The following is a 576,716-nucleotide window of genomic DNA, read 5'->3' as shown; positions in this document are numbered from 1 at the left end:
AGCCCAGAGTTACAGCCCTTACCTGACTTTATGCCAAAATACATCTCCTGTACGAAAACATCATCCATTAACTAGTAAAGGGATGCTCTAAAAGGGGACGTTTTATGAGTTGAATGCAAATGGGCACTAATAACATTCTTTGCTTCCTGATGCAATGTACCATGTTTCCCCGAAAATAAGACCTAGCTGGACCATCAGCTCTAATGTGTCTTTTGGAGCAAAAATTAATATAAGACCCGGTCTTATATTATGTTATATTATATTATATTACCCAGTATTATATTATATTATATTATATTATATTATATTATATTATATTATACCCTGTCTTATATTAAAATAAGACTGGGTCTTTTACATTAATTTTTGCTCCAAAAGATGCATTAGAGCTGATGGTCCGGCTAGGTCTTTTTTGGGGGGGAAACATAGTAATATAAAGTAAACAAAATCTCCTATGAAATACTCTTTCCAAACAACCTGAGTTTAACTATCCTTTATATGTAATGTTTACCTCACAGGAATTTCAGAGACTAGAGAAACAAGCTAAATTACACCAAAAAGAAACAATCATACAAATCCAGACTGTGGGACATTCTATCAAACAACTGCTCCAGTATCTAAAATGAGAGACTTAATATTAGAGACTTAAATATTATTCTCAAAAACAGAGGACGGGGACGGGGAGAATGTTTTAGATTTTGAAAAAGACTTAAGAGACATAACAGCCAAATGTAGTGTATTCTTTTATGTGGGAACCTAGTTTGGAAAAAAAGAAAAGCCATAAAAGATATTGGGGCTAACTAGTCAAAGTGAAGCCTGAACTTTGCATTAGATGACATTAAAGAATCACATACGAAAAAGCAATTGTTAGATCTAGGTGATGGGTGTTCATTGTACCGGTCTTTCTATTTTTCTGTGTGTTTGAACATTTTATCATAAAAAATTTTTAAAGGAAAGTAAAATAACCAATCTGACAAGAAGGAAAGGACATTCTAACTCTTTAAGTTAAGGAGGTAAGAATCAGTATGGTGGGTTCAGGGACCTACAAGGAACTAGACTTTGTGGACTAGCAAATCCAGCTGGGTAGAGCAGACAGTGTGAGAAAGGAAAAGGCAGGCAGGACCTACACTATGCTCTGGAACCTGGACTTTCTACTGGAGGCAACAAGTGTCACTGGAGGCTTTTACTTTGTTATTATTTATTTATTATCTTTTTGGAGGCTTTTATTTTTAAATAACAATTTTATCGACGTATAATTCATATACCATAATGTTTATTGTTTTAAAGCATACAATTCAGTGGTTTGGGATATGTTCAAAGAGTAGAGCATGCACCACTACCACCTAATTCCAGAACATATTTATCACCCCAATTTGAAACCCTGTATCCATTAGCAGTCACTCTCCACTCTCCTCACCCACCGCTAATCCCTGGCAACCACTAATTTGCTTTCTGTCTTTATGGATTTGCCTATTCTGGACATTTCACATAAATGTAATAATAGAATATGTGGCCTTGCATATCTGACTTCTTTCACTTAGCATGTTCCAATTTTCATTCATGTTGTGGCATGTATCAGAAGAAGGAGGCATGGCATGACATCCAGGGGCCACACAGGAGGAGGGTCCAAAGGATCAGCTCACCCAAGCATGTGGGATGCTGGGAGAGTGTGTGGACGCATGGTCAAGTGCCTTTATTGGAGGTCTGGGTAGAACACACACAAAAGGCATAAGGGGTTTCACTGGTGCATTTGAATGTCACTAGGTCACAGTCAGGGAAGGGCAAGGATCAGAATTTGTGACAGGGACCAGCCTTATTACACTGGTGTACCTGGTCACCTGGGCAGGTTGCTCACAGCCTGTTTGTAGGGATGTTGAGGCATCAGGAAAATATAAAATTCAAAACATTTTACAATACATTATTGTTGAGTTATAAGTGTTCTTTATGTATTCTAGATACTCGTACATCCCTTATCAAATATATGATTTGCAAATATTTTTCTCCCATTCCATGGCTTGTCTTTTCACATTTTTAATGGTGTCCTTTGAAGCAAATATGTTTTTAATTTTCATGAAATCCCATTTATTTTATTTTTTATCTTTTATCATTCATGCTTTTGGTGTCATATCTGAGAAATCATTGCCTAATCCAAGGTCACAAAGATTTGCTCTTTTTCTAAGAATGTTATGCTTTTAGCTCCTACATTTAGATTTCTGATTCATTTTGAGTTAATTTTTGTATATTGTGTGAGGTAGCGGCTCAATTTTATTCTTTGGCATATGCCTATCCAGTTGTCCCAGGACAATTTGTTAAAAAGACTATTCTTTCTCGATTGAATGTTCTTGGCACTCCTGTTGAAACTCAATTAACCATAAATGTATGGGTTTATTTCTGGATTCTCAATTCTATTTCATTGATCTATATGTCTATTCTCATGACAGTACCATATAATCTTTTTTGTTTGTTTTTTTGAGAAAATGACTTCATTTTGTTCAGTGGAATGAGCAGGTATCCAGTCTCAGAACTTCTGGAAGTGCTTCTTGGTGCCTGCAGCCTTGGTGACCTTGAGTACATTGAAGCGCACAGTCTTGCTCAGGGGCCGGCACTCACCCACTGTAACAATGTCACCAATCTGGACATCTCTGAAGCAGGGGTACAGGTGCACAGACATGTTCTTGTGACGCTTCTCAGAGCGGTTGTACTTTCGTATGTAGTGGAGGTAGTCTGGGCGGATGACAATGGTCCTATGCATCTTCATCTTGGTCACCACGCCAGATAGGATGCGCCCTCGGATGGAGACATTACCAGTAAACTGGCATTTCTTGTCAATGTAGGTGCCCTCAGTGGCCTCCTTGGGTGTCTTAAAGCCCAAACCAATGTTCTTGTAGGACTGCGGAAGCTTCTCTTTGCCAGTTTCTTCAAGCAGGACCCTCTTCTTAGTTTGAAAGATGGTCGGCTGCCTTTGGTAGACACGCTCCTTCTGAATGTCCGCCATGTTCACGGGCACCTGAAAAAAAAAAAAAAAAACAAGCAGTACCATATAATCTTGATTATTGTAAATTTGTAGTACGTTCTGAGACTGGGAATTGTGAGTATTCCAACTTTGTTTTTCATTTTCAAGATTATTTTGGATACTCTAGGCTCCTTGTGTTTTCATGTGAATTTTAGGTTCAGCTAATCAATTTTTGCCAAAAAAAAAAAAAAGCCAACTGGGATTTTGATAGATTTTATATTGTACCTGTAGATTAATTTGAAAAATATGGACATTTTACAATAATAAATCTTCCAATCATGAGTTGTTTTTTGATTTATTTAGGTCTTCTTTAATGATTATTTGGGTCTATTCCTTTTAATGATATTTTGTAGTTTTCAGAGTATAATTTAAGTGAAATTGTTTCCTTAATTTCATATTCAGATTGTTCATTATTAGTGTATGGAAAAGCAATTGATTTTTGCATATTGATCCTGTAATCTTATTGAACTTGCTTATTAGTTCTAAAAGTGTTTTAATGCATTTCTTAGTATTTTCTGCACATGAGATCACCTCATTTGTGAATAGAGATTGTTTTAGTTCATCCTTTGCCAACTGGATGAATTTTATGTCATTTTCTTGTCTAATTTCTCTGGCTAGAAACTGTCATAAAATCTTAAGTAGAAATGGAAAGAGTGGACATGTTTGTCTTATTTGTGATTTTAGAGAAAAAGTATTCATTTTTTTCACCAATAAGTGTAATGTTAGCCATGGGTTTTTCATAGATAGTCCTTATTATATTGAGGAAGTTTCCTTCTATTCCTATTTGTTAAATGTTTTTATCATGAAAGGATGTTGAATTTTGTCAAATGCTTTTTCTTCATATGTTGAGATAACCATGTGGTTTTTTCCTTTCATTCCATTAGTGCAGTATATTACATTGATTGATTTTCATATGTTGAACCACACTTACATTTCTGAAATAAATTTCATTTGGTTATAATGTATAAGCCTTTTAATATAACATTGGATTCAGTTTGATAGTATTTTGTTGAGGATTTTTGTATTATATTTATAAGGAGTATTGGTATGTAGGTGTTTTTTTCTTGCTGAAGGCTTTGTCTGTCTTGATATCAGGGTAATACTGACCTCAAAGAATGAATTGGGAAGTGTCCTTTTCTCTTCTATTTTTTGAAAGAGTTTATGAAGAGCTGGTGTTAATTATTCTTTAAATGTTTTACCCATGGCAGGATTCACTCATAAAGCCATCTAAACTTTTCTTTGTGGGGTCTTTCTTTTCCTTTTTTTTCTTCTGTTTTATTGAAAAATAATTGACATACATCACTATATAAGTTTAAGGCATACAGCATGATGGTTTGATTCTGAAATGAATCTCACTGTAAGTTCAGCTAACTTCATTATCTCATGTAATTACAGTATAAAGAAAGACAGAAGAGAAAAAAAATCTCTCCTTATAATGAGAGCTGTTAGGATTAACTCTCTTAACAACTTTCCTATATATCATACACCAGTGTTAACTATAGTCATCATGTTGTGCATTATATCCCTGGTAACTTATTTATATTATAACTGGAAATTTGTACCTTTTGATCACCTTCCTCAAGTTCTTCTGCCCCCATCCTCCGCCTGCGGTAACCACATATCTGATATCTTCATCTATGAGTTTGTTTGTTTTTTCAATTTTTTGTTTTTTGTTGTTTTTACATTCCACATGTAAGTGAGATCATACAGTATTTGTCTTTCTCTCTCTTGCTTATCTCACTTAGCATAATGCCTTCAAGTTCCATCCATGTTGTCTTTGGTGAGTTTTTTCATGACTAATTCAATCTCTTTACTTAGAGATCTATTCTGCTTTTCTATTTCTCCTTGAGTTAGTGTCAGTAGTTTGTGCCTGTTTTATCTAGATTGTCTAATTTGTTGACATACAATTGTTCATATATTTTCTCATAATCTAGTAGTGATGTTCCTTCTTTCATTCCTGATTTTACTAAGGAGTCTTTCCTCTCTCTCTCTCCCTTTCTCTCTCTGTCTCTCTCTGTCTCTCTCTCTCTCTCTCTCTCTCTCTCTCTCTCTCTCTCTCTCTCTCTCTCTCTCTCTCTCTCTCTGTCTCTCTCTCTCTCTTTCTCTCTTTCTTTATTTGCCAGTCTAGCTAAAGCCTTGTCAATATGGTTGATCTTTTTAAAGACTTAACATTTGGTTTCATTGATTTTCTTTATTGTTTTTATATTTTCTGTTTTATCTTTTTCTGCTCTAGTTTATCATGCCCTTCCTTCTGCTTATTTTGGGTTTAGTTTGCTCTTCTTTTTCTAGTTTCTTAAGATGTAGTGTTAGGTTATTGACTTGAGACCTATCTTCTTTTTATAGGCTCATTCAAATTCTGAGCTTTAGCTAAGCAGGGGAGGAGTGATGTCAGCAGGCATGCAAAAAGTGCATACTTGCCCTACATCCCGTTTAGTAGTTGTTCAGTCACAGAGACTACTGGTGGCAATTCATGACAATATTTTTAATCTAGAATGAGCCTCAGTGATTATTTCATCCTTCCTCCTCACTTTCCAGGAACCTGACGTTCAGAGAGATTAAATGACCTTCCCCAAGGTCACACAGTCAAAGGCAGAGTTAGTACTAGTACCTGTGCACATCAGTCTAAGCTTTGCAATGGGAATGACTGGACCATGTCTATTGTCTCTTGACAACCATGGTTGCCTTCTTATAAGGAAACCTCTTGGTGTCGGTCATGGAGAATAAATGCTTCAAAGTAATCACATAAGAATATTTTGCCAATATTTTAAAGAGGGAAAGACCCAGAGTTCTACTTGAAAAACAAATGGGTCTTTCTACCCTAAAGACCTTTAATCAGGATCTCGTAGAATATTAGAATTGAAATTCCCAGATATGGGTCTTAGGGATGGGGACGTTAGGCAGGAAGTCTTGTGTCTAATGAGATCTGTGTTAAAAGGACAACTTATATACCTTCTGCTGAGAGTCAGAATTGGTTCTGGAGTCTCAGATAGAGTGGAGCTCCAAGATAGAGCGGAAGTTGCTACAGTCATCCAGGTTAAAGGCTACGGAGGCATGAGTTACGCAGGTCAAGTCAGTAAGAGAACTGAGAAGGTTCATAAAGTTCCTTTTTCTGACAGAATGCAGGGAAGCAAAATGGAGAGGCCAAGAGAGGAGACTAGAAGCAAGGGCTTTGAGAAGTGTGGGAGAAGCTATTGAGTGGGAGTTGTGGGGTGGGGGCACAGGTGGTGACATCAAACCAGATGGAGCCAAAGTGCTATGAAAATGACCTTGCCCTCCAGCAGCCAAAAGGAGACTTAATGAAATAATTTGGCTTTGGTGGGAGTGCCGTGGGCCAGCTAGAAGCTGGTTCAGGGTAAGGACTGTGAGCATTCACCATGGAATGCTCAGTGCCTGTCCGGCATGAGGACTGGGCGTTTTTATTCCTATGTACTCCCCTAAAAGACTGCTGGTTGAGCAGCACTCCAACCCGGAAGAAGCACGATCACAGAGTCCCTGTCTCCCCATGCCCACTACTCATAAGTAGCAACTGCTTTCCCTACATATCAATATGCAACCCAGAGAAAAACAGATCTGGATCTTAGCTCTCTCTCCCCTAGCTTAGGGAAAGGACTTTGGGGTGCAAGGAAGAGAAGTGGCAAGAGAAGGTCCCCCCAAAGGAGCTGCAGACACTAATGCTGGGGTCGAAGTGAGTCATGAGGAACTGTACTGGATGAAGTGGGTCTCTAGAAACGCCCTCCTCTTTCCACACAGCAGTTTCTTTGGTCATCATGACTCACACGTCAATGTCTCAGGTCCTGCTCTGCAGTGAGGGGGACACCAAAAGGTTGTTCACATGGTGCATCTTGAGCAAAAGGTCCGGGGTTCTGAGTCACAGTAGAGGAGTCTTGAAGGCAGCGACATTGAACTTTTCCTCAATCATAATTTTGCCTGAATTCAGCCTCCCCGTCACAGGTTTGGCCCCAGGTGACACTAACAAACCCTAACTCTCTCCTTTGAGGAATGGAAACACGTTTCAGTGTTTCAATTGAAGCTTAGTTTGCTTTTGCGTCAAGAAGGAGGATGAGTTCTCCAATGGCACATGCTCCAATGTGCTTGTCAGAGTTTGTTGATAGTAAGATTGTTTCAAGAAAATATTCCTGCTTCAATTCTTATTCTACCAATACTGAAATAGCAGTTATAAACACATTTAGAGTAACTGCCAAGATATCAGCAGGGAATCATTTAATATGTTTGTCTGTAAGTATCTACCATGAATACTTTGGGGCACTGAGGGAAAATAGTACCTTCAATTTTGATTAAGACAAGCAGAGAGGTAGGGATGGGGTAATCAAGAAGATGGCCATTCGTGGCCTGGAGAGAAAGTGGACCATCCCTATAATAAGATTGTAAAAAGAGAGTCAGAGTTGTCGTGTGTAGGGAAGATGTTGAAGAACATTTGCCTTCATTGGTTGATGTGAGCTTTTGTCTATTACCTTTGTTTGTTACTGCAGGTGACATGATAGTTAGCTTAGGGTAAAAATAATTCGGTGCTATGATTAGGGATTGAGTAAATTCCCCCTTTGGTCTCATTCTCCCAAGTAGGGGAGATATGAGATGATGTTGCTGTCTGTCTGTTTTGCCCATATCAGCAGATGAAGTGATGAAGCAGCTAAGTTATATCAGAATGACGTGACAGGCACGTTGCCAGGCTTTGGAAGGCATTGGGCTGATGGTGCCAAGCAGGAAGAGTAGATATTGCTTGTCCGGATGAACTAGCCCTTCAGCCGGATAAGCAATATTCTTATCATTAACTACCAAACCCTCTCGGAACTGGATATTCCTTGGGAGGGGAGGCAGGCACACAAAACTTGGCTCTGCGGTGCATCTAAAGAGATATACAAGACAGACCTCAGGTGGCATAAGAATTGATTGATTGCTGTTTCAAGAGATTGCTATTCAGAAGATTTGCTGTTTCAGGACTGCTTTTCAGGATTGGATTGTTTCAGAGTAAGAGATTGGAACTTGCCTCGATGGACAGTAGAGACTTCTTTTGTTCGTAAATTGTCATCATTGTAGTGTCTTTGGGAACTTGTATGCAGCTTGCAGCTTGCAGTATCAGAAGACTCCCTAACTTCTAGCAACAACAACAGCATTAGCAACAGCAACGGCAACAGCAGCAACATTCTTGGGAAATAACATGCAGCACAGGGAGATGGCTGAGTTTCTCTCAGCTGCAGACCTGGCAAGGTTTTGATTTCTGACTGTTCCAGTGTTGTTGCTCCTATGGTTTGGTGAGCTTTGGCATCTACTGTAATAGTTGCTATCCTATGGAGTTTATTACTGCTTTTGGATACTCCGTACTGATGTTATTTGTGTATTTAACCAAGTGAGTTTTGATCAATAGTAAACATATGTTGGGATCTCTTAAACTTATATGTACGTACACCCCTTTGACATGACATTGTTTTCAATATATATAGTTTAGTCTTAACCACCTTTACTTTCTGTCATTAGCATATTCTATTAATTGCCTTTGTCTTTTGCTATTGCACATTGCTAAACAAATTGATTAGATATTGCTAAATAAATAAATATTAGCCCCTCTCTAGTGTGTCCCTCCTCCTTCTTTCCCCTCATTCATCATTACATCGTGTTACTGAGTGTTTCTTTTTCTCCCAAAGAGAATATTTACATCTATGATATTTCTGCCTGAAGATGAATTTAAGTTCTGGATAATTGAGTCGGATTACAAATCAAATCTATTTAATGTAAACAGAAACCCAGTTAGGCTTCAACCTTTCCACCTGAGTGACTCTGCTAATTAAATTCTAGATTGATCAGCCTCTCTCTCTCCATCTCTCTCTCTCTCTCTCTCTCTCTCTCTCTCGTCAGACTGCCTGTGGTCAGTCCACCTCAGCACTTTCCAAGATGGAAACCCGCCCAGTGGACAGCCCACAACGTCAGGCAACCCCAGATGCTCCAGTGTACGGGCTCAACACCTCGCAGACCACAGTTCACTCTCATAACGTGATCTGCATCGGGGCCAAGCAACAACACACAGTGAGAAAGTTTTCAACCAATAATAGACTCCATATCATTGTTTAGAATGTGAATCAATTTTTGTAATAACCTTTCCAATGTACAAAGCATCTTGCATATTATCTCATTGGTCCTTATGCTAAACTGACCCTCCGAGTTAGATAAAAGTGGTGTTACTATTGCTGACGTTCAGAGACATTAAAGGGGACTGTTTTAGGTCACAAAGCTAGTTAGGGGTAATGCTCCAAATATAGAGATGATCGTCTTCTCATTTGAGATGTCATGATTTGGGTTTTTGGTGTTTTTTTAACTACATCACTTAAAAGATTGAATATGGCTAACTAATCATAAATCTTAAGATAATCTGATTTTGTGGGTAATACTGTGAACATAAATAATGGATGAAGAGTGTCTGAGAGGCCGCTGGAGTCCTCTTGACTTTTACAGCATTCTGTTAATTCTATCTCAGGGTACACATCATGTACATGGGAAGCAAAGTATCTGCTCTAGAAAAGGAATGTGTTTGTTTCCAGAACTCTGCTTTGAACTCTGAGCATTCCAGAACTCTGCTTTGAAACTTATTTCCTACATCATTTCAACATAAAATTTTAAGCCAGATTTGCTTCGTCATCCTCTCTTTTTTTTTTTTTTTTTCTGACTCATCCCCTAACTCTTCCTGGCTTTCCTGGTCCATACCACTGCATTATTCTCCTTCTAGCCTTTAACTGTATTTTGAGAGCCTTCCATTTGCCTTCACACAGAAGTAATATCCCTCTCTTCTGAACATCCATGGCTTTCTGTCTACAGCCATCTTGTTGCATTCTCACTTTTTATCTGTTACTTATACATATATATATCTCATCTTCCTTGATTTTGGGGGATGTTAGGCCATATTTAGGCGAGGAACAGGAAATTTCTTACCTAAAAATGCATCTTGTCTTGCTTTGTACCTTGTACCTGCTGGCTTGTGTTTGCCTTAGGCCTGGAGAAGCCACCTGGAATGTAGAAACCATCTTATCCTTTCCTGTGTTGTACTTTGTCTCCTAGGGCCTTGTGATCAATGGGCCTGGGTGGGCCTGGGTGGTCTGGAAGGAGACCTGAGGACCAGGGTGTGGAGCCAGAGGGCGTGGTCATACCTCGAAACCCTTGGTTGCTAGAGACAATGCAATGAAAACCCCCCTGATGCATTGAAAGGGGAACAAGCTCATTTACCCCCTCCTATAAAACTCCATACCCCTTTTTGCTCGGGGAGGTTATGGTCTTTTCTAGCCTGACCTCCTGCAGCTCAAACACACCAAATAAATTCTAATAGACCAATTTTGGTCTCCCGCAACTCATTCCTCCAGCCGTGCCTAAAAATTTGGTGGTCCGTATGGGGAGCTGCCTTCATCTACCCTTCGGCTGACGACTTAAGCAAGTCTTCCCTCTTTCACCCTCCGACTCAGTCAGATTTGCCGTCTGATACAAGACCTAGCACTAGGCCTGATTGTGTCCTGGGGCCAGGCCCCTCGGTCATCCATCAGCAGGGACACCTGCCCCGGTCTGCACCCTTCCCCTCCACCACACCTGAGGAAACCGACAGCAGGCCGCCCTGCCGTTTTCCCTTGTCCTCCGGGTGATTAAGAGGGTCTAGACTTACCTCCTTTTGCCCCCTACTCCCTTCCTTCATTACTATGGGCTCCGGCTCCTCCTCTTACCACAGGACTCCCCTTTGGAGATCCTTTTGGACCGCATTAAGAGAGGACTTTACCCTGTTTTAGAGGCTAAGTGCCTTATTTCCTTTTCAACTGTGGCCTGGCCATAATATAAGCTTGATAAGGCAAATCCTGGCCGCCTACCGGAACTCTTGACCTTGATGTTCTCCAAGATTTAGACAACCTCCTTCACTGGCAGGGTAAATGGAGCAAGGCCCCCTACCTCCTGTCTTTCTTTGAGCTGTGATGGGACTTGTCCCATTTCCTACCTAAGGGCGAATCACGCCTCTCAGGTTTAGCTTCAGCCTCTTCTACGTCTTTCTTCCCTTTTAACACATGTCACCCAGGCTTGCTCTATTTGCTGCCGCTCCAACCCCCAGGGGGCCATTCAGCCTCCCCCATCCTTCCTGGCCCGTCAGGCTTGCGGCCACATCCCTGGCCAAGATTGGCAAATTGATTTCACTCATATGCTGTGCATCCGCCAGAACCTCTATCTCCTCACCTTCCTGGATACTTTCTCCGGATGGCTAGAAGCCTTCTCTGCCACGTCTGAAAAATTCTCTGCAGTCTCACCTGCCCTTCTCCACCACATTATCCCCGGTTTTGGCCTCCCTTCAACCATCCAAAGTGACAATGGTCCTAGTTTTATTTCCCAAATCACCCAACAAGTTGCCACCCCTCTTGGTATCCAATGGCGACTGCACATCCCGTATTGTCACCAATCTTCTGGAAAGGTAGAAAGGGCTCACCTTACCCTCAAAACTCAATTAACTAAGCTGTCCTTAGAACTCCATCAGGACTGGATTTCCCTCCTCCCTATTGCCCTTTCCTGCCTCCGTGCTGCCCCTCCCCCCCACGCTCCAACTTTCCTCAGCCCCTTTGAACTCATGTATGTTTGCCCTTTCCTTCTTGGCAACATGCCCCTTCCTCTTCACCTGTCCTTGGTGATTATCTCCCTACCCTTTCTCTCACCCAGCACCTTCTCCACTACAATGCTGGTGCCTTCCTCCCCAAACCTCAGGCTGGGATTGGAATTCCAGCAACTCCTCTAGAACCAGGAGATTGGGTCCCCTAGAAGGCTCTCCCAGAGCAAGTCCGTCCCCTCCATCCCAAATGGGAAGGACCCTGTCAGGTCATCCTAGTGACCCCCACAGCAGCCAAATTATTAGGGATACCTTCTTGGAATTACCTATCTAGGCTTAAAAGGGCCCCAGAGCCAGCAACCCCAGACATAGACCAACAAAAACAACAGAAGCTGGGCCAACCAGAATGACCCCAACCAGACACCGCATCAGACATTTATACCTGCACTCGCGGAGAGGGACACGAAGGTGACAGACAATATGTAAGCAACAGACCACATGAGTAATAAGACCTCACAGGCACGTGCTGGACAAGTTTCTGGGAACTGGCCTTTGACAGGGGGCTTTATGGACTATATACCAACTGAGCTATAATCCCCAAACCCTTTCTCCAGCCTGTCAAAATGAACTTTATACAGAAAACCATAGCTGAAGTTATCAGCAGGCAAATTGCTCTCACCACACTCTTACAAGAGCACCATTACAGCCCCTTCACCCGAAACTCTAATTAAGAATGCTGATCAATGCCCCCGCTCAGCAGGAAGCAGTTACAGAAGAGTGACCACCACCCCTTTTCCTAAGAATAGTCACCAAACCCAGGGGGAGAATTTGTTAGACCATTTTTAGGCCAGGAACAGAAAACTTCTTATCTTTAAAGCCATCTTGTCTTGCTTTGTACCTTGTATCTGCCGGCTTGTGTTTGTCTTAGGCCTGGAGAAGCCGCCTAGAATGTAGAAACCATCTTACTCTGTCTTGCTTTGTACTTTATTTGTCTCCTAGGGGCTTGTGAGCAGCAGGCCTGGGCAGTCAGGACAGAGGCCTGAGGGCCAGGATGTGGAGCCGGAGGGCTTGGTCATGCCCCGAAACCTTTGGTTGCTAGAGACAATGCAATGAAAACCCCCTGAAGCATTGAAAGGGGAACAAGCTCATTTACCTCCTCCTATAAAACTCCATACCCCTTTTTGCTCGGGGAGGTTATGGTCTTTTCTAGCCTGACCTCCTGCAGCTCAAACACACCAAATAAATTCTAATAGACCAATTTTGGTCTCCTGCAACTCATTCCTCCAGCAGTGCCTAACAGGGAACAGGTTTAAATCTAAAATCACTAGATTGGTTTTGCATCGCTCATAGCAAGTACCATGCACCATGCCTTGGGCACAGTTCTTGTGATCACTGCTTAATGGCCCCCAAATACGTTCAGGTCATAATCCCCAGACCCTGTGAATGTTAGCTTATATGGCAAGAGAGACTTCGTAATTAAGAGTCATTAGATTAGATTATCCGTATTATCTTGCTGGATCTGGTATAATCACAACAGTCCTTATCAGAGGAAGACAGGAGGAGTCAGAGCCAGAGGAGAAAATGATGAGATGAAGGAGGCAGAGATTAAATGGATGTGGTTTGAAGATGGAGGAAGAGGCCACAAGCCAAGGAATGCAGGGGTGGCCACTGGAAATTGAAAAAGGCAAGGAAACAGATTCTTCCCTCCAAACCTCTAGAAGGAGCCTGCCATTCTGACATCTTGAATTTAGTCCAGCAAAACTGACTTTGAAATTCTGACCTCCAGAACTAAAAGAATAAATCTGTGTTGTTTTAAGCCACTGAGTTTGTGGCAATTTGTTGCAGCAACAACAGGAAAGTAATACAGCATTTGAAGAAAAGTTTGTTGAATGAAAAAAATAAATGAATGACTATGAGTAAGTGAATAAATGAATGGATGAATTCAAGAAGTTCTGAAAGGAATCCTTGCTTTGTCCTTTTTCTTGCTCCTAATGTCTAAATACAGGGGAAGATATCACCACAGCTAAAGCCATTCTTTAATGTTCCTCAATATTTCTCTGGGGATTCAATTAAAATGCAAAGGTTTTAGCTGGGGTTCTAGCAAGGTGGTGAACTAATCTCCCCACACGCACTGACTGCCATTGTAAAGAGGGCAACACTTGAGAGAATATAAGGGAAGAGAGGACTCGGCGGGGATGGAGGATTTGAAGGAACTGATGAACAGTGTCCTTCTAAGGCAGGAGAGGGCAGGTCTTGGTTAGACAGAGGGCTTCTAAATGTAATATTCCAATGGCCTGGCATTGACCTGGGAAGGGGACCATGGGGAAGGTAGAGAAGGACAATAATCATCAAAATTGTACCTCACCTGCCCAAGAATCTTTCCTTATACTGGCAGGATTTTTGCAGACTCTCTTATTTCTTTCTAAAGACAAATTCTCATCATTTTCAGGAACAAAAGTTAAGGATAAAAGCATTTTTGTTCAATGTATATCTTACTTTCCAGTGACTGACATGCCCTCTTTTAACTTTAATTAGAAACCAAACTGAATAAAATACTTGACTTTGACATACTGTAGTAATTTAAAAGAACCTTTCAGTTCCAGTACCAAAAACATGTAACAGTAATTCAAAAGGCTATTAGCATGGCCCTCCCACAACTTCTAGGGCACATGGAAAGGCTAAATTAATCAAAATGGTAATTGTGCCACAAATCAATTATTATTTAAGGTTATTCCTACTAAACTTGACCATAAAACTTCACATCTCCTAACCACAATCTAACTGTGGTCTTTTGCAAAAATAAGCCATTCCTTATAAGACACACACACACACACACACACACACACACACACACACATACACACACACATATCTTGTTATGGGCTATTAGCCGAGACGCGATCATCTCCCTCATTGTCTCAAATAGCAGATATCATTCATACAGAGCCAGAGCATAATTTGAATGAAATTGAATGAGATTTTTCTTAGCTTCAAATGAATTGGAGTGACAGATAATAATGCTTTCTATTTTTTCCTATCCAACAAGATCATCTCTTAGCTCCAAAAAAAAAAAAAGAAAGAAATAGAGAAAGAAGTCTTCCTAGTGTGTCAGATTTAAATACATTATATTTAATTCAGTTTCTAAATTTTAACTACTTCTGATTCTTTTAACTGTTCAGAAAGGCATATCAAGATTTTTCAGATCTCCCAGGTCCACAAGTCCACAAGTGTCAGCAAAGGCAGAACATTGCCTGGCCCTCTCAGAAAAATCTCCAAGTCTCCAGGTCTCCATGTTGGAACTGCATCTCCCTATCAAACTAAAAAATAAAAAAATAAAAATTTCAATCAAATAAAATTAATAAAATGTCTCCTGCAAAAGAAAGAGAAGGACAGATGATACTTGGGTACAAGTTCCAAGTAAACCTTTGCATACAGATACAATACTACACTAGACTGCTAGACTGGAATCATGTTTTACTATTATGATCTACTTTTACCAGCACTGAAAAAAAAAAAAAAGAACAAATGCTTTGAGAAAGAACAAACAAGAACATTCTAAATTAAGTTGCATAAATAATTTTTAACTTTCTATTTGAGGGTCTACGTATATGCGTTTTTCATTGTCTCTTGTATTATCTATGAAGGTGCAGCCAATTGTTTTATATTCCATGCTTATTCAGATGCTGTATGGTTAAAAATTGCAACTCCTGTCTTCTTAATTCAGTCATGTTTGATTCTATGACTCTTGGAATTCCTCATCTCACAGATTTTGCTCAGTTCCACAATTCCTGTTTCATTCTTGCTCGTAAATCCATAAATATTGGCTTATTCTCATTGGGAAAGCTACCCATACTTTATCTGTACTAATAAATTATAGAATGGCTGCTCATAGCCTGGTATTTCTTTAAAGTGCTGATTTGTCTGACAACAAAAAAATGACATCGCAGATACTTTTGAAGCAAATAAAATGATTACAGGTTCATGAGGACAGAGGAATGACAATATGCTTAGAACAATCTATTTTACCAGAAGTTCTAGAATTCTTTATTTTAAATAATAATAATATGATATTAGGTAGAAGGTTTTAGCTCTGACTAAGCCCATAGGAAAAAAAGTGATCATCTCTTGAATGCTTATACAAGAGACCTGTGACCACAGTGTTTTAGTCAAAGTGTATGTTGGCAGCCATCTGCACAGTAGCACGAAATACGAATTTCAAGGGGAAGAAAGAAAGCCGCATTTGGAAGATAACTCATCTATAGTCTTTAAATATTTCAGAGCAGATTGTGTCTCTGTAGATTCAGAGTAAGTTGTAAAACTCAGAAGCTCTGTCAATAAGTAGTTTTGAGCCTTTGACCTCTAGTTTTCTGAGTTTCTGTGTCTGTCATTTTACCTTTTTAAGTCTTATTTTTTTCATAAAATTGAATTAATAATCTCAGCTACCAAGTGCTGGTATTATGGGGGAAAAGATGCAATATACATGAAATTACTCAGAATTACCTAAAACATGACTTTCATTCGTTCGACAAATATTGATTGAGCACGTGTTTCATTCCTGGTGCTGTGTTAGGTACTGGGAATATAGCTGTGGCCAAGATAGGCTTGTTCTCTTGTTCTCTGCTCTCATAGATATAACATGAAATGCTGCTACTAACATTATTCAGGCTTTAACATCCACTATAACCACTACTATTATAAAATTAGTAGATGTTTAAAAGAAATTGTTATTATTTGTCTAAACATCAACATCTTTTCTGTTGGGACATCATCATTATTAAAAATTATTAATTATTCTTACAGAATTTTATATTATACTAATATGATTGTATTGTTGTGATAATTATTAATTTCCAAAACATCAGTTGGTATTTTGTAGATAGTGATGTAATCACCCTCAATCCCATTAGTTTGCTTGAATTTTTACATTTAATTTGATTAGTATTGCACATCTCAGCCCAACATCTTGTAAGATTCAAGACCAACAAGAATCATACACATGAAAAAAATAGAACAATATTGAAGGAAATCAGATATCAGACCTGTAGAAATGTATTTAGCTTTAATTTTTAATTCTCTTTTATAAAAAACTGTTTCATAAGGGAAACAGTGAAGGACAGGGAATTAGAATTTATTTAAGCATCTACCATGTGCTAGACATTTTACGTAGGTCATCTCATTTAGATACACTGCTCCTCCATATGGGGTTACTATACCCACTTTGCAGGTGGAAGAGGAGAGGTTCTGAGAGACTAATTGACTTTTCATACTCAGTTCAATTGGGTTCTAAAGCCAATGCTCTTCCAAACGTACCCAACACTTTTGTTCTACCACAGTTTGTTTAGCACAATACAATATTCTTTAATTTGGTTCAGTTACAATGTGATTGAACAACAGGGAATTGACATCAGTTTAACACATACGTCATGTTGGTAAACAGGTGACTTTTCCAGTTCGATAATGTTCTGACAAGATCAGGAGCCAGTTTTCTTAAAATTAAATCAAAGTCTTAGCAGTATTGAAGACCATAAGGAAAAAGCTCAAGTCATGTAGAAATGCCTTCGATAAGTGGCTGCTATAGTGGCTTCAAGAATGGTGATATTTTTCAATATGTCAGTTGTTCTGAGCCATTAGCTATATCAGAATCACCTGGAAAATTTGTTCAAACACAGATTTCTGGGATTCCCCTCTTTCACCACACCATCACCAAGGCTTTTGGTGACTCAGTGGGTCTAGAGGATAGCCTAAGAATTTGCATTTCTAACAAATGTCTGCATGATGTTGAAATGTCTGAGGACCACACTTTGAGAACCAGTGCATATGTTAAGATACCTGGGGAAGTTGCAAATGCAGACAAAGAATTTTGCAAAGACTTGTTTTCCTATGCGCACACATACTGACTGATGAAGAAGGCTACCTCCAGATTACATGTTTTATGTTGATCAAACTCGTGTCTATCAGAAGCAAATGTCTTTAAGGAACTACATCTTGAGGGAGGAAGTATGAGCCCCAGCATATAAGGCCACTATGATGTCTGAACTGTGAATCTAGACACAAATGCCAGTGGAGTTTTAACTGTGCTACTATTTTAATGAGTTGCTATTATTTTTGTACTTCTCTGATTACAAAGTTCTATAGGTTTTGAGTGGTCTACTTTACCCCTATTTTTTCCATAAGTCCCATAGCTTTTAGCATGTAATTTTGCACAACATAGGCTTTTCAGAAACACAAATATAGTATTAGAGCAGAATATAGCTTAATTAGATAATTAATAAAATAATTAAATAATAGTGATAATTAATAAGACTAAAAATAGCCTTAAAATGTAGCCTTACTAGAGCTATATAAAGAAATTCTTATCAAATCTAGTGATAATGACCCAAAAGTAGAAGATAGATGTGGGGACAGTCCCAGAGAGCAGTTTCCAGTCTCTCGGCCTCACAGGAAAGGTGCTGGCTTGGTTATTAGATGGCCATCAGCTGTAATCAGATGGCCATCCGCTATGGCTGGTTGGCCATCAGCTGTTACCTTTTAGCCATTAGCCACTAACATAACTGCCGTGGCTATGCTAGGGGGTTGGTTGGTTGGCAGAGAAGTGGATGGCAGATTGCGGATCGTGTGGCTCCTGCTTCTTGTATCTCCAACCCAGCCACCATCAAGAATATAGTGGTATGAACCCCCTATCCATGGCCCCGTCGGCGTTCCTTTTTGGCCTCACCATATCCTGTGTTCTTGTGTGGGGAGCTGGACCAGAGACCCTGCATGACAATAGAGAAGAACCCACAAAGGTAGGTGGAGTTGATTAAATAGAAGTTGTGTGGGCCTAATAAATATTCCTTGCAAAAGTGTGTTAAACGTCCTCCCTGAATTTGTCAAACCATCATCACCAGCAGCTGAGCTAGACAAGCCCTCAGTGCTAAAGTTTTGAGGATTAACCTCCCTCCCTCCTTCTTTCCTCTTCCTTTCTTTCTCTCTCTCTCTCCCCCTCCCTCCCTCGCTCCCGCTCCCGCTCCTGCTCTCTCTGACTTTTATTAAAAAGCTGGCAGTCCTGTGCTGGTGGAAAGGTTATCATAGGTTTGGAGAAAAGAAGTAGATGGAGTTCTGACTTCGTTAAAATGATCACTTTAAGTAACTATTCTGGTTCCTGTGGTGATGATAGGTAACAGTTCATTAGTTGGAAGTAAACTGGGTGACATCTATCTGATTAATAGTTTACCTTGAGAAACCCAAGGTTATGTGATAGTTACAAATGTGGTAAGTTCTCCAACTGCTATAGTATTAATCAAACCTCCCCTGAGGGTAGGCATTTTTTAAGCAACTGGAATGCAAGACAATCTACTAAACCTGTATAGTATGTAATTAGAAACTGCTTCAGAAATTTGTATCTTGACATGCTTTGGAGTCTCAATTAGAAACATTAGTTACCATGGCATATAGCAGAAGAATCACCTGGAAGGTCGAATCCCCAACCTCCCACCCCTCCACCTCTCACTGTAACCCTCAAAGTTTCTGATGGAGCAGGCCTGGATTGAGGTCCTAACATCTGCATTTCTTAAAATTTTCCAAGCTGCTGGTTCTGATTACACTTTGAGAACCACGTTTACATAGAAAAGAGACTGGAGATGGGGTGGTAAGAGCCTCCACCAGGAGTGTGGGATCTGGAATTCCTTCTAATTAGCTATCAAAGACCAAGGTCAAATACCATATGATCTCACTTATATGTGGAATCTAAAGAAAAGAATAAATGAATGAACTAATCGGAAACAGTCTCAGAGACATAGAGGAAAAACTGAGGATTGGTAGATGGGGGGTGGGGGTAAAGGGGAAGATGAGGGGATTAGAAAACAGTCAGTAACCACAAGATGGCCACGAGGATAGGAAAGTCCATTTGGGGAATGTAATCAATAATGTTATAAAGATTTTGTAGAGTATCCGATGGACGCTTGTCTTGTTAGGGAGACCACCTCAGGGATGATGTAGATGCCTGATCACTGCACTGTACACCTGAAGCTGAAGCTGAACAATAATGAATGTCAGCTATAATTTTATATATATATAAAAAATTTTTATATATATGTGTGTGTGTGTGTATATATATTTACAAGAAGTTGAGTACAGAATTAGGAACAGAGACAGTGGAAGTGTAATGACTGTATGTGATGTCAGAGGAGTAGTACAGGGGGAGAGGGGGTTATCACTGTGTGAGGGATATAAATGTCTAGCTATTACATTGTTTTGTGCACCTGAAACTGAAAAAAAAAAGACCAAGGTCAAGCCACTTGGGTTTTGTAGGGTTGTTTTGACAGCTTCGGACAAGTTCATGTTTGAATTTTGTGTGAAATTACTGGCAAATAGAAACTTCTAACAGTGCTGGTAAATGGTGCTTTATCAATTCTTTCTGAAACTCCTGCATAATAGTGAATGTTTTCTCATAGAATTCTTGAAGAAAAAGAAAAAAAACTTAAGTTGTCATTATCAATCAATTATTTTGTAATCAACAAACATTCAACTTCAGAATCAATAGACTCTGTCTTGAGAAAGAGCTCTGATTATCCAGTCAGGGCAAACCTGTGGGCCATGCTCCATCTCCCAGACCCTCAGATGCTTACACAATTTGTCTGTGACCTTTTCATCTGACTTAGCCTGAGCTGCTTTGATTTAAGATTACTTGGCCTAGGCATCTTAAGAGACTAGGAAGGCTTATTGATTATTTTCTTTTAGATAATGCCACATATCTAAAAGACACTTAGCAATAAATTTTGGAAAATCTCATTTGTCAGAGGAAAGGAAAGCAGCAACATTGTATCTTGTGTTTCTGGCAAGGAAGAGAAAAGCAGCAGGTTAGGGTTGAATCTAGAAACCAGTATTTATTATATTGTTATGTTAATTGATTAATTAATCTCTATCTGAACTATCCCACTTTTAAATTGTCAGTCAAGTCCTCTGTCTTGTCATGTTAGGATAGTATGGGGGTAGGGCCAGTATCTCAGTTGAGATATTTCAGCTCTTTGAAAGTTGTTGTAATATATTTTTAAATACATATATTAATATATTAATATATTAATTATATTAACATGTTATAATAATTATATAATTATTATTATATAATAATTATATAATGCAATTATATAATTATATAATTTATAACATATTATATAATTAAATTATATAATTTGTACAATAATATGTAAATTATATTAATTATATATTAATATATATTAAAATTCCCATATTTATGTAATTTAAAAATAAATTTTAAATTTATGTAAAATTTGTAAATATGTACATTTTAATACATAAATTTAAAAATATGTTTTATTGTGGTAAAATATCTATAACATAATATTTACCATTTTAACCACTTTTAAGTGTACAGTTCAGAAATATGAAGTATAACCAGGGTTGCTGTGCAGCCATTACCACCATCCATCTCCAGAATTTTTCATCATCTTAAACTGAAATTCTCCACTCATTAAATAATAGGTCCCCATTTCTTCCTCCCCACAGCCTTTCTGTCTTCGTGAATTTGACTTTTCTGAGTAACTCATATGAGTGGAAATCATACAATATTTGACTTTTGGTGACTGGCTTATTTCACTTAGTATAATGTCCTCATGGTTCATCTATGTTGTGGTGAGACAGCACAGGGACTTGTGCCCAGGGCAGCAGGAATGCCAGATGGCCAGGAGGAACACTGGATAAGCTGACCACAAGAATGCTACCACCCATCAACCCCTACACAAAAATGCAGAAAAAGCTGATTATTTATCTCCCTCCTAACCACTCACTGCCATACAAATGTGGAAACTAGTATTCCACTTGCGCAGTTGATCACGGTTTGACCACTGCGTGACCTTCCTGGGGTAGCGATAATGAGTAATCCGCCATCTTGCCCCCACAGCACAGGCGTGAACATAGTTACCAGGCAATATAGCTGGTGAAGGAAGCCCACCTTTTCCAAAAAGCTTCCTATTTTCAAAAAGCCTGCACTTTCACACAATACTGCTTTTTCCCAGCTTATAAAAGCAGCCAAGCAGAGCCAGCTCCCAAGTCAGTTTGGAGGCCCTTCCTTTCCTCTGTGCTGCCTCCTTTGTACTGGAGCATAAGATTAATAAAATCTGTCTGGAAATTTTTCTGTGGTTTCCTCTCGATTTATCTGTTGGGGAACCCAAGAACCTGAAGGCCAGTAACAGTAGCATGTGTCAGAATTTCCTTCCTTTTTAAGGCTGAATAACATTTTAGTGTACTTATATGTGTAGGCCACATTTTGTTTATCCATTTAGCCATCAGCAGACGTTTAGATTGTTTCCACTTTTTGGCTATTGTGTATAATGCTGTTATAAACATTGTTGTACAAATATCTGTTCACATCTTTTGAAAGTTGTTTTATTCGGGGATTTTTAAGCATCGGTTCATGATTCAGGAACATAAAAACAGAATGATTTAGAAGTAATTCTCAGGCTTCTTATCTATAAACAGCATGTAATATTACTTATTAACAAATCTTCACTGAATATTCTACCCTTGCCTCAGACTATAATACCAAACCAATAAATGGTCTTACCTGGGAAATGTAAACACATATTTCCTTATGTGGAACAATCTGGGCATTCTTGTAGAAAACCAGTTTGAGTACCATTTTATCTTTTTTATTTTCAGCTGATCATTGACCAAGAGAAGAATGGTGACCAGCTTCTTTATGGATACTGATAGAAAAATATCTTATTGTGTGTACCCAGCTATTTCTGTGCTAACTTCTCAGTTTCTTTTTTGGGCATCATTTTTCTGGAAAAGGCAAGCACTAATTTTTGTTTAATATCTGTGACAAAATCAAAATCTTCTGATTGGAGGAAAAAGCTAATAAGTATGCCAATTGACAAGGAAGATTTTTTTTCCCTTGTAGTTGTGACTACAATTGCAATCCATTGTAAAAGTTCTCTCTATTTATGCAAAATGATTTTATCTCACACTTGGAAAAGAATAAATATTACATAATGGGGTGCATTTAGAAGATGATCTGAGCAAAGTATAACAAACTGAGACACATTTATGAGGACTATCAAACCACAAACTGAGCATACTTTTCTCTTAAAGTATCTTTGTACTAAGAAAAGAAACAATTAAGGCTAGTATGAAGAATATAGATTTTTCAATAAAGTAGAACTAATTATCTCTCAATTTTAAATAACATATTCTGTGTAAGATGATAATTGCTTATAACAATAATACAATAAAATTCCCTGTCACATAAAAGTCTCAATATAATTTACAATTTTAATGATTTCTTTAAGCATTGTAAAAGTTGATTTCTGAGTATTATGATGACATTGCATTTAATTGTTGTATAAATCAGGAATAAAAAATAATATTAACTTCCATTTGAATAGTACTTTACATATTTTTATAAATAGCTTTATTGAGTTATAAATCTCATATCATGCAATTCACTCAAAGTATACAATTCATTTTTAGTATAGTCACAAATATATGCAGACATCACGACAGTCAATTTTAGAACATTTTGATCACCTCAATTAGAAACTCTATATCCTTTATCTATCACTTCCCCCTAACCTACTCAGCCCTAATCACCACTAATCTGCTTTCTGTCTCTATAGAGTTCCCTATTCTGGACTGTCATGTGAATGGAATTATATAATATGTGGACTTTTGTTCCTGGCTTCTTTCATGTACTATAATGTTTTCAAGGTTCAGCCATGTTGTAACATGTAACATAAAAAGTGTGATTCCTTTTTATGACCATTGTATAGGTATATCACATTTTGTTTATTCATTTGTCTGTTTAACATTTGGGTTGTTTCCAGCTTTGGGATATTATAAATAATATTGGTAAAAGCATCTGTGTACAAATTTTTGTATGGGCTTATGTTTTCATTTCTCTTAGATATATCTAGGAATAGAATTGCTGGGTCATATGTTAATTCTATGTTTAATAAGTGGAACAGCCAGACTGTTTTCCAAATGGCTGCACCATTTTATATTCCCACCAGCCGTGTATAAGGGTTCTGATCTCCTCACTTCTCACCAAACTTATTATTAGCTGACTTTGATTTTAGTCATCCTAGTCAGTGTAAAGAGGTATCTCATTATGGTTTTGATTTGCATTTCCCTCATGACTAATGATGCCAAGCGTCTTTTCATGAGCTTTTTGGCTATTTGTATGTGTTTCTTGGAGAAGTGTGTATTCCGATCCTTTGTGCATTATTTTTTAAGTTGGGATATTTATCCTTTTATTATTGAGCTGTAAGAGTTCTTTATACATTCTACATAGAAGTTCCTTATCAGATACATGGCAAATATTTTTCACACTCTGAAAATCTTTCACTTTCTTGATGATGTCTTTTGAAGCACAAAAATTTTTAATTTTAATGAAATTTAATTTATTTTTTCTTTTGTTGTTCATGCTTTTGGTGTCATATCTAAGATTGCCAAATCCATGGTCATGAAGCTTTACCCTTATGTTTCCCTCTATGAATTTTATACTTTTAGGTTTTAGCTTTCGGTCCCTGATCCATTTTGAGTTAATTTTTGTATGTGGTATGAGGTAAAGGTACAATTCCATTCTTTTGCATGTGGCTATTCCTGTGTACAGCAGCAAGAACTGATAAGAATGGTTTGTCATAGTATCAGTACCATTTCCAGAAAGAAGGGAGCCTTCAGGAGATGGAAGCAACAGAACAACTGTGCTACCGGCAAACCATAATGAATCAGCAATCTGAGGGCTGGGACAGTGAGGTTATGAACATTGTGCACCCAAAGCAACAGTAATATCACCATGAGACAGATGTGACTGACAAAGGTGTTTCTTCAATATTCAAGAGGAAGAATTAAAAAGACAGTGAGAGGACAAGGAAATTACTCAAGAAAAGATAATCAACCTTCTGTAGAAATTACTGAATTGCAAAGACATGATGAGGCAGCACCAGATTTGATTGAGTAAATTCCACACTGCAGAATGGCAGAGCCTGAAGAAGCATCAACATGATAAGCTAAAGCAGTTCTATGCCCGAACTAGGAAAGCCCCAGTTCTACTCACCAGGATTTTCACCTCACTCAAATTCGGGAGAAAGCATTTGAGTAGAAAACTTCTCTGACCCTGGGGCTAAAGGTCTAATGTTAGTATAGCCATGCCAAGAAGCTGGCCCAAGAGAAAATAAAGAAAAAAGAAACAGAAGGCCTAAATTGAACACAGTGCCAAATCTGTGAAAAAGAAGAGCTGAGGATTCCAAGACAAGATAGGTCCGAGGAAAGTTAAGCATAGAATTCACATTCTTGGAAAAGGAAATGATGACAGTGAGCTCATGGAAAGAGAGAGAATAAGAAGAAGTTGTCAGAGTGTTACCACAGCAGCATCAGTCCCTGCTGGAAAAGATAAAACTGGTGATACAACAAGAACAGGTAGGAGAGAGTGTTGCCAAAGCAGGAGCACTGCTTGGCCCTGCAGCAGGAGTAGCTACATCCTAACCTAACACAACGGGGAGGCTGGACATGTGGCTATGCCACACAAAGACCACTGATTTTCAGAGGAGTTGCCTAGGGATTGCTGACCAAATACAAAAGGTGCTCTGAAGCTGCAGCAGCAAATTTCAAACAAAGAACAGCTGGTTCAACAGTCAAGTCAAGAAAAAGAAGCTTTAAAAAGGCCCCAGCAAGAAGGTCTAGGGGATCAAGTAACATAAGGAATGTTGCAATGGAAACCTCAAAGAGAGAAGCTGCCCAAAGCAAGTGAGATGCAGCATGTGACAAAACAAGTTCTGCAAGTGATGAAGCAGCAGCACCAAGGCCACGAGGAGGCCACACTAAGGGGGATGCGAGGGCAGCTGGCAGGCCTGCAGGAGGCATCCCTGACGGCTTTGGGTTCCCAGGGCGCAAAAGGGCCACTCCTGAGACTCCTATGGCAAGAGGAGAAATACCAAGCTAAGGCCTTTTTGAGAGTCTTGAGGAAGCAGCAGAAATCACAGGAAAGGCTCTTCTGTAGCGTGAAGCTTCTGCAACAGCAAGAAAAACAAGAATCTCATTCAACAGTTTGTTAGTCAGCGAGAAAATTCCCCATACACAGTTATGAAGATACCACAAGATCAACAGAAATTGGGTCTCAAGCACCTGACTGATTCACAGGAATATGATCTAAAGGAGATGGAGGAGAAATAATGGAGGGATAACAAGATGGACGCCTACAAGGAAGGAGCAGGTGGTAAAGAAAGTCAAGCTGAGGTACCTTAGCAGACTAAAAGCTGTTCCAGGTCAGCATGTTGAAGACTTGGTGGAAAAAATTCCAGAAGCATGTCATAAGGCAGACAGTAACATGGCCAACAAAAAAAGTCAAAATTATAAAAAGAAACAAAAATGAGAGGCCCCAAATTATTTTGTAGCTATTCCAACAGCCAATGATCAGGTAAGAGTATTTTGAAGGCTTTGTGAATTTTCTTTTAGGAAAAGGTATGAATGGATGTGAATTTTTCGATGCTGCCAAGTCATCAATATGCTTTTTTTTTTTTAAGCTTCCAACACCCAGATATCCAGATTTTTTATTAAATATCTTTTAATTTGTACTATTACCTATTTCATTCTCTTTTCTTCTCTTTCTGCCTTCTTCTCCCACCTTCTTTTCTCCCCTTTCTCAGGACGTTATCTGTGGTTTGTGATTTAAAAGTAATTCCTTTACAGCCCCAACCAAACATGGAAGAGGAAGCAAAAAAATAACAGTTTGATGTTAAATTTTAAATCTTACTTGTGGGAGACTTCAATGTTTATCTCTTCCCATTGACCACCAGCTAAACATGTAGTAGAGGCACACAGTTCATGAAAAACTAAACTGGAGTTGAAAGAAAAGTTGCTATTACTTGAAATATATGTAGTCCTAGACTATATTTGTGTCAGGAACTGTGAAATGTCTGAGAGGTTCCCCTACTTGCAAGCTAAAAGTTTCATGGCTGCTTAGAAGACATGAGACCCCAGGTCAAAAATGGATTGTTTCTACTGGCAAAATAGCAGTAACCTGCAGTAACCGGCATTTTTGTGTTGGTTCCCAGGTCCCTATTTCCACAGAGAAGAGGGCAATATGGCACCTGCACATGCAGTGAGTTGTGACACAGGAGAGGATTCCTGAGCTTAGGGAAGCTAAATCTTCTATGATGAGTATTAAACATGCTTTTCCTTTGCTCTGAAGGAAGACACCATCTTTATCTTGCAAGGCTGTCAGTAAACTTTCCCTGTGTTTTGGAAGGAGATCACTATCCCTTTTTTCCAGGTCTGTTCACTATAGCAACATCCTTGAAAAGATAGTCTGGAACAAATGGCAGTCAGTGTCTTGCTTGTAGAATCATGAGAGAACCATGGAGAGCTGTCTCCCAACCATTTGTTTCCAAAATCTAATTTATGAATGCTTTAAATTTATATTGCATCTTCTTATAGAAATGATATTGCCCCTAGTGGTTAGAATAATGGTCCCATAATATTGAAGCATGGTACCACTGAACACAGACATTAAATGCAAGAAGGTTTCTACATAAAAATGCCTGGAACTAGAAGAACTGGGCCAGGGGGTGGTGATTATGAGGAGTTGGAAAGCTATAGAACACACACTACTATGCCTCATTTGGTTTTGCATTCATGATGGCTGGCACATAGTAAATAAATAAGTGACTTAATGGTATATTTATGGTATTATAGGCATAGCAAACAAAATGAGATATCAGTAAGGAAAATTATTTCCAAAATGTTAGAGGTTTAAATTGTTCATTGTGTCTCATTTCTTATCCTAATAATGATAAATTACCACTACCCTTGCGATTTATGGAGCACTTACTACATCCCAGGCAGTATGCTGATATATACAGAGGGTGCCAAAAAAAAAAAAGTATGCACATTTTAAGAAAGGAAAATATTGTATTAAAATTGTAATATTCAATATATACTGATAACAAAAGATGAATATAAATCACGTGTATACATTTTTTTGGCACCCCGGCTATACTCATATTGGGAGTTGGCACCCTTCACAAGGTGTCTGAATTCTCACAAAGGGCATTATGAGCAGGAAGATGCTGAGGCTTCTTCAAATGGCTCTGCATACTAGAGCAAGAGCAGAGGTGAATTCTGGTCCTACTGAGATTATTTGTAAATCTCTGTGACTCATCAGACTGAGATGGTACTGCAATTGGCAGTGACCATGAAGTCTAAGCCAAAAATCAGAACATATTGTCTGATGGACTTTTTTTTCTGATTTGAATATTTACTTAAAAAGAGAGATTATTATAAAATGTGTAAGTTAAGGAATCACTTATTGTTGGAAAGAAAAACATTACATAAAATAGGGATTGCTAATTTGGAAAGGTTATCTTCGGATTTCCTGCTCCAGAATCCACCAGGATGCTTGTTAAAATGTAGATCTATAGGTTCTACTGAACCAGAATATGCCAGAATATCTGGGAATCTGCATGTTGACATAATTCAAGACATTCTTTTACAGGTGAACGTGAAAAACACTAATTTAGGATAGTTTATTTTCAGATTTGTCACTATCATTTAATGCAATATTTCAAGCTCTGTATTTGAATGTGCCTGTTTTGTGTAATAAGAAGAGGTCACCTCTCTCTGAGCAACTGTGGTTTTACAACTGTCCTATATATTAAAAGAGCACAATTATAAACTATGTCCTTCTTAAACTCTTCTGTTTTGTATTTTTATTTAGAAGGGTTTTTTTTTTTTTTTTTTTTTTTTTTTTTTTTTTTTTTGTAAGTGGCTGACATATTCCCTATCTCATATTTCAACCCTAATTTCTACAAGTAATGTTTGACTTGACACTTCCTTGGAGGGTAAGGTGGTTTGTGCAAAATCTAATCTAATGGACAGGCACATTAAATCTCAACAGATCCAGTTCAATATTCTTTAAGGGGCGCTGGCGTGGAGCCTAACAGAAAACACTTAGCAATCTCAGAGAGGGAAAAGGTTTGTACTGGAAATGTTATAATGTCCTATGATTATTCCAGGATGTCTTATTTATTACTACTCACTCATCTGCTATCACAGTTGTAATGTTTTAAACAAATTTTGCATCTTAGGTAATGGAAAAGAGTATGGATGTGTATGTGGGGGGGACTTAAATTTAATTTTTATGATTCAATAGAGCAGTTAATGGTTTAATCATATGCCCTGCTTACTAAAATTGAATGGCAAGATATTTCACCCAAATATCTGGAAAATGTCTCATGACTTAGCAAGAACATCAAGTTTGACCTGAAGGAAGAAATGAAAAACTTGAGGTATAAGAGGAGTTGAATGAAAACTATTGGTTAGAATTCACTAAGGAAGTGATGTACACGAAGCAAGGTGAAGGGATGTGTTACTTTGCTGGAATGTCCATTACAGAATATCATTAACTAAAGGGCTTACACAACAGAAATTTGGCTCACAGTTCTGGAGGCTGAAAGCCCCAGGTTAAGGTATTGGCAGGGTCATGTTCTCTCTGAGAGCACTTGGAAAGATCTGTCCCATGCTTCTCTCCTAGCTTCTGTTAGTTCCTTGGCTTGCAGCAGCTTAACTCTGATCTTCACGTTGTATTCCCTCTGTGTGCCTGTCTCTCTCTCTGTCCATGATTGCCCTTTCATGAGGGTACCAGAAATATTATATTAGAAGCCCACCCTTCTCCAGTGTGACTTCATCTTAACTATCATGTTTCCCCAAAAATAAGACCTAGCCGGACCGTCAGCTCTAATGTGTCTTTTGGAGCAATCATTAATATAAGATCTGGTATTATATTATTATATTATATTATATTGTATTGTATTATATTATATTATATTATATTATATTATATTAAAGACCCGGTCTTACATTATATTAGAATAAGACCAAGTTTTACATTAATTTTTGCTCCAAAAGATGCATTAGAACTGATGGTCCGGCTAGGTCTTATTTTCAGGGAAACATGGTAATTATATTTGCAATGACTCTTTTTCCAGATAAGGTCATCTGAGAGTTAGAACTTCAACATATGAATTTTGGAAGGACACAATTCAACCTATCTCAAGGTACACTTGTACCTTGAATTTGTGAAATAAATAGCCTAAGAAGAAAAAATGTGAATAATATATTGATGGTGAAAAATTTATTTTCATTTTTTTTCAGGGCTATCCCAGGACACATTTTCCTGTCTCTTTGAGAAAAGAAATAAATGTTCAATATTAGAGTAAAAAGGTCCTGACAGATCATCTAATTTCATATCTTATGGTGTAGACAGGACAACTGAAGTCGTTAGAGTTAAAGCAAGGTGCTCAGAGCCTAACAGAATAATAGGAAATATAAAACTTGAGCCCAAGTTTCCTTATTTCCTAGATTATGTCCCTTCTGTCCAGCTTACCAGGAGCTGGGATACTGTGAACAGTTTTATCTGAAACCAAACATTGGCTATCGTGATCTGCATGTTAAATGCAAGGGCCAACACTTTCTGGAAGTGAAATTGGGCATCTCTCAGATCGCTCCTTTCCAATATCCACTGCTTTGACCCTATGACTCTCCAAGGGCACAGACCAAAGTTTCATGCTGCAGCTTGGACAGTGCCCTGTGCCTTATGTACTGACCCTCGGCTTCTCCATCTATCCTTTCACAAGTTCCTTATCTCATTGTCTCAGAGCCCAACCAACTCCAAGATGGTGATCGAAAATGTGTTAATTTAGTTTTTTCTTAATAAGAGATAGGTGATATTTTAATGGTAATAAACTGGTCCTCTATTCCCTTTCCCTTTCCTAAGAGTCTTTGGATTTTCTAAGTGCCTCTCTTTGCAGAATAAAATAAGACATCACTTACATGGTTCATTTTAGCCTAATGAAAAGGTTCAGAGCCATTTGGTAAAATGGTGGTCATCATGGTATTCTTGAAATTGCAAAGTGTTAGTCACCATTTATTTATTTTTCTATTCCTATGGCTTTGGTATCTTGGGTGGTCTATAACAAATTAAATACAAGATGATGTGATACAGAATTGCACACCTGAAATCTATGTAATTTTACTAACAATTGTCACCCCAATAAATTTAAAAAAATAATAAAAGAAAAAAATAATAAAATAAAATAAAATCACACCTTCAAAAAAAAAAACAAATTAAATACATTAAGAAGTAAAGAGTTAATATGGCAATTGCATGCTGTTCACCTTCAAGGTTTGTCTTTAGCTGTCTGGACAAATGCTATAGTATATCTAATCACTCAGTTCTTTTCAACCCAAATTTCATCTTTTTAGAACCTATTCAAAGCTGAGCTTGAAACAATGTTTTAGTGCTGCTTTCACTTTACTCCCTCTGTGCATAGGATTTCAAAAAGCTAAATATTGATCAGGCAACTAGCCTGGATGGTCTCAGAAAATGTCTGTTCCCCAAAACGAGCTATTACCTTCAGTTGTTTTTGAAAATGCACCAGTTTCAATCTGTTAAAGTTATAATTGGAAAATGGCATGAGATTAATTATGGAAATGCTTTTCAATTTCAATAGTCAATTGAAAGGCAACCATATGAAGATCACAAAAATTACACTGTCCTGCAAGCATTGCATTATCCGTCTTATCTTAGTATATTTAGACTTTTAAAAGAAAATCTGATTACCATTATTTTTTACATGAATTTGACATTCAAGGAATGCATGAATTTACTTTGGATGTTGGATTATAAATTAATGTTTATCGAATTAACATTGATTTTCTTTATAATCTAGCACCATCATCAGAAACATTTTATTGCATAACTCTTGTCCTTGTTGTCATTAGTTTCAGGTGTAAGATATCAGAAGGAACACCAACACCTATAGGCCCTATTAAAAATATTCTTTCCTGATATCTGTGGGAACTCTGTACAAGTCTTAAAGATCTATCCTAGTCACTTAAATGAGGAAGTTGTTTTTCTCTGCTCGGACCAAAAAGGAAAGTAAGGGCTAACATAGGCTCTTGAAGTTGGTCCTGAAAGTGTTAACTTGTAGTAACTCATCTACATTTAGATGAGTTATGACAAATGGATAACCAACATTCGAATCACGACACACAATATTTCCATCACCTTAGAAAGTCACATGACGTTTTACAATAGTATCTCGATAAAAGTTCTTTCTCTTTGCAGACCCACTGTAGCCCAAACTGCCTGAGAGTTTGTAGGTATCTTCACTTTGCCTCCTTCCTCACTGGTGTTTGGAAGAATGGGAAAGGCAGAAGCTGTTGTTGATTCGTGTACTCATTGGCAGCCCTTGGGTCCATCAGACATTTGCTGGGGCACCAGCTTTGGAGTCTAAGAAACCAGCTTTTAACCCTTCGCAATGCACCTATTTATAATTATTTAAGATGTCTGAGCTTTAGTTTCTTTATCTGGAAACCAAGGATGCTAAAACCTACCTCACAAGGTTGTTATAAAGATTAACCAGAATACATAAAGCACCTGACATTCAGAACATGCTTAGCAGATATTTCATTAATCCTCTCTGGTTAAAATCTTGAGTGCTGGATCTTTTCTCTCCCTCTCCCCCAGTCCAAACAACAAATCAAAAGTGTATATTCTACTCTTTTAGGACACTATGTTTGAAGGAGATACTTTTCTAATCAGAAAAACCAATCATTGCTAATGCATTAGTAAACTTGAATAATTTACAGCATTTGCCCTCCCAGGTATTATATTTGCATTTTAATTTAAGCCTGTAAGAGATGTTGTTTTAGCCTAAATAAAGGGCTATGAACTGAATAAGTCAGGAGATTGGGGAATGGTATAATATTTGCGGCCAGCGAGCTCTATTTCTCTCTAAATTTCGGGCAGCCAACCATCGGCTTGTGAGCCATAGCTGCCTCTGTATATGTAGGTGATTTTTTTTCAGGAAAAGATTATATGCACAGTTTGCTGGCAAATTTTGAACAAGTTGCTTTAAACAGACTCATGCAGGCATTAAAATCAGCACCTGAAATCTAAGTGCTATGGCAAGGAAGCCACCTTCACATGGCTGGAATGACGGACGTTGCTTAGCAGATGAGAAGTGGAGATGTGAAGATCGAAACTGGGGGAGATGCAGGCTGCAAGCAGTGGCTGTTCTGTTATGCTCCTTTCAGTGAAAACCATCCTGTGGTTTCTACTTGAACCACAAAGTATATCAGGGAAGGCAGCTGATCCGCTTCCCATTTAAATTTAGGGCCACTAAAGAGTGTCATCAAAACATCCTGGATGAGCATTGCGAAGGGTTGCCCTTATACGTTTCCCTATCCTTTCAAGCCCTGTGCTGATGGAGGGCTGGCTATGCCTTTGTTCTTTCTCTTCATTTCTTACAGAAAGTGATTGCTAGCTTTAAGAATCTCCTCATGTGCCAGTGACTATTCAGAGTTCTGCCTTCCTCTCATGGATTTTCAAGCCCTCCTTGCTACTGGCCAGTTCCTGATTTTGTACCATTTGCTTTTCCCAGGTAAATGGATCCCTAGATCAGTTTATGACTCTAGAAAACAGTAAAATTTGTCTTAATCACATAAGATACTCTTTGATTGAAGCAAAGTAGATTTTTCTTTCCTTTCTCGCCCTGTGTGACTTTGTAGATTCTGGATAAGATAACAAACTTCAGGAACTTACATACATTCAGGATCCCAAAGCAGGTGATTCTCATCACCATTATCATCATTCAGCTCAAGACTGATGGTGACGACGGGCCAAAGTGAGAACGCATTTTAGCGATATACAAATTGTGTCCCAGTTGTGTTTGCCCAGCTTCAAGTGTTTTAGTAAGTCATTTGAGGAAATAAATTTAGGCATAATCCTTTTCTCCCCCCTTTTTTTTTACTTTGGCGTGGCATTTTGAACCCTTACTTAACCGGAATTCTCACAATCAGAATGTCGATCAGGGAGCTGTATGTGTATGATCGTGGGAACAAATAAATTATAGTATAAAAAGGAAGAAAAATAAGATACTTAGTACTATTAAATCTTTGGGTCCACATTGCTTCTTTATGCCTGTCTATTCAGCAGCAAGCTGCCAATGGAATATATAGGTGGAACTTTCAGCGAATAGAAAACAGTTAATTAGACCAATGAATATATAGGTGGAACTTTCAGCGAATAGAAAACAGTTAATTAGACCAATGAATATATAGGTGGAACTTTCAGCGAATAGAAAACAGTTAATTAAACCAATGAATTTGGGATGAAGGAGATGGTGCTCAGCAAACCATTATCTTCCCCTGGTCATTGATCTAGTTTACAAAGAGCTGCCCCACTGGGGACTTCTTCATACTTTTGTTACTCTACCTGTCATTTAGCATCAATTGTCAATGTCATTGGCATTAGTCAATTTAGCAGCAAGATTGGTAGTACCCAGCTTCAGTAAAGAAAAACATGTCAAAGCAGATTTTTCCTTCTTAATGTGACTGAAGCCTCCATTCTACTGGTGTCAAGAAGAGGAAGGACAGTGATCAATGAATTTGATGAATCTATGAGTAATGTTAATGACCCATGAATAATAATTTTATAGTTTTTTTTTTGTTTTTTAATCATCTTGGAGCGATTATGTGAATGCACTCTTTGATGTATATTACTAAAACATGAGCTTAAGGATTTTAGCAATCCTCATTTTGAGACAAAATACCAAGAAAAATAGTGACCATGAAATTCTTGAAGCTTCCATTTGAAATAGGCTGTTCACTGTGTCAGAGATAACCAGTTCCGCTGAACTATTCTTTTTCAAGTTCAGTACTCTTGGCTAATTTTATGAAGACATCTTCAGGTCCTTGGACTCTCTAAATGAGCTGTGGAATAATTCTGATTGTTCAAATAGTAAAGCTATTCAGCATAGGTAAGCCGGAGGCCCCATGTCAGCTCAGTGCGAGTACGCCAAACCTCTGCAGACCTTATTATAGAAGATAAATTAGAAGTGTTTTTCACCTGTCTGTCCTTGCTTTCCACAAAGTGAACTTTAAATCAAAATTTTAGCTTTATGTCACTTGAGAGAATAATGAGAAAGGCTTTCAGGTGGAAGGAGAGCTATGATTAAAGCTTGTGAAGGGTTGAGAACAGATACTACGTGGCAAATGTGTTGTTGGTGTTTTTCTGTTGTTGTTTTTGTTTTCAAATAATGTTAAGAATTTAGTCTAGATCACATTAGTTGGGACAGAAAAAGTCACTGTGATATATTTAGGGAAAAGGAAGGGTGTATGTTAGATAAAGAACAGTTTCCCTCCATCCATACGTGAATTTGATGGACAGCCACTGCAAAGCATCAGGAAAAAGAATGTAAGTGGAACCCAACACGTTTAAACAATAATGGATCAAATACATTGCTACATGCAAGAGAGTCTACCAGAAAAAACACAAAGAGCACCAAGCTCAGAAAAGAAAACCTTACAGTTTATTGGAATCAGAGGACAGAGCTCTCCTCTCTTGCGACCAGCAGGAGGCCTCTGGGGACACTGCAAATCGTAGTCTTGTGCTGTTGTTCTAATTCAGTCTGTAGTGGGGCTCCTAGAGACTCTTGGGGTGCTGCAGGGCCAAAGGCATGGGATGATTGAGCATTGAATATGAAAATTTTCCATTTGGGGAAACCTAGATGGAATCCCTTCTGGTGCGTCTCTACTTTGGTAGAGATAAAGTGGGAGAAGAGATGTGCTCTGGAGCACAGCCCTCCTTCTGACGCTTTTATAGGGAAGTGAGACTGACTATGCTCATGACCCAAAACGTTTTCATTAAAATGTGCATAGATTAGAATTTATGACTACCTGAGCCTGTGCTAATGAGTATGTGTTTACAGGAGTGAGTTTTTAAACTTGGAAGGGCCATAGTGTTCTTCTACACCGATGCTTTCCCCGCCCCCCCCCCCCCCCCCGTTGATTCATATGTAGAATATCTTATTTCAGAGTATTTAAAATACAGATTTTAAAGGATACAGGTAAAACTTTTCAGGGTTGCATGTGAAACAATGTGGTCAGGGAGGTGGTCAGTGATTTCTTCATGAATCAAGGCAACAGGTGAGCAGAGAAACAGGCTGTGTGTACCGCACCCAGTGTGCGTGGCCCAAAAGTGCCCACAGCGGGAGTGCATGGGCTGAAACCCATCTAGCTCTCAAATGCCCATGCCATGCATCAGAATTGCACGCCCTGGAGGTAGGGGCATCTGTCTGCCCACCCAGGAGACAATTCAATAATTGCATGGTACACACAGGTGGGAGCCTGGCTGAAAAGACTTGTTGTAAAAGAAAAAGAAGGTACCCCCATTCAAGATGAAATGGAAGATCAAATCATCTCAATCCTATGTGGGTTTGTGAAATAAATTGGATAACTATTTAATCACTCGTAAAGCCTTTGAGGACCTCCTGAGGGTCAGGCATTGGACTAGGTGCTTGGGAGAGCACGTGGTCCTTCCTACTGAAGGCAGCACAGGGTAGGAAGGGCAGGCACATGAACAAAAGAAGTGATGTCACATAATTAGTGTTGTAACAAAGTTTACAGAAGATCCCGATCTGGAACCCAGAGGGGTTAGAGACTCAGCAGCAGTGTAGTTAGAGGTAGGTGGAGAAAAGGTAAGTCTCCTTCAAAGCCCTATTCTCTGAGTCTTCAGATCAAGAATTATGTGAACGATAGTTCACAATCCTGATTCCAGTGATCCTATCCCTCCTGTAGCCCTTTATTCCTTTCTCTGTGGGTGTTTTCCTCGTACTTCAGGGACCAAAATCCCAAGTAATGAACCTCTACAGCCTAATCAAGCCCCTCATAGGTTATCTGTTGTGGGGCCCACCTTTCAATGCTGCTTAAGAGAGAGGTGAGCTAATTGGACAAATGAGTCTATCCTAACGCATTAATGGGTAATTATGTTTTATCCATTATGTCTCTGCGGAAAAATGTATTTTAATGGGGTCTTTAAATCCTTAACCTAAGAGATTCATTCATGGGGTGGGGGGTGGAAAGCTGACAGGGAAGGTGCTTGGGAGCAATCGGTTCTTTAGGATCATCTTAAATCATAGCACATCTGCAGATACTTCCTCAATCAAATGAAGTTATGAAAAGTTTATCCCAAGCCAGAAAAAAGTTCTGACTTAAAACTACAGAGCTCATACCTTCATTAGCATAGCTTTTTGATTCCTCAAAAGAATTACTGAGAAGGTCTTTGATGTATCAAATATTAAGACTTTGATATATCAAATGCTATATGCCTGGAGGTATTAGTTCTGATTAGAAAATTCTAGTCTCTGGTCTATCTCCCAGCCTTTAACAACTTGTGAATCCTTTCATTACTAGGAAAATGGTAGCTGGCATTTTGGGGGGAGGTGCCCACATTTGTTGTGGTACACTATATGTCTATCAATCGAAGACTGTTTAGTTCCAATCCTATCGAGGGGACTTGGGGGTGGTAGGCTGGAGAACTTGCTGATCTTGGGGACCCTGTTCACAATATCACAACTGGGTGTTTTCATGAATTCTTTAAGGACAAGCATTCCTTTCTGATTCCCAGGCCCCTAAATGAGCTTTTGTTTTTCTTTGTCTCCCAGGAAGGAAGGACAATCTGGTAGCCTTCAGATACCTAATGGCTCTCCTTTTGTATGTATCTATCACAAGGGCTATTTTGGCATTGGAACAGAGCAAAACTAAAGCAGAAGGACTTTTGCAAGGTAAACTTCTTAGTATGAATTATGGGGTGGGCCACTTTCCCAACTAAGTGGTATATGTGAAACCATCTGGAGAAGAACACTAGGCTGGGCAGGACTACTGGGTAGATACGTGACATTGAGCTGTCCATTGCATCAAATCAGTCTTGGTTCATCTATGATCTTCAACAACTCTCTTTAAATATTTTGGTGGTCATGCCCTTATGTAACGTTCATTCTAGAGAAAAAAGAAAAGGTATCCTTGTAGGTAATAGAAGGAAGCTGTCAATTTCCCAGTGTTCTGGGAAGTGTTACCTGAGATGCAACTGCCTGTGGATCTTTCTCCTCTCCTCTCCTCTCCCTTCCTCTCCTCTCGTCTCCTCTCCCCTTCCCTCCCCTCCCCTCCCCTCCTCTCCTCTCCTCTCCTCCTCTCTCAACTGTAAGTCGAATGGAAACAACTGTAAATCATGGCTCCCTCAGGGCCTCCATCAGTGATTCAAATCCTACTCTCCCAGAGCTGCTTACTAGTTTTGAGAATAAGCAATTGAGCAATGCTTGGGTTTATGGCGCACCAGATGAACTTGGAATGGTTCATTTGTTCTCCCTAAATAAATGCCTGCCCCAAAGAGAGGGAAAGCAAGGTTTTTCACAATCGGTGAACTTCCGGGTGGGATTGTGCTTCTGATGTCCCAGGAAGCAGCTGTGTTGGGTGGGATTAAATTACTCCTCAGAAGTAAGTCAGAGCTCTGGTTGGTACCTTGGACTCATAGTGGAAAACGCAACCCAAGTCTCCTTTGCAGGACTCCAATCAATGACTCCCCAGGAAGTCATGGGAACAAATGTCATTTATCATCAGCAGTTTCTCCACTTTTTATGTTATGGGCCCTCTGTGCCTCCTTATGTTTCCAGAAGGCTCATTTCTAAAAGAGGCTGTGGCTCCAAAGTACATGAGCAGTGAACGTTTGCTTTTATGGGTTCTCAGTTTACACTGACTAGAATGCCTTCTCAGGCTGGGTTCTGGGTTCTGAAATGGGTACTTGCAAGTCTGAAAGGAGAGAGAAGATGATATATCACCTTCATAGGATTCTTGGTTATTTCTTCTTGTCCCTAAAGCATCAAAGACAAAAGTTTCCTGTGTTAAGTGGCAGGGCTACCCTAACTTGGTACCAGAGGAAGAGGAGAGGGCACATTATGGCTCAGGTACGCTTTCTGCCAGCTTCTCACTCCCCCTCCTGGAACATGGGCCTGAGCTCCAGAGTCAGACCTTGATTTCCAAGGGGCCCTCTGTGCCTTCGTCTCCTTAGCACTGAAGGAGATACACAGGGGCAAGAGATGTCACATGGAGATTTGGCATTCATGGTTTGCCATCAAAATAATTAAAGATCATGTCTCTTGATCCTCTCTTTAGCATCTCTCCTCACATTTGCCTCTTTTATTAAGTGTATATTAGGTTTCTTCCGAGAAAAACAATTGTTTTTCTTCTAAGTTTTGATATCCCAACTCAATAGATTAAAAATGCATAGTAGAATGACTTTTAAAGGAAGTTATAATATTCTCACCTTTCTACACCGGGCCTCAAATGGGCATTCTGGGGGTGGTTGTGTAGAGATCCCAGTAGGCCCATGAGGAGGGTGTACTTGCCCCAGAGGGGCCAACTTCTCCCCAGGGGCTAGATAGGCAACCATGTTGGAGTCCTACCCCAAATAGAACAGGAGGATTGAACCAAGTTCCCAGCATCTTTACCCCAAATGATCAGCAGTGTCCAAAGCTTGGATTCCAGTATTTTTTTTAATTTGAATTTTCTTTTAACGCTGTCCTCTCCAAAGTCTTCTCATTTATGAGAAATATCATAATGAAATTCTGAACTTGAACCTGCCCACCACCCGTTAAGGAATACCTGACTGTCACAAATGGAAACAAGCAATTCTGTGAATTGCCCTAAAGTTAGAAGCAACTGGGAAGAGCCAGTCAACGAGTCCCCTGGTCCTCAGTGCCTGCCTGCTGCCCTTCCCCACTCTGAAATGGGATGGATAATAGTCCTATGTATTGTTGAACTGTGTATACAGTATGTATGCCGCTGTTGCTTCAGTTTTAGGGGGCCAAGGTCTTATATCTGAATACCCCCAGGTTCAGTGGTGTGGGCAGTAGGATATGGATGTGGATTCATGTCCATTACTCCCTACCATCCTCGGGCAAACTCCTTAAACTCTCTGAGCCATGTTCTCTTCCCCTGTCATAATATGTCCCGTAAAGATTGTTGTGAAAATTAAATTTGAATATTTCTAAGAGGTTCAAAAAGCCCCTGACCCATGACAACCTCCCTTTGCATGTAATTGATGATTATGATATCAACCTGTGGGGTCTCCATACTTTTCAGTCTGGGGAAGAGAGCCGCACTTGTCTGCCACAGGAACGTGCTGAATGATGGGAGTGTGCCCAGGGGACAGGGTGAGGTGGACATGGTTTGGGGACTAGTTCCAGACCTTGGGCAGACGGCTGCATTCTTTCCCCTGGGCCCCAATATATTCCTGTAATCAAGAGGCTCAGATGCAAATCCCATTAGCAAAGAGGTTTCCTCAAAGTCATGGAATAATGTGAAAAGTCTTTTTGAAATTGTTAGGGAGTAAAATAAAGGTTCCTTTTTTAAAAACCAAATTCTTATGCAACCAAATCATGACCCAATTATCTCACAAATTCTCCAGACCTTGTTGAAGATGATCGGATGACAACCAGAGGATGCAGCCAGAGGCACTGGCTTGTACCTTATACCCTGTGGCTGCTGAATTCCTCAGCACTCAGGACTGGAAGGCACCTGGGACCTTTTGCTGTGTGGAAGCCACAAAGGTGCTACTGTGCTCAGAGCTGCAGCTGTCTCTGTGTAAGCCATGCCCTGGGGCTCAGAGAAGAAAAACTGCTCCCAAAGGTGACTCCTTTAAAAAGAGAATGGAGCTTCAATGCTGACAGCCTCTGACTTGTTCATAGTTACCTAATGGTAACACAGGGCAGGGAAAGAAGAGCAGTTTATTCTAACTTACCTTAGAGCAAATCCCTGCTTCTCAGCCCAACTGCTCAACCTTGGGATGCTGAAAGAAATACAAAGGCCCAGGCCCCAACTGGCCTGCTCAGTACAGTGCTCAGGGGATTCAGGTGTGCAGCCCAGGCTGGGAACTATGGAAAAAGTAGTATGTCTAGTTTTCAGCATGACAGTGGGTCATTTCTATGCCAAGCAAGAGGCTTGCTCTGTTGCTTTTACACTGTTGTCTTCTAAAGAACAAGTGGAGGAGCATTGCAATGGCTTAGAACCAGGACATCATTTCCTGGGCAGTGAGCATTGCTCCTGTGAGACAGGGTCAGCAGAGAGCGCGTGCTTTGGTCTCTCTTACTTGGTGAAACCCTGCCTTAAGCACATCTCTAGTGAAGGAGGGCTCCTAACCCCAGCTACTCCTAGTGTAAACACTGTGAAATATCCACAGAAGTTGCCAGAACTCATTTGCATTTAATGGGCCTTCATCAGCTGTGAGCTTGAGGGTCTGTCTGCATCATTCAAAGTCACCTGACTGAATGAAAAGCTGCCAAGTTAGACCTGCCCATTGAGTTAAACCCACAACCTCATTCTTCTCCATAGCTGATACATCCCTTGGGATGTATTGCACTATGTAGGCTAATGGTAGGAGCCTCTTAGGAGCTCCTGTTTCTACAATGCCAGTTTGCCGAGAAATTGGGTGTGCCAGACAAAATCTGTCTTTAATCATCAGATAATTCAGATAGGGAGATATAATTGTGTAGAAATCATTTTCTTCTGGAAGTGGCTCTTAGAGAGAAGCGTTCTTACTAAAGAGTTATAAAACACTTGGCTAGAGTATAAATGGGATTCCACTCTGGGTTTGTAGTGACTTTTCTGACCTATAGCCCATGCAGCAGTAGTCTCTTACATTTGAGCATTTGACCCAGAAGGTCGTTATCATTTCTTCAAATCCACAGAATCATAGTACATGGGCCTTCGAATCGTTCTGGTTCAGTGCCTTTGTTTTACCCCCAAGGGAATAAAAACTCCAAGAGTTTGTCAGTGATTAAAACACAAGTGTGTATGCATGCACACATATTATTTTCTGACTCCTAATGGAGTGATTTTTTTTTCTTTCTATCACACAATCATGTTTCCAATCTGATGTTTGAATGAAAATACTTGTCATCTGTTGTGTATTAGTCAGGATAAGGTAGGATACGCTGTGATAACAAAACCCTCAAATCTCAGTAACTTAAACCACAGAGGTTTATTTTTCAGTCATCTCCTGAGTAGAGCTGATAGATTGCTCCTAACTGATACTCAAGAACTGGGGCTGCTGGAAGTACCATCACATGGATGTGGAGCATTTGCCATGACACTGGGATGCCACACCATTTAGATGTCTACCTGGAAATGACATTAATCACTCCTGCTCTCATTCTGCTGAAAAGAACTGCACATGGTCCCTGATTATAGGTGGCCTAGGATTCATGCGCTCTGTATACTGAAGAGGAGAGAAGAACCTGATGTGGGTGAATGCTAATATTGTGGGTCTGCCATATTTAAGAAGCATTTTTGGACACTGGCTCTGTGCTATGAACTGTACTAGTTGTTGAGATTATTAAGAGAAATCCTTACGCCAGAGGATGCATAAACTGTGGGAAATAAAGAGGTCTGGAGAGGGGTAACAAGTTGGACTTGTAGATTAATTACAAAGTGACAAATGCCTATAGATGTCATAAAAATGGTGGCATGAGGTGACCCTTTTGAACTCTCCCCTGGAATTTACAACAAATTGAACAACTATAATTCCACAAAGGACTCCCTGCACAGCAGACAGGCAAGACTAAGAGGCACACAACTGAAATCATCTAATTGGGCAAATTGGGTGAGTGGCGCAGGAGAGAAGGAGGAAGTGTGGAGACCCGGGCTGCTTGTGTGCAGAACTCAGACTGGAGCTCGGAGCTCTGAGCTCCCTGCATTCCGGAGCTGCTGAACAGACCTATCTGGGAGGATCCCTGCAGGAGAAAACAGAGCTGCTGAAACACACAGGCTATGAATCTGGTGCAGGAAGAGCTTTGGAACTTCAGAAGCTCTCCACATCCCCCCACGGAGGCAGTGCCCTGTGACCCAGGCGAACTGTTCACAGAAGGCAAGCCCAACTTCCAGGGAATCTCCCCATCTTGTGAGAAGGCAGAACAGTGCAGAGAAAATATAGCACTATAGTGTGAGAGAGAATAAAAGGCTGTAGTCAGAGAGGAAATAAAACATTCTACCAACACCTCTGGAAAACAAAAGAAAGACCTCTTTTTATCAACCTGCTGCAGAACCCACTCCTGTAGATGCCTAGGAAGTGAAATAATAATTCCTTAATTCCCATGAATAACCAAGGTAACAATATAGCTCAGAAAGAAAATGAAAAGTCTCCAGAAAATGAACTTAAAGACATGGAAATACGTGACTTAAATGACAGAGAATTCAAGATTGCAGTTCTTAAAAAACTCAATGAGATGCAAGAAAACACAGGCAGGCAGCTTAATAAACTCAGAAACACAATCAAAGAACAAAACGAACATTTTACCAAAGAGATTGAAATTTTTAAAAAGAACCAAATAGAATTTCTGGAGATTGACAACTCAATAAAAGAAATGAAGAATGAAATAGCCAGCTTAGTTAGTAGAGTTGACACGATGGAGGAAAGAATCAGTGACATCAAAGATAGAAATCTGGAAATGACACAGATGGAAGACAAGAGAGACTTGAGACTTAAAAGACATGAAAGAACTCTACAAGAACTTTTCGACTCCATAAGAAAGAGCAATATAAGAATAATGGGCATACCAGAAGGAGAAGAAAGGGTGAAGGGAACAGAGAGTATATTCAAACAAATAGTTGATGAGAACTTCCCAAACTTTTGGAAAGAACTGGATCCTCGAATCAAAGACGCAAATAGAACACCTAATTACCTCAACCCCAACAGGCCTTCTCCTAGGCATCTTGTATTGAAGCTGTCTAAAATCAATGATAAAGAATACTCAAGGCAGCCAGGGAAAAGAAGATGGTAACCTACAAAGGAAAGCCCATTAGATTATCACCAGATTTTTCAGCAGAAACTCTACAAGCCAGGAGGGAGAGGAATCAAATATTCAAACTATTGAAAGAGAGAAATTATGAGCCAAGAATAATATATCCAGCAAAGATATCCTTTAGATATGAAGGAGGAATAAAGACCTTTCCAGACATATAGAAGCTGAGGGAAATTTCTAACACATGACCTGCACTACAAGAAATACTGAAGGAGGCTATTCAACCAGCATAAATAGGGGTAATATGTGACAACAAGAACATAAAAGGGGGGAGAGTAAAGGCCCAAACCAGAATAAGGGAATGGAGAAAGTAAGCATGCTGAAGAAAATGGAATAGTTTAAATATGAAACTTTCTTTTACATAAACTTAACCACTCACTGAACTCACCACCAATAAAATGGCACAGAGTAGCATATTGGATCAAAAAAATGAACACAACCATATGTTGCCTCCGAGAGACACATCTCACCGACAAAGACAAATATACACTCAAAGTGAAAGGGTGGAAATTGAAACTGTAAGCAAATGGTATCCAGAGAAAAGCAGGTATATCCACACTGATATCATATGAAACAGACTTAAGGTTAAAAAATGGTAACAAAAGACAAAGATGGACATTTCATAATGATAAAGGGGACTATAAAACAAGAAGACATAACAGTCATCAATATTTATGCTCCCAATCAGGAAGCACTGAGACATACCAAGCAACTACTAAAGAACTAAAGGGAGAAATTGACCAAAACACAATTATAGTAGGGGACCTAAATACATCATTGACAGCTATGGATAGATCATCCCAACAGAAAATAAATAAAGAAATATCAGCCCTAAATGACATATTAGATAAAATGGACATAATTGACATTTATAGAGCACTTTACCCTAGAACATAGACTATACATTTTTTTTCTAGTGCACATGGAACATTCTCAAGGATAAACCATATATTGGGACATAAAACTAGCCTCAGCAAATTTAAGAAGATTGAAATCATCTCAAGCATATTCTCTGATCACAAAGCTTTGAAATTGGATATCAACTGCAAAAAGAAAGCAGGCAAAACCACAAATATGTGGAGATTAAACAGCACACTTTTAAAGAACAACTGGGTCAAAGAAGAAATATAAGGAGAGATCAAAACATACATTGAAACAAATGAGAATGAAAATACATCCTACGCAAATTTTGGGGATGCAGTGAAAGTAGTTTTAAGAGGGAAATTTATATCATTACAGGCCTATCTTAAGAAACAAGAAACATCCCAGATAAATAACCTCGCATTACTCCTTAAAGTACTAGAAAATAAGAACAAATGAAACTCAAAGTCAGCAGAAGGAAGGGAATAATAAAAATCAGAGCAGAACTAAATAAAATAGAGAACAAAAAGACAATAGAAAAAAATTAATGCGACAAAGAGCTGGTTCTTTGAAAAGATTAATGAAATCGACAAAACCTTGGCTAGACTCAGTCTGATAAAAAGAGAAAAGACACAAATAAACAAAATCAGAAATTAAAGAGGGGAAGTTATAAAGGATGCCACAGAAATACAAGGATCATCCAAGAATACTATGAAGGACTACAGGCCACCAAATTCAATAACCTAGAAGAAATGGACAAGTTCTTAGAAACATATAGCATTCCTCGGCTGAATTACGAAGAATTGGAAAATCTAAACAGACCGATCACCAGTAAGGAAATTGAATCAGTCATCTGAAACCTTCCCAAAAGCAAAAGTCCGGGACCAGATAACTTCACTAGTGAATTCTACCAAACATTCAAAGAGGATCTGTCCTACTCAAACTTTTCCTAAAAATTGAAAAAGAGACAATACTCCCTAACTCATTTTATGAGGCCAACATTACTCTGAGATCAAAACCTGGTAAGGACAACACACACACAAAATTTACAGAGAAATATCTCTGATGAATAGAGATGCAAAAATCCTAAACAAAATTCTAACAAATCGAATGCAACAATGTATTAAAAAGATTATAAATCATGACCAAGTGGGGTTCATCTCAGGGCACAAAGATGGTTCAACTTACACAAATCCATTAATATGATACACCACATAAGCAAAATAAAGGACAAAAATCATATGATTATATCAATAGATGCAGAAAAAGTGTTTGACAAGATACAGCATCTATTTATGATTAAAACACTTAGTAAAATAGGTATAGAAAAAAATACCTTAACATAACAAAGGCCATATATGACAAACCCTCAGGTAATATCATAATTAATGGTAAAAAACTGAAACCCTTTGCTCTATATTCAGGAATACGACAGGGCTGTTCCCTATCACCTCTGCTTTTCAACATAGATTGGAAGTCCTAACCAGAGCAATCAGGTAAGAGAAAGAAATAAAAGGCATCCAAATTTGAAATGAAAAAGTTAAATTGTCCCTTTTTGCAGATGACATGATGATATATAGAAAACCCAAAAACTTCACCAAAAAGCTATTAGAAACAATAAACGAATACAATCAAGTTGCCGGCTACAAAATCAATGTACAAAAGTCCATTGCATACCTATATACTAACAATGAAATCTCAGAAACAGAAATGAAAAAAAATTCCTTTTGGAATTGCAACAAAAAGAATAAAATACCTAGGAATAAACTTAACCAAGGATGTGAAAGACCTGTATACTAAAAACTATAAGACATTTTTAAAACGAATTGAAGAGGACACAAAGAAATGGAAAGACATTCCATGTTCATGGATTGGAAGAATCAACACAGTTAAAATGGCCATATCACCCAAAGCAAAATAAAGATATAATGCAATCCCCACCAAAGTCCCAATGGCATTTTTTAAATTAATAGAAGAAAAAATCATCAGATTTGTATGGAACAACAAAAGTCCCCCAATAGCCACAGCAATCCTAAGAAAAAAGAACAATGCTGGAAGTATCACACTCCCTGACTTCAGCTTGTTCTATATGGCAACTATAATAAAAACAATATGATATTGACAGAAAAACAGACACACAGACCAATGGAATAGAATTAAGAACCCAGAAATAAACCCACATAAATATGGACAGATAATTTTTCACAAAGAAGCCAAAAACATACAACAGAGAAAAGGCAGTCTCTTCAATAAATGGTATTGGGAGAATTGGAAAGACACATGCAAAAGAATGAAACTAGACTGCTATCTGTCACCATGTATCAAAGTTAATTCAAAATGGATCAAAGACTTAAGCATAAGACCTGAAACAATAAACTGCATAGAAGAAAACATAAGTATTAAACTTATGGATCTTGGGTTCAAAGAGCATATTTTAAATTTAATTCCAAAGGGAAGTAAAAGCTAAAATAAATGAATGGGACTATATCAAAATAAAAAGCACAGCGAAAGAAACCACTGATAAAATAAAGAGGCAACCAACCAAATGGGAGAAGATTTTTGCAAACAATGCTTCCAATAAGGGGCTAATATCCAAAACATATAAGGTACACATACAACTCAACAACAGAAAAACAAACAATCCAATTAATAAATGGGCATAGGACCTGAAGAGACATTTCTCCAAAGAGGACATACAAATGGCAAATAGACATATGAAAAAATGCTCAACATCACTAATCATCAGAGAAATGCAAATAATAACCACAATGAGATATCACCTCACCCCATTTAGAATGGCTATCATCAACAAGACAAATAGTAACCAGTGTTGGAGAGGCTGTGGAGAAAAAGGAACCCTTATACAGTGTTGGTGGGAATGCAGATTGGTGCAGCTGCTATGGAAGGCAGTGTGGAGGTTCCTGAAAAAAATTACGAATAGAATTACCATATGACCCAGCAATCCCTCTCCTGGATATCTACCCCCAAAAATCTGAAAATATTTATCCATAAAGGCATATGTATACTCCAATGTTCATTGCAGCTTTATTTACGGTGGCCAAGACATGGAAACAACATTTAATAGATGAATGGATAAAGAAGTTGTGGTATATATACACAATGGAATACTATTCGGTCATAAGAAAAGATGAAATAGTACCATTTGCAACAACATGGATGGATTTTGAGATTATAATGCTAAGTGAAATAAGTCAGACAGAAAAAGCAGAGAACCATATAATTTCACTGATATGTGGTATATAAAACTGAAAACAACAGAAGAACAAGACAAACAAATGAAGAAACAACAGCTCATAGACATAGACAATAGTTTAGTGGTTACCAGAGAGTAAGGGGGAAGGGCAGTTGTAGAAGAGAGTAAATGGGGTCAAATATGTGGTGATGGAAGGAGAACTGATTCTGGGTGGTGAACACACAATATGAGATATAGATGATATAATACAGAATTGTACACCTGAAATCTATGTAACTTTACTAACAATTGTTACCCCATTAAACTTTAAAAAAAAGTGACAAATGACATAATGAAATTATTACCAAAGTACTGTCGACTTCTGATATGGGAACAAAATAATTGGGGAAATTGAGAAAGGTTAACAAAGTAGATGACATTTGAGCTGGGTCTTAAATAGAGAGTAGTAATTTTCCTTATGGACGCATTGTAGTCTCACTTGAAATAATTCTTTTGCTTTGTGAATGTTCTACTGAGGTTAGTTTTAGTTCTGGAAGCTTCTTGACAAACATCCAACATTCTCTGCTTTTTCAGTGCAAGAAATAGACTTCAACTTTTTGAAGAATCAAGTAAGTAATACATGAGCACAGTTCTCTCATCAGTATGAGCTGGAATTGCATTGACTCAGAAGCTGTCCAGAGACTGGGCAGGCGCAAATGGAAAGTGTGGACAGGTGGCCATATTTTTAATATAAAATCAGATCAGGAGGACTTACGGGAATTTTTGTTCTTGAAAAAGCTATCAGGAAGATCTTGTTTAGATGCCTTAATTTTTGAATTTCTGCGATATTCCAGAAGGTTGTAACAATATAGGAAGAGAATATGTTAGATAAAACAATACCACAAAAATCTAAGATTTGTTGTCACTGATGCAATAAATACAGTCAGTGACTTGTACAATGTTGATTTACAGAAGACTTTGCCACTCAAGACAGCGAACACAGTTAATGTTTTTCTCTTGTTGTTTTAGCAAGAACCTCTACCCAAATTCAGAAAAGGTGATGATTTCAATGAAAACATTTATTATAACTAACAAGAATTTGTTACTCCAATACATATGTATTGACTCATACTCAAACCACCCTAGCTTGTAGGGACCACGATTATCTTTAACTTACAAACGAAACTATAATAGCTGTGGGTCACACATACTACCAAGTAGTGGAGCTGGGGCTTGAACCTTGGATAGTTCTACTTCAGAGACTAAAGTCTTATTCATTGCACCACACCTTTTTCGTAAAGTGATTTAACTTCTAGGAAAGGTGAATGACAAGGCTTCCTCTCCCATTAAAAAACTAAATAAAAGCCTGGTAGATTGGTTTTAAAATCACTAGGCTGCAATTATTTTCTTTGCAGGTGTCTAAATCTATGTGCACTCTATCATTGTTAGGAACGATTACTTGTGATATTTAGCCATTTTCAAACACTTTCCTCGCTCTTCAAGGGCTAGGGCTAAATAGATTCAGATAGGTGACGGGGACAATTTGTTCTAAGTCCTTATGGCACCGTGGCTAGGAAGCCCACCAGGTGTTAGCTTTTTCCATGTCTTGTAGGGAAGGAAGGCAAAAGAGAAGGGGTGCTGATGGCCTTTGATAAGTTTGGAGGTAGATTACCTGTCTTTGTTCCCAGTCTCTTTGCAGTCAGTTACATGCAATTGTTTTTAAATACCTACTTGTGTGGACCTGAAATAAAAATTTATCTATCTGTTCTACCTTTCCTTTGAACTCTGGAATAACTGCATGTAATAAGTTGCTACTCATTACTTTTGCAGGATAATATGTTTTCTTAAGATATTTAAGGCTTTCCAAGAAGCCACGATTGACCTGTTGCTCATAGAAATTTCAGATTGGTTAGGAGGGGGGCATTTTTCATAAGAAAAACTGTTGTACCTTTTTCTATCCACTTTTTTAAAATGCTGGCCTTTTGGAGGTAGAATTATTGTTTTTGAACCTGGAGGCCCATTCTTCTGCATCCATCATTTGCATTCATTTGCATATACCACAGAACCTGTTTCTGGGTTCCCTGAAACTGTTGCCCGCACAGCCAATCCACTGTGTCTCCTGGCCAGGGTCTGTCCACACACGTGTGCACACTGCACACAGCAGAGCTGGTTGGGATTCCCCATAAGCCCAGTTTCCCAAGAAAACAGAGATGCTCAAAGGTGCCATCAGAAGAAGTTGCTAGAAGCAACAAGACTCTAGTGAGCAGAAGTCCCTGAATTGGTACTGTTCTTGGAAAAGGTGAGTGGTGGGGGAAAATTAAGGAGGTGTAAGGGAACAATGCAGAAATTGGGTACCTTGCATGTGATAGGAACTAAAGGGGGAAATCTACTTTCTCTGCATGGTATAATGTGAGGATACCTTCATCAGAGGGGTTGTGTGATTTAGTGATTTCACTTGACACTAGTTATACGAAATAGAGTGATGCCAATTTTGATTTTTCAGTATACAGTGACCAAAGGGCCCCTTTAACACCTTTGTCTATTTAATTGCTAATCATGTTGCCTTTACTTAGATGGTTGGAACAAAGGTGCACCCCATTTCAGTAACTGTTTGTAAATTACTTGTTTACTGGGAGTTGTGGAGAGAGCTTTTCATAAAATGAGTTTAGACGTCACAGGCAGCAAAGGCTTCAAATCCCACCTGACATTCGTCAAGCTATCCAAAGCAGCTTGGTGCAGAAGAATGATAATCATGTTGATTGAATCATTATGACTGAGCTCCTTTTCAGCTGCTTTGATTTATTCTTTTGAGTATAAATGAGTTTTCAATGAGAATGACAGAACGGGCAATCCCATAGTACGAGTGCCAGTCAGATCTATGATGGGAGATGCTGTTCCAAATGGTATTGAGTTCCTTGGATTATTAGCTCTCTAAAGCCCGGCTACACCCTCCCTAAATCTATGAGCCTACATGGTGGAGATTAAAGATGAAGTCTGGGATCATAGAAAAGCTCGCCAGCTCTTGTGGGAACGAAACCCTGACCTTTGTCTCAGTAGCAGCAGGCTTTACGTAGCAGAGCCCCATGTCATGCATGGCCCATGATGATTTCTTATATAACTAGGGTATAATAAATATTCTTTGAATGAAGCCTTCCTAAAGCATACATCTCTTAAAAATGGGTTCACCAATTGGTCCAGGTTTGTCCAGGACTTAACTGGTCTTGACATGGAAAGTTCAACATCCTGGAAACCCCACAGTTTGGGGCAAACCAGGATGGTTGCAAGTCCCCCTACTTAAAAGGCACTTAAAATGCAGCTTCCTTAGGATCCACTATGATATTATGTTTGGTCTGTGGTCTGGGCTTCTTGTTACATCAATATTCTACTGTCAGTTACCTCCATTATCAGAAGAATGGCTCCAGGGCACACATTTAGCTGAGGGGAGGAGGAAGAGTACAGTGGGAGGGTGGGATAAGGGATAAAGAGACCATTAAGATTAATGTCGTATTAGAGTCAGACTGTAGGGCCTCTTTCTTTTACACTATAAATATTGTATGAAGTGCTGATGTAACCTTTACTGCAGCATGACATGGGATTTGGCTGTTTTTATGGCTCATGATTAAAGTAAGAAACAAGTCTCTGATTAGATTATTCTTGCCCCACCCCCAGACCCCTGGCCTTCACGTTTCCAAGAATATTTTATTTATGCAATCAATCTAATGCAAACACCAAAATACATAGATCACAACCTATAAAATATATAATAACATTCTGTTTATTCTTTCCCTAAAATTATTTATAATCTAACATATTGACTTTGATAAGCACTATAGGGAAAAAGGGTTGAGACATGAAAATTATGCTTTTTTTTATAAAAAGTGTTATTATCTAGTATATGGTAAAATCCATTGACGTTCTGTTGAAGTTGCATAAGAAAATGGATGGGTTTTAATGACCTTAGTTTGTTACAATTTCAGATAGCTAAATATAGTCAGCTAAAACTCAATTGAGCTTTAAGAAACAAAATTCAATCTACTGGTTTTTCTCCTTCTGGTCTTTCCTAGTCAGTAATTTAATTATTTGTGAAACTTTTAAACTCAATTGACTCCCATGGAATTTATCCAAATTAGAGAGTGTTTGGTGTTACACACATTTTATCTTTTGGTCCTGGTCCAACAATTAACAACTTGGCTTTATTCAATTATAAAGAACTAACTCTATTTGAAATGCCTGTGTTCAGTGTTTATTGTCTTTAAATATGTCCATTTTTAAAATTCAGAACATTTAGCCTGCCTTTTGTGTGGATGGGCAATAGAACCCTCAGGTTCAAATTGGGTTATTTTTTTTTTTTTGGTCTTTTTAGCCCTTTATATGAATTTATTGAATGGGAATTTAAAAGTTCAACTGTGATGAGTAGGGCTAAAAATTGAAATGCTCCAATATAAATAACAGTAGGGGGTGAGACCTCATAAATTGGCAAGTCTGATGTTGCATATAGGTCTAAAATATTCCTCTAGCTATTAGATGCCATCTACTGGTTGTAATTACTGCTAGACAAAACTGGCCATCGTCTCAGTCAGAGGGAGAATGGTCAGGATACTTATTGCTAATATTCAACTAGTGTTATATGGCATTCATAGAGTCATTTTGTGCAAATTAATCACTGGATAAGTATAGCTACAGTTTGAAATTCAAGGTGAATTTAGAAAAAAGCTGCTGTGAACTTAAAGGCTTGCTTAGATTTTACTTACATTTGTAAATTTTGGTTTCCCAGGAATATCTGTGTGGTGGGACAATCTGCTATTGATTCTACAACCAGCCTCTTTCTAGATGTGTTATCATGTGCAGGCACCTGGATATAGTTCTTTTGTCATGGTACATTAATATATTTTGCAAAAGCAGTCAGCTCCCAGTTCTCCATATAGATAGTGGCAGCGCGACAGCTAAGACGGTTCGTGGGTTATTGATTAACACAGACAGATTCTATCTGCATTTCTATATTTAAGAATGGTTAATACTGGTAATTATCATAAAGAAAGTTAGATACATGTGCACTTCACATCTGTAAATTCTAGCATTGGAGTGTGGAGACTGTGCTTGTGCTCTAGGTAGAAATAATAAGGTACATTATGAGTAAAAGAGTTAATGTTTCCTGGGTATATTAAATTACAGGGGAAAACATGTGTAGCAAATTCCGCTAATGTTCTAGAACAAGGAATTGCTAAACTACAATCTGCAAACCAAATCCAACCTATGCCCTATTTTTGTAAATAAAGCTTTATTGGGACACAGCCATGCCCATTTGTTTACACATTGTCTAAGGCTCCTTGTGCATGGCAAGGCAGAGCTGAGTCATTGAAACAGGTATCTTATGGTCTGAAAATCCTAAAATATCTACTCTTGGGGCCTTTACAAAAACTTTGCCAACTCTTGTTCTAGAAACTTAGACTCTTTATGTAATTAAGGCTATCTTTTATTTAAAATTCTAAATCAGCATCTTTGCTTCAATAAGCATAAGCTTAGCAACAGCCATAGCTTGCCCCATGAGAGACCATTCCACCAAGAGAAGGATGACAAGGGCCGTTTCTCTTTGCAGTTTGCACAGGCAGCCTCCCTGCTGGGTTAGCCAGGCTGGCCTGCCCTTAGCTCCCAGGGAAAGACCATGGTCCCTCTAGGCACAGTGCAAGGGGAGGCTTTTCTCCTGAACAGAACAGAGGGGACTTCTCTTCCACCTTTGGTTACCAGTTGCTGAAATACATGTAGAAGTGTTGGTAATAAAATTGAACTTAATGTTTATTAAACTAGAACTCCCAGAGAGGCTATGGAGGCACATGTTTTATAACAGGTTGGTGAAGTATCAGCAGCTTTGAGTTGTGCGTAATGTGACCACTTACAAAAAAGTTCATATAGTCCAAGGATAGAAGGAGCCCAAAGGAGAAGAAGTCATAAATATATGAAAATCAAAAGCCCACTTGTATTTAACAAAAAGAAGGAGAAGGGGGAGGAGGAGTGAGAAGACGAAGAAATAAAAAGAAAAAGAAAAGAAAGGGAAATAGGTCAATTGACAAGATTTGGGAAAGTGATATTTTCATACACTATTGTAATGTGGAAAAGAGATAGAGGAAACCCCTAAAGGTGATTTTTCAAATACCACGTTTATTGACGTGCTCAAGACCCTTCTTTTTGTTAAAATTGCCTACATTGATGATAACAATGGAAAAGATAGAATTTATATAATTCTTTCTAGGTACTTGGGAGGCATCATCATTTATCCTCAGAAATGTTCTATGGTAAAGAGAGAGAGAGCTATTATTTATTTCCAATTTCAATGGAAAAAAAAGAAAATTCAGAACATATTGTTTCAGAACTGAACTGTGAGTTTAGATGATAGCTAAGTATTTACTGGCTGCGTGATGTTGGGGTAAGGTGTCTCTTGGGGTAAAAATTCTCTAAGCCTCAAGTTCTCTAAGCTGTAAAATGAAGACAAAACCAGATCACAGGTTGTTGCAAGGATTACATAAGCTGATGTATGTAAAACAGCTGGCACGGTGACTGTCTTCTCACACATACTTAGTAAAATGCGAGCTGTGGTGATGAGTTTCTACATGTGCAGAAAAGAGTCACCATAGCAGGCCTGAAGCTGTTGTCCTTCCTTAGAAAGGTCTGCTTGTAAGGTTGGCCCTTGGCTGGTATCTGGGAACTTGACTGGTAAACAGTTCCTGACAGTGAAATAAAACTTTTCCTAACTGATAAGCATGGCTCTCTGTGCTTCAGCTGTTCATACAAATGATGTGATTTTGTGCGGAACCCCTGCTTTCCTTCTGGGAGTCTGGAATTTTGGTGTGTACTAAGCAGAGGGTGCCTAAATGACCATTTCCCCGCAAAACTTCAGACTTTTCTAATGAGCACTTTGCATTCGCTAATCTCCCTGGGCAGAAATATTCCACACTTGTTGCTGAAGAAAGGGTCATGCTCAAGGGTGCCCCCAGAAAGGAGGGAGAGAGCATGTAGGGTTCCTCCTGACTCTGCTATCTTTTCTCTTGTGATCTGGCTGTATATCTTTACTACAAGTAACCTTAGCCCTGAGGAAAGCTATATGTTGATTCCCCTGCATCCTTCTAGTGAGACTCCAAATTTAATACTATCATTATAAATATATATTTTTTTTTGGGGGGAGTGTAATCTTAGAGGCCCCTGACACACTTTATATAGTTTCTTTATATTTTCATACTAATTTGATTAGGCTAGCCCAGTAGTTCCCAATCTTGGCTATAATTGGAATTATGTGGGAAATCTCTCTCTCTCTCTCTCTCTCTCTCTCTCTCTCTCTCTCTCTCTCTTTCTCTCTCTCTCACACACACACACACACACACACAACATACACCCTTCTCCAACTGCCTGAGCCCTGCCTCAGAACAATTAAATAATGATTTATGTTGTGTAAGACCCAGGTATGTTCCTTTTGGTTCTGACATTTCCATTTGGTCCTTTTAAAAAAGTAGTTTCTATGTCTGTGGAAATACTACTCCTCTTCAGGTATGTTGTTCATCTTTTCCACTAGATCCTTTGACATCTTTTTTTCTTTTTAGTTTGATTTTGAAATCATTTTAGATTTTCAGAAAAATTGAAAGAACAATACAGAGAGAACCTGCATAGTACTTCACCCTGTTTGCTCTGATGTTCGCATCTTGCATAACCATAGTGTAATCACCAAAACTAAGACATTAACATTGGCACATTACTGTTAACTAAACTACAGACCTTGAATATCACCAGTTGTTTTTTTTCCAGGAATCGTTTTTTTCTGTTCCAAAGATCCAATCTAAGATCCCATTTTGTATTTAATCGTTACATCACCTTAGTTTCCCTAGTCTGCGACAGTTCCTCAGTCTTTCCCTGTCTTTCAAGACCTTGAGACTTTAGAAGATCACTGGTTTTTGTAGATAATCCCTCAAATCCCTGGTTTGTCAGATGTTTTCTCATTAGATCGAGGCTCTCCGTTCTTAGCAAACACTGCAGAAATGATGTCCTTTTCTCAGTGTATTATAACTAGCGGTGCATAATGTTGATAATGTCTTACATTGCTGTCGGTGTTAACCTTGGTCACTCGGTAAAGGTGGTGTCTTCTGGGTTTCTCCAAAGTGAAGTTATTATTTTTCCCTTTGTAGTTAATACATTTCTTGAGGGGTAACACTGAGACTGTGCACATATCCTATTTCTCCTCAAACTCTTACCTACTAATTTTAGCAAGCTAGTGGATCTTGCCTGCAACAATTCTAACTGTGGTGTTCTAAGTATAATTTTCTATTTCTCTTATGTCTTCTACATTTATTAATTGGAAGTCTGTAAGAAAGACCTGTCTCTCTTCTCCCCCGTTTATTTATTTAATTATTTATTATGTCAATATAGACTCATGAATCATTATATACATATATATATATATATATATATTTTTTTTTCTTTTTCTTTTTCCCCTCAAATTGTTCTATCTTCAGCCACTGGGAGCTTTCTCATGTTGGTGCCTGTCCCTTTTGACATTTCCCCATCCTCTTTTGAATACTTCTTTCTATAAGATGCTCCAATTTTATCTGGTATTTTCCCCACCCCACCAATAGAATCTGTTTTCCAAGGAGCCCTGATTACTTTTACTGGAGACTGGAACTTAAAAACCAAGCTCTAGGCACTGAGTGTGCTCAATGGGGCTGTGGTACTATTGTTTTCAGTCCCTCTCAGTGGATAGAGTGTGGAAATAGTTGTAGGAGGTTGGACAACTAAGTTTGCAAACTTGTTGCAACAATGTTGGTAACCTTTTTTTTGATAGCAGAGAAATTCTTCATTATGAATTTGTACCAACTGGACAAACAGTTAACTAAGTTTACTATTTGGAAGTGCTGAAAATGCTGCGTGAAAAAGTTAGACGACCTGAACTTTTCACCAATAATTCGTGGCTCTTGCATCATGACAATGTACCAGCTCACACGGCACTGTCTGTGAGAGAGTTTTTAGCCAGTAAACAAGTAACTGTATTGGAACACCCTCCCTACTCTCCTGATCTGGCCCCCAATGACTTCTTTCTTTACCCAAAGATAAAGGAAATATTGAAAAGAAGACATCTCAATGACATTCAGATCATCAAGGGTAATACAACGACAGCTCTGATGGCCATCCCAGAAAAAGAGTTCCAAAATTGCTTTGAAGGGTGGACTAGGCACTGGCGTTAGTGTGTAGCTTCCCAAGGGGAATACTTCAAAGGTGACCATAGTGATATTTATCAATGAGGTATGTAGCACTTTTTCTAGGATGAATTTGCGAACATAATTGTCAGAACTCATATTAACCCATATGTAATTTCCACATTAATCTATCAAAATGCACATTAAAACACACACATACACACACACATTCACATGTCATATTCATGTTTCCAATTCCAATTGAACACCTCAGGGTTAATTCTTGCCTTCTTCTTTTCCTGATTCATAACTTCTTTCTCTGAGAGTGAGAAAGCTGATCTCATCTGTAATATATTTCTTATGTGTCCAACCCTAGTTCACATATAAAGCTGAAGACTAGCTAACCCTATAAGAAACAGTTTAGTGTTTGCGTGCAGTGCTTTGTGTCTTTATCCTTTGCACTTTCATCAGAGTTATTTTAAAGCCCCTCCCTATCTGGCCATTCCAACATCTGGATCATCTGGGTCTGCTTCTATTGACTCTCCTATTTTAGACCGTAAGTCACATTTTTCTGTTTGCCCCTTTGTGTGTCTTATAATATTGGCTTTTATTTGAATACTTTTTAATGGAATGGTTGAGACAGAAGTAGAATAACATTTACTCCATACAAAGGCATGTTCCTCTTTGGGTGGGGTTGCTAGAATAAGGAATGGGGCTGACTCACTCTGATCTGGAGTTGGGCTGAGTCTAAGTTCTGTGGCAGCTTTCATTTGACTCAGTTCACCACCAATTTCAAAAGCTTTAAAGCAGGAGCAGGACTTGTTCTGGAGAGTTTGGGACACAAGCTCTGGTGAGATCCTGGAGAGTTCTTTTGCTTGACAGCTGAACCACCAGCTTTCTGGACTATAAGAGACATTTTTTTCTGCTTTCCGTCCCAACTGCTAGCTGCTCTGGATGCTTGGGGAGGTTTTGTTCTCCAGCCCTGCCCCTTTGCACACTGTCTGAACTGCTAAAGAGCTCTCCTGCCCTACTGTCCAGCACTGCCTTACATTGTGTGGAGGCTTCAAGTGCCTTGGAAGAGTTTCTTTCAATTTCCCTGCCCTCCCATCTCCTTTGGTGGGCAACTGTCTTGCATTTGCGGGAGGTACTTTATATCTTCAGGAGGATGGCTCCTCTGTCATGCTGCCCCAGCCTTTGGCATACTACCTATGGTGGGCAGAATAATAGCCCCTCAAAGATGTCCACATCCTAATCCTCAGAAGCTGAAAATATGTGAGTTACATGGAAAGTGAAATTAAGGTTGCATATGGAATTAAAGTTGCCCATCCCATGACTTTAAGAAAGGGAGATTGTTCTGCATTATCTGGGTAAAGCCCATGTGAACACAAGAGTCCTTAAAAGTAGAAGGGGGAGACAGAAGAGCAGTCAGAGAAGGCGATGTGGTGATGGAAAAAGAATCAGAGATACGACACTACTGGTTCTGAAGGTGAAGGAACAGGCCACCAGCCAAGGAATGAGGCAGCCACCAGAAGCTGGAAAAGGCAAGGAAATGGACTATCTCCTAGAGCTTCCAGAGGGAACACAGCCCTGCCAACATCTAGGTTTTAGCTCAATGAGACTGTCAGACTTCTGACCTACAGAACTATAAGATAATAAGTTTGTGTTTTCTAAGCTAACAAGTCTGTGGTGATTTATTATTACAGTAACAGGAAAATGATACGTCACCTCTAAGTTTTCAGTAAAGACCTGTGAGAATGAGTTGTTGGTGGGGAAAATCTTATTCTGTGGCCAGGGCCCTCAGAATTTGGGTTATATGAACCTGCCCACTGTGGTTATTAAAAGTTCATTAAGAGCTGGTGTTGAGCTGGTGTTATGGGATTAATTGTATCTCCACAAAATTCACATATTGAAGTCATAACCCCCAATACCTCAAAAAGTAACTGTATTTGAAGATATAAGTTCTTTAAAGAGGTAGTTAAGGAAAATAAGGTCTTTAAATTGGGCCCTATTCCAATATGACTGGTGTCCTTCCAAATGGACAAAATTTGGACACAGACATGTGTGTGCACAGAGGAAAGAGCGTGTGAAGACAGAGGGAGAAAATGGCCATCGACAAACTAAGGAGAAGGGCGTCAGAATGAAACCAACCCTGCCAATACCTTGATCTTAGATTTCTCACATCCAGAACTGTGAGGAAATTTCTGTTCTGTAAGCCACTCAGTCTATAGAGCTTTGTTATGGCAGGTCCAACAGTCTACTACAGCTGGTCTCTCCTTACTTCTGTTTTTATAAAAGGCTTCTTCTCTTCCTGCCACTCCACAGGTATAAAAGCAGTTATGGATCCCATTTCTCATCAAGGGCTCATCACTTTCTGAAATGTAGCTCATTCAAGTTTCTTCATGTCTTCACTTCTATGTTTGTTTGTTTGTTTTAAAGAAACTCTAATTTTATAATTTATCCAGCTTATTGTGGTTGTTAAAATTACTTTCTGTATTAGATATGGAAGTCTCTAAGCCCTGGTGTTTTTGAAAAACTCTAATATTCCAATGGAAATCTCCTTGGCTAGACCCTTTGCTAGTCTTCAGGTTCTGCATTTTTCCAAAATTTAAGGTACTAAGCAACCTTTAGAAGAACATCACGTCACAGACCCTCGTGCCTTTCACTTCACCAGAAGTCGTGAGACAATTTCTCTTCAACCACGAAGTAATTTTGGCCCTTTTTTAGGTCATCAGTGAATATACAAGTTTTGGGTTTTTTTGTGTGTTTTTTTTTCTCCCCAAAATGACTTTACTTTGTAGACCAACAGGCTTCTAGTATAATGCTAGATGACTCTATAGGCCATACACTTCCAGAAAACAATTGCAGTTATATGACAAGAAAGGATGCCAACCCAAATCTCAAATCTATGGACATTTCTAATGAAGGTACACTCTGTGGTGCTATTTGAATCTTTCTTCTGGATTAATAGCTAGTGATTCTAACATTCCTATTTTGTATTACCTTACTAATTATCAGGATGTTCAAAATATATTTGATGCTCTCTAGTACCTTTTTCTATAGTACGTTTTATTAAATTAATCAAAATTTAACATTTCAATATCATTTTATAGGTATTCACTGCAGTAAAATTCTGCTCTAGTGACATCTTTTAGATATCTTTTAGATACTTCTAGGAACTTTTACCCTCTGAAGATAAACAATTTTCTTATAATTCTCCTGGAATGAATTGAATTATATGCAGATTTGTAAATTCTTAATAATTAGATTTTTTTTTCCCCTTCTTCTGCCTCCCCACCCCGCCACACACACTCCAGTTCAAGCCATTGTTTCTCAGTCTAGTTGTGTAGGACACAGCTCCCTGGCCTATGCTGGTATTATGAGCCTTACACTCCCTCTGGCTGAGGCAGTCGGTCTTCCGACGGCCGCTCAATGCAGCCCAGCTCCAGGGATAGCTGTTGTTCACAATCTTGCTGTAGAGGGCGCAGCCCACTGGCCCATGTGGGAACCAAACCGGTGACCTCGGTGTTAGGAGCACTGTGCTCCAACCATCTGAGCCACCGGGCCAGCCCAATAATTAGTTATTGAGTGTCTCACTGTTCAAGGGAGAGAGCCAAACATATTCAGAAACCTCAACTCTTCATCCACTTAGTAAATGGTTATAACTAACGGTAAGATAGACTAACATAGGAGATTCCCCAACCAAGTAGAAAAGAGCGAAGTATTTAAGCATTGAAGAGATATCCAGGTCATTGACATTGATTGTTTAAATTCAGTTGTCCTAAATGGAAACTGGTTGTCCATTGAAGCAGAGTGAGTCTTCAAAGGCCCACTCCTTAGTTTTGCATGTCCTAATTCTTCAGGCATTTCCCAAAATATCCAATATTTACCAAAGCCTCAAATCATGTAAAGGTAGTGTTGACGGTGAGCCCTGTAACTTCCAGGTGGACCACATTGATAACAGGCTGTGCCCATGCATGTTCTCCCAGTTGGAATTCAGGCTATTCTCGGAAGGTGGCTTGGCAAGCAGGCATCAGGGCAGCAGTGGATCTTAGCAACTCAGTAATTGACCTGCAATCGTCAGTGCTTTGGCTCTCGTGGTCTGCCTGCCCGAGGGATGTGAAATGGCCTGGGTTAAGGCACTTTGACCCCTGGTCGTTGTTAGAAAGGAATGGAAATCCTTGCGTATAGCCTTCCTCTCCAATTTCTCTCTCTCTCTCTCTCTCTCTCTCTCTCTCTCTCTCTCTCTCTCTCTCTCTTTCTCATTCTAGGTACTCCAAGAAAACTTTGGATGTTCTGTTGGTCTTTTAAGCTAGGATATAATATACTAATTCAATTTCTTTTAAATCACATTTCTTTACATAATCGAAGTGACTTTTATTCCAATTTCGAGTTTTCCAATGTCTTCTATTAAGCATTTAATAGTTCTTGGGTTATACTAGGAAAGCTAACTTCTTTTCTTAGGTATGAGTTTCTCAAGTTTTACTCTTTAAGAAAACCCTATTGAAATAGAAGAGAGCATCACTCTTACCTGGTAGCCCCTGTAACAATAGTATTTGTTATATAATTATATAGCAAAGTAACTAGCAGTTAAGAGCTATTGAATTCTTGCCACATGCCAGATCCAAAACCATATGTTTCATATATGGTTTCTCATTTAACCTTCAAAACAAACCTAGGAGGCACAGAAACTATTATTACCCCCTATTTTATAGATTTAGAAACTGAGGCTTAGTAAAGTCTGATCATCCATATTTTTAAACTGCTATGAGATCTTGTTTCCACTCACCATGATGGTCATGATTGATTCTATTAGCCCAAAATTCCAGAACCAGGCATTATTTTAAGTGGTGGACATGATACAGTCCTAGTGGTTGTATAAAATGTAATTTCTTTAATAACTCAAAGATTCAGGTTGGACTTCAACTTCTGTTTCAGAACTAACCATGTTATATTAGATTTTTATTGTATGCATTCTCATATTTTAGGGGCATGTTATAACTCATGACTTATCGAACTCCATGAAAACAAGGAAACCTTGTTATAATAGAAAATGATTGTGTATATCAGCATACTCATTGGAAAAGCTTCCTTGGAATTAAAAAAGGATTTATAATCCCCATGCTTAATCAGAATCAGGCTGAAGACTGAATGTAATAGAGCTACCATATGTTATAGGTTGATGGATTGAGCATAGAGACTCTTTTTCCAGGGAATGCCTACAGTTCAAGTACAGACAGTCCCTCAGTGAGGGTATATTCAAAAGGCTCATGGCCAAGAACCATGACAACATAGACCATTGGTGACTTTTTCCCTTCTTTTGTCACTCAGAATCTCCTCATTAGATCAGTGGTTCTGAAAGCAGTTAGCTACAGGCAGTGACTCATGACAAATTTCCACAGATTCCTGGTTTTCTATAAAATTAGAAATACGTACTTGGGAACATCTCTGTTACAACATTTCACAGTTGAGTCCTGTGTTCAGGCCCCACATTTTGCTGGGAGAATGTCCAGAGTCCATGATCCTGAACTCCATCCTAGCTCTCCATTGCTGGAAGGAATATTTTTATATTCCTCATAGTTTTAAGTTCTATGTTTTTGTGTCATGTTTGAATTCCTTTGACATTTCTCTTACAGTGAGGTCATTTGCAAGCTATTTTAAACCACTTGGACTTCCGGATAATGGCTCACATTTTAGTGTTTTTCTTTCATTAATGTTCATATATAATGACTATGGTTCTCAACAGTGGGGCAGTTTTGCCCCCCAAGGGATGCATGGCAAATTCCAGAGATATTCTTGGTTGTCACAACATAGATGACAGGAGCACTACTGGCATCCAGTGGATAAAAGCCAAGGATGCTGCTAAACATTCCACAATGCACACAACTGCCCCCCTCACTCCCTGTCACACATACACACACACAACAAAGAATTATTTGGCCCACATATCAATAGTGTTGAGGTTGAAAAATCTTGGTTTAGGGAAAGCACTTCTAAAAATATTAAGGTTTTTTTTTTTTTTAACTTATGCCTAGTTTTAGTTTGTCTACATAGAGATTTCATCATGTTTTAATATTCTTACTTATTAAATTATTCTTGTTTACTTTTTAATTAGCATTAAATAACTTTTTCTATATACCATGGCTATAGAAAGATTGTTTTAGATCTATGTAAAGAATATGGTGACAGTCCCCTTGGGATAGAAATCTTCAGTCAAATTGATCTGTGCTCCAGGCACAAGGATGAACAGGCATCTGGGTACTATCACTGAAAATATTCCATATATTTAGCTCCTGGAAGCATAAAGCAAGACCATAGAATACCAACAAAGGCAGATAATTTGGAAGATAGAGATGCCAAAATGCCTTTCAATCCAATCCCAGAAACCAGACATGTCAATAGGTGCTGCACTCTATTTCCTGTGTATCAGGGAATGATGAATATCAAATGAAAATATTGCTACAGTTCAGATTGAAAAGAAGGTAATTCATGAATGAGGTGTTAGTTTCAAATGAGATCTTCACCACTGATGGAGAGAATTTGCTCTAAGCTAATACCTGAGCTTCTGCCAGTTCAACCAAATGCAGTGAAGGAAGAAGATGGGGATTAGAGAAAGCAAAGCTGACAGATGGAAATTTGTGAAGAGCTGAATCAACATAAATTATATCTCATCAGCAAGCAGAAAAAGGGAAGGATGTGTTCTAATGCTCAGCTAATCACTGAGATACTGTGCATGCCAAAGCACACCAAGCAAACCACTGGGTATTGTTTGCTGCTGGATACAGGTTCAAAGGTGGAGAGATGCCCATTTAGAAAGCCATCTAGATTACAAATCTTGAGTAGAAATCTATTTGAAACAAGACAATAAGTAAAATTAATGAACATTTAGGATGTTGGAAGGCATTAATCAAACTACAGACATCCAGAAGGAAAAAATTGCTGATAACTACATACGAGCGTATTACTAATATATCGATTCTAGATATTATTACCTATATAATTAGATACTTGGAACAAAGTATCCAAGACTCCCCAGTTCAAAATCCAGCTGTTTAATAGTGTTTGAAATAAATGTAAATGTTATTTTCTGAGGTTGGCAAGAGCTCATTTAAACCACACATAAAATGTTCAAATAATCATTTTTTTAATCGTTAGCTTTGAAATTTGCTTCCTAGAGATTATGTAATTAAACATTAATGTTAACACTTCAAAATTTCTTAACTATAACATCCAACATAAAGTAAAGTAATATAGATATGGATATACATATGAATGACTTGAAGATATGGTAATTATAGCTTTGGAGGTTAAGTAAAAGAATCTGTGAATTCAAATATGACAAATATCAGGTCCATGTGAAACAAAAAATGTTGAACAAAATTTCTGAGTGGAGATTTTTAAAAAATCTGTTCTAAGTGTATTGAAGCTTACGTACCAGAGCCCAGTCAGAATATCTAGGCCAGCAGATGGCACTAATAGGAAAACTAGCAGTCCCTGAGATTTTTTTAATTTATAGAAGGAGAAAATTTCAAAGTGAATGTAAAATAAGTCAAAACTCTATATTTCCATTATATATGTAAAAACAAAGGAGCAGATTTTCGAAAAGGCAACATAATAAGGCTTATGATATGATGTATCCTACTTTATCTCTCATTTTGAATTATTGACTATTGGACAAATACATTTTACAAATCTTGAAGATTGTTTCTAATCCACAAATATATTGTCTCAAACTTCCATTAAAACAATTATTTAGAGATGCATCATAGCAATTGTTCAAATTGCAAAAGCAGCACGTGGCTCATACCATATTTCCCTGAAAATAAGACCTAGCCAGACAATCAGCTCTAATGCATCTTTTGGAGCAAAAATTAATATAAGACCCAGTCTTGTATTATACATATATTATAATTGTATTATATTATATTATATTATATTATATTATATTATATTATATTATACCCAGTCTTTTATTGTAGTAAAATAAGACCGAGTCTTATATTAATTTTTGCTTCAAAAGATGCATTAGAGCTGATTGTCCGGCCAAGTCTTATTTTCAGGGAAACACAGTAAGAAGCCAACAGTGTATCAGAGGGCTGCCTTTTGAAAGGAGCAGTCTGTGGTTCATAAAGAGCTTGGTTTCCTTCTTGTACACTTTCACTATTGGAGGATTTTGAATAAGACAAACACTTGCTAAGGCAGGAAACACTATTTAATATTTAATGAAGTCATCCACTGCTGATGTTTCATGGCAGATGTGCTCTACTTAGAATGTCAGAAAGAAAATGTAGAGGCAAATGCATTAAAACTTATCAGACATTCTCATAACCTCTCCCTGTAGGTGTCTCTGAAAGGTAATTACCTTGTGCACAAGATGAAAATAAAATGAGGAAAAAACATTTTTGTACAAAGGTACAAGAAATGATTTTACTGTTGCCAGGAATCATAAGCTCCAAATGCATTATTTTTTGCTACTTTTAGTTTTTTTCCCCCTTTTTTTCAACATGAGTTCTACATTATATATAGGACTTACAGAAGAACAATAAGAGTCTTTAATAATTCATATCTGAGAGGAGTGAAAATAGAAGGGCACATCTTATTATGAGGACATCAAATGGATTACTTATTCTAGCACCTAGAAAACACTCAAAGCCATCGTAGTTCCTACAGAAAAGGCACATTCTTTTTTTCTTTTTTTTCTGTCTTAGAAATTTTTTATATTCGAGGCCTTAAGAAAGAGTCTTGGACAAGAACCTCCTCATTCCTAATGGTTTGTGCATCTTTGGAATTTAAGTGTAAGGTTTTGATATAATTTTGTCAGCTAGCAAGAGGAGAAAAGGAAGGGGGGGAAAGAGGAAGGAAATAAATTTGGAGAGGCAAAGGGTCGTTTTCCCCTTCATGTTAAGTGGATATTTTGATGTGAGCTGCAGAAGGTTGTTGCCCCACGAGCCGTGGTATAAGCAGCATCGGTAGAGCGTTGTTGAAAAATTTTAAAGTGTGTGCAGCTTCCTCTCTACCAAAGTCTGTCATTTGAATCTGAAATGGCAGCTGTGTCAAAACAAGTTTCCATTATGTAAACCTAATTCCAATTTTAAAATGCTGATTTAAAAAGCTATGTAATGCAGAAACAATCAATCATATTTGTCAGTTTCTTTGGGGAGAGAATACCAAATCCAGAAAACCCAATGAAAAATAAGATACAGGACTGAAAAAAAACAAAAGAAACATCTCGATGTAATAAAATTTCAGAATACCAAAAAGAAAATTTTAAAGAAGCCAAAGAAAAAAGATAAAACTAAGACCTACAAAGAAACGGCTATTAGACTAATGCTGACTTATCATGTACAGCATTGGATGCCAGAAGTTAGTGAAATAATAGCTTTGGAATGCTGAGAACTGACCACCTGGAATTATATATTCAGAGAGAATATTTTTCAATGATAAAGGCAAAATAAAACAAAATAAAAATTGATGGTTTCACAGGTTCCCTAACCAAAAGCCTTGCTAAAAAATATACTAAAAAAAAAAAAAAAATGCTTTAAGTAGAGTTTTAAAATTCGGGCAACACACTGTTTACAACAAAAAAAAAGAATGCCAAGACTGGGGAGAGGTCCAAGATGGTGGAGTAGGTAAACGCTGTGCTTGCCTCATCCCTTGAATACATCAAAATTACAACTAAATTATAGAATAATCAACCTGGAGAACCAACTGAAGTCTAGCAGAAGTTTTATAACTAAGGATATAAAGAAGAAGCCACGTTGAGATTGGTAGAAAGGGTGGAGATGTGAAATGGGCAACCCCAAACCTCCGTGTGGCTGTTGAAAATTGGGGGTATATCTCAGCCACAGAAGTTTCCCCGTGAAGGAGCGAGGGACCCCACAGCAGTCTCCCCAGCCCAGAGTACTGGTGCTGGCAAGAGGAGCTTCCACAACATCTTGCTGTGAAAAACAGTTTCTGACTGTCTCAGTGAGACAGAAGTCTGCAGGAAACTCAGATGTCCTCTTAAAAGGCCCACACACAGCCTCACTCGCTCACAGGCACTAACCCTGGGCTCCGGCAGAGGGATGGTGAGTTGGGGGGCATTGGAGATATACAGGAAAGGAATGAGTTGTATGGCTTTGGGGTGGACTGGAGGGACAGTTGCTATTTTCCCTGTATGGGGTCTTCCTCCCATATAGCCATCTTTTTTTCCCTGTGTGTTGAGCCTTCCCCCAACACCCATGGCCAAATCTAAATCTGAATTGGTCTGGTGAGCTCCACTCACTCCACCCTGGTGACTCACTGAGGGCCTGCCACACCTAAGTCCATACCACACGAGGTTTTATCAGTGGCTGAGCCTTATGGGAGCTGGCAGCTGGCAGCAGGCCTCAGAGAGGCCTGTTTGATTGCAGAGCTATACCAGACCTGATACTGGTGGCAGCTGTCCTTGGTTTACAGTGTGGATTCTCCTGCGCTCCTCCAGGTTTTTTATTTTATTTTTATTTTTATTATTTTTTTAAGTTTGTATTAGCTGTTTGCTTTAAGTACAAAGCAATGGATGCTATTGATCTGAAACCACTGGCTTTGCCAATATGTTTTTTTAATGAAGAACAATATCTATTTCTATTGTATTCTTTTCCTTTTTTTTTCTTTTCCACATTTCTTCTTCTTCCCCCCCACCCCCACCCTGGTTCAAGCTGTTGTTTCTCAGTCTAGTTGTGTAGGGACACAGCTCCCTGCCCATGCTGGTATTATGAGATTTGCGCTGCCTTTGGCTGAGGCAGCAGTCACTGGTCATTGATCTCTGGTCATCGGTTGGCCACTCACAGCAGCTCACGGAAGCTCTTGCTGACTGCCAACTGCTCACGATGGCTGCCAGCCACTCATGCTGACAATTGGCCGCTCGTGGTGGCACACAGCAGCACACAGCAGCCAGAGGCAGCTTACGCCAAGCTCTGGCTACTCATGGCAGCCGAGCTCCAGGGAGAGCTGTTCTTCACAACCTTAGCTGTAGAGGGTGTACTCACTGGCCCATGTGGGAATCGAACCAGCAACCTCAGCGTTAGGAGCATGGTGCTCCAACCACCTGAGCCGCTTGGCCGGCCATCCTCCATGTTTAGCGCAGTCAGCAACCAACTGTGGATTGTTTTGTAGTTCCTACCAGATAGTCAGCCCCTAGTCTGTCACAGGCAGTGGCTGACGTTGGCCTGCACCAGAGCCCCTCCCAAGAGTCTCCAGAACCAACATACTTGGGAGTTGGCTTTAGACCACAGAGAGTGCCACCCAATTAGCCCAAAAGCGGCTCACACAAAGGGTGGCCTCAACAGGCACCAGAGCCCAATGGGGCGAATCTCACTCTTTGGAGTAAGCCCCCTGCACAGCAGCTTGTAAGCTGTGGATGTGGCCAAACTCCATAGCCAGTCAGCCTGAGGGTCAATCCGATCCATTGATGTGCCAATAGCAATCAAGACTCAATTATAACAGGAGGGCATACACAACCAACACAAGGGAAACTCCTGGAACACCTGGAGCAGGTGACAAATGTTGAATAACTATGGTGTACACCTGAAACTGATGTAATATTGTATGTTAGCTATATTTTTAAATTAAAATCTTAAAAAATAAAAATAAATAAATAAAAAGATAAAAATTGTAAAAAGAAAGAAAAAGAGTGCAAAGACTGCCAGAGAATGGGAACAGATATATTGAGTATATCTGAGTAATGATATAGAAGTTTAAACAGCATAATTAACAAGCTTAGTAATGCAATATCTCATGCAACAATTAAAGAATACACTTTCTTCCTAACACATGGGAACATTTTCAAAAATTGATCACCTGGAGGCCATACAGCTACCTTAGCAGAAACAAAGGACTGTTGTGACAAAAAACATGTTCTCTGACAAAATGCAATTAAGTTAAGAAAAACAACTGAAAAAATTCCATATGTTTGAAAAGTTTTTAAACTTCTAAATAACTCTTGGGTCAAAGAAGAAGCAAAAATATCATATGTTAAAAATGGTGAAATGCTGTGGTACTAACAGGGAAATATATAAACTTTAATTCTTTCATTTAAAAGGAATAGGGTCAAAATTAAGCCACACAGCATCCAACATAAGATACAAAAACAATAAAATACCCAGCAAATTAATCCCAAAGAAGTAGAATGAAGGAAGGTAATCATAAAAATAAAAGCTACTGTTAATGGAATAGAAAACAAATGGAAAGGAAAAAAAATAATTCCCAAAGTAGGTTTTTTCCAAAAAGATGTTAAAACAGACAAGTCTCTGAAAAGGTTAATCAAAGAGAAAGAGGGTAAACAAAAAACATTAGGATGAAAGGAAACTTGACCATAGATACTGCAGAAATATAATAGGTAAGAATGAACCAAGGCCAATTTTAAGCCCATTAATTTGGAACTTTGGATGGAATTGATTAATTTTAAGAACATAACTTACCACCCTGACTCTGGAAGAAATAGAAAATTTGAAAATTCTTGTAATCGCTAATGAAATGGAATCAGTAGACAGAAATTGTACAAAGAAACCTTCATGCCCATTTGACATCACTGGTAAGTACAAGGAACAATTAATTCCTAACTTACATAAGTTCTCCTGTAGAATAAAGGCTAGTATAATCTTGATAGCAAAACCTAATAACAAGAAAGGAAAATAAATTCTAAACAAAATTTCACCAAACGGAATCAATCAGGCATCAAAATAAATAATAACACGATATCATGACCTAGATGGTTTTATCTTGGGAAAACAAGGTTGTTTTAACATCGGGAAAACAATTCATTGACATCCTCACATTAACAGTGTAAAGGGAGAAAATCCTATCACCATCTCAATAGAGAAAAAGAGTCAATAAAACCTTTCCATGATGAAAAGCTCTGCAAATGTTCCATAACCTGATAAAGGACATTAAAAAACAAAGAAACAAACAAATAAACAAAAACCCTACAAGAAGTATCATTCTAACAATAACATATTGAAAGATTTCCTTTATAATAACTAACAAAACAAAGATGTCCTCTCTCACACATTCTACATTATACAGGGGAGTTCAATGACTACAAGGCAAGTAAAAAAGAATGTATATTTGGAAAGGAAAATACAAACTCATTATTTACAGGTAATAACATTGTCAAATAAAATCCAAATTAATCTACATAAATGGTTGATATTAGTAAGTGTGTGAGAATGTTGCCAGGTACAAAATCAATATAGGAAAATTAATTGCATTTCTACATACAAGCATCTATCTGTTGGAAAATGTTAAATATTAAAATATTTAATATTAAAATATTAAATTTTGTAATAGTAAAATTAAAATATTTTGCATTAAATATAATAAAATATGTGTAAACAATATGTGGATAAAATTATAAAAATTTACTGCAAAATGTTAAAGGCAAGCTACATAAATAGCTTTTTCAAATCAGTGGAGAAAACTAATGGGCTATTCAATAAGTGGTGTTAAGAACAAATGATCATCCACGTTGACAAAAGATGAAATTGGATCCTTACTTTCCCAAATACAAAATAATTTCCACATGGATTAAATACTAAAATGTGCAAGCTGAAACTATATAACATTGAGAAGATGATATAGGAAAACATCTATTTGTAGGGAACTATTTCTTATACAAAATACACACTGTAAAGAAAAGATTGATAAATTTGACTCTATTAAAATTAGGAACTTACGTTTATGAAAAAACACTGCAAAGTGACTGAAAATACCAACCACAGACTATAAAAATAAATTTGTCACATACATAATAGACAAGAAAATGATTATCCAGAAAGCTTAGCTCCTGCCTAAAAGGATGGGCTAAAGACATGAAAAAGCATTTTACCAAAAAGAAAGTACAAAACATTAGAGACAAATGAAAAGATATTCAACCTTATTATTAATCAGGTAAATTGGAATTACTATCTGTATGTATATTATATATGTATATATACATTATATATAATATATACATATGTATAAACATAAAGATGAAAAAGTTGAAAATAAAGAAATGAATAAAGACACATCAGGGGAATACTAGACATTGTTCACTTCTTATTCTCTGCCAAGTTTGGTACTGGATACTTTACCTAATTTATTTCATTTAATTTTCAGAACTCTTAAAACATAGGTAATGTTCTTATGTTTTATGGATAAGGAAACTAAGATCAGATTGGTTCTATGCATATAACTCGTCCATAGTTACTTAATTACAGTGAAACCAAACGGAGGTGATATTCAAACCAATTCTCTTTCCACAGCACTGTGCGGCCCCTCCTAAGCCACAGGCTGCCCCATCACAGTGTTCTTGGGGAGTGAGAAGGCATAACAGAGAAGGATGTTTGGAATAAGGTTGTTGTTTTTTTTTTTTTCCTGAACATGTTGAGCTGCGTGGTTGCCATTCCTATGGTGGCATACATGGAATTTAGACCAACTGGTGACAGAATCGTAGGATTTGACACAAGGAGTGAGGGACGAACATGAAAATGCAAAATACTGAAAGGGAGAGTATGGATCCTGTAGCCAAGGAAGACGCCATGGACCAAATAAAGGGGGATATGGTATGGGTGCAAGGGAGTGTCATTCATAGAAATTTACTCAGGCTGCTTTTCTGTTTCAGGAATCCTTTGCACACTTAAAATTACTGTGACCCTCAAAACATGTGTGTGTGTGTGTGTGTGTGCGTGTGTGTGTGTGTGCACGTGCGTGCAAGTTTTGAAATTAAAGCTGATAAATTTTTTGAACACAGGAATACACTAGCACACATTTCAGTTAACCTTCTGAGAATGTAGTCAGCATTTTTGAAGAAAAGTTTAGTAATAGATGTAAAATTATTAAAATGCATATCTTTTGATCCATGAATAATTCATCCAGGGATTTACCATAAGGAGTAAGGAAACAATCTATGACCACAGACGTGTGTGTGCGTGTGTGTGTGTGTTACACAGTACGAGTTATGACTCCCAAAATAAACAACAATATGTTAACAATAGGGAACAGATTTAATATCTGGCAATATAGAATAAAATGTGTTTATGTCTGATTGTTGTCCTACCACTTAGATAAATTATCAAACGTCTATAACATCAATATCCTTATCTATAAAATGGGAATAATTATAATACCTACTTTATATAAAAAGTAGTTCCTGGCATTCAGTAAGTCTTAATAAATGTTAGATATTTTCACTATCATTGTGTATGAAATACCATTCAATTGTATAAGCAATTAAAATGGTATTGCATTAAATTTACTCACATCAAAATGCATTCATACCATATCAAGTAAAAGGTTAACAAGACAGCATGTACAGCCTACGTCTACTTTTGTAAAGAACAAAACTTATTAAGAAATTCTGTGAATATATATATAACTTAACATTGAAGAGTACAGGTTATTTATTTACGAACTTTTTTCTTCTGTGTATGTGTATCTTCTCATTTTTCTTCCATGGCTCTGACCCGTGTTGTAAAATGTTTTCCTTAGGAACTGCACTGTGTTCTGGCTGACACCAGATGGCGATGACGCTTGTTAGTTTTCTCCAGAGTTAAGAATGGAACCCACAGTGAGCTGTCCAGGGGCTGAAGAAGGCAACAGCCTCAACCCACAAGTCAAAAAGAAAGAATAGTAGTTTCCCGCCCAAAACAAAAACATCTGCATATTAGGAGTTACCGATGTCAAGATTCCACCCCAGACAATTTTTATCAGACTCTCTGGGAGTGGGTCCGGACATCAGCCTTTAAAAAAAATTTCCCAGGCGACGCTAATGTGCAACCAGGGTTTCGAATTCCTGATGCATAAGGAAACAGAAAGCGACCTGATCCCATGAGGTGCCATGAGGATTGAGAGCAGGTATGCCTGTTGCTCTCGTTCCCTCAAAGGCGTGGTCCTGCTGCCGCGGTGGCCCTCGTCTGTCCCTACTCCACATCAGTGACCTTCCTTCCCTCCTCCCCCCGTCCCTCCGCAGACTTCTCTGGGAAAGACCTAGGCTGTCCGGTCTCCACCAGCCCTAGAGCACAGATCAGAGGGAAACTGAGGGGGCCGATGCTCCCCACAGACCACAGTCAATTTCACTTCCTTCAGATGTTTCACATAATGAGTTCGAGATGTTCCACGTGAGAAGGCGTCCTTACTCGATGCTGCGTTCACAAGCCCTGCAAGATAGTCGTGTTAATGATGAAGCAAGTGTCTTATCCACAGATTCCTTGGCAGCCTGTGCGATAGAGAACAGTGCCTGGAGCTTGGGTGGAGGGAATCCTGCAATTTGATTTCCTGTGCTACACGATTTGGGGCAGACAAGCTGGCTTAGAGAGCTTGACAGCACAGGAAGCAGGCAAGGGAGAGAAGTAAGGTTGAGGATGAAGGGTGAGCATCAGCGTTCCCATGCACTGTAATTCTCTGCTCCCCTTCATTTCCGGTTCTTCTCATACGACATTCTGGCTGGTCTTTGGCATCTTGCTGAGTTTGCCAGTTACCTGGATGTGAGTGACTACAGGGGACAACTGTCCCAAGGAATGCAACCCCCTCATTCTCCTAGGGCTTGCGAGTAGAATCACAACCTCTCCTGGGATTTTCCAGAGAACCACAAGTGGAGTGCAAAAAGCACACAGTTATATAATGGTTTAATAGGGATTCTCATTTCTGTATTTTTTTTTTTTGCACTATCATCTTCTCTTCCCTTCCCTTCAGTATCCCAATTGCTACTGACTCAAGATAAAAAGTAAGAAGGGAAAGTAGAGCCCAGTGATAGTTAGAATGTTTTGACTAATGAAGGGTGATTTCCGCAGAAATCTCCACAAAATTTCATTGGTTTGGTTGTTATTGGAGACAAAGGAGCAATAGTGTTAGAGGCTGCACTTTCCAGGACCACTTCTGGTAGCCCTGTTGTAAATATGAGATGGACCTTCACTTAGAGAACACTGGGGAAAGTTAGCACCATCTATACCAAAATTATCTCTTATTGGAATGTTTCAATTACCTATTGCTACATGGCATACCAGTCCAAACCTTTGTCACTTAAAACAGCTGTTTATTAATTTTTACCATGTTTGGGGAGGTTGGGGGTTCATCTGCTGACTTTGTGGGGGCAGCTGGGACAGCTGGGTCTTTCTGTCTACTTGATATTTCATCTTGGGCTTCTTCCTGGCCTGATTGTCTTAGGGCAGCATCCTGAGATGGTCTGGCATATGGTCTCAGGGAGCACGGGCAGAAGCTAAAAGTCCCCTTGAGATCTCAGCTCTGAAATGTGAACATTACTTCCACTGCGCTCAATTAGTCATGGCAAGCCACGATTAGGAAAATAGACTCCAGCCTTTGATGGAAGAAGTAACAAAACATTCATGGCCATATTTGTTATATCACAGCATTTCTCATCCTGGGCACTAATTAACAATCTGAGGTAATTAATTCTTTGTGGAGTGGGACAGGGATGGCGGAGAGGGCTGTCCTGCGCATTATAAGGTACAGAGGGTGCCAAAAAAATGTATAGACATTTTAGGAAAGGAAAACTGTATTAAAATTGTAATACTCTGTACACCGATAACAAAAGATGAATACAAGTCACGTTTGATTTCTGCAATTACAAGAGGTGCTCAAAGTGGTTACCATCAGCATCCAGACACTTCTGATTACCTCAAACTACTGCCTGAGCAACACTGACTAAAGTGTCCACTTGCATACATTTTTTTGGCACCCCCGGTATTTAGCAGCATCCCTTGCCTCTACCCAATAGATGCCAGTAGCACACTCCCACCAAAGTTGTGACAACCAAAAATATCCCTAGACATTGTCAAATGTACCCTAAGGGGAACAAAATCACCCTCCATACAGAACTGCTGATTTGCTGCATGTTTTTGTTTTGTTTTGATGGATTCTCTCTTACTTGGTATCAACAGCCACTTTTTCAGAACAACATCAACTCACACCTGCTTGTATAAGGGAATATTCCCATCGGGACTCAGTTCTTTGGTCGGCACAACCAGTTCACATGCCAGTTTATGGATGGACTCAATGACCCCTCTGCTGAGCAATAGGAAGTACATCGTCTCATGTGAAAGTCATAAGCATTAGGAAGCAATTAGCTTTGCTTCTTCTCATTTCCCACAGTTACATGCCCTGACGCTTGTCAGGATCTATGGAGCCAGGACAAGCTAGAGATGGCCATCTCTAAAGAGAGGGAAAAAGAAGTTCAGTGTCTGGATGGGAATGGAAGAGGCATTTCATAATTCACTGGGATCTGAGTTACCTCAATTTTGTTCACACACATAGAAAAATCTACTGCTGGTGACATTCCTGAATCTCACAGTTTTGGGGCAACATATGTGGAGTAGCATTCCTTATGGCTGCTCCTTATTATTTCAATAGTAATGTATTCCCAAGCAATTATTAATTTTTCAGGTTTTTCTTTACTCCTTTGTTCCCTTCCCTTAAATATTGGAGCTTCAGTATTTATTAGAAAATAACAGGGAATCTTAATATCTCCAAATGCTAGATGCACTTCTGGTTTGAAAATGGCATATACGCCCATGCTATAACAACTCAGTTTTTTCCAGCATGTCAGGGCTTTTGTGATGATGATAATCTCAGCTGAGAGGTGTTGCTGACACCATTATTTTTGAAAGAGACTGAAGGACCTGGCATCTTTATGTTCAGAAAGCATCCCATTTAGTAATCGCAGTTCTTTGATGTTGCCAGGAATCACTGAACTGTGAGAAGCTGAGAAGAAATTCATATTTCACAGAAAATATATTTTTGCTCAATAGAGAAGGAACATAACATGGGGGTAGAACTTTCTGCTTTTGGGACTGGACACACGGAAAGGCCAATAATGAAAACTGCCATGGAGACTGCCAAAATATTTCATCCTATGGCTAAGCCCTTTCGCTGCTTACTTTATAAATAAAGGGCTCCAAAAAATTAGTTTTCTTTGGGGAAAAAACTGATTTGGGGGAAGTGGAGCCAGGTTGCATGCATTATCTGTGTCTCTAACACAGTTACAGCATTGCCTTCACAGGTCTGGTGAATTGCTGCCAGATTTTAATTGGAATCTACACATGAAAGAGAGAGACTCTTTTGACTGTCTATAAATAATCACAACACAGCGGAAATGTAGCAGCTATAGAAATAGTTACAGCAAATAAGAACTTCCTTTGGAAAGCTGCAAAGTCTTTTTTTTCTCTTCTTTCTCTCTTTTCTTTTTACTCCTCATCAACTCTTCTCGTTGGTTCATATATCTGCTTCCTTGTACCTAGAATTATCTCCTAAACTGGGTTTGTAATTCTGTCTGTGCAATGTGCAGACATTCTAAAATTCCATTAAGTGAGAGCTTCTCTTTGAGTTAATGGTCAACAAATATGATATTTAATATTTTTTATTTTCTTTATATGTGGGCACAAACCTTAAGGGAAGGAAAGTGTGTACCTACTGCAGTAATCTATAAGCTAATGATGATAATTACATTTATATAGGGTATGTATTCCACAAAATAGAAGCATTTAACTTACATTGAGCTACTGAGACAAAAACAGGGCTAGTAGGGTCAAATCCTATTACAGTAAAATTGAAGGGACTATTGAAACTATTTTGTTCTGTAAAAGTTACATATCAGTCACTAACTCAATAAACACTGATTGTGACTTGGAAGTCATTTTGGTAAAAATACTTAATATATTAGTAAAAACCTTTGTTATAAGAATGAGTGGTATCCAATGTGTCAAAAATTCTTGTTAACTGAGAGTTGAGTTTACTTACTGTCTATATCACTTACTCACCTTCCTGACATTGAAATGCTGAAGGCAGTGCAAGGCAGAGGGAAACGGCCCACCGACCTCTGCAGTCAGGAACCTCTGAACCTCCCTGGGTTAGTTGACGTTCTTTAGCTTATAATCACAATAGCCAAGTCTAGCTAACTGAAAAAACAAAAACAAAGCAGAAAATGAGGGGAATGGAAACTGGAATACTCTTGTTATAGCTAACCAAAATAAAACCCAAAGAAACAAAGAAACAAAACAGGCTTAGCACAGCAGGATCAGGGCAGCCCCAGGAACTTCAGTGACAAGACTAGCCATCTTCTGTTTGGAGCACTGCTGATAACGTTAAGTGACCCAACCTGCACAGCTCCTAGTCTCTGATTCTCCTCCTTCCACATTTTAAATTCATTGTGGAGAACCTGACTAGGCAACCTCAGGGCAGGCATCTACCCCTGGATCAATTAGCTATAATCAGGAAACCTATGTCATATTTTGTAGGTGTATACACTTTGCCCCACCCCCGCCCCCACTTATTAGGGGTATTCCTATGGTGAAAGGAATTGTAAGTCAGGCAGTTATGCCAAGGGGTATTTACTACACTCCTTGTTTATTTAACTCCCAGGACTGCCCAGATAATATGTGATGAATTATACATCCCTTCCCACTTCATCATCCCTCTTAAGATGCTCTCCTGGAGTCAGAGTCTCATGCTCCAGGTTTACAACTTTTATTTTCCCTATTCAGTTATAACTGCTGTTCCTAATACTCAGTATTTAGAAGAATGCATCTGGATTAATTCATATTGAGGAGTGAATAACCGATAACCCTTTGCTTAATATGCTTTTATTTTCTTAAATTGTGGTAAAATATATATAACATAAATTTCCCTTTTGCATCGTTTTTAAGAACCAGTTCTGTGGTAAAAAGCACATTCACATTGTTGTGCAACCATCACCACCATCCATCCTCAGAACTTCTTTCTATTCCTCAATTGAAACTCTATTGCCCATTAAGCAATCACTTACCATTCCCACCTCTCCCTAGGCCCTAATAACGTCTATTCGAACTTCTGTCTCTATGAATTGGACTACTCTAGGTATTTCATATAAGATAAATCATACAGTATTTGTTCTTTGGGATGGGCTTATTTTACTTAGCACCATGTACTCCAGGTTCGTATTTAACATGGGTAAGAATCTCCTTTTTTAAGGCTAAATAATATTTCATTGTATGCATATACCACATTTTGTTTATCTATGCATCTGTTGATGGAAACTTGGGTTAATTCCACCTTTTGGGCGTTGTGAATAATTCTGCCATGAACATAGGTGAATGATTAATATATTTTTTAAGTGTGTCACGTTGATAAGTCAAAGAAAATAATCTAATCTCTAGTCATAAAATTTCAGGACAAATCGAAGGGTCGGGAAGTGAGAGAATTAAACGTTCCTTTACTGCCAAATATTACCATCCATTATCTATTCTAACTCTTCAGATTGGGTGTTCTACGTATACTTGTTTCTGTACACTTCAACTGTCAAAATACAAGGCAACAAAGCTTTATTGTAATTGGATTTCTTTTATATCACAACAGTTATGGCACAAAGGGTGAAAAGATTCAAATAGATCAAGATACCTAGAAATAATTTTAGTTAATAATTTGTAATCTCCATCTGAGAATACATCATACCTTCCTTACTATGTAATTTTTATTCACCTAACTCCTCCTTTCTTGCTTTGTAACCAAATGCTTTGTAAATTTTTAACCAAATGCTTTGTAAATATTTTTAAAAGTTAAAATGCATTTTTTTAAAAAGAAAAAAAATTCAAACTGTTCATTGACTCATTTTATGTGTTATGATTGATGGCAAAAAGAATAGTCCTTGCTGGTGCCCTCATAATTGGTCTTGAAAAACAGACTATTTCTTTGACTGGAAAAGGCAACAAAAATGCATATGTCTTAAAACAAAAAGAACTTGGTACAAATTCTAAAATTCAGTTTTTAGTTGATTTGAAGTAAGGACTATCTTCATGGTCACAAATTAATACTATGTCACTTTTGTAAAACTGGAATTATATTCCTCGAATCTTCTCCCATGTATGGCTACAGGTTAGAGTAGCCTAAAGTCTAATGTGCGGAAGGAGGAAGTGAAGAATTTACCATCATTCTTGGAAGGTCATTAAAGACATGGTGACAATAGAGTTTCCAGCAGGTTCCAGTTTGTCCTAGGTTTCCTCCATTTTATGTCCAGTGCTTCTTTCCAACTGCTGACCCTATTATCCAACAGTGGCCCCAGGTGGTTGGTGACAGACCTACGGAAGTAGTAATACACAGAGTCACAGATCCCCATAGTCCTCCCCAAAAGCTTTCCATTCTCAGTACCATTTTGGCATCTGGACATGCCCAGCTTCTCAGATTGACTGGTTGGTGCCTTCTTCTCTGATCTTTTAACTTACCTCCCAAGTCTGTACTTCCTCCAGCTACTCCCACATTGTGTAAGACCTAATTTTTACATAAATACCTTATTCTATAACTCATATTAGTTTTGCTTTTCTGATTGAACTCTTATTCATGATTATTAGCACTGGAAATTGTTCCAGGGGAAAAACAACCTAAAGGATGGGAATCTGGAATAGGTTCTCTGGCTTGATTAGATTTAAAGGCAATGATGGCATGTTTCCAGGGGGCACTGGCTGTCCACAGCATTCAGTGTCAAAACAGTTACTTAAATTATCACTTGTAATCATCTGTAATCAATCACCTCTAGCTGACAAGGCTTTGGGTGATCAAGTGATCAAGTAACAGCTGCCATAAAACACTTTAGTGAAAATAAAGAATATAATGATGTTGGTTGGCTGCTTCTAAGCATGCTAGAGTTTAGAGAGAAAAAATTGAGCCTGGGACTTTAATTTTCCAGCTTATTAAAGAGCTATGACTGCCCTTAAAAAACAAACAAACAACCAAAAAAAATTTTTATTTCCTTTAATCACGGAATTGAGGTTTTTAAAAACCAAATTTAAAGCCTAATCTTGCAGGAGGCTAAATTACAATACAAATTGAACATAAAATTTTGTGGGTGTGCTAGAAACATAAAACCTACCAAGACTAAATCATGAAGAGATAGAAAATCTGAATACTGTAACTAGTTAAAAGATTAGCTGACTAATAAAAAATGTTCCAAGAAAGAAAAGTCCTGGACCTGATGGCTTCACAGGTGAATTTTACTAAACATTTAAAGAAGAATTAATACCAATTCTTCTCAAACTTTTCCAAAAATATTGAAGAAGAGAGTACACTTCTGAACTCATTCTGTGAGGCGAGCATTACTCTGACATCAAAGTCAGACAAAGGCACTTCAAGAAAAGAAAACTACATATCAATATTCCTTATGAACATTAATGCAAAATCCTCAACAAAATACTAGCAAACCAAACTCATGAACATATTAAAAGGATTATAAACCATGACTAATTGGGATTTATTCTGGAATTCAAGGATGGTCCAACATATCAAGGATGGTTCAATCAATCAATGTAATATACCACATCAACAGAATGAAAGAGAAAAAAATGTAATTATTTCAATTGATGCAGTAAATGCATTTGACAAAATTCAATGCCTTTTCATGATAAAAACATTCAACAAACTATGAATAGAAAGAAACTATCTCAACATAATGAAAGCCACATATGAAAAACCCACAGTGAACCTCATACTCAATGATGAAAGACTGAAAGTTTTTCCTCTAAGATCATAAAAAAAGCAAGGATGCAAGCTTTCATCACTTCTATGAAACATAGTACTGGAAATTCTAGTCAGAGCAATTAGGCAAGAAAACAAAATAAAAGTCATCCAGTTTGGAAAGGAAGAAGTAAAATGATCTGTTTTGCAGATGATATGATCGTATATGTAGAAAACCCTAAAAATTGCACAAAAAAATTAGAATAAGTTAATTCAGCAAAGTAGCAGGATACAAAGTCACAAACAAATATCAGTTGCATTTCTATGCACAAAAAAATAACAATCTGCAAAGAAAATTACAAAAACAGTTTCATATAGAATAGCATCAAAAAGAACAAAATACTTAGAAATTAACTTAACAAAAGAGGTGAGAATTTGTACAATGAAAGCTATGAAACTTTGCTGAAAGAAATTAAAGATGTAATAAATAGAAACACATCTCATGTTTGTGCATTGGAAGATTTAATATTGTTGAAATGTCAATAGTGCCCAAAGTGATTTAATGTAATTGCTATGAAAATCACATAGACATTTTCCCCCAAGGAATAAGAAAAAAATCCTAAAGTTAATATGATTTCTCAAGGGATTCCAAATAGGCAAAACAATCTTGAAAAGAACAAAACTTGAAGATTCACACTTCCTAATTTTAAAACTTACTAAAAGCTACAGCAATAAAAAGTGTGGTATTGGCATATATAGACCAACGAAATAGAATAGAGAGTCCAGAAATAAACTCTCATATATACTTAAATCATATTTGACAAGGGTATCAAGACCATTCAATGGGGAAAGGACAGTCTTTTCAACAAATTGTACTGAAAAAAGTGAATATCAACATACAAAAGATGAAGTTGGACTCTTACTTAACACCACATACAAAAATTATTTTAAAATGGATTAAGGACCTAAATATAAGACCTAAAACAATAAAACTCATAGAAGAAAACATGGGGAAAAAGTTTCACAGGATTGCATTTATTGGTAATTTGTTGAATATGACACAGGTAACAAAAGAAAGACACAGGTAACAAAAGAAAAATGGATCTATTGGACTTCATGAAAACTTAAAAATTTTATGCATCAAAGACACTATCAACAGAGTAAAAAGACGACCCACAGAATAGTAGAAAATATTTGTAAATCATATATCTGATAAGGGATTAATATCCAAAATATATAGAGAACGTGTAAAACTCAAAAACACACACAAAAATCTGATTAAAAAATGCGAAGGACTTGAATAGAATTTCTTCAAAGATATATAAATAGCCAATAACTACATGAAAATATGCTCAACACCACTAATAAATAGCAGAACACAAACCCAAACTACAAGATGCCACCTCATACTAATTAGTGTGGCTTACTATCCAAAAAATAGAAAATACCAAATGTTGGCAAGGATGTGAAGAAATTGGAACCCTTCTGCAGTGTTGGTGGGAATGTAAAACAGTACAGGTGTTGTGGAAAACAGTATAGTAGTTCCTCAAAATTAAAAATAGAATTACCACACAATCCAGCAATTTCACCTCTGGATATATACCCAAAAGAATTGGAAGCAGGTTCTCAAAGAGATATTTGTACACCCATATTCATAGCAACATTATTCATAATAGTCAAAAGATAGAAGCAACCCAAGTGTCCGTTGGTGGATGACTGGATAAGCAAAATGTGGAAGACATACAATGGAATACTATTTGGCATTAAACAGGGAAAAAAATTCTGTGATATGTTACAACATGGATGAAACTTGAGGACATTATGCTAAATAAAAGAAGCCAGTCACAAAAAGACAAATATTGTATGATTTCATTTATGTAATGTACTTAGAGTAGTCAAAATCTTAGAGACAGAAAGTAGAATGGTGGTGGGCAGGAGCTGGGGAGAGAGGAAAATGGAGAGTTATTGTTAATGGGTATAGACTTTAAGTTTTACAAGTTGAAAAGAGTTATGAGGATAGATGGTAGTGATGGTTGCACAAGAATGTGAATGTATTTAATATCATTGAACTTTACACTTAAAATAGTTAAGATGGTAAATTTTTTGTAATGTGTATTTTACCACACACAAGAAAGAAAGAAAGAAAGAAAGAAGAGAGAAAGAAAGAAGAAAGAAAGAAAGAAAGAAAGAAAGAAGAAAGAAAGAAAGAAAGAAAGAAAGAAAGAAAGAAAGAAAGAAAGAAAGAAAGAAAGAAAGAAAGAAAGAAAAGATTGAATGGGAATAGCAGTTATAGCCCACTCTAGAATACTGATAAAGGGATATCTGCTGTGGGCAGCGTCAAGCAGTACACTCGGGTGTTTATTTTGCCTGGGAGGGGAAATACCCAGAAGTATGGCTCTACATTTATTCAGTGTATGTGTCAGAACTTAGAAAGAACTTGGAAAATTGGTGACAAGAGGATTTTGGGAAAGAGGTATATGGATAGCCCTATTTGAATGACCACAGAGTGTGAAGATATTTGTGTCCCACATTAATACTTACCAAAGAACAGTTTCAGGATAGGAGGATTTTAATAATCAGGTAGACAAAATGACCCATTTTGTAAATTTCAGTCATCCTCTTTCCCTAGTCACCTCTATTGTTGTCCAGTGGGCTCATGAACAAAGAGATCATGACAGCAGAGACAACAACAAGCCCTCAAAATGGCACCAGGTTGATTACATTGGGCCAATTTATCATGGGAGTTTCCAGATTTTATTCTCACTGGAATAGACACCTACCCTGGATACAGATTTGCCTTCCCTGCTGGAAATGCTTCTGCCAAATCCACCATCTGTGGGCTGTCTGAATGCTTCTTTCACCATCATAGTATTCCATACAGTTTTGATTCTAACAATATAAGTTTATAGCAAATTAAATGTGACAATGGGTTCATGCATACAAAATAAATTCACTAGTTTCAGTCACCTAAACAGCTGGCCTGCAAGAATGGTGGAATGGCCTTTTGAAGACAGTCATAGCACTGCTGTGTGGCAACACTTTTCGGACGGAGGCAATATTTTCTAGAATGTGGTATATTATCTGAGCCAGCAACCACTATGTGTTGATATTTCTCCTACAGTTATGATTCATATGTCCAATAATGAAGGGATAAAAAGGGAAGTGTTTCCTATCACTATTATCCATAATGACTTACTAGTGAAATTTTTGCTTCCAATAGGCTGCAAGTTTGGGCTCTGCTGGTCTAAAGATCTTAGTTCCCAAGAAAGGACTGCTTCCACCAAGGGACACAGTGTTAGTTCCATTAGGCTTGAAGTAGAGATTACCATGTGGCCTTTTTGGGCTATTTGTGCCAGTGAATCTACAAGCAATGAAAGGAGTTATTGTACTAGCTCATGTGATTAATTCTGACTGCCAAGGAGAAATTGGTTTGTTACTACAAAATGAGGGAAAGAGGTTGTCTGGAATGCAGGAGATTCTGATGATGCCTGTTGGGATTCCCATGTACTGTAACGAAAAATTGAAAACTTATTTGAATAAATAACGATGGAAAACTTTCTTAAGAAAATAGACATACGAGCCCAGGAAGCACAGAGAGTCCAAAACAAGAACCGAAACAAACCAACACCAAGACACATCATAATTAAAATGCCAAAGGTTAACTATAAAGAGAGAATCTAAAACACAGCAAGAAAAAGGCAGCTAGTTAGCTGCAAGTGAGCTACCATAAGACTGTCAGCTGATTTCTCAGCAGAAACTTTGCAGGCCAGAAAGGATTGGCACACAACACTCAATGTGATGAAAAGCAAGGCCCTACATCCAAGAGTACTCTACCCAGCAAAGTTATCATTTAGAATTGAAGGACAGATAGAGAGCTTCCCAGACAAGAAAAAGCTAGAGGAGTTCATCACCACCAAACCAGTATTACAAAGAATCTTAGAGGAACTTCTTTAAGATGAAAAAAATATATATATATATGAATAATAAAATGGCAATAACTACATAACTATCAGCAATCAGCAATTACTTTAAATAAAAATTGATAAAATTATCCAATCAAAAGACATAGGATGACTGAATGGATAAGAAAACAAGACCCTTACATATGCTGCCTACATTAGCTCACTTCAGATTAAAAGACATACACAGACTGAAAGTAAAGAGATTGGAAAAAAATATTTCATGAAAATGGAAAAGAGAAAAAGCTGGGGTAGCAGTACTTACAGCAAACAATATAGACATTAAAACACAGACAATAACAAGAGACAAAAAAAGAACCAGTAATGCTGCTTCTGTGTGTGTATCCAAAGAAACCCAAAAGACTACTTTGAAAGAACGTGTGTCAATACATTCATTGCAGCATTATCTACAATAGCCAAGATATGAAAGCAATGGGGTGTCCCTGAATGGATGAATGGATAAAAAGTAGGTGGTATATGTAAAGGAATATTGCTCAGCCATGGATGGGAATGGGTTCTTGCCATTTTCAGAGGCATGGATGGACCTGGAGGGCATTTTGCTGAGTGGTGTATGTCAGACTGTGAAAGACAGATGCAATGCGATTTCGCTATATGTGGAATCTAAGAAACAATATAAATGAAGAAAACTGTAACAAACTCATAGATACAGAGAACATTTTGATGGTTGCCAGATGAGAGGGGGCTTGGAGTGGGAGAAAAAGTGGAAGGGATTAAGAAGTACAAATTGGTTGTTACACAGCAACTGTGGAGAGGTATGTTATAGCATAAGGAATATATTCAGTAATATTGTAATAACTATGCATGGTGTCAGATGGGTACTAGATTTACTGGGGTGACAGACGGGAGCAGGGTGTGAAAGGTGAAGGCATTAAGAAGTATAAATTGGTAGTTAGAAAATCATGGATGTAAAGTAAAGCATAGGGAATGTACTCAATAATAATAACTATGTATAAACATACCTTTTGTCTCACTTAAGATATGTTAATAGTGGTTAACCTTATTTACCTGGTGTGATAAATTACAATGAATGCTGCTGCCGAGTGCCATCCAAATAAAAGGCAGGGATTGAACCATAGCAATGGTATGTGACAAAATTTCAGCTTGTTCGGTGCAGTCAGTCGGGTGTGAGCTACCATTAAACAAAGGTGTGTTTTAAAGTGTGCCATAAATCATCCTCCATCATGACAACTTCACGTATCGCTTCTGGTACGGCAATTTCTGTCAAATAAAAACATTACAATGTGTCATCCACCTTATTCACCAGATCTGGCACCGTGAGACTCCTGGCTCTTCCCCAAAGTCTAAATGATTCAGAACATGGAGGCAGCCATGACAGCACAACTAAAGACACTCACGAAAGAGGACTTCCAGAACTGCTTCCGAAAGTGGCAAGAACTATGGGATAAGTGTGCTTGAAGTAAGGGGGAGTGTTTGAATGGGATTAATTGCAGTGTGTCTTTCACTGTAATAAATTTTTTATTTAAATATTCACCATAATTTTTTATCATATCTCATATACCTAAATATTTAAGCTACAAAATAGCAGAGGTGACTTAAATTCAAGAGGAGTGAACATGACTCAAAGAAAAGTATACTGAACTTATATTCTTCTTTGTAGAGAGAGTATTAGTATGTTGTCAGTTGTGTAAGAGACAGTTGTATCCTGTTGGGTAGAAGCATGAATTTTTATGTCTTTATTTAGAAGTTAAATATAGTTAAAGGAGTGTATAAAGATGCCAAATTGACAATAGATGGACTCTGGTGTTCTTTTTAACTGTGTCAACTTGGTTAGGTTTTTAATAAAAATATAGTGCACTGTTTGATTCTGAGTTAGAATTGGCCAAAAAGTCAGTTTGAAGAAGGAGGAAGCAAAGCAGTCATTACTCTTGGAAGGTTAGATGAGGCTGGAGCAGATGCAGAGTTGCCAGTGGGGTTCAGCCTGCCTTTGCTCCGCTCCATCCCACATCTGGCTCGTCTTCCTGAATGATGACCATTTGGAACAGTAGCAGCCCCAGACCCTTCACCAGATACTTGGTGGTGGAACCACAGCGCTGGTCGTACAGAGCCATAGCAGACTACTGTGTCCCCAGGAATCTTCAATGTGTAGTGCCACTTTGATGGCTAGGCATGTTTGGCTTCTCAGGTTGGTGACTCCTCTGATACTCCAAATTCCTTCCTGGACCTTCCCTTCCCCCAGTTCTTCCTACAACCATGCAAGTTCCCCTTCCTGTATATAATCAATCCCGGGTCTCATAACTCATAGTGCTTCTCCTTTCTGATGGAACACTGACTAATTCAAAATGCTATTATATATCAAACCAAATGAAGGAATTTTGCATAGTAAGTGATTGAAAGAAGAGTGACTTCTCTAGGAAACATAGATAATAGTTGACGATTATAGTACCATTATTGGCTAGTAATAATAGCTGGTATTTACTGAGCATCTACTCTATGCCAGACCCAGGGCCTTATATAGCTTATATCATTTATTCCTCACAAAAACCTTCTAAGGTGGGTAAAAATATCATACTATTTTGCAGGTAAGAAAATGTAGGGCTAGCTCACAGCTGAAAACGCATGTTATTGACAACTATGATATATATATATATATATATATATACTATATATATATATATAATGCACATATATATACACACATATACATATAATGCTTCCACTTGTCACATATTAAAATTATTTGTTTACATATCAGTGTCCACCACTAGAGTATATTTCAAGCAGTACATCCTGTTTAATATCTTCATTGTTAAAACAAGGTCTGAAAATTAGAAGGTTTATGATAAATATCTGCTGAATAAATGGGCAAATAAAAGGAATAGTGGTGAGAGATGTGGTCGGCATTAGTACTTCTGATCAGTGAAAATTGGCAGTGATTCTGGCAAGGGACATTAATTCATGTTTCCAGGAAGTAAGCCTAGCAACATAAAAGAATTCAGAAAGAACACCGAGTGAGTTTATGCTATTGTTGGGAATCACGGTGATAAAAGCTAAGGTTTATTATCTAGATTACCTCACATTGTGAGTGGGGGAGGAGGAGGCGCGCGTGGCCAGGGCATTCATCTTGTAGAAAAAGCATGCAGTACCTTGGAACATGGCATTGATTTTTACCTTAAGGAGTAATGCATCTATTTAACAGTAGAGGGAGCAAGATGCAGAGAAATCTAAAATTTTAGATCACTAAACAAAAAACATGAAGATATCTGAGTCACCTAGAGATAAAAGCAAGAGAAAGTGATTTTACACAAAGCAGTCGGAAAATGGGTGTTGATGTATTTTCAATACTGACTCTTCTATTTAAAATGGTTTTGAAATTGCTCACTAGCTAGAGCTTTAGCATTTTAGCGCACAGTTTCAGGGAAGATTCAGCAATAATCAATGTAGGTATTCAATAAGGGTAAAACAGGATAGATTGATTTTAATCTAAATTAATTGATTCCTCCTTTGACAGTGGTAAAATTCTCACCATATTTGTGCTAATTAACCTAGCATTGAACCCTTTATTACGGTCTATGGAAAACCAAAATTGCAATGAAAATTAATGATAGTATTTAAATGAAATTCCCTAGGCATAATGTAGTGTAACAAGATAAAATTTGTGATGCTATTGCTAGGTTATGTGAGGAAGGCTTACATTCTGCCTTGAAAGTCAAAAAAAATTTTATAGACTAGTTCTATGAAGACTAGAGAAAATCAAGTTCACTTCAAAGGTATGACATCTCCACAAATGAAGTTTATGGTATTACACTTTGAGAAGAGTTCTTTGAATACTCTCCATAGCAAATATACCCTTAAAAATGCTCTCAGCTGGCATCAAAACAAACATAACCTCTTTCAAAATCATTCTGACCATCTCTGAATTTTCTAATGAAGAAATAAAATAGCCTGTATATTCAAACTGAGCAACTTAGTTTTGTAATGAATTATTCCTATTTTATTTTAATTTAATTATGCAAATTTGGTCTGAAACCAATTTCAGTGCCTGTAAAAAAATAAAGACATGTGTTTGGGTCACTTCATGTTCAGGGTTTTTTTTCTAGTCTCATTATGCCGATTTGGCAAGGCCCAGAGCTCTAAAACATTTAGGTCTTCACTTATGTCCATAATGTAGGCATAATGGGAATATAAACCATTTGATATGAACCCAAAGCATATAAAAACTGACCATGGAAATCATCATTGAGTCTTATGCATCTGCTTTGACAGTATAAAAATAAGCAAGTTTATTCCTAAATCTGGGCTATGATGGAATTCTATGATAGAAATTAAGTGTTGGTGTTTGTTGATTTTCTAAAGTTTGTAGTCTATGTCATAAGAACTATATCTGCTTTGAATCAAGGGTTTCCTTACTATGGTATGCTTTCTTAATATGATAGTTTTGTTCACAGACCTCAAAATAGGCAGTAAGTTATAGAGATGACCTTGCGTTATGTTTCAATGGTATCGTTGATACACACACACACACACACACACACACACACAAATCACACCTCTGAGATCTTCAGTCAGTAACTTTTGCAACTCAAAATCCCAGGTAATCCTTTCACTTAATACTTCTGTCATCAATCCTAATTTTTCATTTCAATAGCCTGATTCCCAAATCTATAATTCCAGGCTGAGATCAAGAAATCAATCCCAGGCACTCATATTATTTTTAATACATTACATAAAATGTTCCAGATTTTAAGATGCCCTCTGGCTCATCTCAATAATCTCCCCTTCCTCTGCCTTTAAGTTTGAATGGAATTCTTATAAATCAAAAGATACAATGGCTGGATAATTCATTCTGAGACTCAACCTACTATTTTATTGCTGTCTTTCTTCTCTGAATTAAATATGCTAAATTATATTTGGCAAAGCATTAAAGTATAGATCTGCATTACTGTTGAACTTGTTCTTCCTAATGTGTATAAATAAAATCATAGAAGACTGAGGCAGGCCTGTGGCACTTCCGGGACCTCATCCTTTTCAGTGGATACAAAAGGCTCTGAATTCAACAACCAGCTCCAAGGACTATAATCCAAAACAGCCTATTGGAATTGGAACTTACAACTTTCTTCCAAATGACTGTGGGAGCATGGCTAAATAACTATACATCTAAACCATTGTGTAAACCAGTTTAATTAACATTTTTCAGGCATGTCACCTTTATACAATTGCTAAATTTTCAAAAATTTTGTTGCATTAGAAATCGCCATACATCGACTTGGATTTTTTTTTTTGCTAATGTTCCTATCATGCCTGAAATAAGTCTTTTTTTTTTCTTTTCATACCACTTTATTTATTTTGCTATAATTTGGTACTTCCATTGAAGATGATTCATACTTACAGACTGGCCAGATGCTCTGTTCAATTTATTTGTTATGTTTATTTAATTGCTGGCGCTTTTTTTTTTTTTCCCCAAGCAATTATAATATCATTAAATTTGTTTTTTATTCACTTTATAACAAAAGAAATCTTGGAAATCATTCATTCTCACATCTTAACTTAGTCGAATATACCGTAAAAATAAAAGAAAGTTTTAGTGACCAACATCCATGGGACTTAAGGAATAGGGAGGTTGCAAACCTGCTCTGTATGTTTTGGATTTTTGGAAGTGCATGTTTCAAGAAGATATCATTCAATTCACTCTCTATTTGAGAAGATATGAAAAACTGGATGCAAACAATTAATATATTATTGGTAAAGTACTCACTTTTTGGACTCTTATAACCCCATTATTATTATTGTTATTATTATTATATTATTATAAATGCATTCATTTTTTCTAAAGTGGTAATCCTGAGTAAGACTAACAAACCAAGAAATGTTCTGAGGCATGAAGCTGGAATGAAATTAGGAATACAAATGGAAGAAATTATACAATCAAATGTACAAGCACTAAAGTAATATTTTGTGCTCCAAACACATTGAGATGTGTGGTTATATAAGAAGGATTAGCATTTAGGTCACCAAATTAGCCATTTGAATCTTTTTGTTCTATCAAGAATTCTATTTGCTTCCTGACATCATTTACCATGTCATATTAACTATAACACTTTATCCACCACCATTTCCAAATTTTGAACTGCTTACCAATAAATATATCTCTATGAAAGATTTATTTAGTGGCTCTGATAATAAAATTCCAATTAATAATATCTGTTGAAGCTTATCTGTAAGAAAAGTGCTTTTGCAAAATTCTCATTTCTGTGGATTAGAAAAAAGAATGAACACATTTTATATTTGTGTCTTGACTGTATTTATGTACTAAAAAGATTTTGAAGAAATTAAAATATGGGGAATTCAAAGAAACAGAATATTACCATTTTTTTACTTTAATAAAATAAAATATTCGTTTTGAAAAGTAGATTTTCCCCCCCTATCTTTTAGTTTGCAGCTTTGTGTGTAAATGAAGTATTAGACTGGATTTACACAGTGCCAAACCAGTATTCTAGTTCAATGTGGTTTCAGTGAATATCCCCGAATGACTGGCTATTTAGAAATTAAAATGCATAGTCTTTTGGTGCCAGTCCCTAAAAAATACTCATACATTTCTCATACATATTTGCAACTAAATAATCTTTCCTTTTGCTATGAACATGGATGTGAGAAAAAAAATAGGAACGGGATGCTTTATTAACAAAGATAAATTATTTTTGCTCAGATATCAACGATGTTGCAAACTGATATAGAAATGCATTTAGTTATTATGTCTGTCTTCTGTAAAAATGCCCTGTGTCCTGATAAAATAGCCTCCAAGTTTATGTGGTTTACAATCCTCACAGCACAACATTATCCACAATGCTGGAAACATATAAACAGCATTGCCAAGCGGCAGAGTCCCTACCCACTTTTATCCCTTCATATCACATATAGAGGAATAATTTCCTGAACTTGAACATTTACATTAAATGCCCACTTTAAAGCAACATATAGTTCAGCAAAACTCATTCTTGCCTATAGCTAGCTTAGGTCCCCAATGAGAATATGGTTTGTTAATTCCACGTACAGATACTTCTCAGTTAAGAAGTCCTGCTAGTCGAGGGCAATTATGAAAGAGATATAATTAAATTATCTAATGGTAGAGAATATACATTTTGAATATTTTAATACCCAAGTCACTTTAATCTTAATTCTAGATATGCTTCTACTACTTATAAAAGAAGATATCTATTGATAGACAGATGATAGTTTTTTTTGTTTGTTTTATTTTTTCAAAATAAATACTTCACTCTGTCTGCTATTGTAGGGATACTAGGAAAAAGACAAATATAAGTTGTCTTATGATGATCTAGCTTATTAAATTGTGTTTTGCCTCCCTGCCGTTGTTCATGCTGGTCCCACTGTTTGACACACCTTTCCCACATTTTTTGTACCTAGCTGACATTTTCTTCGTTTTTCTAGATTCATCTGTAGGGTCCATATCATAACTTTCTCATGATTCTCACATTATATTGAAATTATGAGTTATGCGCTTGGGTCAACAACAATACTACTGCAAAATCCTACTGTCTGGAATTGTGTCTTGTTTATAGTGTAATCCGTTCCACCTAGCACAGTGCCTACCTGACCCAGGATAGGCAGTTAGAAATATATCTTGAATTGATCCAAAAATGAATTATGTATTTTATAGGGCAATAGCTTCAGCTAATGCTATTTCCTCTATACAGGTGAAATTATTTTCTTTTATTTTTTTTACGTCTATAAGAAACATAGTGATAAGGCATTTATCCACAAAAACACAAAGCAATGGCCAAAGTCCTACACTGAGACAAAGTAATGTTTTTTGGCCTGTCTGGTTTCCAATGACCTAATACATCAGTTATGACAAGTAACTTGCATATTTTCTTCCTTTGAAAGTATAAACATAGTTTAAAGACATTTGAGTTTCTCAACATAAAAGCAATTCTTTGTAAATTTGCCCAGCGTAAATTTTTCCGTTATTAAACATTATTGGATGTTTAGCAATTTCTAGTATCAAGTGGATTTGTGTCAATGATACAATGTTATGCTGAATTTCTTAAATATTGAAAAAGATACAAACTAATGTCCAACCATGTATTTGCTAAAAGAATATTTTCTAAGGAATAAAAGTTCCTGTAATGTTTCATTTTGTGACACTTGTCTACATACAAATTATCTACAAACAAGAGAAAACACATACTCATTTGTGAAACAAAAAGCTTTCCTGGTGACTGTAGCCTAACTATCTTTTGTCTCTGTTCACAGGATACTGTTTCTTCCACCTCTGGGTCTGTGCCCTGTTTTCCTCCCTTGTGATTGACTGTCAACCTTCTTGCCCTTAGTGGGACTGGGTGACAGTATGGGGTCAGAGGAACAGCCAACGCAGCACAGGTTGAGACAGGCACATGCTTCATGATACTCCAGGTGAATATGCATAAGCTTTTTTTAGTCTTTTGACGGCAACATCAAGAACAGAGAAAAGCTGTTTTCTTAGAAATGGAACAGCCAAACATCCTGCTTGTCCTAGCATTGTTGATGGGTAAGGGTTGGGAGCCACTTTAAAGTTGAATAAATATACAGAGGGTGCCAAAAAAATGTATACACATTTTAAGAAAGGAAAAACTGTATTAAAATTATGCTGATGGTCACTTTGAGCACCTCTTGTAATTGCAGAAGTCAAACGTGACTTGTATTCATATTTTGTTATTGGTATAATTTGCATATTACAATTTTAATACAGTTTTTTCCTTTCTTAAAATGTGGATACATGTTTTTGGCACCCTCTGTATTTTCAGATGGTAGAAACCCGAAAGTGCCCCTGGGTTGGAGGTGAGGACTAAATTCCCAGGATGGTAGCATTTATGATTCCTGCTGTGATTCACACCCATGGGGACCAAATAACAGCCCAGCTTTTCTAACATCATAGAGCAATATAATAGATGGCACACACAAAATAAGCTGTCATCAGGTGTATGCAGAGTGGCAGGTAGTTGTTGACTAAAGTTGTTAGTGTAAATGGTCTCTCCACTTTGTGGTGACTGACTATAAAAAAACATAATTTTCTATCCATGTAAAGTTATTAATTTTGAAAAGAAAACCCTAAAAGATGATTTCCCTAGAGAGAGGAAAAAAAAATGTCTTGGAATACTTTTCAGAGTTAGTCATTCAAAAACTTAGTCTAAATATTCACCCAGTAATTTTTACCCAAATAAATAAATAAAATAATAGTCTGGGTCTATAGAATACAAATGCCACAAATATAAATTCTATTCTTTATTTGACTGTAAAATGTATTTTTGTATCTTGACAAAAATACTTTTTTTCTGATCACAATACCAAGCATATACTTAGTTTGTTCTAATTTTATGTTGTTGGAGGTTTTTTTTTAAAAGTTCTCTAACTCAAAAGAATATTTCAAAACTGCATCTTTAAAAAGAACCCAAAGTGACTAAAGAGAAAACTAGTATAGAAAACAGCTTTTGTCTAGACAATTTAAGTAAATCCACACGTGTCTGCTCTTCATTTCAGGTCCACAGAGCCTTTCTCTCTGCCGGGATCCTCTGACAGAAAGGGACCCGGACGGCTGGGGCTAGCCTGGCCTTTCTCATGCAACCAGCCTCAGTAAGTGGAAATGGAATAATCATAGCCAAATACAGCCAAGTGAGCCAGCTTGGGCACTCATTAATTGTTTTGTAATATTTTGATCATAGGACCATGAGGAGCGGGTCTCTAGTTCTCATTAGTTCCATGTTCTATTGAAGCTGACTAAGTCCTCGTTTTTAAGGTCTCTTTTTTCTTTCTAACATACCTAAATTATAAAGACTTTTCAGTACAGTACATTTATGGTTGTCCTTAACAACTGAGTAGTAATTTAGCCTATTCATTATTTTTCTGTATTTTGTCTTAATAATAGTAGTTAACATTCACTGAAGGTTTATTTGTGCCAATTGTTTTAAGTTCTTTAAGTATATTAGTTTATTCGGTTCTCATTTAAATAATTAATTCCACAAGCCAGGTGCTATTTATTATCTCCATTTAACAGATGTGGAAATGCAGGTACAATGGTGTGTAAGTAACACTTCAAGCCACCATGCTATGTTGCCTTGCACTTTAGATTTTCAACATAACATTATTCTGCTAATAAAAAGGAAGGTCAGTCATAATGACTGTTTAGCAATTGATTCCATTTTAAATAAAACTAAAAAATGTTTTATAACACTCTATGTGTCAAGCCTGTTGTAAGCTTTCTACACAGGTATTATTTCATTTAATTTTTGCTCCAGTGCTGTGAGGAAGGTACGTTATTATTTCCATTTTATGGGAAAGGAAATTGAGACACAGAGAGGTTGAGTAGGTTTCCTGTGGTCACCCAGCTGGTATGATAGAAATTGGGGGAAGGGGCATTGCATATGCTAGTTATTGCAATTCTTTTAACATTTCAGTCCTGCCATTGCTCTTTGCCAATTAATCTTTCTAATTTTTAGCAATCTCATTTATAAATAATGAGTAATGGGAAAGGATTCCATGATCTCTAAGATCCCTTCAAATAGTCCTATTGATTTGGTACAACAAACCCTGCGAAGTCGCATAGATAAAAACCTTGTTTATGCCAGTTTGAAGACTTAAATGCAAACTCTGGCTGTTAAGCTAGCTGTGTGTTCTAACACTTTTCTGCTTATCTCTAAGAATGGTTTCTGGAAAAGGATCTAGCAGGAAGCTAAAAATGTAGAAAATATTTTGATGATTTCCAGAAACACCAACTTCAGCTCAGCATCTGCCAATAGGTTCAGATAATCCTTAACACTGTGTAATTCCTTGCTCCACCATTCATCAGCTATATGACCTGGGCAAGTACTCCATCATTCTGACCTCAGTGTCTTTCTCTGTAGAATGGGGATGATAATAATCCTATTTCTATAGAGTTTCTGTGAGGAGTAATTGAGATAATATGTATAAAACATGTAGAACAGACCTCAGCCCACAGTAAGTAGCAAGAAAAAATTTAGCATTATTATTGCAGAAGACCTTTTCTCCTAAGAAAGTGAAGATCATGAATTGCTCTGGTTATAGTTGCAGAGGATTCCTTCTGAGATCTGATGAGGGCCCAGTTTCCCAAGATTTGGAAAATGATCCTTTTTTTTATCTTCAGGAACAAAAACATCCAGTTAAATTGCTTGATGGTTAAGATAGATATGAGTTGATATTGAACTAAATTACTTTGCTGAAGTTACCTAATTTCAGAGGGCCTGTGTCCAATATGATCAATATGAGCTAAAAGTTTTATTTAATGTGATTCAATTAACCAGGCAATTGGTATCATTAGGTCTAGGCAATTGGTTGGACTGGATTTCCTCACATTTCTAAGGGATATATATTATTCTGCCTACTCCTCTTTAATTAAAGAGGTGGTAGCTTTATTTTTGCTAAATATTTTAATGCATTTTCTGAGGACTTGAGTCAGCATTTTAGAACACTAGAACCTGTTTTTCCTTTTAAACAACTCTTCAACGCAATATATAAATTACCCAGTAATTTAAACAACTCATCATATAGTATACAAATTATCCAGTATGCAAAGTACTAAAGAAAGCCTAAGCAAATGTGAATTTGTGTGTGTGGGTGTTTTTGTGTGTGTGTGATAAAACAATTGAGATTCTTGAAATTTAACACTACTTGGAAATACAATTACACTAGCTTTTCACTCTTACTAGTGGAAACTCGCTTTTGCTATACAGAAGAGCCAAATTAATTAATCCACAGTTTTACAGTGAGTTATTAGCTTAATGCAGATCCAATCTGGGAACAAAGTAGGTCCTTTTTAAATTGATTACAGAATGTTAAACTCAATGGTAGTTTATGAAGTATATTCACTTTGCAAAGTTGTATGTACAAATGTTATATTTATATCCGGGACAAAACAAATACCCTGAATTTAGATAAAGCTTTCAGAGCTGAAGGCAATCACAGAGATTATATCATCCACCAGAGGGCCAGAGGGATTTGCCTAAGGTTATGGGGATAATAAGTAGATATTTCAGATTTTAGCCAAGGCTTTCTTGAGCTCAAATTGAGAGAAGGCCCACTCTTCTACAGCATGAATTAAGACAACATATTATAATGATTCTAATCATAATAACCACCATTTATTGAGTACACACTCTGAGCCAAGTACTCTTCTCGGCTCTGCACATATAACTTTTTGTCCCCCACCTCATAGCTCTATGAAGTATGTCTAGTTGTTTCCATTTTATAGATTGGATGACTGAGACTCAGCATTTGTGACTTGTTCAAGGCTGCACAGCTAGCAAATGATGATAGCTGGGGTCCAGTCTCACTCCTGATTCTGCACTCTTTGAGCTGGACCAACTGCTTCACCCATGGGGACTAATATGACCACATCTTTGACTGGATTTTCCTTTAAAATTGGCGTTTTAACCTCCTGCAATGAGAGCCTTGGCTGTGTGCAACTGCAGAACTTGTATCCAAATGCCGAAAGAAGGTGATACCAGTCCCAACATTCTCAGCTCACACTCAAAGGAAGAGGGCATCAGAATGGTACATTATTTGTCTATGGTTCTTGAAAATTAACTAACTTAATAAAATCAAGTGTAAACAATCTACCAAATTATTAACACATCACCTTGGGCCATGGATTCAAGATTGTGAAGCTAAAATCAAAAAGTAGATAGTCAACTCCAAGAGGATGAGAAGGGAATATTAAGCCTGGTGCTCTGTAAATTAACACTTTGAGGTAAACTAGAAGTATTACAGAAAATTACTATTTATTTAATGTTTCATTCTATTTGAAAAAGCAACTCCCAAATGATTAACACTACCCTATATTGAAAAAGTTAAAAATATACTGGAAATTGAGTGATGATGGCGCTGAGCACGTTGGGGAAAATAACTACCATCATAGTAGCTGTGTCAGAGCAAAACATTTTAGATTTACCAGCTGAACTGTTAAATGTTTAAGGTGTATTAGAAGCATTAGTTCCAAGGCAAAATGAGGCGATACTATGTTTAACTGTTTGTTTGGAAACTTCTTTTATTAAAAAAGGTTTTTAATATTAATGCTATTTTCAATACAGTTGTGATAATACTCAATAAAGTATCGTGTACTTGATATAGTGAATTTAGGAAGGTAACAGTCCACCTAGATGTAGCAAAATGTAAATATCCTTTTAAAAAATAAAGAGGCCTCTGAGCAGTTGGATGAGCAGAGTGGGGTAGGCAAGGAAAGTGCTCTTTCCTGACATACTCATGCTTTTTTGACTTTGACTTCACTTAGTAATAGCAGTTCTGAGAGAACTGAGACAACTCCTTCTATGCTCTGCAAAAGCATAGGAGAAAAAAAGCTTGTCATTCACAAGCAGCTATGGACAAAACCAGCGTCAGAGTACAGGGGTTAGGGAAATTAGGGATCCAAAAAAAAGTTGGAGTAAAGTGCACAGTTACTGTCAAAAATATATTATTTTGATCCTAAGAAAATTAAGAGCATTTTATCTAATGAACTAGATTGCTGACCTTTTAATACATTTGGTTTTCATGGAACATACAATCACCATCGGACATAAAAGACTAGTTTGCCTTTTGTAAAAAAATTGCTTGGAGCTATATACAGGAATTTTGTCAACACAATTCAAGGATAACATTCTGCAGCTCTTTGGGTATTGTATGATTTCCTCAGATAAGTCCACAAGGAAAGACGAATCTGTTAAATTCACTGACTCAAGTGGGCATTTCTCCTATTTTCTCACTCCTCTCTTCACTCCCCGCTCCCCACCCTCTGCTCCTTTTCCCTAAATGCCAGTACTTTCCAGTTCTCCATCCTCTACCCCTATGGCATGAGACCGGGAAATCATGAAAAGTTTCTCCTTGTTCGTAAATTGCCTCTGCAACGGCTGAGGTGGCAGGGCCATGGGTAGCTCTTGGCTGGGATCTTCTAGGGGACTCTGCTCCTCTGCAGTCAGGGGGGTGGCAACCTCACAGTCTTGACTTTTACTGGCTATTGCGTCCACAACAGACTCCAAGGAGGTGCCTTCCTCCCGTAGGGGGGTGTAGCCCTTATTGCTGCAGGATGGGTCATCGGACTGGGAGCTTGGCGAGTCCAGCCTGGCAGGGGACGAGTCCTTCTGCCGCTGATGGGGTGAGGGAGAGGCAGCTTTGGCCAGAAGGTTCGAGTCCATGTCCGCGCTGCGAGTGAAAGGCTGGGGCTCGGGGGACAGCGGCGCCCGGTAGTCCGGGAGCCCGCTTGTGCTGCGGCGCCGCAGGGCCGCGTATCTGCCGGTCCTGGGTAGGCGGCCGCCCTGCCCCCTGGCGGTGAGCGCCGCCGCCGCCGCGCCGTCGTGCTCCTCCAGCTCTCCCCTCGCCCAGTGCGCACCGTCCTGGTCACCGCGCAGGTCGGTCAAGCTCAGGTGGAGATCGCCCCGCGGGATCTCCCGTGAGCCGCGTTCCCCAGGAGGCCTCTGCCAGCTGCAGCTCGCGCCCTCTGCGTCTCCATCCGCGTTGCGGTCCCTTTGCAACGGTAGCAGAGCGAAGGCGCTCAGTGAGGAGCCCACGAGGGAGCTGGTGGTGCTCTGGCGCCCCCAGCTCTCGGGTGGGCTGCAGGGCGCCGGGCTGCTGCTACGGCTGGCGGCGGCGGCGGCCACAGCCGCGGCGGTCCGGCGACCGCTGGCCACGCCGGAGCGCTCGCGGTAGATGCTGTACACGGCCTCCGCCAGGCTCGGCGGCTCCCGCGGGCAGCGCGGGGACGAGGCCAGGTCCGGCGGGGACGCGGGGCCTCTGGCCCCGCTGCCGACCCCTCCCAGTGCTGCGGGGTGGGACCACGAGCCCCTCGCCAGCATCGCGGTCGCCCCGAAGGCGTCCCCGGCGCCGCCGCAGCTCCCTGGCTTCAGCTCCAGGCCCCGCGACTGCACGTAGCTGAGGAAGCCGTTGAGTGGCGCGGCCCCGGGGGGAGCCGAGACGGAGACCGAGGACGAGGAGGGGGCGGCGGCGGTGGCAGCCGCGGCGGCTGCCAGGTCTTTGGCACGGAGGCTGTGCACGTCGATGACCGTAGAGTAGAGATCCCGCAAGTTGATGATCTTGGTCTTCTTGTCTCGGTTCTCGTGGAGCACCGCGTTGGCGCAGATGAAGAGGAAGATGCCGATACCCATGATGAGGGGCCCGAAGACTTTGAGCTTATCAGAGTGCAAGTAGCCAGAGAAGATGCGATAGAAGAAACCCACCGACGTGGAGGAGGACGCAGAAGGGGCGGAGGATCGCGCTGGAGGCGTGCTCCTGGGCGCACCCGCGGAACCAGAGTTGACACCCCCCGTAATCCCAGGGTGGCCCCTGGCCCGGTTTTTGCTGCCACTGCTGCTACTATTGGCGGTGGTCAGGACGCGGAGGCCGCTGCCCGCGGGTGGCAGCTGCTTATTTCCCTCCCTATTGGCCCCGTGGGCCTTAGGCCAGTAGCCCATCACCGCCATGGCTATGCCCACCAGCAGCACGAGGATCCCACAGAGGGCGATGAGCCCGGAGATAGAGCACAACTTCAGCTTGCCTTTCACCACTACCACGTCGTTCTTGCGCCTGTTCTTGGCTTTCCTCTTGCGCTTGGGGACCTGGCTCTGGGGACGGAGGGGATCCTGCTTTCTGGCAGAAATCCTCAGCAGGCCGCCGGTGGCAATCATGACGAGCCGGTGTTGTGCTCAGGGCTAGCCCCTGGGGCGGAGGCTTGTGCAGAGGGGGGCGCCAGCTGCCCACTAGCTGCTCCTCCACCTCCTCCTGCTGCAAAGCAGAGGAAGACAGTCAGAGGGTATAGGTTTGGCTGCAGCAACATGCCACGCGCTAAAATTGTCCTGCTCCCTGATCCCACCACATGTGTGTCCCCAACCCCAGGGCCTCTACCCACTAACGCGAGTGCGGCATATAGTGACCAGGGGATGAGAAAAATGGATTAAGGAAGGGAAGCGTTGTTGCAATAATTGACAGGAGCTGATAAAATACGTTGGGAGAACGCCTTTTTCTCTCCCCCTTGCCCAATCCCACACTCTGTAGGTAATATTCCAGTATTGTTCATTTCAAACCCTCCTGGCCGGCAGCCAGTGGAGTTCTGACCATTTAGTAGAAACGAAATGTGGGGACTCAAAGTAGTGGCTGATGACTTTTCCTGGCAAAAGCCATTCCCTTTGTCCTACTGGAATCAGAAGATTCCCAAGGGAGTTGTCACCGGAGTTTCAATTATATGTAAGCCAAGTCTATATGTAAGCCAAGTTTTTGTCAAGGTGGGGCCCAAAGTCACTAAAACAGCCACAAAAGTTTCTGCTTTATAAAGACAAAAGAAATTCATTTCACTGGATGAAAATGAAAGGTCATACATATGCTGGCAGGCAGACAGCTTATTTACCTCAGATAATTAATAGAGAGTCTATTGCTGGGAGAACACCAGAGAGATATGTCAATACTCTGACAATAAAATTCTGCACAAAGTTGTCTCCCACCTATTATTGTTCCTACAGCTACAGGCAAGCAGAGCCCTCTCACAGCCTTTTCCTCATCTCTTTCCTGCAACATCTGGACAGCTTCTTGGGGTGGAATATTTAGTTTTAGGTAACTGGTTATGTAACTGAATTCTTCTTTCTGGCTTCCTCTCCTCCTTCAGAGGAACTCCCTTAAAGGTGTCATGTGCTAAATCTCATCAGGGAATTTAAGAGATCCCCTAGAATCTCCAAGAGAAAGATCTCTTTCTCCTGTGGGAAAATTACAACCTTAAAAAACCACACAACATTATTCTGCCATAATAGCTTTCTGACCCCTTATTAATGTACCAACACTCTTCGAATCCCCAAATTCAAATGAGTAGGCAATTAACTAGGTACAGCAGTCTACATAATAATGATGATTCGTAGAATGACATTTCTCCAAGTGAGAGAACTGCTTTTCCTCATCTTTTTCTCATGAGGTCATTTTTAGGAAGGGAGGGTGGCAACAAAGAATGGACTATCCTATAGGAAGTTTAGTTGTTTATAATAAAGTCAAGGTTAGATAAATGCACATACTATGCGTCTTTGTGGATATCTGTTAGCTTCTAAAAAATTCAATCCTTCTGGATCCCCAGAGTAAAACATTTTCTGTTCCACTGGTTGTGTTCCCTCCTATAATAGAGATGATAAAATTAAGGGCTTTGTATGAATTTGGAAGGATTATATATCACTCACAAATCTTCTGGCATTTTATCCTTTATAAAATAATTCATGCTTTAGAATAAATTACCCTTTGTGGGAAAATGTGGGATGACTTAGGTAGAATTTTGCTTTTAATTGGTGCTCGGGTGAAGAACTTTGGCCTTTGGTTCCCTCCATTATATCAATATAGGCGGCATCTTTTCTCCACCAGTGGAAAAGCAAATGATAATCAGCACTTTACAATATTTGCAAATCAATATCTCTTTGAAATTTAGTGGGTTTTCAGTAAGGCGAAATACTAGGTAGGTTGGAAAGGGGTCAGTAGAGAGAATATATTTTGTTTTAAGGAGCTGCACCAGTAAGTACAAACTGTAAACAAACAAACAACAACAACAAAACAGTAAGAGTAGCTTATTGTCCATCAGTCACCTCCCAAAATAAGCACATTATGGTAGTTTTAACATACAGACTGCTGTTTGAAGTGATCCCTAGACTCCAGCATGTGATCTAGAGATCTGTGGTTATTTTTAAAAGGATTTAGGAGCCAGACATTTTAGAAACAAACCCGGACTCAGTTGGCAGGGTGGCTCTCCCTGAGGAGAGAAGGGCTAACATTTTGTTGGGCGTTGATTAGGTGCCCCAGGATGCTGGGTGTCTAGGGGACGAAGGTCCTCACATGTGTTCCTCCTCAGAAAACAGCTTTAGCTCTGGGTAGAATGTAAGGAAGAGTAGAATGGATTTCAAACATGGTTTACAGAAGATCTTTAAAATTAGTTTAATAGCTAGTAATTAACTCCCTAGTTTATTATTCCTTCAGCACTGCTGAAGGCTGAACTCCTTTCTAATGTATCACCATCTGACGTGCAATACCGACAACGGTCAGATACCATGGAAGACCCACCTTTGAGGCTTTTCTTCATACATGACGAAGGAAAGCAAACTTAGCAGTCGAGGTTGGCTACCCTTGCAAATTACTGCCTGATACTGGTCTTTCCGTGGTTAAGGAATGGAGGATGGGGGAATGTCTAAAAATACAACTGCTTCCAAGAGAGACACTCAAGTTCTCGCTCATGATGGATTAAGCCCCACTCAGTGGCGAAGGCTCAGAGCCCACAGGATGAGAGGGCTCTGCCCTGCCCAGGACTCAGTCAAGGTCCTCGACCCCCGCTCCCTCATTGGCAGGGCAGCGAGCCCCTGCCCCCGACCCCCCTTTTCTGGTCTGCTTATTTATGTTGGAGTCACATGAGTGCAGCAGCTGGGAGTCCGCCTCTGGAAAGAAGACAGGGAGGACCGAAGTGAGGGCAATTGGAACTCGCTTTTTCTGGGCAGCGCATCTCATGTAGCCCGCCCAGGAAAATGACTCTCCCCGAACACCTGCCCGGGGGACCAGGGATCGGGATAGGAGGGGTGGGGAGGGGCAGCTCCGGGGCTAAGGACAGACATAATTGCTCAAAATGGCAGCACTAGAAGCAAACAATATCGTTCACTTACCCGGGAAGACTGGGGCAGCTCGGGGCCGGTGATCGGGCTCTCGGGAGACACAAAGGAACCATGGAGAAACTTTTTCAGCCCGAGCCGGCCGCGGAGCGCAGAAACAGCGCCTCCGGGCCCCGCGTCGCGCGGCTCAGCAGCCCCGCGGGGGCGAGCGCCCGCCCCAGGCTCGCAGCCCCCTCCTGTGCTGTGGCGGGAGCCATTTCCAAGAGTTTCCAAGAAGTGTCAGGTCCTCCGCATCCTGCATCCTGCCTTGGAGTCTTCCTCCCCGCAGCAGCTCCTCCGCCCCGCTCCGCGTGCCCTCACGTCGCGCTCCCCCGCCGCCCAGCGCCTCTTTTGTGTGGCTGCGGCGCGCCGGGCTCCGCCGGGTGGAGTTGAGCCCGCGGCTGCTAGCGCGGCTCGGGGCAGCCGGACTGGCGGCTGTTGCTAAGAGACCGGAGCCATGACACAGGGAAATTGCTGCAGGATGGCAGTAGGTACCCTGCCCGACTCCGCTCGTCAGGGGCGCACCCGCCCCCCTGCCCCGCCCCCCGCCTCCTCCCCGCGGCCCCCCTCCCCCCGCGGGCCTTCCTCCGCCCCCCTCCCCCCATCTCCTCTCCAGTCCGCCGCGCGTCCCTTCGGAAGAACCGGTTCCCTGAGGACCAGGAGGCTCGAGGGCAGGCGGAGGAGGGGGCCGACGCGGGGCACTTTGGACCCGGGCCAGGGGCGCGGGCCGACAGGGCAGGACGCGGGGCGCCTCGGGATCGGCCTTCCCCGGCCGTGGGGCGCCCCGGGACCGCCGCCCGCCTTCGCTGGGAGCTTTGTTCTTTTTGTTCGAACTACCTGTCTCAGCACCGGGTCGGAGAGGGCCCAAAGAAAGGGCTGCCACTGCCGGAGGGTCTTCCCGTCAGCATCCGAGGGGCGCTTTTGGGTGAGAGAGGGGGAATACCCCTGCCTTCCTCCCTCCCTCCCTTCTTCTCTTTTCTCTTTTGTTGCCTGTACTCTTGGATACGACACCACCGCCTTTGCTGTTTCCCCCTCCCACTTGGGAGTTGGCAGTGTGGACACGCAGCGAACACAGTAAGTTGTCCCCCAGCGAACTCAGGTCCGGAGTGGAGCCGCCCCCACGAGCTGGGCGCAGCGCGGGACTCGTGGCTGCCTCTCTCTCCTCTGTCGCGCTTCAGCGAAGCCGGCTTTTGTGACCGGCCTCCTCGGGACCACGCGTCTTCCCCAGTTGCAGGCAGCTGGGGCTCTTCGGAGATTAGAATCGGCTCCGGGCTATTCTTTGGCCGGCTCCTCCTGCTTCTACCCTGAGAGGTAATCAGCATTAAAAGGAAAACTATAACTATTCAGGAATCAGGGTTAGTTAGAATCAAAGACGGGAGGTGTGGATAGGGAGAATGACCAAACTCCCTACGTCATTTTTAAAAAGCAAGAGGGAGAGAGAGATCCTGTTTCCTAGCTCATCCCTGGCTTCTCAACTGTAAAGTAAAAATGGCAGGGAAAAGAAGAATTTCAAAGTGGAATTTCCCCATGAAGTATTGAGAAAGTAGGAAAGATTTCAATTACCTATTGCAACAAGACAGCCAGGATTCTGGAAGAAAGCAACACCAGAAGAGCAGATGAAGCGACCACTGTCTGAACTTTGGGATCCAGACAGAAATATTTGGTGTGTTTGTGTGTATGTGTGTGTGTGTGTGTGGGGGGGGTCTGTTGTACATTCCGGGTTTTGTTTTAGGGTCCACAGAACCCACACAGGGGGGCTTTCCTATCCACAGTTCAAGTTCCAAGGTAGTTCCTTCAGGTACACAGCCTTCCTTTATGTTTAAAACTAGACTATATATATTTTCAGAAAGAACAATAAAGACACAACCATTTCCAGGTTGAAAGAGATAAATGTGGACAATGATATATGAGGTGGGAACAGAGATGGTGGGAAGACAAGTGGGGAGGGAGGAGAAATGTTTCCGAAAAGGAATCCCCTGCATCTGCCTGTTTGAAAGGTGGGCTCTGTCACCATTTCCAAGACAGTAAAGAATCTGCATGATGATTCAGGACCCACCTCCTTCCACCTGTCTATTCCTGATCCGATGCAGAAGGCTAGAAAACAAGCCACAATAAAGGGAAAGTTTCAAATCCCACATTGGATGGTTTCCTTTTAGAGAAATCACTGCAAAGGAGAAATAACTGGGTCTGTCATTCCAGATTTCTTGAATCCCAGTAATTGGTGTTTTGCACAGAGTGGATCTAAGAGAGAATCTTATCACATAGCTGGCTGTTAGGCGCCATGGGTGGCAACTCCTATCCTTTGTGGGTCTCTGTTTGCTGAACTGTATAAATGGGAATAATATTGCAGAACTTCATTAGGATTTTAGGTGGCTTAAGCCGCTACTACTTTCAAATTTCTGCATAAGTTATAGCCATCATTTGCACATTTAAAACTCATTGGAAGGGATTTGGAGAAGAAAAGAATCCTTTTCTAGACAAACAAGGCTTGGGAACAGAGCTAGTTTTTTCTGATATTGAAGATTGCAATAGAATTTATGGTTTATTATTCAAAGGCTTCCTTCCAACTGAGCTCTTTGGAACTTTGAACTGTTCCATTTAACCCGGGTGTTATCACCTTCAGTAATTTTCCTTGTTTTCAGCTCATGGTATCAGAAGAAGTCAAACAGATCACATCTGTTTCCAGTGGAGTCCTTTATCCCCTCTGTAACAATATATTATCAGTGTACATTCCCAGGGGTTTGCAAGTTATGTACAGGTTGTTTTTTTTTTTTTTTTTTTTAAATGCTCTTGGCTTTCTGGAACTTATTTTCCTTCTAGTTTCACTGGTTGTTCCGTTTGGATGATTTCTGATATTGTGGGACACTCCTTTTTCATTTTGCTGAGGACCAAAGGGCTAAAGCTACCTAATCATAATAATTCACTAGTGTCTCAAGAACTCGGAGCTCAGCACAGCATTCTGAACATGTCATAGCAGGAGAGTAATGCAGGCCTTGGGAAAAAAAGAAGAGGGAAAAGATTAGCTTAGTTTAGTTGGATTAAACTCTGACCTCAAACCTTTCACTTGCTCTTTCTTTAAAACAATCCTTATGTAATTTATCAGTTTCATAATTTATTCACAACCCATTTACTTCCCCTGATCATTTCATCACTTGGCCTGGCTCACCTGTATTGCTCCTAGGCTTGCTCAGGGGAAGACGGTGGCCTGGCATGGACTCTTGGTCTCCAGGATAGTGCAGTGGAAAAGAGATTTCTTATATCAACAGCTCAGCCACTCCACCCTCTCCACATGCCCTGTTGTCACAGATTATTTTAGGCTGCAGAAACAGAGGTAGTTTAGTGTAGTGGGTTCTGGAACTAGTGTGTACATTCCACTGACTACTTAATTTAAGTGACTTAATCTCACCTGCCTCAGTTTCCCCATCTGTAGTGGGGATAATGACACTAATGTGTACCTCATACCGTTGTGGTGAGGAGTAAACGAGTTTGGTTGATGTAAACTGATGTTCAGCACTCGGTATACACTCATTAAATTTAGCTATCATCCTTAATAGTCCTACCATCTCCCTGCTTGCTACCCTCACTCTCCTGTTCTGTTCATACTCACCAGAATCTATGTGGGACCATATCTGGACTTAATCTCTCTGGGGTGACAAGATCAGCTGTTGTGACTGAACTATGCCTATCCACATGGCATAAGTCCGGTATCACTCAAAGCCTGCTCTCCAGGAGAGTGAAAACACTTTTTCCATTGCTACTTTGCTCATTTTTCAATTAGCCATGGCCCTTTAATTTCAGTTTGCTGGCAAACCCAGATTTAAAACTCATGTCACACTCTAGTTAAATTAGAGGTTTCCAAAATACCCAGAGGACCTACTTCAGACTGGAAATTTGAGGATTTCATAGAAAGGACTCTTAATACTGTTTATGGTATCTCTGCAACAGAGACAGGAAACCATTATCCCATTATTTTCAACCAAGGTTGAAAATGCGACACAAAATATTTCACTCCTCCTCTTTCCTTGTTTCTTCTTTGTACCCCTGCCAATAAAAAACATGACAAACAAAAGCATGACTAAAGGAAAAAAACAAAACAAAAAACTAAGTACTAGATTTAGCAAATAAAATATTTCATGGGCCGTACACTAAAAAGCAATGTTTTGTTTATCTGAAATTCCGACTTAACTGGGCATCCTCTCTTTTATCTGCATCACCACCACAATATACCTTGGTAGCCTCACAATTTTTCAGAACATACATAAAGGATAAAAGAGCCTGATAAAACAGAAAATAGGAACTACAACAGTGGATTGAAGCCTCATTAGATTTCTTTTCAAACAGAATAGGCAGGAAAAGAAAACACTGAGCAGAGCCTGGATGTAGCAGTAGAACTGAGAAGCCCAGGGGTGGCGTTTCCACAGCTGGGCCACACTTGGCCCTGGGGTTTCTCACAGAGGTTACATGGTTTGTATTTCCAGCCCTTCCCCATGGAACACTGCGGCGCCCGAGGGATGGCGTGTGCTCTGCCTCCACTCGCCAGGATCCCACAAATGAACCTCTGAGAGATAAAACTCAGCATCATTTTTAAGAACTTCAGTTTGGAAACCAAGGGTAAACTCATGCTAGTGTCATTGTCATGATCAAGCCTGTTTCTCGTGTTTCTGAAAGGTGTCAAAGCATTCAAGCCCACAGAGGAAAGGAAATGATGAAAAGTCTGAAGAGCCTTCCTTAGGACACATCAGAGAGGGGCCTCTACCTCCATTCCAGATAAATGACATGTGGCAATGACAGCCTTCACCTCTGCTTTCAGCCCCATTCCTTCTTAATATTACAAATCACCAACTTCTGAATTAGAGACCTATCAGGGGTTATTTTCTCTAATAAGTACGTTCCTTTTTTATTTTCCCTTATAGCCTTCAATTTCTACTATTTTCCATGTACACCACCAAAACTAGCTTGTGTGCCTTATAAAATAATTGAGATCTGAGGTAAGAAACTAGGGTGCATTGTCAGGCCTGAAAGCACATCAAAGCTGAGCTTGGAAAGGGCTTTGCAGAGAGGGTTCCATCAAATAGAAGAGCCAAGAAGAGACCCACAGCTAAATTTGCCCTGTTTCCAAAACATATCCTAAATGTCCACAGTAATGTCACTTTTATTATTTCTTATAATCTACAAGCACTGTGGAAAGATGACTCGTCCTACTGAGAACTAATAGGAACTCACATGTCTGGTCTTCTTTCAAAATTATGTGTGATGTGAGCTTCTGTGAGCCGGAAACAAGAAACACAGACAAGGAACTAGTTTTCAAAAATCAGGAAACAAAAGATTCTAACATCAGTGCTTGGGAGACAGGTATCTGGTTCATCTAATAAGCATTTTCTTGAGCACCTCTTGTGTGCCCAGCCCTTTGATTCTTGCATTTATTCACTCAACAAATATTTATTGAGCACCGACTATGTTATAGTTACCATCATGGGCACAGGGGATAGAGTGGTGAGCAGTGTAAACAAAGTCCCTCCCTCTGGGGTAGGGGAGCAGGTAACAAACAAGTAAACACACGGAGAAAATTTCAAAACTTGTTGAGTATTATGAAGAAATTAAAAGAGGGTGCTATGACCGGTCAGAGGGGGCAGCGAAAGAATAATTTAGATTACGTATTCAGGGAAGGCCTCACCAAGGAGAGACATGTGCACTGAGAACTGAAGGCTGAAAAGGAGCAAACCATTTGAAAATATTCCCGGGGACAGAAAAGAATTATGGGACATGGCCTTATTAGCCTATAGTTTAGCCAGATTCGTCAAAAAAAATCATTAGTGACCAACGCAAGGCAAGAAGCTAAAATCTCGAAGTGCTTGAGGACTTCAGAAAAACAATGACCATTGGGAGAAAAAAAAAACTACACTTGACCCTTGAACAATTTGGAGGTTAGGGACGCAGACCGCCCCAGGAGTCGAAATCCTCCTGTAACTTAAGTCAGCCTTCTGCACATGCAGATTCCCAACTGCCAGTTGGTTCCCCTTTGAACAACTCAGATTTGAACTTTGAGGGTCAGTTGAACTGAGTGGGTCAATTGAAAAAAGATTGCGTATAAGTGGATCTGCAGTTCAAACCCATGTTATTCAAGGGTTAGCTGCAGTTAAGGAATACCTCACGGATGTGGATCCCATCCTTGACCTAGAAGAGATTTGGCTAAGTGAAGTGAAGGCACAGAATTAGGAAGCGAGCAGTAACGATGTGGACAGGACTCTCTGATGGGTGTCAGGATCCAAGAATGCCATTGACAGAGATGTTAGGGTACTTGGAAGGAGCCTTCAGCTGTTCCAGTCCTTGCTCCTCGCTGTGTGGTTTGTGCAGCGTCGGCATCATCTGGAGCTTGTTAGAAATGCAGAATATTGCGCTGCACCCCAGGCCTGCTGGGTCACAATCAGTATTTTAACAAGATATCCAGACGATTTGTGTACATGTGAAACGTGGAGGATCCCGCTGTAGTCCAACCCTCTCGTTTTAGAAAGGAGGGAACAGAATTTACCTCACAAAATGATCTCCATCTATTGTGAGTGGATGAGAGAGAGAGAGAGAGAGAGAGAGAGAGAGGGAAATTTGCTTTTAACTGTTTCAAATACTGAACCCAGAGGTGTATAAAATTAACATTTGTGGCCAAATATGTGTTTCTTACCTAGGGCAGTACCAAGCTTCTTTTTTTACCTTAAGTAGAAGAGAAGAGTTAAAACTTGGTCGCATTTACAAGTTTATGCATCTATCTAGGAAATGGGTTTGGTGGGCTTGAGACGTGAATGCAGCTTTCTAAAAGATCAAATTTATTCTACTCTTGCATTACTGTTTGGATTCAGACCATTTATAATTAAGTAACTTGGCCCTTTCTGGCCATGTGATCTTGAGCAAGTTACTTAAGTGTCTGCATGTAGTTGTATTGTTTATAAAGGATCATTTATAACTCCTCTCTTTCAAGGTATTAGGTTGGTGCAAAAGTAATTGCAGTTTAAAAGGTCAAAAACCTCAATTACTTTTGCACCAACCTAGTGGTTGTGAGGAAGAAATGAGATCATCGTCAGTGGCAGCTGCTGGAATACCTGTGGGAAAGAGGCTCTCTGGTCCCCTATCATCTCCACCATCCTAAAATATACCCCTAAATGGACACATGGAAATAAAGACTGAGTATTTGCTGTGTAAATGTTCCCCATCCCACCACCTCATTGTCCCTAAGCCTATTCCATATAGAAACTGTGTAGGTGTTGCTTGGGGTATATGCATTGAGGCCTGCACAACATTATTCAGATGTTAGTGGTTGTCGTGATGATGGTGAATATAGAGTGCTCATTACGTGTTGGGCACTGTGTACTAGAAATGCAATGGAGGGCAAAAGCTACCTATGGAGTTTGGGAAAGATCCGAAAGACAAGGAAATGTTTCCCACATTACCTTGTAGTTTTGAATGAGTCCCAGCCAGGCAGCAGGGCCTCCCTGGTCTCCACTCCATCACCTCATCTTCTGAGCTTAGATATTCCGAGAGTAATTGTGCTTGGAAGTCGGTTTGATTTCTTCAATCTCATGCCATTGCAACCATCACCGAACACAATTTGCTCCACTATTTAGGAATTCAGTGTGTGTGTGGGGTCTTATAACCTCACATTTTGGAACCCCCACAGCTGTGTCACTGAACATATAACTATAGAATCTTAGTGTTTGGGGCTCACGATTGTTAGGAGCCAAAGGACCACAGTGAGGAATTAAATTTCGCTTCTGAAGGGGGTGTCACCCAATTATTTTTTTATTATATACAGCTTTCAGATGACCCCATGTAACATCTGTAATACATTTTTATTATTTGAGGGTATAAATGGTCAGAGCAAAAGAGAAAACTGCATTCCTTAAATTACAATCACTAAGCATTTATACGTCTAATACATAAAACCAATAAATCATCACTGATAGCATCCTTTTAACCCAATGAAACTCTTCTAATCTTATCAGAATCACAAAAGATGTCAAATGATTAAAGTGGACTCTAAGTAATAAAATATAATTTTTTTTCTGAAGGGAAAAAGCACACATTTTTCACACTAAATTTCCTTTTGAATTTTTATAAAATCTTAGTGACAATAATCTCAGCTGACTTCTTTATTGAGGAGTAGATTGCAGTACCATTACATCAGAAAAGTATTACAAATATTTTTTTCTAGTGAGAAAGATGCCAACATCACTTCTTGACGGGCAAAGTAAAATGGTTACGTAGCTTTTTATAGAGGTGAAATATTAGTATGGTATATTGGAAAATGATATACAGAGAAAATAGAGATACTATTTCAAAATATTTCTGGTTTTTATTCTTCAAAACCACTCCTCCAAGGATCAAAGTTTGGCTACAGAAAAATAGGTAGGTCTCTGAGTATTTACATCAAATTGTACACGAGTTTAATATATTCACCTTACAAAATGAAGGTGTGTCACAGTTCCTTTAAATTCTTCCCAATCACTTATAATGTCTGGCTTTTGATGACATTAATATTAACGAAATGATAGAAAAATTATACTTTCTGGAAATTTGATATCAATCAATGTTACAGCTCCACTTTTTTTTCTTTGCCAAGGAAATGATGTTTTTCCCATTTACAGAGAGAAATATATTATGATCAAGACTGAGAATCCACACCCAAGGGAGGAGAATTAGAAAAGATGGTAATTTTCAGCAGGCACTTGAAGAGCTTACATATTCAGGGTGTATATTTAAAAGCTTACTTTAGAAGTGCTACAACTCAGAGAATATCTGTACTTTTCCTTTTTAAGTGGTAAAGGAATTTCTCTAGGCATCTGCTAAAACTGAGGGCACAGGTTAGGAGTGTTGGTCTGGCAGGACAAGCAGTCGTGCTTCCTAACTGGGATGGAAGTTACAAGGCTCCAGGACTCCATCAATGGAACTCGCTCTCTGATTTTCTGTGCCCATCTGTACTGGCATGTAGAGACATCAAAAAGTCAGCTAATCTCTGCCTCTGAGCAAGATGTATTCTAAACCATGTCAAATGATCATTTTTGTACCCTTTTCCTGGGTCATGCTCACCAGGTGAGGTGGAGACTGAAAATGTCCTATTTATTTAAAGAATGTAGAAAGTCAACTAGATAATTTGATTCCCTTTTTGCTTTTGCAGCCATAAAAATCTCAAGGGCATATTGCATAACCTCTTGGACACAATACATATTAATGTACTATTTAAATGATGCATAATGTTGAATAGTTGGTTTTGAATGATGTGATTTGAAGAAAGTACTAGATGGCTTTTAAAGATTCCTTCCTGTTTTTCGAGGCCTTGTATTCTCACCGTGGAAACTGGGAATAGGTCATTTATGTGAGGCTGATTAGGTTCGTTTTTCTACTTCTCTTGTATAATAAGAAACATTGGTTTATACAAAACATAGTAAAATTACAATGTCGCAAAACAGAGAAGCGATTGGCTTTGGTTTTATAACTGCTCTGAACTTTGCCCTCACTTGGATTAGTGGTTCTTAAACTTCTTCAGGAGATGGGATGTTTGAAAAATGTCAAAGCTCTTCTTTTTTTTTTTTAAGTAAATTTATTGGGGAAACAATGGTTAGTAAAATTACATAGGTTTCAAGTGTGCATTTTTATATTTGCATTGTGTATTTGCATTTCTATTACATTCTGTGTTCACCACCCAAAGTCAGTTCTCCTTCCATCACCATATATTTGAACCCCTTACCTTCATCTCCCACCCCCCACCCCCCTTACCCTCTGGTAACCACTAAACTATTGTCTATGTCTATGAGTTTTTGTTTCTTTGTTTGTCTTGTGCCGTTGTTGCTTTCAGTTTTATATCCCACATATGAATGAAGTCATATGGTTCTCTTAGAGCTCATCTTGGAACATTTTGAAATACTGAACTGAAAATAAATTCATGGATGAGTTTGGATTGCATCACAAACACATCTAATATTAGATTCTTACATAGGCATATAGTAAATATAAAATATTTAAGGCATACTGATGGAAGAAAACCTTAAAACTATGAACCTTTGTCTGATAACATTTTTCACCCCTACAAATTGGAAAAGAATACACTTGTTCATTTGAGCAGTGGGATACCTTGACCTAGTTATGGAACACCAATATTTTTCAACAGTATAATTTTTTAAAACGTGGCCTTAGCTATTATGATTGTTAGGTAACTAAGAATCTCTGTTTTCCACGATTATTTTTGCTTTTGCCACTTAACATACAGGCCTTCAGGATCACACTGCAAACACCTACCTGCTTTCTTATTCTTTCTCTGTTCTGGCCTTTCAACAACACTATTTTTCAAGTTTGTCTAGCTCATTAAGTACCTTGTTTCTCTGGACAATACCCCAGAAGTATTATTGGCACTTTTCCATAGTTGAATTTCATTTGTTTTCCTTGTTTTGTCTCACCACTAGTTAGGGTACTGTTTACTCCCTTCTCCCTATCATTAGTGAACATGCAGAAGGTTCAGGATCACCAGAGGGAATTTCTCTTCTAGTTATTTGTATTCAAGACCTCACTATCCTCAGAGGGGCAAGTGCCTAGAAGCTTGTATTGTTTTAAGACAGAGAAAGGGTTCAATCCACTTTTGAAAAAACATGTCATGAACTATTTCTCTACATAAATCAGGTAATAAGCTCACATTGAATTCAAACACCTCTCTTTATTTCTATCCAGCATTGTATCAAAGTGTTCATTCCACACATTATCTAACACTGTTTCATTACAGTATCTCTGTATGAGGTTTATGACAGACTGGTTGTTTGCAAAATTCTCTAGGAGGCTTTCCACGGGATCCTTCCTTCACCCACACTCTCTGTAAGAGGTTCATGCCGAGGGCCTGTAGCCCTGTGCTTCTGGAGCGAAGCTCTTCTTCTTCCTTTGCCAGAGTCCCTCCCTCGCTATACAGTCTCTCTGGACTTTCCTTTCCTTCTGATCAGGCCCCAGGGATGTCACTTGCCTTCTGTTCTTAGAAGCCACCAGCACCATATACTCTCCTCTTGATGTTTTTCTCTCCCCAAACTCATTCTCCGAGTGGGGTGTTTCTTCCTGCATAGCACCTTTCTCATACCCTTCAAACAGATGCACTAACATTTTTTAGTTTTGCTGTCAATCACATGGGCCAATAGCCTGCATAATATATATACTACACTGGAGGAATTTATAGGGATTACAGGATCATACAGACTGATGAGATAGGAAATGGAAGTCTCATTGGATTTATTGTAGGTTATTTTATTTCTGAGGGAGTGTCTCACCCATCTTCCCCTCCTGTCCTACAATTAGCAATGACTGCACAGATCCATTCTTTGTCAGAACCCCTTTCCCAAGCGCTGTGGGCCTGAAGAGTCGGGCAGAACCTTAGGTACACTCTAGTCTCTCAAAGGTGGGTAATTTGCATCTCAGAGAACTTCCTGTTTGCAACGATGGCCCTTGCCTCTACTGGAGCACTAATTCCTCCATTTCTCATTCTCACTCACTAAATACTGTCACTGCTCTACCACTCTGTCAGCTATTTTAAGATTTTAAGCAAATTGGCCCCTCATTCAACTAGAAAGTAAGCTCAATGAAAGCAGCTACTTGGTCATGTCCACTACAGCATCCTGAACCCCAAAGAAAGTGACTGGCAAGATCTATCACACAACTTCCATGTTCAATACAGTGAATGGATTAGTGGCCAAAAGGGAAGTATGCAAAAGTGAATTAGAAATATTAGGCAGCACCCCATTAACCAAAGAGCTGATGTAAGTAGAAGAATTGGAAGTTGGTTTCTAACACTTGAATAAATGCAGAAACATACCATTTTTCTGGATGTAAAGACTCAGTATTGTAAAGATGCCAGTTATTCCCTTAGCATAATGCAATGGCAATAAAAATATGACTGGGCTTTCTTTTTAGCATATCAACATTATTCTAGGGATCTACTCAAGAGACTTGAAAATACGGTTTCACATAATTCTTGTACACAAATGTTCAGAGCAGCATTATTCATAATAGCTGAAAAGTGGGAACAACTCAAATGCCCATCAATCTGTGAATTAATAACCAAAATGTGGTACAACATGGATGATCTCAAAAACATTCTGCTCAGTGAAATAAACCTGACACAAAAGATCAGAAATTGGAATTTATCACTTCATTTATATGAAAAATCTGGAAAAGGCAAATAAAGACAGAAAATAGATTTTTGATTGCCTAGGGCGGGAAGTGAGATTGAACGGTGATTGCAAATGGGCATAGGGTTTTTTGGGGGGATGATAGAAATGTTCTAAAATAAGACTGTGGTGAAAGTTGCATAACTCTCTATACCAAAAACATTGAATTGCACACTTAAAGTGGATTAATTTTGTGCTATGTAAATTATATCTTGATAAAGCAAAATAGAATATCCTAAATTTTATATGTAAGAAAGGGAGGTATGAGGAGCCAAGGCATTTTTAAATTAAAAAAAAGTAGTGATGGAACACCAATTATTTCCTTTGGGAAAAGTCATAGAAAGATAATTTCTGGATTAAAAAATATACACAAATGAATAAATAGTCACTGAATAAATTAAGAACCCATGAGTCCATATTCATAATAAATAAACAAGCCTTGATCAAATCTTTACACCTTAAATATGAACTAACCCCAAATATTTGAGTTTAAAGTAAAATGTAAAATTATAAAATGTTTAGAAAAAATCATAAAAAATATCTATGGGACAGATTTGGACTTGGTGAAGAGATCTTAACACATGCACTATCCACACAGGAAAAAAAAATCAATAAGTTGGACCTTATCAAAATTAAAAACTTTTGCTGTGAAGGATCCATCCTTAAAAGGATGAAAATATAAGCTAATGGCAAGGAGAAAACATTTATAAATTACATATCTAACAAAAGACTCATACCTGGAAAATATAAAGAACTCTTAAAACTCAACAGTAAACAAACAAACAAGAAACAATTCAATTAAAAATGAGCTATAGTCAAGAACAGACATTTCACCAAAACGGATGTGTGGATGACAAATAAGCCCACAAAAAGATGCTCAACATTACTAGTCATTAAGAAAACGCAAATTAAGACCATGATAAGCTATAATTTCTACTAAAACAGTTGAAATTTAAAAAATAATAGTGACAATATCAAATGCTGGTGACGATGACAAGAAACCGGATCTCTCATACGTTGCTACTGGAAATGTAAAATCGTATAGTCACTCTTAAAATAATTTAGCAGCTTTTTTAAAAAATGAACGTACTCTTAACATATGACCCAGAGTTCACACAGCTCAGTATTTATCCCAGAGAAATGAAAACTTATACCTGCACAAAATTGTGTACATGATTGCATATAGCAGCTTTATATGTAATAGTCAAAAATCGGAAATAACCAAATTGTGCCTTATTAGGTAAATGGTTAAAGTGTGCTACATTTTTATCATGGAATACTATAGGCATACATCAGAGATAATGCAGGGTCAGTTTCTGATCACCATAATAAGGTGAGTATCCTAATAAAGTGAGTTGTAATCTTTTTGCTGGAGGGTCTTCTATTTGTAAAGAACAGAACACCTGTGAAGCACAATAAAGCAAAGTGCAATAAAATAAGGTGTATCTATACTCAACAATAAAAAGGAACAAACTATTCATAGACACATCTTGGATGAGACTCAAGGGCATTATGCTGAGTGAAAAAAAAGCCAATAACAAAAGATTCATACTGTATAATTTCATTTATATAACACTCTCTAAATGCCAAAATTATAGAGATGGAGAACAGATAAGTGGTTGTTAGGTGTTAAGGATGGTGGTGATGGGTCAGGATAGTGGGGAGGGAAGGAACTGGGTGTAACTATAAAGTGGTAGAAGAAAAGAGATCTTTGTAATGATAGATTAGTTTTGCAATTTGATTGCAGTGGTGGTTACAGATATCTACACATGTGATAAAATGGAATAGAACTCTATACACACATTATACCAATGTCATTTTCCTGGTTTTGATATTGTACCGTAGTTATGTAAGATGTAACCCTTAAGAAATATTGAGTGAAAGGTCTGTGGACGGTCTCAGGACTATCGTTGGAACTTCCCATGACTATAATTAATTAAAAATAAAAAGTTTACAAATTGGTAAAGAAAAAAAAGGTTTGCAGATATAAATGACTTATAAAATTATAATAACCAGAATAAATTATTAAAGTTTTAATTACAAAAATATAAATAATTTAAAAATATATATGCAAAAGATTTTAATATATGTCGAAGGTGATAATTTTTGTCAGCAGTTCGAGAATTTTTAATAAATTTTACTAGGTTAGCTATTCAGTTTAAAAAAAAAGTTAGGTCCCTGCTTTTCACTATACTCCAGAATGAATTCCAGATGGATTAAACATTTAAATGTTAAAAAAGAGGGACCATTAAAATTTTCAAGAAAATGCAAGTAACTATATATTGAATCACAGGATAGTGAGATTCTTTCTAACCAGGAGTCAAAGACCAAAGTCATAACAGAAAAATATTCGTAGCTTTCACTACATAACTTTTCAAAAAAATTTCTGTTAATATCAAAAAGAAAATTCAAAAAATAAAAACGGAGCAAAAGATTTTTGGTATAGGCAATAAAGATTTTAAATCCTTAATATATAAAAATGTTTCCAACAGCAAAAAAAAGTACTTAATTAGAAATAATGTAGAGGGAAAAACATACAATTAATAAAATAAGAACTTCAAATATCAAATAGATAAGAAAATGATTAATTTCTCCAATAATGAAAGAATAGCAAACGTAAGAACAAAAATTGTATTTTCATTCAATTATTTACCTATCAAAATGGCAAAAAAAGACCAATTTTTTTTAAAGATAATATTCACTGTTACGCAGAAATAACAAAAATGTATTTGCATGCCGTGTGATATAAGTTTTAAAATCTGTACTCTTTGATTGAGCAATTCCACTTTTAGGGACTTAACTTATTACAGATGATAATAATGACAAAAAGCAATAATAACAACAATAATAGCTATACATGTAGCACTTACTACACGCCAGGCATTTGTCTAAGCATTATGTATGTATGAGGTCGGAAAATTAAGTTCGTGAACTTGTTGCAACAATGTTGCTAACCTTTTTTTGATATCAGAGGAATTATTCATTATGAATTTGTACCAACTGGACAAACAGTTAACCAAGTTTACTCTTTGGAAGTGCTGAAAAAACTACATGAAAAAGTTATACGACCTGAACTTTTCGCCAACAATTCATGGCTCTTGTGTCACAACAATGCACCAGCTCACACAGCACTGTCTGTGAGGGAGTTTTTAGCCAGTAAACAAATAACTGTATTGGAACACTGTCCCTACTCACCTAATGTGGCCCCCAGTGACTTCTTTCTTTACCCAATGATAAGGCAATACTGAAAGGAAGACACTTTGATGACATTCAGGGCATCAAGGGTAATATGACGACAGGTCTGATGGCCATTCCAGAAAAAGAATTCCAAAATTGTTCTGAAGGGTGGACTAGGTGCTGGCGTCGGTGCATAGCTTCCCAAGGGGAGTACTTCGAAGGTGACCGTAGTGATACTCATCAATGAGGGATGTAGCACTTTTTCTAGGATGAGTTCGCGCACTTAATTGGCATGGCTCAATCTGCTTTCCCAACCTCTAGAGTAGAAGACAGCAAAGGGGAAGTTTAACAACTCTGAGGCAGCCAAACAGACGTATTTGTCACACACTTCTATCGAGTTCCAAAACCATTTGTATTTAAACTTAAATACATATGTACACAGTTTTCTAAAACAATTTTACCAACTTTTTCACTTACCATATCATGAACAGTTCATATCAAAATTGTAATGTGTCGCTTTTCAGCAGGGGTCAGCAAACTATGGCCTGCAGGGTAAAGCCATCCCACTGCCTGTTTTTGTACAACTACATTCATTCATTTACATATTGTCTAGGGCTGCTTTTGTGCTACAACAGAGGACTTGAGTGCTCTGACAGAGACCATGGCTGGCTAGGCCTAAAGTAGCTACTGTCTGGCCTGGACAGAAAAGTTTGCCAGCCCTAACTCAACAGCAGCATTTTTAAAGGGTGCTGATTTTCCACACAGTGGATGGGTGAGTGGATAGCCCCTAAATTATCTAACAATTTCTACTTTTCAATTTTGAAGTTGTTTTAGTTTTCACCATTATAAAGGAAATGATGAACATTCATGTACATAACTTTTTGCATGTACCTTTAATTATTTTCAAAGGAAGAGAGGGAGTATATTTTGGTAGTTCACAGCAGGTTCTGTGGAGCTTAACTGCTACGTTTAAATCCTGGTTTTACCAATCATTAGTGATGTGACCTTGAGTAAATGATTTAACCTCGAGGTACCTCAGTTTTCTCATCTGCAAAACCTACCTCAGGACTATTGTGAGAGGATTACACGAGTTAATATAAAGGTCAGACAATTAAGTCCATGAACTCATCCTAGAAAAAGTGCTACATACCTCATTGCTGAATATCACTATGGTCACCTTCAAAGTACTCCCCTTGGGAAGCTATGCACCGACGCCAGCACCTAGTCCACCCTTCAGAGCAATTTTGGAACTCTTTTTCTGGAATGGCCATCAGAGCTGTCATATTACACTTGATGTATTGAATGTCATCAAAATGTCCTCCTTTCAATATTTCCTTTATCTTCAGGTAAAGAAAGAAGTCATTGGGGGCCAGATCAAGTGAGTAAGGAGGGTGTTCCAATCCAGTTATTTGTTTACTGGCTAAAAACTCCCTCAGAGACAGTGCTGTATGAGCTGGTTTGTTGTTGTGATGCAAGAGCCATGAATTGTTGGCAAAAAGTTCAGGTCATGTCACTTTTTCATACAGCCTTTTCAGCACTTCCAAACAGTAAACTTGGTTAACAGTTTGTCCAGTTGGTACAAATTCATAATGAATAATCCCTCTGATATCAAAAAAAAAAAAAGGTTAGCAGCATTGTTGCAACAAGTTCACGAACTTAATTGTCAGACTTCAAATTTTATGGTGCTCTTTATTCCACAGAGCTCTTTAGAAAGCTTGCTTTCTTTCCATCATTAAGGCTGTTTCCTGTTGTTTTCTTCTTCATTTCAGCGAGAGTTACAACAAATAGTCTCTATGACTTTGGTTTTTAAAGTAGATGCATAGCTGAATATTTGCCTCAGGATACATTTCCTCAACCCTCCTCCACCTCCTCTGTTTCTCTTTTAAAAGTGACTTCAATCAATCCACCAACATTGCATGACTACTTGGATGTATATATCTTTCACATGGAAGTTTTGGTTTGAATAAGATTCCTGAGAAGGCACAGGCTTCTGAGCTCCCTCAGATGATAGAATACATTGAGTTCCTTGCTTGTCTTAGGCGAAAATTTAAAAGTAGGAGAACACAGGACTCTCCTCTAGCGTCTACAGCCATAATTCTAAAACAGGAAAGTTAAAATCCTACCGCTTACCCACAAGGGTCTGGCTCTTTATGACTTCCTAGGTGTCATCCAGCTAGTTTGATCAGTTAACTGACATAATAGGAAACACGTGGAAGCACTGCTTCTAGAGTCTTACTGTGGCTCTCCTGGAGACAATACCCCTCCCCCTTCTCCCTTGCGGAAGGTCTAACCTCTAGTGACTCAACTCATCTAAATTTCAGATGGTGGGTCTAGGTGGGATCATGTTACTGAGAAACATATTTTAAAAGTTTGCAGAGGCATCCTGACCAATGGTCCTAAAGATCTATCTGAATTTTCAGCAAAAAATTTAGTATGCCGAAAAGGTGCCAGATGACAGTGAAGCAGTCTGTTCAGCCACAGGAGAGATATTGCATGAATAATGGGTTCTTTGTACATTTTGTCAGCGTAAACATCATCTTGTCAGTTTGTTAGGACAATAATATCTAATAATAATTCTCAGCATTTGTCAACTGTAAAAACCTTCACAAAACCAAGTTTATTTTCAAGACAATGCCGTCAGTGGGGTCTGATTTATTATTTTCATTGTACACTTGGAGAAATTGAGGCAGCATTTTAGAGACAAAAAGATGAGTCAGAGTAAGAATTAACCCAGCAGACAGTCTCTATATGTCTTCCTTCTGAGTTTGCCACAAAAATATTATTTATGAATTCTGTGAAATGATTATAGCACCGAGACCACCAATTCAATCAAGAAATAGTACCTACATTATACCCCCATTTATTTTTCACTGGCCTAGGGAGCTCTGAAGTAGCAATTGAAAAGGTGAAAAGTCACAACTTTCATTTCCCATCTCTAGGGCTACCTACAGAGAACAAAATATCTGAGAGTTTATCCATCTGGCACTGGGTGCTTTCTCCTTATAGACTCTGTGCCTCTTCCCAGAGTTCCCATTTCTCTGCTTAGAAGTTTAGGATCTGTCATGTTTCTTAAATGACTTGCGTGAGACCCAAAAGGTTATTTTTAAATAAAAATATACAACTAAATTCATTAAAATAATGGCAATGGGAAAGTAAGGTTGAAGACTAGGATAGAGAAATGGTCGTTATCATGATAATAACAGGGTGGACAGGGCCAATTCTGACCCTTCAACCTTTACTCTAAACCAGTAGTTCTAAAATATTAGGGTGCATCAGAACTACCTGGAGGGTTGCTGAACACAAGAGATTGGCCCCACCTCCAGATTTTCTAATTCAGTAGGTCTGGAGTGGAACCTATATAATTTGCATTTCTCAAGTTCCCAGGTCTACCTGGAGGGTCACAACTGTTTTGTGCCACTTGTTTTTGCAAGGTCTGTAAGCTAATAATAGTTCTTACAGATGAAACGTTGCAATTGATTCCATGATTGGGAACACTAACTTTGAACCCTAGTTAAATGGCATTCTGTCCCCTAGCAAAAAGAATTGTATTCTTCTCATTAGTATATCTGTATTACAGAAAATTATACTATTATAGTTTGAATTTTGTCAATAGAACTGCGGAATTTTGATTTCCCCCTGGTTATGTAAGTGCCCACATAATATCCTCAATCTTGCCTCTTGGCCCGCAAAGCTTGAAATATTTACTCTCTGGCTCTTCACAGAAAATATTTACAGACCCCTGGGCTAGTCTCTGCTGCTGATCTGGGAATGACTTTGAGAACCACTGCTCAAAACTGTTTTCATGAAATACCCCTTCTGCTCCCTGGCACAGCTGGCTCAGACCTATTACACAATGTTGAGACACATACTCCACACTGGTTATTGTTCCACTCCAGGAGGGAAATCTGTGGAGTTGAATGGAAAGTAAAAAATGCCTTAGCATTTCTTTAGAAGTGCAGAAAAGCGAATTCAAAAAATTATGGTGGTTAGTTCTTAGCAAATTTTAAGAAATGTGAAATTCGCTTTGGATATTGTCCCACCACTCTTTATAAGCTGTTGTCGCCCTGCTGTCCCTAGTGTTGAGCACTCTGGGGGTTCTCTGACTGTTCAATACCCCCAACTTCTGCTCTCCACACAAACCTTACCCAACACACCTACAGCTATACAATCACCTCCCAAGCTAAGTAATTTGAAGAGTAAATCTTCAGAATTTAAAGTCTGTGATTCATTTCAGTATTTATGGTGCATATGTTTACTTCCTTTGTCATTTAATATTGAATTGTATGTTATAATATTTGGAAATTATTGCACTGAAAAATGTCACTTTTTTAAACTTTTTTTTAACTTTTTTTGCCCCCATTCTCTAATTCTACTGTCAAAAGCAGATCCTTGATATTAAAAACTGATGAAGGTGAAATTTTATTGAGGCCTGTCTTGAAGAAGGAGTTCCATCTGACTTCTCCCTACTAATGAAAATTAGAATTTTCTCTGAGAAAAACTGTCATCTTGACTTTCCCAACCAATGGATGAGTCAACTCATGTCTTCCTGCTTCTTCCTTAAGCTCAGACTGTAGGAAAACTCCAAGGAAAGCAAAGCAATCTAACAACAGGCTAAAGATTGCTTTTGCTATCATGTTTAGCATTTCCCATGGCAGAAAATTGCTCATTTTTTTTTCTTTTTCCTTTTTAAATTTGGATCCACAATTTGGAAGCTCCTGGCTGTTATAAAAGTTGGAAGGGAGAGCAGTATAGTGCCGTGATTAAGAGTTCTAGTCAGCACACCTAAATCTGAGTTCTCACTTTACACATATACAGTGTGAGATCAGGCACAATGCATGGCCTCTCTTCACACCATCTCCTCACATGTGCAATGGTGTGATACTCACAGCTATTCAGATGTGTTTGTAAGGATTAAAGTAGTTAATGTGCAGAGTTCATAGGACAGTGCCTGGCACATGGCTTAGTGAGAGCTCCATAAATTGTAGCTTTGGTATAATTTTATATTAAGTCTTCTATCAAATCCATCCATCCATCCATCCATCCATCCATCCATCCACTTGATAAATATTATTGAAGACCTATTACAAGCCAAGCACTCACTTGGATTGGGGAATACAGTGTGAAAAAACCAGACGAAGCCCCAGCCATCTCAGCGCTACATTTTAGTGGATTGTGAGCTCCCAAAGAGAGAGATCCCGCCCCTGGATCTTCATCTAGAGCCAAGTACAGCACTTAACCCAAAATAGATGTATTAAAAGTGTTTATTAAAGAATGACTGACTGTGTAATTGACACTTCTGAAAAATGAAAAGTCAGCTGTGTTTATATTCCTCTTGGCTGTTGCTGGGATGGGGCCACCACTTAAAACTGCTGGATAGAGATCAGAGCTGGCCATCCCTGGAGTTCTGGAGTGGCCTTGCTCTGGCTATTATGTATGTCCTGAACTCCCTTCCCAGTGAGCACAGAGGGAAGGGATGACCCCTGGAGAGAGCTGTCATTCAGACTATGGTCTACATATTAATTTCAGTATATAATTCACTACTGAAGTCCAAGTGGCAGCCAAACATAGATTGTTTTCCTATGTAAGTATATGTTCTTTTCACTGCCATGGTATTCCGAACAAACTGTTCAGCTGTTAATGAGTTCTGAGAAGGAAATACAATATTATGCTGCCATGCATACTGAGAGGCAGAGAAGCGTTCAGATTATGGAGCAATTAATTAAAGAACAATCATGAAAATGTTCCTGATAATTCACTTCAAGCAGCTACTTATTGTTACTTTATTAGTTCGGATAATATTCATGATTATTGTTTAATTTGTTTTTAATATGGATGCACAGTTTTATGTAATCTTTTTGTAATTGAGAAGCACTTAGAGGTCCAGGTGCTCTGAAATACTTCTTTATTCAATTACCCAACTTTTATAAGAATCCTGTTATGCAGTTAACCCAGATTATTAACATGGACATATACGTTCTGTGTTTGCATGTAAGTATAACTGTAAATCTATCTGATTTCAATTTTAAGCTTCACAGCAAAAGCCATATTGCCATCTCTGCCTGAGTCTAACTAACATTAAGGGGTCCATATTTCTTAATAGGAAAATCCATTAGTTAGTCAACAAATATTCGTTGGGAAGTTACCTTATACAAGGTATGAAAATTGCGTGTTGGGGTTGTTATACACAAAAAAATGATACAGCTTTGTCCTTGATCTCTAGGCAATTTCAGTTTTTTTGAAAATAAGACAGATAGCATAGAATGGTAACTAACAATGTAAGGCAATACATAGTGAGTGTCAAATGATAAAATAAAAAGTTTAATTGCTGTAGAAAGCCATAGGAGACAGCAGTCTCTATGGTCTTAATTGGTTGTGGAAGGCTTGCCCACTTAATCTTGCCCGTTTCATGAAAGTTTGACTGATTAAATAGAAGGACAGAGGTTGAGTACGTTCTCTTGCTACTCAAAGGGTGATTTTGACAGCCAGCAGCTTTGGCAATACCTGGGAGCTTGTTAGAAATGCAGCATCTTAAGCACTGCTCCAAACTGATTGAATGGGAATCTGCATTTCAGCAAGATCCCCAGTGATTCATAGAACATTAAGGGCTGAAAAGCACTAGTTTAGTTTTCAGACCCATAAGTAACTCATAGGTAACTTTTTTTTCCCCCTGAGGGAAAATTAGACTCATACTTGCTAATTCCATTCTCACCCCAATAACAAATAAGAAAATTAAAGGCAACTGTTCAACAAGCCTTTATGTATGTTCTGTGTGCTAGACACTTGGTAGTTTGCTCTGGTTACATTCCAAGTACTGTCTACAGCAGTGCCCAATGATGTTTTGGGGTATTTATTAATTCTGGGGACTGCTGCAGACTCCGAGGCCTAAAAACCAAATTCATTCTTAACACTCAGGGATATTTCTCATAGAAGGGTCACCCCGAGAAGCGGGATAAGTATGTTACAAACTTCTATGGGCAAAAAGTGATGCCGGGGGAAGGAAGAATATGTCTCTAACATAAGAGTGCTGTAGCAAACACAATTTTGTCTTTGGCTTCCTCCTGTGCTAAAGACTTTAAATCCAACAGCCTACTTGACATTTCAACTTGTATGTCTAACAAGCTTCTTAATAATAAACATTTAAAAGAGAATTCTTAATTTTCTCTTACAAGCCTGTTTTCCCTTTGATCTTCATCTTCTTGATAAATGACACTATCATCCATCAATAAGCCAAAAAGGAGAAATCATTCTGACATCTTTAATTTTCCTGTCCACCACATCTAATCCTTGAGCATCTCTTGTCAATTCCACCTTCAGAACATGGTCTTGGATATGCCCCCTTCAGCTCACCTCCGTTGGGCACCAGTGGCCATCTTACCAGGGGTCTGAAGTGGTCTTCCTGCTTCTTCCTATGCTCTTGTTCAATCTAATAGCCATACAGCAGGGAGCATGGTCTCAGGAAAATGTTAGTCTCTGCATGTCATTCATCTGCCTGAGACGTTAATAATTTGCTATTTATTGTCAAATAAAATTGGAACCAACAGGGTCTGTTGGATCTACTTCCTGTTGTCCCTTCCTCTAACCCGGTCACCCACTATGCTCCAGCCAAACTGACCTTTTAATCATTCTCTCAGTGTGCTCAGATCGTTTCTTCCTTAGGACTTTTGCATTTGCTCCCTCTGCCTAGAACAGTCTGCCTAGCTCCTCCCATGGTTGCCTCCTGATCTTTCAGAGCTCAGAGAGGTCCTGCCCTGCCTCAGAGAGGCTCTCGCTGAAGTTCAAATAGTCAGCAACCCCAATCCTGTTTACTTATTTCATGGCCCTGATGACAGTCTCCAATCACACTTCTTATTTTTTTGTTTTGCTTAACTAGAGTCTGCCTCTCCAAGTGAGAAGATAAACCTGTGAAGGGCAGAGATCTCATCTCTCTTGTCATCACTCTTTCTCCAGCACACAAATGTGTGAATGAATAAATATGTGGTTCTAGATTTATATGACTAGATTTTTGTCCCTTCTGACCAAATCTGAAATACTTTTTAAATTACTCAACTTTGGAAGCATCTCATTATGCAATTAACACAGATTATAAACACAGGCATAAACATTGTATCTCTGTACCACATGTAGGTATAACAAGGAGCCAGATATATTTTGAAAGGAGACAGATGCCTCTAGCCAGTTGACGATCTGAAGCAAGGTGCACATGCCCAGCATGCACTTCTCTCTGCAAGGTAGTCAAGGGTGTGCTTCCAGAATCCACTCCACACAGCACTGTGGCCACTTGTGTGTCGACGAGCCTCCCTGAGTGGACTTCTAAAGATGGAATGGAAGTCAGAGAGTCCTCCAAGTCTCTACACTCTGATTGGAAGTGTAGGTGAATCTCTAGTCCTGACAGGAAGTGTAGGTGAATCCTTACATTCTAGCTTAAACAGGAAGGCAACAAGCCTTCCAGGTTCCTTAAGTGGTTTAGATTCTTAGCTCCTTTTAAGCTCTAAGAAATTCGGTATTATAATTAAAAAAATTATAATCAGCTACCTGTTTTCATGCCTACCGTGCTTCCCAGAAAATAAGACCTACCCAGACAGTCACCTCTAACGCATCTTTTGGAGCAAAAATTAATATAAGACCTGATCTTATTTTACTATAATATAAGATCAGGTCTTTATAATAATATAATATAATATAATATAATATAATGTAATGTAATGTAATGTAATGTAATGTAATATAATATAATATAATATAATATAATATAATATAATATAATATAATATAATATAATATAAATACTGGGTCTTATTTTACTATAAGACCGGGTCTATAATATAATATAAATACCGGGTCTTATATTAATTTTTGCTCCAAAAGATGCATTAGAGCTGATTGTCTAAGTCCTATTTTCGGGGAAACAGGATAATACAATTCTAAAGAGACTCACATTTGGCAAGTGCAGGCTGAACAATGCCCCCCACCCCCCAGTTCCCCCAAAGCTGTCCACATCCTAAACCATTTCAGAACCTGTGATTATGTTACCTTACAAAACAGACGTGGTTAAATTAAGGACATTGAGATGGGGAGATTATCCTGGATTATCTGAATGGGCCCAATGTCATCACAGGTATCCTTAAAAGGGTCAGAGAAAGAGAGGTAATGACAAAAGCTGAGTGTGAAAGGCAGAGAGAGATTTGAGGATGCTTTGCTGTTGATTTTATAGATGGAAGAAAGCTGTGAGCCACGGAAAGCAGTATCTTCTAGAAGCCAGAAAAGGCAAGGCAACGGATTATGCGCTGGAGCCTCCAGAAGGAACCAACCCTGCTGGTTTAGGACTTGGGGCCTCCAGAACTGTGGGATAATAAATTTGTTCTAAGCCAGTGGTTGCTGCTGAAACAGATTACCATAAATTTATTGGCTTAGAATTATTTCAGCAGCAATAGAAAACTAATACAGTGCGAGTGGGTGGTAAATATATATCTGTTTTTAGTTTCCTTTTTCATTTATAAAGCAATGCTGGTGTTCTAAAGTCCTAACATGGTCCTAACACGGCACTTTAAGTCAAAACAGAATCCCCTCATCTTAGAATTCCCCTCACTCTTTACTTCACACAAGATTCTCACATCTTTGTTAACTAGTTATAGAGCCTGCAGAAGATTAAAAATAACAAATGAGGAATTATTGGAGCAAAAATAATGACAATGACAATATCTGACAATGAATGGCTTAGCTGTGAAAAAGACGATAGAAAACCCACAAAACAGCCACAAGAGGCAGACCAGTTAGTGGTAATGATGCTCAGGAATGTGACAGCTCCTGGAGGTATCACTCATTTACATCACAACATGGTACTCATTGTTTGAATCATGACCCTGAAATGTGGAAAAGAGATTAAGTCGTACCTAATATACCCCCCTATATGTAGGGAGTATGCTTTGCATTTAAGAGAGCTCTCCATCAAAATTAGTTAAAGTAAAAATGATTTGATGCTTCAAGATAGACAGTTATCTGGAAAGGTTTATTCTCTAATGATATTGAATAATGTGGTATTTTTATGGGCATCTATTCTTTTCATATAAATGACCCTCTGATGTGGTTTTCTAGAAGATGATAAAGGACCGCTCCATGGGACTTGATTCCTATATCCTTTCTGGAAAATGATGTAAAGTGATAGATGTACTTTTGATTGCAGTTAGAAAAGGCTGCTCCTGCCTTCTTTCTGTTCCTTGAGAATAGCTGTTGTTTGAACGAGGAATTCTCTGCCAGCTTCAGAGCTAAATGCTTACAGTACAATTAGACAGAGTCATAGTTGACATTTAAACATTTTTCATTTTTAACTATAAGCATTAACTAATTAAGCTTCATCAGGCACTGATGCAAGTGAATTACCTATAATATTCTGCAGATGGAAATAGTTCCTGTGATCCTTCTGAAACTTCACCTAATGATGTAAAGGAGGAAAAGTACCTCCCGCAATGCCTACTGCAATATTTTAAAGCAGTGGTTCTGAAGAGGAACCTGGTGTTATTGAAAAGAGCCTCTGTTTCCGTGTATATAACCTCAAACATCAAATGGATACTAGTTGTTGCCATGCATGTGGTATCATTTTGGTGCACATTTGGTACTGGGGTCATGTGGTACACATATGAATGGCATATGTCCCCATTCTTCCCTTCTCTCTCCTCAGTTGCTCCTACTCTAGGCCAAGCCCCATCATTTCTCACCTGGTCTAGGGATCCCCTGCCTTCTCCCTGCCCCCTACAACCTTTCTCCTCACTCTAGCTAGAGTTATCTTGTCAAAACTGAAATCAGATCAATGCCTTTACTCTGCTTACATCTCTCCATGATTTCCTATTGCATTTACAATCAAGGCCAGTCTTATCACCTTGACTTCAAAACCCTGCGGTGTCTGGCCCCTGCCAGGCTCTTGAATACTGACCCTTGCTCATTACACCCAGCCACACTGGCCTCTTTCTCTCCTTTGAACACCCCAGGCCCATTCTCATCTCAAGACTTTTATACTTGCTATTCCTCTGATCTCCCCATGACAGCTTCTTCATGTCTCAGCTCAGCTGTCACCTCCTCAAAGAGGTCTTTCCTAACAATCCAATCTACAGAAGCTGGGTAGCTAACACAAGTACCATTATGAGTAACCCAATGCACATTAATTTGAAAATGTTGCTAAGGGCATAATAGGTTTTGGTTATTTGATTTTTTCCCCCAATTAACAGTGGCCCATGAAATTGTTGGACATTAAAATTCGGTTCTGATACTTGAAATTGCAAAAAGATGAACTCCAGTATGAAACAAAAAAAAATAACCATTAAATAGAGGCACTTAATTGTTTTCAAAAAGCTACTAGATGCTAAAAATGATGTCGCTAATGTATCCTGAGGTAGTTATTAAGCCTATCCAGTGGGTGCCAAAAAATGTATACACATATTAAGAAAGGAAAAACTATTAAAATCGTAATAATCTATACCAATAACAGATGAATACAAGTCAGTTTGACTTCTACAATTACAAGAGGTGCTCAAAGTAGTTACCATCAAAATAATTTTAATACAGTTTTTTCCTTTCTTAAAATGTGTATACATTTTTTTGGCACCCTTTTGTATATTTAGAACGTTTCTCAAAACTAACCACATACTGACTCTACTGCTATAATGATATAATTATTTAGTACAGAGTTAGGCATTGACTTATAGTAGTTCTTTGCCCTGAAATATGAGAGAAACTGTTTTTCTAAGCTTCTCAAATCCTCATAAGACTCTGTATTTATTCATTAAGACTTAAGAAAACTTCATGGCAACACAGTCAGGACCTATAAAAAAGAGAAAATTCCACAAGTTCTTTCTCATCTCACCCCAGTTAGAATGGCTATCATCAACAAGACAAATAGTAACAAGTGTTGGAGAGGCTGTGGAGAAAAAGGAACCCTCATACACTGTTGGTGGGAATGCAGATTGGTGCAGCCACTACGGAAGGCAGTGTGGAGGTTCCTCAAAACATTACGAATGGAATTACCATATAACCCAGCAATGCCTCTCCTGGGTATCTACCCAAAAAAATCTGAAAACATTTATACATAAAGACAAGTGTGCTCCAGTGTTCATTGCAGCTTTATTTACGGTGTCCAAGACATGGAAACAACCAAAATGTCCTTCGATAGATGAAAGGATAAAGAAGTTGTGGTATATATACACAATGGAATACTATTCGGTGGTAAGAAAAGATGATATAGGAACATTTGTGACAACGTGATGGGTCTTGAGAGTATGATGCTTAGCAAAATAAGTCAGACAGAAAAAGCAGAGAACCATATGATTTCACTGATATGTGGTATATAAACCAAAAACAACAAAAGAACAAGACAAACAAATGAGAAACAAAAACTCATAGACACAGACAATAGTTTAGTGGTTACCAGAGGGTAAGGGGGGTGGAGGGTGGGAGATGAGGGTAAGGGAGATCAAATATATGGTGATGGAAGGAGAACTGACTCTGGGTGGTGAATACACAATGGGATTTATAGATGATGTAATACAGAATTGTACACCTGAAATCTATGTAATTTTACTAACAATTGTCACCCCAATAAATTTTAATTAAAATAAAAAAAATATATGTGTATATATATATATATATATATATATATATATATATATATATATATAAAGAGAAAATTACTATCAGTCTTACTGCAGGGAATATCGCTATCATTCAAATTGTGAAAGACAGAATGTATCCTTCTCTAAAATTTCCATTTGGGGAGCAAATAGGTTTATTTGTTATATCAATAAAATGGGATACTGAAGCCTTGTAAACTGCAAAAATATTTCATGGTCTCTGACAAAAAGGGAAAAAGATGTATAATGTCTTAAAAAAAGATTCGGAAAAAAAATGAAACAGGAAAAATATATACTGTGTAATGGAAAAATGATGTGTGTAACCACAACGTCTTTCTAAGGTTCCTGCGACCCCATGGAGCTATTGTTTGTCGAGCACATCAGTACATTTGGGAACAGGACCCGAAGAAGGTGGAACTTCCTGCTGTGCAAACCTGCAGGAAGAGTTGGGGGAAGAATTCAAAGGGTAGTCCAGGAACTATTGAGGGTAGGGATGAGGAAGGGAGGCTGGGTAATACACGGGGAAATGGTCAGTGAGAAACCTCCTTGCTAAGAGAGGGCAGACAAAAGATGGCCAGAATGATATTTAAGGACAGGAATATGTACTGTGACATGCTATGTCATTTGAAATATGCTGAATATGTGACCTTTTCTCATGCTTTTCCAACCGTCAATAAAGCCAACTGTGTGTGTGTGTGTGTGTGTGTGTGTGTGTGCACGCGTGTGTGTAGGAAGAAGCTGAATTTCACATCTATTTAGCAATACAAGTAAAAATGTGGCCATGAGAACATAAATCTTTCAGGAATTTACAGGTTCCTTGACTTTATACTTCCACAGGGAGTTCAAACTAATCTGATATAGTTCCTACGAGTCTGGGAAAGCCACAGTGACAGCAGTTGTGGATGGGAAGAAGTAGTGAAGGACTTACCTTTGTATATTCTAATAATGAAAGTTGTTGGTATTTAGCTGAGAGTAATATTTAACGGGGAAGCTCTACACATCTTCATTTGGAGAACAGATTTTCTAATGTTGCACACCAACACAAAACACTTTTCATTACAGTTTTATCAAATTCCTACCTGAGGACATGTTCTGCAGAATAGAAACAAGAATTTAGTTTCACTGAAGGAAATTCCCTAAGGTCTGATAGAGTAAGGGTTTCACAAATATTTGAGAAATAACAGTAAGTGCTGAACAGAGAAGTGTTAGTCTTTCAAGAAGTTATTGGAATTTTCAGTACTATGCCAAACTCAAAGTGATATAAAAGGCACTATAAGAGATATGAAGTCATCATATTTTAAATTTGATGCATTTATTTCACAATACACCTTTTTATCGTTTTGAAAATATAACATAGTTTTGATGTAATCTGGTTAAAGATTCTTCCCTGGGGCAGCACCAGAAAATATTGTGGAAGAGGGACTTCATTCTGGGCTGTAGTCTGAATTTCTATTCCTCAAGCTATTATCATTCTTTATTAAGCCAGCCTGTTAGCTTGAGGCTTGTAATATCTCCAGTTCTCAATGACTTTATTTCATAGACATTTCATATATATTAAATGTGCCCTTTGAGCACATTACTATAAAATGTTATAAGAGAATGCCAATCTCCTGATAAAAGAAAAGAACTTTTCAGTTTTGTGTCTGGGAAGATATGACTCAGTGACTTGGAGAGAAATCTACTGTGTAAACAAGTATAGTTATGAAAGAACAGGCTGCACTTAGATCTCCTTTCCTCTGGAAAGACATCATTCTACCTCCTATAGTATACAATGACAATAATATGAACCTGAACAACTTTCTGGAAACATGCAGAAATATGCAGTTGGCAAGTTAGCTTTAAGAGACCACTGTCTATGTGGAGAATGAAGCTTCTATGTTTGTTGGAGTTTGAAATAAGTCATCATTATCTATCAACATTGAAAGTTAGAGAATGCTGTGGATTTACTGACCCTGACTGTAACTTTCTGGAAAGATGCAGTTAGCAAGGTCACATGTGTGGTGATGGAGAAACTTCTTTAAGAGGAAAGTAAATGGAGACATCAATGAGACTCCCTGCTGCTCCCCTTCACCCACCTCTCCTTGCCTCCTGTCTTTCCCTTCCTCCTAGTTCCATTTTCCCTGATTAACTGGATACACACACACACTTGCATTTATGCAGCCTAGGAAACCTCAAGCTAGAGCCTTCTTAGAAGTTCTATTAGAGTTGAAACTCTCTGTCTAGTACTTATGAAACGTGATGGCAAAGGATGTGACATTCATTCCCAATGACTTGCCACTCTCAAGTGGAGCAGGTCAATGATTTCTCAGGGATACATCTGGCTGGACAGAACGTTGCAATGGGTCACACAAACGGCTTGTACATGGTTTGTAGAGGACAGCTCTGACGGGCCCAGGGCTTGCAATTAATGCTTCTACAGGTTTCATCACACTCACCATCATTACTCAGGATCCTACACTTCTTTCCTTACAGACTTCAGAGTCATTTTAAAAACGGACCACTGCTTATGGGGAAAATGAAGCCTACATGCTTGTTGTAGTTTGAAATGAGTCATTGTCAATCAGCGTTGAACATTAAGGCATGTTGCTGCTTTATTGAACCTGACAGTGCAATATAAATTTTGCACTTTTTGTATTTTAACAAATACAAGTTATTTGTCTCACTGAAGTATGGTTTACGTAGGCCACATATGTTTTTTTTTTGTTTTTTTGTTTTGTTTTTTTTTTTTTTACAAGTTTGCTGCAAATAAATGCTTTTGGACTTCAGATATTGATAAAGATAATTTATTTTTGTTGAAAACCTACTACATGTCAGATACTCTACCTGGCATTTTGTATACTTGAACTTATAAAATCATTGCATCCTTTCTTTAGTATTAATTGGTAACCTTTACTTTACAGATGAGAAAACAGAAGCTCAAGGATATTAAGTAGCTGGCCCCAGTCAGGCTACTGGTAGACATTCAAATAGGTGTGTTTGCTTCATAATCTGATCTTTCCATTATATAATGTTTTTTCCTTGATAAGAGAAGGAATGCTGATAAAACACTGTGAAATAGCCAAGACATTCAGGGAGTGAAGTGGTGGTAGTATTTGTTTTGCTGTAGATAAAGAATTGGCTTAACAGGAAATAAAAGGTAGAAGAAAATAGTTGCTTCTCCAGATGGAAAAATGTTATGAATTTATTTAATAGAATTATAAGTGATTTGGATCGGAGATTATGCAGTGAGGTCTCCAAAATTAAAGATGGAAGTGAAATGTCAAACTGACAGGGATAAACCATAGTAAGATCTCATGAGGTTTCATGTGTGGGTAGAGCAATAGGAAATGAGCTCTAGCGTGGGCAAGTGTAAGGCAATATACTTAGGGAAAATAATATAAACTTTGCTTATGATACCTCTTAGTTTCAATACAGGAAAAAAAGCTTGAAATCAACATAAAATATTATAAAATACATAATATTTTGTGGTTAAAAAATACATTTTAGATCCATTATTTTTATACCTTCATAAGGAAACAGAAAAATCAATTGTTGATAACCATACTTAATGGTGAAAATGAAGACGTATGGTGCTTCAGTGACTTCCTGAGGTCACGCTGGTAGTTAGTAAAAGAACTCTAACTAGAAATCAGTACCACAGAACCCCAGCCCACGGCTTTCCTTCTCCTATGGGTTCTTCTCTAAGGTCATAAAGCCAGTAATAACAGATTATTATCAGGAGCCATTTTCTTAACCTCGGATTCTAATCCCATTTTGTTACTTGCCAGAACACATGTCACAGAACAGGTTATTTAAATGCTAGAGAGTGTTGATTTCTTCTTGCATAAAATGGAGACACAGAATAAGCACTTGCCTCATAGAAGTATTTTAAGAATTAAATAAGGTAAGATATGACAATACTTAGCACAATGCATGGCACATAAGTATTTAATGAGCTGTAGGTATTAGTTCAAATATAAGAGTAATTACAATTATTATAATGTCTACTCGTTAGTTTAAGATAGAAGCTATTGGAATGAATAAAAATCAAAGTTCAACCATATTCTACTTGAAAGAGTCATACATAAAACAAAATGACATAAATATGTAGAGAATAAAGACAAGAAAAAATATACCAGGTACATAGTTATTAACCAAATTTTAAAAAATAGGTAGTATACTATAGCTAGTACAATATTATAGCTAACATACTATTAATATTAGGCAAAATAGAATTTAAGGGAAAAAAAGCGTTAACAGGAATATAACAGCAGTAAAATATATAATCAGACAACGAAGCTGTGAACTTTTTGATATAGAGATTAGGGCTGAAAGAAAAGCATGATTAACATTTGTAAAACTGTGTCCATGGGCTTTATTTTTATTCAATTCAATAAATTTGGTATTTTCGATAATTAATTCGAAAAGGATTGGTTGATCAGAATGCATAAGAACCTTTAGCCAGGCCTCATCCATAGTTCTTCTCCCTGTGGTAAGTAAGCACGGGGATTAGGCTGGAGGTTGAGGGGCAAGTAGCCCCTCAGGCATTGAAGATGGAGAGCAAATGTGAGGTGCATGCCAGCTCACACACTTAGGCCACTTGCAACAGACATATCAGAAAGAGATTGCTTTAAACAAACGAAATTGACTTGCAACAAGCTCTCAGTTGTTTTAAGCTTGTTCCCAGCTTTGTGGGTCACCAGACTCATGCATGTTATCGCATCTTAGTTAGGCCCTCGGGGAAACAAGGCACAGAAGAGAGGTCTAAGGGAGTGTGAGATGCGAAAGGAAGTGGGCCAAACAGAGGAGAGATCTTCAGATGATTGACCTAAGTTCAGATGCTGGCACATTCCTTGTTTTGAGCTCATCAGAATAAAATCTCATGCCTCAAAGGACCTAGCTGAATGACCTCTAAGGTCTTAATCTATAATTCTGATGTTCTGTCTCTCCTGGTACACTCACATTAGACTGGTGGGGTGATGACATTTGAAAAGTCTTTGCAAATATAATACGGTAAGAGGGTATATTTTTTAGCAGGTTGACTGGCTTTATATTTGTATTCCATGTATTTGTTTCCTTCTGCAATGCTTTAAAAATAATTCTTCGTGCCTCATGTAACTGTTCTGAATCTAGCCTGAGGTTTTGGAAAGAAAAAAAGCATGCCAAACCCCCACCTTCCTCTGTAGTTTGCAGACTTGCTCTTTGGGTGTCCTCCAGAGGGAACAGAGAGCCTTGGAATCAGTGGTGTGCTGCAGCTGCCTTGTACTGGCTGGGGAAAGCGGATTTTGCATATCTCTTTCCAATTCCACATTCAGTGATGAAACATTGGTAGCTTGAAAATCACAATGATTAGACTATTTACACCATGGAAATGGGCACACACTACAGACCAGGGCTTTTTTCCCTGCAGCCAGTTGTTAAAGGTTTACCAGCATTTCACTGCTCAGAATCCTCTTAGCCCACAGTTCATTTCCTATAAGATAACGTTCCAAAGCCTAAGGCAGTGTCCTCTCAGAGACTGCTCTGCTTGTGAAGTTGATGGAAAGTAATGACAACTACTGGAAATAATTTGACTGGAAAGTAATGACACCAATTGCTCACAGTGGCTTATGGGCCTTTGTGTTTCTCTTAGCAAGTGGCTGAGTGCTAAGCCTTTTCTTTTAAGGTTAATATGAACACAGTTATACTTAATCATTATCTTTAAAAAAAATTCTAACAAAAACGTGCCCTTTTGCTGAAATTCTTGATTCTCTCATATTGTAAAATATTCGTTCCTCACTGCACCAAAGTATAATAATTCTTGCCAAACATGCTTTTCCTGTCAATCAAATAATAAAATATTTAATGAGTCTTTATCATATGTGAGACACAGTGATAGGCAATATGCTAGATACAGAGAATAATTGTAGAGCCTCAAATTATTATCTTTAAGAAGTATATAATTTAGAGAGGCAAGACATGCACACATGAGAAGTTATGTAAGAGAATTTCTATAACACTGTATAATTTGAATGTATCCAATAAGGGCAGTCTCAGTACATTGTTACATCACACACACACACACACACACACACACACACACACACACACACTCACACATGTTAAAGATTCTTATTTTCTAAAGAGTGGGTGCCAGAAGACAAAGGCCGGAACTGCATCTTACATCATAAAACAAAACATTCTAAAAATCCTCCGTAAGTATTTTTTCTCTTTCCCCAAATTATTACTCCCATATCATCCATCTCTATCTCTCCTCCTCCCTTGCCTGCCCTGCCTCTCTTTTCTCTCAGGCTACTTGCTCTCCAGATATTCTTGAGAGTTTGGCAAAACAAACTCTCTTTTGGGACATCTACCCTCTTCAGAAGGGAAAGAAGAACGAGGTTGTAAATTCATATGATTTCATGTGCTTCTGTCATCAATAAAAGCCAACATGTATCATAAGGAGTATTTGCAATCAGACGCAAAGAGTTGAGAATTTTAAATTCAGAGGGAGATGAAAAGATTATTTTGAGGGTGCAACGGCTGTAAGGAGAGAGTAGTAGAGAGTAGAAGGTCTCAAAATGAAGAGACAGGAAGTAGCACAATGAGTGTAGTGCTTCTCCTGTGTTGTGATCTGGCGAGTTGCTGAGGTAGGTTCATGATCACCCAGTGAAGAGAGCAGAGTCAGTCTTACTGGTGTATGCAGATAACAATCTCTTGCTTCATATCTTACCATGTACTTCCACCCCTTCAAAATGACCAAAATGTATGACTCGTTTCCTCTCCTCAAAGAGGAGGAGTTGTGTGTTTCATGTAGACTGAGTAAAGGACCGATAGACTTTAAGTGAGTCTATCTATCCACCTCAGCTATGTGGATTCAAATGACGGCTCTACCTGCCAATGTATTTAGTGGAAGAGTTTTTCCATATAATTTTAAGGTGGCAACATATTTGAAGAAGAGATAAGCACGCTTTTCCTTTGCTGCACACAGTTTTACTCGAACACATGAACCTCAACAGACGAGAGAGTGTGGCACGGCCGTGCTGTTCAGGTCACAAATGTCAGCTACCACTTTCACTTTGTATTATTGCACCAATCAACTAGAGAAACTGTTAGAACCGTTTTTTCCCTCTTCTTTTCAATGCAGACTCAAATGATTTAGGTATAAAGAGGCAATTCAGCAGTAAAGTCTATTGTTAGCAAATTTGCATAGTTCTTGGCTTGAGACTCTTTAGCCTCCCCCTCCTGCAGCCTGGCTAAGTTCAGAAATCTTACTCCACCATTATGAGTCATTATCAAGGCCCAAAGTTACCTCAGTGGTTCTCACACTTTCCCATGTCTTTGTGATGATAGAGCTGTCAGCCTGGGACACAGGGAGTCCAAAGTATTACGGAATCACAGTATGAAGTCGTTAAATTAACAGCAACCTCATTTTCTTCATCTTCAGGCCTGAACATCTATAATAATCTAAATAGCTTCTTTCTTGCTAACAATCAACTAATAAGTACTCCCACTCTCTGACAGTATCAAAGGCATTTCAATTATTCAAGTGAATCTCATCAGGACTTCAGGAATATTTGGCTCATTTGGATTCTGGACAATTTTTTTTCCATCATCATCAGCAGCTCCTCTGACCACATGACCTTGAGTGAGTTATTTAAAACCTTCCTGAGCCTCAGTTTTATCATGTCCTAATTGAGTTAAGTTTACATTCTGTGTCTTCCCAGGCTGTTCTGAACATCCAGATTAGCTAATACATATGAAATCACTTGGACACTAGAAATCTTTATACAATATATTGTTGACTTAGATCTTCTTCACTGATAAGAAAAAGAAGACCACAGTTAATTATGTGCTGGCCCCAAGAGCTGGCGTTAGAGTTCAATTCTCAGATACATTTTATAGCACTTTTACTATGGTTAACAGGCAAAAGGGATAGGGGTTTTGTTAAGATCATTACATTTTATCCTACTTTAGAATATGTTGCCCTAAAATCCAGGTAATATTTGGACATGGCATATTATTATGCGTACTTTGACACAGATAAAATTTGGGAAAGAACAGGGACAAACATTAATTGTATTCACTAATATTTTTTTAAAAATGCAGCTTTATTGAAGCCCCGATCCATATGATCGACACATGATTAAGTACAAGAAAGATTACCCCAAAAAAGAAACACACCATAAGAACAAACAAATTTTAAAATAACTCAAGTGGCCTGCAGCAAATCTTCTTAAGTTTTTCATTTCTTAACCATCAATACGTTCTTTGCAATTCTGATGTGGGTGGCTCTTCTGTTTCCTTTCTTTTTATTCTGCATCACATAAGGTTAAGGACTAAGGATGGAGCTAACAAAAGCAGAACTCTCCTTAGAGAACAGGTAGAGAGGGTGAGCCTGGGTGGGAACACCAGAACCATTATTAGAAGGATGCTGGGGACACTCATACACTCAGAACTTTTGACTCATCACAGGTATAATGACGCAGCAAGAATTCTCACTTGAATCACTTCAAGATTTAGACATGTCTGGGGCTGGAGTCCTGGAACAGGGTAGAACTGGTAACGGCCTCTGAATGAAGAACCAAGAGAACCCTGAAAAAAAAAAAAAAAAAAAAAAACATGGAAAATATGTAAAAGACCAACAATCTCATTGCTTATAGGTAAACCTTACAACTTTTCCCAAATTCCTTTTTTGTCTTTTCTTATATCGATCTGAAATATTACTAAATTGCAGTATACAATTTTGACCCTACTTTTTTCTTACCTTAATATTACATGAAATGAAATATATATAATATGGTTACTTAGTATTTTTTGCATAGATTCATCATTATTCATCATTCATCATTAGTCCTCTGTTGTATGTTGATATTATTATCCATATTTTTCTATTATAAATAATTTTTTTACAAACACATTTGTGCAGAAGTCAGAAACCGTATTTCTGATTATTAGGATGGATACATTCTTAGAAGGACATGCACATTTTCAAAATTTGTTACATATTCCTTTTATTCTTTCAGTGAATACTGGTTGATGACAGTCTATCCCAGACTCTGTGGCTATCGAGGAAGGAGGAAGGACTGGCCAGAACCCTCGGGGAGCTCATATGCTCACAGAAAACAGAGAAAGATAAGAAGTGCTTATAATATGGCTCCTCATGTGTCAAGACATGGGAAGTTCCTGGTGCTGCCAGACAATATAGCCAGAATTCTTAACCCTGCATTTGGGGCCAGAAGGCTTGCTGAATGAGAGATGTTTCAACTGAGCCCTGAGGATGGTAAGAATTATCTGGGAGCACTGGGTTGTGGGAGAAGACAGAGCATTTTGGCAGTGGAAATGGGATGTACAAAAATTTTTGGAGAGAGTACAGGTGCAAGCAAGTTACTGAAAATTACTGAAAGAAGCGCAATAATGCTTAATTATAAGGTATCAAAGTCAGAAATTTGTAGACACTAGCAAGGCCGTATTACAAGAATCTTCTAAAGTATCTGAGAACTTTGGTCATTTTCTTGGGGATAATGAAGAGCTATTGAAATGTCTTCATTAGGAGAGGGAAGTGATCCAATCTGCATTGTATAAAGGGCACTTAGGCTGCCAAGTGGAGAGCATATAGAAGGTGGGAGGAGTCCAGAGGCTGGGAGGATGTAAAAGTAATCTAGTTGAGAAAAATTGTCATTTAAACAGGGGAGTGGAAGCGCTGGTGGATGGGATCAATTCCCAGGTTATGAGGGAGTGAAATCAGCAGGATTCAGTCACTGATAAGACACAGGGAAAGTGGACGAGTGCAGAGCAGGTGAAAGCTCCTGAGTTTGTCTGATGTGTATGACTGGGAGGGTGGATGGTGGTGCCATCTAGGCAGAAAGAGTATGCAGAGAAGGATCTGGCTAGAGGTGTACAGAGAGCAGGAACTGAGTGCCGTCAGTTTAGTGTTAAGCATCCTGAATTTCAAGAGGAAATCAAGTAGAAGCAAAGTGAGCTCTCATACCTATAGATTTAGAAGAAATATAGGTTGAAGACAACATATTCATGAGTCATTGCTCTACACTGAGATGGAGTGAGGAGCAGGCCCAGTAGTTAGTGATCCAGGACCCCAACCAAGAAAGATGGCTAAACATTGCCAACAAGATAGAGAACAATTATATTTGCAAGAATTCTCATCAGGGAGGAGTATTCTGAGAAGTCAGTTGGGGTGAGGAGGTCAAATCCTCAAGGACCAACAGATAATTAATAGTCTGCTTTCTGAAGAGGGTGTCGATTAAATGTGGGGTTTTTGGCTTTTCTGTGTGGACCATGAAAGCTTAGCTTTTAAATAAATGTTGAGCAAGAATATTTTGTTCAAAGGTGCCAAATGGTCAGCCTTCCTGCATCACACGCCTCAGACACAGCCTGCCACCCAGGTTGACGAGATGGCCCAGTAAGATAGGAGCAGGGAGGTAGGGAGGCCATCAGACATAAGCAAAGGAAGAAAAGCCTGTAGAAGGAGTCGGTGAAAGGGGGTGGCCAGAAGAGGCGGAGGGCACAAAGGTATAAAAGTAAATCCTTCGTTGTCAGTGAACAATGCAGCTGGTAAATCAGGCAAATGATTATGGAAGAGTTTACATTGGATTTAACCACAAGAATCTTGCTGGTCGTCACTGGTAGCACAGATTCTGTGAAATGTGGGGAAGGAGGTCACACTGCTGGGTCTAAACATGTGTTATGGGAGCTGGGAAAGAAAGACAGGGAATTCCATAAGTCTTTCAATAGGTTTGGCTTTCTATGGGGGAGAGAATGGAGTATGAACGTATCCATTTCATTGTCACTGATCTCATGGCCTATGTATCATTTTGCAAATGTTTCTGAGTCAAAATCCGGTTTTGCCTTATTTGAACTTTTGACATTTAACTGATTACTAGTAATATTGAATATTTTCTCTTATGGTAATGTGTAATTTTACCTTTGTTATATGTTCTTTACCTTTATGTCCTTTGCCTTATATATTATGTTGTATTTTATTCATCATCATTTTATTCATTCTGAGGACATATTTATATATCATAACCTCTTTGCAGTTATATTGGAGTAAATACGTTTTCCCAGGGTTAATTTTATTATTGCTTTTAACATACAGTATTGTTTTCATTTTTATGTTACACAATTTCCTACTGGATTGTTGAGTTTTAAAAGAATAGTGAATGGCAGCAGTTTGAGCTAAGTGACAAGGTGGGATTACCTACGGCCAGTGTGAGCACTGCCTGATACTAGGTTTCTACGAACACTATTTGGATTGGGTCATGATGGCAGAGTAGGTAATTGTTGTGCTTACCTCCTTTATAACAAATTACAACTAAACTATAGAATAACCATCATTGAGAATTGCCTGAAGTCTAGCTGAACTGAAGCACTACAACTAAGGACATACAGAAGAAGCCACCTCGAGACTGGTAGGAGGAGTGGAGACATGGAACGGGGTGGTCCCACACCCACATGTGACTCTCAAAAATCAGGAGATGTCTCAGCTAAGGAGGTCCCCCCTGGGAGGAGCAAGGGGTCCCAGCCCCACACCCGGCTCCCCAGAGCAGGGTTTAAGTGCCAGAGAGAGAAGTCTCCATACCTTCTGGCTGTGAAAACCAACAGAGATTGTGGCTGGGTGAGATGAAGGGTGGCTGCACTCTCAGGTGTTCCTCTTAAGGCACCTCCACACAGAATTATTCACTGATGGACTCACTCACTGAGTTCCAGTGCTAGAGCAGCATCTCGAAGGTGCCAGGGATATACAAGGAAAAACTGAATTGTCTGGCTGCAGGGTGAGGGCTGGAGGGGTAGCTTTCACTGGGACAGAGGAGCTGGTGGGAAACCATTGTTTCTTTGTTGGGCCCTTCCCCCTCCTGGTGTGCAGACACAAGCAGCTGCCATATCTGAGTCTCTATCAACCTGGCTAATACCTTTCATTTGCCCTGATTTCCTGAGACCATGCCCCACCCAACTTTTGGTCCTATCCAAGCCACTTCCAGTGACTTTTCTGGATAAACAGCTTTTCTTGACTCATGCTGTGGACTTTTCTAAAATCCCTCAAAGGTTCACAAAACCCAAACAGCAGCATCTGGCTTTGGCATTTCCCATATCTCTGGCTGAGCATCCCCAAGCTCGGCACTAGCGATAGCCGGCCTTGGTTTGTGGCTTGGACTCTTGAGGTACTCCAAACCCAGCATGGGCAGTAGCCATATGTGGATAGTTTTGTGCTCATGTCACATGGCTCTGGGCAGGGCACAGGGTGCAGCTGAACTTGGCCTGCAGTGGGAACCTCCCAGGAGGCTCCAGAACTGGCATATCCAGTGGCCAGAGCAACACCTGGCTGCCTCCAGGAATGACACACCCAAAGGGAAGACTGGGCAGTTACCAGAGCCCTGTTAAAGCAAATCCTGCTCCACAGGGTCAGCCCCTGCACAACAGTTCCTCCACTGGAGTCATGACAAGTCCTCAAAACCAATCAACCAGAGGCTCAATCCCTCCCATTAATGTGCAAACAACAATCAATGCTCAATTACAGCAGAAGAGCACACACAACACACACAAGAAACACATCTGGAGCACCCATCTTGGTGACTAGGGAGACTGCGCCACTGAGCCCAACAGCACACCTATTATATGAGGCCACTTTACTAAGACCATCTATTGCAGCCCTACCTAATACATAAAAACAAATACAGGGAGGCAGCTGGAATGGAGAAACAAAGAAACATGTCCTGAATAAAAGAACAGAACAGAGTTCCAGACAAAGAAATAAACAAAATGGGGACAAACAATCTACCAGATGCAGAGTTCCAAACACTGGTTATAAGGATGCTTAGTGAACTCAGGGAGAACTTCAACAAAGAGATAGGAAACATATAAAAGAACCAGTCAGAAATGAAGAATACAATAACTGAAATGAAGAATACATTAGACGGAATCAATAGTAGATCAGGGGAAGCAGAGGATTGAATCAGCAATTTAGAAGATAAGGTACAAGAAAACACCCAATCAGAACAGCAAAAAATAAATAAATAAATAAATAATCCAAAGAAATGAGGATCGTTTAAGGGGCCTCTAGGACAATATCAAGCATACCAACTTTTGCATCATCAGGATACTAGAAGGTGAAGAAAGACAGCAAAGAATTGAAAATCTATTTGAAGAAATAATGATGGAAAACTTCCCTAACCTGGAGAAGGAAGTAGATATACAAGCCCAGAAAGCCCGAAGTCACAAACAAGATGAACTCAAATAGGTCCACATCAAGACACATTATAATTAAAATGTCAAAGCTTAAAGACAAAGAGAGAATCTTTAAAGCAGCAAGAAAAAAAGTAGTTAATTACCTAGGAGGGAGCTCCCATGACTGTCAGCTGATTTCTCAACAGAAGGTTTGTAGGCCAGAAAAGATTGGCAGGAAATAGTCAAAGTGGTGAAAATCAAGGGTTTAAAACCAAGATTACTCTGTCCAGCAAAGCTATCATGTAGAATTGAAAGACAGATAAAGGGCTTCCCAAACAAGGAAAAGCTAAAGTTCATCACCACCAAACAAGTATTACAAAGAATCTTAGAGGTACTTCTTTAAGAAAATGAACTAAAAAAAAGATTTAAAAATATGAATAATAAAATGGCAATAAGTACATATTCATCAACAATTACATTAACTGTAAATGGATTGAATACTCCAATTAAAAGATAGGGTGGCTGAATGGATAAGAAAACAAGACCCTTACATATGTTGTTTACAAGAGACTAACTTCAGATAAAAAGACACACACAGACTGAAAATAAAGTGATGGGAAAAAAATATTTCATTAAAATGGAAATGAAAGGAAAAAAAAAAGCTGAGGTAGCAATACTATGCCAGACAAAAAATAATTTAAAACAAAGACCATAACAAGAGACGTAGAATGACCCAGTAATTCCAATTGTGGGTATTTAACTGAAGAAACTCAATATGCTACTTCAAGGGAACATGTACATATGTTCATTGCAGCATTGTTTAAAATGGCCAGGATGTGGAGGCAGCCTTGGTGTCCATGGATGGATGAATAAAGAGAAGGTAGTACATATATACAATGAAATATTGCTCCACTAGGGAAGAGAATGGTTTCTTGCCATCTGTGGCATCAGAGATGGACCTGGTGGGTATTGTGCTGAGTGAAGTTTGTCAGACAATGAAAGATAGATGCAATGTGATTTCACTTATATGTTGAATCTAAAGAACAAAATAAACAAACAAAATGGAAACAAATTCATAGATACAGAGAATGTTTTGATGGTTGCTAAATGGGAGGGGGTTGGGAATAGGTAAAAAAGGGGAAGGGATTAAGAAGTACAAATTGGTTGTTACACAGTAGTCTTGGGGATGTAGGGTATAACATAAAGAATACTGTCGATAATGTTGTAATAACTATGTATGGTGGCAGACAGGGACTAGATTTATTGGGGTGATAGATAGGAGGGGGGTTGGCAGCTGGGTGAAAAAGGTGACGGCATTAAAAAGTACAAATTGGTAGTTATAAAATAGTCATGGGGATGTAAAGTAAAGCATAGGGGATATATTCAACAATATGGTAACAGCTATGTATAGTGATAGGTGGATATTAGATTAGTTAGGGGGATCACTTCTTAAATTATATAAATGTCTAACCACTATGCTGTACACCTAAAATTAATGTAAAATAATTTTGAATGTCAACTGTAATCGAAAAATTTTAAAACTGGGGGAAAAGGTGAAGGGGAATAAGTGGTTCAAATTTCCAGGTATAAAACAAATAAGTCATGGGAATATAGTCAATAATATTGTGACAGCCTGGTACATTGTCAGATGGTTGCTGGACTTATCATGGTGATCACTTTTTTAGGTATATAAATGTTGAATAATTACGGTGCATACCTAACTAATATAATATTTTATGTTAGTTATATTTTATAAAAATCTATAAAAAAAATAAGAACACTACTTGAAGATGCCTCTCAGGCTCAGAAAACCAGCTTTCCCCTGGCAAGAAGAAACCTTACTTAGATCCCATGGCTGAAAACTATTACAGCTTTGGCTCTCACACTGCCCAGTGCCAACAGATGTCAGCCTGGAGGAGGCATGAGAGTGTCTTGTGGAAAAGGCAGGTCAACTCACGGATGGAGCACAGACCTGGCAGGCTTGGGGGTTCAGATGCCACATAATCTTTAAAGCCACCAGGCCGTGCATCTGATGCTCGGGCTCAGATCTGACAGTGTGTTCAGCCCTTCAAAGACAAAGTTGGCTGCTCTTGGCTTTCTGTCTTTAATGCTGTGTGGGACAGCAGTCTGCAGACATGCAGTTCTCAAAGCCAGGAGTTAGAGCCTCAGCCACAGCTTATTGTGGTGGGAGGGAAACGGATGGTGATGGATGTCAATGCAGTTGCTACCAAGAAATCCTGGGACCCTATTGTTCACAGAGGCACCCGAGACATTTCTGCCCACTTGTCATTCATTCGTTTTGAAATTGTTAATTGAGCATCAACCCTGTACAATTCACTGTTGCTGCTGTGGAGCTTGACATGGCTTGATCTGGGAAAGCAATTTGCAGAGACTGTGTTGGGAAGAACCATCAGAGGAGAGGCTCATGAATGGAATTCACTCAGGTGTGCAGGAGGCTGAAACAAGGCTCATGCCTGGTCACCTGAAAATGGTCATCATTACCCAGAAAACCCAGCCCCATACCTGGTATATCCTAAACACAGGAATAGACCTGGATATTGTTTCTGAAACCAAACACTGTATTATTAATCGGTGTGCACTTTATGACCCTCTAATAGCATGAGGGTTTGGACCACCTCAGAGTGATCTTACTGGGTGAAGCTGGGAGTATTGTGTGACAGATGTGTCTTTATGAGGTTACTCTGTGCAAGGCTGACTGACTCTATTGGGGTTTGTTAGCAAACACCTGGGTGTGATCATTAGAAAAACATTTGAAAAGCAGAATGACGGTTGGTGGCAAATTTGTCTATTTTTTTCTCCAGGGCTTTTTCTTTTCAGAACCTCTTTGTTGCTATGCTACTAGCATAGGGATTAAACAGTATGGCCTGTATGACCAAAATGTCTGGGTTCAAATCCCACTTGCTACCTGTGTGACCTTGAGCAGATGAAATTAACTTCCTATGCCAGTTTTTCCATCTGAGAAATGAGGCTAGAAAAGCACCTACTGTGCAGAGTTGCTGTAAGAATTAAGGAAATCGATTGAAAAGTGATTGGAAAGTGCTACGTTATTATTACTCTAAACAGCAGCAGCAGCAGCAGCAGCAGCAGCAGCAGCAGCAGCAGCAGCAGCAGCAGCAGTTACCAAGTCTACTGCTCCTTCTGGATGACCCTATGAAACTCCCGGAGGTCACATGTCTGCTCTTTGGTCTGTGCATCAACATAGCCAGACCTTTCCAGAGAACTCTCTCTGTCTCCAGATCCCCAGGCCTGAGGCAGATGGTGGCTGTGTTCTGTGAATAGACAGGGACTTTGCTATATTTGTCTTCCTGAAGGGACAGTGGCTGCTGGGTTGCCCTCCCCGCAGTGCAGTGACGATGCTCAGCTCCAAGAAGGAAGAACCTGCTGGCTGAGCAAAGGAGTTCAGTATTCAAGGGAGAAGAAGATTTGCCAGCTTTTTATTTCCATGAGAAGGGAGCTGAGAGGAGAGGGAAGAGGGGAAGGGAAAGGAACTCTAGTTTTCTTCTTCTGCTTTTTCAGTGTTGGCCTCACTGTCCCGTGCCTGATCTGACAAGGCTACATTTCAGCTATGCACATTTGGTTCACATAACTTTAAACAAGTATTTCATGAGGAACAAGGGGACTTTGTCCTTTTTGTCACCTGTTCTTCCCCTCCCATCATGGAAGCTGGGAGGTGGGCAGGATATAGAGAAAAGAGCATTGTTTTTAAACCTGTCTCACAGCTCAAAGACTGAGAAGGAAAAAATTAGAAAGGGAAGCAGGAATTATGGCCTTCTTTGTTTTCTCTTTAAACATATAAAAGAATAAGGGGGAGGGGGACTCTAGAAGATGGTAAACGGGGTCTAATATATGGTTATGGAAAGAGAACTGACTCTGGGTGGTGAACACACAATGTGGGATATAGATAATGTATTACAGAATTGTACACCTGAAACCTATGTAACTTTACTAACAATTGTCACCCCAATAAACTTTAATTAAAAAAAATAAAAATAAAAGAAATCCTGAAACCTTGGTCCATAGGACACCACATGATTTCTTCCTTCCCACATGGAAATATTTTGAAGAAAAGATCTGCGTTGACATCTTTGGATGTTTACAATTTCCATAGCAGTGAACTGTTGTCATTCTTGGAAATAAGAAGAGCAGGACCCAGGAGGTTAATTTGCCTAATTTTGCCTTTCCAAGGGTGACTGTGTAAAGTTCTTGGCTCTATGTCCGAAGTGATAGCTGTCCAATAGAACCCGCAAAGATGGAAGTGTGTCCATAAAATGTGCTGAGTACATGGCAGCCACTAGCCATGTGTGGTTATTGAGCACTGAAAGTGTGGCTACTATAACTGAGAAACTGAGTTATTTTAATTTAAAGTTAACTAACTAAATTTAAACTAATTTTAAAATTTTAGCTAAATTTAAATAGCCACTGTACTGGAAGGTACCAGAGAGACACATCAAAACAAGTTACAAGTGGTGTCCACAAATGTTGATTGAAATCATCATCCACATAAGAGCGGAAAAGGAAGAGGTGAAAGGTCTAAAAGTCCAGAGGACCAATTTTCTTCTTCCACAGCAGCCATTGATGTGGCAGCTATGCATTTTGGATATTGGTGGTGACCATATTTGCTTTATTTTTCCACTGTGAGAATAGAGGTCTACTTTCTTAAAGAGGAATGAGGTCAAGACCACATTAGAACACAAAAATGTATTATGAGTATCTCCAAAGGTAGACAATATTTCTACCTAAAAGCCCTTCCTTCAGGTCCCAAATCACAGGATAGGATAATTAATTTCCTCCTAGGATTCTGAAGATGACGCCGGGGCTTGTTCAGACCTCAGACAATTGAGATCACCCTTGAGTCCTAAGAGACAGAGTATTAGGAAAGAACACTAGCGTGGTCATAGGCTGTTGTCAGTGGTCAGTGTAGTCCAGAAGGTGACACAATAAGGGCTTTTGTGGCCAGGCCCTTGGTAGGGTCCTTTGGAGGAATGAGAGGCTCAGTAGTTGTCCTGAGTCAAAAGACCAAAACCAAAAGGGAAGGCTTGAAGAGAAAAGAGAGGATAGCAGAAGATAAAAATGAGCCCCAGGGAAACCAAGTTCTGAAGAGAAATGTGCAGATGGCCAAGAGCAGGGCGGCAACTGCAGCAAGGACTTCTCTAAAGTCAGGGGTAGTAGGTACTTATGACATAATGATAGAGTGTTAAGTAAATGCAGAGCAGAGTCAGAGAGCCCCTAAAACCAACAGGCAAGAACAGAGTCAGAACCAAGGAGAGTGAGGGTAAGTACTTGGACTTGGGTACCAGAAGAATTTATTCCTACTGTGGAGGGACTGGCTATTAATAATCAGACGTGAATACTTACTATGTGTTGAGGATGTTGCATGCATTATTAAGACTATCTATAAGGCAGATAATATTTTCATTTTATGAATAAATAAGCTGAGACTTAGAGTGATTGAGATTTAATATCCTCCTGGCTTTTGTCAGACTCACCTGCCTACTCCTTCTCAGCCTTCCTTTTGAAATCATTCTTCTCTACAGGATCTGTGAATGTTGGAATTCCAGGGTCCCCTTCTCTTTTCTTCCTCAACGCATTCAGCACAGTATGAACTACTCTCTGCGAACTTCATAATTTTCTCTCCAGCCTGAATCTCTCCTGGTCAAGGATTGGCAAAATTAACCAAAAAACTGTACAAGGAAGGAATTCACTGACATTAACATAAACCTTTCTAATTTATTAATTAGAAAGGCAGGAGAACAGATAATGATGCATAGAGCTGCTCTTAATTTAACCAAGAGAATAGCTAAGCCACTAATTGACCCAATAAAGAACATGGGAGAAAACATAAAATTAAAAATGAGGAATTATTTCAAGGGACGATTTTGCTTAAAGCTATGTTGACACTTCCGAAAACGTAAATGAAAAATAAAAATTTCTAAGAAAATATTTATTATCAAATCTCATGCCACAAGAGACTCTATAACTGGGGTTACCAGATTTAGCAAATAGTAAAACAGGATCCTGGTTAAATTTGAATATCAGATAAATAAGATTTTTTTAGTATGTCCCATGCAATATTGGGGATATACTTATACTAAAAAAATATTGGCTGTTCTCTGAAATTCAAATTTAACTAGATGTCCTGCATTTTATCTGGCAGCTCTCCTAAAACAGATAAATTACCATGGAGAAGCATAAAGAACTTGTCAAAGACTAAAAAAAGCATCAAGCTAAGATGTTTCCAGGTAAATTATATGAATCAAATTCAAGGGATATTTTAAATTCCACTTAAACTATTCCAAAGCATAAAAAAGAGTAACAGTTCCTAAAGTATTTTTATAAAGTAGTAACACACTGAAATTAAACCTGATAATGATGGTAAAAAAACGATGGGCAAATTTTTTAGGAATATCCATGACAAAACTTTAACAGTAATATTAACAGATACGGGGGAATGATATTTTTCTTCAAAATTGAGACTGTTAAATAAAAAAGTAACTGAAGAAAATTATCAAAAGTGATTTTACCAAGTTTTCTATATTTTTCCTCAGTTTTAACATGCCTATTTCAATTATGCACATAATTCTTAGCTATAAGTCACTTATATAAGATGTTACTTCCCAGAATCATCACAAATTAAAACTCATTTTGAAAATACTGGTTAATGCAATTAGATAAGAGAAAAAAATGAGGCATCAATATAGGAGACAAAATTATTACCATTTTCAGACAGTGTAGTTGTTTACACAGAAAATGCAAAAGAATCAATTGGGAGAAATTCCATTAGCAACGAATGATAATTCAGTCAGGTAAACTGGTTTCAAAATTAATATCCACATTTAGTAACATTTCAATAAACAAACATTATTTAGCTGTAGAATGTAATAAGGTAAACTATTGCATTTATAATAGTATAAGAAATAGAACAAGTAGGTATAAACTTAATAAGAAATGTATAAAACCCAGATATTTAAAAAAAACTGTAACATTTTCTTGAAGGACATAAAAAAAAATAAAATTGAATAAATGAAATCTTTTAGAAATCTTCTTAGGAAGATTCAATTCTGTAAATACATCAGTTTTCTCTAATCCATAAATCCAATGTCATCCTCATCAAAATACCAACAGTAACTTTAGTAACTTAGCAACATATTATTAAAGTTATCTGGAAACATGTACTTGTGGAAACCACATATATTCCTCTGTATGCCAAACAATTTGGGAGAAGATACACAAGAAACTGTTTACTATGTTTACCTCTAGACAGCAGAATTGAGGGGTAAGGAGTTGAGCCAGAGACTTAGTTTTTCTTTTATAACCATCTATACTCTTTTAATTTTTCAGTAGGTGCACATATTACTTATATGATAGTTGTTTATTTAAAAAAGAACATTTCCCATTACCTAGAGTAATGACTGCTAACCTCACTGTTCATTAGAATCACTCAGGGAGTTTTACCAAAACACCAATGCTCAGACTTCACCTTCATATTCGGATTTAGTTGGTCTAGGGTAGGACGCTGGCACTGGTATTTCTTAAAAAACTCCCAATTCTCCAATGTCTCCAGGGCTGACAGCCACGGCTGCCCTGCTGTGTAGTATCTCATGGCTGTGCGTTTCAAACTTGTGGTCACAACCCATTGGTCATGAAATCAATTAATGAGCTGCGATCAGCATTAAAAAAAAAAATACAGTTGAGCAGAAAAGTGTGTGTGTGTGCGTGTGTGTACATACTAAGTTGTGATCTAAGGCATATCTCTTTCTGTGGGATGTAATAAAAAAAAGTCAGAAAGCTAGTGCCTTATGAGACAAACATTTCAGACCTAAACACTTTACCAGAATTTGTGTGAACTATTAAAGGCTTTTCACAGTTTAAAAATTATGTTGTAATTCTGTGTTTAATTCAGTTAGTTAGTCATTCAGTCACTCATTCATCACAATTCAAAGATCAAAATGCTGTATTAATTACTTGTGCTTATACGATGAGCACAGTGTTTGACCTAAGTGGATGCTCAATAAATATATAATGAATGCAAGAATGCATGAATGATTAATCATTAAGTAATGCTTTGCCTAGCTTTTTCTAGAGTTATTTTTATAAACTATATTTTTTCTCTTTTCCCACTCCTAAGGTCTTAATTAAACAATAACTCTGGCTAAAATAAATCAAGAATATTTGGGTAGACATCCCAAAGTCAATGTAACAACCAAGGCAAGACTTTATTTGCTGACATAGTCGTCCAAGTGAGGATGATGTTTGGTTTGGGTTAGGCTATACTGATTCTGGTCACATTCAAGTTATCTAAGGTCACGTTGTCCTGGGTCCCTTGCCATGACATAAGATACTCATAAAAGATGGAACCAGGAAGAATTTGGCTGTTATGGGTTAGCTTTAGTCAAAGCATTGACAATTCCCAAATGGAAAGGAAGGTCTTCAGAAAAAAGCAAAAAAAAAAAAAAACAACCCAAAAAACAGAAAACATGTCAATTCTCTATACAACTAACTTTATATAATTGAGCAATTTTATTGAGTTAACATTGTCTCAGCCCTGGGCGAGGTGCTGAGGAAATATAAGAAAGTATTCAAGTTGCTTAAACCATGCAATACTAATTAGAAGTAAGAAAGAAATTCAGATTGAGCAGAAACAAAATGAAATGGGCCAAATAGAAAAGTCCTCAAACCAAAATGCTAGGCACATGGGGCATCAAACATAGAAATACAATGGAAGTACTCAGGTAACATCCTGAAGCCTGAAAAATGGATTCTAATTTGTCTAACTTCTCTTCATTAGGTGCTTGTTTTGTGTAACAGTTCACAAATCATTAACAAAATCACAGTCCCTGGGAAGTCTCTTCATGTCGGTCTTAGCATTATTATTCTGGCAGGTCAGCTCTTCACTGCATGACTCAGTGTCTTTCTGGGCTGTTTCCACCTCGTGTCCCACAGATCACACTTTATTGAGAGTTGACAGGGCCAGAGAGTGAATATATCTACTGCATCATTAACTTTTAGCAGAAATAAGCCATAGGACAGAGTGACAACAGCTGGCTTCTAAAGAACTATTCAGAGATAATGAGAGGACTTTCTAAGGAAGCAAACAGCTGTGAAGATACATGGGGATGAAGATTAGAAGAAAGACAAAATTAATAGTACAGGCAAAACTTGAAAATTTCAGTTAAAAACCTATGGAAACAGGCTAAAAGAGGGGGCATTTAGTCCAGAAAAAAGAAGACTAAGGGATGACTTCAGTAGGGTCTTCAAAAATACATAAAAAATGATTTTATAGGAACAGTAGACACCAGACCTTTTATATCTTACGCAGAAGTTTGAATGATTGTGCTAGGTCTGAAAAAGTACAACATTTTTTCTTCTTTATTTATTTAATAAATATTTATTGAGTGCCTCTTTTACACCATGTAGCTATTAAACATTAAGTTCTATTTATCTAGACATTGTGCAAACACTGAGAGGAGAAGAAAATTTTAGAAGACATAATATTTCTCTTTAAGGGACAATATTGAATGAGTCCTGAAGAGGTTGTATAATTGCTTTTACTAGGGATTTTTGGAAATGTGTTAATGAAGAGTATAATCACATGACCCAGTAATTCAAGTTATGTTCTATTTATTACTTTATTTTCAGATCTTCCTCAAGGTAGAGAAAGCTATGAAGTTGCTTCTGAAGATCAGTGTGTGTGAGGATTTAGTATCTGTAGAGAAATAGAAAATGAAGGCAAAACAACCTTGTGTGGGAACAAATATTTTTTATCAGTTTAACGCTAGTAAAAAATGGAGTACATAACTTTGAGTTTAAGATTTTTAAATCAGTGAGTTCTTTATATCTTTATTGTCTCCTCCTGAAGGCAAATATTACAATCATCTGCACAGAATATAGGTTGAATTGTGAAATAAGGTTCTGTCAGCCCAAGTCTACTAAGAGTGATCACAAATTCCAAATGACTCTTCAAGTTTCAAACAGCTACCGAGCCATTCAAAGTTCAGGAATAGTAGCCTGATCCAAGTTCAGATTTTGACAAGCTTTCATGGACTTCTCAGTTAATAGAATTTACTCAGAGCTCAACAAATAAACAAACAAATATCACTTTTTCTAAAATTCTGTATCCTTCAAGGCTAATCCATTTTCAAATTAACACCAAAGTGATTAATTTAAATTTTTTGCCCGTTGGGGCATCTAAATCAGTTGTAACACAAGACCTACTCTAGGTAATTAATGTTGACTCACACAAAAGATCAAGTATTTCCACCTTTTTATCAGACATGTTTCATCAAGATGTTATGCCTTTTAATTCAGTATGGCACTTGCAAATCACATTATTAACCTTTAGCTACCCTACTGGAGGGCTGCAAAAATTATTAGACAATTTTTTTGGGGTGGCAGGATTACCAAGCAAAGCAATGTGAAAAATAGTCATATTTAAAATTCTTATGTATGCATAATAAATATTAGAACACTACTGAGCTAATATTAATGTCTGTATTTAAATCTTGTCAGTATTTAAAATTACCTGCCTGATGACAATTTTCCTTAATCACATTAGAAGTATCTCTGATTACTTTGGGTTAATTGCTACTTAGAATTTGGGGGGGGGGGCAAAGTCCAGAAATTTCCAGGTAACAGATTACTTAATTGTTAACATCCAAATGGCACTCAAAATAATATTTCCTCTCTTGAGCCAGGCAGTTAGCAATGTGTACTGAGAGGCGTCTCTGTGTAGAGGATTGTTCTAGACCCTGTGGGGAGACATTAGAACACCTCTGCAGTTTACAAAGGCAGAGCAAGAACAACGATCTAGAAAGAATTGCAGCTACACCTGAATCTCTGTATGTGTCATGTGAATCACACCTAAATGTCAGGAGATTCCCCCCAGGGGTCCCACCTGACCATATTATCTATGAGATCTATGGATTGGCAAGATTGTATTTCCATTACCTGAGACCCTTGACTTTTCTCCATTTATTTCCTCTGATTCGTCTTCATATTTTTATGCTTGTAGTTCATTCTCTGTCTCCACCCACTTGAATTTAAGCTCCACGAAAGAAGAGATTTTTATTTATTTATCCACAGATGCATTTCAAATGCCCATAGTGCCTGGCACATACTGGGCTCTCAGTAATTATTTGATGAATGAATGGATTTAATAATTTTCAAAATAGACAAAGACGAGGACATTGGCAAATGAATTTGGTGGTTCATTTGAAGAAAATTTCCAAATCAATATGGATGTGTACCTGTGATATTTGTCCTTCTACTTTTAGACTTAACATTGCTAAACTAAAAGACACTGGGGTAAATCTCTTTGAAGGCCCAGGAAGAATAACTATAGGTTTCAAACTAATTGTTACCAGGGCTTATGAAGAACAAATCTATTATTTAAAAAAAAATAAAATAAAAAAGGGGGGAAAAGTGAGCTGTTTGTTCTGGAGGGTAACTTTGCAAATTAGTTGAAAAATGAAAGAAAAAAATCCATCACCAACACGAAGCAACCTGTCTGACTGTGTTTTCCTTTAATAAACTAATTTTTGACTGGCTTAACTTTTTTTTGTTGGAGAGGCCAAGACAAATTAAATTCGAATTGCTTCTTCTTGGAAAGAACACAACTAAACAGAAGAAAATCTTCACTGCCTTCTGAAGCAAACTATCGGAGCAGTTCTTAGGCTCAAATTTATAGGGAAACAACTGCTTTCATGGACACATATGCCACACTTACCCTACCCATTCACACAACTAGCTAATGAAGCAACACACGTATCTTTGGGAATTGATCCTGTAAATCCACTTCTTATTTCTTTATTTTTTAAAAATGAAACTGAGCCAATACTAACCAGTAGTTCTTGGTATTATTTTCTTACTAAAAGTCCTTTGAGGGTCCAGCATTTCACAGTAAAATACAGGCTTCTGCATTTCAAAACAGTCCCCATGGGTATTCAATACAATTGCTATTAGGTACAGTTCAAAAATTGTGAAAATCCATTGTGGAAACATCTGGGTTTAACCTGGGATTTCTCAGCACTTTGTGTTCTTCATGCATCAATTTGCCTTGATGCCTAGACTCCTCAAACAAAAGGAATACAATCTAATCTTTAATTGAAGTAACTGTGAGATTGATGGGTGTTGCCTTATAGGTAAAACCCGCACACAGCTAGTCTGATCCCTTGAAATACAATCATTTGGAGGAAAACCTCCCAATATTTTAAACTCAAAGCCTCATTTCTCAAAACGTTTGCTTTCCATTCCCTATTTAATGGTGGTCCTTACTTTTTTTTTTTTTTTTTTAACCCCACAACCATTTTGTCTGACTTTTTTCCATTTCTGTGTCACTCCTGTGGCCACAATCAGCAAAGAGTGTTTAGGCTATTGAAGCTTTGCCCCTTAATGTTCTGCGGTCCCCAAGGGAGGGACAATGCATGCTGTCAGCGTGTCCAGAGTCCTCTGCTCTCATCACTCAAGAACTAAGTCTTCACAGCCTCCTTTAGGGCCCTCTGGACTTCCCTGTGCATCCCAGCCCAGGTATTCAGGCATCTGGGCATCTGGACATCCAGGCATTCGGGCATCCGAGCATCCAGACATTCAGGCATCCAGGCATTCAGGTATCTGGGTATTCGGGCATCCAGGAATTCGGCAGTGGCAGCTGGGCTGTGTTTTATTGCTCGCTGGATTCAAAATCCATCACCTGCCTGAAAGGGATTTAGGATGCAAAGACTAGGAAGCAGGTAATCTTATTACTCTGCAAAAGGTCTGGCTGCTTGCCTAATGAAAGCCAAAACTTGAGAGGCAAGGTTGGTGGAAAGTAAAGCAGGTTTATTCCAAACTGCCAGCATTAAGGGAAGACAGTAGACTCTTCGGCACAAAGACAGCCTTCCCGTTTTTTAATACTGCCGGAAGGTTTTATAGGCATGCAAGGAGAACGAAAGAAATGAGAAGTTGGTCAGGCAACCCCAGGAAAAAGGCACTTCCCAGAGACTGGCTAGGCATACATTTGGTCTGAAGTAAACAGAACCATTGAAACTGGTATGCATAGTAAATGTATGCTATACAGAGTCATTAAGGTTTGGTGGGAGAGTAGAGCAGCAAAGAGAAGACTTTTGAAAAGTCCCAAGCCAAACCATACAGTCCAGAGGTTTAAATCTCAAAATAGAAGATATAGGGTCACCATTACAATCTCGCTGAGAAATCAAGTTGTGATCACCAATTCACCCAGTGGCTTAGTCAGCAAATTTACTGATTTAATTGAGTTTATCTGACCAGTTTTCCTTTTGTCTTCACAGCAGCATTTTTAGTTTGGTTGTCCCAGCTCCCTGCTGTAGCTAGAAACCGAAAGGCGGAGAGAGTATAGCAATCATATATTTTTGAAGAACTATTTCTTGTCAATATAGTATTCATTAATATATTTATTCATAGAAAGAATATATTTATAAGGATTCTGAATATTCAAGGATCGATTAACAAATAGATTCCTCATACATATATTTATAAGGAGAATAAATTTTTAAGAAGAATTTAGAAGAAAAATCATTCATGAAGAATATGTGTTTGAATATTAAGAATATAGTCTTAGGAACATTTCACATTCAAGAATATGTTTTTCAGCCCTGGGAGTTGCAGAGATAAACTGAATATTCTTTAAAATGATATGAAGCAAAACGTAATGCAATCAGAATTCAATGCTGCAAAAGAAATGAGTAAATGTGGCAAGTTGGTCTTTTGCTGGGTGATTAGCTTCTGGATCAAGCACCTTATCAGGCACAGGAATCAGGATCCAAGCCCGGGTCTCACTCCAAAGCCCAAGAACTTTCCCCTACACTTCCCTGCCTCCAACCTTCACTAAACAGATGGAGATTCCATAGTCAAAGGTGACTTGACTGCAAAATCCGAGGGATGTTTGAGAGTCCGCTCAGCAAAGGAAAGATGTAGCAACGTGGAGCCCCGGGTTTATAAGGAGCCGGTCTCTGGCGCCATCACTCTTGGAATCTGTTTAGGATGTGGGTGATACAAGGTCAGGACCAAACCACAGAGGGAAAAAAAAACATGTTCAGAGCTGACTGAAGGTAGATTTTTCTTGGAATGTCTGTGGGTTGTTGAGAGAAATTTATTTTTCCAAAAATTATCTGAAATTATAGGCATTCAAAGATTATGGTCTCAGAAGTCCTTAGGATTCTTGTTAATGATCTAATTTCCAGCATCATATGTGTACTTATAATGTGTTCTACAAGTGGTCCTTTGGGGGAACTCTTTCTAATAATCTAGAAGTTTGTATATCTTGAAGCCCTGTTGGCAACTTTTTGCTTTGTCCTCACTCAGAGTCCAGGTGGGAATCTGGAAAAGAGGAGAAGAGTACGAGGCTAAGGCCAGTACCCCGGCTCAGTTGAGGCCTTCACACCAGCTGGGCCATTACTGGATGCTGCCTGACTCTTGAAGGTGGTAGGGGTCCTCCTGGTAGAGCGAAATATTTCAACTGAAAGATTTTAACTCACAATGTTTCCAGCCTTTCTAGAAGAGGGGAAGGGACTGCTCAGAGTGGAAGCTGGTTGTGGGAGAGCCAAGTCAGGGCAATCAAGGCCCTCAGGGTCTGCCTCACTCGTTCCTGGGACCCCTAACACGTAGCTGCACTAAGAAGAGGGGGCCCTTGGGATCAGGCTCTATGCAAACTTAAGGGGTTTGTATGTGGGAGATTCCTGGAAGAATGCTCAAGAAGTGGAGTGCTGGAGTGCTGTTGCTGGTATTTTCCTGACTCCTACTTAATGGCTACTATTAGGTTTCAGGCATCTTATATGTGTGTTATGTTGCTTACATTCCCATACAAGCACACATCCGTCAAATCAAATTTAAAAAACCCCTTGAGGTAGGACTTATTTCCTCCTTTTACAGAGAAGTTACACTTATTTAGGAAATTGGTTTGCTTCATTCATTGCTGCAGCAAAGAACTTATTGTGTGCCAATTAAGTACCAGATAGTATGCCAAATGCTAGAGTAAGCGATGAGCAAGGTGGCCGTGGTCTCTGTCCTCACAAACCCTCTAGACTAGTGGGGAGAGAGAAGGAAGTAATAACAATGAAGTGTGAGGAGCAGGAAGAGGGAGGCACCGCTGCTGAAGGGCCCCTAAGCAAGTCAGAACCGAACAGCTCAGGTATCAGAAGGGGCAGGGGGCGTGGGCGAGATCACCTCAGTCAGAGGGGTCAGCGTATGCAAAGGTGAGCGGCCCAAGAGAAAGGTGAGTGTGGAGAAAAGGAAGAAGTTCAGTACAGGGCCAGCACAGGATGTGGCAGTAAAGGCAGGCGGGGGTGAGGTGTGAATGCCTTCAGGGTGCTGGGGCCAGGAGGAACCAGCTTGAAAAGCTGACTTGCCGTCTCCATGTTCAGTGATGTCATGTTGGTAGAGTAAGAATTACAGCCCAGAAATTGACAAAGATATAGACGATTTTAGTTTCCTGGCTTGGATAACTGCTATGAAGATGGTGTTTTTCATTCAAGTGAGGAATACTAGGGTGGAGCCATCCAAGTTGCCTTTGACTATGTCAAGGTTGAGGCATTGGGTGACAAAGTGGGGATGTCCGGCAGGCAGCTAGATACGTGGATCAGGTTCGTTCTATCTGATCATACTATCTTCTAGGAGCACAATAGTTCAACTTTAATTTGGCTTCATATTATCTGTTCTGTACTAGACCTTTCTGTTGAAATGACATGTATTAAATATGTGAACCCAAATCTCATGTTATCCATGGAGCCTCTACATTGAGCAATTTTGAGTTTTTTTTTTTTGTTTGTTTGTTTTTTAAATCAAAAAACTCCACATCATTCTCTCAAGTTATTAACAGCTAAATTTACTTCTCTAAGGAAACATATCCCAAGTACTCAAAAATGGCGACTTCTTTGCTGGCTAATGCATGCAGCACTACTTTTGCTCTTCCAAGGTGGGAAAAAAAAAGCCTCCAGATTGTGGTGCGGGAACAGGTTATAACAACACATTCATTCAGGCAGTGATGTGGGGGTTTTCTTTTATCTGTTTATTATAATTTAAAATATATTAAAATTTTAACATAGCAGAAGCAAGAATTTTAATTGTACATGGCAGTCTACAAAACAAAAACAAACAACAAACAAAGCTCCACAGAAACAAAAATTTATATCAACAATAATGTGTTAAAATTCCATTTAGGTAAGGATCTAAAGAAATGTAATATATGCATACATTTTAGAGAAGGTTTTTTTTTTTTCAGTGCCCTAAAGTTTGAGAAACTCTCCAAGCAGAATCAATTTTCTTGAACCATAGATTCTTAATAAAGCAAATGCGTATGGTCAGGCCTGAGTCTCTTTTATCTATTTCTTTCCTCGCCCCACTAAAACATCAACGGAGCTCCACTTCTATGGGGGCATTTGTAGCTCTTACTGTAGGTGTATGTCAGAAAACAGGTACTTGTCTTTAAAACTGTGGGACTGACTGCACATAACTTAAGTATTAGATACAGTCACTTATATAAGACAAGGCTTGATAACAGATCAGAATTGTTTCAACAAATCATAGATACCAAGTTCCCTAGGTTAGAGATCTTCCCTTTTAATGGTGTGCCTCTGTAAAGATGTACACAAAGCCCAGATGCACCACAACTCCTTATTACACACACTCAGGCAGACCGCAGGACAAATCAGTTCTGCTGAGACCCCTCAGAGTGGAAGCCGGGAAGATTCTGGTGCAGGTGGCATCTAGCCCACTAACCAATGCCAGTGTCAAGACGAGGTCTCCCTGCAGTCCTGCAGACAGCCTGTAGGGCACTGCTGGTGGAGGGTTCTCAGGAAGGTCTCACCAGCTTCTGCTAAATGCCCAGGCTGACTGTTCTGCTAACCCTGGGCACACTTGGGAGATCTTGGGAGAACAACCCAAAATGGTTAATGGAGTAAAAAGGAGAAGTAATGAATCATGAAAATATGTGCTTATTATTATTTTTTAAAGTTTTACACTTTCCTGAGTAAAGTACACAAAAATCTCATGTGGTATCTTTTTAAAGCACTGGGCCTCTGTCTCTTAGACTCACTGCACCCAGATGGCAAATCTGAGACAAGCTCAGGTGTTCTGATGAAAACATTAACAATGTATTTATGAATTCTGTTTTTCTAACATTTTGCCATTTGAGAGTGTTATGCTTTCAAAATGGGAAATGGCTTCTTTCACGGTGAAGGAGAAGAATAAAGGTGTTTGTGTAGGCTTCTTTGGTCTGTTTGTGGCAACATATCAGAGCTGAAAGGACCCCACTGAAGATAAACATATTCACAAACCATACACGTGCCTGGCCCACTGCATCGTTGGCACAGGACCAGTCATCAGAATCCTCTAAACATATAAACCACAAACATTTAAAAGGTTCAGATTAAATATGGATATGACCACGGGGACAGTAAAATCAAATTAATGTGGGCCAACTTTATTGCTGAAAGAACAAGGTCCCGGTGCAGCAGCAGTTCAGGTGGTGTGTTTAGCCCCTGACTTGTTGGCCTGAGACAGTAACTTCTTCGGTGAGGTCCTGGGAATTCCTGAACATGAGGATAGAATTATAAATCTTCAGTGCTGGGCCCAGTTTGATCTTCATCACCTTGACGATGTCTGTCTGTGTCAGAAGCAGGAAGGCTTTGCCATCAATCTGCTGCAGGTAATAAATAAACACAAATAAAAATAAAAGCTATAAAAGCTGGTAAAGACTATTTACCCTCTGGTAACTCCCGGGAGCTGAGCTGTGTGACACTGACCCTGAGACAGCCTCCCTGCAGCGCTCAGTGACAGCTCAGAATGATGACATCCCTCACAAGCCTTAGTCCTAACCATTGCTTAACTCCATTTCCCCCTAGGACTCTGAATAAGTTAAATTAAAAAGGTGTTCGTTCTGTGAAATATGAACTCAATATACATCAACTGCTCCCAGGCTAAATTTCTATTGTTACATTTTAAATATCTTGGCCTGAATTTGTATCAAAAGCCTTAAAAATAACCCACTTTCATCCATGAATTATATCTCCAGGAATTTTCCTGAGAGAAGAGTGTGTGCACTCTAGTGTTATTTATAATAGTGAAATGTTGAAAACAACACAGCCTTCCAAAAATAGTAGAAATAAATAAATTATGGTCTCACCTAGGATGGCGTACCAGGCAGTTACCAAAATTCATGTCTGTCAATAAAACAGTTAATGATTCGGGAAATTTTTCATCCATCATTAAGCAACAAAACATAATCTAATGATATAGAAAGATCTTGGTTTTAATCTGTAAAAGTAAATGTGCGTGTTAAATGTTCATGACCATATGTATACAAATACATTGTTAAACCGCTTGAAGTCTTTGCACCAAATGTTAAGGGAAGTTATCTTTGGCTGGTGGAAGAGTGGTTTGGTTTTTATTTTCTCCTTTTAATTTTCCTGTATTTTAATTTTTGACTATGATATTTCTGCCATTATAAGCAGGAATACATATAAAATAAATATTTTCTTTATTAACTTTTAAAACATTGCTGTCTGAGGTGTAATAGCTTCCCTGAGGTTCATGCGGTGGTGAGTGACCACGGCGCAGGCTGTTATTCCATAGCTTCTAGAGACGCCATGTGGTCTCAGAGATTGACCCTGGAGACTGTGGGTGTACTATTCCCACCTCACCTATTTACACAGACGGCTCAGAAAGAGTCCTGGTTCCAGAGGCAAAAGGACAGATGAAAGCGTTTCCTATAGGAGCACCCTTCCATGAACCTAGCTCCACGGTTCAAACCGTTTAATTAATGATACAAAACTTTGGTATTAATGTTTCACTGAGGAAAGAGGGATCACCCAGGGACCCTGGGTGGGGGGATACATTTTTTAAAAAGTTTTAGAGCTTTCTGTGTATTTATGCTATATTGCCTGATGAAGAATTGCCTATTTGGACAATGGACTGCCTTTCCCATGGGGTAAAAAGCTTATTTCCCACAGCAGAGGAGAGAAACTCCCTATTTCCATACCCTAACCTGGGTTCAGCTCCAGCATTTTCAGGCAAAAACCACTGGCCAAAGAACTACTTGTCCTAAAAATAAGATAATGATGGTGGTGATGGTGACGATGATAACAGTTAGTGTTAGTGTTCATGGAGCTACACTCTAATTTTCCTGTGTGTTTTGCTCTTCCCAACAACCGCATAAGGTTGGTGAAGAAACCTCAGTTATAAGCCTGATGGCAATGTTGATACTGCAGGCAGGGCTCGTTGTCCTCCAGAGGAGAACCTCTGCTCTATGTTGCTGCCATTTATTAAGCCCTTTCTCTGGGACAAGAGGTGGGCTAGGTGCTGTAAACACACTAATCCTAATCATTCAGGTCTCCTCACAGAACTCTGTGTTTACAGAGGAGGGTAAGAGAAACGATGTGACCTTGGGGACACTGCTGGTCCTAAGTGCCAAGCTTGAGCAGCTTGACCTGCAGAGAGACTTATGGACAAGGTGGGTCTTAGGTGTTGCTAAATGCAGAGAGTAGCCAGTTCGTGTGAGGCTGGGCCAACTATGCCCAAGCTGTGCTGGGCTCAGGCAGAACCAGGAGAACCACAAGTTTCCATTGGCAGCTACCCAGACTGACAGCATCATTACCCTGATGCTGAGTTCCCTAGAAATACAGGACTTGCCCGGCTCTGAGGGGTCCAGGACCAAACTCAAGGAATACTTCCACGAGTCATGCGTGCCCCGACCTCTAGAGATGGAAGATGTATATTACATTCTAGAGTCTCTAGGAGTACAGTTTTCTTGAGAGTTCTAGAGCAATGATGGAGTCTCTGGAATCAGACGGATGTGGGCTGGAATCCGACTACCCTTTCCTTCTGAAACCTTAGCTTCTTCATTGGTGAACTGCCCTGCAGAGTTGTGAGGACCAAGGACACTAGTTGTCCAGGGATTGCAGAGGGCCTGGTACAATAACTATCATTTTCTGCATTATTATTCTGCAGCTGCTCCAGTCTCTTCTGGGGCATCTAGAGGTATGAATATTAATTCCAGGACAAATGTTAAGCAGTTAGGCATATTCCTAACAGAGAGGAAGCCGGAAGCAGAATCCCCACAGAAGGATTTTGCGGCTTCTCTGCATTCCTCTTGAAGCAGCCGCAGAGCAAGGATACACAGGATAGTCCCAGTTTCACTGTGGAGTGGACAGCTCCCCTCTCCTCCCAGGGGCAGGCTCACGGTGGGATTCCTCCCTGTCCCCGGGGACGCGTAAAATCACGGTGCAGAGGCTTCATGACACTTATGAGTATCAATTAATCAACATGTTCAAATAGTCCATTTCCTGAACATGCTGTAGGAGCCAACCACCACAGCATCCTGTGCCAAAAGCACAGCAAATACAAGCGAACCAGAGATGGAGGCTCGCCCTGCTGTGCCCACTGCACTGCTGGGCTCTTTCCTGCCGGGACCTCTTTCTCGTGTCTCTCCAAACTGCTCTTATTTATACTTAAGTAAATGGAAACAAAGCTTTTCCGGATCTAGAACTATAGGGAAATATATATATATATATAACATATGTTATGTATTTTACATTTCTTACCTCTTTCTTGAAGCACTTGGCATGCTCTTCACAGCCCAGCAGAGACTGTACAAACTCAGCCACCTACAGTGCAAGATGAAAGCCTGATTTAAAACCTGCACCTGAAACAATTTCTTGGGTTGTCGTAATTCCACATGGGACTAAAATATATTTCAAATCCCTCAAACACTTGGGATGTTAATAGTAACTATCAAGTCACATTAGCATTCACCAGCTCAGAAATGAGATCAGCCCCAGTACCGTTTTGACCTCTTATTTCTAGGCCGACCTACATGACGACAATGACAGTCTCCATCTGTGTGGAGCTCTGGCCTTCTAGAACCTTGTCTCCTCTGATCCTCCCGTCCACTCTGTGGGATTAGGGAGGGCAGGGGGTAGTGGCCTGTGCATGGCAGCTATCATAAGGACTGTCAGAGATGGGGACATGCCCACTTGGCCTTTCAGCAGACACGATGGCCAGATCCCGTCTCACTCATCTGAGTCCCCATTTCCTCACCTGATGGCCGACCAACAACAGGGGTGCAAAGGCTCTAAGTGGAGTGAATTCCCACATAAATGACTGTGAAGCTGAGGCCCAAAGAGGCTTAATAACTTACTCAAGGTCACGCATGGCCAGGAAGTGCCAGGTACGGTTTTGGAACTCAAATTTTCTGACTCCAAACTCAGAGTTTTGGAGAATCAGGATTCTTTGGAGAATCGACTCAATTTCTCACCCTTAACTTTTTCCTCCCTCTCCATCCACACATGCCCTGAATTCCTTTTAATAAGAAACATCAGGCAAAGATCTGACTATAAGCTCAGGAAGCCACTGAGTGCTCCCAAGTGACACCTTTGGGGAGCTGACTGAACAAACATGATGAAGTGCAGTAGACTGCAAACAACCAGAATGACGACGGGTTTCCGGCCGCCTCTGGCATGGTCTGGCACTGCTGTAGCATGGGATGGAAGGCAAGCTGGGGCAATAGCACATGCATCGTGGGAGGAACTATTGCTAAGAGGAACCATCTTGTTGGGTTTTTGGCTCTCTGCCTCTTGTATGGACTGAATTGTGTGCACTCACCCTTCTCTCCCACGTCTCCGGGGGAAGGCCCATGACACGGCCAGGGAGCTCAGGGCCTTCTGTCAATCACAGAGCTCTGGGAGCACCGGGCCCTGCAGGCTCTCCGGGAGACAGGAGCGGGTGTTGGCCCCTCCCCACACTTTGCAGAAGAGAACAGTATAGGGTTGGCTGATTTCCAGCGTACAGAGTGGCCAGAGCCAACACCTGTGTACTCTGTCCCCTAGAGCTCTGTCCCCTGTCGACTCACAGCTATGTTTAGTCTGTCCAATATGAAGGTTTCAGAACATCTTTTTAGGGGCAATCAACAACCTAGTGTCTGTTTTACTCACCTCTGATGCTGCAAGAATATTTTATTTCGAGTCACTTATAATCATCCTTTTAAAGAGTAGGATGATGAGAATTTATAAAAAATATCCTTCCAAAGCGGTCACCCTGATGCCACACAATGGCATCTTCAAGTCCTACGGCACCTGGGAGGTGTCCCTGTGCTTCATTCTGGCCTCCTCGGCTCTTACAGTTTCTAGACATTGCACCTGAGAGCCCAGACCTCTGCAGTCCATGCACCCAGGAAGCTGATTGTTTGCTGAGTTAATACAGCTTTCTCTTTCCTGGGTGAACAGGAAACAAGGAGTGTGTGTTTGGTATTTTCAGGGATCTAAGGGAAGCCTTGTAATACTAATGGTCAACTCACAGAGACGTGGTTACTAAGGCAGGTGACAGCAGGGCTTACAGAGTGCTTCTGGGAACCGTACCCTGAGAGGTGGGTGTAGTCCCCTCATTCCCTAGGCTGCTCTTCTGGCCAAGGATGTCCTGACCATGGCCACATGTGGGGCCTCTGCTGGGAGCTGGGCAGGCTGGGCCTGCGAGCAGGTCGAGCCTGAACTTTCCATAAGTGTGCAGTTTGATTCGTGGCGATATTAGGGGATAGAGGCAAAATGGCCAGTAAAGAATGGCTTACTAATCACCATATGCATGCCCAATATGCTAAGGTCCAGAAGAGAGGTGTGAAGGCTGCAGGCTTCTAGAAGGGACAGATGGAATCTCAGGTGGGCACTCAGGAAAAGCACCATGAGGGAGGTGGTGGCGGAGACAGCCACCGCTGACTGTGCAGTATTTCCACCGGTGCAGATTAGGGGTAGAAAAGACCTTTTCAGCGCAGAGCCTCACAGATGCAGGGCCATAAGCAGAATGCACAGCCTGCTTGTCATCAACAGAGTCCAGTTTGGCTAGCACTGCGGAACAGAAGGGGAGAGGTGGGAAAGACAGGAGAGGAGGCCTGTGGTTTCCTGGTGTGCTGGTACTTCTATCAGCAGACCGGAAGGAGCCCTGGAGCAGTGGTTCTCCACCCTGACCACACCTTGGAACCCCCTGGAGAGCTTTCACAATGACAGAAGGCCAGATGCATGCCACAGAGACTAACTGGGGCCAAGAGCTGGGCAAATATTTTCAGACTCCCCGTTGATTACACCGTGCAGTTAGGGCTGAGGACAGCAGAGTAAGAGAGCCTGCGAGAGGACCTCGCAGTGTGTGGATGGGCTGGGCAGTGTGTCAGCTGGGTGCCGCCTGCGCAGTCCTGTGGGAACCCTGCAGGACTGGCTGCTTCGCACCTGGCAGAGCAAAAGCTGGAGGTAGAAGGTGCTGCAAGGTAAAATCCAAGGAGCTGCCCACAGGCCAGGTGAGGGGCAAAAGGAATCCAAATGCTCTATGGCAGGTTTCTGAAACCCTGTACTACTTACATGCTGGACCTGATCTTTCTTTGCTGTATTGTGGGATGTTTAGCAGCATGCCTGGTCTCTACCTGCTAGGTGCCAGTAGCACCCAGCTCTCCTTGTCACAACCAAAAATGTGTCCAGATGTTGCCAAGATCACTCTGGCTAAGAGCCGCTGCTCTAAAAGAAGGTTCTTTTGGGATGGCTCTTTCACAGGAAGAGGGAATGAATGTCATATTAGGGAAATTAAAAATAGAAAAGAGGGACTAGAAATTAGCTGAAGACATACATGTTGTACCTCAATCACGAGCTCCCATGGGGAAGCCATGCTGCAACAAGGCCCCTAGGTTCCGCACTGGCAAAGTGAGGTGCTTAGAAATGTGGCCCCTTTAAATACATGCTCCAGGAACTGCTGCTCACAGCCCCAGGGTTACATGTTCCCTTGATGGTTTGCCTACATTGACATATCCTTTTCTGGGCAAGCAAATGAAGAAGAGAATCACATTCCCTCTTAGTATTGTTAGTCAAGAAATCATTGTCTATGTCAAAGGTGGACTGGAGTTTTTAATGGGAGTAAATAATATGTTAAACCACAGAGTAAACAGACCAGTGTTGCCAAGCACGGTGGCCCTGAGCTTGATGCCAGCTCAGCCTCTCACTGTCCCGTCTTCTGTCTTCCTCAGACGGGAGGTGGGGTGGGGGTGGGAAACACTGACATCTAGTTTGCTTTATCACGTGTATGAAATGCTCTGTCTTTTTGCAAAGACATTCTGTTTCTATTCAATCTGTTTTTCTTTTACCAAAGTAAAGAACAAGTTCCATGAAATCTATTGAGGCAGATTTTTCTGGCCAGAATTGTAAAATATCCAAAGGCTTTGAGAATTAACCAATATCATTATTCAGTATTGTTAGTATTTATTTCCCCATAAGAAAAAGTTATGTTTTGAGCTTTAATAGCCCATTTTGCTACAACTTTTCTAAATGGAAAGTAGTGAGCTTTAACATATCATAGAGTAGCATCAGAAAGTTTCCCTCCCGTTCTCCCCTTCAAAACTTGTTTTCTTTTTCAAGTTTGTGGTACCTGTGGAGAACTGTTTAGGTAAGTGGGAACAAATGCTGTGAAAAAGGAAACTACCATCCCTTTGCTTCCACCCAAGATGGCTGTGTGGACTCATCTGCTTTTCTGGGGTAATGGCAGCTTTGTTGGAGTTGGGGTTGGGCAACCTTGACCGTGGCTCTGGAAAGCATACCTGCTATGGAGGCCGACATGCGGGTGGTTCCCAGAGTTCTCTGGAGCACAGTGTCCCACAGCTAAAGCCCCTGTTTTATTTTGGAAGGATACTGAGTACGTTAATTCTAGCAATGACACAGCAGTTTGGAAAGACTAAGAAAGATGACACTGTGCAGGTTCTTAGATGAGCCCATTACTTTACCCAACTTACTTTCCACAGCGACCTACTTTTCCTGGCGTCCTCTTGGAGCTCAGCAGGCTTTGTTTTTTTCAGTGGGGCTGCTGTTCCCTTAAATCTTTCCAAATGGTGGTGTTTTCTATTTTGTTGAGACTGTAGCTGTGTGCCTGATTGTACTGCCTCAAAGTCCACTGGGGACCATGTTTCCAGTCCAAGCCTCGTTTTTTAACAGCGAAGTTTATTTGCCCTTTTTCTAAGGGCCTGATGGTATAGGCTGCTATGCTTAGTTAGCAATCCCCTAGATTTTTCAAAATACTCCCTTCTGTGTAAAGATTGCTTTTAAAACGACTGCCATCTTTTAAAGTTAATGGACATTTAGGGAGCACTTAGTTGAGGCTGGTACGATTTATATGTGCTGTTTTAAAACCATTTTTGAAAATAAAAAGTACAAGTACCCATGTGTGCACCAAACATACCTGAATCACACTTGTGACTGTAATGTGCATACGTGTCACATCCAGATCTCATGTGCCCAGGAACACCTGCATAAAATTCACTTTCCACTCATTTACTCATACATTTGTCAGACACCTATTCTATGCAAGATACTCTGCTATAATCATGTAAAAAACTACAAAACTATTTTAGTTCTTAGTCTTAAATACCTATACTCTTCTGTAGAATATTTCCATGACTCAGAGTAAAAAATAATACACCTCACACTGACTATAACTTGAGTGTGTGTGCATATCCATCCCTTCAAACAAAGGTTTCATAAATCAATAACCTTTCCTACAATTATGTACTTTTATCTAGTCTTGTCTTTCATTTTAGAACCACTAAGTTGACTTGACAGCCCACCTGTGCTTTGACAAGCACTGCTCTAGTAGGAACAGCCACAGTGACAAAGGGGTTAAAAGCCAGCTCCCACCCTCTGTGGAAGGCCCAGCCTGCACTGGCTTCTCCTCACAGGTGACATAGAGCAGAGCAAAGGTCTTCCTCCCAGGCCAGGGTGGCAGACAAAAGAGAACGTTCTTGCACTTCATCTTCTGCCATGACAGCCACCTGCCTTAAGTCTTGCCAAATGGTCCCTAACATAAGGATGCACAGGTCCATTTTCAACGTGCCTTGTCCCTGTCTACTATGGTTCCCCTCTAATACGCCAATGGGAACAGAGCACAAAAGAACACCCCTCCTCCCCGCTCCTGTTCCCCGGAACTGCCTTTTCAAATTCTCACTACGCTGCTCACCTTTTAAAATGTGTTGTATATAATCATGGTAAGCTCTGTTGTTGGTGCTCGCTGGAATGCCCCCTAAATGAACTCCCTTCTGCCTTATTTTCAAAGATACACACAGAACCATCACCACAAAACTCACACTTACAACCCACCAGAGATTCTTGTTGAGGACCTAGTTTGGTGCCAGGAAATGGACTATCGTGTTTGAGGATACTGACATTATAAATTTAGGACATTGTCCTCAAGAGCATCTCGTTAGGGAGACCTCAAGACTAAGATATGGGCTCTGACAATTAAGTTCGCAAACTTATTATAATGCTGTTGCTAACCTTTTTTGATTTCAAAGGGATTATTCATTATGAATTTGTACTAACTGGACAAACAGTTAATCAAGTTTTACTATTTGGAAGTGTTGAAAAGGGTGCATGAAAAAGTTAGATGAAAACAACCTGAACTTTTTGCCAACAATTCATGGGTCTTGCATCACGACAATGTACCAGCTCACACAGCAGTCTGTGAGGGAGTTTTTAGCCAGTAAACAAATAACTGGATTGGAACACCCTCCCTACTCACCTGATCTGGCCCACAATGACTTCTTTCTTTACCCAAAGATAAAGGAAATATTGAAAGGAAGACATTTTGATGACATTCAGGACATCAAGGGTAATACGATGACAGCTCTGATAGCCATTCCAGAAAAAGAGTTCTAAAATTTCTTTGAAGGGTGGCACTGGCATCGGTGCATAGCTTCGCAAGGGGGACTGTAGTGATATTCAGCAATGAATAAGTTCACGAACTTAATTGTCCTACGTCATATATTAAAATTAGGGACTAACGCAAACTGTTTTCTCTGGACTGCATCCCTGAGGGAAGCCCTTTTTAAGGAAACATCGTGAGCAAGAGCACTTCATGAAGATAGCCTCTTCCATGGTTTATTTTTAATCTAGAAAATCTCAAAGCGCTCTTCTAGGGCATGTGTACCCATGGTAGAGAACACAGGAACGGTGATCTCACCTTCCTTATAACCCCTGATAGCATTTCAGTCTTCCCCATAGTGAGTCTCTTCCTTTTGAGACCTTCTCTGTCCTAATGACTAGGACAGAGTCACACTTGGACCAGCTGCTTCCCTTTAATCACCCTCCAATCGAACCCTTTTGTTTAGTGCCAGATCTGAGGCCCCCAGCAAATATCCTATTCATTACTTAATGCTCCTAAAGCAGTGACTCCTATTCTTTGTGGATGATGGCCCCTCTTGAGAATTTAATGAAGGCTCTGGCTCTCCCCTTAAGAAAAAAATATACACATGTCGTACACAATTTTCCCAAGTCCCCTGAAGCCCAACTCCATAGCGCCATCCAGACACCCTGGACCTTAATCTGATGTGTGCCCTATTGCATCAAACACTCATGAGTAGCCTCCCCTTGACACTTTTCTTTCATGGACTTCTCCCCACTCCTACTTCTATTTATACTGCCTTTCCAGCCCCTTCCTCCTGCAGTTTCTCTTTTTTGAAAAAGAGTTTTATTAAAATATAACTAAATAATATATTAGTTTCAGGTGTACACCATAGTTACTCAACATTTATACACCTAAAGAAGTGATCACCATGATAAGTCAGCAACCATCTGACACCATACCATGCTATCATAATATTATTGACTATATTCCCATGACTTATTTGTTTTGTAACTAGAAATTTGAACCTCTTATTCCCCTTCACCTTTTCCCCCACTTTTTAAATTTTTCAATTACAGTTGATATACAATATTTTTTAATGTTAATTTCAGGTGTACAGCAGAGTGGTTAGACATTTATATAATTTAAAAAGTGAAACCCTTGACTAAACTTGTACCCATCTAGCAGTATACATAATTATTACCATATTATTAACTATATTCCCTATTCTTTATTTATATCTCCATGACTATTTTGTAACTACCAATTTATACTTCTTAATGCCTTCCCCATTTTTACCCTTCCCCCAAGCCCCTACCATCTATCATCCCAATAAAACTAGTACCCATCTGATACCATACATAGTAATTACAACATTATTGACTATATTCCTTATGCTGTACCCTATATCCCCATGACTACTGTGTAACTACCAATTTGTTCTTCTTAATCCCTTCTCCTTTTTCATCCATTCCCAACCCCCTTCCCATCTGGCAACCATCAAAATGTTCTTTGTATCTATGAGTTTGTTCCTGTTTTATTTGTTTATTTTTAGATTCCAAATAAAATAAAATAAAATCATATTGCATTTGTCTTTCTCTGTCTGACATACTCCACTCAGCACAATACCCTCCAGGTCCAACCATGCCACTGCAGATGGCAAGAACCCATTCCATGCCATGGCTGAGCAATATTCCATTGAATATAATATGTAATGCCTACTCTTTATCCATTCATCCATCGACGGACACCCAGGCTTCCTCCACATCATGGCCATTGTAAACAATGCTGCAATGAATAGATGGATGCACATGTCCCCTCGAAGTAATATTTTGGGTTTCTTTGGATAAATACACAGAAGTGGGATTACTGGGTCCTTCTTTGTCTCTTGTTGTTAGTTTGGTGAAAAAGTAATTACAGTTCAAAAGGTTAAAACTAATTGCAAGAAACACAATTACTTTTGCACCAACCTAATATTTATAGCCTTTGTTTTAAAGTCTATTTTTTTCTGTTGTAAGTATTGCTACCCGAGCGTTTTGTTTGTTTGTTTGTTTGATTTTCATGAAATATCTTTCCATCCCTTTACTTTCAGTCTGTGTGTGTCTTTCTATATGAAGTGAGTCTCTTATAGGAAGCATATGTAAGGGTCTTGTTTTCTTACAGCCACCCTCTCTTTTGACTGGAGCATTTAATCTATTTACATTTAAAGTAAATGTTGATAGATACGTAGTTATTGCCATTTTATGACTCATATTTTATATCTTTTTTTAGTTCATCTTCTTAAAGAAGTACCTCTAAGATTCTTTGTAATGATGAACTTCTTGAGCGTTTTTTTTTTGTTTGTTTTTTGGTCTGGAAGCCCTTTATCTGTCCTTCAATTCTAAATGATAGCTTTGCAGGGTAGAGTAATCTTGGTTGTAGGTCCTTGCTTTTCATCACCTTGAATATTTTGTGCCATTTCCTTCTGACCTGCAAAGTTTCTGTTGAGAAACCAGCTGACAGTATTATGTAAGCTCCCTCCTAGGTAACTAACCGCCTTCCTCTTGCTGCTTTTAAAATTCTCTTTGTCTTTAACCTTTGGCATTTTAATTATGATGTCTCTTGGTGTGAGCCTGCTTGGGTTCATCTTGTTTGAGACTCTCTGTGCTTCCTGGGCTTGTATATCTATTTCCTTCACCAGGTTAGGAAAGTTTTCCATCATTATTTCTTCAAATAGGTTTTCAATTCCTTGTGCTCTCTACTCTCCTTCTGATACCCCTGTGATGTGAAAGTTGGTATGCTTGGTGCTATCCCAGAAGCCTGTTAAACTACCTGAGTTTTTTAAATTTTTTTTTGGTTTTCTGTTTGGGTGTTTTCTGCTACCTTATCTTCTAAATCACTGATTCGATCCTCTGTTTCATCTAATCTGCTGTTAATTCCCTCTAATTTATTCTTTATTTCAGTTGTTCTTAATTTTTTGACTTGTTCTTTTTAATATTTTCTATCTCCATTTGTATGTTTCACATCTCTTGGTTGAAGTTCTCCCTGAGATCATTGAGCATCCTTATAACCAGTGTTCTGAACTCTGCATCTGGTAAATTGCTTGTCTCCATTTTGTTTAGTTATTTTTCTGGAGCTTTATTCTGTACTTTAATTTGGGATATATTTCTTTGTCTCCACATTTTGGTTGCCTCCCTTTGTTATTTTCTGTATATTAGGTAATGCTGCTATGCCTCCTGGTCTTAGTAGAGTGGCCTGATATAGTAGGTGTTCTGTGGGTGCCATTCTCCCTGTTGACTAAAGCTGGGTGTTCCAGGGTTATGTGTGTCCTCCTGTTGAGCCCTGCTTTGCACATCAGTGGAAGGGATTGGTTGTAAGGACTGGCCATGATTATAGTGAAGGAACTGTGGCGCAGGGCCTTAACATATGGAGCAGGATTTACTTCAGCAGGGCTCTGGTGCTTGCCCAGTTTGCCCTTTGTGGGTATTGTCCTTGGAGGTGACCAGGTAATGTTCCAGCTCAGTTTGAAGCTGGCCACTGGGTATGCCAGCCCTAGGGTCTCCTGGGAGGGGAACCATTGCTGGACAAGTTCAGCCTCAGCCTGTACCCTGCCCAGGGTCAGCTGGTATGAGCCACAAAGTAATCTGCAGATGGCTGCCACCTGCCATGGGCTTGGAGGTGCCTTGAGAGGCCAAGCTGCCATCTGAAGCCAGTTTTTGCTAGTGCCAGGCTTAGGGCTACTCAACAAGAGGTATGGGCCATGCTGAAGCCAGATGCTGACTTTTTGGGTTTTGTGAACCTTTAGCAATTTTAGGAATGCCCACAGCTTGAGCCAACTCATGCTGTTTGTATGGAAAAACCACTGGAAGTGGTCCTGCAGGTTGGGTGGGGCAGGGTCTCAGGGAATCACCAGGGTGGGGTGAATGAAGGTGTTCACCAAGTTGATGAAAACTCAGATATGGTGGCCACCTAAATCTGTAGGCCGGGAGGGAGGAGAGCTCAAGAAAGAAACAGTGGCTTCTACCAGCTCCTTCATCTGGGAGAAGGCTGCCCCTCCAGCCTTTGTTCTGAAGCCAGATAATTCAGTTCCTTCCTATATACCCCTGGTGCATTTCGAGCTGCTGCCCCAGTGCTGGAGCTCAGAGCAAGTGAGTCCATCAGTAAGTCCATGTCTAGGCTCTTTAATAGGAGTGCCTTGGAATCTAGCTGTCTTCACATCACTCAGCCACCATCTCTGCTGGTTTTCACTGCCAGAAGTTGTGGGGATTTTTTAGCACTGGAACCCTGGGTTGGGGAGCCTGGTGTGGGGCTGGACCCCTCGCTCCTCCGGGGGTGGGACCTTAGCAGCCAAGATATCCCTCCCGATTTTTAATGGTCATACACAGGTGTGAGACTAGCCCATTCCACATCTCTGCCCATCCTAACAGTCTCAAGTTGGTTTCTTATGTATGAGGTTTGGCAGTTAAGTTTGTGAACTCATCCTAGAAAAAGTGCTAAATACCTCATTGTTGAATACCACTATGGTCACCTTTGAAGTACTCCTCTTGGCAAGCTATGCACTCATGCCAGCACCTAGTCCACCAAAACAATTTTGGAACTCTTTTACTGGAATGGCCATCAGAGTTGTCATATTAACCTTGGTGTCCTGAATGTCATCCAAATGTCTTCCTTTCAAGATTTCCTTTATTTTGGGTAATGTAAGAAGTCATGGGGGCCAGATCAGGTGAGCAGGGAGGGTGTTCCAATACAGTTATTTGTTTCCTGGCTAAAAAGTCCCTCACAGACAGTGCCATGTGAGCTGGTGCATTGTCATGATGCAAGAGCCATGAATTGTTGGCGAAAAGTTCAGGCTGTTTTCATCTAACTTTTTCATGCAGCCTTTTTAGCACTTCCAAATAGTAAACTTGGTTAACTATTTGGTCAGTTGGTACAAATTCATAATGAATAACCCGTCTGATATCAAGGAAAGGTTAGCAACATTGTTGCAACAAGTTCGTGAACTTAATTGTCAGACCATGTATATCTTTAGTTGGAGGGTTTCGGTTCAGTTAGACTTTAGGTGATTCTCAATGATGGATGTTCTGTAGTTTAGTTGTAATGTTGATGTGTGCGTGAGAGGTGGAAAGCACAGCATTTACCTAATCTGCTATCTTGACTGGAAATCTCCTCCTGCACTTTCTAACTATGTCATGTTGACCCCTATCCTTGCAACTCTCTGAATGATCACCTCCTTGGTGAGTGCTCACCTATCTCATATTTCTGCCCATTGGAATACTTGTTCCATATTCAGTGGTGTAATCTGCATGGAACTCTAACTTGAAATAGCCCATAGTAAATTAATCATCTTATCCTGCTCCTAAACTGGATCCTTTCCCCAAAGTTTCATTTCTTGTGACAGCACCACTATTTTCCCATTCTGTCAGACGAACTCTACGGCCTTATAGCCCTCACATATTATTATCCTAATTAAGTTCTAAACTGTGTAGTGCTGAGACTCTGAATGGAATCACATTTGGCTCATTTCACTTTTTCGTCTCTGTATCTGATCTATTCCCCTGTGCTGTTGCTTTTGACTCTAAAATGTCTACTGAATTGGGATGGTTCTTCTCATGGCAGCACCCATTCCAGGCCCTGGTTATTTCACACCAGGAGCTCGGCGGTTGACTTCTGATCATCTCCCTCTCCTCAACGTCTTCTCACTCTTACTCTTTTTGCAGATCATTGGTATTCACATCTTCCTGAAGCACCATCTTCACAAAGTGACTTTCTGTATAGGAATCTAAGATGGCTCATTCTGTCCACCAGCTAACATTCATGCCCAGTGTCTGGCCTCAGACCTGGCCCATCTTCCCCGTCCCATGTCATTATTCTCTGTACCCAGGTCCACAGTGTGTATGGTGGGCTCAGGACCTGGCTCTCACTATGCAGCCTTAAGAGGTTACTTAGTTGCTGGTATCTTAATTTTCCTATTTGTAAAACGGGCAAATAAGACCACATGTCTTATTATCATTATGTTAATATTTTTCACTATCATTAATGTTAGTAAAGCACACATAGTATATCTGCCATCCTTGCATATGTCATACTTACTTCCATGCAACCTCCTATTGTTCCCTTCCTTTGGGAATTGGGAACTGGAATGGCTTCCCTTCTTTTCTCTGCTTAGATATATTCCACTTCGGTTTCAAAATCCACCTAATGATGGCCTTGTCATTCAACATTTGCTGTGTTGTCTACTAAGTGCCAGGTATACTGAGAGGTTTTCAAGGCGCAAGTGAGTGAGTGAAATACGGTTTCTCCTCATCTGGTCAGGGGTCAGATAAGTGAGTGAAGGTGCAGTGACAAAAGACTCTCAGATGAAATAGGAGCACAGAGAGGATGTCTGATCCAGCCTACAGGCTCCTACAGGAGGTGAGTACTGAACTGGTGGCTGGTGATGGCAGCAGGCAGAGTAAGAGAGGGTATTTGAGGCAGTGGTAGCAACTGTGCAAGTATGAGAAAAACACGCAGGGACTTGGGATGGGCATGATTCTGTAGGCCAGAGTGGGAGGACCTTGTGGGGATGTGGAAGGTGAGACCAGAAAGCCAGGCGAGGACAGTCCCTGCAGGTCTCAGTGGCATGCTGAAGCTGTTGTGGGAGAGCTAGGGATTGTTTTAAGTTGGGCAGAGACACACCCAGAATTCTCCCTTCTTTACCATGCTCCCTCACTCCCAGGACGCGGTTGCGCTGTACACACATGTAGGGCTCAGGCTGGATGCAGGTGGCTGCCCTCCCCAGGACCTCTTTCTGAGCAGGACAGTGACGATTCGAGGGACTGGGAGCACAGCAACAAGTGAGGGAAGAAGAGCCACTTGCAGTCTTAAAACAAGGTAGAACTTCAGATGAATGACTTGAAAGTCACGAACGAATGACTTGCTGTTGTATTCTCAGCTGAACTCCCCATTACATGCAATGTTGTTTCAGTGGCAAAACCATACATTATTTGATTATAGACACAACAGCTTTTAATTCTGTCGGCCCCGTCATGAAGCTGATGCATGCTCTGTAAACTGGTAAAAATTCATAACCAGGGGCAGAGGGGCAGACTCTGTATACTCTTGAAGGAGCGGGATCACATGTAGTCATTCCCCCAAACAGCCAGCCAGCTCCTGGCACATTCAGTCAATTCTCCATTACCAGGAGTGGAAGAAGAGGTGTGCACGCAGGGTATACTGGGGAAAAGATGTTGGCCTCTCTGTTCCACGTGGACCAATACTTGGCAGGGGGAAGCCACCAGGCAGATTCTGTGAGCTACTTGGGAGGAGAAGGGACCAGGGTTCTCTCCAAACCTCCAGCCTCTGGGTGACCTTCCCACCTGCTCCTTGTTCCCTGCTGGAAAGGAAGGCCTAAACCAAGATTAAGTTAACTTGATTGCAGGAAGTGCTCAAGGAACATTTTGTAACTAGTTTAACTCCTTGGAGTGACCCAGGGATTTCCTTCAATTAAAAAAAAAACAAGTAAGATCTCACTAGGGAAAACAATACCTTTATCAAAGGAATGTTAGTCAAAGAAATCTTCTTTAAAAGAAAATTGTTTTAAATATGAAACTTTTTCACAGCATTTCAGTAAGCGATGGGACTTACCTGATCCTTAATAAAAACCAATATCATAAGGCATGTTTATATTAAAATAAGATCTAGTTTCCCTCTGTACAGCATCTTGTACTATGTTGAGATATAATTTACTTTAAAAATAAATATAAGGTTGACCAGATCACCTGTGACTTTGTATGGACAAAAGGGCAGGACAGAGTCACTGAGCAGTGAGAATACAGGATCCGGAGCCCACTGGGCTAAGAGAGCCCTGGGCACAGAATGCCCTGGGGTGGACGCTCTCCCAGAGAAGATGCTGCTGAGGACAGGCGCTGCCAGAACTCAAGGCTGAGATGCTGATACATTTGTGCTTCCTCAAATTCAGTCTGTGGTGCTGGACTGGAGGCTTGGCCCCTCTGCCTAAATGAGCCCAAGGCCGATGGCCACAGAGCACAGAGGTGGTAGGTGCTGGGATAAGGTTAGAGAGAGGAGGGCAAAACCAATTGGAATTTCTTACTTTGCACAAAATCATGCCTTCTTTCTCCCTCTTACATGTGATACAGTGGATTCAGTGCCTAAGCAATTCTCAGCAGCGGGGCATGATCCATCCCAGGGCCCCAGAGCGGCTCTGCTCACCTCATCCACCGTCCATCGGGCCACCTTGCCTGCCTGGATGTCAGCCACACCGGGAAGCAGCTTGCAGTGTTGCTCCCTGCCGAGGGGAAGGTCCCGGAAAGGGTGGGTCGACAAGGATGACATGAAGACCGACTGGTGCAGCGCCTGCTGTGTCTGCTCAGCAGAGTATTCTGAAAGACAGGCAGGGGAGGGGAGCCCCAACAGTGCGAATTAGTGAGCATAATACAGGTCAGCGTCTCATTACAGAGGTCTAGAGTCAGGTTGGATAAAATGCACACTGAAGGACAGTGGAAACCCTGGTCCTCTGGTCACACGTCATTGCCAGGAGTCACTGAGCACAGCCAATACCACTGTTCTGTTTCAAAACAATAGTCATGAAAACCAACTGTTATGTAAGTCCTGTAAACTGTCGCTGTTTGCTAAGCAAGCTTGAGTAATCTTTATGACACACTGTTTGATGCCAACAAAGAGCTAGCTTTTCACTGCCGTTGGCTTCTCTGTCTCTAAATCAGGAGTCAGAGGAGCACAGAACCTCACTGAACGGGGCTATTAAGCGCATGGGCACACGAGCCACCTGAAATGTACATGAGTTCTTCCTGGAGGCCACTTCATAGGTCTCCTGGGGGTCACTGAACAAGGAATGCTACAGCAGCAGGGTCCCGGTGAGAACCTGGGTGACAGCTGCTGCTGCAGCTCCCAGCAAGCCCTGATGACCTCACAGACTTGCAGAAAGCAGTGGCAGTTGAGATGCAACTGCCCTGGCACAGGCACTCTTAAATGGGTGCTCTCTTTTCGGAGCAAAAGCTCTGAATGTGCTGCGGTTCTGTGGCATGAAGAGCAATGGCTGCTGTTTGCCTAAGACCGGCTGCTGTCACCAAGGAGGAAGCCTTCACTTTCGCTGCATCATTCTCCCCAGCCTTTGTGTAGATTTCCACCTTCAAGAGTGACTTTACTCTTGTGTTATATCCAACATTTAGGTGGGGCCATAGATCTCTCAATTCCCTTCTAATTTTGCTTTGAAAGTACAAATGGGTAAGGAACAAAAACAGCCATTTCAGAGGACACTCATGCCTTTATGACATCTTTTAAGATACTTTCAACACACATTAGCAAAATAGTTGTTGATATTTTAAGACTTTGAAGAGCAAGGCCACAAAAGGAAATGTTTTAAGCCCTCTAAAAGCCTACCTTTCCTAATGCAAATGGCAGGTTAAGTAAGCAGTAGTCACATAATTTAAAGTCTATTATGATAATTTGTTTCACTAAGAGTCTGAAAAGCTATTATGCTAATATTTTCACCTCAAATTAATTACAGTTTCTAGTAGGTGAGGCTAACCAGCACTTTGCATGGTCACCTAGTCACATACCCCATAGCGATCAGAGAGGTTCTAAGCTGTGAAGGAGCCCGTCCATCACCACCCTGGCGGCTCGGCACAGACATCCTGAATATTTACTGATGCTTGCTGTCTACACAGATAAAGAGACAGCAGAATTGTGGCCTGCTCACAAGTTCCTGTGCTCCATTTGCAAGCAGCAGCAAATTTGTCTCTAAATGCTGCTTGTCCAGCACTGACCTTTTTAGTATGTAAATAGGTCATCGCCCTCCTGTAGATTAGCCCCCAGTGTAAAGCTACAGGTTCTGAAGGGAAACTTCACATCGTCTTCGGAAAGCCAGTATGTTTACAAATGTGAATGTTCTTTAATGAAGTTATCAGGATGGACAAGGAGCATGCAAAAAATGAACCCTGGAAACCCACGGTGGGAGCGTCACAGAGCAAGTCTGCAGTCACAGCCACACATAATCACCGAGGGTTTTCCTGGGAAACCAAGAATTAAAGCTATGTATTCTTAGGGATTAAGATTTGAGCCGAAGCTGGGCTTTATTCTGGAAAAGCATCACTGGATCAATCAATCAGTTGTTTTTGCGGAAATAGCACGGTCTTAAAAAGAAAAAACACACATATATCTCTCTAATCCATGCCCTGGGTAAATCAATTATGTATCGTTTCCAAAAATGTGTAAGACTCTGAAAAGACACAATTAATGAATACTGTGTTTTGGAGGTACAGAGATGTTGAGTGATGCTCATCAGATTCCTGTGATTCACAAATAAAAGCTGAAGATATATAAGAAAACCATTGCGCTCCCAAGCAAGAAAATTTTCCACACTGTAATTTTGGAAGCAAATTGCCTTGGCTGCTGAGGCATCCCCTTGGAAAAAACCTCAGGTGTAGTTGCCAGCAGTGAACAGCTTTGAGGTTCCTGAGTCCACTGCTTCTTATGGTTCTGGGCTCTGAAGACCGGAACTTCAGTTAGTCCATGTAGCAAGATGACCTTTCGGTTATAACTAAAGCTGGGAGCTCTAGCTTTATGCTGCACACTTGAACTCAGGCTGGCTCTATACTATCTACGGCTTTGGAATTCTGTTAACTGTGTCCTTATTAAATCAAACTATCTGTTTGAATGAAGGTGAAATCTAGAGGTCTCAAAGACTGAAGACAACTTAGTGGCCCGTTATGCCATGGGCAGTGGGGAAAGGTCTGCAACCACTGGCCAGGCCGCAGATCCCTACCTGGTGTCGAGTTCTCAGGGGTCAACTGCTTGTGTCTGTTTATCTGCAACCTTAGGTTTTCGGGAATTCTTGCCAGCCCAGTTACATGCTGCCCATGGCCTGAAAGTTCTTTTCCTGTTCACAAAGACTTGATTTACGTTAGAGAGGGAATCCCTGATTAGACATTTGGGTGACCAGTCTGCCATCCCTAAGACACGACTGGAATTAACAATATCCACCAGCAGAACTGGTGAGAGGGAGAAGGAGAATGTGCATAAGGACTTACTGTGTGGTCTCGGCTTATCATAACCACTAACTAAATAGTAGGTGCCCTTCTACACTCAACTGTAAGCTCCTAGAGGTCAGGATTGATGTTCAATGAAGGGAAGTTGCATGATTAGAAATTAACAGAGTGTGATACTAATTTTCCAATAGTAACAAAAGAGAGCCAATGCATTTTGTAGAGTGTTTCATGGTGGTGGTTGTTCATTTTTGTATCATTTACCAGGTCTAATTTCTTCCAAAACTGATGGTTTTGGGGTGGAGTCTTCGGCTCTAACTGAAAGAATGCAAGAACAGGCTTGCGTCAGAGGACTGTGACATCAGCGAAAGGGGGAGGTCCACACCTGCTCGCCTGGTTGTGAATCCTGGTCCCCACATAGTTGCTGAGTGACCTTGAGTGAGCTACTTAACGTCTACGTATCAAGGTTTTTCATCTTTAAAATAGGATAAGAATAGTACTATATGTTAGTGAGTTGTTGGGATTAGAACAGCTTCTGGTGTTCAGTCCATATTAGATATTATATTACTGTTACAAGATGTAAAGATATTTTAAGTTGTAACAATAGTGAAGATGGGGAAATAAAGAATTTCTAAAACCGGTGCGACTAGATTGGCTTAAAACCTCTGAAAGTGGAAATTTAAGCTGAAACTCAGGATCTTCAGGGCCATATTCAGATTTCACACCCAAGTGGTTCTGGACTTACCAGTGCAGTGCTCATTATTTGCAGAAGTCCTAGTGGAAGGAAATGAGTGAGCACCCACAGGGTGCGGCCAATGCAGGGTGGGGCATCTGTTTCCCGGGGAAAAGCGTGCTGACGTGCAGCACGCGCCGAACACTGTTAAAACGCACTCAGCCTGCCAGCTTTGCATTTTGGTGGCTCTTGACAGACTTTTAAAATGTGGGGTGGTTTGCATTACTTTGAATTCTGTGCATAAAATTAGACTTTGGAAAATACCCACTTAAAATTTCTGCATATATTTTAATCAAATATGAACACACTGATTTTAACTTTTAACCAAGCCAGCACAGCTTGTGTCATATTAGATCTCCCTAAATAGTCGTTAATAAATTAAAGGGCATAAATTAAAAGCCTGTGAAGAAGGGGTATACTGTCCTCAGAAAACATTCTCATCAAATCAAAAGGATAAGATGATTCTATCTTGGGGCACTTGGAATAAACAGAGGCTTCTAGATTAGAAAAGGGTGTCTATCATGAGCAGAGGGCAGAAAGCGTCTTCCTAACTGCGTAACTTCTGTACTTCACCCACTAGGCCCAGCATCCCAGCCCCGTGTCTGCCCAACACAGTGGAGGGGTACGGGATGGCCGTCAGCCGTGTCCCTGTGATTCCTACTCAGCTCTCTTAAAAGTCAGCAAGGAAATTCAGCCTGCAAAAGCAGCCCTCCTACTGGAGCTTTGTAATATTTTAATTAATCAAAATGCCTTTTGCACCAGAAAATGAAATGCACGTATAATCCTGGCATTGCCTCTAACAGTAATGTGTGAGCAACAATGCATGAAGCTATCCCCACACTTAAGGTGTCTTTACCCTTCCGGAAAGCAGAGTAATACATGTAGTACTTGTCACCTTGGTGGTTTGCCATTTGTAGGATAGTTTGGTTCGAAGAATTCTTTTGCTACAATTTTTTTCTCATTGGGTATTTCTTCTGAGTTTTATGCCTTTAAAAAATATAATGAAGTGTTTCATGATTTCAGCCAAAAGTGCTTGGAGATTTGGAGAACTCTCAAGCGTCTGAGGCCAGCATCTTCAGCTCTGTGTCTAGTTCCAGAATCCAAGGAGTCCCTGGCCTGGAGCGCCAGGAGACTTGGCCACAGGTCTGAGTCCATTCAGCAGCACTCAAGAGGAGCAAATGTGGAGTTCCAACTCCAAAAGCATTAAGTCATTACCTTTCTTGTAGAGGCAATAACTTCCTGGAAGCCAGCTGACTCCCTGATGAGATGTCAGTCTCAATAGTAAGTGCTATCTGCTTCTGCTCTTGAATGCGGGAAGCCCCAGCCGCGTGAAGAGTATCTTCTCCAAGTCTATGGGGACAGCCTGACGGGGCCAGTTGTGGATGGTGTGTGACTCAGGGGCAGCCTTTTGGGTGAAATGACCAAATAGACCCAGAATATTGTGTATAGCCTATTTTAAAGTCTGTTTTGTCTCATATAAATATCGCTGCCTTAGCTTTTTTTGTTTCCATTTTCATGAAATATCTTTTCCCCAACCCTTTCCTTTCAGTCTGTGTGTGTCTCTTGACCTGAAGTGAGTCTTTTGTAAACAGCATACGCAAGGGTCTTATTTCCTTATCCATTCAGTCACCCAACGTCTTTTGATGAGAGCATTTAATCCATTTCCATTTAAAATAATTGTTGATAGATATGTAGTTATTATTTATAGTCTTAATCTTTGTTTGTTTGTTTTTTCTTTGACTTCTTAAAGAACTCCCTCTAAGATTCCTTGTAATACTGGTTTGGGGGTGATAAACTCCTTTAGCTTTTTTTTTTTTTTTTTTTTGGTCTGGGAAGCTCTTTATCCTTTGATTCTACATGACAACTTACCTGGGTAGAGTAATCTTGGTTGTAGGTCCTTAGTTTTCATCACTTTGAATATTTTGTGCCAATCCCTTCTGACTTGCAAAGCTTCTGTTGAGAAATCAGCGAATGATCTCGTGGGAACTCCCTTGTAGGTAACTAACTGTTCTCTTGTAAGCTTTCAAAATTCTTTTTTTGTCTTTAACTTTTGGCATTTTAATTATGATGTGTCTTGGTGTGGACCTCTTTGCGTTCATCTTGTTTGGGACTCTCTGAGCTTGCTGGGCTTCTATGTCTATTTCCTTCACCAGGTTAGGGAAGTTTTCCACCATTATTTCTTCAAATAGGTTTGCAATTCCTTGCTCTCTCTGCTCTCCTTCTGATACCCCGGTGAGATAAATGTTGGTAGGCCTGCTGTTGTCCCAGAGGCCCCTTAAAATATCCTCACTTTTTTGGATTCTTTTCACTTTTTGCTGCTTTGTTTGGTGTTTTCTGCTGCCTTATCTTCTAAATCACTGATTCGATCTTCTGCTTCATCTAATCTACTGAGTCTCTCTACTGCATTCTTCATTTCATTTGTTGTATTCTTCATTTCTGACTGGTTCTTTTTTATCTTTTCTTTCTCCATTTTTATGTTTCCTATCTCTTTGTTGAAGTTTTCCCTGAGATCACTGAGCATCTTTATTACCAGTGTTTTGAACTCTGTATCTGGTAGATTGCTTGTCTCTGTTTGTTTAGTTCTTTTTCTGGAGTTTTGTTCTATTCTTTAATTTGGCACATACTTCTTTGTCTCCACATTTTGGATGTCTCCTGGTGTTTATTTCTATGTATTAGGTAGGGCTGCTATGCCTCCTGGTCTTAGTAGAGTGGTCTTATGTAGTAGTTGTCCTGTGGGGCCCAGTGGCATAATCTTCCTGGTCACCAGAGCCGGGTGCTCCAGGTGTGTCCCTTGTGTAGGTTTTTAGTGCCGTCCTGTTGTAGCTGAGCCTTGGTTGCTGTTTGCATGCTAATGGGAGGGACTGACACTTGGGCTGATTGGTCCTAGGGACTGGTCTTGTCTATGGTGCAGGAACTTTGTGCAGAGGCTGACCCTACAGAACAGGATTTAATTTGTCAGGGCTCTGGTACCTGTCCAGTATGCCCTTTGAGAATGTGGTCCTTAGAGGTGGCTCAGCTTGGTATGAAGTTGGTCACCAGACGTACCAGCCTTGGGACCTCCTGCCATTTTCCAAGCAGTTCCCTTTAATTGCCATGGAAAAGTCCGACCTCCTTTGAGGTCCCACCTTTTGGGCTTTACACTTGAATACCTCTTCTCAGGTATTGGCCTTCCCTCCTCAGACATGCTCTCTCATTCAGTGAAAAGTGAATGACCCAGCTCACGGTCCCTGTCCACTTTAGGCCTGCCTGCCCTCTGGGGAATGTACCTTGGGTACCTTTCCCTTTGGTTCTCCTCCAGTCTGCTCCTCACAGTCACATCTTTGAGGACCAGCAAGTACTGCCCCTCACAGGCAGCACCTGCTGCTGGTCTTCCTTCCTGCCAGAGGAGCCTCTCCTGATAGTTCATACTCAGCGGGCACCCCAGGTTTATCCAACTCCCCTGCTAGACCATGGTGTCTTCCATTTCTCCCCCTGCACTTCTCTGTCTCTCTTTCCTTGCCCCACCTCAGGAACTTGAGCTAGCTTCCTCTCTCCTTCAGGGGATGCCCCTGTCTCCTCTGGACCTCAGTGTTCTTCTCCACCGACCCCACGCTTGCTGGCCTGTGGGACTCAGCCTTCCTGGTTTCCTTGGTCTTGCTACCTCCATATAGGCACTTTCTAAGGGTTTGACTGCCAAACAGAACAGGATACTGAAGGAATAAGTCATTTAGTAACCAGGGGAAGTGGCACATAATAAACACGTCCCAGAGTGGGACTCAGTTTCCTGCTCTGTGAAGGGATTGAGCCCCAGCTTTTATTCCTAAGGGCAGGGTTTTAGTGAAATACCTTTTTAAGAGGTCTCCAATCCCAGGTGTCTATACAAGAGGTACCCAGACCCAGACACTCAGGGCTGCCTGGCACAGAGGCTCTCAGGCCTCATCACTGTCCACAGCCCTCCCCAGCCTGTCAGGCGGTGAGTCATGCCTCCTCACGGGGGCTCCTGTAGCACCCCATCACTTGCTACCCTATATTGAAATTGTCTGTTTACTTAGAAGTCTCTATTAGTGGAGTGTAAAGTCAAGGGCAGTTATTTCCAGTTCATCCTCACATCCCCATAGGGTAGCACAGGACTGACACATGGTACAGCATACTGCACGTGCTTCATACCTGATGTGACTCTTGGGCCATCTACTGCAGAGAAAAATAATGCAGTGGCAAATGCTAACTTAGTCTATGCCAGTGAAAACAATGAATTTCCACCCTGTGGGCTCTTGTTTGCCAAACATACTCAGTACTGAAAAGGCCGGGAATAGTTTGTGATATGAAATCTAACTCCTTGTTTTGATACTCCAGAAGTAGATATCCCCTGGTTTCATTTTAATAAAAATGCAGAAAAATCCATATTAACTTTTGATATATTAGTCATCCAGTGAAAGACTTAATGTGCAGAATATTTTTTGATGGCTAAAGGGTAACCTTTTAGTTTAAATATCTGCTTCACACAGCTTGAGAGACATCATTAATTAACTTCTTTAGATTGAATACTACAACCAATCACCCAGCATGTATATTTTATCCTTTGCAAGACTGTTTTCTTTTACTTGTAAAAGTGAGACCATAATTGAATGAATACTAATAGTCAACTTGACCAAGAACCAGAGTCATTCTTCTCAAAGTGGGTACTCCCTTCCTGGTTACTTCCTATTCTGACTCTTCACAGGCAGTTATAGGAAGAACAAGCGGTGTTTGGATTGACATTCACAAATTGAAAGGCCCTACTATCTTTATACACATAAGATTATGACACAAATGAAAACATTACTGTGCATGAAGAAACAAATGGTTTAATTGTATGTTGACTCCCACAGTAGGTGGTGGTACTGGAAGGAGCAATACATCCTTGAGGCAAATGGATTTGGAAGCAAAATGCTTTGAGTTGAAAAGGCAGTGTGTGGGCACCCAGTGTGACTAGTGCAGACGCCCAGGCAGGTCTGTGTGCCAGGCTTTTAACTCACTCAGCCATTTCTGAGCTCTAAAAATGCACAGGTTAGAAGGGGCAAGTGAACTAATAGAAGTTTTAACCCTTAAAATCTTACACAGCCTACCTCTGGGGACAGACACCATATGCTATTTATCTTTGCATGTCCTGTCCTCACCTAGCATACTAGCATAGCACCAGGTACGCAGGAGGTGCTCACTAGCTTTTTGTTCACAATTAACAGGGCATAAGGATGTATCCTCCCTGACTGATGGAAAGTCTGAAGCTCCCAACTATGCACATGCCATGAGTGAACACTTCACTGGACTTTGCTTTCTTTTTCTCTGTACTGCCCTCTTTCCAACCAGTGGACACATTGCTTGAGCAAGGAGTCCATGGGTGCTCAACTTGATCAGAGAAACCCCCAAGACTCCCTGGTTTCCAAGGCTCACAGTGAAGCACACCCAGCCCAGGGCACAACACTGTACCTACCAGCCAGGAGCACTCAATCACAATGACAAAACAGCACCAAATGGAATGCACCCAATGGCTGCCAGTACCACTGGGGGCTTCAGAGAATCTGCTAGCACCAGTCTGGACTTGAGGCTGGCTGGGAGCCAACGGGACAAACACTTGCTGGGTGTCTCTTATTGTTTATTTTATTTATTCCATATGATTTCAGGAGGGCCAGTGCTACCAGTCATCATTTATAGATAATGCAGTGGTCTCAGAGACACTAAGTGACTTGGCAAAAGCTATTCAGCAGACCAGGGCAGGGCTGGAGGCAGGCCCCAGAGGCCACCACACTGGCGTATTCCTTTCCTCCAATCCTTCAAGAGTGGGTTCTTTTCATCACTGCTTCTATTTTTTTTGTCAAAAGGTTTAGAGGCAGAGTGACACATGGGGGTATGGGTGTATGTGGCTGAATCATTCCAGAAAAGACAGAGTTGCCTATTTTTAAATAAGGAAAGCCTCTACATTGCAATACTAGGACTGCTCTATCTCTAGATAGGTCTTTGGAAGTATTGTGAAATTTATCTCAAAATATACATGCTTCCACGGATTCTACCTGGGTCCCATGTAGATCTACTCAGAGAAGCAAGTCAAGCTCTGGAAAGGAGAGATATCTTGTGCTTAGCCTGGCAGGAGGTAGAAGCAGCAGTCCCAGAGGGTGCTAGAAGGGGCCTGGAAACACAGTGCTGCTGTTCATTCCTTCTCATCTCTGGCGTGGAAAGCTGCCTGCTTCCTTGGCAAGGAGTTCAGCACAGAGGCTCACTCCGAGGTGGCAACAAAGGTTCCCCTCATAGAGGTGCTGACATGCTCACAGAATTTGAGAAATCAACCCATACCGGGAGTGTAAAGTCAAGGGCAGTGTAAAGTCCAATGACTGATCAATTTAGAACAAATAATTCTAAAATTTATATGGAACCACAAAAGACCCCAAATAGCCATAGCAATCTTGAGAAAGAACAATCTATGTGTGGGAGCCAGCCTATTTTCATGGGTTTCTGTGCTCCATCTATCCTACAGAAGAGATGCTCCCATTTGAAAGTGGTCCTGGGGGAACTCTTCCAGCACGGGACAGCCCTGAAGTCCAGTGAGTTGGGAAGGTGCCTTTTCTCCCACTCTGGGAGAGGCAGGACTTAGAGGAAGCTAAGCTGCCCCTCATGAATTAAAACTGAGAAACCTAAAGATTCCACAAAAAAAATTATTATTAACAGAACTGATAAATGAATTTAGTCAAGTAGCAGGATACAAAATTAATATTCAGTAATCAGTTGCATTTTTATACACTAGTAACGAACTATCAAAAAGAGAAATTAAAACAATCCCATGTACAATTGCATAACAAAATACCTAGAAATAAATTTAACCAAGGAGGTAAGAAAATACAAATAAATAGAAACATATCCTGTGCTCATGGATAGGAAGAAATAACATGGTCAAAATATCTATACTATCCAAAGAAATCTATAGATTCAATGTAATCCTTATCAAAATACCAATGACATTTTTCACAGACCAAGAACAAATAATTCAAAAATTTATATGGAACCACAAAAGACCCCAAATAGCCACAGCAATCTTGAGAAAGAACAAAGTTGGAGGTATCATGTTACCTGATATCAAACTTTACTACAAGGCTAGAGTAATCAAAACAGCATGGTACTGGCATAAAAACAGACATATAGATCAATGGAACAGAATAGAGACCCACAAATAAATCCATGTTTATATGGTCAAGTAATCTCTGACAAAGGAGGCAAGAATATACAGTGGAGTAAAGACAGTCTGTTCAATAAATGGTGTTGGGAAAACTGGACAGATACATGCAAAAACAATGAAACTAGACCACATTCTTACACCATATTCAAGAATAAACTCAACATGGATTAAAGACTTAAATGAAAGACTCGAAACCATAAAACTCTTAGAAGAAAACATAGGCAGCAAACTCTCTAACATTGCTCTTAGTAATATTTTTTTCTGATATATTTCCTTGGACAAGAGAAACAAAAGACAAAATAAACAAATGGGACTACATCAAACTAAAAAGTTTTTGCACAGCAAAGGAAACCATCAACAAAATAAAAGGACAACTTACCAAATGTCAGAAGATATTTGCCAATGATAGAACTGATAACGGGTTAATATCCAAAATTTATAAAGAATGATACAACTTAACACCAAAAAACCCCAAACAAGCCAATTAAAGAATGGGCGGAGGACCTGAATAGACATTTCTCCAAAGAGGACATACAGATGGCCAATAGACATAAGAAAAGATGATGAATGTCACTAACCATCAGAGAAATGCAAATTAAGAGCACAATGAGATATCACCTCACACTTGTCAGAATGGCCATCATCAATAAATCATCAAGTGTTGGGGAAGATGTGGAGAAAAGGGAACCTTTGTGCACTGTTGGTGGGAATGTAATTGGTGCAGCCACTATGGAAAACAGTGGAGATTCCTCAAAAAAATAAATACAGAAGTAGCTTATGACCCAGCAATTCCATTTCTGAGTATTTCTCTGAAGAAATCCAAAACACTAATTTGAAAAGATATATGCATACCTGTGTTCATTGCGGCATTATTAACAATAGCCAAGATATGGAAGCTACCTAAGTGCCCATCAATAGGTAATTGGATAAAGAAGAGATGGTACATATATACAATGGAATATTACTTGGCCACAAGAAAGAATAAAATCTTATCATTTGTCACAACATGGATGGGCCTAGAGGGTATTAAGCTAAGTGAAATAAGTCAGACTGAGAAAGACAAATACAATTTGATTTCACTTATGTGTGGAATCTAAAAAACAAAATTAACAAACCAACAAAACAGAAACAGACTCATAGATATAGAGAACAAACTGATGGTTGCCAGAGGGGAGGAGAGTTGGGGGGCTGTGTGAAAAAGATGAAGGGATTAAGTAAAAATTGCCAGTTACAAAATAGTCATAGGGATGCAAAGAATATAGTCATAAAGAATATAGTCAATAATGTTGTAATAACTATGCATGGTGCCAAGTGGGTACTAGACTTATCGAGGGATCACTTCATAAGTATATAAATGTCTAACTGCTATGCTGTACACCTGAAACTAATATAATTTTGAATGTCAGCTATAATTGAAAAACATAAAAAAAAACTGAGCGCCTCTCCTTAGGTGTTATCACATCATTTACTTGTGATGTTTTTTAAAAAATACTAAATTATACCAATATTTAAGAAAATTGACTTGTTCTAGAGCTAGATAAAACATGCAATGACTCCATACTCTTTGTTACTGTGTTTAACCAAAAATAAGACCTAGCCGGACAATCAGCTCTAATGCATCTTTTGGAGCAAAAATTAATATAAGACCCAGTATTTATTATGTTCTATTCTATTCTATTCTATTCTATTATTATATAAGACACGGTCTTATAATATAGCAAAATAAGACCTGGTATTATATTATGTTGTATTATATTATATTTTACCCTTATTTTATAGTAAAATAAGACCGCGTCTTATATTAATTTTTCCTCCAAAAGACGCATTAGAGCTAATTGTCCAGCTAGGTCTTATTTTTGGGCAAACACAGTATGTAATTCAAGTCTTGTAAGAAACTGGGTTCTAAGCCTACAAAAGCTATTCTGTTCAGTCATCTATTTTCTCTTCTAAAACAAAAATCACTTGATGTCAATATGCACAGGTAGTATATCTGAACTTTTCTTATTTATTAGCATTCAGGAAAATAGAAAGCTTTTACTGTTCTTAGGGTGTGTGTGTGTGTGTGTGTGTGTGTGTGTGTGTGTGTGTGTGTGTGTTGAAAAAAAGGGAAAAGAGGAAAAAAACTCCAAACTTAAACAGCAGGAACAAGTACCTGGCACAAATGAAAAACAAATTACTAAGCCAAGAGATAATGAAGGAATCAGATTAGCCCCTACACGCTCGCTGCATTTGAACCTTCTTTTGAAAATCGGGAGTCTTAAGTGATGGAGACATCACCTCCCACCTCAGCAAAATCTGTGCAGCCCTCTTCCTATACAGGCCACCCCCTCCCCCTGCACCTTGGTCCTGCTCCTGCCACCCGGCCCTTGTCACATTTTTCTCACATGCCCCTTGATAGCCTCCCTTGAACAATCTATTTTCTTCATAGCCAGTGGGTTCTCTGCACTGTGTAGAGCTGATTTCCCAGATCCCTGCGCTGTGGGCACTCAGTTTGTTTCTTGATATGTAAGACAGAAGCCAAGAACATTCAATTAGTCTGCAGTAGGGTCTGTCACCTATAATTCACATTCTTTAATTACAATCCCATGGTGAAGCATGGAACCAGAGGAACCACCAACAGGACCATTCAGGAACTCGGGCTGCATAGAGTCTATCAGATATTATGGAAAACGTCCCTGCCCCTACACACACACACACACACACACACACACACACACACACACACACACACGCATAGTCGATCATCCTGCTTTTAGAAACTACAGATTAAAACACATGCTTTTTGCAGTTTTAAAAATTAACCAGGATAAATTAAAGCTCAGAAGAATTCAGTTTATGATCCTATCATATTTACAGTATACATTTGGTTCAGATGCTAATTTTACACATTCATGAAACCTTACAAAAATGACAGTCACATTTCCATTTTTTGAAAAGTACCAGAGATTGGATCAAAGCTGTTACATTTATCACATGTTTGCGTAGAGGGGTAGGAATGTGGTGGAATAAAAGATAGTATGATTTACCCTGGAATTAATTGACTATTGTTTCCCATTTATGTGACTGCATCAAAAGATGCAGAATTTGGAAATTATACTTTTCATGAGTATTTGTAAATGAAACTACTAAATAATTATTTCTAGGTAACTTCTAAGCAACCACTTCAAACCTATTATATCAGAAATTCAAGTAACAATTATGGGGCAATTGAGGAAACGGGCTGAAGGCTACATCACCCCCGCAGAAAGATGACAATTTCCTGGGTCTTTACTTTGGATCGTAACCTGAGAACCTGATGAGACTTTGTTATGGGAGCAAGTTTCTCACATCAAGAGGAAATACATCTGTTGTAAATTGAGGCCTTCATTTCCAACATGAAGGGAACATCTTCCTTGTAATGAGAAGATAAGCCTTTCTCAAGTAAATGATACTTGTATATAAAACCCTACTTTATACCTCTGTTGAAAAATAACTGCTTTTGGCATCAGTAATTTTCTCTAAAAGCCTACTTTTCACCTGCAGATATTGTGGAAGCTGTGTCACTAAAATGAGGTTATGTTTTAAGGATTGAATGCTTAAGGATTATTCAGTCACGAGACTGGATCACTGTTAATGAATTAGAGATGATAACACTGGCACTTAAAACACAACAGAATCTTATTCTTAATTATCAACTATAAAAGGCAAGCTGCTAATACTTGTGTGTTAGTGTGGGTGGGGGGAGATTAAGAAAAAATCAATGTTAGAAAAGAAGAGAATTTTAATAAAGCCAGTGTTTTAAAAAGACTGACTCAGGTAAGCTGTCACCACATTCTCAAAATCCTGTTTGTAATGGGTTGTCCTGCAGGGTCTCAGCTCCCGCTCCTCCCACAAGAATGCAGGATATGGTGAGGCCAAAAAGGAACAACAACCGAGCCATAGATAGGGAGTTCATACCACTATATTCTCAATGGCGGCTGGTCAAGACACAAAAGCAAACATCTGCCAGTACCCCAGTGAGGGGTCTTCCTGCACCCCAGTCTCGCTGGTGGCCGGGCGAGACACAGGAAGTAGGATCAACACAATCTGCAATCCACAATCCGCTTACTAACTGCACTTGCTAGCCGCAATCCACAGTCCGCTTCTCTGCCAACGAACCACCCACCCTCTAGCATAGTCACGGCAGTTATATTAGTGGCTAATGGCTAACCAGTAACAGCTGATGGCCACCCAGCCACGGCAGATGGCCATCTGATTACAGCTGATGGCCATCTAATAACCGAGCCAGCACCTTTCCACTTGAGGCCGAGAGCCTGGAAACTGCTCTCTCTGGGACTCTGTCCCCACATGGGTAATATTTAGAAACATTCTGTAGAGCTTCTAATAAACCATTTGAAAGAGAAAACATTGAGGAGAAGATTGAATGGTGACAGAACACAATAGCAGTAATGGAAAATGTGTCTGAAATAAATGAGAAACAGCACATTTCTGAGGCCAGATGACCCTTTGCTGCTTCCCCAATAACCTGGGAATTTTCAGGGAATAAGACTGCCCTCATTTTCCAGTCTTCCTTAGGGCTGATATCCTCATGCAAAATATTCCCAATTACACAACGAGGATGCATTGTGTTAAATTTTCTTCTAACCTGGAAATACATCATCTGAAAACCCTTTTTTAAAAGGCCACGTAAATTTATTAGGACATACAAGTGTAATTCTTTGGGGGAAGGCAAGGATAAATAATTGTGGCTACATGTCAAAAGCATGACAGTACTGCTGAATCCTATTATTGAGCTACACCTTATTTTAGAACACTCCCTACCACAAATCTATTGTTACAACTTTTATACACCACTAAAAATGGTTTCTCTTCAGTCATTTTTATGGCTTCTCTTTTTAGTGGTTTCCACTATGTTATTCAAAATTGAAGATGATGACGGATAAATGTAACCCTAAAGAAAATGTTATACGTACTTAACTATGTAACTGCAACAATGCAAAAAATCCTTGATACAACTGAATATTTGGGGAAAAAAAGCCTTTCAAAATATTTCAGAGGCAAGTCTATTTCAGAATTTGAACAGAAAAGGGACACTTCTGGGTAGTCCGCCATCCCTCATCTTAATTTACTATTCTATTAAAGGTGGCTATTGCTGCTCATGTTTCCACTTCTTTTTTGTGAGAAAATTGATATGCTAAAATAATCTGCTTTGAGTGGATGTGAAACCTTGTTTCTAAATTATTTTTGGACTTTGGCTTTCCTGAATCATGGATAATGATCTAGGTGTCTTTAGGAGAATTTTTTCTCAGAAGGAAAACAAAACAAAACAAAACAAAGCAAAACAAAAAACCCAAACAAAACTATAGGGGTAAACTATTGCTCAAAATTATATTGGTCAATTGCAGGAAGGGAAAAGGAAAACTGCTGCTTGGGCCGCAAAAACTATGCTTCCTTGATGACTGGGAAAACACCATTCTCAACTTTTCCTTTCTGGGAGCTCCAGATAACAGCATTTTGTAAAGGAGGAACAATTTAATGAAAGCTTTTACCTGCTGGCTGAAACTAAGCAGCCTATTTATAAACTGCTCTGAAATTGAAGTAAAAGCTCTTACCTACTCAAAGTTCAAATGAGAGAGCGAGGCAAACGAGTGAAGACACAAAAGGAGAAACACAAGCTGGGATGGAAGTACATAATGGATTGAACCAAAGGCAATAACGTGAAAGCTGATACTAGGAGAATCAGTGGGAATTCAGAAGATGGATCTTAGTTAAGGCTGACCTGATGTAGCCCTGGAGGGAAGGTTAACACTGTAGGTGAAGAATGTATTATTAAGTATTGGGTAAAATGCTCTACTTATTCTGTTCCAGATTACTACTAAAATCCATCCTCTTTCCCCTTGCCTCCCCAAACTGATTCCATCCTATGAGGCCCGGCAATCTTGTGGTACTTGCTACGTGCCAGACACTGTTGTGTGCACTTTAAGCAAGGAAAATGAGGCTGAGAGAGGGAACAGAATTGCTGAAGAAATCTTATACAAAGTGGTTGGGACTCACAAGTAGGCTGTCTGGCTTCCTGGTCTGTGCTCCTGAGCACCACATTATACAAATTGCCTTTATTAAGGATCACATGGGTATTTAAGTTATAAAGAATATTGTCAACACAAAGGCAAAAACTGGAGACGAGGATTTAGGAAGAAAACATGCTGACAGAATTATTTACCTACCTGGGAGGGATTGGTCAGGCCTGGAGGTGTGGTATCTACCGGGTGGAGTTTAGAGCACAGGAGACCAGGGCAGAAGACTCAGAACAGAGAGCAGGTTACAGAATAAGGGGTTAGGGTGGGCCGACACTACAGATGTACACCAGGAGACAGGCTATTTCAGTGGGCAGATTTTGTGCCTGGGGACTGGTGGATGGATGCTGCTGTGAGGGTCAGAGAGGGACGTGGTGTAGGAGTGACTCCGGAGCGTGCATATCTAGGACTAACCAGCAACCAAGGGGTGCAATAATGGAGTCTTGGTTTAGGTCTGCAATTAAGAGTGACCTGGTCAAAGAGAACAACCAATCTACAAAGACTACTGGTGGAGCACTTGGTTCACCTGGGAATACAATAAGAAGGTGCTTAGAGAGGCTGGAAGAGAGGCATACCTTTGATCTGTTCCACTCAGACTATGGACCAGTAAATACCTACACACAAAGAAGGGCTCCTTTCACCTGTAAAATCTTTCATAGGTTTAGAAGTGCAGTTCATACACTGGGGCAGTTGAGCTCCAAAACAATCTTGTGAGATACCGTCATGGCTCCTGATCTGCAGCTTGCCTGGCATTTGTCACGAGTCACAGAGCTAGTGAATGGCAGAGGTGGGAATCAAAGCCAGTATCAGACACTCATCTCTCTGCTCTTTCCATTAACTTAATGCTGTGTTCTCATCTCTACGAGACGTTAATGTCAGTGTTCTCATGCAACATCATGAGGTCCTCTGTAATAAGCCTAAAGGGAGGTTCCGTCTCCCTGCCTTGCCTCTGGTAGCAAAGTTTTGTTTTTTGTTTGTTTTTTTTCCCCTTGCCTAAACTTAAAGCAAAATAGACACTTTTAAATTCTGCTAAAAGCAAAAACAACAGTTCTGCGCCAAAGATGGCCTATCCTATATTGGGGAACTCCCTCATGTGCGTCTGGCTGCTGTGATTCTCAGGGTGTGGTGGACAGTACCTTGGACTTGGGCAACAGAACTGGGGTTGGCGCTTCGGACCCCACGGTGCATTCACTATACAAACTTCATTTACACATCAAACTTTTCAGAACCTCAGTTTTGTCAACTGGAAAATGCAGTTAGGAACACAGGATTGTTAAGGCAACTAAATCACTTGTATGGGATTAAATGTTAGGAATTATTCCATATAAATGTTAGGAATTATCCCCTCTCCCCCTTTTTGTTTTCTACCGTCCTTCAGGTCAGGGAGTAGGTAACTCCCAGATGAAAGCAAGTAGGTGTCTCCTCCTGTAAGTGGGAAGGTTGGGACTGTCTGTTTCCGATGGCTTTGAGATCTTGCTGCTTTGCTGAGGCCTACAAATCTGGCTGTCAGGTTCCAGGTAAACATGCCTCAAGGGCGCCTTTGCAGAGGAGCTGCCCCAGTGCTTCTGAAAAGGCTCTGGATGGAGAAGCATCTGAGTGGACCCATTTTGCTCTCTTCTTTCGGTCTTTCTTGACTTCCCTTGGTGGGGTATGAAAGAAAAGGTGCCATGAAATGGGAAGAGACATGAAGGCAGCAGAGAGAGGGAGGGCACTCTGAAATGGATTTATTTCTCAAAATTAGAATGAAATTTAAGCCTTAACAAATTCACCTTAATGTTAACACTTCTCCACTGCCCTCCGTCACTCAAGCCCGGACTGTCAGTGGCAAACCCCAGGAGTGTGGAATGGAATCGGAAACTGCATTACCGCTTAGCTGCAAGCAGATGTGCTAAATACCTTAGGAACCAGCTGTATTTTAGTTCTTGCTATTTATGTCCATCTTTAGCATCAGACCACAGTTGGCAACACAGGTAATTGAAACCCTCAAACCTCATCCTGAGCATTAGTTCTAACTATCTCTCCCTCTCCATCTTTCGCAGTGACCGTAATAAATATTTGACATGTGTCTCCCAACATCTCCCTCGCACAGACTGTCTTTGGGTAAAAGTTCATCAAACAAAACAGAATTACTAGAAGTAGGTTTGTGGAAACGTGAGAAATAGAACTTCTGAAATAATTCTAGAACAGTGTAGGACTTGGGGATTTAGCCAAGTGAACGGATTGACTAGGTCATTTAAACATAATTACATCAATATTTTCTCTGGCAAGAGATTGCTTGTTAGATCTGCATTAAGTTTCTCTCTAGGACTTAGTTCCTTGTTTTAAAAAACAACAACAAAAAAAGAAAGAAAAACTGGAGGAAAATTTTCACTAGCTGTATTTTACTTAGACCCAGATCCAAAGCCTGGGCAATGTATACTACAATATATAATTAAGCATAATTATATTAAAATATTAAACTACAGTAAGATGTTAGAAATAATGAAGTTTCTCGCATAAAGTCACCACGTGAATTACTGTGGTGATTGACAGACCCTTAATCAAGACGATCTGCCTGAAACAGCAGTGGTTTCACTTGCAAGAACACTGCAGCACATCAGCAAATCTGTGGACTTGGGAGGGGGAGTGGGTCCCATTAACGCTGCAGTATGAGAAGAAGTTATCGTCTACTGACGTCCTTGAATGAACAACTTTGTGATATAAACAGCTGAATTCCAATAATAATAAACATTGTTCTAAAGTAGTTAAAGTATGAGTAGAATTTTAGGCTATGTAATAATAGACAATGCAATACAAGCAGTTCTAAGATTGTCAGAGGGGCTCTGTATGATATATTCAGAGTGGTTGCTGGTATATTCCAAATTTTTGTTTTTGTAATAGGTAATGTAAATCATATTTGTCTCAAGTCAGCATCTGAATTTAAATCCTTAAAAAAAAAATCTAGTTTTTATAAAACATTTTAAAGCAATCTTGCTTATAGTACTCATTTGGTTAGTCAACTCTTTTTCTATAGCTGAAAAAGGTAAATGTTAGGCCATTACACAAAACTATCATACATCTTAAATCACTAATGTCCAGAGTAATGAGGCTTCAATGTAAATCTTATCAATTTATGTATGTATGTAGATGCAGACACACACACACACACACACACACACACACACACACACACACACCAGGGTGCCAAAAAATGTATACAAGTGGACACTTTGATCGATGTTGCTCAAGCAGAGTTCGCCTTAATCAGAAGTGTCCAGACGATGACAGTTACCACTTTGAGCAACTCTTGTAATTGCAGAAGTCAAACGTGACTTGATTCATTTTTTGTTATAGGTCTATATTGAATATTACAATTTTAATAGTTTTTTCCTTTCTTAAAATGTATATAAATTTTTTGGCCATATATATGTGTGTGTGTGTGTATATATATATGTATGTGTGTATATATATATATGTGTGTGTGTGTGTGTGTGTATATATATATATATATTTCTTCTTTGGCATGTTTCACTTTTTTTTTTTCAAGTAATGTAGATGGGCTAGATCAGCGGTTCTTAAGTCAGATTAGAATCATCTGTGGAAATTTTAAAATCTGGTGATGCCCATACCAATTAAGTCAGAATTTCTTGGGGGATGCAGATGGGGAATGGGCACTGGTACTTTCACAAGCTCCTGTCAAGAGGGTCGAGAATCGCTAGGGTTGTATCTCTGTCTTCACCACATGTATGTTCCGTTTTCTCCTCCCATGAGGGCTGCTTCTGTACAAAGATGCTGAAGGTAACTAAAAAGGGGCAAATCCATGAGGAAGGTCCTAGAAGGAGTTCTCAGATCCCACCATCTACAGGGGCCACGTAGGCTCAGGAAAGGGGCTGGCAAGACGGGTGGGGCTGTGATGAACTGGAGAGCACATCCCCTACTTATAGGAGATGTTGTCTAATTTGTTGGCATATATTTGTTTGTAGTATTCTCTTATGATCCTTTGTATTTCTGCTGTATTGGTTGTAACTTCTCTTTCATTTCTGATTTTATTTGCCCCCTCTCTCTTTTTTTTATGACTCTGGTTTATTAATTTTGTTTATATTTTCATAGAACTCTTAGTTTCATTAATCTTTCTATCGTTTTTAGTCTCTATTTCATTTATTTCTCCTCTGATCTTTATTATTTCCTTCATTTTGCTAAGTTTGGGTTTTGTTCTTTTTCTAGTTCCTTTACATGTAAATTTATGTTGTTTAAGATTTTTCTTGTTTCTTGAGGTAGGCCTGATTCATTATAAACTTCCCTTAGAACTGCTTTTGCTATATCCCATAGATTTTGGAATGTTGTGTTTCCATTTTCATTTATCGATTTCCTTTGATTTCTCCGTTGACACATTGTTTTTTCAGTAGCATGCTTCTTAACCCCCACGTGTTTGTGTTTTTTCTACTTTTCCTCTTGTAATTGATTTCTAGTTTTATACTATTGTGGTTGGAAAAGATGCTTGATGTGATTTCAATCTTCTTAAATGTATTGAGACTTATTTTGCGATCTAACATGTGATTTATCCTGGAGAGTGTTTCATGTGCATTTGAAAAGAATGTATATTCTGCTGTTTTTTGATGGAATGTCTTGTATACATCTATTAAGTTCATCTGCTCTAATGTGTCATTTAAGGTCAATGTTTCCTTGTTGATTTTCTGTCTGGGTTTTCTGCCTATCCATTCATGTAAGTGAGGTGTTAAAGTTCCCTACTATTATTTTATTACTGTCAATCTCTCCCTTTATGTCTATTAATATTTGCTTTATTTAGGTGCTCGTATGTTGGGTACATAGATGTTTACAAGTATTATATCCTCTTGTTGCATTTATCCCTTTATCATTATGTAATGCCTTTGTCTCTTGTTACACTCTATGTTTTAAAGTCTATTTTGTCTGATAGAAGTATTGCTACCCCAGCTTTCTTTTCATTTCCATTTGCATGGAACAGTTTTTTTTTCCATCCCTTCACTTTCAGTCTATGTGTGTCTTTAAATTTGAAGCGAATCTCTCGTAGTCAGCATATGTTTGGGTCTTTTTTCTTTTTTAACCATTTAGCCACCTGATGTCTTTTGATTGGAGCATTTAGTCCATCCATTAAAGTATTGATAGGTATACAGAAGGTGCCAAAAAATGTATACACATTTCAAGAAAGGAAAAAACTATTAAAATTGTAATACCAATAACAAAAGATGACTACAAGTTTACATTTGACTTCTGCAATTACAAGAGTGTTCAAAGTGGTTCCTAACAGTGTCCAGACACTTCTGATTATGGCGAACTACTGCTTGAGCAACGTTGACCAAAGTGTCCACTTGTATACATATTTTTGGCACCCCTGTAATTTATTACCATTTTGTTAATTGTTTTCTGATTGTTTTCATACTTCTTCTCTGTTCCTTTTTTTCTTCTCTTGCTCTTTTCCTTGTAATTTGATGACTTTCTTACTGTTACGTTTGGATTCCTTTGTCTTTATATGTAGTGTTTTTATTATAGGTTTTCGGTTTGTGGTTAGTATGACATCCACAAACTATATATATAGCAATCCATTTTAAGTTGATGGTCACTTAAGTCGAACACATTTTAAAAGCACTACATTTTTACCAACACCCCACATTTTATGTTTTTAATGTCATATTTTGCATCTTTGTGTGTGTTCGTGCATATCCCTTAACTAATCATTGTAGATATAGATAATTTTACCACTTCTGTCTTTTAACCTTCCTACTAGCTTTACAAGTGATTGATCCACTACTTTTATTATTTGTTTGCCTTTACCAATGAGATTTTTTGTCTTCCATATACTTTCTCTTTTCTAGTTTTGAACTTTTTTCCCCTTAAAGAACTCCCTTTAACATTTCTTGTAATGCCGATTTGGTGGTGATGAATTCCTTTAGCTTTTGCTTGTCTGGGGTACTCTATCTCTCCTTCAATTCTGAACGATAAAGCCTTACCTGGTAGATTATTATTTGTTGTAGGTTATTCCCTTTTGTAACTTTGAGTATATCATGTCACTGCCTGCAATGTTTCTGCTGACTAGTTGTTTTTCTCTTGTTGATTTGGAGATTCTCTCTTTACCTGTAACTGTTGACATTTGAATTATGATGTGTCATGGTGTCGGACTCTTTGGGTTCATTTTGTTTGAAACTCTCTGTACTTCCTGGACTTGATGTCTGTTTTCTTTGCCCAGTTAGGGAAGTTTTCAGCCATCATTTCTTCAAACAGGTTTTCTGTCCTTTTTGCTTTTTCTGCTTCTGGGATTCCTATAATACAAATGTTAGTACCATGTTCCCCCAAAAATAAGACCTAGCCAGACCATCGGCTCTAATTCATCTTTTGGAGCAAAAATTAATATAATACCTGGTCTTATTTTACTATAAGACTGGGACTTTTATAATATAATGTAATGTAAGATAATATAATAATAGCTGGTCGTATATTAATTTTTGCTCCAAAAGACGCATTAGAGCTGATTGCCTGGCTAGGTCTCATTTTTGGGGAAACACGATATGTTTAATATAGTCCCAGAAGTCCCTTAAATTACTCTTATTTTTTAAATCCTTTATTCTTTTGATGTTTTGATTAGGTTGTTTCCACTACCCTTTCAGATTGCCGATTTGTTTTTCTGTGTCATCTAATCTGCTGTTGATTCCCTTTAGTGTATTTTTCCATTTCAGTGATTGTATTCTTTGGTTCTGTTCTATTATTTTATTTCATTTTTTTTGTATTTTCTATCTCTTTGTTCTACATCACTGTTTTCATCTATTTTTCTCTTGAGTTTGGTGAGCATCTTTATAGCTATTACTTTTAACCTTTATCTCGTAGAATGTTTGTCTCTGTTTTGTTTAGTTCTTTTTCTGGGGCTTGTGTTGTTCTTTCATTTGGGAAATAATCATTTTTTCCCCCTTACTTAGCCTAACTCTCTGTATTTGTTTCTGTCTACTAGATAAATCAGTTAATTTCCCAGTTTTGAAAGAGTAGTCTTATCTAAGGTATCCTGTTGGGCCCAGTGAGTCAATCCCCCTGGTCACCATAGCCAGGTGCTCCAGGGGTTTCCCTTGTGTGAACTGAGTGTGCCCTCCTGATGTGGATGAACTGTAATTGCTCTGGGTTTGTTGGTGAGTGAGGTTAACTCCAAGACCAGGTGTCTGTGAGGCCCAAGTGCAACTGTGGATGTGCTGGTGGTTGGGGCTGGTTTCTTGAAATGAGAGCCACTTTGGAGGGGCACTGCTCCTGGTGAGGGCGGCCCACTGGGTTTGATGGGACAGGGGTCACTTTGGAAGGGTGCTGAGCAGAGTAAGACCTCAGGGGAACACTGGGACAGGGCAAAAGGTGTTAGTAAGGTCATTGGAGAGTGTCAGATAAATGGCACCAGCAAAGTGCAGAAAGAGTAGAAAAAATGGTGCCTGACAGCACTTCCATGCCTGGGGAAAGTTCCAACAGACCCATGAACCTCTGGCATTCACCCTAAAGTTAGTTAATATATTTCCTGTATGTATGACTCAGTTTTCAAAGTGCTGCCTCTATGCTGGGACTCAGAGCAAGTAAGCTGTGTGTAAGCCCTTAACAGTAGAGTCTAGGTTTCCTACAGCCCTTCAGCTCTCCTAGATTTAAGTCCTGCTGGTTTTCAAAGCCAAATGTTAAGGTAGCTCCTCTTCCTGGTGCAAGTCCCCTGGGCTGGGGAGCCTGATGTGGGTCTTGGACACATCACTCCTCAGGAAGAACCTCTGTGGTTGTGATACGCCTCCTGCTTGTGGGACACCACACTTGCAGTGTGTGTCCTGACTAGACTGCATCTCTGCCCCTCCTACCCGTTTCAATGTGGTTGTTTCTTTATAAGTTGTAAATCTGTTCACTAGTCCTCAGGACATTCTCAGTGATAGTTGTCCTATGTGTAGTTGCAGTTTTGTGTGTCTGTGGGAGGAGGTAAGCTCAGGATCTTCCTTCTCTACAATCTCCTTTCTCTGTGATTCTTAAAGCAGAGCTTCTCATACTTTGCTGTGCAATGTGGATTATGTAGTATCTTTTTAATGCAGAATAGATGGTGGGGGAGCTGAGATTCTATAGCTATTACAAGTTCTCAGATGATACTAATGGGATGGGTCTCAGGACCATACTTTGAGAAGCGAAGCATTAAATCACATAGGCTGGCCATAATCACATGACTTATCAAACAATAAGATTGGCTGTTTCTTGAGGGAAGCACCCTGTCTTTTTTCACTATGCCTGGCGCATATTAGGTGCTCAAGAAATACTTGTTGAGTGACTGAGTGACCAATCAATTTGGAGAGTTCCTACTACAGGGAAAGTGAATTGCCAGCAGACACTGTTGCAGGTGGGATGGGTGAGTGGTAGGATGAGGAGACAAGGCAAGTAAAGAAAGTCTTACGGTACAGTTGGGGGGAAAAGATACAACCATTTAGACAGGTGGCAGTGAGTTCAGCTTGCAGTTTCTAATATGAGAGCCATCAGAAATAACACCTAAAAGACAAATGGAGGCTCAAGATTAAACCTTCTGAATGTCAACCAGAGGGGTTTGGGTTTTATCCCTTTGGCTATGGGGAGGCAGAAAAGGCTTTTAAGCCAGTAAGTAAGAGGATCAAAGAAGGATTTTAAGAAGATTATTTGGATAGTGATTTGATAGAGGGTTGCTAGAAGGAGAGCTTCTCAGGGCTGTTTAGAAACTAAGTTAGTGTGGTAGAAAGGTTACTTGTCCTGCTGGCTGCTGTGCCATTAATCTTCCATTTCTGCTACAGAAAATAAATCTTCTAAAATGGTGACTGAGTTGTAACTGTTCTTGCTTTAATGCCTGGTTTTAAAATTCTTGAGAATTTTTTACCCAAAAAAATCTATGTCTACTTACAAGAATAAACCTGAAGAAAACAATAGTACAGGGAGAAGGCAATGGTTGATCGCTATTAATTCACTTGGGAGACTTTAGGATACACTGCAACTATCGTAGAAAAATGCATCTTACCTTTAGTAAAACTGAACAACTTCATCTCCAAACAAATGGAATTTAGTCACAAACCCAGAATTATCTTTGACAAAGGGCTGCTATTAAGAAAATGAACATGTCCTACTCCCTGCATACTGTCATTATTAATTTTGTTTATGTGCATAGATGGCAATTTATCACATTTATTAAATAAAAATGAACTAAGGCAGAGCTATGAACAAGATAAGCCCAAGCCTTTTCCTTTAAGAGGACAGAGACCTTTTATAGACCCATAGCATTTTGGAGGTAGAAGGAATTAATATTCCATTTAGTCTACCCCACTCATTTCACTGTAATAAAGGCCCTGTAACACTAGCCTTGCTTTTTCTTTCCTCGAATAAAGTACCCTTTCCTGTTTTCCCACAACAATGCATACTTCTAAGACAGCAATTACTTTATTTTGCCTGAAGCATACTGTTGTGGCAAGAGTAGGCATAGGTTTTAGAGTCAGAGACACCTGGGTTCAAATTTCAGCTATTCCAGAGTCAAGCAGTGTGACCCTGTGCATGTTACTTAACCTTTCTGAATCTCACATTTCCTCCTCTATAAAATTTCATCTCATCTGAGATAGTAAAGATAGTTATCAGCTCAACTTAGAGAGTTATTACTCATTTTGAGTCCTGAAAGCTCAGTAGATACTTTAAGAATTACTACCAGTCTTTAGTATGTCGAACTTCTTTTGTTTTGTTTTGCTTTGTTTTGTTTTTACTTTTTCCAATGAGTGAAGATGGGCTGCCCTTTTGTTCCAGTGTCCACCAATAGTACATTTTACATGATAGTAGCAGGTAAAGGGTGGGCGTGGAGATTAAATGAGATGCATGTATAAAATACATGGTACCTAGGACTGAATAAATAGCATTTTCTTTCTCCCTAATTTACTCATCTGTCTCCATACCTCTCTGACCTCATCTCATACCTCTGTCCACCTTGTTCCCATGTTCCAGCCATAGCAGGATTTCTTTCAGTTCCTTGAATGTTTTTTGTTGTTCTTTCCTCCTGGGATGCCCTCCTACCTTCTCTTTGCTTGGCCACCTTTTAGATTACGTACAATGGCACTTTCACAGACAGGTGCTTTCTGATTCCCAAATATAATTTAGGTTCCTCTCAACCCTGTACATTACTTTTATTCTCTCCAATACTATAGTATCCTTTGTATGCTCACACTCCATGCTTACATATGTGTATACTTGTTTGTCTCTATTCCCTATTACTGTACACCTAGTGCTTCTCCGAGTGCCCAGTACACAGTAGGGCCTTAATAAATACATGTTAAATGAGTGAATGAAGGTTAAGTATTTTTAGGGCAGAGTCTATCTCTCATTTGGTCCCTGAGATGTACAGAACTTTTCAGTTAACAGACATTTAAAAGTTCTGTTGCTTGACTTTTAATAACTCTCCATAAGTCACACTACAAGATAGTCATCTGATACTTGTACCTTTTGTCTACACTAGAGCTGCCAATTATATTTACCTGTTTACTTACATTTATACTATTTTATAACTAGAGTGGAGAAAGAGGAAAATGATAGAGATAAAACAAAACTAAAATTCACAGGCAGCAGTGTCAAAACTTGTTCTAAAGAATTTAAAATAGAAATAATTACAAATATGTCCTTTTCTTAGCTAGCCCACCTTTAAAATTTCTGTGATAAAATTTTATTATATCTACTTTAGCCACATTAGAAATTTTAAGAACTATTTCTGGACTGGAATCCAGCTCTGCTGTAAAATATTACATCGTCTGAAAAATTCCCCACTGGCTGTCTTAGTTAGTGGAATGGCCACCCCTGAGAGATGGGAAGATGGGGATCTGGGACTTGCTTTTTCCCATGGCATTGGTGGGGCACTTTCTCAAACCTCTATTCCTTTTCCTCATTCTTACCCAGGGAGAAACCTCTATTCCTTTTCCTCATTCTTACTCTGCAGCACAACCCTGGGCTCTAGACTTTTACCAACAATAAATCCATTCATCCAAAGCTATGCCAGGTGCTCCAAAGACAAAATAAACAAGACTCATGTTTTACCCTCAAAACCAATGGTCCAACAGGAAAGGCAGAGGTGCAAAGAATTAGTTTTGACAATGCTATAAACACAATGAGAGACTCATGTACTAAGTTCAAGGGTGAGACAAAGAAGGAATGACGGTGGGTCATGGGAGTAGATGCCCGAGTTGGGTCTTAAGGCGAACAGAAACTCCCCAGGTGGGAGGTGCTCGGGGTCTTCCAGGCTCAGGGACAACTCATGTTCATTAAGGAGACATGGAACTGCTTGGTGTGTTTGAGGAGCCACCCATAGCTTGATATGATGAGCACAAGCCCGTATGTGGCGGAGGACAGGGGACATGAGGCTGGAGAGCAAGGTGTGTGCAGACCACAGTATCCCTTAAGCTGCATTAAGCACTGTGAACGTTTCCCTGAAGCTCCTGGGGAGCCATGGTAGACTTTTACACGTGGAAAACTCCATCAGATTTAGGTTCTGGAACGATCTCCCTGGGGGCAGGGTATGTATGGGTTGATGGACTGTGAAACTGAGAGCAGACCAGCATTTTAGGTAGTCAGTTGTGTCTGAAAGTCCTGAGAAAGGAGGCTCTGGTGACCTGAGGGCCTTGTTATTTTTACTGTGCTTCACATCAAAGTTGTTTTAAGGCATTTGTGATGTGTGAGGAAGACGCCATGACACCATCCTGTTTCCAGATTGCATCATTCCCATAGAAAGCTCTCATTAGAGACTTCCAGGTCTCTGAGCAATGCATTCTAAAGAAACACCCTTGTCTTTCCAGATGGAACGAATGTTCTAGGTAAACCTGGAGACAATTTCAGCTCAGGGGAAATAGGCTCGGGAGTACCACATGTTCAGATTTCACAGAGCCGGCAGCAGGTATCTCTCTGTGAACTGAACAAACAAGAATTTAGGACATTCCACTCAGTTTGAAAGAGAATATGCCCACTGTCGTAGGTAGGGAAGCAGCTTTTGATATTTCACCCTTTATTTCCAAACTTTTTTTCTTTACATATTTTTTTCCCCATAGATCCTAAGTGATGGGTTAAGCTGGACAAGCTCTTTTATAGCATGTTAATATTTGTGTTTGTTTTTTGTTTTTCCATTTTCTTAGGATTAGGCATAATCAGAGCTGTTAATTTATACCAAATGAGCTTCACCATTTGTAGCTCACCAAGAAAATAATTCCAACAAGAGATCCTTCAAACAAAAATTTTACAAAATTATGCATTATAATAATAACTATAGAATTCCTTTGATTATTTCAACCTATGCAGTAAAAATAATTAAAAAGTGAAATTGTGATTATATTTGTTATTTTTCTATAAGGACACAGTGTGAATAAATACTGTTTTTTTCTGCAATAGTTTTATTCGGATAGCACAAGAACGAAATTTGCAATAATTCAAAATACTTATACACGAGTATATACATCTAAGTAAATAAAATTCTTATTGGCTTATTTAAAAAAATACCCTTTTGCACTAAGAGGTTCTAGATTTTTACCTATTAGTAAAGTGAAGTGAAGTGAATGAATGAATGAGTCGGCAGCTATATAAAACCACGTCCCTAAATGAAATTAGCAGAGCTTCTGGGTGCCTGCAGCAGCTAAAGAAGATACTGGGAGAAGAATTATCAGGCCCCAGCTCCCTCGGCTTATGCCTCTTCTTCTAAGAACTTTTTCCACCCTCTCTTCTCTTACTGGTCCACAGCAATTTCTTCCTCTGGGTACTGATGGGAGCCCCCTGCCCTGAGCTTCCTTGGTCATAGAAGCCCTCTCTCCGCTGTGGCCTGGGCACCCGTGTGATTCTCTCCAGCACAAGCTGTGAGCTGCGTGGACTTGAGGCCTGTGTACATCTGGTTTACTGCAGAGCACAAAGGAGGCGCTCAAAAAAGATTTTCTTTGGCAGCTGTCAGACACCTTAGAAAATATTTTCCTTACTTACATTTAACAAACACTTACATGGAATTTGCTATGTACCGGTCACTCATCGTTCTAAGTTTTACAAAATGTTTCCAACTATCAGTTCCTCAAAATGATCAACTCCATTACAGGGAAGAAAACTGAGGCAGAGAGGGGTTAAGTAAGTGGTCCAAGATTACAAAGTTAATGAGTAGGAAGAGCAGGATGTGGAGCTAGGCAGTGCGGGCGTAAGCTCAGCGTGGGCATCCACTCGGCTCTGCTGGCCTCTTGGAGGAACAGGGACCTGGGTTTCTCTTGATGCAGGAGCTGATCTCTAGCCACCTCTAGCAACAGTGTCACCCCCAAGAGGTAATCGCTCCTTCCAAGCATGGCCATGATTTCTAGCCGGTCTTTCCTTAGGTTGAAGCAAAATTGTGTCCTTATACTTCTACCCAGTAGCCCCAGTTCTGCTCTCAGGAATTGCCTTGAAATAGTCAATTTCTCTTCCACATATAAAATCATGATCTTATTGTGCATTTAGATGCCACACCTTTATATGCCTTTACAAATAGTCCATAACTAAGGTTTTTTTTCACCTAAATTGAGATAAGCCTCCCTATCATCACCCTGACAGTGAAAATTTATTGTTAGAAGAGCGTGCATCAAGAAATATGGTTTTTCAAAAATATATTTAAGGCTAATTTTCAAAATGGTAGGAAAATAGCTACATTCAGAATACCAACTACAGAAATGGCAGCACCCAGGAGGCTCTGGGCTCAATGTACGGCTCTGACAGACACCATCTGTGCTTTTTACAGGGTGACCACACCATGCAGGGACGTGCAAGGTAAAGATGCAATCAAGGACTTCTCAAATAAAACAGCAGTAGGCTCCCTGGATTTGATTCAATGCCAACTACTCAGCACTGGGCTCCAGCCTTACCACCACGTGGAGTGAATGCTGGAGGTCAAACATGAAACTTTTTTAAAAAGTCAACATATTACAGATAAGCTATTTTTGAAAAGTTACTTACAGGATGGCCTTTCTTATTTATGGAAATAAGAAAAATAGAAACTCAGAAATGAGCCAAGATGAAGGTAAAGGAAACACATTCTTAGACAATCTAGGTGTGTATCAGCTTGGTTCTTTATACTTTCACTGAAATTTGAATAATCATCTCACTCATGTCGCTTAGGGCATACCCTCACACTTCTGTAGACACAGAACTGGAGAGCTGGGCAGGGAGAGCTGAGGCAGAACTCAACAGACAGATTTTTGACACTGTAATAAAAAGTGCAGCAAAATGAAAGCAGAAGCCAAGGAACAGGAAAACATAACCTAACAGGCTGTGGTTGTGGGGAGGATGAGAAGAGACAGGGGCCATCATCTATTGATGCCAAGCAACACTGGTGTAGTTATTTTGAATTCTGAATTCCCAATAAAGGGGAGTGGGGGATTCTGTGTATCGAACAGGTCTGGGCTCAACCACCATGAGAAACATGGGCCTGGGATGGAAGCCCAGGAAAGGTGTTAGTACTAGCCACTGCAGCTTTCTCAGGCACACGCTGGGGTCTGCGCCCCACACATTTGCTGTCCATTTCATCATCCCAAAAATGGAGGCCAGAGGAAACTTTTCTACTGGAAAAGGCTGAGCCTCACTGTGTCCATTAGCTGCAGATTAACATAGTGGGTGGAGATTAGGAAGCACAGTGAAGGTGCTAAGAGCTAAGCATTTGCCTAACCTTCCGGAAGGCACCAAAAAGTACACTGGAGACACCAGAATGTTGAGGGTTGGGGACCATGGGTAGTAGGGATATCTTATAAGAAGTAGGACTTAGGCATTGTTAGATACTAAATTCACGGATCTCTTAAATGTATAAAAGGAATTAAAGCTAAAATCACCAATATCATAAACAGCTCATAATATTTTATTTTCCCTCCTGATTTCAACTCATTTGAATCCTTAGTATTTGTGGATTTAGAAAATGGGGAGAAAAATTAACTTAGGTGGAATGCATTTTAGAAATAGAAGGACCACAAAAATTTCCCCCCAGTGATGTATTCCTTTCATAAGTTAAAGTAGAGAAATTTATCCCTCCTTACAAATAAAAATAAACAAAGCTAAAAGCATAGATACAAAACAGCAACAGAGAAACAAAAGTGTGTTTCTCCCTCAGTTGGCCACCCTAACCTCAAATCTCTGTCCTGCTGAATTCCTCCACCCTGCTCTCAGCCCTAAACACTTTCTATCCAAGCAGTGGCCAGGTGTGGTTGACTCTGCATCCCAACTGACTTGGTTCTGTCAAATAAAACACAAATAAAAAGAAAAATTATTCAAAAGAATTATTTGTAAGGGGGGGAGGGCGACGTGGCGATAGCAAGGGAGGGTAGCTCTGACCATAATATCAGCAAGCTCTCGAGGGCTGGCACAAGGCTAGAAAGAACAGCGTGTAGAGAGGTAGGATGGAAAGCACACAGGATTTGTTAGGAGTTCAGTTTGTTTTCCTGGAGGGCTCATACGGAGGGGCTGTCTGCTGGTGCAGGCTGAGGGCAGGCCAAAGTTTAGGGGTCTGGGGATGGAGAGAAACTTCACCAAAGGCTGGTTAACAAGCATCTTGTTCGTTCTAATCATTTATGAAATAATGAATGGGAATTCGGAGGGTCTGGCCTTGTGATTAATAAACAAGGGGGCATCCATGAGTGTTCTCTAAGTCAGATGGCAAAGGGTGAGGCTTTGCGGTACGCTGTTTCCCAGGACGTGAAAGGGTGGGGGAGTTCCTAACCTTCACTGTTTTCCAAGAGCACGTGGCTCAGGTAAAAGTCCACATTGTCAGTCCCAGAACAACCCCGTTTGTCCTCCCTATCAGCATTCTCTACCTGGCCACTTCTTGCAGTAGCCTGCAATGGCCTCTGCCTTCAGGCTCTTCCATTAATATTTCTAAATCTCCTCCAACCTGCCATCAGAATTTTTCTCTGGCATAAATCTAACCACGTCACTTTTCCCAAAATCAAAACAACATAAAACAAATTACAAACAATTTACAAACAAACGATTACAACTAGTCTCCAACTCTCCCATTAAATCCAGGATGAGGTAGACACTGCTTAGCATGGTGTTCAAGACCCTTGACTCTGGCGGCCCCATCAACTGCCTCACTATGATTTTCTCTCTCTCCATGTGCCCTGTACTCTAGCGTAGCCAGATTCCCACTGTACCGAAAATGCCCTCACTGTTCTATTGCTGTGCTTTTAATGATTGATTTTGCCCACCAGAAATCTTTTTTCTCATATTTATATTTGTTGACATTTTACCCACTATTTAGGACCCAATTCAAATGTTATTTGCTCCAGAAAACTTCTCTGATTCCCACAGAGAATAAATTGTTCTCTTCTAGACTTTTTAGTTTGAATCTGTTAAGTAGCACTTATCCTGTGTTACCTTGGATCTGTAATAGTTGTTTCCATCTCTAACCCCTCACTAAAGAAGGACTTCTCCTTCTCCTGTATATGCCCTATGGTCTTAACAGAAGGCACAGTATTTAATGAAATGTGTTGAATGAACTGAAAGAAAAGAAAATCTGGTTTTATTACAGTCACTTAAACATGCTAATAAGTAAGGAATATGGCTGTGAGCACTTCTCTTATTCTCCTGGGATCATAAATAACAATAAATAGAATAAATAAAGAAAATACCATAAATCTCATTTTCAGTGTGAATAGGAGGTTGATATATTCCCCAGATTCCAATATATCAGCAAGAGGGTCAAGAAGCACTGTGACTGGCTAGAAGTTGTACAGAGGAAGTAAGGAAAAGAAGGGCCCAGTGGTGGCAGATCTCTGTAAGCGCCTAACTCCAGGATGCAAAGACATGTTCTTTGTTTCCAAAAATGGGTGCAGGAATTGGGGTAAGCAGAATTGGTGGAACAAGGCCTCATGGACAGTTTGGTTCAGAGTTAGAAGAGTCAGGACTACATAAAGGATAATTCAGATGAGCCATATCTGTAGGAAGTATTTTATCTCAGTGTCAGGCAAGAGGGAGAAGACCTTTAGTGTGAAGTCTGGCCCCACTCTCGTCACTCTAAAGGCATTTGTGAATAGCTATTCCAGGAAAATCCAACCCACTCAATAATGAGTGATCAAACAAACAAACAAACAAAAAAGAAAAGAAAAAGAAAAAAAGAAAAGGAATTGGTATACTGTTGTGCAAAAATGCTATGAGAAAAATGTGGACAAGGTCAGCAGACTCTATTACAAAAATGCACCTCGGAAATATATTGTCATTGAGGAGATAAACAGAGTGATCAGACATGTTGATGGGCGTTTAGAAACACAAAACAAAGCTTAGTGAAACAATTATCTCTGAATGAAGAACATAAAGTAGAAATTCAATAATTCAAGAAAGACATGGCAAGTCGAGAGGAGCAGAAGCAGAACTCTCCTCCTGCAGAAAGAAGTAAAAGTAAAAAAATGCAATCATCACAAGAATGAAGATGAAACTGGAATGAGCAGAAAGAGAGAACAGACTTTGTATAATACAGAACAAGGAACATAAAAGATAAAAATAAGAAATGCAAGTAAAATGAAATTGAAATTAAAAAAGAATTTTTAAAAAAGGACTAGAGAAGGAGATCCAATAAATGTATAACTAGTATCTCTGAGGAAAAATCAAAACAATGAAACAAAACAAATATTTAAATAACAATTAAAAACAATTCTTTCCTGAACATTTTAAATCTATATGCTTGAATATACTTGAATATATCTATGTTATATAGATATATAACGAAAGATACATACCATGTACCACATTAGGTGAATCAGAATTCAATAACAAGACTTATCTTAGTAAATTAGGATTTAAAGATAAACACTCATTTGGGCAGCCAGGTATGCCTCAGCTATCTCCTCAAAACCTTCAAAAACAGAACACAGAAGTTCAGGGAAGATGGTGGGTAGGAAGTGCCAGGAATCCATTTCACCATCTAGACAGCAATTGAACTGATAGAATCTGTCTGATGTAACATAGTTTGGAACCCTGGAGCCTATTTGAAGGCTTGCGGCTTCCAGGGAAAGGCTTGGATAGTAAATCAGAGTTAATTTTGGTCATATTTGGCTCCTACCTTGGCAGTGGCTACCCATTCTCCACCCACCAGTTCCATGACAGAGAACTGTGCTCACATTCCTGGAGTCACTTGCATGTGACTTGCAGGAACAAAGGGTAGATAATAAGCACCTTGTCCATCAAATATCAGTAAACTGTGATCTGATCACTGATTGTTACTTTTCACTGTGGAGGAGCAGGCACAGAGGTCACATCTGTTGTTGCAGTGCTGCTGGATGAAGTGGCTTCCAGGGCATTTTAAAAGAGTGTCCTAAATTTTTGTTTCCTTTCATTTCTTCCCTTTTTCCCTTTTGGGAGCCAGGCATTTAAGGATAAAAACATTCAAAAGCAACTGCATATAAAGGAGAATTTAGAAAGTCACCACCCAGGGAAAGACACAGTCTCAGAAAAAATCTGAGAAGACCTTAAGTTTATACCTAAGGTTGATCCCCAGTGTAGAAACACCCTACACTAATAAAAAACAATAACAAAAACAAAACAGCAAACTCAGAGTAAATGGGAAAACCTGATTAATAAAGATACCATATTATGAGATTCAAATGTCCAGATTTCAACAAAAAAAATCATAAGGTATACAAAGAAATAGAAAATTATGACTAATTCAACAGAAAAAGAAAGAGAGAAAGAAAGAAAGAAAGAAAAAAAGAAAGAAAGAAAGAAAGAAAGAAAGAAAGAAAGAAAGAAAGAAAGAAAGAAAGAAAGAAAGAAAGAAAATGTCTCTAAAGTGGGGGAACCAGATGGCAGGCTTACTAGACAAAGACTTTAAAATAGCTGTCTTGAAGATGATCAAAGAGCTAAAGGAAAATGTGGATGAAGTCAAGAAAATGATGTGTGAACAAACTAAAAGTATCAATGAAGATATAGAAATCATAAAAAGGAACTAAAGAGAAATCCTAGAGCTGAAAAGTATAATTGAAATGAAACAGTCAATAGAGGAATTCAAAAACATCTTGAGCAGGCAAAAGAAAGAGTTAGTAAACTTAAAGATAGAATGATTGAAATTATTATATTAACATAAAGAAAAAAGGAACATAAAGAAAAACGATTGAAGTGAACAGAGTCTAAGGAACCTGCGGAAAGCATTAAATGGACCAACATATGCATTGTGGAGGGTCCAGAAGGAGAGAGAGAGAGAGAGAGAGAGAGACAGAGAGAGAGTAGACAAAGGCAAGACAAAGATATTATTGAGAAACAATGGCTGAAAGCTTCCCGAATTTTAGGAAAGACATGGATCTACAAATTCTAGAAGCTTGATGAACTCCAAATAAGATAAACTTTAGATACCCACAATGAGACACATTATAATCAAACTATTGAAAGCCAAAACCGAAGAGAAAATCTTGAAAGCACCAAGAGAAAAGTAACTTATCATGTATAAGGGATCCTTGAGAAGATTATCATAGAATGTCTCAGCAGAAACCTTATAGACCAGAAGACAGTGACATGATGTATTTAAAGTCCTGAAAGAAAAAAAGAAAAAAAAAAAAAAAACTCAACTAAGAATTCTACACCCAGTAAAACAGTATTTCAAAAATTAGGGAGAAATTAAGACATTAGCAGACAAACAAAAGATGAGGGGAGACATTACCATTAAATCAACCCTATAAGAAATGTTAAAGTAAGTCCTTCAAGTTGAAATGAAAAAAATGTTAGACAGTAACTCAAAGGCACACAAAAATATAAACTTCTCTGGTAAAGATAAATACAAATATACAAATAAGTATATTATAATTATGGTTTGTAACTCTACTTATGTTCTACATGATTTAAAAGACTAATGCATAAAAACAATTGTTAGTCCATGTTTTTAGACACAGACTACAGGAAGATGTAATTTGTGATATCAATAAATAAAATGTGGTGAGGATGAAGCTGTATAGAAGCAGAGTTTTTGTATGCTATTGATGTTAAGCTGTTGTGAATTCAAACTAGAGTGTTATAACTTCAGGATGTTAAATGTAATACCCATGGTAACTAAAAAGAGCTATAGAGTATACACGAAAGGAAATGAAAATTGAATTAAATGGTTTCACAACAGAAAATCAACTAAACACAATTACAATAATGAAGCAAATGAGGGTCAAAAATCCTATAAGGCATATAGAAAACAAACAGAAAATGGCAGAAGTTCCTCATTATCAGTAATTACTTTAAATGTAAATGGACCAAGTTCTGTAATCAAAAGACAGATTGACAGAATGAGTAAAAATGCCTGATCTCCCACTGTATGCTGTCCACAAAAGACTCGTTTTAGATTCAAAGACGCAAACAGGTTGAAAGTGAAAAGATGGGAAAAGGCATCCCATACAAATAGTAACCAAAAGAGAGTGAAGTAGCTATACTACTATCAGATAAAAGGGACGTTATATCAAAGAAGTTTACAAGAAAAAAATAGGGACATTATATATTAATAAAGTTTCAATACAGCAAGAAGATATAGCAACAAATAAAAATATGTGAAACAAAAATTTGCAGAATTAAAGGGATACATAGACAGGTCTAAAATAACAGTTGGAGACCTCAATATTGGACTTTCAATAATGGATAGAACAACCAGAAGAAAAGATAAGTAAAGAAAGATCTTGAACAACACAATAAACCTAAATCTAACAGACACATACAGAACACTCTACCCAACAACAGAATATACATTCTTCTCAAGTGTACATGGGGCATTCTCCAAGACAGACTGTATATTAGATCACAGACTAAGTCTCAATAGACTTAAAAAGATAGATATCGTTAAGTGAAATAAGTCAGACAGAGAAAGATAAGTACCATATGATCTCACTTATTTGCGGATTCTAAAGAAAAGAATAAGTGAATGAACTAATCAGAAACAGTTTGGGAGACAATGAGGAAAAACTGAGGGTTGCTAGATGGGCGGGAGGGGTGGGGGGGTGGGGGGGAGGGTGAGGGGATTGGAGGGCAATCGGTGACCATAGGATGGCCACGGGCTTGAAAATTAATCTGGGGAACGTAATTTGGTGGTTACCAGAAGGTAAAGGGGTTGGGGGGTGGGGGATGAGGGTGAGGGGGATCAAATGTAGGGTGATGGAAGGGGAGCTGACTCTGGGTGGTGAACACACAGTGTGATTTATGGATGATGTGATACAGAATTGCACACCTGAAATCTATGTAATTTTACTAACAATTGTCACCCCAATAAATTAAAAATAAATTAATAAAAAAAAAGATAGATATCATACAAAGTATCTTTGCCGACTACTACATTAGGAATCAACAAGAGCAGGAAAACAAGTATTAACAAATTTGTGGAAATATAAAAATATACTCAAACAATCAAGGAGTCAAAGAGGAATCACAAGGGAAATTGGAAAATACTTAGAAAAACACATTTAAATGAAAATAAAACATACTGAAACTCAAGGGATGCAGCAAAAATAGTGCTAAAAGGAAAATGTATAGCTGCAAATGCTTACATTAAAAAACAAGAAAAAAACTGAAATCAACAATATAACTTTACAATTTAAGGAACTAGAAAAAAAGAACAACCTAAACTCAATGTAAGCAGAAGGAAATAAATAATAAAGATTAGAGTGGAGATAAATAAAATAGAGAAGAGAAAAACAATGGAGGAAATCAATGACACCAATAGCTGGTTTTTCAAAAACCTTAACAAAATTGACAAACCTTTAGCTAGATTGACTAAGAGAAGACTCAAATTACTAAAATCAGAAATTAAAGTAGGAACATTAGCACCAACTTTATAGGCGTAAAAAGGACTATAAGAGAGTACTATGAATAACTGTATGCCCACAAATTGGATAACAGAAAAGTACAAATATTCTTAGAAACACAAACCTATTGAGACTGAATAATGAAGAAGTAGAAAATCTGAATAGATCTATAACAAGTAAGGAGATTAAATCAGTAATCAAAACCTTTGACAAAGAGAAACCCTGGACCATCTATGGCTTCATTGGTGAATTCCACCAAACAATGAAAGAACGTGTATCAATTCTTCTCAAACTTTTCCAAAACTTAAAGAGAAGGCAATACTTCCTAACTCATAAGAAGGCATCTACATGAGAAAGAAAGAAGTACAAACACCTCTGTTTGCAGATGACATGAATTTATATGTAGAAAAACCTAAAGAAATCCTATAGTGTTCGTTGATGGAAGAATGGATAAGCAAAATGTGGTATATACATACAAGGTAATATTATTTAGCTTTAAAAAGAAATGAAATTTTGATACTTGCCACAATATAGATGAATCTTAAAGAAATTATGCTAAGTGAAATAAGCCAGACACAAAAGTGTAAATATTGTATGATTCCATTTATATGACATATTCAATCAAATACATAGAGACAGAAAGTAGAACAGTGGTTACCTGAGGCTTTTGGGAGGAGGAAGGGAAATTATTGCTTAATGAGTACAGAGTTTCAGATTGGGATGATGAGAAAGTTCTGGAGATGGATGGTGGTGATGATCGCACAGTGTAAACATATTTAATGGCAGTGAATCGTGTACTGAAAATGGTCAAAATGATTAATGTTGTGTTATGTATATTTTACCACAAAAAAATTTTTTAAGCACTAGGAGACACATCTGGAGCTACATCTGCAACATAGTCAAGGAAAGATAGTGTAAAAAAGGATTTTATGACTGACTAAACTGTCCTTCAAATATATAGGCTATAGACAGTTTTGAAAATGCAAGAACTCAGGGAATATGTTTCCCACTATTCCTTCAAAATGTCACTAAAAGAAGAAATATACAAGAAAAGGACTGGTGTTGAGCTGTGAATATGTTTAACTATAGATCTAAAAGAAGATAAGGGTGACAGAATAGTTGAACGATCCATGCTGTGACAATGGAGAACACTGGAAAAGGAAGTGGGAAGAAATAAGGTAAGAGGTAGAATAAAAATCCTCTGATGACTTGATATATAAGAACTGTGAGTCAAAGCATATCACTTAAAGCTAAAATCCTAAATAAGTTATTAGCATGCAAAATTATGCATCATGACAATATGAGGTTTAGTCCAAGAATGCAATAACAATTTAGAAACAGGGAACTTATTCATATCAAAATGTCTAAGGAGAACAATGTATATGATAATTTCTATAGATTTTTAAAAGGTATTTATTGAAGTTCAACAACCATTATCAATAAAAGCACTCAATAAAGAAACTGGGATAGTTGCTTAACATGATAAAACATCTCTATTTTAGTCTAAAAGTTAGCTTCATGCTTATCAAGAAAGCACTAAGTAATTTCAAACAAATTTGTGTACAAGGAGATGCTACTAACACCAATATTATTTATTGTGGGTATCCTTATCCTATCAGGGCCCACGCCAATACATTTAGACAAGAGACAGATATGAGAGGCAACATTTTGAAAGCAGAGGTTAAAACCATCATCACTGCAGATGGTATAACTGTGAACCTGGAAAACCATGAAATCAAGTGGTAAACTCCAACAAAAAATAAGAAAATTTAATAAATTAGCAGGTATGGAATTAAAACACTGATACCAAAAGCCCTCATATACACAGATAACTGCCAGTTGAAAGATATAATGGAAAAGCCCATTTACAATAACCAAATTCCTAGGAAGATATTTAACAAGAAATGTGTAAGACTTATATGAAGAAAAATTTAAAACACTACTGAGGGACACAAAATAAGAGTCCAACAAACTAAAAAATTTAGCATGTTCCTGTAGAAGAACCAACATCATAAAGGTCTTACTTCTATCTAAGTCATTCTCATATATTTAGCAAGATCACAATAAAAATACAAAGTGATTCTGAGGTTCACATGGAAAACAAAACCAGACAAACAAGAACAGTGATGAAGTGTGACTGACTTACCAGATATTAAAACATATCATGAAACTTCAATAATTAAAATGATGTAGCACAGGTACACTAACAAACAGACTAATGGAACAGAATAAATTCATAAATAGACCAAGTACCTATGGAAATTTAGTGCACACTAAGGTGGCATCTCAGAATAGTGAGGCAATGATGCAAACATTGTTGAATCAACTGGACAGCTTTCTGAATCAAAACCAAATAAATAAAGTTGTATTTATAGCTGACATAACTCATTAGGATAAATTCCACATGAATACAAAATTTAACGTAAAATATAAAAACTCATAAAAGCACAAGAAGAAAGCATAGCAGGATTATATCATGTCATGGGAAAGACCTTTGCAACTGTTATGAAATCGACAAGAAAATAATTGATAAAGAAAGGCAAGGCAAAGCTAAACCAACCAACAAAATAAACAAACACAACAACACCCATAAGCAAAATCAAAAGCCAAAAAACAAAATGGGAAAAAGACATTTGCAATTCATGTCATGGAGAAAGGGTCAATTCCCTAATAACATAAAAATAACGAACTCTTTGAAATTAGTATGAAAAAGACTAACGTGGTAACAGAAAAATTGGCAAAGTTCACAAAAAGGAAAACACAAATGACCCTTAAACATGAAAAGATACTCAATCTCACTAATAAAAATGCAAATTAAAATTAAACTGTGATAGCATTTTTCAATTATCATGTTGGCAAAATATCTAAATGTTTAGAAACACACTTTATTAGTATTGAAAACAGGCATTCCCAAAAATTGCTGCAAAGAGTATAAATCAGTATATTTGTATGTTGGGCAATTTGTTATTAAAGTGACAGATGTATATTGCCTTTTATTCAGCCATCTCACTTTTGCGAATTTATCCTATAGACCTACTAGTACATGAGCAAAATGACATATGTGCATGGTTATTCATGACAGCACCGTTTGTAATAACACAATACTGGAAATGGTCTAAATATTCACAATAACGTACTGTTTATGTAATGGTGCACCATTCAACTGAACAATATTACACAGCTATATAATTACTCTCTAGGTACCAAGAAAAGGCTCCCTACATAAAAATGGGGAAAATTCCCAGGGCATATTGTTAAGTGAGAAAAAAATTCAAGTGAGAATAATGCATATGACATGCTACTTAATAGTGTTAGAAAAAGCAGATGGGGATAAAAAATATATATTTGCTTGTGTATGCATAAAAATCTAGAGGGATACACATGAGACTAGTAACAGTGGTATGTGGGGGGGTACTGTGTAGATGGAGTGAGTGGGAGACTTTTCACTGTGTACCTTTTTATGTATTTAAATTTTTTTTGTACCATGTGAATATGCTACCTTTTCAAAAATCAAAAAGGCAAAAAAACAAAACAAAACAAAACCCCAAAAACTAAGATAGTTATGTTTTGTGTCTTGCTTTATTGTAAGATCTATAAAATATGGCTCTTTCCTTGTCTTATGTCTTGATTTAGAAAAAATAGTAAAGGAACACTATCTTTTCCTATCAGTGGGTGAGTGGTCACGGGGATCTATGTTTGCAGCATGAGAATGGAAAGATGTTCCCATCAGGTGTCCTGGAGGCACTCTCCTCTCTGAAATCAGGAACCCCTCTTCTCCACAGGGAGGCTATGGCCTTGCCCTAGGTTTGGTTTCTGTTATATCAGAGGCAGGGGACACCTCGCAGAGGTCTCTGTATCTGACACAGACATGTATGTGGGCTCCTCGATAATGAAAGTATATAAGATGGGGCAAATTTCTGCCCAAGGTTTTAGATTCTGTATAAATTCCCAAACTTGGTATTGTTTGTTACAATTTGGCCTTTCCTTTTTGCCAATGCACTTATAAAACCTGAAATTTACTAACTGACAAGGCACCAGTTAATCTGTGTTCACACAAACAAGAACCTCCTCTGTTTCTGAGCACACACCTTAGGAACCTATTCAGGGTTAACAGCTCTGGGGTGTGGCGAGGGGGGCTGGTGGGGCAGGAATTAGTTCCTGTAGCGCCATAACACTAGTGATTGTCTGTCAGCATGAGTCCTAGAATAGGGATGGAACGCAGGTGTGGCAGGCAGGGAAACCTGGGAAAGCTTGGGAGAGATTCTCTAGCCGCCAGAAGGCCATTGTCTAGGGCATCTGAAAATAAGGGCTGCAAAGGTGAGTTCAGGAGTTGGGGCCTCGGCTTGTCAGCAGCAAGCATGCTTTAGAAGAGCAATAACCAGTTCAGGATGCAGCCAGCCCCCAACCCACAATGGAAAAAGGTGGACTAGGTGAAGAACTTGCGGTTAGGGCCAAGGAAAGCTCCCCAGAAGCCTCTGAATTTCCTGTATCCTCCAGGCCTCTCTAACTGGCCCCATTACAATGCTCGTGTTTCCAAAGTACACAGAAAAGTCAAGGTTCTAGAAGCCAATTTAAGTACAAGTACACAAGGATTCTTTGTGCATCCTCCATCTTTGATGTTAAATTTATTCTTAATTAAAAATAAGAACCAAGTTGCCCACCGTCTCTTATATGACTCAGCTCTGAGCCTAAGAATCATATTTCAGTTAGTTTCTTAGTCATTTCTAGTCCAGCCTTTTAAAAATGTACTTTAGCCCTCCATTACAGCCCTTACTTTGGGCTCTTCAGAATCTGTATTTGCCTTCTCTGTCCTCATCGCGTTTTCCACGTCTCTTTTAAATTCTAGTTATGACTAGCTATTCAACAAGATTTTTTTTTAAGATAGTAAATTGAAAGTAATACATTTCTGATTAAGAAGCCTCTACTCCCTCTTTCTTTATAAGACAGGCATTAAAATTTAAAGCAGAACATGGAATAAAATGTGCTAATGAAAATGTCACCAAGTGAGAGTTTAGATTTTAAAATGTTGCTAATCTAATAAGAAATAGAGAATGAATGTGGAGCGCCGAGCAGCTCTGATATGATCTGCTTTATGCCTTTGAAATGTCCTCTAAGTTTCACATAAAAATCATTTGTGATTCATTTGATCAGCGATGACTCAAATCAGTAAAAAAAAAAAAAAAAATTCAAACTGAGCAAGATTAGAAAGCACCTCTCTGAAGCCCGTGAAAATGGTTTCTCTAGGCCACGCCACTGTGTTTGGAGTGTGAAGACTGTGCTGTTTCTCTGTAAGACAGATCTGGTTTCAATCTGTTTCTTCAGTTTTTATCAGTGTTGGCCTAGATTTCTAAAGCTGAGTTAAAATGGAAATATTCTTTCCCCCTTAACCCATCTGTCTCCTTTTATTTACATAATATAATATTGTCCCTGAATCCTAAGGTTTTTTTAAAAAGGCAAAGTGGAAGTAAAATAAATAGAACATTTTTCATCACAAAGGGAACCTTAGGATCTTCGCTTTGGATTTATACCCAACAGGACCTCACGATCCGTCCAAATTCAATAAAAATAGTACGAGGTGAGGCTCTAAAGCAACAACCCCATTTCTTGAGGCACACATCACTTAGAATCTCATTTGTCAAGTGACTAGTGACTTCTCCCAAAAGACAGAATGAAGGAATATTTCTGAAAACCTGCTAATGCTGGCCTCCTTATTCCAAAGTGAGGAAATCAGGCTGGATAATTACTTTGCTAACTACCAGCAAGGGAAGGGTTTACAATTATGCAGGTTCTGTTGTTGTTACTGCTGCCAACAGAATAATTTATCAAGTTATGGTGTCTCATTGAGGGAAGTGAAAAGCACATTACCAGTAAGAAATAATTTCTAAAGAAGACTTAATTACTACTACATGTGATTGTAATGTTGGCTGAAAATATGCAAGAAGACAAGCTAAAGTGGCATGTGACAAGCCCTCATTTAGTCTGTCAGCCATAATTGCGTATTTAGAAAGATATAAAAAATAAAAAATGATCAAGAGGTAAAAGCAGATTCTCTTGTCACTTGAAAAGCGTTGCAGTATTTGCTGGTGAGGTCAAAGTTTCTGCAGATTGATACCTGACAAAGATAGTTCTACAGACTTTAAATGAAATTCAGGAGGGGATAGGTGATAAGTTAGGGTATAAAGATGTGGTGTATAAAGATGTTAGTGTGTAAAGATTTGGTTGTATTCTGACTGATCCATGCCTGAATTGTCCTTTAATCCATTCCCAGATTTCCTAGTTACCAAGGCTTTTTAACTTCCTACTCAATCTATTCAGAACGAACCACTATCTCGCCCCCGCTCTGGCCAGTAGGTACCTTGTGAAGGCAGCAACATACCAATACGTTGGGTGCCTCTGCCACACCTCCACCATCTTCAGTGAGCACGTGCTCATCAGCTATTGATAGACCAACTTTTAGGAATGCAATTGACCTCTTAGACAGAGAGGGCAGAGAGCAAACTATTTCCCCATATTCATAATGCCTTGTGATAACACAAATACATAGTGCAAAGCAACAGAATTACTGGCTGAAGGAGAACTGTTAAAGGGATTTTTTTAAGTCAAGGAAAGGCCATCGCTCCCTGTTTAAATAATGGCCTGGGCTGCTTTTGTAATTCCAATTAGTAGTAAATTTTGCTTCTGGATAGAAACTTTTTCTTTTGTCCTTTGGCCTGAAGCACATTAAAATCAAGTTTTCCTTAAGAACAGAATTCTTGGTCTCTACCCAAAATGTGCAGTCTGGACTTTTCAGGTGCTACTTCAGGTACCCGCACTGCAGTGTAGCCTCAACAAACATCTATAAAATAGATACAGATTAGGGGGAAGGCACAAACACAATGTTAAGATCATAAAGAAGTAAGATGGAGAGTTGAGGAATAGTTATCCTGAAAAGCTATCTGACACAACAGTGCACTGGGAAATTTAAGTTGTATTTATTTGCCTGTCAGTGAAAGATCAGGGAGGAGAAAAGAAACCTCATGAAAACAAGCAAATTGTCCCAAAGGTGCCTAAAAAGAATTACAGGTTCAAAACCCCTGACATAGAAAACAGTTTTCATAACACACAAACATAGAATCCAATCTTGATGTTCAGGTTTTGCCAGAAATCAATAGGATTAACCATCTTTGTCTTTGATTAGTGGTAATGACATGAAATATATTTTGGAAATGGGCAAACACGAAAAGTCCTGGCAGTTTTCACCTTAAAGAGTCTGTAAAAAACCGTGAGACATATATGCAGTTTTCTTGTGGATCTATGTACTTCGTTAGGCTGCTGCACTTTTACTTTCCAGGAAGGCTTGTCCCTCTTGTCCCATTTCTAATCCATTCTCCTTGCACTGGACTCTTCCCTCTTCTCCCACCTTCCTGGTCCACCGGCAGCCAGACCTCTTCACTGCTGCAATTCCTCAGGCCTGATGCATCAGAGTGAGTGAGTGAATCACTCGTACACATGGTCATTCTTCTCCGGGAACCCAAGTAAGTACCCACGAGGCGGCCCCTGCACATTCGATTCTGATGTTAGGAGCAATGTCCTAGGTTGGACTGACTTGCAATGAATACCCAGAGGCACGCACTGGCAGCAAACACATGCGCATCGGCAATAGGAGGCAGCTTTTTAAAGGCTGCATATGGTAGTGAAGGGAAAATTCATTTGCTTCTTTTCTGTGCCAGATTTCTCTCCCTCCAGATTCCTGCACTGTCTCATTTTTTCCCTAACTTTGCAGCTATAATCGACTAAATACCAGTCTTATGCTCAGCATGGAATGTGTAAAAATCTTTTAAGTTAAATACTTTATCTCCTTCACTGCCATGATGATAAGGATCTGTGCTCTTCTTCTGATCCTTAAGTTTCCAAGAAACTACTGGATTCCTGCACCATCTTTTCACTCTGCTCATGCCTCACCCCCCGCCCTAGCCCTAGCTGTGCCTAGCAAACACTGGTTGCACCTTGATATGTCCTAAAACCTTCCTGATTGTGTTCAAATGTCCCTGCCATCTACTCTTGAGTATCACATATGCCTGCCCTTCATAGCTCTTCCCGTAATTGTAGTGTCACGTTATTTTCCATGTTTTTGGTTTGTCTGCCACTCCCAATTGGTGGAAGGGAATGCCATCCACTGACACAGAAGCCAGAAAAAAGGACTTTGTGGGGAACACGATGATGTGGAGGTACTTAGAGACACACAAATGGAATATCCAGCAAGCAGTTAGATTTGGGGGGTCTGGCACTCAGGAAAGAGATGTGGGTTGGAGATTCAAAGTGTTTATGTCCTCTGGGAGTGTTCCTTGACCTCTCCAGCCAGAAGTGATCACCATCTCCATATATTTATTGAGATGCTACTGTCTACAGTGGACTTTGGGAATTAGAAGACACATAAAGTATGGTCCTTGAGAAAGAGAGTTTACATAAAAATAAGTCACAACTATACTGCGCAGAGTCCATTCTGCGTGTCCTATGAGTGTTACAAAGATAAGTGCTCCTCTGGAGTAGCCAGGGCAGGCCCCATGGAATGGAGGGTTTGACACTGGGTCTTGAAGTGTGTGGCTTAGAATAACAGCGTAAAGTGAATATTCGAGGTAGGGGTTCTCACTGGGTGCAAAGAGTGGGAGAGGGATTGAACACAGTTTATATGGAGAGCAAGGAACATATCACGTGGTTAGAGAAGAGGACTCTTACAGGGGAGGAGCAGGGGACATGGCTGTAGCATTTGAGGGGGCCAGGTGCAGGTGGTTCTTAAAAGGCAGCTGAGATTTTGGACTTCATTCTGCACATAATGGGAAGACAACTATAATGGTTACACCTAGGACACCATTCAAGTCCTATCTGTGCGACCTTATCTGCGTAATTATGGCACTACTCTCTTTGAAAGCAATTTGCATGTGGGGGCCTTGTCTTTTTAATATCTGATTGTTCCACAGGGACTAGGCAGAGCCTCTAACTCAAGTAGGTTTTATGTGGATGGAATTGCAAAGATGATTTTGTGGCCTATGAAGCCAGAATGGAGGCACAGAGCTCAGCTAGAACTAGTGAGCTAATGTTGACTGTGCTCTGGGCAAAGAGCCTAATACCAGATTTTATCAGGGACTGTGGGAGTGGCTGAGGGTTCTCCCTGTCTCAGGAGCAGCTACCCTTGTTTATGTCACCACTTTTGAATTGGGCTTCTTGTCCTCTATCAGCACTCCACAAATCGTCATTGAATGTTTACTAAGGACAGGAACAGTAGGAGGTAACAGGAAAAATGGTGGTTATGAATGACATAGTTTCTGCAGGCGAGTTGCTTTTAGGCTGTAATGGTAGTTGCCAGCAAGTAAACAGGCAATTTTACTAAGTCTTTCATACCTGTGCTGTGTGTAGCAGGGGATGGGAGGTCCCTAACTGTGTTTTAGGCAGATCAAGGAAGTTTTCCTGGTAAAGGCAACAGCTAAACTGGGAACAGACAGGAAGGGGCAGGGCTGCCTCAGGCAGAGCAAGTCCCAGTGGAGAGCTGCTGTGTTGCTGGGCCAGGAGCAGAGAGGAGGAGGGTAAAGGGCAAGGACTGAAGAGACTGCTGAGCTAGGATCTTCAAGACCTCCTCTCTTGCCCGAGGCAGGGTTGAGGCACAGTGTGGAGCCGTTGGCAAAGGGTCTGACTGAGTTGGTATCTGGGAGGTGAAGCCCACAGACTTCCTGGGGTACATGGACATCAGATGAACATACACTCTAAGCAGAATTCTGGTCCTGCCCATTCTAGAAACTGGGCAAAAAGAAAGAAGAAAACAACTACAAGCACTCAATGTCCTTCACAGAAGACTGCATTTCCTCTACCCTTGGAAAAATATTTTAAAAGCTGATGTTGAAAGAAACACATAAAACGAATTTAAACGCAGTTTAAATTAAAACGGACAGTTCTGGGCCTGCTGGAGAAGCGACAGTGTAAGAGATGCTGGCCCCACAGAAGCCCAGTAAGAGGGGAAACAATGTACACTTGGTCCTGACACTGAGTCACAGAGCCCAGGTGTGGAATTTCGGTTACTTTTTCTACATTTTCCACTGTAATGTAAAATGATAAATACATGCTATGTCCCCAAACACTACTGTCTATTCCATATGCGTTTCCTGAACTGTATCAGGCATGGAACTACGGGCAGGGACACAGAAGTGGATTCTGCCTGATATAGACCCCTGCACAACAGCTCCTAATACCCCGCAGAGGGGTATGCTAGCGGGATGAGCAAGCACTGTGGGAACAGAGGAGCAATTAATGCTGTGTTGGGACTGGGAAACTTTACAGAAGAAAGCGTAAAGCGGTGGGTTTTCAAAATGCCACCACGTTTGTCTCAAAGTTGACTGGAGAGCTTATAAAACAATGCCTGGATCTTGGGCTCCATTCCAAACCCACTGCACCTGCATCTCTGGGATGGAGAGTGTTGCAATAGGACTTTAGATGTTCCAGAGTGTTTCTTACGTACATTAGGTGTAAGAGCCACCATTTTAAGAGATGAGTAGGATTTCAGTAGATGAGAAAAGGGAATTGGGGCAGAGGTGACGCCAGGAAATGGAGATGTGGAAGGGACTAATGTGGTCGAAATTTTGGATGCACAGAGGGATAGGGAGCTGGAAAATGGGACTGAAGGCTGGTTGTAAAGACTCTTGACTGCCATGCAGAGGGCAGTGATTCCGGACCTTAGGTGCAATTCCAAATTGCATGTGAAAGTGAAATTTACACATACTTGTATGTATGTCTGGCTCCCCTTCCAGAATTTCCAAATTATAATTTTTTAAATGCATGAGGCTTGAACATGTGCATTTAAAGAAAGGGGAGTCATCAGCCATAATATGAGCAAGATTACTCAGAAATTGGTGGAGAAGAGAGTTCCATGAAATATTATTTAAGTCAGAGGAAAAGGAGCAGTGAAGGACCTGAGAAATAAGGGGAGGCCAGAAAGAAGAAAATCAGGAGATTTTCTACTAAGGCCATGTCTAGAAAGCCAGAGCAGACATTTTCAAGAATGTAGGAATGGTCTCACAGGGCCACACACATTCCCACAGTCAAGTCAAGGAAGCCCTGAAAATGTTCAATGGACTTTGCAATGAGGTGGTCAGTGTTCACCTGGAGGCGACAGTGCCATGACAATGGGGGAAGCCAGCATGCAGCGAGCTGAGGACTTAGTAGGAGGAGCTCGTTACTGGCAAAGATACATCTTGAACCCAGGTCTCCTACAGAAATCCAGAGTATGATGATGATGAAACTTCAGTTTTTTCCTTTTCAATGTACTTCCATGTAGCTAAGGGAGATGCTGCCAACAGGTATATCTGCAGGGTAGAATGATGCCTGGTGAACAAATTCAGAAAGGGACAATGGAAAAATGAACTGAGGAGACAAAAAGCTAGGATCACGAGTCACTTATTTTCAAAGACATAATCTGTTGGAAAGCACAATACCTTAAGTGCAGTTCCCTTTTGTTCCTGGTAACAACAGGAGCTGCTTTCCAGTGGGGGAGAGGGCACTCCCTGCACCTAAGTGACTAAATAGCAGTATTCAGACTATTTCTGGGGTGTAAACAAAGGAGAAAAGCAACGACGACGACAAAAAGCAATGCAAAAAAAAAAAGAAGAAGAAGACGACGACGGGGAAAGCTGCTCAGTGGCGCTCTGTGTTCCGTGTTCCTAGTTCTCCTGTGAGTGTTGCTTCTCCTTTGCTGACTCCTGCTCCCCACCACTCCTCTTCCTGCTCTTCTTGGCCCTTTCTCTTCTGGCATTGCACTCTCTCTGGCCATTCCCTTCCTCCCTCCTGCCTCTTCACCCACAAAGATGTACTGAGTACCTACTAAGAGCCTTGTTGTGATGGTGATTGTACTGTGGTATTGAATCAAGACCAGCTGGTGATCCTTTACTCCCAGGCATCCATCTGCCACCCTCTCCAAATATCCCAAATGTTGATCCATGTCTCAGATGTAGCTTCCGAACCCCTGCGCCAATTTCTGATAGCTATTTTCTCTCAGATTATTTGTAAGAAATCTAAAATTCAGCATGTCCCAAACTAGCCTTATTATTTTCACCATAAAATCTATTTCTCATTTAATATTTCTTATTTTGGGTGCACAACATCACCATACACCTGGCTGCTAAAGTCAGTCCTCAAGGTTACATGAAGCTACTCTTTTTCTTTACCCCCGTATTAAACTGGCAACTCAATCCTTTCAAGTAGTCCTCTACAATACCTAGGGACCTGCTCTCCAATTTTTACCGCCCTGTCCTACCTCAAACCTTCATTCACTCTTGCCTGGACCACAGGAAATCCTCTGACCATGTGTTCTCGTTTCTGGTCTTGCTCTGCAATGCATTTAAACTCATTCAAAACACAAATCTGATCATGTATCTCCAGTACAAATTTATAAACTTGCAATGATTCCTGACTGTTAAGAGGTTATAGTTGAAGCTCCTTAGCATTGCTCAAAAGGTCTTTAAAAATCTATCTTTAAAACCCCATCATCTACCCGTGTGCCAGGCACTGTACTACTTGTATGGATTATCACATCTAATCTGAACAGCATCTCTGTAAGGTAGGAACTATAATTTTTTGTTGCTTTGCAGAAGTTAAGGAACAAGAAGATTAAGTGACTTGGCTTAGGGTCACTGGGCTACAGTGAGCCAGGAGTCAAACCCGGAGTTTGTATGTTTCAAAATGTTTTTCACTTTTCTAAGCCAACAAGTATCACTGAGCACACATGTACCTTCTGTTGAGAGAGGCTAGCTGTCACTGCAAAACAGCTGTGCATGGTAGTGACTCCTGAGACATGTTGGATTTGATTCTTGCCACCCTGACTTCTAGCCTGGTGATTGTGCTTAAATTTCTTAATCCTTTAGGCCTCCAGTTACTCTCTGGCAAAACTAGGTTGTGTCATATGCTGTGAGGATTCAGAGCAATTATAGATGTGAAGACCTTAGGATGGCATGCCTGGTGGATGGTTAAGGCTCAATGCAGGTAAGGTTACTCCCTGGGCACTGGTCCTGTTCCTTTCTGGGTTGCCTGCAAAGGTGTGGCTACACTAAGAGTTTCAAAGACATCATTTATGTGGCTAGACATACTGACTTCTATGGGAGAGAATACATTGGAACAAATGACAACTGTTACTATCTTTGGGGATGACAATAAAAACTGGAAAAAATGAGAAAAGTGGAACTGGTCTTTGCATTTGAGTGCAGTGATTCAAGATGTGCAGAAAGATAAAAGAAAGCTCTGTTTTTTGCAGTCCTTTAACCTCAAATAGAAAATAAAATAAAAATCTACAGAAAGTGAGTCAGTGTCTCTCATTTTGATAGATTGAAGAAGATTCCAGTGGAAAATGTAGATATAAATGGCTGATACCCTGTGAAAGAATTTATCTTTCTAAGAAATGAGGAAGTAAATTAATTAGGATTAAATAATTCAATATGCTACAAACATTTATTAAGTACCACTTTTTGCCAGGCACTATGCAGGACATTGTGGGAAATACTTAAAAATAAGGGAGGAGGCACTACAATTGCTTGGAAGAAATATTTAATTGTAACTGAGAACAATTTTCATGTAAAATGATAATAACAATAAATTGTGTGTGAAGTGCTAGGCTGTGCCATCACATATCATCTCACCTGATCCTCAGTCACACTGGGGGGCTATGATCATCCCTTATTTATCAGGTGGAAACTGAGGCTAAGAGAAGTTAAGCAACTTGCCCAAGATTGTGTAGTTTAAAAGTGACAGATTTATGAGCTGGTCCAAGATGGCGGAATAGGTAAATGCTGTGCTTGCCACCTCCCATGACCACATTAAAATTACAACTAAATTATAGAACAATCAACCTTGAGTATCATCTGAAGACTAGTTGAACAGAACCCCTATAACTAAGGATAGAAAGAAGAGGCTGTATCAAAACTGGAAGGAGGAGCAGAGATGTGAAACGGGCTGACACCAAACCCACAGATAGTGGCTGAGCACTGGGCGGGACAACTCAGTAGCAGAGGCCCCTCCTGAAGAGCGGAGGTCCCCCCTGAAGACAGAGAGGTCCAAGCCCTACACTGTGCTCCCCAGCCCAGGGGTCCTGTGCTGGGAAGAGGAGCCCTCATAACATCTGGAGGTAAAAAATCAGTGAGGAAAAAAGTGGTTGGAAACCCAGACGTCCTTACAGGTTCAGCACACAGACTCACTCACTTACCCAGGGCTCTGGCAGAGGGGCAACAACTCGAGAGGCATCTGAGACATACAGTGAAAGACTGAGTTGTGTGGCTTCAGGGTGAGAGCTAGAGGGACAGCCACCATTGATCCCTGTGTGGAGCCTACCTCACAAGTAGCCTACAGGCAGGTACCATCTTTCCTGTGTTGAGTCCTCCCCCACAGAACCAAATCTGAAACTACATGGGTCTAGTAACATCCGTGTGTGCCCCACCTTGGTGACTCCCAGGGACAATGCTCCGCCTAGCTAGTGCGGCATCGCCAAGGACATTCTTAGTTCCTGGGTGGCCAGATCTTCCCTGCAAACTGTGAGAGGCTTCTACAGCAGCAGAAGCCTCACGGCAGCCTGGGAAACTTTTGGTGGCAGGTGGTCAGCCCCAGCTGCCACTGCAGCCTTTCTTGGGCAGGTCTGGAGGACCTGTGGGCCCGAGGTGAGCAACTGCTGGCTGCGGTATTCTCAGGGCACTTTGCAGAGTGGCCACGAGCTTACCACTGGCACAAGAACTGAATCTGCATTAACTTTGTAAAAACCACAGGCTATACCTCAGTGACTAGGGCCTGCCCCACCCAGCTTGTGTGGCATTGCCAGGGGTACTGTCAGTACCAGGCAACCACCCTGGCCAATGCACCTATGGAGACTCTTTCAGTAGCTAAGGCTTACAGGCAACCACCTGGCAGGTGCAAACGGGCCTGGGGGGTGGGGGAGCCATTTGCTAAGTTGCCCCAGGCCCAATACTGGTGGCAGCTGGCCTTGGTTCATGGTGAGGCCATGCCCACATGCCTCCAGGTCCAGTACAGGCTGCAGCCAACTGCATATAGCTTTGTAGCTCCTACCATGTAGCCCCAGGTCAGTAACAGGAAAGGCTGAAGTTGGCCTGCATGGGAGCCCCTCCCAAGAGGCACCAGAAACAACATACCCAGACGCCAGCTTCAGACTGCACCAGAGCACTACCTGATTAGCCCTACATCCAAAGGATGATCTAAACAGGCACAGGAGCTCACTGGGGGTGAATTCCCCTCTCAGGGGTCAGCCCCCATACAACAGCTCATATGCTATGGGCATAGCCAATCCTCACAGCCAGTCAGCCTGACAGTCAATCTCACCCACTCACATGTCAAAAGCAATCAAAGTTCAACTACAACAGGAAAATACACACAACACACACAAAGGACACTATTGGAACACACAGCACAGGTAATCAGAAAGACTGTGCCAGTGGTCCACACAGGAGACCTACTATATAAGGCTACTCAGCAAAGAGTGAGAGACATAGGAGATCTACTTAATACATATAAGGAAACAGAGAGAGGCAGCCCGAGTGAAGAAACAAAGAAACGTCTCGCAAATAAAAGAAAGGGGAAAACTCCAGAAAGAGAACAAAATAAAATGGAGGCAAACAACCTATTAGAGTTCAAAACACTAGTTATAAGAATGTGTAAGGAATTAGCAAGGACTCCAACAAAGAGGTAGTAAGCATTAAGAAGGACATAGAAACCATTAAAAAAAAAGTCAGATATAAGCAATACAATAACTGAAATGAAGAATACACTAAAAGGAACCAACAGTAGATTAGACGAAGCAAAGGATCGAATCAGTGATGTAGAACATAAGGTAGTATAAAACACCCAATCAAAACAACAAAAAGAAAAAAGAATAAAAAACAAAAACAAAGATAGTTTAAGGGACCTCTGGGATAACATCAAATGTAACAACATTTGTATCATAGGAGTACCAGAAGGACAAGAGTGGGAACAAGAGATTGAGAAACTATTTGAAGAAATTATTACTGAAAATTTCCCTAACTTGGTGAGGGAAATAGACATACAAGTCCAGGAGTCCAGAGAGTCTTAAACAAGATGAACCCAAACAGGCCCACACCAAGACATATCATAATTAAAATGGCAAAGGTTAAGGACAAAGAGAGAATCCTAAAAGGAGCAAGAAAAAGACAATTAGTTACTTACAAGGGAGCTCCCATAAGACTGTCAGCTGATTTCTCAACAGAAACTTTGCAGGCAAGAAGTTATTGGCACAAAATATTCAAAGTGATAAAAAACAAGGGCCTAAAACCAAGACTACGCTATCCAGCAAGGCTATCATTTAAAATTGAATAAGAGATAAAGAACTTCCTAGACCAGAAAAAGCTAAAAGAATTCTTTACCACCAAGCCAGTATTACAAGAAATGTTAAAGCAACTTCTTTAGGAAGAAGAGGGAAAACAAACAAACAAAGATAAAAAATATGAATAATAAAATGGCAATAACTATGTACCTATCAATAATTACTTTAAATCTAAATGGATTAAATCCAATCAAAACACAAAGGGTAGCTGAGTAGATTAGAAAACAAGACCCATGCATATGTTGTCTACAAGAGACCCACCTCAGATCAAAACACACACAGGATGATAGTAAAGGAAAAAAATATTTCACACAAATGAAAACAAACAAACAAAAATGTGGTAGCAATACTTGTATCAGACAAAATAGACTTTAAAAAGAAGACTGTAAGAAACAAAGAAGGACATTACGTAATGATAAAGGGATCAATCCAAAAAGAGTACATTACCCTAGTAATCTATGTACCCAACATAGGAGCACCTAAATATTGACAAACATAAAGGGAGAGATCGATAGTAATGCAATCATAATAGGGGAATTTAACATCCTATTGACACCAACAGACAGATATTCCAGACAAAATCAAGAAGGAAACAGTGGCCTTAAATGGCATACTAGATCAGATGGATTTAATTGATATTTTTTTAGAGCATTTCACCAAAAAGAAGCAGAATATACAAGGTCTAACAATAAAGTTTGTGAACTCATCCTAGAAAAAGTGTTACATACCTCATTGCTGAATATCACTATGGTCACCTTTGAAATACTCCCCTTGGGAAGCTATGCACTGATGCCAGCACCTTTCAAAGCAATTTTGGAACTCTTTTTCTGGAATGGCCATCAGAGCTGTCATATTACCCTTGATGCCCTAAATGTCATCAAAATGTCTTCCTTTCAATATTTCCTTTATTTTTGAATAAAGAAAGAAGTCACTGGGGTTCAGATCAGGTGAATAGGGAGGGTGTTCCAATACAATTATTTGTTTACTGGCTAAAACGTCCCTCACAGATAGGGCCTTGTGAGCTGGTGCATTGTCCTGATGTAAGAGCCATGAATTGATGGTGAAAAGTTCAGTTTGTTTAACTTTTTCACGTAGTCTTTTCAGCACTTCCAAATAGTAAACTTGGTTAACTGTTTGTCCAGTTGGTATACATCCATAATGAATAATCCTTCTGCTATCAAAAAAGGTTAGCAACATCATTACAACAAGTTCGCAAACTTAATTCTTAGACCTATTACATTCTTTTCAAGTTCACATAGAACATTTCCCAAGACAGACCACATGTTAGGAGACAAAATAATTATCAATAAATTTAAGCGATTGAAATCATATATCTCAAGCGTCTTTTATGATCACAATGGTATGAATCTAGAAATCAATTATAAACAAACAAACAAAACTGAAAAACTATAGAAACACATGTAGACTAAATAACAAACTACTAAACAATAAATGAGTTAACAATGAGATCAAGAAGGAAATCAAAAGATACCCTGATACAAATGAAAATGAAAACACAATGACCCCAAATCTATGGGATACAGCAAAAGCAGTCCTAAGAGGGAAATTCATAGCAATGCAGGCTTACCTCAAGAAACAAGAAAAATCTCAAATAAACAATCTGACTTTACACTTAAAAGAACTGGGAAAAGAACAGCACACAAAGCACAAAGTGACCAGAGGGAAGGGAATAATAAACATCGGAGCAGAAATAAATGACAAAGAGGCTAAAAAATAACACAAAAGATTAACGAAACCAAGATTTGGTTCTTTGAAAAGAAAATCAAAATTGACAAACCTTTAACCAGACTCAACAAGAAAAAGAGAAAGGACCCAAATAAATAAAATCAGAAATGAAAGAATTGAAGTGACAACAGACACTACAGAAATACAAAAAATTTTAAGAATAGACTATGAGCAATTATATGCCAACAAATCGGATAATTTGGAAGAAGTGGATAAATTACTAGAAGCATACAATCTGCCAGGGCTCAATCAAGAAGAAACAGAATATCTGAACTGACTGATCACTACTAATGAAATTGAATCAATAATCAACAAACTCCAAACAAACAAAAGTCCTGACGAGATGGCTTTACAGGTGAATTTTACCAAACACTCAAAGAACTAACATCTATTTTTCTGAAACTATTCAAAAAAATCCAACACAGGGGAGGCCCCCAAGCTCATTCTCTGAGGCCCTATTACCTGGATTCTAAAAACAGACAACATCATTCCAAAAAAAAAAAAAGAAAAGAAAATTATAGGCCAATATTCCTGATGAACATAGATACAAAAATACTCAACAATACATTAGTAAACCTAATTTAGCAATACATTAAAAAGATCATGTACCAAAGTCAAGTGGGATTTATTCCTGAGATGCAAGGTTGGTTTAATATCCGCAAATCATTTATAATAAAAACTCTCAGCAAAGTGGGAATAAAGGGAACATTATCTCAACATGACGAAGTCCATATATGACAAACCCACAGCTAACTTCATACTCAATGGGGAAAAGCTAAAGGCATTCTCCTTAAGATCAGGAGCAAGAGAAGGATGTCCACTTTCACCACTTTTATTCAACATAGTACTGGAAGTCCTAGCCATAGCAATCGAACAAGAAAAAGAAATAAAAGGCATCCAAATTGTAAAGGAAGAAGTAAAACTGTCATTATTTGCAGATGACATAATACTATATCTAGAGAGAAAGATTCCACACACAAAAAAAAACTATTGGAACTGATCAATGAATTCAGTAAAATAGCAGGATACAAAATTAATATTCAGAAATTGCTTGCATTTTTACACACCAATAATGAATAATCTGAAGCAGAAAAAAAGAAAATAATCCCATTTATAATTGCATCAAAAAAAATAACAACAAACAAACCTAGAAATAAATTTAACCAAAAAAGTAAAGGAACTGTACTCAGAAAATTATAAAACATTGAAGAGAGAAATTAAAAAAGATACAAATAAATGGAAGCATATATGATGCTCATAAATAGTAAGAATTAATATATTTAAAATGTCCATGCTACCCAAAGCAATCTACAGATTCAATGCAATCCCTGTCAAAATACCAATGGCATTTTTCACAGAACTAGAATAACTAATCCTAACACTTATATGGAATCATAAAAGACCCTGAATAGCCATGGCAATCTTGAGAAAGAAGAACAAAACTGGAGGTATCCTGCTACCTTACACCAAATTGTACTATAAGGTTACAGTAATCAAAACAGCATAGTATTGGCAGAAAAACAGGGACATAGATCAATGGAACAGAATAGAGGGCCTAGAAATAAACCCATGTCTATCTATTCATTTAATCTATGACAAAGTAAGCAAGACTATACATTAGGAGTAAAGATAGTCTATTCAATAAATGGTGCTGGGAAAACTGGACATAAACATGTAAAAAAAATGAAACTGGACCTCCTTATTACTCCATATACAAGAATAAACTCACAATGGATTAAAGATTAAATGTAAGACCCCCAACCATAAAACTCTAAGAAGAAAACATAGGGAGTAAACTCTTAGACATCACCCTTGGTAGTATTTTTACTGATATTATTTCCTCAGGCAAGGGAAACAAAAGAAAAAATAAACAAATGGGACTAAATCAAGCTAAAAAGTTTTTGCACAGCAAAGGAAACTATCAACAAAATGAAAAGACATCCTACTGAATGGGGAAAGATATCACCAATGATACATCTGATAAGGTGTAAATATCCAAAATTTATTTAAAAACTCATACAACTCAACACCAAAACACTCCCCAAACAATCCAATTAACTAATGGGCAGAAGATCTGAACAGACATTTCTCCAAAGAGGACCTGCAGATGGCCAATAGATATATGAAAAGATGTTTAACGTCACTAATCATCAGAGGAATGCACATAAAAACCACAATGAGACATCACCCCACACCTGTGAGAGTGGCCATCATCAATAAATTAACAAACAAGTGTTGGTGAGAATGTGGAGAAAAGGGAATCCTTGTTCAGTGTTGGCTGGATTGCAAATTGGTGCAGTCACTGTGGAAAATGGTTTGGAGTTTCCTTAAAAAATTAAAAATAGAACTACCTTATTACCACTTCTGGGTATTTATCTGAAGAAATCCAAAACACTAATTCGAAAAGATATGTGCACCCCTGTGTTCACTGCAGTGCAATTTACAATAGCCAAGATATGGAAGCAACCTAAGTCCATCAATAGACTATTAGATAAAGAAGAGGTGGTACATATATGAATCAGAATATTACTCTGCCACGAACAAGCATGAAATCTTACCATTTAAGACAACATGGATGGACCTAAGGGTATTCCCTTATATGTGGAATATAAAGAATAAAATAAATGAACAAAACAGAAACAGACTCATAGATACATAGAACAAACTGATGGTTACTGGATGGGGGTGGGTGGGTTGAGGGACTGTGTGAGAAAGATGAAGGGATTAAGAAGTACAAATTGGTAGTTACAAAATAGTAATGGGAATGCAAAGTACAGTATGTAGTGTAAAATATAGTCAGTAATATTGTAAAAACTATGTATCATGTCGGATCAGTACTAGACTCATCAGGATAGGTCACTTCATAAATTATATAAATGTCTGACCACTACACTGTATACCTGAAATAAAATAATAATAATAATATTGAATGTCAACTATAATTAAAAAAATAGTCATGGGGATATAACGTACAGCATAGGGAATATAGTCAATAACATAATAACTATGTAGAGTGTCAGATGGATAAGAGACTTATTGGGGTTACCACTTTGTGATGTATATAAATGTGTAATCACTGTGTTTTGTAAACTTGAAACTAAAGAAAAAACATGACAAAAAGTATGTAAGTATGACTTATTTTGTAAGCCTATATTCCTTTAAAAAAATGCATAGAGTTTGCAGTTATAGTTTTAATGTTTGTTCTATAAATGTTAATTAGATTAAAGCCATTTATAGTATTGTTCATATATTTTGTATTTCTTCTTCTTTTTTCTAGATGTTCTACTAATTACTAAGGGAGAGGTATTAAATATCCAAATCTGGTCATGAAAAAAAGTGGCGGATTTATGAGTTGAACACAAAGTGCTTTCCATTTGTACACAACGCCAATGCAAATACATAACTACCACACTTTTCATAAATATGCTATTCTCATTTTAAAAAGTTAAGTGTGGTTTGTTCGTATTCTATTTCCCACATTGAGCTTAATAATAAATGTACCTCCACGTTACACAATAGATGTATCCCTGAAAAGTTGTGCATAAGTCAACATTTTCTTAATAGAGTGCTATTTTTTGTTGTTACTTATTATAGATTTTTTTCAGAGATTAACTCTCAAACTTATCATTTACATAAAATTGATATTTGTTAATACTTTTCTGTAAGTTCTTCCTTATTTCTTATGTGGCAGTACTCGCGCAACGTTCCAAACTACCCTGATTGATTTATTTGGAAGTTTGGATGGTCATCTATTGGAATTCCTTAAAATGGGGGCACAGCCATGCATTTTTAATATAGAGTTAATAATCATAATGCAGCTGGGGGAGCACTAGTTTTCCCTCTCCTATCATCTCACAAACACTGACTGAAGAGTTGGCAATTTTCAAGTATTTTTATATTACAGATACAGCATTTACATTTACATAAATGGCTTTTCAGGGCACAAAATACAAAATGAATCTGGCATTGTAATTTCCTAGTATATTCCCGGATGCTGCCTTGTTAAATCATAGACACTGAAGCTCACAGAGACAAAATAATACAAACTACCTACCTTTTACCCTTTAAGGTGCACTAGCTGAATCATGCTGTTACATAAATAACACCTCTGCTAGTTAATTAGTGCTAGCAATAGTCATTTTACTAAACTAAGAAATGAAACCAAATAGTGCAATTTACATTTTTTTGTTTGTTATTCTCCTTAAAATGAAAAAGGCCAGGATAAACTCAGCTGAAGAATGTTGCTTACAATTATTTTTTGTCTAATTACTTAAAATAATAGGTGTTTAAAAAAAAACCCTCATCTTCAGCTTGGTGGCTAATTAAAACTACTGCATATTCCGGCACATTCAGTATGCAGTTTATGATTATGAAAAGGTCACGTACTTGAAAATCAAGTTCAGTACACCTCCCATATTTGACTAAATAATCACAGAGGGTGTTTAAAAATAATTTCTATTTCTCCCTTCCAAGCAGCTTCTTTCCGTTTCCCTGCTTACTCAAGATTACCCATCAATACCACCTCTCTTCTTCAGGGTGATCATACTTACGGGATCCCTCCAAATGCCCCAGGACGTTGCACTTTTGTGGAGGGCATTGAAAACAAGGATTCTGGTTTGGTTCTGGTAAAAACAAAACAAAACAAAATCCTGGGAAAAGAACATTCCAGAACTAGAATACTTAGCTCAGCATCCACTGGATATCTGTAGCATTGAAATGTGACAAACAAATGTACTTTAAAGCATTGCTCCTTGGAAGAGTGTACCTTTGAACGTCTTTGGAGGGATGTCTACATTTAGACAGGACATTCACTGGTCCCCGTCTTCCATCCCCACAGCCCTCACCCATCTAATAAAACCCAAGCTGCATCTGGTCTTTTCAAAATGAAACATAACTTCAAGACGAGCCTAAATCTTTTTATGCTGTCAATATCTGATTCACTCATTTGTGTATGCATATATTCCAGTTTTTCCCTTTTCTAAAAACATTCACTTTATTTTACTCTGCCATACCTTACTATGTGTAGTTTCATACTGCTCATTAGTTTCAGGACTTCTCCATATTTTCAAGTAGGTGGATATTCTGCCTCTCCTCTATCTGAGGTCTGGTTGGATAACAACTGTTGGTTATCCAGTATCACTTAAATTACATCAGCTGCAGATACACAAACTCAGTAAGTTTGCAGACTCATCACATATTAAATAAGGAAAGTAAGCCCTGCTTGAAAAAAATGACTTCTTTCACAAATTTTTCCTTCTATTGACCCTTTCTGCAATAGGCTTCTTTCTAGTCTTAGAATGGGATGTAGAAAATAGGACATCATTTAAAAACTACAGCTAGAACAAGAGATAAATACTGGTGTGGTAGACTGAAGGAAAAACAAAGACTGGGCATATATAATTTAAAGGAAATCTTGGTCATGCCTCTTTTGACTATTATTTCAAATAGTGTTTACTTTCCATATTTAAAATATTTTATAAACCTTCACAATGCTTTTCAACGTCAGTGTCTTATCCCGAGGAGGTCTATTTGTATTTATATTCTTTAACATTCCCAATTTGCAATGACATTAGCAAGAGGTAAGAGCTAATCCTTATCAAGTTTCTGAGAAGGTGGTAGACAATAACTTGCAGGGAGGCCGTCTGATGGACTTATGATAAACTAAAGGCAGCAGCTGATTGAAAACCCTTGGCTGTGGGTTCTTATCCCAGTTGCTCCTTCAATCTGCTGAAGGACCACAGGAGCGAAAACCTACATCTAAAATGCCATATTGGGAGCAGAGTAACCACAGTGAGTAATGATATCAACACAAAGGGCTGTGTAGTGATGCCTCATAATAATAACTGCAGAGTATGATTACAAATATAAGGGCCTGAAAATTTAATATTTATTAATATTTAATATTAATGACTATTAATGTTCACATCCAAAAATTGAAAATATCAAAGCAGAGAGGTTAAATAATTTTCCAAGGGTTGCACAACAAACTGATTTCTGAGCTAAGATTAAACCTAACGTCTTGCATTAATTTTCCTTACCCTATGTTAAATTTAATTACCATAGAATGAAGATTATCAATACTCTCTCAACCAGGAATCTTAACTGCCCCAGTGTTCATGGTGACAAGACATGGGAGCATCATAATTGTGGAGACTGCTCTGAGTGAAATTATAGAAGAAAGGAAACAATTTGGTTCCAAGATGACCAATTTTCAGGCAATGAGACTACAGTAAAACATGCTCAGTATAATAGTAATTCTCCATAGATTTTAAACCCAGTAATTTTAAACTTTTGCAACTTAAACATTTTCTTTTCCTCTGAATGTTAAACAGAATTTAGAAGGAAACCAACAAAGTAAAAGTTTAAATCATTAAAGCTGTGACCACTTCCTATCCTACTGTTCTTCAGTACTAAACAAATAGGAGCAATGAATTATCATAATTTCTTTCAGTAAGTAAGAGACTAACCAAACAAAATTTAAACAAAAATAGAATTAAGTGAAAGCAGTAATGGGGTTCCTGTTGGCCGTATGCGTGACATAGTTCTGTAATCTCAGAGAACGCCCTTTGATCACTGAGAAAGCCTCACGTGACTCAAGTTCCAAGCTCAACTGTTTTTCTGATTTATGTTCTTCCCCACTACGGGAGTAGGATTATTAACCATTATTTTAGTTTCTGTTTCAAAGGAGCTCTTGCAATCTGATCCACCTGCTGCCAAGATGCACACTGGGATGGTGAACAGAATGTTCTTGTGTTCTTGAGAAGATAGAGAATATAGAGGAAATGCTACTTCTCTGTGCCGATCTAACTTTTGAGCCATTCACAAGTTGCTGGAGGGACCATCCTTTGCCTCTTGAGAAATTCAGAGACCAGAAGCATCTTATTCTTGCAGTGGAGAAACTGATTGGGATATAGGTTCCACATGTAAATCTGTGCAGGGTGCTTCCCTTGGAGGTGTAATGAAAGACCAGAAACTTGAGTTTTACAAATCCCAGGTTAAAGTGGTTTTATATATAGTAACAGGTTAAGTTATTTTGCTTGCAATAGGCAAATGGATAATTGGTAGAACCTAGGTTTGTAATTGTAGTCCGTGGAAACTGCAGAACTGACTGTAGCCTCTGTTAACACAGGCTTAAAGGATTATGGTTTTGAAAACTTCATCCTGCACCTCTGCATAATGACATTTGAGATCACACAGGGGAGGCTTAATGACAAGTGCTAGGGGATATGTGGTTCTCTAGAAATCCAAGGATGGTACTCACCTCCACCCCGTTCCCCAACTCTCTCCCAGTGTCTCAGATGAGAACAGCATGCAAGTTTAGTTAATGTATAAAAGTGCTGGATTTATACAGGACAGGGAAATAAAAGTAAGAGTAGGCTCCTAAAGAATAGTTGGCACTGGGAAGAAAGAAGTTGATAGGAAAACTTGGTGAAAGCATAAAATAACTCATGCGTCCACAGGCAGGTGAAATAATACTTTGGGACAAAGTTAGGATAAGTAGATTGTCTCCTGGGCAGCTAGTTGGCTTCAATCTCCCTAGGTTGGGAACTGGGGCAACCACACCATCGCAAATGTAAAACACCTTACAAATAATGTGTGACCTAGATCTTGGGATATTGCCTTGGTGGCAGGCCTCCATAGAACCGGTGATTCTACAATTAACACAAACATATGTGGGATGAAGGGAACTACTGCTAGGGAGAAAATGTTGCCATTGGAGAAGACATAAACATGAACTAGATAGATTATACTGTCTATTTTCACTATACTTACACTTAAAATATATGTAAATACATAGTCATATATGTCAGTTTCTGCAGCACGAACTTCATCTAAAAACATTGCATCTTTGCAGCCGATTCAGTATTAACTCTTACAGGTGCAAAGAGGAAGAGTTTATGCCTCCATTCAGTTGAGGAGCGAGGGCAGGAACTGTCTCCAAACTGAAGAAGCCAACACTAAGCTTTGTGCAACACTGAGTCCAAATCATATGTTGAGTTTGGGGAAAAGAGAGAATGAAGGATAGAGCAAGAAACTCTACTTAGAAGACAAGGCTCTATCTGAAGAAAATGCAACGAGTATCATATCCACAGGTGGCTTCTCTAGGGGAAGAAACTCATCTGCAAACTAAGGAAAAACAGTTTTCCAGAGTGGAAAATGTATTTTTGAAATCATTAAAAATCTCTCTCTCTTTTTTTTTTTAACATCATCCCACCCAATTTTCAATGTTAAATATAAAATTATTTCACCTACATGCTATAATCATGCTTGCTTTCTCTCCCTTCATGAGCAGTATTTTGCTGATTTATGTTTCTACTCTGTTCTACTTTCACCTTATTAAATGAATGTATATAAAGAGTGCAAAAGGTATATGGATTATGTAAAGCTACATACGACACAAACATGATGTAAATTCTTCAGCATTAATATACTGTTTTTCTAATCTCATTATAATGGAACCAAGGGGCTAGCAAATAGCCTTCATTGTAATTAAATCTTGCTACATTGAATATTTATGTTGCAATGAGATTTAACCAATACCAATGCAGATAAAAATAATTTACACATTTTTAACAGAGACATTAGAAAATAATTCAGTTTTTGACTGTTACCCTGGCTTGGTGATCTACTAAGAGACAACAACACTGAAGGAGGAGTGGGCACACTTGACATGTAAAAGATGGGAACAAAGGTGCATCAGTGTTGAAGGGTCATCTCACAGAAAAAAGTCAACAGCAACAAAGATGCCTATATTCTGTTGAACAAGCAAATATTATTCAAGATACAGCTTTTGGTCAGTCATTGCCTCATAAATAATGAACAATTCTATCACCCATATTTGCATATTATCATTAAGTAGGTGTTAAGGATTATTTGTATCCTTCTAAAATTCATATGTTAAGGCCCTAAGCCCAAATATGAGGGTATTTGGAGCTGGGGCTTTGGGAGGTAATTAGGGTTAGATGAGGTCACAAGGGTGGGGCGCTCAGGTGGGATTAGTGCCCTCACATTAAGAAACTGCACACAGATTTTGAGTTCTCTCTCTCTCTCTCTCTCTCTCTCTCTCTCTCTCTCTCTCTCTCTCCCCCATCTGCCCTACACACACAAAGAAGAGGTCATATGAACATACACAAAGACGGCAGCCATCTACAAGACAAGAGAAGAGGGCTCAGCATGAAATTTACCTTGTTGGCACCTTGATCTGGAAATGCTACCCTCACCTGTGAAGAAAATACTGAAGGAAAGAGAAAAAAGGGAAACTTTCTCTTGCTTTTAAAAATACTCTGCTCCACCCATATTTTGTTTTCTTATATATTGTCTTATATGTGTCACACACACACACACACACACATTTGCCTTTCTGAACGTCTGTGCTAAAAGAAAGACTTCACTTTTTGGGTTTGGTGTCATATGTGTTTGCTATCCTTGGGGCGGTGCTCTCTTTTTCAGACTAGGTCTAATTTAGGTTCTTTTCATAAACTCTAAAATGTAAGTTTCAGGCACTGAGCGACATAGGCCACTCAAAGGGCTCCTTGCCTCAAAAGAGAGAACCCCCCCCACCCTCATTTAAACCTGTTGAAATTAAGGGGAAAGGAAAAGGTGTCCTAGATCCTTCGTTTTGCATTATTCTTTGATTTGGAGTGTTGCAGAATATCTTAGTTGACTGCTTTTTTAAAAAAATTAAGTTTGAATGAGTTAATTACTTTATTCTATACACATACACACCTTTTCTGTGTTCTGGGCCTCTAATAGTGACACATGACAAGTGTGGTTGGCCCAAAGTTACTTGATGTTGGATAAGCTCCCACTTTTATAGCAAAGAGTAAAGTGTCTCTGAGACTGAAATCCAGTGCTTGGCTAACCAGTGAGTTTGTGTCAACATCTAGAACTAGAATTAATAGTAGAATAGGACATTGCTGATTGAAATACTCAAATAATGGAAATTACCTAACAAATTAGATAAACAAAATTAATAATAATAATAATAATAATAATAATAATAATAACAGCAATAATAGAATGCAATGTTCATTGGCTTAAGTCAATATGATTGTTAGGAATGGCAAGATATCAGGGAGAAATTAATTACATGCTTTTAAAAGAATCATTTTCATATATTAAACTATTTTTCATTCTCTCCCTTTTAAATTAGATGAGAAATACATGTATAGTGGAGAAACATGAGAAATTTCAAAAAAGCCAGAAGGATACAGAAAGAAATTACAAACACTCAGAATCTCATTTCTCAGAAACAAACCCTGCAAAATATTTTGGGTTACAGTTCAGACTTTTTACTCCGCAAATAATAAACATTTAAAAAATTCAACACAGTAGATCACATTAAAGATTTCCTCTAACCTAGTGGTTCTCAACCAGAGGCAAATTTGTCTTCTTCCCTGTAGAGAAATGTCGAGAGTCATTTTGGTTGTTACAAATTCGGCAGGGGGCAGGGAGGGGAAGTGAGCTATTGGCATCTCCTGAGCAGAAGCAACGAATGCTGCTAAATATCCTGCAAAGCACAGGACAAGCCCCGCAACAAAAAATTATCCAGCCCAAAATGTCAATAGTGCTGAGGGGAGAAGAAACTCTGCTCTAATCCATTATAGGACTAAAAACTTATTAATTAGAGTCTACTCCATGATATAAACAATTACTGAGCACTTGTTATGTGTATATTCAAACATAAATAGGACTCAGGCCTGTGTCTGTTGGGTGTGAGTGACAGATAAGCAAATAAACCTAAATGAGTGAACTTTTTACTCACATCTCTTTTGAGGCAAGGAGCCCTTTGAGTGGCCTATGTCGCTCAGTGCCTGAAACTTACATTTTAGAGTTTATGAAAAGAACCTAAATTAGACCTAGTCTGAAAAAGAGAGCACCGCCCCAAGGATAGCAAACACATATGACACGCTATTTAGGATCAGGATGACCCTCATTCTGGAACCCCCACAGCTGACTTGCTGGCTCTCAACTTTCAGCTGTATGTAGAGTCACAGATGAAAAGATTGAGTCAACATAATAATATTGTTACACCTCACACCATGTCTATAAAATGCAAAATATATTGTTGCCTTGACTCCTAGAATTAAAAAATAAAACAATAACAACAACAAAATTTGTGGTCTGCCAAGAAAGTCTGTGTCACAAGGAAAAAAAGAGCCCCTTCTGACATGTTTTATGGATTCCCAGTCATGAGTCAGGTATTGTGCTATTTTACACCCATAACTTTATTCAGTCCTTATAACCATATAAAGATGACTCAGCCAACCCATTTTCAGATGAGCTAACTGAGGTTGCGGGGGGTGGGTGAAGTAGCTTGCCCCATACACACGGTCTATAACTGGCAGAACCTGGAGGCAGGCCACTGCTATCAAGGCAGAAGGTCAGCCTGCACTGTGGGGTTCTGGTCCTGCTGGTATGGCGTGCAGAGTCTGCATCTTCTGGGTCCAGCATCATGCCCTGGGGGGAAGGACAGTCTTCCAGCTGCAAGCCTCAGGGCCAACCAGCTACTGTATCTTCCAAGCCTACAACCACCATGCCTGTCACAGCTCTTTTCACCAATCAGCTTCCACCAAGTGAGCTTCAGCACCTCATGGGGATTTTCAAATGACTCATTCCCCTAATTGCTCCCAGTCTATTGGCCTTCTCTAAGCTTCACTTCCCTCTTTTTTCTGCTTAGATTCTGCGGAAGTTTTTTTATGTCTTGCAAGTACTTCACATTTCCTTACGTCTCTGTCTTTTTGTTGCAACCATCTGGCCAAAACTGCAGTCTGGGAATAACCTTGCTACCTGCTTTTTCTGTGCCTGAGAGATTTAACAGGGCAGATTGGTTCCACTATAAATTCACAACTACCAAGCTCAAGGAGGCCTTTGGCACCGCCCAACGGCCCCACGACACTCTTTGGCTCACTTGCTTTTCCACTTTCTGTGTACACTGGTTCAAATCTCTACTTCCTTAAATCCTCCCATGTACGTTTCCCCAACAGTCGCCTGTCCCTGAACTTCCCAGCAGATGATCTGGCTGCCCACTTTACAGAAAAAATAGAAGCCACAAACTGCAATGTGTGAGTCTTCCCCAAACTGAGCTTACAGAAGCGGTCTCTCCTCCCACCAGAGGCTAATCCCATCTCCTTGAATCTTCTCAGAAACTACCGACCTCAGTAATCCCTTCTGTCTCTTGTAAATTCAACTGGCCTCACCAGGATTCTTCCACTGGCTCTAGAACACTCTCAAGTGCTTCTCATTTTAAAACAAACAAACAAACACCAAACACACACACACAAAACAACTTCCTCTCATCCGCCTCCAGTGCTCACCCTACCTCCCTCCTGAGCTTCTCAGCCCACCTTCTTGAGTAAGTTGTTGTCATGCAGGGCGGCACGCAGGGTCTCTACTCCCGCTCCCCACAGAAGAACGCAGGATATGGTGAGGCCAAAAAGGAACACCCACGGAGCCATAAATAGGGGAGTCACTATATTCTCACTGGCGGCTGGGTAGGAGACACAGGAAGTAGGAGCCACACTATCCACAACCTGCCGTTCACTTCTGCCAACCCACCTCACTTGCTATCTGCAATCCGCCGTGCTAACTGCAATCCGCTCTTGCAGGCTCAGCCACCATCTTCTTGCTAGCCCCCATTTGCTGCTAGTGTCACCACGGCAGTTATATTAGTGGCCAGTGGCTCACTGGTTACAGCTGACGGCCAACTAGCCACAGCTGATGGCCATCCAATCACAGTTGATGGCCATTTACTACCCGAGTGAGCACCTTTCCACGTGAGGCCGAGAGCCTGGAAACTGCACTCCCGGCTCTGTCCTCACAGTTGTCTTACTCGCTGTTTCCAGTTATGTATCTTCCACTGGCTCCTCAATCACTTGAATCTGACCTATGGTTCCGCCACATTTTTCATTAGTGTCTTCAATGACTTCAACATCATTCAATCCAAGACAATTTATTGTCAGTCCCACATGTATTTCTCAGTCCTCATCTTTCTTGACCCCTCAGCATATTCAGTGCTGGGACCTCTCCATTCTTTTAAACATGTTCTTTTCTCTAGATGCTTATGACACACAGTCCTTGCTTCTCCTCCTACCTTTCTGAGCCGACTTTTCTTCCTCTATCTCTTTATGACTCACCCACTTTGAAGCAGCCTTTGAGTGTTAGAGTTCCTCAAGACTTGGTTCTAGGCCTTCCTGGAACACCCTTTCCCTTCTACACCCTCTCCCTGAGTGATCACATCCAGACCCAGGAGTCCAGTTACCACCTCTGTGCCCACTACGGTTCATCTCCAGCCCAAACTTCACTTCTGAGCTCTAGACCCCGTACACCTGCTACTTGACATTGCCTCTTGGCTTTCTCAAAGGCCTCTCAAAACTTCATATATTAAAACTTGATATTTTCACCCGTGCCCGCACTGTCCTCAAATCCCAAAGTTGGTCTTTTTCAAGTTTTCTGACTTTAGTGAAAGACACCCCTACCTCTTCAGTGACCCAAGTCATCCTTAATACCCCGTCTCTCATCCCCCATATCCAAGGCGTGGATGTTTACCTCTTGAGTATATTCGTTTCTCCTCATCTCTTCCATACCACTACATGACTCTGAGCCATTATCATCTCCATCCTGGAAACTTCAGCAGTTTTCCAACGGATCAGTTTATATCTACTCTGCCCAGTTCCCTGTAATTCACTCTCCCTGCTGTAAACCCATCAATGCCTTGCTACTACATTCAGAACAAAAGCCAAACTCTACTTCTCTAGGCTCATCTTGAACTATGCTGTTGTCACAAACATACATTCTCTCCACTCAAGTTGTACTGACTGTCTTTTGGTCCCTGATATTCTGTATCGTTCTGCCCTCTCGAGGCTTCTGTACATACTATCCTCAGCTGCTATGCTTAAGAATAAGGGGAGAGAACTCCCCTTGCCTCATCACATTCTGCTCATCCCCTTAAGTCTTAGCTCCAATGTCCCATCCTCAGAAACTTCTTGTTTCCTTAGTTACATCAAATCCTCATAATAAACACTCATAGAAGCCTGATATAAATTCTTCCTGATAGCACTTGCCACAGGTATAGGTTAATACTTTAAAAATATGGTCATTCCCAGCTAGAATGTTATATTCAATGAAGGTGGGAACTATTTCTAGTTTTGGTAATCAATGTACCCCAATGTCTAACACAGTGCTTGTTAAGCAGTGGACTATCTATAAATGTTTCTTAAATAAATGAATGAATGAACTCCAGTACTTGTGCTCTTAATGACAATACAACTAGAGATCTAAGTTTTTGAGTTAAATTACAGAACGATGAATTCTTTTATCTCACTTCCAATGAGCAGGATTTTCCAGAGCTTGTTAACTGAAAAACTACTTGCTTCTGTATTTCTTTCCTTTGATCTAGCTACAGTTTGGCTGACTGAAACTCACAGTTCTGGACACACAGTAATTGCCCCTTAAAATGTGTGCTGATGGCTGATTTAGAGTAAAAGTAGTTTTTAGTAGGTTCACCGTTTTGTAATTTACTTTCATTGAATCAAAGTTAAATATGGATTTTTTTTTTTTAAGAGCACTAGTAAGGGATACTTGCTTTTGTTTTAGGTGACACTCGGAATAGGCAAGATTTTGAATATGTTTGGAATGTAAGCACTCTAATGACTACTTAAAAAAATTCCTATAAGAACACAGTAAAAGAACATTAATTTTGACATATGGCACTAGTTCTCTAAAGCAGAGTGAGAACACTTCGCCAGTTCATTCATTACTCTTTGACAAAAATATAACCTTTCATTTGCGTCTATGTCCATGCCATGACCACAAATGAATGTGGCGGCGAGTTAATAGCCATCTCTCATTTTGTCTCACACTGGCACTCAGGAAGGTGTTTCTCATGCAGATTTAACACAGGTTGGAGGCTCCGGCCTCCGGCCTCCACTGGCGAACTACTTATCAGGACATTACCCCGCCATGATGTCTACATTGGTGCTTGTGTCAGTTAGCCATTTATTAGCTGTGTGGCCCTGGGAAGGTTATTTACACTCTGTGTGTTGCAGTTTCTCCACAATCATTAATAATGATAATAATAATAATAATAATATAAATAAAACTTAGAGGGTTGTGGGCAGTGAGAGAAGTACCTACTACTAGAGCCTAGCACACAGAAATCACTCCTTGCTTTCACCCAGTCTTCTTCCCATTCTTAAGTGGTTCCTCAGAAGAGTAACTTTTGCCTCAAAAGTTACTTTTGCTTTGCTTCCAATTACTTTTCTTTTTCCAGTTTAAGTCTTGACGATACATTTGCCTATGAGTTGACCTTACTTCTCCCAGAAGACTTACTAAAGATCTTACCAATCCCCCAGAGCACCAGCTGGTCCACAACTGTAGCTGGGCAAGTATTGCATCTTTCCTTTATCCATCATCCTGATTATGTCTTAGAAAAGGAGAGAGCAAAGACTAAAATAGGAACTTTTCAACTTGTATTGTTAAAGTGGTTTCAGAAAAGTAATTTTGCACAATAACACCAACTTGTAATTGCACAGAACACTTATGTAATTCTACTATGTTCTGTATTTGTTAATAAGAATTTTTAAACAGTCAAGATGTGGGCTAGCAAAATGCTGTCAAAAACCATAGATATGAGTTCAGGAAGGCAGTAAATACAATATTTTGAGATCTAAAAATAATTATCCACAGCACTCATGCTACTTCATTTGGTAAAATAATTATGAAGAAACCAAACTCTAAAAGGTCATTACAAAGTGCCTAGACAGAACTTTATTTAATACTTACTAAGGACAGTGACAGTATTTGGAGAGCAAAAGAAGGGCTCATACTGAATTCCCTGTATTCTTTTCCTCTAGGTAAAGAAGTTTGCATAATCTACCTTCTCACCAAATCCTACTTCCCCACACTCTTCCCTATAGTATGTCAGAGTATTTATTTTTGGAAAATACAAAATCCTGGCTAATTTAGTCTTAGCCTTTTCCTTTAGGTAGGAACTCCGTAAAAACTAGTTAATCTCACTGAAAAGAAATTAACTTTGTAGTCTTCAAAATGATAAAAAGATTAGTAATGTCACTGCAATTTTTACAATTTAAGAGCAAAGTTCTGCAGTCATTATAAATAGTGATACTCTCTATTATTAATACCTGTGCACATTAATTTCTACAGTATCTAATTTTAAGCAACTTTACCAAATGAATGCCTAATATTTCCCAAACTCCAGTGTGCACAATAGCTTTCAGATTTGTTATTTGAATAAGATCCACGTTGTCCCCCAGTATCTCCATGGGCTGCTGCTGTGAAGTGTACAGCTTCTGGTTTTTAATGGATTTTTTTTTCTCTTAGGGCAATAGCATGGGTTTGAAATGATCTTTGGAGAGAGGGAGAGAGAAAGTAAAGGGAAGGTGATCTGCTCATAATGAGGAAAAAATTTAAAAGCAAATTTTGTTGAGGAATGTGTATTGATTTGCTCTCAAATCCTTAGAAGTTTTCTCAATACGCTACATATTAAAAAAAACATGGCCACGTGACATCAACACAGTTGGTCACCTATTTAGTCTCTGTCTATACTGTGATACTTGTTTTCCTCCTGTCTCAGGTCCCTGGGGGAAGCAGCTGTGAAAGGTAGTGTTGGCAGCTGTTTTGACGGCCAAGGTTGGACTGTGAGAGCCCTGATGCTGACCTGTGGACTCTTTGTCACCTGCCACATGGCAGAAGGGTCCTTGGTGGAACTCCTTGTGCTCTTATGCCCACTGCATCTTCAATATATGCAAGTCCACAGAACACACAGCACTAATCTGTTTGTCAGTGCAGGATTCTGATTAAAACTGTACTGGCCCCGGAGTAATTAGGTGCCATTGAGGCAATCGCAGTCTACATTATACCTTCATTCAAGAACTGGTAGAAATCTTGGTGTATTTCCTTGGTAGGATGGATTCAGTGGATGAATTCAGCTGTTTCTTGAAAATTTAGTAGTGGATTCAATTTATTCTGTGACTTTGATGGAGACTTGGGCCCTGTCCTGGGGAGCAGGTTACCTTCCTGTACAGTAGTCCCCGCCGCCTTATCTGTGGTTTCAATTTTTTCTGTTTCAGTTACCTCTGGTGAACAGTAATCCAAAAATTTTGCATGGAAAATTCCAAAAATAAACAACTCACAAGTTTAAAACTACATGCCGTTCTAAGTAGCATGATGAAATCTTATGCCATCCGGCTCCATCTTGCCCAGGAGTTGAACCATCCCATTGTCCAGTGTATCCACACTGTATACCATACCCACCTATTAGTCACCTAGCAACCATCTTGGTTATCAGATTGACTATCACTATATCACAGTGCTTATGTTCAAGTAACTCTTATTTTACTTAATAATGGCCCTGATACACAAGAGTAGTGATGCTGGCAATTTGGATATCCCAAAGAGAAGCCATAAAGTGATCCGTTTAAATGAAAAGGTGAGTATAGTACAGTAAGATATTTTGAGAGACCACATTCCTATAACCTTTATTGTAGTATATCGTTATAATTGTTCTATTTTATTATTAGTTACTGTTGCTAATCTCTTACTGTGCCTAATTATAAATTCAACTTTACCATATGTGTGTATGTATAGGAAAAAACAGTATGTATAGGGTTTGGTACTATCTGTAGTTTCAGGCACCCACTGGGGGTTTTGGAACATATTTACTGTGGATAAGGGTGCCTACTGTATTTTGCTGGGGTTCTAAAAGACTCATAATCTGTGCTTATGGAAGGTGTCCCAAGGGGTGCCATGAAATGGCTTTCACTATATTACATTAAAAATTCCTGGCTTTGCAGAATAAGTGTTAATAGCAGTTGTGGCTGTGGGAGCAGACATCACAGAAATACCAGAGGGGTCTTGCAATATTTCCAATCAGTTAGCTACTTTGTCTCATTAAACACTGACAGTACCTATTTGGCCACTGAGCTCTGTGCTTGATTACCGATGGCTTCCCTCGTGGCTTCCCTAATACTGCACTGTTTAATTATAAAATGTCTATTTTGGAGTTCCTTGAAAAGCAATTGGGGGTAGTTCCAAAGGCTTACTAAGAACTCAGAGAAACACTTAGCAATGACGGAAAATTGCCTTTAAGTCAATTTCATAAACATTTTATCTTTGATGTTTTGGTTTAAGAATTATGTCTGTAGATAGATACTGAGAGCATGTTATTGATCAGAAACTCCTATTAACTGGCACTATCACATTGATCAGAATAATTTAAAGTAATGTTAAAACAATGCCTCAGAAGTTTAGGAAGTCTGGGGAGTGATTTCTGAATCATAAAGCAATAAAATATGTTCAGCATATTTTCACTATCAAATTAATTGCAATTTACAGAGTATGGCAGTTGACATATAGCTTTTAGTTAGTCAATATATTGGGTTACAATAAATATGAATCATGCCTACTCCTTGACAGATGCTGGTCACAATGAACAGTAGGGCTTCCTGTACTTTTATATGCCTCTTGTGGAATAATACATGAGTTTCCAGACATTTAAGCAAATGGCAAAAAAGGTCAAATATCCTTGTTTGACCTATGCAGCTGAAAAGGTGGCGGGTTACAAAAGTCATATGTATTTTTTTCCATCTAACCTTCTGAGGTAAAAGACAGAATCTCAATTTAAGTTTCAAGCAGCTGACTCTTTTTTACTTTACCAATAGTGAAGAATTTTCTGTTTCAAGGTTCAGTGAGTAAGTAGGCTAATGGGCACAAAAAATTCTGACATTATTAATTTTTAGAGAAAGAACAGGTCAACAAACTGGAAAATGTACCACAATGGCCCAAAATTGGGCTATGAAAATTGAATGGCACAGATGTGCACATAGATGGCTGGGCAGAAACCATTACATTTCAGGAATTCCAACAGAAAGCCTGTCAATTTACACTCCCCACAACAAATGTAATATTTGGAAGAACAAGTTCAATGTTTGAACATGATTATCATCCTATTCTTGTTAATTGTATCTTCCTATTTTTAAATGGTATAAAGAGATTTTTTATACAGTTCCAGGTAGTGTTAGCTTTTTAAAATATACTATGCTGAGATAGTTAAGACAATTTGTAATCTATTTATGTGTATTAGTAAAACAACTGCTTGCATAAATGAAACGAATTTAATAAGGCAATAAACACTCTATAGAGAAAAGAGCAAGGGATTTGGGTCCAGAAACGTTACGAAATTCATTCAGTATTGAGCGTCCACTGCAGGACTGGCACAAGGCCAGGCTCAGAGGATGCAAAAATAAGCAAAGATTCCCAGCCTATGAGAAGTTCAAAGTCTAGCAGGCACACAAATGATATGTACAATAAGGGCAGATGAACTCAGTATTACGTTGAGAAGTGACTGCAAGAGGAATCATATCATGCAAATGGTACTGCATAGTCTGACTGACCAGGGCCAGCGAAGCTCTGTCCTTCACACACTTCTTGCTTGCTTGGCTGGGCTGCTGGCAAAGGCACCACCTCATTTCTAATGCTGCTCTTACAGTCCTTGATCTTTCCAGACCTTGGAGACCAAGGCTCTCAGTGCACTCTTAGTAACATCTTTCCCACTAAAGATCTTGAAACTCTATCTTTACAGCATCATATATCTTAGTGTGAGAAGGGATAGGGTGAAACACCTGACTCAGCCTACATCCTCATGCTGATCTTTTTGGCAAGCAGGCTGTCTAACGTGTCACTGTTGTTCAGCCCTCTCAGTGCCTGCTCTCATTAGGAGGCAGCATAGGCCCAGGTTGTGGGCTCTGCAGTGAGACCTGGGTTCAAACCCTGGCTCCGTTATCTTTAGCTACCGAAGGTACGTGGTTCAATTCCTGTACCTTAGTTTCCTCTCATCTGTAAAACGGGGTACCCACAACACAGGATTAGACTATTGTAATCAGATAATCCTGGTAAATGATGTAGCATATAGTATTCAGCAAACATTCTTTTTTTCTATCTCCTTGCCCTCTGCCTCTACGCTTCCCCTGATGTCCAATTCACTTCTCCGCACTCTTCAGATGGGGGCCCCTGTGTCACTTCCTCAAAGTCCTCGCTGGCCTTCTGGCATCTTATACTACTCTCACCTGGCATTTATCTCACCTGGATTCATGTCAGTCACTCTCACTAGACCGTGAGCTCCATGACAACTAAGACCAGCTCTGCTCTTGTTCACCTGTGGTCTCCCCCAGCCCTAGACTAATGCTGGGCCTGCAAAAGGAATGTGTTGAAATGACCAAATGAATGATTCTAGCACCACAGGAATGGAAATGCCTCAAGGCCCCTGCGTAGTTAGGGAGGCAAACCCAAGTGGGTGGGCTTCAGCTTCTTTCCCTTCCCAGCAGCTCAGCTTTTATCTGTTTACTTCTAGGTTATCCCCATGACTCCATTGGAAGACACTAAAATACAGTTTGAAAACTACTTGCTTTCAAAACTCTTTCCAAGAACTGAAACCTTTTACCTCAGGAATCTGTGAGACAATATGCCTAAGACACTTCCATGATGTCTATTATTGAAGAAGCAACTCAAATTGCACGTCTCTTCTATTTCCACTGAAGAGTTATATCACCCTGATATATGTATGTATATACATATTCATGTTTCCCCAAAAATAAGACTGAGTCTTATATTAATTTTTGCTCCAAAAGACGCATTAGGGCTTATGTTCAGGGAATGTCAACCTGAAAAATCATGCTAGGGCATATTCTCCGGTTAGGTCTTAGTTTTCGAACTAAGACCTAACCGGAGAATAAGCCCTAATATATATATATATATATATATATGGCAAAAAAAGGTCAAATATCCTTGTTTTGACCCATGCAGCTGAAAAGGCAGTGGGTTACAAAAGTCATATGTATTTTTTTTTTCCCATCTAACATTCTGAGGTAAAAGAGAGAATCTCAATTTAAGTTTATATATGTACCAGGGGTGTCAAACAATGTATACAAGTGGACACTTTGGTCAATGTTGCTCAAGCAGTAGTTCGCTGTAATCAGAAGTGTGGATGCTGATGGTAACCACTTTGAGCACCTCTTGTAATTGCAGAAGTCAAATGTGACTTGTCTTTATTTTTTGTTATCAGTATATATTATTATAGTTTTAATAGTTTTTTCTTTGCTTAAACTGTGTATACATTTCTGTATATATGTAAATCCATTTACCTACTGCAACTTCTCTAAGGAATTTTCGAAAGGTATTTAAAGAGGTTTTGATCTTTGGCAGAATGAAGCCCCTCCCCCTCCCCCACAAAAAATCTAACATTTTAGCGTTGCAAGATTAATTTCTGTTGATTAGTGACATCGGGGAATATCACGTTCATTGACCCATACCTAATCACTTTTCAAGTTACTAGGCTTAAAAGTTGCTAAGCACTGCACAGAGGTGTAGGATTCTAAGTAGCTCCATCCATATTGCCACGATCACCAAGGCCATTGTTTGATCAGGTATGTTTGGAAGTAAGGTTTCTTTGATAGTGTGTTCAAGATGCAGAATTTTTTTTTTGGGGGGGTAGTTAGAAAGATTTTTCAGGAAACATTCTTAGTTTTAAGGCTAAACAGTAAACAACACTCAAATAAGGATTACTTCGAAAACTTCTTATTCCTCAACCCCTATGTTCACAGAAGTGAACATATTAACTATAAACATACTAAAGAAACAAACAATGCCCCTCCCTTTCACCTGCAATTTAGCCAAATGCAACCCATCATCCGACAGATGTCCCAGGGCAGGGTAGCCCAATGCCACAGAAACGGTGATCATACTCAGGTTCTCAGACACGCAGGGAAGGATTTTTCCACTATACTTCAGAATGTATGTGTGAAGCATAGATGACTAAACTATTATTCTCAGCCTCTTCTCCACATACAGCAACTTTGTGGGTTTTTTAAAAACATGCAAATATCAACTGTGAAAGGAATTGCTTCTGCAGTGGCCGGAAGGCGAATATCTGAAGGTGCACTTACCAGCGAGGCTGAAAACACCTTGGTGTTTGAGGATAGCAGCGATTTCCTCTATTTTGTATTAAAGCATGGTTTGGGGTAGATATGTCCATATTTCTTTAAAGTAAAAAGGATATGGGCTGTGGAATTCATTAATGGTAAGACAGCAATTCTGTCATCTCCAAGGAGAAATTTCTGGCCAAGCAGAAAAGTATTCTTCTTATGAAAAGAGAGATTGTCATCAAACATAATAGAATGTCAGAGACACTGAAATGGCTTTTGATTTTTAGACTTCAATGCCAATCTATTCAACACAAAGCAAAATTACCAAAGTTTCTGCAGAAGAAGTTTGCTGTTATGTTTAAATGAGAACTTAGCAGTGGTCAGAGAGAAAGCAAAAGTCACACAGTATCTAGAGCACACCCACCATGGGGGCCCAGCTGGACTGGGGGGCCCCATCCAGTCAGGAGGTCAAATCTAAGGTGTTATTAATCCACCTGTGATAAATTCACAGAGATATGTTTGAGTACTGGCCATACCTTCATACCTGCTTTATTTTTAATGCCCTTTCCTACTAATTCTCTCTTTTGATCCCCTCAACTACTACTTTGAGAGGTAGAGAAATGGTCCTCATCTCACAGTTTAAATAGCTGAGGCCCATCAGGCAACAAGTTTGTGGCTGGACTTAAAGTCAGCTCGCCCAACTCTCCTTCTAATATACCTTTCACTAAACCACGCTGTGAGTTAGCTCTGTGAGCATGTCATGATGAAACAGTGTTTTATAGGGAAGGAGTTTTAAATTTGTGAGGAAAATCTAAGCTGTAACTCTGTCATTTACCAGCTGTGTGACCTTAGATAAGTTATCTGTCCTGTGACTCAATCACCTCAACAGGAAAATCGTACCCACAATCATTCAGAGGGAAAATGGGCCAATAAATACGAATCTACTTTCTAATATGGGAAGTGCTAGATGAATATGTTAGTATCACCATCCTGAGGAGCATATTAAAAAAACAGGTATTATTTGATGCCAATGCTAAGAATTTTTTTTAAGTGTCCTTTTCAAAGTTACAGAATAAAAACTAGGCAAAGAATGTGAATGAAAATCCATCACCACTGGGGAAAATTTTTTCTAAAGGCAAATAATAATAATAATAAAAAACAATGTCATCAGAGTATCTACTTCTAGAATAACTCAGGAATCTCATCTTTTTTTAAAAAAGTGTAGCTTCCTTAAATACTTGTTATTTTATTATTTATTTTCATACGATTATTTTATATCTGATTTTCTGCATATCAAAACCTCTAAAGGCTTGACAGTCAATATTTGAAGGAAAATTTCATCATCTAAAATTATTCACAAAAGGAAAAAAAATCAGTGAAGGAAAGCATATGAAAACAGTGAATGAGGGAGAACCATATAAATAATAGCAGAAACTGTTGTCTGTTAATAGTCTATGACATAAATGATGTGCAATGTATCCCCACAAGGCAATGGTAACTATGGCAACAAGAAGAGATGCAATGTACTCAAAGTGACTCAACAAAATACCTAATTGATCTACTAAACATATTTCATGTACATTTTCATACTGAAGTATTTTTGCCCCTTATTTAGGTAAAATTACTCACTTTAATAGCTACTTTAATTTATAAAGACATGAAAATTTCTTGTATCTCCCAATTTAAGTATAGATCAGTATAACTTTTAATAGATCAGTATATAATAGATCAGTATAACTTTTGAAAAAACAACCCAAGTGTACTGGGGTCAGCAATCACTTTCATTTTCTACTTCTCAGTAATGATTTTCAGGTCTGAAGAATTTTAGTTCAGAAATCTAACATGACAACTGTCCAATGATAGAGCTAAGAATCATTTTCATATATTCAAGACATCAAATTCTGATTCTCTGTTTAGACGTATGGTGCTTTGCATGACTATTTAAAAGTCTTTTCTCTCTGCAATAATGGAATGTCAAAATAGCAGTGCTGTCTGGGTAGAGAAACCAAGGACAATCTTTAGCTAACGGCCTTTTAAGAAAATGAATTCACTGCCTCATTCTCTCAACTGCTCCAGCATCTTGAAGTTTCCTCTTATCTAATCTTTCTGCTGTATCCTTTAGAAGAAGCCGTGAGCTTTTCTGCATTGACTGTATCCTTAGGGGTATAAATTCTAAGTTTAAAAAACCTTTACTCATAAAACAGGCATGTTCTCTTCAAGGAGAATATGTATGTATCATGGCAGTTTTTTTCCCCAAGTCCTTGGTACCTATCATAATGGCAAAAAAGCATCTCACACCATTGACCTGTTGGAGAGATGTAGGGGCTTTCTCTCCTTGATCCTGGATACATTTGAGAGGTAAATGAATCTGCTGTAGTCCAAGCTATTTCCCTTTAGCATTGAAATTGGAGACACGAAAGACAAGATTAGCAACACGCTGGGAGAAATGATGAATAAAGGAGAGAAATGCTTTACTTTGGTGTGTCCATCCCACCCACATACACCCACACAATTCTTACACATTCATAGAATCTAAGAAGGGAAATGTCCACATCCCTCAAATCTGACACTGGGAAGAAGGTGAAGTTATTAGAATTCCCTATCACTTTGCCTGAGACGATGAGCATAAATGTAAGAATCTAGGAATCCCATTTTGGTCTTGGAGAAAGACTGCTATGCAATGTTGGAACACAAAGTTGTAATTCTATCCCAGCAAAAAAGATCTGTTTCTCCACCTCTCTCTGGGTTGTCTACTCTTCCACAACTCTGAACAGTAAGTAAATGAGTCGAGGGCCCTCAGTTTGACAACTGGTGTCCGATCTCTATTCCACAACAATGTTAAGGGACCAGCTACGCATGTGGGCTAGAGTTATTTGGATAGGTAGAGCTTCATTCTGATACAACCAGAGACGGTGTCAGTGTGGAGAATAGGATGTGTCAGAGGCAGACTCTAGTTTCAGAGGGTTATTTTTGGGATACTCTGAGGAAGCTTACAGCATGGTTGCGCACATTGCAGCAGGCTTGGTGCTGTGAAATTTAGTTTTCAGAGTTGTCAGTCCCTCAAGCCTTATAACTAAAAATAAGTATCTACTTATTACAGATTTATTTTTACTCAAACTGTTTTATTCTTGCACTATTACTTTTCTCCACATTTGAATTTTCAAAATATTTTGTCAATAACACTTATAATTCTTGAAAATCCATAAACTATAAACTAAGCTTTGATTCCAGTAAGGAAACTGGCTTTCTCATTTTCAGTTCTTCTGGCACTTAACAGGAAAAGAGTTTGCATGAAAAGAAAGGTGAGGGGTATTTTTAGAAAGATATATAGAATATAGAATATATTAAATATAATATAGAATATATTAAAAACCAAGCTAAAAAAAAGCTCATGAGTTAGTTGCAGTGATGTTGCTAACCATTTTTTATATCAGAGGGATTATTCATTATGAATTTGTATAAACTGGACAAACAGTTAACCAAGTTTACTATTTGGAAGTATTGAAAAGGCTGTGTGAAAAAATTCGACGACCTGGACATTTTGCCAACAATTCATGGCTCTTGCATCACAACAATGCACCAACTAACACGGCACTGTCTATGAGGAAATTTTTAGCCAGTAAACAAATAACTGTATTGGAACACCCTCCCTACTCACCTGATCTGGCCCCCAAAGACTTCGTTCTTTACCCTAAGATAAAGGAAATATTGAAAGGAAGAAGTTTGATAACATTCAGGACATCAAGGGTAATACGATAACAGCTGATTGGCCAGTCCAGAAAAAGAGTTCCAAAATTGCTTTGAAGGATAGACTAGCTGCTGGCGTCAGTGCATAGCTTCCCAAGGGGAGTATTTCGAAGGTGACTGTAGTAATATTAAGCAATGAGGTATGTAGCACTGTTTCTAGGATAAGCTTGTGAACATAATTGTCAGACCTTGTATATAAAGTGCACACTTTTTGATCCAACAATTTCACTTTCAGATATTAATACTATAGAAGTAGTCCCACAAATGCCCACATACAATTGTACAAGTATTTAGTGTGTCTTTGTTTTAAATATAAAGGCTGAAAACAATAACATTAATGACTGAGCATTTGATTAAACCCATTATGATAGAATCACCCAGTGAAATTCTTTGTGGCTGTTAAGCAAGAATATTATGGAGTAGCTTTAGTAGAACAACCCTCCTATAAAGAAAGACAACAAAAGCGTGCCCAGAAGTGATTCTGATACTGGTATTATAAGGCCCAGGATTGATAACTGTGACTAACGTGTTTAAGAAATTAGATGGCAAAATAGAGAATTTTACTCAGGACCTAAGTTCTAATTCTAAAAAATCATGTATATAGAAATGCCAGAACTGAAATATACTAAGAACTAATTAAAAATTCACTGGATGAATGTAATAGCAATTTGGAGACAACTGAAGAGAGCAGAAGTGATCCTGAAGAAATGTCAGTAGGAAAAAAAAAAATCCAAACTAAAGCATGTAGTTCAAAACTGAAGGAAATATAGAAAATAGTATATAAGACATATGAATAAGAAAACAATCTAATATATTTGTAGGTGGAGTCTCAAAAGAGAAGAAGAGAGAGAATGGAGCATAAGTAATATTTGAAGAGATAATGGTCCAGAAATGTTTCAAAGTAAATAACAACATATACTTATAGACTTAAGAAGCACTATGAATTCCCAAAGACAAACACAGAGAGATCTACATTAGGCACTTCATAATTAATCTGCTGAAAATCGCAGACAACGGAAAAATCTTACAAGCAGCCAGAGAAAAATAAGATACATACTCCAAGACATAGTTCCTTCAAAGGACACTAAATAAAGCTATAGCTGACCTCTGAAGGTAAACCGTGACGGGGGTCAGAAGACAAGAACACGTCATCTTTAAAACCCAAAATAAATTTAACTGTAAATCCAGAGTTCCATAACCAGCTTTTGAAAATATTCTTCAAAAGTTCAGGTTAAACGATAAAATTTCTGGACAAAGAAAAACTTTTTAAAACACATAGTTAGAAGACACCCTAAAAGAAATATAAAAAGGAGCCTTTAAGATAGAGGAAAAATGATCCTACACAAAGATGTATACTAGCTATAATATCTACTAAAAGAATATTAAAAATGCATAACTGATAAGCAAATATAGGGAAAATAGTAAAATAAAAAAATTCTTCAGTAATAAAAATAAAGCAAGAAATATAAAAGGGAACACAAAAATTTTGAGAAAAATAGAAAACGATTATTGAAATGATAGTTATAAATTCAACTTATCAGAAATAGCATTACATATAAATGTATTAAATACTCTAATTAAAAGTCTGCCATCATAACATTGAATATCAAAGTGAATATCATATGCCAATTACAAGAGACATACTGAAATATAAGGACAGTGATGATCACTTTGATTTATGATGAACAATTGGGGAAAGGAAGCCTTTTTAAACAAATGGTGCTGTATTAACTGAATAGTCACAGAAAAAGGTGAATCTTGACCCCTATGCTTTACCATGTATAAAAAATAATTTCCAGGTACACTGTAGATCTAAATGTGAAAGAAAAAACAATAAATATTCTTGAATTAAAAAAACAAAAACAGAACAAAACAGCAGAGTATCTTAATGAATATTCAATAAGCAAAGATTTTTAAACAGGACACTAAAAGTGCTAACCAAAATAGAAAGGATTGATGGACTATATTAAAATTTGGAATTTCTATTCATCACAAGTCACATTAAGAAAGTGAAAAGGCAAATCATAGACTGGAGAAGATATCTGTAATACATCTATCTAACAACAGATTCATTTACAGATACAAAGAACTCCAAATCAGTAAGAAAATGATAACCTAAGACAAATGGTAAATATACTTCACAAAAGAGAATATTCAAATAACAATAAACATGAAATGTGTTCAAGCTCATTAGGCTTTAGGGAAATGCAAAATTAAAAGCTTAAGTAAATACTACTGTAAACCCAAAGAATGCCTAAAACCAGAGATTGATAAAAATTAACTGTTGGCAAGGATTTAGAGTACCTGCCATTTCCAAAACATGCTGGGAGGAATGTACTGGTACAACCACTTTGTAAAAATACTTGACACTGACTCCTGAAGTTGAAATTATACAAACCCAATTACTCAGAAATTCCACTCTTAGGTATATACCCTACAGGAATGCATACACATATCCATACACAAATACACAAATCATATACTAGAATATTCCTAGTGGCTCCATTGGTAAGAGGGCAAAACTGAAAACAACATTAAAAATGGATAAATTGTGGAATCACCATAAAATTGTATAATATGTAACGATGAGAATAAGGAAACCATGATTTAGACAGATCTCACAAACATAATGTTAGCAAAACAAGTCAGACAGAAAAGGGTGCATACTATATGATTTCATTTATAAAATGTTCAGAACAGGGACAAAGTAATTGATAGTGACAGAAATCAGAAGAGCAATTATCCTGGCAGGAGGTGGTAATTGGATGGCATGGGTGGGCTTCCAGTCAGCTTCTATTTTTTGACCCAAGTGGTGATTAAATGGGTGTGATCTCTTGTGTCCTTGGCTACAATTTTTACTTAAAAAAGAAAGAAAAGAAGAGCAGGTGTTTATGCACTGACTTAGAAAAGTAACCATGATATCTCAGCAAGTGGAAAACAAGTGAATTGTAAATCACCAAATATAATTTGATTCTATACTGGTAAAGAAAACAAAAAGGTGAATTATATCCAAAAGAAATCTATGAAGGGTTTATTAACAATGTTTATCTCTTGCATTTCTTTGCTTTATAAATCTTTGGATTTTTAAGGAAGTGATCATTAGTTACACATTTGAGTCCAAAACTTTATCAATAGTAAAAAAGAAGTAGTTTTCTAGTTGAACATTCCACAGTACCAAAGGTTGTTTCCTGGGTGACACAGTGTGGTTACCGTGACAGCAAGATCTGTCTGTGGCACCAAATAACTGAATTTTAGCTGCTCTGGGTCTAGAGTTCTCAATGGGGCATGAGGGCAGATCACTTAGATGAGCAGGTCCTTTATACTTAAAGGAAATGCACTTTCATTAGCCTCACTCAATTGGTGTTCAAAGGAGTAGATTTTGTGCAAGTCTCTGTGGAACACTCATTAAGCAAAGATAAAACCCTGAAAGGCCACTGTGCAGGTGCCCAACTCAGTGCCAGAAAAAGGACCTGTTATTCGCCAAACATTTCAACTCTATGTCCATGCGTTATTTACTTAACAAAAGACACAAAGGATAATTACCATTTCCATGTCTTAGGTGTGGCACTCAATAAGCTTACCTGCAAACCTTGAGATTAGTAAGACCAACTCCAACTTACTTCTGCCAATTTTAGTACCAAACAGCCTTTTAGATAATCATATTTTCCTCAACCATTTATATGATTATAAACTAAAAGACACTGTTATCCATTCTTATTTTCATTCATGATTATGGGAAAGGAAAAAATGTTGAATCTCTAAGAAGTATACTGGAAAATAATGGGTAGTCTTTAAAATATTTTTTATTATATCTGTCAAGCATATCTACTTTGAATAAAATGACTTAGACAATAAAGATGTTTCCAAGTAACCATTGAGAATATGCCCAAGGTAGGAAAAACAGACGCTGCCTGGGTTTGTATACACAAACTCTAAAAATCAAAAGTATACTATTTCCCCTAATAGGAGAAATGGAGAACAAATCTTAGCTCATTTTCCTTAAAACAAAAAACAAAAAAAAAGAACTAATGGATTACGGTGTTTGTTCAAATCTATGGCCAGACCAAACAACAAACAAACAAATAAACAAAGGTAAAGGTTTAGAAATTATGCTCAGGTTGGTAAGCTTACACAAAATAAAAATAAAATATTAAATAATCATTTAATATCACAGTAGTAACATATTTATTCTCATTAGTTTGTCTCAACCAGGTTAGAACTAGAGAGAACGAGCTTAATTATAATAAGGAGGATTAGTCCAATATAAGGAAGACCCACTCTGTGTGACAAAAGGCTAGAATAGAAAGCAGGTGCTAAATAAATCCTGTCAATTTTCAGGGACTAGAATGGATCCCTGAAGGCATTTTCTCCACAAGAGAGCATCGTGGGCCCCCATCAGGTAGCTGTGTGCTCTGCATCAGTCAGGGCGTTTCCCTGCAGGTTGCTGTGTCATTATTGCCTCGCATCTGTATACACAGACCTTCGCGGCGAGGAAATCGAAATGTTTAAATTAAAGAGCACAGTAAATACATGAATAGACACATGTATGGTTATAAACTTTTTATAAAGGATGCAGAAAAGAACAAATGCATGCTAACCCAGTTAAGAGATTTTATCTTTCACATTATGCAAATGTATTTTGCTAGTGATATTTTCTATTTTTATAAGGATGATCCTCATTACTACTTTTACTATGTGAACTACAAAAATCGTGTATCAGATTTTAACAGGAACATATATATAATTACTCTGTGGAGATATTTTCTAAAGTGTCAAAATATGAATGAACACACTGACACATTTTAAGGACTCCGTATACCATTCCAAAACATGTTGTTTACAGAATGAAGGCTTGGTAAACTGGATTAGAACATTTGTTTGGGGCAGTTTCTAAAATATCAGCTATTTATTTTATTTTATGTAAAGTAGTGTTCAGATCTAGTTATACCACACAGAAATTCTTCTGGTTAGGGAGACATATAGATGCACAATCAAACCGAAGCAACTTAACTGCCCTCCATTTTCTGAGAAAAGATTCTTCCTTTGTGGTTGAGTTTTTCCAACAACACAAGCTGAGCTTGAGCTTTGCCTGAAATGAGCAGGTTAGCTTTGCTCATAGAAGTCACAGCCCTTGTTAGTTCAATGACTGCCAAGCACATTCTTTTTCTCTTAAGAAAAGCAGTGTACAATTGTATTAGAGATAAAGTGCAGTGCTACCAAATTAGGCTAACTTGTTGCACTTTTGGCCAAGTCAGCAGAAAACTCACTAATTTTCTTTTTCTCTAGAAGATAAACAGATCTCCTACCATGTTTTGGCAGATACAGACATATGGAACTACTACGGCTAAACATGTAAGGATACTAATCTCAAATTGTTTTTATCTGACCAAATAAGAATTGTTGCACTCAATTAACACAATGAAGGGAAAATTTATTCCTTAGCTTGCTACAATACAATCTCAAAATTATAGATGAGATTTTTGTCTATATTGAGCCTTAATTGTAAAGAAACATAATTAAATGAAAACATGCAGTTCTTTTTCCTATACTCTAATAATCCCTCAGCTTCTAATAATTAAACTTTTTTCCCAATAACCTTCTTGCACGTCTTACTAATGAGGTACATTTCCCAGTCCCCCAATATACAAAACTGCAATGAGACACCTCTGTGTTCCCTGCCTACCCTCTGTCAATGGCAGAAAGAGATTGCACCATTGAGACTTTTACTTTTATAGATTTAGATTTGTCTTACCATGAGTGAGGACCATAGTGATTACAGAGTCTAGACCTCTCACTTTAAAAATGAGAAAATTAAGACTTAGAGTAGTGAAGTGACAGAACTTATTATTCATAGGGTAGGGACTAGAACACAAATCTCTCGACTTCTAGGCAGGTTCCTTCCGCTCTTCACTAACTAGAATGGTAAAACCAACCAATCGAACAAGACATTTCTTCACAACAAAAACCATAGTCTGTGTTTTTGCTAGTGTTTTTGTTTTTACCTCTGAAGAGATTATCCAAGTCAATATCTTCTTTTCCTTTGATTTTCAAACACTTTGCCTGCTGTACCAGTCTGGGCAAAGAACAGAAATAAAATGTAGATTCATTATCCTGTGAGGTAGGGAGAAATCATGACAGCAGCACACATTTAAATAGAAACCAAAGGGTAATCAATAGTGAATTAGCACGGGATTTTTCGGCACAGAGTCTTGTCAAAATATTATTTCAATTTAAAGTAAGAAAAAAACTACACTTTTGTTCAGAAACTCTAACTTTGAAATCTAAAACTTAAAAGCCCTCCTCCCCATTCTATTATACCAAAAATGTTTCTAAAACTCTCTGGAGAATAATCTCTTCGGATTCTGAGGAGAGCTATTAGGGACAGTAGGTGGCTAAATAATAATTGCTACTGATGATTTTAGCATTTATCGTAATCAAAAGATTATATACATTATGCTCAAACAACTGTATAAAGTAATTTAGTTATATTGTTGGATGTCAAGGAATTAATTAACGTTTAAATGCTCCAGTATGCAGTAAGGACTAATTTTGTAACTCATTCATCATAGCACTTTATTGAAACTTGATGCTCATAGTTTGTAATAAATATGGTAGTTTCTAAAATGAAACTTTTCCAGTGCTGCTAATTACCTAGTAGTTAATTTTAGGTAGACAGAACTTGAGATAGTTGATTAATTTATCTGTAATATTTATGACTTTAATGAAAATTGTAACACCTTACTTTGCAAATATATTTTCTGCTTGCACTTGGACAGACTCTCACATTTTATCTTCATGGACAAGCCTTTGAGTTAGGCATGCAAGCACTGTTTCAATTTATGATTTAGATGAGGAAACTGATTCAGTTACTAAAACCTCACATAGAAATCTAAGTGACTTGTACATAATTTGAGGTAACTTCACATGTTCTATAAACATGTATGTCATGGTAAAAACGCATTCGATTTATCAGTTAGATTTTTTTTTTAACCATTAAGACTATTTTCTTTTTTCCATCAAAAATGCCCAAAAAATTGTGAAAGAGTTTCTATTGAAATCGTATCTTTGGACCTTAAAAGAAGTTCCTATGTAGCAACTGTACAGCCTAACTCTAGGTAGTTAATCAGCTGTGGGTTAATGCGGAGACCAGTACACTCAGAGTGGAAAACCCTGGCTCCATGTCCTTGCACCTGGTGTGCTAGGTCTGTGACCCCGAGTGTAGATTTAAACTCTGGTGGTCTCAGCTCCCCAGTCTGCAAAACGGAGACTGTACTTGCCTCCCAGGGTGTGTTCTGAACAAGCAGTGAAACAATATGTTATAAAATAGTCTACACTCTCTTACGCATCATCGACATACATAAAATATGTGGAATGTTTACATTAATTCAATATGTATAATTTTCATTATATTCTATATAGCACCAGGATTTACTCACATTCTTGTAGGAAAGAATATAAACTATAGAAAAAGGGCTTAAACTTAAACAGTGAGTATCTGGTGGAGAGAGCTACTAGTCGACATGGGATGCTGGAGGCACAAAGTGTGCACATCGTAGTAGTTTTACAAAAACTAAGGTGGAAAAAATTTTAGCTCTGCGTACACATTTTTGGGAAACCTTGGGAATTTCCCCCCCAAACTTTAAAAATTTTATGAAACTGAGTTTAATTTCAAATCATCTCAAAGCATCCACCTGCAATATATGCTGATAAAGATCTCAGTTTTAATTTACAAAATTAAAAAAATAGAAGCTAGAGTGCCTTATATAACTTTGATGGGGACTTTTAAAAACAATTTAAAAATAAATCAAATAAATTTATTGAGTGGCTTTAAAAAAGAAATACCAGGCATTGCAATTAATCAATCACAGATATATCTTGGTATAATTCCTGCTTTCAAAATTATTACCTTACTAGGGAGATACACGAAGCCAAACAAATCCTGTAAACAGTTCAGATTCAGTTACATTTCCTGAGTGAGGTAGGTAACTTCCAAGGACTCCCAGATTCTTGATTTCATTTAACCTCATTTTATTCTCACAAAAACTCTATGATGTTGGTATAGGACCCTTGTTATAAGTTTTATAAGTTAAAAAATTAAGACTCAGAGACGTGAAACCACTTGCCCATCTCAGGCACACAGTGAGACGATGGCGGAGTCAGGACACAAACTCAAGCCTTCAGACTCCAAATCCAGGTTTCTTTCTACTCTACACATCACCTTGTAGGGTTTACTGAGCATTTACAGAGGGCTTCACAGAGATGTCACAGGCAGAGCAAAAGCAAAGGACAGGTAATATTAATAACGCTGCTGGCAGCCGGCAGGAGGACGTGGCTTGGCGCCGGGCCACGTTGCCCAGGTTGCTCTGCAGAGGACACAGCCAGGTCTCGTCCTGAAAGAATGGGGATGGGGATGATGAATGGGTTTGTAAAGGTTTAGGGCATTAGGCTGGAACAGAATGGGCATAAGCAAACTGCGAGGGAGAAGTGTTCTGGGAACAGGAATAAGCACATCAACTTACTTGGCTGAAGCATCTGAACTGTGTAAGGAAAGGAAGGATCAAAAATGAGGGTGAAAGAATAAGCTGGAGCCAAGATGTGGGGAGCCTTGCATTCTGTTCTCAAGTGTTTGGACTTTATCTTGATGGCAGCGGCAAAAGCCCCTGAAGTGTTGCATCTTGAAAGCACCTATTGCATATAGTCAGTTGAAATGTTTGGGTCAGTAAGGTGCCAGACATTCATATTTGTTTGTATTTCAGCTAGAAATGTAATACCATTGAAATCTGCAGGTATTACTATTTCATCAATAATTCTTGAAGCCTGACCCATACCTTTTATATGGTCATTAGAGCTCCAGGCGCACGAAATTATCTTCAAAATTTTTTATTAATAATATTGCTGTTGTTGCAACAATTGTCAAACTGCCTGTCTGTCTGTCCTGATTCATTCTGTAGAGGGGTGTACATGATTTAGAGGACTACTGCTTCGGCTGGTGAGACCTGACAGCCTCATCCAACAATCTCGGCTACCCATTGTTTTTCCTCTGCCTTTTCCTTAGGATTTTGCTACTTTCGGTTTTAAAAAGCGACTTCATGTTCCCTGGCCCTCTTTCTATGCTTCCACTATTTTAACAAGGCAAATTGGCGCTATTATTCCTGTGTTCAGTAAATGCTAGGTCCTGAATTAGATGCCTAACATGAGGGAGGTAATACGAATCTTATGGTTATATATCAAAAAAGACAGGTTAGTAGCTTGCCCACAGTCACACAGTAAGCAGTAGAGTCAAAGAAAACAAGCCAGAATTTGAATTTAATTCAGGTCAGTCTAAACATAGCTAGACACCATCTAGAATAGGAGTTGGAAAACTATAGTCCACAAGTCAAATCCTGCTCATTGCCTGTTTTTGTAAACGAAGTTTTACTAGAACACAGTTCTACTCGTTTTACTTGTTTACTTACTGCCAATGACTGTTTCACACTACAGTGCTCAGGCTGAGTAACTGTAGCAGAGATCTTATAGCTGTCACAGTCTAAACTGCTTACTACACGGCCCTTTACTGAACAAGATTGCTGACTTCTAAAAGGAAAGGATAGGGTCCCTAGGCCAAAAATGCACATACCACATGTGACTGTTTTACATTGCTATTTTTCCCCAAAATTGCCTTAATAAGTGTATTTAGTTATAACTTATAATAGGGCTTGAAAGGCAATATTGGCTTCTGACTGCCATTTATTTTTAGACAAATTCTCCAAGTCCAGTCAACATTGCTTTGAGATTTTCCTACATGTAGGCATTGCATTCAGCCAAGATGGTGTCTGCCACCAAGTGACTTATAATCCAACAGACGATTCAAGTTAAAGGCTGGAGAGATTAGAAAAAGCTTTCAGGAGAAGATGAGTTTGAACTAAACTTCAAAACAAATTTTACTAAGGGGAGTATAAAGCGGACGTGGCAAAAGCACAGACATGTTGAGAGTAGGGCATGAGAAGAGATAGTAACGGGATGTGGTGTGTGATGAGGTGAGATGTTCATGCTGGTATCAAATCATGAGGACTGCAAGAGCTTCCTCCCGATGTATGTACGTATACTTGTGTGTATATATATTTGTATATGTGAACTGATTTATAGTAAAGCAAAAGGGATCACGGACCTGTAAGATTCTATCAATCTAAAGAAGGACTGACACTTGCTGCAACAATGTGTTTAGTTTGTAAATAAAAAGAACTTCAACTTTTAAAAACACTGTATTATAAAGCATCAATAAATAATATACATACGAAGATGTTTATTACAGCATTATTTATAACAAACAATCTGAATACCCGTCAATAGGGAAATGTGTGGAATAAGTTAAGGTATGTCCACACTATGGAATATGATATAGTTATTAAAAATAATGCATGGAATGTATTTGTGTTGATATGGCAAATTATCCATGACATATTTTTAAATAAATAAAACATATATATATATATTTTTAGCTAATATGTTTTATCATCAGACTTTCTTTGAGCTAGCAAACAATGACTTCACATGGCTGTCCAAAAAGGGATGAGGCAAATTTCTTCTTTCTTTGTGGTTAGACTTAGGTGTCTAAGTCTTTGCAACATTTCCCTATAAAAATCCAAGACCAGATTATTTTTCTTCTGGTCATAAATGCTGATTTCTTTACAGGTGCCTTGTTCAGTCCAACATTATAAACTTGGGATAAGATATGTGTGTATTTTATTAAAACCTCAGCATTTAATGTCCGGGTCCTTTAACCTTTCATGTTAAGCTTTCGCTCCCATGTTAACCTTTCAGGAATGCGGCATCTTTCCCCATATTCAACTTGGTTATATCATAATCTATCCATAGTGGTATAAGCTAAACTTCAAAGAAACTAATAAAAAGTTAATGTAAGTTTTTTTTTTTTAAAAAAAAAGAGTGAATGTATATCTGCATATCTGTATAAACAGAAAAATTGTAGAAGAGAACATGACAAACTAATCACACGTAACCTTAGGACACAGCATCAAAGTTGAGGAGTGGGGAGTGAGAAATTATTTTTAAAAACTTCTATATTACCTGAATTATTGCACTGGGAATTTTTCATATTTTTATAAGCCTATAACTTATGCTGTTTAATAGGAGAAATTTGGGGTATTATTAATGTTTTTAATTTTTTTCTTTATACTAGTGTATATTTTCTAGTTTTTCTATACCACACAAGCATTGCTTTAGGTATGGGAAAATGTCCCAGCTTTACTATTTAAATGTTAAATGTCCCAACTTTACTATTTACAACAAATGGGAAATATTTTAAAGCCAGATTAAGTACATAGGTGAGAAAAAATGTCCCTGGTGTTTGGGCAACGAAATTTTGTTTTTCTGTGGTGCAGGAACACTAGCATTTCCTTTATGCAAGGAACCACGAACATTCTAGCACACACTGTTCTACAGCATTTAATTACTAAGAGCCTGGGCCAAGGCAGGATTCCAGAATTCCAGAGATTCACAGTAAATTATAAAATGCCTTATGAGAATCAGCTCAGAAAAGTATTTTTTAAAGATCTTTTTAAGGCATATATTGGTTATTTTACACATTTCACCCAAACTGTAACTTTGTTTAGGAAATACAGACGATAATGAATGTGCCAAAGTAACCAAGGCGTTTGGACTCCAGTGAGGGCTGAGTCCTTTTATCTCAGTTTCTGTCTGCGCTCCTGGGCTGATCTTGACATGACTCATTTCATTTTTAATTTGAAAAATATTCAACAGAACACTTCTTTTCCCTTAATGGTTTGGATCTGCTTAGGCCTCTGGGACATTAAGATAGGTAATTGCTGAAAGTATTTTGAATATTACCCTTTCAACCTTTTACTTTGTTCATGGCACTTATCACAATCTGTGACTTTCTCTTCATTTATGGTTTACTTTTGTTTTACTCTTCCATCTCCTCTATCTGAAACTATGCTCGCTGTAGGAATGGCATTATTTTGTTCACCTCCATCTCCCCAGTATCTAACACACTACTTGGCAATATTGAAATCTCCACACATATTTGCTGAATGAATGAATGAATGAATGAATGAAGGTTGATTCAATGAGTGAATCAACAGGCCCACTGCCAAATCTGCAAAAACTAGAAACATCCTGCTCAAGTACAAATCCTCATCCTGCCAACTTACTATCTTGGGGTGACTTTCTTATCACTGAGTGAAAGCTTAATAAGGACAGAGATTTTAATCTGTCTTGTTCACTGTTGTATCACTAGGGTTCAGAATAGTACCATTTTAAGTATTTGTTAAATGGGCAAATGTTGAATGAATGAATATGTCCAATTTCAGGACCTGGCTATGGTCAGGATCCTGAATTTAGCAAGGTAAATACCATTCAGGTATTCACATGCCATAAACCAATCTGTTCTGAGGGAATCTTAATTTTGAGGTAGGAGGAGGTAGGGAATAACGAGCGGAGCAATGATTTGGAAGTCAGAGGGCTTGATGTTGCAAACGACAGTGTCAGTAAGGGAAATAAATTCTTTGGCTTTGATATCCTTATTTTTATGTTGAAGAAGTTGGATTAGATAATGTTTTGAGTCCTTTCCCATTGTTAAGCTCCAGGATTGTCACACCTGGCTAGAGGTTTCTCAGGGTCCCACTGGGAGTGTGGTGTGGGAGGGAGCTTGTCTGGATGGCCTGCAGGTTTGCTGTCCAGCCACAATAACTACAGGCTCAGAAGGAGTCTGGGTGTCTTGGTGCTTTGACCACTGCTCAACTGATTAAGGGGTCTAATGTAGTTCCAGATGCCAAGTAACGTTTCAGACGACATAAATAAAGGTCTAAATTTCCATGTTTGGTACAAAGATGTGTGGTGTATATACACAACTAGAATATGGAACTATTATTTCAATAGCCTCTACTATATGCCAGGTCCAATCATATAGCTGTATCTATACCTATCTTATATCTGTATTTATCTACATCTATACACCTATATTCAAAATCAAAGTCTCAGAAGAAACTGAGATTCTAAGAGGAAAACTAATGCACACACACACACGTGTGTGTGTATACACATACATGTATGGTGTGATCACAAAATACAGTGAATGCTGCTGCCGAGTGCCATCCAACAAAAAGGCAGGGATCTTCAATATGGGAAGTGGCGCGTTGGACCTTAAAACCAGTGTGTGACAAGTTTCACCTTGTTTGGTATAGTCAGTCAGGTGTGAGCTATGGTTGAGAAAAAGTATGCTTGAAAGTGTGCCATAAATCATCCTCCATCATGACAGCACTCCATGTCATAGATCACTTCTGGTATATGGCAATTTTTGTTAAATAAAAACATTATGGTGTGTCCTCATTCACCTTTTTCACGGGATCTGGCACCATGCGACTTCTGGCTTTTACCCAAAGTCAAACTGACCATGAAAGGTAAACATTTTGAATCGATTCAGGACATTGAGGTAGCCATGACAGTGCAACTAGACACTCATGAAATAGGACTTCCCGAACTGCTACAGAAAGTGGCAAGAACGATGGGATAAGTGTGTTTGAAGTGAGCGTATTTTGAGGAGAATTAATAGCAATGTGCCTTTTCCTGTAATAATTTTTTTTTTACTTAAACATTCACTGTATGTTTTGATCATACCTCGTATCTATGCATATATATGTATATATAAATCAATCAGCTTAGATTTGCTAAGATCTATAATGTAAACCATAATGAAGAGAAAAACAAAAGTATAATTAAAATTGGTTCTTACCCTTTAGCAGCCTCCAATCTTTTTGAGAAAATAAGGCACACACACAAAGCAAGTATTAAAAAGACACACACATATAAGCTACAAATGTATGGTATAGACCAAAAGCACCACTAGTGCTAAGAACAAGGGAAGGGACTATCTCTTATTTGATTCAAATCCCAGGGCCTAGCACCGTCCCTGGCACATAGTGGTTGCTCAAAATCTATTTCATTTGGAGAGTGCCTACTAAGTATCTGGCATCATATTAGGTGTTGGGAATACAGAGACATATAAAACACAATTTCTATCCTCAAGAAGCTCATATGGGTTGGAGCTGCTATAGAAAACTTCAAGACAGAGATGGGCCTTGGGGAAGGGAGAAGATTCAGGCATGAATAAATTAGGTAAGGAGAACAGGAACAAAGGCACCAGAGCAGAAATAAAAAAATATTGTTTGATGACAGGGAGTGTGTGGGATAGTGGGTAGACTTCAAATTTCCAAAGCAGAGAATTTATGTGTGAAGGAGAAAGAGAAAAGGCTGATGGATTAAAGAAAATCTATTTAATAACTTAGTTAATATGTGGAACAACCAACTCACACTATTTCCGTTCTGCAAATGGACCTCATAGAAGGTATTTACATTATTGCTAACTTGAGTAGTGGAAATAAACAAGTTGGCTCGTGGCAATGCAATTTATTATGAAGATCATTAAGGAACTACTCCACTACATGCCTTTTTCTCTGATTATCATAATTTTCCCCAGACTATTTTATCATTGATACAAGCCTTAGGGAAGTGCATAAAATTTATAATATGGCAGGCATTAGGAAAAACAAAGTGAGCTTTATTAGGCATTTTCTTAGATTTTCTTAATAGTAGTGATTGAATATGACAGGTATTTTAACTAACGGTGGTTTACCAATTGTGTGAATTAGAATATATTAGACAGAAGTAGAAATTGGCCTAAATATAATCCCAGCTAGGTATTTTCAAAGTCTTGTCTTTCTTGTTTTTTTCAAAAGAAAGCTTGTCTTTCTTTTGCTAGCTTAACATAGTTGAAACATGTACAGCATTTGGAGTCAGGTAGTTCTGGATTCAAATCCCAAGTTTTCTACTGATTACCTGTGTGATCTTGCAACTTTGCCTAACCTCTCTGAACCTTCGGGTGCTTACATTATAAAATCAGAATCAGAATACTTATCACACATAGGGTAGTTGTGATATTGAAATACAATTAACAAGATGATATATATATATATATATATATATATATATATATAGAGAGAGAGAGAGAGAGAGAGAGAGAGAGAGAGAGAGAGAGAGATAGTTTAGCACAATGCTTTATAGCCCAAAATATGTGATATTAATATCAGTTATTATTTTTGGTGTTACAATTATTAGTTTATTGAGCTAGAATATTCTGGATTTCATCAAAAAAAATCTATGTTTGGGTGCCAGATCAGCTGCCAGTAAGGATCTCTACTTTGCCAACTGTAACTGGCAATACTATGATGCTAATAATGTCTGCTTTGCCTAAACTACCAAGATTATGGAAAGCTCCAAAGGTAATGTATGTGAAAACTATAAACTGTTAAACAAATTAAGGGTTTGTATCCCCCTAGAGTACATACCCAAATGAAAGACACCCAAGTATAAGGTCATTTGACTCCCTATCCTGCACCGAGAATATACTACTACTCTATTAGCACAAGGAAAAATGAATATATTTATATATATACATATGGAGAGAGGGAGAGAGAGAGAGTTTTTTAGTAGGGATGACCTATTTTGAATCTGACTCTTTAAAGTTGTATTAACATATAATCTTACTTCTATGAAGGTGAATTTTGTAAACATCTAGTAGTATATAATCCACTCAAACTTAAAACTTGACCCTCTACTAAGAATGTGAACATCAGTAGACTATTTCCACTACTAAATCATGGATACTAAATATTTATTAGTAATGCCCTCTCCAAAGATTAACATGAGAACAAATTGTACTTTTTAAAAATAAACACAAAACCAGGATGTAGTTAAGGAAAAGACAAAATTCACTAAATTGCTGGGCAGCATCTAATTGATTTTGGAAGAATGTCAAGAGTTGATTTTATAATTTTCACTTGAATTGTAATAAGTCTGGAGAGTATAAGGTGACAAGTGTTGCTTATATAACAAATTACAGAAAACCTGTCCAGAGCTTAGTGACTGGTGGATGGATTGGAGGTCAGTGGAAATTATAACTCTAATTTTCACTAATTTAGCCCCCATGTTTATGCTGGGACATGAACCAAGTAAAAATTATTTCTTCTCACTATGTAGGAAAGGTGGAATTTAAATTTTCTCCTCCACCTGTATCTGATATCTTGTGACTTTAAGAGTAAAGATTTGGGTTATAGGAAAGGGAGCCTCAAGAAACTACTACAAGTAAACCGTGCAGCGGGTTAAAATATACTTTATCTGCTAACAACTAGATTACATATTATTTCTTGTTGATGTCCTTGTTCTCTTTTGACCTCACGCCAGAATTCTAGACCATGAGCAGGATGTCACGGAGATGGGGATAAGTCAAAGTGGCACTACTGCCAATACTATTTATCCAAACATTGTTGTGAAGACTGGTTAAAAATAAAAGTGGACAGGGACAGAAGGGCAAGGATGGTTTTGGTCTTGAGATTTGAAAGCAAAAGAAGGCTTAAGAATTCAAGATGCGTGTTGTGTGACCCCCTTCATCCCCTCTAAACCCAGCTCCTTGCTTAATTCTGTGCAAACATGAAATAGGAACTGACAAAATAGGATCATGTGTGATTTTTTTGCTCAATTACCAACTAACATTCTCTACTTTTTCTATCTGTAGTAATTATGCAAACGACTTCAAAATGATAAACCCGTAATAATATATTGAAAAGAGCAAATTCCTAAGAGGAGTTCAAGACAGGAGAAGCCATATATCTGTGTTGAAAAGAAAGGTTTAACTGACCTCTGAGAGAATATGACAGTGCAATCATTTTTTAAAGCAGTTCAAAGATCTGCTTAGTATCTCTGACATTTGACATTGAGGATGAACGTCTAAAACGTTTACAAGAGAGACTGACTGAGTTTTTATTTGGAAAAAAAGATAACAGAATAGAACAGAAAGAATAAGGACAGATGGATGTACTGAAATAAATAAACATTGTTCCTTGGAAAACAGTTTAAAAAACTGAAGAAGAAAAAATTCTCTCTCACCTAGGAAATGGAAAGGATGTTCAGGAGCTCAGCTATGTAGAGTTGTAAACAGTGTGGGTGTGAAGAACAGTAAAGAACAACCAGACCCTGTGAAGTTTCAAGAGGAGCGGGTGTCTAACAAATACTAACCATGCAAGATACAGTCACAGAAATAGAGAGGCATGTGCATCCATAGAAAATAGATCCTGAGATAGAGAAGAGCTAATCTCTGGGTTGTATGCACGGTGATCAATATCAAAGTAAGCTTTTTACCAACAATGAAAAGTCACCCAAATTCTCTATATCAACATGTGCATGAAAAAAACGAAAAAACTCACACTCCAGGATGTAAAATCCATGGGAAAAATGTATCCTGGGAGCCAAACCCTCCCAATGAACAGGTCTCCCCTTGGGAGTTCAGGATCACCCTTGTTGGCACTGCAGGTGTAAATAGGCAGAAAGCTTCTCTGGTGGAAACTCTCTTCCCACAGAGAGAGGCATGCGCATCTTCGTTTTACACCTGCCCGAATGAAAAGAGCAGGAATCTAGAGGATTAGCACCCCCCAAGCAGCAGCTTGGTCAAAGGGGCACAGGGAGGGTCTCCTGTCCTTCTGGGCTTGAACATGAGTGTCTTCTGCCTGCAGAAGGGTCTGAAAAACATCCACTTCTCATTTCTCTGTCTGGCCTTCCTTGGCTCCATCTCTGTCTGATCCCCAATTATCTACTTATTGGGAGATTGTTCTGTGTTTATAATTCACAGCATGGAGATTTGAGCTCTTTCATAGAAAAGATGTTATTTATATTATTTACTCAGGTAGGTAAAAAATATCAAATAAGCTTGCTTTTGCAGCTCTTTAGAAAATGATTATATGTAAATAAAGATTGAAATCTGATACTTAAAAGGTTAAGTTTACATTTAGGAACAAAAGGATGACGTGTTATCAGTAAATCAAAATGAAACCTATTCAGAGTAAGAAGAAATTGTATATGAGGTACATTTGGATGAAAGACGACCAAGACAAGCAACATGTAAGAGAGGAAATCCAGATGTGACTGAGTGGCTACAAATACTTGACCATGTGCCAAAAGCGATACGATCTATAAAATGATTCAAAAGAATAAAGAAGTTGTCAAAGTGCAAGGGAGTTTTATAGAATTCTGTAGATGAGCTATGCTTTCTATTGCTTACATGTAATATATACATTTAGAAAAAGAAAAATTTAAATTTTTGAGGATGAAGAAAAAATATTTTTTCGATGAAGATCATGGCTGAGATAAATTCTATGAGCCTGTGAACACAATAATACCCAGAAATAAAAATAATCATTCAAAGTAATGTCAGGAATTATTGCTATTAACAAATTTGTTCTTTTACTATTCTACATGGTTTACTTTCTAGTTCATATTTTCAAAAAGTTCCTTACCTGGGCTGACTGTTCGCCTTTTCATGTTTTCCACTGAAGTTGAAACTACAGAGGTTTTTCAATTTTGAATGTGAAGAGTCTAATTCCAAATTTGCCTGTGTTTGTTCTCTCAGACGATCCTGGAGTGTTGCCTCCTTTTTCAAGTTCATGTCCGAATACGGGCAGCCAAAGGCACTGGTTTGTAATAAAATGAAAGCACAGTCGTCAGTTTATAGTGATAAATCAGTGATCCACTGTCATTGGAACAGATCTACATCTAATATTTAAAAACTGAATATAGACATTGTCCTTTCACTGAACACACTCAAATAAGTTTCTTTTCACATTGCCCTAGGAGAAAATCTGAAGTCTAAATACTGGTCAGCAGAGTATTATAGGTAATGAGTTATTCAGAACATACGGCTTTACAATTTTGAAAACTTAAAAAAAATCTAACAATAACATAAAGATGTGCTTCCAATGAAGCAATGAAAATGTTATATAAACAATTGACTCAAACTTTCCTCCAATATTTATGCTTTGATTATATCTCAAAATATTATGGGTAACTAAAATATTTACTAGTATCAGAGAATACTATGCTTTTATTCCTTAACATTTATATATCTAGAAACATTGTGTCTGGATTCTGTTTAATCCTCCTGAAAGTTGCTAGGAAATTTGGGGTTTGAATGTGAAGGGACACTTGTAGGTGAAAGAGGAGAGACTACAGTCAAGGCTGAATCCTGGGTCCTGGATCTGGTTGGAGCCTAACAGCAGGTTTGGGCAGGAGAGGCCAGGACAAATGATCTGGTTCTTTCTATAGGCTGATCGATTGTCCTTCTTAGATTTCTGTGCCCACATCCCTTTCTGCAAAGAGGCCCCAAATCCCTGCTGTTGTTAGGAATGGGGCAGCCACTGTCCGTGAAAGCACAAGTGTGACAGGAAGTCACCTGCATATAACTCTGGGTAAGACATTTCATGCCGGAGCTTCAGTTTCTGTCCAGTGAAGTGGAAAACTGGATCCAACTCAACGATTGTTGTGACCATAAATCTCTCTCTCTCTGTCTCTCTGTCTCTCTGTCTCTCTCTGTCTCTCTCTCTCTGTGTGTCTCTCTCTCTCTCTCTCTCTCTCTCTCACACACACACACACACACACCATTAAATGGCAGCTGCATTAATATCTAGGCAGTTGGTTCTTTCTTAGGAATCCACTTCCAATTTACTGTAAATTTGCTGATACATGGTGCATAATAAATTCTTTCTGAATATGTGAAAGCTTTCTTTTGTTATAGTAAGGTCATGATAAAATCAGAGACCAAAGAAGTGTTTCCTCTATTTTAAAGTAGATTGACAACATGGACAGATCTTGAGGTTGTTATGCTAAGCGAAATAAGTCAGACAGAAAAGTCAAGAACCGTATGATTTCACTGATATGTGGTATGTAAACTGAAAATAACAAAAGAACAAGACAAACAAATAAAGAAACAAAAACTCATAGACACAGACAATAGTTTAGTGGTTACCAGAGGGTAAGGAGGGTGGAGGGTGGGAGATGAGGGTAAGGGGGATCAAATATATGGTGATGGAAGGAGAACTGACTCTGGGTGGTGAATACGCAATGTGATATGTAGATGGTGTATTACAGAATTGTACACCTGAAACCTATATAACTTTACTAACAATTGTCACTCCGATAAACTTTAATTAAAAAAAAAAAAGTAGATTGAGTTTTCCAGGGAGGACCTATAAGCAATCTAACCTCAGAGGGACTTTAGCACCAACCTATACTTGGGATTTGGGATGGGGTGATTAGAATGACACCAGCCTATCTCAGCACGCCCGGGTAAATCTGTACTGACGTCACGGTGGATCAGCAGCCTTTGCTACAGACAGAAGTGCCCCTTTACATGCATTTTCTGTAACGTGTAATAAGTGGCATTGATTTTTAGTTTATCCATTAATTCAGTTATTCATTCAGCAACCCATTAACTGAGCATCTGCTATATACTAGGCACTTTAGAGTATACAAATCTAGTGAAGTTAAGACATATATACCAATAAATACAATGTATAATAAGAACGAAAAGCTGTCCATATTGAGTGTATACTATAGGTCCTTTATAAGTAAAGGTGTTTTACATATATTATTTCTAATATCTAATACTAAATACCCAAGGATGATATTAATGTGTTATTTTACAGGTGAGACAACACAACTTTCCCAAAGTTGCCTGGCAATTTCTTGGGAAGCCCCAAAATAGATTACTTAATTATTAGCACCAATGTGGCGGGCAAAAGTGGGACAAGGTTTGTTAACACCATTAAAAAAAAAAAAAAAAAAAGGCAGGCAGGGAATATGAAGGAAACTGTGGCATAATTTTTATACAAAGAGAAGCCAAAGCAGGTATTTACAGAGTAAAGCAGTACTTGGTTTGGCATGGTTTATGGCTCGGTGAACATAAGTCAGCATATGCTTGTCCTGTGTGAGGAGTGAAGATACAATAAAATACTATTTCTAATAACAAGAGAGCAGAAGTGACCTGTTTACGCTGCAGCATACAAGATTTAAGGGAGATTTTAGAAAGAACCTTTTGCAGATAAAAGTTGATAGGCTTTAGGCTAACCTAAGGAAGGTTGGGCAATGTTTATTTCAAGCACAGCTGAGCTTCCCTTAAGTTACTATTACTCAGAAGCTTTGCTATCCGTGTAATACATGCTCCCAATTTGAGATTTTTAAGAAAATAATCGTTATTGTGAATTCTCTTAATTTCATATCATCACCTGTCATGACTCAAGCTGGGTGGCACTAATGCTCTCTCTTCCTAAGGCTTATGTGTCCAGTATTGTAGACAGCTCTTGCTCAGTACTTAAGTTGAGAGAAATTTTATTTCCTTCTATCTTCATTCATAAAGCAGTCCCTTCAGTCATTTCATCATTCGACTATTTCCTAATTTCTTTCTAGCCCCTCTTTGTCTCTTGGTTACTAAGGTATGAAAACTCGATGGAACTCCCCAAGTGTCAGAATGGAATATGTCCTGATTCTGCGAGGTAAGGAGTGTGAGAACGTATCTTCAGATTATACGGATCAGAATACTGTGTGAAGTTCAAAAGAATATATTAAATAACAAAAACATACTTTTCAGAAGAAATGCTGGTGAAGAACTTGAAAGAAGATAATGATGAGAGATAAAAACATGCACAAAAGAAGTGAAGGATGAGAGGGCTTTCAAATATAATTGCACCGTTTCCAACCCGGCTTCTGCAGTGAACAAGTTTCTGTACTGCAACACTGTGCCTACTTGCATTCTTTGCAGAGAAAGATGAATAGTTGTGTTAAGGAGACAGCATCACAAACTTTGGCCCGACTTCCTGCAAATGCGGACCCTTACATCATGCGTATGCGCGTGCGACTGTGTGTGTATGTGTGTAAGGGCATGCATGATTCTGCATAAATCTAGACACACCGAAAAAAAACCTGATTGAAGTGGTTTTCCTAGGTGTGATAAAACCATTTACCTTACTTGTAATTCAGCCAAATATTGGGGAGGGGGGAAATGGTTCTGAAGACAGTCTCTTTAGAAAATCGTTGACATAGCTGAAATTTCTATGACTTAAAACTCTGTTTGGTTAAATTTGTGACTCAGAGGGAAATAGTATATTCAAATTTCGCTCATTATAGACAGAGATAAGTATAAAAACTTCAGGTTGAAGTCCTGAGCCAGCAATGTCTTGTGGGAGACGTGGTTCTTTTGAGTGAGGAGACCATTTCCCCATCTTTCCCTAATTCAATTTGTTTGTAAAAAAAAAAGAGACAGCAAAAACTATTAGGTTGACCCATATGAAAATGCAGTTTTAAAAAGTCAGAGGCAAGTCAAATATCGGGAATTTCATATGGTTCAATTGAATAATTTATAAAAAATGTCAGCCGCAAGCTCATCAAAGGCAAAGCAGATTAGGCTAAATGCTAAATAAGCAAAAACTGCTAGACACCTGCTGACAAACTTTTAAGAGAGATTTTTTTGACAGATCTAAAACTGAGATCCGATCCTAGTAGTCCTCTTACTTCATAAATAGGACACAAAAATGACTGCAATTAAAAATACTAGTTTTGCTTTTCCAAATATTTAAGTATAATTTTTAACATGTGAGGATAAATGGAAAAGTAAAGGCTCAGTCTTTTTTTTTTTTACCTTACAAATCTGCCCTGTACTCCCTTGAAAAGCAGTGTTCTCACTGCTGCTCCATCTTCGAGGTGTGACGGGGATGGGGTTGGAGGAGGCAGGATGAACTGGTGATGCCGATTCACTGCTTTTTGTGTCAGGCCCGGCCTCTGAATTCTCCTTCCTTCCTTCCTTCCACAGCAGGGGTACCTGAGTCCACAGGTTGGTGCAATTTCCCCATTTTCCTAGGATCAATCCTTATCTGAGGCTGGAGGTAAGGCGTTAACCCACATGTTCATTCTGAAGTCCAAAGGTCCAAACCTGAAGCAGGCCCCAGTTCTGACACCTGTGATCATGCCTTGTTGATGACAACTATGCAGCCTCATGGGCTCCTCGTCCTCTAGCTTGGCATCCTTGTTCCTAAATTCCTTGTCTGCTGCCATGACTAGAATTCAGGGATAGAAGCTCTCTGTTCCTCCCTTGCTCTTAACAGCCCCCTTCCATGACAAGACCTCTGCTTCCCACCCTAAGAAGTGAGGGTCCACTTCCCAGATACCACCTGGCCAGTCTTCCATGTGCTTTTCACCCTGAGTTATTCTGGTACTGTGCTTTGCCCACTAATTAGGATTCCTTCCTTCTTTCTGGATTCTTCTCAACTGGCCAGAATCCCAAGAGTCTAGATGATGACTACCGATGGCCAAACCCCTTGGACCCCAGGTTCTGCTCATCCAACTATATTATCATCTTGTATAAATCATGTGTTCATTTTATCATACCCAAGCAGCAAATTTGGTTCCTGATTACTCTCTGATTACCCTGTTCTGGTGAAAGTACTGGGCCATGCATGCTCTGTCAAATCCTGGGGGATGGACAGTTTGAACTATGAGGTTATAACTAAGTTGTCACAACTTACCTAGTGGTAGCTTCCCAACTCGTTTGGAGCTACACTGTCAGGATGGCCAGAATGGGCCTGGGGCACTAGAGTCCAAGGCCAGTCCTTCTAGCAGCCCTCCATGCTCTAAATCCTCTCTTGTCCCAAGTACTGATTATCATTTTCGTTGTGTGACATGACATTAAAAAGTTAGGAAGCATTACACATTTAAGCAAAATGGCAAAGATGAAATAGCTGCTTGAGTGTTGTACTTCAAAACAAATAACAAAGCCAGAGATCAGCAGTATTTCAGGAAGAGTACCAAATCATTGTCAACTGTTCTCCTCATCCTGAAAAGTGAAGTCGCCCGAAACACAAGGTATAATAAAAAAATACAGTGAATGTTTAAACTAAATATATATATATATATATATATGTGTATATATATATATATATATATATATATATATATATATATACATATATATATATATATATGTATATATATATATATATTTTACAGGAAAAGACACATTGACATTAACCCCCCTCAAAATACTCCCCCTCACTTTGAACACACTTATCCCACTGTTCTTTCCATTTTCTGAAGCAGTTCTATAAGTCCTCTTTCGTGAATGTGTTTAGTTGTGCTGTCAAGGTTGCCCCGATGTCCTGAATCAATTCAAAACATATATCTTTCACGGTCCTTTTGACTTTGGGGAAAAGCCAGAAGTCACATGGTGCCAGATGCAGGGGATGAGGTGGATGAGAACACAGTAATGTTTTTATTTGACAAAAATTGCCATGCCAAAAGCGATGTGTGTGACATGGAGCATTGTCATGATAGATGATGAAATAAGACACTCTTGAAAGAGGACTTCCAGAACTGCTTCAGAATGTGGCAAGAACGATGGGATAAGTGTGTTAGAAGTGAGGGGGAGTATTTTGAGGGGGATTAAAGGCAATGTGTCTTTTACTGTAATAAATTTTTTTTATTTCAACATTCACCGTATCTTTTGACGACACCTCATAGGCAAATAGCTCCCAGGAGGAGCCCTGATCCAGGAATACGCCCTCATAGACCCCAGGAATTAGGGATATAGCTAGACTCTAAAGAGTTCTCCAATGCAACTAACCCACCCCTTGATGAGGCCCATTGTATATTTTCGTCTCAATTATTTTATTAGCCACTTGTATTCTTTTCCTTCTAAGACCTTGACAAGATGACATAGAAGACTCATAGCTTATCTAGGAGGTTAGATTCTAAAAATCTCTTCATCTATCTTCAAAACTCAAAGAATTACTTGTTGACATGAGTGGGCATAGCATTTTATTTGGAAGTATTCATGGAAGAGGGGTTTGCCTCTCGGAAACAAAGGGCAGCAAGGAAGCGTTGAATGGCTGCCTCTGTCAGATCATAAGAGAGGGCGCTGAGACTTGACAGAGAAAGGGACTCAGCAAGAAAATGGGAGGGAACGAGATCAATAAATGTTGCCTGCCTTGCAATTTGGCCTTGGGCCCTGGTGGCACCAAGAGCTCCATCCTGTTGGCAGGTGCCTGCATTATATTCATCCCATTAGAAAAGCCTCACTCCCCACGCCACCCCATGGTGGTTCCCAGTACATAACTCACTTTTTTTCAGTCTTTAATAAATTGGTAGTTTAAGCTTACACAGTATAAGAGTGTTAAATAAATACCTTTTATTTGTAGAAAATATTGATTACTGAAATGCAGATTATTGCAATATAGAGTACCTATAATACTTCCTACAGAAACTTTTAAAAACTAACATGTAACTTAAACGCTTGCTGATTTTACTTCTAAGAGAATTAAGAGCAAATACAAACAATATGTGTTGGAATATAGACCAGGAAGGAAGAACCATCATAGTATTTTAGTATCTACTGAAGCTGTAACGCCATTTCTATTATATTGTTCTCAATATAGAGATGGGCAAACACAATTAGTAACATATGAGATTCTAAGGTCTTGTGGTCAATTTTCTTCCCACTTTTGTGGCCTGAAAATGAGGTTACCCAAGACATATTAAAGACATACTATGGGTAAATTTTCTCTGATTCTGAGTAACTTTGTCCATAAAATAGCTACGACCTTAATTTAATTATCATTAAAAGTGTTAACATACACAGTAAGAAGAGAGATGTACACAGTACTGAGAAATGACTGACATAAAAAAGCTATACATATTTAATGTTTACAACTCGATGAGCTTGGGGATACGGATACACCTGTGAAACCATCACCACCATCAAGGTCACAGATATATGCATCACCTCTGTCCCTCCTCCTGTCCCTTTCATTACTCATTTTTCAGTGGTGAGAACACTTAATGCAAGATCTATCTTCCTGGTAAATTTTAAGTATACAAAACAGTATTGTTAGCTATAAGCACTATGCTGAATAGATCTTCAGAATTTATTTACCTTGCATAACTGAAACTTCGTACCCTTTAACAATCACCCGCCCATTTTCCCCCGACACCCAACCCCTGGCATCCACCATTCTACTCTCTTTTTATGAGTCTATTTTAGATTCCACATTTAAGTTGATATCATCATTTGTTTTTCTGTGTCCGGCTTATCTCACTTAGCATAATGACCTTCAGGTCCATCTATGTTGTGGAAAAGGGCAGATTTCCTTCTTTTTAAAAGCGGAGTAATATTTTATTTATGTATATACTACATTTTTTTATCCATTCATCCGATGACGGACATTTAGGTTGCTTCCATATCTTGCCTGTTGTGAATAGTGCTGCAACGAACATGGGGTTGTAGTACGTCTTTGAGATCTTGATTTCAGTTCCTTTGGATAACACCCATCATAGGATTACTGGGTCATATGGTGGTTTTACTTTTAAGTTTTAGAAGAACCTCCATACTGTTTTCTATAGTGGCTACACCAATTTCATTCCCACCACAACTCTACAGGTGTTCCCTTTTCTCCACATCCTCACCCACCCTCATCTTCTTCTTCTTCTTTTTTTCTTAATTATAGCCATCCAAACAGGTGTGAGGTGATATTCCACTGTGGTTTTAATTTACATTTCCTTGATGACTAGTGATGTGGAGTACCTTTTCTTGTACTTCTTGGCCTTTTATATGTCTTTCCTGGAGAAATGTGTATTCAGGTCCTTTGCACATTTTTAAATCAGGTGATTTGTTTTTTTGTGATTGAGTTGTATGAGTTCTTTATATATTTTAGATATTATCCCCTTATCAGATATATGGTTTGCAAACATTTTCTCCCACTCAGTAGGTCACCTTTTCATTTTGTTGATGGTTTCCTTTGTCGTGCAGAAGCTGTTGAGTCTGATGTAGTCCCACTTATTTTTGCTTTAGTTGTCTGTGTTTTTAGTATCATCTCCAAAATATGATTGCCAAGACCAGTGTCACGGAGCTTTCCCCTAAGCTTTCTCCTAGCAGTTTTATAATTTCAGATCTTACATTTAAGTCTTTAATTCATTTCAAGTTGATTTTTGTGAATGGTGTAAGATAAAAGTCCAGTTTCATTCTGCATGTGGATACCCAGTTTTCGCAACACTGTTTATTGAGAGAGTATCTCTTCCCCATTGTGTATTTTTGGCACCCTTGTCAAAGATAAGTTGACCACATATATGTGGATTTATTGTGGCTGTTTTTATGCCAGTGGCATATTGTTTTGCTTATTACAGCTTTGTAGCATAATTTGAAATCATGAAGTGTGATGCTTCCAGCTTTACTATTCTTGCTCAAGATTGTATATCCATAACAAGTTATTGTAGCTATTGTTATTTTTAAACTTCTTTCTTTTAACTTTTTTACTAAAGTGGTTGATGCACTACCATTACACTATTAGAGTATTCTGAATTTAAATATATACTTATTTTTACCAATGAGTTGTATACTTTCCTGTTTCCATGTTGCTAATGCCAACATCGAGATGACTCAGATGCTAGAATTATCTCACAAAAAATGTAAAGCAGCCATAATGAACGTGCTTTAACAAGCAATTGTTAACACACTTGAAACAAATGAAAAAAATGGACACAAGAACCAGCTAAAGATATATGAGGATGAAGAAGACATGGAACACACTACCGCATTGTTACTCTGGTCTTGAGGTCTCTAGCTGGTCTGCCCCCTCCTCTCCATCTTTCAGAGCCTTTATGTGTTTATTTTATATATAATATCCAGGTGTTAGTGGGAGTAATAGAGAAAATATGTCTACTCCATCTTTCTGGAAGCAGAAGTCCCTATTGATCCTTTTAATGTTAAAAAACTTTATTGAAAGCTCCTCCTGGACAACAATTGTTTCTTTTATTTTTAAAGGAAGACTTTATTCTACTCAACGAAAGCACCCAAGAAATCCTTTGGTGGAAAAAGAGCCTTCTGAGACTGGCCAAAGTGAGTTCAAATCCTCCTTCTACTACCAACCCTCACCCTCTGCAGATCACGGTTTCTTCATATGTCATATGAAAATAGCATTCCACTCGATGTGTCAGGATTCCACTGGATGAAGAGTGTTAGTATAATACGTGGCCTATGTGCATTCAATAAAGGCTGTTTCTTTCTAACCCTAATTTATCCCTGTATGACTCATATTTCTCTTAGTTATAGGAATTCAATTTTCACATTGCAGATGCATTTTAGAAAAAAGGAGCCATTATTTATTTCCTTCCTTCTATTTGTTATAAATGTATGCTCTTAGACCCAAGTTGAAATTCTTTTGTGTGGCATTCAAAGACCCCCTTGATCTGACCCAGCCCGCCTTTCAAAGTCATCTCCATCTTTACTACCCATAAAACATATGCTCTGGTCACATCAGAATAATCAATATTCCTTAGATTTAAAGCACTTTCCAAGTTTTATGAATATTTATCTCATCATATTGTTATTTGTGTATATATCCATATTTTTTACTATAAGTTTCTTAAAATCATAAGCCATAATTGTTTATACCAATGTGAACTGAGTAAAGTTGGGCTATCTTGTACCACAGCACCTCAGCAGCATATCAACTTCTAACAGTCATATAAAACAGTCATTTATCCTACATGTAACTTATTTATTTGTGGATAATACTCAAATTGATGCCAAGCAATATTTCAGGCATAAAACCCAGAAAAAAATACTTGAATATCTCAATCAGCACAGAACTGCTCTCAATCTCTTCTCTTAATCAATGTCCACAACTCAGCCCGATGGGCTCTTCTCTTTCCAGTTCCACTGTTTAGCTATCCCAGATTGAATCCTTCCTCCGAAGAGCTGCCTCTGTCCTTATAAAAAAATTAATCTAGCCTTTTTCACTTTCTGGCATTTCCACCCACTGTCAAGATGAAATAACAATGGCCCGGCTGTACAGACAGAGAACCAGCTCATTCCTGGAGAAAAACTAGTCCCTGTCACAATTTAGCCTACTAGGTTCCTGGTGTGGTTTTCAAAATATTCCTAAGTTTGAAACTGATAAAGACTAGAATACATGCCAAGAATATAAACCCTACTGGTATACACAAAAATAGATAAGAATTAAATGCAATCTCCATTTATTTTTGTTTCATTGGAGATAATGAACTTAGTCATTTCATTAATGTCTATTCTAATATCAAAAAGTCAAATCCAACATAACTTGGTATGCATTAGGAGCTATCCTTTAACTGAGTGTGTACAAAAACATTATCTGAACTGTTCTGTTATAGGTAATATTTTAAGTAAACTAGACAGGGAAGGAAAAATGTATCAAGAGTAAAAGTTAAAGTGTGTGTGTGTGTGTGTGTGTGTGTGTATGTATTCTCTCTTTCCTCTAAAGTATTTTAGTGTATGGTTTTTAGAAACTTTCAAAAAATAAATAATTCTAAAGGAATGTGATAGTATACTAAGTAGTACACTAATAACCTTTAAAATTTTATGCTGATACCAGCTTAGTGTACTAAGTAAATAATTTGTATAATCTATGCACGGAGAAAATCTGATAATAGAATCCGAAGTTTAAAAATTTTCAATAGAATACTATCTACATAATTAACATTATGCAGCAAATTTAACAAATAAAGCAATTAACATGCTACAATATTAATATAATCAATAAAAAATTACAGTGATAAATGTGTGTTTCTACAATTGCAACAAACATTTTTGTTGCTATGTACAAATTCTTTTCACCTTTTTACTTGTCAAGTGCATTTTCATTTGGAATATTCTAGTTTGAAATACAATTAATTTCTGCAAAGGTCTTTAAAATATATTTTTCCTCTTTTTATAAACATGCATTGGTTTAAAATAAAATTTCACTTAGAAGTAAAAGTGTTTTTCAGGAGTTATCCAAAGAGCACCTGGAGTATAATTCAAGTCAAAAATGCTCCAAGCACAATTTAAAAAAAAATTATCCATAAATTAAAGGTAAACATTTTGTCTATGGATTATAATGAAATAAATCCATCTTTTGTATGGTTTTGAATTCAATATACTTAATTTAAATGAAAGTGCAAAAATTTATCTGGACATGCACGAGGATATATTTAGATATGTATATATTTATATATACCCACAAACATCTAACCTTGTGTTAAATGCTAATATTGACTCAGTGTCAACAGGGCATTTAGGTGTTGTTTTGGGATGCTCTTTCTCAAAGTGATAAATTCACAGTCGACTTGACAAACCTTTGAGCTAAGATTAGGAGTACAGTGTGATGGAAAAAGGAAAACCAAACCAGCCCATGTCAGAGAATCAAGCATCCTTCAACTACTTGAGCTAAGTAGTCCCGAACACTAACAGACAAAAGAGGATTTACAGAAGTCCTACTGCCCCCTTCCCCAAGCAATGGACTAGGGAATCTTTTAGAATACTACAAAAGCATACATTTTACATCTGTATTTAAGAGGTGGACTTTTATCATTCCACAATCAGCAAATAAAAACTCATCTGCAGGTTTAAATATTTATAGGCAGGCCTCCTATTAAAGAAGTGATTGCCAAATATCTTCCCTCTAAATTAGTTAAAACACCAAAAACAAATGTGTACTGTAGTGTATAAAGCAATATTGTCCTAATTAGAAATAAGAACCAACATTAGGAAATTTTTATTATATCTTCAAGGGAGCTGTTTAAAAAGTTGTTTTTTTCATTTAAATAAACAATCCTGAGATATTAAAAACTGGGGGCATCACTAAATGTGGATGAAAATGAATGTCTACATCTTTCAAGAAAATATAATCAGCACTACTTTTTCTACCATAAACTATTCTAAAATATTGTTCAAGTAATTTGTTTTAACTAATTGCGATTGAGAGTCAACACATAAAATATTTTATAAAAGGTGACCAGGCTAATCTAAAATACATAATGAAATGTATGGTAACAAATGTAGACGTAGGTAACAAAATTATTTTAAAAATTAAAGAAGAATGACATCAAAACACAATTTGATTGGTCTAATAGTCATAATATCAATAACAGGTTATATACTTCTAGTTTTTTAGTTCTACTCTGCTGAATACCCTGATTTAAGCTGTTTTTTATGTTAAATCATTCAGGTCTCACAATGTCTTTATGAAATAGTTAGTATTATGATTTGCATTTTACAGATGAAGAGACTGAGGCACAGAGAGGTTGAACAAGTCAACCGAGGCCACATGGCTAAGAAGTTGTAGAGATGGGATGGAAACCCAGCTAGCTTGACGCTGGGGTCTAGGCTTTTAACTACTCTGCAGAACTGCCTCTGGGACTAGATTTTTCTCTGAATACAGTAGAAAAAATAAAAACGATGAAACGCCTGGCATAATGCCTAGCACATACTAGGTGCTTTGCCGAAAGGATATTGATGATATTAGTATATTTATATAACCTCTTTGGCATTGTTGATTGTATAGACAGAACAAATATGGAAATTAGAATAGTTTGAGAGAATTTAAGCTGTTTAATGTTTTCCAATTTCATTCTGAAATTTACTGAGTTGCCACAGAACAGAATATGTGGTAAAGGAGGGATTCTTCGGAAACAAAGGAGCATTCTCTGCATGGAATGAAATGTAACGTGAGGAACTGGCCATCTGGATAATTTTTTATTGGGACAAGCTGTGATTTATAAAACAGTGAGAAAGGAAAAGAAAAGAGAGAAGAAAGAGTCTTGACTTGTTGCCAGAAAGATTTTAAAACTCCATCCTGAATGTTCTAAAATGAGAATGTAAATATTTCATACCCACATAAAAACACACACTAAGGTTGCATCGACACGGCCAATACGCCATTCTACCTCACACAGCTTCACAAGTATCCAAATAGTATCCTGTTTTCGTGGAGGCCGAGAGTAGGAGACAAATGCTGTGGCCATTTCATTCCACCCACAAGTATTTACAGAATGTCACTGTAAGCACATCACGATAAGAACCCAAAGGACGGTACGGTGAAAATCCTACTCAATGGTCTTCAACCTCAAGGATCAAAACCAAACAAATTAAAAATCTAACAGGCAAAAGCAATGTACGAGTACATTGTGGTTTATTGTTATTATGTATATATTTAATAATGATATAATTTTAACAATAGGAATATACATACTTATTAAACATTTAATATGTAACCAGGCATTATAAGTGCATAGCACATTCTACGAATATGTAGTATTTCATTAAATAAATAAAATCTGGGAAAAGAATGCTTTCATAAAATTGTTTTTGCTGGTGCTGCTGTTGTTTCTTAATTTAGGACCCAGCAGGTCAAAGGGGCAGGTTGTTGGAATAGGACTGGCCTCAATCAGTCCCAAGGGTGAGGACAGAGATGCAAGATCAAAGGAGGAGAAAAATCAGGCGGGGGGATCTGATTGTCTGGCTAAGAGTTTCCACTGATCAGAGATGCAATAGATGAAGGTCTAGAAGGTCATCCTAGCAGCTCTGGCCCAGAGGACCAGCCTGAGGGATGGCAGGGGCAGGATCTGGACAGCAGGCATGAGGGTGTGGATAAGAGCAACAGGGACAGGAGGAGAAGTTGGTTCTGATGCATACTGTAGAAAAATAATCAGTGATTTGGAGACTTACTAAATTCGGAAGCTGTTACGAGAAACACTGAAATACAAATTTGTGAGTGTGGTGATAAAGATAGGTATGGTAGAGTTGTTGATTTAAGGGGCAAGATACCCAACCACAGTGCCATATACTTTGTTTCTAACATTTTAAGCTGCAGGACTTTGAGTATGATTCTGGCCTCGTGCTGCGGGTGAGCAGAGACAGACACCACTCAGACTGAGACATCGAACAGGAGGATGACTTTCGGGGTGCCACCAGCAGATCTGTGACTGAAGCTGAGGATGGATGCATTCTCCGCATCTCAGCCTGCACACAGCCTGCTGCTCACATCCTATGCGTCTGTGAATGTTGCCTGGAAATCTCCAAAGGTTTTGCCTAGACAGCCCACTTCACCTAGCTTACTTTGCCCATGTGATGAATTCTTTTGAGTCACTGGATTAAGTACTGAGCCCCCCAAATAATCTCACGACATGACAAAGGGAATGACATGGTGTGATGGGCTTCCCACCCTCCACATCACTCACCCCCCATTCCTGGGCTTTTTGCTGTTACAGGCAGACCCTCAGCTCTCCTGCGCTGCCACTGGCTGTGACAGATACAACACGAGCAGCACGCGTGTCTCTGGCCTCCACCTGTAACAGGCTGGGGACACATTTCATAACAGTTTACAGGGGCACAAGGACGTGTGCTTTGGTGCTAAAGAGCTCTTTTCAGACAAGAAAAACATCACTGGTATGGCCAGAGGAGAGAGACTCCAGGGAGGAGGTGGGATGGCAGGGCACAAAACGGTAGAAAAAGTTTCTTTTGTCTTTAATTGTGTCAATTACAATTGAAAAAAAATCTTGCTTGTACAAAAATACTTTCAAAAGACCTGTTCCAGTTGTATGTTTTTGTTGGCAAATCTGTCTAGATAAGCTGGCATTTTAAGCTCTCCAGATGTGTTAGTTTTGCAATCTAAGTAAGCTGAAACTAGGTCCAGCTTTCAGATCCACAACTTGTTCTTGGTGTGATTTATAGAACTGGACTTCACAGCTAGAGTAATGTTTAGGAGGCCACCTTTGAGAACTAATTGAAGGTGAGTCAGTCTCTGGGCACATGCACTTTTTTACGACATGGGAGCACAGCAGTGCTGGCTGTTTCACTGTGGAACACACCCCTACTCCTTTTTTGATAGTATCTTAAGGCTTTCAAGGGACTCTGAGTCTGTCAGTGCAGATGTGTATTTGGAGAGACTTGAAGGAAGGGATGTTTTGTAGGACGAAAATTTAGTGGAGGTAAATCAGGATTTCTTTGTAGTCTACAGCATGAAATCTCCTCCTCAGTAGAAATACACTAGTTTCTCTCCGATCAATGGTCAGTTTCTTTCAGACCAGCGGCCACTTTTTAAAGTGACACTTGACATAAAATACAAAGTTAACCCATCACTCTACCCAGGAAGCGGTTGGTTTTTGTTTGTAACAGTTTCTTTGGGACTTCAAAGTACTCTGCCTGTTCACTTGGTTAGATTTAAAAATTGTTCAAATCTGTATTGACTCATTAAACTTTATCAGTTTGACAGTGAAATCCTTATAAAAGTATTCTGATTTTTTTCACAAACTTCAATTTTAGCTCCACACTTTCTACCCAAACTTCTGCAAGGTTTACTTCTCTGGTTAGGCCATGAAAATTATTGGGAATTTTACTACCCTAGGACCTGAGCAGGTTTCATTTGTCCTCATTTTAGCTTTCAAGCTATATACTTAAGTTTACATTTTGAGAAAATTATAATATATAGTTTACAAATTATAAAACTTCTAGTATAGAATGTTAGTCAAAGAAAAATGTTAGTAGCCCATCTACTCCCACTGCAAACCATCAACATTTTTCTCTATTTCCTTGAGGTTTTATTTTTCATACCACATTTGCAGGCCTTATGCAAGTGTGTCCAATATGTGGACGGATTTAGTCACTGTCATAATCGTTGTCATGAGGCTTGCATTTCTCATTTCTAGGATAATTAATTCCAAAATCTTCAGCACCAGTGACAGCCCTGTGGACAACACAGCTGCTCTCCAGGCTGACCTGCCTTCTGCTGGCTCGAGCACCCCTCTGCCTGGCTTTACTCTCTGGGCTGCACTCTTCTCTCTGTAGGTCTTTTCTGAATGATTAATAAATATTATTCCACAGCCTGTATTGAGTCAAAATCCTTTGGACAGTCTGTTGGACATTGTGGATTCCCTGGCTGACTAACACACAGACACAGAAACTGTGGCACATACTTTCACGGGAGACCCAGGAACACCCAGGCCAGTGGGTCTCAACACACAGAAGGTCTCTAACAACTACAGTTTTCCTGACATTTCCTGTGCATTTTCTTTAAAATGAGAGTTTCATTCCTGTGTCATACTTTCGTGTGGTTTCTTTCTAATATATTCTTTTCCATGAAAGAAAAGAGAAGAAAAGCAGAGGGCCAGTATGCTTTCCAGGTACTGAGTCCCCTGTCACGCCATGGGCACCATCCCTAACAGAATTCTGTATCTGGTACAAGTCCTCAGTGGACTTTCACAGTGAATGGAGGGGTGACCTGCTCGGCATTGGGCTGCCGAGTCAAGAACATGTCTTATGAATATTTACTACCAGTCGGAAGAGATGATTTGAAATTAATGTGGTGAAGTATAACTGCTCAGTATTCACTAAGTCCTTTGCAGGCTCAGAAGGAATGTCTCTGCTTTCATTGGGAAAACTCTAAGCCCGTTTATGCCTTTCAAGTTTCCAAATTTAATCTTCTGGTGATAGAGCAAATAAGCATTGCAGTTAAACGTTATTTCTGAAATGTCGTATCAGCACATTCACATGAGTCAGCTTTTATACACACACTGTGGTCGGCTTCTGCATCTCTCTCTCTCTCCTGTGTGTGTGTGTGTGAGAGAGAGAGAGAGAGAGAGAGAGAGAGAGAGAGAGAGAGAGAGAGAGAGAGAGAGAGACAGAGAGAGAGAGAGAGAGAGACTGAGGAAGGGAGAGGAAGAGGGAGAATTACGACTACAGTCAATGACAGCAAGAGACCTGCATCACTAGTCTGTCTGGTTACTATTTTGGAGAATAACAAAAACACAGGAATGAGATAAATGCAATGCTGTTGCAGTAAAGAACTACAGAGGAATGATGGGATGGAATAATGTGTCAACAGACAAAGAGGACAGGGCTGAAAAGATGCATTCTTATTTTCCAATTTTCTGTGTTCACGTCCATCTCCAGGTGCTCTCACACTTCAGGTTAATGGCTCCTCTTTCTGCCTTTCATTCCCTCCCTACTGCCCTCACATCCTAACTCTACCTTCCTCCTCTCCCTCCCTGGCAATGGACAATAGCCGGACCAAAAGTTAGGTTTGCCATTTGCAGGGAAAAGAAAGAGAAACTAAGGAGAGCAACAAGCAGGGAGAGAAGGGTTAGGAAAAGAGAATAAGAAAAGATGAAGTTGCAGAAATAAAAAAGAAAAAAGAGATGAAGAACACTCTAGACAAGAAGTTAAAAGGAGGTGAAAATGTAGATGGCAAAGGTTTCTTTTTGAAAATGCTCTAAAATTGATTGTGATGATGATGGTTGTACAACTCTGCATTCACTGAAAACCACAGTATTTTATACCTCAAATGGGTGAACTGCATGGTATGTGAATATCTATCTCAATAAAGCTGTTATATATATACATTTTTAAAGTGAACCAGGATTAAAAAAATAATATATTAATGTTTTAAAGCACGCTAGTCCCTGGGGCCAGCTTTATGTACAGCAAAGCTGCTGGAGTAAGAAGAGCCTCACTACAGGCTGCAGAATCTTTTGCACATTGAGGTTCAGGACAGATGGCCTTTCTTTGTCACTAGGAAAGGAGACTCTGTAAGACGAAGCTGAAAACACAAAGGAGAGAGATACAGGAGACGAGAAACAGACTGCCGCAAGGGTCATCTAATTCTATTTGCCTCGTGATGGAACTGATGAGCGTCAGGCCTTTTCTCCTGAGTTCCTGAACACATTTTTCATTAGGGAAGAATTGGCAGTTAACTGGTAGAGATGTCCATTTGCTTAACAATGTTAAAACCCAAATTTTCTGACTACTGCATGCGTACACACAGCCATATACACACATAATCACTAGTATGTATCCTCATGTCACTGTAAAAACAGTCCTGTTTTGTCTCTAAAATAATAATAAAAACTTTTAAACCCGTTTGTAAAATGAAACTGACTCTCATCTTTGATAACTGAGGATCCTCTCTTTTCTCTCTAGTTAGTGTATTTCCCAGTAAAAGTCCTTCTCCCTCTTTCTGCTTTGGAAACTTAGCATTTACTGGACTAGAAAAATGAATAATCACGTCTCCTAAAGTGTTTAGGTTGAGTGCATCACATTCTAGAGCCCGTAAGTAAAGTACACATACGGTGTGCACATTCTTTGGTTGCACAGAAGCCTCTCCCTGCTTCCATCATCTGTCTCAGTTTTGTTCTGTGTAGAGAGAGCTGGGCGTATGCAAGGACTCATCACCGCGTATGCAAGGACTGTCCGTATTTCGAAATCTCTACTCCACAGATTTGTGAATCAAATCGAGAAAAACATTTGTTTTTCTGAATCTTAAGTAGCATTAAAATACAATAAAATGTAAGTTATATTTAAAGTATGGATGGAATGTACTCTCATTACTTAAAAACTTAAGAATATAGTGTCTGGAACATCATAATATATTTATGGAAAAACAATGGTTTTTCGAAAGTCTCTTCTCAATGGAATTCAAATTTAAATAATAATAAGTAATCTTTAACATGCATGATTGATAAAATAGCTCCTTTTTGGATTTTAGTACATTTAGAGGTAATCAAGTTATGCATCAAATTAGGGGAAGAAATTGCCTCTATGATATCTGAGAAGACACATGGTAAGGGATGACTTTCTCCATTAATGCTAATGAACTGCGCTTGGTTAACTCCCTAGCTCGTCAGAAGAGCGGAGCCCAAATCATCTGTCTTTCATACTTAATTCAATTTGTTTGCTTACTGCATCTTTCACTCAATGTTTCCTAAAAAGCAATTTCAGGAAAGATAAAATTATGAGGAAATACTGTTCAGAACTGGATATACTGATAACAAAACAAAGGATGTGGGCAGGAGTCTTGGAGAAATAAGAATTATTCTCTCCTGTGTTATTCATGTCTTAGTATTATCTGATTAGTATTAAAGGCTAACATTCATACATGGAAATGGGAATTGCTTCCTTTGTTTTCAGAAACTGTATGAGAAGAGAACAAAGACCCCAAAAAAGAAAGCACATTCAAAGAGTTCAAAAAGCTATATTGTACAACCACAAAAACCAATAAAGTTTTGTTGTGCTTCAAGTGAAACTATGTGACTGGCAGGATGTGAGCAGAACAAAAAGCAAATGAATAACAAGGGATATTCACTTCCAAAATGATGAAAGAATTACAAATAAGTATTTGAAAGTGGCTCTGGTAGGTTTCTTGGAGTCCTCTAATTCTTATTTTTCTTTATTTACTAAGTATAGACAATAGGAATGGAAAAGGATCTCTCAAATACATTCATGATTCATTTGTTTCAAAAGCACTAAATCATTGCCTTCCAGCGCTCCACTCCTGCTTGGTTTCCTCTTAATGTCCTACTAATAATGCACAACTCAAAGACAACTTGAGTTTATACCTTAATTGCTTTTTTCAAAAACTGGATATTTAAAGACTGGATAAAAGTAAATTGTGAAACAACGTGTTTTAAATTTCTCCAATGTACACTTGAGCAAAGTATGAAGGATCCCGCTATCTGGAATACATTTACATCACCTCTGTAATACCTACAGTCTATGGAATACCATTCGGCCATAAGAAAAGATGAAATAGTGCCATTTGCGACAACATGGATGGATCTTGAGAGTATTATGCTAAGGGAAATAAGTCAGACAGAAAAAGTAGAGAAGCATGTGATTTCACTGATATGTGGGCTATAAAACTGAAAGCAACAAGGGAACAAGACAAACAAATAAAAAAACCAAACCTCATAGACACAGACAACAGCTTAGTCGTTACCAGAGGGTAAGGAGGGAAGAGGGTGGTAGAAGAGGGTCAAAGGGGTCAAATATATGGTGATGGAAGAACTGACTCTGGGTGGTGGGCACACAATGTGATATATAGATGAAGTTTTACAGAATTATATACTTGAAATCTATGTAACTTTACTAACCATTGTCACCCCAATAAACTTAAAAAATAGAAAATCAAATTCACTTTGTAAGTTGGGTAACTTGATAAATGATCATGTCACTCACTGAAATTTTGCTTTGAATACAAAATGACTGAGAAGCCCAGCAAGCATACGAAAGTTGATGCTCCTCCAGCAGTTGGACATTCGGGTCTCTGCTCAGGAGTGACTTAGGCTGGAGGTATCCATAGGAAGCCAGGAACACTTAGAAGTCGTTGAAGTTGTGGTAAAATGTTAAGCCATAAAATGAAGGAGAGTTTGCTGAATAAGCAAGAGACAAGTGGTTTTCACCCCGCCATGCACGTTAAAACCCCTTGGGAAACGTTAAAGTAACATGGCACCTGGGTTCCACCTTTTTCGGTAAATCAAATTCTCTGGAGGTGGGGCGCAGGCAACAGTATTTGTACAAAGCTTCCCTGGTGATTTTATCCAAAGCCAGTGTTAAGAGCCTCTGAAGTGGAGTGAGGAGAGCAGAAGTCCAGGGAAGGACCTTGAGGAAGAGTGTTTTAGGAGCAAGTCAACTAAGAAGCCGACCAAAAAAACTAAGGAGAAAGAGAACGATTAGAGGACATAATGTCATGGAAACCAGGCAGAGAAAGGTCAGTAACAACTAATGGAGCAGTGAAATGGGAGAGGAATAGACTCAGACAGTGCTGCAGAAAAGCTGTGCCTGTGAGAATTGAGAAATGACCACAGGGTTAGGCAACAAGGGAGCAGCGGGTGACGTAGGAGAGCAGTGTCAGTGGGTGCTGTGGCCAGGAGCCACGTGACAGGGCACCACGTAGTGCTGGAGGGGCTGGTGGGGGCACATCACCCCTCAGAGTGTTTGGGGGTAAAGGGCATGGGGACAACCACTCCTCAGGGTGTCTGCAGGTGAAGGGCAGAGCGGAAACGTGGAAAAAGTTATTGAGGGACTTGAGTTAAAAAAATGATTTTTTTAATATAAGAGATTTGGGCATGTTTAAATTTTTATTATTCTTTTTTTGTTGTTGTTGGATATATCCCACATTTAAAAAAACAGAGGGGCAAAATACACATGCATTCTGTTTAAAACACAATTATAAAGCAAATACCTGCATATCCACCATCATAGTCAAGAAAAAGAACACTGCCAGCATTGCAAAAATCCTGTGTGCCCTCACCCATCCCACCTTCCCACATCTATTTATAGTTCTACCAGCTGTGCATGTGTCCCTATAAACTAGTGCTTGGTTTTGCCAGTTGCAGAACTCTACATAATTTGCATCATGCTTTTTGCATTGTTCTGGCTTCGCTTCCTCACTTGACATGATGTTTGTGAGATTAATGGACGTTGTGGAGTCTGGTTGCAGTTTGTTCATGTTGTCTGCTGTATAGTTTTCCTTTACATAAATACTCATATACTAAAAGTATGTTTAGGTCTTGTGGGGAAGATGCCATTAGAAAGAAAAAGATGATTTATAGATGGACAGGTAACAAAGGGTGGGATGGCGTTCAGAGATGGGCAGTGAGCAGAAGGACTCCTCTGTTGGGTGGGAGAGAAGGAGTTATGCCCAAATCGTTATTATTTTTTCCATAAGGGAGGGGCTACGGTTAATCTGGAGAAGAGAGCAAAAGAGGTGGGGCAGGGAAGGGAAGAAACATGGAAATTATATGAAATAGTTACAGAGTTCCCAGAGAGTGCTGAGCCCGAGCAGGGGCTGCAGGGCCTGACTGCAGAAAGTCTGGGGGTGAAGGGCAGTGGGGGGGACACACCACCTGAGTGGAGAATTTCTCCAGGAGCTACAGGCATCCTCAGTTTAACAGCAGGGGAGGGAGACAGTACTTTGCATAATGATGAGCTCACACAACATATATTCAAACTCTGTTTCTGCCACTGATTGGTAACCAGTAAGATGTCTAATGCTCCCAAACCAACCACCATTTCCTCATGTATAAAATGGAGATAATATCTATTGTAAAACATTTGTTGTGATAATTACACACAGCATCATATGTCATATGTCAAAATCTTGGCACGCAACAGAAACCCAATTATGAAGTGTCTTAAAAAAATTTCTCAATAGATTACTGGCAATGAAACCACAACGGCATTGTTAGAAAAGACATATTCTTGGTGTCCACATCCTGCATTAGCTGGAGAATGCTGGGCAAACTCACAGAAAGACTGCCTAATACTCTGTTCTCTGTATTAGTAACACGAGAAGGAAAATCCAACTCTTTTTTTTTCTAGTTTCAGGTGTACAAAACAATGCAATAGTTAGACATTTACACCCCTCACATAGTAATAACCACTCTCCCCCAATCTACTATCCTTCTGAGATCGTATATAGCTGTTACAATTCCACTGACTCTATTCCCTACGCTGTACTCCACATCCTGTGACTATACACACACACACACACACACACACACACACACACACACACACACACACCTATAAATCTATTTTATATATATATATATATATATATATATATATATATATATATATATATAATTATAGTTGACATTCAATATTATTCAGTTTCAGCTTCAGGTGTACAGCGCAATGGTCAGGCATCTACACATCCATGAAGTGGTCTCCGTAATAAGACAAGTGCCCATCTGACCCCCTACAAAATCTTTACAACATTATTGATTATATTGTCCAAACTGCATTTCATATCCCCGTGGCTATATTGTGACTACAATTTGTACTTTCTAATCCCTTTACCTTCTCCCCCATCCCCACCACCCTCTCACCTAGCAACCCTCAGTGTTTTTTTCCCCCCTATATCTCTGAGACTACTTCTGTTTTGTTTTGTTTATTCTGTTCTTTACATTCCACACAGTATAAGTGAGGTCATATGATATTGGTCTTTCTCCGTCTCACTTATTTCACTTAGGCTAGCTCTTACATTTACTATATCAGATGTGCTTGGAAAGTCAGCTACCAGCACAGGCACCGAGAAAAAGACAACCACCGGCTGCACAGGCTCAGATCTGAACGCAAGACGATGCAGCTGTACTCTTAGCCTCCTATCTGAGAGGCTATGAAGGCCCATGCCAGGAAAGGTTGAGAAGGTTTAGGGCTACAAAGAAAGAGACACTGTTCACTTCATAAGCCTCATCTGTCACCCCCATTATCACCACCCAACTCCAAACTCCAGCTATTTGAAATTAAGTGCAATCTCACTAATACAGACACATGCACTCGTGTACACCTGTGCTGTGTCCTAGATACTCCCTCTTGCTGGAAGATCCCTTCTTTCCCCTTGCTTGGGGAAATCTTACTCATCCTTCAGGACTCAGGAATGGTATCACCTTTTCAAGGAAACTTCTTGAAACTCTTAGACTGGATCAAGAGACCCTCATGTGACCACTCATATATAGCTTCCCAAACATACCATTCTCATACCATTTAATTAACATTGTAAGTATCATTCATCTCCATCCCTAGACTGAGCTTCTAGAAACAAGAACAGATCTTATACCTAGCACAATCCTGGGCATATAAAGGGCATTCAATAAATGCTTGTTCAATGAAAGGACGAAAATTATATGAGAAAAGGAAGAAACATAAGCCATTCCAGGTGATACTGTGTTTCCCCGAAAATAGACCTAGCCAGACAATCAGCTCTAATGCATCTTTTGGAGCAAAAATTAATATAAGACCCAGTATTAATTTACTATAATATAAGACAGGGTCTAATATAATATAATATGACATAATATAATATCAGGGTCATACAGTAATTTTTGCTCTAAAAGACGTGTTAGAGCTAATTGTCCGGCTAGGTCTTATTTTCAGGGAAACACGGTATATTTTTGTTAAAGACATAAATAATTTTTTATTGAAGATGTAAATGCAAATTTTAAGTACTCTTAAGTCATAAATTTCTACAGTGTTTTTGACGTTCCTAGATATTCCATTGAGAAGAAATCCTTAGGACACACAAAAATTTCACTGGTCACTTATGTGGCCTTATTTTTAAATATTGTTAAGTAACACCAGAAGTAATTGATTAAATGAACATAAAGTTCTTGGTTCTTTTAGGAGCTTGCCATTTGTTTTTCTGGATTACAGAAGAGTAGGACTTTGATTATTTGGCACAAATGTTCACCTCAAGGTACAGTTACATATTTAAATTTATATCCAGTACTTCCTAATGAATCTGGCACAGTTTGTTTTCTTACCAGAACAGCATCCTTCGCTTCAAAGAGCCTCCTTTCCAAGGATCTATACCTCTACTGGAGTGGCAGACAGCCAGTCTATCATGGAATTGCCACCAGTTACTAACAATATTCATTATATGAAGTCACAGAAAATGAAAGGGAGAACACTGGTTTCTTTTTTGCCATCAGCTGCTAGCTTAATTATTTTAGAAATATGATAGCTACGGATAGTTAGCACTTATATCTGTGAACAAAAATAAGGACCTGTTTGGAGATACTGTCAAAAGGAACCGTGACTGCTGAAAGTACCAGGACACGACAATGGCTGACCACATGCACGTGGCACATAAACGGCACGTGCAGTCTCACTTATGTCCTCGTGCTCAGGGTATAACATCAGTTTGCTGCTCAACAAAACATGGCTCTTGGCTTCTTTTAAAAGATGTTTTTGTGTATGCATCTGTGAATTACCAGCAAAAAATTCTTAGATAAATGTGTGGGTGGCGGGGATGAGAGAAAGAGGCAGGATGTCAGGCTTGTGCACGTGGGGAACCACTGTTCAGGAAACACGCGAAATAGTGGTACACGCTGTATTATTCTTCCTAAGATTTTATCGTCTAATAATTTAAAATCTAGTTTAAATAGCACACAGCCCAGCCAAATACCATTTGACAGAAGATCCCATGCCTCTTTCATATGTATGGGAGGTACACATGTCCCCAGGCTTAAGTCCAAGATCAAACCATGTTTTTTCATGAAATATAAACTTTCCTAGAAGGAATTTAAGGTCAGCTTTCATTATCCTGAGATGTCTCACCGTAAGACCTGTTGTCTCATAGAAGGAAAAGTCATTTCCCTCCGCCATCCAAAGCTAAGCATAAGGAAGCAAAACCAAGCCAATAGCTAGGTTATGTACTCCAAAACATAGCCTGAAAAGGGCTCCTAATTCCTAACTTAGGGTACTGTCATCATTTCACTCTGTTCTGTTTGTTCATTTTTAAGCCACAGTAGACACATGCAAAGCAGATTAAAACCTAAGATGAGAACTATGGACCCATGATATGGAGCACAGGGTAACCCTTGGAAGCTGGTCAGCTGCCCCCTGAGGTGGTCAAGATGCCCAGGGGCCTGGGTGTGGTCCATTGCAGCCGTTGTACTGAATGTGATTGTTTCCCTGGAAATAGATTTCTGTGGAGAGGTACAAGAGACTGGAGGGCTTCCTTCTAGTTTGGTGTCATGTCAGACTGTCACTAGGTCTATCAAATGTAGAGGGTCATCTGGTAGAAACTTGTGAGTAATGTTAGCTAGGAAGTCTATGTCAATATTCTTGTAATTTTCTGCAAGCTTTTTTAATTTTTTTTAATTGAAGTAGATCTTGATGAGACAAGTAAGCAGTTAACAGGAGTGGGTTTGTGAGCGGGCTGGATGGGACAGGCAAACGGTTAACAGGAGCAAGCTTGTGGGCTAACAGGAACGAGCTTAAACATTAACCGCTTTGCTCTGACTCCCCTGGCCAGCACTGCACCTGCAAGCTGACAAGCACCTTACATCCATCAGAGGTGAGAACAGAACGGTTCCCGATCGCAAACGCAACCCCCTGCAAGCTGACATATATCATAGATGGGAACAGGACAATTCCCAGAAGAAGACAATCTTCTGGGCTGCCCCCTCTGCAAGCTGACAAGCACCCTACATCCTGCATGGAAAAATATAAAACCCCAGCACTCTTTCTCATCAATGCAGCTGTCCCCCATCGGACTCTACCCTGGCTAAACTCCATTTTGCCAGTATATCTCTCTCACCCCTCTGTCTCTGCAGCTGTGTCCCATCAGTCTACTCTGACAAACTTCAGCCAGTATCTCTCTCACCCCTGTTTCCACAGCTCTCCCTGCCAGACTGCCCTGGCAAACTTCTGCCAGTTCCACACAGAACTCTATCTCTCCCTTTTAGACTTTCAATAAATCTTTTCTCTGGATACTCTTGCAGAGTCTCCTAAATTCTTTTACATTCTGCAAACAACCAGGGGTTAGTTCTATACCAAGAACAAGACCTTATATACAGAATGCCCAGATTTTAGTATATGTGCTGCCGAAGCGAGCACCAGAATGCACAGATTTTAAGTTCATGTAATAAACTGAACACACTCCTGTCACAAGCACTGAATCAAGAAACAGAACATTACCCCAGAAGCCCCTCCATTCCCTCTCTTCCAGTCTCCCCAAGGGTAATCACAGCCCTGGATTTTTATACAGTAAATTTTGCCTCTTCTTGTGCCTTACATTAATGCAATCATTCAGCATCTAGTATTTGTGTTTGGCTCAAAGATATCAGTCAGCACTAGGTTTGTGAGCTGCATACATGTTGTTGCATGTGGAGTCTGTTTGTTCTCCTTGCTATATAGCGTCCATTGTGTGAGTCTGCCACAATTTACCCACTCACTATTGATGGGCATTTGGGTAGATTCAGGTTTGAGCTATTTATTAATGGAGCTGCTACAAACATTCTGGTACATGTCTTTTAGTGAACTTATACACACGTTTCTGTTGGGCATACAACTTGGAATGAAATTGCTATATCTTTAAAAATTAATTTTCTATTTACTACATAATTGATGCTTACAACATTCCATATAAGGCCTCCAAGATTAAAATCCATTTAGTACACACAGAATTATTTGTTCTCCATTCATACTTGAAACTTCTGCAGCATGTATTATTATAATCGAGGTCAATGCTGTTGTGTCTATTTTAGTAATCAGCATAATGATTTGCAGGTACATGGTACTACATTATTTATTTTGCATTATCGCTCTGGCATTTCTAATGCAATTCTAAGCCATCCTCAACTGCACCCACTGTGATCACTAAGGAATTTGGAAAATTCAGTAATGACATCTAGTTCTTACGATGGGTAATACACCCTTCCATCTGGCTCCACATAAAGACAGGCAAATAAATATTAAATCTGACACATGAGGACACTGAATTATAATAGAAATTGGAGTATGATGTTGTATTTATTATATCATCAAAATGATAATAATCAAGACAAAGGGATAATTATAATCATCATACCTAATTTAATATTTTCATAACTAATATCATAACCTATTTCAGATTTTTGATTTGTAAGTCTCTTTTTATTTTATTTTTTAATTTCACCCATCCGCCTACCTCCCTCCTCTTTGGCAACCACCAGCTTATTTTCTATACCTATGAGTTTGTTTTGTTTTGTTTATTCATTTGTTGTTTTTATTTAAATTCTACATATAAATAAAATCATATTGTATTTGTCTATCTCTGTCTGACTTATTTCACTTAGCATGATTTTTAGTTTATTATTGATAGCTCAAGTTTATATGAAATACTTCAACAGCTCTACACACCAAAGTGGACATTCAGGTAGCCTATTTCTTCTTTATTTTCTATAACAAATGAGTAACAACTACAAGTGTCTTTAAGAGTCTCTGTGTGTGTAGTTTGGAACCGGAAATCAAAATTTTATAGTTTGAAAGGAATCCTGGAGATCCTTTTGTATTGCCTCTGTCTCAAGTGAGAAAACTTTTCTTTATAGTCTCCTTATCAGCTGATTATCTAGATGTTTGGTTTCTGTGTAGTTTAGTATAAATTTCCCTTTCTGACCTGAAATCTTCAAATACCACTTCAGTTCTACATATGTATCTGCCAGTAGGAGAAAGAGTATCAGACGAGTAGTTTAAAGATATTTAGTTTAAAATCAGCCACTTACTAGCTGTGCCATGATGAGAAGACACAATTTGTTCAGATTCTTTTTTTTTATTTGTAAAATAAGGATATAAAACTTAAATCACAGAGCTGCTTTCTCTGTGTATTAAATAAGGTAATGCATGTGAAAACATTCTGTAAGTGGCTAAATGATATGAAAATATAACATATAAGGATGATTGTTATTATTATCTTGTACAATAGACTATTTCCAAAAATATGAACATTAAAATTTTGCACCAATCTTATTGTCTGCACTGCAAGTACCTTCTGAAAATAGTCACACAGCACTTAACATTAGGATACATTCTCAGAAATGCGTTAGACAATTTCATTGTTGTGAGAACATCATAGAGTTATTTACACAAACCTGGATGGTATAGCCCACTACACACCTACATATATGGTATAGCCTATTGCTCCTATGCTACAAGCCTGTACAATATGTTACTATACAAAAACCACATGAGATTAAATCAAGTGCACTAGAAATGATGCAATCACGAGATGCAGCAAAACAGAAGATGTATAGGCTGCTGCTGGCATAACACATCATACTGTTTTACCGCAAACTTTTTTTTTAATAAGTAGAAAAAGTGCACTCTAAAATAATGATAAAAAGTATAGTATAGTAAATGCATAAACCAGTAACACAGTCATTTATTATCATTTTCAAGTATTGTATACAATTGTATATGCTATACTTTTATATGACTGGCAGCATAGTAGGGCTGTTTACACCAGCATCACCACATGTGAATAATGCATTGTGCTATGGCATTACAACGGCTATGATGTCACTTGGTGATAGGAACTTTTCAGCTCCACTATAATCTTATGTGACTATCATCGCATATGTGGTCCTTTGCTGACCGAAATGTTGTTATTCGACGCACGTCTGTAAGTTGTGCCATCAGCATTACCACCATTCACAAAAGACAGACTGGCTCTGGTGACGTTAACTCCTTAGACTTTAACCATCATCTTTTAAGAATGGGGTTGATCTAAAAATTTAAAAAACAGAGTCTCCAAAAGAATGATATATTTAAGCTTAATTTATTTATAAGAAAAAAAAAACTGTATAGAGTGACAAATTTCCTAGGCTTGGGATATTATCTCTTGGGAAAGATAATCCATTTTAATTCACTTTACTGAGTTTTCCATGCATTCAGATTAGCTAGGACAAATTCTTCAACAATTTAACTAACTCCAGGAAATCACAGCAAGTTAGTTACGGAATTGCCTAGCAGATAATGAAAGGATTGTTAATCTTGAATCTTGGTATCTTTAGGAAAAAAGTTATTCCAACCCAGTTCCTTTTGCTCGCAATAGTTTTATAGTTGTGGGCCTTATATTTGGAATATAGACAACTGAACTTAAGATATTCACATTTTACTAAACAGGGAGGTAACTATGGGTAAATTAGCTGCAACTGGAATGAATACGTTCTGTCCAGGCAGTATGCTATAGAGCTTAAGAGAATCATGCTGATAAATATCTCTCAGAGTAAACAATATCATAGATATTGTAATTGAAAAGAAAAAGAGAAATCACCTAATCCAATCATCTTCTTTTGCAGGTGAAAAAACTGAGACCCAGAGATAATTTGAAAGCTTGCAAGGAGGTGTGATATGATCACTACGAGGAAGAATCTCAGGGGAGACACAGAAAATGTAACCATTTAGAACACATATTTAAGTACTTTCGCAGGTACTCAGAGGAAATAATGAGGAACTGAAAATGATGAAAGATGAGAGACATAAGGACAGAAGTGCAGAGGATCCAATGTCATTTAATAGTATTTTGAAGAGAATATAAACAAAACTTAAAAAATACTCGAAGAAAAAATTATTCTGATGTGGAGGACTTTGGCCTAAAAACTATGAGAGAATATAGCATTATAGGGAAACTCAGTGAAAAGAAAACCATATCTAGACATATGCAGGAGAATTTTAAATTTCATATATATGTGTAAAGATATAAACGTTATTCTACAGAAACCCTGATAAAAGGACGGCAGGCTGCCACTAAAGGACGATCCGCTGGGCTGGCATTAGACTTTGCCCACACCACAGTACAAGCAACAAGAGGATATGAGGCAACATGGATTGAACTCTGAAAGAACATGGTCTGTGCTCGAAACATCTGTTTCTTCTTAAATTCCTCATGGGTGAGATGCATTCTCTGATACGCAAAGGTTTTACTTATACCATTCAGCCACCATAGACAAATTAAAACAAACTCTGAAAACGACTATGACAGAACAAGGAATAAAAGATGTTAAATCAAGAAATGAGGAAATTAGGGCTGGAAAGCCCTGAAGTTACCACTGGACCCAGTAAAATATACAGAAATAAATATGCACTGCTGTTTTAAATATGATCGCAAAATTGTTTGCCCACTTTTTTCTTTCTAAGAGTAGCTGATCTTTACTGCTTACAAACTGGAAAGAGAGGAAACAGTAAGGTATATAATCTCAAATTCAATTAATACAAGTGAGTATATTGTTATTAGGGAAGAAAAAGTATTTCTCATTTTAAGTTTCACAAAAGAAAGCCAAAGATTAACGTTCTTCTAATGACTTTAATAGTTAAGTAAATGTGGGTTTAGGGATGGATCTGAAAAACTTTAGAATAACCATTAGAACAATTAAATGCTTCCCTTCTTTACTAGATGTTATTTAAAAAAAAAAAAAGTGTTCTAGAAGGGCAGAAAGAAAGAAGAAAAGAAGGAAGGTAGGGAAAAAAGAAGGCCCCCTTCCTTGCCCTGCCACCGTCATAACAACAACAGCAAAAAAGAATATTTAAGGCATAAAACCTGTTGGGAGTACAGACAATTTGTATAATAATTACAACAATAACTGCAAATAGGTCAAACTCTGTTATTCACAGGAAAAGACTTAGATGGGATTTTATTTTAAGACATTTATATGCTTTTCACAAAAATTATACCTAAATAAATTATGACATGAAAGTCTAAAAATAATGAAAGAGGCAAAGATTTTCAGAACTCTCAAGAAAAAAATCTGTTTGGCACTGTAACGGTGACGCTACATCTTCTATTTTGAGATTTAAACCTCTGGTGTAATTCGATTTGATATTTTGAAAGTTTTTCTTTGCTGTACTTTCCTCCCACAAATTCTTAATGATTCTATTTACTATACATGTACTACATATACCAGTTTCAAAGGTTCTGTTTACTTTGGGCCATGTTCATTCCTGGCCCGGTGACTTGGGAGAGGTTTTTGCATCTGCATGGAATCCACCCCTGTCCCTGAGGCAGGCCAGCCTCTGGGAAAGGCTTTTTTTTTCTGGAGTTGCCTGACCAGCCTAGGGGTCAGCCATTTGGCTCCAACTTAAGTGTTCACAACATCTGCATAACAAGTTTAACCACACTTTCCCCCACCCCATGGACAAAGCTGAACACAGTGGAAAATTCCACTACAGGCTTCTAGAAGCAAGTTACATCCTGGTTAGAGAATATAAAACCCAGCTAAATAGAACCCACTCTCTACTCTGGACTCGATCCCTAGCAACTCTTCTGCCAGTGTTTCTGTTCTTTAATAAACTTTCTAAGTTCTATTCCCTTGTGCCTCGTGAATTCTTTCATGACCCGCGAGTGAGCAACCATGGCAGGCACTGTTAATATGAGACAATGCAGCGATGAAGGAAAAAGTAGGACAGTCATGTCTAACTAATGTAGAATCCATAACATGAAGCCACAACGGTCATGAAATTTATGTATTAAATAATACCTCTTAATGTACCTGAGAAATTACTAACAACACAAAACTGCTTGATATTTTATTGAAAACAAATAACTAAAACTTGGATATCCTGTCTGATTCTGCTCATGGAAAAAAAATACACACACACACACGTAGAAAAAAGCGTAACAAATGTAAACAATGAAACAGATTTAAGGCATATAACTTTGTAGTTGGAGTATGAGTGGCTCTTATTTATTTTTGAATATTTCTATATATTATCACAAATTTTACTATTGACCATGGACTAATTTTGTAATAAAATGGTATCTACTTTTAAATAGTGTACCTGGTAATATCTTTAATTTTTAAGACAATAGATTTTCTTTGCCTATATTTTACTTAGATTTTGTTTTTTAAGCTGATTTTAAATTACCAGATAATAGCATTTTGGCCTCCTGCTAATTGATATAAACTGTCTCACACAAAAATAATCCAAAGTTACATCTGCTTTCATCATAATAAGGTACGGTTTCTATAGTCTTGGAAATTCATGTAATTTGTAATTTTGTACTTCATAAGATTCTTAGAATATATCAAAGACTATAGTATCTTTGGAAATCAATGACTCAGTTGCTATAAAACTAAGAATTCCATATGCGATCTTCTTCCTTAAAGGTAGGAAAAAAAGCTATAGAATTCTCTCATAATTTTTCCCAGTTCAGTAAAATCAGACGTATACATTAACCTTTAAGAATTTTATAGTAATAGGTGAAAGTGATTTAAAGATCCATGGCTGATCTTTTGTTACTTCATTGAAGTTTTTACTAAATTGGATAATTAATCACGACATTTTGAGAATTAGAAATATTACCTAAGGTCAGATACTCTTTTTCCTTTTACTTATTAAAAATACATCTGTAAGTTTATTTTTAAATTTCCACCCAGTTCAATTTCACTATATACTAGTAATGTAAAGTCAAAAAAAATGACAGGCTAAATAACAAAGGAATAAGATAAATGTGAACATGTCATTAAGGTACTCTCTTGGCATGATAAAAATTTTAAATGAAGGTGGCAATAAATTAAGAAGTACTGTGAATATAAAATGAAAACCATGCTTTTGAGACTCCTTCGGGCAGAGTAGTCTAATCAGCTATTATAATTTCATAAAATTTACAGAGCCAAACTAAACAAAAAAATCCCTATGCAAAATCTTTTACTTTCTATGTATATCAAGAAGAAGGTTCTATTATGATGAGACAGAACAACAATAGAGAGTAAGAAATAAAGTCATATACTATTAGCTGAATTATTATTTGAGGAATAAATAAAGTTTTAAAAATTAGAGAAAACATGGCAGATTGGAAATTTGAATCTATCCTCTCTCTTTGATAATAAATCCTTTCTCTCCCTATTTAAAAAAATAAATGAATGAAAGGGTATAAATGCATAAAGACAAAGCATAAGAGAATGACAGCAGCTAAAAGAAGTCAACACAATTCTGAAGCAATAAACTGAGAGCCAAGAGTCTAGAGGGCAGATGACACAAAGACACACTAGGAAAAATTTGGAAGCATCGTCTCTGCTGTAAGGAGCTTACTCAGAGGAAGAGGCCTACTGCTGGGGACCGGGGGCTCTTTGGTGTTGGCCGGGTCCCTGCCTGACCCAGTCCATAAAGCTCACCAGCTGACAGACCCCAGGCGTACTAGCTTTCTGATGCATTTCTCTCAAGCGTGAACGCAGAGAAAGACCACCAGGATTTGAGAAATGTCTTTCGTATCACAGAAAGAAACCGCCCAACCTAATCAAACAACAAATCAAAACACGAGTACTTGGAAAAAAAGTGGATGCGGGGAACAGAAAAACAACAGCCTCAAACATTGTCAGAATTAAGAAAAGACACACAATCCATCAAATAAGAACAGGATGCAATAAAAAACAAATCAGAGAATAAAGATGTATTCTCTGAAACTGAAAAAGAAAAATCCCAGTACAATTTAAAACATCAATCAAGAAGTGGAAGACAAAGTTGAGGAAATATTCCATAGAAGAGAACAAAAGATACGGATTTTAAAGCTAGGAGAGAAAATCCAAGCATTAGTGCAAAAAAGCAAACAGGACAACTAGAAAAGAGGGCGTATTGAATAAATAATATAGGAACTTTCCCAGAAATAAAAGATGTGAATTTCCAAATTGAACCAATGAATGAATAAGGCCCATTTCAGAACACAAGGGAAAAAGAGAAAATCCTGAAACTGTCCAGGAGGTGAGATTCTTGGGGTGAGGGGTGGAAGAAGAATCCTTTTTATGAACTGAAATTTGAAATGCCTTCAACATTCTAACGAAAAAGGTTTCCAACTGGAATTCGATCCACAACTGAAAAACTGCCGTTGAGGGGAGATAAAAGTATATTTTAGCTATCCTAAATACATTCCTAAATACATACATACATACATTCATACATACATACATACATACATAGATACATGCATACATACATTCATACATACATACATACATACATACACTCATACATACATACATACATACATACACTCATACATACATACATACATACATACATAGATACATACATACATACATACATACATTCATACATACATACATACATAGATACATACATACATACATACATTCATACATACATACATACACTCATACATACATACATACATACATACATACATACATAACTACCTCCCACAAATCCTATCCCAAAAAGCTAGGAGAAAATAAACAGGGGAAAAGAAGACTCAGGATCCAAGAAATAAAGGATTTTACAGAAGGGAGGTAAAGGAAATTCCAGGAGGCAGGTAAATCCCAAGAAGATGGCTGTTCAGCAAACCTTCAGAGAAACCAGTTCAGACTGGGGGATTGGGAAATGGGGACAGAAGGACTCTGGAAGGTCACCTGCTGTGGAAAGGTGTTGATTAATGGACCACCAAATGTTCCCACTGCAGCTGAGAAGGGCTTTAGAGGTGAGAGGTAACTAAGCAGGAGTTTGAACCTGCCTAGGGTAGGGCTGACATGAGTCAGAGGCCCAGTGGAAGAACTTGTGCTCCATGGTCACACTGTGATGCAACCAGGGATTGTTCACTCAAAACCCAGCCTAGAAGCAGGAGGGCAGTGGAGGAAACATTATCTTTGAAGAAGAAAGGCTACTTCTAAGAATGACAGGAGATTGGTCTATCAGGTTAAGAGTCTAAGGAATTCCGCAGGCTTTGATTACAAGGAAGATCAACGATTTGAAACAAACCATCACGTGTGAAGTCAGAGCAATGGAATAAGAAACCCAAGAGCTGCACCTCTAATTCCTTCAATAAGGGGAGCCCTGATTCTCAGGACACTGCATAGACCACCCAAGATTAATTCTCAACTGTACTGGTACATATTGTTGATTGTTGTAGTATTGTTGTTTTGTTCCAAAAAAAACAACTCTTGGATACTCTCACCCATTTACTATTTTTTGAGTTCCAATTCATTCATTTCAACTTTTAGTTTGCTCTTTCTTTCCCTTTTCTACCCATTTTCAAAATTTTTTTAACTTTTCCAGTGGAATATTTAATTAGTTTATTTTCATTCTTTCTTGTTGCGTAGTATATAAATTTACCTCTGAACATACATTCAGTGAATATCAAATGTTCATATTTTGTGTTCTCATTACACTAACTCTAGATTTTTCTGAGATTGAGGTTGGGGTCTCCTTTGAGCCTATGATTGCCTAAGTGATATTTCTGAGTATTTTTGCATATCGTCTAGGTACTTGAGTTTTTTTCTCAACAATTTCTTGTTTTATTACATTTGGTCAAAGAATGGGTCTGAACTGTTTTGATTTTCAGAATTTATTAAATTATCTGTGGCCTAATAGTAGATTTTCAAAAAGTGCTTGTAAGTACGCTTATTTTGTTTTTAGCTTGATATATATCTTTCAATCTTCTTCCTTTTTAAAATCATTTTATTCAGATTCTGTATATCTGCATTTCTGTTTTGCCTATTTAATCTGTTATAGTCTGAAATGGGTGAGTTAAATAAAGCCTCTTAATATTATTCTGTTTCTCCTTATATTTCTGCAGTTATGCATTCAGTAATATGATACTACTCGTATATTATATAGTGAATAAAAACCTATACCTGTTTTAATCTCCTTGTGAAATTTAACCTTTTTTATTGCAAAGACTTCCCATTTATCGATGAGGAAACTGAGGCTAAGAATAGTGTGGTAATTTGCTTCATATTTCATAGTAAGTGCTAGGTCTAAAAGTCCAATTTAGGTTAGTCTGAAACCTTGAACAATAATAGAGAGACCAACACACACACACACACACACACACACACACACACACACACACACGTCAGGGAACAGATGTGAAACGAAGAAAACGCCTGAAATAATTTCCATCATTATTCTTGAGCTGGCAAAATGATTTCAGATAACTCATGAATAGAGGCAGAGTTGTGCTAGAAGCTTCCATCAAGAACATCCAAAATGCCTTAGATTCATTTGACTCCCCCACTGCTGAGAAGCAGTGCTCCTTTTCTATTATATTTGTGTTCTTCAGAGTGTGACACTAGCAGTGACTGTCCTGCATCCCCACACTGGAGCCTGGGGCTCCTGTTTCTCTGTGTAAAGAACTTAATTATCAGTTCCTAAGTAAATTACCTCGGTATGTTTTATGTCACAGGCACATCAAGTTTTCCAGAGTCTGTTTTACTGATTTAGAAAAAAAGAACATGTCTCATCCTGGACCCAGGTTTAAAAGTAAGTTTACATCTTGTAGTCCCAATATTATCATCTTTAAATATTTCTATGTTAATAAATACACCTACCTCATTTATTTACTATGTAAATTAATTCAAATCAAATGTAAATTGTGTTGTAATTGTGTGTTAAAAGTCTCATTTTCATACAAAGAAGAACTGATGCAATTTCTTTCAAATAGTGGTTTATGCAGATTCTACGTGAACTCCAAACAGATGTGAATATTATTAACCCTTTCACTATTTTAATAAACATGTCTGAAAACCATCAAAAAAAAAATACCAAGGGTTCTACCAGATTTTTTAAAAGTAATACAGATTACTTTCAAAAGTCTTTAGTGATACCCTGATTTCACTTCTCCTTGTCAGCTGTACAACACAAGGCACTGACAACTTATTTTAAGAAGATTGTTTACTTCCTTTCAAAACACCAAAGCTTCAATGTTAGAATCAGAAATTCTGACATGAATGATAAAAAACGAGATTCACTATTTGCAAGTACTCCGCTGCCTCGGAGCATTTTACAGAAAAGCCACTGAAATAGCCACCTTCCTTGAAGCACAGTTCTACACTGCCAACTGTTCCCCAAGGCTTTGGAGCAGAAGTCAACTGAATTTTTTAAATATAGGCCTTAGTGAAACCGGAGGGCGATTTCCTAGTTTGAATATTTTCTTCTCTTTTTTAAAGCCAAGAATATTTGCCTAAGAATCTTCTGGGCAACAGACTGCAAAAAGCACTTTGCAGACTGATGACTCTTTGGTAAAGGTACATATTTATGATGAGAGAAAAAAATACTTTCATTTTAGAATATGCAAGTTTTACTAATTTAAATGCTTCAGAAAACTCAAGCTAGAGATGATTATAACAGTACAAGTGGGAGAATGCAGCAACATTTTAAAATTGTCATGTCTTCCTTACCATCTCATTGACATATAAGAAGGAAAATATATAATGATAACCTTGGGTGTGTCATGGCAAATTTCTAGCAGGTGTAGTTAGGGGTGTGTGTGTGTGTGTGTGTGTGTGTGTGTGTGTGTTTGTGTGTGTAATATTCGCAACAGATAACCACCAAAGATACATACTGAAGAACAATATTTTTCATTGTTTGGAGCTATGTAAAATTTAGACCACAAAAATAGAAATAGCATGAAAACAAGCCCAAGAGATTATGAATGATAGCAAAACGATTTTTGCCCAGTTAATTATAAGAGGATTTAAATAAATTCTCAAGTTATACAGTTATATAAGTAAATTGACTAACTTGCTAAATGACGTTCAGAATGTGATGACCTAGAGTGAATTAAAAACAGAACTGGTGGCTTAAAAAGAAATCAATGTATGAGTATTAACTGAAACTGGGTATAGTCAGTCAATGAGGAACTCGAGCACCTCAGAGCTAAACTTGATAACGACAAACCAGTTACTGAAAATGATTAAAGTAGGAAAGACAAATGCTGGGCACCTACTAGTGCTAACCTCAGACTACCCCTGACTTCCACCTTCCAATAACTGCCTTTTAATCAACACCAGCTCCACCAAGAAGTTTGTCTTCATGGCTTCAATACAAAATAGTGTTAAATAAAATAAAAGCTACCTGTCTGCTCTTCTTTTCACAGGTAAGTTAGAATTTATTTACCTGGTGCCTTATTAATTCTATACGAAAATGCAAGTGCAAAAATATCCAGTTATCTAATTTTAGTCTTTTTCATTCTAGAGAGATGCTAACTACAGACACTCATTTCTTGTTATTTTTCTTTTCTGAGTAATGGAATCATTAAGCTTGAAGATGTTTCTCTTACTTACATGAGCCCTACTCTATTGTAACATGGTCTAAGACAGAAGAGTCAAGACCCAATCATAGAGGTGTTACCTCGAGCAGCCCTGTGGATTGTGAGGTCTGGATATGTAATGCTAATGCCTTCTAGCTCCCTTAAAATGTCCTATTCTTCTCACTATCACAGGTGTTCAATATTTCATTTTTTCCCCTTAAGTGTTATAGAGTGACTTTCTTTAAACTCTCTTCTTTATTTTTACATTGTTCTTCAGAAGTTCTGAGACCAACCGTTAAAAGCCAATTGGTAGAAAAAATCCTGCCAGACATTCTCAATACTATTCATAATTAGATACTACAAGTAAGAACAACTAGACCTCATACTGGATGAGGAAAGTTCAGGGAAGCTGCTGAAACAAAGTGGACCGTGCTCATTGTGACTTTGTTCGTAATGTTTTCAGAATTCAAGCCGGAAAAAAAGAATGAGCTCCACATAAGAACTGTGTGGGAGGAAAGTTGGCTGTGATGAAGTGGACGAAGAGACCTTGAGTGAGCTATTGGCAACCTTAAGGAGCTGTCCAAGGTGGTATCTGTTATTTCAACCCCAGTGCCAAGGGAAAGTAAAGTCCAGAGAGTGCTACCGGACAGACCAACCACAACATTATGGTCTCGCTAACTTTAAGGATAATAATTCAAGTTTCGAAGGAGGCACGAAGATGGCCATTTACTTCATCTGGAAAAACCTGTGCTCAAAAATCTACTGTGAGAAGGCAGAACAGGTAAACTCCCTCAGGGCTGTCTCAGGGAATTTTCTGTGCTGTCCAGTATGGCAGCCACTGGCCACACAGCCATCCATCGAGCACTTGAAATGTGGCTAGTGTGACTGAGGAACTGAAGTTTTAATTTAATTTAATTTAATTATTTGTTAATGTAAACAGACACATATGACTAGTGACTACCACAGTGGACTTTGCAGTTCTAGATTTAAAAACAACACACACACACACACACACACACACACACGAAAAGCCGGAGGAAGAAGATTTGTAGCCACCTATCCTAGTGGTCTGGAGAGAGGTTCTATCAACTCCAACAGGGTCGTCACCTAATACAGACCACCCTCCCAATGATGTGATCACTTCTGTCTCTTTCTTTCTCTCTTCCTCTCTCCCTCCCTCGCCCTCCCCCTACACGTTCTCTACTCTCTTTTCTTCCTTCCTTCATTAAACACTATAATGTCTCCACCATATCCAGTTTCACTCTCATAATCCACAACTCCTACACATCCGCACAAGTAACAAGTATCTTTATTTCTTTTTTATGGATACTATATTATATTCTTCTCTAAGTGTTAATATTATATTTATACATATAACGTTCATCTATGCTATTTGGGAGTGTTTACCATTATTTCTTATAGTAACACTTGCTTTGATTCATTTAGAACTGTTTTAAGCACTGGTTTCCAGAATTACAACCACCTGAGAAAACAAGGACTTCTGTTTGGATCTCTTTTATTCAAACAAATGTTTTCTTGCTTCATATATTATATGATTTATTCTTTCCTCTTTATACTTGTCTATGATGTTTGTTTTATATATTTGCGTGTTTGGACAAATTGAATGTCAACGCTGTTCAGTTTTAATTTACATATTCTGTAAGTAGATCACCAATATGAATAATTCATCTACACATTATTTTACCAATTGATGGGGACAGAAAAAGCAATAAAAACTTACATACATTTATTTGTACTTATTTTTTGTTACAAACACTATCCTTTCCATACTATTATCAAATATTTAAAGCATGGGTATATTCTGCAAAATAATTTCACATTTATTATTTTCTATTCTGTCACAGAATTATCTTTTCTTCAAATGAATAAGAAATAGAGAAAAAGAAACAGGGGCAAGGTGAAAACAAGAGGAGAAAAGGCGAGAAGTTCTGGAATTTCTCTAAAGAAAGCAAGGCCCAGTAGTTGTGCGGAGAGAATTCATGATTGGGGTGGGACATAGGTGGTGAGTGTATCCTATGGAGTGTGCCCTTAAGAGCAGAGGTGCTGGGAAGTGACGTGCATCTGAGCAAGGCCTCAGGAATCCAAGAAGATTCTAGAAAGGCAGAGGTTGGCAGACAGCAGAAAATGTCAAGGAAGGGCCTTAGGAATACAGAGAAGGCAGTATGACAAGGAGTTGTCTGGCCCCAAGAGAGTCATTCATGATGCTACCTATAGCTGCTATTCTGCATAATGTTTTAATTTATCCCTGAAACAGTTTAAAGAAGAAAAAGTTACCTGTGATGTCCTGAATACCGCGGACCACGGATATGGCCTATTCCTCGGCACCCTGGAGTAGGACAAACAGCTTGACCTGGAAGGATTTTCACATCATTTGCTCCTTCAGGAAGTAAAAGAACATACTTTGAAAACACCCTTAGTAAAGAAGAACTAGAAAGACTAAAATATGTGAATAATTTCATTGAGACTTTACAAATTAAAAACAAACTATCACCAAAAAAACACTTATTGAGTACTTGTGATGTTTTATAAAATGATTTAGCAGAATATATCATTGTTGCAATAGATAACACTAACAGCAACTAATATCAGAAGCAGGACAAAATAAATCCTCATTGAAGAAATTTAAGAAAAAACAGATATGAGAACATTCACTTATCTCTTTCAGAAAATAATACTGGCAATGGCAAGACAGGTATGAGGCAGAATGTGAGGGATGAAGTCTGGTTTGTGGTTCTCATTATACTCTCACTCAACCATAGCAAGGCTCTCCCAAATCCTGGACAGAAACTGCACTAGCCATTGAGGTATGCCAAAGAGAGCAAACGTGGCCCTACCTATGATTCCTTAATCAGCTGTCAAAGACAGCTAGAAAAAGAACTGCTTGACTTGTATTACACTACTCCACACCACACCACACCACACCACACACCACACCACACACAACTCTACAAACCACACCACTCCACACACACCACACACACTACACCGTACCACACACCATACTAGATCACACACATCAAACCACACACCACACCACCACACACACACACTACAACCCATACCACATTCCACATTACACCACACACACCACATAACACACCCCACACCACACCACACACCACACCACCACACACACACTATACCCAATACCACATCCCACATTACACCACACACACCACATAACACACCTCACCATACCACACCACACACCACACACTACACATCACACCACACACCACACACTACACATCACACCACACACCACACACTACACATCACACCACATACCACACCACACATCATACCATACCATACCCCATACCACACCCCATATTACACCACACACACACCACACCACACCATACCACACCACACACTATACATCACACCATGCACCACACTGTACCACACAGCTTACAACCCCACACATCATACCACACACCACACCACACACATATATAACCACTGCAGGCCAGAGATGAATTCTGTCAAACCTAAGAGACAATCCATCTCTAAAGATGATCAGGATTTAAACCTCCTTGCTCTGTTTTGTGATTTTCCTCAGTATGCCCTACCCTCCCTTCCCCCTTTCTTCCTTTCTTCCACATAGATATCAGCTCAGGTCCTGGAATGTCCTATCCCATACTGTCACACTGTCTGGGCATTATTTCCCTGACAATCCCACACTTTCCTTCTCCCTCCCCAGCTCTCAGACTTCCATTTTCTGTACAAGCGCCCTATTTCCTTGTCCTCATTTCAATACTTTCTCCATTTCCTAGCTCTAACTTTATCTAGCTGTTAGTTGAAGATAGTGCATTCTGCAGCTTTCTTCAGGAGAACATGTTCATTTTCTCACGCCCTATGTCTCAGGATTGGCAGGGACATCAGTGCCCTATTTTCCTCCCACTGCCTCTTCTAGACTACATCCACGTCTCTCATCTTCTTTAAGACACCTGTTCTTCTGAGGCTGATGCCACGGGATCCACCACCACTGGCCCTCTCATTGCTCTTACCCATTTGCCTCTGACACCCACCTCACTCAGGAAGACTGTAGGCACCACTCACTGTGCTCTACTCTGCCCCAGCTCCAGCAATCACCCAAGACACCCTCAGTACGTACACAGTCACACCATCGACTACGCTGCCCTCATAGATAATTAACCAACTCTTTTCCAGTGGCTTTTCCCCCCAGATCCATCTGGGCCACACACAGAAAGAAAACCTTCTGGATCTTGTCATTACCAAAATGACACTGCTTCTAAAGATCACTAAGCAAACAGTTTATCTGATGACAAAATCCCATCCTTCCAGATTGCTTGCGCAGGTAGCATCATTGCTGATGATGTTCTCAAAACCATTGGAATTTCCAGGCCACTATTTTCCTTTCTTTTCCCATCATCAATCAACAGTCACCTTTCGTCATAACTCCTTTCCCTCATCTTAGAATCTGTCAACCAGTATTTGACCCTCTATTGCAAATAACTTAAATTCCTTTGCCATTCTAACCTTTTGTCACAGGTGGCTGTTAAAAAAAAAGCCAACCATGGATCAATTGTACTATACTGCTGCTCTGTGTTTTGTATAGCTAAGTTCTCTTGGGGGAAAAATTATACAACAGTGCAGATTAATTGTTACCAAAACTACTGTCTTCAATATCACCTGAGCCACTCTATACTCTCCCAGCCTTCCACTAATCTCTACCCTTTGGCTCTCAGTAGCTGAGCTTGCCTGCTTCTTCACTGAGAAAACAGGAGCTTGCTCATCTGTGAACCATCATTTCATTTCCCTCTTTCCTTTCGATCACAATGAAGAGCACATGCTCCCCTCTTCAAAGCAAACCCCTCATCGTTTATATTTGGATCTTATCCTTCTCATTCTCCAGGATCTTGAGGTGATCATATATTCTAATTGCTCCTGGACTATAAAATCCTTTTTACCAACATTTAAACATACTCCAGTGTCCTCCGTTATAAAAATAAATGAACAAAGACAAAAACAAAACAGAAAACAAAAGTTTAAAACTCTCCTTGGAACTCCTTGGAACCCCTTTACTGCTGCTCACTCTTTTCCCCCTTCGTAGCTAAACTTCTCATCAAAGAAGTTATCTCTCTTTCCTCACATCTCACTTCTCAAACCATGTCAATCTTCTAAGGTCAGTCATGACCTTTATGCATTACGCCCAACATGCACTGCTGAGTATGCATCGCACTCATTTTCTTGGTACTATTAATCACTATCTCTTTCTTGAATTGTTATTGTCCACTAGCTGTGGGAACGTCACACTCTGACTGTCCCTCCTGCATACTGGCATTCTCTTGTGATCTCTTTTGCCAGTATTTTCTCCCTTAGTTAACCTTAAAACGTCAGAGAACCCCACGTTTTCTTCCTGGGCTATCCATTTCTACAGCTTCATTTACCAACTGTATGCTACAGATGCTCCTAGGCTATAGCCCAGATACTCTTTATGCTCCAGATGAATACTTTCAACTCCGATACATGTCCATTGGGATCTCTTAAAGGCATTTCAAACTCAACATGTTCAAAACTGAAGTCATCATCTTGTCTCCAACCTTCTTTTCCTCTATAGCTGCTCATCCCAATAAATAGCCTTATGCTCTACGCCAGAAACCTGGAGGTAATCCTTGACATCTCCTCTCCCTAATTTCACTCTCATGTGACTTCCAATTAATTCTCAATTTCTTAAATATTTCTTTAACCTGCCAATTTATCTTCATCACTACTGTGAATGGTCTAATCCAAGTCATCATCGTCTCCTACTTGGAGAGTTTCCATAGCCATTCTTTACTCACTCTGACCTATTCTCCATCAGGTAACTAGAGTGACACTTGCAAAACACAAATCTAACCATATCACTTCTCCTTTAGCACCTTTTAATAGCTTGCCATTGTTGTTAGAATTAAATCTAAAAGCCTTAGCCTGGCCTACCTGAGCTGACTCCTATATACCTCTTCAGATAAATGTCATTTGACTTTTCTCCATATTCAGTATTCTGCATCTGGTCTTTTCTGTCCCTTGAGCCCACCTGAGTCTTCCACAATTTAGGACATTTGCATGTTGAGATGAGATTCCTATGTATAAGCCTGGATATCGCCTATTTCTCTTTCAGGTCACAGCTTAGATTTCACGTCCTCAAGCTACCTTCCAGGAGTATGTTAGGTTCCCATTTTATATAGCATTTACCTCAAAGACAAATTAAGTGATTATTTGTTTAACATTTATCACTTTTATTAGACTATAAGCTGCAAAACTGTGTATTTCATCATTGTGTCACCAGTACCTAGTCTGACACATAGTTGGTGCTCACGAAATGCTTACTGAATGAACAGATGAGTATTCCACAGTTCTTCCCTCAAGATGCTCTTGGTCTAGAAAAGAGGCTTCTATATAAACTAGAATTTTGCATTACAGTGTGATTATGTTACACAAAAATACTGACTGAGGCTCGGTCCCAATGTGTGATGATATTAAAAGAAATATTTATACCTCAAATACATATATATATATATCAAATATACATATATATATATATACAAACACACACACACACACACACACACACACACACACACTTTTTTTTAAAAAAAAGGCACAGCTCATAGTGACCCATGCAGGGATCAAACCGACAACCTTGGTTTTATTAGCAACATGCTCTAACCAACTGAGCTAACCGGCTACCCCGTTAAATTTTTCAAACAATAAGAAAGTATGTCTTACACACTTATTATGCTCTCACAACTTCACAAAACAGCTTGAGGGATAAAGAGAAATAAGAGCTGCCCTATGTAAAGGTAGCTTTTGGAAACAGCATTACAAAGAAAACAATTTTTATTTATGGTTAAGATAACAGAGTAGGTAAACTCTGTGTTTGCATCCTCTCATAACCACATCAAAATTAGAACTAAACTCCATCATTGAAGTCTAGCTGAACAGAACTCCTACAACTAAGGATATACAGAAGAAGCCACCTCCAAACTGGTAGGAGGGGCGGAGACATAGAATGGGCTGATTCCACACCCAGGTGTGCCAATTAAAATTCAGGAGGCCTATCTCATCTGTGGAGGTTCCCCTAAACCCCCAGAGGAGCAAGGGATCTCAGCCCCACACCAGACTCTCTAGGTGAGTGTTCCAGGGACAGGGAGAGAAGTCCCCAAACTTCTGGTTGTGAAAACCAGCGAGATTGGGGCTGAGTGAGACGAGAGTGGCTGGAGCCCCAGGTACTCCACTTAAAGGGCCTACACATGGATTTATTGGCTGACAGACTCACTGACTCTGAGCTCCACTGCTGGGGCAGCAGCTAGAAATGCCCCAAGGACACATGGGGAGGAACTGAGTTGTCTGGCTTCAGGGTGATGTCTGGAGGGGCAGCTTTCTCCCTGACAGAGGAGCTGGCAGAAGCTATTGCCTCTTTGTTGAGCTCTCCTCCCTCCGCGCTCACCTGAGACCCTGTGCCACCCAACCTACAGGCCTACCCAAGCCACTTCCAGTGGCTTTTCCATACAAATGGCCAGACTTGGCTCATGTTGTGGAACTTCTTAAAATCTCTCAAAGGTTTAAAAATCCCAAACAAGCAGCATCTGGACTGGGTAGGCCCCATACTCTTGCTAAAGCAGCCCCAAGCCCAGCACTAGCAGCAGCTAGCCTTAGTTTACAGCTTAGCTTCTCCCAGACACCTCCAAGACCAGTACAAAGGGTAACCATCTGCAAATCACTTTGTAGTTCATACCAAGTGGCCCCAAGCAGAACACAGGCAACAGATGAACTTGGCCTGCAACAGAGCCCACCACCCCACGCCCCCCACACCGCCGCCCAAGAGGTCCCAGAACAAACACACCTGGTAGTCAGCTTCAGACCACACCAGAGTATCACTCAACCACATTCACAAAAAGAAACACCCAAAAGGCAGACTGGACAGGCACCAGAGCCCTGCTAAAGCAACTCTTGCTCCATAGGGTCAGCCCCTGCACAATAGCTCCTCCACTGTAATCATGGCCAGTCCTCAAAACAAATCAGCCTGAGGGACAATCCCTCCCATTGACATGCAAACAGCAACCAAGATTCAATTACATCAAGAGGGCACACACAACCCACACAAGGGACACACCTGGAACACCTGACTCAGGTGACCAGGGAGACTGTGCCACTGGGCCCCACAACATACTTACTACATAAGGCCACTCTTCCAAGACTAGGAGACATAGCAGCTCTTCCTAATATATAGAAAGAAACACAGGGAAGTAGCCAAAATTCAGAGACAAAGAAACATGTCCTAAATGAAAAAACAGAACAAAGGTCCAGAAAAATTACTAAACAAGATGGAGACAAGCAATTTACCAGAAACAGAGTTGTTGAAAACACTGGTTATAAGGATGCTTAATGATCTCAGTGAGAACTTCAACAAAGAGACAGGAAACATAAAAATGGAGATAGAAAACAAAAAAGAATCAGTCAGAAATGAAGAATGCAATAACTGAAATGAAGAATACATTAGAGGGAATCAACAGATTAGATGAAGCAGAAGGTTGAATTAGCAATTTGGAAGACAGGTATCAAAAAACCCCCAATCAAAACAGTGAAAAGAAAAAAGAATCAAAAGATTGAGGATGGTTTAAGGGGCCTCTGGGTCAACATCAAGCATAACGATATTTGCATTATAGAGATACCAGAAAGAGAAGAGAGACAGCAAGTAATTAAAAACCTATTTGAAGAAATACTGACAGAAAACTCCCCTAACCTGGTGAAGGAAATGGACATACAAGCCCAGGTAGCACAGAGAATCCCAAACAAGATGAACCCAAACAGGCCCACATCAAGACACATTATAATTAAAATGGCAAAGGTTAAAGACAAAGAACCTTAAAAGCAGCAAGAGAAAAGCAGTTAGTTAGCTATGAGGGAGATCCCTTAAGACTGTCAGCTGATTTCTCAACAGAAACTTCACAGGCCAGAAGGTGTTGGCAGAAAATAATCAAAAAGATGAAATGCAAGGATCTGTAACTAAGATTACTCTACCTAGCAAAGCTATCATTTAGAATCGAAGGAGATATAAAGAGTTTCCCAGACAAGGAAAAGCAAAAACAGTTCATCACCACTAAACCAGTATTACAAGAAATGTCAAAGGGATTTCTTTTAGAAGGGGAAGAAGAAAAAAAGATCAACAATATGAATAATAAAATGGCAATAACTACATATCTGTCAATAATTATTTTCAATATAATTGGATTAAAAGCTCCAATCAAAAGACATAGGGCGGTTGAATGGATAAGAAAACAAGACCCTTACATATGCTGCCTACAAGAGACTCATTTCAGATGAAGAGACACACACAAATGGAAAGTAAAGGGATCAAAAAAAATATTTCATGAAAATGGAAACAAACACAAAAAAAGTTGGAGGGGCAATACTTATACTAAATGAAACAGACTTTAAAACAAAGCCTATAACAAGTGACAAAAAAGGACCCAGTAATCTCACGTCTCGGTATTTAACTGAAGAAACGCAAAAGACTACTTTGAAGAGACAGGTGCATCTATGTGTTCTTTGCAGAATTATTTACAATGGCCAAAATATGGAGGCAACCTGGCGGTCCATCAGTGGATGAATGGGTAAAGAAGAGGTGGTACATATATTAATGGTATATTACTCAGCCATAAAAAAAAGAATGAAATCTTGCCATCTGCAACAACATGGATGGACCTAGAAGGTATTGTGCTGAGTGGAGTAAATCAGGTAGTGAAAGACAAATGTCATATGATTTCACTTAATATGTGGAATCTAAAGAACAAAATAAACGAACAAACAAAGCAGAAACAAACTCATAGATATAGAGAATATTTTGATGCTTGCCAGATGGGAGCAGGTTTGGGGGGACAGGTGAAAAAGGGGAAGGAATTAAGAAGTACAAATTGGTAGTTTCAAAATAGTCATGAGGATGTAAAGTATAAGGAATATAGTCAGTAATATTGTAATAATTACACATGGTGTCAAATGGGTACCAGATTTATCAGGATGATCATTTCATAAGTTATATAGTGTAACCACTATGCTGCACACCTAAAACTAATATAATATTGTATGTCAACTGTAATTGAAAATTGTTTTAAATATTAAAAAAAATAAAAATTTTAAACAAATCTAAGGAATTAATATTCAAAAACTGTAAACAAGTTCTCAATTAAGAAGTATTCTTGTGTTAGTCAATAAAAGGATCTATGAGAAAAGCAACACAGAATGTAAAGAGACATTTCTCCAAACTTAGCCTCACAATGCATTACGAAGGCCACAATCACAAGCCTGGAATATTAAACCCATATGAAAACCAACCAACACACAAATACTTTCCATCAGCCAGCTGAGATGTCACTCTGTGTGGACAACATTCCAGTAAACTTCCCATGAATGCTACTTAGTGTTTTCTTTCTTTTTTTTTTTATGACTATTTTAAAGCATTTGATTAAAAGGTTTAAAGTGATATTTTAGATATTTTTCAATGCATATTTATCTCCAGAGCCCTGAATGGATGTCATAATTCTTTCCTTATTAGATCTGTAAGGAGAGGTATGACTTCAACTTTTGGGAGAAAAATTATTACATTAAGATTTACAGCAAGCGACATAAAAAAGGAGTCAAGAACATGAAAAAAATGCACAGAATGTAACAATTTCCTTGGTAAATTTTGTATAATGTTTAATGGGTTAACTCAATGATGAATTAGACAGAGAATGCTTTGTGGGGGAAAAGAAACCTGTAAATTCTACAATCCTTCCTATTACTGTCTCTAGGATGAAGGGAGCCTATGGTAAAAGTTAATTTTTATCATAGGCACCGAGAAAATAACTGCATTTTCCCTAAGAATATCTTACTTGTAACTCAAATAATTGGGGCACTAGAAAAAACATGTTCTCACCTTGAAATCACTTCTTCAGAGAGACTGTCCTTGACCTTATTACCCTTTTTTTTGCCTTCTTTGTACCACCTTAGAGGAAATCGTTTTCCTAGTTTACCTGTTTATTACCTCCCTTCGCTACAGTGAGGGCATTGACTTTAATTTACCACTGTATCCCTAGCACCCTACTACAGTAGCGACTGGCACATATTAGATACTGAATAAGTATATTTTATGAATGAATAAAGAATCATAAAGACAACAACAATTAACATCTGTAAGCATTATTTTGGTGTATCCTGACCAGAATAATCAGTATTTTCTTCTTATTTCAGAGGTTGACATGTCTAAAATCAATCTCTAGTTTTCTATTTCTAAATATTATAAGCTACTTGCTATGTCAAGCAGCACTAATAACTTCTGATTTATTCCAAGTCTTCAATGAACATTTTACTCAGGCAGGAGTAAATCTAATTGCAGAGTTCTTTCTGCAAGGACAACAAAGAAATGGAAAACATACTTATAAACTGGAAGTTATCTGAGTAATGAACAATGCTTCACACTCACATTATATGTAGTAAAATGTCCTCGTGGATCCCCAAACGGAACTATATGGTTGCCATAAGTAGCCAGGACAGGCACTGTAGTTATTCACCCAACATCCATTCCCTCCTTTCTTGCTGACCAAAACCTGACGCGGGTCAGGACAGCAATGTGTCCAACTAAAAATACTGGCTTTCTCAGCACCTCTCACATCCAGACATGGTCATTTGACATTGTCCTGGACCGTAAGACCTAAGGGAAAGGTAATATAAAGATGTCTACAAGTGCTGTTCTTTTGTACCGAAAGGGCGAGGGTGACACTGGTGCTCTTTGTCCATTTCCTCCTTCTTTGACCTTCACAGAATGCAGATGGAAGAGCTCACGAGGTGACAAGCCCAAGAAGAAAAGCAGAAGTGTCGAAGAAGGCAGAGAATAAAGGGGAAGGCTGAGCCTAGATCCAGGACATGCCACGGGGTACCTACCACATCAGTGTCTGTCATGTAGGAAAAATAACCCTCTTTTTGTTTAAGCCATTGTAAACAGATTTTTGTGTTACTTGCAGCTGGAAAATCCCTAGTATAAAACAGCAATTTTATTATATTTGTTCTTTTGTGAAATCAGTTGTTCAAAAACAAAAACTAGGAGTGTTATGGGTATTAAATCTATTGTCATGTAAAGACGATGTAAGATATAAAGGGCAAAATCAAGAAATAAAAGAGAGTGAACTCATTTCTAGAAAATGAGAAAAAAACTGTCCTTTATTTCAAAATGGCCCAAACCAGCAACCATGAGTGATATGAATGGAAAGGCTTATTATTCCACCCAGAATGTGTTAGAAGCTGAGATCACCTTCCTTCTTCTGAAGAGAAAGCAGTTTCCTCTCAGAATTGTATCTTATTTGGTGTAGAGCTGACCCAGAGCAGAATGACAATACTGACACTGATTGAAGCAAATTCAAATACCTATGAGTTCCAGACTGAGGTTGGCCAGCATCAGACAATAAGGCCCAAGCAGCAGCATTCTTATCCTTATTTCAACACTAATAATTACCCGCTGCTGAAAAAGCATTCAGTTCAACCTGATTCATTTAGGAAGTGTTTTATAGAGAAATAACATTAGCATTGGGTGGTAATAGCCACTAGACGGTATACAGAAAAGTGAACCAAATTTAAATGTCACTGATAACAGATGAGTTAAAATACTTTATTTCTTCTTATGTTTTAAATAAAATAAAAATAACCACTGAGGTATTAGGTGTCTGTCACATGCCAGGCAGTAACCCTGGTGCTATTGATATGGCAACACACCAAATAGAAAGACTTGTCCCTTGGGAGCTTACCTTTTGGTGCCAAAGGCAGAATAAACAATCAAAAAATGGGATGTAATGTCAGACAGTGATGGTGGTAGGAAGATGTATAAAGTGGGTGAGGAAGAGAAAGTGATGGAGTAGGCGTGGGAATGCTTTTTAAGGCAAAGTGGTCAGGAGGAAGTCCTGACATTTGAACACAGAATAAAGGCATGAGACAGCCTAAGATGACAGCAGGAAGGCCTGTGTGGTTGGAGTCACATGGACAATGAAAAGGGTGCAAGAGATGAGATCACCTGGGCCAAAGCGAAAGGGTCTCCCTTGTATGCTGGGTTAGATGGGAGACACTGGAAAGAATAGAGGGGGGACTGAATCAGTGAGAAAATAATTATTGGGGCCCCATTCTTTGAGAAGTATTTACTTTTACTGGAAACTGGTAAAGGGCTTGAGGCGGGCTTTGCACTGTGGCTGCAACTAGAGGTAATAATACACTGATGGCTTCCATATGCGGTATTTAAAGCCATGGACTAGATGAGGTCCCACAGTTAGTGTCGATGGAGGGGAGAAGAGACCTGAGGACTGAGCTCTGAGAAACACAGTATGCAGACTAAAAAGCGTGAGAAAGGAGCAGCCAGGGCAGTAAAAAGCCAGGAGAAATGCATCCTTCACAGAGGAGGCCCGTGAAGACAGCCTGCCCACAAGGGAGTCAGTGGGTGTGTACAACGGCACCAAGGAATGAAGAACTGCACACTAGCCAGTGCGCAGGGCTGCGATGACTAGAACAGGAACATTTTCAGTGAACAGACACAATGAACAAGCTGAACAGAAGTTCAAAGGAGAATGGAAGAGAAAAAAGGGGAAAGTGACAGCTTAATCAATTATTTTGAGGAGTTTTTATATAAAAGGTGGCACAAAAATGGGTTTGTACTCAAGAAAGCATTTTTATTATTCTTTCTTTTTTTCTTTCTTTCTTTCTTTTCCTTTTTTCTTGAGCGATGATGGGAATATTTCAGTAGAAGGAAAACTTGATAATGCAGAGAAGAAAGGGTGTAATTTTATGGCCAGGTCCTTAAGTGGGCACAAGGGAACAGGCTGGAGGCCAGTGAGGACTGGCTGCTGACAGAACAGGGACTCTCACCAATTTCAGTGCAAGGGGAGGCAAAGCACTTATGTACAGAGGAGGGTGTGTTGGTAGATCGGGTGGGAGGATGACCAAATTGTCCTGAGAGCTTTTATTTTCTCAGCAAAAAAAGGCAGTAAGATCATCAGCGGAGACTAAGAATGGAGCAAGGGATGCAGCAGTATTAAATCTAGAAATAGAAATAAATATTTAAACATGTGCGTGTTCTCAATTCAAATAATTAAGCTTTCGCTGTCTTTATTTTGGATTGGAAACTTTTACATTAGTATCCTGGGTTTTTTTTCCCACCCCATCCCCAGGAAATTTATATTATGGTTTGCTTAGAAGATTTAATGAAATAATTATCCTTGAACATTAGAGAATGCAAATAATAAGCATATCTTTCAAACTGAAATTATAGGTTAATCATACTTATTCTCCATCTCCTAATAAAATAGGGACAATCAATACCCATTGTGCTATAATAATGAGTTTCTCAAAAAGAAGAAAAAAACAGTGTAACTAAACACCATGGATGCTTGTACTAGATTTCAGGCTATCAGATTTCATGACATATAAATTAAACAGAACAATAGTTTCGTGAAATGGAAATGCAACAAGATAATTAAAAAACAAAAAAGGTTCCCAAAAATGTGAATGTTAGACTTACTCGATCATCTAGAAAAACCTTTAAAATATAAAAATGGCAATATTAGCAGAGGAAGGTAAACTAACCATCCACCTAATGCAGGAAAACATTTAGAAATGTGCTAGTCCTGAAAGAGTAGTGAATACAATACTACTACTAATTCTACCACACAGAAACAATCACTTGGTAAGGAAAGACTGCAAAAGCAATGCAGAGTTTTCTAAATGACCCTTCCACAGATCTGACAGAACTTCTGAGCCGTTATGATAAAAAGTGAAACGTGGAATATTGCACTTTGCTCAGTATTTAAAGAAAGACAGCAGAACAGCTGGCAAAGATTTTCTTAGCAAGTCCGATAAAATGTATTTATCACATGTTGAGCTTTAGAGACAGAATAATATGGTGGGTAACTGGTTAATTACACAAGGACCCCAGAAAATGAGGATCTTGTTTAAATATGGGTACGGTATCAGGGAGACCAGGGGTTTGCTAGTAAAAGGAATGATTCCACCTGAGCTATCTGGATGAAACGTCTTAGATGTGGTGTGTACTGACGTAGGCCACTATAAAGAACAGGGAAAAAACTGAGGAACGTGAGAATGGTGTTACCTGATATATGGCTATATTGACATTAAAAGAGAAAGGAAGAAATATGGATTTGTTTCTCATTCAAATATGTCACACTAGCATTGTGAAGTAAAAAATGTGTACCATCAATTATATCACAACTATTTAAATATAGAAAACCAGGCCCTTTTTATATTACTGAACAGCACAGGCCTTCATAAATTGCCAACCTGTTCTGTAACCCAGTTTTTAACCATTGAAAAAAATCAGGAAAATGACACTTTTGATTTATGGAAGAAAAAAAATTGGAAAGGTCCACATAGATAATGCAGAAGTACAGAATTTTAAGAGTAGGAAAAAACTTTAGGGATTATTGGCTCACAAAAATTTGGTTTACATGTAACTAAACTAAACAGAATTAAACCTTTGTCTAACTGATAACCTTATTGTGAGGGACTGAGGGCATTTAATACAAATACTCTCTCATTAGACTGTCCTATTTCATTTTTTTCCCTATTAGTTTTAAGAAAGAAATCAAAGTGGATGCACTTTCTTCTAAACCTTAACTTTTAGACAATTCTGTCTCAAAGATATTATAAAAAACTAACACTACTTTTTTTTTTTTTTGCTCTGAAACTCCTTTGTCTTATATAAAACCAGCTTTTTAAAACATGACTAATTTGGGGGTGGCCCGGTGGCTCAAGCAGTTGGAGCACCATGTTCCTAACACCAAAGGGCACCAGTTCGATTCCCACATGGGCCAGTGAGCTGCACCCTCTACAGCCAAGATTGTGAACAACGGCTCTCCCTGGAGCTGGGCTGCCGTGAGCAGCTGGAGGTCAGTTTGAGTTGCTGTGAGCTGCCGTGACCTGCCGTGGGCTGCTGTGTGCTGACGTGTGCTACCATGAGTGGCCAGCAGCCAACGAGAGCTGCTGTGAGCTGCCGACCGACGACAGGCAACTGACTGCCTCAGCCGGGCAGAGCAAGGCTCAAAATGCCAGCATAGACCAGGGAGCTGCGCCCTACAACTAGACTGAGAAACAATGGCTTAAAAACTGGCGGGGGGCGGGGGGGACAAAAAAAAAAGATATATTAAAAAAAAACTAATTTGGTACTTGGTTTTGTAAATGTGTTACCACCTAATCTGAGTAAAAATCCTACAAAACCACTCCTCTCTCTCCTTTTCTCTCTCTCTCTCTCTCTCTCTCTCTCTCTCTCTCTCTCTCTCTCTCTCCATCTTCCCCTTCCCCCAGCTCCTGCCCTCCCTCCCTTCCTCTACTTTACCTCCTGCAACATATTAAATGGAAGCCAAAAGAATGGCAACTTAAGCCTTTCTTATTCCTAGGATTTTTCTTATTCACACGAAGGGAGGTAAGGGACAGTCCTAATACTGTAGGTATATCATGGGCGTTCATGAATTGTTTTTGAGCTTCCCTAATGCTTACCAAAAGAATTAATTAATTACAAGTTCCATTTTCATTGAAAGTGTCCCATATAATTTGCTGACTAAAAAATCAAATTAGTTCCTGACAGAAATGTCATTGGTTCTCATAACCAAACGTGTATAAATATATGTTATTTAGAAGAATTAAACATACTGTACAGCTCAAGATTCCAAAGTGGGATGACTATAACATCTTTCCAATAACCTGCGAATTACATGGAAAGTAGAAACTATGGCATTCATTATCTCTTTTGAAATTAGCCTTGATCTAACATAGCCACATTAAGAGCTTTCATTACCAATAAGCTTGTGGCCATTCTTAACAGAAAATGTTGAGTTTTTTGAGAAGCTCGTGAGTGTGTGTGTGTGTGTGTGGTGTATATAAAATTAACAATTATATTTCTCCCGGTGGCTTCTACTCTAAACCAAGCTACAATTAATGACATTCCCACATTGAAGGACTTGTGAATAGTGTTGGCAGAATTGCTATGTTTCTAAGGAGAAAGAAATCCTTGACCCTGATGTCTATAATAGATGCTTGGATGAAACAGAAGGAGTGGCTCACCTTTCCTCAAAGATCTGTGCACTAGTTTATTCACTGGTGGCTTTGAATTAGTCTGGATTATAGGCGTTAGAGGAAAGAACAAGCCCTGATAGAGTGTAAGTGTTAGCTGGCTCAGAGGGAGTTCGATGCAAGGAGATGTCACAGACTAGACCGTCTACGTGCTGCCTGATCGAAACAGCAAACAACAGTGTTCATATTAATTACAGATATAAAGGTGCTCCATTCAGAGAATGCTCCCATCTAAGGGTCTGAACATTCAAATTCTAACTTGCCTATGGCTGTGTGAGTGTTCACACAGTACATGGACCCCAGGGACTGCCATTTCAGTCCCGTCTAAAGCAGCAACACAACAATAGAGCAGGCTCCACAAGGCCACAGGCCTTGGACAGAGCAGGATCAGAGAGCCTGAAAGTCTATCAGAGGCAGGAGAAAGGTCCTATGACTGGCACACAAAGCAGGAAGGGATTCCCGGATGTTTAAATATATCAGTTTCCAGGTCCCACAATACCAGAATTCCGGAGCTAAGATTGTCAATCTTATTTCTTTAGTGTTTCCCATCCAGGTTGGGAACCAGTGACCTAGTCCATCCACTTAATTCTGCAAATAAGGAAGTAAAGGTTGTGAAGGTTAAATAACCTGGACGGTTAAATACGACCATAAATCGTATTTGAGCGATTAAAACAAAAAATCAAGGTTTCTAACTTCAGATCTGTGCTCTTCTCGCTCTGCTATGCTGCCCACTAAGCAATTGCTATAATTTATACACACAGTTTATAATTTGTACATTTATATACACAAAGTTTCTTAATCAACTATTCCTGGCTCTCAAAGACAGCAAGGGCAGCCACGCATGTCAAGGTCGACGAAAGTCTGCAATGAACAGAACGAAGTCCGGGTGATCCCACCACACTGCTCTGCAGTGGCTGTGAAAAGGATCAGGTGTGGAGTCAGAGACGCCTCCTCAGCCCTCGTGTGCTCCTCACAATGGGAGTAGATTCCTGAACTAACAATGCTTCTGGTATTTAAAATGTGGTATGTTTCTCACACAGCGTGACCCTCAGCTCACGCCAATCACTTCAACTCATGCTCAACACCAGCCATCTGTCTAGTTCAGTGATGGAGGATAAACCCCTGTGCCAGGCTTACTAAGACCATTTTCAGTTACTATGACCAAACACATTTTTTGCCTTACTTGCTGCATTTAGAAGCTAACCCTAGAATAACATGTGACTCCACCATATTGCTGAGCTTTCCCTGGCTGCCTGGCATTGTATAAAATTTGGTCAGAGATACTACATGAAAAGATTTCTCTCCTATTTTAATGACTTCCATTACAACACAGGTCCATTGATATGAAAAAGAGAATGATGACTTCAAAGGAAATGATGGAGGATGTTCTTGTTAGTCTAAAAAGCACAAACTACACATTAAAGAATAAAACCTTGCAAAACTGTATTTATTTTACTCTACATTATAATTCCTTAGGACATAAAAGCTTTTAATGGTCAGGAAAATATAGTCATGTAAAGAAACACTAAGCACAGTGTAGGATTATTCACGGGGAATGATGTCTTGAAGTAGAGGGTCAGTCACGTGAAAGGTATGCATTACTGGGTTACAATGCCAGTATGGTATGCCATCAGCAGGCGTGTCCTCACCCTTAATGGACTTCAACTGTTTAATGACTATAGGAATAACATTACATATAGAAACTTTTTGTGAAGGAATGATGTAAGTAAAGTTAGGAGTATTCTAAAGAATGCTCGAGGGTAGTGAGATGCAACAGAAGACCGTCTAGCAGCCATTCAGATATACTGGGAAGAGGCTACTGGCTGGTCACAGGAGCTCTGACTGTGTCTCCAGCCCCCAGGGGGAGGAGCTCTTAAATATGTCAGTCCTGAGCAGGTCATGAAGGAAAGCTCTGTGGTCACTGCCGATGTAAGTACAGGTGCAGAGAGCTGTTAGCCCAAAGACCCATGGACGGTATTCTGCCATCACTTATAACTACAGTAATCTCATGATGAAGTGAAACTTACTGCAGTACTAAGGAAAAGAATTCTAATTTTACTTTCTGGTTTGAAATAAATATCAAAGAGTGTATAAAAAGTAACATGTAAGCCAAAAGCTCTTAGTTCCTAAAAAAGTTATAAAATTTTCAGTTCTATAAATATGTGAATTGCAGTGCTCATTGAATTTTAAGTTTGTGTATGTTTTCAACTTCTTAATTCTTAGTTGCTTGAAAGGCAGAGTGAAAACAAACAAACAAACAAAAAAACACCTCATAATCTAGAAACAGCTTCTTTCATAATGCAAATATATAATGATTATTTTGCATTAAAATATTTGATGTTTATTTTTTTTTATTAGTTTCAGGTGTACAAAACAATGTAATAGTTAGATATTTACATCCCTCACAAAGTGATGTAATCACTTTCCCCCAATCTACTACCCCTCTGATATCGTATATAGCTGTTACAATTCCACTGACTCTATTCCCAATGCTGTACTCCACATCCCATGACTATATATACATGAGGTAAGACAATCAAGTTTGTGAACTCATTGTAGAAAAAGTGCTACATACCTCACGGCTGAATATCACTATGATCAGCTTCAAAGTACTCCCCTTGGGAAGCTATGCACTGATGCCAGCGCCTAGTCCTCCCTTCAAAGCTATTTAGGAACTCTTTTTCTGAAATGGCCATCAGAGCTGTCGTATTACCCTTGATGTCCTGAATGTCATTAAAATGTCTTCCTTCCAATATTTCCTTTACCTTCGAGTAAAGAAAGAAGTTACTGGGGGCTAGGTCAGGTGAGTAGGGAGGGTGTTCCAATACAGTTATTTGTTTACTGGTTAAAAAGTCCCTCACAGATAGTGTGTGTGAGCTGATGCATAGTCGTGATGCAAGAGCCATGAATTGTTGGCAAAAAGTGCAGGTTGTCTAACTTTTTCATGCAGCCTTTTCAGCACTTCCAAATAGTAAACTTGGTTAACTGTTCATCCAGTTGGTACAAATTAATAATGAATAATCCCTCTGATATCAAAAAAAGTTAGGAACATCATTGCAACAAGTCTGCAAACTTAATTGTCAGACTTCATATATACGTATTAAATATATATATTATATAATTATATATATGTGTGTGTATGTGTGTGTGTGTGTATATATATATATATATATATATATATATATATATGTATGTATATATAATTATAGTTGACATTCCATATTATTCAGCTTCAGCTTCAGGTGTACAGCGCAATGGTCAGGCATCTACACATCCATGAAGTGGTCTCCGTAATAAGACAAATGCCCATCTGACCCCCTACAAAATCTTTACAACATTATTGATTATATTCCCCCCAACTGTATTTCATATCCCCGTGGCTATATTGTGATTACTAACTTGTACTTACCAATCGTTTTGCCTTCTTCCCCATCCCTACCCCCTCCCACCTAGCAACCCTCAGTTTTTTTTTTATTTCGCTGTATCCCTGAGTCTATTTCTGTTTTGTTTGTTCATTTATTTCGTTCTTTAGATTCCACATATAAGTGAGATCATATGGTATTTGTTTTTCTCCATCTGACTTATTTCACTTAGCATAACATTCTCTAGGTCCATCCATGTTGTTGCAAATGGTAAGATTTCATTTGATATTTATTCTATCTTCATTCCAGGAAGTAATTTAAGGATATATCTTACTTGTAAAATAAAAAACAAAATCAAACAGACTAGTAGCTTTTAATCTTTCTAAAACTATGAAAGACAAATGCACAAAACATCTCCAAGATATTAATATGACTAATCTTATCTTTAAAGCAACATCGAGTTGCCCTCCCCAACCTTCCATCCCCTACTCCGACCCCCAAGATCGAAGGAATAGCTCAATGTAAATAGGATAAAGCATCTTGGGAGGAGGAATGTCAGTCTCTTCACACTGAATCCTGATGCCGGTGGCTGACTCCTGCCTGAGCTCGCCTAGGGCGTGCCACGGTGCCTGCTCACAGGGTCATCTCTCCCTCCAAGCTTCATCAGCATGGTCCGCAGTGCAGAACTAGGTCCCACAGGACTTCCCAAGTCCTAGCACAGTACTTGGTATACTGGAGATACCGAGCAAATCTTAAATCTTCATTCAGTGACAACAGCAACACTACCTTCTAAGATGGTAAAACCCTTCCTCAAGCACTATTTTCAGGCCCCCAGTCAATCACTCAAGGTTTCCATGAATCAGGCTCTGCAGAAGGATGTAAGGGCAGGGTATAATAATTGCATCTCACCCCCTGCCCATTCCCTTGAAGGCATTCTAGTCTTCTGAATAAGGTTCATACTCAGAGAAATCCTGAAAAGTCTCCTGCCCAACCCAGCATTTCCACTGGACATCCGGATGCTGCCATCCACAAATCTGGCCAGACATTAACTAGGACAGAACACGAAACCTTTTCGGCTTATTGTCAAACCACTGAGTCATTCCATGACTTTTAGAAGATAGTGTGTATTTGTTTTAAATATCAGTAACTTTGCACAGAACTGTGCCTTGTTTAGATACAATCTACCAAATTCTGTAATCGGACAATTAAGACCCACCTTGTTACATTACATCTCAACTGTGAACAGTAGTGAATGAAGTTATCTAGCTATGATGAAAAAATAATCTGTAAAATTGTTCTGAGCTACCAGTAGGATATGAAAGACCAAGTTTTAGAACAAAGTAAATGAATTCTGCCTTCATACCTCCAGAAGGCAAGGCACACAGGATAAGTACTTCAACAAAGACCATTTAAAACAGATAATACCATGAAGACTGTAAGTACATTTTGAAGTGTATTATTTTTCCTTGATAAGTCTATCATGTAAATCTGTAATTAGGGACTTCTAAAATAGCTAACTTTTTTTTTTTTTTTTAACACAATGTGCTGTAATTGTCTATTAAGTCAATGAGTACTTAGGGACGCTTAAAACTGCTGATTACTTGCTTGCTGTATTTTGGAAAAACGAGTAGTAAAGATTCCTTATGAAATTCTCTTTAAAATAGAGTAAAATAGAAAATGTGCTGTCATCTGGCTAAGTTAACCAGCTTTATTTTTTCTTCGGAATGACATCTACCCATCATCATATTTATTATTCCAGATCTAGGCTATAATTGCATTAACTCTTATTTTATAATCTAAGTGAATTGCCATCTCTGATGGAATAAACGTTTCCTAATTCAACAGGGTCCCAAATGTTCATCAGAGAGGGTTTTAGTAATCATTCATTTCTTAATGTTGATTTAAGAATTTTATTTCACTTAACAAGATTAACTATGTATCAGGCCATATTGTGTATTTACAAGTCATTCTGTTATGTTATACATCTGCTGTGTAATTAAACAAATGGGATTAAAATGTGAGCTATATCTTTTTTTCAAGTTATGTTCTATTTGGCTTAACTGCTAAATAAATTAGAAATGTTCTCAAGGTCTTTAATTATAAAGACTATAGATATTATTAAACTTTGTAGTACTATTCTATTAATATATACTTTAACTTCATAGTAATGTTTCATTTAATTTACTTTGTAATCAGGTATCATAATTACTTCCAAATATAAATCAAACAGAAGCTAAAGAAAGAACAATGACAAAATTATTTAGACATGGAAGCCAGCTAGAAAATCTCCTTTTCTGCCTGTCAACTTTTTATTATGAAAGTTTCTTTTGTTAGCTGTGGGGGGTGTTTGGCCTGTCTTTCCTACTAGGCCTGACTAAACTAATTCCGTAACTTCAATTCAAGAATGCACTGCATGAAGGCTGCAGGCAAAAGCACAAGGTGGCTTCTAGAGATGCGTGTCTATTTCCTTGCTTTTTGTTGTAAGTGATTAACCAGCTCTTAGATAGAGAAATGAATATGCAAGTATTTATTAGAAGCCAAACATTAGAGCAAAACTGACAGACACAACACTCATCGTCCCTCCACCCATGAAGTTTATCGTTTCATGAGGACCACTGACAAAAAGCAAGGAAATTGACAATTAAAGTAGTTACATATTGTGATATACACTATGGAGAAAAGGAAGTGGTGAAATGGAAAATAATATTAGTTGCTGTTCTTTAGATAATGTAGACAGGGATGGCCTTTCTCAGAAGAAACCATTTGAGATTAATTCTAAAAGGTGAGAAAGAGTCATTTATTGTAAGAGCACATAGGCCATTCTGGACGAGAAGATATCATATGTAAAGGTCAAATATATGGTGATGAAAGGAGAACTGACTCTGGGTGATGAACACACAATGGGATTTATAGATGATGTAATACAGAGTTGTACACTTGAAACCTATGTAATTTTACTAATCATTGTCTACTAACCCCAATAAACTTCAATTAAAAAGAAAAAAGGAAAGAAATAAAGGTCCTGGGTGTAAAGAATTTGTGTTCAAGAAATTGAAAGAAGGAGAGAGTGGAGCTGACGAGAGGCGAAAGAAGACAAGCAGATCAGAGGTGTGCATTTCTCTTCTTGCATTTCCCTCCCTGCCCGCATTTCCCCCACTCTCAGACAGACATTGGAGTGGGCGTTTGTTTATGAATAGGGGCCTCCAAATGAGGCTGGGGCAAGGGTCAGCTATTTGCTTCCTTTGGTATAGTAAGGGGTGACTGTACATCTCTAGGATAAGATCCCACATGGCTGGAGGCGATGATGTAGCAGTCACCAGTTGCCAAGTTAATGAGCCCAAGGCTGTACTTCTGCGTCAGCACAATCTGTGTGGAACCCAGAAGGCACCAGAAGTTCTGTTGCACCTCAGTTAGGAGGCACAGGGTCTCTGAAAGGTCTGGTAGGTGAGCAGAAGCCTGGGGTCAAGGTACAAAAGCCCCTAACAGAGACATTTGGAGACTAGAGCAAATAGCCAAGACCACACAACTTGGAGGAAATAACTTGAGGTATGCACCCAGGGGGCCCCTCCCAGGCCCAATAAGGATTCCTCTGTATGGAAAGGTAAGTCTCAGTCAGTCTGTGCCCTAAAAACAGCTGTGCACCCTGTGAGCTGCTGACTATCACAAATGATATCCAGTTACTGCAGACTCTCTAGGCATGAGGCTGGGCTGCAATGTCATCTATTTTTATTTTTTGCCACCCTCTTCCCATCATGCTTCACACAACACTGCTGATGCTGCACAACAGACGGTGCCGCCCCTTTTTGGAAGCCCAGACTCAGCTCTTCCACAGACTTCTCTGAGGCTGGAACCTCACACCAGTGGGTCACCCTCCTTCCCAACTAAAGAAAGGGGTAACACCATGGGAGGCTTATATTATTATAGAAGTATGTACACACTGTAGGTTTCAGGCAAATCAGAAAGTACATTCTGACTCGGACCCAAGCCCCACTTTTGTCTCCAACAAACTGGGCAAACCACTGTGTCTCCATGCCTCTGAATGACAGGTTGGGACCTGATGAGCTCAGACGATTCTGTCAGTTTTATGTTCAACATCCACACCTTTGGTGACTCTCAAGGATAAAGCACCTTCTCTAGGTTGGCTCTGACTTCCCGAGAATATTAATCAAATCTTGTCTCCTACATCTACTTATTTTTATACCCATGACTGAGAGAGCAGTCTATTCCTCTCAAGTTTGTGATGCACGGTATCCACAGCACAAATAAGGAGGCCAGCCTCATCTGACAGGATGGTTACCTACACGGGGGCACTCTCCCTGGAGGGCTGAGAGACCCACCACGTCACTGCACATCCCCACCAGCTCTTGTCATTGCACGTCAGTTCTCATCATTTCAGAAAAAACACTTTATAAGTACCAGGTGAGAAAGGTCTGTGAGTTACCAAATGGTGCATTCAAATTCTGCATTAAATTAAAAAACTGTTTGAGGGGTTTTCTAAAATATATTTTTTTTTTTCAGTTTTCAATTACAGTTGACACACAATATATTAGTTTCAGGTGTAGAACACAGTGGTTAGATATTTATAAAATTTGCACAGTTATCACCCCATAAATCCAGTACCCACCTGACACCTTACGTAGTTATTATGTTTCCCATGCTATACTCTACATCCCCATGACTATGAGTATTTTGTGACTACCAATTTATACCTCTTAATCTCCTTGCCCCCTTCCCTCATCTCCTCAAAGCCCCCATCTGGCAACTAACAAAATGCTCTCTGTATCTTTACGCCCGTTGCAATTTTGATTGTTCATTATCCTGTTCTCTAGATTTCACATATAGGTGAAATCATATGACACTTGTCTTCCTCTGATTTACTCCATTCAGCACAATACCCTCCAGGTCCATCCAGGTTGTTGCAGATGGCAAAATTTCATTCTTTCTTATGGCTGAGTAACATACCATTTTATATAGGTACTTCCTCATCTTTATCCATTCATGGATAACCACGTTGCCTCCATATCTTGGCTATTATAAATAATGTTACAATAAACTTATGGATGCACATGTACCTTCGAAGTAGTTTTTTGGGTTTCTTTGGTTAAATACCAAGACGTGGGATTACTGGGTCCTTCTTTGTCTCTTGTTATAATCTTTGTTTTAAAGTCTATTTTGACTGGTGTAAGTATTGCCACCCCAGATTTTTTTATCTTTTCCATTTTCATGAAATATATTTTCCCATTCCTTTACTCTCAGTCTGTGTACGTCTTTCGATCTTGAGTCTCTTGTAGGCAACATATGCAAGGGTCTTGTTTTCTTATCTATTCAGCCACCCTATGTCTTTTGATTGGCATATTAATACATTTACATTGAAAATAATTGTTGACAGATATGTAGATTCTGCCACTTTATTATTCATATTGTTGATCTTTTTTTCTCCTTCTTGTCAAAGAAGTCCCTTTATCATTCTTTGTAATACTGATTTGGTGGTAATGAACTCCTTTAGCTTTTCCTTGTTTGAGAAGCTTTTTATCTGTCTTTTGATTCTAAATATCTTTGCTGGGTAGAGTAATCTTGGTTTGGTCCTTTCTTTTAATCTCTTTGATTATTTCCTGCTAATCCTTTCTGGCCTGCAAAGTTTCTGTTGAGAAATCAGCTGACAGTCTTAAGGGAGCTCCCTCATAGGTAACTAACTGCTTTTCTCTGGGTGCTCTTTAGAGTCTCTCTTTGTCTTTAATCTTTGGCATTTTAATTATGATGTATCTTCATGTGGGCCTATTTGGGTTCATCTTGTTTGGGACTCTGTGCTACCTGGGCTTGAATGTCTATTTCCTTTGCCAGGTTAGGGAAATTTTCCATCATTATTTTTTCAAATAGGTTTTCAATTCCTTGCTGTCTATCTTCCCTTTCTGGTACCCCTATGATACAAATGTTACGCTTGATGTTGACCCAGAAGCCCCTTACACTATCCTTATGTTTTGGATTGTTTTTTCTTTTCACTGTTCTCATTGGGAGTTTTCTGCTACCTATCTTCCAAATTGCTGATTCGATCCTCTGCTTCATCTAATCTATTGTTGAGTCCCTCTAATGTATTCTTCATTTCAGTTATTGCATTCTGCATTTCTGACTGGTTCTTTTTTATGTTTTCTATCTCCATTTTTATGTATCCTATCTCTTTGTTGAAGGTCTCACAGAGATCATTAAGCATCCTTATAACCAGTGTTCTGAACTCTGCATCTGGTGGTTTGCTTATCTCCATTTCGTTTAGTTACTTTTCTGGAGCTATGTTCTGTTCTTTCATTTGGGACATGTTTCTTCATCTCCTGATTTTGCTGCCTCCTTGGGTTTGTTTCTCTGTATAGGTAGAGCTGCTATGTCTCCTGGTATTAAAGGGGTAGCATTATATAGTAGGCTTTCTGTGAGGCCCAGTGACACAGTCTCTATGGTCATCTGAGCCCAGTGTTCAGGTGCTTTGTGTGGGTCGGGTGTGCCCTCCTGTTGTAGTTGAGTCTTGGTTGCTGTTTGCACATCAATAAAAGGAACTGGCCCTCAGGCTGATTTGTTTTGAGGTCTGGCCATGTGTATAGTAGAGGAGCTGAGCCTACAGAGCTGACCGTACAGAGCAGGATTTGCTTTAGCAGGGCTTTGGTGCCTGCCCAGTCTGCCCTTTGGGTGTATGTTTTTGTGGGGTGGTTGGGTGCTGCTCTGTTGTGGTCCAAAGCTGACCACCAGGTGTGCTGGTTCTGGGACCTCTTGGGAGTGGCTCTGCTGCAGGCCAACATCAGCTGCTGCCTGTGCCCTGCCTGGAGCCATTTTGTGAACTACAAAGTGATGCGCAGATGGTTGCCTCTTGTGCTGGGCTTGGAGGTGCCTGGGAGAAGCTAAGCAGCAAGCTGAGGCTGGCTGCTGATAGTGCTGGGCTTGGGGCTTCCTAGCAAGAAGTACAGCGCCCAGTCCAGATGCTGCTTCTTTGGGGTTTGTGAACCTTTGAGAGATTTTAGGAAAATCTGTAGCATGAAACAAGTCAGGCCATTTGTATGGAAAAGCCCCTAGAAGTGGCTTGGTGGGCTGGCAATTTGGGTGTGGTGGGATCTCAGGAAATCACCAGGGCGGGGCAAACGGTGTTACCCAGGTTGATGGAGAGTTACACATGGTGCCTGACTGTGTGCGAGTGTGGGCTAGGTGAGGGGAGGGCTCATCACAAGAACAATGGCTTCTGCCAGCACTTCTGCCTGGGAGAAAGCTGCCCCTCCAGCCCTCGCTCTGAGCCAGACAATTCAGTTCCTCCTGTATGTCCCTGGCATCTGTTGTGCTGCTGCTCCAGCACTGGATCTCAGAGTGAGTGAGGCTATTCATTAGAAAGTCCTTGCATGGGCTCTTTAAGGGGATGCCTGGGGCTCCAGCCACCCTCCTTCTCACTCTGCCACCATTTCTGCTGGTTTTCACATCCTGAAGTTGTCGGGACTTCTTTTCCGGGCCCTGGTCCCTAGCCCGGGAAGCCTGGGGTGTGTCTGGGACGCCTCACTCCTCAAGGGAGACCTCTATAGTTGAAATAACCGTCCTGATTTTTAACTGCCATACGTGGGTGTGGGAGCAGCCCATTATGCATCTCCGCCCCTCTTACCAGTCTTGATGTGGCTTTTTCTATATGTCCTTACTTGTAAAACTTCTTTTCTGCTAGACTTCAGGTGGTTCTCAGTGATGGTTGTTCTGTACTTTAGTTGTAATTTTGATGTGGTTGTGAGAGGATGCAAGTACAGCATTTTCCTACTCCCTCATCTTGACCGCAAATTTGTTTTTGCTTTTGTTTTTAACCTCCAGCTATATCTCCCTTATCACAGACATTGGGACCTGTCATATTTTTATTTTATTATTCTATTCTTACCTTAAAACATTAAAACATGTCTATGCAGTTGAATATTTTATTCTGTTTAACTCTCATTTCTAAAATAGTGTTTAATACAAAGGCTGAAGGAACATGTAGGGTGAAATAAACATAGACAAATTACATTTATAAAATGTAGGAAGTTAGGAAAACAAAAAAACTAATTAGACAGATATTCTCTGAAGTCCCACTCTGCATAGAGGCTGAGCCATCCCAGCCCATGGTAGGAAGGAGTGTGGAGTTTGGGGATTGGGGAGAGGAAGTGGCCACAGTAGGTTGGCATATTGGCACATTCCATTCTGGACATTTCTATGAGCATTTTCTGATATGCATTTACCACCTCCAAGAGCTTCAAACATTCCACGGAGCAAAGGTAAATACCACAAAGACCTTGCTCCAAGGGATCTCATGATGTAAAGGGGGAGTCATCCTTTCAGTCCCTCATTCATTCATTCATTCATTCAGTGACTCTCTCTTGAGTCCCCAGCCTGCATTGTTCTGTGGAGTTGGCACAGAACAAACAATGGAGGGCCAACAGCAAGATGAAGTCTCTGCCACCATAGGAAGGTATTCTAGTGAGAGAGGACAGATGAGAACAGAAACAAATAAGCTTATTATATCATGTCAGCCTGTCAGAACTTCTATTAAGAAACACAAAGGCAGCTAAAGGGATATAGGATGGCAGGGTTGTTGTCTGTGGACAGCTTGGACAGAGAAGGCATCTCTGGGAGGGTACTTCTGAACAAGCCTTGGGCACACATGGTGGCAGAAAGTTCCAAGCCAAGGGAACAGCAGAGGCAGAAGCAAATCATGCTGTTGTGCTGGAGGCAGCACAAGGCCAGTGCTGCCAACCGACTCTGAGTGACCAAGGACAAGAGGAGAGAAAAAAAACCCTGCTGTGAGTTTTCAGGACCAGATTTCAGGGGGCCTCCAGGTTGAGAGTAGCACTTTGGAAGAAACTCTCTGTGAGATAGGAAGCCAGTGAAGGGTTCTGGGCATGAGAGTGGCAACAAAAATAAACGTAACTCTAACAAAACAGAAGAGAGGACGAAATACTGTAGGATGATGAGGATGAAGAGAAAATTCATCTCCCTAAGGACATCAGACAGTTTTGAAGAGGAGATGACTCTTGACTGCAAAGGACTTCATCTTGGCCCAAATGCTAAAAGGATTAGCACTAGGCACAAGGTATACACACCCTACCCAGAAGCAGAGGAGTACTCAGTGTGGACTAAGAAGAGAGGCAGGGGACCTGAGGGATAGTATAATAAATTGTGCTTAATAGAGAAGGCTCCTATGAGAACTGGTTATATCCATTTGATTTGACAATGAGAAAGCTACTGAACAACTCAGTAAAAGTAATTTTATTTCACTTGTGGTGGTATATTTATGATTGTGATATTGTGATTTATAATAAGAAGTATATATTTGGTTTTCATCTCCACTCAAGCACAGAGCTCTGAAAATCCTTGGAATTCCCAGTGATGAGAGCAATAAAGGTGTCTTTTGTTATGTTAATGAGATGACTACTTTTGGAAAGCACCTAAGAAGAGGACTGGTCACCTGTGGAGCCAACCATGTGATTACAGGGTTAGAATTTTCAGTACCACCCCTTGACCTGTGGGGACAGGAGAGAGGCTGGAGATTGAGTTCAATCTCCAGTGGACAATGATTTGTCATGCCTATGTAATAAAGCCGACATAAAAACTCAAAAGGACTGGGTTTGGAGAGCTTCTGGGTGAGTGAATCAGAATGTATCCACATCCCAGTGTTGGGTTCCAAACCCCACGAGGACAGAAGCTTCTTTGTTAAGGACCTAACCGCATGTATCTCTTCATAACTGGTGTCCTGAGTTCTGTGAGCTGCTCTAGCAAATTAACTGAACCCAAAGAGAGGGTTGTGGAAACCTCTGATTTACAGCCAGTTTTTCAGAAGCCATGGTAAGAACTTGCACTTGTGATTGGCCTCTGAAGTAGGGACAGTCTTGTGGCTCTCAGCCCTTCACCTGTGAAATCTGATGCTATCTCCAGGTATATAGTGACAGAATGGAACTGAATTGTAGGACATCCAGCTGGTATAGGAGAATTGCTTGGTGTGAGGAAAAACCACACACATTGGAACTGGGTGCAGAATTGCAATGATGTGTTCAGATTATTTTTTAAAGTACAGCTTAGTTCTTCAGTTCTCAATTCAATGGGGTTTATCTTAAGCCTAAGTTAGTGTTCTAAATGTTTTTACCTGTCCTAAATAATATTCAGTATTCACACAGTGATCTGCAACCCCTTTATGAATAGTGCAATTGTAACAAGTACCTAGGAAAATACCATACTGGTTGTGTTAAGTTTTAGGAAATAAAGTCAACTCCGAATTTTCTGAATCAATGAAGAGACACAGTGGTATGGAAAGCAAATGGCCTGTGCTCTTCACACAGTCATACTATTTACTGAAGGGCCACTGTATACCAGACAAATGAAAATAGCCATTAAGGTATTTAATCTCATAAACCTACAAATCCCAAGGATGAAATAACTTGCCCAAAGGCACAGTCAGTCAGAGCAGAATAGAAATTTAAATCCAAGTTTTTCTAACTCCACAGTCCATCTTTTTCTCAAGCTTGGTTAATTTCCAAAGCAAGAGATATCAGACATCCCATTGCCCAATGAAGCAGGTAATCTGTGGGCAGATAATTAACAATATAGGAAAAGAAATGAGCTCTATTTAAAGAAATTTCACATCAAATGTGACTGGGATTACAGTTTCCAAATGATACAACTAAAAAGATTGCCAAAAGAAAATCAGTTAGATGACCAATTTAGTCAGGGTTTTTTAATTCTGATATTTTTATATCTTTATAAGGACATTCATGGAATGCAAAACAGTATCAAAAGATCTTGACAACTTAATAGTGCTAAATTTTAAGTATTTATTTTGTTTCTAAGTGTAGAAAAAGTCCACCATGAAGGACTCTATATTAGATAAAACAGACAAATTGTGCCCTCATGGCATGAGAAAAGGAAAGTTTAACCTGGCAGGGGGATACAGGGCGACCTGAAGGTAAGCATCTATTGCTGGGAATGACAGCTAAGAGGAAATTGTCTTCACATGGCCATACAAATTGGAGCTCTTCTAAGTTGAATGGGAACATTCAAGTTTTCACACTCAAGAGGCTTTCACAGTTATCTTAAGAACTTCTATTAGGCCTTAGTGATTGAATGTTGTAAAGTATTGAATATTATCATCGTGGAGAACATAAGGTAAGATTTGGGTTTTATACGGACTATTACAGGGAAGAAACGAGAGAAAAGCAAGTCATGAAGCTGCTACAACAGTCAATGCCAGAATCTCAAACTTTGTTTTTTGCAGTTCCTAGATGAACCATTTGTTCGTTCCCCCATTCCAGTGGGGAAATAATTCAATGACAAATAAATAAATAACAATGAATTCTGGAGTAGAAATGTGTAGTGTGTGTGTGTGTGTGTGTGTGTGTGTGTGTGTGTGTGTGTGTTTGTGTATTTTTGCTTTAACAAAAGGGGGATAGATGATATTGAACCATATTATAAACATGTCTTAAAATCTAGCTATTTAAAAATTAATAAGACAAGTGATGTACATATGAATAATTATAAACCATAGGGTTAATTGAGCAACTTATAATAAACCATATTATCATGATTAATCCAAATAAATTTATAGCAAAAGAGCAAGCACAGCAGTACAAGAATATCATGATGAACTGAAGACAGCCAACTCCAAGTTATCGTTCCCCCAAATTATAGGGATTTCAATTATCTGGGTGTGAGCACACAAAACAGGAATCTTATAATATTTCCAACACGTAAAACTTAAGACAAAATTGAATTAAAAATATTTTGAAAACTCTAGTCACATGTTACTTTTAGCACAATTTCAAATTTTTTAATCCTTATAATTTCCTGATAGCAGCTAACATTTATTGAGCACATAATATGGGTCAGGCAGTTTTTAAAGTGTTATGCATATATTAACTCATTTCATCATTATAAATGTATGAGATAGACATACTATTATTATCTCCATTTTATAGATGAGGAAATACACACAGAGACACACAGTAAGGAAGCAGTAAAACTAGAATTCAAATCCAAGCATCATGACACCATACTTCACACTTGTAACAACTAGGCTATAGTCCCTCTGGAACTTAAATTTTTAGATGCATTCTAGGCTCGATGCAACTCCCTAGCAGACTGCAGACCATATTCTGTGAATCATTTTTAAGTAGGCTGGGAGCACAAATAATGCAATGGCATTGGGAGGGAGGAGTGGGAATCAAAGATGGATTTTGGGGAAATTAAGAGAGAATCATCAAGACTTAATGACTGGTTGTATTGGGATGAGGACAGGGTAAGGTGGGAGCAGAGTCCAGCATGACTCTGAAAAAAAAGTAGGAGCTTTGTAAGCAAGTAGGAACTACACCAGAAAGCAAGTTTTTGGCTTGGGATGATGTTCAGGTTTGATCCACAGGCTTCAGCATGCTTATGAAACACTCAAGTCAAGAAGCCAGGTAGGCGGCTTGACAAAGGAGCAGGAGATGGGTGAGGTGGAGTGAAGAGAGCTGTCCCTGTACCTGAAATGCTGATCCATCCCCACCTGTGTTTATATCATTCCTACTTAAGAAAGTTACTGGGATGACAGAAAGTTACTGGGATGTGTGCACGTGAGTGCGACGGGGGCGGTTAACATAAAGTGAGGACCGTTTGGCCTGGCATGCTGAAATCCAGGAGAATTAAAATTAGGATCAAAGAAACCACAAAGCACAAATGCTTATACTTTTCTCACAACATGGTACTGACTTGTTTTACATTCTCTGTCTACAGGCCCTATGATTGCTAAAGGACCTGTACCTTATTGACTGTATGTTTTTTGAAGAATCAAAATGTAAAAATGCTTGTTAAGTTATTAATTCAGGGACTTTTCTACAAGAAGTTAAGGAATTCTTTCAAAGATGTAGTTGGTCGTTTTAGATCTAAGGTTCCAGTATCTTTGGGCTGACTGAATGTAAAACATCATTAACAGAAACTTGCTAGCTTCATCCCAAGAAGCCAAAAAGGGGGCAACAGATGCAGTGAGAGAGCAAAACAAACATAAGAATGGACAGTGCTTGCACATGTGTCTAAAACTAGTTATTAGTCATGGCAGCCTATTCTGATCAGAGGAATCCTGCAGACAAAAGAATAAGATATTTTGGTTCCAGGTTCATTAGATATTAGGGTGCTTAATTTCTTCCTTAACTTTAAGTAGCTAGAAATACAGAAATAATGAACATACCAATAAAATAGAAGGTTTTATAAAATTTTTACAACTAAATTTTTTAATTGCTGAGATTTAAAATATTTGTTTTTTCTAAAACGTTTTATAATCTATTCTATAAAAAAATCAATAAGATGGAATGTTTAAAAAAGAATAAAACATACTTTAGCTAAATAAAATTGGCCAAAATTAGACAGATTTAGGCCTGGCTCCATTTTCCAAACTAAAATATAAATAAATAAAGATTCCTTTATATAGACAACACTATCAAAATAATTCTTAACATTTATAACATCTCATTTATATGAAGCATGCCCTTTGAGGATTAATTGTGAGTAACTGGTTTTCAGTGCAGCTGTAGTAATGATTAATCAATTCACCTATCTGATATTTAACTTTCAAATACTTATAATAACATTAAACACAGCATTAAAGTAGGAATTCAGGCTACGTATTTAAAAAACAACAACAAAGACAAAATACTCACCATATGGCATTTCCAGTGGGTGCCCTGTTACATCACACCATCCAATTGGGTGAATGTCAGGGCTGTCTACATCCATCCAATAATCATATTTGTGTTCCCAGCCATCAAAATGAACCTGTTGAATAATTAATATTTAGTAATTAGTTTCACTATCCCTGTATCCAAATATTGGAAAACAAATCTCCAAAACTGAGACTGAAATTTTATTAATCACACAGTACAGCTGAAACAGTATTTAAAATGTGCTATCAAACAGCCTTCTATTTTAGCCACCAAAAGCTGTTGTGCCACGTTTTACAAGAAATGAAAGAAATCTGTAAAGAAAAAATTTCTCAGGGATTGGAATTTTAAGAGATAAGACCAATCCACTTTCCCTACTAAGAAATACTGCAAGTATATCCCCTATTCTGGTAGCCACAGCAAGAACCATGTCAGCATCATCAATAAGAGTCACCAAGGCTTGACGTCAGTACAAACCTTATACTGATAGGAGACGCATGGATTAGAGATGAAAAAGAAGCAATAAACTTCAAAAGCCTGGAGGAGAGATGGAGCCATTGGAACAATGGAGGCGAAGAGAGCAGACAAAATGTGCTACTGAGGTAGATAGATTAATAGCTATCTTTATAGCTATTATTGGACAAAGTGCAAGATTTGGGGAAACCTGAAAAAGAGGTATGACCCAGATCTAGCAACTCTACTGTTTATCACTGTTTTGCATTTTATCTACAAAATAAACACACACACACACACACACACACACACACACACCACTATATACATACATACAAATCTGAGAATAAATTAAAATGAAGCCCAATTTATGAAACCAAAACCAAATACTTATGTCTGAAACTTATCAAATTCCATGCTCTAGATGATTCATATTGGACACAAAACATCAAATTTATTTGTGCGACAACAAAACAAGAATGATAATATTTTGTTATTTTATAACTCTACTTACTCTCATATATTTTTTGTTTCTGACTATCAATCAAATGGAGAATCTATCCATTTCTTTTTTAATTTGTATTAAATTCATTGGGGTGACATTGTTTAGTAAAATTATATAGGTTTCAAGTGCACATTTCTATAATACATCATCTATATACTGCATTGTGTGTTCAGCACCCAGAGTCAGTCTATCACAGTATATTTAACCCCCTTTACCCTCTTCTACCACCCCCTCCCACTTTTCCTTCTGGTAACCACTAAACTGTTGTCTGTGTATATGAGTTTTTGTTTGTCTTGTTAGTTTATTGCTTTCAGTTTTATCTCCCACATATGAATGAAGTCATGACAGAAAAGTCTTGACTTTTTCTGTCTGAGTTATTTCTCTTAGCATGATAATCTCAAGATCCATTCATGTTGTTGCAGATGGCAGTATTCCACCTTTTCTTATGGCTGAGTAATATCTATCCTTTTCAAATCAAAAAAAAAATTCAAAGATTTTAGAATACCATATTTTAAATATAAAGAGTAAGATGCTAGCATTATAATAAACCAACTGAAATATAAGTTTATTATGCAGGTCATAGGACCAAAAACAACAACAACAACAACAACAACAACAACAAAAAACAACAGCAAAATTGTGTGTACTAAGTCCCAAATAAGTCCCAGTATTTTTCTCCAGATCCATTTTGCTAAACAAGTCGTTCTAAAAGTGTGGTTTCCAGATCAGCAGCATCAGCATAACCTGGGCATGTGTTAGAAATGTAAATTCTTGGGGCCTAACCGAGCCAGAAATTCTTGGGGCCCTACTGAGCCAGAAATTCTAATAAGTGGAGCCTAATAATCTGTGTGTTAACAAGTCTTCCTTGTTATATGATATATGCTCAAGTTTGAGAACCAATGATCTTAAGAATAACTTTCAAAAGAATATTTCTACCAAATTTAGGCTTCTGGACTTGACAGAGTGCTATCACAGTAATAACTATAAATCTGGACAAAATATATGAAGTGATTGTTTTTAGACACTAGATAATAGGCAGTACAGAAATGTAATCCCTAAGTTCACCCAGATGAGCCTTGAATATCAGCCTAGAGACAATTTCCTGAGAGCAGCACACGGAGAAGAAACATAAACAAAGAAGTCATATTGTGCTGAGGAGACCGATTGCAGTTCAGAGCTGATGAAGCAGCTCAACAGTGGAGGACAAAATACTGGAAAAGATAGAGCTACAAAGAAGAGAGTCCCAGAAGTCTATGGATATTATACACAAGACCTTAGTCAAGGGATGTGCAAGGTAAGACTTGGTGAAGCCAGGCAGAGAGCAGCTGATATAGAGAGCTGAGAGTAATACAAAGATAGTCGAGGTCACACATTACTAGGAGAAGAGAGAGATAAGAGTGGAAAGATTACAATAATACTTTTAGAATTTGACTGAGACACCAAAAAGACTACACTTTTGAAGTAAGAACCATGACCCACTGTAAGAGCTACTGTAGGTCAGCCCCAAATAAGGTAAAAATCAAGCTTCAACAAGTTTAAGAACCACCAGTAATTAACTGTCTGATAAAGCAAATGCTCCCCTTTTTAAAGGAACACAAATACTCGCAACTTTGTATGTCATTAATAATGGCCAATAGTGAATTAATAATTTATTAGACATGTAAATAAGCAGATGAATGTGAGCCATACTTAATATTTTAAAAGCAGTCAATAGGAAGAGACTCTGAGATGATTCAGATGTTGTAAATAGCAGATGAGGATTTTAAAGTAGCTATTAAAATATGTTCAAGGACTTAAAAGAAAAAATGGTCTTAATGAGTGAACAGATATGGAAACTCAGCAGGGATATGGAAACTATAAAAGAGAAACAAATGAAGTTCTAGAACTGAAAGGCAAAATAGCTGAAAAAAAATTTCTGGATGAGCTCAACAAGAGATTGGAGATGGCAGAAAAATGGGTAAGTGAACCATGAACATAGATTCGTGAAATTATTAATCTAAAGTGCACATAATAAAAGATTTTTAAAATGAACAGAGCCTCCAGGAGTTGCAAGCAAATATCAACTGTTCTAATATACATGTATTTGGAGTCTAGAAGGAAAGGAGAGAGAGAATAGAGCAGGAATGTGGTTAAACAAAACAAAAGTTGAAGGAATGTCAAAAAATCTCCCTATTTTGGTCCAAATGACAATTTGCAAGCTTAAGAAGAACAGCAAAATATACAGAGAGCACTACTCATAAAATAATAAACTGATTTTATTCCAGCTATTTCGCTTTTCAGTTCTAGAACTTCATTTGTTTCTCTTTTATAGTTTCCATATCCTCACTGAGTTTCTATATCTGTTCACTCATTAAGACCATTTTGTCTTTTCAATTCAATTTTCATCATAATCAAAAACTTGTGTTCTTCAAATTATCATTAATAAAAAGGAAAAGACAGCCACAGTCATTTGTAATACATTTACCTAACAAAAGACTTGACAACCAACTCAATAAATAATGGGCAAAAGACTGGAAAGACTGTGAAAACAGAAGGCTCTTAAATGGTCAATAAGCAAATTTAAAAATTTTCAACTACACTATTCATCAGAGAAACCAAAGTGATGTATTAAAGTCAGTCATTTAATTTATTTATATATTTGACTGACAAAATCAATTATTTTGACTGACAAATGACTGACAAAATCAATTATTGATGAGGCTGTGAAGCTCCCAGAACATTCATATAGTGTTGGAGAGAGAAGGGGGCTGTAAAATTGTACAATTACTCCAGAAAATGTTTTGCTACTTCATTATAAATTTAAATATGTGCCAACTGTGTGAATCCTAGAAATTCCACCCAAAAGAGATGAATATATAAAGCTTTGTAAAGAAGTATTCCTTGCAGTTTCATTTATAACCAAAACCCAAAACAACTAAATGCCCAACAAGTGAATATACATTCACATACAAGTACAGTATATGCATGAAGTGAATACTAGTCACTGATAAAAAAATAAATTGTTTATACACTCGTGAATATGCGTCAAACAGACCATGTTGAGCAAAAGAGGGCAGACACAAAATAATGCATACTGTATGACTCCATTTATATGAAGTTTAGCAACAGGCACAGAAATCAGACCCATGGTGGTCTAAGAAGGGGTGGGGAGTGGAACTGACTATAAAAGAGCACAAAGGAACCTTCAGTGGGGAAATATTCCAAATCTTGATTGTGGTGGGATTCTATAGGATATACATGTGTGGGGACAGAGTCACGGAGAGCAGTTTCCAGGCTCTTGGCCTGCCTGGGGAGTTGCTGGTTCGGGTAGTGAATGACCGTTGACTGTGATTGGTTGGCCGTTGGCTGTGACCGGTTGGCTAATTGGCTACTGATGTAACTGCGGGCCTGCGTTGATTGGTTGGTTGGTTGGCAGGCAGAGTAGTGAATGGCGAACTGCAGATCCTGGGGCTACTACTGCGTGTGTCTTGCCCGGCTGCCAGAGAGAATATAGTGGTGTGACTCCCCTACCTATGGCTCCATGGGTGCTCCTTTTTGGCCTCACCATATCCTGCGTTCTTATGTGGGAAGCGGGACTAGAGACCCCACAGGCCGCCCTGCACGACAACGTTTCAAAACTCATCAAAATTCACACATAAAATCTGTACATTTTATCATTTGTAAATTATATCTCATTGAAGTTAACTTATTTAAAATATTTCTATATTCAGCTGCTGTTACATGGGGCTTTGCTGATGTTTTTACTATATTTACTATGATGTTTCAGCACCCTAGACAAATTGCATAATACTTCCAGTATCAGGAAATAGCATATTCTAGCTGTGAAAGGCAAAATTGGCATTTCTTTCCAGAATGATGCTGGCTGCTTTACCAACAGAGAGAAGTTTATGTAAGTATGTATAATGAACGGGGTGAAGAAGAAATAGAAAGATTTCTCAAGCTTTAATATTTTAAACTATTAATTTGTCCTTCTTTTTAAAGTTTGCAGTGCAACTGTTTTATGTTTCAAAAGCAAGGAAACACCCTCTAAGCACAAACAAGACAGGCCAAACACTCCAGCAAGAGTTTGCTTCATGGGAAAAAGCCTTTCTATTTCAGCTGTTGTCCCTGGACCTGGAAATCTTACTGTGGAATTTAGGTCTTAAAAACTCAAAAAGTAAAAAGATAGTATCTTAACAAAATACTTTGAAAGCAGATACAATGTTTTTATGTACTCAGTTCAACATTTTCCCTTATGCTCATTAAGAAATATTAAATTATCCTTTCCAAGGCTGTATATAATTATAATGAAAGCATGGGAATTAAAAATACCCCCTCTTAATCCAATGATGCGAGGCTCCCCTTCCCTGCAAAAGCTGTCTAAACATGGAATATATAACCTAAATCTGTACCCATAAGCATCTTTATGAAAGATATTTTCATATCTCTGGAGTGAAAATCCAATTTTAAGAATTCTAACCAGATGGTCAAGTTAATAGAGGAGATTGGCATTTGAAGAATATTTACAGAGTCCTTTTGTAAAGCAAAGAATCAGTTTGAAAACCAACTCATCTTCAGCACTGTATTTCATATATTTATGATTTTTCACATATTTGGGTTTGCATAAAGCTGAATAAACATATAGACTTTTTTTTTTTTTTGCACAGGTTTTAATAAACTGGAAAACAAAGGACAAATAACTGAATCAACCAGTCTCAGATTCTTATCCTTAAATGGACAGTGATGTTTCCTGATCGTATTAACATTATATGCATGAGTTATTAATGACTGGTAAAATCACTTGGACATTTAAGAATAAGATCAGCATATAAAAAGCCAAGGACACACTCTGTAGTGTAATTCCAGAGCTGTCAATCATCTGGACTGCTTGCTTGCTTGATTTGCTTTATCACGTACTGCCCAACACCCGCACTGGGAACTTTCCCTTGAGCTTTGCCAGTGCCTCAGTCATCTAGCTGCCTGTGATTCTTAGCACAGTGGCTTACCCATTGTCAGACCTCAGAAGCCACTGGCTGAGTAAGATGCGTGACGTAATCATCATTCCATGCTGTTCCTCTGAGCAGTGGAAAAATAAGTGGTTATTTATCTAGAAACACTGGATCTAAATTTAATGTTCAGTCACAACAATTTTATTAGCTTAAGTAATTATTATACTTGTTTGCTCCTCCGATATAGCTTTAAAATTTTTAATTTCCAGTTTAACAGGTTTATTGGATATGCATATTTTAGTGTCATAGACCTCTAATCTGTTTTAAAGGTTTATGGTGAAAGCATTACAAGTGTACATATGACGTGAACTTATTTCCAAAGAGGCTGTACTGTACCTGAACTCTTCTAGCTTTACGTGAATACATCTTTAGTTAACTAAAGTTACCCTAAATTTCAATCTAGAAAGAACAACCAAGTCTTTAGTTATTATCCCAATACCACTTACTCATAACCATTGGTGCTACTAAGACTACAGTAAATCTTACTTCCTACGATGCAGGGCTCTGTTGTGGGATGGCGTTGGAGGATGCAGGAATAGTATGGAAGCCAGACATGTGTTCTGCTGCAGGACACGCCTTCACAAAATACCACCATAATCTAGGAGCAGGAGAGTTGGGTAAGGCAGGGGGATTCCCTTCCACTGTGTTTACACATTCCAGGCATAGTTGTAAAATAGATGTATTCTCACTTAATGTCCACAATACGTTGTTTTCATAGATGATGAAAGGAAACTTTTAAGAGGTTTGCTGAGATCATACCCCCACTAAAGGCAAAACCAGACTTACGCTGAGAACAGTTTACTGAAAAAACCATACAAGAATATAAATTGTGAGAATATTTGGGATTACTGTATCTAAGAATCTATTATAGCAGAGGTAAAATACATTTTTAAAATATAAAAATGTAAATTACATATAAAAAGTTTAAATATAATAAAAATAAAATAACATAGAATAACAAGGGCTGCAGTCCAGAACTACCTATACTTTTGCATATCAAAGATTAACTCCACATTGAGCCAATCTGCTTACATGTGTATTATCCAGGCAAGAACAGAAGGGGAGGGAACATGAAGGAAAGACATTATAACAAAAAGTGTATATACTTTTAAAGTTTACTCTCACATATTATTATCTCCATTTTACATATAAAGCTACTGAGAAACATAGGGACTAAGAAATGGGCCCACCATTTTCAAGTCATTATGAGTTGAAAACCCTCTCTCCCCAGGCCATGAGCCTGAACTCATGGCCAGTAGGTTTGGAACTGGAGGCCCCTACAGTCTTTCACACTGCTTCCACACCCACTCTTGGTAAATTATCTCAATTCTCGTTCCCTGCTAACCTCCCTGTAAACCCACCTGCTTTTTCAACAAATGCAATTGTTTCTATCGTTCTTCAAGATCACTCCTATAATAAGTATCATAGGAGAAAATATTTTAATCATTAAATTGGAAAATTAATAGTTTTCACTATAGCTATTCTAAAATTCTTTTCAGTTTTCAAGATCACTGCCCAAATTCATCATATCTCTTAAACAGTATTTTTCAAAATTTAGTAAGCAAAATACCAACCATCCTCTGTCCGCACCAGGACTCCAAGTCACTGAGTGGAGGTGGTCAGGTGGTCAGGAGTGATGCCTAGAATTTGCTTTTTTTTAAACCACTATCATAAGGTTATTCTGCTCAAGGTGGTTTTGGATGATCTTTTAAAAATGCTTCTTTAGGGTATTGCCATGGCAACGAGGTTGTTAATCAACTGGACTTGCCATCAAACTCACAGTTTATCTAAAGCAATAAAAAAAAAACCTATAACCTAACTTTTAAAAAAAGTCATAGCTCTTTTTCAGTTTTGTAGACAATGAGCCCAAGAGAAACCTGGATGAAGATCTAATGCAGAGGACATTCAATTGCAAAAGTTTCCATTTGTGACAAAAATGTCTACATAAGTTTCCATTTCTCTATTTCTATGGTTATTGGTGTAACAAATACAATTAGTTTTTCCCATAAGATATGTTTCCCCATAAGATTCCCACAAGAAATATAAATGCCACATTTCTAACAGCATCCTCAGGGCTTTAATTCTTGTTAAGAAATCCTTAAATATTTCATCAGACTTAGGCATTGTAACAACCACATTAGGGGCTCCACGGCCTCACGTCTGTGGGTAATATCCTGGGAAGAAAAACCTTCTTCATAAACAGTGTGAGAACAAACAATCTCAAACTCAGTTTATAGTTATAACTAACATAAATATCTTCAGAAGCTCTGCCATAAGATTTATAGAGTGTTAAGCACACAAGTGGCACACACTACACATTCATTGTTCATAGGCCATTTCCTTCCTGGTGATTCACCGGGCTGCTGCCCTTCTTCTTCCATTCAGGACACCAGTCCTTAAAGTGGACATTGTTTCAGCATGCGTTCTCCATCTGTTCTGACATTCTGAATTTCTACATCTGGATCCTACATCAAATCATGAAGGTTTTTCTACTAAATCATACATTATTTACACTCATTACTGATAAAACCATCAAATCATAAAGGACTTGAGCTGCTTAGAGTCACAGAAGATAGGATTTCGAATTAAGAATAGCAGGATATGAGGCACATGAAAGAGAAGAAAAGGTGACTATATCTTGAGGGACCACATAATTTATTGTCCAAATGGGACATTTTGAGAATAAGAAGGAACACTATTAATGATTACACAATTACAACAGGGATAATCCATGATTATCCCAGGTAACCTAAGATATATATATATATACTCTTGGTAGTCTAAGGATGATTGTTGTAAATAAATAATTCCCAGAAAACTAATGGCAAAGGAGAAATGTTACACAATTACAATTGTAATGTGAAAAACCACACCAGTTAGTCATAAGTTCCAAAATTTCCACTTAAAGACATTTATTGTACAGAAATTTCTATAGGGACATTGAATAGCACACTGGACAATATGAATTAGTGCATAAATAATGATTTATGTAAGTAACTACATAATATGTAACTACATGGGTGGTATCAGCAAAATGGAAATGCGTATAGAAATACAAACATCCAGGTCCACTTATGAACTGAATGTGTCAAGAGGCACTATTTCTAAAATTTCTGAAGCCATGGGTAGGTTATGTATTTTTCCTACCACTCTTACAATTTACATATATTAGTACATCAATTTCATAAATAGCAACTTCTAATTTAGTCATATAAATGACTGAGAGTTTTTATCACGAATGGGTGTCGAATTTTGTCAAATGCTTTTTTCAAATCTATTGATTTGATCATGTGCTTTTTCTCTTTTAGCCTGTTGATGTGATGGGTTACATTAATTGACTTTTGAATGTTGAACCAGTGTTCCACACCTTGGACGAATCCTACTTGATCACGGTGTATAATTTTTATACATTGTTGGATTTGATTTGCTAATAATTTGTTGAGGATTTCTGCATCTATGTTCATGGCAGATACTGGTCTGTACTTTTTTTATAATGTCTTTGTGTGGTTTTGTTATTAGGATTAATGTTAGCCTCACAGAATGAGTGAGGAAGTATTCCCTCTCCTTCTATCCTCTGAAAGAGACTGTAGAAAACTGGTATAATTCCTTCCTTAAATATTTGGTAGAACTTACCAGTGAATTCATCTGGGTCTGGCACTTTCTGTTTTTAGAGGTTATTAGTTGCTGACTTAATTTATTTAATAGATAATAGGCCTATTCATATCATCTATTTCTTCTTGTGTGAGTTTTGGCAGATTGTCTTTCAAAGAATTGGTCCACTTCATCTAGGTTATCAAATTTGTGGGCATAGAGTTGTTTAGAGTATTTCTTTATTATCCTTTTAATGTCCATGGGATCTGGACATTGATGTCCCCTCTTTCATTTTTGATATTGTCAATTTGTATCCTGTCTCTTGTTTCTTAGGTAGCTTGGTTAGAGTTTTATCTATTTCATTGATCATTTAAAAAAATAGGTTTGGGTTTCCTTGATTTCTACTGATTTCCTGTTTTCAATGTCATTGACTTCTGTTTTAATTCTTATTATTTCTTTTCTTCTGCTTACTTTGGATTTAATTTACTCTTCTTTTCCTAGTTTCCTAAAGTAGAAACTTAGATTACTGATTTTAGATCTTTCTTCTTTTCTAAAACATGCATTCAATGCTATAACTTTCCCTCTAAGCACTGCTTTTGCTGCATCCCATACATCTTGATAAGTTGTATTTTCATTTAGTTCCAAATATTTTATTTAATTTATCTTAAGATTTCTTCTTTGAGCCATGTGTTATTTAGAAGTGTGTCATTTAATCTCCATGTATTCTGGGATTTTCCAGCTATCTTTCTGTTTTCGATTTCTAGTTTAATTTGATTGTGGTCTGAGAACAGACATAGTATGATTCCTATTCTTTTAAATTTGTTGTGTTTTATAGCCCAGAATGTGGTCTGTCTTGGTGAATGTTCAATGTGAGTTTGAGAAGAATGTGTATTCTGTTGTTGGATGAAATAATCTATCCAGTTAACTGATGGTTTTGTTGAGTTCAACTATTTCCTTACTGATTTTCTGCCTGTCGGATCTGTCCATTTCTTAAAGAGGGGTGTTGAGGTCTCCGATTATGATAGTAATTCATCTATTTCTCCTTGCAGTTTATCAGCTTTTGTCTCATGCATTTTGATGCTCTGTTGTTAGATGAATACACAACATGAATTGTTATGTTTTCTTTGTATATGGACAACTTTATCATTATCATTATCTTTATTACTTCATTGCTGATAACTTCCCTTACTTTGAAGTCAGCTCTGTTTGTAACTAATATAGCTAAGCTACTTCTGCTTTCTTTTGATGAGTGTTAGCATGGTCCATCCATTTACCCGTATGTGTCTTCATATATAAAGTGGTTTTCTTGTAGACAATATATAGTTGGGTCATGTTTTTTGATCCACTCTGACAATCTCTCTTTTAATTAGTGCATTTAGACCACTGACATCCAAAGTAGTTATTGATATAATTGGATTGATAACTACCATATCATTATTGTTTTCCATTTGCTATCCTTTTTCTTTGTTCCAATTTTTGTCTTCCACTCTTTTTCTGCTTTTGTGGTTTAAATGAGCATTTTATATGATTCCATTTTCTTTTCTTAGCATATCAATTATATATATAAAACTGTTCTAGTGATTTACCTAGAGTTTACAACATTTAAAACTAATCCAAGTCTATTTTCAAATAATACTATACCACTTCACAAGTAATGTTAGTACCTTATAATAAGAAAATATTACTAATTCCTTTCTCCTGTCTCTGGTATCATTGCTGTCATTCACTTTACTTATATATAAGCAAGCATACATAAACATATAATGGCATACATTGTTGCTACTATTATTTTGAACAAACTGTAATCTGTTAGATCAATTAAGAATAAGAAAAATAAAAGTTTAATTTTTATTTCATCTTCACTTATTCCTTTTTCAATGCTCCTTCTTTTTGTAGAGCCAAATTTCTACCTATATCATTTTCCTTCCCTCTAAAGAATTTCTTTTAACACTTCTTGCTAGGTCTATTGGCAAACACATTCCCTCAATTTTCGTTTCTCTGAGAAAGTCTTTATTTCTTCTTCATTTTAGAAGGATAATTGTGTAGAGTACAGAATTCTAGGTTGGTAATTTTATTCTCACAACACTTTAAATATTTCACTTCACTCACTTCTTGCTTGCATGATTTCTGAAGAGAAGTTGGATGTGATTTTTATCTTGGTTCCTCTATTGTAAGGTGTTTTATCTTCCTCTGGTTTCTTTCAGGACTTTTTGTTTTTCAATCTTTGATTTTCTGTAGTTTGGAATTAACATGCTTACTTGTACTTTTTATTTTTTCCTGTTTTTTTGTTTTGTTTTGTTTGTTTTTGATTTATCCTGCTTGAAGATTTCTGTGCTTCCTGGATCTGTGGTTTGATGTTCAAAATTAATTTGGGAAAATTTTTGGACCTTATTGTTTCAAATACTTCTATTCCGTTCTCTCTTTCCTCTCCTTCTGGAATTCCCATTATGCATGTTACACCTTTTGTAGTTGTCCACAGTCCTTGAATATTCTATTCTGGCTTTTTTCTGTCTTTGTTCTCTTTACTTTTCATTTTTGAAGGTTTCTATTGTGATATCCTCTAGCTCAGAAAGTGTCCTCAGCAATACCCACTCTATTGATAAGCTCAACAGAGACATTCTTTATTTCCTTTACTGTGTTTTCTTTTTATCTCTAGCATTTCTTCAGGGTTCTTTCTTAGGATTCCCATCTCTCTGCTTACATTTCGCATCTGTTCTTGCATGCTGTTTACTTTATCCATTAGGATCCTTAACATACTAATCACAGATGTTTTAAATTTCCAGTTTGATAATTTTAACATCCCTCCTATGTCGGTTCTGAGGCTTGCTCTATCTCTTCAAATGTGTTTTTTTGTTTGTTTGTTTTTAGTATGCTCTGTAATATTTTTCTTGATTCCCAACTATGATGTACTGGGTAAAAGGACCTGTTGTAAAGAGCCCTTTAATAATGTGGGTGAGGTGAAAAAAGAGGCAGAGCATTCTACAGTCCTGTGATTAGGTCTCAATCTTATAGTGAGCCCTTGTCTCTGGACTGAATTTCACAACTGTTTCTCAGTTTGTTTTCCTCCTTGAGGAGGACAGGACGGCTAGAGCTGGGTGGTGTTAAGTGTTTCCCTTCCCAGGTCACTTAGGCTCTGGTCAAACCCCGGCAGGTTATGTTCTGGTTCCCTGTTTTCCCCTGAGGGCAGACCTTATTAAGAAGGCAGTGCTGTAAAATATTCCAAAATGATTCCTTTTCCCTTCTCCCTGCCAGCTATATGAAGGAGTTTTTCTCTGTGGTTGAGCTCCTGATTGAACCCTGTCCAGCTTCTATCAGTAAATCTCACAAAATTGTGGGAATCCCTTATGACTTGGTCTACAATTTGGCTTGTTCTACCCATGGTGGTTTGCTTGTTCCCATGGTGGTTTCTGCTCATGAATCTCTGTCCCAGTAAGCCATGACCCCCTTTATTCACCTGTCTATCTCTCTAATCTTGGGGACAGTGGTTTGCCTTGTGTCTTCTCCTCACTTTCAGATCCAAGAAGAGTTGTTAACTTTCCAGTCTGTTCAGATTTTTACTTGTTAGGATGGAGTGGAAACTTCCAAGCTCCTTACGTGTGGAATTTGAAACTGAAAGTCTCTTCTAATTTTTTTTGTCACTAGTACCAGATAATATCAGGAGCACAGCACACTATTTGTTGGACAAAGAACGAACAAGTGAATGCATGAATTCAAATATGCTCGTTCAAATTATGTAAACATTATCAAACAAATATATCTAAAAGACCCTTTAAGTTGAACCAAAACCTACTGATTTACCCATTTATTCTAAAGACTTACTTCTGAACTACCAACATTTTTTCCTTTCAAGTAATATGATATTGAAACATGTGAAAGTGCCTGAAATTCTTGTAAGCCAATTTCCTTTTAGAATACAAAAGTGAACACATATTCCTCTTGGTTACAATAACTAATGTGTTGTGGGTAAAAAAAAAATTTTGATCTAACTGAAATTGTGATCTACCTATACTGAGAAGATGAATGGGGTCAAGAGCGTGAATATGGGGAGGCGGGGAGAGGAAAGAGCTCCATCCATATAGTGAGGATCCCACAGTGAGAATCCCACATAAAAGTCAAGAAGTTGCAAAACAAACCTATGTTTAGAGTCAAGGGGATAAACACCATACCAATCAGCTAAAATAAATGAAAGTGGCAGAAAAAGGTCTTAAGACAAGTGTTTTATAACAAAACTCTCTTCACTTTGTATAAGTGTAACTTTGATAAAAATGAAAAACAAAGTTTTTAATATGGGCAACCTAAGTAATGGCTGTGCCATTGCTAGATACAGGAAAAGAAGCAGGGTTTTGATTTGCTTTGTTTGATTTATTTTTGTTGAAGGGGGGTTATAATGAATGAATTCCATCTTGATCATATTAAATTTGAAATGCCTACAGAATATTCAAGTGAAAATGTCTTGCAGACAAATGAAAATTAGTTCCTGGACCTTGGTTGAGAAAAATAAGGCACAGACTTAGGGGTCACAAACACAGGTGGCAGGTGAAGCTGTGGGCATGTATGAGCTGACAAAGAAACAAGGTGGAAAATACATAGAGAAATGAGTAGTGATGGCTGCAGTAGTCTCTCTTCTTCCCTCTAGATCCACACCGTGCCAAGGAAACTGACCTCTAGGGACGGCATCAATGGCCTTTTCCCTAAGGTTTCTGGATGGGCTTTGGCCAATGAGAAGCAGCGGCAGAATTTAAGAAGACAGGTAGAGAGAGAGAGGTGGGATACTTATTCCCTGGCCACCTTTCATGCTAGAGAGCAGCCTAGCAGTGGCTGTTGGCTGTTCCTTACCTACTGCCACACTCCTGCCCTGGAGCTTGTCCCGCAGCCCCTTTCTCTCCAGGTGTGCCCAGCCCCATTCGTCACTGGTTTCTCTCAACCCTGCCTAAGATGTCATAAATAGCCCTTCACTAAATTCTGGGTGGTCTGCCATCTTTTTCCAGCAGGACCCTGACTAATATATAAGCCTACCAAAAAGTCCTGAAGAATTCTATTAAAAAGTTTATAGAGGAATAAGAAGCAATAAAGAGCCCTTAAGACAGGAAGTTAGAGAATCAAGATAGGATATTAAAAAAGCCAAAAGAGGGCTGTTTCAACAAGGGAGGTGTGGCCAACTGTGCTGCGGTGCCAGAAAACACACAAGGAGAATTTACAAGGCCCATGGTTAACCACTGCAACTGCGGCAAGGTGACACAATCTCAACTGATCAATCTGAAGACTAAATAGGTAGCAAGAAGGGAAACAAATGCAAAACACACTTTTAATAACTCTGGTAGCGATGGTAAGAGCAGTTGTGGGACTTCCTCAGGAAGGATGTGATTAGGACTGCAGAAACAAGGTTATATATTAATGGGAAGATCCTGCGGAGGGTCACTGAAGGTGGGAGTGCAGAAAACAGGTGGAAATGGGATAAACGAATGGAAGTATTTCCGAAACAAGAAGTGACAGCTTTCTCTGAGGCATGGAAGACGAATTCAGTATGGTGAAGCAGGAGGAATGAGAAGTTGAGGGATTAACACAAGGTGGCTTCTGGTTTCTCAAGCAAATCACAGGCAAAGTTATCAGATGAAATAGAGGGTGGTACAAGATTAGAAAGGCCAGCTGAAAGAGCAAATTTTAAACTGGCAAAGGCACTATTCTTTCAGTTGATTTTTTTTTTTCTCCTACGGTGGATGAAGGTCTGAAGAAGGGCAAGGTTCATATAGACACTGCACTGAGGCAGTTAGCAGTCCTCACAGGTGAGTACCTAAGTGATGTACTTTCAGGCTGCTCTGGAGAGGGCAGCCCAGGGGAGGATGGCAGACCTGCAGAGTTGGCGAGGGAAGGGTTGGGGGACTGGGAGCTGGGTGATGTTGCAAAGCAAGAGGCAACAGGGAGAGTAAACAGATAGAAAGCTCTGCTCAGAAACTGTGATTCAAGAGTTTAAAATCTTAAAAAGGGAGCTGTTATATGTGATGCCACACCCAAAATGTGCAGATGAAGGCAAAGTGTAGGAACAGGACAATGTTCGAGATTGTGGCATCACCCTTCTTTGCCTTCTCTGCTCCAGCCTGGAATACCAATGACACAGGTGAACACAGAAGTCTATTTAGAAGACTGATATTACCATCCATTCATATTCGAGTAAATGCTTGTCAGATCTAGATGCTTATTTTTAACAAATATATTTGAGGTATCATTTTTAATGGTTTGTTTACTCTCTTTAAAAACAAACCACCTCAATATTTCATGCCAACATTACTCAATTCAAAGGTTTTCATCTGAAAAGTCAAATCATAATAGATGAAGACCTTGGCTCTATTTCAACAATACCTACGTTTAGTAGGTTTCATTTACATACTGATTATATTCATGTCCTATAAAGTATACCAGGACATTCAAATAAATATAGTATACGGCTTCTACAGAACAAGGAGATGGAGCTCAAACTGTCATGCATTTGAAATTCTGTATAAATTGCTCATGTTTACGTGTACCATACCCCCTGAAACAGGTAATACATCCAGTGGACTGCAGGAGCCTTCTCTTTTCATGTATAACTGAGTAATTACATCAACCAGAACAATGTGTTCTGAAAATGAATTAAATTTCTGGAGAAAATAAATAATGTTCAAGCCAGTAAATAACTTTCAAGCAACACAGGAGAATGAATGTTTGTAATTAACATGTTTGCTCATGTTTTCTTACATTTTTGTTCATAATTCACCATCAGAAGTCTAAATTTTTTCTGTTGAAAATATATTTGTTGTCCATAGGGTACAGGAAAAAAAAATATATTCACATCCTGGTTTTTGACCTCTAAACCCTGACATGCCATGAGAGCTAAATATAACGTAAATTAAAAACATCATACAAAGATGTAATCATCTAGGGTTAGTTTCTACTTTAGATAAAAGTTCCCCCTCTCCCCCCAAAATAAAATCATTATTGTTCAGCCAGAAACTACTTCCAATATTTCAGTATATATATTCCTGAATATTTATGCCTATCCATTTATTCCCTACTTTTCTCTCACTTTTCTACTTTGAAAGCCTAGGGCCTAGAATATGAAATCAGCAACAATTGGCCTACACGCAGATCACAGACACCTCTACAGATCCTACACAAAGGTATTAAAAGTTAACTAATTATATTTTAAATTACATGTATAATTATACACAAATATATTTTAATATAATTATATATACATTTATAAGTACCATATAATATTTATATAATGTGTAATAACATCAAAAGTTTATTTACTAATTGATAAGTGAAACCTTAATAGGTACATTACGGAGTTCTGCTTCTGGTTAGGATGTTGAACATTAGGACAGGTCAATTAGAGGTACTACAACTAGAAACCAACTCCTACAAAAGTATAAAACCAGTCTTTAAATTAATTGTGGATGCAAAGAAGTCTAAATGATCTAAATGCCAGACCAGGTGGGGCCCCTTCCTAAGGGAGCAGAGGTCATCAGAAGCTTCATGGAGAAGCAGAGGATCAGTCCTGACGCAGGTAACAGGATTCTGCTGGGGGAACAACAGCCAGTGGAACTGTTAGAGTCTGTTATGGGCTGGCTAGCTGGATTGGAACCTGGAGGGACCCCAGTCCTGGAGCTGGTTCTCTCCTGCCTGGGTGTTGCTGAGTGCCTGGTGGTACAGGAGGGTGTGGGGAGGGGCTAGAAAGCAGAGAGATCTCCTGCAGTCTCCTGGCCCTAGATCACTCGCGACAGGGCCTGTAAATGCATACGAGGAAGTCCTTCTTCTCAATACATTTGAAACCAGAGACGGAAAAAAACCAAACCTGTAGTCTGCCCCAGACTCAGCTTGATTCCTAACCAGATCAAACTGATCAGCCCTGTATTAGTTTCCTAGGGCTGTCAAAACAAATTACCACAAACTTTGTGGCTTCAAACAACAGAAATTTATTTTCTTACAGTTCTGGAGGCCGGAACTCTGGAATCAAACCACTGGCGAGGCTGCACACCCTCTGAGAGCTCTAGGAGAAGATCATCCCTTGCCTCTTCTAGCTCCCTGTGTCTCCAAGTGTTTCCTGGCTTGGGGCTGCATCACCCCACTCTTTTGGGGGACCACTATTCAAACTACTACAGTCCCTCACACTAGCTGCCTAAGAGAAATAAAGGCATGGCCTCTCTGGGGGAAAACAATATCTACTTTAGTCTCTTCACTATTTTATACACAACATCTGGCATATATAGAAAATTATGAGACATATAAAGAAACAGGATAATTGACTCATAATCTAAAGAAAATACAGCCAATGGAGGCAAACCAACAGATAAATCAGATGTTGAAATTAGAAATCAAGAACATTAAAGTAATTATTTTAAGTATGTTAAAGGACATAGAAAAATGATAAGTCAAATAGATAGAAAGATGAAGAAATTCAACAGAAAAATGTACTATCTAAAAAAGAACCAAACGGACATTTTAGAATTTAAAATTCCGTATCTAAAATTAAGAGTTCATTGATGGAGCTTAACAGCAGACCGGAAATAGCAGTAGAAAGAACAAGAGACATGAAAGATCAGTAGAAGTTATCTGAATTCAAGCACAAAAAGAATGAATAAAAATAGAACAGATCATGAGAGATTTGAGACACTCCAACAGTCTAACACATGTGTAACTATTATCTCAGAAGGCGAGGAGACAGAAAATGAGCACAATCAGTGTTTAAAGAGATAATGGCTGAGAATTTTTTTTTTAATTTATGATGGACATCAACCCACATACTCAAGAAACTGAGTCAATTCCAAATGTGAAAAATGCAAAGAAAAATCCACCTAAGGCACATCAAGTCAAACTGAAAATGAAATATCTAGAGATTACCAGACTAAATTGAAAGCAACAATCAACTATATCTATTTTTTCATATCTGTTGTATATCTGCTGAAATCTATAAAAATGCATAGATTGAAAATAAAAATGTTGAATCAAAGAATTCTGAATTATACACAGTGTACTATTTTTTGAGTACAGAAAATAATAAGAAATGCAAGAATAGGAAAAATTAATCTATGGTAAAACAGAAATCAAAATAATGGCTACCTCTGGAAAGGTATGGGAGTGGTGTGGTATTGATTGAGGAAGGCTTAAGAGAAAATTTTTGAATGATGGTAATGGTCTGCAGTTTGACCTGGGTAGTAATAGGGATAGATACATATGAAAAACTTACTGAGCTCTATGCTTAAGATGTGTACATTTAACTCTATGAATTATCCTTCAGTTAAAAAAAAAAATCAGGAATCAGACCACAAATATTTACGCCATTGTGACATGGTTGCTAGTCTAATAATGAAACAGATTCAGAATTTGTAGAGCTCTAAACAATCACTCATTTATTCATTCAATACATCAATACTAACTGTTTGCTACATGCCTAGGGCTATATTTTAGATACTAGGAATATATCAGCGAACAAAAGTAGGGAAAAAACAAAACAAAACAAAAACCACTCTTGCCTTTGAAGCTTACATTCTAATAGGGATAATCAGATACTATTAAATAAGTGAAAATTTTAGTAAGTTAAACGGTATTTTTTTTAAAAAAAAAAAGCAGGAAAAGATAGAGAAGAGTTCAGCGGATTAGAAGTGTGCTGGTCAAGAATTGTTGCAATTTCAAATAAAGTAGTCAGGGAGGCTTAAAAGAATTGAGGGCATTAGAGATTTGGATATATGGGGGGAAATATTACAGACAAAGAGAATAGCCAGTGCAAAGATCCTGAGTCAGCAGTCCAAGAAGTTTAGGAACAGCAAGAAGTCTAGTTCAGCTGAAGCTGAACTAGGGTGAGCAAGGGAGAAAGTAGTAAGCGTTAAAGTCAGAGAGGTAACATTGGTACCATATCAGGTAGGGCTTTGTGGACCTTTACTTTTACTCTTGGGAGAAACAGAGAGGCACTATAGGGTTTTATGCACAAGAGTAAGCATAGATATCTTACCTATGCTTTACAAGAATCAGTCTGGCTGCTGTATTGAGACTACTAGGGGACAGAGAGGTGACCAGGTTGAAAGGCAGATTAATAGTTTGATGGCTATTGTAATAAACCCGGGGAGATATGGTGGTGGCCTGGAGCAAAATGGTATCAGCAGAAGTGATAAAAAGGAAGCTTCATTCTCTATATGTTTGCTGTCCAACAGTTTGCTGTCAGATTTGAATGTTAGCTGTGATGGAAAAAGAGGAGTCAAAGATAATGCCATGTTTTTGACTTGAGCAACGGGAAGAATGGAATGGCTACTCCTGGGATGGAGACGACAGTGGGTGGAAAAGGCTTAGAGAAGGAGATCGGGTATTCAAATATGGGACGTGTCAAGTCTGAGCTCTCTATTAGCAACGGGAAGAATGGAATGGCTACTCCTGGGATGGAGACGACAGTGGGTGGAAAAGGCTTAGAGAAGGAGATCGGGTATTCAAATATGGGACGTGTCAAGTCTGAGCTCTCTATTAGCAACGGGAAGAATGGAATGGCTACTCCTGGGATGGAGACGACAGTGGGTGGAAAAGGCTTAGAGAAGGAGATCGGGTATTCAAATTTGGGACGTGTCAAGTCTGAGCTCTCTATTAGACATCAAATGGACATGACAAGTACGTAGTTTGATATAAGAGTTTGGAGCTCATCAGCCTATAGATGACATTTAAAGTCATGAAATTTGATGAAAGTACAAATAAAGTAAATATAGTTGAAGAAGAGAAGTGGTCCGATGACAAGATCTGGTGCACACCAATATTAAGAGTGTGGGGAGATAAGGGGGAATCAAATAAAAGAAGTCTGAGAAAGAACTGACAATGAATAAGGAGAGAAACTAAGAGAATACGGTGTCCTGGATGCCAGATGAAGAAAGTGTTAACAGAAGGATAGATGACTCTCTCAAAGAGGTTTCCTTTTAATAGAAGCAGAAAAATGAATGGAGACTTAGAGTGAGGCAATTATGTTTTGAAGAGGACAAAAATACCATCCTATTTGTTTGTTGATGGAAACTATCTTGTAGAAAGAGAAAAACAGATGATGAAAGAGGGGTAAGTTGCTGACACGTGGTTGAAGAAGCAGGAGGGGTGGGACTGGACACAAGGGAGTGTGTCGCCTTTGATGGGAACATAGAAAGTTCTTTAGACCGACAGGAAGGCAAGTGGGATATATGTGGACAGAAGCAGGCAGGTGGGTACATGTGGTGCAGGCAATGTGTAGTTCTATTCTGATTGCTTCAGTTGTTTAAGTGGGATACAAAGTAATAAACATCATCAGCTGAGAACAAGGATGAGGCAAGGCAGTGGGAAATTTTAGGAATGGGAAAAATATATGAAATAATTATCTGGGAGAATGTGAATGTCAACAGGTTAGAGAAGCATAATGATTCCCTGTCAGCATTAAGGTTCAGGTAACTTGTGTTTGTGGTTGTACAGGAAGTCCAGTAGGCAGATAGTGTGTGTGTTTGCAAGCTATGTGTAGTTTCAAGAGGCAGGTACAGAGAGGACAAAGAGTTAGATTTTGCCAGGGCTGTGGTTTTGACAAGAAAGTAAAATGAACTGAAGGACAAAAAAGCTGAAAGTAAATGCAATGATCTGATTATATCCATTCTCCATGGAATTCATGCTGTGGAAAGAGGGGGATGAATAAGAAGGTCAAGGACAGTGAAAAAGTGGTAGGATCAATGAATTAGAGGTCCTGAGGCGATGGAAGGTTGGGGTATTTAAGAGTTGGGGTATTTAAGAGTTGGGGTATTTAAAGGAATTACCTAGGAAAAAAATGGTGGTGGCCAGAGAGTAGGATGCAAAACACTGTTATTATAAAAGGGTTACATTATTACATTAACAATATTCATTACTTATAATAAAATATTACAATCATTATTATGCTAATTAGCATCAGTAACAATGGACTAAAACATGACAAAAGGGGCCAGTGGCTGAGGTAGGGTGGAGGACAAAATAATCCAAAGAGAGAAGTTCAAGGAACTGAGAAGACAGTGTTGGAAGCATCATCTATGCGTATAGTGAAACCACCAAGAATGAAGACTGGGGTGGTGTTGGCAAAAGGGGCCATAAACAGGCAGCTAAACTAACCAAGGAATGGGAGGGAGGGATTGGGAGGCAACTGTAACTATGGCGAGTAGCGGTGAATAGAGTTTGATGACATGGGATTCAACGCTGGAGGGAAATGAAGAAGATCTGGAGATAACACTGAGGAGCAAAGAGCACATTTCTCTCTCCTCCAGACTCCACAGGGCCCCCATGGGAGAGGGCTGCAGAAGAGGCAGTGTTCTCAGGGGAACCAGATTTTGTCTGAAGTAGAAAAGTGAAGGAAATGTTTAGGAAAGAGATTACAGAGGGCACAAGGCAATGACTGGGGACTAGGAGTGGGGGCAAGTTGAGAGGTAACCTGGGAGTCTGGGCTTCTTGATCAAACTGCCATAAACAGGAATAAAGGGCACAGTCCCTGGTGGAATCAAAGGAGTGGGAAGTGGCAAGGCTAGGGGCTTGGGGGTTGGTGACAGTGGGTACTGGGCCTTCTTTTTGGCTTCTTAGATGAAAGTGAGGCTGAGCGGGGAGGCTGGTCATACTCCCAGCATATGAAACACTCCTGAATGTAATTAAATACTCTATTACAATTCACTGTACGGCCTCTAACTCCTGCTGTTTGCCCCAAGCACACCAGGGAATAACAAGGACAAATGAGCCTTTCAAACTTGGGCGAACATATAAGAAAGCCCAGCTGGAGCTTGCAGGGGTCACTGCAGTATTTTCTGAGATGAAGGAGAGAGGAGGTAGACCTCATAAAACATCCTCCAGCCAAGGTTTCCAAAACTAAGGAGAGGGGAAAAGGTTTGAGCCTATTTAAATTCTTCCCAATGGAAAAAAAAATCAAAGAAATTCTGCAGTTTTAACTTTTAAGAATTTTTAGGCACCAGTGAGTGTTGGACTTCCAATATAAAGTGATCAGCTTCACACTTTACTGAAATTAGTAGCACACTTACCTACACTGCCACCAAAATAAGTCAATATTTCATAATTCAGCTAAGGGAAGTGACTCAGAGAGGGAAGCCGAATGAGCCCGCTCTCCTGAACAGGGCTGGTGATGGTCACAGCAGCCCACCTGCCACTGAAAACCGGCCAAACTGCCATATTTGAAATAAATGCCACATGTAAGCTGTTAAATGCCACCACCATAGTCATCTTTGCTGTTTCTTTTAAAAATATTTTTTTCAGTAAAGTGACAACTATGGCACCATAGTTAGTACCAATTTATAAAGCAAGCACAGTGGGAAGTGGCCCATTTAATTAATTATAGCCCAGGTAGTATGCAGTCTAAACAATGGCATACTTCACAATTAGCCCAGCAAAACCGGAGCATCTAACAAAAAGGTCTCTCTTCCCCACTCTATGCGCTGTACTCCTTAACTTGGAATTGCCAAGCCACAGAGAGTGCCTAAGGATCAGTAAGGAAAACAAGCCCTCAGCACCTTGTCCTTCCTGGGTAAGAACCAGAAATCTGCAATGAAGATGCAGCAGACACAGGCGATAGAGAGAGCTACAGAGGAACCCCAGTCTCCATCCAGCACTAAAGAGCCCTGCCTGTGTGGGCATGTCAGAGGCTCCCCCACTGCCGAGGCTCCTCACTGCAGGGCAGGAGAAACAGCTGAGTTCTTCCGAAACAGACCCACATAGAAGCCAAGTTCTGCCTCTTGCTAGCCAAGTAACCTTGAGCATGATACTCATACAGCCTGACTTTCAACGTCCTCACACACAGAATGAGGCTAATTATGCCCAGCTTACCTAAGTGCAAGTTCTCCTATTACTTGTAATGTGTGAAAGTGCCTAATGTAGAGCAGGCATTAGTTAATAGGGATCGTGGATGATGATATTATCACGTAATGATGCAAAAAGAGAAATAACTGGAAGTGACAGTGACAGCAGGGTGGGGACAATACAATTCATCAGGAGACCATGATCTGAGGTTCTAGGTGAGCAACAATCATTGCCTGTTCTGGCACTGACAGCAAACCCGCCTGGGCTGCGCTAGGAGATCCGGACCCTCAGCTGTGGGTGGTCCAAAGAAGGGAGGCAGGTTCACACCCCATCCCCTGGTTGTGTGGAAGTGCCCTAGTACCTCTGCACTCGGGATACGGGGCATCAATATCTCACCCCTTACTAGGCACTGGATCAGTTTCCTGTATAATTACTTGGTAAAGCTAAGAGCTGACGGATTTGTCAGGGTTTTCTGTTGGGTGTTAGAGCTCCCGTGGCTGAGAGCAGCTGTGGTGTATCATGTGACATAATTCCACGTGGGGCACACGCTCTGGGATGAATCAATGTCTTACAAGGCTTCGACTATCTGAGGAACGTCAACACAAATGTATGCAGACAATAAACTCAGGAAAGCCTCACCCAAAATTTTGCAGTTAAAAATGGCAGAAATTTATTTTTATTATGAAGACATTATTTAGGGATAAAATATTTCATTGCTGAGGGAAAAACATTCTTAAAATTCCACACGATCTCTGCTCCTGCTCAGTTTAATTTCTGCAGATGCCTATTGCTTATCTGATTGGCCTTATTAGCAATTCCATAAAGGCTGGTTCTCCTGTGTTAGCAAAATAAAACGGAATTTGAAACAACTCTTTGCAAACCAACCGAGAGCAGACAACATAATAATATGTTTTTGGACATGGCCAGTCAGCAGATGAGAAGCTGTGCAGGCAAAGGACACCAGAGAAAGGCCAGTGTCAGCCACTTGGGACCGAAAAAGAGGCTTTGTTTATACCATCCAGAATGGTTGAAGCACACCACTAATCATCAGAGAAATGCAAATAAAAACCACAATGAGATATCACCTCACCCCAGTCAGAATGGCTATCATCAACAAGACAAATAGTAGCAAGTGTTGGAGAGGCTGTGGATAAAAAGGAACCCTCATCCACTGTTGGTGGGAATGCAGACTGGTGCAGCCGCTATGGAAGGCAGTGTGGAGGTTCCTCAAAAAATTACGAATAGAATTACCATATGACCCAGCAATCTCTCTCCTGGGTATCTACCCAAAAAATCGGAAAACATCTACACATAAACACACATGTGCTCCAATGTTCACTGCAGCTTTGTTTACGGTGGCCAAGACATGGAAACAACCAAAATGTCCTTCGATAGATGAATGGATAAAGAAGTTGTGGTATATATACACAATGGAATACTATTCGGCGGTAAGAAAAGATGATATAGGAACATTTGTGACAACATGGATGGATCTTGAGGGTATAATGCTAAGTAAGCAAAATAAGTCAGACAGAAAAAGCAGAGAACCGTATGATTTCACTGATATGTGGTATATAAACCAAAAACAACAAAAGAACAAGACAAACAAATGAGAAACAAAAACTCATAGACACAGACAATAGTTTAGTGGTTACCAGAGGGTAAGGGGGGTAGGGGGTGGGAGATGAGGGTAAAGGGGATCAAATATATGGTGATGGAAGGAGAACTGACTCTGGGTGGTGAACACACAATGGGATTTATAGATGATGTAATACAGAATTGTACACCTGACATCTATGTAATTTTACTAACATTTGTCACCCCAATAAATTAAAAAAAAAAAAAAAAAGAATGGTTGAAGCACCAGGACTTTCTTCACCAAAGATAACTCGCAACAGCTGTTTTTATGCCTGGTTTTCTAGCTTTATCTGTAAGTTTCTCAGGGCCCTGCTTGACCTTGCCTTTGGGTAGACTTTTTGATTTTTGAAGGGATTCCTTAAGGAATATTTATTAATGTTCTTCTGATGCAAGTGAGATAAATCCAGAGCTAACTGTAGCACAGGGTAAAAGCGGGGAGGGGCAGAATTTATTGGCTCACTGAAATGGGAGGTCTGGTGAGCAGACCTGGTGACAAGCATTGCTGAGTCCAAGGTCTCGAACAGCATTGTCATTCTTCCTCCTGCTCCCTAACTCCCTTTTCCTTCAGATCTTTCTTTCTCTGTATCTCTCTCCAGACCTTTGTCTTTGTCTCCCACCTCTCCTTCACAGTGAGGCTACTAACTTTTCTTCCTGAAAATGGCTTTCTCCACTTAGATGTGGCAAAGCCACCAGCTGTTCCATCCTCACATCATCCCAGCACAGTGCCCCCATGGCATCAGTCTTCCCTGCTGCCTGATCATGGGGAGGGTTCTGATGGGCTCAACAGCCAACCCCTAGACCCATCGTCATGGCCAGGATTCAGGGTCCTCTGAGTGAAGGCAGCATCGGAGCTCTGCCTTCCTTCCTTCCAACACTTTGGAGGGTGGCAGTGATAGCAAATGAATTCATAACTGTAGAAATGTGGGTCTGATAGGAGCATCTATTACCAAGCGCAGGTCAGACGAGCTCAGGTCCAGGGCGCCATGGCCTTATTTCCTTCTCCACTTACCTATTTCCAATGACTCTTAATTCAGCCTGTGTCTTCAATCCCTCTTTCTTCAATGCTACATGATCTCTTAAGCTAATCTAAATACTGCTTTCATCTTTCCTTAGTCTGTCTTTGCAGGTATTTTACTGCTGATGAAAAATCATAATATTCATAGTAGATACATCTTCACATCGAAAATATGAGGAACAAAACTTGAATGTAACATAAGCCCTGCACCAAATCTTACCTCAGAGCTGAAACCACTCACACTTGACGTTAATACAGCAGTTACTTTGTCCACATGATCTTTTTCATTTCCCTACCTGCTAATCTGATTTACTCCATTTATAATAAGATGTCTGATATTTATCAGGGAAAGATAAAATACTAATTCAACAAGAAAGTCTGTACTACTCTCAATATACTTCAATTATTCTAATTGTATTAAGATTTCAATCTAACAGAGTCTTTTACCTTATTTCTGTTTCTTATGTCATATTCTGACTGCTGGTTATATAATAAATATTTTTAAAGAAATGAATAACCATGGGCCAAAAAACATTAGTTTCTATTGTTTTTATCCTCATGTATTCCTTGGTCTGTTTCTCACTTGCAGCCCACCTACTTTGAGCTTCACCAAATTCAAGGCCACCCCCCCCAAAAAAAAAAAAAAAAAAAAAATAACCACAACAACAAAAAAACACCTAAATTCTAAAATTCCACAAATCAGTCAAAATTGAAAAAAAAATGACCATGGGTTGTAAGAAGTATGACATAAATGTCTCTCAGCCTTTTTAAAGTGGACAGTGTACCCACTGTTAAGCTAACAAGGAATTTAAATTTTGAGAAGGCTGCACTGGTCACGTGTAGTACTGGAGAATAATTATTAAATTGCTGAACTGTAGACATATCCTCTTACTCTGGTGAAGCAGTATCTATTTATTATGATGTTCACAAACCTGAAAATATATTTTATAGTAGAAATAGAAAGGTCAATTTAAATATTTAGATAATTTTCAAGCTTAAAAATTAATCACTGAGAAATTATTGATTTTGCCTAGTGTTTAACCAGTTTCTCTCCTCTCATCTGAATTATATTTTTAGTTTCCAAAGGGGAAAAAAAATCTGTTCAACTTTCTAAGCTTGTGATATTCGTTAGTAAGAGACAGCAGAAAGTCAACTTGTGTCTGACCTTCAGACAGAAGTTGACAGAGAAGATGCAGTGATAAAGTATGGAAGATCCCACATCTAATACAGGGCCAGCTTCCTGGGGCAGCTAATCTGTCCCTCCACCCAGGAGGGGCCTTCTGTAGGGGGACTACTTGCTGCTGAATGCCCGAGAGCTACACCAGCCAATACCACAGTCACTGCCCACATGTGGCTATTTCCATTTAAAGTAATCAAACTTAACTAAAATTAAAAATTCAGTCCCTCAGCCACACTCACCACATTTCAAATGTTCCACAGTCACATGTAGCCAATGTCTTCCAAACTGAAGAGAGCAGAGAGAGAGAACATTTCTATCACTCTGGAAGGTTCCATTGGACAGCACTACCCTGGAAGATTTGATTTGGGCCTATTGGTAGTAAATAGGAACACAATTTACCACGTGGACAAGAGGGCACTTAGGTCTTGACAAAGGACACTAAGCCCTGTAGCCATGAGATGGGAGGAATGGCAGGATAGAGGAAGGTTTCAGTCATATTCTTCACAGCCCTAAGCAGAATGGGGAATCTGAAGGACAAGGGGTAGACACTTGGGGTCACAGGGGGACCTCTATGACCTTATTCTTGAATATATGTAGTTTTTAGAGGCAACTAAAATGGAAACATTAAAATGAGCTTCAACAGAAGGGAAGCATTGTTCTAGTAGATCACTGGCTCATGGGTAGTAATAGATAAATTATAATTAATTGTCAGAACAAAAAGTGTGTCTCTGGGCTCTCATTGCAATACTTGAGCCTCAAGGCAACTAAAGAGCTTCAGAGTGTGTGGCAGCAAGGCAGCAGGCAGGAAAGCCAGCAGAGTGAAGGACAATGCTCCTGCAGGAGGAACTGCCTCAGAAGCTACCGATGGAGCCCCAAAGACAGCAAGGAGTGGTGAACAGGGCACCAGGGAATATGTTGAGGTCAAGGATGAAAGTTTCCTGAAGGGAGCACAAAGCTGCCATGGTGTAAAATTGTTTGTTCATTCAGGAATCTTGATGCAAATAAGAAATGATCAGTGTGGAGCACAGCGAATGAGAAGACGTAACAATATTTTGTAGTTATTGAGAGGCCATGCTGATACGCTGATGGAGGGACACCTGGATACTTGGGTGCAGACTGTCAGAGGAACTTGCCTTCTGGGCTGGGAAGCTGAGAGATTAACTTGGGTTTCTGTATGGAAAGGCTTAAGCCAAGTGAAGTGAGTCACCCTCAAAAAGCAATGTGGACCCTTCATGCTGCTGGCAGTTTTTGACATTAAAGTTACATTTATTTTAAGAGAAGGAGGTTATTATTACTAGAAAATCACTGGCGACCATTACTATTCAGAATTCCAACCATGTATTATCCATTATATATCCATCACCATTCCACAGTCCCACTGTCATAGGTTATTAGTATAATCGCCCCGTAACGGGCTTTGCTTCTTGGACACTGTTATAACTGCCATGCTTCACTATGTCAATATTCCAAGAGACAAAGCATCATGTACACTGAAATAATGCCTGATTTCAAATGTCATATCATTCTTAGGCATGCTGATAGCTACCATGTTGCTTATTAAAGGTATATTAGTAATACAAAAGCACCAATTAATCCAATTTTGTGTGTAGTTAATGTACATTTGTTTTGATAAGTATAATAATCCTTCATAAACAGCAGTTTACTGCCAGTAAACAACCTATCGGTACATTTGTATTGACAACTCACATTCATTCGTTCAGCAAGTATTTATTCAGCACTCTTGAAATGCTAGGTATTACTCTGTAGGTACTGGGGATATTAAGAGCACCTGGATAATCAAGAGAGAAAACGGCTTTTTCCATTAGCTTATATTCTAGTGTCAAAACAGATGACGAAGAAACAAATAAATACTTAATCATAAACATAAGATAACCAAAGTTCTACGATTAAAATTAAATTTATGTTTGAGGAGAGTGAACTGCTTTAGATCGGAGCAGAGATAATGTTCCTATTGCACCAAGTGAAACATCTGAGTGTGTTCAGACATGGATAGGAAGGTGGATTTGGACTTAGAGATATGAACAATTTTACTTTACATTTCTTCTATCTCCCCAGTGAATGAAAAGCAAGGTTATGAGAGGAAAATAAGAAGGGTGTGAGGAGAGAGGATGTGTGGAGCAGTCTTCTTGGAGAACGGGAACGTTAACTAGTTTGTGAAATGCGGTACAATTATAAGCATGGACTTAGAGTTCCTTTGGATATTTGTGGAAAAACAATTAAAGTTAGATCTTTCTGACTGGCTTTTTGTTTTTTTTCCAGCCACAGGATTCAATTTGGCCTCATTCACAAGTTTATAAACAGGCAACTATTTGAGAAGGAGCAAGAATTACATTTCCAGGGAAGTCAGGGACTACAAAAGGACGCTTAAAGCAGAAGGAAAAAGACAACCCACTCGGAAAGAGGAACACAGTTAGGCAGCACTTGAGGTAAAAAGACAATATCTGCTTCACTGAAGGTTGTTGATGCCAAATCTCTGAAGTCAGCCCACAAAACTATTGATTTTGAATGGCCCTAAAAGTATCTCCATGTGGCTCCCATGTACAAATACTGTACATATTTTCTTTAGACTTCCCTGTCCATTTATATATTTGGTACATTCATATAAAATGAAGACAACTTTCCACACAGTAGAAAAAGACATATCTGCTGACATCGCAAAGCAAAGCTTTGCTGAAAAAACCACAAAAACTAGAATTCTATTTCCCTGATTCTATCACACATATCCCTTAACCCACCCCTGTTCCACAGTTCAGTGATTATGAAATCAAGATGCACCTTACAATCAATTTTAAGAATTTTGCCAGCTGACAATTATAGAAGACAATAATGAGACGGCTGTCACTGTCCACTTGGGTTTTGAGTGTAGTCAATTCTCCAAACTAAATTCAAAAGCAGAAGAGAGTAGGATGTGACCCACTCATGTAAAGTTGAGAATGAAGTATCATTTTCAACTTAAAAGAGAAATTGTTCAAACTAAGTCAAAAGGCATTGGCTAAATCCTGGTATTTTTCTCTTTCTCTCCATATTTTGCAGTTGTCTCTAAATGGTGATACAGTGTAGAGTAAGGCAGGAAGGAGGAGTAAGTTCAGCGCAGATTATGCAGGATGTAGTAGGGCATGGCAAAAGTGTTTGTTCATTTATGTGTTTGTTTATTTATTTATTTATTTATTTATTTATTTATTTATTTATTTAATCGAAATGCAATAGGAAGACACTGAAGGGTGCAGGCAAGAGAGTCATGTGGTCCCATCCACACTTTAAAGATCACTTTGGCATATTTGTGTAGTGTGGATTGACAGGGTCTCAAGCAGATGCAGAGACCAGCTAGGAGGTAACTAGGGGTTCAGGTGAGACATGAAGCTGGCTTTCATTAGGGTGACTGTTATGGAGACGGAGAGAGGTAAAAAGACTAGGGATGTAGTGTTTGGAGCGAGAACCAATAGAATATGGTGGTTGACTAGATGAGGTTGTTCTAAGATGAGTAGATTTTAGGAATGACTCCCAGATGTCTGGTCTGAACTATATGGTGGACAAAGCTAACCTTTATTAAGTTGATGCCTAGAGAAAAAACAGGTTTGGGTCTGTGTATTGAGGACTTCAGTCTGGGACTTATTAACAGAAAACATGCAAAAGGTGTCAAGTAACAGTTAAATATGATTCTGGAGCTCTGGGGAGAGGCCATGGCCATAGACACAGATGTGAGAGTTATTAGCAAATAGAGTTATTAGCAAAAGGTAGTGACAACCAAGGGCACTTAGGAAGATAGACCCAAGTAGAGGTTCTCAGCCCAGGCAGAGATTTAAATTCACCGGGGGGAACTTACAAACTACCATGAATGATGGGCAACTTAAATACACGGTCAGGCTTCAGAGCCACCAGTGTAGACAGTAAAAGACAAAAGGACACGGTCTTGGCCAACAGATTAAGGAGAGAAGCAAATGAGAAGACTCCAAAGAAGCAAAGAGGCAGAGGAGAAGTAAGCAAATGAAATTGCATACAACCTGCAATAATAACCCTACATCCCCCAAAAAGCAGAGAACAGACAGGGGAACACTGATCACATCACCAGGAAACCAAAGACCCCGTGCTGGCCTGCCTCTCAGCCTCTGACATGAAGGCCTGCATAGGACACCAAATTAGGGAGCACACATTTCAAGGAGTCAATTTGTAGACTTAAGTTTTCTTACAACAGCGTCGTAGGTGGGAGGGCTCCCCAGAGAACCAGTCAGATCTTGATGATTTTGATATTTGCTGAATTCAGAGCTAAAAGCAGCCACTGGTGCCAGACTCCATGTGGAGGGTGGCATGACTATTTGCCTCCTCTACTCATGTAGAGAAAGGTATTAAAAACCAGGACAGCAGACAAGCAGACCACCTTGCCGGAGTCCTAAGCAAACATTCCTTGTTCATGTTTGAGAAGGAACCAGGTGGGGCTTCGGTTGAAATGCAGATTCTGACTCAGCAGGTTGGGGATGAGGCCCGAGACTCTCCGTTTCTCCAAGGTGATGATGAATCTGCCTTCTGCTGCTCTAGAAACCCCTCACCTATACTAAATTGTTGAAATGCCACATCCAGTTCTGCCCTGAATCCAGCAGGTGGAATCTCATCCAAATACTGTCAGCCGTGCCTCTTTCTGGTCTGTGCCTGGCCTGCCTCCCAGATCATCGACCTGTACACTGGGGCTGTCGTCCTGCCCAACCGGCACCTCTGGGCCCATCTTCGGTTTCACCTTGATTTATTCCATTTGGTTCTACAACCCTGAGACAGGAGTCCATCTTATGAATGTACAGGATGTATACAACCCTTCTTTTTCTATCAACAGGCCCCTTTGGGGTTGGGGGAAGCCGATCCCCGTGAATGTGGCCTGGTCTCATTGTTTCTGTGGCCCAGTGCTGGTTCTGCCAAGGAAGCAAGGACACACACACACTCCGCAGAGTCCTGGGGTAGGAGGTGCAGGGACTAAGCCTCTAGGAAGTAATAGCAGGAAAAGAATATCCATAGCAACTGCTTAAGCTGTAGATTCAGTTCCCTCTTTCCCACAGCTAAGCCCTGTTGGCTCCTACAGCCACACAAGTCCCATGAGTCCTCTGCATACAGGTCAAAATGATAGGGTAGGTAGAAAAGTAGAGATGAGCGGAGAAGGAACTGGCCCCGGTTAGGAGGCCCCTTGCAGCTGCTCCTACCTGGGTGAAGAGCTCTTGTAGCTGCCCTTATTTGGGGCACAAACATCTTGCTTAGTCAGTAAGATATTGAGAACAAGATATGTCATTAGAAGAAGGAAAAATGCTGGAGAGAGAGAGAAACCATCCTGCTCATCAAAATATACATACATCCAGTTTCTCAAGACCATTTTTAATGAGCTTCTCAAATGAATCACGAGAGATTAACAGGTTCATGCTTATGCTCTGAGAAATAACCTCGAGAACCAGAGGGGAAGATGGGACATCTCAGCAGAGAAAGAGAAAGATAACAGAGAGGGAGGGAGGGAGATAAAAACCCATAGAGATAAAAACCCTCACACAAGAGAGGCTGCTTCCCTCTTGGGTCAGCCTGCTCCATGTCTCACAGTGTACTTGCTTTTACTAATAAATTTCTTGCTGTCCAATGCTGCACAAACTCTGCCTGTTGACTGAGTTCTTTCTTTCAAGAAGACAAGAGTCTAGGTACAATGTCATTCCCGGCAACACCAATACAGATCTTGCATAGACCACCTGCCCAAGGGGCTTACAATTTAAACTATACACACACACACACACACACACACACACACACACACACACACACACAGAGGGTGCCAAAAAGATGTATACACATATTAAGAAAGGAAAAAACTGTGTTAAAATTGTAATACTCAATATATACCGATAACAAAAGATAAATAGAAGTCATGCATATACATTTTTTGGCACTCCCCATATATATATACATATATATATATATATATGTATATATATATATACACACACACACACACATACACACACTCCCAGTATGCACACACACACACCACGCATGTATACATACACACATAATAAAACAGATTAAATTTGAAGTCTCCTTTGTCTCTACATGATAGTAAATAAAGGCATTTGGTGTTTGGAAATGCAAATAAAACAAGGCATGTTATATACTTTTTCTAACAGAAGAAAAACTGTTCTTCCTAAGAAGCCATCTGCCCCTCCTCATCGTTGCTCACAGAGCTCCCTGCATGTGCAATGAAACTTTACAGCACTTGATGGTTTGTTCCATCCAGTATATGATGATCTGTGATTTCAGCTATCTCCACAACTAGATTGTGAGGGCTGGTTCCAAGTGTTAATCTCCTCCTAGGGCTCACAGCTCCTGGAATAGCCTTCTCTATCCTAGGAGTACAGTAAATAAAAGCTGTTCATTACATAGTAGGCCTTATCTCTTACACCTTTTTTTAATGAATATCTTAACTTTACTTAATACTACTTCAGGAGGCTCCCAAAGACGTCCATATCCTAAACCCTGAAACCTGTGAAAATGTTACCTTACAAGACAAGAGGGGTTTTGCAGGTGTGACTAAGTTAATGATCCTGAGATAGGGGAAATTATCCTGGTTTTCTGGCGCATCCAAAGTAATTACAGTGGTCTTTATTAGTGGGAGGCAGGGATGTCAGAGAGAGGTTTGAAGATGCTACACTGCTGCTGGCTTTGAACATGGAGAAAGGGATAGAGGCAGCCTCCAGAAGCTGGACAAGTCCAGGCAACGTAGTCTCCCCCAGAGCTTCCAAAAGGAACACAAGGATTCCAAAAGGATTTCAGGGGGCTCCCTGAAATCTTGATCTTAACCAAGGTGGTACTTGTCACCTAGAGAACTGTAACACAAAAAATGGATTATTTTCAGCCACTAAATTTGTGGTAATTTATTACAGTAGCAAAAGGGAAATGATACAACTATATTTTGGAAATAAATTAATCTGGTGTAAGAATCTACTTGTTTCCTTCTCATAGAAGAATCTCCTTTCCCTGAGTCTATCACCCTTTCTTATATCACAAGAACTGACAGATTGTGGAACGAGGGGGAAATGTATCCATTATCTTGCCTTGTCAGTTTATCCTGGGGTGTTTTCATTCCCTTATTTATTTTTGATAGATATTCTTCCAGTGGTAAAAATCGAGTGCCTATACAGCAGGATGTGAGAAAAAGAGATGATGTTCAGCACAAGTAGCTAGTACCAGTATTAGTGAGGGCATTTGGAATGTCAAAACCACAGCTGGTCAGAAATAGCACACTGCTGTTCAGGAACACAACAGAGAACGTGTATGTCTCTCCAAGCCTAAGACAAATCCAGCAGACTCTTTTGTTTGTTCTGAAGGAAGACAGTGCGTCCATGTTGCACAATCTGACAGAAGGTCCAGGAAATAAGAGGCTTCCTTACCACAGCAAGCAAGGCTCTCAGACTTTTTGAGTAAATCTAAAGCTTTGAATGAAGTGACAAGAGTATAGAGAATGAAGGGCCTTTAATTAACTTAAGATTTCTTAGTCTAAAATCAGATCCTTACTCAAAAGTCCATTAACTCTTGAAACAAATATAATCTAGAATTTGTATTCACATGTAAGTACGTTTTGCAGCAGAGCAATCTGCATTCCTCAGACACTCAAAGAAATACATAACCCTAAAATAAAGGTTAAGAACAACTAGTCCTACATCATCATCTTTTATTTAAGAAATTTCTACACAGACAGTGTTCTGCATGGAAAACTGTGAAATGTTCTATTCCTATTCCATCTAGCTTATGACTAAGCCGATGCCTCTAGCCAAATAATCACACGTCAGGATCTCATTAGATCGCACAAGTCAGGCTTGTAAGAGGAGGGCTGGGTGAGGATTACCTAAAGAGTGTCAGCAGTGGCTCCAGACGGGGGTATCTGATTCATCACTAAGGCAGTTCTTCACTGCTGTGCTGTTGGGCATATGTGTCTGTACTGGATATACTGACTTTAATAAAAATGGAAAAGGTAAGTCTTCACTTACAGTTCTTGGAGAATACAACTCTAGTGCTACAGAAGACTACTCTGTGAAAGACTATACATCATTTAGGGTATATAGTCATTCAGTGTGTATGACTACATACACACTGAAATTAAATGAATAAATGGTAAACAATTAATACTAGGAATATATATATATATATATATATATATATATATATATATATTTATTTATTTATTTATTTTACATCTAGAAGCTGTTGATTACATGGTTAGTCTTATGTCTTCTATCTCTTTTTATGAATATCTAAAACTTATCTAAACCCAAATTGAAAATTAAATATAAATGTAGTTCAGTTCCAAAAATCAAATAGGAAAAATAAGGCAAGGATACAAAACTACATATACTAAAGGTAACACCTTAACAAGTTCATCTCATAATCTAATCAGTATAGTGTATCTATGAACACAGGAACTGGTAAATTATAGCCCACAGGCCAAATAGGGCCCTAGCACCTGTTTTGGTCCATCCCATAAGCTAAACATGGTTTTTACATTTTCAAATGGCTTTTTTGAAAAAAAAAGAAAAAAGTTAATGTTAAAACATTTTTCAAATGTTTTTTGAAAAAAAATTACAAGAAGAATATTTCATGACACATGAAAATTATATGGAATTCAAATTTCAGTGTCCACAAATAAAGTTTTATAGAAACACAGACATACACTTCTGTTCACATATTGTTTATATTATAGTTGCTTTTGCTCAAAACCACAGAGCTGAGCAGCAGAGACCACATCGCCCACAAAGGCTGAAATATTTACTCTCTGGCCCTTTATTAAAAAAAAAGATGCTACCCTATGGGGTAAGAGCTCAGGCTGAAGAACCAGACCTGGTTCCCACCTGGTTTGACCACTCAGGAGTTGCATGACCTTGGGTAAGTTGCTTAAGCTGTCTGCACCTGTTTCCTCACCTGTATCTATCATATAGAGTTGCTGTGTGTATTAACAGAGCAAGAAAATGTAAAGCATGTCAACAATAGCATGTTGGCACCATATTCAAATTAGCCATCAGTGATATTGTTATTGTTGTTTGTTTTTACCATAATCACACCAATGCACCTTTACCAGGTAGAGCATTCTACCTGCTACAACTTGTCTGAAAATCATGGTTGACACTAATTCATAGTTTCACCGACTCTAAAAATTATCTTTCCATTATTTGGTCATAATGTTTTAGAAAACTGTCCCAGTCTCCTTCCCTCAAGAAGATAGTCATCAATCATTGTGGCACTATAATGACCATTAATGAAAAGTTTAGCTCACAGGACAGTCATTTTTAATGTTAGTATCTTGTCTTATCTTCTTATTTCAAAAACTATTTTCAAAGATACATCCTGGTTAGAGAGAGTGGCAAGTAAAACGATATAGTCCAGATTCTGCTCCCTTTTTGACAGATAATTAAACTAGGACTCACAGGGGTCAAGTGACGTTCTCTAAACACAGCAATCCATAATTAAAGTGAGTACTCACTGACTTGTATTTGGACTTGCTTTGCACTAATCCTGCAGGTTTTTCAAACAAAAACTTTAAACTTATTAGTCTGACCTAAAATTCAAAATAGTTTCTAGTCATACAAGTAGACAACTTACTATGACAATTTGTCTTGGTCATGATGTTCTTACCCTGTTTCCCTGAAAATAAGACCTAGCCGGACCACCAGCTCTAATGTCTTTTGGAGCAAAAATTAATATAAGACCGGATATTATAGTATATTATATTATATTATATTATATAAGACTCAGTCTTATAGAACAATAAAATAAGACCGGATCTTATATTAATTTTTGCTCCAAAATATGCATTATAGCTGATAGTGCAGCTAGGTCTTATTTTCAGGGAAACACGGTATTTCACTTAGAAATGCCACAAATACATCCAGTTAATGCATTAAATATGAAAAGACTTGCTGAAGAGACCAATTTATTAATGATTCAAAAGAACTTGCTAAAGCATCTATTTGGAATTCATTTATAATTCATTTCACAGCTTAGCTGTGGTTCCCACTGGGCAAATATTTATCAAATATTACTGTTTTAAGTCCTTCCTTTATATTTATTTGTAGAAGAATACATTTTTTCCCAAATAAAGGCTAAACTCCCTAAAAGCATCCACCTGTCTATTGTAATTTGATGTGCATTTTCTGAAAAGGTGACAGTAATGGACTTTCAGATATAAGAGAGTACACTGTGCAACCAAACAAAAGAATAAGTATTACACAAAATAACTGGCTATAAGTTGAACAAAATATGCACTGAGTACATCATAAATATTTATTAGGGAGCAACCATGGTAATTAATAAACACACTAATCAACACTAGGGGAATATAGTATCTTAAAACCCTGCCATGGCAAGAAAAACTTCACAACTCACCTATCAATGAACCATACACGACCAAATTAACATTTTTGGTGTGAACATCAGAATAGCTGGCTTGACCAGTACCAGTGGATTTATGAGAGCGAAACTGTAGAATATCTTGAGTGAAGCTACCTCTGCCCCACTCTCCAACACTGAAAATTTATAGTCTCGAATTCCAATGGCTTATCCCAGCTACAGGGTAATTGCTAAAATGAGCACTGGCTTTGGAGTTAGAAATATCTCAGTTTAAACACAGCTCTTCCACTACTCATTGTGAAACCTTGGTAAAACTACTTAAATTCTCCATGCCAACTGTAAAGAAGAAACAATACCCATATATAAAAGTTGTTGTGTCACTAGATTTATTGTGGTGATCATTTCATAATAGACACAAATATCAAATCATCATATTGTACACCTGAAACTAATACAATGTTATATGTCAATTGTATCTCAAAAAAAAAAAAAACAAATTAAAATAAAAAGAGCTGTGAAGATAAAGTTGCAATATATATCATACTTAGCTAAATATCTGGAACAAAGTCAACATTCAGTAAGTGGTCGTCTTACTCTACTATTACTACTTCTGTGAATTTTGAGACTCATAGCACCACATCCGCTACTGGTACTACTTCTACTACTGCAACCATGAAGCAACACTCACTGCATCCCACTCCTCTTGGCCAAGATATTATTAGGGGTCACATGTAAACTATAAAAATTCAGATTATTTGGCTATAAACACATAAGGCCCATTGGGACAGCTAAAATTAAAAAGAAATAAAAACAAACAATAGCAAATGTTGATGAGGATGTGGAGAAATTGGAACCTTCATATGCTGCTAGTAGAAATGTAAAATGGCTCAGTAACTTTGGAAAATATTTTCGCAGTTCTTCAAAATGTTAATGAGTTACCATATACTCAGCAATTCCACTCTTAGATATATACCCAAGAGAAATGAAAACATGCATCCACACAAAAATGTACACAAATGTTCATAGCAGCATTTTTAAAATAGCCATAAAGTAGAAACAACCCAAATGTCTGTCAACAATGAATGGATAAACAAATATGGTACAAGCATACAGTGGAAAACTATTTAGAAATAAAAAGGAATGAAGTATTGATATATGCTACAACATGGATGAACCTTGAAAATATTATTCTGAATGAAAGAAGCCAGATACAAAAGGTCCCACATTATATGATTCCATTTATATGAAATGTTCAGAATAGCAAATCCTTAGAGAAAACATATAGACTAGTGATTGCCAGGCTCTGGGGGTAGGGGTGGGGGGGTACGTGTAAAATGGGGAATGATTTCTAATGGGTACGAGCTTTCTTTTTGGGGGGATGAAAATGTAAACTTAGATAGTGGTGATGGTTGCACAACTCTGGGAATATACTCAAAACCAATGAATTTTATAGTGTTTGAATTATAACTCAAAAAAACTGTTATAAAAATAGAACTAATCAAGCACATAAGGACAACTGCATAATTGGGGAGTGCCAGAAAGGACTAAGTCAGTTTTTACTGGATGGGCTGTGCTCTGCGAGGGAGTGCCATTACCACACACAAACCTGCAGGTAGGACCAGCAATGTGGCCCAGCACAAAAGACAAAGTAGGGTGGGGTTACAAGTGAACTGTACTCCCCATCCTAGACATCTTCTCTCCCACTCTGAAGTCGGAAATTTATGATAAAAATTAGAACATAATGGTAGAGGAAGTAAGAAAACTATAAGCTGTAGAGTTGAAAACGTCTGTTTGAAAGCCAGGGTTTAAAACTTGGTTCCTCTGTATACTAGCTTGTGACCTCGGACCAATTACTTAACCTCTCTGGTCTTCACTTTCCTCATCTATAAAATGGGTATAGTACCTATAGGTCACATGGGTGCTGTGGGATACACTATGAATGTAAAGCCCTTAGAAAAGTGTCTGAAAAAACTAAGAGCTATCATCGTCATCATCACCATTGCTAATATCATAATGTGCGACAGACTGACTCTACTCTCAGCAAACACCGCATGCCGCACAACCACAGCTGCTCAGATTAGCATTCCCCAGGAGAATTCCAATCAAACTCTGTTTTGTTCACCAAGGAGTGTGGGCTTGTTCCTTGTCTATCTACCGATGACAGGGACTTCCAGGAGGCCCCTTCATTAACAGAAACAAAGGCACGCAGGGAAAGCAGCACAGGGCATTTACACTGACGATAACAGCAGTTACACTGAAGTACCTAGAGAGCGTCAGGCCCGGTTTCAGGTATTTTACATATATTACTTCATTGAATGGTTAACACAAGCTTACAAGGTATGCATTATTCACCCTATCACTTTACCAATAAGGAAAGTTCAAGTAAGTTGAGTGACCACCAAGTTAATAACAGTTAAATAAGAGTCAGAGCTGGAATTCAAACCCAGGTCGGTATATCCTGTGGCATTTTCCAGTATATTATGTTGAATTAGATTTCCAATGAAAGAGTAATTAGAAAAGAAATTAAGAATGAGGGAAGGGAAAAAAAAAAGAGTGAGGGAAGGAAAAAAAAAATTGACTAACACAATTATTTTACACATTCAAATAACACTATGCCAAAGTACATTCAATGTCATTCACTCGTTCATTCATTCGCAAGTGTATCAAAAATCTATTATGTGTCAGTGATAAAAATACTGACTTTCAAAGAGAAAATTACAGAATAATATGACCAACACATAATGAAGGACTAGAGGAATGTACTGGACAAAAAGATCAAGAAAGCAACTGGCAAGGGTAGCCGCATCCACTACCTCTAATCTCCTTAAACAAGAATTCAGAGAAAAAAACCTGACACTCATTTTCCTTGCCTTTATTTCTCTGGGAACTCTAATGAATGGAAATTTAAGCCATCCTGCTAAATATTTATAGTTTGTTTCCATTCAGAAAACTGCTGGCCCACAGAAAATCTTTTCCCATCTTCCTCATGGGGCAGGACAAGCATTTGCCCAAGTGCAGGACTGACTAGGGGAGGGTGGAGAGGAATGGGCTGCAGGAAGTCAGAGGCTGTTTGTGAGACCTGAGTATTTCACAAGCCCCAAGGCATTTCCATCCATTCCAGATTGATATATTCCGACACACTAAATGGTATGGAGAAGCAATTCATTTCACATTTTATGAAGCACTATTCCACAGGCTAGAGAGTGTAACTTGCATAAACACATCTTAATTAAGCCCTAAAATCTTAGAGGGATTTCCATTATGCCCAAACCACAAAGGTAACACTTATAGTTCTAATCCTTTCGAGGTACCAGATACCTTTCAACTCTTTTCCTCTAATAACGGAAAAAGCAAATATCACTGAAGGAAAAGAATAAGGACAAAATACATGGGATATTTCTTTGGAAAGATCAGCTATATTCTTGGAGATGTAAAAAGAGCAATGCTGAGATTGCAAATAAGAAATAAACTAAGTTCACTTCAGGAGCTAAAGTTTTTCAAATGATATTTTAAAGTGATATGATAATCCAATTTGATCATGTAACCAGCTGGCAACAAACATACAATTGGATACTACAGTATGTGTCTTACAAGAAAATTGTCAATTAATGCTAAATAAGATTTCATGTACTACGAAGATTGAGGTTTTCCTATAAATGCATAATTTCATAATGAAAGTTAAACAAGAATTCAGAGAAAAAAGCCTGAAGCTCATTTCAATGACAAAAGATTAGTGAATTTATAAAGTAATTATGATATCCAAAAGTTATTCCCATGGTAGTTACCAGCACAGTAAACAATAAAAAGCCACAAATAGATAAGAATTTAAGCAATATACTTAAAATTAAATTTAAAATAAAGGATTAAGAACAAGGTATGTGGAAGAAAATACCTATAACATATTATCCTGAAAAGTGTTTAACATAGTTATTGTTTTCATTTCTCAGAAGAATAATGGGCATTGCCAGTATCTGTTCTTGATAATCTACGGCCAAGCCAAATACTTATCTCTACATTTTACTAAAATTTATGTACCGATTATTCTCTTTGATATAATTTAAAATGGCTTTCAAAGTCGGCATATAGCAAATAAGATTTCTTTTACATTATATCAAGCTATATATCAAACTTAAATACACCTTTCTTGATAGTGTATATTAAAATTAGTTGACCTCAATATTTTTATTATTATGGAATAAAACTGTCCTAGGGTGGAAAATAATTTTTGAACTGTGATATTTATTGAATTCCACACTGTTTTTCAGTTCTCTGTATAAAAAAAAAATGAAAAGCTTTCATTTTAGGAAAATTTCATTTTGAAGATGTACGTATTTTTATAAAAAATAGATGTCACCACAAGGACAGCATATCAAATCTTTACTTCAAAATCTAACGTTTTGTTTTAGCTACAATGACTCAAGTGTTTTTATTTATTAATTTATTTGTGATGTGATAAAGAATAGTAGAAAACAAACAATAGTTCTTGACAAGCTGTTAAATAACAACAATTTCAAGAAAAATTCTATGCCAACAAAAATAAGCTTAAAAAAAAGAAAAAAACTTACAAAGTCTAAATAGTAAATCTAAACAGAAATGTGTATGAGAATCCTTCTCAAAGTAAGTTGTGTCAAATATATAAATTTTGCATATCACAGATACTTCAGCTGAAAATCTCTCTACCTCAATACATGGGACTAGAAATGAAGTCAGTTTAAGGTTTTTTACTTCTACTGGGCCAAGAAATCAGAGCCTCTGTAATCAGCATGGCAGAAAACATGGGGGGAAATGCCAATAGAATAACATAATAATCTAAAACATGTACCTTTATTCTTTGGTCATCAACATCTATTATCGTAGCAACACGAATTAACCTAGGATTTCGTTTATCCACAACTTCAAGTTTCATATTCGGCAGAAAACCATGAGGCAACCGCTGTAACATGACAATTGCAACAAGTCATACAAAATTCAACAATTCAGTTATGCTATTAGATTTTTTTCTAAAATACTATTGTTCTATTTTCACATTCAGATCTTTAGTAGAAATGGAATTTAATAATTTTAAGAGCACATAGTACTTTATACACATTATTTTATCTAGTTTTATAAAAACCTATGAGAAGAGAAAGAATGCTGTGGTCATTTTCAAGACAGATAAAAAGACACACATTAAATTGTAAATTCATTACTGATCAAAACAAGGTTCAGAAAAGGATCTTACTATATTTTATCTATTAGTTTGGGGTTTTTTTCCTGAAATTAACCTTCTACATTAAAAAAAAAAAAAATTGTTAACTATTCTTACTGCCCAGTTTTGGAGTGTATGACCTAGAAAGCAAAATTATTTAATAAGTAATTAGAAAGGATAAACATGATCCTTTATAAATCTAAATTTTGAGATCTATTTAGATAAAAGTTTCATAATTTCAACTGTTAAACTACTTTAATATCACACCACAATGTAATTTAAAGCCATAACCTGTACTTTTGTTACTCTATCTGTAACATAAACATGTTAAACTGTATTAACTTAAGATTGCTTCCAAGTCTTAAAACGCTAGGAACCAGGAGCTCATAATGATGAACACTCAGGCAATAATAAAGAAAATGGAATGGGAAAAAATATACCAGGACTTACACCAAAATTAAGGAAATTTAACAAAGTCAAAGTCAAAAGAAATCTCTGACAGTATTTATAGGCGGGCAAAAAGTTTTATTTTGAAAGTTATTACTCATAAAACTGTTGAAGTGACTTTATTGAAAATGAAAGTGGATTGAATTCTTCAAACTAGAAATGGCAATAGGAAAATAAAACTCTCATACTACGTGAGGAAAAAACAGTTAAATATTTCTCTAATTTTGGTTTGTTTCTCTCTAGCTTTTGTGGAAGCATATTTTCTTTCTAAAATGCATTATTACATCTACTAACCAGTGTATACTAACTATAATTACATCGCTGATCCCTGAAACTCTTTTTCTTCTCCCCAAGGTCACCGTCCTGACAACAAAAGTAATTGTTTTGTATTGCATATGTTAAAGATACATAGTTTGAGTTGAATCCATAATAACCCAGATAGAGTCAAGGTTGCTTTTTTGGCTAAATCGTTTCATAATTTTATTTTCTTGTAATATTCTTCTTGGAAAAAGTAAAATGAAGGTTTTACAGAAAGCAAGAGGAAAAGAGAGACTGTAAACAGGTGATATTTTTGCTCATTAAATTTTCAGGATTCTTCAATTCTTCTTAATTTGATTATACTTCTTCAAGCCTTCTTAATTTGATCATACATATTCCCCCAAATCCAGCCCATTATAATCAATTATTTAAATGCCTTTTGATCCCTAGAAAACTTTCAATAAATGAAACCATATGTACACACTCACTATATAAAATTCTAATTAAAGATGAGTCAGGGAGCCCGGAGAACACCATTAGACTTGAAAGTGAACACAGTTTGAAAACCACTGGTTTAGAACATATATATCTCTAACTGTACAATCATTACACTTTCTTTTACAAAATAATTTATACTTGAGTCAATCCTAGAATAAATATATAAAACAAATTTGAACTTTAAAAATTGGTTTCTAATAAATGCCAAAAACAATGTTTCCCGCAAAATGAATAAAACTATAACACACATAGACTATATGCAATTCCCCTAATTTAATATGGACTCATCAACATTCAAACAGTCCTCGAGACTGTGAAAGTTCAGAGTTCCCACTCAGTGAACTAACAGAACTGGAAATGAAGGACACATTCAACAGAGGTTGATGAGGGGCTTACAAGAGCACTAGTGAGCGGTTACTGCGTTTTTCCAGGAGAGAAATCATCACCGACATTTGTGTATGGAAACAATAGTAAATGTCACCTCCTTTGTATTTTTAACTAAAAGCAAAGCAAATTGGTTATGAAAATAACACTTGAATTTAGAAAGAAAAAAATAGAATAATTTAAAATTGCCAAATGAAGGCATGGTACAATGTGGACATTGTTTAAAGTTGAGAGTGTATATGGTATACAGATAAAAACTTACCATTTTAAAAACTTTGGCAGGAACCGCACTAGTATGAGTAGCTTCCAGATATTCTGTCCAGGAAAAATTTTCTGGATCAGGATAACCTGAAAAAATATATAAATATGAAAAGATTACTGATATTTTGATCTCATATTATAAGATATGTGATAGGGACACCTATGGTTAATTGGATGCTCACAATTTAATAGTCCCTATGCTAAAACTTTCACATACATTACCCAACAAGTCTATGATAACTTCTGAGAGGGCCCTTTCACTCCCACTGAGGAAAGAGAGCACTCATTCATTCATTCATTCATTCATTCACTCAACAAGATTAAGCAGGTTGGCCAAGGTCAAATGGTGATGTGAGTACTTGACAGAACCAAGGAACACCCAGATGGCCTCCATACAAGTTGGAAAAAACTGACAATCAATCTCCGATGTCACATAATGAGCTAATAATCTTTCTAATCCCTTGAATAACTTTGCATCTATTAGGGTTTTATTCTCATAATTAAATCTTTGTAATTACAATTTCCCAGGTTTTTTATTATCATTGCAACTTAAATATACATATATATATATATATATATATATATATATATATATATATATATAGAGAGAGAGAGAGAGAGAGAGAGAGAGAGAGAGAGAGATGACATCATAGAAATGGTAGCGTGACGTGAGCCTCTTGAAATCTTCCCTGGAATTTACAACAAATTGAACAACTATAATTCCACAAAGGACTCCATGCGCAACAAACAGGCAAGACTAGGAGACGCGCAACTGAAATCATCTAAAGGTGGACAAATGGGGCCAGCAGGGAAGGCGGGAAGGGGTAAGTGTGAAGCATGGGCCACGCTGGCACAGAAGCAAACCAGAGCTCGGAGCTCTGAGCTCCCTGCATTCGGAGCTACTGCAGCTAGAGGAGAGGGAAAAACTCGAACTGCTAGCACTCCACTTACAGCCCACAGTCCTGCCTGAGGGATCAGCATATAATGTGGCTGAACTCAATGCTCACGGCAGAGACCTCAGAGCAAAGACTGGGGGAAAAAAGATGAAAACAAAGGTTTAAGCCTTCACTGCCAAGCAGAGGATGGAAGGCTTAGGCACTGGGCTTATCCACCCCTCCCAACCCTGTCAGAGCTTGCCCCACCCTCACCCTCCTGGTGCTAGAAGCAGAAAGGTCACAGTGTCAGATCAAAAGAACAGAATATTTGCAGTTCTGAGAACTGCTGCCCACAGACACAGACCCACAACCCATTAGTTCTGGCAAAGGGAAGAGAGCCTTGAGAGCAGGAAGGACTGTGCTGGTGGTCACCGCCATTGCTCACAGCCACCTCTCATAACCCACCCCATCCCCACCCCCAACTATCTGGGTGGATCTCTGCAGGGGTAAACAGAGCTGCTGAAACACACAGACCCTGAATCTGGTACAGGAAGAGCTTCAGAACTTCAGGAGTTCTCCACATCTCCCAAGGGAGGTGATTCCCTGTGACCCAGGCAACCTACTCACAGAGGAGAAGCCCAAATTCCAGGGAATCCCCCCATTGTGTGAGAAGCTGGAACAGTGCAGAGAAAATATAACACTACAGTGTGAGAGAGAATAAAAGGCTGAAGTTGGAAAGAAAATAAAGCATTCTACCAACACCTACTAAAGCAAAGAAAAGACCTCTTCTTACCAACCTTTTGCAGAACCCACTTCTGTAGATGCTCAGGAAGAAAAATAATTATTCACTAATGGCCAAGGTAACAAGGCAGCTCAAAAGAAAAAGTCTCCAGAAAATGAACTTAAAGACATGGAAATATGTGACTTAAATGACAGAGAATTCAAGATTGCAGTTCTGAAAAAATCGGCAGTAAGATGAAATAGGACTATTTGTGACAACATGGATGGATCTTGAGATTATAATGCTAAGTGAAATTAATCAGACAGAAAAAGCAGAGAAGCATATGATTTCACTGATATGTGGTATATTAACCAAAAACAACAAAAGAACAAGACAAACAAATGGGAAACAAAAACTCACAGACACAGACAATATTTTAGTGGTTACCAGAGGGTAAGGGGGGAGGGGAGTAGTAGATGACGGTAAAGGGGATCAAATATATGGTGATGGAAGGAAAACTGACTCTGGGTGGTGAACACACAATGTGATTTATAGATGATGTAATACAGAATTATACACCTGAATCTGTGTAACTTTACTAACAATTGTCACCCCAATAAACTTTAATTAAAAAAATAAAAAATAAAAAAATAAAATGCTTTCTCACTACTTAAACAAACAAACAAACAAAAACTCAACGAGATGCCAGATAACACAGATAGGCAGTTTAATGAACTCAGAAGCACAATCAAAGAACAAAATGAACATTTTACCAAAGAGATTGAAATTTTAAAGAACTAAACAGAATTTCTGGAGATTGAGAACTCAATTAAGAAAATGAAGAATGAAATAGCCAGCTTAGGTAGTAGAACTGACCAGACAGAGGAAAGAATCAGTGACATTGAAGATAGAAATCTGGAAATGACACAGATGGAAAAAGAGAGAGACTTGAGACTTAAAGGACATGAAAGAACTCTACAAGAACTTTTTGACTCCATCAGAAAGAGCAATATAAGAATAATGGACATACCAGAAGGAGAAGAAAGGGAGAAGGAAACAGAGAGTATATTCAAACGAATAGTTGACAACTTCCCAAACTTGTGGAAAGAACTGGATCCTTGAATACAAGAAACAAATAGAACAACTAATTACCTCAGTCCCAACAGGTCTTCTGCAAGGCACCTTGTATTGAAGCTGTCAAAAATTAATGACAAAGAAAGAATACTCAAGGCAGCCAAGGAAAAGAAGATGGTAACGCACAAAGGAAAGCCCATTAGATTATCATCAGATTCTTCAGCAGAAACTCTACAAGCCAGGAGGGAGTGGAATCAAATATTCAAACTATTGGAAGAGAGAAATTATGAGCCAAGATGAATATATCCAGCAAAGATATCCTTTATATGAAGGAGGAATGAAGACCTTTCCAGACAACAGAAGCTGAGGGAATTTTCTATCACATGACCTGCATTACAAGAAATACTGAAGGAGGCTAATAGACCTGACACAAAAAAGCAAAAGAATACAAAACCATGAGTAGTATGAACAGACAAACAGAAGCAGGAAATGGCAACTCCTATACACTTAAACATAATATACAGGGTAAAGAAGGGAAAAAAAAGCGTTTAAAGAAAAAGAGGAAAAAGACAACTTGCTACTGCAGCACAGAAATCAACTCACAACATAAATAGGGATAATTTGTGACAACAAAAACATAAAAGGGGTGAGAGTAAAGGTCTAAATTGGCATAAGGGAATGGAGAAAGTAAGTATACTGAAGAAAATGGAACACTCTAAATATCAAATTTTCTTTTACATAAACTTAATGGTTACCACACATTAAATTCCAGAACTCAAATATATAAAATAATAAAAGAAGAAACACAGGGAAAAATCAGAGAATACCATCACACTGAAATAATAGACAGCAACAAAAAGGGCAAAGAAACAATGCAGACACAGTTCTACCAGAAAACCAAAGAAAGCATGATAGGAAATCTTCACATATCAATAATCACGCTAAATGTAAATGGACTGAACTGAATAATAAAAAGGCACAAAGTAGAGATTGTATCAAAAAACTAAACCCAACCATATGCTGCCTCCAAGAGACACATCTCAGCTACAAGAACAAATATAGACTCAAAGTGAAAGAGTGGAAATTGACATTCCAAGCAAATGGTATCCAGAGAAAAACAGGTGTAACCATACTGATATCAGATGAAACAGACTTCAGGATAAGAAAGGTAACAAGAGACAAAGATGGACATTTCATAATGATAAAGGTGACTATACAATAAGAAGACATAACAGTTATCAGTATTTATGTCTGCAACCAGGGAGCACTGATATATACCAAGTAACTACTAACATAACTAAAGGGAGAAATTGACCAAAACACAATTATAGTAGGATACCTAAATACATCATTGACAGCTATAGATAGATTGTCCAAACAGAAAATAAATGAGTATCAGCCCTAAATGACACATTAGATGAAATGGACATAACTGACATTTATAGAGCACTTCATACTAGAAAATCAGATTATGCATTGTTTTCTAGTGTAAATGAAACATTCTCAAGGATAGACCACATATTGGAACATAAAACTAGCCTCAGGAAATTTAAGAAGATTGAAATCATACCAAGCATATTCTCTGATCATAAAGTTTTGAAATTGGATATCAACTGCAAAAAGAAAGCAGGCAAAACCACAAACATGTAGAGATTAAACAACATACTTTTAAAGAAAAACTGGGCCAAAGAAGAAATAAGAGGACAGGTCAAAAGATACATAGAAACAAATGAGGATGAAAATATATCCTACGAAAATTTTGGGGATGCAGCGAAAGCAGTTTTAAGAGGGAAATTTATAGCATTACAGGCCTCTCTCAAGAAAGAAGAAACATCCCAGATAAATAACCTCATGTTACAACTTAAAGAACTAGAAAAAGAAGAACAAATGAAACCCAAAGTCAGCAGAACGAAGGAAATAATAAAACTCAGAGAAGAACTAAATGAAATAGAGAACAAAAAGACAATAGAAAAAATTAATACGACAAAGAGCTGGTTCTTTGAAAAGATCAATAAAATTGAAAAACCCTTGGCTAGACTCACTAAGATAAAAAGAGAAAAGACACAAATAAACAAAATCAGAAATGAAAGAGGGGAAGTTATCACGGATGCCACAGAAATACAAAGGATCATCCAAAAATACTATGGAGTATATGCCACCAGATTCAATAACCTAGAAGAAATGGACATGTTCTTAGAAACATATAGCCTTCCTAGGCTGAATCACAAAGAATTGGAAAATCTAAATAGACTGGTCACCTATAAAGAAATTGAATCAGTCATCCCAAACCTTCCCAAAAGGAAAAATCTGGGCCGAGATGGCTTCACTAGTGAATTCTCCCAAACATACAAAGAGGATCTAATACCTGTCCTATTCAAACTCTTCCAACAGTACCCTGATGCCAAAACCTGGTAAGGATAACACACTAAAAAGAAAATTACAGACCAGTATCTCTGATGAATTCAGATGCAAAAATCCTAAACAAAATTCTAGCAAATTTAATGCAGCAATGAATTAAAAAAATTATACATCACGACCAAGTTGGGTTCATCCCAGGGGCACAAGGATGATTCAACATATAAAAATCAATACGATAAACACCACATGAACAAAATAAAGGACAAAAATCATAGGATTATAACAATAGATGCAGAAAAAGCATTTGACGAGATACAACATCCATTTATGGTTAAAACACTTAATAAAATGGGTATAGAAGGAACATAGCTTAACATAGAAAAGGCTATAAATGACAAACCCTCAGCTTATATCATAATTAATGGTGAAAGGCGGATGGGTGGCTAAGTTGGTTAAAGCGCAAGCTCTGGGCAATGGGGCAGGCGGTTCGATTCCCACATGGGCCAGCGAGCTGCACCCTCTACAACTAGAATGAAGTCAGTGAGCTGCCGCTGAGCTCCTGGGTGGTCAGATGGCTCAGTTGGTTGGGGCTCATGTTCTCAACCACAAGGTTGCCGGTTTGACTCCTGCAAGGGATGTTGGGCTGCGCCCCCTGAAACTAACAACGGTGACTGGACCTGGAGCTGAGCTGCGCCCTCCACAACTAAGATCGAAAGGACAACAACTTCACTTGGACGGAACTGATGAGTCCTGGGAAAAACACACTACTGTTCCCCAATAATAATAAAAAAAAGTCCTGGAAATACACACTGTTCCCCAATAAAGTCCTGTTAAAAAAAATAATAATAATAATTAATGGTGAAAAACTGAAGCTCTTTGCTCTATGTTCAAGGAACACGAGAAAGCTGTCCTCTATCACCTCTGCTTTTCAACATATCATTGAAGTCCTCGCCAGAGCAGTCAGGCAATAGAAAGAAATAAAAGGCATTCAAATTGGGAATGAAGAAATTAAGTGGTTACTCTTTGAGGATGACATGATGCTACATATAGAAAACCCTAAAGACTCCACTAAAAAGCTATCAGAAACAATAAACGAATATAGGAAGTTGCCAGCTACAAAATCAGCATACAGAAGTCCATTGCATTACTATATGCTAACAACGAAATCTCAGAACAAGAAATAAAAATTAAAAAAAATTTCTCTTGTAATTATAACAAAAAGAATAAAATACGTAGGAATAAACTTAACCACAGATATGAAAGACCTATATACTGAAAACTATAAGATATTTTTAAAAGAAATTAAAGAAGACACAAAGAAATGGAAAGACATTCCATGTTCATGGATTGGAAGAGTCAACATAGTTAAAATGGCCATACTACCCAAATCAAGATACAGATTTAATGCAATCCCCATCAAAATCCCAATGGCATTTTTTTGGAAGAAATAGAACCAAAAAATCATCAGATTTGTATGGAACAAAAGACCCCATTCGCCAAAGCAATCCAAAGAAAAAAGAACAATGTTGGAGGTATCACATTCCCTGACTTCAGCTTGTACTACAGGGCAACAATAATCAAAACAGTATGGTACTGGCAGAAAAAAAGACACACAGACCAATGGAATAGAACTGAGAATCCAGAAATAAACCCACATAAATATGTACAGATAATTTTTGACAAAGAAGCAAAAAACATACAATGGAGAAAAGACAGCCTTTTCAATAAGTGGTGCTGGGAGAATTGGAAAGCCATGTGCAAAAGAATAAAACTAGACTGCTATTTGTCACCACGTACCAAAATTAACTCAAAATGGATCCAAGACCTAAACATAAGACTTGAAACAATAAACTGCATAGAAGAAAGCATAGGTACTAAACTTATGGACCTTGGGTTCAAAGAGCATTTTATGAATTTGGCTCCAAAGGCAAGGGAAGAAAAGTTAAAATAAACAAATCGGACTATATCAAACTAAAAGGCTTCTGTACAGCAAAAGAAACCATCGACAAAATAAAGAGGCAACCAACAGAATGGGAGAAGATTTTTGCAAACAACACCTTTGATAAAGGGGCTAGTATCCAAAATATGTCAAGAACTCATACAACTCAACAACAAAAAAACAAACAATCAAATTTAAAAATGGGCAGAGGACCTGAAGAGACACTTCTCCAAGGAGGACATATAAATGGCCAATAGACATATGAAAAAATTCTCAACATCACTAATCATCAGAGAAATGCAAATAAAAAGCACAATGAGATATCACCTCACCCCAGTCAGAATGGCCATCATCAACAAGACAAATAGTAACAAGTGTTGGAGAGGCTGTGGAGAAAAAGGAACTCTCATACACTGTTGGTGGGAATGTACATTGGTACAGCCGCTATGGAAGGCAGTGTGGAGGGTCCTCAAAAAATTAAGAGTAGAATTACCATATGACCCAGCAATTCCACTCTTGGGTATCTAGCCAAAAAATCTGAAAACACTTATCCATAAAGACATATGTGCTCCCATGTTCATTGCAGCTTTATTTACGGTGGCCAAGACATGGAAACAACCAAAGTGTCCTTTGATAGAAGAATGGATAAAGAAGTTGTAGTATACATACACAATGTAATACTATTCGGCGGTAAGAAAAGATGAAATACGACCATTTGCAACAAGCATGGCTGGATCTTGAGATTATAATACTAAGCGAAATAAGTCAGACAGAAAAAGTAGGGAACCATATGATTTCACTGATGTGTGTTATATAAAACTGAAAACAAAAAAAGGACAAGAGAAACAAAGAAAGAAACAAAAACTCATAGACATAGACAATAGTTTAGTGGTTACCAGAGGGTAAAGTGGGACAAGGGTGGTAGATGAGGGTAAAAGGGATCAAATATATGGTGATGGAAAGAGAACTGACTCTGGGTGATGAACACACAATGTGATATATAGATGATGTATTACAGAATTGTACACTTAAAATCTATGTAAGTTTACTAAGAATTGTCACCCCAATAAACTTATATATACATACACATACATATATATATGTGTATATATATATGTATGTGTATATATATATATATATATATATATATGTATGTGTATGTATATATATATATATATATGTACATACCGTGTTTCCCCGAAATAAGACCTAGCCTGCCATCAGCTCTAATGCGTCCTTTGGAGCAAAAATTAATGTAAGACCCGGTCTTATATGATAGAAGACCCGGTCTTATTATATTATATTAAAATAACACTGGTTCTTATATTGATTTTTGCTCCAAAGGACACATTAGAGCTGATGGTCTGGCTAGGTCTTATTTTCGGGGAGACAAGGATATATATCATGGTATAAATCACTCTATTTTAAAATATTTCCACCTAATTGGATTTCTTGTTTCTCTCTGTTTGTGTTGTTTTATTCCTAATTGCATTTGCCAGAGGTCTATGTACACTGTTGTGTTATTTCTTTTTCCTTTTAAGGACTAAATACTTAGATTTATTCATTAGTTCTATTGTTTTCTTTTGTCTTTTCTTATTATCTCATTTGCTGCTTTTACTCTTATTCCTTCCTCATACTTCTCTTAGGTGTTTATTTTATACTTGTCTTGCCAAACTGAATTGTAAAAATAATTTCTTTTCTTTCTTTATGTTTTTTAAATAATAGAAGCGTTTAAGACTACAAACTTACAATCGTTGCCCTGGAATACAGCTTTAGATATCTGGAAAAACTTTTCCAAAATATTCATTTTTCTCATTTCTACTTTCTAAAAAACAATTATAATCTTTGTCATCTTGATTTAATCATTGGCCAAATATTTATTTAAGAGATATATCAAGTGGTTAATTTTTGCAGTTGTTTAAAATATTAATAATCTCTGAAGATGGACAATACCTGAAGAAAAGCTGTGGCTGTGGGCATAAGTGGCAGTCCCAAACAAGGAAAAAGGGTCAGACATGAGGATCAATAAACTACAAAGCAGCGTATCAGCCAGGCAGCCCCTGGATTTTCCCATGGTGCCGGCAATTCTCTGGGGGAAGAGGCAGAGTTGGGTGACAAACGTATTCAACTAATGTTAGAGAATAACTAGGAGGCAACTAGGTGACAACAAGAGAGATGAGGTGTGTTAGAGTAGAAGAGCTCGAGCCTTCAGGAAGGAGGGGCCCTTCTAAACAGCTGAGCACTATTTTAGGAAGAGCAGTGCGACCACTTGGGATATGGCAAAATGTGCTATCTCCTTTATGGGCTCAAGGAAGTGGAGGTCTCACGAGGGGCAACAGAAGAAGTCCTGTGTGCAAAAAGTGGGGTAGATGGTCAACTCCAAAGCTTTGAATTGAAACTACTTATTGTCAAGAAAAAGACCTTAGAATGTAAATATGGGGTGGGCGCAAAAACCAGAGAAATTTAAGGACAAACCAAGGTAAACGTAAGTGAAAACATACTTAAATCATGTCTTTCCAGTGGAGTCCTGTATCACTCTGGAAAAAAGCAAGTCCTTATAATGACTCCTGCACAACATGGCCCAATGCCACCCTGACCATGTATCTTCCTTTCGCTCAACTCCTGCTCGAACTAGCACACAGCCAACTTCCTCGCTCCCTAAGTCCTTGCATTAGTTGTTCCTTTACCAGGTAAGTTCTCTCCATAGACCCTCCAGACTCCCGACCTTCCTTCCTTTAAGTCGTTGCTCAGATGTCACATTGTCAGTAAGTCCTTCCTTGAACAATTAGAAAACCACCCCCACCCCTTCCACCTGAATACACGCACCTTTCCTAAACTCATCACCTGCCTTATTTTTTTCCATAGCACTTACTACCCCCTAATGCATTATATATTTCACATATTTATTGTTTCTCTTGTTCTTCTAGAACATAAGTTGCCTTATGGAATGTGTTCACTTCATTGCTATTTCCTCTGAGCTTAGAAGAGTACCTAACCTACAGTTGACATTCAATAAATATCTGGTAAATATTTGTTGAATGAAGGAAATGTCTTTTCTGAGACGTCTGCATTTAATATTGTGATCACCAAGAGTGACAGTGGTATAGCTAAAATTGGATCAGTCTAGTCTCAAAATACTGGAACTCTGATAAAAGGTGGTTTGGCTGCTGGAGCTAGTGTTATCAGAGGTATCATTAGAATAAGATGATACTCCTATATCAATACTAGTTAAGGTTCCAAATAGCACAGGAGACTGGATAGTGCCAAGGGGTACAGATTGCCAGTGGCATCTGTACAAGGCAAATGCAATTCTCAACCGTTTGTCCCACATAAGAAAGGCCAACTTAAGTGTTAGATTGGTTACAGACTCTTCTTATAACAGCAACCTCCATTATTTTTCCTCCAGAAACATAATTTTGCCACTGGAACATTCCCTTTCTAAAGAACTGGAATCAGGAACAAATAGCACAAGTCCTTAAGTTTCTGACATCCTGGTCTGGGTGACCTATGCCACGGAACCTAGAAAAGCATAACAACCATAATTATACCAGTAGCCAATTCAGGAATTGAAAATCATAGGTGTCCTAGGACAAACAATTTTTACGTAATACACAACAATCCCATTTATTTATCAGCCAGAAAAAGGGATCTGATGAGTCTTGCTGAGAAGTTTCAGTCAGAATATTGATCATAAATACACATGCCATATGGACTTAAGGGGACACTTCATCTAACTCCTAATTTTATTGATGAGGAAAGTGAAACCTGGCATTTTAAGTGACTTGTCCACGGCAAGACAACTAATGATGATTTCAAAGCTAGAGCCCAGGTCTCCTGACTTGCAACTTACAGAAATTAAGAATTCTAAAGAGCTACTTTGAGGTTCAGTGAGTGCTCGGAAGGCAGCCAGGCCCTAAAACCAAGAGAAAGTATCAGCAGAGAAATAAGAGCCCTACAACTAGTACCATTGAGGCCCTGACTAATTTTTGCCATTATTTTAAGAACGTGGATTTTCTAAGAAAGCCCCTCAGACACTACTTATTTATTTATCTGTTCTGGGTAGCTCTCTCAAGGCAGAACAGCAACTCATTCAAAAGTTCAGGTCTCCTGATGGTAGAGACTGAGGAAAGTTATCACTTACTGTGCTGTACTCCATTCAGTAGGTTCTGCACTCATAGAGGGGCTCTTTATGAAAATTATCTGAGTATCAAGCTATCGCTAATAATCCCATGTTCAATGGTGGTAAATTATTTAGTACAAAACAAAAGAAATACAAGACATGAGGATAACCAGTTATTTTAATCACTGTTAATCCTAATTCAAGTCCACCCAATTTTGTTTTCAAAGAACATGTTGAAATTGACCTCACATTTATGGTAACTTGCATGCCAGAAGTCCTGGACTCATATTCAGCTCATCACAATTAAAGTTAAAATATCCTTTTTGGCAAAATAATACAAATCAGAGTCCTTAATATTTATAACAGGATGTCAGGTTTGTTACTTGATCATCAATCAGGTCCTAAAGCATATGGAAAACTCTTTGACCTATAGTATTGGACTACCAGTACCTCAAGCACTTGTCAAAGTGCTCGTTTTGTAATTGATTATTTTGCTCAAAGCATGGCTGAGGTGAAATACATTCAGAATAGACTAAGGAAATCGAGTCTCTTCTATGTCTAGTGAAATCACCAAAACCAACCAGTCTGTGCCTCATTGGCTGAGTTCCCAGCAGAATTGTCTTTGAAAAGGCCATGACTTCTACACTACCTAATCTAACCCATGCTTCATAATTGTCAGGCATTTGTGATGGGGTATTTACCTGTTTCTCTCTCTTTCTACCTCTCTCAACAACTGGTTATTTTGCTTCTAATTTTCTCTCATTTCCACTAACTACATAACATTCCACTGAGTCATTTCTATGACTAACTTAATGACCCTCATGTTATATCTTTATTGTTCTTTGTTATATCCTCATCTTCTAGCTATGCCTCACACTTAATAGGCACTTAATTAATATATGTTCAATTAATTAATTCGTAATTTATATTTTTCTTTGAATTCTTACCTTATTTATGCCAACAGATTCTATCTAGAGGAAATAGCTCAATGCCATTTAAAATATAATAATTTTTTTGTGTGCCTAAAAAACGTAATAGTCAATGTTACAAGTAAATAAAAGATTTATTTATACTATACATTTGCTAATGTAATTTTAGCTTTGCAAAGAAGTTATGAAGTAAAGTTAAATAATTATTGGGTATTAAAACATTAATTTGCTAAAAAATTACAGTGTGCTCATAAATATCTAGAATATTTGATAAATTTGTCCAGCCAATTGATGATTCTAGAGAATTTGTAGAAACCAATTGTTGTTATTCCTACAAAGTACATTTCATTACCTCCCAAAATACCAATTATTATAGCTTTATTCTCTGAAAATAAACTTGCATTTGGCATTCATTCACATGTTTGAATGCTACACTTCCAATTTTAAAACGTAGAAATAAGCACATATATTTAGCTCTGTTCCCTTCTAAATGTCACCTGATAAAGATAAACTGGAACTTTAAGGAAAGTGATCAGGTGGCGGGGCATCCATGGGAGGAGCTGGGCTCATGGAAGTTCATGAGAACACCTACTTGAACTCCATGGTTCTAACTTCCTTTTCATAAAACTCTGTGGCTCTAGCTTCCTGTCTCGCTGCCTGAAATAGCCTTCATCTTGGCAAGCCAGAATGTGTACGTGGCTTGCCATGTCTGTATGTGCTGGGATGCTGCCCGTTTTCCTTTTTCTTTTCTCCTTTACCCACATAAATCCTTTTTGGTGATAGAATACCTTGATGATATTATTTTTCAGTCGACACACCAAAATATCAATAAAGGCATTTTTAAATAATTGCTTATCAACGTAGAAAATGCTGAGTTAACTTTGATACAACACATCACAGAATAAAATGTAGCCTTTATAAAGAAAGAATTAGAACTATACCAAATGAGTTAAAAGAGATTTGCTATGAGATATAGTTGAGCAAGACAAAAAGATGGAAAAATATGTATATAATATAATCCCATTTTTATAGCACAAAGATTTAAAAATGACATGAACATATGGGTGTATAAGTGTGTGTGTGTGTGTGTGTGTGTGTGTGTGTATATATATATATATATATATATATATATGCAATTATGTGGGAATTAGCAAAATATGTGTAGCATCCAAAGGCTAATGGTTCTAACCATTTCCCTTTTCCTCTTATAAAAATGGATAAAATACATTTCCTGGACTCCTATGCTTTGAAATGCAGTTATGTAACTAACTTCTGGCCAATACATGTTGGTAGAAATGATGTAATAAGCCATTCCAAGTTTGGCCCTAAAGCCCTCTCTTGTGCAACCATCAGTTCTTTTCCCAGTTTCAGACTTAATTGAAAGATTCCCAAGGACCTAGATACCCTGTCCCAGAATACCTGCCTGGAGCAAAACTGATCCCTATCAACCATTGTACTATGACAGGAGCAAGAAATCAATTCTTAATGTGTAAAGGCACCAACATTTTGGAGTGATGTGATATGCTAGTTCGCTCATAGTTAATTAATATTTGGTAGAATTCACCAGTGAAATCATCAGGTGCAAGGCTTTTCTTTGTTGGGCGATTTTTGGCTCCTGATTAAATCTTTATATGAGTTATTTTATTTAAAATATTTTTGAAATAAATGTAATTTATTGCATGTTTTTATGAACCAGGACTTGTGGATAAAATGTGAGCAAAATAAACACAGTCCATGCCAACACAATATTTATAAAATATTTTGCCTATAGTTTGAGAAATCTGGTCTTGTTTCATTTTGCTTTTTCTTTTTCACGGTTGAACTTTCTAATACTGTTGTCGGAAGAAAAAACTTCATGGAGGGTAATCTGGAAATATTTATCGAATTTTTAAAATTTCTTTTTATACTCTGTAATCCAATAATTCCACTTACAACAACCACAAAGAAATAGCAAGCAGATATATCTATTTCTTTAAAAGAATAACTTCCATCATTATTTAAGAACTAGAAAAAGTTAATGTCCAGTACAAAGGAAAAAAACTAAATAAACTGTGTTTTACTCATAATATAAATAATTAAGCAGTCACTAATAGCTAGGTTCTCAAAGACTATTTAAAGAAAATTATATTTTCAAGTAAAAGGGAAAGGAAAGACTACAAAATCAGTATGAACACTAAGATCACAATTCTAATTTTTAAGTTATGTATATATAGCCAAGTAAAAAGACAAGGTAATTGGAAAAATAAATAGAATAATAATGGTAAGCTCTATTAGTAGTGGAATTAACATTTTAATATATTCATTATAACATTTCATATTTAACCCTTCCTACAGTTTTATAATAAAAATAGAATTAACTTTTATTTTAAAGAAATTTAACTTATAAGAAATTCCCTTCACGGTCACATCATGGGTGATTATGTATAAGAATTCAGCGGTAAACTAAACTTTGATTCAAAAAGAGTAAAATTTAGCTTATTGAGCTCTCCATACAGAGAAAGAGAACACTACCCATTTATAGTGTACTTACAAAATGTGTTGGGAAGTCACTTTGTGTGAGATGCCTTGGGGAAATGGTGATATGATTTGCAATCTAGTTAAAGGACAAGAGAAAGAATAATGATATGTGCTGCAGCTGCAGAATCACCTATTGATGGAATCACGGTAATGTCCTGTGGGAACTATGGCAGTAACATGTCTACCTGAGGCACAGACACACAACATAAAATCATAACCGTACATTGTACCATACGGCCAAAGAAAATTGTCCCACAGTTAGCAAAATACGCATGTTTAATTTTTTTTCTCGTTTTGCGTGCCTTTTTGCTATCACATTAAAATGCATTTACTGTAGAACATGATATTTACAAGAAAAGAGAGCCTTGAAAGGACAGGAATCAAATTTGTTTTCCTTGCCGATCAATTCACGGAGCTCTCCAGACCAAACCTTATACTTGTTAGTCGGTCACTTGCCAAATCAAGTAAGTAGCAATCGCAAAGTCTCTTACCTCTTCCTAGCCCCATTCCCACAGCCCTTAGTGACAAGGTAATTGGAAAAATAAGTAGCAGAATAATAATGGTAAGCTCTATTAGCAGTGAGATTAATATTTTAATGTATTTATTATAACATTTCATATTTAACACTTCCTATATTTTTATAATAAAATATAATTAACTTTTATTTTAAAGAAGGCTTATACTCCTATTTCCACATATCATGAATCTCCCTAATGGTCTTTCCACTCCCCCGGCCTTTCTGATCTGGCCTATTACTACCAAATAAATGCTCCTTTAACATAGTTACAGCAGAGATTTGACTATACGCTCTTCATTCTGCCATGAAATGGCCTCAATCTACCCATCCTACTAATTCCTTATTTATAGCACAAAACATAAGTGAAACCCATTTTGGATTCCTGACCTCCAGAACTGTAAGATAATAAACCTGTGTTGTTTTAGGCCACTAAGTTTGTGGTAATTTGTTACAAAGAAGTACACCACCTAATTTCATATAAATCATATAATTTCTCCATGAAGCACTTTTTGCCCTTTCTGGACAGGTGTTACCTTTTTGACTAATTTCATTGTCATCTACAACAGTTATTTACAAACTCACCAAACAGTCCCTTGCAGACTTTTAGCCTCTTAAACTCAAGGAAGGCTGCTCACTGACTTTTCTATCCTCCCCTCCCCCACCAACGTCCTACATAATGATAGAAACAGATTATAGCCATGACTTCATACTACTATAAGTAAAAAAAAAAACAAACAAAAAAAAACCAAACAACACAAACAAGTAAATAAATCACAAGGGAGCATAAGTCAACTAATAAACATAGAAAGAATAATGGAATTTTAAAAATCACCATTTGGCAAACATCAAACTAATAACTAAAACATCTAATAAACATCAATACATGCTAAAAACTAGTGGATGGATGTTCGATGAGGAATAAAGTATTTACATAATCTCAAAGTAACTCTCCATCAAATATATATTAACTACAAGAGGAAAACTGAATAATTTTACAGTGGAGAAACTTGACAACACCACTTTAAACAAGTGACTAATGTCAACATTAACAGGAAAGGCACAGCCTGAGATAGTGCACCACCTGAGAGGATGCAATGAGAACACAGCATTGCCTCTGGGATATTCCTCTCCAGGTACACAACTCATATCCACTCCTGAGGAAACACCAGACAAACCCAAAGTGAAAAGCATGTTACAAAATAACTGGCCTGTACACCTAAAAAGTGTCAAGTTCATAGAAGTCAAGGAAAGACTGAGGAACTGTTGCCAACTAATAAAGAACACTAAAGAGATATGACAAGTAAACACAAAAAGTGATCCTGGATTAAATGTTTCATTTCTCTTTGTTTATTTGTTTTTTCCTAGAGAATATTGTTGGGTGACTGGCAAAACTTTGATTTTGGCAATTTAATCTCAAATGGTTTGACTGGGAAGAGTTTTGTGGGGGGTTTTTTTTGTTGTTATTTGTTTGTTTGTTTGTTCTTTTTGGCTATTGTGACTCTTCTGAATCTTTAAAATTATTTCAAATTTTAAACAAAGTAAAAACAAATTTAAGGCTAACCACAAATCAGTCTGAGCCTAATGTTCTAAGTCCCTTGTCACCTCCTATCCCCCATTTTCCCTCATGCTATCCTGTAGCCCAGCATACTACTCATAATGTCCATAATTTTTAAGTTTGCCAGGAACTTCCTGATATCTTGCTTTTGTGCATACTGTTCCTTCTACCTAATATTCTCTTCTACCCCATATCTCAGTTAAAATATTGCATATCCTTAAAAGACTAATGCAAACACTGATTCCAATGTCAAGACTACCATATACTGCAACGGAATTTACATCTCCCTCTCCTGTGTTCCCAGCATTCTACTAAAAGCTTCCCTTCCATTACAATCAGAAGCCCATGTATAGTACCTGAACCAACATGGTGAGGGGGAAAAGGCAGAGGAGCTCTTGAAGTCCACTAGCAGGGCCTGCTACCAAATCCCCAACACTACACATGAGAGGTCCATGGCCAGTTACCTGATCTCTCTGGACCTCAGTTCTTCAATTATGAAGTTGAAATAATTGACAAAAACTTTACAAAGTTGTAATGAAACCAGGTACATGTATGAATCATAAAGGTCATTAAAAAAATGAGATCCAAAAATAAGATTCTACTTTACACTCAATACGAGGGCTATGAACAAAAACACAGACAGCAAGTGTTAGCAAGGATACAGAGAAATCGGAGCCCTCACATGCCCCTAGTGGGAATGGAAAATGGTGCACTTCCTGTGGGAAAGAGTCTGGCGATTGCTCAGTAAGTTAAGCTTAGAATTACTACATGATTCTGCAATTCCACTCCTAAGTATGCACCCATAGTAGAGAACTGAAAAGATGTTCACACAGACACTGGTACACAAAGGTTCACAGCAGCATTATTCAAAGTAGCCCCAAAGTGTAAACAATCCAAATGCCCAATAACTAATGGATAAACAAACCAAGTGTGGTTTATCTATATAGTGAAATATTATGTGGAGTTAAAAAGAAGATATATGCTACAACATGGATAAACTCTAAAGTCATTATGCAAGCGAAAGAGGACAGATATAGAAGGTCATATATTATATGATTCTATTTACATGAAGTCACTATAGAGATGTTTGTTGAATTAAACTTAAGTGCAGTCTGTGCTTCAAATGTGAACGGCAGTCTGCGTTTGGAGAGGCACACTATGCACTCTATGCAGAGGCACTCCTAGGGGATGTGGCGCCGCTGTCAGTCAGATGAGCCCTGTCAGCCGTGATGGTTATGCAGGGCTTCCTGTCCACCTGTCCAGACTGAGCAGGAGGCCAGCTGGGGTGGAGGCTTCTGTCATCAACTGCAGAACAGACTTTCACACATAGAAGACTGTTGATAAAACAGTCTTGCAATATTGTTTTAACTGGTAAACAAGCCACTGCCAGCAATACTGCAATATAGAGTACTGGAAATTTCATATACACACAAAGCAATCTGATTTACTTTTAAAATAGCAATACCATTCAAAGGAACTGAAAAAGCAAAAAAAATGTGACAAATCTTTAATATTTTTAATAGATATATAATTAACTGTACAGAGTTGGCTATATGATGTACCACCTAAAACTATGCTAGTAGGAGATTTTACTTCAATAAAAGGCTCAGATTTGCCCCTATTTGTAAGACGGTGATTCTTAAGTGTACATCACCAAATGAAAATCAAGACCTCACTATGAGGCGCAACAACCCTTCTGGAGAGGAGCCTCTGTTTTCCAAATGCTAAGATTTACGTTATTAGGTTTTTCTATACATCTACCTAACATATTTTTGTCATTTTGTGACCTCAGCTAAAATTCCAGCAGATTGCGTCTGAAGGAATAGTCCATATTGTTTAGTCCTCTCTAGAAATATACTGAATAGAATATGTAACACCTTGGATTAAATTTATTATCTGTGAAAAGCACCTTTACATTTTATAATTTACATGTTTTAAAACTGGCCTTTTTTCTCCCTCTTTATCTCTGAAGAGGCTCTTTTATCTGGAATCTATGAGAATCTGAGCACACACCAGAGGCAACTATACAGATCAACACATGCTGTTCTACTTTCAAGCATCTTAATTGCTCTCAAAAGTGCAATTATACACACACACGTTATGATGAATATAACAAATACATTGTTTTCGGACAACAATGTAATTACAATCACAAAATAAAATTTAATATAAAAATCTATAGGCATAACTGATGTTTAAAATATAAATTCACTTTAAGTAAAACAACTACAGCTAACAAATTTTGAGGGCAAATTACTAACAGAAATAATTCAAACAATGTTAATTTCTTATCCTGTATTTAAATTAAAAGCAGATACACAAAAATATAAAATCTATAATAACACTATATATTCATCAAGCAGTCCTGGCTTCAAATTTGTGATGGGGGAGAGGACATCTGAAGATCATGTGAGCTAATCAGTTTTTCTTTTAAAAACTCATGTTTCAATTCCCATTCATGAAATACCTGAGTACTCAACATTTTATTACCCTGCCTCAGGGTCCCCACCACTACCCATGACTTCCTACCATTCCTTTCTTATTCAGTAATTAGGGACCTACTATTTTTATTATTTTTTATTTTTTTATTTTTATTTTTATTTTTATTTTTTTGGGACCTATTATTTTTAGTGCACTCATGTTTTTACACAAACATATAAACCAGAATGATCATAACTGGTCACAAGCTTTAAGCAGTTTTCTTTATTGCTGAGCTTTAATTGCCTTCAACTAATTTTTCCTCACAGTTCTTTTGCATATATTTTTATTACACCCCATTCTCTTATTCACACCTCAATTAACTGGCTGATTTACTTTCATTTTATACAGTATTTTTATTTTATATTTCACCATATCAAATGGGAAGTGCCCTGGGGTTCAGTGAAGGCCACCATGAAGGGTCAACCGCCCTGCAACACCACAAGAGGAAACCCATTAACGACACTGTGGAGTCCCTCATAAAGACAAGTGATCATACAGTGGATGAACTTTTTAAATAGCTAAGCTTTTTGACATGTTGTTCATCCTGTTTTTCCTTAGCACTCAGACTTAGATATTCTATTAGGACTAAACATATTTTTTAAATGTGTATGAGATTATCAATATAGACACAAAGTTGCTCAACAAAATATTAACAAACCAAGTTTAGCAACATGTTGGAAATACACACACACACACACACACACACACACACACACAAGGACTTGTAAGATTTATATCAGGAATATAAAATTGGTTCAGTGAACCAAAGGCAATCCGTATAATAACACAATATTAACAGAATAAAGGACCATACTTTGATGATAAAACATACTAGGAATAGAAGGGAATTTCCTAAACCTCATAAAAGGCATCTACAAAAAACCCACAGCAAACACCATACTTAATGTGGAAAGACTGAGCGTTCCTCTAAAATCAGGAACAAGAAAAGGATGTCTCGTAGTCCCATTACTATTCAACAATGCACTAGAAAGTCTGGCCAGAGGAATTAAGGGAAAAATAAAAGTCATCTAGAATGGAAAAGAAAAGGTAAAATTATCACTACTTGCATATGACATAATTTTACATATAGCAAATACTGAAAAATCCACACACACAAAATGTTAGCGCTAATAAATAAATTTAGCAAAGTTCAGACGACAAGATCAATATATAAAAATAAACTTTCTACATACTATCAGTGAACAATTCAAAGATGAAATTTTAAAAATTTCATTTATAATAGCACAAAAATAATAGACCAGAGATATAACAAGAGAACTAGAGACTAATATACCTTATGAATAGAGATATAGAACTCCTCAAGAAAATAGTAGCAAACTGAACCCAACAGCATATTAAGAGGATTATACACCATGAAATAAAGGGGGAAAAAATCTCCCATGTGATCATCTCATGTCCCAAAGGAAATAAATAAAATAATTCCATTTACAATAGCATCCAAAAGAATAAAATACCTAGGAATAAATTTAACCAAGGAGAAAAAAGACTTGAAAGCTAAAAAATACTGCTGACAGAAATTAAAGAAGACATTTAAAAAAGTGTAAAGAGATCCCATGTTCATGGACTGGAAAACAATACTGCTAAGATGGCAATACTCCCTAAAAAAAATCTACTGATTCAGTGCAACCCTTATCAAAATACCAACAGTCATTCTTCCAGAAATGAAAAAGCCAATCCTCAAATTCATATGGAACTGCAAGGAGCCACAAATAGCCAAAATAATCTTGAAAAAGAAAAACAAAGTTGTAGGACTCACACTTCCAGATTTCAAAACTGACTAAGAAGGTACAGTAATAACACAGGAAAATAAAATAAAACATGTAATGATTGGAGAGGAAGAAATGAAACTTTCTTCACAGATTATATGATTGCTTGTGTAGAACTTTCAAATGAATGACAAAAAATTCCTGGAACTAATAAGTAATTATAACAAAGTTCCAGGATACAAGGTTAATATATAAAATTTAATTGCTTTTCTATATACCAGAAATGAGCAAGTGAAATTTGACATTAAAAACACAATACCGTTTATGTTAGCACCCAAAATAATGAAATAAATATAATATCTAACAAATATGTACAAGATCTATATGAGGAAACTACAAAACTCTGCCAAAATAAATCAAAGAACTAAATAAATGGAGAGATACTCCATGTTCATGGATAGGAAAACTCAATATTGTAAAGATGGCAGTTCTTCCCAACTTGATCTATAGATTCAGTGCAAGCCCAATCAAAACCCCAGCTAGTTATTTTTATGAATACTGACAAACTGATTCCAAGTTTATGGGGAGAGGTAAAAGACTCAGAATGGCCAACACAATATTGAAAGAGAACAACAAAGTTGGAGACTGATATTATCCAAGGTCAGGACTTACTATACAGCTATAATAAGCAAGATGGTGTAGTACTGGCGAAAGAATAGACAAATAGGTCATATGAACAGAATAGAGAGTGTAGAAACAGACCTATATAAATAAAGTCAAATGATCTTTGACAATGGAGCAGAACAATATAATGGAGTAAAAAAAGAATCTAGACACAGTCATTACACCCTTCACAAATATTAGCTCAAAATGGATCAGAGACCTAAAATGTAAAATGCAAAATTATAAATCTCTTAGAAGGTAATATAGGAGAAAACCTAGATGATCTTGGATTTGGTGCTAACTTTTTAATGTGACACCAAAGGCATGATTCATCAAAGAAATTAATAAGCTGGACTTCATTAAAATTAAAAATTTCTATTCTGTTACAGACATTGTTAAGAAAATGAAACGACAAGCCACAGACTGGGAGAAAATATTTGCAAAAGACACATGATAAAGGACTTATTCAAAATATACAAAGAGCCCTTAAAATTCAAAAATAATAAAAACAACAACCTAATTTCAAAATAGGCCAAAGATCTTAACAGAGACCGCACCAAAGAAGATTTACAGATGGCAAATAAACATGCGGAAAGACTCTCTATATCACATGTCTTTAGGGAAATGCAAATTAAAACAATGAACTACCACTACACACCAATTAAAATGTTGAAAATCCAAAACACTGACACCACCAAACACTGACAAAGATGTGGAGCAATAGGAACTGTCATTCAGTGCTGGTGGGGATATAAAGTGGTGCAGCCACTTTGGAAGACAGTTTGGCAGTTTCTTACAAAACTAAACTTACTCTCAGCATATGATCCAGCAATCATGCTCATTGGTATTCACCCAAAGGAGTTGAAAAGTTATATTCATACAAAAATCTGCACACGGATGTTTACAGCAGCTTTATTCATAATTGTCAAAACTTGGAAACAACCAAGATGTCCTTCAGTAGGTGAATGGATAAAGTGTGGTACATACACACAGTGAAATATTACTCAGCATTAAAAAGAAATAAGCTATCAAGACATAGAGAAAACCTGAAGTGCATATTACTAAGTGAAAGAAGCCAATTTGAAAGGCTACGCACTGTATGATTCCAACTATATGGCATTCCGAAAAAGGCAAAACTATGGACACAGAAAAAGTTCAGTAGTTGCCAGGGTTTTTAGGGCAGTGGGGTGGGAGAGATGATTAGGAAGAGCACAGAGGATTTGGGGGCAGTGAAAACACTGCATGATACCATAATGATGGATACATGTCATGAGACATTTGCCGGAACCCACAGAATGTACAGCACCACGAGTGAATGCTAATGTAAACTATGGACTTTGGGTGATAATGATGTGTCAATGCGGGTTCAACAATTGTAACAAATGTACCACTATAGTGAGGGATGTTGAAAATGGGGGAGGCTGTGAATGTGTGGCAACAGGGGATATATGAGATATCGCTGTACTTTCTCTCCATTTGGCTGTGAACTTAAAATCTTTCTAATAAATAAAGTCTTAAAAAAAAAAACCTGTAATACTGGCATAATGATAGGCATATAATAGAATTGAGAGTCTAGAAATGAACCTTAACAGCTATGGCCAATTGATTTTCAACAATGGTGTCAAGACAATTTGATAGGGAAATATATAGTCTCTTCAACAAATGGTACTGGGAAAATTGGATAACTAGATGCAAAAGTACGACGTTGAACCTCTACCTCACTTCATATACAAAATTAAATCAAAATGGATCTACCTCAAATAAAAGCGAGAAAACTATAAAATCCACAGGAAAAAAGACATAGGAACAAATTCTTACGGCCTCAAATTTGGCAATGGATTCTTATATTTAACACCAAAGTACAAGAAAGAAAAGAAAAAATAGACATATAGGACTTCATCAAAATTTAAAACTTGTACAGCAAAGGGCATTGTCAAGAATGTGAAAACAATCTATAGAATGGGAGAAAACATTTGTAAATTGTTAAAATACAATATGGGTTTAATATAGAGAACATATTTTTAAACTTTAATAATAGTAAGAGTAAATGGATATATTTAAATAATAATTTTTAAATAATAAATAAACAATAAAAATACCACTCAATTTAAAAACTGGGCAAAAAATTTGAATAGATATTTCTCAAAAGAAGATGTACAAATGGCCAATAACCACATGGAAAGATGTTCAACATCATTTGTCCTTAGAGAAATGCAAATCAAAACCATGAAGAGACATTGCTTCACACCCAGTGGGATGGCTGTAATTAAAACGATAGACCATTACATGAGTTGGTAAGGATGTAGAGAAATTGGAATTGTCATATATTGCAAGTAGAAATGTAAAATATGTAGCCACTTTGGAAAATAGTTTGCCAATTCCTCAAACATAGGGTTACCTTATGACCCAATAATTCTACAAGAATAATAAAAACTTATGTTCACTCAAAAATTTATTTCTACATGAAAGTTCATAGCAGCATTATTCATAATAGTCAAAGGTGAAAACAAACCAATATGCCCTTCAACTAATGAATACATAAACAAAATGTAGTATATCTATACACTGGAATATTATTTGAAAATAAAAAGGAATGAAATACTGATACATGCTACAACATGAGCCCTGAAAACATTATGTTAAGTGAAAGAAGCCAGACTATGATTTCATTTACATGAAGTGTCCAGAATAGTCAAAACCAGAGACATAAAGTAGATCAGTGGGTGTCTAGGCCTGAGAAGGAGAGAATGAGGAGTGACTGTTAATTCGTTTTTGGAGTGATGAAAATCGCTGGCAATAAATAGTGGTGATAGTTATACAACCATGTGAATATACTAATAACCACTGAATTTATACTAAATGATTTACACTAAATAAACACTGAATGTGCACTAAAATGGTGAAAATTATAGCATGTGAATTATATCTTAATAGAAGAGTGGATGAGGAATATACTACAGAGAAACAAATCATGTGTATAAACTACGGCTCGGGGGGCAGTATTTTAGTGTATAAAAACATTCTTTAATTTGTAAAAGGAATATTAACAAGTATGCAAGCTTTAGAGGTAGGTTAATTGTAATATTCTAATTTAAACATCGTATATCAGGACAAAAATCTCATAATTTTAAACTTAACTCTTAAAGAAGATAATTTGACCCTGTAGTGAAGAATTTCTATCACTAAATTAGCCCGGTTAAAACTATCACTCAGATTTCAGCATGGTGACAATATTTATATAAGCAATCAAGTCTACAGTGAAAACTACAAGCCTGGATTGAGTTTTGTTGTTACTTTACTTTATTGACTTTATGAACTAAAGAGTCTCCCATTCACATCCAATCATGGCCTTAAGCCTTGGCCTCATCTGAGGTGTGGGAGGTTTGCTTCCCTCAACCCTTTGTGTATGTTAATGAGGGAAGGATTCTGGACCTCCAGTTCTTAACGCGCTGCACAGACAAGTACCAGACTCGCAAAGCAGGGGTGATGGACTTAAACACTGTGTCTATCCACGAAATTAGTGAGAAGCTGCAGAGAAGTTATTTCACCAGAGGAAAATGAAAAGGAGTGTGTGCTGTACCTTCAGGCATACCAACTGAAGCCGCATATTCTGAGATCTGACTAACATTTCACCTCATCTTAAAGAACATTATCTAAAGTTAGCATTAACCAGTTTTACAGAAAAATAGGACAAATAACTCTAAACTGGACTGTGCATCAAAATCAGAGTTTGAGAAGACATTATATATTTTATAAAACCTTTTAAGACTAATTGAATATTTTTGAATAGGTTGTGGTTTTTTGTTTGTCTTGTTTGGCTTGTTGATTGTTTTTAATTCTTGAACTTTTTTCACTGAATTCAAGAACTTGGTGAGGAATTCTGATATATTCCTATACTTAAGGGGAAAAAAGATTTGAAAAACAGCAAAATTCCAGAATCATTCAAATTAAAAGTAAACATCTGCTCCATTCTAGAATTGCATATTCCTTACTTTGCATTTCTTTCTGTCCTTTTTTCATTGAAAGAAAATAGGTTTCTGCTAGAAGGATTGTTTTAAAAATGTTAAGATACATAGCCACTATATCTGATTCATTTTTAAATTAAAAAAACATGGATTTGATAGAGCAATCTCTAAACAGTATTTCTTAAAACTCTGTAATGAGAAAAAATATAATAAATAGAAAGAGTCCCTACTTAGTGTTTAGCTGAGTCGTTAAGTTGGTTTGGCAAGTCTGGAGACTCATTGTTAATTCTTCTTAAATTTCTACATTTCTTACATTCAATTCCAAACTTAAGTATATTTAATAATTTTATAGTTCAATTAATGAATTAACATGAGTTATAAGAAATTATGTAGCTAGAAATAGAATGGAAGAAAACATTTGCAAATCATTTATACAATATGGGTTTAATATCCAGAATAAATTGTTTTAAACTCTTATAATAATAAATTACTGATCCATAGCAATGGTACTCATTTTGTTGGATAAAACATTTTTAGCAAATTTAAAATATATATACATTTAAATATATTTAAATATATATTTATTTAATATATTTATTTTATTTATATTTAATATATAAAATAAATTTTATATATTTTAATATATAAAATAAATATAATATATTTATTTTATTTATTTATATTTATTTAATATAAATAAAATATATTTAAATATATTTATATATTTATTTATATATATATAAATAAAATTTTATTGAGGAATATTGGGGAAGAGTGTGTTTCTCCAGGGCCTATCAGCTCCAAGTCGTTGTCCTTCAATCTAGCTGTGGAGGGCACAGCTCAGCTTCAAGTCCAGTTGCTGTTTTCAATCTTTAGTTGTAGGGGGCACAGCCCACCATCCCATGTAGGACTTGAATTGACAACCCTGCTGCCGAGAGCTCGCGCTCCAACCAACTGAGCCATCTGGCCACCCCTCCAGAAGCTCAGCAGCAGCTCCTTGTCTTCAATCCAGTTGTCTTCAATCTAGTTGTGGAGGGTGCAGCCCACCAGCCCATGTGGGAATCAAACCAGCAACCCTGTTGTTCAGAGCTCACGCTCTAACTAACTGAGCCATCCAGCCACTCCTTCAGCAACTTTTTTTAATGTGTTCCCAATTCATCTTTATAAACAAGTCTATTTTCATTATGGGGAAAAATGTGCAGATTTCAGACATTTGGGGCACATGGTGGTCAATAAAACTTTGCACCGTATTTTTATCATACATTTTGCATTGAAATGTGGTTTATACAAACGAAAACAAGAATGGCCATTGCCACTCACACAGGATGACTTCAAAGAATATCCAGTCAGTCCACTCACCTTGGGGTGCTATCAGAGTTCTTCCATTCTCTTGACACCAACCAACTGGCTGGACATAAGGACTATTTACATCACACCTGCAAAAACAGTATTCTATTTTAGATCTCATATTATTTGATGCCAGAGAAAGAATCCAAGAGTAATGAACATTCTTGATATTAAGAGATACCACGGAAAATATTACCTCAGAGCTAAAATATTATTTTATAGCTAAAGAGAATTAGAAAAAAAATTGTAGCACTGTGTTTTATAAGCTGAGTTACCAAACTTCTTTTTTACATAAACTTCTTGAAATTTAAAAGTATGAAAAAAAGTATTTGCCTATGAGCTGAACTGCCAGTGATTCTTTGCCAGTTCTCCAAAGAATGAACATTTTAATAAACCTCTCCTACCTCTTCTTGCTGGCAGCAAGGAAAACTATTAATAGGCCAGTACAAATTTTTATAGAACAGCCTTATCAGACTACATATGACCACATTTCTTCCCTCTCCTTTTCAAAGAATCCAGACTATTCTACTTAAGACACATACAACAATTGATCTATGCTCTGCTTCTTAGTTCAAAGAAGAAAGCAGGATCCCCTTCATGTACATGAAGAACCACAACCTCAGGCAAGAACTTGTTGGTTTTTCAGGACATACTATGAAGAAATGCTACAAGAATTATTTTTGCCATGTCCCCTTCCATATTTCAGGTTTTTGCCCAGCAAACCCTTTTAACTCAATGTTAATGAGTTAACACAATGTTAACGCAATGTTAACACAATGTTAACGCAATGTTAATTTAATGGCATCATAACATACATTTTCTCTGCTCCCCACAAGCTTTCAAATATTTCACTCCATTCTCCCTGAATCTTTGCTTTTAAACATATGACAGGGTGAGTTCAACATTTTTCAGGGAAAAAAATACTGCGAGTTCTTAACTTCCTCTTCACAAAAATACTTCCCTTACAAATTAGACAAAATGTAGTGAAGTGCACTGCACTGGTAATATTATTTCAGATGAGGCCTCATTAGGTAACCTCTCATGGAATGAAGAAAAAGTTTATTGGGCTCTTTAATTTAACAATTCACGTGGAAGAGACGGTAGTGAAAAGTCAGCCACTAAATTCCTGATATTCATAACTTTAAGAACAGTAAGAACAGCGACAGTACTTGAATGAAAAGAAATTCTTAGCATCAGACATGAACACACGAAAATAAAACGCACATTGGGTGTCTCACCAGTAATCGTAACTATCATCCCAATTGTCAAAATGCACTAGTAAGCGATCTTCAACAATGTCTGCGAGGGTTGCCACACACACCAAGGAAGGGTTCTTCCTGTCCACGGCCTCCAGCTTCATTCCAATCTGAAATTCTTTCGGTATTGGCCCATTCTAACACAGCACCAGAAGGAAGAGGCACAAAAAGAAACAGGACTGAGCCACTGTGGAAATTTCCATGATGTTTAGCATCAGAAAAATCTATAGGGTATCAACACTTACCCTCCTAAATGGAGCCAGCAAATGCCATTAAAAATATTCCAACAAACTGTTAGGACGTTTACATTTAGAACAAAGACCCAGGAAATTAGCTTTTACATTGTACTTTTCTCTTTTTTTTTTTTTTTTTTGTCCAGGTAGGTTTTTATCTTCCTTATCATTACTATTTTCCAAACTCTTCAGTTCTTAAGAGTAATTCGTATTAATTTAAAAATGTTTATTGAATACAGTGGTGTCAAATAATTTCCTCTGCTCCCCATAGGCTTTCAATAGTTTCCAAATACCACTATTTAGAAAAGTAACAAAGATATGATATGCTCTTTAGCAGCAAATTTATCATTTACTTTGATCAGATGGGAAAATAGTGGCTTTGTAATATTTAAGGAACACATGCACTAATTCACAAATCAAATTATAGTTGAAAATACTAAATACTTTATTTAGTACTTGCACATATTTTTCTGTATTAAAAAATACTAAGGACTATGATTTACAATAATATTACAATGACAAAACCACACTTTTGTAAAGTTGTAATTAGCCAGTCTTAGAATTTAAGAAGTATCCATACACTATCTGGGGACTAGAAGAGGGTTTTTTCTCTACTTCTTTACTGTTAATGCTGAGCCCCCATTTTTGTTTTTCTTTAGCATATTACAATTTAAAAAGCCATTTCACATTTCTTTCTTGATGCCATTCTATGAACCACATCAAGAAGTTGTGTAAAACTGATTTCAAGATCAGGACATTGAAGTTTGGAGAACTTGAGTGAGTGTCCTACACAGGGACACAGCCCAAGGGGGCAGGGCTCACCTCCGACCCTAGGCTTCCCCATCCCTTTTCTTGATGTGTGTAGCCTCACTGTTGGGCCCAGAGAGGGGCTCAGAGAAAGCCAAGGATGGGACTTATCCTCTTTCTCTCCTGACACCTTGTTAGGTTGCTGGGGGTCACAGATGAGATCAATGTACTCTACCCAAATCCTCATACACCCGTTAAGTCCATACGAAATGTCACCCTCATTCTCGTTACATATATATCCAACTCGGCCGGTTACATATAAAGTCTACCTGGGGTATCTATTAGTCTCAATACACCAAAACTAAGTTTAAATGACTACCTCACTGGAAGCACAAAGGAAAAAAACATTTCTAAAATCATTTTAAATTTTAGCAGACTTAAATATAAAGTTTTCAACTCGCATCATCTAATTGAAGTATTTAATTATATGTTTAAAGGGGGAAAAAAAGATATGCCCATAGGAAACTGACACATTAAATGAGAAAGTCAATAGGAAGCTAAGGATTCTTAAAAGATCAAAATACAACAGAATATATAGTGATTTTTAAAAAATGTATGTTCAAGGAAAAATCTAATTTATACTGAGGCAGAAAATACTTACAGAACTTCTGTTTCTGAATAATTTCTTGGGAGCATTTTGCAATTTGCAGGCCTTCAAGTAATCCATCCAAACAAATTTATCTTTTCTATAACCTAAAAAAAGTATGGATTACTTAAGATACCCACAGGATGTAACCATGTACATATTAAATATACAATTCTTATTCAGTCTTGTGCCATAAATCCAATGTCCTTTAGCAGACCACCAAAAGACTTTAATTAAAATCTCTAGACTCTTTCAATGTTTTTAATGTATGAAATTCAAAACTGTTGAGTGTGGTTTTCCATCATGCACGTCATTCCCTTCAAATTTTTTTAATTCATTAAGGTATGGAATCAGTGCCCTGGTGGCTTGATGGATGTCTGGTCTCCCATTAAGACATTCCAAAATGGGCAAAGGGAGAACACAAAAGTTCCTGAGTCCGTCATTACTCCTGCAGAAGCCATGTTACCGAGACCATCAGAAGTCCTGATAGTGAAACAATATAGTGTGTCAGACACGTGTAAATTACAGAAACACTTTCACAATCCAAAGACTATTTGGCAGCTGCAGCATTCGGAACCATATCTTTATAGGTTTCCCATAAAAAAAAATGCCTTATGCTCCCATCCATGTGTCCTAAAGTGGCTCACAGGGTAGGGTGCTGGTTTAAATAAGACAGACTCAATAAATATTTTCTGATTGAGAGTTACACTTAGCGAATAAAATCCAAACTCTTTGCACAGCCTTCAAGGCCATGGTTACATCTCCAGCTTCATCCCCTGCCTTCTTGCTCTTGCTTCTCTGCTCCAGCCACAGAATCTCCTCATGATTCCTTACCTGCACTGAGCACACTCTGGCCCCGGGGCCTTTACTCTTGCTTTTCTCTCTGACAAGCACTCTTACCCAGGTAGCCACATTGCTTTCTGTCTCATTCATCCACGTATCTGTCAGATGTCATCTTCTCAGGCCTTTCTTCACCATGCTAAGTCAAAAAGTGTCCCTGTGACACTCAGTCCTCCCTCCCTGTCACTGCCTGACACTGTATCTTTATCTTTATTTATTATTTTTCCCTCCTCTAGAATGAAAGCCGACGAAGACAAGGCAGTTTGTTTTATTCAGTGCTACATCCCCAGTGCCTGAGAAGAGTAAGGGTTCCATAAACGCCTACTGAATGAATGGACCTATGGTCTGTTACCAGCTTCCAGGAAATCCAGCAATCTTAAGGGACTCTGCTGTTAGTCTCAGGGACAGATCCCAAAGTCTCATTAGTCTCAGGGACAGATCTAATTACTAAGAATAAAATGAGTATATACTGGCTCCATTAGTTTCCAGTCTAAGATCCAAGCAGGAAACCTTACAGAGAAGTTTGCTGTGCAAACAAGTGGGCCTATTGGCAGCTCAACTGGTCAAATCCTCGCCTCACTAGCATATAGCAAGTAAAGAAGGCTTCAGTTACATTTGCCAGTTGTCTAGCACGTAACAAAAGACAAAGATGAGGTTTTTATTTCCCATCAAATGAAAACAGTGATATTGTTTTCTCTTTCATAGTTGCCTGTTCTCCATGATTTCTATTTGAAACAAATGAAAGTGAATCAAGTTTCCTCACTGTATAATATTACTGATTGAGATATTTCATTTCAATCATGATTTAAACATCAGTATATTAATTCCTTATACGGTTTAATAAAATTTATGTAAAATAAAATGCTCTCATAAGATTTTATTTCTACCCTAAGTGCCTTATCAGAATATCTGACTTAAGCAGTCATTGATGCTTTTCTTTTACAGATATTTGTTTCTAAGAATGGTATCCTTGTAGACTTACTGCTTTTTGTGGATCAAACTTTCATTTTGGAAATCAATTCACACCAAACCCTCTTGTTATTATTTCATGAAATGTTGTTAAAATAAAACTGAAATTACTGACTTTCTTTCCATTCTGGCTTACCCTTAGGGCTGTGCAACTCATGTTTGGTCTTTTCACACCATCCTACTGGATGAATGTCAGGGGAACCAGCATTGGTCCAAAAATCGTAGCAGCTTAAATAACCATCAAAATGAAGTCTTAGACGGTAACCACACACCTGCAAAATGGAATGTTTGCAACTGTTCATTGTGTCATGCATTTAAAGTGTACACAAAATTAACAGAATAACCTTATGTTCTGTCAGTGCTATCGACATACATGAACCAAGCCATCCATCCAAATGTGTTTGTATTAGACAACAAATTTATAGATGACATGTGAATAAGACAAAATACGCTGTCTTTCCAAGTTCTTAGAATTTTTCCTGCAGAAAAAATTACCGTTTTACTCAGTCTAGGAATCTGAGGTCAATTTACATGTCCATTAATTGAGGAAATTATTATTTCAATACCTGTCAAATATTCCTTTCAGAAACCCCATCTCCTACTGTCTGGTTGGGATTCATATTCCAAGACAAAGTAATGTAAAATACAGAGCGAAACCAAAGTGGGTATGGACTTATTTCAACTCTAACATGTAAGTCCAGCATACTGAATAAAGAAAATAATAACAGTCTGAGAAAAATGTCCTCTAGATGTGCTATACAAGTGTAATAACTATAATCAATCAGTAAATTAAGCGAATAGTGTTTCCTATATTTGAACTTATTAAAAATATACAGGTCTTTTATCAAATTAATAACATAAAATATTTAGTTAGTATCACATTTTACAAACAATTTACTTTCATCAATGGTTTGTCACTCTATAATTTTCACAAAATGCATGTATTTATGTAAATATATACGTCATATGCATGGATATTATTCATATGCATTTCTCATTAGTTCAGTTAAAAGTTGAATAATTATGTCTCCATTAACAGACAAAAGCAACATTGTGGGATTCACTGATTGTTATCAACCTCAGGTGAAAACTGTTTACCAATTAAATCAAGAATAACTGCTTGTAATGAAAAACTTATTAGAAAGCTAATTTTCAGAGGAAAAAAAATTTCACTAAAAAACATATTTCACCCATCGCTGACTAAAATAAATCCGTAACATATTGGAATTTGTTTATAATCGAACGTACTCAAATTTGTTATTCTCTAGAAAATTCTCTTCTGTTATTGTGCAATTAGCCCAAGACAATAATACCGTCTCTTACCTCAGCTACAGAAAGCACACAAAATACAGATGGATGTCGGGGGTCAATGCCTTCTAATCTCATTCCAACCTGAAAACCATTTTCGTGCTCCGGAAAGGATTGTTCCTACGAAATTTCATGATACAATATTAGCCACTAAAATATCTTCACAATTTGATATTAAAACACTTGGTGTGGCCATGCACACAATCGAGAACTTACTGTACTTGTTTGGATACCCAGTAATATAGCTAAGATAGAAGGCTACTCATATATTTGGCCCTCAAAGGGGGTTTGATGATTTTTTTTGTTCTTTGACATAGTTCATCTACAAAACTATAAGTACTGTGAGCTCTCCATTTATTTCTTTTGTCCATTTTTCCTTAGTGTTTTGAAGGAGCATTTCCTGTACTCTGAACACCGTCCTTTGTTGATTATGATTATCTCTTTCCAGTCTGTGACTAGGCTCTTCACTTTGTTTATGATGACTTTGTTGCAGAGAACTTTTTTTTTATTCTAGTAAAATACATCAATTATTTCCTGTACAGTTTGCACATCTAGCCTGTGAAATCCTTGAAACCTTGAAGTTACAACAATATTCTCCTAGGGCTCTTTTAAAACTTTTGTTATTCATACTTAATCTACAAGGCAACTGGAATTCATCTTTTCTGTGGTGTAAGGTAGAGGTCTATTTTTCCACATGGAAAACAAAGCATCTAACAAATTTTTTTTGTATAGTCCATCGATCTGCAAAATTTGCTCTATTATACATATTTGTGGGTCTACTTCTGGCCTTTTTGTTCTGTTCATCGGCTTATTTGCCTATATCACATTGTCTTATTTGCTTATAACGACACTTTCTATCTGGAGAGTAATCTTTATCATATTGAGTTTTATAATTCAGGAACTTGTTCCTGCTCCATTTAAACTAATATTTGTCCAAGATGTTTTTCTGAATTTTCACAGACTTCAAAAATGTTTTGTTATACTCATTTCTGTGCATCTTTTAATGATTTTTGCAAATGGAATCTATTTCATAATAGACTTCCTAACTTGTTCCCATTCATTATTTTGTTTAATACTTACTGGTCTTGTTTCCCACAGCCTTACTGAATTACTATTAATTTTGAGCAGAGAGTTTCAAGCAGATTCAGCATTACTAGTTTATGTATTCTTAACTGCAAAACACTCATAAGTATACTAACGGAAGAATATGATTAAAATCTAGTTCAAAACCTGCTTTTTAATCACTAATGATATTATTAATTATCGCTTAACATATGAATGCCTATTTTTCAATGAAATTTATTCTTTTGAAAAAAATCCTTCCATTTGAAAATAATGTCAAACTTAAAGAAAAGTTGCAAAAATGAAACAGTACAGAAAATACTTATAGCCTTTGCCTAGATTCATTTGTTATTGACATTCTACCTCATTTGTTCTACCATTTCTATTTGCTCCCTCTCTCATATGTCTGTGTATATATAGAATCAGATACATAAACATACATATACATGTACATATGATTTTTTCTGAATCATTTGAGGGCCCTTTACCCCGAAATACTATTTTTCCCTAAAAGCGTGTATTTTCCCTAAGAATAGGAACATTCTCTTACATAAAAATAGCTCATTCATCAGCCTCTGTAAATTTAACACTTGTACAACACTTTCGACTAATCTTCCATTCATATTCCAATTTTTCTGATTTATCCAACAACGAACTTTATAACATTTTCTCCCATCCAGAATGGGATTTAGTCTAGGGTCAGAAATTATATTTAGGTGACACGTCTCTTTTGTCTTCTTCAGTCTGGAACATTTTCCATAGCATTTCTTTATCTTTTATAACATTGACATTTTTAAAGAACATAGTCTTTTTCCCTCCTCCATTTTATTAAAATAGAAAGTTCCTCATTTTGGATTTGTCTGATGTTTCCCCACGACTAGATTCAGGTTATGAATTTTTTGCCAGTATACTACATGGGTGACAATGTGTCTTTCTCAGGATATCACATCTACAGCCACATGATGTTCATGGGTCCACTCATTGGTGATATTAAATTTTGATCACACAATTACAGTGTTGTCCAATTCCTTCACTACACGGTTATATACAGAACACTCATATACATGCATATGTACATACAAAAACATGTACACATATGTATGTACATCTATGCATACATATATATTTTTATAAATCATAAGTTCAAACAGATTCATCTAATTCTAGTCCATCCCCAAAGTGCTTGTACTGCCTTTTTTCATGCATACTTGTATTTCCCTTATAACAACATCAACACATTTACTTATGTGCTCAATCTTATATCTATTATAGTTTCTGAATTGTTTTACCTGCACTACTATAATAAATAAACCTATACAAAGAGTTCAGGGTTTGTTCACAGTTTTTCCTCCCCGTTCTGCTATGCACAAATGAGGTCTATAGTTAAAAACTGCTTGGATTCACTCTTTTTTTTTTTCTTTCTTCAGTGCAATTACCGTATTCCTTTGAAGTACAAATGGGTTCATTTGGTTCAATTTGCCTTCAGTTCTTAATGCTTTCTTTCTATATTTTAATATGTAGAATGTTAACATGTTTCCAAAAGTTAAGCCGTACATAAAAGGAACTCAACGGAAGTGCCTCTCCCTGCCATATCCTATCCACCCATTCCACCTCGTATTGTAAGCAAGCCGGCTGTTTTCTGGTTTATCCTTTCTGGGTTTCTCTTTGTAAAAATAAGCAGCCATGTTTATGTTTTGTCTTAATTTTCCCTTTCTTCTTACAAAAGGTAGCATAGTATGCATGCTGCTTTCACTTCTAATGTCTCCTGGACACCACTCCATATCAGGTCACAGTGATTGTGCATATTCTTTTTTTTACAGCTGCATTGTACTTCACTGTGGGTAGTTTATTCAACCTTCTTCTATACTTGGGTGCATGCTTTTTTTATATGAACATGAAATTGTGTTAAAATCTTTATGAATTGGCTTGTAAAATGTTAAAAACTTTCTTACACTCACAGATCATTTTAGTAGCTTCCAAGAAAAAACGTAAAAGATGACAAAACGCAAATATGAAATGGCAAGAATGAATGATTTCTCAAGAATATTTTATTTCTACAAAAATAAATGTCGTGTGTGTTTAACTCTCCTAGCCTCCTATCACATCTACTGTTTTCCAGCAGACTATATTTAACAAGTTTTGTGTGACTACCTCCTGTTCACTGCTTTGAAATTTCAAAAGCACCAAACACATATACATACACATACACACAACACGGATAAGAAAGCAAAAAGGAAGAAGGGACCATGGAGGGAGTATATTAATAATGTTGAAAGGAACCTTAAGAAGCTGTAGAAACTGAGAGAACATTTTCATGTTTTAACAAAACTGAAAGATGCAAAATCAGAACAAGTACTATGTTGAGAAGTCTATACCTTCTTATCACATACGAATGATAAATTTAAGACACTGGCAATAATTCACAGCTGGGAGTTGGGATGATCAATGTTACCTTTGTCAGCATTTCAAAATGGTTTCTCAATTGAACATTTGGGAGCTTTGTATTATGGGGCAAAGAACACTTACATGGCTAAAACAGCCACAGCGGTCTTAGAGGGTTTAAAATAAAAAACAAAACATTCATTTTAACAATCTGGAAGGCAACATTTAGTGAGACATATCACTGCCTTTCATCAATCACTTTTCTGTTGAATGGTTTATTCATAGGAGATTTAATGTTTTTTTTTTCCTTTCAAAAAATCGTATATTTTATGAACATAATTGATAGCTGTGCTTATAAAATTATATTTTATAATGAAGAAAGGGAACTGAAATCACACACTTAAAGCAAACAATAAGCTCATTAAATCCAGTCACAAAAAAATCGAAAGGTTTGTAGATTTAAATAAAACTTTTACAGATAAATAAACTCAAGCCCGTAGAGGTTAGGAGACTTTCTAAAGGTCATACAACCAGTATAGTAGTACAGCCTAACTAAGAACCGAGGTGTTCTGAAAGCCTAACAACTGTCTGTTTCACACAAGGAGACAAACTTGGCAACAAAACAGGCCAAACAAAACGTGGCTCGAGGCCATGGAAGGCCTCAAGGATATTTCTAAAGAAGTGCCATGTGTTCTATGGTACAGAACTTAAGGTGTTTTGTTTTGTCATTTTCTTTTCCAAGAACAGTTGCAAAATAATGCTTTCAAACAGGTACAAATTATATACTATTATTCAAAAATAAAATGAGTCAGAGCATCACAGAAAAAAAAACCCAAAATACAAAAACAAAACACCACGACTAGAGAAAAGCAGACAGGCTATTGGCAAAACTCCTTTACAAAATACAATGCATACGGTACTAATTATCATATGTGTGTGCCAGCAGATCTCTGCTCTGTGGGTGGACGAAGTCATAAATGTACAGAGCAAACAGCTCTTGGAAATTTGGTAGAAAAATGTAAGAAATTCGGGGAAACATTTTACTCTGTTTATCACTGAGAACCCCATTCCAAGAGCAGAGACTATGCTTGTAACAATTAGTTCTGAGTCACTATACAGACTGCAGAACGTTGGTGGGCATTGGCACTCACAAGCATCAGCAAGCTAGATGTGTGTGTTACAGAAGAGAGTCAATATGCTAAGTGGAAGATTCTATCTCAATGCCCGCAGGCTTTCTATTTTATTCACAGGTGAAACGTGGCAGTCAACAACATTTTCCTGATCTTACTTCAATATTGAAATGAATGGAAGACATTGGGCATGCAATGGAATCACAGCCACTGAAGCACCCATTTTTTGCATGCTATGCAAAGGACTGGGCAAACGCCCGTCACGGACCTCTGGTTTCCAAACCTTCATGTGACGACTATCAAGGGGAGAGATGTTCATAGAAATTTTATATGCAGATGATAAAAACAAAATTTCTTGTAACACCAAAGACCCCTGCCATGAGCTCAGCGGCCTCCTTAAATGGTTTATCACAGCAACACCTTTAGAATCTCAAATTGTCTCAGTGTGTATCTCCAGGGCTGAAATTTCACAATTCTAAATGTGAAAGGTGAGATAGCCGAAGTCTTATGCAGGCAAACTGTGATATAAATATCTTGACCACAGAGAATTTAATTCTTTGTCAACACTTGATGATTTTCTTAACTCAACGTGGAAAAAATATCAATCATTTTATTGGTAGCCTAACACTAATTTAAACACTGCAAAAGGGAACATGAAGAAACATTTTCGTGAGATAAATATAACCAAAGAGAAAGTTATGAATGCATTTGCAGCTCTCTCTACAGTAGACAGAATCAAACTGCCAGGTTTTGAGTGTGATATTCCTGTTGGCTAAGCATCAAACATAAACCCAGATAAAACAAAAGGTGTCTGGGTTTATGTTTGATCCAAATATCCAGGATGATCCAGATCTACCTGAGGAACCACCCAACACTTGTCATCATACCCAACAACCTATAACGGTTAGATACAAATTTCTCATAAAACAGAAATGAAGAATAAAGAATGAGAAGAAAAGATTACGAGCCTGAGCTATCCTTTTTCAACATGCCTCTTATCCAACAGGAACTTAATGTAGCACTTAACTCTGGGCGATCCTGTTCTAAGCACTTTACAAATATCAACTCATAAAATCATCATAAAAATACTATGAAATAGGTGTTATTATGTACATTATACAAATGGCGACAGTGGAGCACAAGAGGTTATGTAGTGTGCCTGAGACCGCAATTAAGGGTCTGGTTTTAGCACATGGGTTATTAGTCAGTCTGGTAGATCATTATGAAAGGTTATAAGCAACGCTGTCCCACTCACTGACTAAAGACTTCGTAATTTTTAAACTTTTATTTTATAATTAAAACTTAGAGTGAGTTTTTTAAATATCTAAAATTAGTGGTCTGCGTACTGGTGGTCTGTGCTATATGACCATTAAATGATCCCCAGATACCAAAACTCTGAAAACAGTGCCACAGAGAGTGCCATATCCCATAAATACATGGGAATTTAATATAAAATAAAAGTGGCCTTTTAAATCAAGAGAGTAAAGATCAGTGGCATTAGAACACATGACTATCAATTTACGGGGGAGGGAGGAATTGAATTATATTTCTCTCACAACAGCATACGAGTATATAAAAATAATTTTAAATGAAGGAAAAACAGATACAGTACGACGGAACACGATGCTGCTATTCAAAAAGCAAGACATAGATCTAGACCTGCTCAGGTGGCATGACAGCCGTGAAAATACTGATAAAGCAAGTATCCGGGCAGGAATGCACAACTATTTACATAAACATTATTCACACACCTATATAACCACATGTATACAGATCGGAGGTGTACACATTGAATTATTTGGAGTGGTTCACCTAGAGAGAGCATCACAGAGAAGGCCCTTTATTTTTATACTCTTCTGTCTTGTTTGAATTTTTAAATGGCATTGTAATTTTCTAAAAAATGAACACACACACACACACCAAGTAATGATGGTGCTAGGCAAGTAGGCAGGACGCAGGTCATGAGAAGGCTTTCTTGTATGTCCTGTTACGGACCTTTTAGCTTATTCTTAATAGAGGAAGCATTAGAAAAAGCTTTTAAGCAGCGGGGGAGGACACCCATTCTTGCATTGTATAAAGATCTCATTACCGGCCGTGTGGAGAACTGATTAGAAAAGTAGCTAGACTAGAAATAGGAAAGATGGTTAAGGAGGCTTTTAAATATCTACCGATAATTGAGAACTTCTCATGTGCCATGTGCATCATCTAACTCAGTTTATTTAAGTCTAAAAATTCCCTGTACTGGAACTACTGCAATCCCCATTTCACATCTGAACAAACAGAGGCACAGAAAAGTTCACAAACATTTCTGCACAGTTACTCAGTAAAAGCCTGGAATTTGAATACAAACCCTGGTTTGTGTGCTTAACTGCAAAGTTATATTACATTCCAGAATTTTGCAACAGCCTGGACAAGTAATAATGAGGATCTCAACCAACACAGAGCAAGAGCTGGAATGGAGGGAAGGGACCAGAATCAGTACCTTTTTAGGAGGTAAAATGGGCAATGCCTGATGAGGGCTGGATGCAGAGGACAAAGAAGGTAGGGAATTCAAACTGACCCCCCTGACTTCAGGCTTAGAAAAATTCCCAAATTTTCCATAATGTGGTAATTTTTACTTTTACAATGTTACCAATATCTATTGATACTTTCAAGGACTTTATGGACAGCTCATCAACAACTATATTTTCGTACCTACTTTTCCATTCCAACTTTCTAATGCATTGCTATAGCTTCAATGTTCTTCTCCCAGGTCTCTTGCAATGACTCTTTCATCATAAATGTCTATTCATTGCAAGATACTGGCAAACTATGAGAGGTTATGAAACTCCTTCCTTGCTTTTCCATCAAGAAGTTTTATGATTTTCACCTGAGCAAACAGTGGGTTACATTAAGAATATTAGAACCCCTTCTGGCTTTCTCTTGTTTTAATCACAGAGAAAATGGAGAACTTAAAAAAAAAAAAAGAAATATATATACACACACACACACACATACACAGAGCACAGCACATACTTTTTAGATATATATATGTATATATGTATATATATATATATACATATATATATACACACACACATTTTTTCTATTCCTGTTTAAACTACATGTAATGTAGCTATTTTTAAGGGTGAAGCAAGGGTGGTATCCATGATTTCTTCAGGGATCCTAGAAATCTGACTTTTACATAAAATTTGTGTGCAAATGAATATATGCATAAACACTTCTCTAAGGAGATTAGCAGTAGCTTTCGTTAGATGTTCAAAGGGGCCTAAGACCTAAGAAAAGATTAAGAGCCATGTGGCTGTCCTTTCAGGGGCTCTGTCATGAATCAATCCACTGACAAACCAGTTAGGAAACCTCAGTAAGCAGAACGCAGCAGTTCCCTGCAGCCACACATCAGGGGTATGAAGGCCAAACAAGAAGGCAGGCTTCAAATTCTGCTCTTTCTAAGTGATGCTTATTCTTTCCATCTATCTGTTAGGCTAACAGAGAGAAAGCATCACCTACATAATTAAACATAACTCGCTGCAAAGCTTCAGTTAAGATGGCAGTGAAGGATGGCTGATAGTGTATTTTTTGACTCTCATTTTAGAGGCTACTTTCTTGTTATTTTGAACATTTTTCATCAATTAAGTCTGAATCCCAAATTGCTGCCAAGATTACACCAGGAGGCATTCTGCAAATAGAGACCACAGAATTCACACCACAACAAGAGTATACTTTTGTATGTCACTAAATGTAATTCCTACTGTTGTTTTTAAATCTATTCTACTACATTCTCAGATTCAAAAATTCTCATTTCCCTAGAACCTACTGACCTACTGATAGTAAGAAATTTGGCTGAATATGTATATGCGTGTGCATATTTGTACATATATATATATATATATATACAAAAAAAAGTATATGTGTGTGTGTATATATATGTGTGTGTGTATAGTCTCCAGTCACCCTAACCTAACCACTGACTGATTTATAGTCTCGGAAACAAAAAACAGTGCATACCAGAGTGGGTGAAATACTGTTGAATTTAAGCAGCTTTACACTTACAAAGACATGTATGAATAAAGAGAAAAGAACTCACAGTACCATATTTCCCCAAAAAGCAGACCTAACTGGAAAATAAGCCCTAGCATGATTTTTCAGGATGACATCCCCTGAACATAAGCCCTAATCCGTCTTTTGGAGCAAAAATTAATACAAGTCCCGGACTTATTTTCGGGAAACACAGTATAAGAAACTGCATAGACAGAACTTTTAAAAATAGGGGCCAGCCCAGTGGCTCAGGCCGTGAGAACTCCATGCTCCTAACTCCGAAGGCTGCTGGTTCGATTCCCACATGGGCCAGTGGGCTCTCAACCACAAGGTTGCCGGTTCAACTCCTTGAGTCCCTCAGGGACGGTGGGCTCCGCCCCCTGCAACTAAGATTGAACACGGCACCTTGAGCTGAGCTGCCGCTGAGCTCCCGGATGGCTCAGTTGGTTGGAGCGCGTCCTCTCAACCACAAGGTTTCCGGTTTGACTCCCGCAAGGGCTGTGCCCCCTGCAACTAGAAAACAGCAACTGGACCTGGAGCTGAGCTGCACCCTCCACAACTAAGACTGAAAAGACAACAACTTGAAGCTGAAGGGCACCCTCCACAACTAAGATTGAAAGGACAATAACTTGACTTGGAAAAAGGGCCTGGAAGTACACACTGCTCCCCAATAAAATCCTGTTCCCCTTTCCCAATAAAATTAAAAAAAATAAAAAATAAGAAAAATAACTTCAAAAGTTGTCTCATAATTCATTGGCCATCACTGAGTGGATCCCACAAATGCTCTGAGTCTAGCATTTAAAACAATAAACCCACATATATTTTTTCCCCCAAAGGACTAAACCCTCCCAGGTAAAAAAGACAAGGATTCTTCTAATGTAAATGTCCTTTAACTAAAGAAGAAGATCTGTGAAAACTCTATCCCCTTGATTCTGAATTCCACCATTTTCTGCTTTTAATTTCTCTTCCTCTGAACCGCTCTGAACATGGTATCAGCTTCCAGCTGGAACTGCAGATGAGTGGCCTCTACAGAGGCTTCAAGCACCTCCCTAGAAGAAAATAACAGCCCTGATCTGGCTGTCTGGCCCCATTACCTCACACTTGCTGCACATTCCCCCTGGTACTTTGCATCACACCATTTCAGAGAAGTGGATTCTAAGAATAGGAAAGTAGCTGAGCCACAAGATCAGGATTTATCTTCAGTTTTGCCCCAGAACTTAGAGCTTTAGAGAATATGAGAAATGACCACGAATGAGAATTTGCTCTGTTCTTCAGGATTCCAGCAATTAATCAGCTTAAATGACTTCACATTTTAAGGCCTTATTCTAGTTTAAAAACTTCCTTCTCTGCCTTCTATATGACTTGTGATTTAAACCCCAGCCAAATATCTCAAATATAATACACACAGTATTTTTTTTTTAATGTTTTTCTGGGAGAACTGCTAAGCACCAATGAAGTTATCTTAAAACTAGAGGCAACAAAATACATATAAAATACAAAAACAAACAGGTAAACAAAGAAGCAGACACAGGCAAATAAAAAAACCATATAGACTGAGGCTGTACTTGATCCTAAGCATATCACAATTCATAATATAATGAGATATTTCATTATAGTTTATATAACCACTAAAAAAGCCATGCACGGTGATCATGTGGCTCTTGATTAATATTTAAAGTTTTGTCAAAGGATCTACATTAAAACTAAGATAGTGTTCTCAGTGATTATTAAGTAATTTGGAAGCATGTTCACAAATAACTGGACATCTGACTGAATTGTTTTGGTTGGAAAAGTTCTGTGTCTCACATAGTTTTACAGGGGGTTATAACAAATATGAATTTTCATATCAGCATCTTTCTGCACCTGCCGAGCTAAATACAAATCCAGACTTTATCAAACACAAATCTCTCTCTCTCTCTCTCTCTCTCTCTCTCTCTCTCTCTCTCTCTCTCTCGCTCTCTCTCGCTCTCTCTCGCTCTCTCTCTCGCTCTCACTCTCGCTCTTGCTTTCTCTCTCTCAATTCTATTTAATGTACTGGTATATTTAGAAAAATTAGATTGTTTAAAATATCATTCAAGTCTGGGTAAAGAAGTTACATTTAGAGAGAGAGTGAGCTATTCCTTTCATTTGGACTTCAAAAACGGAAGATAGGGAGACCAGGAATGTATTCAAACAAGGCTGTCTTACATCTAGGTCAATTAGGAGGTTAAACCAGGACATGCCTTTGTTCCTCAAGTACTCCCAGACCCCTTCCAAAAAAAACAAAAAACAGATATTACAGCCATTATTCTACAAATGCGGGAATTTCCTTATTACATCACAAAGTATTTCTTTCCAAAACCATAACAGATTATAATTGATTTTAAAGGGGGAAGAAAGATAGAGTACGATACCAGAACATGGAGCAAGGAATGTCCCAGATTAAGACGTTACTGAGGGAAGCAGGGGAGGAAAAGTAAAACACCAAAGTTTATGTAACAATTTTGCCTTGTTTTCGGAGGGAAAGGCAATCAAATGAGGACATATTTCTGTCTTCATCATGAAGAAAGTCAGTAAGTCATCACCTGTGAAGGCAGGAGGAGTAATGTTACAATGAGAGAGTGAAAGGTTTGGAACGCCAATACCTGCCAACATTAAGATAGCAGAGGAAGTTCGGAAGACGCGTGGCTTACAGGCTAGTCACTCACCCTGAAGTACAGAACACGAACCCAAGATCAGTATGCCCTCAGTGGGTAGGCCATGCTCCACGGAGGGCATGCAGGAACACTACTGAGGTCAAACCGAGGCAAGGCCTGACCGAGACAAGGACGGAGTGTTGGGAGACCAGGTCCTGGCTGGTGTTCTGAATGAACAGCAGAGAGACGGTTCTGGGGATTCAAGGCACAGCAAAGGACTAAGATCTGAGAGAACAGTAATTTGAAGACTTGCTTGCATTTAATAAATCGAGTTATATGTCAGACATTGTAGTATGCTAAACATTGTATGTAATTCTTCAATAGTCTCGAAGTGAGTGGTATTATCTGTCGTTTTCAGTTAAAGGGTCAGAGAATGCATCATAGATCCTTCTTCTATAAACTAAGGGGAAAGTAGCTGGAAGGACTTAGTGAGGCAGCACCGAGCAAATTACAGATGCTCAAAAATGTACCTCTGGTAGAGAACCATAAAGCAAAAAGGAACGAAAACAAACAAACAAAACCCAGTCAGTCTTCAAGGAGATTACAATTCTATCAAGAGACAAAGTGTGCCTATAGGTAACCACACAGAACGGCATGAAAATTAGCAAACATATTAAGTACAAAAATGATAAAGAGAACTACAATCTACAACCGTCATTATCATAATAGTGTGCAGGAGAAGTTAAAGGTGGACCCACTCTGCGGAGAGAGAGACCATTTAAGAAACGTTCACTATAATTCATGTGAAAAAAAGCCAGGGCTTATTCCAAAATTAAGGCAGTAATGGTAGTGGTACAGACACAGAGTAGGAACTGAAGAATTAAGAGGCAAAATTTGAGCAGACTAAACTGTCCAACACACACAGAGCACAGAAAGGAAGGCTTCAGGCTGGCCACCGGGAGGTGAGAATAGAGGGTCATTCCCAGGGAACAGGAGCCCAGGAAGCCCCTGTGGAAGGAGGCTGAGAAGATGAGTCCGTTTTGAATGTACTGAGCTGTGTAGCATCCAAGTGAGGGGACAAGAAGACCAAGAGGAAGATCCAGGATGTGAGGAACTCCATTGTGTCTAGGTGGAATGGAAGTTAAGGAGGTAGATGAGATGGTCAGGGAGCCATGCAAGGAATGAGTGGCTAGGAAAAAGCAAAATCAGAAGCTGACAGTGGACAGAGTTTTGGAGTGCAGGGAGCACAAGGAGACCCAACATGTGTCCGGCTTTGAAATCCTGAAGGTCATTTTCCTGGGCACAGTTTCAGGCAATGGTGGAAGTATAGGCCAGGGTGCAGGAGATGGAAAAGGAAAAAGTTAGAAAAAAATCAAGAAAAGAGAAAATGCAACCTAAAATTTCAAGCTGGATCGGACTAAGGAGATGAGTTAAAGAGGAAAATGCAAAATAAAGGACCAGTGATTTTTTTAAAGATGGTACAGACTTAAGTGTATTTGTATTCTACATGGAAAGGTTCAGAAGAGAAGCAAAGTTAAATTATAAGCAGGTCATGATATAACTGGTGGACTGAGATTTCTAGAAAAGTAGAAACAGGAAAGATACAGATCACAGGTACAGGGATGAGTGACAGGAAGAGGGCACTTCTTCCAGCACTACAGAGAGCAGGTGAGAGTAGGTGTGGTGAGTAAGGTTTGCAGGAGGAAGTGGAAGGGGGTCTCACCATACCATCAAAGGAGCGCCTACCTTCTGCTGGGAGTGAGGGAACATGGCTGCGAGAACTGCCCTCCTAGGAAATAGGGAAAGTGCAGCCTGACAACCCAGGAGGGCGGCCAGACACTGCCCGGTTCGGTGGAGACGATGGGTTTTCAGGGCCACCAATTGGTAAGGCTTTCTGGTTCTTTTCCAGCAATGCGTGACAGCCTCCATTCAGAAGTTTGAAAGCAAACATGATTCCTCCAGAGCCAAGATTTTGGCAGGCATGTACATATATAAGGAAAGGATGACTGGAGGATAAGGAAAGTGAAGATCCTGGCAAGAGAATGGCTGAAATGATGGAACCAGGGGGCCTAGGCTGGCTAGGGGCAAATGTGGAGCCAGAAGACAGAAAAAGGAAGAATTCAACAACTATAAGCCTTAATTAAAAGAAAAATTGGTACTGTGGAATGACAGTGGACAAGATGAGATGGTGAGATTTAAAGTTCAGCCCTGCAGAAGAGGCCATGGAGTAGGTGGACTGAATTGAAAAGGAGGTTCAGGTCCCTGGGAAGAGGCACTCAAGGCACCAGGGAGTCAGGCGGACTGTTACGTGGGCAAAGGAACATCCAAGGATGACAACAGAGCTGCGTGCAGAAGCGGGGTGGCAGGGAAAAGGGGAGGCATAAGGAAGGCAGTGGTGTGAGCGCACGCGCACACACACACACACACGAAGTAGTAAGAGTGGAAACAGTAGCAGTGAGATGGCACAAACCTCAAAGGAGGGAGGGCTGGGTGGGGCAATGAAAGGGTAATAATGAGTGAGTGGGGAGCTACGGGAATGCTGGGCCTGCTGACATTGAAGGACGGACAAGTGGATCTGGTAGAGGGAACAGACTGCTCTCAGGAAGCAGAGGCCACAGCAGGAAGCAGGTGTACATTCTGGCTGGAGAGAGGAGTGACCGACATGTTGAGTTGTTGAAGACATTGCATCATTTGTTTTACCACAGGCAGGAGTGGGGGTTGCAGAAGTCACAGGAGAATAACAGGAGGAAGACGCCCCATGAGAAGGCATTCCGACCAGGGGCAGACCAGCATCAAAAACGGAAAGGGGATGGCATTTGTGGTGGGCAGAATCGTGGCCCACAAGATGCTCCCATCCTAATCCCTGAACCTGTGAATGTGGTATCTTGCACGGCAAAAGGAATTTTGCAGATGTGATTAAGGGAAGAACCTAGAGATGGGGACATTATCCCGGAATATCCAGATGGGCCCAATGTTACCACAAGGGTCCTTATAAGGGGGAGGTAGAAGGATTAGAGAAGGAGACAAGACGATGAAACCAAGGTTGGAGTGATGTGATGCAAGTCAAGGAAGCTGGTGGCCCCTAGAAGCCAGAAAAGGCAAAGAAACAGGTCTTCCCTGACATCCTGCAGAAGAAACATAGCTATACTGACCCATTTTAGACTTTTGACTTTCTGAACTTTATGATAGTAAGTTTGTGTTTCGTTAGCCACTAAGTTTGTGGTCATTTATTACAGCAGCAAAAGGAAATTGATACGCCACCTTAGCTACATGGAATTCAAATTAAAACCAAACCATAGAAGATATATAAAGAAATCCAAGAGAGTTTTGACTTTCCTCATGATGATTTTTATGTGGTTGTGAAATACCAAATTATTTTTAAAATGTGGTCATGGCCCTGCTTTGCAGTGGCCTAAGTACATGTTTGCTGTATCTACTCTGCAATCCAACACTGGCTGGCAAGAGAGGAACATGGACCTGGGGAGGAAAGGTTTCTGGGCCTTTTCAGAAAAGGTCTCAGTGACTAGGGACAACAGGAACGTGTGGTTTTGCGGGGGTGGGGACTTGCTGTCACCAGTACAAACTGTACTGAGCGAAGGCAGGCTGTGGTCCTTTGGTCAGAGGCCTGGCAATCTTACAGACATGATTTGCCTCCAGAGTTCTGGGGCTGGTACAGGGGGAGATATAGGCCTACTCATGGTCAGGTAACACTACGAAGGGGAGTCTGGTCTTCAGGGACTCCTGTGCTGTCCCCTGATCCTCACTCCCATCATGTGAGTCAGGCAGATGGCGTCTTCCTGACGAGTCCTCATTGACGGGTCAGAGTGGGCAGGCTATAACAGCTACATGAGTGGGGGTCTTTTAGGGGGGACATGGAGAGCAAGAAGAGACACAGAGGCCTTCAAACATGGGTAAAAACTCTGAAATCTCAAGTGGAGGCAGAAGCAAGCAGGAGCCAATGCATGAAGCATTCCGACAAGCATGGAAGAAGCTCTGTGTTGATGTGCGTCAGCAGATGGGGCAGGTGGGGGCCTTTGATTCCAGGCTGGTGTATGTGGCGACAGGGTGAACAGGATGCCTTAGGAAATTACATGGGCTGGGTTAGATGATGGGCAAGGAGAGAGAAGAGGGACACTATTTTAATACTAACCTCAAAACAAATGGAAAACTATTTTAAAGTTTAAATCAAATCAAGATAGGCACATTTCACTAGTAATAAAGAGAAAATGCCTTTAACCTTTCTGTCAACAGAAGGTGTTTATATCCTTGTATATTCATTATCCCAGATGGTAAAGTAAATTATAAAATATAACACTGTTTACTTTCCCTTGTACAAAAATTTAAAACAGACATTTAGATATGTAAAAACCTGTGTATAAATAAAATAAGTGTACTCTCCTTAAAAAAATATACACACGTTTTCTTGGTAGACTATGTACCAGATTTGCATGACAAAATTGATCACGTGTGCATGTGTGTGTCTGTGATCACTGGTACATCTTCTATAACTCCAATATTAGGATGGAAATTATAAATTAAGAGTAAAGCAATACTTTAATTTCTTTTGCTGGTTTTACATTCAGGAGACACAAACTATTAAGTGTTATTTCAACATTTCAGTGTCAAAAGCTGAAGAGTTCCATCTCCGCAGGCTAACCTGCACGTCACTGTTACACTACATATTTGCACTATGAAAATGGACCTCACTAGTCAAGAGCACAATGTCAATACAAACAGTTCAGTCTGAGACTCTTTCTCAGAAGGTGGGCAGGAATCATCTGCCTTCTTGATCCTCCTGAAACCGATTTTTAATTTTAAACATGCTTATTTCACCTTAGAATATATATGTCGAGATAGAGTAACTGTTTCTTGAACACAAGCATCTTCTTAGGTCGTCAGGAAAAACCAGACATAATAACCAGGAAGCTCCATTATTCTCATTCAAGGTCAGATGAGGCCCCCTCTCAGCATGGAACGCCTTGTAAACTTATCGCGTGGACTTTCCACTGCCTATTAACCTTCTACCTGATACTGTTACCATGCTTTATGGGCATATCTTATAACCAACTACAGGGCAAGATTTTGAGAAACCATGTCATAAACTCCTTAATGTTTCAGTCGAGGTCTTACATGGTGCTTTGAACACAGAGAACCTTAAAAATGTGAGTAGCTTGACTTCAATTATGAGTAAAGAGAATGGCACTCCAACATGTCAGACGTGTCTGCTTTCTGGTGTATTAACTTACTGTTCCCTTCAGAGTTCACAAACGTCACTGCTCATCGCCATTCAATGGGCAGTTTCGCAGACTCTTTCCACACCCTCCAAAGAGAACCCACTCCTGTCTTCACATGCCCCAGACTGTCCTTCACTTAGTGCTTTCCAGTACCTCTTCTGTCACATCTCTGTAACGTTGAGGGCGAAAAGTTATATGACCCATTGCCAATTACTACACAGTACCCAATATGACCACAAGGACTTATTTCAGGAATAGAAATCCCCCATTTGCCCCTTGGTGGTTTTTTAGTTAACACCAGATCACAGGAAAAAATCTGGGAAAGATATTCTCTTTTCTGCAGGTGCTCTTACACTAGCTGATGCAACTGAAAGGATCTTAAAGGAGAAACTCTGAGAAATAATGTCAGCACACTGACTGGCCGAGATGAGGGGGAGAATGCAGGAGCTGGACAGAGAATTGAACACTTTGCCACCATCAGCCAAAACTTGCCTTGCTCTGGAAATTAGAACAAGCTTCACCCCTAATGTCCAAATATCAGATTCAATCCTTGCTGGAGAGGAGAGAGGATCTGTGTCCTAGGATTCTGATCGGAAGAAATAGCACAGGTCTACTTCCTACGACACTGCTCCATTCATGGCCAATTTTATTACATGTAAGTTCTAGCCTCAATCATTGACTGTTCCTACATGACTTCTGGTGGCCTTGAGATGCTGGATGGTGAGTGATCCCATTCAACCCTAACTTGTGGCCTCTCATTGAACCTCGAATCCTGGACACTGGCTGGACTACATCTGCCCTTGGGGGTCATGGCACCTGATGGGCTTTGGCCAGCTCCTGGTCTGGCCCACTCCACTCTGCTGACCTGCAGTGGCCACTGCAGCAAGGGCACAGAACAGGCACAGCAAGAGAGGGAGAGGCTGGCCCCGAGTTACACCGGACGGCCCTAGTCACTGCAATCCCCTTTAAAGACCTCAGCACTCAGAAGAGGTTTCACAGAGGTACTCAACACTGACTCATCAGATGAGCAGGCACTGTGAGGAAACATGAAAGAAAAGGAAGAAGACATCTTTTACCTATGGAATTTATATGCTTTTGGTGGAACAAACACCCTAAGTCTCACCAAGTAGCACCAATGCAGGGTAGCAGGGACCTAACTTCTATGTAGGAACTGCATAGTCCTTAAAACCTTCTATCATAGTAGATGTCTATCCTGAACAGAGAAGCCCCAAGGAGGTTCTCAAGCTACAAATTTCCAGGCTCCACCCCCTGAGGTTCCAATTTAGTAGGTCTTGAAAATACCCACACAAGGGTGTTTTCCAAAGCTTCACAAAAGTATCTGATGTGAAGCCTGGGTTCAGAACCAATGACAGGATATTTATTATTTCTTAAATGTGAGGTGCCAGCACTTGGTTTCTCAGTCTTTCCCTTTTTGCACCACATCTTCTCCCATATTCTATTCCCATGTCTACGATTGTAATTATTAGCCCTTTCACATAATAAAAGTACTAGATGTAAGTGAACAGATGTCATGAAAAGTGAAGCAAATAAAAAGTTTTAGCTTCTCGCTGCTGGTTAAAATGCAATGTAATGATGCAGATCTGATGTAATGTCTTACAAAAATTGCCCCTGAAATACTGAAAATGCAGACTGAGAAGAATAGGGCAATAGTAGGTTTGGTACTTTGGGGAAAGATGATCCCCTAAAGCTGCAGGTCCCCGGTACCAGTAGCCACTTGATCAAGGGAGCTCCCATAAGCTGCTCTGGGCATCTTTACAGTCAGGCAGGATCTGATTCAGGGGTCTCACTGTCTCCTCTAACACGCTGCCTGACCCACCATATCCAGGCAACACATCAAAACACATCCCTCAAGCCTGATCCTTGGGTGGATATATGCAACTAATATCAGCTAATAAAAAGAAAGACTAACACTTATCAAGAGTTCACCTTGTGCATAACCATCCTATGTCTTTTACATGTACTGGTTTAATCCTCCAACAACCCAAAGAGGTAGATATGGTACTTTCCCTACTTTATTGATGAGGAAACTGGGGCACAGAGAGGATGAATGACTTGTCCAAGGTCGTAGAGGTGGTAGGTAGTAGCACTGGGTTTCAAACCCAGGAGACCAGTTCTGGAGCACACATTCCAAAACACTAAGGCTTTGATTAAACTTCCTTATGTCACTTTCCAGCAACGACAATTCAAATAAGCTGGTGTGCTATCAACTTAATTTTAATTAATTCTCGTAAGTGTTGATTCCTTGCAAAAATATAAGACCTTCAGTGGTTCACCTTGGAAAACAGTTCAACGGGTGCAGCTATAGCCTTCTGTTCTTTCAAGTACTGCTCCCAAGACCACGTGTCCTGTGCAGCCGCTGAAGGGACTGGAAAGAAAAACACAATGACTTTTCTTGAAACAATTAGTGACAGAAAAATAATAAAGTTTAATTGAAGATAAACCCAAGAAGCAGGCTAATTAATTAAATTGGTAATAAGAAGACACAGCAACTAATAAGAGCCTTCTCTCTTACTTTCTGTGAGCATTTAGTGCAATCATCTAACCACTCCGTATTCAGCTTTTCCTGCTTTAGAACAGGCTTATGAATACATCCCAACACCAAGAGGACTCCTGGTGAACATCTCACTCCTCTCAGAGAAGAGTGAACAGGTACAGATTCATCTAGAAGATGATTTGGTTAATTTTAAGGTGAATCACTTGAAAACTTTTTTAGAATCTCCTTTCACTTTCATATTTCTTTTTCGTGTGAATGTCAATTAGTAAAACCTGTAAGTGGAAATATATGTCAAAAGCCTTAAAAATTATTCATATACTTTGAACCAGCACTTCTCCTCCTAGAAATTTGTCTTAATACAATTACAGTGGATGTGCCCAAGGGACAAACACAAGGTTTTTATCTTAGAACTCCTTATAATAATGAAATATTGGGAACAAACTAAAGGTGCACTAAGTGGGAGTTAATTAAACCCATTGTATAGACATGTCATTTTAATAACTGGCCATAAAATTACATTGTAGCAAAATGTTTAATGGCAGAGAAAAGCTATGTTACCAATACATGACTCAGTGAAAAAAAGCAATTTATGAAAAAAAAAGATCCTTTTGGGTAAAATGTGTAATGGAAATTAAAAGACAAATTATATAAATCAAAATCTTAAATAAAGTCATCTTTAGCTGCCAAGATTATAAAACATTTCTTTCCAATATTCTTTGTGCTTTATTTTTCTGCTTTCAAAATTGTCTAGGTGAAAAGCTGGCTATCCTTTGTAATTCAAAAAAATATCATTTTTAAATAATAAAAATCTACCAAATCGGATTAATAATTGTTTTAAGTTTATATTCTATGTCTCTGTAATTCTTCCTCTATTATTACGTGCTAAGGAAGGCATCATAATAAAATATAATGGAAAAATGTACATCACAACATTATTACAACAAAAATGCAAAATAATATCGATATGGGAGAAATGTTAAATAAATTGTGGTATATATGCACAAATATAATTATGAAGTTTTCAAAATCCATATTTTTTAAATAACAAAATACCTTGAGAGTTTTCTGGGATAAGTAAAAATCAAAGTAAAGACACAAAATGGTATATATATAACACAATCCTAAATTTTAAAATACGAATGATTATATAAATTAAAACATTCACTCATTGAAAGTACTTATAAAGCACCATCTTTGTGCAAGGTAATATACATATATGTGTGTCCACACATAAAAACACATGCACATAGAAAAACATTTGGAAATAGACAGCAAAATATTAACAGGGGCTATATGTGGGTGGTAGGATTAATATAAATATTCTTTCCTTATTTGTTACTTTCTACAGTTTTGAAATTCTGTACACGTATTATTACTTAACTCCCCCCCACACAAACACACACTCACATACACCCATCCTTAGAGAAGACTTGTCAACATTTTTTAACATTTATCTTGATGTAAATTGTTCCAGAAGAAGGTACAGATGGTAAAAGGTCAGAACTGCATTAGCATTGGTGGTGACAGGTGGTAAGATACACCTCTAAGTCAAACATTTGAAACAGTTCAAGACAATAAAGCAACGTAACGGAATAACAAACATAAAAATCAATCAAGTTATGCAGGAAGAATTCATGTAGACTTTCAATCATTTAAAAAATATTTTATGGGCTCCTCTTAATGTGCCAAGAAGTTTGCTGTCGGCTGGAATACAAAATATAAGGCAGTCCCTGGTCTAGTAGATGAAAACTAAATAAATAACACACATTACTTTTCCTTTGATATTCATACAGAGGGTGCCAAAAAATGTATACACATTTTAAGAAAGGAAAAAACTATTAAGAATATAATACTCAATATATACTGGTAACAAAACATGACTACAAGTCACGTTTGACTTCTGCAATTACAAGAGGTGCTCAAAGTGGTTACCATCAGCATCCAGACACTTCTGATGACAGTGAACTACTGTTTGAGCAACGTGGACCAAAGTGTCCGCTTGTATACATTTTTTTGGGCACCCCCAGCATGTATCTGACAGAAAGAGAGTACTTTATGCTCAGGTAATAAAGAAAAGAATATATTAATTTATAGTTTTAAAATAGGCATAGACCGAGAGCACACATTAACACTATTTACCAATCACAACACACTAACTTGTTATTGCAAATCGATACACTTACTAAGGTATGAGAATTTTAATCATCAAATAAGGCTAACATAATTGTCATGATGGATTTTCTTGCTTTGTTTGAAAACAGTGAGACATCATAGTGTGATTTCCATGGAAGAGCTTATAGTCTGTTGGCCCATGATAGCACTTAAAGATTTGCTGACATTTCTACCACAACATGAGATATTTTATTTTTCTAAACAGAGAAAGCAATTTGACAAACCCTGAAGATGATCTGGTAAGATTATTCAACATCCCTATTTTCACATAAACATTTTACTACATTGCAATTATATGCTTTACAAAAAAATTACAGCAGTGTTGGCTCCAAAGCAAATATAGATATCTCATTTTCTACAACAGCTGTGTTCTTAAAAAAAATGTGTGTAATTTCTCAATTTAATCCTATTTCCAATGGTCATACATTATCATTTCACCAGAAATAAATCGTATCTAAGACCTTCCTTTATGATCACATGAGTATGCAATGAACCTTTTTAAATGTATCAGGAAAAGAAAACATAATATCAAACAATAACAACTTTCAATGAATTAAATTTCTGTAAAGCAAGTACGTGAGCAATATAGTGCCTGCAGGAGAGATGAGGGAATGCCAAGATCACCTGCTTCAGGAGCCTGCAGGCACTGATTCCCTCATCACTGATTCTGAAGGATTCTAGCACCCTTTTATGTTTCTTCACCTTGCTTTATTCTTTATCACTGGGATTACATTAGCCAAAATTAACATTAGCTGAATTGAACCAGTTTGCTTATTTAGAATTAGAATGTAAGGTCCTAAAAAGAAGAGATCTTGCTGGTCTTGTTCATCACTGTGTCCCTGGAGCTATAATCATGCCTGGCCATAAATATTTGTTTAATGAGTTAAAGGAAGGCAGGCAGTTAGAATTGCACTTCTTGCTTTAAAAATTAATTCAATGGTATCTATTATGACCAACCCATTTCTCAACTTCCTGGAGGGAAGGAACCAATTATAGGACAGCTCTGCTTCAGGCATCAAATTTACTTTATTTTTATGCAGTTTCTTGAGACAGTCCATAGATTGGACCTTCGTTTTATAGAATATTGGTTTGTAAACCCTACATTTCTTTTCATTTCACTATACACACTGGCTATAGCAAAGTATTGCAATTATTACTCTTATGCCAAACACTACTAATTTACAAAATATATTTGATTGTATATTATATCACTTAAATTACACTTATTATATGCCAGGTATTGAATCAGGTGGTTGGGGTGCATGTGTCAGGGTGTGTGTGTGTGTGTGTGTGTGTGTGTGTGTGTGTGTATAATGTGTAACACTGAATTTATAACTTTATTTTATAATTCTAAGAAACTGAGGTTTACAGAGGTCACACATCTAGAAAAGTCTGGATTTAAACATTCGCCGACCATGTACTCCCACTTTATAAACTGCCTCACTTTAGTATACATCATCAAGATGTTGCAGAAATGCCTATTAAGTTAGCAACTTTTACTGTAAAATTAAGTCTGCAGGGAAATTAATGAGCTCACTCACTGAAATGCAATACTTTCCCTAATGTAGAAATAGGCAGGGCCATTTCTTTCTTTGTCTGAGCTGGATGAGGTGGGGTGTATGTGTGTTTCCTTTCATATGAAAGTAAGGAAGATTCCCTCAGCTGATCTGCAGACCTGAGGTATTTGGTTTGCTTATCCTCAGCCAAATTTGCAGATCAGCAGAAACTGCAACTTCTTTCACAAAAAGTGGCAATTTGTGCCTGTTGAAATAGCAAGATGACACATTTACACTTTACCACTCACTGAATCTTTCTTTGTTCTCCTACACACACTTTGAGGTTTGTTGGCCTATTCATCAGATTAGCAAGAGCAAAGGCTATAAATTGAAAGCAAAGAACACAGAAAAAAAAAAAAAAACAACGAAAAAAAAAACCACCTGTCTATGACAACCCAAGTAAAACGTCAGGAAAGCAAGATAGCAGAAGCCAAGCTCACTGACCAAGGCCACAGCATGAGACGATAGCAAACTGCTTCTAAGTGCTTAGCTTCTTGTTATGCTGTTATTACTACCAGGAGCTCTTGTCACCACATACATGTCACATTCCTGCAGCACACCGTACTTTTTTTTTTTCAACGATGGCCATGAACCAGAGTCCTCCACTGACCAGGATTATTCTTCTTGCCTGCAATGTCAAGAACAAGCCTACAGGAGCTAACAACAAAAGCAGTGGATGCGAAGAACCACACTGGACCCAGAGAAAGCTGCCAACAGACCACTCACAAGGGGGGTCAACTGCAGAAGCAATGGTCCAGGGCGGGCAGTGAGAGGAGAGGGAATTCAACCGTGGACTACGCAATGGAGTAGGAGGGTCCACTGCTGAGAGAAACAAACCTACCAGTATGGCAAAAGAAAGGAGCTAAGCAGCACACAAGTCAAGGAGTGGCAGGTTCCACACCCGGATGGCTTGAAGGCCGGGCATTGACTAATATTCTTGAGGGTGTGCACACAGATACCAACTTATGAATGCACAACTGCATTTTCCTGAGGCAGGTCATGTCCATAGACAGGAGAACACTGAGATACACAGATTCTTAGCTCTCAAGAAAGTATCCCTTTTACAAAGCATTCACAGTGTCTAATGGGATTGGGCTGCAACGTCCCCCAGTAAAAAGGCTGGCAAATCGAGTATGACGTATCCCTTAATTTTGAGGAAATTTTAAAATTATGTAAACCACAATTGTGTCCTACTTTATTATTTCAGATCTGGAGTTCTGAACAATCGAGTTTATTTAAATTAATAATAATTTTTTAAAAAACCTTTACTTGTATTTTAATTCTTTATATGAGTACTCTTCCATATGTGCACACTAGTGTGTTTGTTCTCAACCTTTCCTATAAAAATCTATAACACAAAAAGCATAGCATGCTATTTAAATACGGAAGGAGACCTAGTTGCTATCTAGCCCTGTGATTTTTATCAAAGCTTAAGTTTCTCTCTAGCATGGCCCCACTTTACTTATAAAGATATCCTATGAGGAGCCCCAACACTAGACACCCCACAAGTTGAATTACTCTGGCCACTTCACACTCTGCTCACGCATTCTCCCATTCGTCCCCCTCAGAGAGCACAGGCTGGAAAATCACTGATGGAGACAAATGCCTCATTTCGGCAATAAGAACATCCAGTTTTAGAAAACTTCACAACATTTATTAGCAATTTTCTGAACTAAAATGAAAAACGGCAGGGTTGAAGAATGAATAAATTATCATTTCTAAGGATAAAACCATGTAGTCTCAAGACTCAAGTCTTAGAGCAGTATCTTTCCAAGTCCATTAGCCATGACAACAACCCGTCACACCAATATTTCAACTTCATTTCCAAAGTTACACTGTATATGGCTCCTGAAGGTAACATCTTAGAATATGTGAGAAAATCGATTGTCAGTAGCAGCCAACGAATGTTACAACACCGTGACATAAATAATGCCTTCTTTTGTGGTACCAACTGGAAGTGATACAATCTTCCTAATGTTAACAACTTATCACTGCCGGGTAATAACCCCTGAAGCAGCAGCTCCCTGAATATAACTGCACTTTCCAAACTCTCACATTTTAATAACTCTGCCATGTCTCTATAGCAAGGACTTTCCTATGCTCTACCTAAAACATTTTTCATTTGCACATACAGGCTGCTTCTCATTTCAGTACAACTGAACTTAAAAATCTCCCTAGGCAAAGCAGGTACTGAGTGTTGGGAGATGCACAGAGAACTTGACTCTTGTCCTCATATGACATTTACTCTGCTGGGCAAACACACATGCAGCAAATGTCACCCCCAACCTGCTATATGGCAAGATTCAGTGTTTTGGTGACTAAACAAGCAGCCACGAGTGCTAATATGCACTAGTTAAGAAACCCAAATAATGTGTCTGGAAACAGATGAAAAAGGATTAATTCTGAACAGAGAAATTCTGGAGACCATTGCTTTTTGAGACAAACAGAAATTTAGCAGGCAATCCAGGGAGGAACAGCAGGAGCAAAGCAAGAAAGGCTGAAAAGGAAAGAACCTCTGCAAATGCCAGAATCTGTTAAGTATTAACATAAAGCTCACAGGAACACACAGAGAAGAGGCTAGATTGCCGGATTGGGAGGAAGCAAAACTAAGATCATGAAAGTCTGCCTGAGGAGTCTGACCTTTATTCTACTGGTTTAGAGAAACATTAGAGACTTCTGAGTGGTAAATGATATCAGAATTTACTAAGCAGTGCCAGGTAAGGATACAACAGATAGGAGAGATGAAGGCTAAAGACCGAGAGTGATAACAAAACAGTCTTGGCAAGAGATAATATGGGTGTTCCCTAAAGAAAGATGGGAATAAAACTGAGGGACAGTGCAGAAAAAAAATCAACAGACTATGGCAAACAACTGCTTACGTGGATGGTACAGGAGAAGGCAAAGATGAACTTCAGGTTCAATACTGGGTACCCAGAAAGAGATTAGCAAACTGAGGGAGCTAGCACAGGATGAGGTGTATATATATATATATATATATATATATATATATATATCCAACAAAAGGTAATTCAATTTTTTTTTTAAAGAGGCAATAGAGAAATAGTAAGAAATAAGCACCGAAGACAGAACGTGAATGTCTACATGAGAGGTGAGTAAGGAGCTGGGGAAGCAGCAAGAGGAATAAGCAGAGTTGGAAGGGGCTCCAAGGAAACATACAGAGACCTGGAAGCCAAGTGGCCAATGGTTTCCCAAAGGCTGGAGGATCAGCACCATCGAATACTGAAGAAGGTCAAGTAAGACCAAGATGGGAGAAGAGACTGTAGGATTTGGTAGCTGGGGTGTCATAGTGAGGACAGACTGCAAGAGGCCAAACAGTTAAAACAAAGTACTGGGAAGGCAGCACGTGCGGACCACACTTTGAGACATTTACAAATGAAGAGGAAGAGACAGGTAACATGAAAGCTTGAGGGGGAAAAACAGAGTCAAGGGAAAGAATTCTTCCTTTTTTCTTATTCTTTTTCTTTTTCTTTCTTTCTTTCTTTCCTTCCTTCCTTCCTTCCTTCCTTCCTTCCTTCCTTCCTTCCTTCCTTCCTTCCTTCCTTTCTTTCTTTTCTTTTCTTTCTTTTTAACGAATATAGGAAGAAGGAGGCATTTTGTTTCATCAGCTAAGGGAAATGAATCTAGAGAGAGAAATGAGGCTCTTGGAAGATAAAATGAGGGAGAGAAACAGAACAGAGAGAATGTTTTTAAGAACACAGGTAGAGGAAGGGCCCTGAGATGAAAAGGCAGGTGATAAATGAAAGTTAAAAACAGGTGCTTGTAGGGTGCTTTTAGGGTGCTGGGGAAAAGACAGAAGGACATCACACTGAGTACCCTTGATCTCCTTCACCACGTAAGAGGCTATCTGCTAAGAGTCAATGCTATACTGGTAATGCTGGGAGAGTTACAGAAATTCAACTAAGATCAAATATCAGGACTACAAAACATTCCTGAGAGCCCCACTCAGTGAAGCTGGAGCTTCTGCGCAGGGGCGATTGGCACAAAGGGACTTTCTCCATCGGCTCTCGGCAGTCTGGGAGTGGGAGCAGATGGTGGAGCCTGCAGGCAGCTGGGAACTGATGGGAGACGGCCAAGTGGCTGAGAGACTCTAAGCCAAGAGAACGTGAGATGACATGTTTAAGAGGCCCCAGCTGATGGAGGAATGCGTCTCTGTGAGTCCCCAAATGATGGAGGGGACTTTGGAGTGAGTGAGTGAGTGCTGGGATCCTGTCTTGTGAGACCGGAAACACGGACCCAGGAGAGGCAAAGAGTTTTAAAAAGAGGAGAGTTTATTGAAAGCAAAGGGTCAGAGCTCCTGAATTGGGGGGGGGGGGGGGGTCCCAAATGGGAGTGCCCAGTGACTGAGGCAAAAGCTCTTACTTTTATACTTTCCCTTGCCTGTTTGGGGAAGGGGGCTGGAGCCTTCTAATGGAATTCGTCTATCAGGTTTGTCCTGTTTGTCCATCCTGAAGGGATTAACGAAATACCCCATTCCTATCTATCAGATCTGCTCCTTTGTCCAGACAAAAGGGATTTGAGATAATTTATTAACCTCAAGACACATCTCATATCTTTGTCCAGGAGTGGAGGAGACATTCCAGAACCTGGAGTTTCAGGATATGGCTGCTTTTTTGTTTATTCCACCAGGGACCTTCTTGTCTACCTAACGACATGCTAACTAACCTGTCTCACAACTGGCTTTGGAGGCACATGAAATCTGAAAGCAACTGAAAAAGAATAAGAAGGAATGGAAAGGCTAAATAAAATACAGGATATGATATTTTTTAAAACCTTCTACAGAATTAAAGGAGTGAAAAGAACTGAGAGTTATGAGGGTGTGATCAAGAGGATTTCGGAATTCAAAATTTGGTGAATCATCAGTTTATTCAACATACATCTATGTCTGGCACTATGCTCAAATGTTGCAACAAGTTGACAGAAGAACAATGCAAAAAACTAATGGAAATCTGAGTTTAGTAGAGAAGAAAGGTGTAAGCAATTTATTCTAATATGGAGGTTTCCTAGGAACTTGTCAGAAATGCAAATTTTGGAGGCCATACCCCAGGCTCAATGATTCAGAAACTCTGAGGGTGGGACCAGTAATTGTGTTTTAACAACCCATCTAAATGATCTATTACATGCTGAAATTTGAGAACCACTGTTCTAACATAACCTGAAGAAACCTACAAAGCAGAAAGAAAATTAATTCTGATTGATATCATCACAGAAAGCTTCCCAGATGATGTAACTAATGTGCCTTAAAGGATAACGATTCTCAAAGTACATATGACAGTGATAGCATTCCTGTCATCTGGGCAATTATTAGAAATACAAATTTCGGGCATCAGTTAAAATTTTGGGTATCTACTGAATCAGAAACTCTGGGGGTGGGGCCCAGCAATCTGTTTTTACAAGTCCTCCAGGTGACTCTGTGCAGCTATTGTTAGAGAACTACTGCCTAGAGTGAGAGTCAGACTTCTCTGCAGATGGTCCTACAGACAGGGGCAGGATAACTCTCTGACCACAGTTTGTTCCTGAATTTCCATGAGTCTCCACCTCCCCAAACATGTATTTTGGCAATAAGGATCTCTCTTCCTTTCAAAAGACAGAATCTAATTACAACACGGTGCTAAGAATTTCAGTCTTGAGCCCCTATGTGTTGTGAAACTAGTGGATGTTTTTAAGCAAACAAATGCCAAGGTAAGTTTTAGACTTGTTTCTCCTCTGCCCTGCATATTGTTGGTTTTGTGGTTGTTTGTGTTTTTGTTTTTGTTTTTTTTTTTTTAAAGGTACTGTTGGTGGCCATCTTAGAGATGATGGAGGACAGGCAATAGAGATATCAGAAAGGAAGCTGTCTCAACAAGCAACCATGAGATGATGAGGTCTTGATTTGAGACGGCTGCTGCGAGGATTGAGAAGAGGGGAAAGAATTCAGAGAGGTATTTGAAGGAGACTTGACAATATCGAACAGCCAATGAAATGGCAAAGAGAGGGCTTTGACACTTCTAGCTTAGAAAACTGAGTTTATAATTGTGCCTGCCATTAAGCAAGACAAAACTAGAGGAGCAGGCTTAGAGAGCAAGACAAATACATTTTCAGAGATGCTGAATCTCTGAAATATAAAGGAAACTAGAGGATATTCAGGATGAGCTGTCTAGGAGGCATTTATAACTAATTTTTCAAGAGAAAGATCAGAAGTGGAAACTTGGATTTAGTGGCCCTCAGTGTACAGGGGATTAAAGCAGAGGAGATTCTCGGAGAGCATATGAAGAGCACAAAGAAGGCAGGGCCAAGAATAGAAGCCTAGGGAACTGCAGTGTTAAAGATGTGGGTAAAAGAAAAACAATCGTAAAGGACAGTGAGAAGGGGCAACCACAGAAACAGGATGAATAAGATAGGAAATATTTTCAAAAAGGAGAGAATAGTCACTATCATATTTGATAAAAATGTAAAACATGAACAAAGACCACAGAAATTAACTGGAAGGACATAAGTGGTCTTTAACTGAGATCTGAGTACAGAGATTATCTAAAGATGCAGGTAAAAGCAAAGATCTGAAGCTGGAGAAAAAAAATGGGATCAAGAACAAGTAGTGAGATTAGCCTCAGGATGGTTTCTATGAGAAAACAAGGAATGGGTGCTGGTCCAAGGGGAGAAAACAAGGAATGGGTGCTGGAGGTAAATACGAGAATGGTTGGAAGGCTAGTCCAACCTGGTGACGAGGACATGGTTCACAGGTATGCATATAGAAATGTGTACTGTAAATGGTCATCTTCTGAAGTGACAGGCTCAAAGAGCCATGAGATAATAGTGATGGAAGAGTCATGTATGATAAGACAGAAAAAACCAATTTGAGCCAGGTGCTCATTGATTCAACAAACAGGGTCTTCTACGACACAGACCGTGTGTTAGGTACTAATGATTCAAAGAAGCAAAGAGATAGTTTTACCCTTAAGGAGCTTGAGACTTAGTTGAAAACTAGAAAACTATCATACAAGGAAAATCCAACTACAGAGACATGAGCTAAGGGCTATGAGAACACAGTACATAAAAAATCAGCATTGTCTTGAAGATACTGTTCATTCAGTTTTCATTTTTCAGTCAACAAGTATTAATTTAATGCTTACTATGAGCTAGGAGATTATAATACAGTACTAAACAAACAAAAATCTCCACCTTCATCCACCATAACTTCTAGTGTGTGAAGACAGACAATAAACAAGATTAAGTAAGTAAAATACATAGCATGTCAAGTCAGATGGCAATAATTATTACAGAGAAAATAAAGCACAGAAAAGGTTTAGGCAATATGAGAAGGAGGAGCTATGTGATTTTTAGTTATGATGTCTTTTCATCGGAAACAAAGGAGGCAAGAAGACAATGGAGTAGCATCCTTAAAATGCTGAAAACCATAAAACTATCAAGTAAAAATTATATATCTAATGAAAACATCCTCCAAAAATGAGAGTGAAATAAAATTTTCAGATTTACTAAAAACTGTTTTTGATACGTCTATACTTTTTTTTATAGAATACAGTTTCCACTCTTGACTATTTCCTCATACCTAGACCGTTCATTTAGTATCCTAAAAACACTCCTTTTTCTTTTAAACATTTAAGTCTTTAATCTTTGGAATTCCTTTTTATATAGATAGCTAGTTTGGCAACCATAATCCATTAAATAATCTATGCTTTGTCCTTCTGAATTTATTTACCATCTTTTTTATATATTACATTCTCACATCTCCTTCTGGTTTTTCTATTCTGTTCCACAGATTCTGCAACTATTACTGTACAACCAGAATGTAGGGGATGTCAGTATAAAATGTGTTTATCCACTTTAAATTGGATACATATATATTTATATATATTTATATTTATATATTTGCAGATGGTATGATTTTATATTTATATACTTATATATATTTATATATATTTATATTTATATATTTGCAGACAATATGATTTTATAGCTAGAAAACCTAGGAAAATCTAGATTGTTGATAGAGGATAAAAAAGTCATTAGCTTTTCTGTATGTCAGTCATCAGCACATAGAAATTGAAGGGGGGAATATTACACCTATAAAAGCAATAAAGTATTTTATATATATATAAATATATATATAATTATTATTATATATATAATTATATATATATAATATATATATATGGTTTCATCTCTTATTTTTAAAGCTTACGCCACTTATTAAATTTGGGGTTTATTTTAGTCACTAAAAAAACTCCAAGATATTAGGTTGGTACAAAAGTAATTATGGTTTAAAAGGTTAAAAATAATTGCAAAAACCGCAATTACTTTTGCACCAACCTAATATAATGAAGATCAATGGTGATAGTAATATTATTTCCTGATTTCAACTGAAATGAGTTTGGTGTTTTGCTAATATATTTGCTCTTATAATTTGGTAAATAATTTTTATTATATTTAATTCTATTTCATATCAGAATGTTGTAAGGAATAACAGTTAAATTTTATCAAAAGCCTTTTCAGCATTAAAGATCATTATATGGCTTTTCCCTTTTAATTTGTTGATGAATGTATGAATTTTGTTGGCAGATTTTATAATACTGAACTCTGTTTCATTGCTGAATTTTATATTACTGAATATTATAACTTTCTTGGTAATAGGTATCATTTTTCTAATATACTGTTGGATTATATTTGCCAATATTTATTTAGAATTTCACATTTGTATTTATACGTGATATGCATTGATAATCTAGAGGGTTGTCTTGTGTTTTTTGTTTGTTTTTGTTTTTTTTGTATTATGTTCCTCAGGTTTAATACTGGCTTCATATTTTCAGCTTTTTATATGGCCTTGAAGAATTTGACTATCTGTTATTTTAAAGGTTAAGAACAGTTCAGCTATGACCCTGGCTGGACCTCATCTTCCAGTCTCTTCTACTGTATGTCCTATTCAAATGTTCAACCTTTTCCTGGGTATATTTTGATAATCATTAGTGTGCTAGGAAATCATCTAGTTCCTCCAGAGTTTCAAATGTGTTGCTATAGAGATTCATATATCATTCTCTCTCACTTCTACTTTTTTCAAAAACTTCCCCTACATCGTTAGTTATTTTTCTTCTCTCATTTAGTAATTAAGGTTAAGATACATATAGAATACGCTGATTTTGGACTTAGGAGAATGGGAAAATGGTGACACCATTAAAAGAGACCAAGAACAAAGAGAAAAAGAAGAATGAAGAAGATGTGAATTGATATTGTGAAGGACAACCAGGGAAGTCCACTTCCAGTGTGAAGCTGAGATATTAATCTGTAGCTAGGTAGAAAAAACTGGGGTAGCGTCAAGATAATAACAGAAGTTGCCAAGAGAAAAAGTGTAAAATAAGAAGAGAATCCTCATTGAAACACAGGGAATCTCAACATTTATGGAAGGTAGAGAGTGAAGAACTCATAGAGAGAATGCACTGAGACATAAAAACCAGGACAGACTGATGTATAAGAATACAAGGAAAGAGCAAGTAAAGAAGGAGAAGGAGAAGGTACAGGAGAGAAGGAAGAAGGGAAGGCAGAGAAGATGGAGAAGAAGAAGGATGTAGAAAGAGGAAGAAATAGAGTCAACACCTCAATTTAGAGATCAAGTCAGACAGGGAAATGTGGAACCGAATAATGAAGACAAGAAAAAGTTGCCAAACAAATGACTGTCCCTTTAACAACAGGACTGAATGAGGATCAGGATTCCTGAGCGGTCTTGTAGAATCACTTTGGGCTTCCTTGCAAGAAATGGGAATTATTTTCTTCCTGTTGCAAAGGGAGCAATGCCATTATTGAGCTCCTTTAGCACATAGTTTAGGGCTTGTTAGTCATTAGATCCCAGGTCTGTCACTAGAAGAGAGAGTAAAGAACTAAAGAATCAAAAAAAAAAAAAAGAAAAAGAAGAAAAGAAAGAAAAGAAAAATCTGAATACTGGAGGAAGATACAGGTGATGGTGAAGTTTATGGTAAAGAGCACATTCATATGCAGATTTCCCAATGTCATCTGATAACCTCCCTTGACTTGCAGTAGTTGTGAGGCAGGCAGGTATATGAAAATAATTTTCATCACTGAGATTCCTTAATGAAGGCCCATATACTTATTGGTTGATATTAAAACACTTTATCAATACCAACCTATAAGTCATCAAATTAACATACGCCTATATAAGATGACAATATTCTCTTTATAAAGTGACTAACTACATATTTCCTTTGACCTTTTTCATCTATATATCCCACAGACATCTAATGAAATCTGTTAAACATAGAATAGCTCCAGTTGCTATTGCTACCTTCATTAATTTCATTAATTATGTCTATCAGAACTTAGACTTTCCTCTATTCAAGATATCCCCTGCTGGGCTGTAATTAATGGACATACTTAAAATACTATTCAAGACTGCTTTTTCTCTTGATATTAGAAGTTTCAAAAATAAATTCTTTCCAAAATCATACTTTTACCTCTTAACTTTCTACCTAACCTTTCAAAACGATAATCATTCTCAGTGAATGTAAATTTAAAAATCCATGGAGGAACACTGAGTTTCAGTTGATTAGCAGACCACTTAAGGCAATGAAGAGTAGTTTTTTTAGTTGAGAGATAAATTAGCACTGTTTAAAGGAAAGCTTTAATGTAAAAACATCTAAAACAGTTTCACAAAATTAAATTCCTAGAAAGCACACTCAAAGCCCTCAGTGAAGATCCCACGAGTCCCCACCAGCCTCTTCTCCACTGAACTCTTTGGGCCTCTTTAACAATGAGAGCCTTTAGTCCTGACTTGAACGATGTTGTTAATGAAACAAGAAAGTGCAATAACAGTAGACCTAATGACTAACAAGCCCTAAACTATGTGCTAAAGGAGCTCAATAATGGCATTGTTCCCTCTGCAACAGGAAGAAAATAATTCGCATTTCTTGCAAGGAAGCCCAAAGTGATTCTGCAAGTTAGAACTTGTGGTAGGCAGAATAATGTCCTCCCAAAGATGTCCATATCTTAATCCTTAGAAACTGTGACTATGTTAACATCACGTGGCGAAAGAGATTTTGCAGATGTGATTATATCAAGGTCCTTGAGATGGGGAAGTTATCTTGGATTATCCAGGAGGGCCCAATGTAATCACAAGAGTCCTTAAAAGTGGAGAAGCTTTCCCAGCTGTGGTCACAAGAAGATGTGACTATGACAGAAGGGTAAGAGAGATGCTACCTTGCCAGCTTTGAAGATGGAGTAAGTTGCCATGAGCCAAGAAGTGCAAGTGGCTTCTAGAAGCTGAAAGAGGCAAGCAAAGAAACACACCCTCCAGAAACACAGCCCTGCACACAAGTCATCTTTAGCCCAGTGTGACCCATGTCTTATTTCTAACCTGCAGACAATATGTAAGACAATAAATCTCTGCTGTTGGAGCTGTTAAGTTGTAGCTACAGGAAACTAATACAGAACTGTACATTAGAAGCAATAAATAATAATATTCAGTAAACTGTTCAAACTCACCACTAGAAAGTTTCTAAATGCTCAGTAACTATGAAAATGGATCAAATAATCATATTTAATTTGCCTAAAAAATAAGAAGGAATCCACGAGTAATAAATTAGCTTAGAGCAATAGTTACTACATAGTATTCTCTGATTTGTACTGAAGTTCACCGTAGAAAATATAGAAATTAGAAAAGAACACCTAAGAGAATGCATCCATAGCTAATATTTTTCTCTCTCTTTAAGGTGATGTTCAAGAAATTAATTTATAATAGTCAGCATCAAAAACCCTTTACTACCTTACCATTTTTTTGTGGGGAAAGCTTATGATGTTAACTCTCTGAAATAGTTTTAAATACAGTCATAAAGCTTCAGGGCTGGGCGGTATCTAATAAATCACCTAATCATTTTAAAGATGAAAGAAGTGATTTCCCCAAGGTTTAGTTTTGGCATAAATGTCTTCTTTCACGGATCCATTACCCTGATAAGCCATAAATGTACACTAATTTAAATAACTGGTTTTAATTCCCAAGCATCCTATGTTTTAAAAATCATCAATAAAATACAGCTTCCTTTGTCAAATTAAATCTTGAACTGCTGAATTCAGATTTGCTATTGTAAAAAATTAATTATGACAACTACCTGAGAAAAGTAATTTCTCCTAAGATCCTAAGCACTGTGAAGACAACTACAGACAATTAAAAGCACAAAAACATGGCAAACTATGGCTTATCTTTGGTAGAATACTTTTCAACAAAGAACAAAATTAAAGCAGCATGTCAGACTTCTAAAACCTAGCTTTATATAACCTCATGCTTATTTGTGGAAAAAATGTTTCTACTTCAAAATCTCTTGTCACACAGATTGGTTCACTCTAGGTCCCAGCTTCGCACACAGAGAGCTGTGCCAAGTCCTGAGGTATGCAGAGAACAGCACACTATGCCCACCCCACGGTGCCTGCCTGCCCAGAACACCGTCCACGGTTCTGAGGACACCATCTTGGTTCTGCGCTGGCTTCTCTTCCTTCTCCCTCTTCTCCCCCTCACCCCAAGTGGTTATCCTCAGTCTTCTGCTAACTGCTCCTTAGAGAGGTCTCCCCACATTCATTCACAGCTTCACCTACCACCCACACACTTAATGACCCCAAATACAAACCTGCCCCTCAGACTCCTATCACAAGCATCTGGCCTAGACACTTCAAATGTTTCATAGGCTTTCCATCGCCACACAAAAACCCAGCATTGTCCCTCAAATGTGGTCGCCATGTTCCTTAAGTCAGTGAATGGTACCTATACTACATGGGGTGATCGCTCTTCCAGCCCCTGCAGTCGGCCATTTACTAGATCCTGTGGCTTTTGCCTCCTACTATCTTTGGAATCTATCTCCTCCTCTCAGCCACCCTTGGCTCTGTAGTTGATGAGTAGGACCACCTATCAGTTCTTGGCAATACTTTGATCGTTCAGTTCCTCTTTTGCCCACACTCGTTACCCCGCCTTACTCCAGGGATATCCCTGGAGTTCTCTCTCCACAAGAGAGGTTATCACTCTCCTGCCCAAAGCTTCAGAGTCTCTTTATTAACTGTGGTATAATATCCAACCAGCTTAGCACAGCAAATCAGGTGCTTCTCCGTTGGCCCAAACCAACTTTCAGCCTCATCAACTGCTTTCTCTCTTCACTCATTCAACAACTACTTACGGAGGACCCAGTATGGGCTAAGTTCTAAGGTCACACAGTGGACAAAAATAGACATGATCCCTTACTCACAAGCTTTAAAATCTAGGAGGGAAGACTCAAGTAATCCAAAATATAATCACAAATGATATTACGTGATTTCATAGAATACAGGACCTTGAGAGCGTAGAACGCCCACCCCCCACCTCTTTACCCCCACCTAGTCTGGGAGATCAGGGAAAGCTTTCCTAATGAAAAAGGAGAGGCATTCCAGGCAGGAAGCACAGCAAGTCCAGGAGCTCTGTGGCAGAACCTGACATAAGGCCAGCACTGTCAGAGCACAAGGAACGAGTGGGCACATGGCTGGAGATGAGGCCAAAGAGACAAGAAAGCCCAGGTACTCCAGGTCTTAGAAACCTTACTGAGGATTTGCTCATCTCCTACCCTACAGGAAACAGACAGCATTTGAAAGGTGTTCAGCAAAGGAAAGATACGCATGTTGACAAGATGAGGCTTACATTTTGAAAAGAGCAACGTGGCTGCATTGTGGAGACTGGATTAGGTCATCTCAAGAGTAGGTCTAGAGATGTCAGCTGGGACAACCCGGTGAGGGATGACAGGATGAACGCTTTGACTCAAACAGCAGCAGGAAAGATGAAAAGCGTAGAAAGACTGGAGAAATAGTCCAGAAGCTGAAGCAACAGCCCTGATGGCAGACTGCCCACGGAAGTGAAAAAAACAAGGTGCTGAGATGGCCACACAACTCTTGGCTTGGGCACCCGATAGGTGGGCCAGTCGCCAAACTAGGGAGACCTTCATATCTCTCGGACCATCGAGTGTGAGCGTATCTAAGATGATAATGACTTTAAATCAAATATAAGATCTTTTATCACCAAATAATTGACACAATTCTCAAGTGTTCAAAAGTTTGTATACTTTTATAATCCTATATACCTTTTAAATCTGCTCCACTTACTAAACACCAAACCCATGCCACTATCATTTTCCCGTTCTTCATTTTCATCAGAACAGCCACAGAATATCGTCAATTACCTTCTATTTTCACTTAAAGTGCTTTTCCAAAAAAAAATTATTTTCTACACGTAGTTACATCCCAAAGAGGCTTTTCAGCAAAGGCTGTGAGAAACATATTGTGCTGCTTCCAGTTATATCAGGTATATAAGGAAAGAGCAACCAAATGAGTTTTTAAAAGTTTAAACTTCTTGTGTGTCTATTCCTCAAAGAAAAGTAAGTTCTTTCTTAAGTAGGATAAAAACATTTTTTTTAAAAATGCCTCACCCACTGCTAATGCTAGAGTAAATAGTTTTTAAACAGTCCTTTGAGAATCTCCTAAGCAAAATATGAGAGTCTTTACCAAAAAGAACCTAAAATTACTAAAAACTAATACATAAATTCCCTATTTAAGCTGTTCAAGAAAAATGTCCTTTGTTAAGTATTTACCAACAGCCGCACACATTATAAACATGTTTTTCATTTAATCCTGACAATTTTATGGGGTAAGAGATATGACCTATTATTTCAGAAACAAGAAAATTGAGGCTTACAGAGAAGTTAAATAACTTATTGGCAGCCACACAGTCAGTTAAGTGGCAAAACCAAAATTCAAATGAGGTCTGCTTGATTCTAAGTGCATGGTCTATACTTTCTTTCAAATAACAAAAGAAGTCATTCTTGAGAAAGAATTACTAAAAGTTGGACTTCTAAAAAATAACATTTACCCTGGGCTCAAGACAAAACCATGGCTGAACACCCAGGCCTGGGCTATCTATCTATATCTACCTGCCTGTGTGCACCTGGCCTAAACATCAGGGAAGTTTCTATTTATTGCACTGTCTTCATTGTGAGTTAGCTGCTATCTTAAAGGAAGCTTTTGTTTTGTTTGTTTTTTTTTTTTTAATAGGGTTCAATTACACATATGGAAATCAGTGGAAAATAAGATTTTGGTCATGGACATGCCAAGTGAACTTCCATTCTATAAATTGAGCTACCATACAAATGCAGCTTTGCACTTAAGCACTAAAACAACTAATAACTTTAGCAAAGCAGCAAGAACAAATCACCAATTCCTAGCTCTCTCTGGCTTTTGAGGGAAATCCACAGGATTCTCTGGAGGTCCCAATAGCAGACCCACATTGGTCCCGGGCATCCAGGCTCAAAACACAACTACCATACTTGACTTTCCCGTGCGCTTCACAACTGTGAACTTCATGTCAAAATGCAATGGAGCAAAGTCAGCACTGGGAGCTGGGAGAAGAATGAGGGTTTAATGAGTGTTTGCACTTAAACTCAGTTCTGCAGTGGACAGTGAAATGAGAAAGTACCACTTACATACACAGAAAAGCAGACCTGTCAGATGACTCTTAACAATGTAATTACCCTGATTCATAGGGGCTTCAATCGTTATCTACGGACACGTGCCCCTCACCTTGAAGGGAGACATAAGCAGGGCCCCACATGCAAACACACCACCCAGCCTTTTTGTCTTTTTTCTGCTTCAGATACTCGTCATGTTCTGCTGTTCTCTTATTTAAGAATGAAACTATGTTCTGCTTCCTCATCCTCCTGGCCTTCTCCGGCCCCTTCTTTCTTTCTACCCTTCCCTTCCCCTTCTGAACAACTCTGTTCTGAATCTATTACATGGGGCAGAACAAAGTAGATATCCACAAAGGAGGATGGCGGGAGTGGAAGAGGGGTTAAGGAAAATACCCACACGTGGCGAAGTCCAGCACAGAGTATCACAACCTATCGGGGTGAGGGAAGCGTCACTACAGGTGGTGGAATGGCACAGAACAGGGAATGAATGAATCTGAAACAAGTATTGAGGGTATCTACCTGAGGGAGTAACCCAGCGTGGGGAGTTGGTTGGAGAAACAGTGGAGAAACCTGGCAGAGACCACTTTAATCAAGAAATCAAAGTCATCATCAGAAATGGGACTAATCAAAATCGTGTACCATGCAATCAGATGCCGCAAGAAGAACATAGCATAGTACTTCTGAGATAGTCCCCCAAAAGATGCATAACCGGAATGTAATCATGAGGAAATATCAGACAAACATAAATTGGAGACATTTACAAAATAACTGGCAACTCGTCCAGAGAAGGCTGTTACTGACTGGACTGGCAACTTATTCTCTAATTCGGGAAAAAAATGTCTCGTATTGTACTTCTAACTTTTCCATAAGTTTCATATAGTTTCAAATTTTAAAAAATGTATTTTAGAAAAGAGGGACGCTTTCACTCTACAGAGCTAAGAGAGCGCAGGGAAATGAAGCAGCCATTAAAAATAGTCATATCAATGAATTAGCCCACAGTCCAAATATTTCACATGAAACAGTAGAGGTTCAAATGAATACTGAGATGCCCCCCTAAATAGCAGCTTTAATCTCAATAGCAAAGGTAATTATGATGAACAAACATCAAATATGCTTTAAAAGAGCAAAGCATGTCAGTGGAAAGAATCCTTTGGTTCAACCTCAAAATGCAACAAGTCTCTGGTTTTAGGAACAGAAAGAAGAAGACCTGCAGGAGTGGGGGATGGGTGTTTTATGGGGCAGGGGATGGAGGCCACTGGCAGCCTGGCCCTTAGAAAACTCTGCCAGACTTCACAGAGGTCTCCACTGGAACTAAGTGCTGCTCAGTGACATTTTCTTTTGCTTAATCAATCTCAAAATCAGGGTACTTAGTCCCCTTTTCAGAGTCCGATACTCTTATTATCCACCAGGGACCTCAATGAGCGACACAGTAGGATTTAGTGCTGCCTTTAGGTGGACTCCGCTGTAGGACTGTTTGAGAACATAAATAAGCTGAAGGCTTCTCAGCAAGTTCTTTAATGAAGTAGAAATTTTAATATGATATCTGCTTTCATAGTAAAGAATTCAACATGGCTCATAAAAGTGGTCTTTAAAGAACAGGATTTATGAATAGAGGTTCTTGCCCTATCTTTGTGCTTTCTACAGTTTTATTCACTGATACTATCTACTGACGGACTCCAGGAAGAAAACAAATGTGCTCCAGGAAGAAAACAAATATATACTCTCCTTGGTGAGAGTATGTATTCACACCACCGTGAATTACCCAAGAGTAACAGAATACCACAAGGGGAGATTTGGCAACTAAATGGATTAAATTCAAAGATTTGTTCCTATACATAGGAGTATCAGTATCAAGAGCAAAGAAAATATTTGAAAATGTATACTGAAAACTACTTGTTACATAGTATTTTTGTTAAAAGTGCATGTGGATGCTTTAATTATTGAAGTTGCCCCACAAAATGTTCATTACTTAGAAAGAAGTCACATTTATCCTCAGCAACAGTTTCATAGCTCAATGAAAATGTAATTTTTAGGTTCAAAATATCCAAATGCCTAAATATTTAACTGTGATTTAATGATAGTAAATGCCATCTATAATAATAAGAACTGACGAAAGTAAATTGATTTGGTTTTCCCCTTCTGATATTGGTATCCATTCTTAGGTAAGGAATTACCTTGGTAGGAATGAACAGATCACAAAGTTCAAAAAAGGCAGACTGTGATATAATTATTTTGCAAGAAAGTACTTCTGTCATTACATCCAGGAAGTAAACTAGTTAATTTAACAAAAGACACAAGGGATAATGCTCAAGGTGCCATCTTTGAGTCTTTTAGAATCACTAAATGAGTCATATGACCCAGCACAGAAACTGCTCCCTGAAAGTAAGTTAAACATTTATGAAAGCTGTGTTAATTCTTCTTTTGGCCATTTAGCTAATTAATACTTCAGTGCTTTAATAAATTATTACTGCAGCATACTAAACAATAGATCTTATCCACCGGACAGGTAATTTTTTGCCTTTTTAAAAGATGCTTACCTTAAGTGGACGATATAGCCTAGTACCGTTTTTCCCCAAAAATAAGACTGGGTCTTATATTAATTTTTGCTCCAAAAGACACGTTAGGGCTTATGTTCAGGGGATGTCATCCTGAAAAATCATGCTAGGCTTATTTCTTGGTTAGGTCTTATTTTCGGGGAAACACGGTATATCACTGATTTTTTAAATACCAAATGTCCTATGATATGCTGAGAAAAAAATAGAATAGAGAGAAAAATACTGCAAAATAAGGAAAGCAGAAAAGATAATGAGGTTCTGAAGAAGCCAACTACTTGGGTAAGGTCAGAAGAAGAACCCTCCAGGCACAAGAAACAAGCTTTCAGACAGCAGGGTCTAGACTGTTTTATTTGGCTGGAGCAAAACAAGGATGGGGTGTCAGGTTACAAGCAAATGCCAGTTGGTGACAGGCCTCTAATGATATTCTAAAGAAAGAATAGGAGGCACTCTACTAACAGAATTTCAGAGAAATTTTAGTTCGGGAAGAGCAAGTGTGAAAAGACTGAACTGAAAATTGACCAGGTACAGCTCTAAGTTGGGAGATTTTATTTGAGAGATATCAAGAAGGATGAATAAAGGTGATCATTGGCTAGGCCCAGGGGTAAAAGAGAGGGAGGAGACAAGATGTCTCTAGGATTCTAGATTGACTGACTGACCACAAGTTGATGATGGTGTTACAGAATGAGGGACTACAGCAGAAGCAGACTGAGCAACAGGGAGCAAAGAAGAGCCCAGCTTTAATGTCTAAGTGAAATCTAAAGAGTGAGAAAAATAAGAGCATGGAAGCTTCCATTGGTTTGGGAGGTTCAATCAACAAAATATTAGTGACCTTGAGGCACTGGTGAGCTACACATGAATAGTTTCAAGGGAATGACTGAATGTAGATGCCAGCTGGTGGGGACAAGATGAGTTGATGGCAAGTGAGGAAATATGGTGACTCTCAAGAAATGTGGATGTTGTTAATACTGGTGACTTCTTGCCATGAGAAAACAAGATGAGAGACTATATGGTAAAAGAAATATGTGCAATGATAATGCAAAGTGATATTCTAGACTGATCTTGGAACAGAAAAAGTTCATTCGTAGAAAAACTTGGGAAAACTGAATAAAGACTGCAGATTAGTGAATATTGATATACCGATATTAATTTCTTAGTTCTGACAAATGTCGTATGGTCATATATGATACTAACATCAGGGGAAACTAGGTGAAGGGTATATAGGACTATCTCTGTACTATGTTTGCAACTTTTCTCTAAATCTAAAATTATTTCAAAATAAAAGTTTACTTACAAATAAAAGAAATCTAAGAACAGATATTCCAACAATAACCTCCATTCCATAAAGTGAAGTTTTTAGTGTTCAGGAGTTTCTGAATTTATTTTTTAAAATTTGTCTGACTGTAACATGATTACTTACTAGGTGTAAAAAAAAAAACATACTTGGAAAATATACTCACAAGTTAGAGATAACAATTATTAACATCTTTCTATTAATAGATACGTGATTTTTTTTCAACTATCAAGACGAATCTCCTGGGTTTTCTTTTCCCCTTAATATTTTATTGTAAGCTTTCCCATGTAATTTAAAATTCTTCCAAAGCACTTAAATGACTATAGTTGTCTACATACAATTGTAACCACAATGTTTTACCTGTTCCAAATTTGTTGGACATTTAGATTACTTTCAACTTTTCTCTATTTAAAAATTGTACCATGAGTATCATATGCATAAATTGAATGCTCCTGCTTATTTCGTTAAAAGAAATTCAAAAAAGTTGGGTTTCTGAGTTGAAGTAAATGTTAATTTAACACTGCTGATAAACACTATCAATATGTCCTCCAAAACAATACAGCCAACTTCTACTCCCAGTACCAGCGTACTGAAAGCCAGTCTTCCCCATTGCACCAGCAAGAGGTATTAGCTTTTTTAAAATTGTTGTTAATTTAGTAGGTTAAAAATGCTCATCATTACTTTTAAATTTCTTTGTTCTCTAGTGAGACTGAATATATTTAATGTAATTATTTTTAGCTGTATATTCATTTCCTCTTTTATGAATTACCTGCTCATTCCTTTTGCCTGTTTTTGCACTGAGATCTTGTGTATCTGGTTATTTTTTATAATTCCTTTATCTGTTATAGACCTTCTGTAGGTTGTAGTTGTGACAAATACATGCTAGTTTGTTATTTCTGTTTTAATTTTGTTTATTATGATGTTCTCTGTTGTACAGAATTTAATTTGTATGTATATACATCTCATTTTCCTTTATAATTTCTTCCATAAACACCTCATTACCCTAACACTCAACCAAACAAATATTACCATTGGTTAAAAAGAGCACTTAAAATTTACAAGATGAAAAGCCAGATCACCTGTCCGGTTGAAGAAATCAGTTGTTTTTATTTTGGAGATTTCCATTGTAGAGGTCCGGGATTACACAGTGATTGACAACAGTAATTCTATAACTTCAAATATACAGAATTATTAATAAATAATACTTATTGAGACAAGCCTGCTCTTAAGGGTATCTCAGACAGCTGTTAAATTTGTTTGAATCACCAGGAATAATCTAGCTCAGAGAATTTCCAAAAGAACCAAAAAGAATTAATCTCAGCATATACCTATAGCAATAAAAATCTAGTTCAGATAGTCCCAAAGGACACAGAGGCTATATTAAATACCACTAATACTTCAATTATTAGCAGGTACTTTCCCCATACCATTTCTAAGCTAGATTCCAGTTTTTTCTACCTCTGTTTTTAATAGCCACAAAGAAGGGACAATGTTAAAGTAAAGAAAAAGAAAAGACTAGTAAATAGGAAGTGCATAGGCTTTAGAACTTGCTAGATGGGGGTTCAAATCCTATATCCACCACTAACTAGTTAAGTTTACACTAAATAAATCAAATGGCCTCTCAAAGTTTCATTATCTGTAACACAGGGGTCAGTGTTAGTGGCACAGATTGAGCATTCAATAAATTATTTTATAATGATTTCCAAAGAAATACCTTGTTTGTTGTAAAATCACTATCAAGAATTGTTTTTCAATATAATTTTCTGTTCAAATATAAATATGTATGTGCACAGTTTTTGCTTTTCTTTTAATATTATTTTTTGCTGTTGTTGCTCCAGACCATGCTTTTTATTAGTTTCAAGTGTATAAAGCAACATAATAGTTAGACATTTACATCCCTCACAAAGTGATAACAAAGCTACTACCCCATCTGACATATAACTGTTACAATACCATTTATTATCTTCCTTATGCTATGCTCCACCTCCTATGACGAGATATATATATTTAGTTATTTATATATATATAACTAAACACCTATATATTTAGTTATAGTTGACATTCAATATTCTACTTCAGCTTCAGGTGTATAGTGCATTGGTCAGGCATCTATGATGTAATTCCCCTGATAAGTCCAGTGCCCATCTGGCACCTTACATGATCTTTACAACTTTGTTGACTATAGCGTGTTTCCCCGAATATAATATAATACCAGGTCTTATATTAATTTTTGCTCCAAAAGCCATACTAGAGCTGATTGTCCGATTAGGTCTTATTTTCGGGAAAACACGGTATTCCCCATTCTGTATTCCATATCCCCATGACTGTAATGTGTCTACTACTTTTCATTTTCTAATCCCTTCATCTTTTTTTGATATTATTTTTAAGACATAAGGTAAATGACTAAATCTCTTTTGTTTTGCAAGCACCCTACAGAAAAGATTAAACTATTTCCAGGAACTATAGGAGGAAAAATCCTCATTATAATACTAGGACAATAGGCAATTTAGGGAATAGTCCCCTTTATCCCACCAAAAAGTGGTAAAAATGTAAATTACTTCAAAAGCCTCTCCAACAATTCAGTTTTCATTTCAACTGGCAGTTTGTAGCATCTATATACAAAAACCAAATTTCAGCCTTCTTCTAAACATTGAGCTATGTTCTACAGGGGGGAAAATAGCAACAACAATAACAGATATGGAAAATAATAGGCAATAATAGGCAAAGGGCAAAGGTTTTGAGAATGGACCACTAACTATAAAACAAATCTGACAATGGAAGAACAACAGCAAAAACTTACTTTCCATTAAAACTGAAAAACTATTTAAGATAAACATATACCTGGCTATAGTAAAATTATAAATAATAAATTACTGAAAATAAAAAGTCTCAGTTTTGAAGACTGAACATGTGTAAATGGTTGGCCTAATTGCATTTTTTTCTTTTTGTAGAATTAATACTTCAACCATAGAATAAGAGAACCTAAAACAATTTACATTAGTGTGAAAATACAGCTACAGGGAAGAAACAACAACGTATATACTAAATCACAACCTCTTTCTGAGAAGAAAAAAAATGCATTTTAAAAAACCCTGCCTTTAGGGCCATGTACAGTCTAAATTTATTTCTGGAATTCCAGTATTGCATAATTAAAGTGTATTTCAATGGAGCTGAACACCAAGTTACATAATTAGCAAATTACCACATTCTACTTTGTTTTTTGAGGAAAGAATATGATAGGATTAGGGGGAGAGCTAATGAGAAAAGTAAGTTTAAAGGAGCATTTTTCTTAAAATAGAAAACAACTTTTATTTTTAAAATCATTTAAGTAGAAGACCACAAATTTTCTATATTGGGTCCCAAAACTAAGCAATATAAAATAGTCTTTAAAAACCTCAATTCTTGTTTGTCATTTTTTTCAAGGTATTTTTAGTTTTTTCCATTATTTAAAAAAAACAAAAACAAAACAAAACTTATTAAACAAACACTTAAGGTACTTTAAAATATCATTAGAGAAAAATTATCATATTTATATACTTCCTTCCCATGAAGAATAGCACAAATGTTAAACATTCAACTACATTTTACAGAAAATTTAATAACAGTTGGCTACCTATATAGCAATAATCACAAAATGTATGGAATACACATTCCAGGAAAACAGCATCTGCATTTGTTGATTTAAATTTAAAGCATCAGCGAATTAGCATGAATATTAAAAAGCTGTTATCTAAAACCAATTGATGTATTAATAACCATAATGAGAGATATTCATTTTAGAGCAAATGTACAATCTCCTCTAAAACATGACTTCAATAGAAGAGTACAAATGCAATCCTTAGAAATTTAAACTAATCTGGGAAAAGCTTACGCAAAGAATTATAAATAAACTAAGTAGCATCTCTTATTTTCTTGTTCACAGGGAAATTTTACAAATCAAAAGTTGTTTTGCTTAAAACTTTTTAAAAAAGCAAATAAATAAGAGCTTCAGACTTTTTCTTGATGTACATTTTGAAAATCTTAGATGACAGTGATAAAGTCTACAGAAGAGTATGTAACACACTATTGATAAATAATACTACTATTGACTTAAGTTAATAAACCTAAAACAATTAAAGCTATCTAATAAGTTTCTTTTAAAAGTTGTTCGTTGTGAACTAAAACTGTAAAGGGCGGTGCTAATTACCGTGACTCAAAGGATCTGCACCATTCCTCTTTTCTTCTTCAGCTTGCTCCTGGAACACAGAAAACATGGTTGAGACCGTATTTTTGAGTCATTGTTTGAAACACCAAAAACCAACTTTTCTGTCTGCAGAAAGCCAAGCCATGAAAACCACTGTAATGAAGGGACAATGCGTCAGGAGCCAGTGCCCTCCAGGTGTGTGTGGAGGGGCACAGACCCCAGGAAGGGCACACCACAAGTCATTCAGACACGGGAGGAATCTTTTATTACTATCTCAATTCTCTGTTGGCGGACAGAGAGAGTAAGGTTCAATACCAGTTCATATTGAAGCTGACAAAAGCGTTTCCCTAATGGGATCCCTGGATCTGACAGTCACACAAGAGGCAGGCTGATGGGAGAGACACATCCCACACCAGAGCCAAGCCCTCCTTCCAACCTTTGCTTTCAGCCGACTGGGATCTACTACAGTTTATAGTACTCAGTTAAGATAACATTATCTATGAACTGACCTTCATAGAATAGACAAATGACTTCAAAGATTCCAGGGAAGAAACCACAGACTGAATATAGGACAATACAAGCAACCAATAAGAAGATGTCAGAGCTTCCCTCCATGGAGCAAACAATTCATCAGGCACACTCTCACAGCAATCTTGAAGGAAAGCTGACCATTTAACAAAGACTACGGTGTGAAAGATACAGTAGCAAAGAGCATTTGTCAGTGGGTATCCAGATACATGTTTTATTTACATAATATTGTGGCCATACACAATGTGTGCCCCCTAAAACACTCATAATAACTGTACACTTAAAAGTTGGGGGACAGTTTCCAAGTGAAGGGTGTTAATGGGCTTTGAAATCACTTTTGGGAATAGAAATATGCAATACTTTTGATTAGGTCCCAAGAAAAACTGATTGTCATCACAGAAGGTGAAAATTCAGCAGCTGAAATATACAAAAACTTTTGCATAATTGATGGTGATGCTGAAAAATCAGTACCATGATTTATTAAGTTTGCCCAGCAATCATTTCTTCAACTTATTCCTCTGTATCTTTGGGACATATCTTTATAAGCTATCACCAGGGTGACTGACTTTTCCCGTTGGTTCAGGATTAACTTGGCCACAGCACTTAAGTCCCACACCTCGGGGGTCCCCCAGTTCTAGACAAACCAGGAAGGTCAGTGATCCTAGATATGACAACCATTAAAACCAAACCTAAAATACAGACTTTAGATCATGGTAACACAAAGCTTTGAATCAAGCTTTCAAAAAGGAATCATGCATATTAATAGTGTGGTGAAAGCAAACTCGTTTTTAACTGTTAAAAAGTAACATTACTTTCATTTCCACGCTATACATTTTTAGTTTCTTTGTAGTCTGTGGTTTTAAGGTACAAAATACAATTTGTATAGTAGTAAATCATATAATTTTCAAATAAACAATAATCCACATATATGTAGATACGTGATTCAAGTTTCTTTATTGATGGGCTAAGCAAACCAACCAGTATGAAGATGACTGTATCAGGCTGCCATTTGCCCATACAGCTGTATTTAACTGAGTGTGATAGATTCCCTGAGATACATTCACTTGGTATCTTTCTGTACATACTATTTATTTCAGTTTTTGAGTTCATATGGTTCAAGTTAAAAACAAATTGTACAGTGAAAATATTCCTGCATGTCCTCCCCCATCTGGCCAACTCATAATACTCCACTCGATAATCACTGTTATTAGGTTCTAACATACCCTTGCAAAGTTTTCGTTACAAAAATACAAAGAATCATGAATATATATTCTTATTTTCTTGCTCTTGTACACAAAAGGTATCATATCGTAATACTGTTTTTTATCTCTCTTTTCACGTAACAAAGTACCTCAGAGATCCTTATGAGTTTACAAAGAGCATTCTTGTTCTTTTTTTTTTATAGCTGCACAATATTACACTGAATGGATATTTCATGATTTATATAACTGGCTCCATATTTATGGATGTTTAGGTTGTTTCCTATCTGTTTTCCAATCATATAAAGCTGCAGTGAAAAACTAGTACATAAGTCATTGTGCAATGCTATCTCTGGAATGACTTCTCAGAAGTGGAGATTTATGTTTCCTGCCGATAAGCACCACCAAGTCAGGGCCCACACAAGCTGCCCCACTGAACAGTCCCAGAAGCCTCGGATCCCGGCCTGTTTTCCCAGTGTTTAGCTAAAAGGATGTTTTATCAAATTTTTGGATTTTTGCCAAGATGACAAGTGAAAAATGATACCTCACTATAGTTTTAATTTGCACTTGTTTCATTATGAGGAAGTTGAAGATCACTGTATATTTAAAAGCCATTTGTATTTCCTTTTCTATGAAATATCTCCTTACATTCTTGGTCCAGTTTTCTGTTGGAATGATTACTCATCTTTTGGTCTTAATAAATCACAAAGATTAGTCCTTTCTCTACAATATGAGATGCATTATTTTTTCCAGTTTGTCATTTCTTTTTCATTTTTCTTATGATATTTTTAATATGCAGAGATTTTTGTTACTTGTTTCACTTAACAAATGAAACTATAAAACTTTTCTTTTATGGCTTCCAGATTTGAGTAATAGTTAGAAAATCCTTCTCTACTCCCATACTGTTTATGTCTATTATTTATGTCTACTGTTTATATCTATTACACTTACATGTTATTTCTTACATTCAAATCTTTGATAAATCTGAGGATACGGTGTGTTCTAGGATAGAGTGTGAGGTGAAGCCACACTATTTTTGCCCAGGTGGCCATTCAGCTGTCCCAAGACCACTTCCTAGATAGGCCTTCTCCTCCCCATCGGTCTAGAATGTGTGTACTACACACTAAACTCCATGTGTGTTTGCTCCTGCTTCCGGCTTTTCTCTTCTGCTTCTTTTGTTGATCTGTCCATCCCAGTACCAGTGCCACACTGGTTTAGTTTTTACAGCCTCCCGTGGCATTCTCACCCCCTAAATGACAATACTACACTTCCTGCCTATTCTCCCTGCACTACTCTGGGCTTGCCTTTGTCTCCATGCCCCAGTGTCTCTTCCTGAGCACAACCCTCACTGCTGCTCTTCTGGGGTTCCATTAGCCCACCACCTGTTTCACTCACCCCCTCTACACCATCCAGTCCACTCTCAGTCTCACAAACATGACCACCAGTGGATCTATATCTCCCTTCATCAAAATTCAAATGTGCAGATCCAAAGTACCCCTGCACAGCTTCATCTAGATGCCCTACAAGCTCCTGAAATTCAATAATTACAAAATAAGTTCATCATTTTATACTAGAAACCTCTTTCTATCCCCTGTTCAAAGTTCCCCGAACTCACTCTGCAGCCTCCTTCACCTGCACCCGCACCTTACCAGCTTCAGAATCTCCTTGGGGTGGGAGTGATTCTCAAATGATCCTAAGGAGACACACCATTGTAGAATCTCCTCCCCTGAGTGGGGGGTAGAACTTATCACTTGGGTCTAGACCACAAAATACGGCAAAGGTGATGGGATGGTCACTTCTCGATTGCAGTGCAATATATGACATACCTCAGCTAACTGGAACAGGAGAGTCTCCTGCTGGCCTTGAAAAACCAGGCTGCCATGCTGTGAGATGGCCACATGGCAAGGAACTACAGAGCCTCTTGGAGCCAAGAGTGGCCCCTGCTTTATAGCCAGCAAGAAAGCAGGGATCTCAGCCCTACAACCACAAGGAACAGAATTCTGCCACCAACCACATGAGCTTGGAAGAGACCACTGAGCTCCAGAAGTAACTCAGCCAGGCCAACACTTTAATTTCACCCTTTGAGACTCTAAACACATAATCCATTTAAGCTATGCCTGTCCGTGTAACCTACAGAAAATGTGAGGTAACAAGAAATGGGTGTTTGAAACCTCTAAGTTTGTAGTAATTTGTTATGCAGAAATACAAAACTAATACACACCTATTATATTTATCCTTTAGGAGTCAGCTCGAGAAGCTTTCTTTGATCCTACTTCCTCCTCTCCCCTGCACCCATGCTAGGTTGGGTAGCCTTCTGAAGCCTGGAGATATCCTACACCAGGGGTGTCCAAACTGCGGCCCGCGGGCCAACTGCTGCCCACAATCCATTTTTTATTGGCCCACAGCAAATTCCAAAAATATATTTAGTTTACTTAAATAAACCAGGTGAGGCAATACGTACTTCACCTCAAGTGAGTGGCCCGGCTGTTTGTGTGTTTTACCGCATATGGCTCTTGGTGAAAAACGTTGAAAAAAGTTTGGACACCCCTGGCCTATACAAATCTCTATTATTGGGCCTACCACATTGTACTACCACCATCTGTCTTATTGGTCTTGCCTGCTTTGATGAGTTCACTGAAAGCAGACAATGTCTTTACATCTTTTATGCCCAAAACATAGCCTAACACCTCGTCTAGTTAAACAAGAATCTGCTGAACGAAAGCATGAATGCAAATTAGCACCAAGTTAGCATAGATATCTTAATGTAATTAATAAGATAGCATCCTGATAAAACGTACCATAACCCAGGGCTTCTCAAACTTTAACATGCATGTGAGCCCCCCGGGAATCTCGTTAAAATGCAAATCTTGATTCAGTAGGTCTGGAGTGGGGCCTGAGATTATGAGTTTCCAACCAGTCCCCAGCTGATGCTGCAGCTGCAGGTCTGTGTGCCCCACGATGAGCCGCGGGGATGTTGTTTACCGGGCAGGGGGTGGGTGTGGGAAAGCAGTAATGCAATCCTACCCCCCTCTATTCTACTGCAGGGGAAATGATGAGCTGAATCACACCTAATTTTCTATGGTAGCTCTTTACCCCAATTTCATCCTTCTTTACCCATGTAATACAAGGGAAATTTACATAGTTTAAAATAACAAGTCTCTTCTCATAAAGGTTCCCCTGCAAAAACTGAAATGGTAAAAAGACACAGTATTCACGAGTTGATTATGTGAGCACAACAGCTACGGAAGCATTTTTATAATCACGATGCCATTCAAATATAAGAAATATATAATATATTGTCTGTCACTCAGTTAGTGGATTAGGATGTTTGGTTGTTTGGTTCACAACTTCATTTGCTATTGAAATTCTGCCTAGATAGAAGAAACATACTGCTCACAAAAAAAAAAAAAAAAAAAAAAAAAAAAATTACCTCTCACTTCAGAGTTAAATTACCCAGGCTCATTATATCCATGTTTTTTTTTTTTTCAGCTGGATCAAGATTATAAATATATACACCAGAGATCATAATTTTGTATTTCAGAATAAACTTACATTTCTCTTATGATACACTGACCTCATTTTTTGAACAATTTTGCCAACAAAAAAGGATTTAATATCATACAATAGAATAGGGAAAATGCAGAATTTGGGGTCAGGTGACCTAAGGCCAAATCCCAACCCCACCCATAAAGTGCTATGTAACTGTGAACAAATGACATATATTTTTCTGGACCTGATTTCTCTTGTCTGTAAAATAAAGGGATTGGAATAATTGTTCTCCAAAGCTCCTGCTAGCTTTAATGTTCTTCGCTTCTGTCTCAGCTAATTAATTATTCCAGAAAGGTAATAAATCCACACTGCTATTAATGAATAGACAATTTAAAAAACAAAACAAAAGGAAAAATGAGCAGTTTTCCTAATCCTCCGAGACAGAACATTATTGAAATCAATATAAATTGAGAAAAATGAAACCATTACTATGATTTCTCAGGTTTTGAACTTTAGTTCTAAAAAAATGAAAGTAAAGCTTTAGGGGAGAAAACAGAAAAACAGTGCTCTGAAAAATGGGAGATAATGGTTTAAGGAACCTAAAATAAGTCTTTGCTACGGTACATCCCCATTCTTCAATTTAAAATCCGTAATTTTGGAAGGGAGACTATGAGATGGGAAAATCACCCAAATGGCTTCATGTTCTGTTCCCACCTGATGGCCCTGGAGGGCAACATACACGTCTACTACAAGTTACAGTGATGTTTTCTAATTAATCAGTTGTCTACATTTCTCTATGAATTCCAACCAAGGAAGCAAAACGAAGGGTTTTCGCCCTGATTTGTGTTTGGCAGTTCCAAGTCACCACTTAGAACTGGGACATGCTGCCCTCTCCTTTGCTTCACCTCAGACCCAGGCCTTGGAGCAACGGATGGCACTGGGGCACCCTGCTCTCCTCTTCCATGAGAATGGAGGGCTATATCTGTTGCTTTCATGAATTATACAAAACACTGAAATCCTATTTAATAACTCCAGTAATAAACGACTATTGGCATTTCACCTGCTGCTTCAAGTCCACTTTTCACAGTCTCTTTTGGTCTGAAGCAATGTGGGGTACAAACTGATGATGAATGAAATTAACCTTTCAGACCCAGATTCTGGAAAGGATTACTTTCCATTGCCCTACTGGCATTCAGATGCAGACGGAGAGAAGGACATTTTCTCATTTTGTTAAAATATTCAATAATATAACTACAGTCGCTGGACGAAATCCCTCTATAGTATTTTTATTAACATGTTTTTTTATTTTCTGTATTTTATGATGCTTTGGCATTTGGGGGGCTTTTGGACAGGGGCAGGATTGTTCCTCTCAAGGAGAACTAGTTCCTAGAACTAGCAAACAACTTGCCTGTGATCATGCCTTTGATATGCAAAACACCAATCCTGAGTCCATACCCCACTCAACTCTTTTTATCAGGCTCTTGCAGTCTGGGACAGTGTCCTCCCGCCCTGAATCATCCCAGGGCCAGGTACTAGACACAAAGAAAGCGCCTATAGCCAGAGAGCACGGAAATTATTCAAACCAGTGAACCCTAAACCTGCTTAACTTGCTCACCCTGCCTTGCCCATTCCTTCCTATAAAAAACACGATAAAGGCCTTTGCCTCCATTTTCCCCTCAGTCCTTCTGCCTCCTGACCAATTCTCGACCTTCCCCACATGGCCCCGCACGGTGTGACGTACCCCTCCTCTTGAGAAATGTGAGTAACAAACTATCTTTTCAATAGTAGTTGTCTCTTGATCTGTTAGTCTCACTATACCTGAATAAATACAAAATCACAAGCATATTTTAAAACAGTAATTGCTAAGACTCATACAAAAAACAAAGAGAAAAAAATCTAAGATAGCTTTATAAACATCTCCTTGCTATGATTCCTCCATACATACTCGTAAATGAATTATATTGGCAGATGCAAACTGTTATCAGTCATGTGTGGGGCAACAAAATGATAAAACACAAACAAACAAACAAAAAACTTAGTACTACTGAAAAATAAGAAACTAAAAGAATCCCACCTTAAACATTTTCTCAACATCTATTTAAGGGCATTATAAAATAGATTTCATCACACTACGCCCACGTTGAAGGCAACCATGCCACACCCCCCTCAGTACATCAAGTCCAGTGGCCACCATATCAAGTATAAATTCCTCTGCTGTGCCTTCAAGACCCTCTAATCTCAGCCACCCAGTTCCACCCTAGTCATCTGACTACTGCTTATGTGCCATATCTTAGGCTTATTGAAGTGGAAAGGCCCTTAAGGATCTTCGAATCTAAGACTCTTGTTGTTCTATAGACAAAGAAGCTGAGCCCCAGCCTGGTGAAGGACTTGTCCTTGGTCACAGAACTCATTATCACCAGAGCCAAAGACTAAAATCCAAATATTCTGACCTTCAACCTAATGATCATTTTACAAAACTGCCAAGAGCAACATCTGCTCGGTCAGACAAGTCATTATAATCTCATCACATATCACATACGTCATATTTGCTTCCGACCCCATACCTTTGCTCATGCTGCCTCCTTGGCCCTGACGATCCCTGCTGTGACCCTTAAACTTTCTTACTTCTCAAGGTTAGCTGCCTAGAGAGCACCCAGATGTTAAAACGCAAGTAAGTTCTACTCTTGCATTTTACCAGGTTAGATTTAAGAGCCATTTGTGACAACAGCATTAAATATGCATTAGATAAATATTTTTATTTATTAAATAAATGAAATAAAGCATTAAACATGCACATCTCACGTACTCTTCATACTTCAAGACACGAGCCCCTGGTGATCCCAACCTTTCTCTGAAGGCCAAATGTGCCTTGCAGCACTAATGTCCTTTGTACTCAGTTGTGTGCACTACTCTCATGTGGTGCTCTTTTCTTCAGTAATACTCTAAGATCCTTTAGAGAATAAATAATGTCGTATTTCTATTTCTCAAAGCTCATATTCACTAATTAGATATAGATTCATAGATTTTAAGAGGTTCAGAGGGAAAGGAAGAATTGTTGCTAACATTTATTCAGTATCAGATATTTATATACACAATTAGAGACCATGTATTTCATTTTTGTACAGTTAAATAAAATTTCCTTTTTTTTAATTTTGGAAACTTGCAATTTATGTAGGAAATGTGAAATTTTACAGCCCACGTATGCTTGGGGTTTTATGCCCAGAACACCCACATACACACCAAACATCTATGAAATCAAGTTGAAAAAAAAAAAAGCTTAGTTTCTCCATTGCATGTGATTACACTTTGCCAGTCAATTCTAAAGATGGTGGGTGGAAAGGCTAGCAAATGGCACCCAAAAGTGACAGTTGTCTTTGTTTTGGATGTTGTGCAAAAGCATAATTATATTAAGGAGTCTAACAGGAGCAAGGGAACCTCTCTTCAAGATTGCGGCAGCGCTCCCTAGACCAGCACGGTAAATGGAAGTTCATCCACAGGGTAGATTTTAACAAACAAAGATGTAAAACATGCAAAAATCCCTAAGGAAAAAAGGCACTCTTGCAGATGCTGTTACAGAAAATATAAACTGGCATGACCTCTTTGGATGATGATACGAAAGGCTTATCAAAATTTTAAATGCACATACTCTTTAATACAATAATTCTGATAAGATTTAATCTATGAATCAAATATGAAATACACCAACATATATGAGTGAGAACATTGGTTGTAACATAGTGTATAACATTGGTTGTAACAACAAAAAATAAAAATCACCTAAATGTTTATTTACAGTAGGGCACTGTTTAAATAAATTATGGTATAGTTACAAAATGAAATATTAATACTATGCACTATTCAAGACAAAGACAAGGTCTGAATCTCCATGATATACATGCTTAAGTGCAAAAAAGGTAAGATACATAACAAGAAGCACAGTGTAAGCCTATTTGGGATACGTGTATGCATGTATGTAGGTATTATGTATGCATTATGTGTATGTGTGTAATATATATATGTGTGTATATGTGTGTGTCTGTACACACACACACACACACACACACACACACACACATATGAAGGGTTTAGGGATTTTAGCTTCCTTTTGTTTTTTATTCCCACATAGATACACAAGAAAATGTAAACAGTGGTCACAACCTTAGGAAAAGATTTGGGGTTTATCATGTGTGTAAGTGGATATACAGAAAATTTGCATTCTTTTTTTAATACCAGTCTGTATTATTTGATTTTTTTTAACTATGTGCCTGTATATTGAAAGATATAAATATTTTTTTTATTTTATTTATTTTTTATTTATTAAATTTATTGGGGTGGAAAACAGTACGGAGGTTCCAAATAAATATTTTCTAAATTTTATGAAGAAATACAGAGAACATATTAGTCCAGGAAGACATTCATTGGCAGATATTGAGATCAGCATCTGAAAATTAATAGACATCCAAGATATAAATTATTGTCTCAAAAGCAGATGTTTAGAAAGCACCCAACTGTTCATTAGTTTGATGTTTCATGTGCTTAATCTGCCACTGCTATTTTGCTTGGTTGACTGGAAATGTCACCTGTAAAATCATAAGGGTGACATAGAAAGTGAAGGACGTTACTGACATTTCAATCAAAATTCAAACATGATTTTAGTGCTTGAACTCAAACAAGATCGAACCCCTTTCTCTCCACAGTGAACGCAGCCACAGAGGTGGACCTGCTTTCTGTATTAAACTATTAAATTTACCTAATGAAAATGGACATTGTAACTGGCAAAGAGCCCCAAACCAACAGTGCAATGCATAATTCATCCTAAATGCGTATCTTTTCAATTATCCTATGTGAACATCCTTTAAAATAATGATATGTTCAAAACAGCTCAAAACTCAAATTAGTAATATGGTCCTTTGAAATGTCATTTGCTTACTATTGATCAAAAAAGTCGATTTGCATGAAGATGCCATTAAACACCAGGAACATCATTCAACAGATAGTTTTAGAAATCCAGCCAAGCAAGGAGCCACGCTAAAATAGCACCTAGATGAGCGTTGAGCACTCTGGAGTTCAAAAAAGGGAAAATCCCAATGTGGGACTGCATAATGGTAAAAGCATCTGCATTAAGTCAGAAACCAAGCTGGGCTATAAGAGAAAACTGGGATTTGCTCCAACAGAGAAGAGACAGGTGAAATGTTAATGTTGTAGGGCAAGCTAAGCGAAGGGTTGAGACAGGGCAGTAATCATTTAAAGAGAAATGATACTAAGAAAAGATAGAGAAATATATTGGATAGGAAGGGAGAGGGTCTCCAATATTACACTATAACATTTCACAAATATGCAGCAGCCATTATGGACTATAACTATAGCACTAATAATAGGTAAGATACGTGTATGTCTAGCTATTTCTCTAGCACAATGGTTCTCAAACATAAGCATGTATCCAAATCACCTGAAGGCCTGGTAAACTATAAATTGCTGAGCCCCACCTCCAGTGTGTCTGATTCACTAAGGTCTGGAGGATTTGCATTTCTAACAAACCCCCAGGTGATGCTGATGCTGCTGGTCCAGAGACTACAGCTGGAGAAGCACTATCCAAAAATAACTTGGAACACATCAAACACCCTGTCTCCTCAGAGGGCATGACGCAGCAATCCAGAAGTGCTGAGAAGAATGGCATCCTCACATAACTTGAGACAGATATAGGCCTTCCTAAGTCTGTTCCAAGCCACCTTAGAGAGCAAGCTCTCTGGGATACATTTAGGGCACTCCAACCTGATGGAACTGGTCAATGAGATGAAACCAATCTGGACCACAAGGGGAACTGGACCTCAGCCCCACATTAACGACTGACCCTGAGGAAACAGCTCTATAGCTTGACATTTAATGTCTCAAAACCAAGCACAATCCACATTGTCGCTTGACATGTCTCATTCAATGTCTGGAGTTCATCAAACCACTCCTAACTTGGCACTGAACCACAGAATGTGCACCACTGTGCTATTTTACCAATTGTAATTTGTAAATTTCTAACCACAACCCACATGAAGAGCCCCAAATCTACACCCACATTCATAATAGGAGCCCATGAGAGGGTCACAATGAGAAAGCTCTAGTGACCCACTGATCCCAAAACAGTCACCACAGAGGTCTCTTGTTCACTTCTGCGCACCTTGAAATTTGTAGGAAAACAAAAAGTTGTCATAAGGAAACAGCACAGGTAACTAGAAGCACGATGCGTATTATAACCCCTAGCTGTTGAGATGTCACTGTGAGGTGTTTTTTTAGCCGTGATTAACATTTAAACAGTAGACTCTGAGTAAAGCAGATTACCCTCCACAATATGGATGGGCCTCATCCGACCACTTGAAGGCCTTGTGAGAAAAAAAGACTGACCTCACCCAAGAAAGGAGGAATTCTGCTTCCAGACTGCCTCTGGACTCAAGACTGCAACATCAACTCTTTTCTGTGTCTCCAGCCTGCCAACCTGCCCTGTAGAGCTGTAGATTTCAGACTTGCCAGCCCCCACGATTGCATGATTGCATAAGTCAATTCTTTAACATAAATCAGCCTCTCTCTGTCTCTATCTCTCTCTCCATATATATATGCATATAACATATATATATACATATGTATGTGCATATATGTATATGTGTGTGTATATATATATATATATATATATATACACACACGTACATATAATTCATCATTATCAAACAGAGAAATTGTGAACAGTGATTGTGACAGGACTGTCAACTACTCCTACTAGTTCTGTTTCTCTGGACAACCCTGACAAATGCAGCCCTCTAGAGTTCACAATCTCCGTCCCATACTTGGCAATGATCAATGACCTCTATCTTTCTAAAAGAAAAAGTCTCCTTTCACTTTTAAAATGAAGACTGCCTTTTAAGACATGCTAGACTGTAATGATACTTATTTCTATACCACTATACATAAAACTCAACCAACCAGTTTGGAGTGACTGAACAAACACCTCCACTGTGGTATAAACTACACAATTACAGTGTGATTTCCCACAGTGAGCAGAAACTATGAGAAAGAGTCTAGGAATTGACATCTTACCAAGCATCCATCCTGATTCAAATGCTCTTTGGAATCCATACTAAGCTTCCTCTTCCTGTTGGGCTGTTTCATTGCCACTTTAGCACTCCTCAGTGTCTTTCTGCAAAACAGTGCCATACAAAAAGCTGAGAGGTTTTTTTTGTTGTTGTTTTGTTTTGTTTGTTTGTTTTTTAAATAGACTTTATTTTTTAGAGCAATTTTAGGTTCACATCAAAACTGAGTGGAAGGTATCTCGTGCTCCCATATCACCCACACACATATACCAACTGTCCCCACGATCTACATGCCCTACCAGAGTGAGACATTTGTTACAATCAATGGCCCTTCACTGACACATCATTATTGCCCAAGCCCATAGTTGGCACTAGGGTTCACTCTTGGTGTTGTATATTGTATGGATTTGGACAAATGTATAATGACATGTACCTACGATTATAGTATCGCACAGAATAGTTTCACTGCCCTAAAAATCCTCTGTGCTCTGCCTATTCCTCCCTCCCTCCCCCTATAACCCCTGGCAACCACTGATCTCACTGTCACCCTAGGTTTGCCTTTTCCAGTATGTCATACAGTTGGAATTACACAGTACGTAGCCTTTTCAGATCGGCTTCTTTCACTTAGTGATATGCATTTAAGTTTTCTCCATGTCTTTTCATGGCTAGATAGCTCATTTCTTCTTTTTTAAGATTTTTATTAAAATATAGATAACAGAAAACAAACAAACAAATAAAATATAGCTACCTTACAATATTATATTATTCCAGGTATACATCATAGTTATTCAACAGTATTTACCTGGCATTATACACAGTTATTACCATATCACTGATTATATTCCCTATGCTAAAGAAGTGATCACCATAAGTCCAGCAACCATCTGACACCATACCACGCTATCACAATATTACTGACTGTATTTCCTATGCTGTATATTTCATCCCCAAGACTTGTTTTATACCTGGAACTCTGAACCTCTTTTTCCCCTTTATTCCTCCCTTTTATAATTTTTCAATTACAGTTGACATTCAGTATTATTTTATATTAACTGCAGGTGTACAGCATAGTGGTTACACATTTATACAATTTAAGAAGAGATCCCCCTGACTAGTCTGGTACCCACCTGGCACTATACATAGTTATTGTAATATTACTGACTATATTCCCTATACTTTATTTTATATTCCCATGAGGTGAGAGGTTTTTGTCCCTTTAGAATCACAAAAACAAATCAAGAAACATGCTTTCAATACTTATAATTGGTTGCCATAAATACCCTAATAAATTAGCTGATATAAGAACTGCACTGTTGTTTCCATGTTGTCACCCAAATAAACTTCAATTAAAAAAAAAAAAAGAACTGCACTGTTGATTTTATAGCTCCTAGTATAATAATGAATGGGGAAAAGAGATGAGTATTCTACCTAATCTAGAATTTATATCACAAAAACAAAACAAACAAACAAACAAACAGGTATTATCTTTTTGTTCTTATCTATCACAATTTTTTTTTATTTTTTACTTCGCTGATCTAAGCAATTGGGTTTTGTTGCAATCTGCCTGCACAGCTTCTGTACTCACATGATCTGACTCTCCAGAAGTGCCAAAGCCAAGGTATTCTTGGTAAGAGGTCTTAATCACATAAGGCATAGCACAGCAATCTGGAACAAAGAAAATAAAACAAAACTTACCAATCCAAGTTATCATTACCATTCTTCAGTACATTAATAAACAGTAGTGGGTATTCTTTAAAAAGTTATTTGGACTGAGTTTTTTGATAGAGCAAGTTAACCACTTTGGAGAAACAACCACTAGTACTACACAAGTGCCATTGGAGCTATAATTCAAAAAGTCATTTGTTCACTTTGAATACTTTTAACTACAATCAACATGTAATTTAAAATTAAGTTTAATAATCTAAGTCATCTATAGTTTGCAGTGTTTTAGAATCATATATCCAACTTCTTCCCTGATATTTCCACCTAAACAAATGACCTTAAATACTACCAACTGAATACATTTACAACCGAGCTCATCAGTTCCCCTCTCACTGCCTCCCAGGTCTACTCTCTTCCTAGTTGGCATCAATGACACCATTGGCCACCCATTTTCCATATCTGCCCCTTACAGTTGCTCAGACTGTGTGTGCACTGCCCACGCACCAGGCCCAGGGGCAAATGGAAACTGAAATCCACTCTGGGTTCTGCACGCATGCCATTTCTCATGCCACAGGGTTACTACATCTGCCAGGAAGAAAATGCATCTTTTTCTAATTCAAAGACACCATTATGGGCTAATTGCAACTCTGACTTTACCTGAGCCAGAGACCTAAGAGTTACCATCATTTCATCCTTTCATCCTTTACATCACACCTCATACTCTGTCACCAGGTTCTGCTGATTTTTAATCTACTAAACATTTCTTGAGTTCATCTTCTCCCTCTATTCTTACTAACTCCCTGACCACCTCCAATCATATGCTGCAGTCAATCCACAGGTTTTGCAGTCCTTTGGAACACAACAGGCCTGCTCGGTCCCATACTTTGGTGGTCCCTCAACCTCGGAATACCCTCCCTATTACCAACCTTGCTCTTTTCAGCCTCTCTAACGTTTACTTATTCTTTATGATTCAACTGAAAGAGACTTCACATCGTTGAGGAAAGGCTTCCTTGCTTACTTCGTGCTCCCAATGGACTAGCTGTATTTTGCCTAAAATTCGTGGTACCCGTACTTATCTTCGCCAAGCATTCAACACTTTATACTACATTTTTTATTTGTAGTATGCCTCCCTTTATTAGACTATAAGCATCCTGATGACAGGAATTGTGAATTACTGATCCTTATTTTCCATTGTCTAGATAGTACTTGGCTCACAGCCGATTCTCAGTATGTGCTTGTTCCCCTGAACAGCATAAGCATATCTATGAATCAGAGACGCCTCAAAGCCCCTGAGTCCAATGGATATCAGCTCTTGATCCATCATTACTCCTTTCAGAATGCTGTATGACTAGAGTGAGCATTGGTCTCAAACTGAATGACTCCTTTCCCTTTTTCTTTCATACATAAAACAAACAAACAAACAAACCACCCACTTCTTCATATCCATTTCCTTCTAGCCAGATGATATTAATGTCCTTAAGACAGGCACTTACCTACCAAACTCAATAACATCACATTCACTTTGTAGAATGCAAATACAATTTATCATGCCTAGCTCCCGGTAATACTCTGAACATCTATGCAAATGAACAGCTTAGACTTGATGCCTTCAGCAAAGTATGACTGCATAAGATATAAGCACTGCCAAGGCTGGCTTGCATTTCACAGCTAATAATACCCCATGGCTTGTCAAACTGAAATCATCTGGCTATCGAAGGTTTTTCTCCTCGTCATTAAAGTGATCTATTTGGCTAATTTCTGCTAATTATCTCAATAACTCTGGCTTTTAAAAAAAAAAAAAAAACAAGAAATCCTGAATTTATATTATTTATTGGGATAAAAATGAAATTATTTTACACTAAGAAGTTTCAAAATACAATTTAGTAACAATTGAATTCCCTTTAGACATAGAAATAACAACGCAGCAATACTAACAGCCCATATAAGATTTTACTGCCAGGCAAAAAAGGAATCAAATACAATATTCCATCAAATATAATACAAGGGAGATGGATGATATGTAGATGATGATAGCTAGCTAGCTTGATAGATAGATAGTTGGTAGACAGAGGCTGACACACAGAAAGACTGACAGGGAAGTTTTATATAATTACTTTCAAATGTTTAATTCACAGGATGGTGTTTCTAACCAACCAATCAGAATGCTTATTTTGGTATACATTCAACCTGATGTCTTGGCACAGTATCAAACATATACATTATTCTGATTGTCCATGACACATTACGTACTCCGAAGGGGGCTCTAAATGTCAAGTCAGCCACATGCCTCCTTGCTAAGTTTTGAAGAAATTTAAAAATTTGAGAGCCAAGAAAGAATAACATCAGATTCTAAAACACATTATACAATCATATCATCTAGGGGAAGTAAGGGTGAACAGTGGCTGGGCAGAGGTGCACTCCAGTATACTTGGCTTTGTAAAAACACCTAAGCAATAACTATAATAGACAAGATTATTTTTAAGTGATTTTAATTCAATAACCTTCTAAGTATATCTTATATTTCAAAAACCAAGACTGATAAATATATGTAAATGATTCACATTTCTGCAGAAACTTTGGAAATAGTGCATTGATTTTGCAAATTAATCCTCTTAATCAGGTTGATTTCCCTTCATGGTTAGTAGAATTGTGTTTGCACATTGCCAAACATCTGTCTTCCTGACCTTCTAATTAAGCAGATAAATTAGATTGTTATTTAGAAAGCATATGAACAGTTTCAATACTTCAAATTAAAGAAGTCTATAAATAAAAATAATGCACTGTCTGCCTATGTTCAGTTGCTTTTTGGTAATTCTTTCAAAAATATTTATTGATCACCGATTATCATCAAAACAGTCACAGGCATGCAGAACATAAGGATGATTTACCAGATAGTCTAGAAAGGAGATAACTAAAGTAGCCATATGGCCTGGATAAGCCAGGAGAGTTCTGCCTTCTGCCTCCCACCCTGCCATAATTATTGATATCACTGCCTTTCACTCCTCAAAATGTTCCAGTTTAAACAATAAATCATACACTTACTGTATGGATAAAAGACATACATAAATTAACAGGAAATATAATGCATGACATTAAAGAAATACAAATGGGTACTTCCCAGGGTGTTCACAGGAGGGAGAATATGTCCAACACAGATTATAAAATGCAATATGAAGGAATATTTCAGCTACTTCTAGGATGTTGCATAGAATTTAAAGTGAACTTAGCACCAAAATATTGAATACAAATATCTGATTATTACATTGATTTCCCACTGTTTCAAAGATGTTACCAGGGCTGAAAGTTATTTATCCAGTTGATATTCAATGTTACTAATACACAGTAGTGGGAGTTTTTAATAAATTAATAAATGATTACAATTGAATGCATTTTGACAATTTCTGCATGAATTACTGCTCCCTCTTAATAGCTCACATTACCTGAATTCTCTTATACAACCTGTCGTCGCCATAATTTCTCTACATATAGACTTTCAATGAATACTTATTAATACTTGTGACGACATAACATTTTTAAAACCATTATCACCTCCATTTCACAGATGAGGAAACACTGAGGAGCTATGTAACTTGCCCAAGGTTACACAACAAATAAGTACCCAGGGAGTACAATTCGAGAGTCCTTCCTTTAAACACCACACTATGCCGTCGATTTAGTTATACGAGACTTAACCATTCAGGTACATTAACCAAACTCTTGCCATATACAACGATCTAAGTAAGAAACTGATACAAAAGTTCCTGTGAGAAACCACTGGCCCTCATGCAGAGCTTATCTCCATAGGTTTTTGTATTGTCACTTTACTTACATCAGAGCAGCCACCTACTCTCATATTTTTTTTAAAAAAAATGTTACCTTATTATATATTTTGGAATCTTAACAAATGAGCAGCAATCATGTATTACTGTGTACTGATATGTCTTAAACAATGGTTCATGATAATGGCACAGGAAATCCCAAGATTCCGGGCCCAAAGGATACCACGTAGGGTTGTCTGAAACACAAGAATGTTATAAACAGTTACTTGCTATATATATCTTCAAATCTGACTCCTTTCTGTCACAAGTGCACCTATAATAAAATCAGATAATCAGAAACATTTCTGTTCTTCTTCCTCCCCCGCCTCCTCCTCCTCCTCCTCCTCCACCTTCTTCTCCTCTCTCCTTCTCTCTCTCTCTCTCCTCTCTCCTCTCTCTCTCACACCACAACACACACACCACACACACACACACACACACATTATAGCAGAAGTACCAAAGATATAGGTCCCAGGGAACATGAACATAGTAGTAAGTCTGATAAGTCTATTTTAAGGCCTACCTGTCCGAATTCTTTCTAGAACATTTTACATTACACTCAGAAGTATCTCATAGTTAATATAAGTTAACATTTCTCTCTATCTCCTTATAAGACAGTACCTCTTAAGTGGTTTGGTCCACACTGAGGTCTCCAAACTTAAGTCAACTAAGTTTCTAAAAATTCATTCTTGAGAACTTCCTGCCAAGATGGCATTGTATATCCTTGCTTTGAGACACCCTTTTGCTCTAAACAAAGAACAAAGTCATTAAAATATACACCAAATAAATTTTATTAACCTGCAGCAAGTTAAAAACAAAGTGGCAAGTGAGGCTAAAGCTTTGAGTCTGGTGGGCTCCAAAGCAAGAAAAAGGCAGAGCAAGTTAGGGGTCAAAGGGTCAACACAAGACGGGTGTTAGAGCCAGGTTTACCCTTGAAGCCAAGAGGTGGCAGAAGGTTCCACCAATCATGAATGGAAGCCAAACTGAACTTTGGCCACAAATGCCTGGTGCTGTAGCTATGAGTCTAAGATTTCAGGAATAGCAAACACTAATTCCTCACCAGGAGATGGGCCCCAGGGAACTAGGCAAAAGCAACCACAAAAACCAAAAACCCAGGGGAAAGTGGGCACATATAGATGAGAAAACAAAGTCCTCCCACTCAAAGTGTGTTTGCAAGTCAAAATTCAAACTATACAAAGAAATCAAGTGCTAAAAAGACAGTCAATAGAATCAGTTTCTGGGGGAAGAATTCAGTCCTAATGAAATTTAAATTATAGAAAATACTGATCAGTTTTATACTAAATAAAACTGAAAGCAACAAAGGAACAAGACAAACAAACAAAAACTCATACACAAAAACAACAGTATAGTGGTTACCAGAGGGTAAGGGGGACAGAGGGGTGGCAGAAGAGGAAAAAGGGAATCAAGTATATGGTGATGGAAGAACTGATTCTGGGCCGTGAACACACAATGTGATATATAGATGATGTATTATAAAATTATACACTTGAAACCTATAAAATTTTACTAACCAATAACCAATCTCATAACTAATTCTCAATAACCAATTCTCAATAACCCATTCTCAATAACCAATTTAATAAAAAAATACAAAATACTAATCAATATTTTTTCTTTTTTAATTAAAATTTATTGAGGTGACAATTGCTAGTAAAATTACATAGGTTTCAAGTGTACAATTCTGTAATACATCATCTATATATCACATAGTGTGTTCACCACCCAGAGTCAGTTCTCCTTCCATCACCATGTATTTGACCCCTTTTACCCTCTTCTACTGCCCCCCACCCCCCTTACCCTCTGGTAAGCACTAAACTATTGTCTGTATCTATGAGTTTTTGTTTCTTTATTTGTGTGTCTTGTTCCTTTATTGCTTTCAGTTTTATATCCCACATATCAGTGAAATCATATGGTTCTTGACTTTTTCTGTGTGACTTATTTCACTTAGCATAATAATCTAAAGATCCATCCATGTTGTCACAAATGGCACTATTTCATTTTTTCTTATGGCAGAGTAGTATTCCATTGTGTACATATACCACATTTTCTTTATCCAATCATCTATCAAAGGACACTTTGGTTGTTTCTGTGTCTTGGCCACCATAAATAAAGCTACAATGAACATCGGAGTACATATATTTTTAAATAAATAAGTTTAAGATGCTCAAACAAATAAGTGAAGAAAAAAAAATCCCTATCAAGTGAACAAGAAATTATGAACAATAATACAAGTAAAACAAATATAGTTGGATATGAAAAAGTTAAAAACCTTTCCAATTTAAAGTGTAGTCAATAAGATAAACAAAACCTGATGTACTTTTAGCTAGACAAACCAAGAACAAATAGGTAAGATTTAAAGTACTAAAATCAGAATGAGAAAGGTTAAAACCAGTAATGATTTTAGAAATCAAAAAGATTATAAGGGAAAACAATGAAAACTGTATGCTGACAAATTAGATAACTTAGATTAAATTCTTAAAAAGACACAAATTACTGAAACTGACTCAAGAAGAAACAAAACCTGAACATAACTATAATAAGCAAAGACATAAAAGTAGCAATTTTAAGAGTTCCCCAAAAGAAAAGCCCAGACCAGATGACTTACACCAAATTATCAAAGAATAACTAACCTTCACAAATTATTTCCAACCCACCCCCCAGAAAAAGAAGAAGAAGGGATATTTCCTACCCATTCTGAGACCAGTAGATTTAGTAATACTTTACCTTGATTCCAAAACCAGACAAAGATATCACAATAAAAGAATACAGACCAATACCCCTTATGAATATAGATTTGAAAATCTTCAACAAAATACAAGCAAACTGAATCCAGCAACATAGAAAAAAATTATACAACATAACCAGGAATGCAAGGTTAGTATAACAATAGGAAATCAATTGATAGTAGTATACTATATTAAGAAAATTAAGAACAAGGCACATGATGATATCAATAAACACAGAAAAAGCTTTTGACAAAAATTATACCCTTCAATAATACTAATAAAACAGTTAAAAACAAAAAAACAAAATAGGAATAGAAGAAACTTCCTAAATCTGATGAAGCATTTATGAAACATCTAAAACTAACTCAGTGATGAAAGACTAAAAGCTTTCCCCCTAAAATCACAAACAAGACAAGGACGTCTGCTCTCACCATTTGTATTTAAAAATGTGTTGGAGGTTTTAGTCAGGGCAATTAGGCAAGAAAAAAAAAAGAAAAGACATCCCGATGCTAAAGAAAGAAGAGAAACTGTCTCTGTTCATGATCTAGTACAGCATGCATCTTTTATCAACAGGAATACATTCTGAGAAAAGGGTCATTAGGTGATTTTTCGACGTTGTGTGAATACTATAGAGTGCACTTACACAAACCTAGCTGGTATAATATAGTATAAAAAATGTGTGTGCGTGCACACACGCAATCTCGTGCTTGTGCGTGGAATGGAAAAGCAAGGGGAAGGCTGAGGAGGGAGGTGCCACTGGAAGGAGAATAGATGTCAGGCAGAGGGAGAGAGGATGGGAGAGAGGTAAGAGAGAAAGGGACAGCAGAGACTGAAACACACCCAGAAAATTGAAACTTGAGATGAGAAATAATAAAAGGGAGGGGAGCAGGATTAGGAGGAAAAGAAGATAAAAACAAATGGAAGGAAAAGAAATGAGTTTGAGCACTGGAGTGCATGTGCATGTGTATGCAGGGGCAGGTATGGGAAGGTGGGTGGCAGGCTCCGCGGCTACCCTCCTTCCCAGCTTGTTCCTCTTGTTCCCTCACCAACACCGGGCACACAAGTGGAAAGCATGCTGAACTTCCTCATCTATTTAAACCACCCAGAGCTAGTAATAAATTGAACATCATAGTCAGATCTAGCCATTTCTTTCAGATTGCAAACAAAGTTTTGCTCTTAATCCATTAAAATCTCATGGGACCACCATGATATATGAGGTCCAACATTGACCAAAATATTGTTATGTGATGCATGACTATATGTGTAAATTCCTAAGGAATCAACTATAAAAAACATTAGACCTAATAAATGAGTTTAGTAAAAAGTTGCAGAATATAAGGTCAATACGAATATAAAAATTAGTTGTATTTCTATACACAAGCAAGTAAGCCAAGAATAAGTTAAAACAACTCCACTCATAATAGGATCAAAAAATAAAATAAGTATAAATTTAACAAAAGAAGTGCAGGACTTGTAAACTGAAAACTACAAAACATTATAAAAAGAAATTAATGGTCTATCAGTCTAAACAGACTGATCAACAGTAAGGAAATTAAAATAATCATCCAAAACCTCCCCAAAAGCAAAAGTCCAGGACCAAATGGCTTCACTAGTGAATTCTACCAAACATTCAAAGATGATTTAATATCTGTCCTTCTCAAACTCTTCCAAAAAACTGAAGAAGAGGCAACACTTCCTAACTTATTTTATGAGGCCAACATTACCCTGGTAACAAAATCTGGTAAGGATAGCACAAAAGAAATTACAGACCAATATCTCTAATGAATCCAGATGCAAAAATCCTAAACAAAATACTAGCAAATTGAATACAACAAAACATTAAGAAGATTATACATCACGATCAAGTGGGGTTAATTCCAGGGACACAAGAATGGTTCAATATACGCAAGTCAATCAATGTGACACATCACATAAACAAACTAAAGGATAAAAATCACATGATCATTTCAAATGATGTAGATAAAGCATCTGACAAGATACAGCATCCATTTATGTTTAAAACACTTAATCAAATGGGTATAGAAGGAAAGTACCTCAACATAATAAAGGCCATATGTAACAAACCCTCAGCTAATATCATACTTAATAGTGAAAAACTGAAAGCTTTTTCTGTATGATCAGGAAGAAGACAAGGATGCCCCTCTCACCACTGTTATTCAACATAATACTGGAAGTCCCAGCCAGAGCAATCAGGTGAGAGAAAGAAATAAGAGGCATCTAAGTTGGAAATGAAGAAGTCAAAGTGTCGCTTTTTGCAGACAACATGATTCCTTATGTAAATAAACCCTACAGATTCCACCAAAACATTAGAAAAAATAAACAAATACAGTAAAGTTGCAAGATAAAAAATCAATGTACAAAAATCTATTGAGTTCCTATATATGAATAATGAAAAAACAATTCCTTTTACAACTGCAAATAAAAGAATAAAATATCTAGGAATAAACTTAACAAAGGCTGTGAAGGACCTATACACTGATAACTCAAGACATTATTAAAAGAAACTGCAGAAGAAACAAAGAAAGATATTCTGTGTTTATGGATTAGAAGAATCAATATAATTAAAATGGCCATATTACCCAAAGGAGTATACAGATTTAATGCAATCCCCATCAAAATGGAATTTTTTAAAGAAATAGAACAAAAAAACCATCAAATTTGTATAGAATAACAAAAGACCCCAAATAGCCAAAGCAAGGCTGGAGGTATCACACTCCCTGACTTCAATTTATACTACTGCAAAGCAATAATAATAAAAACAGCATGGTACTGGCAGGAAAACATACACACAGACCAAAGGAATGAAACTGAGAACCAAAAAATAAACCCACACATATATGGGCAGAGAATGTTCAACAAAGGAGCCAAAAATATACAATGGAAGAAGAAACCCTCTTTAATAAATGGTGCTGAGAAAGTTGGAAAACCACATGAAATAGAATGAAACCAGACTGTTATCTGTCACCAAATACCAAAATTTACTCAAAATGGATCAAAGACCTAAACATAAGACCTGAAACAATAAATTGCATAGAAGAAAGCATGGGTACTCAACTTATGGGCCTCGGGTTTAGAGATTTTATGAATTCGACCTCAAAGGCAAGGGAAGTGTAAACAAAAAGAAATGCATGGGACTATATCAAACTAAAAAGATTCTGCAAAGAAAAGAAACCATCAATAAAACAAAGAGGCAACCAACTGAATGGGAGAAGACATTTACAAGCAACACCTTCAATACGAAGCTAATATCCAAAATATATAAAGAACTTGTAAAACTCAACAATCAAAAACAAACAATCCAATTAAAAAATGGACAGAAGGCCTGAATAGACATTTCTCCAAAGAGAACATACAAATGGCCAACAGACATATGAAAAGATATTCAACTTCACTAGCTATTAGGCAAATCAAAACCACGAGATACCACCTCACACGTTAGAATGGCTATTATCAACAATATAAGTAATATCAAGTGTTGGAGAGGTTGTGGGGAAAAGAAATCCTTATACACTGCTAGTCGGAATGTAAATTGGTACAGCTACTATGGGAAACAGTATGAATTCCTCAAAAAATTAAGAACAGAGTTACCATATGATCCATCAATCCCTCTTCTGGGTGTCTACCAAAAAAATCTGGAAACATTTATCCACAAAGCTATATGTACCCCTATGTTCATTGCAGCATTATTCACTGTGGCCTAGACATGGAAACAACCAAAGTGCCCTTCGATAGATGATTGGATAAAGATGTGGTATATATACTCAGCCTTAAGAAAAGATGAAATACTGCCATTTGCAACAACATGCATTGATCTTGAAATTATCATGCTAAGCAAAATAACTCAGAAAAAGCTGAGAACCATAATGATTTCACTCATATGTGGGATATAAAACTGAAAGCAACAAACTAAGAAACAAACAAAAACTCAAACACACAGACAACAGTTTAGTGGTTACCAGAGGGGTAGGGGACGAAGGTAGGTGTAGTAGAAGAGGGTAAAGGGGGCCAAATATATGGTGATGGAAAGAGAACTTACTTTGGGTGGTGAACATACAATGCAATATATAGATGAAGTATTATAGAAGTGTACGCTTGAAACCTATACAATTTTAGTAACTGATGTCACCCCCAGTAAATTTAATAAAAAAGAAAAAAAATGAAGAAGTAAATAAATGGAATGATATTCCTGTTCATGGGTTGGAAAATTTAATTCTAAAATTGTGATAACATGGATGGACCTAGAGGGTATTATGTTAAGTGAAAGAAATCAGACAGAGAAAAACAAATACCATATGATCTCACCTATATATGGAATCTAAAGAACAAAATAAACAAACAAACAAAACAAAATAAAATAGCAATATTTCCCAAACTGATGTACAGGTTCAACACAATCTCTATCAAATCCCAGCTGGCTTTTTTGCAAAAATTTATAAATTGATCTTAAAAGTCATATAGAAATGTAAGGAATTCAGATTAGCCAAAACAATCATTAGAAATGGAATAAAATTAGAGGATTTCCTGGTTTCAAAACTTCCTTCAAAGCTACAGTAATTGAGACAGTATGGTACTGGCATAAGGACAGACTACAAGACCAACTGAATAGAATGATATTCTAAAAATAAACCCATACATCTATGGTTAAATAATGTTCAACAGGGTGTCAAGATAATTTGGAGGAGAAAGAATAGTCTTTCCAACAAATGGTGCTGGGACAACTAAATATTCATGTGAAAAAGAATGAAGTTGGACTCCTACCTCACACCATATACGGATATTAATTCCAAATGGATTATCAATTTATACGTAAGAGCTAAAACTGTAAAACTCTTAGAAGAAAATACAGGAGCAAATCTTTATGCCCTTAGGTTACATAATGGTTTCTTGGATATAACCCCAAAGTACAGACGACAAAAGAAAAATAGGTAAAGTGGATTAAAGGAAAACTAAAACCTTTTGTGCTCCAAATAATACTTCCTATCAAGAATGTGAAAGGACTATCTATCTAGAGCGTGGGAAAATATTTGCAAATTACGTATTATAAGACTTGAATTAAAAATATAAAAAGAATCCTTACTCAATAATAAAAAGACTAGCTAAAAAAACAGGTAAAGGATTTTAATGGACATTTCCCTAAAGAAGATGCATGAATGGCCAGTAAGCACATCACTAATCACTATGGAAATGAAATTTAAAAAACACAAGATACCACTTCACATCCATTAAGAAAGCTATAATAAAAGACAGACAGTAACAAGACTGTGTAAGGACTAGAGCCCTCAAACATTGCTGGTAAAATGGTGCAGACACTTTGGGAAGCAGTTTGGCAGTTCCTCAAAATGTTAAACAAAATGAACCAGGAATCCCACTCCTAAGCATATACTTAAGAGAAATAAAAACATATGTCTACAGAAAAACTTGTACACATGTGTTGATAGCAGCATTATTCATAACAGCCAAAAAGTGAAAACAACCCAAAGTCTATCAACTGATGAATGGATAAACAAAATGTGGTATATACATAACATGGAATTCTATTCAGAAACAAAAAGAAATAATACACTGAGGTATAGATGAACCTTGAAAACATTTTAAGAAGCCAGTCCACATATTGTATGATTCCATTTACATGCAATGTTCAAATTAAGCAAATCTATAGAGATAGAAAGTAGATTGTTTCCTTAGGCCTGGAGGGCGGGGGTAGGAAATGGGAGTGACTGTTAATGGGTATTGTCTTTCAGAGAGGACAAAATGTTCGAAAATTAGATTGCAGGGATGGTTGTATAACTGTACATACACTAAAAAGCACTGAATTGTGTGCTTTAGATGTGTGAATCATATGGTATCCAAATTATATCTCAATAAAGTTGTTTTTAAAATATAGTCATTGATACCAAAAAAAGAAAGCTGGAGAAGCAAAACAGACTAAGACTAGAAGAGTCAAAAATATTCCAAATAAATAGGAAGATGGCACTGAAGAGAACATGGAACAGAAAAAGAGTTAAAAATTTTAAATGAGATAAAGAGATAGATTGGCCGAATATTGTGAAGATGGCAACAATTCTGAAATTAATTTATAAATCAATGCTATACTAGTTAATATCCTAATATCACCTTTCATGAATTTGTCAAGCTTTTCCTAAAATGAAGATACCAAAGATCAAAAAAAAAAAAAAGCTAAGAACAGCTATGTGATAGTACTTACCTTATCATCTTATTATTAAGATAGTTATTAAGGCAGTGTGACACTTGTGCAGTGATAGGCAAACAGACCAATGAAGCAGATGAGTGAGCCCTGAAATATAAAGGTATTATGAAAATTTCATTATCAGAGGAGGTATGATATCAGCTGAGGGTTTTTACATATGGCATATACTATGCTGAGATACTTTCCCTCTATTCCTAGTTTGTTGAGAGTTTTTATCATGAAAGTGTTTTGATTTCCGCCAAATGCTTTTCTACATTTATTGAGATGATTATGTGATTTTTACATTTAATTCTATTAATGTGGTGTATTACATTAATTGATTTTTACCAGGGATAAATCCCATTTGGTCATGGTGTATGATCTTTTTAATGTGCTGTCTGATACAATTTGCTTATATTTTGTTGAAGATTTTTCCATCTATATTCATCTGGGATATTGGCCTATAGGTTTTTATTTCTTGTGGTAGATTTGTCTGGCTTTGGCATCAGGGTAATGCTGGCCTCTTAAAATGAATTTGGAAGTATTCTCTTCCGGTTTTTGGGAGCGTTTGAGAAGGAAAGGCATTAATTCTTGTCTAAATGTTTGGGCGGTTTTTGATTACTGATTCAATCTCCACAGCAATTACAGATCTGTTCAGATTCTACTTTTTCCATGATTTACTCTTGGTAGGTTGTATATTTCTACAAATTTACCCATTTCTTCTATGTTACCTAGTTTGTTGATGTATAATTTTTCATGATAGTCTTATCTTTTTTATTTCTGTGGCATCAGTTGTAATATTTCCTCTCTCAATTCTGATTTTATTTATTTGAATTTTCTGAGTCTTAATTAATTTAGTTAAAGGTTTATCAGCTATATTCTTTATATTTTATCTTTTCAAAAATCAACTCTTAATTTTGATGACTTTTTTCTATGGTTTTTCTATTTTCTAATTTGCTTATTTATTCCCTAATTTTTGTTATTTTCTTTCTTTTGCTAACTTAGTTTTTATTTTTTCTAGATCCGTAAAATATAAATTTAGCTTGTTTATTTGCTATATTTCTTCTTTTTAATATAGGCATTTATCACAATAAACTTCCATCTCAGCACTGCTTTTGCTGTATTCTATTAAGTTCTGGTAGGTTGTATTGCCATTTTTATCTGCATCACGGTATTTTCTCATGTCCTTTTTCATTTCCTCTGACCCATTGGTTGTTCAAAAGTGTGTTATTTAATTTCCACACATTTGTGAATTTTCCAATTTTCAATGATCTAATGACTTCTCCTTTCACTCTAATATGATTAGTAAAGATACTTGATGCGATGTTTTTTAATTTGTTAAGACTTACTTTTTGAGCGATCCTATGACCTGTCCTGGAGAAATTTCCATATGCTCTTGAAAAGAATGTATATTCTTCTGCTGTTGAGTGGAATGTTCTTTTTTGTCTTTTAAATCCATTTGGTCTATAGTGTTGTTCAAGTCCTCTGTATCTTTATTGACATTCTGTTTGGATCTTATATCCAGTATTGAAAGTCTGATATTGAAGTCTCCTATTGTGGGGACCAAGTCCCAGAGAGCAGTTTCCAGGCTCTCAGCTTCACGTGGAAAGGTGCTGGCTCAGTTATTAGATGGTCATCAGCTGTAATCAGATGGCCATCCGCTTTGGCTGGGTAGCCATCAGCTGTTACTGGTTAGCCATTAGCCACTAATATAACTGCCGTGGCCACGCTAGGGGGTGGGTTGGTTGGCAGAGAAGCGGCCAGCAGATTGCGTATCGTGTGGATCCTGCTTTCTGTGTCTCCAACCCAGCAGCCAGTGAGAATATAGTGGTATGAACCCCTATCCATGGCTCCGTTGGTGTTCCTTTTTGGCCTCACCATATCCTGCGTTCTTGTGTAGAGAGCAGGACGAGAGACCCCGCCTGACACCTACTATTACTGTTATTGTTGTCTATTTTCCCCTTCAGTTCTGTCAGTGTTTGTTTTATATATTTAGGTGCTCTTATGTTAGGTACATATATTTTTATAATTGTTATATCAATCCTGCTGGATTGACCCTTTTATCATTCTTGGTCTCTTATGACAATTTTTGACTTAAAGTCTATTTTGTCTGATATAAGTATAGCCACTCTGCTTTCCTTTGGTTACTGTTAACATGAAATATCTTTTCCATCACTTACCTTTCCTCAGTAAGAATTCTTGACTCTCGTGTAACAGAACAAGACATACTGATTCTTGCCATGGCTCCATTTGGACCGAATACACTCGACTTGGCCTTGGCGTATGACTTGCTTTGGCCAATGGCAGATGCAAGGTGGGCTGAGGCTTAACAGGTGCTTGTGTAGTTAGTCTAGACCTCACCGCACTGCAACTATCCACCATTAAAAGAGCATACCTTAGTTAACCTTTGCTCCTTCAGAGTGGGCACCAGAATGAACACAGGTAGAGCACACCTGAGCAGTATTCACAGCCTGCAGCCAAGCCCAGCATACCAATAGTCTGAAGCCTTTTAAAACCACCCAGGCAAGCTCAGCCTAGATCGCTCCAATTACAAATCATCTAAAGATTAATTAATGTGCAAATAAATGTATGCTGTTTTAAAACAATGAGTTTGGGGATGGCTTGTAATGCAGTGTTTTTATTAGCAATAGCAGTCAGATATAACAATCCATACAGAGGGAAAAAGAGCAAACTATTAATAAGTATTTCACACAGAAATTTATGAAAAGTTGCTCAACCTTGTTAGTAATCAGGGGAATAAAGACTAAAACCACAATGAGATATCAATTCTTGCCATTAGAGTAGCAAAAGTCAAGAACTCTGACAAGACTAGATATTGGCCAGGTCGAGGACCAACGGGAATTCTCATACTTTGCTGCCAGAAAATTAACTGGTTCAGCCACTGGAAAACAACAATTTGGCATAAATTTGAAAGTTGAAGTTGTTCCAGCAAATCCCATGATCCCAGGGCTCCAGCAATTACACTCCATTAGGAAACATGTTCCTATTAATGGGAGGAAAAAAACTGAAAAAAAAAATCCAAATATTTATTTACAGGAATCTGAAAAAAATAACGTGTTATATTCACATAATGTAACATTACGTAGTGAAAATGAATCAACTGTAACTACATAAGAACATAAATATTAGCTATAACATTGATTGAATAAAGCAAACCAGAAGACTACATTTTTAAAACACTAAACCAAGCAAAAGCACTCAAGATGTACCTTAAATACATATATTCTTATGTGGCAAATTATTTTGAAGAAGCAAGGAAATGATCAGCACAAAATTTAGCATTGTGCTCACTTCGACAGCATGCATAAAATTCGGTACAGCAGTCAAAGAGGAAAATTAACAGTATCACGATGTTTTCATTCTTCAGTTGAATATTGGCCTCACAGGTGTATCTTTCTGCTATTATCCTCCATAACTGATATATAAAATACATTGTTTTGTATACATAAAATGTTTTTGTTTGTTTGTTTGTTTTTGTCATTTGAAATGGTGTACTATAGTCATCCAGTATAAGAGATACAGAGGAAAGAATAGACATAGTACTTTCTCTGCTAACAGTCTATTTTTCCTGTTTCTAAATCCCTTTCCTCAGCAAGACTTTCTGCTTTTCTCTTATATCTGGAAAAAATTTATCTCACTGGACCCTTTCTGAGCAGGTACTATGTTAGCAGTTAGCAAGAAGCAGATAGGCCAGGAGCATGAGCTGTTCCTACCTACCTTCATTAGACCACACTATTCTCAAGGAAGGAGGAATCTGTGACTGAACCAGGGGCATTAGCCTCCTCCATACTGTTTGACAGACACAGGCTTAAGCTAAACCCTAGGATTTCTAGCTCCACTGAGAGAAATCTGAGCAAGGACAAAAGATGGGAACGCAAATAACAAGCAAGAGAAACCGACTCTGGCTCTCTTAAGAAAAAAGGCATTTGCTGGAAGAATATCCAGGGCTCAGAGATTTAACATCTATGGCAGGATCAGACAGAAACAAAGAAATCCATATTAAAAATAAATATCCTCTTGCACCCATGAATGTGACTGGCACACGACGTGAGTCTTACCAAGTGTTAGAGAGACTGTGAAGCAACAGGAACTCTCACATACAGTGGTACCTCGGTTTTCGAACGTAATCCACGAGTTCTGAAACATTCAAAAACAGCCGACAGCTAAGCCTCAGGATCTTGCACTCAGCGGAAGCCGGGTGACATGTTCGACTTCTGAGTCGTGTTCGAAAACCGAAGCATTTACTTCTGGGTTTACGGTATTCATAAACCAAAATGTTAGTCAATGGAGACGTTTGAAAACCGAGGTACCACTGTATTTCTAAGTATAAATTGGTAAAACTACCAATTGAATTCAGCTGTTTCTAGATATATAGAAAAACTCTAGCCTACTCATATATGCAAAAGCAACATGTTTGTTGTGGCATTGCTTGTAATAAGAAAAATTTGGTAATACTCCAAATACCCATTAAGAGGAAAACGGATAAATAAATTGTGATATACTCAAAAATAAAGTACTATACAGCATTTAAAATAACTATACTGTGAAATAGCATATGGACTATATATTCCATCACAGATAAATCTCTAAAATATATCTGAACAAAAAGATCAAGTTGCAGGATGATATATACCATAGACTATTTATGTAATATTTGCTTACAGAGGCATGGACATCTACTCAAAATATAAAAATATGACTAAGAATAACACAAAACTACAGCACAGTAGAGTCACATCTCAGGAGGGGTGAAGATAAATAGGTCTGAAGACAGGAAATTTCAATTGTAATTACAATGCTTTCATTTCTTTTAATAAATGGATGCAAATATGGCAAAATATTGAAATTCTTAAATCTAGATGGCCAGCATAGAGTTGTTCATTTTCTTATTAGCTATACTTCACTGTGTGGGGACGGAGTCCCAGAGAGTAGTTTCCGGGCTCTCGGCCTCGCGTGGAGGGGTGCTGGCTCGGGTGGTAGACGGCCATCAGCTGTGACTGGTTGGCCATCAGCTGTAACCGGTTGACCATAAGCCAAGTATAACTGCTGTGGCTACGCTAGGGGGTTGGTTGGTTGGCAGAGAAGCGGATGGCGGACAGCGGATTGAGGATCGTGTGGCTCCTGCTTCCTGTGTCTCCAACCCAGCCACCAGCGAGAATATAGTGATATGACTCCCCTATGTATGGTTCCGTGGGTGTTCCTTTTTGACTTCACCATGTCTTGCATCCTTATGTGGGGAGCGGGACCAGAGACCCCACATGACACCCTGCTTGACAACTGCATATTTGGAATACTTGTAATAAAAATTCATCACCCAGCGGTAGTTTTATAGGAGGAATTTTATATGCCCTCATATTTACTGCCATAAGGGTTTAATTTGCCCATGAATATTAGCATCCAGTAATGAAGTTATATACTCCTTCAACATCAACTATCTGCTCAGAACCTTAAACAACAGCTGGGACACATAACAAATCATAAATGTCATAATCCCTGCAAGTAATATTTATTAAGTTAGCTCTTCCTATGTACCAAACATATGGTGGCAGCCTCTCAACAGCCCGTTCAGAGTTAATAAGCCCCAGGTGACACGGCCAGTCAGAACAAAGCTAGAATTTGTCTAACTCCAAAATTTTACACCCTAACTAATGGCTCCATTTCTAAAATCATATTTTTGCTGCCTCGAACTACAACTTGGAGGCAAAGCCTGTGTTTAATGCATAAGAGTAATATGAGCATATATTATGGATTATCAGATAGTGGGAAAATGTATAAATAAATTACTTTCCCAAGCTCACATGGCTGGCTGATAGAAGAGCTAGAACTAGAATCTTAAGATTTAGACAAGAGACCACTTCATATCCTATTGAGGAGGACAGACTACACTCATTATAACAGATTTTCCAACAAATGGCATTCTGAAGCATTGCCCAAATTAAATTTTTCTAATATCACACCACTAAGCATATTCAAATAAATCTCCTTCCAGAAGTATCTTCAATACACTGGCACTTGAATCATGACAACTGGTATTGCTGCTTAAAATAACATGCCACACCAAATAACATGAAAATACATTATTTGCCGAAATAAATCAAACTGTTTTGTTACTAGTGCATGTCTTTATTATGAGTGTTTCAAGATTGCATTATATATTTGTGAATTCTATTAATCACAATTTTTTTTCAGGCAAATAAAAAACTAGTACCACAGAAACTTCTTCTAATCTGACGCATGACAGGGAAGAAGTCAGACCAGAGTAATGGAAAGTCATCCAATCACAAGTTCTAGGTCTGACTCCCCGGCTCCCTGGCACTGAGACCCAGCATCTGCCACATGGACCAAACTGCAGAGCTCTTGTGGAAATGATATGGTGTTTGAGACATGTTCTGTATTTTTAGTGAAGTATAACATACTTGTACACACAAAAATGCATAAAAGTGGATAGCTCGATACATTTTCACACATTCAACACATGTGACAAGCACTCAAATCAAGAAACAAAATATTACCAGCATACCCCCTTTCAGTCACTAACTCAATCAAAGTTAATCTTGATGGTTACACCAACTTCTAACGTAATAGATTACTTCTGTGTCTTTGTATACTCTGTACAAGTAGACTTATACCATATGTGTTGTTTTGTGTATGGTTTCTTTTGTTAACATCATGTTTGTGACAGTCATCCCTATTTGTGCATGTAGATGTAGGTGGATCACTTTTATTGTTGCATAGATAGTATTGTGGAGTGTATCAGACCATATTTATCTGTTTTGTTTCTGAAGGGCATTTCAATAATTTCCAGGTATGGAGTATTATAAATAGTACTACTTGAACATTCTACATTTCTCCTGCTGAAATGTACATTCAGCACATTTCTGCTAGGAGTGGAATTACTAGGTCATAAAGTATGTGCATTGTTTTCCCACCGTAACAAATTACCACAAACTTGTTGGCTAAAAAAACACAAATGTATTTTATCTTACAGACATGGAGGTGGAAATTTCTAAATGGGTCCCATTAGACTAAAATCAAGGAGTCAATAGGGCTGTGTTCCTTTCTGGAGGTCTAGAGAAGAATCAATTCTCTTGCCTTTTCCGGCTTCTAGAGGCTGCCCACACTCCTCGGCTCAAAGCCCTTTCCTTATTCTTCAAAGTCATCAATGGCCAGTCAAGTCTTTCTCAAAACACATCGCCCTGAGATTGATTCTTCTGCTTCCCTGTTCCACATTTAAACCACCCATGTGGTCCATCTGAATCTTCTAGGATAATTTCCCTATCTTAAGGTCAACTAATGAGAAATGAAAATGTTTCCTGTCTTTGATGAATGACAAATAAACCTTCATTCATTGGCTTAGGTATAGCACAGAAGAGAACCACTTTCACTAAAACATTGCAGATTCCATCCGCAACCTGAATCCCCCTTTGCCTTGCAACACACATTTTCATAGGCTTTAGGGATTAGGATGTGGACATCTTTGGGGGTCATTATTCTGCCTCCCACAGTATGCATATATTTTGGAAGTGTTTCTAAAATTTAAGTATTACAAACAAAATTATGACAATATGGCAAACTCAAGTTTATTCCTTTCTATGAAACAGATCTAGTTTCTTATGTCAGTCTTATAATTCTCTCCAACTAGGAAAATCCTTTTGTGGTTACTGAGCATAAAAGTAAATTTTCAAAATTATATATGCGTGCAGACATATAATTTCCACTATGCAAGAGACAATATACTAGGGTCACAGAAACACAAAATAAGTAAGTGATTTCTGGTCAAGGTGGTCAATTGAGTAGATATGCACGAAAAAAGAAAAAATGAGAACACATAACAACAATATTAGTATTTTACAGCTGAACTCTGGATTATTAAAAATTGGAAATCTTCAGATGCCAGAAACAAAGATAAAACTGAGGAAACTAAATCATATATACACATCAGGGGTTTTGTTTTTTATTCCCACGGGATAGGAACTGAAACCATAAGCTGCAAGCATGGTTTTGAACTAGAAACGCACTCTGCCTACAGAGCCAAGAAAATGTTGTCCCACCTTTGATTAAGGAATAATAAACTTTCACTCACTGGCTTAGGTAGTAACACAGAAGAGAGGCGTCTTCACTAAAACATTGGTGGAAAGATAACCACCAAAAATCAGAAACCCAGACCTCTACTATATATACATGTATATGGCTCCTGTGCCCCGTACCCAGCAACACAGAAAACATAAATCAGCGATAGCACAACGGCCCCATCATAATATCAGAATCACCTGGGACACTCTCAGAACTCATGAAACTCTCACTAAAAGCAAGCTCACAGACTAAAACTGCAGAACACACAAGGAAACCCACGAGGCTCAGCAAAAGCAACAACAACAACAACAAAAAATTAATACCCCAGAAACCTTCATAATAGAAAAGGCCAAGCAGAAATCAAAAACAAGAATTCCTAAACTCTTGTAGAAATAAATGAAAATATAGACTCCTTAAGACAACAACAGAACATTGTTCAAATAAAAAAGCAGATTTGAAAAATAAATAGAAAATCTAGAAATGAAATACATAATATGATATGAAAACCTCTGTAGATATGTTAAGTATACTTTTTAGAAATAAAAGCTGTTAAACTGGAATCTGGAGCTGAAACAATCACCCAGAATAAAACACAGGAAAAGCAAGTGCTGAACATTGTAAAAGAGAAGAGAGACATAGAGAATAACTTAAGAGGAGCCAACATATATCTAACAGGAGAGACTAAGAAAAAAGAAACAAATAGATGAAACATTTGAAAAAACAAGATCAAGCACAGTCCTTACCCTCTAGGAGCTCACAATCTAGCAAAAAAAAAATTACTGGCCTATGTTTTCAAAGCTGAAAGTAGCATCTGGAACTCTTGATTCCCAGGAAAAGACTCTTCGAACCTTGACCTTCTGCCTCCCTAGTAGCTCATCAGCTTCTCACCCTTCAAACTTGATTGACATAAGTGTGAAGTAGAGAAGTAATGTTATCCCACAAGCCTGAGAGAGTCAGAGCTGCACTGAGGAATCTACTTCCCTGGATCTAGTTCCAGATTCAGTATTATGGTTTCTAACTTTTTCCTCTGATTCAGACAAGCCAAATAATTTACACGTGCTGAATATCACTGGGTTTCTGCTTATAGTGCCACTAAGGAGACTCCATTGGTTTAGCCAGCCCAACTCCTCCTTCTCTGTCCAGCTACTTGATTTTTACTTTGGGAAGCCTGCTTCTGAGTCCACATAGTTCCAGGGTAGCAGGTAACATGGAAAGGAACAACTCAATAAAATTCACCTTCTTGGCCATAGTAATTGCTTCAGGGATAGACATGTAACCTAAAAAAAAAACTAAAGAGGTTCAATTCTAGGATTCAGATTGGAAATATGGTGCAAAGGATCCTTTCTTCTGAGATTGTTAAATCAGTAGATGTAAGTATGGAGCCGCAGATGTAAGTATGTATGTAAGAGGCCACCAAGAAAAAGAGAGCTTTATTAAAAAAAAAAAAAGAAGAAGAAGAACTTCACTGTGACCAAAGCCAAAACAGAAAAAGGCAGAACCAAGTGTTGAGAGTGACAAGCCCCTGGATCCAGCCATATCTGATGCAACACCACACCAGGACTTGTTAGTTTTATGAGCTAATAACATCCCTTTTCTGCTTAAAACAGTTTGAGCTGGACTTCTGTCATTTGCAACTGAAAGAGTCCATCCAGACTAATAAAAACTTCAGAAGCAAGGAAGAAGCAGTGACAGCAGCAACAACAAGAGACAGCTGCTCTCTATATAGTTCTCCAATTTAAAACACTGAGAAAGATTTGGAGTGTAATCCCGACACTACTCTAACTCATTAACCATACTCTGTGAATTCAATCTGGATTCTAAAATGTCTTAGCACTCTTTCATTCATCTGAAAAGACCTCACAAAATTATTTCAAACAATTTCAACAACTTTGAGCATAAATATGAGAAGAAATTACAAAAATCTCCCAGGCAGAGTGGCCGGATGGCTCAGCTGGTTAGAGCACAAGCTCTTAACAACAAGTTTGCTGGTTCAATTCCCGCATGGGATGGTGGGCTGTGCCCCCTGCAACTAAAGATTGAAAATGGCAACGGAACTTGGAGCTGAGCTGCGCCCTCCAGAACCAGATTGAAGAACAATGACTTGGAGCTGATGGGCCCTGGAGAAATACAATGTTCCCCAATATTCCCCAATAAAATTTTTTAAAAATTAATTAAAATTAAAAAATCTCCCAGGCAAATCAATGGAGACAAGACATCTTTTTTCTGTTATCCACTTGCAGAGTCTTTTGTGCCTCTTAATGCTCCTAGTCACTCAATACCTCTCCTGAACTGTTAATGTTTTACATTTGTCTCTCAAAAAATTCTCTTTCTAAGGTATCAAGGCTCTCAGAAACCAACTGCTCTTTTAGAGATAAAAATAGTATGCTCTCACAGAACACTAATTATATAAGCATTAGTTTGATGACTGCTCTAAAATCAATAGAAGTTTACAAATTTAAAATAGTGCATGTTTCTTCATGTAATACCTTAACGACCCCTATCATTTTTTAGTTATTTTTCCAAAGGCCATATGTAGTCATTCTTTAATTATTAAATACTTTGCATTCAGTTATTAAATCAAGTTTAGTAATTAAAGGTTTAAATTAAAATCATAGGTCATAATGTTTTCTAGGTCCATCCATATCATTGCAAATGGTAAGATTGCATACTTCTTTATGGCCGAGTAATTCTCCATTGTATAAGTGTACCACAGATTCTTAATTCAGTCATCTACCGATGGGTATTTCGGTTGTTCCCATGTCTTGGCTATTGTGAATAGCACTGCAATAAACATAGGGGTACATAAATTTTTTCGAATTAGTGTTTTGGATTTCTCTGGATAGATACCTAAGAGTGGAATTGCTGAGTCATAAGATAGTTCCATTTCCAGTTTTTTGAGATACCTCCATAAGTGAAATAAATCCGACGGCAAAAGACAAATACCATATGATTTCACTTATATGTGGAATCTAAACAATAGAATAAATGAACAGGTTAATCAGAAACAGTCTCAGAGATATAGAGAAAAAACTGAGGATTGCTAGATGGGATGGGAATGGGGGTGAAGGGTGCGGGGATTACATGGGATGGGGGTGAGGGGATTAGAAGGCACAATCGGTAACCACAAATTTGCCACGGGGATATGAAGGACAGTTTGGGGAGTATAATCAGTAATGTTGTAAAAATTTTGTAGGGTACATGATGGACACTTGTCTTATTGGGGAGACCACTTCATGGATGGTGGAGGTGCCTAACCACTGCAGTATGCACCTGAAGCTGAAGCTGAATAGTGATGGGTGTCGACTGTGGTTATATTATATATATAGTCACGGAATGTGGAGTGCAGTGCAGGGAATGGGGTCAGTGGAACTGTGGCAGCTATGTACAATGTTGGAAGGGTGATAGATTGGGAGAGGGGGTTATCACTTTGTGAGAGGAGTAAATGTCCAACTATTACATTGTTTTGTACACCTGAAACTAATAATAATAATTAAAAAATCATAGGTCACATTTGCGATGTCAGGTGCTTCTAAAAGCAATACAGTTTTGCAAATAAACATTTATTAGGTTCATCCAGGTGGATGAAATGCTCTATGGCAGACTAATACTTCCTCAAGTAATATCCAGAATAGCTAAATAAAATACTAAAGTGATAAAAGCATCAGATATGAACATAACAAGAACTAGAAAGGTTAACATTATTAAAAAAAAACACACACAAAAAAAAACTCAGAGGTGTTAGTTTTTGATCTGTATCAACATTTTCCTGGTTATATCTGCCTATGTGAAGAACCATGATGGAGCTTATGTGATCTTGTGAGGTTACAAGGTCAAAATCAGAGACTTCAAGGTCCTCAAACACATGATGGATTTCACTCTGATATTCAGCAGGTGAAAAGTTAAAAAAAACTAAGCAAACCATAAGCATCTGAAAGCAACAGAGTTTTCTAAAGTCTTACAGTACTGTGAAGACAAAGATAAGAATTAAAGACTCAACAAGGAGAAGAGATGAACACAACAGATTCTCAGTTAAAGTACTAGAGAGGCATGCCTAAGGAACAGAGGCCAATCAGAGATACACTGAGATTCACAGAAACTATAACCAAACTTCAACTCAGCTTAGTTAAGGTGATCAGCACCCAATTTTTCTGTCTTGCAGAGGAAAGAATAAACTCTCTCTAGCGGAAGATAATACCTATTTATAACATTTATAGATTTTTCTAACATTTTATAACATTAGTAACATCTACAACTTTTTACCCACAATGTCTGGCATTCAATCAAAAATTACTATGGATAATAAGAGATAAGATAATTTGACCAAAAACTGCAATAGAACCATAAGTGATACAGATACAGGAGCTAATAGCCAAGGATGTTAACTATGAAAATCAAGGAAAGTACGTGAAAATATATGAAAAGATAGAGACTATCACTACATATTTTGAGTACATAAAAAGGACCAAATTGAAACTCTATAACTGGACAACACAATATATGAAGCCCCTTGATAGATGGGTTTATAGCACATTGACATTGCAGTAATCTGCAAGACAAGTCAAGTAGAAAAATACCAAAGCAGGTAAAGATGGCGGAATAGGTAAACACTGTGCTTACCCTCTCTAACGACCGCATCAAAATTATAAATAAACTACAAAACCACCATTGAGAATCACCTGGAATCTTGCTGAATCAAAGCCCTACAACTGAGGACATGCAAAAGAAGCCACCTCAAGACTGATAGGAGGAGCAGAGATATGGAACAGGCTGGTCCCACACCCATGTGGGACCATTAAAAACCAGGAGGGATATCTCAGCTGCAGAGGTCCCCCCAGGGAAAGCAAGAGGTCCCAGCCGATCCCCATCCCAGGGTTTCAGTGCTGGGGAGAGAAGTCCCAATAATGTCTGGTTGTGAAAACCAACAGAGATTGTGTCTGAGTGAGACAGAGGGAGGCTGGAGTCCCAGGTGTTCCTCTCAGAGGGATTGTGCCAGACTTACTCACTGACAGATCACTGGCTCGGAGCTCCAGTGTTGGAGCAGCAGGTGGAGAGCTCACAGGGATATATGATGGGGAAATTGAGTTGTCTGGCTTCAGGACAAGGACTGGAGGGGCAGATTTCTTCCAGACAGAGGACTGGCAGAAGCCATTGTTTCTTTGTTGAGCCCTACCCCTGCCCAACATACAGATGCAGGCAGCCACCATGTGAGTCTCCATCAAGCTGGCTAATGCTGTTTGTTCACCACACCCTGGTGATTCTGAGGCCCCACCCCACCCAACTTTCAGGTACACCCAAGCTGCTTCCAGTGGTTTTTTCTTACAAACTGCCTGCCTTGGCTCATGCTGCAGTTTCCTAGAGTCTCTCAAAGATTTGTGAAACCCAGACAAGCAGCATCTGGCGTGAGTGTGTCCTGTGCCTCTGGCTGAGCAGCCCTAAGACCAGCACTAGCCGCAGCCAGCCTTAGTTTGCAGCTGGGCCTCTCCAGGCACTTCCAAGCACAGCACAGATGGCTGCCATCAGCAGATTGCTTTGTGGCTCCTGCCAGTTGGCCCGGGGTGGGGAATGGGATGCAGCTAAACTTCACATGCAGTGGATCCCTTCATATGTGGCCTTGGGACTAGTCTGCCCAGTAGCCAGCTTAGAAACAGGCTGGAGCATCAGCCAGCTGCCTCCAAGGATGGTACACCCAAGGGGAAAATTGGGCAGGCACCAGAGTCCAGGATGCTACACCCAAGGGGCAGATTGGGCAGGCACCAGAGCCCTACTGAGGCCGATCCTGCTCTGTAGGTTCAGCCCTTACACCACAGCTCCTCCACTATAGTCACAGCCAGTCCTCACAACCAATGAGCCTGAGTGTCAATCCTTCCCATTGACATAGAAACAGCAACCAAGGCTCAACTAAAATGGGAGGGTGCACACAACCCATACAAGGGGCACACCTGGAGTGTGTGGCTCTAGTGAACAGGAAGACTGTGCTGCTGAGCTCCACAGCACACCTACTACATAAGGCCACTCTACTAAGACCAGGAGACATAGCAGCTCTGCCTGATACAGAGAAACAGACACAGGGAGGCAGCCAGAATGGGGAGACAAAAAAACATATCGCAAATGAAACAACAGAATAAAGCTCAAAAAAAGATCTAAACAAAATAGAGACAAGCAATCTACCAGACAGAGTTCAAAACACTGGTTACAAGGATATTCAGTGATCTCAGAAAAAACTTCAACAAATACAAAACATAACAATGGAGCTAGAAAACATTAAAAAGAATCAGTCAGAAATGAAGAATGCATTAGAAGGAATCAACAGTAGGTTAGATGAAGCAGAGGATCAAATCAGCAATTTATAAGATAAGGTAGAAGAAAACACCCAATCAAAACAGCAAAAAGAAAAAAATAATCCAAGAAAATAAGGTTAGTTTAAGGGGCCTCTGGGACAACATCAAGTGTACCAACATTTGCATCATTGGAATACCAGAAGAAGAGAGAACACAAGGAATTGAAAACCTATTTGAAGGAACAATGATGAAAAACTTCCCTAACCCTGGTGAAGGAAATAGACGTACAAGTCCAGGAAGTGCATGGAATCCCAAACAAGATGAATCCAAAGAGGCCCACACTAAGATACATCATAATTAAAATATCAAAGGTTAAAGACAAAAAAAGAATCTTAAAGTAATAAGAGAAAAACAGTTAACTACAAGGGACCTCGCGTTAGACTGTCCGCTGATTTCTCAACAGAAACTTTGCAGGCCAGCAGTGATTGGCATGAAATAGTTAAAGTAATGAAAAGCAAGGACCTGCCATCAAGATTATGCTACCCAGCAAAGTTATCATTGAGAATCGAAGGACAGATGAAGAGCTTCCCAGACAAGAAAAACCTAAAGGCGTTCATCACAACCAAGCCAGTATTATAAGGAATCTTAGAGGGACTTCTTTAAGACATACATACATACATACATACACACATACATAAAATGAATAATAAAATGGCAATAACTGCAAACTTATTAACAATTATTTTCAATGTAAATGGATTAAATGTTCCAATCAAAAGATAGGGGGGCTGAATAAGAAAACAAGACCCTTACATATGCTGCCCACAAGAGACTCACTTCAGATTGAAAGACACACACAAACTGAAAGTAAAGGGATGGAAAAAGATATTTCATGAAAATGAAAACAAACTAGCAAAAAAAATCTGAAGTAGCAATACTTATACCAGACAAAATAGACTTTAAACCAAAGACTATAACAAGTTACAAAGAAGGACCTAGTAATCCTACTTCTGAGTATTTATCTAAAGAAACCCCGTATGCTACTTCGAGGGGACATATTCATCCATATGTTCACTGCAGCATTATTTACAATGGCCAAGATGTGGAGGCAACCTGGGGGTCCATCAATGGATGAATGGGTAAAGAAGAGGTGGTACATGTATACAATGGAATATTACTCAGCTGAAAAAATGTTGGAAATCTTGCCATCTGAGACAACATGGATGGACCTAGAGGGTACTGTGCTTAGTGTAGTAAGTCAGACATCGAAAGATAAATGTCATATGATTTCACTTATAAGTGGAATCTAAAGAACAAAATAAAGAAACAAAGGAAACAAAAACAAACTCATAGATACAGAGAATATTTTGACAGTAGCCAGATGGGAGGGGGCTAGGAGTGGGTGAAAAGGGAGAAGGGATTAAGAAGTACAAATTGGTTATTACACAGTAGTCATGAGAATGTACAGTATAGCATAATGAATACAGTCAATAATATTGTAATAACTAGATATAGTGCTAGATGGGTACTAGGTTTATTGCGGTGAAAGATGGAAAGGGGTTGGAGTCAGGGTGAAAAAAGGGAAGGGATAAGAAATACAAATTGGTAGTTATAAAATAGTCATGGGGGTGACTATAGATGATGTATTATAGTATTGTACACTTGAAACCTATACAATTTTATTAACCAATGTCACCCCAATAAATTTAATAAATAAAAAAGATATGTAGCACACAGTGAAAAGACGTAAAATGTAACTGGGGATCCCAAAAGGAAAAAGAGAACTAGTGAAAAGCAACGTTTGAAGAGAAAATTGCCAAAAATTTTCCAAAACTAGATGATCTTCTCTCTACAACAAAGGATAAAAGTATCATAGCATGACGGGTAGGAGAGGCAGAGAAAAAAGCTCACACAAAACTAAAACCACGCCAGGAAGGTGATACACAATAGGGAGGGATCTCAGTAGATAGGCTTCTTCTCCCAAGGAGCGAGGGGTTGGTGTCCCACATCTGGCACCCCAACTCCTGTGTGAGCTGCACTGGAGAGATGAGCCTCCAAAACATCTGGCTTAGAAAACCAATGGGACTGACAAAGATAGCCAACTATCATTTCTATCAATATCATACTAATACCCTAACCAGTGTGATAATGCAAGAAAAATAAATAAATAAAAAGCATAAGGACTGGAAAGGAACAAGATAAAACTCTCAATATTTGCAAACAACATAATTCCAAACACAAAAATAAAATCCAACAGAATTAACCAACTACTATAAATTAGTGAATTTACCAAGATTGCGGGATACATATCAATGTAAAACATCAGTTTTTTTCTCTAAAATTAGTCATAAAAAAATTCAATGAAATTTTTAAATGTCATTTACAGTGCCATTAATGAATATTAAAAATCTAACACTAAACCTAACAAAAGGTGAATGAGACCTAGACATTGAAAACTACAAAATATTATTGAGAAATGTTTTAAAACACTCAAGTAAATGAGAAAAAGATACATGGATTGGAAAGTTCAATATTGTAAAGATGACAATTCTCCCCAAAATGATCTCTGGATTCAATACAATGTAATAAAAACTCTAATGTGTGTGTGTGTTCTTAAGGAAATTGATAAACTGACCCCAATACTTACATGGAAATGCAAAGATCTAAGAATAAGAACAAATCGAGATGGCTTACACTACCAGATATCAGGACATTGTAAAGCTATAGTGTAAAATATGACAGCCAACACCAATATAAAGCTAAACAGGCACCATTAGAACAGACTGGAGAGCTCAGAAACAGACACAATTTATGACAAACATGACACAATTTGAAATAAGGAACTTCATGAGGGTGTGCAATAGGTCTTGATCACTGGGTATCTATGTAGTATAAAAAGAATCTTCATCTCTACCTGACCTACACACCAGAAGAAACTCCAGATATATTGTAGATCTAAATGTAATAGGTAAAATAATTAAGGTTTTAGAAAAAAAATATACTGGCATGTATCTTCATGACTTGAGGTAAAGATGTTTTAAACAGTATACAAAAAGGTACCAACCATAAGGAAAAAGTACACACACTAGATTACATTAAAATTCAGAATATCTGTTCATTAAAGTCCCCATTATGAAAGTGAAAAGGCATCCAAAGAGCAGGAGAAGAAATTTGCACTACATATGTCAGACTAAGGACTCATCCAGAAAATATCAAGAATTTCTACAAATCAGTAAGATAATGGCAGACAATGAGTAGAAAAACAGCCAAAAGTTTTGAATGGACGTCTCACAAAAGAAGACACACAAGTGGCAGTAAACATTAAAAAAGATGCTTGACTTCAGTAGTCATCAGGGAAATTCAAAGCAAAATCACAAAGTGATACCACTATATAGCCACCAAAATGATTAAAAGGAACAAAAAAAGAACCAAGTGCTAGATAAGATGTGGAGCAATTAGAATTCTAATTTACTACTAGCAGGCATATAATTTAACACAACCACTTTAAAAAAACATCTGGAAGTAACTACTAAGACAATGTACTCGTATACACCTCCTAGCCATTCTACTCCTAGGTATATATCCAACAGAAATGAATATATTCACCTAAGGACATGTACAAAAATGTCCATGGCAGCATTATTCCTAATATGCCAAACTGGAAACAACTAAAATGTCTATTTATAAGAGAATGAAAATACAAATTATGGTACATTCATACAATTGACTATAACACAAATTTCTTAAAAACTACCACTATATAGAATAACATGAATGAATCCCACAGACAACATGCTGAGCAAAAGAAGTCAGACATGAAAACCATACATACTTTCTGATTTGACTGATAAAATGTTTAAGAACAGGAAAAACTAACTTATGAAGAGTAATTGTCATTGATGAGATGGGGCACTGTGGGGAGTGACTACCAGAGGCAAAAAGGGGGCTTCTGGGGTCTTGGTAATGTTCTGTGTTTTATCTGGATGCTAATGTTCATAATATGTTTTCTTTATAAAAATGTATTGAGCTGTATTCTCTTTGTGTGTGTGTGTGTGTGTGTGTATGTATGCACACACATATACTTTTCTGTATATTTTATAGCTCAATAAGTTTACTTTAAAGAGTACTGATTTACAAAGAGTCCTGGGTAAACTAGATATCCAATGCAAAAGAATGAAGTTGATCCCTTCCTTACCTTATACCATATACAAAAATTAACTCATAATGGATCAAAGACACAAATGTGACAACTAAAACTATAAAACTCTGCAAGCGAAAAGCTTCATGACATTGGATTTGGCAACGATAGAAAATAATCAGATAAATTAGACTTCCTCAAAATTTAAAACTTTTGTACATCGAGGTGCATGAGCCAGAGAGTGAAAAGATAACCTGTGGAAGGGGGAAAATACTTACAAATCATTTATCTAATAAGGGATTAATATCCAGACTATATAAAGAACTCATAAAACTCAACAACAGCAATAACAATACTTTAAATGGGCAAAGGACTTCAACAGGCACTTCTCTAAAGATATAGTAATGGCCAATAAGTATACGAAAAGATGTTCAATATCCCTTATCATTAGAGACCATAATGACACACCCAGTAGGATGGCTATTAAAAAAAAAAGTACAGAACACAATAAGTGTTGGCAAGAAGGTGGAGAAATTTGAACCTTCGTGCAATGCTGGTGGGAATGTAAAATAGTGAAGCCACTGTGAACAACAGAATAATGGTTCCTGAAAAATTTACACATAGAATTTTATGGTCCTCTAGGCATATATCCAAAAGAAATAAAAGCAGAAACCAAACAGAAATTTGTGCACCAATGTTCACTGCGATATTATTCACAATAGCCATGAGATGGAAACAACGCAAATGTCCACTAATAGATGAATAGATCAACAAAATGTGGTATATACATACAAAGGAATAGCATTCAGTCTTAAAAAAGGAATGAAATTCTGGGACGTGCTCTGACATGAACGAACCTTGAAAACATTAAGTGAAATAAACCAGATAGGAAAGGACAAATGTTGTATGATTCCACTTACAAAAGGTATTTAGAATTGTCTGATTTTGAGAAACAGAAAGTAGAATGATGGTCACCAGGGACGGGGGAGGAAATAACAGAGAATTAATGAGTACAGTGTTTCAGTTTGGTATGATTAAAAAGTTCTGGAAATGATGATGTTTGTACAACAATGTGAATGTACTCAATGCCACTGAATTACATAATTAAAATGGTTAAAATGGTTACTTTTATATTATGTATATTTTCCCACAATTTTTGAAGGTTGATTTTTTAAAAAAGTTTTTGAGCATCTATTACTTTCCAGTCATTGTAGTAACTGCTTTTTAAGTGGGCTTAAAATTTTATACCTCTCTCCCTTCCTATTTCTTGTAATTATAAACAGGGACACTGGGCATTTTCCTCCAAATCCCTTAAAATCTGGCGCACCTACCCACTTACAGCTCACAACCAAAGATCCCAACACATCATCATCATTCCCTTTCTAAGTCTATCCTCTCATCCAAATCAAATACATTCAACCTTATGAGTCAAGTCTTTGGCTCAGTTTACATCTATTAGTTAATGCATTTGCCTAGAACAATCCATTCCACAAGTAGGCACTCAATAAGTTTTAAATACTATTATTCATTTAAATTTGTGAAGAACCTATTATGATAAAAAGAAGAACATAAATATTCTCACACTAGCTAAGAAAACTTCCATATCATATGTTTTATCTTCTCATCTGGAAAAATAAAGTGGCTGGTAAGATTAATATGAATTCTATTGTGACCATTTGTCATTTGTAGCTCCCTTACATCTAGGTAATTTCCCACATTATGAATCTTGTCTTCCCCAAGGCAAAGGACAGAAAACCTAGAACCACAGACTGCCTTGAAAGTAGAATACAGGCAGTGAGTGACCTCATTTCTGCCAATGAAATGCACAGAGAAGCTATATTATGGATGATAAAATTTCTCCATCTGTTCACTTCCTTTCCTACATGTTGAAGACTATTTGAAAAGGAGATATAGTTGCTCGCCTCAAAGCTGGAAAAAACGGAACACAGGCTATTTTAGGCATTTTAAACTGTCAAAAATATTTTTCTTCTTAGGTTTCATTTTCTCCTAAATTGTTTTTCATATTTTCCTAAAGAATAGTTAAATATCATACAGGGTTTGTATAAATTCTTATTTTAAAGTCCAACTACCTTTTGTGACCTTCTAGTATAAACTTAATGAAAAAAATCATAGTTTATCAGTAAACTTAACTAACACAATATAAATTATAACATCACAAATACAACTTAATGCAGTATCATTTTAAACAGGTACATTCTATTTCATAAGCTTTCCACAGATTTCACCTCTAATAAACACATACTTGAAAATTATGATGGAAAATATACTGACTTGCTGCCAGTGACATAACCCATAGCATGATGCAAATCAACAAAACTGTCCATGAGGTAGCTATAAAACCTCAACTTTCAAAAGAAAATGATTAAAGCAAAGAAAAATTTGTTTGCTGCAAATCACGTATGTATTCTACTCATTATTTTCAATAAGCATTCTTACTACAGAATTTGGTAGTATGCATGATGAGACAAGAATTCTACAGACTTAAGTAGATGTGGTGAAATGGAAGATACAAAACTATGACAGTTTTTTTTTCATGAATTCTGTCACGGACACACTAGGAAAGTTTATCAAAAGATTTTTAAATTTACTCCTTATTCGGTTGAAATGTTTTCAACAGCACTAAATAAGGCAAGGGATATTTGTGGGCGTTTTGGTTTAAGCCTGACAGCCAAACTGCTAGATAATAGTAATCTCCTTCTATTTTGTCCACAGAGCACCTGAGAAATCCAGTAAAACAAATGGCTATTGTAAAGGAGCTTACCAATAGGAACACTCCACCAGCTAAAAACACTATCTGCATGTAAAAGTTCTGGAAAATGGAATACTGTAGTTCTAAAGAATTATTATTTGATTACGTTAAAGAACATAGAGCTAACTTCAATAAATTAATCTCAATGACTTAAAATCTATTAATTATACACAAGTCAACCTCCTGCAATATTAAAACTCCATTAACTTACATAATTTATGACTAAACAGAGCTAGGTAAAGATAAACTTTATCATCCCCATATTATCCTAATTTGAATTATTTTTCTTAATCCAAATTTATGAAGATCAAAATTGTGATATCTTATTCTAGTAGTATAGACTATGTGTATGCAAAGTGACTCACTGGTATTCCTCTGGATCATCCCCAGTGGGGTTGGCTGTTCCCATTTCCATGGAACCATAATCAAAGGCCATGTTAGTCACTGGCAGAGTTGGGACCTCTAGAGCTCCTCCAGTGTTCTGTTGCTGAATCACAGGCCTCAAAAAGCCCTCAACTTGCATTCTTTTCACCTCATCCTCACGCTACCGTATTTCCCTGAAAATAACATCTAGCCGGACAATCAGCTCTAATGCGTCTTTTGGAGCAAAAATTAATAAAAGACCTGGTCTTATTTACTATAAGACCTGGTCTTAATATAATACAGTATAGTATAATATCATATCATACCACATCATATCATATACCGGCTCTTATATAAGACCGGGTCTTATATTAATTTTTGCTCCAAAAGACGCATTAGAGCTGACTGTCCAGCTAAGTCTTATTTTCAGGGAAACAGGGTATTTGCTCCAAGCTCTCTTTTCAGTTACTAAGAAAACCTACATGAGTCATTTGGACTTTCTGTGTCTATACTGTTTAAATCAAAATAGGTCCGTGTTTGCACAGGACATGGTGCAAGATGACATTTACACTTCAAAGAATGCCTTGGGGAAACAGAGGACAGGACATTGCTCCCACTCATGAGGAAACCACAGGCCAACCTCAGAGAGATGGGAATCAATGTAATGTAGACCAGAACTCTTCCAAACCTTATATATACCACAACATAATATTGGTATGCACATCCTTCACATACATGGATTTTTTTTCTGATTTTCTAGATCAATCTAAACATATTTGACTTTTGCTGTACCTCCTTCAAAACACTGGTATCTCATAAAATTAGATCCCACTTGAACTTTATCGTTCAGCCTGCTTAAGTCTATCCCAAAAATTGTAATTAAGAAACCCCAGTTATCTTAAACATAAATGGTGATGACAGGCTGGAGTTTTTGGCACTACTTTATGTTTTGTTACTTTCTCATCAAATCTTTGGAACATTATATGAAATTCCTAAGACTTTATTGAGTAGAACTTCGTAAGAGAAATTTGAAAAATAAGTAAAAGCACTAAACAAAAATCTTAAACTGTAAGATAATTAGTACATTGTTTCCATTCTGCAGCTCATTTAATTTTGGTCTTTAATTTTAATCTTTTCTATTAAAACATCCAACCCCACCACCCTTAACTAATGATCTATTCAAATTCCAGGTAGTGAAGATTTGAAAGAAAAAAAAAAGATTGTTCATCTTAATATGAATGAAGGAGTCCTCTGAACGCTGATTACCTGACTTTACCTTATCGAAATGCTATATACACATAAGCAATCGTGAAAATTTCCTTCAACTACTGGGCCTCAATTATCACAATCAGGACTTTTTTAAAATTCATTAAAGTCAATCCACATGCATAAAGGACAGTGACTGGTAGGATTTTCTGATCACTGATGGATAAATCAGGTACCTAAACATTACAGATTATGTAAGATGCACAAATTGTGATACAACCATCAAAATGGAATTACTTATCCACTCATCCATTAAAAACTTTATCTTCAAGCTGATTTCATTTAGTGCTTCAAAGTTCAAACATAAATTCATTATCTCATTGTCATCTCGGAGTTCATATGAAGACACAAAACTGCAGCCACTGAAAAATTCCATCAACTAAATCATGGACAGATAAAGATAAAGCAAGACAACCTTCATAAAGATGAAGTCTCTTTCACAAGCTCATCTACCTTTCCCCTCCATCAAGGTGGAGAAACAAATCTTGCTATAAATGATACAGCTTTAAGCCAGGCACTTCCCTACTCTGGGAGTCAATGATCTCATTTATAAAATAAATGAGTTAGACTACCTAGCAGATGATCTGTAAGACCTCTTCCACATCTAATTGACACTTTTGTAAGTCTATTTTGGACAATGTATTTAATCTTCCACCTTGGCCAATTGTGTAAAAGAAGGTCTACGACGCTGACAATACTCCAGAAGTGGGATCCCAACCTAAGAAATGTTTGACTTAATTTCTGTGTGTGTCACAGAAAGCAGTCCTGTGAGGAGGAGAGAGCACTCGGTGCAGAATTGGAAGCCCCATTCAGGTCCTGGCTCTACCACTTATTAATATAATCAGCAGCAGCAAGACACTGAAACTCTAAATTTTAGTCTTGTTTTCTGCAAAATGGAAACTATTCTTTATCTACCACAATCATGGGAAAAGGTAACAATAAAGTGAGATATAAGTCAGTCATCAAATCATAATCTGCTATATCTAAGGCTTGTCAAAATTTATTGAGCACTTTTTAATTGCAAGGAATTTTACAAAATGTTTTACAGATATTATATTAATATACAGTCATCACGGTCCCTATTTTACAGATGAGACAACTGAATGCAAGTAACTTGACCAGGGTTATAGAGCTAGTAAAGGGCAGAGCCAGGATTCTAACTGAATTTGAGTTCATCAAATAAGATGAGAAAACTTGAATACTAAATCTCTCCTCTTGATGAGTTTTAACAAAGTAAAAGTAGTGAAATCTTCCATTGAAAGAAAAGTTTTAACTTTAATTCAAATTTTATTTTTAACCTTGGTTTAAAATAGATCCTTTCCCCCCAGAGAGTCTATTAAATTAACTTATGTTTGATGAAAACACAGTTTATGAAATACTGATCCAAGTCAATCCTTCTTACTTGACAGAAACTGAAACCCAAACAAATCAGAGACAAGGTCACACTCCAAGCTGACAATGGACTCAGGGCTGGAGCACTGCAGCCATGTCCACTGCTGGGGTTCCTGCACCACTGCTCACTGCCTAGTTATAAGCACCCTCCAAAAAGGTAAGACCTTATTAATGTTATCACATATCCAAAGCAAATTCCTCCAAAACCAACAATGTTTTAGAACAAGAAGATTGAACCAGACAGAAAGAAAGCTACATAAAAATTAAGGCTTCATGGATAAGAAAGTAACCAGCTCCAACATCACATCAGTTATTCTACTTTCCTCACCCCACTGGCCTATTCTCTTCAAGGCAACCTGAAGACATTACAAGATCTGACCTGGCTCAAGCTTCAAAATGCCATTCTGTAGTACAAGCTTACAATTTCTATACTCACCAAACTTGACTTTTTAAATACTCAGAATGCCCTTGTGTCACAGAAAGTAGAGGAGATGTCAATTCCCTGGGAAGTGAGGTGGCCAGAGGGGAGATCAGAGTACACTGCAGGGCACTCCTGGTGGTTTCCGCTAGGAGAGGCTTTGTTCAAATTACAAGAGGCAGAATGATATTGAACTGAATGTGTTACCTTTCATCTCTAGGCTGTTAAATATTCAAGTTGACAGTCCTGATAGGATTTCAGATTATGAATATGCCTTGCAAAGTAAAGCAGTTTGGTCTTTCTGTATTAAGTGATTAAAATCTTACATTTCCATTTTGTGCCAGTTAGCTTCATAGCCCAGCTCTACAACATAAGGAACTTACTTTATCAGGTATTTAAGACATTCTGAAATTATTTAAAATATAAAATTGTGCAATTTCCTTAATTCTCAGCTCAATATGTAATGATACAGCATAACCTCAAACAATTCCTTAATATATTCTTGAGCTGAAAAAATTTTCACTAAACATTTTTTTTTCATTTGTACATAAATGAGGTGTGATCAAAACATATGTTGAATGTTTAAATTTAAAAATTTTGTTACAGTAAAAGATACATTGCCATTAATCCCCCTCAAAATACTCCCTCTCACTTTGAACAAACTTATCCCATCGTTCGTGCCACTTTCTGAAGCAATTCTGGAAGTTCTCTTTCATGAATGTCTCTAGCTGTGTTGTCATGGCTGCCTTGATGTCCTGAATCATTTTGACTCTGTTGAAGAGCCAGAAATCTCACGGTGCCAGATCTGGTGAATAAGATGGATGAGGACACACCGTAATGTTTTTCTTTGATGGGAATTGCCATATACCAGAAGCGATGTGTGACACGGAGTGTTGTCATGATGGGTGATGATTTATGGCACACTTTAAAGCACACCTTCTCTCGACTGTAGCTCAAATCGGACTGACTGCACCGCACAAGTTGAAACTTGTCATACACTGTTACTAAGGTTCGATGTGCCACTTCCCATATAGAAGATCCCTACTTTTCCATCGGATGGCACTTGGCAGCAGCATTCACCGTATGTTGTGATCACAATGGAAAGACTCTGTGTCACATGTCACTTCTGGTATGGAAACTTATGTCAAATAAAAATATGATAGTGTGTCCTCATCCACCTTATTCACTGGATCTGGCACCATGCAACCACTGGCTCTTCCCCAAAGTCAAAATGATTCAGGACATCGAAGCAGCCACGACAGCACAATTAAAGACACTCATGAAAGAGGACTTCCAGAAATTCTTCAGAAAGTGGCAAAAACGATGAAATAATTGTGTTCAAAGCTAGGGGGAATATTTTGAGGGAGATTAATGGCAACGTGTCTTTTACTATAATTTTTTTTTTTCCATTTAAACATTTACCATATTGTTTGATCACACCTTGTATAACCCTTCAAAAGGAGAGGGTTAAGCCAGGACATATTTTGGGAAAATTATTTTTACAAAGCATTCTATGTAAATTGTTTGTTCTAGGGAATTCTGAGGGGAATTTTGCAATGAGTCTATTTTAATCTCAGGAAATGTTCCCAGAGAGTAAGAGAACAAGACTTCAATGTTGTGTTGAAGCATTAAATGACCAAAGCAGGTCCTCATTAAGGAGAAGAGAGAGAGAAAAAGAGAGAAAGATAGCGAAAGAGATTGAGACTGTTTCGCAGATTTATTTTTCCATCCCAGAGATGAGGCCTTCTCTGTGTTCCTGCATATGTGCGGCAAAGAGAAAGCAGCAAATACAGGTCTTAAAGGGGACTATGAATTGGGAAGTCGTGGTTTTCCCTTTCGTCCTCTCTTTGTGTTTCATAATTACTTAAGTATGAGTTGATAATTCAGAACCACCACATGACATACTAATAACAAGTTGGCAAGTGAAAAGTAATTCTCTGCCTCATAAATAACAGTACTTAATATTAGAAATAGAACTCTCTAAAGACAATGTTAAGAAAGCCAAATGAGACAGGAGATTACATCAGTCACTTCTCTATTCTAGATGTTTTCACTTTTCTAGGATCTTATATATCAAACATTCAAAAACTTTACAAAAGCTAATACATTCTGAAAAGGGATTTATCACTTTAATGTTACCAAGAGGTAAACTGAGAAATCCAAGGTTGAGGGAAAAAAAATGACATTAGACTATGAGGTAGTGTGTGTGTGTGTGAGTGTGTGTGTGTGTGTGTGTGTGTGTGTGTGTGTTTAACCTGCTTTCACCTACTTTCGCTTATTTGATGCTCTCAAGAGTGATACTGTGTAGGCAGACTGGAAAATGATTACAATAATACCAGTAGTAATAAAAACAGCAGCAACCTCAATAGCAAAAACCCTTACTGATCTTTTAACTGTGTTTTACAATATGAGAAGCACAGGACACCTGTGAGGACACTGAGATTCACACTCCCATTAAGAGACATGCTCAGAGCCAAGACTCAAACACAGATTTCGTCACACTAAATTCAGTTCTCTTTCCAGTGTAAATTGAAATAAGTCTGTCACGCTCTCTTCCCGACATTCCTTTTCGGGAGTTGTTCCCTGTCCCCCCGCCCCCGCCACCATCCATATGTTTGCCCTGTGTGCAGGACATCACCTTCGCCTTTGGCCAAAGCTGATGGGTCCAGGGGTGGCCTCTGGGCCCACGCCACACAAATCAGATTCCTTCCCAACAAATCTATAACTGGAACTAAAGGAGATTAGATTAATCTTTATCTGGATATCCAGATTGTAGTATGTAGACTGGGAACTGTTGGCACAACCTATTTTCATCATGTGAAAATGATGAAAAGCAGACTGTAGTCAGAAGGAAGAATGAATGGCATATGTAAAGAGGTGTGAGGTAGTCTTCAACAGCGTACCGATCCTGGGTTCTGGTCCTTAGACCACTGGCATTCCTGTCCCTGGATTCCATAAACACCTCAGGAGCCTTCCAGTACGTATCCCCTCTAACCTTAGGCTACCTCTACTTGGGTCCCTGTTTCAAGCAACCAAAGGGCCTAAGCAGTAGAAAATAAATGTTATGAACAGGTGCCAAGCCCTGCACCAGACCTCACGGACACTGTCTATGGTTTGTCTGCTCAGTACCCTTCTCTCCCTTTGTAACAACACCCCTTTCTATTAGAAAACTGTCCCTTCCACTTTGCCAGTCAAGTGGTTCCAGTGGCCCTGGTTGCATTTCATTAATATAATCTACAGACTACACACCATCCTTGTGAAGTATCATTATAACTGTTTTTTAAATGGGGCTCAGAGAAATTCACTCTCTTACCCCAAATCACACCACCAATAAATAATACTGCTAGGATTTAAACCCAAGTAGCTCTGACTTTAAAATGTGTACTTTTCTCAACACGCTACTTTCCCTCTCTTTTGACTTATAACATCTTAGTATCGACTTAAGAACTATATTTACTAACCACTTTCTACTTTTTTTACTAACCACTTTTTTTACTAACCACTTTTTTTACTAACCACTAATGGTGTTGTAATGAGAAAAGAAAAGCAATATAAAAGATGGGGAAACAAATGCAATTTTTGATTAGAAATATTAAATCACAATTTCCAAGTTATTCTGGCCTTTTCATTTTGGAAGGGGCAGGTGAGGAAGGCAAGTTTGTGTGTGTTTTATACACTGAGGCCCAATGAAAGCACTTGTGTACTGTGGACTACAGAATAAGCTCTGTTCTCAGCTACTTTCCTTATGATTCCTGTGAAAACAAAGAGGCTGTTTCCTGTGAAATCTTACAGGAAAAGGTCTAGAACCAATAGCAGGGACACAGGTAAATGCTACGTGTGGATATTTTATCCCTGGTGGAAAAAATAAACGTATTGAGAAAAATCACCAGCTCTGTTCATGTCACCATTTTTCAGCTGGTGAACTGTAGCAGTTAACAGTAAGTGGATTTCATGCTTTATTTAATCTTGCAAGCCTTTCTTCAAACAAACTCTTGTATGGAAAACCCAGGTGTAAAACATTGAACAGCAGACCCTTCCCCCTCAATGCTCCCCACTCAAAAACACACCCAGGCCTCACGGTTGTCCCACCAAGCCTCCAGGAACCCCTGTATCTTCTCAGACTATCTCCAAACTGCAATAATATGAAAGCTGACAATCAGGAAAAGTATACTCAAGTACATGTATTACAAAGCACACTGAAAGCATGATGTGAAAAGCTGTCATGATAAAGACAATGATTTTTACTACCTAGCATAACCATTAAGCTACTTTTGAAAACCCATATGTAACAATAAAAATAATAACAGCTAAATTGCTGAGTGCCTACTATATGCCAGACTTTCAAATACTTTACACGCGTTATCTCACTAAGGCTTCATCACAATTCTAGGAAACAGGTACCCTGACCAATTCCATATTGTAGGTGAACATATTGAGTCTTACAGAGATTAAGGGACTTGCCCAAAATTACCAAGCCAGTGAGTGGAAGAGCCTCGTATTGAACCCAGGCAATCTCAATCTAGAGTTCTCACACCGCCCTACCCGCTATGCTATAATGAATCGTATTGCAAAATACAGACACTGTGTTTCAGAAGCAGTATGTATTTAATCCACATAACTACTAACAGCAGTAAACCTTACCCTAGGAAGTTTAGATGACCTCTCATTATCACCATACTCTCCGTCAACCTCTAATATTTAAAGGAAAAAGGAAGAGAGGGAAGAGGGAAGAAAGGAAGGAAATCTTTCAAATGTTACAGCAACACCTTAAAACAGTGATTCTCAAAGTATGGTCTGAGGACCCCTGGGGTTCTTCCTGACACTTTCAGAGAATCCTCCCTTTTCAACCCTGGTCATCTATGCATAGTTGTATTTTCTACATATATTTCAACCAGCACAACACATAGCAACAGACTAAATGCAGAAGCAGATATGAGAATTGAGCTGTCTTCTATTAAGAGTGACATTTAAAGACATTTGCAAAAATGTAAAGCAATGCCATTAAATATTTTTGTTTTAGAAAACAGTTATATTTCATAAAATATTATTTACATTAACAAGTTTATTGTTATTTTTAACTAAACTATTTTTTTTCAATTTCAATTTTTAATGGAATAAACATTGACATATAAAATACACAATAATAAAACCACTTTTGGAATCTTCAATATTTGCAGATTATAACAGGGTCCTGAGACTAAAACGTTTAAGAAATCCCACCTTAAAATATACTAATTATTTATTATTACAGGGAACAGAAAGCACATAATTCAAACCTAAAATCTTCAATGTAACTTCCTAAGCGGAAGATAAGAGTCACTGGGAACTTTTTTTAAACCAAATTCTTCATCTTAAAGCACACTGCTCAACTTCAAAACTGACAAAATTAGATTACCCTCTAAACTCACACTTAACATAAATGTACACATATACATATTCAAAAGAATATATTTCTCAAATGTAATCAAAAGAACATATTTCTGCAGTTGGCTAATCATATTTAAAATTAATTAGGATTAGTTGTAACATTGAAATGTTTTGTGAATCTTACATACTTTCTCTACAATACCTAATAATTCACTAAATGTAATCTCAGACTTTAGTAGTTAAGTCTTTAACATCTAAGCAATTCAGGTTGAGGGCAAATATTTATAAACAAAATTTGAAGTGGTTTCAAAAGCAGCTACATAAAAGTCACTGTTAACGCTCATACCAATAAAAAGACTAGTAACCAAGTGTGAGGACAGCTGTTCTGGTTTTGTTTTTTGTTTGTTTGTTTGTTTTTAATTAAAGTTTATTAGGGTGACAATGGTTAATAAAGTTACATAGGTTTCAAGTGTACAATTCTGTAATGCATCGTCTATATATCACTGTGGGGACAGTGCCCCAGAGAGCAGTTTCCAGGCCCTTGGCCTCACATAGAAAGGTGCTGGCTCAGGTAGTAGATGGCCATCAGCTGTGACTAGTTGGCCATCGGCTGTTACCGGTTAGCCATTAGCCACTGATATAACTGCCGCGGCTAAGCTGGCAAAGGGTGGTGCAGTGGTGTAGCGTGTGGCGTGGTGGTGTGGCATCCTGGAGTGGCGTGGCGTGGCGGAGTGTGGATTGCGGATTGCAGAGAGGCGGAATGCAGTTAGCAAGTGAGGTTGTTTGGCGGAGATAAGTGGACGGCGGTTGTGGATCGTGTGGCTCCTGCTTCCTGTGTCTCCAACCCAGCCGCCAGTGAGACTATAGTGGTGTGACTCCCCTACCTATGGCACCGTGGGTGTTCCTTTTTGGCTTTGCCTTATCCTGTATTCTTATGCGGGGAGCGGGTCTAGAGACCCCAGAAGAGACCCCGCCTGTCACTCTGCATGACCATCATATTGTGTGTTCACCACCCAGAGTCAGTTCTCCTTCTATCACCATATATTTGATCCCATTTATCCTCACCTACTACCTCCCCTCCCCCCTTACCCTCTGGTAACCACTATTGTCTATGTCTATCAGTTTTTTTTTTATTTTACTTTTTAATTTATTGGGGTTACAATTGTTAGTAAAATTACATAGATTTCAGGTGTGCAATTCTGTATCACATCATCCATAAATCACACTGTGTGTTCACCACCCCGAGTCAGCTCCCCTTGCATCACCATACATTTGATCCCCCTCACCCTCCCCCCCCCCCCCCCCACCCCTCCCGCCCATCCAGCAACCCTCAGTTTTTCCTCTTTGTCTCCAAAACTGTTTCTGATTAGTTCATTCACTTATTCTTTTCTTTAGAATCCGCAAATAAGTGAGATCATATGGTACTTATCTTTCTCTGTCTGACTTATTTCGCTTAACATAATGTTCTCTAGGTCCATCCATGTTGTTGCAAATGGTAAGATTTCTTTCTTCTTTATGGCTACGTAATACTCCATTGTATAAATGTACCACAGTTTCTTAATCCAGTCATCTACCGATGGGCATTTTGGTTGTTTCCATGTCCTAGCTATTGTGTATAGTGCTGCAATAAACATAGGAGTGCATAAAGATTTTTGAATTGAAGTTTTGGGTTCTCCGGATAGATACCTAGGAGTGGAATTACTGGATCATACGGTAGTTCCATGTCTATCAGTTTTTATTTCTTTGCTTGTTGTCTTGTTCCTTTGTTGCTTTCAGTTTTATATACCACATATCAGTGAAATCATATGGTTCTTGACTTTTTCTGTCTGACTTATTTCACTTAGCATAATAATCTCAAAATCCATCCATGTTGTTGCAAATGGCACTATTTCATATTTTCTTATGACCGAATAGTATTCCATTGTGTATATATACCACATCTTCTTTATCCAATCATCTATTGAAGGACACTTTAGTTGTTTCCATGTCTTGGCCACTGTAAATGAAGTTGCGATGGACACCAGAGCACATATATCTTTACGGATAAATGTTTTCAGATTTTTGGGGTAGATACCCAGGAGAGCGATTGCTGGGTAATACGGAATTTCTACTCTTAATTTTTTGAGGAACCTCTGCCTTCCATAGTGGCTGCATCAATCTGCATTCCCACCAACAGTGGATGAGGGTTCCTTTTTCTCCACAATCTCTCCAACGCTTGTCATTTGTTGATGATAGCCATTCTAACTGGTGTGAGGTGATATCTCATTGTGGTTTTTATTTGCATTTCTCTGATGATTAGTGATGTTGAGCACTGAAAACTATACGACATTTTTAAAATAAATTGAAAAAGACACGAAGAAATGGAAAGACATTCTGTGTTCATGGATTGAAAGAATCAACATAGTTAAAATGGCCATATTATCCAAAGCAATATACAAATTTAATGCAATCCCAATCAAAATCCCAATTAAATTGTTTAAAGAAATAGAACAAAAAATCGTCAGATTTGTATGAAACCACAAAAAACCCTAAATAGCCAAAGCAATCCTAAGAAAAAAAGAACAATGCTGGAGGTATCACACTCCCTGGGTTTTTCACGTTATGGCAAGAAAATTTGTAAGTATAATGTAAGTTCTCAAATTAAATAAAATGTTAATTCATGCTGCTGCTACTAAAATATGTTTATGTATCTCCTAAATGATAAGTTTGAATATCTATACTTACGATAAATGCAATTATAACCATCATCACCAAAACTATTAAAAGCTGAGGTGATCATATAATGATGTAAAGTATTTATGAATATGTCTTATTCCTTCCAGACAAAATATTTTACAAAAGATTACAAAATGTATAAAGTCAAAGAGTATAAATATGGTGGGGTTTTTGTTTTTGTTTTCCAGGTTTAAAATGCTTATTTCTGAGTAAGGTTGTATGTAATTTGCATTTTAAAATACTTATTTACCAACATTACCAGTATTAAAATTTTTTTTTATACAGAACATGTATAATGAACCCTCAAAAGTGGGGTGTTTGGAGTGGAAGATGAGTTTAGAGAACGTTAACGAATTTCAATAACTGGAGGCGGGCATCTACTGTTCTTTCATTTCAGGGAATCTAAAAGACAAACCTTGAAAGGGCTCTGTCTTGGCAATGTGGAAACTATTTTCACTATCTAATAAAAGTTCTCTAAAACTCTCAAATAATTAATAATTCCTGGGACTCGTGTTATCCAAGTGATTAAGAGTTTGTCTCTTAAGCTGTAAAATTTTCTGTATCACATTTTAACTATTTTAGATGAAACTCTCTCCACTATTTTACACATTTCCATGGTGTCTTCAGTAACGCTTATTGAATGTTCCAGATATGCTTCCAGACAGCTCACTCAGGATCATGGAAGGTGCCATAGGGGAGCTGATGCTCCCAGAGCACAGTAACCCCTCTGCTAAATGGCCGCAATCACCGTGCTTTCTGGTTTCAGTAGTAAAATATGATCTTTTTTGTGTTTCTTCTCTGGCTGACAGCTGTTATGTCTTGATATAGTTCATATGCAAATGTGCATTTGCCCCTCAACCAAATTCCTTTTTTTTCTGATTAGTTTGTTCATTTATTCTATTCTTTAGATTCCACATATAAGTGAGATCGTATGGTATTTGTCTTTCTCCGATTGACTTATTTCACTTAGCATAATGTTCTCTAGGTCCATCCATGTTGTTGCAAATGATAAGATTTCTTTCTTCTTTATGGCTGCGTAATACTCCATTGCATAAATGTACCACAGTTTCTTAATCCAGTCGTCTACTGATGGGCATTTAGGTTGTTTCCATGTCTTGGCTATTGTGTATAGTTCTGTAATAAACATACAGGTGCATAAATTTTTTCGAATTAATGTTTTGGATTTCTCTGGATAGATACCTAAGAGTGGAATTGCTCGGTCATAAGGTAGTTCCATTTCCAGTTTTTTGAGATACCTGCATACTGATTTCCATAGTGGCTGCACCAATCTTCAATCCCACCAACAGTGCACAAGGGTTCCCTTTTTTCCACATCCTCGCCAGCACTTGCTGTTTGTTGATTCATTGATGATAGCCATTCTGACTGGAGTGAGGTGTTATCTCATCGTGGTTTTTATTTGCATTTCTCTAATGATTAGTGGGGTTGGGCATTTTTTCATATGTCTGTTTGCCATCTGTATGTCCTTTTTAGAAAAATGTGTCTTCATGTCCTCTGCCCATTTTTTAATTGGGTTTTTTGGTTTTTTGGTGTTGAGTTGAATGAGTTTTTTATAAATTTTGGATATTAACCCCTTATCAGATTAAACATGGTGTTTTAAATGGGTGAAAAAGAGAGACAGAAAGAGATACACACAAAGAGATCAAAGAAATACACTGTACAATGGAATGTCTAAGAAGCTAATTTTTTGTTTCAGCTTTGTGAAATAAAGATATATGTTATAAAATTAAAAAGAAATATAAGTTAATCATAAATGCACATGATAATCACTTAGGCTAATGTACAATGGCTCTAAATTATGCTGTCTGCATCCTCAGAAGAAGAAGAAAGAAATGGGGAATTTCTCCTACGGTTACCTTCCTATTTGAAAATAGATCTTTTAGCCATCTCAACAAATTGTTCAGACTTCTCTTACAAAGAAAGATAAGGCAGCCAGCAACAACGGTTTAAATCATCAGATTCCTCATTTCAGATAAAGAAAACAATGTGCACAGAGCAAGAAAAGCTGATTAAGTCAAGGAAAGCACAAAATCCAGACCACTATCTCCTAATATATATTGGCTCCTCAGTCCCTCCTGCCTTCTGCAAAAGATGCCAGCTTTTAAAACGTTACTTGAAGCATTGCACTGTTTGCAAATAAAAGATCTTCAAATTATCACTAGTTCCTCAAGAACGTCAGATTTCGCCCAGTCACTTCTTTTTTTATGATCACTAGGCCGAACTGACTAAGTCAAGATAACTCTCCTGTGTTAAATGAAGAGGAGACTCTCAGTACAGACGCTTTGGGAAAGTCACACAGCTGTAGCCAAGTGCACCTAGGGAGGCACAGCCAGTGGGGTCTGTGCTGTGAGGAGAGCAGGTGGGAAGGGTGGGGGCCTGCTTTTGTGAATTCATGATGTACATGCACTGGCTAGACTAAGGAAAGTAACTTCCGACCTTTCAATTCCAATCTAAGTGTATGTACTTAATAATGATGTATAAACTTCATAAACTTAATAACTAAACTGAGTAATTTTTCCATATAGAACTGTGGGGACAGAGCCCCAGAGAGCAGTTTCCAGGCTCTCAGCCTCACGTGGAAGGGTGATGGCTCGGGTAGTAGATGGCCCTCAGCTGTGGCTGGTTGGCCGTCCGCTGTGGCCAGTTAGCCAATAGGCCCCTGATATAACTGCCACGGCTGCGCTGGGTGGTGAGTCGAGTCGAGTGGAGTCGGTCGGTTGGCAGAAAAGCGGACAGCAGGTCGCACGTCGTGTGAATCCAGCCTCCAGTGAGACTATAGTGGTATGACTCCCCTACCTATGGCTCCGTGGGTGTTCCTTTTTGGCCTCACCATATCCTGCGTTCTTATGTGGGGAGCAGGAGCAGAGACCCTGCAGGCCGCCCCGCACGACAGAACAAACAGGTAATTTAATATATATTTTCTGACAAAGTACTAACGTGGAATTTCCTGTCCACAGATGATCAACACATTCCTCATTAAACAACTTTGCAATATATGGAACCCAAAACAATGTAGCCATACAGAGGATACAGATAACCGCTCTCATACCAGGGAATGATAATAACTTGTGGCTACTATGTCTCAACAAAGGTATCACAACATGATAAGTGTCCATTTTAAGGTCATCTTCCAACAGCTGAAAGGGTTCACTGTATCAGTGAATTCTTCAGACAGAAGAGAAAAGTTAATGTTTTTAAATAAGGACATTATCTGGGAATAGCTCTTTAGAATGAAAGAAAGGAAGGGCATAAAATAGAGACTAGGGAAGATTGATGAGTATTTCTATATAAAATATATATCTAGTAGTTCATGATGCAAAAGAATTGATATTCAAAAATTCTAAAAACCTCTATTAATGTTGCAAAGCAAAGCTGTGAATAAGATTTTAAATGAGTATATAATTTCACATGTCCTCAAAAATGAATACTCACAGAAAGAAAATCTAGTTGAATAGACTATGCTGTGACATTGATATTCTGCTGAATACAGATATTTGTTTTATGCCCAAAGATACTGGGAAGCCATCAAAAAGCTGTATTTTTCTCTCATAGTTTGTCTGCCTTTTTCTAAAAGATTCAAGAATGTACGATACTGCTTTTAAAGGAAAGCTATGAATGAATTGTATCCCTACAACCACAGGAAGGTCTCTAGCCAAAGAATTCACTCTCTGTGGAACAGATCTCTGCATTACAAAGAGAAGAAACAGCAGTAAATGACAGTGAGGTGACTAACTGAACCCCCAAACAAGGCATGAGACAACTTTCCTAACAGAGCCCTGGGCCACAGGCACCAGCAGGCAGAGCTAGCAGGAGGCTCCGCAACAGGAGCTACGACCAAGAACCCAGGAGCTTCACCCAAGAGTTAACACTTTCTTTCAAGGTCCTGCTCATGGCCCCAAAGCCATCTTTTCTGAGTAGTCAGAAAACTTATTTCCTATATATGTACACAGAACACTCCTCAATTTCCAATAAAATATGAACCAGAGTATTCTAATTTCAAACTTTACCTAGAAATAATCACTGGGGAGCCCAAAAAAATAAGGCACCCTGCTGCCATTCCCAATTTAGCTCAATTCAAATTAACTCTTTGTGGAAGAGACCTAGGATACTTGGCAATTGTGCCTTCCCTGGAAAATAAGTATCCTCCTGCTGAGAACAGGCTTCCCACCAAGCCTAGGAGGTGAAAGATTAACCATCATGGCACTGCCTCTGCCAGGGCTCTCTTCATCCTGGCCCTACAGAGGACGTTTCTTCACTTGGCCTCTCCCCTCTCAATTAAACGAACAAACATGCTGAGATTTCTCTTGAAAGCAGCTGGCAGTCTCTTATCACAGCCCTTCACCAAGTGGCTGTAGCAGCTTGTGCATGTTGATCAGAAATCTCCAGAAGCTACCAAGCTTAAGGGCGGAATGTTCTTGGATAAAGCGCTTGGAGAGCAAGGCTGCTGCCAGAATGCCACCTCATACCTGTATTTCCAATCATCACGAGAAAGGCACATCGTAACCAGTGTTAATAGTCACAAAGGACTATAATTTACCTTTTAACAGTTGCCACAAGCTTTACTCAAAAAATCATGGTTGCAACATTACCTCACCACAACCCCGTGGAGTAGATATCAGTATCATATTCCCATTTTATAAAGAAATGGACACTCCACAATTTACAGAGTTAGGCATACGGCTAAAAAGTGATGAAATAGGAATTCAAAACGAAGTTCTAGTAGAAGAAAGATTTGGTTGGAAAAACTTCTGCTTGAACTGCCCTTGAACTATCAACAAAATGTCCCTGGAGCTTACAGGAGAATCTCAGGAAGGCGATCAACACACACAGGCCAGAGGACCACAGGCCTACTTCCATCAAAGGCAAGTAGTGTCATCTCTCCTTCTGCCTTCTGAGCTCTCTTCAGCCCCCCACGTCCACTAATAATCTGCTTTACGCTGCTCTTTCATGACTAAGTAAAGCAGCCTTTTGTACTTATTTTTATCTGATGTCAACAGCATAAAAATTATGGGGTGCAAATACACGAGAGAAAATACAACCCATTTCTGTTAAGGCCATGGCTCACATTCTCCCACCCCAGTCACTTCCTCAAAGAAGGTACAGCAAAATAACTTGACTATTCATCAGGTTAATTAGTTTGCTAGAGGCAGTAGATGTAGAAAAATAACAGCTAAACAGCTGCTTATTGTGTGATGACCATTCATCAAGGACCCTTCTAAGTAGTTTACTCATTTGACTTCAAAACAATCTTGAGGTATAGATATTATTACCCCCCTTTTTTTTAGATGAGAAAACTGAGACATAGAGAGTTTAAGTAACTTCCCCAAAATCACACAAAAGTAGTATATACCACATGGTCCCTGACTTTCTCAGCTTACAATCCAATTATGGAAACAGAATTAATTCAGTGAAAACAACAAACACATAAAACAGAAACAGACTCATGGATGGATATCATGGATGGATACAGAGAACAAACTGATGTTTGCCAGATGGTGGCAGGGAGGTTGGGGGCTGGGTGGAAAAGGTGAAGAGATTAAGTAGTACAAGTTGGTAGTTATAAAATAGTCGCGGGGATGTAAAGGATAGGGAATATAGTCAATAATATGGTAATAACTATGCGTAGTACCAGATGGGTGCTAGACTAGTCAGGGGAGTGATTTCTTAAATTATTAGTATATAAATGTCTAATCACCATGCTGTATGCCTGAAACTAATATGAAATAATACTGAATGTCAACTGTAATTAAAAACATAAAAAGAATTTTTAAAAATTTAAAAACCAAAAAACAGGGAAAAAATTTCGGTGCATGGTATGGACCTGCCCTACAGTTGTCCAAGGAAGAAAAGGTACGTGAGTTTAGGAGTCCACAGAGAGGCTTCAGAAGAAGTAGGGCTACAATTTAGCAAGGGCAGGGGTTGTCAACAGGGGTGATTCTGTCCTCCAGGGTACTAGTAGTGGGTAGAGGCCAGGGATTCTGCTAAACATCTTACAAAGCACAGGGCAATCCCTCACAACAAAGAATTATCTGGCTCAAAAATGTCCACAGCTCTGAGGTTAAGACACCGTACGCTAGAGGAATGAGGGTACGGAGACGGTCATTCCAGACCAAGGAAACAATATAAGTGGTGGTTCAGACACAGACAAGAGCTCAGACACATAGGATGTGACTTACTATGAGGAAGAAGAGGAAATAATGTTGCTTAGGAAGTCTTCATGGAGGGTTCTGAAAGCCAAGCTGAGGAAATAGAGCTGGATTGGGCTGGAAATGGGGATACACAATAGATTTGTGATGACACTCACAGTATGAGAACCAAGAGTCAGGGAGTCCCAGAGCCCAGTTAGAAGATTTGTTACAATAGCTCGTGTGACGTAACAAAAAGTATCTGGTAGAAAGGAAAGAAAGTAGAAAAATACACTCTAAAGAATGAACAGACAGGTTTCACTACTGGATACAGGGGTAAAGGAAAGGATACCGTCATGTTTTTATTCTGTCCACTTTCTTGTGCACCCAACTGTAGTGTCCAGGACAGTGCCCAGCAGAGAACATGCATAAACGTCTGATGTCAATCATCAACTCTTTGGATTCACATGTTATAGAAAGGTTAGGTTTCTAATGTCCTTGTGGAAAGGAAAAAATTATATACAGTCAAAATGAAACTTGGAAAATGACCAACTGCCTCTAAATGAGCTCAACGAAGAGAGTTTCTCTTCCAGCAGAGGGAGACACTGCTGGTTCTTCAGTTGAAGGCCAGGTGAAATAGCTGGCCTGTGTTTAGGGGATGCTGCCTCAAAACTAAACGTGGTAGTGAGCAGAGTGTGGGAGGCTCTGGGGCCTGTGGGAACTGAGCGCAAGTGGAGAGCAACAGGTTTCTACCTCCTGTCTCAGGTTCCAGGGGGGAAGGAGGCGGGCAGAATCACAGCCACTATTGGCCAAAGAGTCACCTAAGTTAAATTTACATGTGATACAAAGGGTCTGTGGTCCTGGAGAGAAGAGTAGGGAAGCCTGAGAAATGGAGGTAAGACAGTAGCTGCTGTGACAGAACCTCGCCCACGGGCCTACCCCTGAGTCTCCGCAATTGAGTCATATCTGGGTTAGAGCCCTGGCTCCCAACAAAGTACACGCTAAAGATATGTGACTATAGACGAGCCCCCTTTCATTAACATTTCATTGCCATGTGGATGCTTATCATTCTTCATTTGTCAAATATGAGTAAAGCACTTCCTGTGCATAAAGCATTAAGGGGGATACACGTGAGCAGTGAGCAAGACCCAGACACACCCAGGAGTGTGCTGTCTAGTTGATTTATTAACTTAGACCAGGGGTTGGCAAACCTTGTTCTTTACAAGGCCAGACACTAAATATTTAGGCTTTGAGGGCCATACAGTCTTTGTTGCAACCACTTAACTCTGCTGCTATAGTGGGAAAGGAGCCATAGACAACATGTAAATAATGGACATGGCTGTGTTCCAATGCAAATATTTACAAAAACAAGCAGTGGGCTGGAGTTGGTCAGTAAGCCATAGTTTGCCAACCCCTGGCTTACACTATTTCTGTTAGCTAACTAAACATAAATGACCAGAGTTAGCAAAAGCTCAACAGTGGATTTAACTGAAAATGTATGTGAAACGTACACAGTGATGACGGAGGAAAAGCACCACCCTGTCTGCCTTGTGAATCAGACCCTGCAGAGAGTGTCTTGGGGATGTGAGGACACTCAGACTCCAGGGCAGCTCGGGCTCAAATCTGGAGAGAAGCGCACACCCAGGACATGCAAGCACAAAACAATTCACAATACTAAAGGAAAAGCTTGGCAAATAATCATCGGAAATTTCACCAAAACTCCTACTCCAGCAGTAACCCACAGGTTACTGACTTCATAAGGCATGACTACTGGTGACTGATAATATTTAAGGGTACTTAGAGCACTTCCTAAGTCTGCTACAAATTCATATATCACTTAACAGAGGTTAAGAAAATAGATGTCAACCTACAATGAAGGCGAAAGCCTAATAATTTGATCTCTGAAACTTTCTTTCCTTCTCAGAACAGTATAATGAAATTTCTTTTCAAAAAATGACTGACTCAAAAAAGAGTGTCTGGGGGACAACCAAGATGATGCAGTAGGTAAACACTGTGCTTACCTTCTTTCACAACCACATCAAAATTACAACTAATCTACAAAACAACCATTATTGAGAATCACCTACAATCAAGTTGAACTGAAGCTTTTCAACTAAGGACGCACAGAAGCCACCTCCAGACTGGTAGAAGGGACAGAAACGCAAAAGGAGCTGGTCCCACAACCATGTGTGACCATTGAAGATCGGGAGGGATATTTCAGCTGTGGGGGTCCCCCCACCCCCCAGAGGAAGAAGAGTGCCAGAGGCTTCCAGTGCCAGGGAAAGAGGTCCCCATAAATTTTGGTTGTGAATACCAGCAGAGATTGTGACTGAGTGAGACAGTGAGGCTGCACTCACAGGCGCTCCTCTTAAAGGGACTGCGTGTGCCCTTACCCACCAGTGGAATCACTCGCTCTGAGCAACAGTGCTGGGGCAGCAGCTGGAAAGATGGCAGGAACAAATGGTGGGGAATTGAGTCGTCTGGCTTGGGACAGGGGCTGGAGAGGCAGCTTTCACCTAGACGGAGGAGCTGGTGGAGGCCATTCTTTCTTTGCTGAGCCCACCCCCTTCCCCATATGCAGATGCAAGTGGCCACCATATTTGAGTCTCTGCTGCTCGTTCACCATGCCCTGGTGATTCGAGACTGCACTTTGCCCAAGTTTCAGGCACATCCAGGCCACTTACAGTGGCTTTTTCATGCAGACTGCCTGCCTTGGTTCAAGCTGCAGACTTTCCTAGGGTCTTTCAAAGGTTCACAGAACCCAGACAAGCAGCATCTGGCTTGAGTGTGTCCTGTACCTCTGGCTGAGCAGCCATAAGCAAAGCACTAACAGCCACTGGCCTTGGTTAGCAGCTTGGCCTCTCAAGGTGATTCCAAGCACAGCACAGGTGGCAGCCATCTGCAGATTTTTTTTCTGTCTCCCACTATGTGGCCTTTGGAGGGGAGGGGGCACAGGCTGTGGCTGAACTTGACCTACAGTGGTCCCCCTCCAAAGTGGTACTGGGGCTGGCGCCCCCAGTGGCCAGCTTCAAAATGAGCTAGACCATTACCCAGCCACCTCCTAGAACAAAGCACCCAAGGGGCAGATTGGGCAGGCACCCGAGTCCTGCTGAGGCAGATCCTGCTCTGTAGGACCAGCCTCTACATAACAACTCTTCCACTGTAGTCAAGGCCAGTCCTCATAACCAATGAGCCCAAGGGTCAGTCCCTCCTATTGATGTGTAATTATCAACCAAGGCTCAACTACAAGAGGAGGGCACACACAACCCACACAAGGGACGCACCTGGAGTGTGTGGCTCAGGTGACCAGAAAGACTGCGACACTGAACCCCACAGCACACCGACTACATAAGGCCACTCTTCTAAGACTGGAAGACACAGCAGCCCTACCTAATACATAGAAACAAACACAGGGACGCAGCCAAAATGGGGAGACAAAGAACTATATCCCAAATAAAAGAACAGGATAAAGCTCCAGAAAAAGAACTAAGCAATCTATCAGATGCAGAGTTCCAAATTGGTTATAAGAATGCTCAATGATCTCAGGGGGAACTTCAACAGAGAGATAGGAAGCATAAAAATGGAGATGGAAACCATGAAAAAGAACCAGTCAGAAATAAAGAATACAATAACAGAAATGAAGAATATATTACAGAGAATCAACAGGAGATTAGATGAAGAGTTCAAAGGGCCTCCGGGACAATATCAAGCATACCAACATTCGCATTATAGGGGCACCAGAAGGAGAAGAGAGAGAGCAAGGAATTGAATACCTATTTGAAGAAATGACAGAAAACTTCCCTAACCTGGTGAAGGAAATAGACATACAAGCCCAGAAGCACAGAGAGTCCGGAACAAGATGAACCCAAAGAGGCCCACACCAAGACACATGATTAAAAGAGCAAAGATTAAAGACAAAGAGAATCTTAAAAGCAGCATGAGAAAAGCAGTTAGTTACCTACAAGGGAGCCCCTATAAGACTGTCAGCTGATTTCTCAACAGAAACTTTGCAGGCAAGAAGGGATTGGCAGGAAATTTTCCAAGTGATGAAAAGCAACAACCTGCAACCACGATTACCCAGTAAAGCTGTCATTTAGAATTGAAGGACAGATAAGGATTTTCCCACACAAGAAAAAGCTGAAGGAGTTCATCACCACCAAACCAGTATTACAAGGAATCTTACAGGGATTTCTTTAAGACAGGAGGGGGTTAGGATGGGTGAAAGGGGAAAGGATTAAGAAGTACAAATTGGTTGCTACACAGTAGTCATGGGGATGTAGGGTATAGAAAAAGGAATATAACCAATGATATTGTAATAACTAGGTATGGTGTCAGATAGGTACTAGATCTATCAGGGTGATAGATGGGAATGGTGTTGGGGGCAGGGTGAAAAAGGTGAAGGTATTAAGAAATACAAATTGATAATTAATACAATATGGAGAATATAATCAACAATGTTGTAAAGATCATGTAAGGTGCCAGATGGGCACTGGACTTATCAGAGGGATCACTTCATAGACTGTATAGAATGCACTATACACCTGAAGCTGAAGTGGAATAATATTGAATGTCAACTATAAATAAATATATAGGTATATATAGTCACGGGATGTGGAGTACAACATAGGGAAGATAGTCAATGGTATTGTAACAGCTATATAAGATGTCAGAGGAGTAGTAGCTTGGGGGTGGGAGTGGGTTATCACTTTATGAGGGGTTTAAATGTCTAACTATTACATTGCTTTGTACACCTGAAACAAACAAATAAATAAATATAAAAATAAAATAAAAAATGCCTGGCTCAGTCTCTCAAGAAGCTTATCGATATCACCATAAAGCATCCCTTCTGAATCCCATGAGCCTCTCTCCTCAATGTTTTTTCACCTTCTCCTTTGAGGCAATAAACATAAGCCTAAAACCATGAAGATGATACACTTTATAACAGAATTGTTGGGTGAGACAGTCCTCCTGAGTCTTTTTGCCCTCCTATGTATCTTGCCAGGAGTGACAAGACTGCACGGCACTGACTGCCCTTTCACCCAGGCCATTTCTTAGGGTTATTTATGCAAGTGGTAACCTCGACAGAGGAATGAACCTCTCTCCCCCACTTTCTCCACCTCCTCCCCCTGCTTGCTATGGATTAGTGGATGCCCCTCAGCGTGTAACTCAGCTGTGACGTAAACACACTATGCGCACAGCCTCTATCAGGGCAATATCAAATAGCCCCTGTGGGGTTTGGGGGACAAAGGAAACTGACATAAATATGCTGATGCTCAGGCCGCCTACTATGCCAAAAATTATAACCCTTTTGTCTCTGACCCAGGAGTCTTGTGTCACCTGCCAGCATCTGTGAAACAGGCTAACTTACTAGTCTGTAAGTAGGGTAAAACTAAATACCAGAACAATAATTCTCTTTAATATTAAATAAAAATTTGCAACTCTTTATTTTATTTTCCTTATTAAAATATTCATTCTTTGGCAAGTGTTCTTATACTAAGGGTGATCAAAGCTACTGGTTTGCACAGAATAGTCCAGTTTACACGTGCTGAACTACTACTGTTTCTCATCCAGTAAGGTCCCCCTTTCACTCTACAAATTGTTCTGACATATATATTAAATTATATGATCGCTCAGGTATAACAAAAAGGATGGATATATACGTTTGCAAATAAATTCCTTCAATTTTTTGTTTGTGATTACTTTTCTTTAAAAAATGGAACATGGTTTGACTTCAATTCTTTCACTTAAAAACTTTTACCACAAGAATTTAACCCATTATAATTACATTTTGCAAGTAATGGAAAGAAAGTTTTAAGTTCAGGATCCTCCTGACACAAGATGACAATGAATGCTCATTAAACATGGGTCCCTCCATCCACAATATTCTGGGGGGAAAAAATTCTCCAAAAAAAGATTAAAAAAAAACAAACAAAAGACAATAAAGCCACACCATGAAGATGTGCAGATTCTGGGAAGCTATCCAGTTTCCCCATCCTTGTCTCTGCAAGCCCATCATGCTGGGAATTGGACAGCTTGTCTCATGCACCGCAAAGGAACAACCCAAATAGAGTAGTGTTTTACCAACTCTTCCCAAAGGGCAGTCAAAATATTTGAGCTTTGAACAGCTTTCTGCATTCTCTCCAACAGGTTTAATGGAGTAAAGTCCCTTCCACTCGCTACTTGCAAAGAAACGCAGGCAGTCACTTTATCCAGTGTCCCTGATATTGGTTCCCCTCTGGTTTATACACTTCAGGGCCAGAGCCAAGCACAGCTCTCCACCACACCCCGACTCCCACCTGCCCTGCACATCCCCTACTACACAGTGACTCAATCTTGGATATTTGATGAAACAAAAAGAAGCCCTCTACCCAAAATTATGGTAATCCCTATCATAAGCAAGGACACCAAGGACACGCAGTGTTAGCAAAGCAAGCACGCGGTTAAATAGATCAGGCACTGTACAAAATACATTGTCAAGTGAGTCCTAGTATAGTCCCAGAAAGAGTAAAAGGGAATGATAGCGCAGGCCTTGTTTATAAACTGCTTCAGATCTGCCCAAATGTCAAGCAAACTAATAAAAAGAAATACACATCACTCTACCATTTCTAAAGACTAAATTTTTTTTTTCCTTAATGAAGTAAACTTGAAAGTAATAGGCTAAAAGTAAAAACTGTGTTTTTTCTTTCTAGGAGACAGATAAAGCTAAATTATTGTTTTCTTTAAAGACGGTTCTTCAAAATTCATAGTAGAAACAAAACAATGTGTTTAAAAAGAGGATTTCTTAAAAATTGTTCTAATCTTTTTCTTTTTCTAACACTTGTATCAGTGGTCTCCTAAAGAGTGAAAGTAGAATAAAGCCCCATCTGATCCCCCACATTTAGGCCATGGACACACACACAACCAGGCGCATGCCCCCTACTTTCACACCCCTCCTGCCTCATCTTCCCCAACAGCCAACTCTGGAACAACAGTCTCTGGTTTCAAATCCAGCTCTGGCACCTAAGGGCTGTGTGACTTAGGCGAGTTACTTACCCTCTGTGCCCAAGTTCCCTTATGTGTAAAATGCACCTAACGCAGAGAGCTGTCATGAGGATCAAATGGGTTCCTATTGGTATAGTGCTTAGAACAAAGCCTGGCACACGGGTTTTTGTTAAAAAGATTTGTGAAGAGACCTACAAAATAGAATTCCTCATATCTCCCCTTTTAGACAAAGGTCAGGGTTGACAACACTCATCTCATTTGCAAAATCCACATTTTTTTGTAGGGTAGTGCCTAACACACGGTGTCAACAAATATGTATGGAACAGACGGAGACAAAAAGCTGAAGAACTGAAGAAACCAATCACCTCTTCCATGATTACGTTTAAAATTCCAAACAGCTCATTAAATTCAAATGGCCAGGGTGGTAAACAGAGACTTGAGTGATGTCCCCACCGCCAGTCCTGGTCCCAGTAGAGGCACCACGAATCCACTTATCTGCCGGCCTCTGACACGCCACTCCTTTCCCACAATAAAAGCGAGCAGTTCCTCACTTAGACCATCACCCACCCACACTTCCCACTGTCACTGCCCTCAACATCACCTCGTCGGTTACCAGTATTTATTGCCAATACTAAAACACACAGCAGAAGGGAATTTCTAAAAGAGCATGAAATCTATGGAAAACTATTCAGAAGCAAGGCTTTAAACTAATTTCATATTTAAATGAAGCTTATTTCAGACCCAATTTAATAAAGCTTTCGTATTCTGAAGACATCCCCAATAATATGAAAAAATGTTGGTTGCCAAAAAGATTCTGCTTGAGTGTGTTTGGGAAATCAGGGCTGCTACTGTATCATAACTCAAATTTAATCTGATGAATTAATTTTGATATCCACACAGGAAACTCACATACTGACTCACTGGTGCTTTTCCCTGGTAGCCTCTGAGATTATTGCACCAGCCGCAATCATCACTATAACTCTAGTATTTCTGCCTTCTAAATCCAATGTCCACATGTGGCCCTAAAATGCCCTAATGAACTCATCTCTGCCCTGTTGATCAGTCTTCAGTGGCTTCCAGTGTCCTAAGGTAGAGTCCAGACTCACTTGGCACATAAGGTGCTCCCGGACCTAACTCCCCACCCAGCTCACCCACCTCTAACCATTCCTAGCCAGACTGTGCTGCAAACTTACCGTGCTCTCTTCTCACCTCCTACTAGAACATCCTTCCCACCTCCTATTTGCCCTTATGGGCTCAGCTTGAGTGTCCCCCCAGGTGAGGCACACTTGCTAAAGGCTTCCGTAGATCGCGCTTTCATTAACATGGCCCTTACCACAGTTCATCACTATTTTTTTGTAATTTATCTGTCTTTCTTAATAGACTATAAATTCAAGCTGCGAGAGAGCTTCTTTATCATTATATGTCTAGCACCTGGAATAATGCCGGCACATAGCAGGTAGGCAGGCAGTCATTATTAGTTTTATGAGTGAGATGATGATGCTAAACTACAACAGTAAAGATTGTAAAATAGCAAAAATGCAAACAGAACACGGCAGAATCAAATAGGACCTGTTAACAGACCAGAATGGGCAATAATAAAGAAAGGGTCTGCAATGCCATGTTTCTACCATGGACAACAACATCAACATTGTCTTTTACCAAGAAATAGGCAGAGGTGCCAACTGAGGGGATGATGTAAGTTTTAGACATCTGGAATTTGAGGTACCCCATGACATTTGTCCAAGACGTCTTGACTGATAGCACATTGCCCTGCTCAAGGCATAAACAGCTTCCCAAAGCACCTAAATAAACTCCAAGCTCATCGCTGTGTCCTACAAAGCCTGCAAGGTCTAGTTGTCTCCAACTCTCCAACCTCATCTTCTACCATCTATTTTCCCTTTGTACTTTACTCTGCCACGTGGATCTCATTGTCCCTGGGAAGTGACAAGCAAGGAACTCCTCGGCAACTCCACGCTCACTGTGCCCTCTGCCGAGAACACTTCGCCCAGATCATCACGTGGCTTCCTGCTTCTCATCACACAGGTCTCATTTCACATAGCATGTCCTCGTGGTGGCCCTCTCTGTCAATCATAACAGTTATCCAAAGCAGCGCTCCCTGACTCACAATTGCCTCAGTCTAAAATCAGAATTTTAGTTTCACCACTAAACACTCAAACTTAATCATTCATTTTTTTTGCATATTTACGGTCTGCCTATCCTGCTGACATTGTAAACTCCACACAGCCAGGCCGCCGATCCTTGTTCTTCAGCAGCATAGCCGCCAGCACTTAGAACAGCATCTGACTCTTGTTAATAGTTCAAGTTCATTGGATGAATGAGAATGGATGGATAAAAGATAGCAAGAAGGGCTCTGTTCTCCTCCTGCCTTAATATTAAAATAGTTGTGAAATTACAAAAGGTGATACAAAGTGTCAACTATACAAAGAACCTAGAAATGGTGACTAGTTATGTCACAAATTCCAGAAAGAATTCTACTAACAAAAGGCAATTAAAGCTCTTGAGAGAAACAAGAACAGGGCAAGAAAACAGAGGGGGGTTGGATTTCTAGTGCCTCCACTGGGCTCCTGTCTCCAGGGTCACAACCCTGGCTGACCACCAGGAGAACTGTTGTATTTCATTTTGTTTATTTATTTACTTATGTATTCACTCATCTTTGTTGAATAAGTGGTATATTCACTTGGTTGAAAGACCGGAGCTATGTAAATAGGCCCATATGGAGAAATGTCACTTCACCTCCTGTCCCTGTCCACTCCATTGTCCATACCACCTATACACACACCCCTTGCTGGGAAGTTCTCTTAAGTTTTTTACTTTGATAAGTCTCTTGTGCAACCTATATACACATGATTTCATACATTGGCTGCTATAACTGTGCAATAAAAACCTGCTAGTAAAACATTAGGATCGGATATTATTTTTAAAAGATTTTTATTAAAATACAGCTAACATACTATTATATTTGTTTCAGGTGTACACCATAGTTACTCAACATTTATATACCTAAAGAAATGATCACCATGCTAAGTCCAGCAACCATCTGACAATGTGCCATGCTATCACAATAGTATTGACTATATTCCCAATGCTGTACATTACATCGCCAAGGCTTGTTTTGTGCCTGGAAATTTGAAATTCTTATTCCCCTCACCTTTTTTCCTTTTTTAATTTTCCAATTACAGTTGACAATATCATTTTATATTAATTTCAGATGTACAAGATAGTGGTTAGACATTTATATACTTTAAGAAGTGTTCCCCTATCTACTCTAGTACCCACCTGGCACTATACAGAGTTATCACCATATTATTGACTATATTCCCTTTGCTTTACTTTACATCCCCATGACTATTTTGTAATTGCCAACTTGCACTTCTTAATCCCTCCACCTTTTTCACCCTGCCTCCAAACCCCTGCATCTATCACCCCAATAAATCTAGTACCCCTCTGACACCATATATAGTTATTACACTATTATTGACTATATTCCTTACGCTATAATCTACACTCCCATGACTACTTTGTAACAACAAATTTGTTCTTCTTAATCCCTTCCCCTTTTTCATCCACCCCAACACCCCTCCCATATGGCAACCATCTAAATATTCTCTGTATCTATGAATCTGTTTCTGTTTTGTTTATTTTCTTCTTTAGATTCCACATATAAGTAAAATCACATTGCATCTGTCTTTCTCTGACATACTCCACGTAGCACAATACCCTCCAGGTCCATCCATGCCACCATAGACGGCAAGAACCCATTCCCTTTCATGCTGAGCAATATTCCATTGTATATATGTACCACCTCCTCTTTATCCATTCATTGATTGACAGACACCCAGGCCACCTCCACATCTTGGCCATTGTAAACAATGTTGCAATGAAAATATGGATGCACATGTCCTGTCAAAGTAGCATTTTGGGTTTCTTCGAATTAATATTGAGAAGTTGGATTACTGGGTCCTTCTATGTCTCTTGTCTTCATTTTAAAGTCTATTTGTCTGCTATAAGTACTGCTACTCTAGATTTTCTTTTTTGTTTCCATTTTCATGAAATAACTTCTTCCATCCCTTTACTTTCAGTCTGGGGTGTGTCTTTCAATCTGAAGTGAGTTTCTTCTAGGCAACATATGTAAAGGTCTTATTTATATATCCATTCAGCTACCCTATTTATTTTGATTTGAGCTTTTAATCCCTTTACATTTAAAGTAATTGTTGATATGTAGTTTTTGCCATTTTATTATTCATATTTTTTATCTCTTTTTTTTCCATCTTAATGAAGTCCTTCTAAGATTCCTTGCAATACTGGTTTGGAGTTGTTGAACTCCTTTAGCTTTTTCTTGTCTGGGAAGATCTTCATCTGTCCTTCGATTCTAAATGATAGCTTTGCTGGGTAGAGTAATGCTGGTTGTAGGTCCTTGCTTTTCATCACTTCGAATATTTTATGCCAATCCCTCTGGCCTGTAAAGTTTCTGTTGAGATATCAACTGATAGTCTTATGTGAGCACCCATGTAGGTAACTAACTGTTTTTTCTTACTGCTTTTAAGATTCTTTCTTTGTCTTTAACCTTTGGCATTTTAATTATGATGTGTCTTGGTGTGGGTCTGTTTGGATTCATCTTGTTTGGGACTCTCTGCACTTCCTGGACTTGTATATTTCCTTCGCCAGGTTAGGGTGTTTTCAATCATTTTTTCAATTCCTGCGTTCTCTCTTCTCCTTCTGGTACCCCAATGATGTAAATGTTGGTACGCCTGATGTTGTCCCTTAAACTATCCTTATTTTTTTGGAATTTTTTCTTTTTGCTGTTCTGATTGTTTTCTTCTACCTTATCTTCTAAATTGCTGATTCGATCCTCTGCTTCATCTAATCTTTCTAATGTATTGATTATTTCTAATGTATTCTTCATTTCAGTTACTGTATTCATTATTTCTGACTGGTTCTTTTTTATGTTTTCTATCTCCATTGTTACATTTCCTATCTCTTTGTTGACAATCCTCCTGAAACCACTGAGCGTCCTTATAACCAGTGTTTTAAACTCTATGTCTGGTAGGTTGCCTGTCTCCATTTTGTTTAGTTTTTTTCATGGAGACTTATTCTGTTTTATTTGTGACATGTTTCTTTGTCTCCCCATTTTGGCTGCTTCTCTGTGTTTGTTTCTCTATATTAGGTAGCTTCTGTGTCTCCCAGTCTTAGTAGAGTGGCCTTATGTAGTAGGTGTCCTGTGGGGCCCAGTTGCACAGTCTCCCTGGTCACCTGAGCCCGGTGCTTTAAGTGAGTTCCCTGTGGGGATTCTGTGTGTCCTCTTGTTGTAGTTGAGCTTTGGTTGCTGTTTGCACATCAGTGGGAGGGGTTGACTCTTGGGCTGATTGGTTATGAGGACTGGCCGTGACTACAGTGTTATAACTGTTGTGCATGGGCTGACTCTGCACAGCAGGCTTTGCTTTAATTGGGCTCTGGTGCCTGCCCATTCTACCCTTTGGGTGTGTCATCCTCGCAGGTGGCCAGGTGATGCTTTGGCTCAGTCCATAGCTGGCCACTGGGTATGCCAGTGTTGAGGAATCCTCTGAGAGCCCCCACTGCAGGCAAAGTTCAGCCATAGCCTGTGCCCTGCTCGGGACCACCAGATATGTTCCACAAAGCAATCCACAAATGACCACCACCTGCGCTGGGCTTGGAGGTGCCTCAAGAGGCCAACCCACGAACGGAAGTTGGATGCCCCTACTGCCAGGTTGGGGCTGCTCAGCAAGAGCAGATGATGCTTGTTTGGGTTTTGTGAACCTTTGAGAGATTTTAGGAAAGTCTAGAGCATGAGCCATGACAGGCATTTGTATGGAAAAGCCACTGGAAGGGGCTTAGGTGAGCCCACAAGTTGGGTGGAGTGGGATCTCAGGAAATCATCAGGGTGGGGCTACCAGTGTTGGCCAGGTTGATAGAGACTCAGATATGGAGGCCACCTATGTTTGCACACCTGGAGCAAGGAGGGCTCAACAAAGAAACAATGGATTCTGCCAGCAATACTGTCTGGCAGAAAGTTGCCCCTCCAGACCTGGCCCTGAAGCCAGACAGCTCAGTTCCTCCCCATATGTCCCTGTCTCCTTTCAAGCTGCTGTCCCAGAGCTGGAGTCCAGAGAAAGTGAGTCCATCAGCGACTAATTCCCTATGCTGGCCTTTTAAGAGAAACACCTGGAACTCCAGCTGTCCCCTGTGTCACTCAGCCACAACCTCTGCTGGTTTTCACAGCCAGAAGTTATGGGGATTTCTCTCCCCGGCACTGGAATCCTGGGCTGGGAAGCCTGGCATGGGGGTAGGACCCCTCACTCCTCTGGGGGAAACTCCACAGCAGAGATATCCCTTCTGATATTTAATCATCACACATGGGTGTAGGACAAGCCTGTTCTGTGTCTCTGCCCCTCCTTATCAGTCTCAAAGTAACTTCTGTATGTTATTGACTTCAGTTCAGCTAGATTTCAAGCGATTCTCAATGATAGTTGTTCTGTAGTTTAGTTGTAATTTTGATGTGGTCATGAGAGAATGCAAGCACATCATTTACCTACTCTGCCATCTTGACCAGATATCAATCAGGTATAATTTTTAAAGATATTACCAAATTGCTTCCATAGAGAGTATACCATTATCCTTGGCAAATATTTAAAACAAAAATTCCCAGATCTCACTCCAAATGTATCAGATCAGAATCTCTAAGGATGGAGACCAAAGAACTGGCTTTTTAAAAACAGCTCCCTTTGTCATTGCAATGATCAGCTATATTTTGGAACTGCTATCCTCCCTCAGAGAGGAGCAGTCTTAACAAATCATAGGGAGTAAGCCACTGCTGCCCTACTGTGCAAAGCATGTTTACTAGGGTAGCCAGAGTCCTTCACCCGAGACCCTTATCACAATTTCTCTTCCTGAATATATAATCATATTTAAGGTGATTATATATACATACATACACACAAATACATACATATATACATTTATATATACATACACAGACATATACTGTTTCTATATTCACGTGAAATTAAAATCTCTCTGAAAAGACATATATTAGGTGGGTGCAAAAGTAATTGCTGTTTAAAAGGTTAAAAAAAAAAAATTGCAAAAACCGCAATTACTCTTGCACCAACCCAATACAAACTGGTTACAATAGCTGCTTTCAAGGAGCAAGTTCGTAGCCAGGATACAGGGAGACCAACTTCCCCTTTCTGTATAGTGTGTGTATATTACCTATTGAAAAATAAATAAAGTTATAAAATTTTCTCTTCTTATACTGAATCTGGAACACCATTCCCAACAATGCTGAGGTTATTTCAAAATATGTCCTCAAAAATACTCTTCACATAAAGAAGCAGAATCTAATTCCACACCCCTTGAACGGAGGCAAGACTTAATGTCTCACTTCTACCAAAGAGAAGGTGACAGAAGTGATGTTATGTGCCTTCTAAGCCTGGGTCATAAAGGATAGCTTCCATGTGGCATGCTCCCTCCCTTTGATGGCTCCCTTCTGGGAGAAGCCATGCACCATGTTGTGAGGACACTCAAGCAGTCTGTGGAGAGGCACATGTAGAGGGAAGCAAGAAGAACGCAGTGTTTAAAAGAGAAGTAACAATTAGTAGAAATATACCTGAAGACAGGGAGAGGAGACGGTAAGAGCTCTGACAGAGCCTCAGCCCAGGGAAGGTGGAGGGACAGGTCTTCTTCTGAGGTAGAAGAGAAAAGGAAGTAAGAAGAAACACAGACACAAAGATTTAGATATGGAAGGGAAACAAGTTGGTAAGTTCAAAGCAAAAGATCTCACTTTTTCTGTGGACTTAGAGTATGATAAATGCTAAAAAGAAAATGGGAAGATTTCCAACAGTCACTAAAATATAGGAAAGAGAGAAGACTAGGTTACCATTCAGAAACACAATGTTCAATGAAGTTATAGACTTCATCTCTTTAAAACTACTACTACCACATTCATTCAAAGAAACAGTGGTTTAAACACTCTTAGAGATCATCAAGAAAAATATTTCAGAGCTTTAAAAGTATTACTTCAAAGTTCTTCCAAACATCAAGTCTTAATTCTTAGTTATTATATGATTAATTCTTTATCCTTTTGAAGGTAAGAGTGATTGTCCGACATTACTGTCAGAAAACCCTTTCCTATTGCTAAATCACTCTCCAACATGCCAGATGAATTCAATTCCCATTTGGTCCATTTGCCAGTTCTTTAATTTCTAATATTATCTTTAGAAAATCACCAAAATCTCCAGTCTTCCTTCCATCAATTGAAATTTGAACCTGCCTCTAAATTTGAGCCAATGCCATGGGTAAAGGCTTCAGTATCACATATAATTCATTTCAACGATCACTTCACAAGCACTTGGCATGCCGGGACACCTGAACAAGCACTAAGGGAATAAAAGGATTTGCCAAAGGCTCTTTCCATCCAGGAGGAGAGATAAGTCATGTATATAAATAACTGTAATACAAGACAGAAGGTAATAAATATAACAAAAATAGCACACTAGGCCCACAATGGAGAAAGTGCTTAACTGCAACTTGGGGATCGAAGATTTCATTGAAGAAATTGCATTTGAGTTGAGCTTGAAGAATGGGAAAGATTTGAACAAATAGAAAAAAAGCAAAAAACATTTGAGAAAATGTGAATATTGTGAGCAGACAGGTGAAGGAGCGGAGCATAATGTCTTGGCACAGATGGCATGTGATAAATGCTTGGGATTTCATAACTGACCAGAAACAGTTTTGTTTGAATACAGTCAAATATTGAGGTCTGGGAACAATATAGCAAGATTCACTAATTTATTCAACAGGTATTAGAGAGAGCACTTACAATGTGCTAGGCACTATTCAGGGCACTGTATATATAACAGTGAACAAAAATTTCTCTGTCTTCATGAAGCTTACATTGTAATCGGGGAGTAAACAATAAACAAAAAAATATATATGTCAAGTAGTGATAAATGCAAAAGTCCCATGGTAGTTCCTTATTAACCTGTTCAAAGAATAACAAGGAAGCCAATGTGGTACAGCAAGGTAAACAAGAGGGAGAAGGGAGAAGATGGGACCAGGGAGGTAGTGAAGAACCAGATCATGAAAAACCCTTCAAGATTGTAGAAAGGACTTTCATTTTATTATGAATAAAATGTGAATGGGATTAAAGGGTTCTGAGCAGACAAAAGACATTAAGAGACCCTACGGAAGCAAGGGTATAAACAGGGAGACCAATTAAGAATCTGCAGCAGTTGTCCATGTGAGAAGATGGAGGCTTGGGTGCAGGTAGCAACAGTAGAGGTCATAAGAAGGGGCCAGATTCTGAATGTATTTCAAGGGTAGAGCCACCAGGATCTAGTGACAGACTGGATTATGAAGATAAAGAAGTAACTCCAAGGTTTTTGTCCTGAGCATACTCAAGAGAAAATAAGGCTAGAAATACAGGTTGGAACTGACTATAGATCGTCCACAAAATTATAAAGTCTTGGGAGCAAAATGGGAAGTGAGACATGAGATCCTCACCTAAGAGAATTTGGGCAAATCACGTCATCTCTGTTGCTACTACTCCCTTGTCTATAAAATGAAGTGAAGAGATAGACTGTGCTTCTCAAGTTAGGATACCTATACAAGTATTCAAACTACAATATAATCTTACAAAACCTTCCAGAAAGTAACAGAGTCAGGGAGCAATTGTTTTCTTTAGCAGTTGTTTATTGAAACAAAAAACTAGTATATGATGGAGTGGGAAAAAAAACACACTGCCTGCGTATCAACACAAAAGTTTGAGTTTGTGGGAGAAGTATAATTTCTTCTCAAAGGGCATTTGGCACACTTTGATGGAAGAGTTTGAGAAGTTTTGGCTAAACTGTATCTCCGGACCTTTCTGCTTCAATATTTTGTATTTTAAACATGTTTTTCTGGCTTTCAACATTTCTAGTCTCCTAGTGGGCAAAAAACAGAAGATGTGACTGTGATTAGAGAATAAAATATAATTCTTAACATTTTTCACAATGTTCAAAAGTAAATGATAGAAGGTAGAATGTAGAAATGGGGTAAGATGGAAGAAAAGGAAGGGTGCAACTATCTGAATCTTAAAAATTGGAAAGCCAAGAGATACTGTCAAAAGTTGATGGAACAAGAAACCATTGTACTGAAAGATAGAGAAGAAGAAATAGTATAAATTAGGATAGTCCTCATCCTTCCTAGCTAAGTCAATAGGTAGTATATGAAAGTTGATAAAAATAAGATATAAAGGTATAGACACAATATCTAGAGTTATGAAGGCATAGAACAGCAAATCAAATAGCCAAAAAAATGGATGAAAAGATGCACAAGTTCATTAGACTCCGGATAATGCACAGTAAAATAAGAATTAGATATCCTTTTATACCCATCAGATTGATAAGAAATTTAAAAGGGCTCTGACTAGAGATATGGGGAGAAAGGTACCTTCTTACTTGCTACTAGATACAAGATGTGATTTTAGAAGGCAATCTGACATTTGTGATCATCACGATGGCAGAGGAGGAGACCCCAGCCCCCAACAAATGACAATTAGACAGCTATTCAAGGACTGTAGTATTAGCTCTGGGAAAGCTCAGAAGTCCACTTAAGGAGTTTCAGCAACACAGCGGATCAGAAAACCTGAGAATAACCACATGAAAAGGGTAGGAAAATTTCGTTTTGCCTGCGTCATGCCAATTCCCAGGCCAGCACCACTCAGCACCAAGAGGAAACTCCCAAGAGAGTTCCCTTCCCAGGGAAAACGAAAGCAGGGTAAACAACCGCCTTCCCCAGCCTTTTGGGGTACTGCACAAAGGATCTACCTTGGTCCCCCCCACCCAGACAGTGGCACAGCTGAGACATCTAGAGATGGCTAGGAAAAAGGGAGAACGGCAGGGGCCACCAGTAACAGCCATGTGGTGGGCACAACTGTGTCCTCGGTGACCTGCTATGCAGAGGATCCAGCAACCTTCGTGCCAAGTACAGCAACAGCCCTTGCGGACATTGTGGAACTCCACAGCTGTCATCTCTGAGGACTTCTTCATGGACTCCAGAACACTGCTCTGCAGAGGACACCAGCAGCTTTCACCACTGAGGATACCAACCAGCACAGCCAAAACAGACCTCCTGCAGTTTCTGCTGCTGAGCGCCCCACAGTATCTTGTGTTCAAAGACACCAGCTGCTTGAACTGCTCCCTGCTTTCCCCCTCCCTAACCGCCCCAGCCAGTGCTGCGATGGACACCCCAGGCCCAGATCCACACCAAAGCCAGCCCCTGTCTCTGTGGCTTCGCCACGGCCAACCCTCACTGCCATACAGGTGCCCACCACCACTGGCCCCTGAAAGTACACGAGAGCATACCAACATCCCAGGCTCTCACAGCTTCTCACGCACCCAGCCGGCCCAATTCATGTCACTGGCTTTCTTTTTCATGAGCACACCCACAGCTAGCACTGGAAGATGCAGAGTGCACACCGATAGCCCAGACCCTAACAGCTGCTCGTGCACCTGGATCTAGCCCACCTAGTGTGACTGACTTTCACTGCCATGCGCGTGCCTGCAGCTAGCCCTGCAGCTGTGCACCTGGACGCCACAAGCCCAGACTCCTGTTACCGGCCTCCACTGCTGCACATGTGCCCAGGCCTAACACTTACAGCTGCATGAGGGCACTCCAATAGCCAAGGGCCCCACAGCAGCTAATGGGCCCTGATCTGGCCCCAACTCCTGTCACTGGCCTACACACGCCTGCAGCTAGTACCTGCAGCCCTGCACCTGTACCTGCTGGGACTGACTGTCTTAGGCCCATGCCGCAGGTCACAGCAGTTAGCCCCCACAGCCACACACCAGCACCTGCTGGCCCCAACTCCTGTCACCAGCCTCCATTACTATAGGTGTACCAATGGCTAGCGCCTGTATGAGTGTTAGGGTGCACATGGGTGCACATCAATGGGGCTGGCCCCTGTAGTTGCTCAGGTGCCAAGACCTGTTCCTGACTCCTGTTAGTAGCCTATACCACCATATATGCCTGAAGCTAGCCCATGCAGCATTCCACTGTCCCCAATTCCTTTCACTGGCACCCACCACCATGCACACACGTGCAGCAAGCCCCTGGAACCACACAGGTGCACAATGACAGCCCAGGACACCACATTTTTTTGTGTGCCTACAGTTCACACCAGTCCTTACCACAGCCTTGCCACTGAACATGTGTCTGCAGCCAGCCCTGCTATCATGCAGGCCCCTGTAGCCAGACCCCACAGCTAATCATGTGCACACTGCTGGCTCCACCACTACTTCCATATACCATATGCTCTAGTCCCTTGCCAATGGCCAGGAGGCACCATCCGAAAACCCCCAACAGCCCTTATAGCCAACACAGACTCGTGCCCACCCCCCCAGCTCTCATCACCAAGGATCACCGTGTTGTTAATACCAGCTGCCTAAGCAGATGAGACATAACGTGCCCCCCAGACCCAGAGCCAGCAGATGCCCCCACACTTGGTGCCTCACACCACTAGACCTGGGGCCACATTATGCTTCAGCTGTGAACGTCATCCACAGGTAAAGGTCATTCCATATAGAAATTAGTCAATAAAGTCTGGAAAAGGTGACTGATTCTTCAAATGTACAGACACCCACACAAGGCTACAGGGATCAGAAGAATCGGGGAAGCATGACACCACCAAAGGAACACAATAAACTTCCAATAACTGACCCCAAAGAAATAGAAATCCACAAATTGCCTTATAAAGAATTCAAAATAATGTTCCAAAGAAGCTCAGAGAGCTACAAGAGAACACAGATAAACAATTTACTGAAATCAGGAAAACAATACAAGAACATAACACACAATTCAGCAAAGAGAAAACATAAGGAAGAAAAAAAGAAATTTTGAAACAATAATACAATGACAGAAATAAAAAAAGCAATATAGAGTTTGAAGAAAAGACCTAATCAAGCAGAATAATTACCACACTCTAATAAAAGTTATTTAAAATGATCAAGTCAAGAGAGAAAAAAAAGAATGGAAAGCAATGAAGAAAGCCTATGGGACACCAAAAATAAGAATAATAACCACATTATTGGAATCCAGAAAAAGAAACAGAAAGGGGCAGAAAGCTTATTTAAAGAAATTATGGCTGAAAACTTCCAGAATCTGAGGAAATATACAGACATCCAGTTACATAAAGCTCAAAGGTTCCCAATCAGCTTCAACCCAAAGACTTCTCCTAGATACATTATAACTGACTATCAACAATTAAAGACAAAGAGAGAATCTTGAAAGCAACAGGGAAAAGAAGCTCGTCACACATGAAGGAAAGCCTATCAGCAGACATCTCAAGAGAAATCTTACAGGCGAGGAGAAAGTGGGATAATACCATATGTTCAAAGTGCTGAAAGAAAAAAAAATGCCAACAAAGAATACTTACCCAGAAAGCTATCCTTCAGAAGTGAAGGAGATATAGTTTTCCAAACAAGTAGTAAATGAGTTCATCACCACTAGACCTGCCTTACAAAAAATGGTAAAAGGATGCTAAATGGCAACATGAAATCATATGAAAATATAAAACTCACTGGTAAAGGTAAATATATAGTCAAATTCAGAATACACTAACATTGTAAAGGTGGTGAGCAAATCACTTATAAGTCTAGAATAAAGGATAAAGACAACAGAATTAAAAATAACTATGTATAGCTACAATAATTTAATAGATACACAATATAAAAAGATGGAAATTGTGACAACAAAATCATAAAATATGGGGGATGTGGATTAAAAGTATTGAGTTTTTATATATGAAAACAAATTAAGTTTTTATCAGCTTAAAATAGACTGCTGTGAGCCATAGGCGGTTTTCTGTAAGCCTTATGGTAACCACAAAACAAAATCCTGTAACAGATAAACAAAAAATAAAGAGAAAGAAATCAAGGTACACCACTATAGAAAATCATCAAATCACAAAAGAAGATAGCAAGAGAGGAAGAAAAAAATAAAGGATCTACAAAACACCCAGAAAATAATTAACAAAATGGCAACAGTGAGTATTTAGCTATCAATAATTACTGGGAATAGACTAAATTTTCCAATAAAAAGAGAAAAGGTAGCTGAATGAAACAACAACAACAAAAAACAAGACCCAATTATATGCTGCCTAGAGGAGACTCAGTTCACCTTTAAGGACACCCATAGGATGAGGGTGAAGGAATGGAAAATTATACTCCATGCAAATGGAAACCAAAAAAGCAGGGATAGTTATTCTTAGACAAAATAGACTTTAAGTGAAAAACCATAATCAGAGACAAAGGAGATCATTCTATAATGACAGAGTAGTTAATTTATCACTAGAAAATCACAATAATAAATCTGTAGATGCACCCAACATCAGAGCACCTAAATATATAAAACAATTATCAACAGATCGGAACGGAGAAATGGACACAAAACAATAACAGGAGGGGAATTCAATATCCCACTTTAAACAATAGTTAGATCACCCAGACAGAATATCAATAAGGAAACATGAGACCTGAACTACACTTTACCCCCAAATGAACCTAATCGACATATAGAGAACATTCCATCCAACAGCAACATGATATACATTCTTCTCAAGTGCTCACAGAACACTCACCAGGATAAACCATATATTAGGTCACAAAACAATTCTTAACAAATTTAAGAAGGCTGAAATCATATCAAATCTTTTCCAAACACAATGATATGAAACTAGGTATCAATAAGAAGAGGAAATATGAAAATTTCATAAACAGGTAGAGATTGTTTGTGACAACATATTCCTAAACAACCAATAGGTCAAAGACGATATCAAAAGGAAAATCAAAGAAAAAACATCTTGAGAAAAAACAAAAATGGCTACACAACATACTAAAACTTACGGAATATAGTAAAAGCAGTTCCAGTTTTAAGAAAAACAAAAAACAGAAACATTATTTCAATAAATGGCTACTTTAAGAAAAAAAAATCAAATAGACAACTCAGCTTTACACCTCAAGGAACTAAAAAAAGAATAAACTAAGCTCAAAGTAAGCAGCAGGCTGCAAACAACAAAGCTCAAAGTAGAAATATGCATAAATGAAATAGAGTAGAAACACAATTGAAAAGATCAGTGAAACTGATCAATGAAACAGAGGTGATTTTAAAAAATAAAAAGTTACAAACCTTTACGTAGACTAAGGGAAAAAAGAGAGAAGACTCAAATAAAATTAGAAAGAGACCTTATAACCGATACCACAGAAGTGAAAAAAGTCATTAGAGACTACTATGAACAATTACGTTTGATAACAAATTTGATAACCTAGAAGAAATGGATAAATTCCTAGAAACATACAACCTACCAAAACTGAATCATGAAGAAATAGAAAATTTGAACAGTAAGGAGACTGAATTAGTAATCAAAAATCTCCCATCAAAGAACAGTCCAGCACCAGAAGACTTCTCTGGTGAATTCTACCAAACATTTAAAGACTTACTACCAATCCTTCTCAAACTCTTTCCAAAAACTGAAGACAGAGGAACACTTCCAAACTCATTGAACTAAGTTGGCATTATCCTGGTATAAAAGCCAGATAAGGACCCTACAAGAAAAGAAAATTACAGGCCAATATCCCTGATGAACATAGATGTAAAAATCATCAAAAAAAGGATGCAAACCATATTCAACAGCACATTAAAAAGATGAACAAGTGGGACACAAGGATGGTTCAACATACACAAATCAATACATGCGATACACCATATTAACAGAATGAAGGATAAAAACATATGATCATCTCAAAAGATGCACAAAAAGACTGACAAATTTCAGCATGCTTTCATGATAAAGTCACTCAAAAAATTAGGTATAGAAAGGACGTATCTCAAAATAATAAAAACCATATATAACAAGTCCATACCTAGCATCACACTCAACAGTGAAAAGCTGGAAGCTTTTCATCTGTGATCAGGAACAAGACAAGGGTGCCCATCCTTGCCATTTTTATTCAACATAGTATTAAATGTCCTAGCCAGAGCATTAGGCAAGAACAAGAAATAAATGGCTTCCAAATCAGAAAGGAAGAAGCAAAATTGTCTGTTTGCAGATGAGACTATCTTGTATATAGAAAACCATAAAGACTTCACCAAAACACTTTTAAAACAAATAAATGAACTCAGTAGCATTGCAGGATATAAAATCAACACAGAAAAATCAGTTGCATTTCTAAACACTAACAGTGAGCTATCAAATTAGGAAAACAACCCCATCTACAACAGCAGCAAAAAGAATAAAATACTTAGGAATAAATTTAACCAAGGAGGCAAAAACTCAGTACACTGTATATTATACATATATATTGATATAAGACATCAATGAAGGCACAAATAAATGGAAAGTTAGCCCATGTTCATGGATTGGAAGAATCAATATCTTTAAAATGTCCATTATGCCTAAAACAATCTACAGATTCAACACAATCTCTTATCAAAATTTAAATGGCATTTTCTATATGTCAATAGAAAAAAAAAATTCTAGAATTTGTATGGAACCACAAAAGACCCTTGAAGCTAAAGCATTCTTGAGAAAGAACATACCTGCAGGCATCACACTTCCTGAATTCAAACTACATTACAAAGCTATAGTAATAACCATATAGTACTGGCACAGAAACATGCAGATACACCAACGGAACAGATAGAGAATCCAGAAATAAACCTATGCATATACCGTCAACTAATTTTCAAAAAAGGTGACAAGAATATACAATGGGGAAAGACAGTCTCTTCGATAAAAGGTGTTGGGAAAACTGGATATCCACATACGAGTACAAAAGAATGAAATTGTGCCCTTATCTTATACAATACACAAAAATCAGCTCAAATGGATTAAAGGTTTAAACGTGAGATTTGAAACTCTAAAACTCCTAGAGGAAAACATAGGGGAAAAGGTACTTGACATTGGTCATGGCATTGATTTTTTTTGGATATGAAACCAAAAACAAATGCAACAAAAACAAAAACAAGTGGGACTATAACCAAACTAAAAGTTTCTGCACAACAAAGGAAACAATCAACATAATAAAAAGGCAACTTACAGAATTGGAGAAAATTTTTGCAAACCATATATCTGGTAAAAGGTTAATATCAAGTCAATACACTGTACACCTTAAACTTGCATAATGTTATATGTCAATTATATCTCAATGAAGTCCAGGGGAAAAAAACTCAAAATATATAAAAACTCATACAACTCAACTCAATAGCAAAAAAACAAATAACCTAATTTAAAAATGGGCCAAGGACCTGAATAGAATTTTTTCCAAAGAAGATATATGAATAGCCAACAGGTTTGAAAAGACTTCCATCAGAGAAATGCAAATCAAGACCAGTGAGATATCATCTCACCCATTACTTAGGATGGCTATTATAAAAAATGAAAAGATAGCAAATGTTGGTAAGGATATGGAGAAAAGGAAACCCTTGTGCACACTAGTAGAGACATAAATTGGTGTAGCCATTCATAGAAAATATTATGGAAGTTCCTCAAAAAATTAAAAATTGAACAATCATATGATCCAGCATCCTACTTATGGGTATATATCCGAAGGAAATAAAATCACTATCTTGAAGAGATATCTGCACTCCCATTTTCATTGCAGCATTATTCTCAGTAACAAGATATGGAAACAACCTAAGTGTCTGTCAACAGTGAATGGAAAAAGAAAATGTGATACACACACACACCCGCATACACACAAAATGGAATATTATTCAGCTTCATAAAAGAAGAACTGGGGATAGGGAGAGCTGGGCATGAAACTATTCTTTATTACCATAAACTTTTCTAGATTCTTCCATTTGTTATAAGGTTTAAGTTTCACTTTGACAAAAAGTCGAAATGTTAAAAATAAAATAAAACCCCTATAGAGCCTACCATATTATCATATTTGTTTTGGCTGAATCAATGGCTCTAATACAATCATACATTATATACCTTAGTTTTTAGATATGCAACCTATTTTTCTGCCCATTATCTCTTGTGAGTTTCCGTGATAAGAGTGAGGTAGAGAGGTAAATGACTTGCTCCAAACTGAAAATTAGCAAGAGGCAAAAATGAAGCCAGCTCACCTGAGCTAATCCTCAAAGGGAGCAGCAAGAGGACACACTGGGAGCAGATCAGAAAATAAAAAAAAAATTAAAAAAAATAAAAGCACTCAATTACTACTACTAATGCTAATGATAGACGCTAACAGTTTTTGAGTACCTAGCATGAGCAGATTCTGGTCTAAGAGCTGTATGCATGCTAACTTGTGTTATTCTCACAACAATCTCCTGCCCCACCCAAGACCTTCTCCCACCCAAGACCTTCTCCACCTCAGGTGGCAACTCTCTCATGCCCAAAACCATGGAACCATGATGGACTTCCACATCCAGTCAATCAGGCAATCCTCTTGGCTCTACCATCACAAAACATCCAGAATGCAGCCACTCCTCACTATTTATGTTGCCGTAGTCAGAGCTACATCATCTTCAACGCAGTTTATGATAACAGCCTCCCTAGCAGGTATCCCTGAAGCCTCTGTTCTCCATTCTACAGCCAGCATGACGGTCTTAAAGTCCACCCTTGTCAACCCTCTGCCAAAGCACTGGCAGGGCTTCCCCATATCAGCGTAAACACACAATGGCTCATCTCTCCTCCCTCACCCCCGATCTGTCTTCTCTACCCTCATCACCTGCTACTCTCCATGCCCACAACTGTCTCTATACTGTCCCTCCAACATGCCCTGCACCTCAGGCCATAGGGCCATTCTTCCAGCTGCTCCCTCTCTTTGGAAGTCTTTCCCAGATGTCATCCCCTTTGCTGGAATCTCACCTCACGGAGGCCTGCATGGGATTACCCAGCAATTCCTGTACTTCTTACCCCGCATTACTTGTTCTCTTTATCATAATATTTATCACCTTTTAGAATACTAAATATGTTACCTACCATATTTCCCCAAAAATCAGACCTAGCCGGACCATCAGCTCTAATGCATCTTTTGGAGCAAAAATTAATGTAAGACCCAGTCTTATTTTAATATAATTTAAGACTGCGTATGATGTGATATGATATGATATGATATGATATGATATGATATGATATGATATGATATGACTTAACATAATATAATATAATACTGGGTCTTATATTAATTTTTGCTCCAAAAGACGCATTAGAGCTGATGATCTGGCGAGGTCTGATTTTCCAGAAAACACAGCATTTAGTATTTGTATCAGTTATTCACTGCCTCTCCCCCACTGAGATGTAAATTCCAGAAAGACTTTGGCCTACTTTGTTTACTAATGTATCCAAACACTTACAACAGTGCCTGTTGCACACTAGGCCCCGACCAATCATTTGTGGAGTAAAGAAACTAAATATCATACACCAAATATAGAATGATTCAATTTGAAATCATGCCACAATAATTACCTAATCCATCAACTTTGTAAATCTACCAGAAGCAAAAAACATCTCCCACAACAAAGAGAGGGAAGTACCATCTCACCACCAATAATAAACTAGCTGCAATTCTCCCATATTTATACTATTGTTTTAAGATTGTTTAGTGCACATACATGGAACTATATGAGATACAGAAAAAGATGATTTGCTTATACATTTTGCAAATGTAATCTCATGAAAATAAATTTATACTCTCTCCATACATAGAATGTAATTTATTCTTTAATAAATTAATTATTCTCGATACATTCACATACCTTCAAATACATGTAGATTTCTTTCCCTAATGTCTATTTCCATTACTTTGTAAAATATTACATGGGACTGTTACTTCCAGGATCATCTTTGATATTGATAAATGATCATTACTCATGAACCAACAGCCCCACTTCTTCCATCATGTTATGCTAGGTTGGCTAGCCATATATTTTATTTCTATTCATCATCTTCTACTTTCCACACATTTCAACAAACAATTTTTCTGGGTTCTTGTGGCAAAGATGACGAAAATAGTTGTCCGACCCTTACTGACATATAAAGGGGAAGAAAGGAGAAATGTGCATATAGTGTGAACATATGAATAAAGCAAAAAGGTCAATTTAGTCCAGAGTCAGGGAAATTTTCCTTTATTTTCAAAAGTATATTATTAATAAAGTGATATGTTTAACACCAAACATGTGACATGTGTGCCTAAATACTCAATTTACTTTTTCTCAGGACTAAAAATATGCACTGCAATATGTTTGGTGTGTTAATTTTAATCACGGGCCTCAAAAACTATGATAAGTAGTAGCAGCATTTGAAAAGCTGATGAAACGTCCACTTTGGGAGGAGTGAAAATCATAAAAATCTGTAAAATCTATAAAAATCTGGTTTGCTCCAGAACAGCTAAATACATCACCGTATCACATGGGTATTCTGTATTCAGATTTTCTGTTGATTATTTTTATAATTTAACTCCCAGGGGTAATATTACCTGTAATAAAGAAGCAGGAAAGAACACAGCATTGTAAAAATCATTTCTTTCCCAAGGTCTCATAATTAGCATTAAGCAAGACCAAGACTTGAACTCAGGTACTTCTAGTACTAAAACTGTCAGATCCACAGTGCATATTAATCAATGTTTCCCTTTCTGTTTGGGTTAAAAAAACAATCGAACCCATACAAATTAAGAAACAAGGATACAATTTTCATCTTATTATAGTAAATGAAGATGGCTCGCATTCTGAAACTGAATTTTTAGTATTTAAGAAATTAGTCATAAGAAAGTATCTCCCAAATGAAAATTCAAACAGAGTACCTTTTTTAAAAGAGTGTACAATTCTTTTAATATCATTCACACAATTTGTAAACAGTTACTGTGCAGCTTCATGGATAATACAAAGCCTCTAGGAACTTCTCACACAGACCAGTTTGCCTGTCACAAGCCTCCAGAGGAATCCTTTACTGCATGATGTTGAACAATCTGACCACTGGCGATGTTGAGCTTCCCAGTGTGGCCCTATGTGTGAAAAGCCACCCAGCAGGGAATGGTACAGCCCCTTTAGAAGCCTGTACACTCAGGTGCCAATCTTCCACCACCCACCTGGTGGGCCCCTGTTGGCACCTCTCGCTCCACCCAGAAGAATCCAAATTGTTCTCTACAAACAGGGTTAAGAAGGGTGTGGATTTCATGCACATACTGCAGCCAACTAACAAGCATCCTGTCATCCACTGGGCAAAGACCACTCTTGTGACTGACAGGTACAGGCAGTCACCTTCCCTAAGAAAAGAATGTGTTTCTCAAGATGAATTTACTTTTCTTTTGGGGAATAAGCATAGAATTCTGCAGTGTGTGTCTAAGTAAAAGATGTGATCAGAAATTATGGTCAATGTTTAAATTTTTAAAAACTATTACAGTAAAAGACACATTGCCATTAATCTCCCTCAAAACACTCTCCCTCCCTTCAAACACACTTATCCCATCATTCTTGCCACTTTCTGAAGCAGTTCTGGAAGTCCTTTTTCGTGAGTGTCTTTTGTGCTATCATGGCTGCTTCAAAGTCCTGAATCATTTTGACTTTGGGGAATAGCCAGAAGTCGCATGGTGCCAGTTCCAGTGAAAACGGTGGATGAGGACACACGATGTTTTGATTTGGCAGAAACTGCCATACCAGAAGCGATGTGTGACATGTACTGTCATGATGGAGGATGATTTACGGCACACTTTAAAATACACCTTCTGTCAACTTTAGCTCACACCCAGCTGACTACACTGAACAAGTTGAAACTTGTCACATACTGTTACTAAGGTTTGACACACATGCCTCTTGCCGTATTGAAGATCCCTGCCGTTCCATTAGATGGCAGTCGGCAGCAGCATTCACCATATTTCGTGATCACAACGGAAAGGCTCCATGTTACACATCACTTCTGGTACGGCAATTTCTGTCAAATATAAACATCATGGTGTGTCATCACCCACCTTATTCACGGGATCGTGCAACTTCTGGCTCTTCCCCAAATTCAGAATAACCATGAAAGGTAAACATTTTGAATTGATTCAGGACACAGAGGCTGCCATGACAGCTCAACTGAAGACATTCACAAAAGACGACTTCCAGAACTGTCTCAGAAAGTGGCAAGAACGATGGGATAAGTGTGTTTGAAGGGAGGGGGAGCATTTTGAGGGGGATTAATGGCAATATGTCTTTTACAGCAATAATTTTTTTTAATTTAAACATCTACCATAGTTTATGATCACACCTCATATGTCACTCATTTGGGGCAATATTAAAGTACGTAAGTGTAACAACAGATAATCAGTTTCTGACAGTTACTAAACAATAGCTATCTACAGGCTATGTTTTGAATGTTTTATGTTGAGAAAGTCATTTAATCTTCACAGCCACCCATCTGTCATCCCCATTTTACAGCTGAGGAAGCTGAGGCAAATTACATTAAGCTGCCTATGTTCACACAGCTATAAAAGGATTTTCAAGGTATCAGAGCCAAGCGGGGCATTTCTGAACATTTACTCAATCAAAGATGTAAAAATTTTAAATGTAAAAATAGATGTGTAGGAATTCTGAGAAACTAAACAAAAAATGCTGATAAAGCATGAGCAGAAAAAACAAACAGACTAAGATGAAACTCAAATTAAAGAAGACACCAAAGACAGAAGTGCAGCAGGAGGTAAGACTAATCTGAGAAGGATGGAGGCAAATCATTCAAAAGACCAATCAAAAGGGAAGTCCAAAACAGAGCACTTTCACCTCTCTGCATGTCACAACAAAGCACTTTCACCTCTCTGCATGTCACAACAAAGCACTTTCACCTCTCTGCATGTCACAATACTGTGGATAAACATTAAAAACAGCAAACACATACAACATTTTATTTTAAAAACCACTAAGACTTACAAGCAAACTATATTATCCCAAGGACAACAAGCTGAGCAAACTAGTGTTGACTGTTGCCCCTTTTTGTCAATATCTATATATAACTGTTTTGTTTCAAGTTGTTATTAAAAAAAAAAATCAAAGCACTACAATTGGACATCCCAAATCTTTATTTCAAGTTTCACCCACAGATCCCCAAATTGAAAGATCCCTATCAAGAAAACAATTTATATGAAACACTGAATCACAGTGTGATATCATAAAAATCATTTTTAAAATTATATTAAAACTTTTCACATCTGAGAAGTTTCATCATAGCACCTTTCTTCTGTGTCTGTTTTCTAAAAATTGCCACGTATCCTTCCTTGGAACAAAAAAAAATCCATTGTTCTGAGATGATTTCTCTCCCACATTTTTATTGTTAAGGTGATCTTCTTAGGGGGTTATATATGGTAGCTTGTTTCTTTTTTAACAGTTCATGGAAAGTAAAAAGTTGGCAACGCTATAAGCTCACATACAGTTTTATTGGTAAATAAGACAGCTCTAAATCTAGGAATTTCTGTTTCAGATACCAAGTATTACCAGTTCAGTGGACAGAAAAGGGAGAGATGGCTCTGCGATAGAATGGACTGAGAACAGTTAAGACACCACAGTGCTGAGTGGAAAGTAGAGTGTTGGATATCTTTCCTTCCCTTCATGGAGGACAAGCACTGTTTGACATCCTACAAGCAGGTGTTGAGGGAAGTGTTGACTTCCCACTCTCGGGTTCTGAATGCCAACATCACGGACCAGGACAGCCTGGGCGTCAAGTCAGGCTTCGAGCCTCTTCACAGAGCTGAGCCCATTGCCAATTCATTATATATCATATAGGCAAAGAAAAGACAAGGTCTTTGAACTTGCTGAAACAGCCCTTTCTCTTCCCAATTTCCTTGCCTCCCTGCTCTTGGTGCATGTGCCAGAAGTCTTAGACTGGCAATCTGGACCCAGTTCAGTCCTGCAGATGTTTTGTTTGAGCCTCACACTATTTAAAACCCAGGAAGTTACACACACATTTTAAATTATTGGATTTCTGACTTCGACTGGAGTAAAAAAAAAACAAACACACAAAACTGTGTCTAGCAACAAAGGACTCAAACTCCTGAAGGCACCAATCCATCATTCAGGCCCTGCATGTGTGCTGGGCTCCAGAAGCCCAGGACTCCCTCCTATCGCAAACTCAGGCCACTTCACCTGCTCAAGTTACCTGCCCAGCCCCAGAAGACACTGAAGTTCCTGACCCTTGAAACCTGTCTTGAGCAATTCTAGAGAGCACCCCAATGTTTGTTCAGCAGCCCTAAGACAACCAGTCACTTTCTGCTCATGGGTTGGAATATGTGTTTCAATAACAGATGCGAGCTGGATCATCACGTCAAACTGGCTTCTAATTTACTTTCCCTATTTGTTTTTAATCTAGTTAGATCTGAATAAGGCTACATGAAACCTCTATATTTTAATTACACTTAGACCAACCTTTGAAAAGAAAAAGGAAACAGTGCCACCTAACTGTATAAGTGGCTTTGTTCTTAAGGGGTTTTGTATAGTAATTGTCATAGTAATTGTCAACCATAACCATTTATTTCCAATTCATTTTCATCTCAACTGACTGGATGTAATTTAGCAAACAAAGCTCAGCAGTTGCCATATTCTAAAAAGCTAGCAAAATGTCAAGTTAGCTATACTTACATCTTAGAAAATAACAAACTCGAACTCTTTTAGGTAATATAACTAGTGGAGAATTAACAGAGTAAATTTTATTCAGCTAATCTTAAGACTTTTCATATGAATTTTCTTTGTATGACATACTGAAATATTCAGAATATTAATCATTTCAGTTCCCTCATAAAATAGTTTCTTCTATTACAAAAATTCTGAGTAATTGATGACCAGTAAAACACAATGTTTTTATGCAATTAAAGATTTTTAAATAAAAACAAAGACAGATCTCTTAAACACTCTGGGTAGGAGTTAATAGGCACTAACACCTCTGACCTTGAGAAATCACTGTGTAGCAACAACAGCACCTGTTTCAAAAAAGTAATAACTGAAATCGATATCGGTATGTTCTAAAAGTATAAAGTATTATAGGCATGCCAAACAAACTTCAAAAATACACCTTATGTAAAAGTGCTAAAAAGAAATGTGGGGGGGAAATTATCCTAAGTTAAGATGTTCTGTTTGAAAAGTTCTTTTATGTTAAGTCTACCAAAAATTAGACTATCAGTAAGCCTTCCAAAAGTCAAGAATGAGGCTTAAACATCTTAATATGCCAATTTTCTCTGCTTCCTTTACATCTGGTTTAGGTATAAATCCATGTTAGTTGATAAACTATTGAATTCATTTTGCCCAGGTATTTCTACAATTAGCCTATATATATGAAGTGAAGCGAGACAAAAAGAAAAAAGTGACAAGAAGGCCAAAGATGACATCAAAAAAGAATGACTGTAAAAATATGTGAGTCTAATATCCAAAATCAATACACACCTGTTGAGAACTGCAATCTCCAGACAGGTTCAGAGAGGCACCAGGCTTTGAACATCACCCTCAATGCAGACAGTGATAGAGACCAAACCCACTAAGCTACCCTCTTACATTCCCATGTTTTCCTCATCCTCACTGTTGAGCACCAAAAACTAAGGTTTATAATGTGCCCTCCATTTACCTTCTCGAACTAGGACACACTTTTAAGTTACCTGATGTGTTAGCCGATTCTCATCTCTGGTTTGCATTGTTAGAAAAAGACTTCATAAGACAACAAGCCCGACCCTTTAAACACAATCCTAAATTATATTTTATTCTAATTACACAGCAACAAGTAAACTGAACTGAAAGAGAAATATTCCTTTATATCTTTTATAGACTGTAATGGTTACCAAATCAATAATAAACTCAAAATTGTCATATACAAATATGAGTGTGTAGGTACATCAATGTATAATATCAGTACATAGCATATATTCAACTTTTAGTACTTAAAAGCACATTTATAAACATCACTATATATTCATCTTATATATTAAATTTCATTCTTTGAATTTTGACTAGTAGTCAAACACCATTAAAATAGTACATGGTGGAAATTTGAGTCCCTATTGCTTCTTACATCATATTCAAGCTTTAAGAATGTACCGGAATCTGACTGACGTCATCAAAATGGTGGCGTGAGGTGAGCCTCTGTAAAGATCCCCTGGAATTTACAACTAATCGAACAATAATAACTCCAAAAAGGACTCCCAGCACAGCAGACAGGCAAGATGAAGAGACCCACTACTGAATTCACCTAAAGGTGGGCAAATCGCGAGAGCGGGGGAGGAGGGAAGGGAGAAGTGCGGAGACGGAGCCGCGTGGGTGGGCGCAGGACGCAGACCTAGCTCAGTGCTCTGAGCTCGCTGCATCCCAGAACCACCGCAGCTGTGGGAGAGGGAAGAACCCAGACTGCTAGGGCTACATTTATGGCCCACAGGGCTGAGGGAGCAGCATATAACACGGCTGAACCCAACACTCACGGCAGAGACCTCGGAGAAAAGACTGAAGGAAGAAGGCTGAAAAGGGTGGTGTAAGCCCTCACTGCCGAGCAGAGAACGGAAGCCTTAGGCACTGAGACTAGCCGTCCCCTCCCTACACTCCCAGAGTTCACCCCGCCCCCACCTGCCCAGTGCTAGAAGCGGAACAGTAGCAGTGTCAGATCAAAAGAACAGAATATTTGCTGTTCTGAAAACTGTGGACCGCAGACACAGATTTGCAGCCCAACTAGTTCCGGCAAAGGGGAGGGAGCTGTGGAAGCAGGACCGGCTGTGGTGGTGATCGGCACCATTGCTCTGGGCCACCTCTCACAACCCACCCTGCCCCTGTCCCCACCTATCTGGGCTCTTCCCTGCAGGAGTAAACAGAACTGCTGAAATATACGGGCTCTGAATCTGGTGCAGGAAGGGCTTTGGAACTTCAAAAGCTCTCCACACACCCACATGGACACTGCGCCCTGTGACCTAGGAGAACTATTAACAGAGGAGAAGCCTGTCTCCCAGGGAATCCCCCCATTTTGTGAGAAGCTGGAATAGTGCAGAGAAAACATAGCACTACCGTGTGAAAGAGAAAAAAAAGGCTGCAGTCAGAGAGAAAATAAAACATTCTACCAACAAGTAATAGAAAACAAAAGAAAGACCTCTTCCTATCAACTGTTGCAGAAGCCACTCCTGTAGATGTCTAGGAAGATAAATAATAATTCAGTAATTGCCATGAATAACCAAGGCAACGGACAGCTCAGAAAGAAAGTGAAAAGTCTCCAGAAAAGGGACTTAAAGATATGGAAATATGTGACTTAAATGACAGAGAATTCAAGATTGCAACTCTGAAAAAACTCAACAAGATGCAAGAAAACACAGAAAGGCAGTTTAATGAACTCAGAAACACAATCAAAGAACAACATGAGCATTTTACGAAAGAGATTGAAATTTTAAAAAAGAACCAAATAGAATTTCTGGAGATTTAGAACTCAATAGAAGAAATTAAGAATGAAATAACCAGCTTAGGCAGTAGAGTTGACCAGATGGAGGAAAGAATCAGTGACATCGAACATTACCCAAAGCAATATACAGATTTAATGCAATCCCCATCAAAATCCCAATAGCATTTTTTAAAGAAATAGAACCAAAAAATCATCAGATTTGTTTGGAACCACAAAAGACTCTGAATAGCCAAAGCAATCTTAAGAAAAAAGAACAATGCTGGAGGTATCACACTCCCTGACTTTAACTTGTACTACAGGGCTACAATAATCAAAACAGCATGGTATTGGCAGAAAAACAGACACATAGACCAATGGAATAGAACTGAGAACCCAGAAATAACACCACATAAATATGGACAGATAATTTTTGACAAAGAAGCTAAAAACATACAATGCAGGAAAGACAGCCTCTTCAATAAATGGTGCTGAGAGAATTGGATAGCCACATGCAAAAGAATGAAACTGGACTGCTATCTGTCACCATGTAACAAAATTAATTCAAAATGGATCAAAGACTTAAGCATAAGACCTGACACAATAAACTGCATAGAAGAAAACTTAGGTACTAAACTTATGGACCTTATTTATGGTACTAAACTTGTGGGTTCAAAGAGCATTTTATGAATTTGACTCCAAAGGCAATGGAAATAAAAGCTAAAATAAACAAATGGGACTATATGAAACTTAAAAGCTTCTGCACAGCAAAAGAAACCATCGACAAAATAAAGAGGCAACCAACTGAATGGGAGAAGATTTTTGCAAATAGTGCCTCCGATAAGGGGCTAATATCCAAAATATACAAGGAACTCATGCAACTCAACAACATAAAAACAAACAACCCAATTGAAAAATGGGCAGAGGACCTGAATAGGCATTTCTCCAAAGAGGACAAACAAATGGCAAATAGACATATGAAAAAATGCTCAACATCACTAATCATCAGAGAAATGCAAATAAAAACCACAATGAGATATCACCTCATCCCAGTCAGAATGGCTATCATCAACAAGACAAATAGTAACAAGTGTTGGAGAGGCTGTGGAGAAAAAGGAACCCTCATACACTGTTGGTGGGAATGCAGACTGGTGCAGCCATTATGAAAGGCAGTGTGGAGGTTCCTCAAAAAATTAAGAATAGAATTACCATATGACCCAGCAATCCCTCTCCTGGGTATCTACCCAAAAACTCTGAAAACATTTATACATAAAGACATGTGTGCTCCAACGTTCATTGCAGCTTTGTTTACAGTGGCCAAGACATGGAAACAACCAAAATGTCCTTCAATAGATGAATGGATAAAGAAGTTGTGGTATATATACACAATGGAATACTATTCAGCGGTAAGAAAAGATGATATAGGAACATTTGTGACAAC

The 576,716-nt window shown here is 38.3% G+C and overlaps 3 protein-coding genes across 5 annotated transcripts; all 3 read right to left on the bottom strand.

Annotated features, from left to right (window-relative positions):
* Positions 1 to 2,498: 2,498 nt before the first annotated feature.
* LOC117011859 (40S ribosomal protein S11-like) lies at positions 2,499 to 2,995 on the bottom strand. The gene has a single exon (XM_033087585.1). The coding sequence runs from the start codon at positions 2,993 to 2,995 to the stop codon at positions 2,519 to 2,521; it is 477 nt and encodes a 158-aa protein (XP_032943476.1). The 3' UTR covers positions 2,499 to 2,518.
* A 90,763-nt stretch (positions 2,996 to 93,758) lies between these two features.
* TMEM200C (transmembrane protein 200C) lies at positions 93,759 to 102,673 on the bottom strand. 3 transcript variants are annotated; one of them, XM_033087915.1, is made up of 5 exons: positions 101,947 to 102,079; positions 101,611 to 101,752; positions 101,134 to 101,242; positions 100,920 to 101,015; positions 93,759 to 99,648 (listed from the first exon to the last, which is right to left on the bottom strand). In XM_033087915.1, exon 5 carries the CDS (start codon positions 99,549 to 99,551, stop codon positions 97,680 to 97,682), a length of 1,872 nt encoding a protein of 623 aa, XP_032943806.1. In that variant the 5' UTR covers positions 99,552 to 99,648; positions 100,920 to 101,015; positions 101,134 to 101,242; positions 101,611 to 101,752; positions 101,947 to 102,079; the 3' UTR covers positions 93,759 to 97,679. The 3 variants fall into 3 exon arrangements, with proteins under 3 accessions (XP_032943806.1, XP_032943804.1, XP_032943805.1); XM_033087913.1 differs by lacking the exons at positions 101,134 to 101,242; positions 101,611 to 101,752; positions 101,947 to 102,079 and adding an exon at positions 102,537 to 102,667; XM_033087914.1 differs by lacking the exons at positions 100,920 to 101,015; positions 101,134 to 101,242; positions 101,611 to 101,752; positions 101,947 to 102,079 and adding an exon at positions 102,537 to 102,673.
* Positions 102,674 to 159,918: 57,245 nt separating this feature from the next.
* Positions 159,919 to 489,199, bottom strand: L3MBTL4 (L3MBTL histone methyl-lysine binding protein 4). The gene is made up of 18 exons (XM_033087485.1): positions 489,122 to 489,199; positions 487,544 to 487,643; positions 475,251 to 475,299; positions 447,782 to 447,873; positions 429,045 to 429,149; positions 427,858 to 427,993; positions 425,928 to 426,019; positions 424,269 to 424,423; positions 423,043 to 423,119; positions 396,244 to 396,329; positions 394,029 to 394,139; positions 351,669 to 351,783; positions 319,814 to 319,916; positions 279,125 to 279,298; positions 266,768 to 266,838; positions 178,486 to 178,655; positions 164,208 to 164,270; positions 159,919 to 161,308 (listed from the first exon to the last, which is right to left on the bottom strand). The coding sequence occupies exons 2-18, from the start codon at positions 487,613 to 487,615 to the stop codon at positions 161,141 to 161,143; spliced, it is 1,839 nt and encodes a 612-aa protein (XP_032943376.1). The 5' UTR covers positions 487,616 to 487,643; positions 489,122 to 489,199; the 3' UTR covers positions 159,919 to 161,140.
* Positions 489,200 to 576,716: the final 87,517 nt, after the last annotated feature.

Source organism: Rhinolophus ferrumequinum, chromosome 19 (assembly GCF_004115265.2).
Source record: "Rhinolophus ferrumequinum isolate MPI-CBG mRhiFer1 chromosome 19, mRhiFer1_v1.p, whole genome shotgun sequence".
Classification (NCBI taxonomy): Eukaryota; Metazoa; Chordata; class Mammalia; order Chiroptera; family Rhinolophidae; genus Rhinolophus; species Rhinolophus ferrumequinum.
This window is presented reverse-complemented; position numbering and strand designations above follow the sequence as displayed.

Coding starts and splice junctions, on each gene's coding strand:
- LOC117011859 (XM_033087585.1), bottom strand. CDS start 2,995: ATGGCGGACATTCAGAAGGAGCGTGTCTACCAAAGGCAGCCGACCATC.
- TMEM200C (XM_033087914.1), bottom strand. CDS start 99,551: ATGATTGCCACCGGCGGCCTGCTGAGGATTTCTGCCAGAAAGCAGGAT.
- L3MBTL4 (XM_033087485.1), bottom strand. CDS start 487,615: ATGAAACAGCCCAACAGGAAGAGGAAGCTTAGTATGGATTCCAAAGAG. Junction 394,140..396,243: donor CTGCCAAAGTTTTTAAAATG/GTAAGTTTTTAT, acceptor GTCATGTTACAG/CGGTTGCCTCATGGTTTTCT. Junction 351,784..394,028: donor TTGATGACCAAAGAATAAAG/GTACATGTTTTA, acceptor ATTATTCAACAG/GTTCATTTTGATGGCTGGGA.